Source organism: Xyrauchen texanus, chromosome 14 (genome assembly GCF_025860055.1).
Source record: "Xyrauchen texanus isolate HMW12.3.18 chromosome 14, RBS_HiC_50CHRs, whole genome shotgun sequence".
NCBI lineage: Eukaryota > Metazoa > Chordata > Actinopteri > Cypriniformes > Catostomidae > Xyrauchen > Xyrauchen texanus.
This window is the reverse complement of record NC_068289.1, coordinates 21,253,211-21,829,926: the sequence shown is the minus strand read 5'-3', so window position 1 is coordinate 21,829,926 and position 576,716 is coordinate 21,253,211. Positions and strand designations below refer to the sequence as shown.

Sequence of the window (576,716 nt, the reverse complement as noted above, 5' to 3'; positions counted from 1 at the left end):
ACGCCCCCGCTGCCACAAACAGATGTCATTTTCCACTATTTTTATAAATGGACCTTTTTTACTCGTCTAACAAAACAATTCCAAAGATCTGAAAAACTGAAGTGTCCAATACGCTCAACTTACGTTAGATGTCCAAATATCAGTTGTAAAACTGAGCACTGCTTCGGGAACGGCTTGCATACCTGTCAACACTCCCGTTTTTCCCGGGAGTCTCCCGTTTTGTTATTTCTCTCCCAAAAACTCCCGTAATTTGTATGGCCCAAACAACGTTTTATGAATAATCACATTAATATATTATTCCAAGTTGTCCAGTTGCCAGATCTTGAATGAAACGCATCCTACTCACACAATCGACACATCATACACGTTACAAATCATGTATGACCTAAATCTGGCAACCAAAACCCATTTGCGCTGTTGATATCTGCGCAGGTAGTAGACGAGGGATGTTAAATCAAGCATCACTGGTAGATGGGAGGAGAAGAATCAGCTGGTGCTCCGGCGAAAAAAACTAAATATACAGGTACATGTACATTTAACAACAGCTGGATGGAAGAATTGAATTTCATATCCCGAAGCTATATCGACAATGCCCACGCCTTTTCCAATGTGTGTCGCACTGATTTTAATATCGGACACGTTGGGAAAAATTACGTTAAATCACAACAGCACAATTTGTATGTATTTAGCCTGCCTCAGGCATCCAGCATCCCCCTTCCCCTCTCCCGGAATTGTGTACCCAAATGTTGACAGATAACAGGCTGCGTGTGTTACATGACACAAGATTAAACAACTCGGGCAACGCGATGTCGGAAAGTACCTCCTACTCGAGGAAATTTATCAGATTTCTGAAGCCTCTGTCTTCAACTATGGAGAACAGCTGGTCATCCATGGCCATGAATTCCATACTTTTCCTCGTAATTGCTTTGGTATTTTTCCGTTGCTCATACCAAGGAATGATAGGAGAGGCTGCTGACTTGTGGCTGGCTCTGAGCTCTGGCTAGCTTTAGCCGCTTTCCCTTTTTAGCTTCTTTTTTAAAATGGGCATTTTCAGCTGGGTGATGGTGTTATAAATGTCTAATTAGGTTTGTTGATCCGAAAGTTATTGTGGTGGTTCCCCCGCGGTTTACTTTGGCCTTACAATTAGTGTTGTCTAAAGTACCGACTTCGGTACCAAGTCGGTAAAAAATGTGACGCTTTGAGCGCTGTTGAGCGGAATCGTAAACACCTCTGATTGGCCATTGTGTTCACAATCGGATATGTCTGTGATTGGCTACAATGATCAGCGCTTCAAAAACATGTTTTTAAATATACATCAATGACGCTCTTCACCGAGCGCTTGCACAGATACACACGGGAGCGTTTGAAAGCAGGACCGGTCTGCTGACAAACACTTCCGTGTTCTCTCAAACGCTCCCGTGCGTTGATCATTGTAGCCAATCACAGACATATCCGATGAGCGCGTGAACACAATGGCCAATCAGAGGTGTTTACGATTCCGCTCAAAGCGTCACATTTTTTAAATTTCAGTACCGACTTGGTACCGAAGTCGGTACTTTTCACAACACTACTTACAATTATTACACATTTCGAACTTTATGTATTCTTCACTTACACAGTGAAGATCTTCCACGCCAATGACATGTTTACATGCGGCTGTGACGTTATTGCCTGCGCTGCTGGCAACAAAACGGACCGGCTTGGAATCGGTAAGACGTGAGACTGACCGGTCGATCACTGGTCCGGGCCGAGCATGTGGAAAATCGGCTAATTCCTGTCCCTGGCCGGTCGATCGGTGCATCTCTACTAAAACATCCTAGACGCAGCGCAACAAATGAAACAGAACGGAGGTGTCTCAACATGCGTTCTTGAAACCTGAAGTTCTTTTTAACTTAACACAGTGTCTAAAAATGTGCCGGTTCTGTGAGACACTGATGAAACAACGAGATGTGGTGCAGAAGTCAAGGATGTTCGTCCAGCACGTGTTTACATAGAAAAACAATGAAAAAACAAAGCACATGCACGAAAACACGTTTGGTGTGAACAGCCCCTAACTCATCCGTTCGCTCGTATCTTTTAGTGAGAGCACATGGGCAAAACACATTCGAAAGGCATGTATATTTTTTCATAAATTTAGAACCAGAACCCAAGGTTCTACATGAAAAACTGACCCGAACCCAGCGGACCAATAACGCAGTGTTTCCCAACCTTTCTTCTGCCACTGCACACTTTTTACTAATAAAAAACACCACGGCACAGCACTATCCCACATACTGTAAACATTGTTGATAGTTTACCTTTTCAAGAACATATCCATGTTTTCTGTCTGTCTTATTAGCGTGTTTACTTGTAATGTTTGAAATTCGGCAATGCAAAAAAACACTAGTCACTGTATAATGTAATGTATAATGACAACAAACAATCACAAAAAACAACAAATGCCACAGCAAATTTCAGGGTGAAAAAGTCGAGACAATCACTGGTCCATGAAAAATCTTTCTGGGGATATTGTGTTTAAAGAATAAGATAAAAGCATCAATTCCAGCTATTTTAGAGATACAAGTTTACAATTGTGCAAATTAGCTGCAAAATAAAGAGTATTTTGGTGTTACTTGCTTCTGTTTCACAAATTTGTCCAGTTTCATTAATTGATTAGTCTAGTGACCACTTCTGGAGGTGTCACTAGATGGCGACAAACGAGCGTCTTATGTGCTATGAGTGAGTCAGTGAATCACCGAAATCTACCAAGAGACGTTATAGCATTTTATAGTATTTATAGCATTTTTTATAAGAACAAAGCAGATCTATAGTTTTCCTTCAGATTGAGCGTGATTTTTCCAACACACTCTCATGGCGAAATTGTCAGGATTCATAAAGACTTTTCTAAATTTGGCTAATTCGTATGATATCGTGCAACTGCACTACGAATTCCTACGAATTTCACTAGAGCCAATGAAGTCACTGGATATCGTTTCCATCTAATACGCTACAATTACTTGCTTATGTCACACACAACAGCTTCCTGTCATGTTTACACAATCTACTGTTTGGTAAAGTTTAGATAAGGGGTTTGGGTAAGGGTATAATATTAATAAGTATGTTCTTAACGTCAGAACTTGAGCTTACTTCCACATAAGACATCAAGGAATATGCATGTGTTGAGTTTATGTGAACAACATTGTGCAAGACAATACGAAATAGCCAACTCCTAAATTATGTAAAATTTTACATGAGATCGGGTTGGATTTTTCTTCCAAAAAGACAACAATAATAGTCTAATAACAGTGAGTTTCAATAACATGCATGACTACAAATCTACAGACTTCAGTATATATAACACAAAGTAGATCTACGGCATCGTTTTTCTACAGATTTAAAATGCAGAGCATCACTCTTTTCAGAAAAGACCACAATAATAATCTACTAATAATAATTTTGAGTTTAAATAATGTTCTTTAGTCATTGTAAAGCGCATTTTAGTTGAGACATCATTGCTCAAGTGCACACTTTGGTTAAAATGAATTTGGTTAAACAAAATTTTCAGGTAAGGCCCACATATAAATTCTTATTCTCTGATTCTATGACGTCACTGGAATTCCTGTTGCTGACGGCACGCTGCATAAGTGTTTGTTTGTAGCCTGCTTAGGCTGTTTAGTATTGCTTATTCTTATTCTCAAACATTCATCGTTATATTCATCGTTCATCGTTATATCCTTTGTCATTTTACAGCGTTTCAGGTTTTTCCTCTTTTCTACTGTTTCATCTGCGTGTATTTTACCTGTTGCTGCTGGCACCTAGCTAGAGTCTGTGTTTGTAGCCTGCTAGTTTTTTTAGCATCGCTTATATCTGTTTTCAGCCTTTAATCCTTTACATCTGCCATTTTTAAGCGTGCATCGGGTTTTCCCTCGTATTATTATCTTATCGTGATTCAACTGCGAGCATATTCCACATGCATCTGCGTTCTATTTTTATCGCGATTAAACTGCATGCATTTTTCAGCACGCACTGATTTTTTTCTCCTCTGCAGTACACAGATTATTGCATCAATCTCAAAGCACCACTTATCAAGAACAACCAACAACAACAAACAATTGCATGAGGGATTCACATAAATCTCAAACCCTCACCGCTCAGGAACAACCAACAACAAACAATTTGCGGTAAGTCATGCCATCCGCTCATGTTATTTCTTCCTGTCACATGTTTACAATAGCCTCCTCCATTAGCAGTGAGGGATTCACATGTGATAAATGTAAGGAATTAGTCAGGCTGACGGAGAAGGTTAATGAGTTAGATACTCGCATCCGAATGCTAGTGGAAGTCAGTGAGAAAGAGAAGCCGGTAGATACTGTTTCAGATGCGAGTAGTACAGAGAGCAAAATACACACTTTGGTTCCGGCTATAGAGCCCCTGCAGCAGGGAATTTGGGTGACGTCTCGGCGGCATACTCGCTCAGCAAAGAGACACCACTCTCCCATTCCTGTTAGGGTTTCCAATCGATTCTCCCCATTCAGTGATACACCCACTGAGAATAATGTTGAAAGAGCCCTTGTTATTGGTGATTCTATAGTAAGGAACGTGGAAATAGAGACTCCAGCCACTATTGTTAATTGTATTTCGGGGGGCCAGAGCATCTGACATCAAATAAAATTTACAAGTGCTCGCTAATGCTAAACGTAGATTTTCTAAAAATGTTATCATGTCGGCACTAACGATGTCCGGCTTCGCCAGTCGGAGATCACTAAAGATAATGTTAAAGAGGTGTGCGAATTTGCAAAAACAATGTCAGACACTGTAATATGCTCTGGTCCCCTACTTGCTCGTCGATGTGACGAGAGTAGTATGTATTATGTACGTTGTGACAAAAAAATGATTTATGGCCCTGATTTATGGTTTAATTGCTGTACATTTGACCTTTCCCTCCGCCCCCCTCCCCTCCCTCCGGTAGTTGTAGGCTACATGCTGTGATATGGCGTGTCTGTTCTGATACCCCCATCGGTGTATTTAAAAGAGTAGAAAGATTATTAATCTTTAATGGAAAACTGAGATGACAAAAAAAGTAGTATTACGTTTAAAATGTGTTTAAATGATGTCTTTATTGGGGTTTAATGCTTGGTGAAAAACTGTTTTGTTTTTTAAACTTTTGACAAAGAGAAGAAAATGTGTTTTTAAACATTACGTTGTCTAACACATCTCTAGCAATGTCACTTTAAAGATGCTGAACAAAAACATAAAATGTATTTAAAAATTGTATTTCAACAAAGAGCATTTTAAATAGCATAAATTGTAAAATGCAGCACAAAATCTACCGTTTAAAATCCTTTCATGAACTCATTCAGCGATAAGTGATGTAAGACGATGTTTAACATTAACCTAGCAAACAGGATACATTTTCTAAAAACATAATATATAATTTTAACTATATAAGACAGAAATCTTACACGACTCCGTTTAAAGTCCTTTCACGATCTCGTCCAAAATGACAATGGCGTAAGATCAGTTGACAAGCCCCTCCGCGGGGGTGGGGCTTAAGTCCTCCTAATCTTAGGAAGTGTTTTTTAGTATTATTTAAAGGTTTAAATGTATTTAACGAAAACTTTGACATTTTGTTTTAAAAAAACGGATCAAGTTGGCAAATACAACAAAGGCACTCTAAAATTCTAAAAACTTTAACAACATTCACTAGAAAATACAGTATTTTGGTAAACAGGTTTATTTTATATATAATTCTGACGAAATATCTTTAATACAAAAGTTTGTTACATTTTTTTATTTTTTAACCATGAGATTCTAAAACAGTGGATATTGAATGATATTAGTTTATTTTACGCAAACAGACGATACTGGCAGAGCAAACTCATTTAGACGGACACTTTAAAATAACGAATAAATGATTAACAAGTGTTATTTACTTTTACCAGAGACTAAAACGTATTTTAAACCAAATAGTATGAGTTTTCATTGAAATAGCATGCATTATAAATTGTAACTTTAACACGTGTTGTATTGCATTTTTTCCAATCAAAATTATTTCAGGAATGCATCCAAATTGATAACGCATTTTTTGATCCAGCCTTTAAGGCGCTGAGCAGCGGGTGTCTCGCTTTCATGCGGCGGGGTAATTCATTTTATGATTCAGACATAAAGGCGACGAAATGACTGGGGGTTAATTAAATTTGTATTTTGACCAGACCTTAGGGTTGTTAATTGGATCTGTGTTCATGGGGATGAATACGCGCCAAGATTTCGAAGTGTCAATTTAAAGCTTTGATCTCTGGATATTTCACAACTGGGGGTTTTGGTATAGTCTATCCGCAGTCCTTTTAAATGATTCAGCCACAGATTAAACTATCAACCGTCCCAATGTTGCATTATTCAATTGTAAAATAACTTTTAACTAAACATATTAATATTGTAAATTAATGCGTCCTTTCTTCACGCGCAACTGCCTACTAAAAACGAATTCTGACGAAATATCTTTAATACAAACGTTTGTTACATTTTTTATTTTTATTTTTAACCATGAGATTCTAAAACAGTGGATACTGAATGATATTAGTTAACAAATAGGTTTATTTTCACGTAAACAGGCGATACTGGTTGAGCAGTCTCATTCAGGCGTTCACTTTAAAAAGCGAATAAGCGATTAACAAGTGTTATTTACTTTTACCAGCGACTAAAACGTATTTTAAACATTAGGTTCAGATTGGCAAACACAATATTGTCATTGAAATAGTATGCATTATAAATTGTAGCTTTAACACGTGTTGTATTGCATTTTTCCAATCAAAATTATTTGAGATCATCGAAATTGATAAGGCGTTTTTTGATCCAGGTTTTTAGGCGCTGAGCAGCGGGGGATTCGTTTTCATGCGGCGGGGTAATTCATTTTATGATTCAGACATAAAGGCGACGATCGACAGATGTTTTGTGGTGGGGATGTGTAGTGAAGACGCGCCAAGAGTTCGAAGTGTCAATTTAAATCTTTGATTTCTTAATTTCTCTCAACGGGTGTTTTGGTATAGTCTATCGACAGTCCTTTTAAATGATTCAGGCACAGATTAAACTATCAAACATCCCAATGTTGCATTATTCAGTTCTAAAAGAGATTTTAACTAAACATATTAATATTGTAAATTAATGGGTCCTTTCTTCACGCGCAACACGCCTACTAAAAACAAGCTAATAGGCCTACATTCAATAATATTATAATAAAAACAGCAGCTGAGTTAAATCACTAGACAGAAAGATGTGCGGTCGTTTAAATGTATGAAAACAAAATGAGATCAATTGTTGTCTAAGAAAAGTGTATTTTTCTGTTGAGAATTATATAAAAGAGACATTAATAAAACTTTTTTTTTATATACGTCATTTTGAACTTTTGAAAGTTTTAAACTTTTATATACGTCATTTTGAGTTTGTCGTGATGCTTCATGAACCCAGATTTAAACAGAAGATGGCCAGATAGCTGTGGTGTGATTGTGAAACTTTGTGACAAAAAATTATATATGACCTATGCTTTATGACTTAATTGCAGTACCTTTGAACTTTTAATTCCTGTCCCCCCTTACCCTCCACTCCCCTCCCCTCCCCAACCCCTCCCTCCGGCAGTGAGTGAGTGAAGGTCTTATTATGGGGGAGAACTCAGCCTATTTAAACAGACTTTAAGTGTGTGTGGTCATCATTTACAGCTGAACCAGACGGACGCATCTGTAGAACACTAGTGATTGCACTTTAAAATGGCGTTTATTTTCAGAAGTATGTAATTTTTTAAATATTGATGTTTTACATTTTGGTACCTTGATTTTTAACAGGCGTTTAAATCATTTTTATTTGTACGTAATTCAGCCCCTATCAACGATTATGAAAACCTGGATCGCATCGATCAACTGCGTAAGTTTACATAAAGATCATTTTTATGTATTTATATATTAGAATTGCTTAGTACTGATGTGAATATTTTCTATTTATTTTTCAGTGACTGAATCGTTAATTAATGAAACAACGGGTCAGAGCAAATCTGTCAACAGATGTGTACTGCAAGGTATGTATACATTATTTGTGTTCTATTTTGATTATGCAATATTGATAAAACAAAAATGTATTTTCTGTGTTTGTAGATATTTCAAACGTCGACTTGTCAACGCTTGTCTCACAACCGGGGTTTGCTACACCCAAACCGAAGACATCACCGTCACTCAGTTCACGGAGACGCAACAAACCCGTTAGTCCAATTCCAAGGATTTCACGAAGCCCTCGATTACATGTTGTACCCCCAGCTGGAAACGGTGCAAGACACTATTTTGGAGAAAAAAAACATGGGTCTTCATCAGGAGAAAGGAGAAGCGATCAAACAACGTCACGTCAAATACCTTCTGTGTTAAACGAATCAGTTGGTGAGTACGATTCACACTAACATCATTAAAAATGGTAACCCCTTGCTAATACACATATTCTCATTCTTTATATAGATTTGTACGCTACCAGTTTGCAAATTGACGAAGACCCCACAGCAATCTTCAATAATGATGCGTTCGTGAGGGAGTGGGACGCTCTTAACCCTCTGGGGTCGGCAAACGCGCCGGCGCGTTTTGCTGTTTTTTTTCACATAGCAGTAACATAGACTTAAAATACTCCGTCATTTATGGTCATATAAATACAATCAATACATGATTATAAACTATAGAGGGTCTTCTTTTTTTGTGTACACTCATATTAACATCAAAACCTTGTGTTTTTTTTTAAATAAATAAAATAAAAAGGGTAAGCTTTCAGCAGTCTCTGTGTTCACGATCATATTTCAGAAACAAGTCACTAAAATTAACTTAAACTCCGCGAATTCTTCTCACACAAACATGAAACATATGTCTAAAGTAAGCTTAAAATGTCTACTTTTAAATAAAACAATTCAAATTTAAAACAAATATTCTCCTGCAATGCAATCTGTTTGAAACAAAGCGATGTACAGTTTTTACCGGTCCATCTCATTATCTGTAATCTGATCCCACCCACCAGCAGAGCGCGCCATTCATACGCTAATGTGCTGAGGCGATCAAGGGAAAAGTACGCCCCCGACTGCGAGATTTGATGTAAACAAACACAACTAAACTTTTCTGCGTGCTTGTAACGATACACAGGCGATCAAGCTCTTGGCTATTAAGGAAGCGTTAACATTTTTCTCAGACGAAGAGGTGGACATTTGTATTTTGAAGAGAGATTTGTTCCAGCAGAGGATACAATTTCAAACGAGTAAGTCATTTAGTTTTCATTAGCTGACATGCTATTTTATATAAACATGTACATATTTTACTAGTGGGACTGTTTCCAGACAGGATTCAAAGTTTGACATTTGACATTCAAAGTATTGACATGTCCTAATAGGCAAGTTTTAGTTACATGTAAATGTTGTTATTTACATTGTATGCTGTATGATATAAATATGATATGTAATATGATATAAAAATAATATGAATGTTAGATTATATTTTAATGTGTTTATGCTGACTCGTTATCATCAACAAAGCTTGTGCTTGCAAATATCTGTTCAGGTTAAAATGCACTTTAAATATGCCCATATTAGAAAATCAGCATATTATCATATGTATTTTGGATCAAATAAATGCAGTTTTGGTGAGCAGAAGAGACTTCTTTTAATGGTAGTGTAGGTCTAAAATTAAGTAAAGTCTTTATGTAAAGAAAATATATAGTCAGATTACTTCTTTTAACTTAAAACTTGATTTTGATCATTAAGTCTCCTCACATTAATTCTCTCTCTGTCACATTCCTCATTGATAGGCCCAGAGGAGTGGTCTTTGTGTCCTCAGGTGTGAATCTCATCAATATTCATGATCGTTCACACCTCCTCGCATATTACCATTCAGCTCTAAAATTGTCACACAAAAGTTAAATGACTATATTGTTTTGTATGAATGAGTGATCAGGATGATTTTCACATCATTTTGTAGCAAAACTCTAGGCTACAAGATCCAGTTCTCAAAAGTCAATTGTTTAGTATGTTTAGTATGTGTTATATGGCCTTATTTCAGTGACTTAAAATTTTCGTTTTTTCAAAAACCATGCATAAACATTATTTTCTCAAAAATACAAACCTGTACATACATGTTGCTCACATATTATTGTAGCCCAGTTTGTGCTGAATACAGTGTTATCAGACTTTAGCCATTAATATGTTTTTAAGCAACTGAAAAAAGCACAAATGTCAAGGCATGTCAAAACTTTTCCAGGGCCCAAAACACCCTCAGACCCCAGAGGGTTAACCAACCCATACTTCCAGACAACACCGATATTGCTGTCTCATCACACGGCGGGGCTGTGGTGTCAGAGGAGGAGGTGCTGCTAAACGACGCGGAGGATGTGATTTCGTTTATCGATGCTGTATCGGATTATGCGGAGGGCGATCGCGAATAATCAGGAGTGTGTGGAAGAGACAGTTATCGAGCGGATGAAAATCTACCATCAAATCAACAGAACTTTTCCCACGATTTGTTGATGGAATTGCGTGAACAGAATCGATTGGCGGACGAGAAGCTGGACATTATTTCAGAGAATGTCAAGCGTCTTTGTGACTGCTTCCACATGGTGATGACAAACTCAGAAGAACAAGGAAGTCTACGGCTTATTCTCGATCGAGTTGGTGCCAATCGTGAGATGTTGAATAAAATTGAAAAGATTCTCCAGGACGAATTCGAGAAAGCCAGCTCATGGTAAATATATTGACTAACATCAATAACGCTGTCATAGAACATATAAAATAACTAATTGTGTTTATGATTGATTTGTGTTAAAAGGGTGTTGTTGTTTTGTAGCTGGTATGTGTATAATTGTGTTTATGATTGATTTGTGTTAAAAGGGTGTTGTTGTTTTGTATTATTTAGGCTACCTGTGCTTTTTTGTAGTTGGTGTATGTGTATAATCAGTGGAAAATAAAACTGAATTGAAACAAGTTTTCAATATGGCCAGTAAAAGAACACATTCAGGCGATGAATTGCTTAATTGTCAACCAGACTTTGAACAAAATCCTTCTGCAAGAACTAGATACGATCATTTGTCAAATATTGAACAGCTACAAAGCATAATCGATCAACAGATAGATGTTTTAGGTCCTGCCTATTTGGATTTAAATGCTAGATTAGAGGGTATTCTTCAAACACAGAGAAGATGTCTAAATTATTCTAATGGTAATAAAGAATGTGAGATGTTAAATCAGTCACTAGAACCATCATCACACAGTTCATCCTCATTAATATCAGGCCCCTCAGCTCTAAAGTGCATAAGCGATCAGAAGACATGATCCAAAAATATAATGACAAACTTGGGGTCTCACGACCTAACCTTTGTGAAAGATTAGAAGCAATGATAAAAAAGCATGAGGATGCTAATAATGAGGATGAGCTGATTGTTGATGCAGTACAGACTGGTGGTGTAAGCAATATTTCATCAGACACGAATGACCCCCATGTAGGTTTAAGTCAGAATAATATTGAAACATTGGTTAGAAACGGAGGTGTTGTAAATGATTTCACAATTGTACCAAGACCGCGTTTCAATGGCATAGAGATACACAGGGCTCTAAATTTAAGGGATTTAATATCTACAGACCTTGCTGAATACAGTACCTCTGTGCACAATGCATTGTCAGAGATGGTGTCATTTTCCAGACAGATGGGCGGTGAATCCAGTTTTATTAATATTTCACTGAGAGGCCCCAGTCTGAAATCTGATGTAAACTGTGTATTATCACCTAGAAATGGCTATAACGAACGCATTTTTGTTGAACAATTTGAAAAAATTATGCAGAGCAATCGCGAAGCGATGGCCGACGACAGTTTGCAGTTACACGCATCCATAGCCAGAAGTAGGAGCGGTGGTGCTTCGTAGGAAGCTAGTTGATATAGCACATGATGGCGTGATTAGAAGAAAAAGAATGCATTTATTCTGTCCTGTCAATACGTCAAACAACCTGTGTTTTTCATTATGTCTAGCATATTTTCTCGACCCTCAGATTTCCCATGACAACTTAGAAAGGCGGGGTGAATCCATTCAGAGTGCTGGCGGTTTCATACCTCGAGATAAAATAGGTCTAGGAGACATTGCAAAATTTGAGCGTGCATTAGACATAAAAATTGTTGTCTTTTACAGGTCAACCGATGGAAAGTTGGAAAAATATAAAACTTCAGATGAGCCACACACCAAAACAGCATATCTTTACATTCATGATTCTCATTATTACATGATAAAGAATCTGAAAGCCTTTATAGGGTCTGCATATGTGTGTGATTTCTGTTACACAGGTTATCTGAGCAGACAGAATCATGATTGTAAATATGTGTGCTCTGTTTGCAACGATAGGGAGTGCTACAAACAGCCTAAAAGCATAATACACTGTCAAGACTGTTTAGCGTTATTGCAGATCTAGATACTGTTTTAATGCTCATAAAATAGTACCCCCTACGGACGATGATTGTGGTAGATCTCCTTGCGATACTACAAAATATTGTCGTAAATGCAATAAGCGTTACCATACAGCCAAAACCCCAAACCTCATAACTGTCCAAATGATAAATGTCTACATTCGTGGGGATGATGTAAGCCACGAAGGCCTACACCAGTGCTTCATACAGCCTACCATACCCAAGGAATATACAGATCGTTACATTTTCTATGATTTTGAAACACGATGTGATAATGGTAAACATATAGCAAATTATGTGTGTGCCATGACTTTTGATGGTGAGACATTTGAATTTGGAGGTGAGGGATGTGTGAGACAACTCGTTTGGAGGTTTAGACAGCCGAGGTACAAAAATTACACTTGGATTGCACACAATGCAAGCGGGTTTGACAACTTTTTAATTCTGGAGTATTTTTGCAATGCAGGACTCCAACTTAACATAGTAATGCAGGGCTGTAGAACCATTTTCATGTATGATGAGACTTTTAGGCAACGTTTTATCGATTCTTACTCATTCCTCCACATGGCTCTGTCTAAGATGCCATCTGCGTTAAATTTGGAAAATGAAGAAAAGGCTTCTTTCCTCACTATTTCAACAGACAGGAAAATCAGACATATATAGGTCCATACCCTGCTAAAAACTACTACGGGTACAACTCCATGACAGATAGTGCCAGGACAAAATTTGATCAGTGAGTGCGAAACAGTCGATGGTGAAGTCTTTGATTTCAAAAAGAGATTGGCATCTACTGCATGAATGGCGTCGTTTTATTACGTGAAGCATGCATTAAATTTAGAGATGAATTCCTACGATGCACGTAGGTAGATCCTTTCAGCTACGTGACTCTTGCTAGTTGCTGTATGGGTGCTTTCAAGGCGCAATTTCTCTCTAGAAATACACTGGCTCTGACACATAATAATGCATACGTCAATCAGTATAAGACATTCTCTAACATCTCTATTGAATGGCTTGAGTATGTGAAAAAAACACGTGGCGTAGACATTCACCACGCGCTAAATCACGGTGAAGTGAAATTTGGAGGGTACTTTGTTGATGGATATTACGAAAAAGACGGTGTACTGAAAAGCTCTAGAATTTGCCGGATGTTTTCACCACGGTCACGAGTGTCGTTACAGATCTGACTATGTAAACCCCCTGTCAAAAGTGCCTTTTGGAGTGCTCAGGATGCAGTTTAATGACGAGATTGATGTTTTGCAGATCGCATACTGTTTAGACGTTGAGGTGATGCATGAGTGTGTATGGAACAATCTTAAGCAAACTGACCCTCACGTAATTGCGTTTATGACCACTTATTCGGCACCTGAGAGACTGAAACCACGTGATGCACTCTTTGGGGGGCGTACAAATGCTTACAAGTTGTACCACAAAACTTCAGAAAATGAAAAGATCAGATATGTTGATTTCACGAGTCTTTATCCTTACTGTCAGGCTCGAAAAAGCTACCCTGTTGGACATCCTGAAATAATTTTCAAGGATTTTGAACCCCTTGAAAATTATTACGGACTTATTAAGGCCACAATGATACCCCCCTCCCGAAAATTGCTTCATCCTGTGCTTCCTTACAGGTGTGCAGGGAAACTTATGTTTCCTCTATGCAGAACATGCGTTGAGAAACAAATCAATGTTACATCTTATGCGCATACAGATGAGGAGAGGTCTATCTCAGGCTGCTGGGTGAGCATTGAATTGTTGAAGGCGATTGAGAAGGGGTATCTTGTAATGGAGGTCTCAGAGGTGTGGCACTTTGCAGAGAAATCGGAAACACTGTTTTCCGATTATGTAAAGACCTTTCTGAAATTTAAACAGGAGGCCTCAGACTATCCCTCTCACGTAGTCACCGATTCAGACAAAAAAGCCTATATCGATGATTACTTTAAAAAGAAGGGATTAACCTCGATCCTGCAAAGATCTGTCACAACCCTGCTCAGAGATCTATCAACAAATTGTTGCTGAATAGTCTGTGGGGGCGTTTTTCAATGAGAGAAAATCTACACACTTCTAAACTTTTGAAAGACCCAGAAGAATTTGCTCACATCATATTTGGCTGTCAGTATGGCGTTAAATATTTCACATTAGGTGTCTGATGAAATTGCACTGGTGCAGTACAAACATGGCGATGGAGCCATGTACAACACACGGGATGTGAATATATTTCTGGGGGCCTTTACAACAGCACATGCACGGTTAGAATTGTATAGCCTTATGGATAAATTGGGTGACAGATTGTTGTATAGCGACACAGACAGCGTTATCTTTATCTCTAGAGGCGGTGATTGGGAACCTCCTCTGGGTCCTTATTTAGGAGATCTGACTGGCCGAAATCGGCAATGATGATCACATCACAGAATTTTTGTTCAGGAGGGCCTAAAACATCACGGATATCGCACTGCAAAAGGTAAAGTGTGTATGAAAGCAAAGGGTATAACTCTGAATGCTGAAAATTCTATGGCGATTAGATTAGACACTTTGATCGGTCTTGTTGACAGTTATGTAAAATCGCATGACACCAAACACGTCCTAGCCTACACAGACAACATCAGTGAGGAATAAAAAGAACTTCACTTTGCAAAACAAGTCAGTTGTTAAAAAGTTTCAAGTGGTGTATAATAAGAGGCTGCTTTTCCCTGATTATACAACTCTACCATATGGCTACTAATAATTTTTTAAACCACACGCAGTGTGCGGGAGGTTGATGGTTTTGATTTTAGACTTCAACATCCTTTTTCATGTGTAATAAGTGGACCTTCAAATTCTGGAAAGTCTTATTTTGTAAAAATGTTGTTGGAAAATGCTGTAAATATGATTTCTAAAAAGATTGAAAACATTGTGTACATTTATGATTGCTGGCAACCTATGTATGATGAACTGTATAAATTGTATAACATTAAATTTGTGGAAGGAATACGCAATCCCTGAATGATGATGTTTTATTACCTGTCAATAAAACAAATCTGTTAATAATTGGCGACATGATGAAGGAGGCAAGTGGAAACTCTGAAGTGGAAAAGTTATTCACTCAATACGTTCACCATAGAAACCTCAAGCTATTTATATTGTGCAGAATTTATGTTTCCAAGGTAAATCCAGCAGAACCATCAGTTTGAATACAAATTATTTAATATTCTTTAAGAATCCTCGTGATAACAATCAGATAAATATGTTGGGAAAACAAATGTACCCGGAAATACAAAATATATTATGGAATGCTATCAAGATGCTACCAACCAGCCTTTTGGATACCTCATGATAGACTATAAAGCAAAAACCCTGAATGTTTTAGATCTCAGAGCGGGGTTGCTTTCAAACCAGCCAGTAGTTTACATTCAAAAAAGAAAACCGTGATTTTGGTAAAATGTCTGCTAGACTATCTAGAAACCTCCCCTGTTAAAAATGCTATTTAAAGCGACCCCCATGCAAAGGCGTCTTATTATGCAATCAGCATCTGGCGAGCTCATTTTAACATTGTGTGAGATTGCATTTAATGTACTCTATGGCACAATCCCACTAACGAACCAGCAACACAAGCGGTTGAAGAGGAGAAAGACTGAAATTAAATACATAGCCAATAAAAAGATTGGTGTGTCCACAAAAAACGCATGCTCAACCAGAAAGGAGGATTTCTTCTTCTGCTTTTGAGCATAGCAGTCCCCTTTATTACAAGTCTGATAACTGGCTAAACAAGGTTGAAGATGGAGTATGCTGAGAAGCTGTTTTTAGTGTCTCAAAACCAAATAGATAAACTGAAGATGTCCAATACCGAGAGTCTATTCAACAAACCGTGGAAGGCGATCTGGATGTTGCTATAAGAAATATTTTGAATAAAGACAATTTGGATACTCATGAGAAGGCTAAGCTTTACACCTCGGCTTTACAAAGATTTTTAGCGGTAGTTAAACAGGGTGATCGAGATAGTAACACATTAGCGCTTGCATTAACATCCCCAATGAGTCTCACAAAGAACAATCTGTTAACCCTGTTGAAGATATTATAGCAGATGTATTGAAAAATGTCCCATTGAGATGTGTGAAAAATGCAAGATACATCATGGATAAAATGTCTAAAGCCAAAGAAATGGCATCTTGGAGCGATTAGGGAGTTTGTATTTAAAGGCATTACTATACAGGGATCACACGTGATGGATCTTGTAAAGAGTATTACGGCTCCGCATAATATTAGGGATGACCGTGAGACCTCATGGATGGACTGAGTTTTTGCAGGCAATTGCTACTTTAAACATCCCTATTCAACAGTGCCAAACCATAAGGTTAGGCGTGTAATAAGTTCATTTAAAACCAAACCGTCTACATAAGCCCTCTACCTCTACGGGTCAAAGAATGTATTTAAGCATGCCTTCTTCTAAGGATTCAGATGTATCACCATTTAAATCACCGTCTCTTGATCAAAAGCGTATGGCTGTCATTTTGATATTGTATAATTGTATATTCATTTTTGTACAAATTAATCATATGGTATTCAATAAAGCTATGACATTGGTACATTTGACATTGTGCTCTTTTTATTTATTTGAAGCAAACATTTACAAATCATGTGTTTAACATAAGCGTTTCACCCATTTGCACACATTGCATACACTTAAATGTAGTACTATTACAATGAGTTATCCTTAGTTTTTTCACAAAATGCGATACATATTCATCATTTTTAATTAAATCATCGCTATAAAGCATCATAACATCATCATAAGCACGACCTCGAATCATATGATATAGAAAGAAAATACAATGATGACCGCATGTGTCAGACATAAAATGCTGAACTTGTTTAGCTGAATATTGAATGCGTGTTGAATTTGTTTTTAGAAAGGCAGTGATTGATACAGGAAAACGAATAAAATCAGGACTATTACTGAAACTGTCAAAGAAAAATGCTGAACCATCCTTATTTATGTAAATTGCTAACCAGTGTTCACGGGGAGATGTGCAGGGTCTGTGTTGATTATGGCTGGCGTAGGTAATCTTCTTAAGGGGTCCTTCGGTAAATGATCCACGGTAGTACTCCAAGAAAATGCGTGTTTTGTGTGATTCTGTCTATAGCAGCTGTAAGTTGTATGGTATTCATGTTTTCAATTAATAGTAGTCAACAAGTACCTGTTTTCGGTTAGAAACTTCAATGATGTTGTCAAAAACAGCATAAACAATCAGATTAATGGTTCTTGGAAGCGGTTGTCTGAAGCGTACTTCTAGTCTGATATTCCCAGACTTAACAAGCGAGATGTGTTGACCACATTCTTCGGTCTGGAGTGAGGTTGAAACCATAAAGTGTATAACCCTGCAGAAAATCTTCTCTGTCGATTACCAACGCTTGGTTTTTAGATGTCTTCCAGGCGAAAGTGCAAGCTGGTAAAATTCTCACACTGCGGTGCCTGATCCAAAGTCAGGTTGTAATGGTTTGGCGGGGTGTTGCTGACCATCCACATAAACAGCTAGAAACTCCAGATCGTAATGCTTAAATGCAAAAGGGTTTTTATCGTATGCCCCTGTAAAAGCATCATTATCGACCATACCCAATATGATGGATTTGGGTAATGTACCTAAAAACAGGTTTTCCTGGTTTGATACACGACCTCCAGCTGGTATGGAGAAATTTTTCAGGCAGACCCTGTCAATGGGGTATTTGGCAGTTGTTGAGAGTAGTGCTTGGCGTGCCCCAGTCTCACACCTGGTGATACAGATACTTTTTTAACAAACAGAGAAGCTGTCAAAATACGCAGTTTGTATGCTATAGCATCACTCCTCATTAGACAAAATTCATCTTTGCCTCTTGTCAGGCAGATTTTAATGTCCACCCCATTAAGCATTAGTTTTTCTTCAAAGAAAATATCACTGTGTATTGGTGATAAAAGCTCAACTACTGCACTTTTGTTGCTAAAGGCAGCCCTCTTTGTCAGACCAATGTTAGCCCCTGCGGATCAGCCTGCATCCATATGTCCGGCAGAATCTTTGTAAAATAAACCTGCTGAGAAAACACTTTCCACTGTATCTTTACCATAGTTTAAAAGGCATTCTATAATACATCGATAGGGGTAAGTGTTTGTACTCTGCTGAAATTAACCTATCACCAAGCGTACGTCAACCTGTGAAAAAATAGTGTTTCCTGGATAATTGACCAGTCCAACAGGAGTCCCATCTCTGATATTTGAACCGTCGGATTTGTGATTTTACCACGCATGTAAAGCAGTGTATTATTTAAATCTATATAATCTTCACCATTCCCGCTATGAAAAATTCCAATGGAGCTGTCCGATATCGCAGATAGAGGAGGGATTTCAATGTATGTGTTTTTTTCAATAGCCGTCTGCGTCATCGGTACTGTAAACAGATCCAGTTCGGATTTAATACACTCTTCGGACATGGTGTGTAGTAGTGCCATGGTTTAGAATATAGTTTTAACAGATGAAAACGCTTCACAGCTCTCTTTCGTTTTAGTTGCCTAACTGCGGTTTTCTTAGGGGTTTCCTGGTTTTCTTTACCGCCTGACCACTCCTCCCCTCCTCATTCCAGGTGGTTTAGACCTCCGTTTACGTAACATAACCATTAACCCGAACCGTCTTGAGATTTATCATTATTATTAAAGGAATGTGTCATAGCTCTGGTAACAACGTCGCTGGCTATGTTTTTAGCAGCGTTTTTAAGGTGTGGTTTGGCTATGCTGAAACCTCTTTTAACAACGGAAGAGCCATTGAAACAAACCCCTGAAAAGGCCTCCGAGCCTCGCCCCATACATGACCCCTCCCCAGAAAACCCCGGCATTCCACCGCCTGCTTGAGTTTTATAATAGTTTACATAATGAGTGGGGTCCATTTGGTACGGATTATAATACGCCATTTTTAAAGGATCGGTTGTTTCACAGGCCTGAAGTGTAGTTTAGCGACGACTTTGCCGTAAGAAAATGGCACTTCCCTGTTTCTGTCGTCTTTGAGCTCAATACAAATCTCTCCAATAGAATGTTTATTCACTGACACGTAGTGTACTCTGTCATATGCAACACTGACTATTTCACGATCCGATCCGGTTATATGTACACATCTCAAAAGCGGGGCATGTGCATCACCCACAGATTGATATTCGATAATATCTGTGTACATGTACATGGTGTAAAACCCTCCATTTATGTCTGCTTGGTGTGGCGCGTACACTGGCGTAAAACCGGGTTCGATGCTTTCATTTCCAGTATAATCATTTACAGCTACCAATGGTTTCTTCGGTATTACACCCAAAATAATGGCTAGTTTACCGTGGAATGTTAAGGAACTTCCTGGTGCGCCATCATGAACACTTTGTTTTTCACATGATCGTAGCCAAGGCGTGCATGCGAGGTAGCATAGCATTTAGCTCCTTAATTACAAACAAAACTTCGTCATAATAACCACTTTTCAGCTTTATCTTCACATGATGACTGGTTCCGTCGATAACCTCTCTGAATTGGACTTTCGCATCATCATCAGTAATAGTGTACCATGATCTAGGGTATTCAATTTCAGCCACACCCACCTCCCAACGACCTTTTAAGTTTATAGGTTTGGCTAATCTTGTTCTGTAATTTGAAATTCGGTTTTAGGGTAAAGATCTAATGAAGCATTGCATGGCAATGTAACATAAAACCCTGCTTCATCCATGACCGTTTACTGCAGAAATGAAGTCAGGTAACAAATGTTTTATTTTTATATGCTTTAAGAGGTTTGTAGATCTACAACAGCTTTTTCATTAACCCAGCTGTCAAACTTCGGAGGCCACCCCACCCATCGTACTGAGCACCATGGATCTTTTACCATGCTTCTTCTTGTCTAATATCTTTTCTACTTTAAAAGCTTTGTCCTTATCCACAATAATTTTTTGTAACTCCTCTTCATAAAATGATCCATCGATAGCGTCGCCATCGTAATCAGATAGTTTGTAGACTGGTGGTTGTCAGTGGTATACATTCGGTTATAGTGAAGAACTCATCTGTGTAGTTTTGTTCATAACCCTTGGTAAAAGGACCCCTCATCTTTGATATTCTAACCACGTCGCCGATTTAGAATTTAAATACAGGCATCTTCTTACACACATTACCATACAAATTGTCATAGACGACCGGTTCATTTTCTTTGTTGACATCTACAGGCCTCATTTTAATACTTCTGTGATAACTACTGTTGTATCCTTGAATAATGTCTTGTAAAACATTGATGTAGCGTTTAGAGTTTATAGCTGTTAAATAGCATCACATCCGTCCTTTTAACGTTCTATTAAAGCGTTCAATAGCGCTTGCTTTCAATTCACTCCCCTTGCTGAAATGGTAAATGTTGTGTTTTTTAGTTAGTTGTTGGAAATGCTTGTTAAAAAATTCCTTCCCCTTGTCAGTCTGAATTTTCTGAGGGATTCTACCCTCTTGTAGTATTGAATTAAAGGCAATGGTCACCGCCAATCCAGTCTTGTTCTTTATACAACGTACCCATGCATATTTGCTAAACACGTCTATACATGTGAGAAGAAATTTAGTATTGCCATTTTCCGTAGAATATATTGACATATCTACCAGGTCCATTTGAAACTGTATCAATACCATAAACAACGACCCTATTCCTTTTAAAATGATGTCGCAGTGGTCTGTGGAGTGTACAAGCATCTTGACTGGCTAACCAGTCTGAAACTTCTTTATCACTTAGCAAATCACCACTTTCCTCTAATACACCACGTTTTAATCTACTCACACCCCCTAAAGAGCCGGGGTTTGATGGTGTGTAGTACACCTTATGCAATTGCTCAGTCATGTTAACAGATCAGACACCACCTAAATAATGAAACAGTGATTCTATAAAAGTATCCTTTCATTTTAAAATCAGGGGTAATCATACAATACATGCTTAAATAGTCAAATAGAAACACCAACATCAACCAATGTCTAGATATTGTAGGAAATTAACGCATGTATCAGTATTTTTGTCAATCAGGTAATTAACCAGAGTATCAACATTTTCAAAGACATGACTATCACTCCTTTCGTTTCTTGACAATAACATCACACATGTATCCGTCACAAATGTACATAAGCATATTATATCAGATATTTTACAGACATTATCGCATTCAAACAATGAATTTAGAATGTTTTTAAGCAACAAACAGGGAGAATCATTCTGGTAGGCATAGACTTGTATCATTTCAGTCCAATTGTTTGATAGACCTCTGACTATATCCATGTGTTTTTTAGACAAATCAGCCGTTTGTTAATATAGGGTTCATTTACAAGCTTGTTTTGTCCAGAACGTTCGTCATTAATGATCTTATACAGCATATTGGTTATTTCACATTGAATTCGATGTCTCCGAATAAATGTAATCAGGCCAGTAGCTCCGCAGCAGTTCCCCATTGTTAGCATCAAACTTTGGACCCAGCCGAACAGCCTTTCCAACCGTCCACAGCGTCGTAGACAGCCTGTTCACAGGTATCATTCACCAGCTTCTCACGGATTTCACGCACTCTCTGTAGAATGTTCGGCTCCTCTCTTAGTTCACACAACACGCCTTCGACAACTCCATGGATTCTCTGAGGATGCGGTGTCAATCCAAATGGTTTTAAAACCTGGCCGATGACTTGGTTTAACACAGGTTTAAACAGTTTACTGGAAATTTCTTCAAAATGAGTGTAAAAGAAATACTTGTCAGGATCAAACAAGCACGTGTGCTGGATCTGACTGGGGTGATCCACTTCACAACCGTAGCACAACTCTTTTAACTTTAAATCGAGGAGATGATCCAGAATGACCACTATGACTGCTTTTATGAAATTGAACCCCTTCACACCAATAATGTCATCCGTGTCGTCCTCTCCCTTAAGAGCCGCTGCATCCGGAAGTGGGCATCCTGATCCGTGGGATGAAATGAACGTTAGATTGCTGTAGCCAAGCTCCATGCAAAACTTGTCAAGCCAATGGCCGATGTCAGAAGACCCTACAACAGGGTCATCTCTTGCTGAAGTATCTGGGCCATTGGGTGATGCGACGGGCCCAGGAAGATATGTAGTAAAGTCTTGAGACATGTTGGTTTGAATGTTGGTTTGAAATGCGGTCAGTCACCGCCAGCCTTTAAGGTCTGTAGAAGGTGGGCGGTGTTACACGGTCACTCCCACGCTTTTTCGGGGTCAAACAGGCTGACCTTAATTACATTGTATTGGTCATTTGCATCACACCATTTAAACAGTTTGTCTATCTTTGAAAAAACATCATTCAGTATAGGAATATCTTTCCACTGAAACAAAAACTTCATTTGGAAACATTCATTGTGCTTTGTCTCTGGGAAAGGACACCCTCTGTCACTGAGACCCTGTTTGTCCTCGCTGGTAAGTATGTAGACATGGTCAGCCATCTCTTGATAGTGTGGTTACCAAACACACGGTCTCTTGGAAATGATTCTGGAGATGCTCCATTATTCAGATCCCTCCAAACACGATTGTAAAATACATCCCAGTCCTTTTCCGTGAAATACAAACAATGGTCTTCATCCATTGCATCACCCTTGTTGAATAACTTAACAGTACAAGATGTTCTGTCAAAGTCGTACACACACAACTGTGTGTTGTTTAGATGAAATTCATATTTCAGATCTTCTAACGGCTCATGGAGAGACCTGGTCATGCCTGGACCATGACATCTCCTCTGAGCCCAATATATCTTAGTAAGTCTTTTTACATCATTTAACATTGTTTTTTAGGAGTGCTGGGAGCAGCCATTGCACAAGTGGAAATCACAAAATACTTGCTGAATAGTTGCAATGAACAAACCTAACCCTTTTTAAATACACCGATGGGGGTATCAGAACAGACACGCCATATCACAGCATGTAGCCTACAACTGCCGGAGGGAGGGGAGGGGAGGGGGGCGGAGGGAAAGGTCAAATGTACAGCAATTAAACCATAAATCAGGGCCATAAATCATTTTTTGTCACAACGTACATAATACATACTACTGACAAGGTTTATAGTAGATTAGTGTCACTGAATGGCTGGATGTCTGAGTGATCTCTTAAGAATAAAATAGGATTTATAGACAATTGGAAGAGTTTTTGGGGTAGACCTGACCTGCTAAAGAGAGACGGACTCCATCCCTCCAGGGAAGGTGCCACTCTCCTCTCTAGTAATTTGGCTTATAGTCTTAATAATGATAGTATTTGACTAACTGGTCAGCCCTGTTACTCAATCTACACCATGCTATCGTTCAGGTAGAACCATTCTTCGACCAATAAAGATAGCTTCACTAATAATCTTCCAGATCAATCTCATACACTCAATAAACCCCAAAGCACAGAAGAATTTGATGAAATAACAAAAAATATAAATGCAGTCTTATCTAGCACTCTTGATATTGTCAAATCACTTCTATTATAGAAAATTAAAGAAATAAGCCCTGCACCATGGTACAATGATCACACTCATGCTCTCAAGAGAGCAGCTCGGAAAATGAAGCGCATGTGGAAAAAACGAAATTAGAAGTATTTTGTGGTGCATGGAAGGATAGTGTCTGTAGCTACCTGTGCCAGGTCAGCATATTGTACAACAATCCTAGATGTTTATTCAGTACTGTGGCTAAATTGTTTAGGAATAAAACCTCAACAAAACCAGATATTATGTCGCAGCACAAGAGTAATGACTTCATTAATTTCTTTACAGATAAAATTGAAATAATCAGAAATAAATTTGGAATTATGCAATCATCTGTCATAGCACCTCAGAAAACATGTATCGAAAAATCAAATGTATCGAAACATCAAAAGCCACAACATGTTTGTTAGATCCTATACCAACTAAGCTCTTAAAAGAGGTATCTCCTGTAATTTCAGAACCTCTTCTTAATATTATTAACTCCTCGCTATGCTTAGGACATGTCCCAAGAAACTTCAAAATGGCAGTTATCAAACAGCTTATTAAGAAGCTACAACTTGATCCTGGAGAACTGGCTAATTGTAGACCAATTTCAAATCTCCCATTTATGATTTGAAAATCAAATTACCAATGTTTGTAGAACAGCATTCTTCCTCCTAAGAAATATTGCTAAATTAAGGCACATGCTCTCTGTTGCTGATGCCGAAAAACAAATTCATGTCCTCAAGACTGATTATTGTAATGCATTACTGGGAGGATGTCCAGCAAGATCAATAAAAAACTTAAATTGGTTCAAAATGCAGCAGCCAGAGTGCTAACGAGAACCAAGAAATATAAACATATTAGCCCCATTTTGTCTTTGTTACATTGGCTACCTATTAAATTCCGTATTAATTTTGAAATTCTGTTAACTGCGTACAAAGCTTTGAATGGTCTAGCTCTGCAGTACTTAAGTGACCTTCTACCATGCTAGATTCCATCACGTTCATTACGATCGCAAAATTCTGGCCTGTTAATAGTTCCTAGAATATCAAAATCCACAAAAGGAGGTAGATCCTTTTCATATTTGGCTCCTAAACTATGGAATAGTCTCCCTAACACTGTTCGCGATGCAGACACACTCCCTCAATTTAAGTCTAGACTAAAGACTCATCTATTTAGCCAGGCATACACCTAATTTATCCTCCAACCCACAATTAGGCTGCTTTAGTTTAGTCTGCTGGAACCAGAAATATTGATCATGATTTATATCTCTGCAATAAATTTAATGGCATCTATGTTTATATTATTTCATTTGTTTCCCTGTTTCAACCTCAGGACTCCTATCCTGAGATCACCAGAACCGGCTGTATCAGCACCATTCCTGCTTCGTGTTGGACTCCACTGCTATGTGTCGCTGAATGATGATGACTAAATGCAGCCGGTGCCAGCCAAACATCACTTCAGTCTATTATGATAGACTTCAGAGGGTGAACTGATGCCAACTCCAACCATAAGACATGGGATACTTCATATGCCATTGTGTGAAACTTGGATTTAGGATGGACCACATCGAACCTCACCGAAATTACCGGCCACGTTGAACTGCGTTTCACATCCCTGATCTCTGCCTGCATCACCTTGGTCTATTGATGGACTACGATCTTGAAATGGAATGCATAGACTAACAACTGCCAACAAAAGCCTTCATCAGCCAATTAACAAGGACAATTGCATCTATGTGAACTTCTGCAGTTAATCCAGGATGGACTTCAAAGACATTGGTCATTAATCTTACAGTTCAAACAAAATCAATGTTTAAACACTGACCCTTAACACTTACTTAGTTTAATCATTTTAAACCATGAATTTAACTATGCATAAGTAATATTGGCATTATATTCATTATGTTAGCGAGAGGGGAACTGGCTTCCACAGTGAGTCTGGTTCTCCCAAGGTTATTTTTCTCCATTAAACAACATCTTATGGAGTTTTGTGTTCCTTGCCACAGTCGCCTTCAGATTGCTCACTGGGGTTATTAATACAATTATTATTTAATTACTTATTTTTAAACATGATTACAATCGTATTTGATCTAATTACACAATGATGATTCATCAACATTATAGATATTACAGTTGTATCGTCTGTTAATGCCTGATCTTCTGTAAAGCTGCTTTGAAACGATGCGTGTTGTGAAAGGAGCTATACAAATAAAATTTACTTGAATTGACTTGATTATTTAAAGAACTTCTGGTCTGATTTTCTGGAAGTTAGTTTTTAGTCTGGAAACTCATTTTCTGACCTTGATGACCCTATTAAAAAACATCAAGAATGTATGAATCTCCAAACCCTACACAAAAGAAAAACGGTTCTTGATAAAGAGGGTTCTTTGATGAACCTCAGATGCCACAAAGAACCATAGAACCTTTAAGGATGTATATCTCAAAGAAGTTCTCACTTAATCTTTTTAAAGGCATGTAGGTGAAACAACTGACATTTGCAGTTGATCATTTCAGGCATTCTCTGCCATTGTGCATTAAGAATAAACAGAATTAGCAGTTCAAATGGTGAGTGGTGGAGCATATTTATTAGTGTAGCACAGATCCAGGCTTGCGGGTCTCCAGGGATTAGTTCCCCTCAATCCATCTAAAAGTCTCATTCAAAGCAGAAGATCAGCTAATGAGATCTGACTACATTAGCTGCAGTGCTAAGTGTCTGCACATGCTAACACTGCATACAAATGGAAATGGGGGATCCCTCTCTCTTTCTCTCTCTCTCTCTATCTCTCTCTCTCTCTGTCTCTTTGGCTGTGTCTTGTTTGGAAGGATGTGTCCTGCGGAGGTCGCATTTGTTGGCCGCATACGTCACTGAGGCTGTCTCGTTTCAGAAAACCGAGTAGAACAGTTCCAATGCAGCCTTCGAATGCGGCCTTCTTTCACGGGACTTCGGATGATGCATGAGGTGTATCCTTCGTGGGCACTCACAACCCACAATTCTTTGCTTCAATGGGAATGTCTAAAAAAAATTATGCCAAAAATGACGTAAACATGATGTTCAAACACAAGGAATGTCAAGTTGAAGTACCTCAGTAGATGGGTGCAGAGTATATAATATGTATAATTATATTAATATATATTTAAAATAATAACACCTTTTTCTCTCTACATCATTATAACTCTCCTAAAATTTACCTCATACATTCCCTTCCAGAAGGAAACCCTTCTCATTCAAAGCGCTCACGCTTGTTAAAGAGTGGCGTGCTGTTATAGTAAACATGTTACGTTCAGTTTCTGTTTGTCTTCATTTAAATTATGTTTTGCTTGTTTAAAGGAGGACGCTCAGCTTACTGCAGCCTTCAAAGGACGCATCCTACCTAGCACGTAGCCTTCGAAACGAGACACAGCCTTCGTCTCTCTCTGTTTCAGCTCTAACCATCAAACGTCATATCATGACTCTATAATCCACTTAAAACTCCTCTCAATGGCTTTATAACCCTAGTGACTCTAACCAGCCAATTAGCCAGCTGCCACACCCTAAGTATGTGTGTAACTGTGTGTTCTCAAACCACCTATAAATCTGACAAAACCACCCATTGGGGACAACAGAGGGCTATACTGTATATATATTAAATAAAAAATGAAAAATAAAAGATAAATAAATAAATAAAATGTATATGTGTTAAACTGTCAAATAAATAATTAAAATAAAAATTATATATATATATATATATATATATATATATATATATATATATATATAAAATTATATATATACAGGTGCTGGTCATATAATTAGAATATCATCAAAAAGTTGTTTTATTTCAGTAATTCCATTAAAAAAGTGAAACTTGGATATTATATTAATTCATTACACACAGACAGATATATTTCAAATGTTTATTTCATATAATTGTGATGATTAAAACTGACAACTAATGAAAATCCCAAATTCAGTATCTCCGAAAATTAGAATATTACTTAAGACCAATACAAAAAAAGGATTTTTAGAAATGTTGGCCAATTAAAAGTATGAGCATGTACAGCACTCAATACTTAGTTGGGGCACCTTTTGCCTGAATTACTGCAGCAATGCGGCGTGGCATGGAGTCAATCTATATGTGGCACTGCTCGGGTGTTATGAGAGCCCAGGTTGCTCTGATAGTGGCCTTCAGCTCTTCTGCATTGTTGGGTCTGGTGTATCGCATCTTCCTCTTCACAATACCTGTAAGGATCTCCCTTTTGGGATGCTATTCTCCTCCAGACCAGCAGAGGGCACTCATCCTGTACCTTCCATGCCTTGTTCCTCTCCCCTCCTGCAGATGGCACTAACACCCCTAACCCAGTTCAACAATCCACTCATTAACCTTCATTCCCTTCACCTGTGCTTAGCCCTATATAAGCCTGTTTGTTTTTCACCAAGGTGTTCAGTCTTGAGCCTTTGTTACCCAGTTTCTCCTGTGACCAGCTCTCAGTTAAGGCCCTCTCAAGTTGTGTCTTTGATCCATGTGTCTCTTTGTATCTCAGTTTTGTGGAAGCTCGGCTTACCCAGTTTATTTGTATTTTTTTGACCCTCGTGTCTCTTTTTGTTTCTCTGTTTTTGTGGAAGCTCAGCTTACCATGTTTATTTGCAATTTGAAAAACAATTGGGGAGTTAACTCAGTGGTAGAACACCAAACACTTGAGCACCACAGACCCGGGTTCGATTTCCTCCTACGGCAGCCCCGCCACAGCATACCATACATTTTCTATAGGGTTAAGGTCAGGTGAGTTTGCCAATTAAGAACCTGGTCTTAAACCAGGTACTGGTAGCTTTGGCACTGTGTGCCGGTGCCAAGTCCTGTTGGAAAATGAAATCTGCATCTCCATGAAGTTGGTCAAGCATGAAGTGCTCTAAAACTTCCGTTGACCTTGGACCTCAGAAAACACAGTGGACCAACACCAGGGTTGTGAGGGGTAGGTTTAGGGGATAGAATCTATAGTTTGTACAGTATAAAAATCATTATGTCTATGGAAAGTCCTCATAATGGTAGGTAGATCAACATTTTGTGTGTGTGTGTGTGTGTGTGTGTGTGTGTGTGTGTGTGTGTGTGTGTGTGGAGATAATGTGACACATGCATACACACTGTCTGGCCATAACTGGGTGTGCATGTGGAGTGTTTCGTGTGTGTGCTGATGCTGTAGCATCATTCGCTGTTGTTTAGCTCAATACAGGAACCCACGGGCAGCACACAGACAGCGTGGAGTGGGGGAGGAGGGGGCACACACACATACATTGGCAGAAGGCCAAGGCATTTTGCATCACCGGCTATGTGTGAGTTTAATCAGTCTGATTCAGTCTGTTGCTTTTGTATCTGCTGTATTCAGCCCTGTCTAATATACACATGAATACAGAAGCATAGAATAAAAGCCATAGTCCATAAAATCACTTATAATTCTTTTCAGAATTAAATCATATGGTTCACTTATAAAAAGGTATTACCATGTTCTTTTTTGTTAAATCTTTGATAAATACTATGGTACTCAATGATTAACATACACCATGGTACTTCAAAGAATACCATAGTATAACCATCACTGTAGTGTCTAAAAGCACATCTTTTACAATCAGTTTGGTTCCACCATAATACTTTTCTTCACCACCACTGTTCCCTTAAATCAGGGCTCTATGCTAACATTTTTGTTTAGGAGCGCTCATGTCGCTAACTGACACATTTTTAGGAGCAAAGTTGGAGAGCAGTTTTTGTGTTTTACACGTAACGGCTAAATTGTCACAATACAACATACATTTGCGCAAGCAGGCATTAGGAATCACATAAAAAAATCACAAAGACAGAATAAAAGTAATCCATATGACTCCAGTGGTTTAATATCTGTCTTCTGAAGCGATGCAATCACATTGTGTGAGAAACATAACAATAACAATTATTTTTGTTAATTATGAATTGTTACCTTTTGGGAAGGCTAGAACTCTTCTGTGTAAATTGAATAGATTTAAAGATTAATTTGTGCCTTTTTCTGTTAAATTGTTAAATGATGCCAAATGATTTAGATTGTATGCTTCTATCGTGTTTGAATTTTTATGTATTAGATGTATTTATTGATGGATATATTTTTATGATTGATGGATTTATATGCTGTGTTGAATTGTTGTGTATTTGATGTATCCATTGTAGTGTTATTTTCTATCTTTCATTTGGGTGATGCTGAAATGTAGAAATGCTGCCTATTGAGTTCACCCCAAGTTTCCCCCAACGGGGGCAATAAAGCACATTCCATTCCATATTTCAGCCCTTTTTTTTTCTATAAATTTTCTACTTTCATTTAAGAATTATAGTGCTATAATTATATCACACACTGCATCAATCAAAAATCACTTACAGATTTTCTGAGGATGATAAGCACAGGAAAAATCAGTGTATGATGAAGAATCTATGTTGTTCATGACTGCCAGACTGACTAGCCATCACTCACACTAGAGAGAAACTCAGTCCTCAGGGCAGCAGGATCAACCAGCTGCTAACAACAGACTGTGTTTGACACACACACACATGGCCAGGTGTCTTGAATTGTGAATGAAAATGAAATGTGTTTTTCATGTCCAATTTAATTTTCTACACTATTGGATAGGTTTAGGTGTTCGTTTAGGGTAAATATGTTTTGTTTACATCTCATTTGCGTTTCGGACAATATCGGTTAGATTTAGGTGACACCATTTCACTTGCTTTTGCCGCCCCTCACTAGACATTCCACTAGTAAACTGCACGAAATGTGTAATGAAGAACTTAATTTTGCTTTGCAAAAATTATGCCACAGTCACGAAATGTACATGAGATCAGGCTGAAAAATGTCATTGATATTTAGAAATCAAAATTGTCAACATTCCTTTTCAGCTTATGTCAAGTTAATAACTTAGCATGAAATCCCATGTAAAATCTGGCTCTAGTTGAGAACCGCTGAAATCATTTAGTGTATATTCGTGGCATCAGCCTCATCAGCCCTAGGTTTTCGACGGCCCTGTTATCTGCTCTAAATAATTAGCCACTCTGGGTGCACAGACATTGAAACCTGAACATGGCATATCAAGCCGTGCGAGTGTGTGTTATTATAGATGTTCCTATAGCTATGTGAGGACACAGGCAGTGAGTGAGCCATGTGGCTGAGAGAATAAAAAAACTCTTCAGATCACTGAGCGTGACACTTGTGAATGGATTACTCTGCCACGTAACATCTTTTCTCTAGCAAGGCAAACACCCACTACAACTGGATGTGCCGTAGAAGAGAGGGGATTTATGGTCCCATTGACTGTGTTTGTACCGATCTCTCTCTCTCTTCCTCATTATATCCTCTTGTCTTTTTGTTGTTCCCAGGGGCATGAGCTGCCAGGATGGATCTGTATATCCATTGATGAAGACTGACTGTGTTTTTCAGGCAGATATCCTTACTTCCACTGAGTAAAACCACAGTAAAAACCTCCTCTCTGAAACCTCACCCAGACCTCCACAACATCTGCAAACCATCTCAGAACTGGAGAACCTAAAAGCAATGCTTTGAACAACTCAATCTCTTTATGATCATATGCCTAAAACAGACTTCTTTGATTTTTTTTGAGGTGAGAACAAAGCTATTAGTATTGCTGATATTTAGAGTTTGCGATTTGAACGAACCCCCTACTCTAAGAATGTTACCGTATGAATTTGCCACATAATTGAAATGTTTTTGTGCTACAGACATCAAATGATGTAACTTCTTCATGAGAGGTGTGCTATTATGCTATGACTTACAATTTTCACCTGGTAGATGATAAAACAAGAAAACATTTAAAATCACGCTGATGTCACAAGAATGGTTTTATATTGTCCTAGACCTAAAGTCCTCTGCAAAAACACTGTTCAGGTGTTGTAGAGGTCAAAGTATAATTCATAGTAATGTGAATAAGAATTAATGTTAAACAGGTAAATAATTTCATTTAGAAGTTCATGTAATGGTTAAAAATGTTAAATAATACTTAAAAGGTTAAAAGCATACTATAATTCACGTGCTTGTAGATTTGGTAAAAACAGTGTAATGCCTCTTTAAGGACAGGCCAATTCCGACTACATTACCTTGTTTATTATTATGTGACTCAGATATTGAGAGCTGTGGAAGCGAACGGTTTTCTTACTTGCTAACTGCTAACTGTTAACTTATAGCTATTTCTATTAAGACTCTTTTATTTTATTAGCAATCAAAGTAATTGTATTATTCAGCTTACATTTTCTTTTGTAAATCGGAAACCAAGGAATAAAAACCGGAGATTTTCAGCTTTTATTACAACAACGTTTCTGAAGTGGATTTATTGAACTGTGTAGCTGAGCTTACAATGGACACTGCAAATGGAACTAATTGCTTGGAATAATGTTAGATAGTTATTAGTGTAAGCCATTGCACTTCTCAATATTTCAAACCTCTACATTAGTAAGAAAACCAGCTTGACAGTGGACTACTAGCCTTTGGAGAGGTTTGTAAAAAGTGGAACATGAATGAAAGTATAACGAGGGACTGACGTTCTCAACTAGACTGATCACGCGCTGTGCTCCAGGCTGGTGGGTGCTAAATGGATCACTAACGGCCTCAATGAGTTCGTCGTTGTTGTTGCGTGACTGTTGCAAGTGAAATCTGTAAAAAACGGACTGATTATAAAAGCATTCACGATGGAGACAGGAACAGAAGCCATGGTAAGCTTAACTGAAGAAAAGCGAGTGGTTAAATCGACACTTAAAGCATTGGAATATAGTCTGCAGACAAAAATAAGTTCCAGAAGAGCTATACTAGGACAACTTACTGTGAAAAAGAATGAATTGTATGCTTTAATGGACGATGATGCAAATGTGGAAATTATAGCAAAGGAATTGTTGGTCAAGTATGAAACACTGATAAAGGAATTCAGTAAAATAAATGCTGACGTCAAGGACATATTCTGCCAGCTTGAATGCGTAGAGAATTTGAACACAGATCAAACGGATTGGTTTGAGCCAAGAAATAATGAGCACAGAGAATATGTGCAAGAAGTGAATGCATGGATACAGAATGCAATACTACGCAGAGAAGAGGCTAACAAGGTTAGTGATCAGATACATCCTGAAGATAGTGTGTCAGTCACATCCAGTAAGTCTAGAAAATCTAAGTCTGTTTCTGTTAATTCTGTAACATCGTCTGCTCGTGCTGAGCGCTTAAAGGTTGAATTGGAGAGAGCTGCTCTGTTAGCCAAGTCAGCTACATTGAGAAAAAGACAGACTTTAGAGGAGCAAGAACTACAGCTCAAGGTTGAAAAAGAAGAGTTGGAGCTGCAAGCAGGGCTCGCTGCAACCGATGCACGATTAGCCGTGTTAAGAAAATATGAAAGTTCAGATGTGTCAAGTAGAACCAAAAGCAGTAAGGTGGAAATATTGTCGTCTGCGTCAAGGAAATGTGATGTCGGCCACAGTAAGAGAAGCGTATCTAGCTGTGGAACTTTGCATAACCAGACTAGTGAAAGAGGCGCAGATGCGATGCGAGCTCCTGTCACTTCAGATAATTTGGTTACCGTCATGCAACGGCAAAACGATATCACTGAAAGCTTAATAAAGCAGCAAAGGCTATCTACATTGCCATCACCGAACATTCCAGTTTTTAAGGGAGACCCATTAGAATATCGTCTCTTCATGAGAGCTTTTGAGCACTGCATAGAAAGCAAGACTGAAAATAGCAAAGATCGGCTTTACTATCTAGAGCAGCACACAAATGGGCAGCCTAATGACTTAGTGCGTAGCTGTTTTCATATGGATCCAGATCAGGGTTACCCTGAAGCCAAGAAACTGCTAAAGGAACGCTTTGGTGATAAATATAAGATATCTATGGCATACCTTGATAAAGCTTTACACTGGCCTGCCATTAAATCAGATGACAACAAGGCACTTGAAGCATACACTCTCTTTATGACAAACTGCAATAATGCAATGTCGGATCTGGAGTACTTAGAAGAGATGGAAAATGCCGCTAATATGCGCACGATTATCTCAAAGCTCCCATACAGGCTGAGAGAGAAATTCAGGAGTGTCGCCATAGACATTCAGAAGAAACAAGATCGGCGAATAAAGTTCAAAGATGTAGTGTCATTTGTCACCACTCATGCTGAAATGGCAACACACCCTGTGTTTGGGGAAATCTCAGGAAAAACAAAGCGCCAGACTGAAAGGTCAAGTGGAAAGAAAAACATCACAACGTTAGCAACTGAAGTAAAAGAACAGAAACTTGAGAAAGATGCTGCTGGTGCTGGAAACAAGAAAGCTCATGAGAAGGGAACAAGTATGGACAAAGCCTTCAAGAAACCTTGTATCTTCTGTCAGGGAGATCATACCATGGAACAGTGCAAGAAACTCCAAAGAAAGTTGCACAAAGAAAAGCTTGAATTTCTTAAGAGCAAAGGACTTTGTTTCGGTTGTTTTATGGGAGGTCACATGAGTAATGCCTGTGAAGAAAAGAAGAGCTGTCAGATATGTTCAGCTACACACCCTACGCTCTTACACATAAAGCAGAAATGTAAAGATTTATCAAAGGAAGAGGCTTCAAAAGAGGAGCAAAAAGAGGAGTGTCCAAAGGAAGAGCAAATCGTTGTCAGTGGATTCGTGGATGCAGACGAAGCATGCTCTCAGACAGGGGTCGGGGGTACAGGTAGTGTTCTCGCCATTGTTCCTGTGAAAGTAAAGGCAAAGAAAGGCAATAAGGTACTGACTTGTTATGCATTCATGGATCCAGGGAGTAACGCTTCCTTCTGTACTAACAAGCTGGCGAACGACCTTCATCTGCAAGGAAAAAATGTTAACATCCTACTCACTACTATGGGAGATCAAAAAACAGTCTTATGCAAAGCCGTATCAGACCTAGAAGTGAGTAGCCTAGAAGGTGACGACTTTATCGAGCTTACAGGTGTTTTCGCACAAAAGGTTATCCCTGCAAGTAAAGAGAACATTCCAACCCAAGAAGATGTGGATAGGTGGCCACATCTACAAGGTGTACGAATTCCATCGATCAACGCGGACATCGGTCTTCTGATTGGGACTGATGTGGCAAAGGCTTTGGAGCCAGAAGAGGTAATCCGCAGCATCAAGGATGGACCGTATGCAGTACGCACAGCTTTGGGATGGACAGTAAACGGACCGCTGCGTGAGAACATCAGAAGCTGGACAAAGAATGGATACCCGCAAATCCAGATGAATCGGATCTCAGTGGCTCGACTCGAAGACTTATGGACTCAGCAATTCAAGTATGATTTTCCTGAGAATGCTCAAGGAGAGCAGTTAGAAATGTCTAAAGAAGACCAACTGTTTATGGACAGAGTCTCTAAATCGGCAAAGCTGGTCAACGGCCACTACTCAGTTGGTCTGCCGTTGAAGAACAAAGATGTGAAAATGCCCAATAACAGGGCAATGACAGAGCAACGAAGCTCAACATGAAAAAGAAGCTTCAGAGAAATCAGGCGTTCAAAGAGGACTATGTCAGCTTCATGAATGAGGTGATAAAGAAGGGCTACGCTGTAAAGGTCCCAGATGAAGAACTAAAAGGAGTGATGGAAAGGTGTGGTTTATTCCGCATCACGGTGTCTACCACCCTAAGAAGCATAAAATGCGAGTGGTATTCGACTGTGGCGCTTCATATCAAGGAACCACACTCAATGAACAATTACTGCAAGGGCCTGACATGACAAGCAGTTTGGTTGGTGTCTTGACTAGATTCCGTCAAGAGCGAATCGCAGTCATGGCGGATGTGGAATCGATGTTCCACCAGGTCAAAGTCCCACCAGAAGATGCTGATCTCCTCAGGTTTTTGTGGTGGCGGACGGCGACACCTCAAAAGAGTTGCAAGAGTACAGAATGGAGGTACACTTGTTTGGAGCCACCTCCTCACCAAGTTGCTGTGAGTTATGCGTTGAGAAGGTGTGCTGAGGACAACAAAAACATGTTTGATGCAGTAGTAGTGGATACAGTCTTAAATAACTTCTACGTGAGACGATTGTTTGAGATCAGTTGCTACTGAACAAGAAGCAGTCAGACTATTTCAAGACTTGAAGGCCATCTGTCAAACAGGAGGTTTTAGATTGACAAAATGGACTGACGAACAATCGAAATGTGTTGTTAAGCATTCCACTTGAGGACCGGGCAACAGAAGTCAAAGATTTCGATCTTGACCAGGATTCACTCGCCATCAAGAGAGCTTTAGGAGTACAGTGGTGTATCCGGTCAGATCAGTTCAAGTTCCATGTGCACATAGAGCAGAAGCCTCTCACCAGGAGAGGTATCCTGTCTACGATGAGTTCAGTTTACGACCCACTGGGAATGTTGTCACCAGTTATACTGCCTGCTAGAAACATCTTGCAAGAACTGTGTAGACTAAGATCAGGCTGGGATGACACTGTGCCAGAACACTTCGCACAACAATGGACAGTGTGGACTGAAGAACTTCAACAGCTCACTGACTTTGGAGTGGATCGGTGCTTTAAGTCACCTGAGTTTGGGAAAACAGTGCAAGCTCAGCTGCATCACTTTTGTGACGCGTGCGAAACAGGCTACGGTACTGTTACTTACTTAGTCCAGAAGAACAGTAGCAATCAAATACTCTGCTCATTTGTTTTGGGAAAGGCAAGGGTTGCCCCCCTCAAACCACCAACTATACCGCGGATGGAGCTGACGGCGGCTGCCTTAGCTGTGAAAGTGGATGTCATGCTGAAGAAAGAACTGCAGTTGCCACTGTCAGATTCCAAGTTTTGGACGGACAGTACTGCCGTACTTAAGTACTTAGCAAATGAGCACATCAGATTTAAGACATTTGTGGCGAACAAGATTGCCATAATCCTGCAAGCATCAAAAGTGCAGCAATGGAGCTACGTCAACACTCAGTTGAATCCTGCTGATTACGCCTCTAGGGGACAAAAGGTGAGTGTCTTCATGAAGAACGAAGTTTGGATTGCAGGGCCTGTCTTCCTCAGTAAACCTGAAAAGGAATGGCCAGACAAGCACGATCACCTAGAAGAGCTTACGGCTGAAGATCCTGAGGTTAAGAAAGGCATACTCGTCAATGCTATAACAGCAGAAGAAAGCACTGATGCAATGCAACAACTAATTCAATACTATTCTTCATGGATACACCTCAAGAAGGCTGTGGCGTGGCTCACACGACTCAAGGGAACCCTGGTAAATCTGTCAAGGAAGAGAAAGGAAATTAATGGATTGTACAGTGATCAACAACGTGTGAACAGGGAGATGTTGAGCTACAAAAAGAATCTCAAACAGACTTACCTGACCGTAGACAATCTGCGACAAGCTGAGACGGACATCATCAGCCATTGTCAGCAAAGAATGTTCCATGAAGAGATAACTGCTCTTCAGAGAAAGGACTCCATCAAGAAGAGTAGTCGAATCTTCAGACTGAATCCACAACTTGAAGAAGGAATCCTTCGTGTTGGAGGGAGGCTCAGTCGAGCATCCATGCCAGCTGAAGCCAAGCACCCGATTATCCTGCCTAAGAACCATCGTGTAGCTGATCTGATTCTCCAGGATTCACATGAGCTGACTGGGACACAGTGGACGTAATCATATCTTGTCTCATGTACGTCAAAGGTACTGGATTATTGATTCTTCCTCGTCAATCAGAAGAATGCTGTCACGGTGTACTATCTGTCGAAGGCTACATGGGACATCAGGCACACAAATGATGGCGAACTTACCAAGAAACAGAGTTATACCAGATGAACCACCCTTCACCAGAACTGGAGTGGATCTATTTGGACCATTCCACATTAAGCGTGGAAGATCATCTGTAAAAGATACGGGGTTATATTTACCTGCCTTGCATGTCGTGCGGTCCACATAGAAATGGCAACATCATTGGAAACAGACTCCTTTATTCAAGCTCTGCTTCGCTTCATTGCAAGAAGAGGTCAGGTGAAGGAGATGAGATCTGATAATGGGACCAACTTTGTTGGAGCTGATCATGAGCTCAAAAAGGCAATAAAGGAGTGGAATACTTCACAAATCGAGAACAGCTTGCTCCAACATGATATTAGATGGTTATTCAATCCACCATCCGGATCCCATCATGGAGGGGTGTGGGAGAGAATTATTCGCTCCATCAGGGAAATCATGGGTGCTACGCTGAGAGAACAAAGCTTGGATGAGGAAGGTCTTCAGACGTTCTTCTGTGAATGTGAAGCCATTCTGAACAGTAGGCCTATTACCATGCCTTCCAATGATATTAATGACTTGGAAGCTCTTACCCCACAGCACTTACTCCTGCTCAAGACTAACCCCAACTTACCACCAGGACTCTTCCATAAAGATGATACTTATGCACGTAAAAGATGGAGGCAAGTCCAGTATATGAGCGATCTATTCTGGAAACGTTGGACCAAGGAGTATCTGCCTCAACTCCAGAAGAGGCAGAAATGGAACCATCCATCACGGAACTTCATCCTGGGAGATGTAGTCTTGGTTGTCGACGAATCAGCCCCCAGGGGATCATGGCTAATGGGAAGAATCGTTAAGGCTATGGAGGACGAGCATGGAGTGGTCCGTAAGGTTCGAGTCAAGACAAAGACGAATGAACTTGAGAGGCCAATAACTAAACTCTGCTTACTTCAGGGAGCAGTATGAGAAGGACTGTTATTGAGTTTTACTCAAAATAAAGACATTTAAAGTTGTAATTGCTTCTAAGATAGCCAGCAATTAGGGGCCGGGTATGTAGAGGTCAAAGTATAATTCACAGTAATGTGAATAAGAATTAATGTTAAACAGGTAAATAATTTCATTTAGAAGTTCATGTAATGGTTAAAAATGTTAAATAATACTTAAAAGGTTAAAAGCATACTATAATTCACATGCTTGTAGATTTGGTAAAAACAGTGTACTGCCTCTTTAAGGACAGGCCAATTCCGACTACATTACCTTGTTTATTATTATGTGACTCAGATATTGAGAGCTGTGGAAGCGAACGGTTTTCTTACCTGCTAACTGCTAACTGCTAACTGTTAACTTATAGCTATTTCTATTAAGACTCTTTTATTTTATTAGCAATCAAAGTAATTGTATTATTCAGCTCACATTTTCTTTTGTAAATCGGAAACCAAGGAATAAAAACCGGAGATTTTCAACTTTTATTACAACAACGTTTCTGAAGTGGATTTATTGAACTGTGTAGCTGAGCTTACAATGGACACTGCAAATGGAACTAATTGCTTGGAATAATGTTAGATAGTTATTAGTGTAAGCCATTGCACTTCTCAATATTTCAAACCTCTACAGGTGTTCATGCTCATTCACAGCATCATAAGACAAAGCCTGATGTCAATTAAATCATCATAAAATGTATGTACACGCATATGATTCTAATGCTGGCAAGTCCTCAATGCTTCATACAGGTGAAACTCGAAAAATTAGAATATCATGCAAAAGTTCATTAATTTCAGTAATTCAACTTAAAAGGTGAAAGTAATATATTATATAGACTCATTACAAGCAAAGTAAGATATTTCAAGCCTTTATTTGATATAATTTTTATGATTATGGCTTACAGCTTATGAAAACCCCAAATTCAGAATCTCAGAAAATTAGAATATTGTGAAAAGGTTCAGTATTGTAGGCTCAAAGTGTCACATTCATGGTCTCTCAGTCTGGTTCAGTTGAATTCACAATCATGGGGAAGATTGCTGACCTGACAGTTGTGCAGAAAACCATCATTGACACCCTCCACAAGGAGGGAAATCCTCAAAAGGTAATTGCAAAAGAAGTTGGATGTTCTCAAAGTGCTGTATCAAAGCACATTAATAGAAAGTTAAGTGGAAGGGAAAAGTGTGGAAGAAAAAGGTGCAGCAGGGATGACCGTAGCCTGGAGAGGATTGTCAGGAAAAGGCCATTCAAATGTGTGGGGGAGCTTCACAAGGAGTGGACTGAGGCTTCAAATGTCGTATTCCTCTTGTCAAGCCGCTCCTGAACAACAAACAACGTCAGAAGCGTCTTACCTGGGCTAAAGAAAAAAAGAACTGGTCTGTTGCTCAGTGGTCCAAAGTCCTCTTTTATGATGAGAGCAAATTTTGCATCTCATTTGGAAACCAAGGTCCCAGAGTCTGGAGGAAGAATGGAGAGGCACACAATCCAAGATGCTTGAAGTCCAGTGTGACGTTTCCACAGTCTGTGTTGGTTTGGGGAGCCATGTCATCGGCTGGTGTTGGTCCAGAGTCAACGTAGCCATCTACCGGGACATTTTAGAGCACTTCATGCTTCCTTCAGCAGACAAGCTTTATGGAGATGCTGACTTCATTTTCCAGCAGGGCTTGGCACCTGCCCACACTGCCAAAAGTACCAAAACCTGGTTCAATGACCATGGTATTACTGTGCTTGATTGGCCAGCAAACTTGCCTGACCTGAACCCCATAGAGAATCTATGGGGCATTGCCAAGAGAAAGATGAGAGACATGAGACCAAACAATGCAGAAGAGCTGAAGGCCGCTATTGAAGCATCTTGGTCTTCCATAACACCTCAGCAGTGCCACAGGCTGATAGCATCCATGCCACGCCGCATTGAGGCAGTAATTAATGCAAAAGGGGCCCAAAACAAGTACTGAGTACATATGCATGATTATACTTTTCAGAGGGCCGACATTTCTGTATTTAAAATCCTTTTTTTATTGATTTCATGTAATATTCTAATTTTCTGAGATTCTGAATTTGGGGTTTTCATAAGCTGTAAGCCATAATCATAAAAATTATATCAAATAAAGGCTTGAAATATCTTACTTTGCTTGTAATGAGTCTATATAATATATTAGTTTCACCTTTTAAGTTGAATTACTGAAATTAATGAACTTTTGCACGATATTCTAATTTTTCGAGTTTCACCTGTATTTGTCCAATTTACATTAAGGTACATTTTCATAGGTTACTTATGTTGAATAAGTGTTATTAAGCATTTATAACATGTGAGGTAAAATGACTGACTATTTGGCAGGTTTTGAATGAAAGTCACCTTTTATATGCATGTTGTTATAACCGCAGATCAATGATTTATAATCAAATTATTCTACAAATGCATTTGTAAATGAATAATTATTCATTAATAAACCACTTTACTAAACAAAGGAAATATGAATGTAATGTGTGAACCTTGTTTATTGTGTGGAAAAAAGATGCAATGAAAGTGAATGGTGAGTTAGGCTCATATTCCTAACATCTCCTTTTGTGTTCCAAGGAAAAAAGTAAGCCATATGAGTTTTTGTTTTTTTAAATGATGACAAACTTTTAGTTTTTGTGCGAACCATCCATTCAAAGTGTGAGACTTTCTTTCAGTTGTTTGCAGGTTTATTCTGAAAGATAAGATTATTATTTTATCAGCCTGTCCTTGTAGACAATGACCTTCAGAAACACGTTCATACTGCAGCAACAGTCAACACAGAGATGTTATACAGCCTGCTGTATGACAGCGGCCTCCTCTACAGAACCTCAGCTTGAACTTCACTCACATGGATACAAATAAAGCAACACACTTGGTGTTTTGTGGCATTCTATGAATACACATATGTTTGTTGTTTGCATATATAAGAGCAGTGTACCAGCATCTTGACCCATAACCCATCATGTAAAGCAGCAGGGTGCATGCATCACTTCTCAGCTGGGGGTCAAGCAGCCAAAGCAACTGCTAGATCTGGACTACTGAACACTAGCATTTCAACCAGCCATTTCCTCTCGACAATATTCCAAATTCAGCAAATGAAAAATGCTTGCTTCTAAAGTGACCCAGTGTCCACTTGTAGAGCTCAAGGACTCCAGCATCACCAAACAGAATGGCAAAAATAATGACAGTTTTCAAAAAGGGCTGGATATTGATACAGATTTAATTTCAGATGTCCATTTTGCTTACACATGATGGAAATGTTCTCTCAGTTAATGTTGTTAATTATGCAGGGGACCTTCTAACTAGCTACATTACACAAATATTATTTTACAACAAAAAAAAAAATATATATATATATATATATAATTTGGTCTATATTCACAAGACATTAGTAGTTTGTTAACATGCTTTTAGTGCATGTAGTGCTCCTGGAGGGCCACTGTCCTGCAGAGTTTAGCTCCAACCCTAATCAAACTCACCTGCCCTTAAATGTTTCAAGTAATCAAGACCATGATAAGTGTCCTCAGGTTTGTGTGATTAGGGTTGGAGCTAAACTCTGCAGGACAGTGGCCCTCCAGGAGCAAGGTTCCCACCCCTGTTTTAGTGTAATAAAATTACTGAAAGGGTTTACAGTGTTGCATCGTCATGACAACAAAGTAGTAATATAACTTTAGACTAATAAGGTTAGTAAGTTTATGACACTAAAATCATGTTAACACACAAAGTGTTTATGTCTTGTTGCTATACTTTTGAAACAGAGTATTTTAATGTTTTTGACATTTTAAGTGTCTCACGATAACCCTTGTGCTTTTTTTTTTTTCTTTTTTTTAATTTTTTATAAATGATGGACAAGTTCAAATTATTTTCTGTGGTTAGCAACATTATGCCACATATGCTGTCGATTGAGCTTAATCTGCCCAAAAAATTTAAAAAAATAAATGTCTGTTTGGAAGCAGAGAGATGCTGAATGGGAGATTTTAAAGCTATTGTTTGGTGCTGTCCAGGCATGATGATTGGGTTGGGTTTTCAGACCAGGACAGAAGCTCAATGTAGCTGTCAATCAAGGGGGCTAATAGTACTAATGCTCAGCATTCCCCAAACATAAACCTGCACTTTAAGTATTGAACCACTTACCACACTGTTTAACCTCATTAGTTTCAGCTCATTCAAATATATCAAGCAGACAGCATCAAGACACCAACTCACAAGCTCTCATGATATTCATAATCTTGACTTCCTACAAAAATTGTGTCTCTATTTTCAATTCAATTGTAATTTAGGGTGGTTTATTGGCATCCAAAGTCGTGCAGAATAAGTAAGATAACTATAATGCAAATGGAGAAGACATGCAGTAGCTACAAAACAATAGTGTAAAATAAAATAAAATAACAATGAAGAAAAGATGAGAAAATAACCGTCAGGAAATTTAACAAAGAAATCTAAGTCACAAAGGTGACATAAGCTTGAGTTGAGATGAGTTATTGTTGAGGGAAAACGTGAGCAAATGTGACTTAGAAAGAACGAGAATAGGTGTAGCATGAACAGTCTCTCCATCTTTCCTGTCATCGTACCTGTTTTGAAGAACGCATCCGTATATGAATCATTGGGTCCGTCCTCCGCCGCCTCAGCAGAATTCATCTTTCCTCTTAGATCTCACAGCTGAAATATAACGGGAAATAAATCCAGATTCTCCATATTCCCTGTGTTTTCACGGCACAGCCCTCGATCAGCGCAGAATTCGCTTCTATTCCAGATGCGCTTCTCCTCCTTTGGCTCTTCCAGTAGAGCTGTGTGATTCTTCTCAGTGAACCAGTTTGCAAATCGAACTGAACTGAACAGAACCGAACTGGACTGATCAGGTCGGAGCGGTTCGCAATGTAGCGATACAATGAATCGTTTTTTGTTTGTTTGTTTGGGATTTATTGTCTCTCGGCGATGTCTGATATGAGCCAAGAGCCTGTGAATATAGCCCTATATATTTTTAAACCGGTTCATCGATACAAATTGATCGAAAGAAACGATTCGCGGGAAGGAGACGGACCAGCGCAAGGAGTCGGACACAAAGCGACACAAAGTGTGTGTGTGTGTGTGTGTGTGTGTGTGTGTGTGTGTGTGTGTGTGTGTGTGTGTGTGTGTGTGTGTGTGTGTGTGTGTGTGTGTGTGTGTTATGTGTTGGACCACGAGCTTGATAGTGAAATCTGATGATGTCATGAATTCTGTAGCCTATAATTTCAGAAGGTAGTTGCTTCCCTCTTTTCTAAAAAAAAACACACATTTAGAGTGTTTTTGTGTGTGTGTGTGTGTGTGTGTGTGTGTGTGTGTGTTTTTTTTTTTTTTTTACAATAAAGCAGAAGTAAAGGCACGTGCATGTGGGTCTTTGGGCTATTTGAGAGTCCTAATGATGAAGCACTTTTTTTTTTCTTTTTCTTTTTTTTTTTTTTAAATAAATAGAAAACACGTGTGTATTTACCACTACTTCTATCTGTCTGTATTGTGTGTTGAATTGTATTTGTCGTATTGTTTTACGCTGTGTCTTTATATAGAGTGTACATATAGAGAGTGGTGTTGGCGTAGTGGGCTAAAGCACATTTAACTGGTAATCTGAAGTTTGCTGGTTTTATCCCCACAGCGACCACCATTGTGTCCTTGAGCAAGGCACTTAACTCCAGGTTGCTCCAGGGGGATTGTAAGTGCACAGTAAGTCGCTTTGGATAAAAGCGTCTGACAAATGTATATTTATATTATTTATACTATTTAGGCTATACTTTGTGGAATGTTTACTGCGTTATTGTGGAGTAAGCCTCCAACATCTTCATTTGTCATTTTTAAACGATAATGTGACAAAGTGTTGTGATTTTTTATTTGGAGGATGTGCAACGTTTTATGTTAAATTAATTATTCCGTAATAAGTTGAGAGTTGACTTGGTTGCGATTTTCTCTTGATAATGTATTATATATATATATATATATATATATATATATATATATATATATATATATATATATATATATATATATATATATATATATATATAGCAATTAAAATGATTTCCTTTTAAGATATAGCATATTAAAGCCTAATGCAAAACTCGCAGAGATTGATATGGGTTCTGCTGCTTGAAAATCAAATAAAAAATAAAAAGAGAATTTTCTGCCCTCTGGCGACAGTTACTGAATTTCACAGTTTAAATTATGTTCCGCGTTCTGACCGAAATACGCATCTTTTCAAAGACACTGTTTGTAAGAATAAATAATTCAAACGATTTAATTATTATTTTAAAACTATCTACTTTATTATTTCCATAAGCTTCTTTTTTAAAGCATCCAGCTTTTGGTAACATTTGACATTAATGTTCCCTCTGTCAGGGATTTATAAAGAGGTTCATTAATGACTAATGCATAATTAACAAATACATTACAAATCATTAATGTGCAGTTATATCAACATGAATTTAAAAGGGTGCCGCTCATGCAGTACCTGCCAAATAGAGAGCCTTTTAAGTAACATGTTATAAATGCATAATAAATAGAATTATACTTATATAAATAATAAAAAAACTAAACATAAAATTACCTAATTCATGATTCATGTCACAATGCAGCAAAGAGATTAAAAAGAGGGATTATGTCATTTTGCTATAGTCCACTTTGTGTTTATATTAATTACTGTAATGTCTTGACTTGTGTTGTCACGCTCCTTGTCCCGTTGATGTCAAAAGGATGATTTTAACTAGTCCTAGTTACCTAAAGTCCTCTGCAAAATACTTTAAATGCTTTTCGTGCTTATTTACATATAATAAAGCTTGATTACCATTAAACCATACTGAACTTTATGTACATATGTTTCTAATGTTAACAAATGCTTCATATGTGTCCACTTTACATTAAGGTACATTTTCATAGGTTACTGAATATGTTGAATAAGTGTTATTAACCATTTATAACATATGAGGTCAAATGGATTACTATTTGGCATGAATAAAAGACCATCAGGTTTAAATTTTAGGCCCCTTTTTAGTATTTACATTTCTCCTATTGGTCAGCTCTTGTGATCACTTGGTCTTAACAATAATTTTTATGCAAACAATACACAGATCTACATCCACACTAAACCTAGCCATAGTGTGGCTAATATCTTTCAAATAGTATTTCTGAGATAAAAACATGGATGACTCACAATTTTACCAGTAATAAGACTGACGTTACGCTTCTTGGCTGTCATCACCAGCTTCGTAAACCTGACTCTTCAACTGTATTTGTTGATGGCTCTGTTTTGGATGTCAGAGAAAACTGAAAAATCTTGGAGTTGTATTTGATGCAACTTTGACATTTGACCCACATGTGCAGAATACAGTTAATACATAATTTTTTATCTCAGAAATATTGCAAGATTACGCTTTATACTATCTTTCTCTGTAACTGAAAAACCGATCAACACTTTAGTTTTTTCACGCATTGACAATTGCAATGCACTCCTTGCTGGGATCTCTAAATTTATACTAAGCAATATGTGCAAAGTTTGGCAGCTAGAATTCTGACTAGGGACAGTACATGTGATCACATCACTCCTATCTAGGAATCCTTGCACTGGCTCCCTGTCAGGTTTCATGTTGATTTTAAAATCCTCATGCTCACTCATCTTTTAGTTGTCCCTCAGCCTTGTCTACGTTCTATGGGTGACAGGGCTTTCTCTTCTTATGCTCCTAAAATGTGGAACTCACTTCCAGCTGATATAAGAGAAGAACAGACTTTAGGCATTTTTTAAATCTTTTATTAAAACATATTTCTTCAGGATAGCTTTTACTTGACTCTTTTATTTTTGTATTCTGATTTATTTTTATCAGTGTTTTGATATGCATATTTATATACTATATTTGTTTTTATGCATTCTATTATTAAATGCTTATGTTTTTATTATGTAAAACACCTCAAGGAGCTATTTTTAAAGGTGTTATATAAAAATAAAGTGTATTATTATTTTAAGTATTATTTAAGTAATTAATAACAGAAAATATACATAGAACCAATACCATGTGTCAATACATTTTCTTAATCTCTGTAGTTACTGGATTCATTACAATTCCTGTTGTTTTGTAAGGATGTAATTACTCACTGCCAGATGGCCAAGTTGAACAAGTAAAATTAGTTTCAAGATTTCTCATGCAAATCACGATTGCTTGTTTTTCCATAACACTTTTAAAATCATATCCTAAATTCCTAGAATATTAATATATGGTTCTTATATATTACAATTTAAATATACTTCAACTTAAGAACCCAATGTGATTACTCAGCAAACATCTCAGCTTGACATTTTGGTTCCAATTCACCATGTTATTCTTCCTGTTACCATGGACACTTTTGGCAATGTATTGCTGATGGTGTGTGTGTATGCACAAGTAGCTATATGCCTGGAGGTCTGTTGTTAGCTGCCTCTCAATTGGCACAATTCCAGCTTCCTTCTGCTACACTACAGGCCCCTGTAACTCAAACATTCAGCATATGGTTTAGCTATATAACTGCCAAAATTGCACAACCATTTGAAGGACTAAACTATAACTTAACTGTGGGTTTTTATTTGCAATGGAACAGAAGTTGAGCCGGTAAGTGCAAATTAAGAAGACCAAGGTGACATCTCTGATTAAAAGCTTCAAAGTTCATAATGCAATGTTCATAGAAATAAGTGAAATCATCTGGTCACTCTAAAAAAATATGGTTCTTCAAAGGTTCTTTGCTGACCTTAATAGGTCCATTTAGAACCATATCTTCCTGAAGAACCCTTTTGTGCTGAAATGGTTATTTACATTGCACATTAGGGGTTCTTTATTCCCTCCCGTCCATCTGGTTTTGGAATATAACTATCAATATTTTTTTTTCAAAGCCACCACGTCATTGGTTCACTTTGTTAAATCTGAATAATGAGGCTGACGAAGAGATGCGGATCCAAACGCAGTTAGAGTTTATTTGATAACAAAACACTAAATGAACAAAAGAACAACCCACGATGGGGAAAAGAAAACATAAACTAGATAAGGTAATCACGGTAGAGACAAACAGGGAACAAGGGAGAGACGCAAACATCAGGCAAACATCAAACGACGATCGATAAAGACTTGAACAAAGACACGGGGTATAAATACACAAACATGGGAAAAGGGGCCAATGAAAGAACAGAACTCAAACAAGATAACAAGGTGATTAACAGAAACCAAAGGCAAATTAACAGGGGCAGGTGTAAACAATGAACAGTGAACACTGAACGCTAACAAGGACTATGGAGTTACATAAGGGACTAAAGTGAAAACTAAGAAATGCAAAAGTGACAACAAATGGTAAACAAAAGGGCAACAGAGAAACAAGACAGGGTAATCGTTACATAGCCCCCCCTTTAAAGATCGGATTCCAGACGATCCTAAAAAACACACAACAAAAGACAAAAGTCCATAAGAACAACATGAGGGCACCAGGGGCAAACAGACAATACAAGTGGGCACATAGGTAGACAGGCAGACCAGGGGGGAACACTGGGCAGGCAGGAAATCCGGGGGTAGACAAGCAGACCAGGGGGGGCACAAGAACAAGGAGGCAGTCCAAGGGGCACAGAGGGCAGGCAGGAAGTCCGGGGGGCCACGAGGGGAAATGAGACAGTCCACGGGGCGAAAGGGAGATGCAACAGTCCACGGGGGCACAAAGGGAGATGAGACAGTCCACGGGGGCACAAGGGACAACCAGGCAGTCCATGGGGGCACAAAGGGACAGGTTTGGGAGGCCGGGGTGGTATCGACCGGGTGGGGACAGGTTTCAGTGGTCTGGGAGCTGGCCACAGGGCAAGGACAGGTTTGGGGGACCAGGGAGGAGGCCAATGGACAGGGACTGGGTCAGGAGGCCTGGGGGAAGGCCTCAGGACGGGAACAGGGTCAGGAGGCCTGGGTGGAGGCCACCGGATAGGGACTGGGTCAGGGGGCCTGGGAAGAGGCCACGGGACTGAGGCTGGCAGAGCCGTGTGAACCGGAGCCAAGGAGGACTTCGGAGGCGGAGCCAAAGGAGGCTTAGGCAGGGCCATGGCAGACTCAGGTGGTAAGGCCTTGGGCAGGTCAGGAGGCGGAACAGTGTTGGGCAGAGCCAAGGGAGGCGATGGTGTAGAAGGCTCAAAAGGCGGAGCCACTGGAGGTGGAGCCGAAGGTGGCGAGGGCGAAGAAAGCTCTGAAGAAGGAGCCAATGGAGGCTTCGGAGGCGGAGCCGGGAGAGGCTCGGGAGGCTCAGGAGGTGGAGCTGAAAGAGGCTCAGGAGGCAGAGCCGAGGCAGGCGGCAACGTGGGAGGCTCTAGGAGCGGAGACCAGGAAGACTCTGGAGTCTCTGGGGGTAGAGATGTAGGAGGCTCTGAGGGTGGAGTCGCCAAAGGCTTGAGTGGCTTGAGAGGCGGTGCCGGAGGAGGCTCGGGAGGCGGAGCCATAGGAGGCTCTGAGGGCGGAGCCATCGAAGGCTTGAGTGGCTCGAGCGGCGGTGCCGTAGGAGGCTCGGGAGGCGGTGCCATCGAAGGCTTGAGTGGCTCGAGAGGCGAAGCCGGAGGAGTCTCGGGAGGCGGAGCCATAGGAGGTTCGGGAGACTCTGAGGGCGGAGCCGTCGAAGGCTTGAGTGGCTCGAGAGGCGGAGCCGTAGGAGGCTCAAGAGGCTCTGGGGGCGCAGCCGTCAAAGGCTTGAGTGGCTCGAGAGGCGGAGCCGTAGGAGGCTCAAGAGGCTCTGGGGGCGGAGCCGTCAAAGGCTTGAGTGGATCGAGAGGCGGAGCAATCGGAGGCTCTGGAGGCGGAGCCGTAGGAGGCCCCGTAGGCGGAGTTGCAGGAGGCTCTGGAGGCGGAGCCGCAGAAGGCTCGGGAGGCGGAGCCGCAGGAGGCTCCGGAGGCAGAGCCATAGGAGGCTCTGGAGGAGGCTTGGAAGGCAGAGCCGTGGATGGCTCGAGAGGCTTGAAGGGTGGGGCCCTGGGAAGCTCGAGGGGCTTGAGAGGCGGAGCCCTGGAAGCCTTGAGAGGCGGAGCCCTGGAAGGCTCGAGTGGCTTGAGGGGCGGAGCCCTGGAAGGCTCGAGAGGCTTGAGGGGCGGAGCCCTGGAAGGCTCGAGAGGCTTGAGGGGCGGAGCCATGGTAGGCTCGAGAGGCGGAGCCCTGGAAGGCTCGAGAGGCTTGAGGGGCGGAGCCCTGGAAGGCTCGAGAGGCTTGAGGGGCGGAGCCATGGTAGGCTCGAGAGGCGGAGCCCCGGAAGGCTCGAGAGGCTTGAGGGGCGGAGTCCTGGGAGGCTCGAGAGGCTTGAGAGGCGGAGCCCTGGAAGGCTCGAGAGGCTTGAGAGGCGGAGCCCTGGGAGGCTCGAGAGGCTTGAGAGGCGGAGCCCTGGAAGGCTCGAGAGGCTTGAGGGGCGGAGCCCTGGGAGGCTCGAGAGGCTTGATAGGCGGAGCCCTGGGAGGCTCGAGAGGCGAAGCCCTGGAAGGCTCGAGAGGCTTGAGGGGCGGAGCCCTGGAGGGCTCGAGAGGCTTGAGGGGCGGAGCCCTGGGAGGCTCGAGAGGCTTGAGAGGCGGAGCCCTGGGAGGCTCGAGAGGCGGAGCCCTGGAAGGCTCGAGAGGCTTAAGAGGTGGAGCTCTGGGAAGCTCGGAGGGCGGAGCTCTGGAAAGCTCGGGAGGCTTGAGAGACGGAGCCCTGGAAGACTCGAGAGACTTGAGAGGCGGAGCTCTGGAAAGCTCGGGAGGCGGAGCTCTGGAAAGCTCGGGAGGTGGAGCTCTGGAAAGCTCGAGAGACTTGAGAGGCGGAGCCCTGGAAGGCTCGAGAGGCTTGAGAGGCGGAGCTCTGGAAAGCTCGGGAAACTCGGAAGGCGGAGCTCTGGAAAGCTCGGGAGGCTTGAGAGACGGAGCCCTGGAAGACTCGAGAGACTTGAGAGGCGGAGCCCTGGAAGGCTCGAGAGGCTTGAGAGGCGGAGCTCTGGAAAGCTCGGGAAACTCGGAAGGCGGAGCTCTGGAAAGCTCAGGAAACTCGGAAGGCGGAGCTCTGGAAAGCTCGGGAAACTCGGAAGGCGGAGCTCTGGAAAGCTCGGGAAACTCGGATGGCTGAGCTCTGGAATGCTCGGGAAACTCGGATGGCTGAGCTCTGGAAAGCTCAGGAAACTCGGATGGCTGAGCTCTGGAAAGCTCGGGAAACTCGGATGGCTGAGCTCTGGAAAGCTCGGGAGGGGGAGCCCTAGAAGGCTCGAGAGGTGCTGGCTCTAGGATGGGCACGACCACTGGCGTTGGCTCTTGGACGGTCATGGCTACTGGCACTGGCTCTTGGACGGTCATGGCTTCTGGCACTGGCTCTTGGACGGTCATGGCTTCTGGCACTGGCTCTTGGACGGTCATGGCTACTGGCACAGGCTCAGGGACGGTCATGGCTACTGGCACTGGCTCAGGGACGGTCGAGGCTACAGGCGCTGGCTCAGGGACGGTCGAGGCTACAGGCGCTGGCTCAGGGACGGTCGAGGCTACAGGCGCTGGCTCAGGGACGGTCGAGGCTACAGGCGCTGGCTCATTGACGTTTGAGGCTAACGGCACTGGCTCATTGACGTTTGAGGCTAACGGCACTGGCTCATTGACGCTTGAGGCTACAGGCACTGGCTCGGGACGGTCGAGGGCTCAGGCTCGCTCACGGTGACATGCGTGGGCTTTAGCTCGCTCACCGTGACATGCGTGGGCTCTGGCTCGCAGACCGGGCTGGCGCTGGCCGGGAGGCGGAAGCCCGTCTTCTCTCCTCCTCCGGCAGACGCAGTGGGCCGCGCTGGCTCATGGAAGGCGACTGGCGTGGGGACGGGCTCGCTGACAGGTGGGGCTGGTGCGACAGGAAGCGCCAAGGACGATTGGGGAGTCACCACAGTGGGAGGAGAGGTGGAATCCTCCTCGGCGAAGACCACGGTGTAGGGTGAGCCGCAGACCAGTAAGGTCGCCTCCAGGAAGTCGTGGAGAGTCCAACCAAGCGCTGCCGGCGCAAACGCTCCCTGAGCTGAACCGTGTAAGGTGTCCCTGAAGAAGACCACCAGGGCTGAGTCCGAGAAGTCTGTGAACTTCGCCAGCCGAGGAAGTCTCTGATGTGGTCTTCAACAGGGCGGCCCTCTTGTTTGAGGTTGAGCAACCGGCAGTTGGCCCGTATAACTGCTGGATCCATAGTGATCGATCGTTCTGTTAAGTCTGAATAATGAGGCTGACGAAGAGATGCGGATCCAAATGCAGTTAGAGTTTATTTGATAACAAAACACTAAATGAACAAAAGAACAACCCACGATGGGGAAAAGAAAACATAAACTAGATAAGGTAATCACGGTAGAGACAAACAGGGAACAAGGGAGAGACGCAAACATCAGGCAAACATCAAACGACGATCGATAAAGACTTGAACAAAGACACGGGGTATAAATACACAAACATGGGAAAAGGGGCCAATGAAAGAACAGAACTCAAACAAGATAACAAGGTGATTAACAGAAACCAAAGGCAAATTAACAGGGGCAGGTGTAAACAATGAACAGTGAACACGAACGCTAACAAGGACTATGGAGTTACATAAGGGACTAAAGTGAAAACTAAGAAATGCAAAAGTGACAACAAATGGTAAACAAAAGGGCAACAGAGAAACAAGACAGGGTAATCGTTACACACTTGCAGCACTGGAGTCCTGGCAGCTCAACTGACAGTTACACAGACTATCACCACATATAAATCTTGATATGTATTTTTTAAATATGTCACTGAAACATTTTAACCATTAGTTGTTTTAGCAGGAAAGTTTTCAGGGGAAAAAAACCCATAAGCTCAGTTAAATGATGGTGAGCATTTGCAAATTTTTCATTCACTTCACTCTTAGTGAAACCATGGCGAATTTAAAGTTTACAGTTTATCATTAATGTACTGTTGGGGAGCAAAATTATTTTAAGAGGTTGGCCAAATTTGAAGTCATGATTTATACCACTTTTGTTACCACGATGGGGGTCAGACCGAGGTCATGACAGAACCCACAAACCCAACCCCCCAGATGCCTCCTTGTGTCCTAACCAGACAGACCAGACTGAGGAACAGATGACAGACCAGGGAGGGTGGATGGGGAAGACCAGGAGGATGGTTTGGGCCAGTCTGTAGTTGGACCAGCAGGCCATGGCAGAGCCGGAGAAGGTTCTGGAGGCATATATGGACCGGGAAGCCAGTGCTGAGCAGGAGAATGACCCAGAGGTCTGGATGGACTTGGAGGCCAGGGCCAAAACAGAGGGGAACCCAGAGACTAAGGCAAAGTCTGAGCTGCTTAGCAGCAGATGAGGTCGATAGTGGCTACAGAGGACTGAAGAGACTGGTTAGTAGTTGTTGGGGACAGGACTGGGTCAGACTGGTCAATGACTGGACTGGGTCAGATAGATAGACCACTGAGGACAGGACTGGGTCTGACTGAGTGAGGACCGCAGAGAGCTGGTCAGGCTGTGCAGGGACCTCAAAGGGCTCAAATCAATCAATCAAATCAAATCACTTTATTGTCACACTACTGTGTACACAAGTGCAACAGTAGGTGAAAGTCTTGTGTGCAGTTCCGAATAACATAGCAGTACCAATTACTATAAACAACATATTTAAACAACACAATTTACATAACAAATGTACACATACTTACACAACCCAATATACAATGTACAGTAAACAACACACAATATAGAATACACATACAATAAAAATAAAAAATATGGGTAAGGGTATATAAAAATATATATACAGTCAATCGTTGAATTGGGGAGAATATATTGACAGTCCAGTGTGTGGTACAAGATGATGATTAATAAAGTGCAGTGCTGATTGTTGATCGTGAGAGATCAAGTGTTCAAAAGTCTGATTGCTTGGGGGAAGAAACTGTCATGTAGTCGGCTGGTGCTGGTCCTAATGCTGCGATACCGCCTGCCTGATGGTAGCAGTGAGAGCAGCCCATGACTCGGGTGGCTGGAGTCTCTGATGAGCCTCCGAGCTTTTTTCACACACCGCCTGTTATAGATATCCTGGAGGGAGGGAAGCTCACCTCCGATGATGTTTCTGGCAGTTCGCACCACCCTTTGCAGGTCTTTGCGGTTGTGGGTGGTGCTATTGCCGTACCAGGCGGTAATGCAGCCAGTCAGGATGCTCTCAACAGTGCTGCTGTAGAACAGTGTGAGGATGTGCTGGTTCATTCCAAACTTCCTCAGCTGTCTCAGGAAGAAGAGGCGCTGGTGAGCCTTCTTCACAACAGCCTCAGTGTGGAATGGACCATGTGAGTTCCTCAGTAATGTGGACACCGAGGAACTTGAAACTGCTAGAACAGACTGGTCTGTGATCGTTAAGGACAGGGCTGGGTCAGACTGGTTGACGACTGCCAGGGACAGGACTGAGTAATTGGCACCCTCTGGGACTAAACAGACTGAGTAACAGACTGGTGACTGGTGTCTGATGGGTGCTGGTTACTGGACTGAGCAACAGACTAGTGGCTGGTGTCTGATGGGTGCATTCTACTGGGCTGAGCAACAGACTGGTGGCTGGTGTCTGACAGGTGCTGGCTACTGGGTTGAGCAACAGAATGGTCACTTTTGTCTGACAGCTGCTGGCCACTGGACTGAGTAAAAGGCTGGTCGCTGGTGTCTGATGGGTGCTGGTTACTGAGCTGCGTAACAGACTGGTAGCTGGTGTCTGGTGGGTGCTGGTGACTGGACTGAGTAAAGAGATGGTCGACGCCGCTATGGTCTGGACAGAATGTCGACTGTCACAGGGTACTGAACAGGCTTGTTGAAGGTCACCGGGAGCTGGACATTATCGTCAATTGTCACAGGGAACTGGAAAGACTTGTTGACAGCCACGTGGAACTGGACAGGCTGGTCGACAGCCTCAGGGAACTAGACAGACTTGATGGGCTCAGCGAGGCCTGCCACAAAGTGATCAATGAGGCATTCCTGGTTGAAGCCCAAACCCTAGGCCAATGCTAGAAATTCAAGCACATACTCCCTCAGTGACTGGTTCCTCTGACAGAGATCGAAGATGCTCTGGGGGATGTGATCCAAACGATACACAGGGGAACAAGGTTTAAACAAAAATTCCTGCTGGGTCCAATCTTGTTCAGTACATTCTGTCATGGTATGCTTAGCAGGAAGAAGGACCCAAGTGCAGGAATGAGTGAAAACAATATTATGAACACAAGAGGAAAGAGGGCACAACATATAGAGGAACATACATAAGGGACAGGTGCAGACAATCAACATGACAAAGACTAAACAAGGAGGCGTGGCAGGAGGAAACAAGCAGGCAGGGCAAGTAGAGTGTATGGCAGACAGAAAGCACAACAGAGCACAATACAGACACAAACACATTCACAGATAACAGAATGGAGAGGGCTGTCAGACCAAGGTCTTGACATTTTCTCGTTGCAACATTATCCTCTTAGAATCCAATAATTACAAGTTGCATTCAATAATTGCAAGTTATTTTACACAGAGCTTTTAGATTTAGAAATGTAGCCACATAGTCCAAATACAACCTGCATCCAGTTATTTAATTTAAATTGAATTAAATGTAATATACAGTATTTACTAAACTTGAAGGGAATTCATGATCATTTAACCTAGAGCTCATGACATCTGTTTTTCTCTCTCTGCAGAGACTGATGGACCAACTTTAGGGTCGCGATGTATGTTTATAGTTAATTTCGTGTCTTTTGTTTGTTTATGGGTTTTGTAGTTCTTTTTAATGGTCTTCGTTCATTGGTCCTTGTGTTCATTAGCGTCAGATATCGGTTCTTGTTCTGTTTATTTCAGACTGTAATATGTTCAATATGTAATATGTAATGTGTTCAAGTTTTGCGTTTTATCCTGTGTTTTGCAATATTCTCCAGTGTGTTGTGAGTTTTTGAGTTTTTCCCTTAAAGACTGCATTTGGATCCAGCCTTCTTCAGCCTGTTATTGTTACAGAAAAATGACCAAAGAAATGGATCCAGCAGTAAAACGTTTATATCTAAAGCTGGCTGGTGAAACAATTGAAGAGTTCTCTGAGGTTTTTTGTGCCCTCGCAGGTTGTGTAAACTGGGGAGAGCTTAGGTTAAAGGGCCTATTTCAATTTGGGCTCAATGACCCCATCAAGTCATGGATGCCAGGAGGCAGCTTTAACTGTACTTTGGAACAGTACATAGAATATTCCCTACTGCTATGATCCTCCCCCTACACAGTGGAGTTCTGTTCCAGTCCCCATGCTGGTCTCAAGGCTTCCTTCTCAGAAATTCCCATAACGAAGATCCCAGTGGCCCCCAACTCGGTGGTCCAGCTGACCACGCCTGCCACGGTCAACAAGCCAGCACCCACACCTGCCATGGCCAACGAGCCAGCACCTGAAACCTCATTTGTCCCAGTGCCAGCATCCTTACCGAGGCCATACCAACAGCAGTGCTCCTGGCCACCAGAAGAGGAGGAGGAGAAGGGCTCCTGCTCCTGCCAAGGAGGTAATTCCCCAGTTGCTACCAATGCCCACGGCAACAGAGGCCGTTCCCCTGTCACTGCCTGTGCTCACGGCCATGGAGGCCATTACCCTGCCACTGCCAGTGCTCACAGCTAAGGACGTTGTTCTCTTGCCAGTGCTCATGGCCATGAAGGCCATTGCCCAGTTGCTGCCAGCATTCTTGGCCATGGAGGTCGTTGACAAGCCTGTCCAGTTCCTGGAGGCTGTCGACGAGCCTGTCCAGTTCCCTGAGGCTGTCGAGGAGCCTGTCCAGTTCCTTGAGGCTGTCGATGAGTCTATCTAGTCCCCTGTGACTGTTGACGATTCTGTTCAGTCCCCAGCAGCCATTGACCAGTCTGTTGATCAGCCCAGTGGGTCAGTACTTAAAAAAACACAAGCTACCTGTTCAGTGCACAGTGGCCGCCCACTTCCAGTATGACACCTGTCCAGTGGATGCCGCCCAGTCTGCTTACCCCAGCTCAGCAGCTGCACCCTCCGAGTCTTCCATGGCATTGCCCCTCAAGTCTTCCATAGCTCTGCCCCTCAAATCTTCTATGGCTCTGCACCTTGAATTAACTAGTGCCTTGCTCTCTGAGTCCCCTAGTGTCTTGCTCTCTGATTCCCCAGCTGCTCTGAACGCTGAACCTTTTGAGTCCCATTTTGACTTTACCTCTGAGCCCTCTGAATCCCCAAATGCCATAATCTCTGAGCCCTTGCCTCCTGTAGCTCCATCTCCAGAGCCTCCTGTGGATCCACCTCCTGTGGCTCTGCCCCCTGACCCTCAGCTTCCTACGGCTCCTCCTCCTGGGCCTCTGCCTCCTGCCCTCTGTGGCTCTGCCCCCCTGAGCATCCACCTCCTGCGGCTCTAGCCCCTGGGCTTCTGCCTCCTGTTCCTCCCATGAACTTTTTTTTCTCCCCAATTTGGAATGCCCAGTTACCAATGCACTCTAAGTCCTCGTGGCGGTGTAGTGACTCACCTCAATCTGGGTGGTAGAGGACGAATCTCAGTTGCCTCCACATCTGAGAACGTAAATCCATGCATCTTATCACGTGGCTTGTTGAGCACATTAACGCAGAGACATAGCGCGTGTGGAGGCTTCACACTATTCTCTGCGGCATCCATGCACAACTCACCAGAGGCCCCACCGAGAGCAAACCACATTATAGCAACCACAAGGAGGTTACCCCATGTAACTCTACCCTCCCTAGCAATCGGGCCAATTTGTTTGCCTAGGAGACCTGGCTGGAGTCACTCAGCATGCCCTGGATTTGAACTCGCGACTCCAGGGGTGGTAGTCAGCGTCTTTATTTGCTGAGCTACCCAGGCCCCCATCCCATGAACATTTTTTTTTATTTTATGTGATAAGGAGCTTCTGGAGCCACTCCTTAGATAGGGGCTCTGTAGGGATTACCCGAGCGACCACCAGGGGTCACTATGTATTTTTATTGTGCATTTTGTGTCTTTCGTTTGTTTATGGGTTTTGTATGAGTTCTTTTCATGGTCTTTGTTCATTGGTCCTTGTATTGCGTTCATTCGTGTCAGGTGTCCCTTGTTTCATCGTTAGTCTCTGTGTATTTAATCCCTGTGTTTTTCTCTGTTCATTGTCGGTTTTTGTTCTGTTTATTTCAGACTGTAATATAGCTATGTGTTCAAGTTTTGTGTTTTATCCAGTGTTTTGTGATATTATTTAGTGTGTTGTGAATCATTGAGTTTATTAATTGAAGCACTGCATATGGATCCAGCATTCTTCAGCCTGCTATTGTTACAGAATGAAACTACACCTGCTATCAGACAACAGACACTTTTGTCACTGCTTGATAAAGGCAACACAGTGCATGAGTTTTTGCAAAGTCCATATTTTGCACTTAAAATTTTAACATTTAAAAGTTATACTTTCTGTAACTGTTTTTGTTCCTAGCATTAATATTTTATTTTTATTTTATAGATATCTACAAGAACATGCATGTGACCAACTCAAGAGATGAGCTGTCATTTTGTCATTTTCTTTAAAATACTGACATAATGTTCTGAAAAAGGTGGTCATTTTTTTTTTGTGATTTCAGGTATCCATCCCACAGTATGCTTCATTGTCTTCTAAAATATATCAGATTTATGTGAGTTTTGAGTACTTTTATCTCTCTTTTTCATATAGTTTTTTGCCATTCATTTATACACTATGATTATTTAATACAATGTAATTTCTTTGTATCATAGGTTTACAGTTAAAACAGCTACACTATGTCTTCCAGCTATTTGGTGAGGATACTTCTCTCCTCTTCTCCACTAAGCATGTGAGTGATAAAGACTGAATTTGTGATCCATGTAGAATTTTGGAATGTTTCAATAATTTACTTGGGTTTATGCATAAAAAAAGTTCCAAATCACAAAATAAATAAAGAAATAAAATAAAAAACTATCACACTATATTTCACCTTTTCTTTTTCACATTGTGAAGAGCTCACATATATTGTCCACATATAAACTAAAACAATGACTTTGAACCTAACTGTGTATTTCTATTCAGACAAACGCTGTTGGACCCCATAACCTCATTACCTGCAGTGAGGGGCTGCCACTCAAATACACCAAAATACACAGTGATGGATGCTGAAGACATCATAGAGGATGTGCAGATATTTTAGTAAATCCTTCAGTTTAGCCTTTATGACATCTATTTTGTGTTTTCATGGGGTGTTTTTTTCCTTGAAGGATTGGTTGTCAGTATGTAAGAAAAATACTCTCTATATAAAAGAATTTACAAATTTCTATCCCAGCCTTAATATGTGGAGCAATGTAGGGGTCTTCTATATCATTTGCATATGCATTTATAGACTCTTTCACATTATGTATTTGTTGATGTATTTATTAATGTGAGTGATTTATGCATTTTTAATTATTTAAAAACAATAATGTATAAATGTATTCTACTAATGATTGCTGTAAATCATTGTTATTCTTTCACAAATATTTCATTTAAATAGAAATTAAAACTTCTTAATTGACACAAATTCTTTGCTTTTATTTATTTAGTTGTTTGTTTGGTTACGTTAATATAAAATAATAATTTAGGCTATAATATTTTATATGAGCTGATATATAGACGGGAAGAAAAAACCTTCCTTGCATCAAAAAGGCTCTTTACAGCAACCTTTTATGCTCTTTATGGAACCTTTAAAAGGGGGTTCTGTTTAGCATCAAAAAGGTTTCTGCTGTTGTTATAAGCCGAAGAACCCTTATTTGGTACAATTTAGAAAAAAAAAATGTCTTAAGTGTGTAGTTTTACTGTAAATAAAAGGACATTTTTGAGAAAGATGGACTTCTGAGAAGTCCATCTTGGTTTGAAACAAGCCTTGGTTTGAAACAATTTCTTTTATGGTTTTACCAATTCTGAATATAATTCTTGTGATAACAAATTTGCAAATGATGAGAACGAAACAGTTCTTATTTGTCATAAAATTAAAAACTTTATTTAAGAATTGGCAGGATCACTGGCAGGGACAGAGGAACAGTCTCAGTGGCTGTCAGCACTGGCAGTGACAGGGGACAGACCTCCGTGGCCAGAAGCAATGGCAGTGACTAGGGAATGGCGTCCGTGGCTGGGAGTGCTGGCAGGGACAAGGGAATGGCCTCTGTGGCTGGGGGCACTAGCAGCGACTGGGGAACGGCCTTCTTGGCTGGGACCACTGGCAGTGACTGAGGTATGGCCTCCTTAGCCGGGCACACTGGCAGCAACTGGAGAACGGCCTCTGTAGCCAGGAACACTGGCAACAACAAGGGAATGGCCCCCATGACCGAGAGTGCTGGCAGCAACTGGGCAACAGCCTCCTTGGCCAGGAATGCTGGCAGCGACTGGGGAATGGCCTTCTTGGCCGTAAACACTGGCAGTGACTGGGAAATGGCCTCCTTGGCCGGACAAGCTAGCAGTGACTGGAAAATGGCCTCCGTGGCCAGGAATGCTTGCAGCGACAAGGAAACGGCCACCGTGGCCGGGAACGCTGGCAGTGACAAGGGAACGGCTTCGGTGGCCTTCTGCTACTTGTCCTCTGGGCGGACGGGAGTACCGCTGTTGGAGCCGTCATGTCCAAGACACTGGCACTAGGATGCTTAAGACTTCAGGCATTGTTTCAGGGATGGACAAAGCTTCAAGCGGTGGTATTAGGACGGACAAAAAAAAAAAAAAAGCCAGACTTTTGCAGCACATGGACATCGGAGCAACCGGTGTTCGTGTCTACCATCGGCAGAAACTACTAAAATATAAGACTCATGCTAAAACCAAGCTGCATGATGACCTGCAGGAGGCGCTACGCGTACTCGGCTTGCTGCGGAGACCAGGCCTCCAGTCCTCGGTGTCGCCTGATGCCGGTGGCCGGGGGAGAGGACGTCGTAAGCGGTGTGCGAGAAAGCGGAAGCGTGGCAAGAGGGCCGGGGTTCATGCTAGGCTAAAAACAAACCCTAGCCGGCCGGCTCTCCCATCTATCCTGCTCTCAAATGTTTGCTCTCTGGACAATAAACTGGACTATATCCGACTCCAGCAGGCTACGTAGCGTGAGTTTAGAGATTGCTGCGTCTTTGTTTTCATGGAGACGTGGCTCAGCGACAGAGTTCCGGATGCCGCCATTCAGCTAGACGGGCTCACCTCGTTTCGTGCCGACAGAAATACAGCTCTCTGCGGTAAGACTCGCGGTGGTGGCTTGTGTGTTTACATCAACACGGAATGGTGCAAGAACTCTATGCTAGTCTCTAGTTACTGTTCATCTCTGTTGGAGCTTGTGACTGTTAGATGCAGACCTTTTTATCTACCACGGGAATTCACCACTGTTTACATAACCGGAGTTTACATTCCCCCCAGCGCTAACGCTAAGGAAGCGCTCTGTGAACTGTATGGGGCTATGAGCGAACTGCAGAACGCTCACCCCGATGGACTGTTTATTGTCGCCGGAGATTTCAACCATGCGAATGTCAAGACAGTGCTCCCTAAATTCCATCAGTATGTGGACTTTGCAACGAGAGGGGCGAACGCTCTTGATCTTGTTTACACAAACATCCCAGGCGCGTACCAGGCGGAGCCCCGCCCCCACCTCGGCTACTCAGACCACATCTCTGTTACGTTAATTCCAGCATACAGACCGCTCGTCAGACGCACAAAAGCACTTCAGAAGCAGGTGAAAACCTGGCCAGCAGGAGCCATCTCTGCTCTTCAGGACTGTTTTGAGTGTACTGACTGGCACATGTTCAGGGATGCTGCAACATATGGCGATTCTACCAACTTGGAGGAATACACAGCATCAGTGACCAGCTACATCAGCAAGTGCATTGATGATGTCACTTTCTCCAAGACCATCACCACACGCTCCAACCAGAAGCCGTGGATGACTGTGGAGGTGCACACGCTGCTGAGGTCCCGAGACTCCGCCTTCAGAGCAGGCGATAAGGCAGCCCTAAGAACAGCTAGGGCCAAACTGTCACGGGCAATCAGAGAGGCAAAGCGCGCACACGCCCAGAGAATCCAGTCACTTCCAGGACAGCGGTGACATGCGGCGCATGTGGCAGGGCATCCAGGCCATCACCAACTACAGGACAACATCAGTTGCCTGTGACAAAGATGCCTCCCTTCCAGATGCGCTGAACGACTTCTACGCTCGGTTTGAAGTGCAGAACGACGTGTTGGTGAGGAAGACCACCCCTCCTCCCAACGACCAGGTGCTCTGTCTTACCACGGCAGATGTGAGGAAAACTCTACGTAGAGTCAACCCATGGAAGGCTGCTGGACCAGACAACATTCCTGGCAGAGTGCTCAGAGGATGTGCAGACCAGCTAGCAGATGTTCTTACCGACATCTTCAACATCTCTCTGAGCAGCGCCGTCGTTCCAACGTGCTTCAAGGCCACCACCATCATCCCCATGCCAAAGAAGTCTTCAGTGTCCTGCCTCAACGACTACCGTCCCATCGCAATTACACCCATCATCATGAAGTGCTTCGAGAGGCTCGTCATGAGGCACATTAAGACCCAGCTGCCCCCCTCACTAGACCCACTACAGTTTGTATATCGTCCAAACCATACAACCCTCCATCTGGCCCTCACCCACTTAGACAATAAGGACTCATACGTTCGAATGCTGTTCATAGATTTCAGCTCAGCATTCAACACAATCATTCCCCAGCACCTGATTGGAAAGCTGAACCTGCTGAGCCGGGACACCTCCCTCTGCAACTGGATCCTGGACTTCCTGACTGGGAGACCTCAGTCAGTCCGGATTGGGAACAGAATCTCCACCACCACCACACTGAGTACTGGGGCCCGCCTCAAGTGGGTCTCATCAGCAAGAACGACGAGTCAGCATACAGAGAGGAGGTGCAGCGGTGTAGACAAACTGGTGTAGAGCCAACAACCTGTCCCTGAATGTCGACAAAACAAAAGAGATGGTTGACTTTAGAAGAGCACAAGGTGAACACACTCCGCTGAACATCGACGGCTCCTCTGTGGAGATCGTCAAGAGCACCAAATTCCTTGGTGTTCACCTGGCGGAGAACCTCACCTGGTCCCTCAACACCAGCTCTATCACCAAGAAAGCCCAGCAGCGTCTCTACTTTCTTCGAAGGCTGAGGAAAGCACATCTCCCAACCCCCATCCTCACTACATTCTATAGAGGGACTATTGAGAGCATCCTGAGCAGCTGCATCACTGCCTGGTTTGGGACTTGCACCGTTTCGGACCGCAAAGCCCTGCAGAGGATAGTGAGGACAGCTGAGAAGATCATTGGGGTCTCTCTTCCCTCCATCAAAGACATTTACAAAAAACACTGTATCCGCAAAGCAACCAGCATTGTGGACGACCCCACACACCCCTCACACAAACTCTTTACCCTCCTGCCGTCTGGCAAGAGGTACCGAAGCATTCGAGCCCTCACGGCCAGACTGTGTAACAGCTTCTTCCCCCAAGCCATCAGACTCCTCAATACTCAGAGACTGGTTTGACACACACACGCGTCCTGAGTTGCACTTTAATTACTGTCACTTTATAACTGTCTGCTACCTCAATAACTGCTATGTGCATAGAACATTATCTCATAGTATGTTATGTGTACGTTTTTAGAAACTGTCATCTTTTTGCACTACTGAGTACTGGTCGGCGCTGCACTGTGTCTATTGTCCTGTTCATTGTCAGTAATTTGTTGTACTGTCCCGTACTTTGCACATGTTTGCACGTGCACTTTATATATATATATATATATATATATATATATATATATATAGGTATTTTATTTTGTTGTGTTGTCTCATGTGGTCCTGTGTTGGTCCTTTGTTGTTTTTATGTAGCACCTTGGTCCTGGAGGAACGTTGTCTCGTTTTGCTGTGTACTGTACTAACTGTATATGGTTGAAACGACAATAAAAACCACTTGACTTGACTTGACTTGACAAGGCTTCAAGCACTGGCACTGGGATGGGCAGGGCATCAAGAATTGGCCCGTTGGCCGTGGCAGGCATGAACACTGGCTTATTAGCCGTGGCAGGTGTGGGCTCTGGTGCAGACAGCATCAAGGGAATGGCCCTCATGGCCATGGACATAGGCAGTGTCAGGGAAACTGCCTCACTGACTGTGGATGCAGACAGCAGCAGGGGAACGGCCCTCATGGCCGTGGACATAGACAGTGTCAGGGAAACGGCCTCACTGACCGTGGATGCAGACAGCAGAAGGGGATATTCACTTTACATCACCAACTGCTCATATTACACACAAAATTATATTTTGCCATCACTTGCTGGCTAACATATTTTAAATAAAATAAAAAATACACATAAGAGACATTCATACAGTAACTCTTAACACATATGCACTACTCATACACTTAAGTTTAGAACAACACGAACACAAGCGGAGTGATAAACAGTGAAGTGTCCAAGTGCTGATTGTGTCACACCATCAGTGCTCATGGAACTTCTCTCATCCAATCAGATTCGAGGTCCAGAACTAACTTGTAGCGTGGCCACATAAGGGGATGTTTTATATATGGTTCAATGACATCAAACTAATTATGTTTAGTCATGTTTTGCCTATTAGTTGTATTACTTTCTCCTGTAACCTGTTATATCCCTCAGTTGTTGTGTGTTTATCCCCGATCTCTGTTCACGCGAGATCTTCGCGTGAATTCATCTTACATGTTTTCCTGCCACATAAACAGGAAGTAATTTTCAGTTTCTATTTAAAGAACCGCTATGCCGGTTGTCGGCGCTCATTTGCGAGTACGCGCACACCATATACATACACATTGGATTACGCTGGTGACTGACCTGGGAGCGCTGAGACGCCGTTCCTCTTTGGAAGTATTTTCGTTTGGCTCGCTGCCAGGATTACTTTTTATCAGAGGACATTTGGTCATTCATCACTTCATCACTTGATCGTGCTCACGGACTATACAAACACCCGGTGAGGCTGATCTGAACACTGTAAATAACTCTGTGCACTCTGGACTTCACTTTTACTTGTATATACACCTTGTTTGTTATTATTGTAAATATTATTGGTTTTGTTAATACACTTGGGTTTATTGATTTTTCATCAGTGTTGCTATTTATTTTCTCCACACCATTTCCTATCTTTAGAAACGGTACGGAAGATCCCATAATTGTGTAAACTCCACTTTAATATTGGAGAGTGTTACATAGTGGTGGCCCGTACGGGGACAAGCACACCCTATGACATCCCTTCTAGTAGTGCCAATAACTATAGAAGGACGAGAGGTGAAGGCGGTACTGGATACAGGGAGCACATACACCCTTATGCAGGAAAGCCTGTGGAGACAATTAGGAGGGGAAACAAAACCTGACACTCCAGGCCTTCTTCAACAGTTCATTATGGCTGATGGAAAAATGCACCAGGCGATCAACAGGAAGACAGTCTGTTATGAGTGGCATGAAAAGATATGCAGGTTGGACACCTATGTTATGAAGGATGCTCACCTGGCCTTTCCCCTTATAGCTGGTCTGGACTTCCTGAGAGCCGCTGAAGCCATAGTGGACGTGGGACACTGGAGATATGGTCTGAAAATGGGCAAAGGATATGTTTATCATCCATTCCTAAATGCACTTATAAATCCGATGCTGTCTTCACATCTGATGGGTGAAAACATGGGTACGAGGTGAGTCTATATTATGCCTTACCTCCAACCTGGAATCCACCTACATATGACTTACCCACACAAGTTGTTCCCAGCTGGGACTCCGACAATCAGGAGGAATTAAAAAAGCTCATGGAAAATTGGCCTCATACCACCTCTCAAGTCCTGGGAAAAACATCTGTGGAACAACACAAAATTATACTTTCTGACGAAATGCCCTTGAGATCCAGAGCTTATAGGGTCTCACCCTTCAAGAAGAAGATTATCGATGAGCAGGTAGAACAAATGCTACGAGACCATATCATCGAGCCTTCTTTCTCTCCGTGGTCATCACCTGTAGTCCTGGTCCCCAAACTCGATGGTTCCTACAGGTTCTGTGTGGACTATAGGAGGCTTAATAGTAAGACCGTACCTGACGCTTATCCAATGCCAATAATCCACGACATCTTGGAATCCATGGAAGGCGCCTCCTGGTTCAGCACATTGGATTTGCAGTCAGGGTACTGGCAGGTTGAAATGGAGGAAGCCAGTAAAGCCAAAACAGCCTTCATCACCTCCCAAGGTCTATTCCAGTTCCGCTCCATGCCTTATGGATTACGGAATGCCGCTGCCACCTTCCAGAGGCTGATGGAGAAGGTCCTAGCAGAGTTGAGAGGGAAGTTTTGTTTTGTGTACATTGATGACATCATAATCTACTCAAGGTCTTTATCAGAACATGTACAACATCTGAACACCATCCTGCAACGACTAAACCAAGCATCACTTACTCTGAACATGAAGAAGTGTCACTTCTTTAAGAAGCAGCTGAAGTTTCTTGGACATATAGTCTCAGAGAAAGGAGTGGAGGTCGATCCTGAAAAGACCAGAGCGGTTGCTGACTATCCTCCTCCCAAAGACATTAAAGCCCTCCAACGCTTCTTGGGATTAGCCGGGTGGTACCACAAGTTCATTCCCCATTTTGCCGACATCACAGCTCCATTAAACAATCTAAAAAAAGAAAGGAGTTAAATGGGATTGGACGCCTGAGTGCCAAACCAGCCTGGAGAATATAAAACAAATATTACAGAACCCCCCCAGTATTGATGCAACCTGACCTCAATCAACCTTTCCAGGTTCATACAGATGCCAGTGATGTGGGCTTAGGAGCCATTATTACCCAGCAAACTTCTGAGGGGGAACGGGTAATAGCATACGCATCACGAACATTGCGTGGACCTGAACTGAATTATTCAACGGCTGAAAAAGTGTGTCTAGCTGTAGTCTGGGCGGTGGAAAAGTGGAAACATTACCTGGAAGGAAGACAGTTCGACGTTTACAGCGACCATGCTGCCTGAACTTGGGCCTTCAACAGCCCTAAAACCTCCTCTCGGCTGACCCGGTGGACTCTTAGGTTACAGCAATTCATCTTCCAAGTACATCACAGAAGAGGATGTCTGAACCTAGGACCAGATGCCTTGTCACAAATCTGTGAAGCTCCTGAAAGTGAAGGTGTGCCCTGTCTAGCCATAATAAAATCAAAATGTGCCTCTGACATACCCCACACGTTACAGGAAATCTCACAAGCACAAAGACATGACAATACGGTGTCTCTCCTCCAACTGGCCCAAAAAAACAGAAAGGTTCAAGAAAACCAAATAACCTTTGAGGTCCACCAGGGGGTGCTATATCGCCGGGTTCCTGTCAAGAACAATGGAAATAAATTCCAACTGGTTGTTCCTCAGGCATTAATTCCTGGTTTCTTACATTACTTTCATGATAACCCACTGGGAGGACATCTGGGACAACTAAAAACACTGCTGAGGCTCTTGGAGGTGGCGTGGTGGCCTACTGTCCGTAAGGATGTCTGGCAGTATGTCAAAGGATGCGATACCTGTCAAAAATATAAACACGAAAATACCAAACCAAGCGGTTTCCTACAGCATACACAAGTGACAGAACCAGGTCACACTTGGGGGATGGATTTCATGGGACCTTTCCCGACCAGTAAGAAACAAAACGCTTACTTACTGGTGTTAGTCAATTATTACACCAAGTGGGTAGAGCTGTTTCCACTTCGAGATAGTAAGACCCCTAGGATTGTCAAAATTCTCAGGGAAGAGATCTTTACCCGATGGGGGGTGCCAAAATACCTCATTTCTGACCGGGGAGCCCAATTCACCTCCAATGTGCTCGCAGAGCTATGCAGGTCCTGGGGAAGCATCCAAAAACTTACTACCAGCTATCATCCTCAGACAAACCTGACAGAAAGAGTAAACAGGACGTTAAAAACAATGATTGCATCATATGTGGGACAACATCACGAGAGATGGGACCAGTGGTTGCCTGAATTAAGATTCGCTATCAACACAGCACATCAAGAAACTACAGGTAGAGCACCTGCTGAATTAATGATGGGCAGACAGCTACATGGTCCACTGGAGAGGTTAATCTTCAAAAACCCCACTCCTGACCAAACCTCATATAATATAGTTGAAAGACAGACCATCATGGCAGAGGAGGTAAAGCACAGAGTAGGTGTACAACAATCTAGACAAGCTAGATACTATAATGCCCGACGGAAAGATGCGCAGTTCCAGCCGGGTGATCTAGTCTGGGTTAAAACTCACCCTCTCTCGTCTTCCTCGAATAAATACTCTGCTAAGCTAGCGCCCAAGTGGGAGGGTCCAGCTGAAGTAATAAAAAAAATGGGGCCAATAAATTACACCGTTCGCTGGGGAGACCCATGTAAAACAGACATTTTTAAATGTGGTTAACCTGAAACGCTGGTACGGACGATCTCCTCCTATGCCGAAGGCTGGGGGGGCGGGGGGGATTTATGTAGCGTGGCCACATAAGGGGATGTTTTATATATGGTTCAATGACATCAAACTAATTATGTTTAGTCATGTTTTGCCTATTAGTTGTATTACTTTCCCTGTAACCTGTTATATCCCTCAGCTGTTGTGTGTTTATCCCCGATCTCTGTTCACGCGAGATCTTCGCGTGAATTCATCTTACGTGTTTTCCTGCCACGTAAACAGGAAGTAACTTTCAGTTTCTATTTAAAGAACCGCTATGCCGGTTGTCGGCGCTCATTTGCGAGTACGCTCACACCATATATACATACACATTGGATTACGCTGGTGACTGACCTGGGAGCGCTGAGACGCCGTTCCTCTTTGGAAGTATTTTCGTTTGGCCCGCTGCCAGGATTACTTTTTATCAGAGGACATTTGGTCATTCATCACTTCATCACTTCATCACTTGATCGTGCTCACGGACTATACAAACACCCGGTGAGGCTGATCTGAACACTGTAAATAACTCTGTGCACTCTGGACTTCACTTTTACTTGTATATACACCTTGTTTGTTATTATTGTAAATATTATTGGTTTTGTTAATACACTTGGGTTTATTGATTTTTCATCAGTGTTGCTATTTATTTTCTCCACACCATTTCCTATCTTTAGAAACGGTACGGAAGATCCCATAATTGTGTAAACTCCACTTTAATATTGGAGAGTGTTACAAACTGTTGTATATATATATATATATATATATATATATATATACACTCACCTAAAGGATTATTAAAAACACAATACTAATACTGTGTTTGACCCCCTTTCGCCTTCAGAACTGCCTTAATTATACGTGGCATTGATTCAACAAGGTGCTGAAAGCATTCTTTAGAAATGTTGGCCCATATTGATAGGATACCATCTTGCAGTTGATGGAGATTTGTGGGATGCACATCCAGGGCTCGAAGCTCCCGTTCCACCACATCCCAAAGATGCTCTATTGGGTTGAGATCTGGTGACTGTGGGGGCCATTTTAGTACAGTGAACTCATTGTCACGTTCAAAAAAACAATTTGAAATGATTCAAGCTTTGTGACTTTGCTAGAAGTAGCCATCAGAAGATGGGTACATGGTGGCCATAAAGGGATGGACATGGTCAGAAACAATGCTCAGGTAGGCCGTGGCATTTAAACGATGCCCAATTGGCACTAAGGGGCCTAAAGTGTGCCAAGAAAACATCCCCCACACCATTACACCACCACCACCAGCCTGCACAGTGGTAACAAGGCATGATGGATCCATGTTCTCATTCTGTTTATGCCAAATTCTGACTCTACCATCTGAATGTCTCAACAGAAATCGAGACTCATCAGACCAGGCAACATTTTTCCAGTCTTCAACTCATCAATTTTGGTGAGCTCTTGCAAATTGTAGCCTCTTTTTCCTATTTGTAGTGCAGATGAGTGGTACCCGTTGGGGTCTTCTGCTGTTGTAGCCCATCCGCCTCAAGTTTGTGCATGTTGTGGCTTCACAAATGCTTTGCTGCATACCTCGGTTGTAACGAGTGGTTATTTCAGGCAAAGTTGCTCTTCTATCAGCTTGAATCAGTCAGCCCATTCTCCTCTGACCTCTAGCATCAACAAGGCATTTTCGCCCACAGGACTGCCGCATACTGGATGTTTTTCCCTTTTCACACCATTCTTTGTAAACCCTAGAAATGGTTGTGCGTGAAAATCCCAGTAACTGAGCAGATTGTGAAATACTCAGACCGGCCCGTCTGGCACCAACAACCATGCCACGCTCAAAATTGCTTAAATCACCTTTCTTTCCCATTCTGACATTCAGTTTGGAGTTCACCCCTAAATGCATTGAAGCAACTGCAATGTGATTGGTTGATTAGATAATTGCATTAATGAGAAATTGAACAGGCGTTCCTAATAATCCTTTAGGTGAGTTTATATATCTATATATCTATCTATATATATCTATATATAGAGACACACACACACAAATCCTATAATCAGGTGAATTTTTAGGCTATAAAAAGCTTAATTTGGTAAATACTTACATATAGAGTAATGTGGCACAGGCAAGTCTCTTTCATTTCAAAATAAGAGTCCCCATGTATTTCATGCTTGTTTATATTTAAAAGTCCCATGTTATGCACCAAATATAATTTTTTATTCTGGTCATTATTGGGATGTGTCTGGGATTTTATTCATTTTGGACTCTAATAGCCTTTATGTCTGTGCCCGTCATAGTAAGGAAAGACTTAAAACATTTTTTACATTCTATAAATCGATTCCAAAAAGAAACTATCGACCGATTTATCAGTCATCTGCCTTTTCCAGCACCTTGGTTATCGGTATCAGAATATCCAAGATTGGTCAACCTCTAAAGGCACAGTCACATTTACCTTTGCACAGCAACATATTGCAAGCACAGGCGGATGTTAAGTGTGTGTGAAACCAGCAAAAACTAATTGTAAAGCAGCCTCTTTTAATGCAGCACTTTATACTCTGTGAGAATGAAGTTAAAAAGAAACTAGCTGCTAAAATGATATTCTTGTCCATTGTGAATATTTAGTGTAGCTGTGTACAAAGCACCGCCCACACAGAGGTTCCCGCCAAACCAAGCAACTTCCTATTGGTCAACGAGGCGAAGTCAGAATTCACCAAATTTGAACTCCACACAAAATCTGCGAGGGGAAATTCTTCACCACCAAAAGTCCATCATGCAATTTTCAAGCTTGCACAGATTCCCATTGAGATCACAGTATTTCAACCATGGAATTTCATGTGAAGGTAAATGTGACTGCACCTTTAGAGGTTGACCAATTTTGGATACTCTGATACCGATAACCAAATATTTGAAAATTCATGTAAATTCCTAAACATCATACACAAATTATTATGTGGATAATATAATTTGTAATGAAATGTATTAGTAATATACTGTATGAATAAAATTATAAAAGAGAGCCTTTTTCACTACTGGAAACTAGTGTTGGTTTGAGTCCACCTTAGTCAAGTCTGAGTCAATTCCAAGTCTTTAAAACAATTGAGTCTGAGTTAAGTCCGAGTCCATAACAGGCAGAGTCTGAGTTGAGTCCGAATTAATCTGTTCATGAATCTGACTTAACATTTTAACCGTAAAGTCAACAACCATATTTTAAGCTTATTTTAAACTTCACAACTTAGAAAAACAGTTTGTCAATATAAATACAAAAACACCTCTGTTTCCTTTCATATACATATTTTAGGATTAGTATCCTGCTGAACAAACTTCAAAGTGGTTTCAGAATGATGTCCTTCAACACAATTCTTATTGTGTTCTGTTGACATTTCAATTATTTGTTGCTTTTCCCCTCCACTCAAACATAAACTAATGAAAGTGAAAGCTGCATTAGTCATTACAGGTTATATTTAAAATTTTTATTTAGCTTTTATTTCAACTTCATTTTCAATTTGTTAGTTCAATTTAATTTAGTTTTATTTAAAATGTATCCCTACCTAAATAAACAATTTCTTTCTGATTCTTTTTTCTATATCAGCAGACTGATTTGGGAAAATACAGTACTTACAAATGAGTCAACAAATTTAATTACCAACTAAATCCATCTCTTAACATGAAGTTTAGCTTCATACACAAACTCTGTCATCGAATAATACATTTATTTTAAAGTCTATAATTAAATTATAAACAAAACATTTTACAGCCCAAAATATACTAATATTTAATTGTGCATGTTTGAATGTGAATGGTGGACAAATGCTGTTAAAGAATGTATTTTAAGCAGCTCGTCAATGCTTTGAAAATAGTCAATCAATAATAAATAGGTGCTGTTTATCTGTTTAGAGTTGCTGTCTGCAACTAATGACCCCACAGACTATTTAAAAAGTTACAGTTAATTCATCAAGCTATTATGGACGAGTTCAAGCTGACAACACTATGTGGACCACAAGAGACTACAGAGGCCTACATGTTACGCCTAAAAAGACTTAATATCCAATATTAATACTAATTTTTATGTATTTTTAGTTCGATGTGCTGTTATTAGTAAACTGTGAGAGACCTGATGTGGGTGACTTCACTCAATAAAGTTTTTAACTTATTTTGTTTATTTTAAGTTATTAACCACGATGAAACCACAATCCGAGCACCGTATTGGCTGCACAAACAACACACACTATTTTACCAGTTGTCAGGTCCCGTGTCGTGAGAAACTTCCTTGTTTAGTTCTATTACATTGGATACATACCTGTCTTTATGTTTTTGTCGTGCCAGCCACCTCGGTAGTCAATGTTATACAGTAGTCTCTGTAGTAAGATTCAAGTGTATTTGGTTGACTGATGAGTGTGCCTGTGCATGTGCGTATGTGTGTGTACGTGTGTGTGTTTGCTTAAACACAGTGAAACAACTCTGGCTACATCTACAAATCCAGGGGCTAATACAACTGATAGAGATGTGTTCATTCATTTCTGTTTTGTTATTTATTTTTTCATTTCATCACAAATGTCAAGGACACGGCTGGACTCTGAAAAAAAATCCAGAGCATCAAAGGCTTGAGTCTGAGTCAAATCAGAGTAGAAATGCATCCGAGTCATCCATGACAAGTCCAAGTCTATTAAAATTGAACTTGTGACTTGGACTCAACTCTACTGGAAAAATTTCTTGTTTTGCAAGTTGCAGCATTTCTAAAAGATTAAAAAGTTTAACCAGTATTTTCTAAAAACAGAACATGTGGATTCTGAAGTCCAGAATTCTGTTAATTTGCAAAACAAGAACAGTTATCGGCCAATAGCAATCATACTGAAACTGCGAAATATCAAATCAGGCTTGCCAATAAAACAGTCTATCAGAGTATCATACTTGTTACCTTTGACCTCCTTGCCCTTGCGTTTGGACTCTCTCGTCTTCCTTATGATGGAGAAGAAGGAGTCTTTGGCTGGTGAGAGGGCGGGGCGTTGTGTATCCCTCTACACAGATTGGATGGCATTTGATTAGTTAATAGTAAAATTATATTCATGTTAGGTAATTTTTTCATGTAAGATAATTGTTTATGTAACATTTCTAAAAATTCACACAACAAAAAAACATGGGATTTTTCCCGTACTAAAAAAAGTAATGGAACACCTAAGTGTATTGTATTCCTGGAAAGTGCCGTGTGTGTGTGTTTGTGCTAAATGGGGTCACTCCAAATTGTTAAAGCATACAATCTAAACAAACCCTAAAAGAACTCTAGTGAACTCTGACGAATACTGAGTTTACAATGATCTAAAAAAGTAAAAGCGCAAACCTTTTACTAATTTTTACATTTTAGGTCAGATCACTATATCACAGGGTGCTAGGGTGAAACTATCTGCCTCACTGAGACTTATACGAGGAATCCATGTGGATGAGGAAACAAAACACTACACTGAGAGCAAACAAAAGTTTTGGATGTGTAACCTATGTGATCATATAGAAAAAGTATGCATTGGACTTTCTGCTAAACATCTAATTACCTTGAGATGAAAAAATACATAAGGGTTTGGAATGACAAAAGGGTAAGCAACTGACAGGGACTAAAAATAAAATGTTTTCCATTTCGGTTCGTTCTGAATAGAGACTTTTTTTCTTCTTTCTGGTTCTAGGGTTACGGTGCCTCATTTCCAATTGGTAACTAGTTAGAACTAATGAAAAGAATGGGTAATAATGTTATTCTTTTAAAATAAAAGTACTCTGTGCAAAGGGTTGTAAGGATGTACCAGTTGCAATGTTGCCAGATCTCACAAGAGAAACAAGCGACCTGGTCTGGAAAAACAAGCTCAATAAAAGTCACCGGCCTCAACCAAAATAAGCAAAAATATAAGCATTTTGTTTTCCTCGTGGGGTAATTATTAGCATTAAAAATCATCGCAAGCACAGTATAGTAGTCTATATAAAACAATGTCTTGTCAATAAATGTATGCTTAATATTAAAAATATTCACAAAAATATTTAGGATATTTCTAAAATAATACATCTCGATCTGCAACTAATTTTAAATTTAATTAGCTAAATCTCTCTCTCCTGCATAAACGCACAAACTGCATGGGCATGTTTGGACTTAACCATATGGTCATCTAATGCTAAATAATGTATTTTAAATATTTTAGAATTGTTTATTTATTTAATTTGAATTACTTGTTTTAATTACAGATATGCTTCTCGATAAGAACCCAGCAGCATCAGATCTGTATCAATGCATCATATCTAACAATAATTCAGTGAAGACCGCTTCCGCCCTGCAAGCCACAGCTCCTCCTGCAACCAACACCAGGCCAAGGCACTTCAAACTTGCACTTGAGTAGTCCTGTTCTTGATGTGCTGCAGGAACTGCGTTTCAATGACCGATTGCGCCCCCCTGGCCACGAAGGTCAGAAGCGCCGGCACTCGAACGGGCGATGTCCACCCCTGTGGTCCAGAAACGCAATCTATGGACTGGACCTGGTCGAAATAAGGGAGGTAGACAAAGCAGGTTTTCTCGTACGCCCCCGTCTCCCAGCTCCGTCCATTCGGCGGCACCGTTGACGACTCCGCCCAGAAGTCCTCAGCGGTGAAGACGCAGATAGAGGCCATTTCACACATCCTGCCCTGCCATAAACCTGCTGCCATGGGCCATGCCCTGTCTGCTCACTGAGGGCGTCCTCCTGCGGCTTAAAAAATAAAAAATAAGAAAACGAGCTGCTCCGCCTCAACCAAGAGTGGGCCCAGCTCTCAGCCCCAGCGTCGAGCACCCCGCAGGAAGTGCACGCCCCGTCTCACGGACCTCTTTGAGGACATGGAAGGCTCCCAAGCGCTCCAGAGACGGATGACCCAGAGATCGAGACGTTTGCTCCGGAATTGGTAAACAGACCACTCCGTCCCCCAGTGGAGGGCCGGGACGAGAACCTTCAGTTAATGGTATTTTTTGCATGTTTTTCACTAATAGAGCAATTTCCTCTTTCTGGGTCACCTGGGTCACTCTGCCGCCACACCTCAACAGTCCCGGCACGCTGGACGCGGACCCTCTGCCCCGCGACTGTTCCCCGGCCAACCGGTTCTGACGAGTTCAGAGGACGCCGCTACAGGACCTCATCCTCAGTCACTAATCCGCACCCTGCCGGGTGTGCCGAGCAAGGTAAGTGTTTAGAGCCTTTTCTCAGCACTAGAGCCTCGTGACTTGCGCTTTCCTCCTCTTGCCGCCGTACTACCTGCTCTGCCCCGCTGCGAAGCCCCGCCGGGTACGTCAAAAGTAATCATCCCCTTAGTGACCCTAGCACAGAGCTTGGATGCGTGTCTTTCACTTCCCAATCCGTCACGCTGGCTGGCCAGGACCATCTGACTCAGTTACGCAATTCAGTTTGCCAGGACTCCGCTTTCCTTCGTGGGCGTCCGCTTTCCGCAGTGCACGGCAAATAAGCCAAATCCCTGCGTGTTGAAATCGTCTCTTACTCAAAGACGCGATAGAGCCTGTCCCTCCAACCGAGATGAAGAAGGGTCCCTACAGCCCTTACTTCATCGTACCCAAGGAAGCGCAGCGGCTTATGACCGATCTTGGACTCGTGAGTTTTTCAACCGGGCTTTGCACAAACTCCCGTTCAAAATGCTCACACAAGAACACATTTAAACTTGCGTCCGACATCTATATTGGTTCGCAGTGGTAGACCTGAAGGACGTGTGCTTCCATGTCTCAATTCTGCCTCGACACCGACCCATCTTATGGTTCGCGTTCCACAGCCAGGCGTATCAGTACGAAGTCCCCCCCTTCGGCATGTCTCTGTCCCCTCACGTCTTCACGAAAGTAGCAAAGGCAGCCCTTGCCCCGCTCCGAGAATCTGCCAGTCGCATACTCAATTGGCTCATTCTGGCGCACTCCTTAGAGTTACTATGCGCTCATCGCGCCGCTGGGGTTACTGCATAAGAGACCGCTTCAGCACTGGCCCCAGACTCGAGTCACGAGAGGAGCATGGCGCAAGGCACGCACCATGTGATCATCACCCCAGCCTGCTGCCAGACTTCAAAACCCTGGACAGACCTCTGCTTTCTGCGGACAGTAGTCCCCTTCCAGCGTGTTTCCAAATTGGGTCCGGGTGCGGTGTGCAACAGGCATGCAGCCGCGGGCTGTTGGAAAGGGGCCCCACAGTTATGTCAGTGCTCTTATTTCTGCAAGAGGGGAGGCTTTCCCCTTCCACCTTAAAGGTGTATCTCGCTGCCATCGCAGCCCACCACGACGCAGTAGACGGCAAGTCTTTTGGGTAAGCACGACTTAATCATCAGGTTCCTAAGAGGCGCCCGGAGTTTGAATCCCTCCCAGCCAAGCCTGTTCCCATCCTGGGGTCTCTCGGTAGTCCTCGCGGGCCTCCAGAGAACTCCCTTCAAGCCGCTAGAATCAGTTGGACTCAGGGCCCTCTCTCTTAAGACTGCCCTGCTGATCGCGCTCGCCTACATCAAGAGGGTCGGGGACCTGCAAGTGTTCTCTGTTAGCGACACTTGCCTGGAGTTTGGTCCGGCAGACACATATGTGATCCTAAGACCGTGACCGGGCTACATGCCCAAGGTTCCTACCACGCCTTTAGAGACCAGGTAGTGAACCTGCAAGCGCTGCCCCGGGAGGAGGCAGACCCAGCCCTATCGTTGCTGTGTCCGGTACATGCTTTGCGTACCTATTTGGACTGCACGCAGAGCTCTAGGTGTTCTGAGCAGCTCTTTGTCTGCTTTGGCGGACAGCAGAAAGGGAACGCTGTCTCCAGAAGGCTTTCCCACTGGGTCGTGGATGCCATTTCACTGATCTATCACACCCAGGCCATGCCCCCCCTTTTGCGGGTCCGAGCACTCTCAACAAGGAGTGTTGTGTCCTCTTGGGCACCGGCCAGGGGCACCTCCCTAGCAGACATATGTAGAGCAGTGGGTTTGGCAACACCTAATACCCTTACGAGATTTTTACAATCTTTGGGTTGAGTCAGTATCGTCCCGTGTTTTCTTGGGTCCGAGCCGGTAGAACTCGGTAACACGCTGACGGACTGGCCGGGTGGATTCCTTGCACCTAGCGCCCTTTCCCTCAGCCGAGGTAAAACTGTGCGCTTTCTCCCCCAGGAGATTCTGCATATTCGTATCACTGGATGATTCCTCCCTAGCCCTTGTGGGTCCACATTTCCGGACGTTTCTTGCTCTATGCAGAGAAACATAGAGAGAAAAGAGGCCCAGCCAGGCTCGGCCCGTTCCCAGGTGGGCAAGCGTCGCCTTGTTCCCCTGTTTAGGGTAACCAGAAGGATGCCGATGACTCTTTTGGGGCATTGGGGAAGGGTACGTGCAGTCTGACACAGCTGGTCGCCTTTGCACGTAAAATACCTGCCCGCTCCTGTGTCAGCAGAACACGTACACAGCTCAGCGCATGGCATGATTTAAATTGGACCCCTAGTGTCGCTTCTTCGATACAACGTCGAAGTGAGCAACAGATGGGGAACGTCTAGGTTACGGATGTAACCTCCATTCCCTGATGGAGGGAACGAGACGTTGTGTCCTCCTGACCACATCGCTGAACCAAGCCACTGTAGTGACCGGACCATTTCCGGCTCCTCAGAAAAATCCTGAATGAACTTGACGTATTTCCTCGCCTTTATACCCCTATGGCCGGGGTCGGGGTATGCAAATACTGTCTGCCAACTTCTCACTGGCCTTTTTTCATAGATCAGAAGCATATTCGGCACTCAAGAGAGACCCCTAGTATCGCTTCTTCGACACAACGTCTCGTTCCCTCCATCAGGGAACGGAGGTTACATCTGTAACCTAGATGTTTCCTATGCACTCAAAGCACATGCTCATCATATTCTACTAAAAAGTGTAAAGCCCAATTTTGTAGGCAACCGGAAGTGGTGTTATTCTGAAAATGTACTCTGATAAACCCTTTGATCTTTGGTTTCATGAAAAAACAAAAAACATTGGAACAAAATTAGACGGATTTTAAAGGGTTACCAACATTTAAATATGTTTTCAACCCAGAATAATTGAAAGAGTATTTTTCCCATATTCAGCTATGTTCTTCCAAAATGTTTGTTCATTTTCGGTTTTCGTTCCTTGAACCGTTTTATTCTTTTAAATGTCCTGTACTGCAGTGTAAGCCTCTATCAGTCAGTCTCTCAGGCAGATGTTTTGTCTAGAATTTGGCTCGGGGCAGAGCTCCCAGAGAGTGTTTACTTTGTTTTCTCCTGTGGGTGCTTTGTGTCCCTCGAGAATCAGCCGGTGCATCAGGAACCTCCTTTTACTGGAACACATTCACAGATAAGACCCTCCACATGCCTTATGTTTCTAACACACACCCACATAATGTACACTACAAGCTTTAAAGACAGAATATATCTGGTGATATCACAGTTTTGGAGGATAATTGCTCAGGCTCTATGGAGTCACATAGTTTTATAACTATATGTGCCATCTTTTTAAATATCAAGACAATTTCTTCACATCCTCTAGGTGGCGCATCAGTCTTCTCAGTTGAGACTCATAATGCAGACAGAGATGAACTCATGAACTATTGAGCTTCTCGAAAGTGACTTCATGGAGTACTCAGTTATTACTTAAGTATTAACTTAATATAAGATATTCCTCCCAAACATCCTTAGTTGACATGCAAATCAGAGTACAGAGATATAATGTGAATAGGGCGAATCTCACAAAACCTGTCTAGAAAATGTCCTGGTCATTTTTAATCCCAAATCAATAAGAAAAATCTAAAAAATTATATTTTGCATAAATAAAATTAAGTTTACATTTAGGATCACATTTTACCCCCCAAGTTCTCATGACCGTACAATGTCCAGATGTTTTACTTTTATTATTCTCATTGTTTTCTATGGTAATTCTCAAAACTAACACATCCGGATGTTTTACTTTTACTCTTCATATAGTTTTTTAATGGTGATATTATTACAGTAAAAATATGCTGTTTTACAATATTTCTTTTTTAAAACAGTGAACATCATAAGCAGTACAAACGGAGTAATACTATGACGTATACATACTACACATATATTTGTATACATATGTACTTTTTTCACATTATTGTAATGAGAAAATAACATAATAACCATCTTTTTTTTGCATTGCTGTAATGGGAATTGGGGGTAAAATATGCATTACCATCATGACAATAATCATACAATGTTTGCTAATTATAATTTATTCTTTTTTTCTATTGATTTTGAAGTAAAATAGGACCAGGACATTTTCTTGATATGTTTCATGAGAATCACCCAATTTAGCATAGGTCTTGGAAAAATTTCATGAGATATGTTTGAATTCATGTTGAGATGTCAAACTTTGGTATCTTGGTAAAGAAATCTAAAACTCTGAAACTTTAGAGGAGACACGTGAGATTACTAGGGTCTTTTTCTCAGGAGAAAAATCTGAGAAAGTTCCAATTTGCTCTCCATAGCTGTCTAGAAGAAACAATTGACATAAGTTTTCTTTCCTATGAGATACATTGGCTGTAAGTGAAATGTTCTTAGTTAATGAGTTTTTGAGTATCTGTTTCAGATATGGCTTTAAACTAAACACTCGTGATGGCAGTTGATTCATAATATTGAATAATATTTATTTTATAATTTATGTTTAAAGGTTGACTTTTACTGTCCTGTTTTGTCAATCTGTACATTGAGATGCTGGAGCTGCTGTTCAGAGTCTCTTTGCTTTCTGTTTTTTATGCACTGGTCTGTCCTGGCTGTCATTAGTCAAATGTTGACAGGGAGGAATGTGTCATTGGTTATGTTGAAAGGCCAATCATGCAACAACAGGTGTTTTCTCTATTCAGAGCATAACTCAAAATCCATACACAAATACAAACTCACACAGATGATACAGATGGACTACAGTCGGGTTCCCTCTCTCACTTCACAGCAGATCCAAGAACATATACAGTATTTCTCACAGCCATATTTCTTTCAAAGTCTCTCATTATTGAGCCAAAGGCAGCAGGACTTGGTTTATGCTTTGTTGAAAGTCTGGTAGACAATTAGTATCACTGGGGCAGATGTTGAGCCAAATGTTGGGAATGTGTGAAGGCAGTTGTATATATGGGGCTGTAAAATATCTACCTATCAGTCTTTATGAGCTGTTTCTGCCTCACCACCACAACTTGTAGTATAATGCAAATAAAAAAATAAATAAATAAAAACTAGAATAATTATGTAAAAATACAATAAAATGTAAACAACTTCACAGAATAACATGTACATTTTACAGTTTAAAACTGTTGTAATTTACATGACCTTGATGGCACTGGAAATCAAATCTGTTAAATTTACAGTAAAAGAAACTTGATATTAAATTTCTGAAACTGTAAAAATCAGCTTTTTACTTTATAAGGTTTAATTTAATTTTAATTTAAATAGTACAGTAAACAGTTACTAAACTACATAAAATATAACACAGAACACCCCAATGTACATAACTGAAATTAAAAATAAGAAGAAACGCAACTATTCCCATAAAATATAGAGAAATATGATGGGTCATGAAAGGAATTGTGGGAACAATCTATTATAGTTTTTAACTGTAATTTTAACAATAATTTACTGTAGAAAGTACATGTACTCTCTTGTTAAACATAATGTAAATTTGTACTATTAATTATACAGGATAAACATACTTTTTACATATTTTAAAATGTAATTTTTACAACATTCTATTATAAAAACAACTTTATTGTATTTTAAAATATAAAAAAAAAATGACTGCATATTTTAATTAATATTCGTTAATCAATTAACGTTTTATTTTTGTAGCATTTTTACAGTCTTTTAAAATTACAGATATTTTTTTACAGTGTACCCTAATACATTTGGTCCACTACCAAGCAGCATTACTTTTACATGTATGTAACAGTCTAAGGACAGGCAAGGAGGAGGTGGGAACCGGCTGAAGACATAAACTTTAGTTATATTAATGAACTTAAAACAACATAAAACATAAGGACACAGACACACATGCAAAGCGGCCAAGTGTGTCTCACTCTCGTACTGGTGTCTCCGGCCACCCCTTATCTCGCTCTCCCACTGATCGGCTGATTCAGCGCCGGCCATGCTCCATTACAGCCTGGCCATGCCCTCCTCCTCGTCACAGTGTAGTAGCCCTGTTTGTCTAGATATGCGGACAACCCATGTCTCTGTGTGTTGTCTGTACGTGCGCCCAGAGTTAACTAAGTTTAGTTTCAGAAAACAGTCATAGTGTTCATGCATTGAAGTTGTGCTTTCAGGCTCACGGTCCAAAACATTTCAATAGTATGACTGTGAGCATGATGTAATAGCACAAATAGCGGAGTATACCCTTGTCTTCAGACTAGTATGATGCCCCTTATAGGACAGTGAGACAGTGAGAGCATTCCACAACTGCAATCGATTCTTGAATAATGTATAATGTGCAAATAAATGCTAAGGCTGAGCGGTGTATGTGTATTGAACTAACTGCTGCCTGCACATCTGGAGCTTTTAGGCCTGAATGTCAATTGGGGCGAAAGGGGTGTTCGTGACAGTTGGCAAGTTTTTTTCTCGGAATGAAACTCAATTCAGTGGCAATGTCGGTGTGTCGGAAAAGCATATGAGGTCTCACTAGTTTTAGGTGAACTTATTGAGTCCTTTGTCACATGTGGCGAAATAGTCTTCCAGTGACTCGCTATAGTTTGCCATGCTAGCTATGTGGAAAATGTCCAAAGGTCTGTTCCAAAACTTAAGTTTTAAATGCTGCCTCCGAAGGAAGCTTATTAGGTTTTGGAACAGACACTATGTGTTTCATGAATCGCCTAGAACTGCTTGCTGTCCTCATGGCTCTGAGATCTTTTCAGACAGACATGCAGGTGCAGGGTCTGATCTGAACAGACAGCACTGCAGTTTTGATCCCGGAGACCACTTACTGTCACCTCACCTCACTTTCATTGTACTCCATGTCTCAGGCTACACTGGGTTTGGACATCCTACCTGTGCAAGTATTCATTCCCTCCCATTCGTTTTCTACACCAATTGTTGAGCAAAAAAAGACAGGGAAACCATGCTGTTGGTTTCACCAGAATGGCCCAACCGTCCTTGGTTCCAGGTGCTGGTAGAGTTGTTGGATGCCTCCTGTGGAAAATTCCACTGAGGAGAGATCTGCTCTTGCAAGCACAAGGTACGATCTAGCATCCTTGGCTGGAGCTGTGGAAGCTTCATATTTGGCCCCTGAATGGTGCTAGTCTGAAACAGATGGATTGTCACAGCCTGTGCTCAACACCATGTTACAGTCCAGAGCCCCTCAACGGTGTGGCTTTATGCCCATACCTCCTGGGGTAAGAAACTTTTTGCAAGAGAGTTTGGATGCAGAACTCATTCCATCCACCCTTAAAGTATATGTCACTGCTGTATCGAAGAAACGTGCAGGTTACACTGCTATGTAGTTGTCTTTGCCACTGAAGGAAGTGTGGCGTTCCCTCACCATCATCCATCAGGCTCAATACCAGGCCCTCATGCATCTGTGAGCAGAGCAGCAACAACGCTTTGAGGCGCTCCTTCGAGGTGCTCCTTCGAGGCCAAGAGGAGGACCGACTTGGTACCCCAGGGGCGCCACACACCGCAAACACGGTAGCAGCGAACCCCCATGTGACACTAGTGTATATGGGCATGCAAGATGACCCGGAGGCCTTTCAGGAGCTCTTCAAGTGCACGACCCATGATCTGTAATCGCCATGGGAACAATGGGCAGTCCACCTCCTACTGCTGCTGACTGGGGAGGCCCAACTCGTGGCCCAACAACTCCTGGTCGACCACCTCCTGAGATGAAGAAAGCCATCCTGCAGCAGGTCGGCTGCAGTCCCGAAGAGCATCTCCAGTGGTTCCAATCCCTGATGCTGAACGAAGTCAGCCACCTGTTTGCCTTTGCTCAACAGCTCCACAATGCCTGCCTGAAGTAGGTGCTGGCTGAGGAGCCCAGTGATGTCAGGTGTGTCATCGATCTCATGCTACTGGAACAATTCGTCTCCCAACTATCGAAAGAACTGTGGAGTGGGTCCAGTTCCACCGACAGGCATCGCTGGATGAAGCAGTGCAGTTGGCAGAGGACCATTTGGCCAGCTTTTCACAAATTGTTTAAAGGGTTGTGTGTGGATGGGTCCTGTAATACAGTGGGATGGTGTAGGGTGTGCAATCTGCTGATGGGAAGGCAGAGCCACGGCCATCTATGTCAGCTCCGTGTCAGGATGACATAAGGGAGGGGGAAGCCTCATCTTCTCCAGCTCTCAGAGCCATGAGGACAGCAAGCAGTTCTAGGCGATTCATGTAACACATAGTGTCTGTTCTAAAACCTATTGAGCTTCCTTCGGAGGCGGCATTTTAAAACATCAAAGGCATGTTCCTTAAGTTCTCTGGAGCAGACTGAGATGAGACTCTTAAGCACGCGTTTGACCAAGTGAAAGTCAATGATGGTCAGTGTCTTCAGCTGTGCATTGCACTCATATATCTGTATTTTTCAATTATAAACGATTGGTTGTATCGGGTGACGCAGGACGCTCAGACAAAATAAGATACAATTCAGTTGTTAGTATCAAAGAGCTGTCAGGAAAGGTTGTTCCAGGCAGCTCATCATACTTCGATGGCAGGTCACTTGGGGCAGGGGAACACACTAAGCCATCTCATGGCCAGTGTGTGACATGCCGTTAATGTCAGCTGGTCATCTGCCGGCAACTTCAAAAGCCCAACTGCGCCCTCTTCTGTTGATTGAGGTTCCCTTTTATAGAGGTGGAATAGACCTTGTTGGGCCATTAGAACGGTCAGTACGCGGGCATCGCTTTGTGTTGGTTCTGGTGGACTATGCAATGTGAAACCCAGAAGCAGTGCCTCTTTACAACATCTCAACCCTTACTGTTGGGGAGGCACGCTTCAGAATAATGTCCCATGTAGGGATTCCAAAACAAAACCTCACTGATCAGGGCAATACTTTCATGTCACATATTCCATGCAAGCTGTATGAATTATTGTGTAATAAATCTATTTGGACAAATGTGTACCAGCCACAAATGGACAGCTTGGTTGAACGATTTAATAAGACCTTAAAAAATGTGTAAGTTCATGCACGAAGATGCTCGGAATTGGGATAAGTGGCTCAAACCTCTGTTATTTGCTGTGCAAGGGGTCTCAAAAGCCTCCAAAGTGTTTTCCCCATTTGAATTGTTATATGGGCGTAAGCCCTGTTTCTTCTTAGACGTCATGAAGGAAAATTGAGAGGAGGGACCTTCACAGAGCAAAAATGAATTTCAATACATTCTTGACCTGAGAGCAAAACTCCAGACACTGGGGCGACTATCATAGGAGAATTTGCTACAGGCGCAAAATGCCAGTCCCGGCTGTATAACAGGGGAACTCGGCTATGGGAGTTTGCACAGGGAGATAAAGTACTTGTATTACTATCCAGATCGAGCTCTAAATTACTCGCAAAGTGGTAAGGGTCCTTTGAGGTCACACATCACATTGGGGAAGTTGTACGTATGGATAGAGGGGAGCTTATCAAATTTTGCACCTCAACCTACTATAACCATGGAGAGAGATGGTCCCTGAATCCTGACGGTAGTTCTGGAGAGGAAGGAGCTCGGTCTTGAGGTGAGTCTAAAAGCCAATCAGTTTACCCCGGTCCCTTGAGAAGAACACCTCTCACCATCACAACGTATGAAGGTTGCCAGGATGAAAAACAATTTCTCTGACATGTTCTCGCCTCTCCCCAGCTGCACTAATCTCTAAAACACTACATTGAGACAACCCCAGTGGTAGGGGCAAGTAGTTGTCCCTACAGCTTACCCAAATACAAGCAACAAGTAGTATGGGAAGAATTAAAGTCCTGCTCGATATGGCTGTAATAGAACAATATCACAGCAATTGGACCAGCCCGGTGTGTCTGGTGCCTAAGAGCAATGGCTCATCCGGTTCTGTGTGTATTATAGAAAGGTCAATGCAGTGTCGAAATGTTATACTTATCCAATGCCCCATACTGATGAACTGCTCAATTGGTTCTGCTCAGCTTGCTTTTATTGCACACTGGATTTGACAAAGGGATATTGGCAGTTCCCCTTGACTTCGATGTTGCATCAAAAAATAGCCATCTCCACACCATTTGGCTTACACTAATTTGTGACCCTTCAGTTATGTTTGTGGATGAGTCCTCAGACCAAACGCTACATATGCCACTACTTGATATCATTATTTACAGTAATGATTGGCAATGACATATGAAGTTTCTGAGGGCAGTTCTGAGGTTCCTGCGACAATCGGGTTCCACTTGGGTCACAGGCAGGTGCAACCCCAAATTGATAAAACTGCAGCAATCATGACCTGCCCGAGACCCAATACCAAAAAAGTAGGTGAGACAGTTTCTGGGGCTGGCCGGCTCCTATTTAAGGTTTGTGCCTAATTTTTCTGATGTCACTAGCCCACTGATTCATCTCACTAAAAGGAGAGCCCCAGACCTGGTCCAGTGGATGGAGTCATGCCAACAGGCTTTCATGCAGATAAAAGCTGCACTTTGTGGTGTGCCTCTTCTGTATTTCCCCTGATTTCTCTCTCTTTCTTTTTTTTTTTACAGACTGATGCATTGGACAGGGGGCTGTGTGCTGTTCTGTCCCAAATAGTGGAGGGGGAGGAATGACCAGTGCAGTACATTAGTAAAATACTCTCTATGAGAGAGAAGATGTACATCACCATAGAGAAGGACTGTTTGGCCATCAAGTGGGCAGTCCTCACTCTCCACTACCATTTGTTGGGATGAGCATTCACAATCTGTTTGGACCACGCCCCACTCAAATGGCTCCACCACATGAATGATGCCAACACCCAAATCACCCATTGGTATCTGGCACTCCAGCCATTTAAGTTTGAGGTGGTCCACAGACCGGGTGCACAGATGACTGTCGGGGACTTCCTCTCCAGAAAAGGGGGAGGGGGGGTGGACAGACCAGACGGTTCCCCCAGCCTGAGTCGGGTGGTGGTGGTATGTGGAGGTGAGGGCGTGGTCAAGCGCCCGTCTGGGGAGAGAAAGCGGTAAGGATATCCATCTGAGATTAATTGTGACAAATAACCATTTCCATGTTAACAGTGATGGCCCAGTCCACCGAAAGAGAGCCCAGCTGTGAAGCTGCATATGTGTTTTGCTCTGCCGTTGAGTTTGTGTGCATGTGAAGATGTACGATTGCGCTGTACAGCAAACAAGTTTTTGAGTTTAATAAAAGACATTCCAGTGTGGGAATCGCAGATTTTGACCGAGATATGGGCTCTCTTTACTTCAGTTGCAGAATCCTGATGAAATGCCTCTGCTCTCCAGTTTGTATGCCCGCAATGAGGCACACATCAGGGGCAGATCATCAAGTACCATCTGCTAATCAATTGCCTTCCGAGATTGTCAATCAATGGAGAAGTTCCCATTGCGTAAGCTACTGACACGGCATCTCGTTAACTCCTTTCAGGGAACCAAGATTACAGTCATTAAGACATTTTAATATAGTAAGATTGTACAGTAACCGTGATGGTATTAACCATGTTTTTTTGGGACAGAAACTATGGTTTTACTATATTAATATCTTAGAATGTAGTAACCATAGTTTTTGTCGGAAATCATGGTTTTACTATAATAACATTGTAGTATGAATGTGGTAGGCTAACCATGTCATAACCATTGTTCAGTCATAACTGAGCTGTTTTACTATAATAATATTGTAGGCTGTAATAACCATAGTTTTTTTGGTGGAAACTATGGTTTTATTATAGTACTATAATATATAGTACTTTATTATACTACTACTTTTTCCAAACTTTACAAGGCTCCAACGGGGACAGTGGCGCTGTTCGAGGCTTGCAATTTGTCACCACGAGGCATTATCCCCACTTGTTCCAATTCCACAGCATCAAGATTGGAGCTCCATGTTCGGGGGCTGTTTGGGATATTCGGCTTTGTGTCTGAGAAGATTGGAGTGCAAACGGACATCGGATTATTCCTCGTGTTTGTCGCCCTCCGTTTTAGTGAATGTGCAAGTCTCATCGGACGTGCTGTGTGGCCTAGCTCAGTGACCATTTTCTGACAAACAAGGGTGTAAAAGAGTTACCATGCTCGTCTTCAGCCGTTGCTGTATAAGACTAGGCTGTATGAGAGAATTTGTATGTAGGTAAGGAAACTAATTTTCCCCTTTGTCCCTATTGTCTTTTTCTGTGTCGTTCTGGGAGAATGCACATGAATAAGGCAATGGCTGAGTGGTCTCTGCCTTTATCTCTCTCCCTTCCCTGTTCGAAGCGTATTGCTCATGGTGGAGGGTATCATGCATGGAACGGTGAGCCCTACTGAACGAGGGGGTTGGAATAAGAGAATATTCCCAATGGAGTGATGGCAAAACAACATGCAAGCTCTTTGTCTGTGCCATTATTCTTTTGGGATGCAATCAGGTGATATGAGGTATTTCAACTCGTTTGTTTGTCTTTCGCTAGTGAGACAAGAACGCCCGTGTGGTCCACGAACTAGCGAAAGACAAAAAAACTAGTTAAAATACCTCATATCTCCTGAAGGTAATTTATACAAAAGATACTTTTCAGTCAGCTATTGGATCTACACATGGTGGTTTTGCTGTCCAACCAATCACATGACGTTATGGAAAACTTTGCGCTAATATTGTCTCCATTTGAATTTCCCTAGTTTTCCTGCTTTTATTTGTGAGGGTGTTTCACACTATCTGGGTTCTACGTGTTATTCCCCCATTATAAGTTTGGGACAGGTTTAGTTCTAACATGTTTTTTCAGTACACCAATTTAGCTCCGTCTCTCCCATAATTTACGCTGGCAAACGAGCATTGAACATTGTCAGCTTGAGTTTTGACTGATAAAAATAGGTCTACACATGAGCCTAACGGGCTTGCTGTGTAACAAAGTATAAGCCCCTATTCAGTGAACAAAATTGGGCCATATAAACGGATCAATTTCTCTCTTGTTTGCCCTTCAGTCAGCAATGAGATGAGTTCACCTTTGTATGCGTCTCGAACGTCCGACAACCAGAATATGGTTCCGTTTTCCACCGCAGCTTGCTGTGGAGCGAACATAAAAAATTTTTTCCTGGATTCAGCCTCTGTATCCATGACCAAGTGTGTCAAGACATGCATAACATAATTTCATGTTCATCAAGGACAAGTGTACCCAAAACACACAATGAACATAGGCACTACATGGTGTCCCCCCATAAAGAATGCAGGGACCTTTGTGGCAAACCTGCTTGCTCTAAATTCCCCTCTATGTTCACAAATCCTTCCCTGTTCTATGCTAGGGAAGATGGTTTATCTGGTGTCCTCTTGTATAAATACATTTAGAGTGACTGTTTTTTAGAGCTGCCTGATCGGATTCAGCCTCTATCGGACCAAGGGTTACGAGACATGCATAACATAATTTGATGTTCACTGAGCACAAAAACATAAACACAAAACATACAGTGAACATAAGCACCACACGTTGACCCCCCCATAAAGAACTCTGGGGCCATTGTGTCGAAACAGTTTTCTAAAATAAACATTTCCCCCAATGTTCATAAAATTTTCCCTGTTCAAATACCAGGGAAAATGTTTATTCTGTCAGCATCCCTGCTGTAGATACATTTATGGCGCACATAATTTATGCCTAAATACAATAAAGGCAAAAACATTATCAAATTCCCTTCAACCAACCACAGTATTGGAGGAGCGAAGGATTCCTTCTGCTGTGCCGCAGTTTCTGCCCATTTGTCGTCTTGGCAGCAGCTGTAGGGTATTTCAAACTGTATACTTTGAACAATAAATCATGGTTATGTATCTAAAGGGTTGTTCCGAAAGATGTTTCTGTTCAGGAAGCCCCATTTTTGTTTTGGGAAATTAATTCTCTTTCAAATAATGTCACAAGTGCAGCCGGGTGACTGGTTTGTGAAAAAAGATTTGAAGGACGTTTATTTCCATATTCAGATTGAGCTGATGCACAGGCGCTTCTTCAGATTTGCTTTTGGGGGCAAGCGTATAAATTTTGTGTCCTTCTGTTAAGACTTGCACTGGCACCACGCACTTCACAAAATGCATGGGTGCAGCTTTGACATCCTTGAGGCTTCAAGGCATATGTTTTTTAATTATCTCGCTGAATGTTTGGTGTTTGCCCACTCTGAGTCTTTGGCTGCCCAACATCGAGATGTTATTCCCAGCCATTTGATCTATGGCTGTGTGTAATTTACACAACAGTGTCCTGTCGCCAGGGAAACAGACTCTGTTTCTAGGGGTCTAGCTGGATTCATGAGCAATGCAGGCACGTCTGTCTCGAATTCGCGTTCTGTCATTTCGCCAGTGTCTAGCTATGTTCAGAGTGGGACATGTGCTCCCTGTGAGAATATTTCTCAGTCTTCTGGGGCTCATGATCGCAGCTTCCGCTGTCATTCCATTGCATGTTGCATAGGAGACATTTTCAGTGCTGAATGAACTCCACAAAGGGATTTCAACCACTGACGCATGTGTTTCATCTCTTCAAACTGAAGAGTGGGTGCTACCAAACTCTATTACCATGAAAACGTACCTGCCTTTTGATGTCGGGCATTAGGTTGGGACAGGTGTTTCGCCGCAAAGTTATAACGACAGACGCCTCCTCCACAGTTTGGGGCTCTGTATACAAGGGTCATCCAGCCTACTGGGTTGGGACGGGCCAGCGGCAATATTTGCACAGTCTGGAAATGTTCACGGTGCTGCTGGCGTTAAGATTCAGGGCAGAAAGGGTTTGACTCCTGCTTCCCAGGTTCTCTCTGTTGGAACAGGAGTAAACTCTTCATTTTATCATAGTTTTATTTAGAAGCTTTAGCTCATTTGAGTTCCACTATATGCTTGCCACACTTATGTAGACAGTTGGCAGCTACTGTTCGCATAGTGTGAATGTATATTGTTCCCAATGCGATTATACAGCTCAAGTTCCTACGAAAGGGAATGTTTCAGTTACGTGAAACAAAACTCTGTTTCCCTGAGTAGGAACGAGACGCTGTGTAAGCTGGCCATACTCTTTAGCAGCTACATAGGCTCGTGCCTTCCTGCAGAAAAACTGACTCGATGGCACCAAAGCAAGTACTTTTATGGAGCCCATAACGTAGCTCCTTAGAGGAGTCACTTAATCGCCACCAGCCAATAAATTGCAGTGATTGTACAAGGTCTTCAGACCACTTGACACCCAGGGTGTGGCCCCGATGCGATTACACAGCGTCTCGTTCCCACTCATGGAACCAGGGTTACATATCACGTAAACAAGACATTTTTAAACTTCCAGAAAAGTTTTTGTGATGCCAATATCAAAGCTTATCTTGACAAATTTTTCTCATATTGAACCTATGTTCTTTTGGTATTTCCTTCATGATTTAAATAAACTTTTGCTTTCTATCCTCCAGAGACATAGGGAACTGCTTTATTAAGGTAAAAAATATTGCATAACTATTGAAAAACATATATGCTTTCCACAGACTGTAAAGGGAAAACAGAAAGCAGTGAATCACATATCACATTTTTTGCTCTGTTCAGTGTTCAGTCCTCCCCCTTCAACTGCTATAACCTTGCGACCAATGAGGAAGCTCTAAGCCTGTGATGTTAGGATCCATGCCAACAAGTTCAGTGCCGACAGGGAAAACATGTTAAGAGTGGCTCAGACTCAGGACAGAGAGTCTGGAGGTACACTCAGCACTGTATCTGGCTGAACTCTTGTGAATGACAGACGTGCAGCAGACACACACTGATCTCTCCACAGTCCAGCACAGCTGTTTGGGTGAGTTTGCTCAGACTCTATGTCTTCAGGTTAATGTGTAAATACTTTCTTTTACCAATTTTAACTCATAATATCCTTAACACAGACATTCAGCCAGTCTAGACCAAGCTGATATAGACACACTGACTTTGAGTTTATCAGTATAAAATTTAATTTGCTATCACTTTACATTAATATTCCCTTTGTTAAAGGTTGATAAAGAGGGGCTAATAATTAATTTACAAACACATTCTAAATCATTGATATGCAGTTATAGCAACATGCATAAAAAATAGTGTCTCCTGCAATACCTGCCAAATAGTGAGCCATTAAATCTCACTAAAATAATCTACTTTGCTGTATTTTTATGTTTTGACTAATCTATAAGTATGAAGAAGTGTATTTATTAGGCATGTATAAGTTATTCAAAGCCTTTGACTTCTATATATATTTGGCATTTAAAAAAAAAAAATTGTTGGGTTTTAAATGCAAAATGAAGAAGTATTTGGACACTTTGTAGGTGTCATATGTTAGTGCAACTTGTCCATATAGTGAATGTGTTGAACTCCACCTGTGGTTACTCTGCTAAGAAACCTTAAAGGCAACTGACTACCTACATCCACTAAAAATCACTGCCAAACCAGCTTATTAAAAGTCATTGTGTAAAAATGGCTCAGAAAAGTGAAGCTAATTCTGAGAAAAGCTCATTTGTTTGCAGATAACGCTTGATTTGATACTTGAATACAATTATATTTTATTCATTTTTAAGAGTGACTTCAGTGTCCAAATATTTTTGGAACCACTGAAAATCAGGTTTATGATGAAAACTTGAAATATAAGGATCTTCAGACATATAAAATGTGTTTCATGTGGCCACATTTGTCATAATGCCACACTCAAAGTGCATAATTAAGCTTAATCGACATAAACGTAACGTTTATTCCGGTCTGATATCTTTGATCCAAATGCTGTGGTAAAATTCCCAGAACAGGAAAGGAATCCTACTGATTGCATGATATAAACAATTCCCATGAGGATGACTACAGCCTGGAATATACATTTACAATTTATTAACAATTATTATTAACATAACATTAGGGTAAGTTATGTTAGAGGATTGTTGTTAGAGTTATGTTAGAGGACGCTTCATTTTATTCAGATTTGTCCTTTTTTCTGCAAGGATGACTGCATGATCATTCTTTTTATGAGAGAGGTTACCCTCCCTCTCTCTGTCCGCACCTTCCAGATGTGCTAGATCCCGTGCTTAAATGCTCATATGCACGTTAGATTCTGAGGTTTTTGTGTTGTATTGTGTTTTTAGAGCTGGTGTGAACAGACAAAGTGGCAGACCCTTTTATGTCTTATCTGTGTTTGTTCAGAATACTGTGAGAGCATGAATAAGCACAATTGGTTCCTCTTGTTATGTGCACACAAATTTATACAAAGTGTTTTTGCTGCTGGCTGAAATTATGTTTAATGAGATGTCTCATGACCAGTGTATGAGTTGTTGTTGTTGTTTATGTTGACAGAATAGAGCACTTTTTTGGCTTGATTACGTCAATTTACCTGCAGCAGAACCACACACCAGATTTAAGTCCTCCACCACTCTCATCTTTAAAGGAATAGTTCAGAGAGAATTCTTGCTTATGTTGTTACAAACCCATATGACTTTCTTTCTTGTTAATGGCATTTGATAGGGACTCACTTGAAAAGTATCATAAAAGTAGTCCATGTAGTTTGTGCCAAGTCATATTCCAAGTCTTCTGAAGCCATACGTTTTGACAAGAAACAAGTTTAATTGAAACTCTTTATTTTATTATATATGCATAAAGTAAATTAAGCCTATTTGGAGGGTCATTAATGTTGTTTTGCATTGGGACATGGGAATAAGCTGCATGTGAGTGGCTTGTATAAAGGTCATCACACATCTTTATGTCATACCTATGACCTCAAAACAAGCCACTCTACAGCTTATTTTGGCCAAGACATGTCTGGTAGACATGTAAAGTGACCAACCACCATTTGTTTTCCTTTTCTATGTAATTTATTGGTGGGTTCATCTGAGATTTACAACAAGAATAGTAATGCGTGGAAAAAACTAATTCGATAATGGCGCAGTAGAGTCGATCCGTGAACATAAAGACATAAACTGATTTTATGTCTGTCCAAAATGCTGATATTTAAATGTAGAAAACAAAGCAGAATGTAAAGCTCAGAGTTTAGTTGCTAAAGCCACGGTCACATTAACCTTCGCACTGCTAAATTCTGTGGGCGAAATACATAAATTTCAACGTGACTCTACGTGATCGTGAATTTCACGCAATGATTTCCGTTGTCATTCAGTTTCAAATTTGGTGAACTTTGACAAATTAATTGACCATGTTGAATAGTAGGAAGTTGCTTGGTTAGGCAGTGACCTCTGTGTGGGCGGTGCTTTGAATACAGCTACACTAAATATTCACAATTTACAAGGATAACGTTTTAGTTGCAAGTTTCTTTTAATTACAGTATTCCAGAGTTTAAAGTGTAGTATTAAAAAAACTGCTTGGCAGTTAGTTTTTTGCTGGTTTCACACTCGCACCAGCAAACAGCACCAACCAATCAGTAGTGTGTTTCCCAAAAGCATCATTAGCCAGCTATAGTAGCAAGTTCCATCATTACCAACACAGTTCAACGACATGATGTTTCTCGAAACCATAGTTCCAATGAACATTCACAAACTGCATCGCAAAGTCATGTGGTTGGAACTACAGCTCTTCACCTGAGTTTAGAAGCATAGATCATTGTTAGGTTGCAGTATGGACATAATTTCACTTACCTGAAGCTTCTATATATTTCATTCCATACATATCTTTAATTCTGTCAAGTCCTTCCCGAACTTTCTAGGTTGCCTGTTAAAGCCTGTAGATTGATTTTCATGCGAAGGCAGCGGATTGCTTTTGCAGAGAATATCCAAAGGATGTGAAGTTTATGCACGCTCCCAAGAGCCTTGCCTCAGTGCGTCTCTTCTGCTATTCAACAGCGACAATAAACTGCAACACTAGGTAACATTATCTTAGAGATGGAATCCACCAAATGTCCGGCTCCCAGCACAACATATATATATGAACATCAGCAGAGCATTTGATTCCTGGAGGGACCTTTGTTCGGTTTTTGGGATCAAAACCGACCCTGAATTCAGGTATACAGTATAAATGTAAGCAACATATGATATACAAAATATACAATATTGCATTAGTAAACTGTCTGGAATAGTTTGGTAGTATGTAGCTGTATGTGTGTATCAGTATGCTATGTTAGCTGATAAGTAGTTTTAGTTTAGTCTCAAAGTTCACAGTAAAACAATCACAACTGTAATTTTAATTATGCTACCTCATCTGTCAGCATGAAGACGGTGGATCACATTCAGTCTCTTTGTAAGGTAAGTCATTGTTTTGGCCAATGCTCGCTCGCTCATGTCCCTTTGGAGTGTGTGCACGAGTACGAGCAACAGGTAGCTGACTGCAGTACACTTAACAGCCACAGGTGTCATTACTAACAAGGGTTTCTGTATCTTACATACGGCACCTTTAACACCGAAGTCTAATGTAGAGGGAAACCCCACTACTGGAGCACAATGTTTGTCACATTACAAAGTGCATGCCAGTTTTTGTGTCTTCAGCAACTTTCTCAAATTAAATGGCTTTCTGTTGTGCGTGTAAATGAGCTATTATACTTACACGCAGGGTTTACATGTAACGGGAATATTTATATTTAATATACAAAATATAAGTAACTGTATTCCACTGCAGTTACAATTTAAATAATTGGTAATTAGAATAGTTACATTCAAAAATTATTTTGATTACTGAAGAGATTACTTTTCATTTTATTGTAATTTTTTTTCATTTAATATTTAGTCCTTTCAGATGGAAAACATTTATTTAATGCGATCCAAAGTGCATTTGAACAGTGGTGAAACACTTTCTTATGATGTGTTACATTTATACGAGCAGACAGAGATGTATCTTTGAAGTAGGTTTGGAGCAGAAGAAATAGAAATAAACCTTGTGTAAATTGTCATCTTTACGCTAAGCTAAAATGCTATTTCTAGCCATTTTACATGCACATGTTACAGACACAATCATATTTTTTATCACGAAAATTCACGTTGGATCGTAATTTCTTTTATTCTAGTAAAACATTTCACCTTTGGCAAAAATTGTATTCTTGATAATAATTTTTGTATTGTTTTCCTGTAAAAATATAAAAAAATCCTTAAAACAAGATCAATTTGATTTATCTTGTTTTAGAGACAACACTGTATAAGATATTTAGTTTTTTCAGAAAAAAACATGTGTCTTACTGTACTGGCAGAGTTTTTATAGTCAAAACAAGTGAAAAAATCTACCAGTGCTGAAGAAGTAATCCAAAGTATTTACGTAGAATACATTACTTACCTTGAATAATCTAATGAAATACATTACAAATGACATTTTACAGCATGTATTCTGTAATCTATAGTGGAATACATTTCAAAAGTAACCCTCCCCACCCTGCTTATATGTACTATGGTGGTTGCGCAGTAAGTTACTTTGTTGTACGGGAAACGCACCCCAGATTGGAACTGATCATTTCAGCCAGCTCCTGCCATTTTTGTGTGCAGTATGAATCAATGTTAACCCTTTACAATAAAGTTTAATTTGTTAACATTAGTTAACAACATTAGTTAACATGAATTAACAATAAAAAGTTTTTACTGCATTTATCCATCTTTATGAATTTAACATACAGTAAAAGATTTTTAAAATCTAAAGTTTTATATGCTAAAATTAGTTAATGCACTATGAACTAACATGAAATAACAATTGTATTTTTACTAACTTACATTCACAAAGATAAATAAATAAATGCTGTAAAAGATATATTTTTCTTTGTTAGTTCATGACAAGTAATGCATTTACTAATGTTAACAAATGAAACCCTATTGTAAATTGTTACCAACCATATAATGCTCAGGAATCAAAACCCAAAAACTCTGAATTAAAGGAACCCAATAGATACATATACAGACATGTCTGTATTTGCTCTGAAACATATGTATGCATTGCTAAGGACTAGGGTTTAGGTTAGAGTTAATAAAATATGCAATTATTTTCTGGTTCCCACAGAACCCAAAGCTGTGTCTTTGAGGCTGCCCACACAACACATTATCAGTAGTGCCACAGGAAAAGGTAAACGCATTTCAATCCAAAGATGTCTGATGGGAGATGCCGTTTGTAAGTAGCTCGGCAGAATAGGGTCGATGTCAGTGTACTGGGACTTGCAGTAAAATACATGTAACATGTAGGATTGAGTTGGATTTTTGTCAGGCTCTTGGGGGTTTTAATCATATGAACAATCAAGAATAAAAAAATATTTACAATTTAGCCTTACCATGTGAACACAAGGCTCTGCATTCTTCAAACACTGATTCCAATCATGTGTGTAATAACTTTTTGCGTGCGCGCGTGCGTGCGTGTGTGTGTGGGTGTGTACTCTCATTCTTTCATGGTGACCTCACTCAGATGAGGTCTTGAGCCTGCAATGTTGATGAGTAAACACCTGTCTATGAATACTTTACTGTGAAAAGGTTCTTGTACTCTCTAAAGGAGGAATCGGGGGCCAGGTGAACAGTACTCGCAATACTTAATTTTTACAATGCTTTTTCCTTAGATGAATGCAGCTTTTGGAGGTAAATGGTTGGACCAGATGGTTGTGTAAACTTGCACGGTGAAAATTGCTTGGGGAAAAATGACCGGCCCTCAGAGACCATTGTGTATCAGATCTTACATTATTAATTATTATGGGCTCAGTTAAGGGTCACTGTGTAACATAAATAGATGTATCTTCCATGCTTGATCCATGGAATAAATACTTTTTCGACCAAGGTAACCTAGAACCTTTTTTATTAATTTAGCAAAAGAGGAAGCAAACAATTCCATGGGTTAGCCAGGCCAAATTTCCAAAGAAACAATCTAATCTAACAAGCAAAAAAAAAAAAAAAAATGACATAAAAAGAAAATAACTGCAAAAGCAAAAAAAATGTATGTCAACAAACTATTGTACTTATAGTTACAAATTACATACAATATAGTGACCAACACCAACCACATAAACACAACAGCAATAACTGTACAAGCTCCCTTTACAGTCTGTAGTGTTACTCTTTATGCAAATCTGTTTTTTGGCCACACCAAACACCAGTGTGGACAAATTAGCAGTACTGTAATAGAGACCAGCTCCAGGCTGAAACCAGAGAGGGCTGAGTCCAAGTCGAGACCAAGACCAGAAGAGGCTAACCTTATATATTATTTGATTATGTTTATGTTGGCTTAAACAAAATTATCAGTCAAGAATACAAATTAAATATATGCCACATTCTAGATTGTGAACACAATTTTAATACAATTATGACATGTCAGTGTTCACAAAATGTTAGTAAAAAACTCAAATTAAAGGTGAACATTTCTTTGCCTTAGCATGGCAATACAAATGTCTAGGTTACGTATGTAACATCCATTCCGTGATGGAGGAATCGAGACGTTGTGTCGAAGAAGCGACACTAGGGGTCTCTCTTGAGTGCCGAATATACCTCTGATCTATGAAAGAACGCCAATGAGAAGTTAGCAGACAGTATTTGCATACCCCACCCCCGGAAATACGGGTATAAAAGCGGGGAAATACGTAGAGTTCATTCAGGATTTTTTTGAGGAGCCGGAAATGGTCTGGCCACAACAGTGGCTCGGCTCAGCGACATTGCCGGGAGGACACAATGTGTCATTCCCTCCATCAGGGAACGGAGGTTACATACGTAACCTAGACGTTCCCCGTCTGTCGTTCACTTCGACGTTGTGTCGAAGAAGCGACTCTAGGGGTCCAATTTAAATCACGCCATGCGCTGAGCCATGTACGTGTATTGCTGACACAGGAGCGGGCAGGTGCTTTACGTGCAAAGGCGACCAGCTGTGTCAGACTGCACATACCCTTCCCTAATGCCCCATAAAAGTCATTGGAATCCTTCTGGTTACCCTAAACAGGGGAACAAGTCAAAGCTTGCCAACCTTTGAACGGGCCGAGCCTAGCCGGCCCTCTTTTCTCTCTATGTTTCTTGTATAGAGCCAAGTGGCTGGGGCCCTTACGCGCATCGTGGAAAGGGGGTCTTACCCAGTTTCCTATTCTTTCAGGGGGGAAAAGACCCTGCGGAGACCACACCTGCCCAGGTAGGGGGAGGTAAAAGTGGCAAAATACATCACATGGTCCTCTTAGGTCACATGTGGGAAAATGGCGTGGTGGTAGATCCAGCCCCAAGGAGGGGGGAGTTGCTACAACACGGCGTCTGGAGGGCAGCTGGAACTGCCTAAGGGAGACGCAGGTCCACTCGTAAGGGAACCGTACCGCGGAAAATACACACAGGAGGAGTCCACGTAGGAGTCCCGGCCTGTGGAGCACCTATTCCAGTACAGGGTAGATTTGAGTATCCGCAGTGGATTGGGTCGGCAAATTCCTCTTCTGAATTGTGGACCCACAGGGCTAGGGAGGAGTCATCCTGGGATCCAAATGAACGGGATCACCTGGGAGAGAAAGCACATAGTTTTACCTCAGCCTAGGGAAAGGGCGCTAGGTGCAAGCGATCCACCTGGTCAGTCCGTCAGCGTGTACCGAGTTCTAACGGCTTGGACCTGAGAAAACCTGGGATGATACTGACTCAACCCTGAGATTGTAAAACCTTGCAAAGGTATCAGGTGTTGTCCAACCCGCTGCTCTACATATGTCTGCCAGGGAGGTGTACCTGGCCAGTGCCCATGAGGATGCACCACTCCTTGTTGAGTGTGCTCGGACCTTCAAGGGGGGGACACGGCCTGGGTGTGATAGGCCAATGTAATGGCGTCCAATACCCAGTGGGAAAGCCTCTGTTTGGAGACAGCGTTCCCTTTCCGCTGTCCACCAAAGCAGACAAAGAGCTGCTCAGAACGTCTGAAGCTCTGTGTGCGGTCCAAGTAGAGGGGGCTCTGGCTTGGTTGATCGTGTCTACGATGGCAGGTGGTAGACCGGCTAGATCTTCCGCGTCCCATACAGGGTCCAGACATGGTGGTTCCAGAGGTCTGGGTGCGGATGCCAGAGCGTGCCCAGTCCCTGAGAAAGAAGTTCTTTCCTCAGGGGAATTCGCCAGGGAGGGGTTGTCGCGAGGAGTACAAGGTCTGAGAACCAGGCCCGGGTGGGCCAGTAGGGAGCCAATAGGGTGACTTGTTCTTCGTCCTCCCTGACCTTGCACAGCACCTGTGCAAAAAGTCTCACTGGGGAAATGTGTACTTGCGCAGCCCCGAGGGCCAGCTGTGTGCCAGTGCGTCTGCCCTGAGGGGAGCCTCTGTTTGGGCATAACAGAGTGGGCAGTGGAAGGACTCTCGGGAGGCAAACAGGTCTACCTGGGCCTTGCCGAATCGTTCCCAAATCAGCTGGACCAACTGGGGGTGAAGCCTCCACTCTCCACTGGGCAAGCGTTGTCGTGACAGCACGTCCGCTACCACATTGAGGTTGCTGGGGACTTGAGTCGCTGCTGGCTCCAAAGGAGGAGACGACAGGCAAGTCGTGACATGTGGCGGGAGCGTACTCCGCCTTGGCAATTTATGTACACTACTGCGGTGGTGCTGTCTGACCTGATTAATACATGTTTGTCTCGAACTGATGGGAAACTTCCGCAGGGCAAAGAAAACAGTCAACAACTCTAGGCAATTGATGTTCCAGCGCATCGGGGGCCCTTTCCAACTGCCCGCGGCTGCGTGTCCTTTTTACATGGTGCCCCAACCCAATCTGGAGGCACCGGTCGTGACCAGGATGCTTCGGGACACCTGCTGCAAGGGTACTCCTGCCCAGAAAGCAGAGGTCTGTCCAGAGTTTGAATGTATGGCGGCAGGCGGGGGTGATCATCACACGGTGCGTGCTGCGGCGCCATGCTCGTCTTGGGGCTCAAGTCTGAAGCCAGTTGCCCCAGGAGCCTCTGGAAAAGATTTAAAAGGACCGCTGTGCCCGACCTGAAGGTGGCGAGGGATTTCAGCACCGACTGCGCACGCTCGTTGGTGAGACGTGCTGACATTGAGACTGAGTCTAACTCCATGCTGAGAAAAGAGATGCTCTGAACCGGAGCGAGCTTGCTCTTGTCCCAGGTGACATGAAGCCCCAAATGGCTGAGGTGCCTGAGCACCTGGTCTCTGTGAGCGCATAGTAACTCTCGGTAGTGGGCCTGAATGAGCCAGTCATCGAGGTAATTGAGTAAGCAAATGCCGGCTTCTCGGAGCGGGGCAATGGCTGCCTCTGCGACTTTCGTGAAAACGCGAGGGGACAGAGACATGTTGGAAGGGTTGGTGTCGAGGCAGAATTGAGACATGGAAGTACACGTCCTTCAGGTCTACCGCTGCGAACCAATCTAGATGCCGGACTCAAGTTTAGATGTGTTTTTGCGTGAGCATTTTGAATGGGAGTTTGTGCAAAGCCCGGTTGAAAACGTGCATGTCCAAGATCAGTTGTAAGCCACCGTCTTTCTTGGGTACGATGAAGTAAGGGCTGTAGAAACCCTTCTTCATCTCGGTTGGAGGGACAGGCTCTATCGCATCTTTGAGAAAGAGAGTAGCGATTTCCGCACGCAGGGATTTGGCATGCTCGCCGTGTACTGCAGTAAAGCGGATGCCCGCGAAGGGGGGCGGGGGCCTGGCAAAATGAATTGCGTAACCGAGGGCCAGCCAGCGTGACGGGTTGGGAAGTGAAAGCCACGCATCCAAGCTCCGTGCTAGGGGCACCAAGGGGAGGATTATTTTTTATGTACCCGGCGGGGCGTAGCAGCGGGGCAGAGCAAGTAGCACGGTGTCGGGAGGCGAGGACACGTCCCGAGGCTCTGGTGCTGAGAAAAGACTTAAAGCACTTACCTTGCTCCGCACACCCGGCAGGGGGCGGGTTAGTGACTGAGGAGGAGGTCCAGTAGAGGTGTCCTCTGGACTCGTCAGAACTGGCCGGCCGGGGAACAGTCGTGGGGCTGAGGGCGGGGGGTCCGCATCCAGCGTGCCGGGACTGTTGATGTGTGGCAGCAGAGTGCTGTGAGAACGGCATTTGCGGGCCAGGTGACCCAGAAAGAGGTAATTGCTCTATTATTGAAAAACGTAAAAAAAAAAAAGTGGTCTGTTTACCAACTCCGGAGCAAACGTCTCGATCACTGGGTCATCCGTCTCAGGAGTGCTTGGGAGCCTTCTGGGTCCTCAAAGGGTTCCGTGAGACGGGGGTGTGCGCTTCCTGTGGGGTGCTCGATGCTGGGGCTGAGAGCTGGGCCCACTCTTGGCCCTCGGCAAGCAGAAGTGGCATGGCCCATGGTGGCAGGTTTGCCCAGGGTAGGATGTGTGAAATGGCCTCCATCTACTTATTCACCGCTGAGGACTGCTAGGCGGAGTCATCAATGGTGCTGCCGAATGGACGGAGCTGGTCAATTGGGGCGTTTGAGAAAGTGTGCTTTGTCTACTTTACGTATTTCCACCAGGTCCAGTCCATAGATTACATTTCAGGACCACAAGGGTGGCCATCGCCCGTTCGAGTGCCGGCACTTCTGACCTTTGTGGCCATTGGTCATTGAGTGCAGTTCCTGCAGCACATCAAGGACAAGACTCCCAAGTGCAAGTTTTGAAGTGCCTTGGCCTGGTTTTGGTTGCAGGAGGGGCCATGGCATGCAGGGCAGAAGCGGTCTGGGACCGCTCCACCGTCGAGGGTAGTGAGAGCGTAGGAGCGAGGACACCAGATTCGCAGTAAACGGGGGGTTTCCGGTCCAGCCTCTCGCTCGCGGTACCCGGGAAAGCATAGCGGACCTCTGTGTGTCAGGCTGGGCGAGCAGACCCGAAGGTGGCGGCCCAGGCGAGTCATCAGCATCAGACGCCGCTGTAACGCTCTCCGATGCAGCGGCAATGTCGTCATCCAATTCCGGGAGCTCAAGGGACTGGCCGGCCGGCAGCTCGGATGGAAGCAAGCAAGCGAGCCGGGGAGGTGGGTGGTTCGAGGGGATTTACCCAGCGAAATGGAACCCGTCATTATCCCCAAATCGCCTTCATCGCCCGCGGCGCCTGCCTCAATCACGTAGGAAGGAGGCGAGGCATGGGGGGCGGCTGAAGTGGCTTTTTCTCATGACAAAAGAAAGCCGCGACCGCAGTGCTGCCACGGCTATGTTCTCGCACTGAGAACATGAACCATTCATAAAACGCTGCCTGCGTTTGATCGCAGCCCAGGCACGCGAGGCAGCTTTTATGACCGTCAGAGTTGGGGAGTGTGACAAACAAACAATTATGTACTTAAAGCAAGTTGTTAACGCAGTAAGTGAAGTGAAACCTGTGTTTACAATTTCTTCAATTGCAGTATTATATTCCATTCAAGTTAGCATTGCTGATATACAAAATACAGTCCTATGATACAGTCCTACTGTACTATAACCTTAGGTCTTGACAGATACAGCAGGGAATAATTACTTTTTAAAAATATGAAAGAGTCCAACATGTTACCCAAATGTACACCAGGCTCCAGATAATATCTTTTATTATAGCCATTTATAATAAAAGTTTAAATGTTACACCTATCATGTGATTGTTATAAAGTAAATCTTTAAATATTACTGGAACTAAAATAAATACAAAAATCCCACTAACTTTTGTCTTAGCCTCATATATGCTCAAAAGCAGATTTATTTATTTACTTAATTTTTGCTTTTAACATAATGCACTTTAAAACATTATTTAAAAAAACACTCCTTTAGTTCCTTTCGGCTTTCCGGAGTTAAATCACATTGCGTACAATTGACAACATTATATAATTGTTTTGTCATGTGTATTTTTAACAAGGTTTAATAAAGTTTTGGAGGTTCATGACATCACATCTTAATAAAAGAGTTTTGCAAAAACTGCTAATGTCCTGGATCGTGTCTTAAAGGAATAGTAAACCCAAAAAGGTAAATTCTCTCATCATTTACTCACCATCTTGCCATCGCAGGTGTGTATCACTTTCTTTCTTCAGCAAAACACATTTAAAGAAAAAAATTTAAAATATCTTAGCTCAGTAGGTCCTTACAATGCAATTGGATAGTGATCCGACCTTTGAAGGTCCAAAAAGAACAGACAGTGAGCATAAACTTCCATATGACTCCACTGGTTAAATTAATGTCTTCTAAAGCCAAACGATAGCTTCTGGTGTGAAAAAAATCAATATTTAAGTACTTTTAACTATTAATTATTGTATCCGGTCAGCAGCAGTATGTGCATGTGACATACATTTGTTGGCCTGTCTCAGGGCTGGACTGGTAATCTGGCATACTGGGTATTTTCCCGGTGGGATGACGCACTTTGGGGGCGATCAGGGGTGGACTGGCCATAGGGAGAACTGAGCATGCCACGATAGGCTCGCGACAGAAAAGGACAGTGAACAACACCTCCAACTTTCAGATCACCATCACCCCCCCACACACACAACCCCCCAGCCCAAACACACACACACACACACACACACACACACACACACTGTTCACAGGAGAAGAGTGGCGCTGTATACAACTTGGAAGAAGGAGGAACACTTTACAGAAGCTTTGTTGGTTTTCATCTGTATTTGTATCACTTTTTATTGACGTAACCTTGGTTCTATGAATAGTGGAAGTCCGCCAGAGATGGTTTAACATAGCTCGCACAAATCTTGCATTGTTTTGTCACACATGACCCTGACAGATGACGTGATGTCATATTTTTTACAGGAAAACTTAATAATCAAGAACACAATTTTTGCCAAAGGTCTTACTATCCATGTGAATTTTCGTGATAAAAAATAAGTCCGGTAACGTGCATGTGAAATGGCTAGAAATAGCATTTTAGCTTAGCGTAAAGCTGACAATTTACACAATTTATTTTATTTCTGTTTCTTCTGCTCCAAACTTACTTCTCTGTCTGCTCGAATGTAACACAACATAAGAAAGTGTTTCACCGATGTTCAAATGCACTTTGGATCACGTCATTTATACTGTATGTATAAATGTTTTTCTTCTGAAAGGACTAAATATTAAATTAAACAAATTACAATAAAATGTAATCTCTAAAGTAATCAAAACATGTTTTGAATGTAACTGTATTCTAATTACCAAAGATTTGTAATTTTGGTGGAATACAGTTACTTATATTTTGTATTTTAAATATGAAATCCCATCACATGTGTTCCGTTACTTGCCAACCCTGTCTGTATGTTACTGTCGTTTCTGTGGATACAGCAAGTCAAACAGTTTTCAATATCTCACCAAGACAGGTATTTTTTAGTGTTCTCACACACAGCCACAGTAGAAAGTCACGAGCACTCTGTAAAAAGTCAGATTTCACACTTGTTAAAGTCCGAGTTGAGACCAAGACTGGAGAGGTTTGAGTCCATGGCAAGACCAAGACCATAGAAATATTGTCTTAAGACCGAGTCCAAGACTGAGTCCGGTCTCAAGTACTACATCACTGCCAATAAGGCCATGACCACTTAGATAAAAGTTGATTGAATCAATGCAAAAACCAGATGACAACAACAATATATGAATTTAAACAAATTATGTTACTGGATAGTTCAGTTTAAAGGGATAGGCCTACAGTTCACCCAAAAATGTACATTTTGTCATAATTTACTCATCCTCATGTTGTACCAAACTTGCATTACTTTCTCTTTTCTGTGGCACACAATAGAAAATATTAAGTCTCAGTCACCATTGACTTTCATAATTTCATCTTTTTTCCATACAATGAAAATACTGTAAATGGTAACTGAGGCTGTCTTTCTGCCTCTTTTTGTGTCTCATGGAAGAAAGTGAAAAACCCCTTTAAACGGTTTAACCAGGTGAAATGTGTATTCAGTTAGTATCACCAGAAGATATAAAATTATATTTTTTCAGAACCTTCTGCCCTTTAAGTTCTGCTCTCATAGACTGCAGATCATATCATTAATGTGTGTTTGTTGAATCAGGCCATTATTGACTCTGAGCCATTCACACAGAGTCAGTGGAATATGTACTGTGTAGTGTTAAACTGATAAAGCTTTGGCTCTTTTCATGTTATCAGTGCTCTAACAGACACACAGAAACAAAAACATGCCTGACTGCAGCCACACTGATAATACACCATTATTTCCAAAGGAAGGCATGTTTATAGTCTTCACATGCAAATAAACGTCACCTTATATGGTGTTTTATTTTACCACGTTTTGTTGGATAAGCAGGAACTCGTACTTTGAAATGCTTTTCACAGCAATTGTAGCTTCTTGCCTTTTGTGGCGTCAGATTAACATATTGTGAGGGTGTGATTTTGCCCTATTATTCCAGACTGATTTGCACCAGGTTGTTCAGTTTGAATTTAATTTATGCAGTGTATTTTTCAAATCAAGTCATCTAGATTTCATTTGGCTGAAAATCTTGTAGGGCACATTCATTTTTGTTTTTGCCATTTTGTTTTTGCCATTTTGTCATGTTGGCCTTTGTTTTGCTGAAAGAGGAATTTTCTCTCAAACTGCAATTGTTTTATTTGACTGAAAGAGGGTCTCTTGTAGTGTTTCCCTTTCAGCACCCTATTTAGCACATCCATTCTTTCATCTATTTCTATAATATGTCCAGACCCTGCTGATGAAAGGCAGCCCTATGCAACACAAGTAGGGCTAGTCTATATAAAAATGATCAAACAGGAAATCTCTGTGTTAGTTCTGTTAGATTTTTAGTTCAAATTCAAGCCCAAATACCACATCCCGGCAAGCACCACCATGCGGCAAATGTTCATGCCCCAAAAATCACCCATGCTGTGCCTTTGAAATAAAATCCCTTTTGATCTGCGGCCAGTGAGACTGTTTTGGGCTCAGTACCGTTAGGGTTAGGAGTATATTACTGTAATAACTAGAGCTGTCAATTTAACATGTTAATTAATTATATAAAAAAAATTAAAAATAAATGAACACAATAAATAATGCCCCTGATGTGCATACAGTAAATGATTTTGCGCTTCCTAGTCAGCAAGGATGCAATCAGCACAGTTCCATCTGTACAGGAATATTTACAGAGAGCAGGCAGCACAAAATGAGCCTCACACAAAAGGAGGCCCTCTTTTGTTCAAATACAGCTTGATGTCACACAAATAGAATGCAGAGATCTCTAAACGTATTTTTCAAAGTTTCAAACTATGTTCAATTTCATACTGAAAAATTTAAACATTGAAAACCAATAAGATACGACACTGAAAAGCATCTGTCTGAGGTATGATGTCTACATGTGAAATACATCAAATAATATATTGACTTCCAAAGCCACTTTTTGTATTGTCTAATCAATGCTTTACTCACAGTTTGGAAATTTGGAAAAACATAGTGTAGACAGACTTTAGCCACCAAAACGATCTACCTCTGATCACGAGGTAGATGACATCTGTTTAACTAGGCCAGCAGGGTCAATGCCCTGGGACCTCTGACTGCTAGGATGAGACTGACGTTTCATATTGTGTTTTCCGAAAACTATTAAAAGTTTCTAAATATGTATTATTTAATATATATTTAAATGCTTAAGAATTATTTGTATAGCTAATCTTAGGCCATGTCAACACTGATAAGTTTTCATTTGAAAACGCATCTTTTTCACAACGTTTTGGCCTTCATACCATACTGAGATGGCATTTTTGACAGTGAAAACTAAGCTGAGTCGATCAATTTGAAAACGCCATCATCACGTTGTAGTGTGGACAGGGAAAAAGGAGAAATTTGAAAATGACAATGTATTTTTTGTCCTGTGAAGCAGTCATGTGGTCTATTCAACCCAAAAAAATCAAGCTTGCGTCCCATGTTGTGGTGGTATTGTTGTGCCCATTATTCACTTTGAAAGCATTGTTAAAGATAAATGTTACTTTGTACAACCTTCACATTGCATTCTTTCAAAGGTGATGGGAAGTTTAATCGGAATTGCTGTCTTGTGACAGAACACGAGGACATATTTGGTCCCACTTTAAATTAGGGGCTCTATTTTCGTCGACCGTGCGCCATCGTCTTATATATATTTTTTTTTAATCTTGAATGGGTAGTTTTGAGTAGAATATTAACCTAATTTAGTTGCTTTGGAGACCTGGCTGGAATCAATCAGCACGCCCTGGATTCGAACTCGCAACTCCAGATGTGATAGTCAGCATCTTTACTCGCTGAGCTACTCAATCCTCCCCAACAACTTATTCTTGAGTAATCATGCTAAATTGCTAATTTGTTACTAGAAAATCACTTGTCATTATATCAAACACAGTTGAAAGCTATTTGGTTTGTTAAATTAATCTTAACATTGTATTTGTGTTTGTCTTTTTTGCCACAGTATGCAATAGACTGGCATGTCTTAAGGTCAATATCAGGTAAAAATGGTAAAAAAGAAAAAGCTTTCTTTTGGCTGTCAACCCACGGTCCCATCCAACCAGACAGAGCTTGAGAGGATCAGCAGAGAAGAATGACAGAAATTAAAAAAATCCAGATGTGTAAAGCTTGTCGCATTATACCCAAAATGACTTGAGGTTAAATTTACAAAGTTATCAAAAATCAGTTTTATGCTTTGTCATTATGGGGTAGGGAGTGTAGATTGATGTGAAACAAATTGTAATTAAAAGCATTTTTGCACAAGTCTGCAACCTAACAAAATGAGAAAAAAATGAAGGGGTTTAAATACTTTCTGAATGCACTATGTTATAACATGTAATTATAGGTTGGCATATTTTTGTGTTTTCACTGACGAATATGCCTCTCTATTTATTAAATATGTAACTGGCGCTGGAGGGGACATTACAACAACTTTAGTGAAGCAAACAGAGCATTTTTTCATGCTGGAAACCACATGTTAAATTTGTGGTCTGAAGGGAATCCATTCTCAGCTAATTTTTTTAAAATGTTTGGTTGCTATTAATGCTGCTGTAAAATGTGGAACGATGCAGTTTGTTTAGTATTTTATTAGTTGTGTGTTAATGTTGTGTTGTCAATTTTTGTTCACTTGCTAATGCTGTTGTGTTGTTTCTCCTAGAGCTATTGCATGATACAGTCAGAGCACATTTTAATGCTTAGGTCACTGTCAGATTTGACTGTAGACATCAAACTTCTGAACTGAATGTTCAATATTTGTAAAACACTGACTGTCAATATTATGTATTATATTGGCCAGAAATACATACTGTACAGCAGGGCTCTTTAACTACATTTTTGCGGGGGCCAGATTATCCATACGAAAACTTGGCGGGGACAAAATCTATATTCATTTTAGCTAACACTTTCATTGCAAGTAACATTTTACAGTAAAAAAAAACACCCTTAATACTGTGTTTTTATTTATATTAAAATAGTCACAGGGTATACTGTATACAGTCTGGCCATAAATTCCTCCATAAGATCTGGCTAAAGAACAAACATGACACTCTTAACTAACAAATACTTTTTGATCAACTTTATTTGGAAGAAAAAAGTGAAACAATATTGTTGTAATCTGGCCCTTTAAGTCCCATAACTGCCTACTGTGTTCTTGTAGCTCATTGGTTGTTCAGATACGCACTCCTTAGTATAGAGCATGAAGTTACGTTGGTAACGTTAGTTGTTGTTCTTGGAAGTCGCTCGCATGCTCATCGCACGTCGGAAAAACTGCCGTCCAGTGCCGGAGCAAGAGCGCACTATCAGCTGCAGCAACCTGATATAAGTCTGTGTACATGAATGTAACACTGTTGGTGAGTGCGCTGTAAACTGTAACTTACATCTGTGTCCGAAGAACTTCAGTAAAACTTGTGAAAGCATCTCCTTGTCGTGGCTCATTCCACCCGCGTTTCCATGTGCATTAATACATATCAACAACACGACAACTGGTGTCAGAAGTGGGATTGTGTTTGAAACAACGTGAAATAACCCAGAAGAATATCGGATATCGATTAAAAAAAAGAAAGTGGATGGTGCAGTGGCTAGTGGCATGCTAATTTGTTAGCACTTCACTTGAGGCCGGAGGCGTGAGTTGGCTGACGTCATCGCGCCCGATGAGAACTGTGTTGACTCAACTACACTGTGAATTGCCAGAGACATTAAGAAAATCAAATGCTCCTGGAAGATTTCTGAGAATAATTGACTGTGTAAAAAATAAATAAATAAATAAATAAATAAATAAAAAAATACAAAATAAAAAATAAAACAAATTATAAAAAAAGCAAGATAACAAGTAGAAAGCAAAAAAAAAAAAAAAATATTAAAGCATGTCCCAGGAAGATTTATACCAAGGAGCAATGGCAGCAGCAGCCCCTGATCCCGACCAACCTCCAGACTGGTTGAAGGCAATGCTTGAAAATCAGAGCAAGAATAGGCAAGGCAAGGCAAGGCAAGTTTATTTATAAAGCACATTTCATACACAATGGTAATTCAAAGTGCTTTACATAGAAGAGATTAAAATAAGAATAAAAAATAAAAAATAAGAATAATTGAAACAGTTTAGAATATAAAATAAAATAAAATAAAATACAGTACAAACAGTCGGACACACAGTGGCACAGTGCTCATTCAGTAAATGCACAGGTAAACAGATGAGTCTGGATTTGAATGTGACTACTGTAGGAGCACATCTGATCTCTTCTGGAAGCTGGTTCCAGCTGCAGCTGGCATAATAGCTAAAAGCAGACTCTCCTTGCTTAGAGTGAACCCTTGGTATTTCTAGCTGATGTGATCCTAATGATCTGAGTGATCTGTTGGGTTTATATTCAGTGAGCATATCTGCAATATATTGAGGTCCTAGCCCATTGAGTGATTTATATACCAGTAATAATACTTTAAAATCAATCCTAAATGTAACTGGGAGCCAGTGTAAAGACCTGAGGACTGGTGTGATATGTTCATATTTTCTGGTTCTGCTCAGAATCCTTGCAGCAGCGTTCTGTATGAGCTGCAACTGTCTTATGGTCTTTTTGGGAAGTACAGTGAGGAGTCCATTAAAATAATCCACCCTGCTGGTGATGAAAGCATGCACAAGTTTCTCTAGGTCTTGACTGGAAACAAAGCATCTGATTCTTGCAATATTTTTCAGATGATAGTATGCTGATTTAGTTATTGCTTTGACATGACTACTGAAACTGAGGTCTGACTCTAGAGACACACCTGTCACGAACGCCGATGAAGGCGCCTCCTCAACCGGCCACCGGAGATCTAATTCACCTGAGTTCTAACAACACTTCCCATAACCCCACATACCTGGCTCGATTGCACGCAGCTGTTTCCCATTATCGCCACGCTATTTAAATCATGCCTGTTTGTGCTTTCACTGCAAAGTCTTGTTTGTTCCAGCTGCATTACTGAGCGTTTAATTATCAACCTGCTACTTGATCTCCGGTGTTCTTACCCTGCCTGTCTACGACCACGATTACCTGCCGCCAGCCCTTGTCACTTACGCCAGTCTACCCGTCTTCGATATCTGCTGCCTGCCCCGATCCTCCGCCTGCCTGACTACGAGCTCTATTGCCTCCACACTCCAGTCTGCCCCAGATCTGAACCTTGCCTGTTTATTGACCTAAACCCAGCCCTTAAATAAAAGACTGCTCATGGATCCCAATCAACCTGAATCTGTGTTACAACACCAAGATTCCTGACTTGATTTTTAGTTGTTTGACCCCTAGCGTCAAGGTATGCATTCACCTTGAGAACTTCATCTTTGTTTCCAAACACAATGACTTCAGTTTTGTCTTTGTTTAACTGAAGAAAGTTTTGACACATCCAACTGTTTAATTCATCAATGCATTGGCACAGGGAGTCAATGGGGCTGTAATCATTAGGTGATAGGGCTAAGTAGATCTGTGTGTCGTCTGCATAGCTGTGGTAAGCAATTTGGTTCTTTTTCATTATTTGGCTCATTGGGAGCATATAAAGGTTGAACAGGAGTGGCGCAAGAATTTAGCCTTGAGGGACTCCGCATGTCATGGACGTCCACTCAGACTTATGGTCTCCTATACTCACATAATAACCTCTCCCTTCTAAGTATGACTTGAACCATTTTAGGACCATCCCAGAAAGCCCCACCCAGTTTTCCAGCCTGTCAAGAAGTATGTTGTGATCGACAGTGTCAAATGCAGCACTGAGGTCGAGTAGTACCAGTACTGATAATTTGCCTGTATCAGTATTTAAGCGAATATTGTTTATTATCTTTATGAGAGCTGTTTCTGTGCTGTGATGCGATCGGAAACCAGATTGAAAATTGTCAAAGTATCCATTTGAGTTCAAGAATTTGTTCAGCTGATTGAAGACAACTTTTTCAATGATCTTGCCTATGAAAGGAAGATTTGAGATCGGTCTATAGTTGCTTAATATGGTCTTATCCAGATTGCTCTTTATCAAGAGGAGCTTGACAACTGCAGTTTTCAGGGAGTTTGGAAAACTCCCAGAGAGAAGTGAGGAGTTTATCACTTCTAGGAGATCTGCTTCTAAACAGTTGAACTCAATTTTGAAAAAAGATGTGGGAAGTGCATCAAGGGCGCAGGTTGATGTTTTAAGGTGCTGTACGGTTTCTTCCAAAATTTTGCCATCAATTTCTTTGAAATCAGACATAGTAACTACTTTCTCAGGTTGTGGTTTGATTTGTCTGACCCCAGCACAACTCAAGGATGTGCTGATCACCTTTCTGATGTTATTGATTTTTTCAGAGAAGAAAGAAGCAAACTCACTGCACTTGCTGTCTGAGAGCATTTCACTGGGAATCTGGCTTGGGGGGTTTGTCAGTCTCTCTACAGTCGCAAAAAGAGTGCATGTGTTGTTTAAGTTGCTAATATTTATGTTTATAATATTCGAGAAGAAAGTCTGTCTAGCTTCGCCTAGTTCCATATTAAAAGCATGGATGCTGTCTTTGTAGATGTTATAATGGATTACAAGTTTTGTCTTCCACCACATGCGCTCTGCTTTTCTGCATTGTCTTTTCATATTTTGCACTGCTGTTGAGTTTCTCCAAGGTGCTTTTTGTCTGCCACTCTTCTTCCTGACTTTCACAGGAGCAATATCATCAATTACACTTTTAACTTTTGAGTTAAAAGAATCAAGGAGAAAATCAACAGAGTCAGCAGATATACTTGGTGTTAAAGATATAGCCTTCAAAAATGCGTGGAGCACCTTTTAACACACTACCCAGATATTCGAAAGACTGGTAATTCCAAATGATATTTGCTTACATTGATAGACATCTTTAAAAAGAGCAGCTAAACCCCCACCTCTTCTACCTTCTCTGCAGACACTCAAAAAAGTAAAGTTAGGAGGGGATGTTTCATTAAGGACTGTTGCACTACAGCTGTCTTCTAGCCAAGTTTCATTTAGAAACATAAAATCCAGGTTGTATGTGCTTATTAAGTCGTTGACTAGAAGTGATTTATTTTTAAGTGAGCGGATGTTTAAAAGTGCTAACTTAACAGTTTTTGTCCCCACAGCAATCTTAGTTTGGCGTGTAATAGGCACCAGATTAGATGGGTTTGCTGAATGGCTTTTGAAGGCCTTAGACTTTCTATCATGTAATCGAACAGCAATAGAGAAAGATACAGGCACACTGGGTTCCCGCTTGTTTTGTAAACATTTGAGAAAGTTACTGTTATCATAGCGGGGACCCGACACATATCACTGAGAGCTGGTATCAGTTGTTTTTGGTTCACCTCGAGCAGATGGAGGAGGGTGTGAGCCCTGGCTTTGTGGCAGAGGTCGAAGAGCTCTCACAGGAGGAGGGGGAGGGCGAGCTGGGCCCGCAGGTGGTTGAGGTGGTTGAGGGGTCGAAACAGCTGCCTCTGACTCTAGAAAAGATTGAAGTTGTCAATGAAGTTAACTCCTTTTATATTGCAGGTTTTTTGCAGCTATGTATTAAGCCCAAGCAACCGTGAAAACCTGTTTGTTCCTCTTGCTGGAAGTGGTCCACTGATGAATGTTTGAACTTTCAGTCTTTTAAGTGTTTCAAAAAGTTCATTAAAATCCTTCTTAAGGAGTTCTGACTGCGCTTTATGAATATCATTCTTCCCCACATGAATGATGAGTCGATTTGCAGTCTTATGTTTCACCAGAATGTTCTGAAGTTCCCTGTTTACATCTGAAGTTGTTGCTTGTGGAAGGCAGCATGTAGTTGTATCCCTGCTGATAATGTTTCTGATTATGGAGTCACCCACTATCAGAGTCCTGGGCCCAGCTGCGCTCTGAGCTGAATGCCGCTGTCTGCTCGACCTTGAGCGCCAGTTGGCCATCAGTGTTAGCTACTGGCTGATTCAGTCTGCGTTCGATCACATTCATCACGTTTGGGGATTCCTCATTCATTAAAACTTCAAATCTGTTCTCAAGATGTATAGGCGGTGGTAGGAAACCAGTGTTTGCAATCCTTGTCAGAGCCATATCTGGGGTAGAGGATGCTACTGCGGCAATATGAGATGCTCGTGACAATCTGATGTCTCGAGTGCCTTTTGGTCTCGCTCCCTGTTTTTGCCATCGATTTTTAAGTCGATCGGCTTGTTTCTCTACACTCAGTATGGCCTGTCGAGGAGCACTAGATTCATGTGACTCACCGGCTATATGCTGAGGGCGTCCATGACGAAGCTCTGTTGTGTGTTCCGTCTGGTTTGGTGGTCCTGTAAATAACTTTGTTTCAAGAATTGCAATCCTTTGTAAAAGTCTGTGGCAGTTAGTGCAGCAAGTAGATTCCAGAAGAGGCATTTTCTCTTATCCTTTTGAATGTAGGCAGTTGTGTTTTCCCTTCCCTGGAATGAAAACTTTCAGTTGGAGGCTGGTCGGATAAAAGAATTCTGCTTTTTTTGTAGTAGTAGTAGTCCTGAGCACTGTGCTGATTTGTTTAAGTTAAAATTAGTTAAAATTAGTTGATAAAAGGAGATAAAATATGAAAATATAAAAGCGATAGAGCAAAGCGCGGAGCAGTAAGCAAGAGCGTCCGAACAGAAGCTGAGCAGGAAGTAATAATGAGCAACTGCGAACGATGATGACTCCAATATTGCACCATATTGCAAGTAGTACCCAAGCCCCGCAAACATCCATGTCCACTGCACCTAGGTGGGACACCCATGAGAGCTTGCAGCCCACTGTCAGAGATAGGCGGATGCCTTACTGTGAGTCACAGTTTCCCTTAGAGAATCCAGAGAGGTCACGCAACATTACCAGCGGACCGTTTGCTGCTGAGCTGGAAGTCATACAACAGAGAGCATGCACTTCAGGCCCCACCAGAGCTACCCCCTCCATAGAGACAGGTGTTAGGCAGCGAAATAGTGAACGTGGCTCTCAGCTACTGCCACCTACCTACGCTTTTGAACAAAGACAAAGCATTTCTCATCATCAAGGCCAACCTGTTTCTCAAGAGTGTCCCAGAGCAAAGCTCGCTATTTTTGATGGTAGTGGGGACTGGGAATCATTTCTAGTACCATTTGAACGGCAGGCCAGGAAGTATGGATGGAGTGGAGCCCACAGGGTCGACTATTTACATGAATGCCTGAGGGGGGCAGCAATTAAGTATGTCTGTTCACTTCCTGAGCATATTCGAATGGACTACACTCTTCTGAAAGAGCAGCTAACTCAACGTTTTGGTCAACGAGACCCACCAACCACGATTAGAAGGAAGCTTGGAGAACTCCGCCAGTTCAAAGAGTCGGCAGCAGAGTTTGCAGAAGAGGTACAACGCTTAGTCACCTTAGCCTACCCTGGTGTGGACCTCGATCTGCAAGACCAACTGCAGACCAGCTAGCTCTTCTCTCGCAGAAAACTGCATCCCTAACAGAGACAGTGGAGAGGGTTAGTAAGAACTATGTGACTGTTGACCAGTTTCATGTCCTGATGAAAAAGATGGAGCAGCTGCAATCGAAACTAGACAACCCTGTGGCTAAGTAGCCAAGAAAGCTGGAGGAAGCAAATCAGGAAAGTAAGCGAGGGCGGTCTCCAACACAACATGGTGTAGCACAAACCAGATCCTACTCCCCAAGTCCCAGCCGTGTTGGAACAGGTTTGTGTTATCACTATGGTGAAGAAGGACATTTTCGCAGAGAGTGCATGAGGCTGTCAACCCTGCCGCCCAACTCCGGTCAAAGTAGTAAGGATCAAAACCGCAGTACTGCTCCAAAAGACTCGGTAAGCTGGAGAAGTCAGTCCCCCACACCCCAGGTGGGACGCGCTACACTTAGAGGCCCAAGATTGCTCATTGATTCAACTGTGAACAGCATTCCAGTGAAAGCAGTTGTAGACACAGGAGCTGAAGCAACAGTTATCTCAGAAACCTTGTATCAGCAGTTTCCCTCAAGTAAGCAGACGGCTTTAACACAGACATGCCTCCATAATGCAGAAGCAGGGAAAGACATGAGCGCCAAAGGTGGACTAAAAGTTAAATTCCAAATTGGTACCTGGAGTGCAGAATGGGACGTTTTTGTGGCTCCGATACGTGACTCTGTTCTGCTGGGCCTTGATCTTCTGCAAGCTGCAAACGTAACAATCCACACTAATGACTGAGTATTAATTGAGGAGGAGCTGGTTCCTGCTAGGATCATTGGCGGTGATGGAACGGACTATCATGTTGCACGAGTGGTCCTGGAGACAGACACAATGTTACCTCCAGAAAGTGAATGTTTTGTCTGGGGAGAAGTTAACAATCCAAAACCTGGTGTCTGTGCTGTTTTGGAACCCTACCCAATCACGGAAACTGTGGCTTCTGGAAGTGTTGTGACAACCATGGAGCAACGGGTAATTGTCAGGCTCTGCAATCTTTCCAGCCACAAGACTACCTTACTGAAAGGAGCCTGCCTTGGTCTCTTAGTTGAAACTTATTCAGATGAGAGCTTATCAAATTGCAAGCAGCAAGAAGAGGACTGTAGTCCTCAAGAGCAGAGTGATGACACAGTTCATTCAGAACTGAGAAGACTGACAACTGCCATTGACTTACCTGAGCACCTCCAAGCCCTTTATGCTGCTTCAAGTGGGGCATTAAGTGAGGAACAGCAACAACGACTTGTTAAGCTCCTGCATTCATACAGGTTTCTCTTTGCCATTTCAGATGATGACCTTGGATTCTTAACAGCTGTCACGCATAAGATAAACACTGGAGCGGCTAGGCCAGTACGCCAGCCTGTAAGACGGACTCCCCTTGGGTTTCAAGGGGAAGAGGAGATGCATCTCAAAGCTATGCTGGAAGCAGGAGTCGTTACACCTTCCTCCTCAGAGTGGGCATCACCTGTGGTGCTAGTCCGTAAAAAGGATGGTGGTGTCCGCTGGTGTGTCGATTATCGGCGCCTAAACAGCCTGACAATTAAAGATGCTTATTCTCTCTCCAAGATTGAGGAATGTCTTGATGTTCTTGGTGATGCTTGTGTTTTCTCTACCCTAGACCTCCAAGCTGGGTACTGGCAAATTGTAGTTTCGACGGCTTTCATCACTCACTGTGGCCTTTATGAATACAATCGTATGCCCTTCGGATTGTGTAATGCTCCAAGCACTTTCCAAAGGGCAATGGAACTTGTTCTTCGAGGACTTCAGTGGGAAACCCTCCTAATTTACTTGGATGACATCATAATCCTGGGTAAAGGGGTAGACGAGAGCCTTGATCATCTCGAAGTCGTATTCCAATGCCTCGACAGTAACGGGTTGAAGCTGAAGCCATCAAAGTGTCATCTACTCAAAGATGAAGTCCTTTTTCTGGGCCATGTGGTCAGTGGTGAGGGTATACGCCCCAATCAAGCTTTGATTAAGGATGTGGAAGCTTGGAAAACCCCCACAAGTGTGCATGATCTAAAGGCCTTCCTTGGACTGTGTAACTACTACAGGAAGTTTGTTCCGGCATTCTCTGAGTTGGCAAGCCCTCTAAATGAACTCCTTCGAAAAGAAGTAACATTCCTGTGGACTGAGGAGCACCAAAATGCCTTCACACAGCTCAAGGAAAAGTTAACTTCAGTACCGATACTTGGGTATCCTTCTGCGGAAGGGAAATATATCCTGGACACAGATGCATCAAATCACAGCATTGGAGCAGTGTTATCACAACTCTAGTGGGGACAGGAGAGAGATATCACCTACGCCAGTAACCACCTTACCCCAGCTCAGAGGAGATACTGTGTAACCAGACAAGAGTTGCTAGCTATTGTTTGCTACACCCGCCAATTTCGACACTACCTGCTTGGCAAGAAGTTCCTTCTGCGCACCGATCACAGACAACAGCCTGACCTGGTTGTTCCGTTTTAAACACCCTGAAGGACAGCTTGCATGATGGCTGGAAGAGCTGAGCCAGTATGATTTTGACATTGAGCATAGGGCTGGAAAACACTATTCAAATGCTGATGCGATGTCAAGACGTGAGGGCGAGATCCACAATATGTGTAAATGTTATCAGGCGGGGAAGGATGTTTCAGATTTGCCATGTGGAGGTTGCCAATACTGCCAAAGACTCCAAGACCGTTGGGAGAGGTTCAAAGAAGACGTTGATGACATTGTGCCACTAGCAGTAAGGCACATTGAGTGTGAAACGGAGGAACACAATGACATTTGCACAGGTGAAGAGAACAGGCCAGCTTCTGAGTTGCTTGGAGCCCCACGTATTAACTGGTTAGAAACCATTACCAAACAACAGCTGGCTCAAGAACAAAAAGCTGATCCTGATCTTTCAATTTTGCATGAGTGGAAAGAGAGTGAAACCCTTCCCACAAAAGAGCAGGTAGCATTGAAAAGTCCAGCAGTAAGGAAATACTGGCTGTGTTGGCCGCAAGTCCAATCACATCAAGGTGTTCTCTTCTATCGTTGGGAAAGGCCTGGAGGACTCAGCCCTTCCTTGCTGCTACTAGTACTAGCTTCAATGCAAACAGAAGTGTTGCAAGCCTGCCATAACCCGCCCCAGTCTGGCCATTTGGGGGAAGGCAAGACGTTAGAGGGACTCCGTCAGAGTTTTCACTGGCACGGCATGGGTGGAGATGTACATTCGTACATACAACGGTGCCAACACTGCAATGCTTGCAAAGTTGCAGGACCTACTAAGAGAGCCAAACTTCAAAATTACCAAGCAGGGGCCCCAATGGATCGGATCCATCTCGATATACTGGGTCCATTTCCTGTATCCAGTTCTGGAAACAAGTATGTCCTCATCATCATTGATCAATTCACTCAATGGGTGGAAGCATTTCCGGTTCCAGACCAAGGGGCAGAAACTACATCTAGGACACTAGTTTACGAGTTCATTTCCGGGTTTGGAGCACCACTTGAACTGCACACAGACCAGGGTCGCAACTTTGAAAGTTCACTATTCAAGAATGTTTGTAGTCTCTTGCAGATCACAAAAACAAGGACGACCCCTTACCACCCTGCCTCAAATGGGCAAGTTGAGCGGTTCAACCGTACACTCCTGCAGATGATACGCTGCTATGTGAACCAGGATCAGAAAAACTGGAATGTGCATCTTCCCCTCCTTACATCAGCGTATCGTAGCTCCCAGCATGCAGTTACCGGATTCACACCAAATAGGCTGATGCTCGGAAGGGAAGTCTACCAACCTCAAGATCTGTGGTCTGGCATAGCAGAGCAGAGGTCAGATAGTTTGGGAGTTCCAGACTTCCTGTACAACTTGGAGAAAGTCTTAAGAGAAGCACATGACACTGCCAGAGAGCACCTTCGAACAGCTCAACAACGTCAAAAGAAGACGTATGATCTCAGGGCTCAGGAGAGGATGTATAGTGTGGGAGATCTGGTGTATATTAGGGACAGCACCAAAAAGATGGGACAAAGTCCAAAACTCCAAGCACCTTGGAAAGGGCCCGTTGTGATATCTGCCTGTCGTGGCCCTGTACTTTATGAGGTTCAGGGGTTACGACACAAGAGAATCATGCATCATGATCGTCTCAAACCTTACGACTGTGAGGTGATTCCAGCATGGGTTAAGCGCCAAAGGAGCCAGATTCTGCAAAAGGGCAATGGTACCCCGGAAAATCTTATCATTCAAGAACCTCAGCTTGAACCTGAACAACTCGCAACCCACGACAGTAGTGAAACAGATTCAGTATCTTCTGACCTGGAGCCCAAGGAAAACCTGGTCAAAGGAAGAAAACGTCAACCAACAGCTCACCGACAAAGAAAAAAAGAAAGAGAACTTGGGTTTATGTTAGACCTAGGACAAGAAGAAACAATCAAGAGGACAAACAAAGGAAGAGAAATTCGTAAGCCTGCAAGATACAATGATTAAGAGAGAAGAGAATGACTGTTCCAGACTTCAGTTAAGTGCAAGTACTTATGGACTGTTATTTCAGAGTTAACGCCTTTGAGGACTTTTCCAGGCTAAAGGTACTTACTGTTCATTATTACATGTAAAAAATTTAGTTACTGTTTTGGTTCCTGTTTTTGGGTTATTGTACTGAAGGGGCTCAGTACTGTTAAAAGAGGGGGGATAGTGTTGTAATCTGGCCCTTTAAGTCTCTTAACTGCCTACTGTGTTCTTGTAGATCATTGGTTGTTCAGATATGCACTCCTTAGTATAGAGCATGAAGTTACGTTGGTAACGTTAGTTGTTGTTCTCGGAAGTCGCTCGCATGTTCATCGCACGTCGGAAAAACTGCCGTCCAGTGCCGGATCAAGAGGGCACTATCAGCTGCAGCAACCTGATATAAGTCTTTGTTCATGAATGTAATACTGTTGGTGAGTGTGCTGTGAACTGTAACTTACATCTGTGTCAGAAGAACTTCAGTAAAACTTGTGAAAGCATCTCCTTGTCGTGGCTCATTCCACCCGCGTTTCCATGTGCATTAATACATATCAACAACACGACAATATATAATGATCATTTGAACATTTTTGGGCTATTGTTTACATATTATGAAAACTGAGGAGGAACATTTAGATCTGCTAAAGCCCACATATGTAAACAATGGTCATATAAAAATTTAATTTTTACTTAATCAATTTAATTTTCTTTTTGCGTGAAAAAATCAAAGGAGATAAAATGTCTATTCTTCCATTTTCTCTATAAAGTATCATCCTACACAGTGAGGGAAATATTAGTCCTTCAAATGTTGCAAATTTGCACACAATAGACAAAAACAAACTGTGTTGATTCTGTTTGTGATTGAGATGGCTGACTCACAGCTGTATATACAACCAAATATTATCAGGATATTTGCAGGATAAGTTTCACGTTATATGAGCATTTTATTTGGTTTTCATCATCGATTTCTCTTTTGTTTCCAAGATTTGCATATGTGCTGACAATTTATTTATTTCTGTAACACTGCAATTGTTTTTTTTACATCTGTAGCACTTTACACAACTAAGAAATGTATATAAATACATTGAAAAAGACGCTATCAAATGCTCACCAAAATTGTGCTATCCATGTTTTGCTAAGCAATGTGACTTAACTATTGCCAGAAAAGCTGAAATACGTGCTCTGGTATGGTCAACTGACGGCGGAGGAATGCTGTTGCACGCACCATTGAGCGTTGTTAAACTCACCGCTGATTGCTGCGGCTCACGCCTTTGAACGCTGAGTTGTTTGCCTAAAGCGCTCTGGTATTTCTAAAATCAAAAATTTGAAGAGCCAGATAAAGATAATTGGCAGGCTGGATTTGGCCACCAGTTGACTAGCCCTGCTGTACAGTGTTGTCCAAAGGTCTGAATCCACTAATGAAAACACTTCATTTGTGGATTCAATATACACAATCTGAGAGAAAGGTTTAATTGAAAAACATGAATCTCAGATTTTCTCTATATTTGGTATGTCCCCCTTTTGCTATCATGACAGCGTGCACTCGAGCTGATGTTGACTCCGCAAGTTTGTGCCAAACCTGTTGATTCACATTACAATATCTCAGCATGATTTAAGAAAGTTCAAAAGAGCATCTGTTATTTTTCAATGGAAGCAAAGAAACCTGACATTTTGTACCAAAGAGCTAATGTCCCAAATTTAATTAGTGACCAAGAATATAGTTTAATATTTCTTATTAATTTTAGGTCATAATATGTCTTTGTTTTAAATTTGTCAAAATGAAGAAAAATAAATCTATTTAAAAAAAAGATATTTGGACCTCACTGTATATGCTGTTTTCACTCTTAAATGCATGGGTGTTTGTAGAATTTAATTGTTATATTTTGATGTATTTTTTCATATATCAAAGAAATGATGCAACAAATGATAGAGCAGGATTTATTAGTTCCATGGTGAAATTTTATAAGACGCAACTGGCAGTCGAACACATTTTGAGCTACACATAACACATAAGCTACATAAAATCTACACATGTATTTATTCAGACATTTATTGAGTCTACATAGATATAAACATATTTTTGTATGAATTTCAGGAGTATACAAAAATGTCAATAATGTTCATGTGTTGTACTTTTGTCAACATTGCTTCTTCATCAAATAGCAATGTCAAATGGAAATCAAGTCAGTCACTGAAACAACAGTGCCACCTTGAGGAACAAATAGCATGTATGATATGTATGTGTACACACATATGGTATACTGATAATTCACCATTGTTGGAAAAAAATAAATAATAATATTTAAGATATAGTAATTTGTATTAATATAGTATGCCACTTATTTTTATTGTAATACACAAGTAAATAGTTATCCTGTGATAATAAACTTATATAGATATGAAATAATTGTAAAAATATCTAAATATATTTTGCGATACTATACTCATTATACCCTATACTCCTTTGTTAATCGAACAATTACAAACAATATATTTTTTGCAATATTTACTTTTTTATGTATTTTTTTTTTTTATTTTCGTTTTTTTTATTTTTTATTGTTACACTACTCGTAAGGGAAAGGTTGAGGAATACTACATAGATGGAGGCATAACTAAAAAAAAATAGATGGGGTAAAGTGAGTCACTAAAGAACCGATGTATGCATTTAAGAGTTGAAAAGAAAACTGTGTTAGGAGTATTACATTGAAAATAACTGCATTAGAATTACTTGCAGCACTGCTTAACTGTTGTACAGTCTTCCCACATGAATGTAATAGTATAGTATAGTGCTTACAGCTCTTGTGGAGTCAGTATCTAAAACATGGACATATATGGTGCTAAACTGTATGTGTGAATGTAAAGAATTTGGTGAATTTATTGTAAGTCATTGAAAATCTAGACTTGAAACTCATCCGAGGGATACTTATCCATGCTTGTGGAGTAGATAATACTTGCTTATATGTTTGTTGAACCTTCCCTGAATGCAGGGTTGGGAGGGTTACTTTTGAAATGTATTCCACTACAGATTACAGACATGGTGTAAAATTTAATTTGTAATGTAGTCTGATAGATTCAACAAGGTCAGTAATGTATTCTAAATACTTTGGATTACTTCTTCAACACTGCATTCTCTACATTCTCTGAAAAACCAAAATATCATATGCAGTGTTGTTTCTAAAACAAGATCAATCTAATTGATCCTGTTTTAAGGAATATTTGATATATTTACAGGAAAACATTACAAAAATTATTATCAAGAATAAGATTTTTGCCCTAATATGAAAGGTCTTACTAAAAAAAAGAAATTATGATCCAATGTGAATTTTCTTGATTAAAAATATGATCGTGTCTGGCAACATGAGCATGTAAAATGGCTAGAAATAGCATTTTAGCTTAGCTTAAAGATGACAATTTTTTCTATTTTTTCTGCTCCAAACTTATTTCAAACTTACTTCTCTGTCTGCTCATATGAACGTAACACATCATAAGAAAGTGTTTCACCACTGTTTAAATGCACTTCGGATTGCATCCTTTTATATGTATAAATGTTTACTATCTGAAAGGACTAAATATTAAATGAAACAAATGGCAATAAAATGCAACGTAATCTCTTCAGTAATCAAAATACTTTTTGAATGTTACCGTATTCTAATTACACACTTTACATGTGAGACTTTGAACGTAAAAATGTGTGTATGTGTGTGTCTTTCAGTTAAAACCTAGAAATGTTTATTCTTAAGGAAATATGTGTAATCCCTGTACGTTGTGTATTTCTGATGATAGATCAAAACTAGTTGAAATTTGTTTAGTTGTGTAGTAAAACTCTGAGGCCGTATATTTAATAGCCTAAGAGTGTATATCCACTTTTAAGTGTACTAAATACATTGTTCTTGGTATCAAATTAAACCTTACGATTTGTCCTAGCTGAATATGAATATAAGATCACCTTAGAATTGTGTTCTGCTATGTTTTACCATCTTTTGAGTTATTCAAGCCAAAGCCGGACCCGGTCATGCAAATGAGCCTTGACGGGACAAAGGGACATCTCATGCCCAAAATAAGGGAGACTTTTACGACCTCCAAAGAAATGTGCAGAGATTGCTGATTCTCACTTAATTCTTACTGAGAAGGAGAAATGAACCCTTTTAATCCTATATATTCTATATATATATCCATGTGATTAATGTATTGACATGTATCTAATGTTCCATCTCATGATTTCCCTTTATGTGGTTTGGTCTATGTTTTCTTGCAAACTCTAATGGGTTAATGTTTCAGACTTTGCATACTATGGTTAACCGAAATCATATGTGTGGCACATTTGGTCTCTATAACTTGGTATTTTGAAGATCGAAATGACTGTGTACATGATATGTCGATAACAACAACATATTAGTATTACAAGAATATGTCCTAGTTTCTTCATTGGCTACCACCCATCCAGGGTGCACACCAAGGAGCACCCTTAGAACAAAGAGCAATAAACCAAATTCCCGCCTGGAACTTCCACCCTTCTTATTGGTCGAGCCAATGAGAGGTGGGACACGTTTTCTAAGGTTATAAATTGCATCCACACTGGCCCTTCGCTCTCTTATCTCTTCCTTCTTCTTGGCTGCTCCCAACTCCCAACTTACTTCATCTCTCCTCCCTTCCCCTTGGACTCCCCCCGGCACCCCTCTCTCTTCTCTTCTGCTAAACATTGCAACTTCTCGGAACAACCCTTCAACTCTCTCTTCAAGTGAGTTTCAAATCCACGCTCTGGAAACACCGACAGAAAAGCCCATCTCAAGGACGCCACGGAGACGCGACATCCACGCAGCCTTGCTCAGCCACACATAGATCCATTGTGCAAGTATTATTCCATTGAAATTCAAATGCATCACAGTGTGTAATTTCCTTGCTGGCTCTAAAGGGTTAATTGTTGAAATAAGTTTCCCATACCTCTAATCATTCTTTACTTTCCCTTACTGTGTTTATTTTGCTTATTTTATGTTTATTCTATGTTAAATGTTTGTTTGTTGAGTTTGTGATATATCCTAGTTCTTTGTATTAATTATACGCTTAGTTGTCTGTGTGTGTTGGTCATAAAACAAAGCCTCTTTAATGTGCGATCTAAAGCTACGAGCTGATATTATCAAAGTAAGTTAACGTGCTTTGATGAGTTAGCTTATAACTAAGAATAAACCTTCAAGAGAATTGATCAGCAGTATTTAGCAAAGCAGTTCGCTGGACGAACTGACTGATTGCGGTAGCCTACGGGTCAATTCCATTAAGGTGTTATTAAAATTAATATAGCCTGTCTGCATATAATGTATATTCCTAATTAATTATAATTCGTTGTGTTTAATTATCTATATATATTTGAAGCAGACTCTTGGACTATATAAGCCCTTTTTGGGGCGTTTTTGTATGTATTGTTATCTGGTTCAACCCGTATGATTAATCATTGATTACGATCATTTAAAATTAATTGTACATTCCCCAAACCTGACCTGGATACTCTACAGTATTTAATAAATTATATTTCCAGATAAATAAGCAAATAAGAAACTTTGAGAAATGGTCCGTGTTAACTCCTTTGGAAGGTCAGGATTCCATGATTTCATTTAAGTGTTCAAGATGCTTTTTGGAATATGGATCATCAGGGTTTTGCATAACATAGTGTTCCTCTACATGTTCAATGTTTCCCTCAAATTGTTCTGCTGATAATGCAATTTGTAATTAATAAAAATAACATGACACTGAACTTAATTTTTGTGTGTGTTTGCAGAATGATGGGTGATGTTTTTCATGAGTTTCATGATGAGTTTGCTAGGAGCTCTCACATCTCAAAGACCACTGTGAATCTGGGACGAGGTTCCCCCAGTAATGAAGCCCCTGTTTTTACTCTACCACCACGTAATACCCGTGTCTGCCAGGGGAGCAGCGCACGCCTCGAAGGCAAGGTGAGAGATGCTTCAAATCCACAGTCTGCCATCCAGTCTACAGCAGGATACAGACTGATCCCAAACTGGGGTCAAAAGAACACAGTGTCTGTCAAATATCATAGTCAAATATCAATAGTGACTCAAATATCATTCAAGCTTCCCAACAACAAGCTATGTTCTAAAACTTATTATAAAACTTAGACCTTATTGTCTTCAGCCTACATTGGCAGACTCCTAAGCCAGCATCTAAACCTAAAAGGAACCTCATAAGTGACTGATTTTAAGTTCACAACTACCCATACCACACTTGTATAGTGGTCCTCACATGAAGCATGCATGAAATTGAACTGATTTCATAATAATTTGATGTTTGGCACCTTCGCTTTATCTTGGCCAGGTCGCCGTTTCAATTGAGAACGTGTTCTCTACGTGCTCACCTGGTTAAATAAAGGTAAAATAAATAAATATAAATAAATGTTGCTAAGCTAACAAAGTGATGCTCTGATAAGCAGAAAAATACATATCAAGCAACTATGGGGTAAAATAGCTCCTTTCAGGCAGCTCACTTTTGAATAGAGAAATTAATGCATTTTCTGTACAGTATTCTATATCAGACATGATACATGCCAATTATTTGAGATATGTTTTGGAGCCGAAGGGCTTAACGTCTTCCCCTGCTGGTCTAGTTGGATGGATTCATTTTGTCCTCTACATAGACTGAAATACTGTATGTAACCCTTCATTTGAAATGTCATCCCTTACTCACTTTTTCCTCAGCTGATAACAGAAAAATACAAAATAAATCAAATGCTTTTTTCTTTTTAGAAGTTTATTTTTAGACAAATGTCTGTCTTTTTATTACGTTCTGAGATAATGTTTAGAACAGGAAATGGTTTTAGAATTTAGACACATCCTTGCAGCCTCAGAGTGACACACAGAGGGCAAACACAATGGAAACTTAAATAATAAATTATTCTTAAGCTGTGTATGTTTGTGTGCTGTCTGTGGCCTGAGGAAGAGATTTTGAGAGACTTTTCTTGCTGCTTTGTCTCTGAAGAGAGTTAATCAGAATCTAAAATTCCAAGTGTTTCTTCTGCAACACTCAAGTTTATATAATCCTAGTCTTGCTTAGACAGTTTTTTGGCATAATGTCCCTTGCTTGTTCTAGCCAAGAACCGGTCACTTAAGTGGGAATAGACTGTCTAAATGACATTTGAAGTGACCAGTCACAGTTTAATTTGTTTTAATGTGTTTAGGGGTAAGTATATCTGTTGATACCACAATAATAGACTGACAAGAAAAACTCAAAATAATTGTGCAGTAGTGATGGTCCCCAACTAGCAAAAAAAGAAAAAAAAATGTGTGTAGATTTTAAGATTAGAATTTCTGTCCAGCCTAAAGTAATAATTACTTATTTCACATAACTCTGATAACAAAGTGAAAGTTGTGTGGATCTCTAGTTCACCTGCTATTACTGTATGTGCACCAAACAAAACTCTAAAATGGATCATTCCATGTTAAAGAGCCCTGGATACCTTTTTCTTAATTTTATTTTAGGTGAAACAAATGCATAAATAATGATGGAAGCCAAATTAAATACCATGAATCCATGTTTTATAAGAAATTCATTATTTTTCTATGTTATGTTGCTTGAATTCAATAAATACCCATTTTAAAATATCAATAACAATATAAATGTTATTGTTAATTTTACTTGATCAAAATCAGCAAAGATTTCACATAAAGATGAGTGCATCAAAATATAGTTTTGTGTAGTGCTGTAAAATATAGTGGGGCAGTGGTGGCTCAGTGGTTGAGGCTCAGGGTTACTGACCAGAAGGTTGGGGGTTCAAGCCCCAGCACCACCAAGATGTCACTGTTGGGCCCTTGAGCAAGGCACTTAACTCCAGGTTGCTCCAGGGGGATTGTCCCTGTAATAAGTGCACTGTAAGTCGCTTTGGATAAAAGCGTCTGCCAAATGCATAAATGTAAATGTAAATATGAAGCTAGCTATTTCTGAAATTATTTTACAAGGTCTTCTACTGTGAACATGCCAACGCCAATATGTCATACAAGAGACCGCATGACCTCAGCCCTCTCGTGTACGCACATAACGCTGCCTAATGGAAGTGATTGATTATAGCTAAAAAGTACTTAAATATTTTTCACACCAAAAGTGATCATATCGCTTTTAAGACATTCATTTAACAACTGGAGTTCAAAGCTGAATCAAAGCTGATTGTCCATGCTTTTTGTAGCATCAAAATGCTTTCTGTTGTTATTATAAGAACCTACTGAGCTGTATTTTTCTTCAAATGTGTGCTGCTGAAGGAAAGAAGTCATACACATCTGGGATGGTATGAGGGTTAGTAAATAAGAGAATTTTCATTTTTGGCTGAACTATCCCTTTAAATATTCATGAAAGAAACTGTTTACTCACGTTTTTTGCGATTGCGTCCAAGTGTTTTAACTACCCCATCCTTCAATATCAGTTATTTTGCAAAGCTTGAATCGTAGTATGACTGGTATGATATGAGCTGAACATACAATTTAATCTACGCAGAAGACACGTCCACATCCAGTTTCCAGTATCATTCCATCATGTTTTCATACACCAACAACAAAAAATAGCACATGTGGGCAAAATAACACATCCATGATGCATTTGTGCTTAAAAACAGCAGGAGGCAGCAGCTGAATGACAAAGCAGCTTCTCTTCAGAGTTGTAATTTGAGACTGTATCTTTTAAAAGTGGCCCGAGATATGGATAAAGCAGTCAAATGAAGGGAACAAGACCTTGCATTCAGCTAACACATACATTCTAATATTGTCAATGGTGTTTTAGCCCCGCCCTTTTAGGCGCGAAGTTGTCCGCTATAAAAGCTGGCATGCAAACACCATTCTTCCTAATTTTCTGACTGAGGGACAAAAAGGGTGCATCATTCGCACCTCAAAAAACTCTGTCTTGTAGTGCAGCCAGCATTTGCAATGTCTCGTTCACTTTGTCTCAGGTTACCGAGGTTATGTATGTAATGGAGATTGTAAAACAGTTCAAGGCTGGGCAAGGAGGAGGCCAGAACCGGCTTGTCAATATAAATAATAATTTAATGAAAACTCAAAAACACATAAGCAAACACACATGACGGACATGCCCGTAATTCTCTCTCTCTCGAACAATCGTCACCGGCCGCCTTTATCCCTCGCCTCATCAGGCCGATTGGGGACCGGTCGCGCGATATTCCGACCCGGCCCCGCCCCCCTCCGCTCCACATTCCTCCCGGCGTTATCTCAGGCCAGGGTGCCACCGGCATGACGTACACCCCCCCTATCCCTGGGGCGGGGTGTATCTCGTGTCCCGCGTGGTCATCCCCGCCTTCCTTGCCCTGGGAGGAGACAGGAGGGGAAAAACAACAACAAAATAGGCGAGGGAAAAGGACAACATGGTGTGAAAGGGAGAGAGAGAGGAGAGAGAGAAAAAGCTCACTCACCGGTTCTCTGATGTACCGTCGCGTGGTCCTCGAACACTCCTCCACACTCAGGCGGACGACAGCCGCTCCGCCCCCGGGCGAACCGGAGTGAAACCGTCGACCCCCAGCGGGCAGAACGCGCCTCCACTTTTCTGGCGGCAAATGGGGACACTCCTCCGTTCCTGGCAGCGGCTCTACCGCTCTGGGCGGTCGGAGAGTTTCTTCCCTCCTCCCCTCGCGGACGGCGGTCTTCCCTCGATCCCTCCGCGTCTCTGGGGACGGCAGGGCACTCCTCTGCCCCTGGCAGCGGCTCCCTCGCTCCAGGCGGTCGGGGTATCCAGTCCCCACTTGCCCCGCGGACGACGGCCGTTCCCCGCATCCGGGCGGTCGGGCTACTCCGTCAGATGGCAGCGGCGCTCCCCTGGGTGGACAGCAGTGTCGAGGACTCTGCGACGGCCATCCCTCCTCCTTCCCGGGTTTCGGCACCAATGTAAAACAGTTCAAGGATGGGCACGGAGGAGGCGAGAACCGGCTTGTCAATATAAATAATAATTTAATTAAACTCAAAACTCAAAGCACAAACATAAACACACATGACGGACATGCCCGTAATTCTCTCTCTCTCTCTAACAATCGTCACCGGCCGCCTTTATCCCTCGCGCGCCTCATCAGGCCGATTGGGGACCGGGCGCGATATTCCGACCCGGCCCCGCCCCCCCTCCGCTCCACAGAGACGTTCCCTTATTACTCAGTAAATATGACATTGCATTCTGCTAAGACGCATGAGGTAGAGAATCCCATCATGCCGCACTACACGACATAACCTTCCCAGAGAGAAAACATGATGCCGCAGTCTCTAGGGACGGCGACCGACATGAGTTTGCCACAAGAGAATGACACTCATTGTCAGCCAGGATGGGAACACTACCGGTCAAAAGTTTTGATACATTCTTTATTATAATTGTTTCTTCACATTTTAGAATCATAGTAAAGGCATCAAAACTATGGAATAACATAAATGGAACAATGGGAATTATGTTCCATAATAATCCCAAATAAATCAAAACATTTTAGCATCTTCAAAGTAGTCCCCCTTTGCCTAGAATTTGCAGACGTGCACGTGATACTTCTTGAGGTATCACCCTGGGATGCTTTTTAAACGGTATTGAAGGAGTTCCCATCTATGTTGGCTGCTTTATGTTATTATTTGGTCCAAGTCCTCAATTTAAAAAAATATATATATTATATTTTATTTTTGTAATGAAATAAATAAATATGGTGGCACAATTATATTTTTGTCTAAAAAACTAATTTCAAACATTTAAGCATACGCCTTCAGATCAATAGATTTTTAAGATCATGAGAAACATTTCAGTCAAGTGTTTCAAAACTTTTGACTGGTAGTGTGTGTGTGTGTGTGTGTGTATATATATATATATATATATATATATATATATATATATATATGAACTATGGTCATATAGTATGGATTAACCCCTTCATGAACCCAGTAGGAAAGGAAGTTTTATTATAATGAAGAGCACAACGGTCCAAATGCAGGCGGTTCTGTAAAGTGAGAGGGAGCCCGTACTTAAAAAGAGAAGAAAAAGTATATCTTTGGCCAATAAAACAGCAAGCACTCTAGACAGAGAGGACTTGTTTTGAGAGAGACATGACGTGTTTTAAGGAGACCATCCTACACACTTGTTCGTCCATGCCCATGAAGTGGCTTACTCTAGTTGAGTGTACTTTTACACCAATAGGGTGACCGTATCAACGATCCAGTGAGAAAGTCTTTGCTTGGAGACGGACATTCTTTTCATGCGTCCTCCATTGCACACAGAGTTGGTCAGACAGTCTGAACTAACATGTGCACTCAATGTATGTGTGTAGCTCAAATCACCAACCTGAATTATTGAGGCCAAGGCCAGGAGTGATGCGGACTTAAGATAAATCACATGCAATTCAACATAGTTCAGAGGGGTTCGTTCTCGAAGGGAGGCCCTGTGAGCACTTTTTGGACCAAGTTAGGTCCAAAGTCGAGGCTGTAGCTGAGCGAGGAGGATTTAGCTGCCTTGCTCCCTAGGAATTATGATTAAATTTTTTCCTATAGAGGTGCTGGTTTCAGGTGCATGATACACAGATATAGTCGCTACAAATTTTGAGCATATATGGAGTTGTTGACATGTCACAGCCGTTTTGCCCCTGTCCAGGTGTCGAAAGTCGGGCGTCTATTACAATATGTGCCCCAGCGTGTTTTGGGTGCATTTGTGGTCAGCACTGTCCTTATGAAAACTTGACCCTGCATAACACCCTGTTGGTAGAAGGCTGACACTCTCCATGGTGCTAGATCAGCCAGATAGTGGCGAGTCACCGCAATGCACATGAAAATGAAATTATTGTAATGAAATGTGGTACTGTTTTTTTTTTTTTTTTTAACTGACACCAACACCAAAGAATGGTCTGTACGTGCTTGTTCATGAGGTGTGCATGCATGAACTCATAAAAATGAGATTTACTGGCTGGGGAAATGTGTGCTTTTGCCCAGTTGACATTAGTCCAGATTTTCCATTTGGCAAAGCAGCAAGTCTCTTTTTTCGCTCAGTAGTCCCTCTGATTGGCTAGTAATAACCAATCACTGAGGTAATTCAAAACTATTCGCAAACTATTCATTTTCAATGGGGCGTGCACCACATCAATACATTTCGTGAATGTGCGGGGAGCCAGAGACAGACTGAAATTAAGGACTTCAAATGGATACACAGTTCTCTCGAATGCGAATATAAAAAGCTCTCTGTAACGTGGTGCAATTGGTACATGAAATACATGTCCTTCAGATCACTGACACAAATCAGTCCTGAGGATAGATTTGCGATAAGGCTGTTTCTGAGTTAAAATTTGAATGGGCAAGTGCGTGCAAATTGGATCGTATAATTGATAATTTTTAGCACCCAATCGGAATGCCAGTAAGAGCTCGCCACACATCCATGTAATGGGACAGAAGGCAATTTGGTGTAAGGTATGGCGGAGGATCAGTGGCCTTAACAGATTCCCGAACAAACAAGAACTTACTGTTAAAAACCCCCCAATTACTGAAATAGCGCCAACCAGCCTCCACAAGCACAATAAATGTATTGACAAAGAGACAATGAACTATTGACAGAGAACCGCATGTGACATCCGCATGCTCACCACGTGCTTATCATGTGGACAGGAAGGGGGAAACTTTGAACGTAAAAATGTGTGTGTGTGTGTGTGTTTTTCAGTTAAACACAGAACTGCATATTGCTAATGAAATACGTGTAATCCCTGTATGTTGTGTATTTCTGAGGTATATCAAACTCGTTAGAACTGTTTCGTTGTGTGTTTTAAACTCTGAGGCCTCATATTTAATAGCCTCAGTGTATATTCCCTTATTAAGTGTACTAAATATACCTTTCTTGGTATCAAATTAAACCTTACGATTTGTCCGAGCTGAATTCGAATATAAGATCTCTGTAGAATGATATTACACGATGTTTTACTATCTTTTGAGTCATTCAGCCCAAAATCTCTTACTGTCATAAACATGCAAATGAGCTTTGACAAAGGAACTCTCTCATGCTGTAATGGAGAGTAATGGAGGCCTTTACGACCTCCAAAGGAATGTTCAGAGAAGTGCTGACCCTCCCTTCATTCTCTTACTGAGAAAGAGAAATGAACCCTGTTAATCCTATATATATATTCTATATATCCATGTGATAAATATTGACATGTATCTAATGTGCCATCTCACATTTTCCCTTAAATGTGCTTGATCTATGTTTTCTTGCAAACTAATGGGTTAATGTTTCAGACTTTGCATACTATGGTTAACCAAAATCATATGTGTGGCATATTTGGTCTCTATAACTTGGTATTTTGAAGATTGGAATGACTGTGTACATGATATGTCGATAACAACAACATATTAGTATTAAAAGTATATTTCCTATTTTCTTTCTTGCACATGCAATGGGCAATTTTACAACAAAGAGCAATAAACCAAATTCCGCCTAGAACTCAAACCCTTCTTATTGGTCGAGCCAGTGAGAGGTGGGACCTGTTTCCGAGGGTATAAAATTGCTGCGCCCATTTTCTCTAATCTCTTCCTCGCTCACTCTTATCTCTTCGCTCTGTTATGCTCCTCTGGCTTCCTGCCTTTCTGGTTCTCTGAGCCTTGTGCTCTCTCACTCTCTCGCTGAATGATGCCAAACTAAAGGCCCCAAGGACTCCCAAGCGTGTGCCAGGCTACGTACGGCCTTGTCTTACCATTCACCAAAGATATCAAGACAACATCATCAAAGATCAACTGGAGCCTCAACAAATTGCATCAGGACAGTTTAATTCAAATGGGACATGCAAGTATCAAACTTAGTCTCATTATTTGATACATTAAGTATCCTCACCCCTTTCTAAAAGGGCGTGTCAGAACTAATATGATGGTTTGCTCAGGCTGTTGATCTGCTGAACTTCAAACAATGCTATAACTTCTTGCCTTCCGGTATTCTGCTTCAGCCCTCTTTCCCTTGGTAAACTGTATGAATGTATGTATATGTATGTTAGAGTAGTTTAAATGTTTAGTCTAGTTAATAAAGTCTTGTTCATGTCACATGTAAAGTTGTCTGTGTCTCAAGCTCATATCTAAAGTCACTAATCATAGATTTTGACTACTTGCTCTTAATACTTAGTAAGAAAGACATTTCCCATGCCCGGAAATGTACATTTCTATTAATTAATTAATTAATAACCAATATTGAGTGTTCACGGGATGAACCGAGTATTTGGTTGTAATGTTAATGTAGCTACATCAAGTTAACCCGATTAACTGATCCAAATATTCATAATTGATTATAACAAGTTATGATTGATTATTAATATTTCATAGAACTGATTCAGCTACCTAATGGTGGAAGAATATAGAGCTGATTAAGCTACATAATGGTGGAGAATGATGCGGGCATGATTAAACAAAGGTTATGAGCTTTAACCACTGTCAACTTAAAAGTGTGCATTGAATAATTCGGTCAGAATAGGACATGACATGCTGAAATGGCATTTGCTTCACTAGTTGCTGGCTTGTTTGGATCGCGGATAAGGTGATGGCTTGAATTGACATCTCTACTGTAATTGAAAGAGTCTTAACACATTTAAGCATATTTTCAAAAGGTATCAGTGTCACGAGTAATATGATTTTAGCGAAGAAACCCTAATTTCAGTATTAAAGTGTAAGTCTGTTTTGATGAAGGAATCTCAGCTCAGCGGCATGTAAACTGTACCAGAATTGATTGCTTAACCTGTTTCTGAGGAAGAAATCTCAGTACAGTGTTATATAAATGTAGATTTGGGCGATGCTCCCTTTTCACAGTATAAAGGCCTTACAAATTATAGTTAGATTGATGTCCTTCATCTAAACCTTATGTGTGCGTCTAAAAGCTTAGCTTCCTGGTGATCAAAACTGTGTTTCACTCACTGAAACTCTGAAGTGCATTGGTTCCCATGACAACACTTGTCACAGGAAGTGCTCACTCCAGATAGCGCATGTGTTTCCTTCCGACGCCATTTTGTAAACAGACCAGCCTAGGTGGCTAAGCTAACCCAACTTAGCAGCCCCTTAGCTTAGGCTAAGCTAACTAATAGCTTCAACAGTTAGCTGCTAGCATAATTTACATGAAGCCTCTATCTACAGCTTGTGTGCATGCAGAGTGAAGTGATCTAAACCATTTTCTTTTAACCCCATTTCTGGTTTCTGAATTTTCACTTTCTCTTTCCTTAACTTTAATTCTTCTCATCTAACTTCACCTGCACCTTTCAGGTGCATCCCTTACTGAACGCTGTTTAGCTAAATTTGAAGTTACTTTGTTAATTAAATCTAAAAATTTATTACATGTAAACTGTTTAGATAGAGAATAATTTTTATAGTTATTGGGAACTTTCAATGGCACGTTGACTAAACTTTATAGAGGGACAAACAAATTGTGTGGTCTGGAACACGCAACAGCTGTGACCAACTATAGAATGATGTCCAAAGCAAATCTAATTGTTGATCATAAGTGCTATTGATTATTCCCAATACAAGGTTATTCTGCTATTTTAATCACTTCTTCAAGTCTTTTTATTATTTTTACTAATAATAGAAGTCAGCTATTCATTTTCCCATTTAACCCTCTTGGTCTAATGTAGTTTTATTTCCCCATAAAACTGCAAAAGTAACTAGACATACTTTTCTTCTCGATTTTGTGTTTATTTGCAACAAGTTGCTTAAATTTTATGAGCCAGCTACACTAGTAATCTAGACGATTTCTATGGCATAATTTTGAGCACCACTAATAGACACAATCTAATAGGAAAGCTCTTTTCTTCCTCTTTCTTTCTCTTGTTCATGTGTTCAAAGATCAAGCCTGTTGTATGCTATCAGTAAGTGCTGATAAATAATTTGACCCAAAGAAACATCTTAAGTCATTTATTAAATCTAGGCTTACGCTCTTTTAGCAAAGCCACTCAGATCCACATAAATCTGAGCATCCTGCTATTTGCAGCTAAGATAGTAATAATCAGGAACACATTTCAATTGTTAACCACACCTAGCAAAACCTAGCTGTACATTATACACCTTGCTGTCTCACTTTGCCTTTAGCTCCAAATTCTGTTTGATCTTGCATTAGTCTCTTGCCCTTACTCTCACCAGAAGTGTGCCAAAATGTTGCAGATGCTCAGCCTAACTGCCCAGATGGAAGGCCAAAAGGACTGGCTAGGTGTTTTGAGGAACACCCTTTTATCCATGGCTGCTGGCGACCTTCAGCAACAGAACAAAAAGCAACTGGAAAACGAGGGAAAAGAACTAATGACAGACGACTCAAACCAGAGGTATGAGCACAAATATCTGACTGAGGTTATCGTCCTGGCCCACAACCTCACAGGTTTGAAACAGGAGGTAAACAACCTCAAGCGCCAGATCACTGAGTCCCAAGCGGAGCTGACACATGCTAAAAGCCGCATAGACCAGCTAGAGATGGAGGCTCAGGACAGACACAAGGACCCTGGCAGAAGGGAGTCACAGGAGGTAATCCACAGACTTCAAACGGCTCTGACAGCTGCTAAACAACAAGAGCAGTTGGAAAAGACAGCCAGAGAGCACCTGGAAAAGGTACTCTTTCACAAAGATTCAATGTTAAAAACAGCAAATTCTGAACTCTTGGACAAAGATGCCAGAATCATGGCCTGTGAAGGTCAACTGAATGTGTCCAGAGCTAAAGTTAAAGTGCTGACTCAGCAGCTGGAAAACACCAAAGATGAACTTGACATGGTCCAACGAGAACTGAGACACTCTTACCTGCTGCAAAAGGAACCACAGCAGGAGAGACATCTCACTCCCCACTTGCAATCAGTAGAGAAACCTCCCCCAGCCAAGCACAGATTTACAAAGGGGAGACAAACCCCTATGCTTAACACGTCATCGGACAGTTTCCTTAAAGCTTCTGCAGCCGCGGAAGGAAAAGGATTGATTCAGACGAATCTTGAAACGACACGTGTAGCGACACTCAAAGACCTCAACCGAATGGCCAGACATATCCCTGCATTTACACCAGAGCTTGCAGGAGACCACGACGTCCACGCTTACCTGCGAGACATTGACTTTCACCTGCAGTCTTTGATGAGTGTGAACCATCAAGATAGACTTCATCTGATCTGGATCACATCCAGCCCAGAGTTGCGACGCTTTCTGGCTCGACAGCCAGAAAACATCCAGTCTAACTACCAGCAGCTGAAACAAGCCATCATAAGGGAATTCTCAGAGTCTAACAATGGACTGATTGTTGGACTAGACACCAAACAGGGTCGGCATGAAACTCCCTATGTTTACTACCACAGACTCAGACGAGCTTACTTCGGAGCTCGCAACAAACCTGGGATGGAGGAGGACACCAGCTTCAAGAGCCTTTTCCTCCGAAACCTCCATCCTATGGTAAGTCACCATTTAGGCATTATGGCCTGCCCCCACACAATGCCTATCCAACAACTGCGTGACCTGACACAGAAGGCCTTTAACAAACACAAGGCCTCACCCAGCAAACACCACAGGACGTCCCACAGCAGTCTACAACAACATCCTCCTGTACACCTTTCAAACAGGTGCCAAACAGAGGCTGCACAAAGACAGCTAGAAACGCCTGTTACTGAGTTACAAGAGCTGCTAGCACTAGCAAAAGAGCTCCTGGAACAGAACTCCCCTGAGGAGTACTGGGAAGAACAAACCTCTGACTCTTGCCCAACACCACTCAGGCAAGCTCAAGTCAGCACTGCTGCCAGAGCAGAGTAACACTGCAGACTTCAGACACCTGGTGACTAGGTGCCGAACCAAGGGCTGAACGGCCACCTGCTGCCCTTTTGCTACCAGTACTAGGTCAGTCTGAAACTCTCTCCACACTACACAATGCCCATAACCACTCCCTGCAGCCACAAACAAGCACCTGCCTCAAACGAACTGACTTCATAATGACAGGTGACACACTGTCAAGGCACCTGCTGCCTCTGCACCTGCTGCAGAGACCTGGATGTGGCTACTGTCTACATCACCCACCGTGGAACAACCACCTGCTACAAAACCCTCATGATTCACCTGCCATCCGCCATTGTGATGATTGTCGTCCAATGATGTCTCCAACAGGGACACCACCTGGCGAAAAAGGGGACTGTAAGGTATGGCGGAGGATCAGTGGCCTTAACAGATTCCCGAACAAACAAGAACTTACTGTTAAAAACCCCTAATTACTGAAATAAGCCAACCAGCCTCCACAAGCACAATAAATGTATTGACAAAGAGACAATGAACTATTGACAGAGAACCGCATGTGACATCCGCATGCTCACCACGTGCTTATCATGTGGACAGGAAGGGGAAACTTTGAACGTAAAAATGTGTGTGTGTGTGTGTGTTTTCAGTTAAACACAGAACTGCATATTGCTAATGAAATACGTGTAATCCCTGTATGTTGTGTATTTCTGAGGTATATCAAACTCGTTAGAACTGTTTCGTTGTGTGTTTTAAACTCTGAGGCCTCATATTTAATAGCCTCAGTGTATATTCCCTTATTAAGTGTACTAAATACACCTTTCTTGGTATCAAATTAAACCTTACGATTTGTCCGAGCTGAATTCGAATATAAGATCTCTGTAGAATGATATTACGCGATGTTTTACTATCTTTTGAGTCATTCAGCCCAAAATCTCTTACTGTCATAAACATGCAAATGAGCTTTGACAAAGGAACTCTCTCATGCTGTAATGGAGAGTAATGGAGGCCTTTACGACCTCCAAAGGAATGTTCAGAGAAGTGCTGACCCTCCCTTCATTCTCTTACTGAGAAAGAGAAATGAACCCTGTTAATCCTATATATATATTCTATATATCCATGTGATAAATATTGACATGTATCTAATGTGCCATCTCACATTTTCCCTTAAATGTGCTTGATCTATGTTTTCTTGCAAACTAATGGGTTAATGTTTCAGACTTTGCATACTATGGTTAACCAAAATCATATGTGTGGCATATTTGGTCTCTATAACTTGGTATTTTGAAGATTGGAATGACTGTGTACATGATATGTCGATAACAACAACATATTAGTATTAAAAGTATATTTCCTATTTTCTTTCTTGCACATGCAATGGGCAATTTTACAACAAAGAGCAATAAACCAAATTCCCGCCTAGAACTCAAACCCTTCTTATTGGTCGAGCCAATGAGAGGTGGGACCTGTTTCCCGAGGGTATAAAATTGCTGCGCCCATTTTCTCTAATCTCTTCCTCGCTCACTCTTATCTCTTCGCTCTGTTATGCTCCTCTGGCTTCCTGCCTTTCTGGTTCTCTGAGCCTTGTGCTCTCTCACTCTCTCGCTGAATGATGCCAAACTAAAGGCCCCAAGGACTCCCAAGCGTGTGCCAGGCTACGTACGGCCTTGTCTTACCATTCACCAAAGATATCAAGACAACATCATCAAAGATCAACTGGAGCCTCAACAAATTGCATCAGGACAGTTTAATTCAAATGGGACATGCAAGTATCAAACTTAGTCTCATTATTTGATACATTAAGTATCCTCACCCCTTTCTAAAAAGGGCGTGTCAGAACTAATATGATGGTTTGCTCAGGCTGTTGATCTGCTGAACTTCAAACAATGCTATAACTTCTTGCCTTCCGGTATTCTGCTTCAGCCCTCTTTCCCTTGGTAAACTGTATGAATGTATGTATATGTATGTTAGAGTAGTTTAAATGTTTAGTCTAGTTAATAAAGTCTTGTTCATGTCACATGTAAAGTTGTCTGTGTCTCAAGCTCATATCTAAAGTCACTAATCATAGATTTTGACTACTTGCTCTTAATACTTAGTAAGAAAGACATTTCCCTTGCCCCGGAAATGTACATTTCTATTAATTAATTAATTAATTAATTAATAACCAATATTGAGTGTTCACGGGATGAACCGAGTATTTGGTTGTAATGTTAATGTAGCTACATCAAGTTAACCCGATTAACTGATCCAAATATTCATAATTGATTATAACAAGTTATGATTGATTATTAATATTTCATAGAGCTGATTCGCTACCTAATGGTGGAAGAATATAGAGCTGATTCGCTACATTGGTATGTTCATAACATGGTATAATGCTCACCATTGGGAAGTGGTTGCACACAATGTGTGGGCTTCGAAGTGGGAAAGCTCTTTATTGAAAAAGTATGAGCATCTCTTTTGTGCACTGTAATATTTTTGCAATCTTTGTATGTTCATACATGATATAATGCACTTATCACCATTGGGAAGTGGTTGTGCAACTTTATTGCAAGTGATTAATGTGAGACACAGAAAACAACATATTAAACAACATTTTGAACAACAATATTCCTTTCCCAACAAACAGCAGTGGGGAAGAGGGGACCGTATTGAATTAGGAGCTCTTTGCTGCACGGGGCTTGCGCTGAGGTGGCTGCCTTTATTTGGGCCACAGCTTGCATGGCTTTACCAGCGGCTCGGCGACTGGTGTGGGGTTTTTAGAAAGCCAGTTGTGATGAAGTACTGCTATGTTTTGGCATAAAATGTCATAGCCTGTGATTGTTGCTGAGTCTTGACGTAGTACTTAGCAAATCTATCCACAGAGCCTCTAAAAAGGCCGACTGGAGACACCGGAGCATTAAACAGAGCAGTTTCACGCATTTCCGTGATGGTCAGCCAGATGTGACTATCCAAAAACACAAGGTGGCTCATTGAATTGCCAATGGCCTGTGCAGTGACTTATGTGGCTCGCTGTGCTAAGTCCGTAGCGGTGCGGAGCTCTTTGAACATCTCCAGATCGTAGCCTTGCTCTTCCATTTATTTGAGGATCACCGTCAACTTTGAGCACCGTCATTGGAGACGAGTGCTGAAAAAGTTAAGCCTGCCACTGAGTATTCTTTTCCAGCCAGTGCGGACGTTAGTCGACATGGCTTAGATGAACAGGCATGAGTTCCATGTCCTGCTACTCACTGGGCAGAGTTGTGCCGTTACCGCATCTTTCAGGGGTAGTTGGGCATAACTCTTGTCTTACTCGTTGTCCAATTTATTGAGAAGAGTAGAATCGCTGTGTGAGGTGAATAGGGCACACGCAAGGATTTTGTCGGTTCTTTATGATCTTCGGGAAGAGTGGGGCAGATCTGCAGATCTGATAGTCTTCTCATTGCCGTGAAGATCACGGCCTCTGACTTTTGTATGTCAACGGCGAAGTAGTAGAGGGCTTTTAGACGAGAGATGAATGTCGTGAAAGAAAATTCTGAGGAATGGTGTTTGCGTGCCTGCTTTTATATTGGATGGATTCATGCTTAAAAGGGCAGGGCTCAAACACCATAGCCAATGTTAGAATATTTGCATTATTGTAGAGAGGATTCAACCAGGTCATCTAGAAGCACACACCCCATATACTTTAGCAGAACACAATGTCGAGTGTACGGAGTCGTAAAGGAACATTTAAATCTAGACAGGCACACAAAGTTGTCCTATGAAAGTCCACTTTGGATGAATCTCCCATGACATGTCCTATCTCTCTCCTCTTCACCTGTGTGACTGATTGAGCACCAGTGTGTGGGGCAAAGGCAATGACGGAAAAATAGGCATCGCATATGCAGATGCATTAGGTCCTTGTGTCATTACAAGTTCCACAAATTCCAAAAGAGATGTTTTTGCCGACACAGAAACACTCTTACTGCAGGTACAGCTGCAGGGGGTTGGAGTGTATCTGTAATGGCTGTCAGTGGAAAGTCTAACAGCATCACCTCTTTCTTCATGTATTTTCACTTTGGCTGAATTCACATCCATTTTTAAATTCTGAACACAAACAATGTCTGTTTTTGCTCTTAGCTGACATTCCTAGGCTGAAGTCACCTGAACACAACATGATCCAGCTTTATTTTTAACATTTATATGCACTTTCTTGATTTGCTTCCAGCTGTTGACTAAATTGTGTGGCAGCCAACATTAGACTTCATAATAAACTAGCATCTTGGCTATATATATATATATATATGTGTGTGTGTGCATATATATATATATATATATATATATATATATATATATATATATATATATATATATATTTAGAACCTTTAGAATGTGACAGCAGAATGTTTATGATGTTGTAATTTTAAGACTTCTATATATCAGACTGTAATGATCAGGGATCTTGTTCAAAATTAACTTAAGCTGTTTGTTTCTAACATTGGGATTCTTCAGAAGGATTTACAGAGCTTCCAGTGCAACATACAGCCAGAAACCGCACACATTTTGATTGACTTCACCATAGTTTACTAGGGTCATTATTTCTTCTGTGTTTAAGTATACTATATATCCCTCGTGTATTACTCACCATGACTGGGGGGACCAAGTTTCTGATCACCCAATAGGTGTAATTCATGTGTAAATGTGGAAAGTCATGTTTTGATGCATTCATTTGTCTGACCTCAAAGTTGAAGTGCAGTTTAGTTTTTTTTTTTTAAATGCTAGAAATGAATCTTGGAGTTCTAAAGTGAATGTTTTCATAGTATATCTCATAGCTGATGCTCTGCTTGTGGTAGTGTTGCATGTGTTGTAGTGGTTCTAAGAGACGGCACAGCAAAGAGAGCACAAACCGAGATTACAATTCCTTTTTCTTGTGACTCTTGGTTTCCTGTTGGACCGTTGTTTTCTTTCACTGAGGTGAAGTCAAGCATCAGAAGATACACTGAGGCAATCCACAATGTTATCCACAGTATGTTAGGGAAAGAAGTTTTTGTAAAAAAAGTTTTAGATAAAATTTACTGTATATGCCAAAGATTATTTTGAAATTATTCAAAGCACATTTGGGTTGTCTGCCAGACTGATTGCACAAGTGTATTTCGGCGACAGTAGGTTGAAAGTTCTGCTACTGAAATCTGACTGTGCTTACCAAAATTCAAACCAGTGCCCCCAGTTGCCAAAGCTGTAACACATGTGTACTCCAGTTTCCAGGTCAAATGTCAAATAGTGTGGTGCCAAAAGCAAGATGTATATTTTGTTGTAAATGATGCAATACAGTGAAGAGGAATGGATATTTTATTTACTCTACACCCTAAACCTTACCATCAGTGGAGTTAAAATGTGATTTTAGAATGAAAGTGTTCACCATTACTTTTGTGAATGTGATTAACTCCTAGTTTCCATGAGACCAGAATAGGGATGCCGCTGTGTGAGTTTTTGACGGTGAGATTACCGTTAACCGATTTTTTGCAATTTTTCATTATACAACAGCACTGATGCAAAAAATGCTTATTATATCACAATTTGAATGTCTAAGTAGATTTATTTCTGAGGGATATGTGGACGCTAAGGGCAGTCCTAAAATAAGAAAACTGATAAATGCACAAAAATAAATAGGAGGTATATAATAAGAGATTCTCCAATCTAGGGCACAATACCGCATTCCGAGCTTAGTAGTGTGCTCCAATGTAATTGGAGTGCTTCAAAACTGCGTAAAAGTAAGATTATTGTGGGTGCGCAACGTAGCCTAGTTCAAGACATCCAACTATTTTTTTTTATTCTGCAGCAGTTTATTAAACCATTCTGTTGACTATTAGACACCCCAACATAAATAATCGGCAACAAACTCTATACAATTACTGTCCACAACACCACACAAATAAACCTGTGGACTATGCATAATAATGGGAACGTTGCTCACAGCAGGCAATTTAAAGTATGATAATGACAAAAATGTACGTTTATTGTTGAACACGATGAATTTCAGTCTTTCTATCTAGTCAGTCCACTGTTGGCCATCTTTGGAATGCTCTCAGGAGGCTATTTCAGTCATCCCAGTGTAGCTCCTATCTACTTGAATGGAGAAAGACCAAAATCTCAAAAGCGGTTGGTCAAGATTACAATCAAAGAACATTTCAAATCAGCAATAAAATCTGACAATACTGGAATCATATATTGTGATTTTTTTTTATTTAATAAAGTTTTTTTTTTTTACTCCTATTACGCAAAAATAAATAAATAAATATCTGCTGATGTAGTTAATGCTCATGCAAGTTCTCTAGTTGAACTGGCTATTTTAACAGTAAGGTGGGACTTCCTTTCTACATCCCTTGACTGTGGGACGCTAGAGCTTCTTGGTTGAGCGTTCCAATTTCTCCCATTTATTTTAATATAAGTGGCCCATCTCTGCTAAACAATCTCTGCTGATAGTAACTACACGCAATGCACCATGCGCTGTCAGCATGCTTTAAACATTACAAAAAGTATATTTTAAGTATATTTGCATATTTTAAGTCATCACTTTGAAATCACCACAGCAAAAAATATTAAACATACTAGTTTGTTGTTGGATGACTAGTGGCGCATCCTGTCCCATTTGTAGGATGTGTTTCATCTGTCTTCATAATGTACATCCATTATTTCAGGTAGTGACAACTGCATTTTCAGAAATTCCATGCAGTGGGTACAGAAATGAACTGAACAACTAGTTGTTAATGATGTGATTATTGGCTCGTGTGAGATGTGTTCATCTTCTCCTGCTGTAAATCACACTATCAGAGGTACAGTATGTGTCTTCACTCACTCATATTTTCAGTCTGGCTCTCTCATCTGTAGTTTCTCTCATCAGCCCTGCAGTCTTGGATTAATAGGTACATTGCAGTCCAGAGTGTACGCTGTTTAACAACAGCCGTTTAGACATGGATAAATGAAACACAACGATTCTGTCGACGGCAGCTAATTAAATATTGTCAGATGATAATATATAGTATCTGTGGTGGATAATCTCTTTGCTCAAAAACAGCAAACACAAAACACATTAAGATGGTGGCATTCATGTTTCAAATGCTTGAGACGCTACAGCATGCTATGTTATCAACTGTAAATCATCTCAATTGCGTGAGTCAGTTCTGTACTGTACACACATGGAATGAAAATTTAGGGGATTCACTTATTTGACTTCCACTTATAAATGTGGTTGTCACTCCTAAAACTTTGTAGTATGCATGTGGTCTGAATGTCTCTACCAGGTTTTAGTCTCGGTTTAGTGACAAAAATACAAACAAAAAGTCAAGCCAACATAATAAATGTCCTATCATTCTGTCAATGCGATAACGCCTCTCATGCTCGTAGCTGGTCTGCCATGAATGGAACAAACTGTTGGAAGTGGACATACTAATTACAGAGTAAACAATTGAATGACTTGGACATCATTGCTTCTGGTCATGTCTGAAATCTAAATTAACTTGATGTGTTGAACTCTAAATTGTCTGAGTGAGATGGTTTTTAGGAGGCCTTGTTCTTAAAGGTAAAGCTCCGTGCCATTATGACACCTATGGTGTTTAGTTTAGGATTAGATGACTAATGATCAAAAAATAAGAGGATTATTAAAAATAATAGCCAAACAGATTGTAGATACATGAACTATGCTTACATGAACTATGCATATTATTTTTGAGGCAGTCTAGTCTTAAACACATTATCTTGATGAGTCAAGTCTGTTGACTCATCAAAAAAAAAAGTCTGTTAAAATAAACATACCAAAAAGTTTGAAAGATTTTTAACAGTGAAAGTTAAAAGGTATTTGATATGCCTTCCCAAACAGAAATATTGTATGCACTATGGCCATGAACATATATAAAACATTAGTTCATTTATTTAGCATATTTGTACACATTCAAATTTCACTATGATTTGGGTAAATGTTACAAATGAAAATTACCATTTTGTAGTATTTTGACATACTCTGTGTTGTTGCAATAATGTGCAAGTATGTGACTTTTATATCTGTGAAAACACACATGAACATAGGCTACATATTATGTTTTACATGTATTGTGGTATATCAGATTTCTGTATGGGTTTATCCTGAAAACTATGTAAACATCAAATAGAGCTCAAATATGAATTTACATCAGAAAAAAACAATAATAATAAAAATCCAAAACCTGAGGTGGCACAGTGCCTCATTTCCTTTACTGGTCTTCTCAAGTTTCAAAACAGAAGATACCAAATGTGATTAAAATAGAGCTCATTATAAACAAGCATTTCCCCAGAAATTCCTCTCAAATCAAACTATTTGTGATAAAGCTGTTACTGGATGTCAACAATTGACTCATTTGTGTCTCTTTCTCGTTAGGAATCTTAGTATAAACATCTTAGACAAAGTTGATACGTTGATACTGAAACAGTTGAGAACTCCACAACTAACTCTTCTGAGCTATGAGAGAGCAACCTCACACACATTCTCTGTCTGATTTATGGAGGAGTGTGAAGCTGAGTTCATGGGCACTGTGTGCAGAGTTTTTTTTTTCTAATTCCCACCAGATGAATATGTGAGAGAACATATTTGAGAACATTGTGATGTAGCACTTTATAGGAGATAGCAGTGAATTAGTCTCAGAAAGCCTATCGGCATAAAGTCTGGTCCATCTCGGAGCTGCCAGCTTAGACAGAAAAAGACTGTTGAACCGACAGGTATATTGAACAATCGTTCAAAGATTTGATGCTGTGAATGTGGGAAAGTTTGGCAAGTCCAGTACAATCGTTCAAAGATTTGATGCTGTGAATGTGGGAAAGTTTGGCAAGTCCAGTAACTAATTCTACAAAGAAGTACCTCAGCCTGAAAACTTGAAAACACAACTTCAACTTTCTTTCCTGTGGGACTGATATTAACCAAGTAGGACTAATATATGTTGAGAGCTATTCCCAAAGTGGGGGACTGATTAAGTGGAAGGTAGATTTCTTGAAAACCCTTAAACTCCTCATGGGAGCCACCAAGACCCAATTTGAGCAGGAGTCCAATCGGGAGAAAGAATTGTCCATAAAAATAGCAGACACCTCTCTCACAGGGACAGAGTAGATCATAGCTCATTTCTTATGATTGGAAGGAGCTACAGTATCATCAATATATCATGATTAAGGCCTCTTAAAAGTTTGTTTTGGAAGATGAGTGTGTTATTTACCTGGATGAAAGTTCAGATCACCCAATAGTGACCCAATAGCAAGTAACATATGAAAGCAGACATCCAACAGTGCATAAAGAAAATATGTGCAAACAGCATATTGTTATGAAGTCATTTGGAATGGCGTCTAGCAAGACATGTTCAAAACATGGGATTTGTTTTGAGATTGTTACTGATTCAGTGGGTATAGATGCTTTCTAATGACATTCCACAATAAAAGTGTGTTGTGGGAGGTTGTCAGGGCATTGATAGGTGATTACTATAGTTTAGTGAGTGTTTTTAGCATGTTGCTATGCATTTAATAAGGTGTTCTGTGTGGTTGCTACAGGCCCAAGTCAATAGAGTCCACCCAAGTTTATGATCTCATTGCTCAGGTCCCTCCAATGTAAGTCTGGGATTATTTGGCCCATTTTATTTTCTGCAGGGTGAAAATTATAAGATTGCCTAGACAAGGTATAGCACACCTCTACTCAATAAGCTGTAATTTGTTATCATTCATAGGTATCATTCATGCTCATACCACAAATGATGTAGGACGATTTAAATGCTGAAGTTTAATACTTTGGAGTTTGGGGTTTGTTCAAATCCTTAACCCTAAGTATGAGCAATAGCAATAGTGATGCTTGCCTTAGGAAACACTACTGAATAATCTCTGTCATTGTGAGGGTCTGAAAAATCCTACAGGAGTGTATTGGAAACAGATGTGGTAGATTGTTACTCCCACATACGTCTGCTTTTCCTCATTCTTCTCTTTCTCTCTATCTGTTAATCTCCCTCTAAATTTTTCCTTTATCAGCCCACTTTAACTATTACAGTACTAATATTTAGTCTCAGCCATTTTTATTTCTCAGTTGTTCATTTGTGAACTACTTTATCTATCATTGGTAATTTTGCTGTAAAGTATTTGTTAATTCATTGTTAACTGTGTAATTGATGTTAGTATAAGAATGAACTACATAGGCAGCTGCCTTCTAAGCACTCTGTCATGGAAAGTACCTGGTCTCAACGTTACTATACTTACATCTTTGCGAAATGATTTATGTGGCTAGTTGTACGTTTGTGGCAGAATGAACACTAGAGGCGCTACAACAACAAAAACTTTTATTCCATTTGACTCAAATCATGAGTAAAATGGCATTATCATTGCCTTAAAAAGTGTGACTTTTTAAGGCAATGCATTTTAAAGTTTGCATTACATAACCAACTACATTAAAAGCTTGCTCAAGTTCAATAAAGTTTTGTGGTAGCTAAACTGATATTGTTGCACTTCTGATGTAAAGGACTGGTGTATAAGTCCTAAAGAGCATGTGAGCTGCAGGGGCGTGTCTAGGGGGAGGCAGTTCCTCCCCTAGGATAAGCTCTGCCTCCCCTGAGAATTTGAGAAATAATCTGTCCATCTGTTGTTTTGAGTGTAGCCCCAAATGTATTTTGAATAGTTGACTGACAAATATGAAACCGGACAAAAGCCTTTGTAAACCCTCGAAATCATAAGTTGCCTTATTTCATTGTGCTTTGGCTTTGCACATACTGCATACAGCCTGTAAAAATAGACATAGGCATAATCTAGCCTATAGAATAAGTTCCTTTGCTGTCGGTAGCCTATGGGCGACTCCGTTTCTTTCTCTCTGTTGAATATGCAGCAGGTAGAGGAGGAGCTTGCACAGTCCTTGACATCAACTAACCTTACTTAGTGGCGAGTTAACAGCAGTTAGCAGGAAAGACAGCAAAAATGAAGCAAATGTGGCTTTGGGGATTTTTCTGAAAGAAGTCAGTGGATAAGAATTCACATTTGTTTTTGTCCTTAAAGTCTTAACATCATTATCTAGCTGGCTTTCACCTAGTTTGGTAGCTCCGAGTTAACGCAGTCACCTCTAACGCCGGAGATTGCGGTTTGAACCCCGTTTGGAGCATACTTTTCTTGTTTATCAGGTGTTGTTTTCGCTAAGGATAACCAATAAGCATTAACATAAAATGTATGTGTGACTTGTTTTGTGATATTAGTTTGTAGGAAATATACACTTTGATGTGATTAAATGGTTTTGTAGAGTGTAGCAAAGATGAGCAACAGACTGAGGAGCAGCAGCAGCAGCAGCTGTGCCAGAATCAGGCATGGAAACTGGTAACAATTAATAAGTCACTTTACTTTAGAGAAAGTTAAAAGTGAAACATTGTTTATCTCAATGATCCTAATGAAAGGATTTTGACAGATGAATTACAGTTCAATGCCATAGTGTGTCAATTAACTTAGACTAAAGTCATTCATGTATTGCTTTAACTTAGCATCATTTTGACTATTTATGTCAAAAAATATAAATTATTTATATTCAATATTTTTTTTACTTCACTTTACTCACTATAATATAACTCTTTTGTGATGACTTTATGTTAATGTACATGAAAATTCAAGAAACATGATAGATATTAGGGCAATCCCACTGATCTGCTCTTCCCAATACATTTTCTTCAATGGTATTGGTCCACAATTTGATATATGTAGCGCTTGATGAATTAGTTGTTTGAAGCTGATTTGCAATAAGTTATGTGCTGCATCTGTTCTTTTGCATCACAGATGATTCAGGGAGGAGAGAGGATGTTGAGGATAGTACTAGAGTGGAAGATTTAGGAACTGTAGAAACAGGCCCAGCCAGAGCAAAACTCAAAGAATACCCTCTCACCAACTTTGGACTACAGGGAAGTGGTTGCTAGTGTGAAAATAGAATTGTCTGGGCTAAGCCCCGGATGTCCTTCAATGCTGGAAACGCCTCTGCATCTGATGATAAATTACAATTTAAAAGTGGATTGTTTTGTGCATATTTTTCCATCGCTAGCAGATCAGTGAGGTCTGACACAACAAAAATCCAGTTTAAGCCCTATAGTCTAATAGGGGCCCTGTGCCTATCTCTGGGTTCCTGGCTTAGAAAAAGATATGCACTAAAACAGATTGTGTGTAGTATAGCTTAATTTTGCGCTCGATTTTTTCAGTTGTTTATGTTGCCCCCCCAAACAAGCCAAATGCCCCCCCAAACATGATATCCTGGTAACCCCTCTGGTGAGCTGGAAGTTTTATTGAAGCACCACAAAATGACGTGGTTGCTTTTGTAATTGTGTTTTTCTCACATTTGCTTTTATGACAGTATCGGTTAGGTTTAGATTTAAAGTTTAAGGTAGGGAGGTTGTTATTGTTGATATTAAACTCCATAGAGCATTACCGTATTTTATGGAAGCTGTTTTTTCATCATCTGTAAGGTCATGTGACTTATAGTCCAAAGAGTCTTCTATACATAATTTATACCTTATATCGGCGTTCAAATGCACGCACACTAAAACACATACTTGCACAGAAACAGATGAAAACACAAGTCAAAGAGATGGTAGTAGTATTTTGTACTTTATGCAACCATTTGAAATATTCTGTTCCATCAACATTATTGTTCTAATAAACTCTAGACTGCTATCAAGTGCAACTCCTCACATGCCCATGAAATTACGTTTCATCACACTTGTGGTAAAACATTCAGTTAGTGAACTGAATAGTTAGTTCAGAGCAAAGTTTAATTTTCGAAATATCCACCATTAAACAGTCTAATGAATAGAATACAACAGGCATACTGTTTTACTCAAAGATTAAAAGCTGTTTATTTGAATACAGCATAGTTACAATGCATAGAAATTTGTATTTGCTTAGGTAATTTTCATGAAGGAGCACCTCTGATTTGTTGAACAGTTGAAGGTAAGTTGGGACTCGGGCGGCTGCTCTCGGGTCCTAGTGCTTGCCCAATTTAACCTCTGTCATTGCGACTTATACAGTATGAAGTTGCGACTTAACTGTTTTATTCTCTGAACAACATGATTTTGACCAAGTGCGACTTGTATTCAGGTGCCACTTTATTTCCTGAAAATACGGTAACCTTAAAGCCCCATCTGTTTGGGAGTTTAACATCTGTTTAACTTTTCCCTTCACTGTTTGTAGGTCCGGTGGTAGCCGTGTGCGGCCAACAGCTGAGACACTTCTTGAGAGACTTTATCGTTTCTCTCATCGCTAACGAGTGGACCGCCTGCACTTCATTTACTGAACATGGTGTGGTTTTGCGCACAACCATTTTTTTTTTTTCACAGTTCGAAAGTCGCGTGAACAAATGATACTCTTATTGTTGTTGCTAACTTTAAAACTAGCGGGTTGATGTCGCGTTTCGGAAATCCAATGACGCTGGACGCTGATTTTTACGTCACATTTAGTATCGTCTCGGGTCGCTTGGAACCTTGACCGAGGTGGTACTAAAAAAAAGTATCAGGTACCAGGTACTAACCACAGTGGAAAACCTAAAAAAAGTGTGCAGAGTCGAATTGTACCGTGCAGTGGAAAAGCCCCATATGGTCCTGATAATGTACCAGACCTGGTATTCTGCTGTTGTAGCCCATCCGCCTTAAGGTTCGACATGTTGTGCATTCTGAGATGTTATTCTGCTCACTACTATTGTTCAGAGTGATTATCTGAGATACAGGAGACTTTCTGTCAGCTTGAAACAGTCTGGCCATTCTCCATTGACCTCTCTCATCAACAAGGTATTTCTATCTGCAGAACTGCAGCTAACTGGATTTTTTTTGTTTTGCTTTTGAGTAAATTCTACAGACTGTTGTGCGTGAAAATCTCAGGAGATCAGCAGTTACTGGCACCAACAATCATGTCACAGTACAAATCACTGAGATCACATTTTTTCCCATTCTGATGGTTGTGAACATTAACTGAAGCTCCTGACCCATATCTGCATGATTTTATGCATTGATTAGATAATTGCATGAATAAGTAGGTGTACAGGTGTTCCTAATAAAGTGCTCAGTGCGTGTACATGGCTATGACTATTAATGAGACAATGCTGCATCAGAATGAATTCTGTGTGCAGTTTAGTGAGCATGTGTTTATTTGATCAGTGTGTTTGAGTGTGCACTGGGAGTATTTGGACTGATTGTGCAGCAGTATTCAGGTGTGTAACTTAGCCACGTTTGAACAGTGAAGGTGAAGCCAGGAAAAACTGATAACAGAAAAAAAAAGCAAGAAAGCGACCTCAGTTTAAGTTCACTGTCTAAAAATGCACTGGTTTTTCGGCCCACTGCTCAATGGAATGTGAGTGGTGAGTATCAGTTTACTGTATAAACCTTCACGCCCTACAGGGGCTTTAAGAGTGACCATGTGCCGCCTGCTAGATCTATGAGAGTTATTTAGTGATTGCAAGGAAACACTGTATTGAAATTCCTAGTGGTGATTGCTAAGCCAAGCATCACTATCACTATTGGTCATACTCTGGGTTAGTGATTTAGAACAAACATCTAACCATATTAAAACCTTTCTGTGTGACTCACCCCACACCACAGAGCCATATCTAGAGAACAGAATATACTACAAACTTCAGGGTGGACTCTTTGACTTGTGCTAGTAAGCAATCAGCTAGCAACCACCCGAAACACCACCTCATCTACTAAGCAATAATCTTAAACCCCCTCAGAATACCCTCGCAACAACATTGCAACACCCTGACTATCACCCATATCCCACTAGCATCAAGGTGACGACTTTGAACTGTTCAATGCACAGTCTCCATTTAAACTTTGTTTTGCAGATAATTGCTTAAGTGAGTTGTCTATTTTTGGTTTTAATAAGCTATTGTATACTTTTTAAGAAATCTAAGATTTAAGTTTGAAAATCTTTCATTGGCTGACTTTTATAGAACGTTCACCATAAAATAACAGACAGATATTATTTGTATACTGAATAGTGATTGGTCTTGCATGTATTTACATTCTGAATTGTTATTTGCTTACATCTATGCTACTGCATATAAATTGGCAAGAAATAGTATGTGTACCTTTTGGAATAAGCTGGTTTTTTGTATTAATTGATCATAAAATGTGATCTTCATTAAAGTCACAAGTATAGACAAAGAACAATGTGCTTTCACAACACACAAACAATTATAATCTTTCATGTCTTTATTGAACACATCCCAATAAACATTAACAGTTAAGTCAACAAAAAAAGCTAATTAGAGTCAGGAGTATGAAAACCTGTCATCCAATTAATGAAACTAGATTGAAGGTGTGGGATAGAGCTACTTTGACTTATACAAAGCACTAAAACATTTAAACGGCAAACTGCTCTGATGCATTTCATTTACACAATCTCATGCAAGTCCAGTTGATTATTATAGTGATGTCAGCTGGTTTAATTTAACTCACAATGGAATAAAAAAAATAAAAAATAATTCTGATCAGAATGCGTTTCGTAAAGTCTGTAGATGATTGCTCATCAGAGTTTTTGTGTGTGGCATATGCACGGTACTCAATGGGTAGCTCGAAATACATCAAATTGAGCATAAACTTTTTATATATTGTGATAAGTAGCTATGTAAGTATAAGCTATGTACAGTTTTGGCTGTATTTCAGTAACTCTACAGTAAAGCAGGTCATTAGTGAATATTTGTTGAGGCCTCATAATGAGAGCCAGGTGGAAGGACCCCAATACTGACTTCAGATCAGCTCAGACAACCACTGAACTCTGCACATCATTTTCCACTCTTATTTATGGAAAGCACTGTCTCAGACTCGAGAATCCATCAACATTGATTCGACGGAGTGCTTTCAATCATGTTTAGATTACAAAGAGGAAATTACAGACATTAATAAACAAATTAAATCGCATTTAAAAAATAACCAATGCTAAATCCAATGGAAAACTATCTCGGTTTGGTCTCTGCATGAATTTGTGCGAGACGCCTCTGAGCATGTTGCACCAGTTTGATGTTCAATGGAATAAGTTCTGGGCAGTGTTTAAAGGGTTCATTAAAAGATGAATGGATTTTGATTACTGCTGATCGTGTATTGTGAAAGAATAATGATTAATACAAGCTGGGTATGTGGTTTTGTTTGCTTGTATTCATTTTTGTCATATCGCTGGGGTTTCCCTGCAGTGTTTTATGGTGTGCTTTAGGAGTACAAATAAATGCTGCGTCACCTCCTGGTTATCTTGTTAACCAAGGATGCATTAAATTGATCATTTAAAAATTACAATAACTTTATATATTTCTTTTAAAATAAATGAGGTTTTCTTCAAAATGTGTTAGTCCAAGAATCCTCTACTTGCAGCTATGCAACTGTTTGGCATATTCTGTTCATTAAAGGTGCTAGTTTAGGACCTGTGAGGAGTCTGTTTCTCAAATTAGAGGCTGGGGTATTGTATTCCTTTTTTTGTGCATCTGGGTTGTCCACTTCTCTCTCTGTCCCGGTTTGATCAAGTTTGCTTTATTCTTACAAAACAGAAGTGCATGGATGGAATAGCCTTCATCTCTCAAAATAACAATATATTGATTAATTTGAAGAGAAAAGTTTCTTTTTGGTCATTTTTGAATCTGAAATTTGACTTGCAAGTGTAAACTTTACTGTACATTAACAAAAAAAATGTAATACATCAGCTGCAAAAATACACTATATTACGATTTCCACACTTCATTAAGTAGCACAACCATTTTAACCATTCTAACAAAAATAAATGTTCCTTTAGTACTTTAACAAATTATTTCTTAAGGATTATGTGGCATTATTTACGTGGTAGACTGGATAAAAATGTATTTGATTATAAATAAAAACAAACAAAACACTTTGCCTATTTCAGATTACAGAGATTATATCTCTGATATAATAGCCAAATCTACTGGATAATTTCCTTCATTTTAATGAATAGGCTTTTGCTGACAGCCATGCGTGTGTGTGTGTGCGTGCGTGCGTGTGTGTGTCAAGACTGCAGAACACATTCTTGAAGAATACCATTACAAACGGCTCTGCATTTAATTGTGTATTAAATTACATTAAATTACATATATGTAGTTGGGGATGGTATTCTCAGCAAAGACAACCGTATATTTGTACAGTCTTTTGTGCGTAGATTTGTAAATTGAGCGCGTGTGGATCCGTTGTGTGCATGTTTGGATCGGTTGCCAGTGGATTCCCTTGCGCATCTGTCGATCTGTTGCTTGAATGTGTTCTGGCCACTCAAAATTGTCAACATTGCGCTACCACGGATGCAGAAGATCCCACGCATTTATGTGCGGAACATATTTTATATGCCCATATTTTCACAATCCAATCTATAACCAATGGATAAATTAAATTCCTTACACTACATTTTATTTTCTTGTTCAATAACCCATTTCACTTGGAAATGCATCACAAAACGGAAGTCAGTCACAGCTTCGTTTCATGCTGACTTAATTATTTTATTTGTTTTTCTTCATTTTAGGTTTTTAAAAATGAATGGGCATTCAAAGGCGCTGAGAGAAAATTAGTAACAGGGGGGCGTTACTAAATAAAAAAATTGAAAATGTATTCAAGTTCCTATTTGCATTATACAGGTTGGTATGCAATTGTACCAGGGGTTCATCTGATTCTGAAGTCTAGCGACGCATCTGAAGTATCTGGTTTAGCAGCGTCAAATAGACAGGTGAAGGAGCAATCTCCACTAATGCACCTGTATGGCTCTGTAAGTTGATACATCTCAATGGACAGCAGCACGAGTGCAAAGAAGGTGCGTTTTTACTCGGACCAGTCTCGAGCTCTTAAACATGTGCACCTGACCATGGCAGCGCTGCAAGAACCAGTGAGAAGCATGGCACGAGACGCGGAAACCATTTGATTTCGGCACAGAATTCTACATGACCACCCTTGAATTTACTATAGTAACTTAAACTCTTCTTTAGGCAGAAATAGATTCATAATACATATTATGATATCACTAATTCAGCTCTATTCAATTTGTTATAGGCTACATTAGTTTAGTTTTTTAGTTTAGATTTTGTATTTATTGTTTTTACATGTTTAGAGTAGGCCTATTGTTTGTAATTACAAAAATTCCATAATTTGTACATCTAACCACTGTAGTGAAGAAAATCATCTCTGTTACTGTCATAACCTCCGTTTCCTGATAGAGGGAATGAGACGTTGTGTCGATGTAGTGATGCTAGGAGTCACTCGTGGGAGCCCCAAACACCTCCAATCTTAGAGAAAAGGCCAATGAGAATTGGCGAGTGGAGTGGAATGCCACTCCCCTGGACATACGGGTATAAAAGGAGATGGAATGCCCACTCTCATTCAGGTTTTGTGCTGAGGAGTCAAAAGTCCCACTTAAGTCTTCCGAATCCTTTCAAGGGACCAGTCGTGGAGGTTCCAGAGGTCTGGGCATGGGTGCCAGATGGTGCCCTGTCCCTGAGAAAGAAGGTCCTTCCCTTTGCCAGGGAGGTGTGGCCTGCTAGGAGCATGTGGTCCATGAACCAAGTCTGGGTGGGCCAATACGGCGCCACAAGGGTGACTTGTTCCTCGTCCTCCCTGACCTTGAACAGGGTCTGTGCAAGTAGGCTCACTGGGTATAACACGTAGTTCCTCAGCCCCTGGGGCAAGCTGTGTGCCAGCGCATCTGTGCCGAGGGGGGCTACCGTCATTGCATATCAGAGGAGGGCAGTGAGAGGATTCACGGGAAGTGAACAGGTCTACATGTGCCTTGCCAAATCGACTCCAAATAAGATGGACCACCTGGGGGGGGGGTCTCCACTCTCTGCTCTCCGCTGAGCGTCGCCTGCCACGACGGCGCATCCGCTGTCACGTTTAGGCTGCCCGGGATGTGAGTGACCTGCAGCGATATGATGTATAGCCTCGGCCTGCTGCTTCACCGCTGAGAACTGCTGGGCAAAGTCCTCAACGGTGTCGCCAAATAGGCCGAATCTGGGTGATGGACTCGTTGAGAAAGCGAACTTTGTCGGCGTCCCTCATCTTGCCCAGATTCAGCCACAGGTGGCGCTCCTGAACCACCAAGGTGGACACGCCTGCCCGAGTGCTCACGCCATGACCTTCGTCACCCGGAGGGCGGGGTCGATTGCTAAACGCAGCTCCTGCAGCACATTGGGATCAGGACTACCCACTTGCAGCTCTTTCAGTGCCTTAGCCTGGCATATTTGTAGGAGGGCCATGGAATGCAGGGTGGAGGCGGCCTGTCCAGCAGCACTGTAGGCTTTGGTCATTAGAGAAGACGTTGTCCTACAGGCTCTGGAGAGAGTGCCGGACGATCCCTCCAGGTGGTGACGTTTTGTGGGCATAGGTGACCGCTGGAATGCGCCATATATCCAACAGCATATGCTGCTTCAAGGTGAATGAAATCAAATCAAATCACTTTATTGTCACACTACCATGTACACAAGTGCAACAGTAGGTGAAATTCTTGTGTGCAGTTCCGAGCAACATAGCAGTCATGACAGTGACGAGACATATACCAATTACAATAAACAACATACTTACACAAAACAATTTACAAATCAAATGTACACATACTTACACAACACAATAATTATATACAATGTACAGTAAACAATACACACAATATAAAATACACAATATACAATACAATAAGGACTATATGAAATATATATATATATATATATATATATATATATATATATATATATATATATATATATATATATATATATATAATGTATGAAGTAGTGTATTGAGGAGAATATGTTGACAGTCCAGTGTGAGATTATAGATGAATAAAGTGCAGTGCTAGTTATTGATCGTGATAGATCAAGTGTTCAACAGTCTGACTGCTTGGGGAAAGAAGCTGTCATGTAGTCGGCTGGTGCGGGTCCTGATGCTGCGATACCGCCTGCCTGATGGTAGCAGTGAGAGCAGCCCATGACTCGGGTGGCTGGAGTCTCTGATGATCCTCCGAGCTTTTTTCACACACCGCCATTAGTATGAAGCTCACTGGTACAAAATGGCTCGGCTCTGAAGAAAGAATCTGAATTAGTGTGGGCATTCCACCTCCTCTTATACCCGTATGTCTGGGGGAGTGCCATGCAAATTTCACTTTTCACAAAGATTGGAGGTGTCTTGGGCTCCCAAGAGTGACCCTTAGTGTCACTACATCATCACAACTTTAAGTGAGTGACAGAAGGGGAAACATGCTTCCATGTGCTTACTATGGTCTTGTTACAAATACCACTGTCTAAACTATAAAATACATTTTCATAAGGACATATGCAAAATACACAATTGTTTTTTTAGATGAAATAGAAATGCGTAATCCTAAATTATATTTGTGTATATATAAATAGAAAATATAACTGATATTGTTTGCCTTCATAAATTCCAAGAGATGACTCATTTGAATCAATAAGAATCAGATGAAAGGAGTTACAACTCAGTCACCATGTTAGAATAATTTTGTCACATAAATTAGGTAAAATTGTAACTTTTTAAATCTAAATCCAGTGCTGTAATGTAGAATGAGCATTTCAGTGGGACAAAATATGATCATTGGTCTTTTCACTTAATTTTTAAATATAATATCACTTTTATAATTAGTTTATTTCTTCGAATTTTCATTTTATAGGCCCCAGATATAGCCCTCCATCTGCTTGAATTCAAGAAACGCAAGGATTTATTAACAAAACTGTAAAATTATGCAATGCATCGAAGTTGCATTAAGCAAATAATACAAATATTGACATGTGGGGTTTTTTAATAGTGTTTTTGGCAACACAAAGTCTCCGCTTTCAAATTATGTCACATAATTTGTGGGGCGGTGAAGGCGGGGGTTCGGCTGTAGTAGGGGAATGAAGTGGGTGGGTGTTCATCAAAAAAAGGTTGAGATCCACTGGTTTAATTGCATAATTTCTACTATTTTCAAGTATTTACATTCAGAAATTACATTTTACATTGCAACCATTCAGTGAATTGGCCCATTGTGTATAATGCAGGATTTTTAGCTAGGGCTGGGCAATATGGCCAAAAATATATATATAAAAAATATAAAAATAAACAACAAATATCAGAGTGTTTTACACTCTATAAATACTTAATCGCAATCTTTGCTTTGCTTGCAGAATAAATTTTTCTACTTTAAGTTTTTACATTACTATCCTGTCAAAGTTTAAGAAGTGGGTGGATGATGTGAAGCTTTGAACCGAGGTGAGTTACGTAGATATAATTAATTACTTCGAGTTATGACAGCCAACAACTGCACACATTGAGCCTGAACTCATTTTTACTCCAACTAACACTTAAATGATGTTTGTTCTCTGCCCTATCAACCACCCAGAACACCCTAGCAACCACATAGCAACACTCTAGAAACCACTCAGAACACCTTAGCAACCACGTAGCAACACTCTATAAACCACCCAGAGCACCTTAGTAACCATATAGCAGCGTCTTGTCAACCACTCACAATGCACTAATGTCATGGTGGTGGGTTTTGCACATTTTTCTTCGAAAACTTAAAAAAATTTTTTTTTTTTTTAAATAAGTGTGTGTGCGTGCGGACTTGCTTCTATAAGGGGTTGCAGTTTAGTTGACTATAACTAAAGTAATCGACCCTGGGTGCGTCTCAGTCAGCTCCCTATTTCAGTAGTCAGGTCACTGGTCATAACGTCGGACATTTACAGAGTTGTCCCAATCTTAAAATCATTCCAGTGTACTAAAATGTTCACTCCCTAAAAATTGCCAGAATGCTCTGTGAACACCTGGGATCATCGTTGCTCACTTTGTTCCCTTACAGAAAATGATGTCAGGTCTTCTGAGGTGTCAAGACAAGTGCATGTGTAAATAATTGATGACTTATTTTCTCTTTAAAAGAGAATTATCTTTCATTATGTTAATCAAAGGAAAACTTTAAAGGAAAATTTTAAATATTAAAGTTGTTATAAAAAGATTAAAAGTCCAATCAGTTATCATTATGAATATAAATGACTCTGCCCTCCTAAGTTTCATGAACTTGACAGCAATTGCCGATGACTCTGCACTGAAAAAGTGAATTGGCTCAAATGTTCTTTGATAAAGATGACACACATGCTACAGTAACCTTCGATATATGCAAGTGGCCTTCAAATATAACACATATTGTTGCTTTGCATAATTATTTAAAAAGGCACCCACTGGTGCTAGTTAGTTATTTTGACATGATCAGCACAACTTTGTGTGTTTGGACATCTGACCTGGTTGTTGTTCGTTCCTTCAAGTACACAATTCGGCGACTGTTAAAGCTCTTCATGTTTTTTGATGAATGGGTTGACTATTAAAAATCAATAGTCGTGCAACCCCTAGTTTCTATGCAAGTTTAGATGTGTTCGTGTTAATGTATGTTCTGGTGCCAGACACTGTTTTCTAATCTTTTGTGTAAGTCTTTTCTTCACGTGTTAAAGCACAGGTCTCTTCCTGATCATAGTAACAATAGAATCTTCAATGTCTGGCCTTGTCAGAGATACTTTGTGCCTTCAGTATGAATTGAGTGAGTGAAAATGGGGAAAAGGCAGAGGTTTTGTTTAAAAAACCCTGTTTTTTCCTCCCCTCAGCATCTGATTTGTCCTGCTGACTTTTTGAGGTAGAGCTCTTGACCACAATCCGTGAGTGAAGACTTCAAACTGAGAGTGAGTACACGCGAAAAACAGTAGCCAACATGGAGGAAATATCAGGGCTGCTCTGATTTAATAGAGAATTCAGAGCTAATATGCCTATTTTGGGGGAAATCTGCACTGAAGTTGGCTTGTCCCTGTGAGGTAACGCTTGACTGAAACTAAAAGAAAGCAATCTGACAGGCTTGTAGAAACCCTTGCTTTTTGGTAATGTTTTCTTTTTATTTATTTTTTTTGCATTCTTAGAACTTCATAGGAATTTTGAAATCATCTAGAATCAGATAGTTGTCTATTAACTGTCAAGCCATATTAATTTGTGTATTAGATACGAAATCGGTTGCAGCTTGCACTGGTTTTTATTTAATTTAATTTAAAATGGATCTGTGGTACATGATCATGTGCTGCTGGTTTTCAGACTTTTGTGTTTCAAAAGAAAGATTGTGTTTCATGATTTTACTATGGTCCTCTTCCAATGTGCGATGTTAATTTAGATTTTTAAATTTTCTGAAGAAAATGTAAGGTTTGTTTGCCACAATGATGTGAGGTTGCTAGGATGGTTGAAGCCCACCCCTAAGTTTCTATGATATATTGGTCTCTTGATATGTTTCCTTTAATGTAAATCTGTGGAATTTTTTCACATGTTTTATTGTCTGCCAGAGTCGGCCAGAGAAAACCATACGTTTGTTTATCTGAAAAAGTAATAGCACACCGAATAAGCCACATGATTTAAGATCTACATGTTTGTTGAAAAACGGTGGAACTACTGATATACTAAAAATATTTTCTTAATCTGTTTTTTTTGGTCTTGTTTTCAAGTGAAAACTAGAGGTTGACCAAAATGGTGGAAATGGCTGAAAACTAATTAATTGGCAATTAATTTCATCTTGCTTTTATATTGTGATTGTGAATTTTTGTGAATTAATTACAATCTACAATATAATAAGCCTAATTTACATAGAAAGGAGCTGTGGTTCTGTGGAATGGAAAGTGATTTAGCAAAATTTAACTCGAGATGCAGCACAATTTCAGTGCTGATTGCGCCTGCTTACACTGGATTGTGGTTGGTTAGTGAATAAGAATCAGATTTTTGTGCTGAAATAAAGGCCCTTTGGTGTATAATGCAGGATTTATAGCTAGGACTGGGTGATTTTTTTTCCACAAATATATATTTAAAATAAATACTATTTTTCATATCTTTCAATATCTATATTTTTCACGATATGCGCTCACATTTGCACATTGCAACTCTTTTTTTTCACAAATTTTTTTTTTTTTATACAAAACTGCATTTGAGGCCTGAGACTTCTTGGTAGAAGGGATCTTCTACCAAAATATTAAAATATTTTAGTTTATCCACCGAGTGCAGTTGGATATAAATGTTAAAAGATCATCTGTTAATTTTTAAGCATAATGATAGCATATACATTTTTATACAAATTATTTTGAGATTTTGTTACATTCAGATACCCAAGAATGGGGCATAGAAGCCCTTGTGACTGAGAACTAAAACTGTATGGTTGTTCAGGAGAAACAATTCCTAGAAAAAATTTAGAAAATGTAAAAGTCAGAAATAACCATTTTTATATTTTAATTAAAGTGATAAAGACTAGGCAACAGACTAATAATTTTATTATCTTCCCTTTTCATTCATGCCAGAGACAGGGATGGATTTCGGACGGGGCCAATGGGGCCAGTGCCCAGGGGCCCTTGACTGCCCTAGGCTTTAATGGCGAGTTTACACTACATGATTTTAAGCTCGATTTTCACTCATTCAAAAACATTAAAAGTACAATGCTATTACCATCTGATGCTGTCATAAATCACATTATTGCCCCTTTTTCACACACACACACACACACACAGACACACACACACACACACACACACACACACACACACACACACACACACACACACACACACACACACACACAGACACACAAGGAATTTGGCCTCTTATTAAAAGCTTCCAGTACATACAGCCAACAGCTAGACACAACTACAGATGTACAGTATACTGTCTGTACTGAGTTTTTATAAAAGAAAGTGCAAATTATTTTTTTTAAATGGGTATTGGTTTGTATGGAGAGTAGTATAAATCTGAAGGTATAAATATGAAAAATATATATTTTTTATTTTACTGGTTGAACACATGGTTTTGTATAGGTAGCATGTCTAAATATGAATTCAAATGTGCTTTACGTGCACATACTGTACATTTTGAACCACACTGTATTTTTTTTTTCTCCCCTTTTCTCCCCAATTTGGAATGCCCAATTCTCAATGCGCTTTTATATCCTCGTGGTGGCGTAGTGACGAATCTCGGTTGTCTCCGCGTCTGAGACCGTCAATCCGCACATCTTCATGTGGCTTGAGTGCATTACCGCGGAGACGTAGCACATGTGGAGGCCCAAGCTGTTCTCCACGGCATCCACGCACAACGCTCCACATGCCCCACCGAGAGCGAGAACCACATTATAGCAACCACGAGGAGGTTACCCCATATGACTCTACCCTCCCTAGCAACCGGGCTAATTTGGTTGCTTAGGAGACCTGAGCCACTTGGCACGCCCTGGATTCAAACTCGTGACTCCAGGGGTGGTATAGGTAGCATCAATTACGGCATCAATATCCCCACCATACTGTATTCTTTTATATTGAATTGTACTAAATTGTAATATACTGTACCATGGCTTTGATAAACATCCTGTGAGTATATCAGATGCTCTGTGCATCTATGGTTGAAAAAAAAAAAATTAAGTAGCTCAATTGTAGAAAGTTACTTTTGGCGTGTAACTTGCTACTTTCTCTGATTTGGAGCTCTTAGCTTATCTTATCTAATTTCTTTTGAGAAGTTGGTAGCTTAGCTAGCTACATTTTTGGAGTAGCTTGCCAATCACTGGGTTTATGATAAAAACATACAAACGAACAAATAAACATTTAATGATTGGATTAAGAAAATATATTCTCAAAACAAGTCTTAATACAGTATCTTATGCAAGTTTGCTCAAGAAAATTTATGTTATTTTAAGGATGTTTAAATATGTTTTTCTTAACCCAATCATTAAATAGTTTATTTTGTAATCATTTTTTTTTTTTTTTTTGAATAACGCATGATTAGTGGTGCTTGCTAAGGACTGGTCTCAAAGAATCATGTCACCATATCTACATTTTTGAGAAATTATTTTAACAAGGTTTGTTGCTTGTTAATTTACTGGTGAAATTAACACTAGAGGTGCTGAAACATTAATGACTTTCACTTTCACACAAATTACAAGTAAAAAGGCAGATTATCAGTTCACTCTGTTCCTCACACAATATTATCTTATGACATCTAAACACTTTTAATATAGCTCATGACTTAAACGCGATACCTTTTAACTTTGCATTACATAACTAACTACATCAACATGCCTGTTCATGCGATCAAATTGGCAGTAGCTAAACTGATAGAGCGTTGCACTTGATGCACAGAAAATGTCATAAAAGCACTATAAAATGACACGGTTGCTTCAGTTACATTTCCTGACACTATCGGTTAGGTTTAAGGTTTATGGTAGGGAAGTAGGTTTGGTTTATTTAAACTCAATAGAGCATTAACCTGAAAAAATGTAATCTGTTTTGGAAAAAATTGCTTTTAGCGCCACAAAGTGGACATTTCACCTCATAACTGCCACGATAAATGTTAAGAACCATATGATTTTTGCAAAAGTCTTGTCAGTCTCTTAATTTTAATGAGTTCTTCAACCTAGTCTCATAGAATGAACGTTACTATTACAAAATTTTTGCAAACTGACTTTTACATGCCAAAGTCTTTGTTGCGGTTTCTTTGGCGATACAACAACTGTGCGTTTTATTCACTTTAACACAAATCACAACTACAATGACTAATTATATCTTTATAAACACTTATTTTTCGCTCTGTTACTCACTGCTATGTTATAATATCGAAACAATAACGTATCATTTGGAAGATGATATGTTTTAATGCTTGTGTTACAGACTTGCATACGTTAATTTCTAATGTGATTAACTTCTGCAGTACCTCACCTCATGGACTTTGGACTTGGAACACTGATGTTCGAGACTAGTCAGGTACACAAGTTGACATGTGAGACAAGAGTGTCAAAGAAGTGACATGAAATGCTGTGGCTGCTTCAGAAAATGTGGTTTACCTTTTTTCATTTTGTTTTTTGACACTATCGGTCAGGTTTAGGTGGTCTCATTTGGTTTTAAAAGTAAGGTTTAGTTTAAAGTTATAGGTTGGGGAGGTAAGTTTCACTCATTAAAACCTCCATCTAATATTCACCTTAAACTCGTCTGATTACGACACCAGTTCATTCGCTTTTAGTGCCCTCCGCTGGACATTTCACTGGGAAATTGCAGCTAAACGTGTAATAAGGCACAATTTTGTTTGGCAAAAATGTTGCCACGGTCACGTATTGTTCATGAGACCAGCTGGATTTATCTAGATATCAGACTATTAGAGACGTTGGGGTGGATGCTATTGACTTGAAGCAAAGTAAAGCAGGGTAATGCAACCATCTAGCCACTACCTAGAAACACCCTGTCAACCACTTGTCGACACGCTTAAAACCACTCCGAACAGAACAACTGAATAGCATCCACCCACAACACCCTTACATCATGGTGGTGTTTAACATGGTATTCCAAGGTACTTTAAAGCAGGGGTGTGGAGGTGAGGACATGGTCGGTCGTTTGTCTTGAAAGAAAGTGGTAAGGGTTATCACCTGAAATAAATAACTGGTAATTGCTTTTTTCTGTGTTTGCCATGAGTGACGGTGGAAATAAAAAAGTGCCAGTATTCAGAGTGTGAGATCAGAGAGAGCGGGACCTGACGCTGCATGTGTGCTGATCGCCCAATCCTCGATAGATTGAAGCTTCTCCGTTACACCTTATGCGAACATGTTTTATTGTTTTGTGCATTAATAAAGAGACATTCTTGAGTTGGAATTGCCATCTCCTGCTTCACAGCATAGGTCTAAAAAATTATGTGAACCCCTAGGTTAATGACATCAACAAAAGCTAATTAGAGTCAGGAATTGGCAATCCTGTTTTTACTGAAACGAGATTGGATGTTCGGGTTACTTTGACTTATAAAAAGCACTAAAATATTTTTATTTTGCTATTCACAAGAAGCATCTGCTGATGTGGAACATGCCTCACAACAAAGAGATCTCCGAAGACCTACGATCAAGAATTGTTGCTTTGCATAAAGCTGGAAAGGTTTACAAATTTATCTCGGAGAGCATAGATATTCATCTGTCCACAGTTAGACAAATTGTCTATAAATGGAGATGATTTAGTACTTTGGCTTCTCTCCCTCGAAATGGCCGTCTAGTCAAGATGACTGAAAGGGCACACTGCAGAATGCTCAATGAGGTAAAAAAGAACCCTAGAGTGACAGCTAAAGAATTGAAGGAATCATTGGAACTGGTTAACGTCTCCGTTCATGAGTCTACTACAGAAAACATTAAACAGACATGGTGTCTATGGTAGTATACCACAAAAGGAAGCTACTGGGAAAATGTTTTGTGGACTGAGGAATCTAAGGTTGAATTGTGAACACACACTACGTATGGCATAAAAAAAGAGCACCACATATCAACATGAAAACATCCTTACAAAGTTGAAGTACGGTGGATGGAGCATCATGATTTAGGGCTGCTTTGTGGTCTGGACCGCTTGCCATCATTGAGGGGAAAAATTAATTCCCAAATGTATCAAGATATTCTACAGGATAATGTCAGGGTGGTTGTGCACCAGCTGAAGATCAGTAGAAGTTGGGTGATGCAGCAGGACAATGACCCTAAACATCAAAGTAAATGCACTACAGAAAGAAATTCCACCTTTTGGAGTGTCCCAGTCAGAACCCAGACTTTAACCCAATAGAGATGCCGTGGAATAACCTCAAGAGAGCCGTTCACTCCATACATCCTAAGAACATGAGCTGAAGCAGTTCTGTAAGGAAGAAAGGTCCAAAATTCTTTCTGAATGTTGTACCGGAAAAAATTGTTGAGGTTATTGCTGCCAAAAGACCATCAACCAGTTATTAAATCCTAAAGCTCACTTACTTTTTCTACAGCACTATGAATGTTAAATGGGATATGTTCACTAAAGACATGAAAGATTATAATTTTTAGTTTGTGTTGTTAAACAAATTTAAACACTATACTTGTGACTTTGAAGATGAGATCACATTTTATGACCAATTAATGCAGAAAACCAGCTAATTCCAAAGGGTTCACAATCACATAATTTTCTTGAAAATGTATAAAGCATTTTCATGTATAAAGACATGTATACTGTGTTAGAAAACACTATGCATGAAATTATAATATAAAGGCAACATGTTGTTTGCTAAATTAAATGTAAAAATAAACTAAACTAAAATTAACTTGTGTTGTCATTGTACTAAGATGAAATTAAAAAAAAAATAATATCTGGAAAAAATTTGTATTAAATTGACAGCATACCTTTTTTCTACCCACTATAAGTCATTTTATTTGTATTAACCTGAGAAGGAACATATTCAATTCAAATTTATTGATGGCGCTTTTCACAATAAATATTGTCCCACAGAATATTGAGTACCTACGTAGGAGGGTGCAAACTTTTCTTGAAATTACAGCATGTACGTTGCAAAGATGGAGAGATGAACATTAACTGTATTATTTTTTTATTTATTTTTTTAACAATAAAAACTATGGGTTTCAATAGTATAAAATAGTAAATAATCTCAATTTCTTTGATCAATCTTTAGAAAGAATAATGAAAATTCAAACTTTTAAAACTTTTTTTTCATCTTTTTTCCCCTTCCACCATAAATTTCCCTAGTTCATCACACACCACTAATCACATTTTCAACATTCTCAAAAATCAGGAAATACACCGTCTCTCTGTATTCAGGTCATGTTAATTATTGACTGAGTAGCTAATAATGAAAGCCGTTCCTGATGCTGTTCACTTGTTTAGTCATGTCCAGAATGTTGTTTGTGTTTGTCGTAGCTCAGTCTAAACCTCACATTTTATTTACAGAATACAAACTTGGCCTGTATCACACAGCCAACAGTTTCATGTGGTCACGCACTAAAATGCCTGTGACAGCAGCCCATTATCTCTCACATACTTCTTTGCATGCGTGCTAATTACTACTGATCTTTTGTTTGTTTGTGTTCAGTGAGTGAATTAATTGGGCCCAAGTCTGTGTTAAAAAAAAAAAAAAAAAAACTTCTGCTGAACAAAAAGATTTTTAGAATAATATATCAGCTCTGTAGGTCCATACAATGCAATGTGTGAATGATATCCAGAAATTTGGTCCAAAAAGAAGATAAAGTCAGCATAAAAGTAATCGATAAGACTCCAGTGGTTTAATCCATATCTTTTGAAGCGTTCAAGTTTTGTGAGAGAACAGACCGAAATACAACTCTTTTTTTTTTTTCTCTTTGCATCCAATCATTGCAGTCTCTTGGCGCGATCATGATTTCAAGCTCGATTACACATCAGTGCTTGATGCATGCACAGACTGAGCGCTAGATGGTGATATATAGGAAGTATAATCGAACTTCAAGTCATGAGCACCAAGCACACTGCTGTCAAAATGTAAAGTGAAAAAGATTATCTTAAAAAGAATACTTACCGACTGTAGCGAGCACCGATTTGGCTGCGATCCAGGAGTTTTGACGCAGATGTCAGAAATCTGACCAAAAATTTAGTATAAAAAGGGCACAGCTTAACATTAAAAGAATTACTTTTTTTGAGTGGGGTGTCCCCTTTTTCACCCAATTTAGAATGCCCAATTCCCAATGCACTTTTTAACTAGTGGTTGCGTAATGATTCAATCCGGGTGGCGGAGGATAAATCCCAGCTGCCTCCGAGACAGTCTTTGGCATCGTGAAAGACAGAAAGGCATCTTGGCACGTGGCTTGTTGAGTGCGTTGCCACGGAGACATAGCGCGTGTGAAGGCTTCACACCATCCACCGCGGTATCCACGCTCAACTCGCCACACGCCCCACTGAGAAGGAACCACATTATAGCGACCACGAGGAGGTTACCCCATGTGACTCTACCCTCCCTAGCAACTGGCCAATTTGGTTGCTTAGGAGACCTGGCTGGAGTCACTTCTGATTATTTCTAGTGTGTTTCTTTCAGTCTGCATTCATTTCCACTACTTAATCTTCACGTCGGTGCAGAATCGCTATAGTGGAAACCAAAAATGTTCTCAGAAAAGCATCAATGTTCTAAAAGCTGATTGGTGGTATTCACTGGTTGAGGCGGGAGTTTCCAGTTTTTTGGGTCTCTCAGTTGTTTTTATGCTGAGGCCATTTATATTAAGCATGAGCAAATCATTGAGATGAAACCATTTTTTAGGACTTATTTCTCCAATATTGCATGTTTTTGTGATTTTGATTTAACTTACGGCATAAGATATATGGTGTATCTATATGATCATTTAGTCATAGTGTAGGGAACAACTGTAGTTTTTGTTAGGCTCTAGAATTGTCACCACCTTTCACCCCACTAGCAACAGCCCTGACTGGCAATTACGGCCAATAAAAAAGTGATATTTACCTTGATTTTTCTTTGTTGTCTTCAAACATCTCTTGTCTAATATTGTATCTCAAGCATGCTCTTTACTGACACTTTTGTCCACTTGGATAACAAGTACACTAACTTTTAGGAGGGAAATAGTTTGGTGTGGTGAATGTGATGTCACAACTGTGGGAGTGTTTTTGAAAAATGTATAGAATAAATTTTAAACGGGGCTAAAACAGTAAAATCTGTACATAAAATATATTTGAAAAGTACCAAAAATAAAAGAAGGCCTGGTAAAAAGTTTTCAGCTCTGTTTTAAAGAGACCTTCATATACAAAAATAGAAGAAATTTCACATTTGTTTCTCTTTGGTTACACTTTATTTTAAGGGTCCACAATAATGCACAAGTTAAGAATTAATAAGACAATAATTAATAATTAACTGAATATGGAGAAAGGCATAAATGATCATGCATTAAGTTTACTAAACAATATTAAGCCAAAAAGTAAGGCTAATTTTTACTGGATTTATAAAGCTGTTACTAATAAAAGTCTAAAATATTCTGTTAAAGACAACTTAACCCCTAGATTTTACCTACCGAATTCATAATATTGGTTTGTTTTGCACATGTTTAAGTTACAGTAAAACTCTCTGAACATGGTTTACTGCAAGCACTGTAATACAACATGATCAAGTTGTGAGTTCTGGTACCTAGGATCGGCTATATTATGATGACTCGCTGACAATTGGCATCTCCTAACGGAGTCAAATTGCCTAATTTAAGATTTTAGCCATTTATTAGTAAAAATTTAGTAAAGCCAATAATAATTTGAAGAGATGTCAAAGTTAACGCGTTAGCACGTGCGATTCATTTAAAAAGTTTAACACGTAAATTTTTCTTAGTTGCGATGAACGCGTTTACAATAAAAGAAAAAAGCATAAACCACCGTATACACTGGTCGAAGTATGTTGGAACCTTGCGGATGTATCCGCATGGAGTCATTACACTGACGCACATGTCAGACACCTCTGAACTTGAGAAAAGGCCAATGAGAAAATGGCAGACAGAATTTGCATGTCCCGCCCCCGGACATACGGGTATAAAGGGAGGAAAATGTGTCTGTCCATTCAGGTTTTTGCCCTGAGGAGCCGAGAATGAGGTTCGGCCATAACAGTGGCTCGGTTTAGTGTCATGGATGGGAGGACACAACATCACTTAACGTGACGCTGACGCTCATACATGGTTGCTTACTCTCTAGTAAGGGTACCGTACCCTGGAAAATACACATGGGGTGAAACCGACTCAACCCTGAGATTGTAAAATCTCGTAAAGGTATTGGGTGTTGCCCAGCCTACTGCTCTGCATATGTCTGCTAGGGAGGTGCTGTTGGCCAGTGCCCACGAGGATGCCACACTTCTCATCGAGTGTGCTCGAACCCGCAAGGGGGCGGGCACGGCCTGGGAGTGATAGGCCTATGCTATGGCATCAACAACCCAGTGGGAAATCCTCTGTTTGGAGACAGTGTTCCCTTTCCACTGTCCACCAAAGCAGACAAAGAGCTGCTCAGAACGTCTAAAGCTCTGTGTGTGGTCCACATAAGTACGCAGGGCATGTACTGGACACAGCAACGAAAGGGCTTCCCGAAGCAGCGCTTGTAGGTTAACTACTTGGTCCCTGAAGGGGGTCGTAGGAACCTTGGGCACATAGCCTGGTCGTGGTCTTTCGAGTGCAATCAGGAGGCCCATCTTCAGGGAGAGGGCCTTGAGCTCGACAGGACCACTGAGAGGTCCCAGGAAGGGAACAGGCTTGGCCGGGGAGGGTTCAACCTTTGGGCGCCTCCTAAGGAACCTGATAATCAAGTCATGCTTACCCAAGGACTTGCCGTCCACTGCGTCGTGGTGGGCCGTGGTAGCGGCTACATACACCTTCAAGGTGGAGGGTGACAGCCTCCCCTCAATTCTCCTGCAGAAATGAGAGCACTGGGAATTCGCCAGGGAGGGGCTGTCGTGAGGAGCACGAGATCCGAGAACCAAGTCCGAGTTGGCCAGTAGGGGTACTTGTTCCTCGTCCTCCCTGACCTTGCACAGCACCCGTGCAAGTAGGCTCACTGGGGGAAATGCATACTTGCGCAGCCCCTGGGGCCAGCTGTGTGCCAGTGCGTCTGTCCTGAGGGGGGCCTCCGTTAGGGAGTAACTAAGCAGGAAATGGGAGGTCTCTTAGGGTAAGAAATACAGCCAGCAACTCTACGCAGTTGATGTGCCAATGCAGCAGGGGCAGCAGGGGCCCTTTCCAGGAGCCAGCGGCTGTGTGCCCATTGCACACGGCGCCCCAACCCTGTTTGGAGGTGTCTGTGGTGACCAGAACGCGTTGGGACACCTGTTGTAAGGGCACTCCTGTCGGCAGAAAACAGAGGTCTGTCCAGGGTTTGAAAGTCTGGCGGCAGGTGGGGGTGTTGAACACAGGGTGCGTGACGCAGCGCCATGCCCATCTCTGGACTCGAGTCTGGAGCCAGTGCTGAAGCGGTCTCATATGCATCAACCCCAGTGGCGCGACCACCGCGGAGGATGCCATATGCCCCAGTAGCTTCTGGAAATTTTTTAGAGGAACCGCCGTGCATGGCTTGAATAAGGTGAGGCATTTCAGGACAGACTGCGCATGCTCATTGGTGAGGTGCGCTATCATTGAGACTGAGTCTAACTCCATGCCGAGAAAAGATGCTCTGAACCAGGGTGAGATTGCTCTTTTCCCAGCAATGAAGCCCTAGGCGGCTGAGGTGCCTGAGCACCTTGTCCCTGTGGGGGCATAGTAACACACGGGAGTGGGCCAGGATGAGCCAGTCTTCAAGGTAGTTGAGTATGCGGATGCCCACTTCCCTTAGCTGGGCAAGGGCTGCCTCTGCGACCTTTGTGAAGACGCGAGGGGACAGGGACATGCCGAAGGGGAGGACCTTGTTCTGATACTCCTAGCCATTGAATGTGAACCATAGAAAAGGTCAGTGTCAGCGAGCAGACGGAGCACGGCCCGTGCTAGTGGCGCGGCAGGGCATGCTGTGAGAGATGGTCACTGTCTGTGTCTTCACTGCTGAGAACTGCTGGGTGAAGTCCTCAATGGTGTCACAGAAAATGCCGAACTGGGAGATGGGGGTGCTGAGGAAGCGTGCCTTGTCCACGTCCCTCATCTCGATCAGGTTCAGCCACAGGTGTTGTTCCTGAACCACGAGGTGACCTTCGAGGTGACGGTGACCTTCGTGGCCCTGAGGGTGAGGTCGGTCGCTGAGCACAGTTCCTGCAACACGTCAGGGTCAGGACTACCCAAGTGCAGATCTTTGAGTGCTTTGGCCTGATGAACTTGCAGGAGGGCCATGGCATGCAAGACAGAAGCGGCCTGTCCTCATCATCCAGTTTGGGGGACTCAAGGGGATAAGCAGACTGGCTGTGCGCTCACCTGGAGTGGCGTTCCTTTTTAGCAAGGGAAGCCTCACGTCGAAAAATTTGTTCTTGCAGTGAGAACATGAACCATCCATAAACGCCTTGGTGTGATTGCTGCCCAGACACATGAGGCAGCGTCTGTGACTATCAGGAGCAGAGAGAACTCGACCGAATCCAGGAGCTACACCGGTGCGGAAGGGAATCTTTATAAAGACGCGTCCTGAAAAGATTGTTCAACGCGCTGTGTATTGCTTTTTTAGAGAAATAAACTCTTAGTGAAAATATTATCTTTTCAGAATCACCGTCAAAGCTCCCAGGGGCAAAGCTGCACTGTTGTGCAGAGGAGGAGAAAGCCGCTGATATGCGCCGTAGATCCAACAGCGTACCCTCTTGTAGAGATGAAGTGAATGCGGTTCAGTGATCACACAACTGCTCGGCTCCAAAGGAAAAATCTGAACTGACAGACTCATTTCTCTCCCTTTATGCCCATATGTCCGGGGGCGGGACATGCAAATTCTGTCTGCCAAATTCTCATTGGCCTATTCTTGAGTTCAGAGCTTGTGAGGCTCTTAAGTGAGATCCCTAGTGTCGCTTCTTCGACACATCATCGAAGTGAGCAACAGACCGGGAACTGTAATACCTTACAGCATTTCAGTCAAAGACCTCCTTCAGACATTCTATCAATTTCTTTGGAGAATATTCCAGTTGCAAGTTCACTGGTGGCCAAAATGTTTTAATAATGTACAGATTTTGCGCGTATGGAAAGAAATTGGTACTTTTATTCACAAAAGTGGGATTCAACTAATCACAATGTATAGTCAGGACATTAGTAACGTGAAAAATTTGCATTACAACTTGAAAACAATTCTTTAATTCTAACTTCTTAAACTACAAAGTGTTCTTATAAAAAATCCTCCATGTGCAACAATGACAGCTTTGCAGATCCTTGACATACTAGCTGTCAGTTTGTCCAGAAACTCAGGTGACATTTCACCCCACACTTCCTGTAGCACTTGCCATAGATGTGTATGTCTTGTTGGGCACTTCACACGCACCTGACAGTCTGGCTGATCCCACATGCTCAATGGGGTTAAGATCCATAACACTCTTTTCCAATTATCTGTTGTCCAATGTCTGTGTTTCTTTGCCCACTCTAACTTTTTCTTTTTGTTTTCCTGTTTCAAAAGTGGCTTTTTCTTTGCAATTCTTCCCAGAAGGCCTGCACCCCTGAGTCTTCTATTTACTGTTGTACATGAAACTGGTGTTGAGCAGGTAGAATTCAATGAAGCTGTCAGCTGAGGACATGTGAGGCATCTATTTCTCAAACTAGAGACTCTGATGTACTTATCCTCTTGATTAGTTGTACATCTGACCTTCCACATCTCTTTCCGTCCTTGTTAGAGCCAGTTGTCCTTTGTCTTTGAAGACTGTAGTGTACACCTTTGTCTGAAATCTTAATTTTTTTTTGCAATTTCACACATCATATAGCCTTCATTCCTCAAAAAAAAAATTATTGACTGAGTTATAGAGAAAGCTGTTTCTTTTTTGTAATTTTTGACCTAATGTTGGCCTGAAGACATGCCAGTCTATTGCATACTGAGCAAATCAAAAACAAACACAAAGACAATGTTAAGCTTCATTTAATGAACCAAATAGCTTTCAACTGTGTTTGAAATAGTGGCAAGTGATTTTCTAGTACCAAATTATCAATTTAGCATGATTACTCAAGGATAAGTTTTTGGAGTGATGGCTGCAGGAAATGGGGCCTCTCTAGATTTGACCAAAAACTACTTTTTTTCAATTAGTGATAGTGCTGTTTTTACATCAATAATTTCCTGACTGTACTTTGTGATCAGTTGAATGCCACTTTCCAAAGTGGCATTCAACTGATCACAAAGTACAGTGAAATCTGTACATTATTTCAGATTTTTGGCCGCCAGTGTACTTATTCCAATGTGATTAGTTTGCGTGGTAGCTCACCTCCTAGAGCGTTGGACTTTGGACTAGGAGGACCCCAGTTCAAAACTATACAAGAACTCAAGCTGACACATGACAGGACAGAGACATAATTTTCTTTTTTTTTTTTTTAAGTAATCTGATTGCCTTTTGATTACTTCTGACGACATTTTTTATTTAATGCAATATGCATTTGAGTAGGGTAAGCTTGTATCACTTTGAAATAATGTTGCTTGTAAAGTAAATAGTAAAATAATTAATTGTTTAAATGACAATTTATATGATTTTTTTGTGTGTGTTTTTCCTATTTGTTTGTTTCTGAGTGAAATAAAGGCACTTGAAATGTTCTTTCTCTGGCAATTTTGGCATTATGTGGCAATGTATGGTAACAGATCAGACCAGTTATATTTAAAGTCGACTGACGCACTAGAGCGTCAAAGTGCGCACCCCTGACATATCTATTAATAACTTCGGAATGGATCAAGGTATTAACAAAGAATGATGTTGTCAGATGTCATTGGAGTAAAAGGGGGGAGGGGTGTGAAATTCCTACAGCCAGAGCCTGTGGCACCTAATGACTGATGAAAAGCACATCAATCATTCAAATGCAGTAAACAGTTCCATCTAGTGGTGTTTTTGGATATTACTCCATTTATACAGAATATTCCATTCAAATGAACAGTTTTGCTCCTTTTATAATTTCTCCTGTTTTTCAACCAAAAAAAAAAAAAGGTATGGTGACTATAGTCACAGAAATATAAATAGTTGTTTTGTTTCTTTATATTTTTTCACCCAATTTCTTTTGAAGTTGTTCTAAAGCCTTTGAGGAATAAATATTTGTTGTAAAATTCATTATTCATTTATGTTTAATATTTTTTATATAATAAAAACAACAAAATTGAATTTCCGTTTTTGTATTTTTTGGTGATATATCACATCAGAACATGTACAAATGTCTCAAGAAGTGTATTTACAATGCATCCACATTGTAGATGAGAATCTATATAATCCAGAAATATGACTCTCTTCACTCTGCTATGAAAATTGACCATTCCAGAAGCCAAAATATAAAAATACTGCCAGGCGGACTTAAGACCCCTTAGACCAAGAAGGGTTAAGAATCAAAATCACAAAAAAAAGCAAAAGTGCATTCATGTACATTTTTGAAGCAGAGTAAAAAATAAATTCACAAAGCTAAACTTTACTGCACTGAATGCAATCTGCATTTGTGTTTGCATTTATGTGTGGATTACCGCTGCATCTTCAGTGTAATTGTGGCTGGTGTCTGTATACAGGTCTGTATTCAATTTCGACTTGACAATCGTAATTTTAAAAAATGTCATAATATATTTATAGTATGTTTTGAGAACTTGAGATTTAAAATCTGGTCTGAAACGAGGGTTAAACAACAAAATCTACAGGCATAAAACACTCAGTGATAACATTAAATGGAGGCTTGATAAAAAAGTTTCCAAGAGGGTGTAATGTTAAAAAAATTAAAAAGGTGAATAAAAATCAACCCCTAGGTGAAAAAGCTTTTTTTTTTTTTTTTTTAGCTATTTTCCTGTGGATATCTGTTTGTGAATGTATAACACAGTCTTTGTGTACATATGATGTCTGTCAGGTGCGTGGTCTTCCAGAGCCACAGGTGTGCTGGTTTAGGAATGGGAAGCTCTTAATGGCAGGAGATCACTACTCCATGGAACAAAGTGCTCGAGGAACCTTCAGTTTGCTGGTCCGTGAGGTCCAGGATGAAGATGGAGGGCGTTACTCCTGTGAGGCAGTCAATGATGCTGGCAAATGCCAGGTTACCGTGGAGATCATTGTTGAAGGTACAGCACCTTGATAGACCTGAGACTCGGAGCTTGAGGGGGTGTCAGATGTTAGGGTGATATGATACTGATTACAGGACCCACGTTTATAACTCATAAGCCTGTTGCCTTGAAAGGTGACCTAAAACCACATAAGAGCATGATTTGCTAAAGCATTTTAAACATGTGTGTGTAACATTGTATAGACAGCAAAGACATGCAATAATAAAGATTTTGATAATCTCATTATTTTAATAATATCAGTAGAATTGAATGAATCTTATAAATATGTTGAAATAAATTAAAAGCTGCAGGCAATTAGAACAATATAACACAATGCTAGATGATACCATGAATGCTAATGCTTCCTTCCAGTAAATACCAGCTGTCATCTTCATCTTTTTTGCCAGGTTTGCCAGTTTATTTGCCCCCTCAGCCTTTGAATTTCACAGTTATGTACATGAGACACTGACAGATAAGTAATAATAAAAAAAACTATCTAGTTTAAAACATGTTTTTAGAAATTTTATCTTTGTGCCCATGTTGCTTTCAAACATTAATATTAATATTATAGCATTTTTTAGTAAAAAAGTATTTATTGATTTTAACAATGTCAACCAAAAAGGAAAAGATATTAAAAATCTTTACTTGCACCTTAAATACATGCGAAGATACACAATCGTTAATTATAAAAATATTTTCAAACTTCTTTTTTAATATTTGTTTTTACAAATATCATGAATTTGAGTCACAAAAATACAATACAATATTAAATACAATATTTTTCCAAACTGCTTAAGTCAAAATTTCTTGTTTCAATAATTTTTAATTTTTTATTTATTTTTACTGCTTCGGTTACATCACATAGTGTAGACATTTTTTACTTTAAGCCTGGGAGAAAAAACAACAACATGACTTTACAATGTTGAACATGTTTTCAGTGTTCAGAGTTTGGAGGTGTTTTAAGAGAATTGTTTTGTCCGAATCTATTAAGTTATTAACCAATCATGTCGTTGAGCTGCATACAGTTTGTAAAAACACACACACAAAAAAAACGGAATTCTTGTACTGACATATTGTTACCACACTACATATTTCAGCTTTAATGTTTTACAATAATGTTTACTAGTGCAGTTAACATTAAGTTTAATTTAGTGTATATTTTAAACCATTACCTTACAGTTTAGACTGCAGTGCACAGGTTAATCATGTATATAGTCAAAAGTTTACTGTATGGTTTAAACTGCATTTGTCATTTTTCACTCTTTACAAACATATTGCTTTAGTACAGTGAAGGTGTTCAGAGATGCTGTGCAGCATGTGTACTCATTTAAAGCCTTATACATGCTTAATAAACTCCCTCCTGCATACTTCATAAAAACACAAACATGTGGAGCCACAAAGAATTTGACAACTAACAGCAGATAATAACATGTTTATAATTGAAGGAAAGACCGAGAGAAACAGAGAATGAGGAAATATGTGCTTTTATGTTTCTAATGAGTTATTTATGTTGATTTATGGGTGTGTATACTTTAATATCCATTTGTTTGGAGCTTCATGAATAATCATTTCCATCCCTCACAGAAAATACTGGAAAAAAATACAGTCTACCCTCCTCCAGTAGGACAAGGTAAGAAACAGTCCTACATGCAATCACAATCAGAAAGTCTCATTTAATGCATGAATGGGGAATATACAGCATGCCGGATCTTTCGGTTAACTTGCTTTACCGCTCTTAAATAATACAGTTTCTTTTATTGAGATATATAGAGAGTGCTGTTTTTATGTATGCTTGCATAGTGAAAATCCCATTGCAAGTGAAGTAAAAGTACTACCCACAATTCTGAAGCGATATCTGCCAATCAGAAAAGTTGCTGTTACCATGAAATCAGAGATTGCGGCCAAAGAGCTCAACAGTGACCATTGCGAGTTACATAATTAAAGGGATACTCCTGCTGTGGGAAGATGAATGTGTATTTAATAGTGGTCATTTATGTAGTAGAAATGTGAAATTATTTTTGAATTTGAAGCATTCTAGACTGAGAAAAGGCAAAAAATTTATTTTTTACTCATGTGGCTGAAAGACAACAACTCCCAGAATGCACTTGCTTTGCCGCACTTACGAGGCCACTCCCAAACCACGATTATGCCGGGTGTCCAAACTCTGTACATTACGTCTTAGTAACAAAAAGAAATACAAAACAAATACTCACTTTACACTAAGCCGTCCATTTGTCCCTGCAGGCTTTGGCTGGCGTTTCCAATTTATCTTTGGGATCCTGAAATAAGTTTCCAGGACCCCCCTGTCCATGTGTGGTACAAAACGTGGGTGCTCAGTTACACATGCTAGCGGTGCAGTTTCATCAGCGGATTCAGCGATCTCATGCAGAAGAAAATGGCATCGCTGAAATTCGCGACAGCAATAGACTCTCTATCTGTTTGCACAGACGCACAGCGAGAGCACTGACACCACCAGTTCGCCCCAGCTCGAGTCTGGCCGGGCTCTTCCTCCTGACCGCCAAGCAGGTCTTGCTCCCCTGCTGCAGCAGCTGCTCCGGCCGCCTCTTGTTCCTCCATCTCCCGCAACTGTTCGTCGCTGTATTGCGGCTCGTATAGGTAGCCGCAAGCATCCGATTCACACAAAAGATCTTCGAAATCCCCATCTGTCATTACTTCAAAACTTTCTTCCGCCATCGTGATTACACTATTATACAAAGTTTTACAGAGCAAGAGCCTGTTAGCTTAGCTTAAAGATGGCTGACACTATCTTTACATTCTATGAGTAAGATCCCGCCTCATATGGGCGTGGTGAAAACATGCGGAACTAGGTACTAATACTGGCTGTAGTTTAAAGCCTCTGTCCCAAAAATCCTCCGATGACGCAAAATGACGATTTTTGCGTCATCGGAGGATTTTTTTCCAGACTAAAAATGAAATTTTCTGTCATATCATGGGGATATGAAGGGGGGGAAGAAGGGTAATTCGAAAATACTACTGGTTTTCTACTGATACAAAGCTTAATGCTACATCCTGGAGTATCCCTTTAATCATAATTAACTACATTTAACTTTACATAATACACCTTTTTTATATAAAAATTTCTGTTAGTCACCTGTGGACCTATATGGACTAATTTTGCAATTTTCATATGTAAATCTGATACATTTATAAGTCTATAGATGTGTGAAATAGTAATGTTACAATTGTTTTCTTTCTTGTCCTCAGTGGTTGTATTGTGGTTCCTGCAATAGAGAACAGAACCAGTATCTGGGGCGAAAGCCCTCCAAAGTTTGTGACTAAACCTTCCCGCCTGTATCTCAAAGTGGGGCAGAGCGGCAAATTCTCAGCCAAGATCACGGGACGACCCCAGCCACTGGTGCAGTGGTACAAGGTAATATATGAGTAATGAATATTAGAAATCACAGGAAAGGTTTGTTCAAGCATAAATTAAGTGAACCAATTCATTCTCTGTGTTTCATGTGTCAGGGAGAAGAGAATCTCCAGTCATCATATCACTATAATGTGTTTGAGCGCTCAGGAGTGCACTTCCTGGAGGTCTGTCACGTGTGCTCTGAGGATGCTGGCATGTACACCTGTCTGGTGACCAACAGTTCTGGCAAAGCCTCTGCCAACACTGAACTCCTCGTTCAAGGTAACAGAATGAACTGCAGCTGTCAGGACAATTACTAGAGCAATATGTATGCGAGCAAACAACGAAAATTATCCATTTCGCTTAAGTCAAACTCAAACTTGTTTCCATGTATGCTTTATTCTGTTGTAGATGCAGACAATGAGAAAGCCATGTAAGTAAAGACCTCATTGTGTATATGCTGCACACTAAAGTTCAAAGACTTTTGGTCAACAAAGTAATTTTTTGTAATAGCATCTGTCATCAAACTTTAACATGATTCTGCATCCACATCGATAGGTGTCAATATAACCCTCCACCCCCATTTGTAATGAAAAAAAGATGAATAAATATCATACTCATTACTGTGTGAAATATCACATTCTCATTACTTCAATGCAAAAAAGCTTTCATTCTCATTTCTGTAATGCAAATAAATTAAAATCACTCAACGTTTTGTCAAATGAAGTGACACTAGGGGTCTTTCTTGAAGGCCTCGTTTACCTCTGAACTTGAGAAAACGCCAATGAGAAATTGGCAGACAGAATTTGCATGTCCCTCCCATGCAAAAAAAAGGGAATCGTGCGTCTGTCCATTCAGATTTTTTTCTTCGGAGCCGAACGGTTGTGCTATCAGTGAGCTGAGATCACTTCTGTTCCACTCACCTCTGCAGAGCGTTTTGCTGTTGGATCTGAAATATCAGCAGCTTTCTCCTTCTATGCACAACAGTGCAGCCTTTGCCCCTGGGTGCTTCGACAGCACTTCTGAAATAGTTAATTTCCCTCACAAAAGAGTCAAAAAGAGCACACACAGCAGGAGTTGAACGTCCTTTTCAGGACACGTATTTTTAAAGATGCCCTTCCGCCTCTGTGTCGTTCCTGGATGCGGTCGATATCTCTCCACTCCTGGTGGTCATATGCTGAGGCGGCATATGTGGATGGTTCTTGTTCTCACTGCGAGAACTTAACCATGGTAACGTTGCGTCGTGGCTTTCCTTCCTAAAAAGGAGCGCCACTCCAAATAAATTGCTAAAAATTAACAGGTCAGTGGGCACAGTAAGAGACAGTGCAGCACCGACCAGTACACAGTAGTGCAAAAAGATGACAGTTTCTAAAAATGCCAAATGTAAACATAACATACTATGAGATGCACATAGCAGTTATTGAGGTAGCAGCCAGGTATAAAGTGACAATAATTAAAGTGCAACTCAGGACACGTGTGTGTGTGTGTGTGTGTGTGTGTGTGTGTCAGTCCAGTCTCTGAGTATTAAGGAGTCTGATGGCTTGGGGGAAGAAGCTGTTACAGTCTGGCCGTGAGGGCCTGAATGCTTCGGTACCTTTTGCCAGACGGCAGGTATGTGTGAGGGGTGTGTGGGGTCATCCACAATGCTGGTTGCTTTGCAGATGCAGTGTTTTTAGTAAATGTATTTGACGGAGGGAAGAGAGATCCCGATGATCTTCTCAGCTGTCCTCACTATCCTCTGCAGGGCTTTGCGGTCCGAAACTGTGCAAGTCCCAAACCAGGCAGTGATGCAGCTACTCAGGATGCTCTCAATAGTCCCTCTATAGAATGTAGTGAGGATGGGGGGTGGGAGATTTGCTTTCCTCACCCTTCGAAGAAAGTAGAGACACTGCTGGGCTTTCTTGGTAATAGAGCTGGTGTTGAGGGACCAGGTGAGGTTCTCCGCCAGGTGAACACCAAGGAATTTGGTGCTCTTGACGATCTCCACAGAGGAGCCGTCGATGTTCAGCGGAGAGCGGTCACTCTGTGCTCTTCTAAAGTCAACAACCATCTCTATGTCCACATTCAGAGACAGGTTGTTGGCTCTACACCAGTCCGTTAGCCACTGCGCCTCCTCTCTGTATGCTGACTCGTCGTTCTTGCTGATGAGACCCACCACGGTTGTGTCATCGGCGAACTTAATGATGTGGTTCGAGCTGTGCATTGCTGCACAGTCGTGAGTCAGCAGAGAGAACAGCAGTAGACTGAGCACACAGCCCTGGGGGGCCCCAGTGCTCAGTGTGGTGGTGGTGGTGGAGATGCTGTTCCTGATCCGGACTGACTGAGGTCTCCCAGTCAGGAAGTGCAGGATCCAGTTGCAGAGGGAGGTGTCCAGGCCCAGCAGGTTCAGCTTTCAAATCAGGTGCTGAGGAATTATTGTTGAATGCTGAGTTGAAGTCTATGAACAGCATTTGAACGTATGAGTGGGTGAGGCCCAGATGGAGGGTGGTGGCGATGGCATCGTCTGTTGAACGTTTGGACGATACACGAACTGCAGTGGGTCAGGTGAGGGGGGCAGCTGGGTCTTAATGTGCCTCATGACGAGCCTCTCGAAGAACTGGCATAGGGACAATGGTGGTGGCCTTGAAGCACGTTGGAACGACGGCGCTGCTCAGAGAGATGCTGAAGATGTCGGTAAGAACATCTGCCAGCTGGTCTGCACATCCTCTGATCACTCTGCCAGGAATGTTTTCTGGTCCAGCAGCCTTCCATGGGTTGACTCTACGTAGAGTTTTCCTCACAACAGCCGTGGTAAGACAGAGCACCTGGTTGTTGGGAGGAGGGGTGGTCTTCCTCACCACCACGTCGTTCTGTGCTTCAAACCTAGCGTAGAAGTCATTCAGCGCATCTGGAAGGGAGGCATCTTTGTCACAGGTAACTGATGTTGTCCTGTAGTTGGTGATGGCCTGGATGCCCTGCCAAATGCGTTGCGTGTCTCCGCTGTCCTGGAAGTGACTGTGGATTCTCTGGGCGTGTGCGCGCTTTGCCTCTCTGATGGCCCGGGACCGTTTGGCCCTCGCTGTTCTTAGTGTAGCCTTGTCGCCTGCTCTGAAGGCGGAGTCTCGGGTCCTCAGCAGTGCATGCACCTCCTCAGTCATCCACGGCTTCTGGTTGGAACATGTGGTGATGGTCTTGGAGAAGGTGACATCATCAATGCACTTGTTGATGTAGTTGGTCAATGATGCTGTCTATTCCAGATGCACGATAGCCTCTTTTACACCCGTATGTCCGTGGGAGGGCATGCAAATTCTGTCTGCCAATTTCTCATTGGCCTATTCTCAAGTTCAGAGGTAACCGAGGCCTTCAAGAAAGACCCCTAGTGTCGCTTCATTCAACACAATGCCTCGTTCCCTCCATCAGGGAACAGGGGTTACAATAGTAACCTACTGTGATGCAAAAAATCTAATTTTAATGTCATGCAAAAATCATTAATTTCTGTAATGCAAAAAATATCTCAATTAAAAAATCTGTTATACAAAAAAATAACTGCAACTGCTAAATAAAATCTCACTCAATACTGATGCAAAAAAACCCTCTCATTCACATTACTGTTATGTGTAAAATCTCCTTCATATTAATGTATTATGAATTAAATCTAATTTGCATTTCTCTAATTTGCAATCCCATTCTCACAACTGTATTGTGAATACAGTGTAATTCTTATAACTGTTATGCAAAAAAAAAATCTGTCATTCAAGTTATATCTTACTGTAAAACATAATGCAAATATTTTCATTCTCATGTCCATAATGTGAAACATCTCATTCATATTACTGTAATGCAAAAAAATATTAATTGGGTTACTGTAATGCAAAAGAAAACTCATTTTCATTACTGTATTGCAAATAAATCTCATTACTCTAATGCATAAAATCTCTTAATACTGTAACAAATACAATCTCATTTGTATTACTGTAATGCACAAAAATATATTCTCATTACTGTAATGTGAATAAAAGGCAATCATTTCTATAATTCAATAAAATCTCATTACTGAAAAAAGCTTGTCTGTTACGTTTGTAAAGAACCCATGTGAAAATCTCAAAAATTGAAGTACACATCATGGTAGTGTTTAATTTAGCCACAAAAAAAAAAAAAAAAAACTGTCCAGCAGAGGATGAGTTTCATTACTGAGATTATTTTCAGTAAATTGTAATGATAATTTGAGGGGTTAATGTGCTTAACTGTCCTGAAAATAATGTCACATTGCAAAAGAAATTAAATAATAATAATAAATAAACTAATAGTCCCAAAATATACATTATTTGCACAAATATGTACAAAAAACTATCCAGGAGAGGATGATTTTTATTACTGTATTACAATGAGAGAGAGAGATTATTTTAAGATTTACAATAATGTACATTTAGGGGGTGAATGTGCTTAACTGTCCTGAAAATAATGTCAGTTAAAAAATAAAAAAATATAATTTTAATGGTCCTAAAAATATGCCTATTGTAATAAAAAAATCGAATCCTTTTTCATTTCGACCTAGACACTGACCTTTCTGATCTGTCAACAGTGTGACCAAACTATCTGCTGATCGCGTGGAATCCTCTGTGGTCAAGCACAGCAGCAACGACCTGGACACTGAATACAGAGCTTCTAGCACATCTGTCCGAACAGTAAACACAGAAACCCTCACAGAAATGTCCAGTGCCAATACAGACAGTGTTTCCCCAGAGACCAGAACAGAGGGACCAAAAACAACACCATCCTCACAACCACAAGCCACAGATGACATATCAACAGCTGGTCAACTAAAGACATCTAACTTAGTAAATGTAAGGGGTCAGAACATCATAAAGAGAGAGTCAGATGTGTTCAGAGCTCCAGGACCAACATCTGAACCGTCCCGGGTGGAGTCCAGCAGAGACACCCGCCAACATGCTCGAGAGAGCAAGACAGATGTCCTTGACATGTCACCCAGTTTCGATTTACAGCCCCAAAGTCAGGAGGTCGTGCCGGGTGCAAAGGTTACGTTCCAGTGCCAAGGTGAGACCAATGAACTGATTTCATTATTATTAGTTAAATAATTGTAGGAATGTATTTTTTTTGCACCATAGACATTTTAGAATTAAAGGTGCACTCAGTTATTTTTTTCCTCATTAAAATGTTGTACACTTAATTAAATTATTATTCTTTTTAAAAATAAGTTTAAAATCATATACACTCATGAGTTGAAGATTCCATTCATATAACAAATTCCAATAAAAGCAGTTTTATTTTACATTGAGCAGGTCGCCTCATGGGGCCCACCATGTTGAGATCACATGACTAGCTGAGAGAATAAGTGAATCATGGCTGACTGTGTATAAAGTGTTTCTACAAAGAAAATAGAAAAAAAATAATGAAAAATAGAGACTTGAAAGCACCCTGTTTAAATAAAATTGCTTAAACCAGTTTGGACCAGTTTAAATTTCAAGATAGTCTTTCCTGGTTTTAGATGAGCAGTACTTGTTTGTTACTGGCCCAAGCTGGTTAAAGGTGCTATAAGCAATTTTTTCATGGAAAGGTATGCAAAAAATGTTCCTACTCCCTAAAAATATTGCTCCCTATAATATGAAAGATAATGAACTAAGTGTCATGAGATATCTCACCGGTCTCTGTGACAGCTCTAGACTCTGTAAACCACAAACAAAAATGTGTCCACGGGCCATGGTCTCTGACAATTTCTACCTGTCAATCCTTTTGTTTGTTCACATACTGTTGAAGTTGCAGAGAATTATTGCCATTTTAAAGCTTAATGCCATTTTGATGCCATGTTTTCATAACAGTTGTCAGTTGTGGGCGCTATTTTGATACTATTGTGTTTGATAACTGTGGGATGATTTTTGCTCTGTGTCAGTGACAAAGTTGTCTTTGATGTGAGGGGTTTTGGAAAGATGCGGCATGGCTTATAGAGGTTGATCAATAGTTGATTTTACCGATACCATAACTAAGGTGGTGGAAAAGGCAGATAACCGATTAATCGGCCAATGGTTGATAATTTATAGAATTATAAAAATAAAAAATAATCTTGGTCTTTCCTTACTATATAGGCAAATACATTGAGGCTACAAGAGTCCAAAATAAATCAAAATAACAAAAGCAGTTAATTGTGCAACCGAAATCCCAAAAAATTCATATTTGGTGCATTATGGAGGTTTTTCAAATTTAAAAACGTCCAAAACACACCGGGACTGTTATTTTGAAATGAGAGACTTGCGTATCTTACAATGCTCTAAATGCAAGTATTTTCCAAATGACGCTTTTTACAGCCTATATATTCAAAAGATGAAGCGTTTATATGTATATGTTTCATCAGAAAAGAAATGAGGAAAAAAGAAACTATCGGCACAGATTATTCTGTAAAACCAATGTATTGGTCTACCTCTAGTAGCTAATTCAACGGCTCAGTTTGTGATAATTCCAGAACAGAAAAAATAGCTTACAGCTCCTTTTAGCCGAATAATCTCACAGGTAGACCAGCTTGATCAGTGTAGCCATGATGAAATTTAAATAGTCAATTAAGCAAGTCACCATCTGAAACAGTTTAGCTGGTCTAGGCAGTATTTTTCAGTATGCTAATTTTACCTTGTGTTGTTAAATCAGTGATGTATCTGTGCTCTGTCAGTGACTGGGTCTCCAGTGCCAACAGTGATGTGGATGAAGGATGGAGCTCCTGTCAGACAGAGAGCAGGTGTCAGTACACGACAAGAGGACAGTGTTCACTTCCTGTGTCTGGAGAACGCTCACATAACAGACACAGGACCGTATAGCTGCACTGCCACCAACAAGAGAGGAAAGACCACTGTCCACTGGAGCCTTTCAGTGAAGAGTAAGAAATCAGCCATTTTTAAAGGGAAATTATTTTTAAAGAGAACGGAGCATGAAAGTCTCTTTCTTTTTTTTTTTCATTTGGGAATAGATTATTAACAATTTATTAATGATTTATCAACTTTAAAGACAGACCTACCATGAGCTCTGAGGTTGTTTATCGATGGTATTTGCTTCTGCTGAAGCATCAGTCCACGTTATTTTCACTTAATTTTTTTGAAACTGTGTTTCATAGCTGGTGAAGGATTACACTACCCATAATCCTGAAGAGAAACAATCCACCAATCAGAGAATCGCAGACAACAAAGTGCGCCAAAAGAGCTCTGCAGTGACTGCCCACTCCTATGACGCACTGTGAACAATGCAATTGAACCTCCCTACAATCTCAAACTACTTATATATTTGTATATCTCAATATTTTGCAATAAACTTAAAATTTATAATGAGCCATTTTATATCAATAGTTTTGATTCAGTTTCATAATTTGCAATGCTTCATGGGATTGTAGTTCCTTCCCTCGTTATTGATGTTTAGTACACAAACTTTTTTTTGTTGTTGCTACAAATCAAAGTTATGTTGTGATTCACCTCAGAGCTGGTTAGTTTGGTTCATGGCTTAGAACTCTTTTATGAAGGATTCTGTGAACTCCCTACGGAAAGAAAATTGGAAAAATACTTCTGTAACCAAGACAGCTGAAAAAGTTTAATGGCACCTTTGTGCTCTAAAAAAAGAAAAAAGCATGTTTGATGAATGGTAGCATGTCATTTTCTACATTTAGGTCTGATGGTCTTATGGGTTGCCATATCATCATCACAGTTATTGTGAAATTATTATACTTGCAATTGTTATGGCCTCATATTAACTAAGACACTATATGGAATATTTGTACTTTTAAAAATTATTTTGTACTTTTAAACATATACTCTTTTCCTTAGTATTACCTTTTATTAGTAATAATTATAAGTCTGACTGTGCCACCAATTGGTGAAAGTAAATAGCACATGCATTCAGAAGCAGTCGGGATCCTGATGATCAGAGATATTTGTGATTGTGTGTACATTGTAGGTGTTCAGGTGGAGGGAAAACCTCCAGTGTTCAGCTCTGCTCTGAGAGATCATTCAGTGTGTGAGGGGGAGGACTTCAGACTTCAGTGTTCGGTAGAGGGCAGACCTCTGCCTGAGCTCTCCTGGCTTCTTAATGGTAAGATTACACACTCTGGGGTGAATTCACTTTAACACTTGAGTATGGTATTGCGGCACAAAAACCTGCATCTTATTCATTAACCATCCACAATCTAGTTTAAGCTGCTGGAATCAGTGCTGAAATAGTGCTGTCTTGAGTATTTAAAGTAAGCCATTGTCCTTCCTTTCCGCACAAACACGGCTACTTTCTATGTAAATTAGGCTCAAAATAGACTGTGCTTCAATCACAAAGCTCTGTGTGATTTGCCGTTTGACCAAATGTTACTACAAGGATATGAAATCTTGAAGTCACCAACTGTACTTTGTGAGGAGCAGCAAATTGTCCCCACCAAATGCGTAGCTGGACTCTATTTGGTCGGGTGCTAAAAATCTGCGATTAACTCTTGTCTTCTATTTGTTAATTTTTAGGCTTGGGATTGATGCCTTTTTCACGTATCGATAATCAGAAGATGTTCCTGATGATTATCGATATATATACGTATATAGAGAATATATATAAATAAACGTCAGATATAAATAGGGCTGCTCATTGCATCTGTCTCTTCAGACATTCAGTATTTCTTAACACACTCCAGTAAACTGTGAGCGGCAGGGTAAATTTAAGGGGGTCGGACACTGGATGCATCTGGCAGATGACAGCATGTTCTAAAATTAAAAACAATAATTTATTTTCTACGAAGGTACACATACACTGCCAACGCTCAGTGTCAACATTCTGCAGCGACATGGAGCTCAACTCGCATAGTTTTCCATGAAATTCGACCCAAATCATTATCAAAGAACAAAGATTATTTACTTTAGTATAACTGGATGATGTATTGTGTTTAAGTATCTTTCATAGAGACTACACAATGTATTTTCAATAACAAGTATGTCTTTTTGTGGTTTGACAGCTTGAATGAAAGACCTATTCATGGCTGCATACAGAGAAATTGCATAATAAACATTGCACAGTTACACCAGATTCACTAACCTGCAAACTCATCAAACTCAAAAAAAAAAATAAAAAAATCAACTTTGTAAATTTGGACTGCCATCTGCTCCACTTCAGCTCGTCATGTGTAATTGTGACTGAGACCGGCTCCAGTAAATGTTATATCGCCCTCTTCATCGTGGTCTCCCAACACTATATTTTTTAATTGTTTCTTTAAAAATCATCTACTTCATCTGAACGGCTCGAGACTTGGTGACTTGCTATGCATTTACCAACTGAACAAACACAAAAAAAGAGTTTAGGCTGTGACAAAATAAAAAAATACACTTGTGGTGTCAAATTTTGCTGACCGTAGTAAATGAATGGGTGAGACTATAACACCGAGCATTTTTGAGGGGAATCTGTCAAATAAAATCAACAGTTCATTCAAAATGCAGAACACATACTGACAGAAATGAAGGGGTGACAATAACACATCCAAAATGCAGAACACATGCATTCTCTCTCTCTCTCTGTTACTGTCTCTCACTCTCTCACTCACTCACTCTCACGCGTGCACGCAAATTAATGAGTGAGACATAACACATCCACAATACAGAAAAAAACACACACATATTCATCTTAAGAAATTAGTGGATCTCTGCATCCATCTACTGGTTATTTTTGTCTTGACATGATTTTTTTTTCTCTCATGCAATTGTTCAGGTGTTAGCTTCATTAACATAATCACCGGCCAGGCAGAGGGAGACAGAGCGCAAATTAGCACCTGTCAGCGGAAGGTGTTAATCACTTGACAGTCGGGACTCCCCACTGAGTTAATGGTTTCAAGCACTGAAGAAACATAGCTTTTTTTGTTTTAAATAATCATTCTGTCACTGAGAAGAACTGACAAGATGACAAGCTGATCAGAACTTTTTTTTTATCACACAGCTGCATATAACAAATGCTGATTAAAATCCATAGCATTCTGCAGAAATAATGCAAAGGCAACTAATGACAGATAAAAAAATAAACATGATGGATTTTACAGTTCTGGTGCATCTTACAATATAACCTTGTTAAAGCCAATCGAACCATACAGTGCAACATTGTAACTATTTTAGCAACTGTTTCGGAACAATCAAGCAAGCTAAAGTTCTGAAAATGCCCAAAACAAGCTATTTTGAGTCTGCTAATGTAGAACCAGCTTAATACTGAAATAACAGAATCGCCCCAGGTCCCCCACAAGGCAAACAGCTTAATTATTTGCTTAAACAGTAAATAATAAATTAGTTAAAATTCTGAAAGGTTTGTGTTAGTGGTAAGGGTAGGGTTAGTGGATAGAATCCACATTGTGATAGAAAAATATTAGGTTTGAGTGATAGGTCCTGCGATCATCAGTCCAGTGATTTTTCATGTTTGCTCATTGCACCGTCTGCAACAATGTTCAGTAACATTAGTGTTAGTACTGTAGTTACCAGTCTCAAGTGAACTCAGCCTTGTTATGTTTCTAAAATATGTGGATAAGAGGGGTAAAAACATTCTAGATGTACTGTGTCATGGTGAAATATTTAAATATAATAGTTATTATAATATAAATGTGTGTGTGTGTGTGTGTGTGTGTGTGTGTGTGTGTGTGCACGCTTCCCTCTGTTCTATATCCAATTAAAATAGGCTGCATTTATTTTTTGCCTGTAATTGCCGTCCATGGGAACTTTTCAATGCAACCACATCTTAAGTCTCATAGATGGATTCCATAGCAACAGTTAAGTGTAACAGAAGTTTTGAGTTCTTCAATTTACTGTAAAGAGCCTCAACAATGCTGCCAAACCTACCAAATTCAATACTGCACTATTACATTAAGAAACATGTAACAACATTAATCCAAAAACTAAATTTCACCTCAGCATTCAAAAACAATAAAACAAGCATAAACGGTGAAACATATTTCTGTCTGAGATCTCAATCACAAGAACACAATGTGCACGCTTGATCAGATCTGGATGTCTCATTACAGATCTGTGTGCCTACATCGTGCAGAAGAACAATGTTGCATATAAATAATAGCATACTATATGTGCAGGTGCATGTGCATGCTAATGATATAATTTGATTATTTTATTTTGTAATACACAAAAAATCCACTGTGTTTGTTTTGCATTTCTTAGTTGAACATTGTTAGGTTACAAATGGGGGGCGTTTATTAGTCATAATGAAATCTCTCCTCAAGTTCCTCTTTGCATTAAACGTTTATCTAGACTTGGAGTATATCAGTTGGTTCTAAGTTATACAGGTTGGTACGCATTTGTATCATGGTTCATCTGATGACAAGACTTTTGTAGTCTATCGTTGCATCTGAAGTATCTGGTTTAGCAGCGTCAAATACCAAGTGATCCATGATTACCATGATGTGTTTTTGTCTCATTCTGTTCTTGTATTATTTGAGTTGCTAAAATGAACGGACCGGCCACATTCGGAGCAGAGCAGCGCTCATGTAATTTTATTTGCACAATAACAAATGTTCTTGGCTCATACACACCATGTAAATGACATGCAGGAGGAGACGCTTGCTTGCTCCATTAATCTCGAGATGATAAATAAAAACATATTTTCAAATGCACGTAGAATTTCAAATGTTTTCCCTCATGCAATATAAGTGCTTTTAGGTTTTATCGGAGAGCCTTAACATAACATGAGATGGTGAACATTTTGGACAGAAATACAGCATAGGTTATAACTATTGCTTAATGTAATATAATTGGCGGTGTTATTTGGGTTTCATAAATTATATAACATATAAAACATTACTTTTTATGTAATTCTATTCCTGTGCAATAATTTTTATGAAAAAAAATCTATATTTTTTAAAGCCTTAAGTAATCATAAAGCCCATTTTATTATATGATTTAATGTTAACTATAAATAAATTACTAAAGGTACAGACCTTAAGAAGTATGACAATTTTTATGACAATTGGTTATCATAATAATCAGAATTATTTATGAAACATTATTGTCAGCCAAATTTCATAATCGTGACAGCCCTAGCTGCAATGGGGTTTGAATTTTAAGGACTTGTGCTGTGAACAACAGAGGGTCTGAGACTTGAATAATGTGAAGGGGACCAAAAAAAGAAACTGAGTCCTCTTTTAGTCCACTTACATGGAACACCAAAAGCACTGAGGTCATTTGCAGCTGGTTCCCTTTCTGTTTCACTTTAACTGAACTGGGTTTTGTTAATTTAAAACAGAGTATACCGGTATGTGAAACCACCCTAACTGTGCTTTAGGCAGAAACAGATTGATAATAAATATTATCATATCACTACTTTAGCTTTTCATAGGCTACAATATGGGATATACATTTTTGTTACAACTTATATTTTGTATTTATTGTTTTTACATGTGTGTAGAGTAGGTCTACTGTTTATATTTACAAAGATGCCAAAATTTGTTTTAGAGAATTCATGTTACATGGTAGTGAAAATCCATGCTACCATGTGTTTACTATAGTTTCTGTCTCTGCATTTTCATTTTATAGGCCCCAGATATAGCCCTCCATCTGCTTGAATTCAATTCTGTTTGGTCTCACATTAATGATGCGTAAGCCTGCTGAATTTATTAACAAAATTTCAAAAGTTGAATCGAGCAAATTTAAGTCAGAAAAGTCAGAAAAAAGAGGAAGAAACTTTTCCTTGTGGTTTTAAGAGGAAACACTCTTTGAATCATGGTGGTCTCTGGGAAATTTAACTGTAAAATCTTGTAACACTGAATTATACAGCGAGGCCTGAGGAGTCTTTCTGATACAGTTCTAAGATGTTATTATTTGTTCCTGAAACCAAGATGTTAATATTAGAATACTAACATACTGCATAGTACACACTTTACACTGTATACTACCTGTTTTTTTTCAAAAACCGTAAGTCATTTTTATTTCTGTAGCGCTTTTCACAGCACACATCATTTCGAAGCAGCTTTACAGAATATGATGCATTAACTGAAAAAGAAACGCTAATATAGTAATGTCTTCGAGTCATAATAGTGTGGTTTATAATAATAAAATAAGTAAATAATATTTGTATTAGGACCCCCTGTGTGCAAGCTAAAGGTGACTGTTGTGAGGAACACAAAACTCCATAAGATGATTAATGGAGAAAAATAAACTTTGGGAGAAACCAGACTCACTGTGGAGGCCAGTTCCCCTCTGACTAACAGCATGAATATAATGTAAATATTACTTATGTATAGAGCAAGTCATGGTTTAAAATGATTAAACTAAGTGTTAGGTAAAGTTAGGGGCCTGTGTTTAAACAAAGATTTTGTATGAACTGTAAGATTAATGATGAAGTCCATCTTAAGTCCAAGTTTCAGGTAGTGTCCAGTGAAGTATCCCATATCTGACGGTTGGTGCTGGCATCAGTTCATCCTCTGAAGTCCATCGTAGTAGACTGTAGTGAAATCTGGTAGGCACTGGCTTCAGTTAGTCATACTCACTCATGTATAGGGCCACATAGTGGTGGGAGTGCATTTTGAACCAAATTAAGTTTATTTATTGAACCTGCAGGACATCCTCCCATTAATACATTGCAATAATCTAGTCTTAATATCAGGAACGCATTAATTAGTTTATTGGCATCAGAAAAGGAGCATATCTTAACAATATTTCTTAGGTGGATTAATGCTGTTCTCAAAACACTGGAAATCTGATTTTCAAAGGACAGATTGGTATCAAATATAACACCCAAGTTCTTTGCTGTAGAAGATGACGTAACTACATCCATTGAGAGACAACTTATATTCTATCGGTTTATTTTTAGAGGTTTTTGGTCCAATAGTTAGTACCTCTGTTGTGTCGGAATTGAGTAGGACATTTCTAGCCATCAAATCTATGATATTATTGATGCACTGTGCTAACTTAGAGAATTGTGAAATTTAGCTGGTTTTTGAGGAAATATAAAGTTGGGTATCGTCGGCATAACTGTGAAAACTAATTTCATAATTCCTGATAACGTGTTCCAGGGGAAGCATATATAAGGAGAAATGCAGAGGCCCTAAAACTATATCCGTTGAATTCAATAAGTGAGCCGTATGCATTATACAATGATAAACAATATGAAACAGAATGTTACGTGTGTATGTGTATATATATATATATATATATATATATATATATATATATATATATATATATATATATATACACATAGGGCTGTCAATTGATAAAAAAATTTAATCAAATTAATTACATGGTGTCCCGATTAATTAATCCCAATTAATTGCATATACAAATATTTGCTGAGAAAGTCCCCATATATATAAAATAGAAAATGTTCAGATAATTAAAATGCATTACATTCTTGTGGCAGAAGAGTTAATCAATGATAAGACAATACAAAAAAAACGGTTTTAGAATACAATGTATTGTTTACTATCATATTATTAAACATAAGACAATCATTGGCATACAGTTCACAGCAATCCATTTCGCAAGTGAATTTGTCAATCAGTTTGAGATTTATTATGAGGGCTTGTTTAAGGACCATCACACCTGCATCAGACATACTTATGTAGCGTCTTGAATGCGTGCGTCATAAACATAACATTTATAGGTCACTGTGTCAAGTTAAATATCTTATATATACTTAGAACACATCTTGAGATCTCTTAGTTCGAATTTGTTCTCCATCAAGTGTTTTGAACGTAACGCATGTTTGTGTTGTGCTGCTGCTGGATGGTTGTTTTGTTCACTGTATAAACTGAAGTTTCACTTACTGCACTCTGGAGTAAACAGGTGGTACTACAAGCTTGCATTTCTCAGGAATCTTATATATATATATATATATATATATATATATATATATATATATATATATATATATATATATATATATATATATATAAAAGGTGTTAATCTTTGGCAGTACAATCAAATAATTTGTCAAGAAAGTTTACTTCTGGTTCATTCATCACACTGGAAATGAAAGGTTGAGTATATTACATTGCACAGTATTCCACACATGCAGTGTGCTTTGTTGTATACTGCACATTTTGGCAAATCTAGTAGTAGGTCATCCCAGTATTCCATACTGTAATGGAGTTTAAGGAATGCATGGGAAGGAGGAAGCTTGGACCGGCTTTACAATTCACGTCATATTTATTGACAACACTTTTCAGTGTGACACACACAATAACGATCACAAACACTGCTATTCAGCATCACCAACACAGCTTTGTTGCATCTCTCCACAGTCTGCCACTGTTTCCGCCTTAATACTCCCACCGCCCCTCACTGGAGCGCAAGTCCAGTGTGGTGCAGAGGTCGAACTCATTCACCACTTATCTTCCCGGCATTGCTCTGCACAGGCACCGCTCAGCCCCTCCCTGCTCGCCACACATGCATAAGTACAATTTGCATACTGGGAACAGTAAACTGCAGAAAAAGGACAAGAAGGATGGTAGTATGCCAAAGAATCTATTTTGCCAGATCATTTGGCTATGTTTAGAACAGAAGGGAACAACAAGGCCAAAGGTACACTTTATGGAAAATGTGATTTGGTCACATGGTGTATCAAGATTGAACATTTTTATTTTATTTTTATTGAATATTTATGGAGCAACATAATTTGTGTGAAAAGGAATAATAATGGAAGGTTGTTTGATTAATATTAATGTTTTATTTTTTTTAAGTGGTAGTGAGGAGGGATCCTTTTACCCCACACATTGGGTCATTTGTGGAAATTTAGTGATATCGTGTATAGCAGTGGTTCCCTATCAAAAAGCTACACTTTGATGCTGTGCTGATTTAGCGCTTTGGGAACGTCTTTAGGAGTGACCAGCTGTGAATATGTGTGCAACACATCAATGAAATGTACAAAAATGTATAGCCTCCGCCAGGGACATCATCAGGATGCGCCAGTAAAGAGGCTACAAATAGATGCGCCACAGGTGCATCATCAGATCTTTTGTCTTCAGATCACTCTGTGTTTGTTGTGCTTCTTAACTGTCAGAACTTTCTACTTTCCTCTGTTAGGAGTTAGAAATTGTTAGTGTGCAGAAACCTTTCTCTTTTAATAAAAAAAAAAAGAAGAATGACTGATAAACAAGGCAAGCGGTGTGTGTTCCCATGTTTACGTTCTATGGCTGAGAGAGACACACACCAGTTTTTTGTGTTTGGGGGAAGAGCATGCTGCTCTTGCGTTGGGGTGGGTGCAAGCATTGCAATCTGTTCTCAGTCAAAATACTTTGCACTCGTCTTGCATAATTCCGAGAGTCAGCGCCCATTCTTCCATCGTGGCGCTCTCGCATGGATCTGGCTGAGGAGCTAGAGACGGTCCGTCCCTATCGCTCGCTCTCTCCCCAGATCTAGCTGGTCCTTCCCATGATCCTGAAGCGCTCTCCGGCACCTCTTCGGTTCATGTACTGTTCTCTCTATATGTTTGCCTTCAAAACGTGAATATAGATAAACAGCAAGCCAAACTCTGTTCAAGAGCCAGGATATGAGCGTCTTGCTCCTTTAATGGTATAACTTGTACTGCAGTTTACATGGGCAAAAACACCGGCCACTGAACCGAGTAAAACTGTAAATAAATGAAAGAAATATGGAAAACTTATTAGAAATCAAAATTACATACTTATTAACAGTGTAACAAGTAGAATGTATATAGATACATTAGGTCAGATGCATTATCAATATAGCGCACTAGCGCCGATCTGCAATAACATAAACATCTTTAATTATATCACGTTCAAACGCCTGCAATATACACTAGACAGATAAATGATTCAAATTAACTTACAGCCAATGCTTACGACAGGAATTAGAAGAAAGATTGACGATGCAACACAAACATCTCTGAAGCGTTCACTGCACCATGAGCTCGTTATTTCCTGTTACCTGATGCACATTGCTCATGGAAAAACGTCAAAATAAAAGTCCTCACATAGGAACTTACATAATAGCAGCAGGGAAAAATTATCATATACAAAATATTAAACAATCACGAAATTATAATATTTATAAATGTAAATGTCTATCGTAAATTATACACAGTCTCTAACAGAGGCAGAACAGTTCATGAGGGGGACCTTGAATCTCTTGAGTCTGTGGTCATCGAGCTACCCACCTCTGAGCATTCTGCACATGATAATAAAGCGGCGGAGGAATTACTCAAGGTGGTTACTTGTGCGGTGGCCAGACTTCAATTAGACTGGACACGCGAACAAGAGACCCCCAAATGCTCCAAACTGGAGGACAGATTTCTGTCAGGTGGCCAAGGGAAGGGAACGCCTCATCAGTCCCTTCCCTTCTTTGATGACCTCCATGACAAGCTCTCTCGTTCATGGAGGAAACCTTATACTTCCCGTGTCTTCGTGCCCTAGACGTTGACATATTCGACTCTCGTGGGTGCTGAGGCATGGGGGTATTCAGTGATGCCACCGGTAGAAGAGACACTTGTTGGTTATCTCTCGCCTGGCTCGGCATCATCGCTGAAAAGACCTACTCTCCCCACAAAGCCGTGCAGGACCACCTCTACGCTTGTGGGGAAGGCTTATCAGGCAGCAGGTCAGGCTGGTGCTGCCCTGCACACTATGGCAGTGTTACAGGCGTGCCAGGCTGACCTGTTGAAGGACCTGAGTGCGAGCACTACGGTCGACGAAGAGGCTTTCTCAGAGCTTCGTCGAGCCACAGATCTGTCTCTCCATGCGACCAAACAGACAGCTTGCGCCATTGGCCGGTCTACGGCTGCTTTGGTAAGCACTGAGAGACACTTATGGCTCAACCTGTCGGGCATCAGAGATGAGGATAAAGTTTTCCTCCTCGATGACCCGGTTTCACCTTCTGGCTTATTTGGTGATACTATGAATACAGTTATCACCAGGTTCCAGGCGGCAAAGAGTCATGAGGAGGCTTTCGGACAATTCCTTCCTCGCCACACTCAGGGGGAGGGGCCGTTGGCCACCCAGCCCCTCCAGGTCCTTCTAGAAGGGAGGCTCAAAAACAAAGCGTGGCAAATCGTGCTCCCCCTCGTAGAGACTGGGGCCGGTTCATCACCCTCAGCAGCCCCCAAAGCAAGACCTCAAGGCAGTCATCTCGAAGAAGAGAAAACCCTGACGGTTTTAAACCCAGCTTTGTGGGGTAGCCCCCCTCGGGTTGGGGTGCGTGAAACATCCACCTGTACCTTCCCGATACCCCCACAAAACCTCTCCATTCCTGCCGTCTCTGGTGTTTTTTGGGAGTTAGGGGTTTCTAGCAAAATGTTGGGTGTTTTCCGTTGCTTCCTGCCGTAGTCCAGGACATGGAATACTTGAAATCCCCTCAACAGGAAGTGTTAAAATGTATTCCCATCTCGGAGAACCTGGCAGCGTTTAAGCTATTGCCAGGTTTTCTATGTGGGTTCTAAGAACAGTAGAAAAAGGCTACAGAATTCAATTTGATCGCCGTCCTCCACTTTCAATGGCGTTGTCTACACTACTGTGAAACCAGATCAAGCATGTCTACTGTGGAAAGAACTGCAAAATCTCTTGGTCAAAGGGGCCATAGAACATGTTCCCCTTCCAGAGAAAGAGCCAGATTATTACAGCAGATACTTCATGGTTCCCAAGAAGGGTGGGGGATTGCATCCGATTTTAGACCTTCGAGGCTGGAATCGCTCAGTCAAGGCGTTCAAGTTCAAGATGCTAACCGTCAAGACGGTCATGTCTCAAATCCAACATCACGATTGGTTAGTCATGATCGATCTCATGGAGGCATACTTTCATATAGAAATTCTGCCACAACACAGGAAGTTCCTGAGGTTCGCTTTCAGGGGGTTAAGATTTCCAATATTGGGTTCTTCCATTCGGCCTAGCCCTATCACCATGCACATTCACGAAGTGTATGGATGCAGCACTGACTCCTTTGTGTCATTCGGGGCATCCGCATTCTGAATTATATAGACGACTGGCTGATACTAGCACAGTCACAAGAACTGGCATTTCAGCACAGGGATATCGTCTTAGCTCATCTACTTTTTCTGGGTCCGAGACTCAACGTCAAAAAGAGCATTCTCTCTCCCACTCAGGAAACTACCAATCTGGGGGTTGTATGGAATTAGATCATGATGCGGGCACAATTATCTCCCACTTGAATCGTGTCCATTCAGAACACCCTGAGCAAAGTCAGGCTAGGCCAATGTTGCACTGTTCGTCAGTATCATCGAATACTAGGTCTCATGGCATCTGCGTCCTCTGTGATCCCTTTGGGCCTTCTGCACATGAGAATGTTTCAGTTGTGGCTGAAAGCCAGGGTATTTCATCCAAGGGGGAGTGGAAACTCCACCCCAAGGTAGTGGAACAAATCTGGTTGAGTTTTTTCAGAGCAGAAGTGGACCTCTTCGCCTCCCAACACACAGCGCAATGTCCCCTCTACTTCTCTCTGAGTCACCCAGCCCCCCTAGGTCTGGACACGATGGCACATACATGGCCCAGAATGCACCTGTATGCATTTCCTCCAGTTTCTCTGCTCCCTGGAGTCTTAGCCAGAGTTCCCAGCAAGGGTCCTGCCTCTTTTCTCTGAGATAATGTCTCTCCTTGATGGCTTGACTTGGGCAATTCCAGACAGGAGGTACCGTCTGTCTCAGGCGCACACACATTCACAGCTGGTCACTCCTAAAGACATTCCCAAAGCGCTAAATCAGCGCAGCGTCTCGTTCCGCTTTTATCATGGAACAGGGGTTACAGTTAAGTAACCCAAGACATTCACAACACTGCTCCTGGAGGCCCCTCAACACAACACATTTTGGATTTCTCCCTAATCAAACACACCTGATTCATCTAATCAGCTTGTTAGTGGAGAATCCAAGGTCTGAATTCAGTCAGAAAAGGAAGATATACAAAATGTACAACTCAAATAAGTATTTCAGAAAAGGGTTACCTGTTTTCTGTTCATTTCAATCACATTTTGAATTTTATAGTATCTTAAGTACTCTAAACTCATCTTTTTTTAGGACACTGTATTTTAAAGATAATTTTGTAAAATCCAAATATCTTTTCAGATCTTTATTGTAAAGGGTTTAACAATGTTTTCCATGCTTGTTCAATGAACAGCTGTTACTGAACTGTCTATTACTTTTGACCCCCACCCCCTTTGTTCAGGGACACATTATTCCATTTCTGTTTGTCACATGTCTGTGAAACTTGTTCAGTTTATGTCTTAGTTGTTGAATAGTTTATATTCATACAAATATTTACACATGTTAAGTTTGCTGAAAATAAAAGCAGTTGAAAGTGAGAGGACATTTATTTTTCTGCTGAGTTTATAAACAAATGAATCTCCATTGTAATTGGATCAGTCAATGTGAGCCCACTTTGAAAAATTGTCATAAATCTATTCACCCTAATCTTCGAGGGGCCTTTAGCCCCTGCAACACGGTGCTTTTCTATCCCAAATACCATCCTTTTGTTTATTAGAAAGTTATTAAAAACGTTTGATTTGAAATATTTTTTTCACAAAATAAATGACAATTTTAAGGATTTTCAGTAGCTACATAAATTTTGAATATTTAAAAAATTATTTAATATTAGATCAAATGACCTCAGTTTAACTTTAGATATTGCATAATATTATCTCGTAGATCAGGAATATATTATTATTATTGATATATATATATATATAATATGGATTTCAAAGTCCACTTTGCGCATAAATAGAACAGATTGATGCATGCGCTTATACACTGACTGATGTTTTGGACACATTGTACTTGACAACACAACCTCATTTACTCTCGGGTGCTTATGTACTGTATATGCAGCTGGATGTAATAGCCAAATTGCAATAACAAAAATAATAATGTGACCTTCTCTCACATGCCAGGCAATGGCAGAGTAAGGAATTTCTGAACTTGAAGACAAGCCCAATGACATTGTATGTTTTTGCATCCATACACGCTGTTTTTAAATTATTTTCTTATGTAAACATGCGTTGACAGACTTTGACCTTTGTGCTCCTCGCTGTTGTTCAGCTAGTGCAGGTGTGCCTTGTATTCAGTGTTGGGTGTAATCCAGTTACAAAGTAAATACCGTAATCTAATACATTTTTAATTGAAAAAAGTAGTGTAAAGCATTACATTTAAAATTCTTGTAATCAGATTAGTTATTGACTTATTCCTTTAATATACATTAATTATGGCCCTGTAAAGAGTCATTTTCAAGGAGAAATGTGAGGAGATTTATTAGTTTAATTGGCTTATAAATCCCGACTTTCCTGATGACCAACCTGACCCAGTTATTGACTTATTATTTCTTTAGACTGCTGAACGTTGACATTTTTAAATAAAATGTAATTAAAAGATGAAAACTAGATGGCACTCACATGCAAATGTGATCATATGACAACCATGTAGCATACTATTGTTTATCATGGAACATGTATTATGGAATAATGACTACTGTTTCACTCAGTATCATAGTCTTTCTAGCTAGTCAGTCGGGAATCAGCCATCTTTGGAATGCTCTCGGGAGGCTATTTCCAGTCATGCCAGTGCAGCTTCCATCTACTTGAATGGGAAAAGACTAAAATCTCAAAAACGGTTTGTCAAGATTGCGATCAAAGGACATATTTTAAATCAGCAGTAAAATCTGACAACATAAAATTGTGCTTTCTTTAAAAAATTCAATTTTCCTGGCTTGTATATCTAATACGCATGCACGTTGTCGAGTTGATTGACAGGTGATGTCTGTATCTAAAAGGTGATTGGCTCTTTTACCTATAAGGCGGGACTTCCTACATCAGTTGACTGTTGGCTGGTGTTGGGTGTTCCAATTTCTCTCATTCATTTTAATAGAAGTGGCAAATCTCTGCTAAATCATCTCTGGCATTATTAAATAAGTAGCAAGCTAATATCTAATACATTCCAAACATAACCATTCACACCAGCAAACCCTCGAGTTAGACACCTGAAGGGATCATTTTGAGAGCTTTGTGTTTAATTGCATTTTTGAGCGGTCGCATCTCCTGTACCTGTATGTTTGGTTCATCTTTAACTGGTCCATCTCAACTTATTTTTTTTAATTATTTGCATTACGCTCCGTATATGTTACCTCATTCTGCATCTTGGTGTAACACATTTGTTCACTCTCTCTCTCTCTCTCGCGCTCTCTCTCTCTCTCTCTCCAGATAAGCTTATTCCATATTCACACACAGTTTATGAGAACGGTCAGGCTCAGCTGAGATTTCAGGCAGCTGTTATGGAGGATGCAGGCATGTATTCTTGTGTAGCAATGAATGATCATGGCCGAGCTGTGTGTTCAGCCCGTGTGTTGGTTAAAGGTAAGACACACAATCTTTTAAACACAGTTTAATCCCAATTTTATTTAAATTTCATTGTCTTAAGTCAACAGTAATACTCAAAGTGTATAATATACACACCATCTGAGTCTTAAACAGAATTGAATTTGACAGCCAGACCCAGTGTAAGCAAAATCTTTCCCAACAAAATAAAAAAAAAAACTAATCCTTAATTTTCTTTTATGAAGAACTATTTTAGGGCCCTCAGAGCAGAGAAAATATTTGCTGTGTGTGTATGGCTACAGTCTGCGAGTTGACAAATGGCAGATGTTCAACTGGGTTAAAAATGTAATATACCAGTCTTTTCCCACACACACACAGGCTGGATCTGAGTCTCAGAGGACAAAATGAAGAGCAATCCCTGATTGTTTTAAAACTGTAAGACATTGTATGCACTTAAAGTAGTCATGTAAAAATAGTCAGAAAAGTAAACCTATGGGCCTGGGTGACTACCACCCCTGTAGTTCGCAAGTTTGAATCCCAGTGCGGGGTGAGTGACTCCAGTCAGGTCTGCTAAGCAACCAAAGCATTGAGCGTGGATGCCACGGTGGATGGCGTAAAGCCTCCACACGTGCTATGTCTCCGTGGCAACGCGCTCAACAAGCCAGAAGCGGAGGTGGCTGGAATTAGTCCTCCGCCACCCGGATTGAGGCGAGTCACTACACGACCACAAGAATTAAAAGCACATTGGGAATTGGGCATGCCAAAGTGGGAGAAAAAGTGGAGAGAAAAGTAAACCTATTTAATGTTTTCAATCACGAATAAGTATAACTTGCAGTGATTGGATGAAATTGTATGTACTGAGGGTTAAAGTACATCCAATTTGGCGGAATAAATCTACAAAATGGTCTATATTTTAAAATATTTATTTATGATTTTATTTATCATATACTGAAATAGGAGAAAGCATGTTAACAAAACAACTTACACTTCAATTTTTGCCGTGTTAGCACACTGAAACAGCAATGTGATAGATTGTGAACAGACTTGTAAGCAATGGCTTACATGTTATTGGTTAGGAGTTACCTAGCTAATGGTGCGATGATGTACAGCTGCTAGTCTTCCCACTAGAACTACGCTGTGCTTACATTTACTGATATAACAGTGCCACCTTGGGGAACAAATAGCATGTATAATTTGTATGTATACATTCAAATGGGATACTGATAATTCATCATCATTGTGCAGAAAATCAAGAGATAGTAGTTATTTGTATGAATATAGCACTCATTTATCTTGTAATAAACAATTAAATACATATTTAATAGCATAACTCAAAAAAGGATGAGGTAAAGGGGGGGAATGAGGTCCCAATCACTAAAACTCGAGATATGCATTTATTAATTAATGTTCCTTAATGTGGTTTACAAAATTATTGATACATTTTTGACTATGCTGAGGTTTCACACAAGGTCAAGTTTCATGTGAAAACAATTCTATGTTAAACAGAGAGCTTCACTATCAGATGAGAAAACACCAGTGTCATTACAAAAATATAAATGTCATGTGCTATACCTACCTAATGTATTAATCAATCATCTTTCTTTTCTGACATTGTTGGTTTCAAATATGCTTTTGTCAATTTGTGAATAATTTGAGAATTTTCACTGTATTGTTCTGCGTGTCATGTATGAGCTTTAGTTTGGCTGCATTCATGTGATCTGTGTGTTCTCCAGCTAAGCTTAGTGTAAAGAGGTCTTCTGCTGCTCCTGTGTCTGTTGTGAGAAGACCATCAGCGCCAGTGTTCCTCAAGGGTCTGCAGAATCTCAGGGTGATGGATGGCAGTCAGGTCATCATGAATGTGGAGGTGACAGGTATGGTTATCACACTGGGATTTTTTTTTTAAATTGTCAAATTATTAGCTTTTTTTTTTCATACATTGAATAAATTAATAAATACTGCACACTATCATAACAAAATAAAGACACCGCTACAATACATTTTCAAACATTTGCCAGTCTCTGTGTTAGACTATACAGCTCTCTACTGTCTACCATCACAGTAGATTTTGGCGTAATCATTACGTAATGTAATTTCAGGTTCTGGAGTTGTTTTCTTAATTTACACTGTTTTCAGAGCTAATATTATATATTTTTTTTTCTCTTCAAAACAATCAAAAACCCTGGTCTCTGAATCTAGGTCTACAGGTCATTACACTATTACAGGGCTGGGTATCGCCTGGTACCTTACGATACAATTGCAATACATGTGTCATGATACAATATATTGCAATACATCACGCTCTAATAACGATTCTAATTTGACTCTATTATGAATACATTTCAATTCAAATTCATTTGGGTATATTTCAGTTCCCCTTCTGTCGCTCTCTCCACGTTGTGTCGGAGAAGCAACACTAGGGGTCTCTCTTGAGCGCCGATATTCACCTCTGATCTATTGAAAAGGGCCAATGGGAGTTGGCAGTCAGTATTTGCATACCCCGCCCCCGGACATACCGGTATTTAAGCGGGGCAAATATGGGAGTTCATTCAGAAAATTTCTTCGGAGCCGATGGTCTGTCTGCAGTTGCTGCAAGTTTACACACCACTATAAAACGTTCCTGTTTCCTCTGACAATCTGCATGCTGTTGGATCTTGACGGCGCACAACAGCGGCTTTCTCCTTCACTTTGCACGGCGTGCGTTGTTGCCCCTGAGCGCTTCGACAGCGCAGAAACACATACACAATGTGTATATTAAAAGATTTATTTTCCTTAAAAGAGTAAATTTCTCTAAAAGAGCAAACACAGCGGCGTTGAACGTCCTTTTCAGGACGCGTCTTTCTGAAGATGACTTTCCGCCCCTGTGTAGTTTTTGGAGGCGGTGATTTCTCCCCACCTCTGACGGTCATAAAAACCGCCTGGCGTACCTGGGTTGCGAAACACGCAGGCAGCGTTTTTTATGAATGGTCTATGTTTTCAGTACGAAAACATAGCCATCACAGCATTGCGGTCGTAGGCTTTCTCTTGTAGTGAGAGAGAGCCGCTTCAGCCACCCCCCGCACCTCGCCTCCTTCCCACGGGATTGAGGCAGGCGCCGCGGGCGATGAAAACGATCTGGGGTCAATGACGGGCTGCGTTTTGCCGGGTGAACCCCCTTGAAACCCCCCGCCTCCCCAGCATGCTTGCTGTTTTCCGTCCGGGCTCGGGATGAGCATGCTCTCCAATGGGTTATGTTTTTTATTTATTTATTTGTTTATTTAACAGGGACATTGCACAACAAATGTGTTGCACAAACCAGAAATAGCTAGAAGCTAATTTTCATCTGTAGTCCCTGGACAGAGGCAAGTTTAATTAACAGGTTAATACAGTGGACAATAAGCATTCCCAATGATGAATCCTTTCACAATACAAAATACAAATAAAACACCTGCAAAAGGATCATCTCACAAAACATGCAATTGCACTACCAGTAGTATTTACAACTATTTACAGTTCCCTTTTGAATTTACCTTCTTATATTTTTAGCCAAACCCCAATTAACCAGTTTTGTGCTAATGATCACAAATCTGACCGTCTTTCAACAATTTCTTCAGGTTAAGTTTAAACTGTTGCAAGGTGCTACTCTCTCGCATAGTTAAAGGCAACGAGTTCCACATCCCTGCAGCTTTCACAGAAAAGCAATTCTGTCCAAAAGCAGAGGACCTAAAGTTTTCAGCCTGAGAACATAGCTGTAGCAGCGTTGCGATCTCTGCTTTCTTGTGAGGAAGAAAGCCACTTCAGCCGCCCTCCGCTCCTCGCCTCCTTCCTACGGGATTGACGCAGGCGCCGCGAGCGATGAAGATGATCCCGGGATAATGCTCCCCTCACGAGCTCGGGATAAGCGCGGTCCGCCTAACGGCCGGCCGCCCGGTCCTTGGAGCTCCCGGACATTGGATGACCACATCACCGCTGCATCGGAGAGTGTCACAGCGGCATCGGATGCGGATAACTCCCCTGGGCCGCCACCTACGGGTCTGCTTGCCCAGTTTGAGCCTGACGCACGGAGATCCGCTATGCTTCCCCGGGCTTGATGATTCACGGGCTGGTGCGCCGCCCACAGCCGCGCTCCCCCCGTTCCTTCCCGGACGTGCACGACGAGCTGAGCGAGCCAAGCTTCCTCGCTCCTCCGCTCTCACTACCCTCGGCGGTAGAACTGTCCCAGACCGCTCCCCTCCTGCATGCCATGGCCCCTCCCTGCAAGTCCACCGGGCCAAGGCACTTCAAGATTTGCACTTGGGTAGTCCTGTTCTTGACGTGCTGCAGGAACTGCACTCGGACAGGCGATGTCCACCCTCGTGGTCCAGAAACATAACAAATGGACTGGATCTGGTCGTAGTTCAGGAGGTAGACAAAGCATGCTTTCTCAAAACTCTCCAGTCTCCCAGCTCCATTCGGCGACACCACCTGACGACTCCACCCAGCAGTCCTCAGTGGTGTAGAAACAGACGGCACCGCAAACCTGCCGCCAGGGGCCATGCCCTGTCTGCTCGCCGAGGGCCTCCTCCTGCGGCTTTCAAGGAAGAAAGGAAGTGGTGCTCCGCCTCAATGAACGAGAGCGGGCCTAGCTCTCACCCCCGCGTTGAGCTCCCCGCAGAAAGAGGACGCCCCCTCATCTCACGGACCCCCTCGAGGACCCGGAAGGCTCCCAGGCGCTCCTTAGACGACCGACCCAGAGACCGAGACGTTAGCTCCGGAGGTGGTAAGACCTCTCCGTTCCCCGGTGGGGGGCCGGGAGGAGAATCCTTTGTTTTTACATTTTCCACATTCTCAATAAAGAGAATAGAGCTATTTCCTTTGCCTCTGGGTCACCTGGCCCGCCTTCCGCCTGCCCACGACTGTCCCCTGTCCGGCCGGTTCAGACGAGTCCAGAGGATGCCAGCATCAGACCTCCTCCTCAGTCACGAACCCGGCCCCTGCCAGGTGCGTGGAGCAAGGTAAGTGCTTTGAGTCTATTCTCAGCACCTCAGCCTCAGGCCGCAACGAAGCCGCCTGACGCTGCATTACCTGTTCCGCCCCGCTGCGAAGCCCCGCCAGGTACGTCCAAAATACTTGTCCCTTTGGTGCCCCTAGCGTAGAGCTGGGAAGCGTGGCTTTTGCTTCCCAACACATCATGCTGGCTGCACCGGACCATTCGACTCGGTTACGCAATTCAGTTTGCCCGGCTCCCGCCCCCCTTCAGGGGCATCCGCGGAAATCACGACCCTCTTAGGGTGCGAGTTTTCAATCGGGCCTTGTTAAAAACCCCCGTTCAAAATGCTCACGCAGAGAAATATTCTGGCTGGCGTTCAGCATCTAGATTGGTTCGCAGCGGTAGACCTGAAGGACACGTACTTCCACGTCTCAATTCTGCCACGACACCGACCCTTCTTACGGTTCGCGTTCGACGGCCAGGCATTCCAGTACAAAGTCCTCCCCTTCGGCCTGTCTCTGTCCCCTCGCGTCTTTACGAAAGTCGCAGAGGCGGCCCTTGCCCCGCTATGAGTAGCCGGCATCCGCATTTCTCAACTACCTCGACGACTGGCTCATCCTAGCACACTCTCGAGAGTTACTATGCACACACAGAGACCAGGTGCTCCGGCACCTCAGCCGCTTGGGGCTTCAGGTCATCTGGGAAAAGAGCAAGCTCACTCCGGTTCAGAGCATCTCTTTTCTCGGGTTGGAGTTAGACTCAGTCTCAATGACAGCACGTCTCACGAGCGAGCGTGCTCAGTTGGTGCTGGACTGCCTCGCTTCCTTCAAGCCAGGCACAGTGGTCCCTCTAAAACATTTCCAGAGGCTCCTGGGGCATATGGCATCCTCCGCGGCGGTGGCGCCGCTGGGGTTGATGCATGTGAGACCACTCCAGCACTGGCTCCAGACTCGAGTCCCGAGACAAGCATGGCACGCGGCACGCATCGGGTAAGGATCACCCCCGCCTGCCTCAAAACACTCTGACCCTGGACAGACCTCTGCTTTCTACGGGCAGGAGTGCCCCTGCAGCAGGTGTCCCGACGCGTCCTGGTCACAACCGACGCCTCCCGGTCCAGGTGGGGTGCCGTGTGCAGCGGGCACGCAGCAGCGGGCCATTGGAAAGGGGCCCCGCTGCGTTGGCACATCAATTGCCTGGAGTTGTTGACCGTCCTTCTTTCTCTCAGGAAGTTCCTCCTGTTAGTTCGGGACAAACATGTCCTCGTGAGATTGGACAGCACCACAGTGGGGGCGTACATAAATCGCCAAGGCGGCATACGCTCCCACTACAAACTCGCCCGCCGTCTCCTCCTATGGAGCCAGCAGCGACTCAAGTCGCTGCGCGCCACTCACATCCCCGGCAAGCTCAACGTCGTAGCGGACGCGCTATCACGACAACGCCTGCCCGGCGGGGTTGGAGTCTTCACCCCCAGTCGGTCCAGCTGATTTGGGAACGGTTCGGCAAGGCTCAGGTAGACCTGTTTGCCTCCCAGGAAACCTCCCACTGCCCACTCTGGTACGCCCTAACAGAGGCTCCCCTCGGGACAGACGCGCTGGCACACAGCTGGCCCTCGGGGCTGCGCAAGTACGCATTTCCCCCAGTGAGTCTTCTTGCACCAGTGCTGTGCAAGGTCAGGGAGGACGAGGAGCAAGTCACGTTAGTGGCCCCCTACTGGCCCACTCGGACTTGGTTCTCGGAACTCAGGCTTCTCGCGACAGCTCCTCCCTGGCGAATTCCCCTGAGAAAGGACCTCCTCTCTAAGGGACGTGGCACGCTCTGGCACCCACGCCCAGACCTCTGGAACCTCCACGTCTGGTCCCTGGACGGGACACGGAAGAGCTAGCCGGCTTACCGGTGACCGTTGTGAATACAATCAACCAAGCCAGAGCCCCTTCTACCAGGCACCTTCACGCCCTAAAGTGGCGCTTGTTCGCAGATTGGTGTTCTTCCCGAACTGAAGACCCGCAGAGATGCGCTATCAAGTCAGTGCTCCTGTTCCTACAGGAGAGGCTGGACAGGAGGCTGTCCCTGTTCACCCTCAAGGTGTATGTTGCCGCCATTGCCGCCCACCACGATCCTGTAGACGGCAAGTCTTTGGGCAAGCACGACCTGATCCTCAGGTTCCTGAGAGTCGCCCGGAGGTTGAATCCCTCCCGGCCAGGCCTAGTTCCCTCCTGGGATCTCTTGGTAGTCTTGGCAGGACTCCAGAGACCTCCCTTCGAGCCGCTTGAATCAATTGGACTCACGGCCCTCTCTCTTAAGACGGCCCTGCTGATCGTGCTCGCCTCCATCAAGAGGGTCGGGGACCTGCAAGCGTTCTCTGTCAGCGACACTTGCCTGGAGTTCGGTCCGGCAGATACGTCTGTGATCCTAAGACCGCGACCGGGCTATGTGCCCAAGGTTCCTACCACACCATTCCGAGATCAGGTAGTGAACCTGCAAGCGCTGCCCCGGGAGGAGGCAGACCCAGCCCTTTCGTTGCTGTGTCCAGTGCGCGCCCTGCGCATTTACCTGGACCGCACACAGAGCACCAGACGCTCTGAGCAGCTCTTTGTCTGCTTTGGGGGACGGCAGAAAGGGAATGCCGTCTCCAAACAGAGGCTCGCCACTGGGTTGTCGACGCATCACACTGGCTTATCACACCCAGGCCGTGCCCCTACCGTTGCGGGTCCGAGCTCACTCCAAAAGGTGTGTTGCGTCCTCGTGGGCACTGGCAAGGGCACCTCCCTAGCAGACATCTGTAGAGCCGCGGGTTGGGCAACACCCAACACCTTCGCGAGGTTTTACAACGTAAAGTCGGTTGCGTCTCGTGTTTTCTCAGGTCCGAGCCCGTAGAACTCGGTAACACGTAGACCGACTGGCCGGGTGGATCGCTTGCGCCCAGCGCCCTTTTCCTGACGTCAAGGTAAAGTAGTGCGCCTTCTTCCCAGGGCGCCCCACTCCGAGTCGGGCCCCTGGTCGATTCCTCCCTAGCCCTCCGGGTCCGCGGTTCAGCGGAGGAACTCGCCGACCCAAGCCACTGTGGGTACCCTGATGGCGGTAGCCCTGTACTGGTATAGGTGCTCCACAGGTAAGGCCTCCTACTCGGACTCCCCCTGTGTGTAATTCCACGGTTCTGTCCCCTAAAGATCGGACCCCCGTGTCTCCCTTAGGCAGTTACAGCTGCCCCGGTCGAAGTGCTGTAGCAACTCCCCCCTTTCCAGGCTGGATCTACCACCGCACCATACTTTCCACACGAGCCCTAAGACCACTTTTCCTCCCCAAGAAAAAGGGCAGGTGTGGTCTCCGCAGGGTCTGGGTAAGACCCCCTTCCCTATATGCGTGTAAGGGCCCTGGCCGTGATTGCTCTATGCGAGAAACATAGAGAGAAAAGAGGCCCAGCCAGGCTGGCCCGTTCCCATGTTGGCAAACATCGCCTTGTTCCCCTCCCAGGGTAACTAGAAGGATTCCGATGTTCTTATGGGGCATTGGGGAAGGGTACGTGCAGCCAGGTACAGACGATGCGTGGCACTGGATGAAATCCCTGCCCGCCTCTGTATCGGCGGTTCACGTACACGGTTCAGTGCATGGCAAGATTGGAATGGGTCCCCTAGTGTCGCTTCTCCGACACAACGTGGAGAGAGCGACAGAAGGGGAACGTTTGGTTACGTATGTAACCTCCGTTCCCCGAGGGAGTGAACGACACGTTGTGTCTTTCCTCCGCCATGTCGCTGAACCGAGCCACTGTTGTGGCCGGACCATTTCCGGCTCCTCAGAAAAATCCTGAATGAACTCCCGTATTTGCCCCGCTTAAATACCCATATGTCCGGGGGCGGGGTATGCAAATACTGACTGCCAACTCCCATTGGCCCTTTTCAATAGATCAGAGGTGAATATCGGCGCTCAAGAGAGACCCCTAGTGTCACTTCTCCGACACAACGTGTCGTTCCCTCCCTCGGGGAACGGAGGTTACATACGTAACCAAACGTTATGTACTTATGTCTGATGAAGAGCATGTAGCTCGAAACATCATGATTTCTGTCTCTTGGCAAGTTCATTAAATTGATTTGGATGCCACAGTGTTCCAACTTTGTTGTGTATTTAAATTATATGATTACACAAATAGCTGAATATAAATAGCGATACATGGATCTAAAGTATCGCTAAAATTTCATAAGAAAAAGTATATAAATATATCGATATTTGATTGCATCGACACTGTCTGCAGATACATGAAACTCATAACTAAGTGTTTCTTAAACTTTGGGCATTTTCATAGTGTTTATTATTATTTAAACTAAAAGATTTCAACTTTTTTTCTATTTGTTATATGGTCACATTAAAACTGATTTTGAAACTGATTACCAGCCCTTCATCATTATTTTTGGTACTATAAATGTATTTTATGTACAGATTTGACTGTTTTAGCCTTGCCCCAAACTTTCAATATTAAACTATAAAAATGAACTACAAAAATACAAATGATTACACATTTAAAACTATGATCATCTAAACAAAGAGTGAAATTGACAAACGATTTAAATATCTATTGAGTGAAAATGATTTCTATAAATGTTTAAAACAATAGGACTGTTCCACAGTTGTGTCGTCATTTCCACAACACCAAACAATTTAGCTCCTAATAAAGTTTTTTCAAAAGATATTGTACTTGTTATCCAAGTCAACAAAAGTGTCAGTGAAGAGCATGCTTGACATGAAATATGAAATAAGTGATGTTTGAAGAAAACAAAGAAAATTCAAGGTAAATATCAATTGTGAGTTGAATATTTTGATTGGTCAATTCCAATCAAGCTGTAATTTTGACAAATTATGCAAAATGTGTGAAATATGATTTAATTGTGTGTATTTAGGATCCTTAAAATGCTGTCTATGAAATTAGTCTTAGTGAGATAATGAGTCAACCATGACATTAGACATGTCATTTCCATCAGCATCATTTCCAGCACAGATTCGATTAAACACAATACAGAATTTGAGATGTGCTGAAAATGGCATTGGTGGGAATTTTCATGACTTTAAGAAAAAAAAACACCTTACTGAATATTGATAGAAGGCAAAAAAATAAAGTGAGTGTGAACATTTTTAATGGCAACTTTTCTTTCTAGAAGTGCACAGTGCTAAAAGTGGCCAAGGGGAGCCTGGATGACGTGCGTGCACCAGAGATAGGGCAGATCATCCGTGCTAGTGATTCTGTGATTGCTCGTGCGACACTCACGCCAAATAACCCTGCGTAGATGCCCATTTCAGATGAGAAGCATATTTAGCGCTGAACAAGAGATTTGCTTTACAGTGCAGGAAAAACCCTGAAATATTTCATGTTAGATAATAGACAGATCTTTGCCCCCACAAGCTCTGATTGATTTCTGACCCTGGTTTCTATAATCTAGTAATATTAGTTATATGGTTAGTTCTGTTCATATTTTTAGAGGCTTGTTATATCTGAATTGTCCCTAAATTTCATGATCTCTTCTGTAACTCTTCTGATTCAGTGTTTTGAGCAGCTTTTGTTGTGCTGTAATGAATGGAATTTCCTTTGTACTCCCTCAAGAGGCATTATTTTAACTTTGCATGTGTGTCTCCGGAAGTGTCTATGTGCTCTTGTGTGTGGAGATGATTTTACACCAGCGATTCTATAAATTGCGAGCACTTCCAGTTTAGCGGGCTGCCTCTAACTTCTTGAGCACATATACGCATATACAAATATTTGATGAGAGAGCCCCTCATCTAACAATAATTAAAAATATAATGCTGAAATAATTATACATAGTTATCTTTAAATATAAAAATAAAATAAAAATTATATATATATATATATATATATATATATATATATATATATATATATATATATATATATACAGGTGCTTGTCATATAATTAGAATATCATCAAAAGGTTGATTTATTTCAGTAATTCCATTCAAAAAGTGAAACTTGGATAATGTATACATTAATTCCACACAGACTGATATATTTCAAGTGTTCATTCCTTTTAATTTTGATGATTATAACTTACAACTAATGAAAAACCCCAAAATCAGTATCTCAGAAATTAGAATATTGTGAAAAGGTTCAATATTGAAGACACCGGGTGCCACACTCTAATCAGCTAATTAACTCAAAACACCTGCAAAGGCCTTTAAATGGTCTCTCAGTCTAGTTCTGTAGGCTACACAATCATGGGGAAGACTGCTGACTTGACAGCTGTCCAAAAGACGACCATTGACACCTTGCACAAGGAGGGCAAGACACAAAAGGTCATTGCTAAAGAGGCTGGCTGTTCACAGAGCTCTGTGTCCAAGCACATTAATAGAGAGGCGAAGGGAAGGAAAAGATGTGGTAGAAAAAAGTGTACAAGCAATAGGGATAACCGTACCCTGGAGAGGATTGTGAAACAAAACCCATTCAAAAATGTGGGGGAGATTCACAAAGAGTGGACTGCAGCTGGAGTCAATGCTTCAAGAACCACCACGCAAAGACATGGGTTTCAGCTGTTGCATTCCTTGTGTCAAGCCACTCTTGAACAAGACACAGCGTCAGAAGCGTCTCGCCTGGGCTAAAGACAAAAAGGACTGGACTGCTGCTGAGTGGTCCAAAATTATGTCTCTGATGAAAGTAAATTTTGCATTTCCTTTGGAAATCAAGGTCCCAGAGTCTGGAGGAAGAGAGGAGAGGCACAGAATCCACGTTGCTTGAAGTCCAGTGTAACGTTTCCACAGTCGGTGATGGTTTGGGGTGCCATGTCATCTGCTGGTGTTGGTCCACTGTGTTTTCTGAGGTCCAAGGTCAACACAGCCATCTACCAGGAAGTTTTAGAGCACTTCATGCTCCCTGCTGCTGACCAACTTTATGGAGATGCAGATTTCATTTTCCAACAGAATTGGCACCTGCACACAGTGCCAAAGCTACCAGTACCTGGTTTAAGGGCCATGGTATCCCTGTTCTTAATTGGCCAGCAAACTCGCCTGACCTTAACCCTATAGAAAATCTATGGGGTATTGTGAAGAGGAAGATGCGATACGCCAGACCCAACAATGCAGAAGAGCTGAAGGCCACTATCAGAGCAACCTGGGCTCTCATAACACCCGAGCAGTGCCACAGACTGATCGACTCCATGCCACGCCGCATTGCTGCAGTAATTCAGGCAAAAGGAGCCCCAACTAAGTATTGAGTGCTGTACATGCTCATACTTTTCATGTTCATAATTTTCAGTTGGCCAACATTTCTAAAAATCCTTTTTTTGTATTGGTCTTCAGTAATATTCTAATTTTCTGAGATACTGAATTTGGGATTTTCATTAGTTATCAGTTTTAATCGTCACAATTTAATGAAATAAACATTTGAAATATATCAGTCTGTGTGTAATGAATGAATATAATATCCAAGTTTCACTTTTTGAATGGAATTATTGAAATAAATAAACTTTTTGATGATATTCTAATTATATGACCAGCACCTGTATGTATATGTGTGTGTGTGTGTATATATATATATATATATATATATATATTCAGATAATTAAAATGCATTACATTCTTGTGGCAGGAGAGTTAATCATTGATAAGACAATACAAAAAGCAGAATACAGTGTATTGTTTACTACCATATTATTGAACATAAGCCAGTCATTGGCATACAGTTCACAGCAATCCATTTCAAAAGTGAATTTGTCAATCAGTTTGAGATTTATAATGAGGAGTTGTTTATGGACCCGTCAATGAACACCTGCGTCAGACATGCTTGCGTAGCGTCTCTGGTGCATTGCGTCATAAACATAAAATGTTTTGGTCACTGTGTCAAGTTAAATATAGTTTAATACTTAGAACACATCTTGAGATCACTTACTTCAAATTTGCGCTCCAAGTGGTTTTGAACGCAAGAACGTAACACATGTCTATGTTGTTCTGTCTGCTGGATGGTTGTTTTGTTCACTGTATAAAATGTGCGTTGCCCATACAACAGAAATTTAAATTACTGCCCTCAGGTGACACTACAAGCTTGCATTTCAAATATGCTTCAGCGCCGACACAGAGAGACTGGCTATAAACTTGTCATTGCACAGTTCACACATACCTTTGAGGCAGCTGTCTTCGGTTTCAGATATTACTAAACTGTATTGGTTCAACTGCTGGTTCTTGTGTATGGGTCCATCGTTATGTGTCTATTACAGGGGCGTAGCAGTCATTTTAAATGTGTGTGTGTGGGGGGGGGGCGCCGCACAGCTGTCAGTAGGTGGCTCGCACAGACCCAACACTTACAGTGCATTATTAATATATTACATTATATATTAATATGCAAGTATGAAATAAGTATTATATAAATATATGTATTTACTTTTAATATTTGTAGTATTTTAAAGATTCAAGTATTGCGAAATAATTGCAACATTTTGCTAAATTATGTGGAGCACTTGCATCTGTTTCAAACATGACAATAAAAGATGAACATAAGATGGTCCTGAATAAATTATTTTATCAAGTACAAAAATGTCAATCGTGCATTTGCACAATTTTATTTTTTATTCTGTGCTTGTGCATTGTTGGATTTAAATGTATCCAAGTGGTTCAAATGTTTTGACCATGTTCACCAAAATGTTTTCAGATTCACTTTATGATTCAGTGATCAGGGGGCTGGGTAGCTCAACGAGTATTGATGCTGACTTCCACACTGACTCGAATAGAGGACATGCTGAGTGACTCCAGCCAGGTCTCCTAAGCAACCAAATTGGCCCGGTTGCTAGGGAGCATAGAGTCACATGGGGTAACCTCCTTGTGGTCGCTATAATGTGGGTCTCGCTCTCGGTGGGGCGTGTGGTGAGTTAGCGTGGGCCTTCATACAGTAACGTGCACAACAAGCCACTTGATAAGATGCGCGGATTGACTGTCTCATACGTGGAGGCAACTGAGATTTGTCCACCGTAACCCGGATTGAGGCGAATTACAATGCCACCATGAGGACTTACTATTGGGAATAGGGCATGCCAAATTAGGGAGAAAAAGGGAGAGAGACCACTATTCACTGACCATTTCTGGTGATGCCAGAAGGTGGTGACAAATGACGGTCTTGTGTGAAATGAGTTGGTCACTGAATCAAAGATCAAAAGAAAATTGTAATCCTTAAAAATGTGTGTATCTACAGACCTACAAAGAGACTTTAGTAAATGTTTTAAGCATTATAAAAACAAAGCAAATCTACATTTCCTTACAGTTTGTGAACTGTTGAGCATGACTTTTATCAAAAGACAACAATAATACTCTTAAAATAATTATAAGTTTCAATAACATCTGTACCCTTTCATGTTTAAAAAAGTGTGTCTACAAATCTATTCACTTAAGTAAAATGCTTGTGTTCTAAGAACACAGCAGATCTATATTTTTCCTAAAGTTTGTAAACTGCACACTAATATTGAGGTAAAAAACAGGAGCTGATATTAAAAATAGCATTACACATTTAAAACAGATCTAGTAATCTGCTTAAATTGGAAAAAACAACCGATCAAACTATTACCTCACAAACATTATGAAAAAAGCATAACTTAATGAAGAATCATGTGCTGATATAAACTCCACTTACAATGTGCTTAAAAGATGTATTGTCCTTTGTTTGTTTTTCTGCAGTGCATTTCACGTAATGCTGCCAATCGAGAACAAAATGCCGATAAATACAATCTCTCATTTGTGTGTTTCTCATCTCTAGATTATTAATCTAGGCCAACATCAGTGCTGATAAAAAAACATGTTTAAATGAGCATTGTTGAAAACAACTTTGTAGAAATGAATGGAGCAGTGTTGATTAGACTCTCTGACTGACGGACTATTACATAAGGGTTGTTTCAGCTCATGAAACTCACCTGTGATTGGCTGGATGGTCGCTCAATCAGCTCAAAGAGAAAAATGCAAAGAATACTGTATACAAATCCACCATTTGGACTATGGGTTTATCTTGGAAAATTGCCAGGGACGACACGTTTTTTTTTAAAAATTGCGCAGGGGTCATGTCCCCCGCATCCTACGCGGCTGCTACACCCTTGGTCTATTATTGTTTGTGTCTGAATTTAATGTTATACAAGCACAATATGTCCAGTGTTTTAAAGCTTTTGCATTCTACATTGTGTGACTTGAAGTGGTAAGGGTTGAAGGTTTTTCCTTATCCCCAATAATGGAATATTATTTATAGAATATTTTATATATATATATATATATATATATATATATATATATATACTTTGTCTAATGTTGCTGAGTTTGACTGATCTTCAATATCAATCTTGTCTTACTGTGAATTGAGTCAAATTTCTCTCTTGAAAGAATAACATGAAACCTACATAGGTTTTAAAAGTTATTTTTCTTGGTAAGCTTGATAACATTGTGCAAACAGTATATGGTCATTCTACGACTATCATATAAGTCATGTCATATGCAAGTTGTAACTACTTTTATCCAAAGTGACTTACAAAAGAGGAAAACATAAGCAAATCATCTTAAGGAGACAGTGGTTTGAAAAAATGCCATATTACTAAGTTTGACTAGCATCAGAATAGTAGTATTCAGTAGTAACAGATTAAAGTGCCACAAGAATTTTTATTTATTTATTTATTTATTTATTTTTAGTGACTGGTTAAGTGCTCATGGAAGATGTGTTTTAAGTCATTTTTTGAAGACAGAGAGTGAGTCAGCTTCAAGGATGGAGTTGGGAAGGTCATTCCACCTTTGTGGTGAAGCTGAAAGGCCGGGAAAGTGTTTTGGTGCCTCTTTGTGTTGGTACGACAAGGCGACGTTCCTTAGCTGACCGCAGACTTCTGGTAGGTGTGTAGACCCAGTGACTGTTTTGTATGCCAGCATCAGAGCCTTCAATACGTGCATCAACAGGCAGCCAGTGGAGAGAGACAAAGAGTGGTGTAACATGTGCTTACTTTGGTTCATTAAAGACCAGACGTGCTGCTGCATTCTGGATCATTTGCAGAGGTCTAATTGCACATGCAGGGAGGCCTGCAATGAGAGCGTTACAGTAGTCAAGTCTAGGTATGACAAGTGACTGAACAAGCAGTTGTGTGGCTTGTTCAGAGAGGAAGGGTCTTATCTTCCTAATATTGTAGAGTGTAAATCTACATGATCTTGCAGTCTTTGAGATGTGGTCTGTGAAATTTAGCTTGTTATCGATGGTTATGACCATTTTGGAAGGCGATGCTGTAGTTGTACCCAGCTGCACAGTGATGTTGTGTTCAACAGCAGGGTTGTCTGGAAAGACAAGGAGTTCGGTCTTGGCTGGGTTTAGTTGCAGGTGGTGTTCCTTCATCCAGGCCGAGTTGTCTGCCAGGCAGGTAGCGATTCGAGCAGTCACTGTGTCTCGTTAACTACTTGCATACACATTTGCACTTGTGTTTACCGGCATCTGCAAACCACATAGAATGGCATTACGCACTCATCCACTTTCATAGGTTCTAGGGCTTTTGTAGATTTGTGGATAGATTTATTGAACAGACATCTTCATTGTTTAACCTTTTTTGGTGCAAAGGACAAAATGGCACTTTTACCTATTTGAATTAATATCAGATGCTAAAACTACATTGAATAATAGTCCTTACCAGGAATATACTTTAACATCTATTGTTATTTATGCTTGAGGACTTGCTATTGGCTTTTGTCATGAGGTATGTCAGTGCAGGTTCTGGGGACTGTTTGGGTTATTATTAATGAACATTTAAAAGTTATTGGGGGTTATAGTTATGTTTTAGGTTCCGTTTAATGTTAATTATATTATTTTATGTTATGACGTGGGTTTTTTTTTTTGTTCCTTTGAGTAATCTATGATACTGTTTGACAAGATGGCTATTCAGAGCTTTGAATGAAATGAATCAATTGAATTGGTAAATTTATCAGTAAATTATTCTGTTTTTCAAAGTGCCCTTATCTCTACACACTGGTGACGCCTGCTGATTAAATCATTTGACTCAACCAGTGTGATACATTCCTAGAAGCATTAGATCGAAACATTGCTTAAGATTTCAAAGCTTTATGAAGCGTGATTCTTAAGTGCCCATAACTTGGTATAGTTTGCTGAAGCCTTACCTTTTGATTGCTTGAGGGAAACATCAGTTTGATCATTATTTTCTATCAAGAATAGGAAAGCAATAATTCAAAGCAGCTAAAGCAGCTCCGTTTTAGTCAATTACCATGCTGTACTGCTATTAATGCGTGTGCCAGAAGTGCACATATATTTTGTCAGCAATAAAAATTGTGGTGGCATCACCACAGGTTAGGTCCCGATGCAAGATAACTAAAATATCCAATGAAAAAACACTTTTAGGATAAATGAGCCGCGGTTCAGATTAAACCATGTGGGGGGCCGTATCCAGCCCGCTGTCTGCTCTAGTGGTTCAATCCTTATCTTCAGAAGCGATTTGATGGGGGTGGGTGAGAAACAGATCAATTAAGTCCTTTTTACTATAAATCTATACTTTCACTTTCATATTCTTTTGTATTTGACTATCACATTCTTTGTGCATATTGCCACCTAGTGGACAATGAGGAGAATTTATAGTAAAAAATAACATAAAAATGGAGCTGTTTCTCACCCACACCTATCACCTATCAAAATCTCACTAACATAGATTTTACCACTGCAGTTGTGTGGATTACTTTTATGCTGCCTTTACATGATTTTTGGACCTTCTGTTCTGTGGCCTCATGTTTAAAACTCTAAAAGTCCTCCTAAATGTGTGCGTATGCACAAAAGTCAGATTTTGCATATACACAAAAGTTTTCAGATTTATTAAACCGTACGTACACCAAAACCTGCGCAAAGTTATCTTTCCAATCTTCCGAGCTAGCGGATTTATGCACGATTTCATGCACATGATTTATTCCCCACCCTGTCTCCTTCCCGAAATAACCAGATATGGAATGTACAATGGCTTTTTCACCTAATTCAATTACCTTTTTGCCTTCTCTACTTAATTTAAATTGTCCTGTAGTAAAATATTCCATGTAGAATCTCATTTAATATGAGATGCTTAATAAATACTTGCATGCATAATAATTAAATAATAAGCAAAAGCAATGCTTCATGGGATGAGTAGTTAATTCCCTTATAAAAGACGTTAAATCTTGTACCTTTTGTCTTTTTTTGATTTTCATATATTATTGCTGCAAATCAACATTTTTAATTCATCTCAGAGCTGCTTGGTTGTGGCTCATGGCTTAGAACTCTTTATTGAAACTTAATCTGGAGAAAATAAATGGTAAAAATACTTAGAAACCAAAGCAGCTGAAAAATCACTAGTCATTGTTGTGCTCTATTTTGGCTAAACTCAGCATTTACCTTTCAGCACTGTGGGTTTAAAGTGAATCATAGTTCAAACCTGGATTCAGTAAGTGCTGTAAATTCTTTATTTCTGCTCCACTGACCTCCATTCATTGTTTCTTATTCTAATTTGCTTCATTTGAAAGTGTGATGTGTGTTTAATGTAGGAGATCATCCTGATGTGGTCTGGCTGCATAACGGAAAAGAGATCCAGGAGTCAGAGGACTTCCACTTTGAGCGGAAGGGGAGTCAGTGTACTCTCTTCATACAGGAAGTGTTTCCTGAGGACACAGGCACATACACCTGTGAAGTTTGGAATGAGGCTGGAAGAGCTCGAACTGAGGCCTCACTCACTGTACAAGGTAAAATTATATATTTTTAGTTTAGATTCAACTTTATTGTCATTGTGCAAAATACAAGTACAGAGCCAATGAAATGCAGTTAGCATCTAACCAGAAGTGCAAACAGCAATATTTATAATATAAATGTGAGTGTGTGTGTGTGTGTGTGTGTGTGTGTGAGTGTGAGTATATACAATGTTTTTTGGTTTTTTTGTGCAAAGTTATGAGGTAGAAAAGCAGAGACCAGCTCAATGTAAATGTCTATGAATACAGTACAAGGTGCAAATGAAGAAGTATAAAACTGAAGGTGCATTGTACAGAATAAAGTATAAATATGTCAATATATTTATATGGCCGGTGACCAAAACAGTGCAAGCAGCATCAGGAGGTAGAAGTTATGTGCAAAGAAATGTGCAAGGGAATGTGAAAAAAACATTTTTTTGTTAGTGTGGGATGTAGTGTTCAGTAGGCTGACAGCTGAGGGGAAGAAACTGTTCTGGTCTGCTGGTGTGACAGCGAAGACTCCTATAGCGTCTCCCAGATGGGAGAAGAGTAAACAGACCGTGTTTGGGGTGAGAGGTGTCTTTGATAATGCTTCTCACCCTCCTTAGCAGTGTTTGTTGTGAATGTCTTTGACTGAGGGTAGCTGAACTCCAGTGATGTATCGGGCAGTTTTTACCACCCGCTGGAGTGCATTCTGGTCTGAGACAGTGCAGTTGCCATACCACATTTGATGCAGTTATATATCTTCCTCCTTTTATAAAAATGTCATCGGATGAGATAGAGAAATATCAAAGTTTGTGGCATCTGGAAACAAATTATGCTAAATCTTTTCTCAGAACCAAATTGTCTTTTAAAGGTGCACTCAATAACTTTTGTCTTTGTGTCATCTTGGACTTACACTGACACCTAGTGGCTTGGATGCAGCATCATTTAAAATCAATAGTTTTCAGTGTCAGATGTCAGTGTAAAGATTTTGTATTCACAGTCAGTCATGATTACTTAAATCAATGAGTGAAAGTGTCAAATAACAGGACGGTTACTGAGATTGAGTAGTATTTAGCTGATCATGTGAGCTTTTATATGGTTACTGATATGACTGGAGTCTTAATGAGGAAAATATTACTGATTGCACCTTTAAGCAGCTGGTGTCAAGGTGATTTAAGTGGGTGTATGATGATGTGTTGTGCTATCTTTTAATATAATAAATTACACTTGGTTTTATATTTTGTATCTAACGCAATGACATGCATGTCCAAATACTTTTTGTGGCCACTTTAAAAACCAGACTGATTTCATAACCGTAATGTTGAGAGAAAAGTTCAAATTCATATTATGAATGATCTACGAATTTGTTATTTGACTCCGATAATTATGCTTTCTTGTTGACAGAGCCTCAGGATGGAGTTCAGCCCTGGTTTATCACTAAACCAAAGTCCTGTTCTGCCTGTCTGGGTCAACCCGCTCTACTCTCCTGTGCCATTGCTGGTGATCCATTCCCAGAGTTCCTCTGGATGAAAGATGGTCAGGTGATATGTGGAGGTAGAGATTTTGAGATGCTGCAGAAGGAAGATGTGGTGTCACTGCTCATCAGGAAAGTGAAGACGTATCATGCTGGAAACTACGAGATTCATCTCAAGTAAGAAGTTTGCATTTGAATTATTGTTTGAAATGTACATTTTTCTTTTATTCTTGTAATGTTGTAATATATGTTACAAAATACATTTGTAACTGTTTATTTTTTACAGTTTAGAATCTCTGTAAATTGACAAGGTTTGGTTATATTGTTTTTTGAGACTGTTTCAGTCATGAACATATAAAACATAAGTACAAATAAAATTATATGTTTAGCATACCCATGCAATTTTCTGCAAACAAATGAAACCTATTTTAGCATTGTGACTGTACATCACATGTACAGTCACAATTGTCATCACATCACGTTCATTTGTAAAGTATTCATATATGATGGCAGTATCTGTTGTACTTCCTTTATGGTGATTAAAAAACTGAAGTTTAGAAAAACAAAAAACTGTTAGAAAAATTAGACGAAGACTTTGACTCTTCATGACTAATTTTTTGACTCTTGTGTTAAAAGAAAATTATATTGTTCAGATTTTTCTGTCAATTTACACTGTTTAAAATATTTTTTACTGTAGTAATCAAATTCAAAAGAAAAAAATATTGTATATTAATGGTAAGAAAAAGCCTATTTGAATATCATGATTAAATTTTCATGACAATTAAGCACATTAATTACCCCCAAAATCATATAACTGTAATTCAAAAAATCTCATTCTCATACTGTACTGTGAAAATAATGATATACAGTACTAAAAAAATTATTTATATTGCATGTTAGTATCTGTTGTACTTTAATTTATTCTTATTTAAAAATAGTATTACAGTAAAACTATTTTTACTGTATGTTTACTGTATTTCAGTAAAAATAATTATATTGTGTTAGTTTAGATTCTCTGTAAATTGATAAAACAATTTGTTCAAAACTTAAGTCTTCATAACAAATTTTTGACTCGAACATTTAAAAAAAAAAAAATAAATATATATATATATATATATATATATATATATATATATATATATATATATATATATATATATATAATTTCAGCTCTTGGTCAAATTGTTCCAACATTTTTTCATTCTAAAATCTTAAACAAGATATTATATGTGCATATAGTTTTAATGAAAATGAAGCCTATTTTAGAATCTTGACTATGTTTTCATGACAATTAAGCAGATTTTACCCTGAAATCACTAATAAAAAAATATAATTATCATTAATGTTATTTATGTGAATATAATGATATACTGTCAATAAATATTGTAAAATATTTATATATCATGGCAGTATTTCATGAACTTTTAATTTGTTGATTTAACTGTTGTATAGTTAAAAAAAAAACTAGTGTAGTAAAAAGAGTCTAATGAGAATCATCATTGAGAATAACATGAGAATTACAAACAAATTCAAAGTAAAACTTTGAAATGGAAAGGTTGTGCATTTTAGTTCATTTTAGTAAATTTAGTAATTTACTTTTTCAATCCATGAACTTTACAGTTTAAAAGTCTGTTCTTATGTTCTCAGGAATAAAGTAGGAGAGTGCAGATCAGTGGCCCCGCTGCACATCAGCGAGGACCCCATCCCATCTGCTGATGAATCTCATAAATGGTACAACCTATTCTTGCTCTCGTCTGCCGCAAGGCTGTTTGCAGCCCCTGCCTTCTTAACCCCGGCACTAAATCTATATAATCTCTCTATAAAACCAAACACTCTGTTTATGTTTCCGCATTCATATGTGCTGTTGTCTAGAGAGGAGCATAGGTTAGTCTAGGGGCCCATTCTTTGTTCATTTCCCTATATGGAATCTGAAGTCATCTGTGATGCAACTTTGTCATGTTGAGCTAACTCTCCCTTTCATTAAATTTCTCTCCAGTGTGGGCTGAGCTAGCAGAGGCTTTAAACATCTCTTGATTTTTTTTCTCCACTCTTCCTGTAGCAGCCTAGGGGTGGAGAGCACTGCGCCAGGCAGGGGAGGACAGCGCAGAACTCCCAGCCTTGCTGAATCACACTCTGTGCCACCGTGGAAACACGACAGTCAGGATTGGGAAGAAGAGGAGGCGCATGCCACCCTAGGTCTTCTCAAAAGGCGCATCAAGACCAAAGAGCATCAGGAAGAGCAGATCCGACAACAGGAGGCCGAACAGATAGACTTCAGAACTGTGCTCGGCCGCAAGGTTACCACGAAGAGCATCTCTGAGGAAGACCTGAAGGAGATCACGGCTGAACAGATGGACTTCAGGGGGAACCTCCAACGGCAGATCAAGCCCAAGACCCAGACTGAGGAGGAACGCAAGGTCAACTCTCCTCAACAGGTAGACTTTCGAGCAGTGCTGGGAAAGAAGGGAACCCCTGGTCCTGGATCCTTTGTGAAAACACAACCCAACAAGAATGAAGCTGATAACTTCAGATCTGTGTTGGGCAACAAGAAAAAACAACCAAGCCAGAACACGAATGGAGAAAGTTCAGCTCTTAAAGACAGCGACGGAAAGGAGAATGATATGAATTGTGTATATGGAGGGATGAAAGAGAAATCGAGAGCAGGTGGAAGGAAAGAGCCGGTGTTCACTCAGAAACTGAGGGATGTGACTGTGCTGGATGGGGAACTTTTGCATCTACTGTGCCAACTTTCATCTGAATCTCCAGCCAAAGTGACATGGACCCTTGATGGGAAATTAATCAAACCATCCAAATTCATAATTATTGCCAATGAGGGTCAGTGTTCCATCTTAATATGTTATATTTGCACTTACACTTATCTCATAGAGAGAATTAATTTCTGTTTAGGTATTTATTAGGGGGTGTTAGACATTCCCTAAATCTGTCCACATAGTGTATATGCACACAAGGAGAACAGATATTTCTAACATCTAAACATCATACTTCACATAGTGGCTTTATTTATCAAGGTTCATTTCCATTCATTTCATTTGTTGCTAAATTATTCTATTTTGGTCGCATAACACTCAAATGGGATAGAATGGCAGGCGTGCGATTGGATGAAGGTTTATTCATGATGTTTTTTGATGTGTTGGGGCAGTCAGTGGTCATGATTAGGGATGTGCAGAGAAAAGCAGCAAAGGTGTGTAGGGAGAGATGTCTCTCTATGGCTTGGGCAACTGTTCTGTCTGAACAGGGTATAAGGTTTATGATTAACGATTATGGTATAAGCTGCCCTGTCTTACTATCAGAGTAGCAAATAAAAGAATGGATGTGAAAACAGAACAATCGTACATTGAATCTCTGATTGTATGTATGCATTTCAGAAATATTCTGGGATAAATGCCATGGAAGCTCAACAGCATCTGTTGTTTGACCCATAGACTTCATTATAATTGCACAACAGTCAACGTGTGTGTGTGTGTGTGTGTGTGTGTGTGTGTGTGTGTGTGTGTGTGTGTGTGTGTGTGTGTGTGCGTGTGTGTGTGTGTGTGTGCGCGCGCGCGTGTGTGTGCGCGTGTGTGTGTGGGGCAAGTTATAATAATTTTTTGTCAATTTACAGCATGCATGTGAGTGGTGAGACAAGCGTCTACACTTTTTTTTTTTTTCTTTAAGATTTACACATTTCATGTGTATAAAAATATAGTAAATTTTTTAAATATATACATGTTACAATAAATGTAATTTGTTAAATATATAAAGTACAATGCATTAAATACCCTCATACCCAAAGTAAAACAGTGTCCTCTTTTTGGACAACCACAAACCTGGTCACCCTAGTGGACAGGGAAAATGGAGATACCTGAAAACAATTAAGTATTAGTTGTCGTTGCACAGTCATTTGATCAATTCAACCAAAAACAATCAAGGTTGTGTCCCATGTGTGGTGGCATTATTCTGCCTGTTATTCACTTTGATAGCATTGTTAAAGATAAATGTTACTTTGTACAACCATTATATTGCATTCCTTCAAAGGTGAAGGAAGATTACTCGGAATTGCTGTCTGGCGACTGAACAAGAGGACAATTGCTTTTCAGACCATACACTGGTCAAACAAACCGGTTGTGCTGACCCAAACTCATGCCATTGGTTTTTCCATTTTTGATGTGTCAGGTTTGTTGGGATGCTCAACAAACCGTGTTGATGGTGCCACAGATGCACAGTGTTTACACTTAAAGAGAATCAACCTACCAATGGCTTATAGTTCTTGATTTGCCATGTACACACTACAAAGTTTTGGTAGTGAAAACTACAATTAAATCAGAGAGTGAATCCCCTAAATTTTCATTCCATGTGTGTACGGAACACAGATTATCTCGCAACTGCAATGATATATAAGTGGATTATTCTCGGACTCTACTGTATGAGTTACCCTGAGAATGCAGGGCTGATAAGAGAAGTTAATAAACGTAAGTTCGGGAGAAGCACGCCCATCTAATCTTCCAATTAATTACCAGTATATAAAAGCAACCTCTTACCTCGTCATAACGTCAGCTCTCACAACACCCCACATCTTACCCTACTCCTCCTTTTATATCAGTCCAGACTACTATCTCCATCCTTACTAGTCTGGGGGGGATGATAAATTCGGTCAAGTTTCAAGTCACCTCCTCGAGCTCCATTGCGGATAGCAAGCCAAACCAGTTTTACCATTCACACAAAGATTATAGGGGCAAGCAAACTTGTGTTTATACGAATGAAGACGTGTACTTCTGTTTGTGTGATTTACATCTCATTCATGCCTTCAAACACATTAACAACTAGTTGTTCAGTTCGGCTCCATACACACAAGGTGGAATTTATGAAATGCCATTATCACTACCTGAATTTTTCAGGAGTTCATTTTGTTGTAGAATGTGGTTGTCACTCTCGTGAATTACCAAACTCTTTGCGTGCAGAAAAGGATTAAGAAATCAAAGCTGAACTGAAAACCGTATTTAGCTGCAGTGTGTTCGTAGCCATTGTTGTCTCTGCATATCAAGCCGGGGAAAAGCCAATTTGAGAAAGTATTTAAACATAAAAATATTATACACTTTAGCTTTAATGTATTTAACCCTGAATATTAAAGAGCATAACCATTAAATGTTTCATTGTGTCAGCAGGTGGTCAGTGCTCTTTAAGTATTAATAAAGCTCTTCCTGAGGATGAAGGACAGTATGTATGCAGAGCAGAGACCAGCGATGGCAGAGCAGAATGTTCTTGTATGGTCCTGGTGGATGGTAAGTAGACCTTATCATACCCACATCATTATACTCTGCTGTCTGAGAGATGTGTAACTTTACCCTGTGACAAATATGTTTTTATTTTTTCAATGTTTATTAGGTAAAGTGCAAAAAAATGTATATACCATAAACCTTAAAGTTTTGTATTATACAATTTTTAAATACTTATTTTCCTAAATTCTCGAAAATAGATCTGTGTTAAAAGAACATTGGGTTCTCAGAAAATATAATAGTTTTAGCTGTCTGTTTAGAGTTGGGCAGTGTGCCTGACTATCTCCCCAGAGACTCCCTGAGTTCTGCAGCTTCCGGTAATTACTGACCAGCTCAGGCTGCATTGCTTCCCCAACATGTCCAAAGAGCTCTCTGTTCTGCTTTACAGAGGACATGTAGATGTTTCTAGATATCTCTGTCCTGGCAGCCATCTCTAGATCTCGCTGTCCGGCTTTGCAGGACATGTCTCTGTCTTGACAGTCGTCTCTAGATCATTTTGACCCGATTTACAGTTTATATATGTCTACAGTCTGTTAGCACTTTGCAGGACATGCCACTACATTTATCTCTATATCTCACTGTTTCTCTTTACAGATACTTATACAGGCAGTTCAATATGCCCTACTGCAAACTAATGTTGAAAACCATTATACAGTCATTTAAGGCAGTGCATAAAGATATTAACCACTGTAAATGTATTCCATCCAATGTATGTGGCAGAAACCCTATGCAGATTAAAGCAAACCAATACATAGTTCAGCAAACCAATGTATATACTTTAAAACCAATGTCCAGAGACATAAGCCAGCACATATTATGTTAAATCTCAGAAAACAGAAACCAATATATGCAGGGTTATAACAATATATTTTAAACCAATGTTTTGACCATTAAACCTTATATGTGACCAATGGACCAATACATCTTCACACAATATACACTCACTGAGAACTTTATTAAGAATGCTATGGTCCTAATAAAGTGCCCAATGTGGTCTTCTGCTGTTGTAGTCTGCCTCAAGTTTTTACATGTTTTGCATTCAGAGATGCTTTTCTGCTCACTGCAATGGTTCAGAATGGTTATCTGAGTTACTGTATCCTTTGTCAGCTCAAACGATTCTGGCCATTCTCCATTGACCTCTCTCATCAACATTTCTGTCCACAGTACTGCCGCTCACTGAATGTTTTTTGGTTTTTGCACCATTCTGGGTAAACTCTAGAGACTGTTGTTTGTGAAAATCACAGAAGATCAGCAGTTACAGAAATACTCACACTCAAGCCACAGTTGAAATCACTGAGATCACATTTTACCCCATTCTAATTGTTGATGTGACCATTAACTGAAGCTCCTGACTCGTACATGCATGATATTATGCATTTCATTGCTGTCACATGCTTGGCTGATTAGATAATCACATGAATATGTAGGTGTACAGGTGTTCCTAATAAAGTGCTCAGTGGGTGTATATGTAATATATATCCCAACAGTCTTCTCTAGATACATCTGTCTCACCTTGCAGGAAATTTCCCCACACCTATCTCTTGATCTCTCTGTCCTGCTTTGCAGGAAATGTTTGTAAATCCAAATCTAGATATTTGTCTCACTTTACAGAACACATCCATACAGTCCTCTCTCTATAACATTGAAGGACATCTCCCCATTGCCATTTGTAGACCTCTGCCTCACCTTGCAGGACATGTTCCCATGGCCAACACTAGATCTCTCTGTCTCACTTTGCAGGACATGTCCCCCCAGCCATCTTTAGATCTCTCAAAGCAGGACATCTCTGTAAATTCACCTATAGATGTTGTCTCACTCTACAGGACAAATTCATGAAGTACTCTCTAGATGTATCTCACCTTGTAGGACATGTCCCCACAACCATCTCTGTACATTTGCCTCTAGATCCTACTCTACAGGACACATCCATGCATATTTTCAATGGTGGCACATTAGCCTTAGTCAAGTGTTTTAAATTGGTATCAGTAACTTTGGTGAATATTTAATACAGTTTCCCTTAAAGTGGCTTCCACATTTTTAACTCAGTTCCTTTTTTTAACCTTGGGTTGACTTTGATATGTTTGGGTCTTTTAATGGCAACAGGCTCCCAAAGGCATTACTTACTGATGCAGTCAGTTTTAGACCATTTGGGATTTGTTTTAATTTATTTTTTTTGTTGATCCACAAATTGAGAAACTAAAGGGGAGGCAGTATAAGCTGTATTCATGAAGGTCACATGACCTACTAATTTTTGCTCTGTTCCTCTCTGTATCCATCTGTCTGTCTGTGTTCAGATCCCAGTGTATCCACAGCAGCTGATAACCGGAGCAGGAAGCCCTCTACCCCGACCACAGAGAGTAAGTTTCCAAAATATGTACTTCCTTTTTTTAGCCCAATATGGAGTGGCGTGGGAGCTGTGAACCTTTCCCACTACTGTGAGCACACACATACACACAGTCATACACATATGGCTTTCAGAAGCTTTTTTAGATGAAATAACCATGACCTCAGAATAATCCCTTTTTTTAATCTGTTCAATCATACATGCGTAGAAAGAAAGAAAGAAAGAAAGAAAGAAAGCAGCTGATAACTAACTCTAACAGGAAGCAGTCCATTTGATCTCTGATAAGGTGAAATTGAGTGAATTCATATTAATGAGCTGAAAGACGTTTCAGCTGTAAATATGCTGTAAACTTAGTAAAATATATATTTTTTTTATTATTTGTTGTTGTAGAAATATACTACCCTGCTTTAATTAACCAAATTAGATACTCAAACAAACAGAGAAACCTCTCTATGTGTAGACTTTTTCATAATGATCTTTTATGTAATCTGTCATAATGTAGTGTTTAAACAATTTTGCACGCTGACTGGATGTTCACTCACACAACCAAACACAGAAAAATAATTTTTTATTTTTTTAAATAACATGTTTAGAAGAAACAATATACAGTAGAAGTTGTTGTCTTTTATAGAGTAGTATTGAAGTGGTATAGAAGCATAATACAGGACAACACAGGAGCAGGTCCTTTAGTTGTTCTCACGTCTCATTTCTGAGAAGCTTCTTTGTATGAGGTGCTGGATAGTAGATTAAAAAGTAGAGAGAGAGATCAAGACATGTACTGCATGAATGCTTTGCAAAACTAGCCAAAACTTCCATGTATGGACTCAGTTTCTCCTCTCTCTCTCGGGATCATGTTTTTTTATTTCTTTTTTAATTTACATCAATGTTTTCTAAAATTCCTAACATTCTTCAGTGTTTATATTAAACCTTTATATACTGTTGGGTCTACTTCTCTTTCCCTTAACTATTAGAAGATGTTTAGTTTTTGCACTGTATCTTAAGAAATTACTGCTTACTCTTAAAATATGCTGTATGTGCCTCACAGAGTGTGTAAACACTGTTGCAATTTCAAAACATTGCCTTTTTTTGAGCATCCCGACATAGCAACGTTGGCTTAACCTATGGCATGAGTTTGGGGCAGGACTATCTGTTCACGAATCTGTCATGTATGCATCTGAGTTATAATGCTCATGCATCTGTCATGTGCTGAAATGTTCAAGCATCTGCCATGCATGCACCTGTGTTATACTGTATCTATACATGTGTCATGCATACACTTGTGCTGAAATGTTCATTCATCTGCCATGCATGCACCTGTGTTATGCTGTATCTATGCATGTGTCATCCATGCACCTGTGTCATAATGCTCACACATCTGCCATGCATGCACCTGTGTTGTACTGTATCTATGCATGTGTCATGCATGCACCTGTGCTGAAATGTTCATGCATCTGCCTTGCATGCACCTGTTATACTGTATCTATGCATTTGTCATGCATGCACGCACATGTGCTATATTGTTCATGCATCTGTCATGCATGCATCAGTGTAATAATGTTCATGCATCTGTCATGCATGTTCCTGTGCTGTTATGTTAACACATCTGTCATGCATTCACCTTTGTTATAATATCTATGCATTTGTCATGCATTCACATGTGCTATATTGTTCATGCATCTGTAATGCATGTACCCATGCTGTAATGCTCATGCATCTGCCATACATGCACCTGTGTTATATCTATTAATGTGTCATCATGCATCTGTAATGCATGCAACTGTGCTATAATGCTCACATATCTGTCTTGCATTAACCTGTTTTAGAATGCTCACACATATGTCATGCATGTACCTGTGTTATGTTCATGCATGTGCCTGTGTTGTAATGCTCACACATCTGTCATGCTTGCAATTGTGTTAATGTTCATGCATCTGTGTTGTAAAGGCCATCTCGGATTACACACACACACACACACACACTCTTGCAACAGACACAGGGCACTTGACTGAGGAAACAAACGTGAACTTTTAAGAAAGTGTACTTTGGATTTCTGCTTCATTGTACTTAATTGCGCTCCTCTATATGAGAAAAATAAGTTAATTTCCAGTTACAATATATTATGCATATTGTGGAATATTTGTAGAATACACTTGGAAAGGTAGGCAATACTGTACTGTGCCTTTACTTGTGATTATTATTGGCCCTTAACATGTTTCATGCCATAAAGTTTTTAAAGATGGCTTAAAGATCAGACTTATCTGCCTGTATAGATGATAGATTTAATTTATATTTCATTTATTGGTTCAGTAAATGTTCCAGTGATGATATGCAAATCTATAATGCATAATCAGCACTCTAATTACCGTCTGTGTAAGTTTGCATTAGGTCATGACATTGTTCATTTTGGCTCAATAATTAACGTATTTTACTTTTTTTATGAACAGAACCTCCCTGTCCTCCATTAATATCCTACAAAGACTGTTTAGAAAAGATTTTGAAACCTACAGTTGAGCATTGTTCTATTCAAAACAATGCAATGCTTTTCACAATTAAGTGTTTAAACCAAATTTTTATTTTTTGGTCAATTTTCCTGTATAGTCCAAATCATGCCACCATTTATATTTTATTCATTAGCATATTTTGGAAAATAATTATGAATAAAAAAAGATTTTTTAAAATTTTATGGCACAGTAACAGACCTACTCCATTGATAATAATTGGCTGTCTATGGACAGTTTGTAAACAATTGCCCCTCAAAATGTCTGTGCCGTCCCTGTTGGTTCCTCAATCATAGAGTTTACATTCTGTCATTGAGTGTGTTTTCAGTCATGAAAAATCTGGGATTAAAAATCATAATGCTGTGAAAACAAGCAGAGCTCTCTTGGACAATGGAAAATGGAAACCTCCAAAGCATCTCTGATTCACTGTTGGATATTGAACCCAATTAGTGTCTTAATGGAGAAAACACCCACTAAACACTGCTTTGCACAATTAAACACTGCTTTTCACAATTAAGTGTTTAAACCAAATTTTTATTTTTTGGTCAATTTTCCTGTATAGTCCAAATCATGCCACCATTTATATTTTATTCATTAGCATATTTTGGAAAATAATTATGAATAAAAAAAGATTTTTTAAAATTTTATGGCACAGTAACAGACCTACTCCATTGATAATAATTGGCTGTCTATGGACAGTTTGTAAACAATTGCCCCTCAAAATGTCTGTGCCGTCCCTGTTGGCTCCTCAATCATAGAGTTTACATTCTGTCATTGAGTGTGTTTTCAGTCATGAAAAATCTGGGATTAAAAATCATAATGCTGTGAAAACAAGCAGAGCTCTCTTGGACAATGGAAAATGGAAACCTCCAAAGCATCTCTGATTCACTGTTGGATATTGAACCCAATTAGTGTCTTAATGGAGAAAACACCCACTAAACACTGCTTTGCACTGTGATGTCTGTTTGCTCCTTTCCCTCTCTACTAATGACTTGTATATCTTCTCAGTGTTATTAGAAAGCATCACCGTTATTATTGCTGAAATCTCAAATTATGTAACATGTTAAATGTAAAATTTTACATTGAAGGAGTGACCCGAGCCATATCTAGAGACCAGAATATCATAGAGACGTGGAGGTGGCCTCTTATGACAATAATCAAACACACTAGCAACCACCTAGAAACACGTTAACAAACACTTAGAATAGCTCAACATAAACATGGCAATGCACAAGCAAGAATCAGTCACATTTTCATACAGAAAATTGTGTGATTGTGTTCATACAGAAAATGTGCACATCTAGTTCCTAATGTTCCTACATTGTGTTTCTTAGCAATTGGCTATGAAATCTGTCTGAACCATACAACGTTGTGTCTTCTAAGGTCAATTTGTTTATGCAATGGATTAAAGTTCTTCTCAATTTTCTGTCTTTCTATATTTCACTTCACTCGCTATGCCACCATGTAGATGTTTCAATAATCCAAATTAAATTAATTTGCTTATTTAGGTCAATTGTGAAAGTCTGAGTTTTTCATAGCATGGTTATAGTATTATAGAAAGAATCTGAAGAGCGTGTTATCTTTCCTGCTTTCCGGGTCTTTCTTTTTTGACTATCTGGTTTTATTTAAGCAGAGGGTGACTGTTTAGTATTGTGTATTTGATTGGGGGATTTAAGCACTGGAGGGCACATATTGTCTGTTCTTCTATGACTTAAAGTTGTCAGGATTTTAAATAGACATGTTTGATCTAATGCCCTCACACATTGTAGACTAAACATTGTGAAATATAAGAGTGGGGATTCTATTGGCCTGTGGGTGTTGTTGTGAGGCTTTGTGGTGTCATCTAATAAACCCGTGTGATTTACATTTTTTTTCAGAGCAGACACTTTCTCACCAAGGCCAGTGCACATGTGTTACTCAGGTCTTTACCCCTGCCCATTTCTCCTACATTCAACACATTGACTATGAGAACTGATTGTTTGCTTGCCATCTAATCTACCCAGACCTTGACATGTGGTATTGTTAGGGGATGATCAACTTTATTCACTTTATCTGTGAGTGGTCATAATGTTTTGGCCAGTATGTGTGACTTCACACAATATAGTATGAGGAATACGTTTAAGATAATTAATGCCCATTGCAATGAATATGCAACCTATATGGGGACTAGTTCATTCAATTATTCAAACTCCCACTTAGACTTCAGGAAACATTTGTATAGTGTCAAATTTTAAACGAAATTTCTCAAAATATGCATTTAATCACGATTAACTACAAAAAATATGTGATTAATCGTGATTAAATAAAATTATTGACTGACAGTACTAATTATTAGTCATACTGTGTGATTGTGCCTCTCTTTTGCTGTTGAGCATATGCCAATGCTGCAACTTGTGCCCTATGTTGCTGTCCCTTGCTTTGTGGAATCATAAAGTTTTTAACTTTGTTTTAATGTCTGTTTGTAAGTACAGTTGAGAGCAGAGATGTGTTTGGTCCTTATACCATTTTTGGGAATTCAGGTGAAAGCTATCTGAGAGTCCAGCCTGAAACAGAAATAGAGTTTTGTTAGAAAAAGGATGTTGTCATTTCCATGGTTAGAGAGAGAGGAATGAGAGAATAAGCTCTTTAGCAGAAAGAGGACTGGAATGTCTTACAACTGACAGAATAACTCCTCAGAAGTTTGCCATTGCTTCAGATTAGAATAGCTTCATTGCCACCACTGCTGCACTGGGCTTGTGTTTGTTGGCTCTGCCTTCACATTGTTTCATGACAGCGATCAGATGTAAAATAAATAGGGGCCAAGAGCTATTTCCTGGATTCCTGGAGGGGATATTTTTAGTATGACCAAAAAAGGCAAAGAGCAAAGTACCTTAGCAGCTGATCTCTCTCAGGACATCCAGAAAAACAAATCTCTTCTCACTGTATCCTCTCCTTTTGTAACTTACTGCATGTTCTCTCAAATATTTTGGATTCTTTGAGTAAATCTGGTGATCCATATAAACATTAGTATATGTATGCATGTTACATCAACGTTATTTTAAATGTGCAGTATAAACTAAACCCCCCATAAGAGGACTGTTTTTGTAAAGCAGAATGTACAGAAGATGGGGTGGTTTCTTATTCATTGCTGTGGGAAACACTTAAATCTTACATTCTGGGACAGGTTATTTCTTAAACCGCACATTCAAGTGAATCACAAGGATACGTGATCGCATCACAAGGATACGTGAACTCACTTCTAATATTTTTCAGCTTGATCAGCAGCTTGCCAATTCCCCATTCACAAGATCAATTTAAACGTCTAGATTTACAAGCTGAACTTGATCTCATTCTGGCTGAGCGGCTTCTATTGCATTCTCTTAGTACTTACTATGAACATGGTGATAAAGCTGGTCGTCTCTAAGCTCATCAGTTAAGACGTCAAGCAGCTAGCCGTCTGATTCAACAAATTCAGGACCTATCTGGTAATTTGATATCTGATCCTGAAGGTATTAATGCCATCTTTAAATCTTTTTATTCGTCCCTATACACATCTGAATATCCATCTGCCCACGATACGAATTCCTTTTTACAGAATTTAGATTTTACTGCAATTGAGGGCTTCCTACCGTTGACGCTTGCACAAGAATCCATAATGCTGCTACTAAAAAGAGACTGGCTAAAGTGTTGGCATCTTGTATTGTATTATTATATCTGAGGAACAAACAGGTTTCATCAGACGGAGAAAGTTATTCTTCAATGTGCATTCTCTTTTAAATAAAATTCATCTTAAACATTCTTCCAAGGCACCTGAAGTTGTTATTTCACTCGTTTGACCGTGTGGAGTGGGAGTATCTTTTCACTGTGCTTCAGAAATTTGGATTTGGGGATACATTTATTAAGTGGATAAGTCTTTTATATGCTTCTCCTCAGTCGAGTGTGTACACCAATAACAATAGATCCAGCTATTTTAAGCTTGGATGGGGAACGCGACAAGGGTGCCCACTTTCCCCTTTGCTGTTCGCCCTGGCCATTGAACCATTGTCGATTGCTTTGAGGTATCCCCGTTGCTGTAAGGATTGGTGATGTTAGGCATTGAAATTATGCTGTCACTTTATGCTTTATGCCACCCCACAAGATCAAATTTTGGCTCAGTGTGTCCACTGCGCCATGTATATATACCTCTCTGCTGGCCTTGCTTTCTTCACCCCTATCATTTAATGTCTCTTTAGCGTACTTGACACATAATCAAGTAGTTGTATCTACCCTTCGGATTTTGTGCCAGTTTAGGCGACATTTTAAATCTACTTCTGGTTCAACATTGATGCTGCTATTGAGGAATCATATATTTACCCCATCTCTTATTGATCCTGTACTTAAGCAGTGACATGCAAAGAGCATTAGATGTTTTCAAGACTTATACAGAGATGGCACATTTTGTAGCTACGTACAATTATCTTCTGATTTGGGGTTATCAGGGTCACACTTGTATTGGGTTTTTGCAGATTAGACACTGCTCTGCTACATTATTCTCTAATTTCCCATCTCTGCCCCCTATGCTAGTATGGGAAGCATTTCTGCAATTCAATCCACATCACAAGTCACAAGTTTTAAGAATTTATGGTTATGTTTTAGGTTTAGATAACTGCTCTTGACAAAATTAAAGAGCATGGGAGTTGGGAGAAAGTCTTGAAGAGGACTGGTGGGCGGGTGCACTGGACAGAATACGGTCGAGGACTATTGCACGTCTTTGCTTCATACAATTTAAAATACTATACAGAAATAATTTTTCCAAGGCCTGTTTATCTGAAATATTTCCTGATATTTAAGATAGATGTGACAGATGTCATGCTGCTTGGTGCAATTTGAGTCATGTTTTTTTACTCGTCCTATGTTGCAAGATTTTTGGGTCAATTATTTTACAATTATGTCTGAAGAGTTATAAAAAGTTTTGAGATACAAAAGATTTGGTCTCAGTTTAATTCCAAACAATTGGATATTTTATTTTTTACCTCTTTGTTAGCCAGGCACCATATTCTACTCCACTGGAAATTTTGTAAACCTCCAACAACCTCCCAATGGCTAGTGGATACCATGTATTTTCTGAAACTGGAAAAAGTAAGATGTTCTGGGAAAAGTAATTTCTTTAATAAATGGCATCCCTTTATTGCTTACTTCAAGTCTCTTAGTGTCCTACCTCCTGTTTAATTCATGAGTATTTATATATATTTTATTTTAAGTTTATATACATTTTATAATGTCTATTGGTATTACTATTAATATTATTTTCTTTATTTTTTATGTATTTAATTTTTTTAGGGGATATGTGCTTTCTTTGGTTTTGGTCTAAAAATATATAAAAAAAAAACAAAAAAAAAAAACAAGGTGTAATAATCTATTGTTGTAATAACGTTTGTTTAATAAAAAGTTTGAACATAGAATGTACAGTCAAATGATCATTGCAAAATAAACCCAACGTGTTTATCGGTTTCCATAGCTCAGACACAAAACTGTACACAGAGCAACTGATAGGTCAGTTGAACAGTAAATCTACTAGCCATTCAGCTTGCATACTCTATGATCCAAGCTGATAAATCCTTCGACATGTAATCTGTTTGCCCATGGGTCAGCAACTTTTTTGACATGAAGTACCATTTTTAACTTTCCTTGTTAATTACTGTGACAACCCCATGTTGCTTTGTTTAAACTGTTTATTTCCAGATGTAATTTCAGATTTTGGCTCAGACTTTTGAACCCCAAAGTGTGTGCGTGTGCGTGCGCGTGTCCGTGCTTTTTCACTTTAATTATGTAGCCTAATGTCACCGTCTTTGTGGTTTAGGGAGAGTGTGTATGCTGGGTTGAAAATCTCAAACATTGACAGAGGTATTTACTTATTTACATCAAATGTTGTTGTTAAGCAAAATGCAACAAATTAAAGAACTAAATGTTGCTAAGCCATGCAGCACGAATGACACAAAGCGGACGCATTTAGCCTACTTGGCATGATTCACCGAAAATGAAGGTGCCTGAAGTGATCTGTGCTCGTCTTTTGGCGCAGTTTTGTCAAACTTTGATAGTGTTTAGCTCCTCATTGAGTTAAATTCCATTCATTAAAATGTGCTGCATGATTATGAAGTAGGATTACATCAAGAGGTAGATTGGCACAAAGGTGCGACGGACTTCAAAATAAAATCTTGCTTTTGCTCATGTGGCAGTGATTACCCCTCCACTTCCCAATGGTGGCAGGCATACCATAGGTTGGCTACCCCTGTGTTAGCAATCAACTTGCATTCTCTCTCTTTGTATAGTATTTAAATTGCCTCAGTTGTTTGCAGCATGCTATGAGAGTTTTATTCTTCTCTGAAACCCTCCTCCTTCCTAGCACCACTTGCCTAAATCTGCTTGAAGGGATTGTATGTATGTCTAATTGTAAAGCAGCAGCATGTCTTGTGGGGCTGTCACTATTATTTTTGTAATCGAGTAATCTGACAATTATTCTGAGGATTAATCAACTAATCTGAAAACAATATTTAATTACTCAGATTGCATGATGTTGACTTAGTCATGTTTGGCTAAAATGTGTTAATTACCATAATTGTGCTCTACATTTTAATCATATCGACAACAAAATGATTGCACCAACAATATTTTAAGTCAACAGACACCCAAAGAGGAACTATAATTTAAAAATGTAATCAATTCCAGCTGACAGAGATTGGCTACTCTAGGTGTGCCCAACTTTAAATTCAAGATCTTGTTCATTTAATACTTGCAATCTGCCATTTCAATGTCTAACCATAAATCACATTTATTGAGAATAAGTTCTATTCATGGTTAAAATATTTTATGGTGAAATAAAAGCAATAATTTATTTTTTCTTACTATGTATCACATACATGCAACACACAGTAATTGCATCATTCAGAGATGCATGTTTTCATTCTCTTGCATTGAGCTGCAGCAGTTGCGGGCATTGATTTGCTTGTGCTACTGTACATACTGTTCAGATCGCAAACTAATATTGTTGCTTGCCATGTACAGTGTAAAAATACCCTAAGCCTCTGGATGTTCAGCTCTTTGAGTAAACACTGTTGAGCATTTCTCATCCGACGACTTGCCACTTCTCCCTCAGGTAAACCTGTTTTATTTTGTGTCTGCGGGGCGTGAGACGCGCTGCTGGTGTGGCTAGACTCGCATTGAGCTTTGACTGCATACAGAGCTCTGGCTCTATTCAGTAAATAAAGTTCTCTGGATTCCCACATTTAATTTTACCTGTGATAATGGCCATAAACCATTGTGGGGCATGGTAAACTATTACAATCTCAATTGTCATGAAATCTACTTAACATGAGCAGAAAGATGGCATTTACATTCAAATGGGAATCAATTTACACTAAACAGAATCCAAATCATAATTTGTTGAATATAACCTTTTTATATTATCTGGATTGAGTCAAATTTACTGAACAGAGCTCGTTTTACATGATTTTTTTACACAAGCATTATTTCATTATTTTGTTTAGTGATGCACCGATCAGGAAATTTGAGGCCAATACTGATCTCTGAATTTGTTTATTTATTTTAACACTAAGATCATCTGATACGGATATCAATTTAAGTGCCATTTGCCACATTTTTGCAAGTTATATGCTGCAGTTATGCTTATATACTTCTCAGTAAAATTACTAACATTTATTTGTATGGAAAACGGTTATGAATAGTTCTGTTGTCACTATCAAAGTTCATTGTGATATACTGGCAACCAGTAAAAACAATGAGAGCATCACAGAAGAGATAAGTTCAAAAAATACAAAAATATACAGTAAAAATCCATTACAGGATCCAATTTTTGCCATTTTGTTGTAACACATCACAAATTTTTAAGCCACTGCGTAAAAACGTGGTGCCGGTAAGGTTACATTTTAATTGCTCTTATTAGTGGTTTTGTGACCAAAAATGTATCTGATTTAAATTGGGATTTTCACAGAGTAGCTCTGGGATGATTGACAGATATTGAGACTACCTGGAGAGCACTCTTGTTTGATTGAAACTGAGAGCACACATGAAGAGAGTGAAGCTGAAAGCGCTCATAATCAAACAGTCTGTATTGCTCAATACACTGTATGATTGTCACGATGTTACATCACGATTTGTATTTGCATTTGTATTTGTTGTTTTATTCTTTTTTTTATACCCTTTTCACTGTTCTCTGGTCACTGTGCAGTGACTTGAGTCAAAATAGAGTGCAAAAGTCTGGATGCAAAAATCCCATTCATTTTTTCCATAGACTAAAAGTTTATAAGTTATCACTGAAAATCAATTAAAGACAGACCTACCATGAGCTACTGTATTCATCTATTGTATATGATTCCGTTGAAGCCATCTGTTTGCATTTTCAACTTAATTTTTTAAAAATCATTCATGGTAAACAACATGGTCCAACAAAGAAAGCTTCAATCAGAGAACCGTGGCCAATAAAACCCTCAAACATGCCTCGGAGCTACTGCCTGCTTCCATAACGAAGTGTGAATGATGTAATCGAGTTGGTATCCCTTCACCTTTAAGCTACTTATATATTGTACACATCGGAATATTTTGCAATAAACATAAACTATATTGTTTCTATACTTATAATCAACAACTTAAAATCAATAGTTTTATATATTTCCATAATTTTTTATTCAATGACCTAATTTGCAATGCTTTATGGGATTGTAGTTTGTGCCCACATGAAAGACGGTAAGTACACATCCTTATATCGTTGTCTTTTTTTGCCTCAAAACAAAGTTTTTGATGTTGTGATTGACCTCAGAGCTGGTTTGTTTGGTTCATGGCTCACAACTCTTTTATGAAGGATTTTATAAAAAGTCTATGGAAGAAATTAATAGGGAAAATACTTCCAGAACTCAGACGGCAGAAAAAGTGTGAGGGCACTGTTGTGCTCTATTACAAATGTAATAACTCTTGAAAATGGGCAACTTAATATTATTGCACGTGTAATTCTTACACATTTTTTAAAACATCCCAGCATGTTCCTCTGAATTACTGCATTTCTGAAAGTTTAAATTCGTGACTGCTTAGAATTGCCAACAACTTGCCCTCCAGAGACCACACTGTATGCTTCAAGGGCTGAGCAAGCACTCATTCATTAGTGTGGCAGTGTATGTGTGATTTCCTGCATGCTGCAAAAAAGATCAGCCCTGAATCTAGGCATGATCAGCCAATCACAGATTTAAGACGAAGGTCAAATATAAGTTGAATTGAGATCATTGGCTGATCAACTGGTGCACCCCTAATTTTGTTGCTTCATAAAAGCCTATATTGCTAACAAATGTATAGATATAAATGGGTTCGGAGTGCATTTCAACATGTTTTTTGCAGATTTAAGCATGCCCCGCGTGCCAACTAAGTGTGCAACTTATCTCCCCCATCTAGATGCAGAGCCCCAAATCACATGCAGTCTATCTAGTGAACTGACCATGCTGTGCTGTTGCATTGCAGAAGTGATGTTATGGTATTTCAGGTCAACAGACAACAACATTGTTTTCGATTTTCGCCTTATTTTCGATTTGTCCATTAGGCAATTTTGTAATCGAGGAATTGTGACCGCCCTACTTAATTGCCCTTCAGCTGCAGCGTAAACCGATCTAATCTGCCAACACCGAACCTATCAACTTGTCATATTCATTATAACACCTTAAAATTATTCAGAGAGTTGTCATACTGAGCTTAGGTTTTCTGTTTCCAATGTCTGCAAGTTTTTTGTAAAAAGGACCGGTTGTCTAGACATTATGCTTATTTCATGGCTACTTACTGGAAAGATAATGGATATGAAACTTTGTGTAACTGAATAATGTCTTGTTTGATAATTATCTTTGATCTATGTTTGTTTCTTGTGTTGTTCATTCCAGATGAGGCCAAAATAAAGAAACCTCTTCCCAAAACACTGCCTAAACAAGGTAGGTCAAAGTAATTCACTCATCAATTGACTCAAGTCTAGCAGGCAACTGTAGCACTTAAAATTTGCAATTGTCACAGAAGTGTAACCATGACACTTAAACATTACAAGTGTTATCATGAGACTGGTTTAGTAGAATCACTTTCATTACTAACCCCATCTGTGAAAAGATACATCCAAATCTTTCAATTCATATCAAGACCAGCTAATAAAGTAAACCCAGTCAGAGATTGGGCAGACATGTATGTGTGGGTGACCAGTGTTCAAATGTGTCTTGGGTCATTTCTCTATCCCATTCCCCATCCTCCCCCTAATGTTTTAATGTGAAATAAATATCTGTAACATGGAGTAAGCACCCCACCCCCCCAGTGTGTCTGTGATGGAAATGCTCCCATAAACCTGGAACAAGTGAGATCGTGTGGTTTATTTGGACATCTTAACTTTTCCCATAAACCTGTCTTTTTAAAAACATACACAATAAAGTCAATAACAAATGCAGAACGGTTTGTGTGAGGGTTAGGGGACAATAGTAGTCAATGGAAAGTACTTGTAGTGATGATAATGTCTGTGTGTGTGTGCGTGCGGGCGTCAGGTGCACCTCAGATCCATCAGTTTCCAGATGATATGAAGATCATGGCAGGTGAGAAGGTCAGTCTGCTTTGCAAGTTCACTGGAGCGTCGCCCATAAGCTGCACCTGGCTCAAGTTCCGCAAACCAGTAAGAGTCACTTTACTTTCTCATGAGCAGAAACCCAGAAGATTATCTCAGATGAGATTCACATTCACTATGCCAATGAACATGTTTTTTTTTTTTTGGTTTTATTTATTTAAACTTGCTACTTTAACACTAGTAATTCATGTAAGAAATATCAGCTGTGTATCACAACCTAGTGAGCAGACTCAATGCTTACACAGTAGACACCATGTCGACATAAATAGTAAATATATAGCATTGTCTCAATTTCTGTCCAAAATGTGTAATCTTAGAAGGTACAGTAGCATAATTGAATTGTGAGTGACTAAAATGCCCAAAAATGCTTTTTGATATTGGCAAGTCTCTAGGTTTTTATAAACAATCAGCATATTGTGAAGGACTATTCCAGGTTCAATACAAGTTAGGTTCAGTCGACAGCATCTGTGGCATAATGTTGGTTACCATAAAAATTAATTTCGATTCATCCCTCCTTTTCTTAAAAAAAAAAAAAAAAAAGGATGCAGTGTGACACTCACAATGGAAGTGAATGGAGCACATTTTTGGAGGATTTAAAGGCAGAAATGTGAAAGCTTATAATTTTATTAAAGCACATTAATTCAGTCATGGCAACTAAGTTGTAAAATTGGATATAACCTTATACAGAAAAGGTTAAGAAGCGATTATCGCACTAAAAATCATGTTTACACGCATATTGTTTGTCTTGTTGCTATTGTTTTGAAACGGTGATTATTTTCATGTTTACAGAGTGACCCCCCATTCACTTTCATCGTAAGTGTCTCACTGGAACCCTGATTTGTGCTTTTTTTTTTTATTTTAACCCTTGTGCGCTATTTGTTTGTCAAGTAATTTGTTGTTTGTACAACACACACAGTTTTTAAAGCAGCTTTACAGAAAATCATGCATTAACAGAAACTGTAATATCTATTAATTCTTAGTCATCATTGAGTAGTTTGATTAAATTTGATTATGAAGTGTGTATAAAATAAGTAATTAAATAATAATTGTATTTAGAAACCCTGTTTCAAGGCGACTATTGCGAGGAACACAAAACTGCATAAGATGTTGGTTAATGGAGAAAAATAAACTTTGGGAGAAACCAGACTCACTGTGTGGGCCAGTTCCCCTCTGACTAACAGCATGAATATAATGTAAATATTACTTATGTATAGTGACTTAGTTCACTAATTTTAAACCATGACTTGCGGTGTTAAGGGTCAGTGTTTAAACAAAGATTTTGTATGAACTATAAGATTAATGACTAATGTCTTTGATATTTGATACTGTATTAACTGCAGAAGTCACTTTAATGCAATAGTCCTTTATTAGTTGGCTGATGAAGGTTTTGTTGACAATTAATTGATAGTCTATGTATTCCATTTTAAGAACACCATTCAATCATATAAATAACATTCATATAAAACAACACATTTTATGTTACCTTAAAGGTGCAGTATGTAAGATTCAGAAACCCTTGTTATTAATGACACCTGTGGCTGTTAAGTGAACTGCAGCCAGCTACTTGTTGCTCGTGCACACACTCCACAGGGACGTATGCGAGCAAAACAATGACGTAACGTTCAAAGAGACAGAATGTGATTCACCGGCATCATGACAGATGAGGTAGCATAATTTAAATGACAGTTATGATTGTTTTACTACAAACTTTGAGACTAAACTAAAACTACTTATCAGCTAACAGCATACTGATACACGCATACAGTTACATACCTCTGAACTATACCAGACAGGTTACTGTTGCACTATTGTATGTTTTGTATATCATGTTGTACAACAATCAAGAAACCAGAGTATTTGCATACATTTATCCTGTATACCTGACTTTTAATATAAAGAGAAGATCGCTGAAATTATTTGAAAGTTACGAAGCAAGGTAGCTTGCAATTCGTCAGCTTTAGCAGGCAAGATCAAGTTAGCCAAAATGACACAGATCAATCCTTATGACATTATATATGTAAGCTTACCTGTGCAAATAAGAAGAACGCCAACTCAGGGTCAGTTTTGATCCCCAAAACCGAATAAAGATGTGATCGATCATGATCACGTTCCTGCTTAGCCAGACAGGATTCAGTGGAAGGCTCTTGGGAGCACGTATAAATGTCACATCCTTTGGATTTTCCTGGCAAAAGTGACCACGCTCCCTTCACATGGAAATCAGTCTACAGACTTTAATAGGCAACCAAGGAAGTCTGGGAAGGACTTGTTTTTTTAAGTTGTGTTACAAGATGTTCAGATATCTTGTAACACAATTTTATAAAAAGGTGAATATTACATGAAAAATTTTACATACTGCACCTTTAACTCAATACTTACATTATTCAAGTTCACACATGAAGGATATATCAAATGCATTGGGGACAGATTTCTGCCCTCTTATGGGGGGGGGGGTAATATCGAGTTTAACCACTAAATGACTGCAGAGATCCACTCTTTGCTGCCTGCTTGTCACAAGTAATGCATTTACATTATCACAAGTAATGCATTTGGATATGTTTAGACATTATCAAAGACTGTTTTTGTTAAATTTGAGCATTTATTTGTTTGAAATATTGTTCTGAAGCCTCAGTTTTTGCAATGATGCCACATTATTTCACATGATTATTGTCAAACCTGAATATGGTGTTGGCAAGGAAAGACATAGAGTAAGCTTTTTTCTTACCTATCATTTATTTCAACCATCAAACATCAGGCTTAATCCAATTATTTAAGTAATCCAATAAAAATATCAAGAAAACGAACATCAATAAACATTAATGAATAACTTTGTTCACAAACAGAAGACTTAGAATAAACATTTTGCAATAGCAAAATTGGCATTTCTTTTGCAAACATCAACATTTCTAAGTGAAGTGAAGTAACAGTAAGAGAGAGTGTGCATGAGTGTGTGATTGCTGCCATCTCAACATGAAATGACCAGTAAATGGCTGCATAGATCCACTAATTCATGCCTGGTTTTAATATATGAATTTGTGTATGTGTGAGCACAAATGTTCCACATTGTGAATGTGCTATAGTCTCACCCCTTAATTTTTAACCACACGAGTTAATTTGTTTTGAACCTGGAATAGTCCTTTAAAACTTTATTTCCCAACATATGAGTAGATTTAGTTAGGGTTGGTAGGGACTTTACTGCCATTCGATCAAAAGGGCTTCATTTATGCTGACGTATTCAAACTGAATACACCTTTATTAGTTATCTAATTAGGAGTTCATTAAAATGTAAGATTTTCTAATGAACTAGTAACTTTGCTCAAATAGTTTTTATTGCACATGTGATGTAGCCCTTTTCTGCAACAAGCCCCTACACACATGCTGACATGATGTTTTTATCCAGATTCAGGAAGGTCAGTGTGACATCTCTATAGTGAGCACAGACAGCAGTAGTGAGCTGACCATCACAGAAGGGCAACAGGAGCACTGTGGCTGCTACACTGTCGAGATCAAGAACTTCTACGGCATGAGACAGGCTGCTCTCAACCTTACTATAGTCGGTAAGAGAGAACACTTGGCCATTTGACATCTATATACAAGTTTATTGCTATATCACATTTAAAAACAACATAAGTGCTTTACGGGTCAAATAGCTAAGAATAAGAAAAAAGTTACTCTTATATGAAATGATCAGATGGTCAAACTGCACCTTACCTCTGATCTTTACTTAATAGGGATATCAAGTCTTTACCATAGAAGACATTTGCACATTTCTTTAAAGTAGCATATTTTTTAGCATATGCTTAGAAATGAATGTCAATTGTACAAACACTTTAAGGGCTGTGATGTGTACAATGTGCAACCAGGTTCTCACGGTCTTGGAAAACTTGGAAATATCAGAGAATTTTAAACTTGTGATTTCAAGACTTGAAAAACTCAAGGGAATTTCTATAGTGAATATGTATTTCCCCTTCTGTCGCTCTCTCCACGTTGTGTCGGAGAAGCGACACTAGGGGTCTCTCTTGAGCGCCGATTGAGCTCTGATCTTATTGAAAAGGGCCAATGGGAGTTGGCAGTCGGTATTTGCATACCCCGCCCCCAGACATACGGGTATTTAAGCGGGGCAAATACGGGAGTTCATTCAGAAAATTTCTTTGGAGCCGATGGTCTGTCTGCAGTTTGCTGCGAGTTACACGCCACTTAAACGTTCCTGTTTTCCTCTGACGATCTGCATGCTGTTGGATCTTGACGGCGCACAACAGCGGCTTTCTCCTTCTCAGTGCACGGCGTGCATTGTTGCCCTTGAGCGCTCGACAGCGCGAGACACGCATACACACACACTGTGTATTAAAAGAGTTTTTACTAAAAGAGTAATTTTCTCTAAAAGAGCAAACACAGCGGCGTTGTACGTCCTTTTAAGGACGCCGTCTTTTTCAAGATGCCTTTCCGCCCCTGTGTCGTTCCTGGATGCGGTAGAGTGCTCTCTGCTTCAGACGGCCACAGGCACTGTCTCGTGTGTTTGGGCCGCGATCACACCGAAGCGGCGTTTTGGATGGTTCATGTTCTCACTGCGAGAACATGACCATGACCACGTTGCAGTCGCTGCTCGCTTTCAACAGAAAGCAAGCCACCCCAGCTGCACCCGCATTGCTTCTTCTTCCCACGGGATTAAGGACGGTCGCGGTTGGCGCTGAGGGCGATTTGAGGCGGCAGCGGGTGCAGTTTCGCCGGGTAGCCCCGCGAACCTCCCGTTCCCGACACGCTCGCTGGTCTCCGTCCACGCCATGGGCGATAGCGGCTCGCCTCACGGCTCAGCTGTCTATCCTCCCGAGTCCAAAGCAGATGAGCTCGCCGCTGCATCGGAGAGTGCGGTGTCTGATGCCGAGGACTCCCCTGGACTGCTGCCTTCGGGCCAGCAGGCCCAGGCTGAGGCCGATGCTCAGATGTCCGACATGCTTGCCCGGGCCGCCTTGAGCGTGGGGTTGGACTGGAACCCTCCATCCTCCCCACAGCCTTCTCGGTTGGATGATTGGTTCCTGGGGGCAGTGCGCCATTCGCGGCCTCGCATCCCCCCGGTCCCTTTCTTCCCGGAGGTGCATGATGAGCTGACGTCTACGTGGAGAGCCCCGCTCTCCGCTCGTCTAGGTGCCACCCGCTCCACTCTCTCCACCCTCGACGGCGGAGAGCGCCACGAGTACGACGCTATTCCCCAGGTTGATAGGGCAGTTGCGCACCATCTATGCCCGGTAGCCCTACCTCCTGGCGGGGTCAGCCCGTACTCCCATCCAAGCCCAGTAGGACAACATCCTCGCTTAACGCGAAGGCCTACACTACGGCTGGACGCGCTGCCTCCGCCCTGCATGCGATGGCCCTCCTGCAAGTCCACCAGGCCAAAGCTCTCAGAAACATGCACGGGGGTGGACCTGATCCTGATGTGCTGTAGGAACTGCGCTCAGCGACCGACCTCGCCCTGAGAGCGACGAAGGCCACAGCGCAGGCACTCGGACAGACGATGGCCACCCTAGTGGTCCAGGAACACCATCTTTGGCTCAACCTGGTCGAGATGCGTGATGCTGACAAAAACCACTTCCTGGACGCACCTGTCTCCCAGATTGGCCTTTTCGGTGACACCGTCGAGGACTTCGCCCAACAGTTCTCCGCGGTGAAGAAGCAGACGGAGGCCATTTCGCAGACCTGCCGCTACGGGCCCTGCCCCGTCTGCCCGCCGAGGGCGTCCCCCTGTGAGTAAACCAGCTCCTGCTCCGCCTCAACCCGGGCCCAGCTCTCAGCCCCAGCGTCGAGCACTCCGCAGGCGGCGCACGCCCCCTGTCTCACAAACCCCCTCCAGAACCCGGAAGGCTCCCAAGCGTTCCTGAGACAGCCGACCCAGAGCCGAAGACGTTAGCTCCGGAGGTGGTAAGACCGCTCCGTCCCCCGGTGGAGGGCCGGTAGGAGAATCCTTTGTTTTTTCATTTGCCACACCCCCTGACGGGGGCTGTGGTACCCACATTCTCAATAAAAGAGCTATTTCCCTTGCCTCTGGGTCACCTGGCCCGCAAATGTCCTTTTCACGGCAATGTGCTTTCAGATCACAACAGTCCCGGTACACCGGATGCGGCGATCCCGCCTTCCGCCTGCCCACGACTGTCCCCCGGCCGGCCGGTTCAGACGAGTCCAGAGGACGCCAGCATCAGACCTCCTCCTCAGTCAAGAACCCGCCCCCTGCCGGGCGCGCGGAGCAAGGTAATTGCTTTGAGTCTATTCTCAGCACCTCAGCCTCAGGCCGCATGAAGCCGCCCGACGCTGCAATTCAGTTTGCCCGGCTCCCGCCCCCCTTCAGGGGCGTCCGCTTTTCCGCAGTACACGGCGAGCACGCCAGTTCCCTGTGCACGGAAATCGCGACCCTCTTAGCCAAGGGCGCGGTAGAGCCCGTCCCTCCAACCGAAATGAGGAAGGGTTTCTACAGCCCTTACTTCATTGTACCCAAGAAAGGCGGCGGCTTACGACCAATCCTGGACGTGCGAGTTTTCAATCGGGCCTTGTTAAAACTCCCGTTCAAAATGCTTACGCAGAGAAATATTCTGGCTGGTGTTCAGCATCTAGATTGGTTCGCAGCGGTGGACCTGAAGGACGCGTACTTCCACGTCTCAATTCTGCCACGACACCGACCCTTCCTACGGTTCGCGTTCGACGGCCAGGCGTTTTAGTACAAAGTCCTCCCCTTCGGCCTGTCTCTGTCCCCTCGCGTCTTCACGAAAGTCACAGAGGCGGCCCTTGCCCCGCTACGAGTAGCCGGCATCCGCATTCTCAACTACCTCGACAACTGGCTCATCCTAGCACACTCTCGAGAGTTACTATGCACACACAGAGACCAGGCGCTTGGGGCTTCAGGTCAACTGGGAAAAGAGCAAGCTCACTCCGGTTCAAAGCATCTCTTTTCTCGGGTTGGAGTTAGACTCAGTTTCAATGACAGCATGTCTCACGAGCGAGCGTGCTCAGTCGGTGCTGGACTGCCTCGCTTCCTTCAAGCCAGGCACAGTGGTCCCTCTAAAACTTTTCCAGAGGCTCCTGGGGCATATGGCGTCCTCCGCAGTGGTTGCGCCGCTGGGGTTGATGCATATGAGACCACTCCAGCACTGGCTCCAGACTCGAGTCCCGAGACAAGCATGGCACCGCGGCACGCATCGGGTAAGGATCACCCCCGCCTGCCTCAAAACACTCCGACCCAGGACAGACCTCAGCACCACAGTGGTGGCGTACATAAATCGCCAAAGCAGCGTACGCTCCCGCCACATGTCACAACTCGCCCGCCGTCTCCTCCTATGGAGCCGACTCAAGTCGCTGCGTGCCACTCACATACCCGGCAAGCTCAACGTCGTAGCGGACACGCTATCACGACAACGCCTGCCCGGCGGGGAGAGGAGGCTTCACCTCCATTCGGTCCAGCTGATTTGGGAACGGTTTGGCAAGGCCCAGGTAGACCTGTTCGCCGCCCAGGAAACCTCCCACTGCCCGCTCTGGTACGCCCTAACAGAGGCTCCCCTCTCGGGACAGACACGCTGGCACACAGCTGGCCCTCGGGGCTGCGCAAGTACGCCTTTCCCCCAGTGAGCCTTCTTGCACCGGTGCTGTGCAAGGTCAGGGAGGACGAGGAGCAAGTCACGTTGGTGGCCCCCTACTGGCCCACTCGGACCTGGTTCTCGGAACTCAGGCTCCTCGCGACAGCTCCTCCCTGGTGAATTCCCCTGAGAAAGGACCTCCTCTCTCAGGGACGGGGCACGCTCTGGCACCCGCGCCCAGACCTCTGGAACCTCCACGTCTGGTCCCTGGACGGGACGCGGAAGAGCTAGCCGGCATACCGGCGACCGTTGTGAATACCATCAACCAAGCCAGAGCCCCCTCTACCAGGCACCTTTACGCCCTAAAGTGGCGCTTGTTCGCAGATTGGTGTTCTTCCCGAGCCGAAGACCTGCAGAGATGCATGATTAGGTCAGTGCTTCTGTTCCTAAAGGAGAGGCTGGACAGGAGGCTGTCTCCGTCCACCCTCAAGGTGTATGTTGCCGCTATCGCCGCCCACCACGATCCTGTAGACGGCAAGTCTTTGGGTAAGCACGACCTGATCCACAGGTTCCTGAGAGGCGCCCGGAGGTTGAATCCCTCCCGGCCAGGCCTAGTTCCCTCCTGGGATCTCTCGGTAGTCTTGGCAGGACTCCAGAGACCTCCATTCAAGCCGCTCGAATCAGTTGGACTCAGGGCCCTCTCTCTTAAGACGGCCCTGCTGATCGCGCTCGCCTCCATTAAGAGAGTCGGGGACCTGCAAGCATTCTCTGTCAGCGACACTTGCCTGGAGTTCGGTCCGGCAGATACGTCTGTGATCCTAAGACCGCGACCGGGCTATGTGCCCAAGGTTCCTACCACACCATTCCGAGATCAGGTAGTGAACCTGCAAGCTGCCCCGGAGGAGGCAGACCCAGCCCTTTCGTTGCTGTGTCCAGTGCGCACCCTGCGCATTTACCTGGACCGCACACAGAGCACCAGACGGTCTGAGCAGATCTTTGTCTGCTTTGGGGGATGGCAGAAAGGGAATGCCGTCTCCAAACAGAGGCTCGCCCACTGGGTTGTCGATGCCATCACACTGGCTTATCACACCCAGGTCGTGCCCCTACCCTACGGGTCCGAGCTCACTCAACAAGGGGTGTTGCGTCCTCGTGGGCACTGGCCAAGGGCACCTCCCTAGCAGACATCTGTAGAGCCGCGGGTTGGGCAACACCCAACACCTTCGCGAGGTTTTACAACCTCCGCGTTGAGTCAGTTGCGTCTCGTGTTTTCTCAGGTCCGAGCCCGTAGAACTTCGGTAACACGTGGACCGACCGGCCGGGTGGATCGCTATGCTCAGCCCCTTTCCTGACATCAAGGTAAAGTAGTGCGCCTTCTTCCCAGGGCTCCCACTCCGAAGTTGGGACCCTGGTCGATTCCTCCCCAGCCCTCCGGGTCCGCGGTTCAGCGGAGGAACTCGCCGACCCAAGCCACTGCGGGTACCCTGATGGCCACCCCGTACTGGTATAGGGGCTCCACAGGTAAAATAAGAAGGCCTCCGGTTCAGACTCCCCTGTGTGTAATTCCACGGTTCTGTCCCCTACGAGCGGACCCCGTGTCTCCCTTAGGCAGTTACAGCTGCCCTGGTCGCCGTGCTGTAGCAACTCCCCTTTCGAGGCTGGATCTACCACCGCACCATACTTTCCACACGAGCCCTAAGACGGCCGTGTGGCGTGTCTACCACTTTTCCTCCCCAAGAAAAAGGGCAGGTGTGGTCTCCGCGAGGGTCTGGGTAAGACCCCTTCCCTATATGCGTGTAAGGGCCCGGCAGTGATTGCTCTATGCGAGAAACATAGAGAGAAAAGAGGCCCAGCCAGGCTGGCCCGTTCCCATGTTGGCAAACATCGCCTTGTTCCCTCCCAGGGTAACTAGAAGGATTCGATGTTCTTATGGGGCATTGGGGAAGGGTATGTGCAGCCAGGTACAGACGATGCGCGGCACTGGATGAAATCCCTGCCCGCCTCTGTATCGGGCGGTTCACGTACACGGTTCAGTGCATGGCAAGATTGGAATGGGTCCCCTAGTGTCGCTTCTCCGACACAACGTGGAGAGAGCGACAGAAGGGGAACGCTTGGTTACGTATGTAACCTCCGTTCCCGAGGGAGGGAATGACACGTTGTGTCTTTCCTCCGCCATGTCGCTGAACCGAGCCACTGTTGTGGCCGGACCATTTCGGCGCCTCAGAAAAATCCTGAATGAACTCCCGTGATTTGCCCCGCTTAAATACCCGTGATGTCCGGGCGGGGTATGCAAATACCGACTGCCAACTCCCATTGGCCCTTTTCAATAAGATCAGAGGTGAATATCGGCGCTCAAGAGAGACCCCTAGTGTCGCTTCTCCGACACAACGTGTCGTTCCCTCCCTCGGGGAACGGAGGTTACATACGTAACCAAACGTTTTCTAAGTATGCTTGGCTCTAAAATAAATTGCTTGTGGTGAGTACAATCTCTTAAAAATAAAATCAAAAAATCATTAACCAGTTAATTTGGAAAAATTCATGGAAATATCATGGAAATTTTCTTGTCAAAAGGCATAAAAATTTTATAAAAAGGCAGCAATTTTCTGCCTGTTAACTGTGATGGTATGATGTTAAACAAATGCATTAGAAAAGAGTCAAAGATCTCAGCAAATCACAAACCGGACCAATTCCACACCTGTTTAACAGTGATGTATCAAATATATGTTTTGTCTTTGTTTGTATAATGGCACACTAGTATGCTAGTGTCAGCATTGGTGTCTGTTGCTGATATCGTGCATGGCATTAACAGTTTAGAAAGGGTCTTAACCTTTGACCTGAGACTTTGACATCTGCTTTTGAGGTTTCAAGATGGCAACATCAGCATTTGCATAGAATACAGTAAACTGTGCCGTTTCCTCTTTGCAATCAACCAATGCTAGGACCCATGTTGCCATTTTAACATCCAAATAGAGCATAAGTTACTTTAAAGGGGGTTTGGCCTCTCTGGTAAAATATGGCAGAATTTAAGGTTTTCAGGACTGTACTTTTAAAACTGTGCTCACACACAAAAAAATTCCAATACACTTGTTTATTCTTAATTCAGTCCAGCTTTCTCCTTTACCTATTTCTTTCACAGATAAGCCTGACCCTCCTGCCCGAGTCCCAGCAGCCTCAGACATCCGTAAGTCCAGCCTCACGCTGTCCTGGTACGGGCCGACTTACGACGGTGGCAGCGCGGTCCAGTCCTACAATCTGGAGATGTGGAGCTCTGTGGATCAGCAGTGGACTGATCTGGCGTCATGTAACAGCACTTCATTTAATGTGCAGAACCTTTTGCCAGACAGACAGTACAAGTTCCGTGTGAGAGCTGTAAATATTTACGGTGTAGGAGAGCCCAGTGCTGAGTCTGAGCCCGTACAGGTGGGGCTGAAGAATGAAGAGGGTGAGTGCATTTTAGTGGTCATAAAGTGTGCTATTCAGTAGTCATAAAGACACCATGACATCAAAATTAGTTTTTTGGCTCACCCATGCCTGTTAACCAACTATATGCTTGTGTACTCTTAAAAGTTAACTAAAAAAAAAAAAGTTAACTAAAAAAAAAACGTATAGCTATACTGTATGTGCAAATAATACTATTAAGAAATTTACATGATACTAATTTACAATACTGTGAGAAATAAGACATTTACAGAAATGTAAACGTATCTGAAAACAGAAAAAAATATTGATCACTCATCTTATTCGCATGGGTGTATAAAAACTTAGATCCAATAAAATGCTCTTTAGAATGAGAAAGCCCCTCCATTGTCATGATCCTGCCATTTTGGTCTGGTTTTATTAGTTATGTGGCAGGATTGTGACAGTTTCCTCTACCTCTCTCGTAGGTTGTCTATGTGCTTTTGTTTTCCTCCTACCCACTTGTTTCCCACAGGTGCTGCTTAGCAGCACAATCAGTGTGGTCATGGCAGGGCTGATTGTGATTATTGGCAGCACCTGTGTTCAATCTTTGCTTCCTCTTTATATTCTTTCTTTTGTCTTGTGTTCCCTGTCAGATTGTTGTGTTATGTTCAGTCTCCAGTTCTGGTCATGTTGTTTGGATCCTGTCATGTTATCCAGTCGCTTCGTTCTCGGTTCCTTTTGTCTTGCTTTGTTTTTTATACCTAGGTAGTTTTTGTTTCCTGTTTGGTTTAGTTTTCCTAGTCGGTTTGTCTTTAGTTCTATTTTTGTCTTATTTCTCCCTAGTGAGATTTGTTTGTATTTTGTTGGTTTTTGTTTCAATAAAACACCTTTCATCGTCGTCCTGTATCTTGGGCCTTTCCTCAAATTTATTGTGACATCCATCTAATACCACCTGCCACTGACTGGCAAGTTCCAAATCATGGTTCATGGCTGTGACTAACCAAAGTCTATTGTCTGTTGTTATTGCTGTGACATATTATTTGGCCTTTTGAAATGTCCAGCCCCATCTTCCTGTTTTCAACATATGAAAAAATACTTGTCAAGGGAAATGTGGTCTTTAAAGCAAGGACTTTTTAACAAACACAAAACAAATTGACATGGCAGTCATATCAAAAAGCAACAAACACAACAAAAATTGGAGGTCTTCCATATGTAAAATATTTTCACAATCCCTGTGTATTTAATATTTGTATATTTGTTTAAAAATATATTGTGTTTACTTTCTTTTTACAGAAAACAAGGAAGAAGAGCCCTCAGATGACGGTATGTGTCATATGTTTTTTTTTTCTTCAACTTTTGGCACTTTAGCACTGTGGACTTCTAGAAATTAAAATCGCATTAAATTACTTTTCACACCCTTGCTTTTTAAAATAATTTTTTTTTTTTTTTTTTTAGATTGTCTTGTAACAATGTCCAACAGAGTTCATGATTATTTTCACATGTAAATGAAAGATGTCTATTGTTGGCATTTTTATTTTTAAAATCTGCCTGAAGATCCCTACAATGCAAACATCCTACACGTTTAACTATTTATTTAAAATCGGGAATTTTTCCTGTTTCATGAAAGCCCGAGCAAGTTATGTACAATATATCTATATTAAACAGACGAACAGATCAGCTGAATGAAAACAAGTTAACTGAATCTGAGATAAGATGCAAGCAAAAAAAAGTATACTGATACGGCAGGTTAAATGGCAAACGCACACAGAATGAATGAAATGTACAGTATCTATGTAGTACTACAGAGAGCACTTCAAAAGGAATACGGGCAAATCCCAGGCATGTTAGGCAATTTAGAAATAATGTTCTGACTTTTTTTTAAGAAACTTCTGAGGGAAAGGACATGTTGTCACCCTAAAACAAGCAGAAATTACAGATTTTCTAACTTAAATTAGAACTTGTGGAAAGTTCTCACATCTCTTGATGATCGTTGTGCTGCACACTGTTACATTACAACTTCTGGAAAGTTTTGCCACCTCTCTTGATGATCATTGTGCTGCACACCGGGACCAGTGCATGCTCTGACATCAGGCTTATTTCCTCTCCCTCGTAACTAATATCATTCATAACAAGCAAATAAAACATTAATCATGATCGTCACTAGAGGGCAAAATGTATGACAACGAAACAGCGAGAAGGATAATAGCTGCAGGCATTGACCTTTCCCTAACCTTAAGTGGAATGATGCCCCCTTTTGGAGTAACCACGCCCCCTTCTGGAGATTTTGCCCCCATTTGGAGGTCTCCGGCCTGCTGCTATACCTACTTGGAAGTGGCATTATCAGCTGTCATTGAAACTCTGTGGCACACCTAGATGGCCGCTCTAAGACTTCTGGTGGTTTCACCTTCTGCCTGCAGTTTACCAATGCGTCAGTGATCCAGTTCTATATTCAGTTGAAGTCAGAGTTTTACATACACTGAGGTTGAAGTCATTATAACACATTTTTTAACCAGTCGTTTAGGGTATCTACTTTGTGCATGACATAATTTTTCCAACAATTGTTTACAGACAGATTTTTTCACTTTTAATTGACCAAATCACTCTACCAGTAGGTCAGAAGTTTACATATACTAAGTTAACTGTGCCTTTAAACAGCTTGGAAAATTTCAGAAAATAATTTCAAGCCTAATTTTACTTCTGAAGGGCTAATTGGAGTCAATTGAAGGGGTGTACCTGTGGAAGTATTTAAAGGTCTACTTTCAGATTCAGTGCCTCTTTGCTTGACATCATGGGAAAATCAAAAGAAATCAGCCAAGATATCAGGAAATAAAAAAATTGTGGACCTCCACAAGTCAGCTTCAACCTTGGGAGCAATTTTGAACGTTCATCTGTATAAACAATAGTATGCAAGTATAAACACCAAAGGACCATGCAGCCATTATATTGCTCAAGAAGGAGACTCATTCTGTCTCCCTAGAGATTTGCAAATAAATCTCAGAACAACAGCAAAGGACCTTGTGAAGATGGTGGAGGAAAGTATCTGTATCCACAGTAAAAACAAGTCCTATATCGACATAACCTGAAAGGCTACTCAGCAAGGAAGAAGCCACTGCTCCTAAACTGGCATAAAAAGCCAGACTACAGTTTGCAAGTGCACATGGGGACTAAGATATTACTTTTGGAGAAATGTCCTCTGGTCTGATTAAACAAAAGCTTAACCGGTTGGAGATAATGACCATTGTTATTTTTGAAGGAAAAAGGGTGAGGCTTGCAAGCCAAAGAACACCAACCCAACTGTGAAGCATGAGGGTCGCAGCATCATGTTGTGGGATGCTTTGCTGCAGGAGGGACTGGTGCACTTCATAAAATAGATGACATCATGAGGAAGGAAAATCGTGGCTATATTGAAGCAACATCTCAAGACATCAGCCATGAAGTTAAAGCTTGGTCGCAAATGGGTCTTCCAAATGGACAATGACCCCAAGTATACCTCCACAGTTGTAGCAAAATGGCTTGAGGACAACAAAGCCAAGGTACAAAGCCCTGACTTCAATCCGTCAGAAAATGTGTGTGCGGAACTGAAAAAGCATGGTTGAGCAAGGAGGCCTACAAACCTGACACATTTTACCAGTTCTGTCTGGTCGAATGAGCCAAAATTCCAGCAACTCATTGTGAGAAGCTTGTGGAAGGCTATCCAAAAACATTTTTTTTTTTTTACCCAAGATAAACAATTTAAAGGCAATGCTACCAAATACTAACAAAGTGTATGTAAACTTCTGACCCACTGGGAATGTGATGAATGAAATAAAAGCTTAAATAAATATCTCTACTGTCTACTATTATTTCATTTCACATTCATTTCACAAGTATTTATCCTTACTGACCTAAGACAGGGAATGTTTTCTATGATTAAATGTCAGGAATTTGAGTTTAAATGTATTTGGCTAAGGTGTATATAAACTTCTGACTTCAACTGTATATTTCAGTGGGCGGAACGATACAGAAATCTGATGTAATATAATAGGGTTAGGCTATAACCAGTACACACGATAAACTGGTAGAAATTTGACAACTGGTATACATTTTGGATTATAGCCTCTATTGCGGTTACAAAAATTGCCACTGTGTGGCAAGAAATGTGCACAGCGATCTAGTCATGTTAAGCCCAATGTATACTTGGGTCAAATGTGAATGCTGAGCGTGACGCAAATCTCATCGTCAGCAGAGTGCTCGAGCACTGAGCGGGCACAGCCCGATTTTTCTAACATCGATTATTTAAACGCGCAGAATGCACATGCGCCTGGAGTTATTTACATTAATTAGTGGGTCCACAAAGTGGCAACACTCACATTTCAGTTGTTGTCATGAAGAATTGCTAGAAGATGTAATCGGCACCTAACATCAGGAGATGCCCTATGAAGTCAAACAGTTAGACAGGCTGACATTCTAACCACCATTGTGTAGGGTGCGACAGCTTGGTTCCCAATAAGAGTGATGCATAAACCATGCAGAGTTAGGATTTCAATCTATTAATGTAATATTTCAGTACACTAGAGTCACATGTTAAAAGTTGACTATAAATATGTCTACAACAAGATAATTTAGACAGATTAGCTTGTGAATTGTCTTCGCCGCAGCCTTTCTGTGGTCTTGGTTGGAATGCAGATCTCACCATCTGTGAAAACACTAGGGACAGGAACAAAAGTCCAATACAAAAACTACTATAAGGAATATTTAAACTCACAAGAGTTGTAAAATACATGACATAAATCAATAAAGACGTAGTATCAATGGTTGCTTTTATGAATCATAAAAGAAAATAACAACATCAAAGGAGACAAAACATTTTGATTAAAGGTGTGTGTGTGTGGTGTGTGAGAAAGAACATTGATTAAAATAAAGATATATAGTCATAAAATATATGGTTGATTATAAATGAGGATGATAAAAGAAAATGGGTAAAACAAAGGGGATTAAAAATCCACCCTCACATAGAAACAGCTACAACAATGTGTCATGCGCCAACAATTATGTGTCATGCTGTTTTTTTTTAATTACACATCACTCTTTATAAAATTCTGTTTGAATGATGTTAGATATTAGGAAACAATCCAACCATGCCTGCCTTCAGATATTCATATATTCTCTATAGAGATTACTTAATTTATTGAGAACCTAATGAAGTGTTAATTTTTATTGGATATTTTGTTACTCGTGTATCATTTCCTTTGCTGCATTGAGATGATGAGTTTCTTGATGAAAGTTAATAAGTCTAATAAATTCCAAATAAAGAACCAATTATAAAAGAGCAAGTAGTTTTCATTTATCAAGTATTTAATTCACTGGCTGGATTATTCAAAATACATTAAAATATGGTTATACAGTATAAAAATGTTTTATGTAACTTCGTGATATCGTTATTGTGATATAAAATTACTCATAACACCTAAGGTTTTGGTGATATTGCCCACCCCATATCACAATATATTTTAAATGAATTAATCACACAGCTCTCTGGAATATCGATTCTGATTGGTCATCTGCACCATCCATCAGTCTGATATTTGTCTAACATCTGCACATCCATGGATTATCTGATGTCAGACAGGTCATCCAAGGGTTAAATATTTTATGTATCACTCCGCTGTCTCTTTTCTCCCACCAACACACACACAAATAGCTAATTTGAGCCATCTTGTACTTAAAACATTTAACCATGACTAACAATGGAGGACTTCAATAGTAATCCCAACATTCATTGTGAAAACTAATTTTCAGCGGTGGATATCGACTCAGCTGGACTCTCGCGCAGGTACACGACCACAGTTTAAGAAGCACAGCTGTACAACACCTCTCCCCTGCAGGATTGCAAAATGGAGAGTGTGCCCACTCTCCATTTTGAATCTGCAGGGGAGAGGTGATGTGTTATCTGAATCTGGATAAAAACATCATGTCAGCATGTACGTAGGAGCTTGTTGTAGAAAAGGGCTACATCACATGTGCAATAAAAACTATTTCTGAGGAAAAGCTACTATAGTTTTAAAATAAAATTTTAATTAACTCCACATTGCAGATTCGAATCAAAGTGGAGACGTCGCCTCCTAAAAAGATTTTGAAAACGATCACCATTAAAACTTAGTTAAATCAACTTAAAAAATGAAGAAACCTCAAAGTGAACACTAATCACCCTGATGGTGACTTCAAACAAATACAAATCTTTTTACAGAAAAACATTGTTTAAAACACTAAATAGAGCACACAAAAAAAAAAAAAACACCTATTTATTCCAAGCATGTGTAACCATGCTTTGACCAAACAAGCATAAATTAATTCAAGCATAAGGGATTCGTCTCTAGACAAATTTCTTATCCAGTGGGCATGCTCAGTAGCCGATACAACAATATGAAATAGTGCTTAACCTAACAGGGTTCCCAGATCTTTTGAGCCATGAATTTATTAGGACCTGTTCATGACTGGAGAAGATCATTAAGAGTCCTGGCTTTTGTATATTTATATTGGATTTTCATAGTTTAATATTGAAAGTCTTGGTCTGAGGCAAGGCTAAATCAGTCAAAACTAAACATAAAATTCATTTGAAAAGTACCAAAAATGAATGAAGTGTTTAAAAATGTTTCCAAATCAGTTTTAGTCATATAACAGAAAGAAAATAAAAAAGTTGAAATCTTTGTTTTAATAAGACTCAAACCCTTGCCCGAAGTTGAAGAAACACCTGCAAATGAAATTAATTTCAAGATTGCAACTAGCACCATTTCTTAAATATTGCATTATTAGTAATGATAGTGATAACCCAAATACATTTTGTCCCCTATGACAAAATCAGAGAAGGAACCAGAATACAGAAATGTGATGATCAGGTCAGATGTGAAGGTCAAGGACCTGTATGACGTGGAAGACCGATTGGGCACGTAAGTATAGATATAACGTCATATCAATTAAATGGTGGGGTAACACTTTAGTTCCATTATTTTGTTACATTTGTTAACAACATTAGTTAACTTGAAATGATCACTTTTACATAATTTACTAATCTTGTTTAATATGTAACATAGAGTAATATATATATATATATATATATATATATATATATATATATATATATATATATATATATATATACACTCACCTAAAGGATTTTTAGGAACACCTGTTTAATTTCTCATTAATGCAATTATCTAATAAACCAATCACATGGCAGTTGCCTCAATGCATTTAGGGGTGTGGTCCTGGTCAAGACAATCTCCTGAACTCCAAACTGAATGTCAGAATGGGAAAGAAAGGTGATTTAAGCAATTTTGAGCGTGGCATGGTTGTTGGTGCCAGACGGGCCGGTCTGAGTATTTCACAATCTGCTCAGTTACTGGGATTTTCACGCACAACCATTTCTAGGGTTTACAAAGAATGGTGTGAAAAGGAAAAACATCCAGTATCGCGGCAGTCCTGTGGGCGAAAATGCCTTGTTGATGCTAGAGGTCAGAGGAGAATGGGCTGACTGATTCAAGCTGATAGAAGAGCAACTTTGCCTGAAATAACCACTCGTTACAACCGAGGTATGCAGCAAAGCATTTGTGAAGCCACAACACGCACAACCTTGAGGCGGATGGGCTACAACAGCAGAAGACCCCACCGGGTACCACTCATCTCCACTATAAATAGGAAAAAGAGGCTACAATTTGCAAGAGCTCACCAAAATTGGACAGTTGAAGACTGGAAAAATGTTGCCTGGTCTGATGAGTCTCGATTTCTGTTGAGACATTCAGATGGTAGAGTCAGAATTTGGCATAAACAGAATGAGAACATGGATCCATCATGCCTTGTTACCACTGTGCAGGCTGCTGGTGGTGGTGTAATGGTGTGGGGGATGTTTTCTTGGCACACTTTAGGCCCCTTAGTGCCAATTGGGCATCGTTTAAATGCCACGGCCTACCTGAATATTGTTTCTGACCATGTCCATCCCTTTATGGCCACCATGTACCCATCCTCTGATGGCTACTTCCAGCAGGATAATGCACCATGTCACAAAGCTCGAATCATTTCAAATTGGTTTCTTGAACATGACAATGAGTTCACTGTACTAAAATGGCCCCCACAGTCACCAGATCTCAACCCAACAGAGCATCTTTGGGATGTGGTGAAACGGGAGCTTCGTGCCCTGGATGTGCATCCCACAAATCTCCATCAACTGCAAGATGCTATCCTATCAATATGGGCCAACATTTCTAAAGAATGCTTTCAGCACCTTGTTGAATCAATGCCACGTAGAATTAAGGCAGTTCTGAAGGCGAAAGGGGGTCAAACACAGTATTAGTATGGTGTTCCTAATAATCACCTATACTAAAGATTAGTATATATATATACAGTAGGTGAATATATATATATATATATATATATATATATTCACCTACTGTTGCACTTGTGTACATGGTAGTGAGACAATAAAGTGATTTGATATATATATATATTAGTTTGTTTTTACATTAGTTAATGCACTATGAACTAACAATGAGCAATTGTGTTTTTATTAAGAAACATTAACAAAGATTAATAAATGTTATAAAAATATATTGTTCGTTCATGATTCCGAACATATTAACTAATGTTAAAGAATGGAAGCTTATTGTAAAGTGTTTCCAATGTTGGAAATAATCTGAAATCAGCTTACTGTGAAGAAGCTTGATTCAGGATGTCTGTTGTTCTGTGTCTATTTAGTTCATTTATGTCTTGCTTGGGTTATTATTAGTGAACCTCTGTTAAAATCAGTGTTGTTAAAGAACAGTAAAGATATGTATTTTAGATGTATAGACTTGTGTCATGTTTGTGTGTCCCATGAACTCATTATGAATATACCTAAATGATTCCTTATCATTCAATTCTGCACCCAACATTACCAGCTCAAGGTTTGTGTGGTGTTCTGGAATTCTCAATTCTCAATCTATTTTTCTTTTTCTTTCTCTGTTTCAGAGGGAAATTCGGGACTGTTTTTAAACTCATCGAGAAGTCCACGAAAAAAGTCTGGGCTGGGAAATTCATAAAAGCGTATTCTGCCAAAGAGAAAGAAAATGTCAGACAAGAAATCGCAATCATGAATGATCTTCATCACCAAAAGCTTGCGCAGTGCGTTGATGCTTTTGAGGGAAAGACTGATGTTGTTATGGTGCTGGAAATGTAAGTTTACATGAGTTTTAGGCAATCTATTCTAATAGAATCACATTACTATACATACATTTTTTTTAAATGATTTTAACGTGTTTGTTGTACATGTTTGTTGTACATGCTGTGGACCTCCAAATGGGGGTGGAATCTCAAAGACGGTTGGGTTACTAAGGGGGTGGGGTTACTCCAAAAGGGGGTTGTGCAAACTCCAAAAGGGGGTGTCATTCACGGTTATGGTTAGAGAAAGGTTAGGTTAGGGGCTCCCTATAGCTTCAAAGGTGATTTGGAGCTCACGCCCCATTTTGGAGTAATGCCTGCAGAACACTAGAGGCACTACAACACCAATGACTTTAATTCATTTTCACACAAATCACGAGTAAAACGCAGATTAACTTGCTGCCAGTGACTTGATTATCTAACGCTCTTAAAACACCATCCAGTAGATCAGTCAAAGAGATGCGTGAACTGCAAGAAGAAATGTCCAGAACGTGTCTTTTGTGTTGGCTGAATGTTGGTGTGATGTGTTCTTCAGGATCTCAGGAGGAGAACTCTTTGAGCGGATCATCGATGAAGATTTTGAGCTGACAGAGAGAGAGGTGATCAAGTACATGCTGCAGATCGTGGATGGAGTTAATTTCATTCATAAAAAAGGCATCGTCCATCTGGACCTCAAACCTGAGAACATCATGTGTGTCAATAAAACCGGCAGCAAAATCAAGCTCATCGACTTTGGTTTGGCACGCAGACTGGGTCAGTTTAAAGCTGTCTTTTTATATAGCTTTATTGCTAAGGCAAGCATCACTTTTAACTGCTCATACAGAATACTTTCATAGTAAATGATGAATTGTTTTGTCTCTCATATGACTAGAGAGTGCAGGATCTTTGAAAGTGTTGTTCGGCACACCAGAGTTTGTGGCTCCAGAGGTGATTAATTATGAAGCCATCAGTTACGCTACAGACATGTGGAGTATAGGAGTTATCTGCTACATACTGTAAGCACACAGTGATTATGAAAGAGCTTTGAAATCACCTTTTGTTTCATGAGTGTAAGTTATTCTGCTTATTTTTTTATTTCATCGCCTCTTTTTCTTTAGTGTCAGTGGTTTGTCTCCATTTATGGGTGATAATGACAATGAGACACTGTCTAATGTCACATCAGCGACATGGGACTTTGAAGATGAAGCCTTTGATGAGATCTCAGAGGAGGCCAAAGACTTTATTAGTAACCTGCTGAAGAAAGACATGAAGTGAGTGCATATCTCAATAGTTCTGCACTTCTGTGTTGGAGGTACATTTTATGTGTCTCCATGTGTCTAAAAGCCTCTCCAAACAAATTAAACATAATTGTACATAAGAACTAATTACACATGCAAACACAACAATGACTTAAGGTTTGCATAGCATGCAGACATGATTTTAGTAATGAGATTTCCCTGAATGAGTGCCTTTTGACTCATTGAGTCTGTATCATTGAGTCTGTGTCATTTACTTGGCGCCATCTCCCGGTGGCCATATGTAGCATTGTGCTTCGTGTTGATTATCTAATGATCTATTCATCTGATAACCTTGTGTGTGGGCTCGTCAGAAAGATAATCACCTTCTCTAAATAAAGTTATGGGAGATTTTATGTTCTTTGTATGTTTTGTGAAGTTATAAGTGAAAACGCAGCATGTAAGCAACACAAACATAATTGTCAAAGACACACTTCAATGTTACTTGCTATATTTTTGTCTGTGAGTAAAACAAATAGGTTGGATGTCTTCTACTCTAGAGCTTTCCAACTACATATGACACATGTTTATTTGAGTTTGATGTTTTTACTGATTGCCGTAATATGTACAGTAAATTTCTTTTTTTATAAATGATCAAAACTGAACACTTTGTCTGCAAATTTCTAAACACTTGTTCAGTTTTTGCTTCTAAGCTTTCAAGCAATAACTATTTTGTGTTGGTCAAGACTGTAGTTATTTTGACGATTCTATTTTATTGTATTTTTTTTTTCGTGGGCCCGCTGGCCCCATCCGAGCTTAAAGGGTTAAAAGGTACTTTTTAACAATTTGTAAAGTGTATGTTTGAAGACTGTGCTTCACTTATCAGTTGATTGATATATTTTAGAAGAAATTAATTTAAAAAAAGTAATTTGATTGAAAAGCTCCTGGGACGCTATTTCCAGTCATGAACTTGAGGTACCGTGTGTTTATCACCCCCGCCTGCAGCCAGACTTGCAAACCCTGGACAGACCTCTGTATTCTACGGACAGGAGTCCCCTTACAGCAGGTGTACCGATGCGTTCTGGTCACCACAGATGCCTCCAAACAGGGTTGGGGTGCCGTGTGCAACGGGCATGCAGCCGCTGGCCTCTGGAAAGGGCCCTGCTGCATTGGCACATAAACTGCCTAGAGTTGCTGGCTGTACTTCTTGCCCTTCAGAGATTCCTCCCATTAATTCGGGACAAGCACCTCTTGATCCGTTCAGACAGCACCATGACGGTAGCGTATATAAATCGCCAAGGCGGCGTGCGCTCCCGTCACATGTCACAACTCGCCCACCATCTCCTCCTTTGGAACCAGCAGTGACTCCCCTCGGGACAGACACGCTGGCACACAGCTGGCTCCGGGGGCTGTGCAAGTATGCATTTCCCCCAGTGAGCCTTCTTGCACTGGTGCTGTGCAAGGTCAGGGAGGACGAGGAACAAGTCATTTTGGTGGCCCCCTACTGGCCCAATCAGACTTGGTTCTCAGATCTCGTGCTCCTCGCGACAGCCCCTACCTGGCGAATTCCCCTGAGGAAGCACCTTCTTTCTCAGGGACAGGGCACCCTCTGGCATCCACGCCCAGACATCTGGAACCTCCACGTCTGGCCCCTGGATGGGATGCGGAAGATCTAAGTGGCCTACCACCTGCTGTCATAGACACGATCAACCAAGCCAGAGCTCCCTCTACCAGGCAATTCCGCCCGGCCACATCGCTGAGCCGAGCCACTGTTGTGGCTGGACCATTTCTGGCTCCTCAGAAAAATCCTGAATGAAACGGACGCATTTCCCCACCTTTATACACGTATGTCCGGGGGCGGGAGATGCAAATTCTGTCTGCCAACTTCTCATTGGCCTTTTTTCATAGATCAGAGGTATATTCGGCACTCGAGAGACCCCTAGTGTTGCGTCTTCGACACAACGTCTCGTTCCCTCCATCAGGGAAAGGAGGTTACATCTGTAACCTAGACGTTACAATAGTAACCTAGACGTTGATGAGAGAGGTCAACAAAGAATGGGCAGATTGGTTTGAACTGACAAAGTCTACAGTAACTCATAACTGCTCTGTACAATTGTGGTGAGAAGAATATCATATCAGAATGCTATTCTGTGATGCGGGTTGGTGCTGTTTTGGCAGCACGAGGGGGACCTACTCAATATTAGGCAGGTGGTTTTAATGTTGTGGCTGATCGGTTTATATATATTTGTAGTAGTTATGAAAGTAAATAGATAAACTTTTACAACTGCCCCCAGGTCTTCTTTAATATTATGAACTGGATAACTATTTTTTAAATGTGTAGCTGATTGTTTATGTGCAGGGCTCGACTGACCTGTGATCAGTGTTATCAACACCCCTGGCTCAAACAGGATACTACAAACATGGAGGCCAAGAAGCTTTCTAAAGAGAGAATGAAGAAGTATATACTAAGAAGAAAATGGCAGGTTAGGATCTCGGCACTCTAGAATGACCATTATGTAAAGAAAATGTTTTTTTATTGCTTTTTCTAAAACTGATCAAATTAAGCAAAGGCACTACTGAACAATTTATGAACAATTATTTTGCAGAGCATAATATAAAATAGAAACAAAATACCTTTTAAATGTTCCACGAGAAAATGTTTTTATGAAATACTGGTAACTGGTTAATAAGGTTATTACTTTGTTCTAATATATTTTTCATGAAACGAAAGATGAAAGTTTCTTTTTGCAGTAAGTTAACTCTAGATTCACTTTCAGGGATGGTACTCTCACATTAAAAAGAACATTATTAATCGTACTTTTATTTTGTTAATCCATCCTGGGTTGTCTTGATTCATGTTTCACAATGTTTTGGCCCTGCAATGTGGGTATGACTGCTCTGGACCAGGGTTTCATAACCCAGGGTTAAAAGTGGTGCTAACTCCTTTCAAAACTACATGTGTTAAAGGTGTATTTACCCAGAGTTAAAAGCTATGTTTAAAAAGACAATATCCCAGTGTTAAGCATAGTGTGAAAAGCCATATTTAGTTTTGAATCCCTGGTTAGTTTATAATGATGTGTTACACTGATAAACTTAAAGTTTTGTGATGTCTTCTCCAGAAAACAGGCCATGCTGTAAGAGCTATTGGGCGACTATCTAACATGGCATTGATGGCGGGCGTTCATGCCAAAAAGGGCTCACCCACTGAAGGTACCATGGCGCAATACATTTTCTGCCCTCTTAAATAAAAGTCTAGTGGTGTCTCGGCTAGGGATGTGCTAGGTTGGTGGACTAATAGATTAGTGGGGTCAACTACTAACATTAATATTTTTTGTGATGCTTGTTTTAATGGAAGACACATTTCTCAAATTAATTGAGATGCAACTTCTTGGAGACATTTTTGCATGAATATAACTTACTGTGCTTAACAGTAAATTATAGTGAGCACAGTCATATCTGCTGCAAGAAGTTTAGTCTGTTTATGCCCCGCTGCTGTTAAAGCAATCAAATCACTGCATCAAATTATATTTAAAGATGATCACTGTCGGATGTTAAATCCTCTGCTGCGAGTAATGTTCCCATATTTCTGAGGTGCTTTTGAGATTAAAGTCTTTAGTTCATTCTGGCTGACACTGCTATCTCAGGCAAATGAGATATCATTTGAAAGTTTAGAATCTGAAATTTGCAGAGATAACATCACTTCTGCATTTGCTACATAAAATAACAAAAGGCTTAAAAATATTTGCATTTAAAATGAGCTCCCCATAGAGGAAATTGGGTAGAAATATTTATATGAAGATAAACGTCCTTTACGTATCACCTTATTGGACAAGGCATACATCAAAAGAAAGCTCTCATTCTCACAAATGTGACTGCACAGTTAATTTTGTTGCCCTAATACCAAAGTTTGAAAGATTTTCACAAAGTGAAATATGATTTCTGTAATCAAATACAAACATATGTTTTCTTGTCTGTGAGCTTGCTTGGCTGAATAATCCAATGTTATATCATAGATGTCCAGAACAAATACGCCATCCAGAAGGAAAAGCATGCAAATCATACAAGCATAAAAATATGTTTTTGACTAATGATTATAAGATTATTTAATTGTATATCATCGCAAAGGAGCAAGTATAGATTTTTATGCACTTTAGTGAACAATATTTTTAGTTACGTTTTAAAGAAAAGGAACTGTTTTGTATGTTTTAAAAGTAATAAAAACATTCAGTCTTGAGTTAGGCTTTGTTTAAAATATTGTGAGCCTAACCGAATTGTGAATTCAGTATCGGAAACGGAAACTATTTAAAAAAAATTTGTGAATCGTTTCACACCTTCATTGCATACAACAGGTTTTTCAGCAAAGGATTGATCATGTTAAAGATGTAGAATCTTTGGAAAGTCATGTATCAAATATGATACGTACATTATAATAGTATTTAGCTTTTATGCAGTCATTAAACAGTCACACTGATCAAGACAGCTCAATCTAGAATGTAAATAATTAATTTACACACCTCTAAATGTGAGGTTGAATGCTAAGGTGTTAATAAATTAATTCCATGTAAATACAAATTATTTAATGCTATTAACCCTATAACTTCGTATCAAATTTGATACTCTATTTTCTAAAGCCTGTGCATCACTAACGTAATAATACAATTGCCAAACATTCTGTTGTCTTCAATGTATTAGATGTCTGCTGCCACCTGTTGGAAATTTCTGGGCATTTCTTGATAGAAAAATATTTTTACACATTTTCCAAAGCTTTTGTCTTGCATGAACTTGTTGATGTGAAAGTAAAAGTGACAGTAATGATTATATTGTTACTGATTTGTTAAAATAAGTATTTGCTGAATATAAGCAACTTGTGCTTGGTTAAACTTTTGTATATTATTTGATTGAAAACCCCCTTTGAAATCCTTGTATGAAATATGATACAACAGGCTTTTGAGGTATACCTCTCAATCACCATTAAGTTCCATCCATGCCCACCACACAAAAAACAAAATCACGGAATATTTATATTCTGTCATTATAAAGATCTCAGTATTATACATTACAAGCTATTATGATGTCATCTTCATTCCTGAGACCCAGCGAAATAAGTTTTAAAATTTCCCTTTTTTTTTAATGACAGTAGCCTATAGTGTTTGGTGCATAAAATGCATATGCTAAAAATTGTTTATTGAAAAATGAATCTTTTATTCATATTTTATTTGATGTGCTGAATTTAACTGTGATACATTTCAGTCCATATTTATAGACCAAGGAGAGGAAGTTGTCATGGTCAAACTCTCAAACATTTGGTATCTCTGAAAAGCCCAGTGAGTCCTCGGATAATACCCCAAGATTTACCACTGTAGCTTGTATGGGCTAAGAAAAACTTCAAAAACAAATGTCCAACACAAAAATGTATTGCTGGGCTGAGGAGGATAATGACCTTTAAAGTGTAATGTAGGCTTTTTTTTTTTTTTTTTTTTTACTATTGTCAAATGGTACTAAAAACTGACAGTTCTTTCATATTATTAGGGTTTACAGGGTAAAGTTAGGCACTTCACTAGACCTAAAGGAACAGTTCAACCCAACAATTAAAATTCTCTCATCATTTACTCTGTCCGAAACCTGAATGACTTCTGTTGAACTCAAAAGGAGAAATTTTTAAGAATGTTCTTGATGCTCTTTTCCATTCAATGAAATATACAGTAACCAGAGCTCCAAAAAGGGCAAAAATCAACATAAAAGTAGTCCATATTACTTGTGCACTACAGTCCAAGTTTTCTGAAGCTATACAATAACTTTGTGTGAGGAACAGATTGTTGCTGTCTTTTAACATCCCTTAAGACTTTCTGCTTTACATCACGTTTTGTTTTTCATGGATGAAAATCATGCAGGTTTTGAATGACATTATGGTAAATAAAAAATGTACTTCAAGGTGACCACAGGCACTGATCCATATTTTTCTGTTTGTTGTCTGTTTTAAAGAGGATATACCGTGTTCTGCTGAAGTGAAGATTTTAATGAAACCCACGTTCACCTCTGTTATTAAAGATGTTGAGGTGGTGGAGGGCAGCGCTGCTCGATTCGACTGCAAAATTGAAGGTGAAATGACACAGCTAGAGCGCTGGTTTTCTCAACACGTGATAAAATTACTTTTGTGCACTGGTAGTGCAGAAATTGGCAGAAAATTTGCCTTGAAGTTTTTAGTTTTTTTTTATATACACATTTCATGTCAAGTTATTCATACATTTTAATTAGCACACATATTTGTGGAATTGTTTACCTTCAGGTTATCCTGACCCAGAGGTTGTGTGGTACAGGGACGAACAGCCGATTAAAGAGACGCGTCATTTTCAGATCGATTATGATGAGGATGGAAATTGCAGTCTGGTGATTTCTGAGGTCAGTGGTGACGATGATGCAAAGTACACCTGCAAAGCCATGAACAGTGTCGGGGAGACTACCTGCACTGCCGAACTCATCGTCGAGGTGATGGGAGGAGAAGAGGAGGAGGAGGAGGAATAAGACGATCTCTTCATATATCTCTCTCTATCACCTGGTGCTTTTATTCTCACTGTCTTTTTGGACTTGTGAATGATGACAATGATGATGAGGATGATGGAGACCTCCCATCACCTTTTGCTACATTTATTTTAATGCACTTCCAATGTGTTCTTTTTGTATTAATGCAACAGCCAGAAGGCATACAAATCCGATATCATATCCGTTTATCATCTTACTGTTACTCACATTCTATTGGTTCATAAAAGAGTCACATTTTTACTCTACAACAATGTAGACTGAAATAAGCAGCACCTCCTGTCTTTATTTAAGCACTGTAAACTCATGTGTGGTGTGTTTTCGTTTGGAGCTATTTCCTCTTGTTCACCATCTTTCATTACAGCACTTCACAGATATTTGGAGACGTATGTAAAACATTTTTTTTTTTTTTTTTTTCAGGAATGTCTGTAGATGAACGTCTTTAACTCGTTTTTGATTTAGTATGTACCAGGGTGATTCTCACAAAACAGTTAAGGACATGTCCTGGTCACATTTAACCCCAAATCAATACAAAAACATAAAAAAAATTATTTTGTTTAAACAAAATGAAGCCTATATTTAGGGCCATAAAGGTATTTGTGACATAATTTTCATTACCCTTAAGCAACCCACCCCCAGTTCTCATTACCATAACGCATCCAGATGTTTTACTTTTACTATTCACATTTTTGTATTGATGATTCTCATTACCGTAACAAATGTTTTATATTAAAGTAAAAAAGATTGTGTTGTACAGTGACTTTTTAATTAAAATAGGCAAAAATGAAATGCAGTAATAATTTGCATGCAGCAATTTTAATAATGTAGAATTTTACATTGTGTAATGATGATAAAATTACCTTTATTCTTTACTGTTGCAGTAATGACCATTGGGAGAGGAATGTGTCATAAAAATAATGTCGAAATATAAAACAGCCTTAAAGAGACTTTTCTATAGGGCAAATTTAATTGATTAGATTTTTTCGACATTGGAGCAAAATTGCACCAGGTAATTTTTTCGTGAGAATCACCCACCAGTTTGATAAAGTGCAGATTGCATGGTAATGCGAATACTACAAATGTAGTTTTTCACTTTTAAAGAATAAATTTTTAACACAAAAGACTTGTGAACTGTTTGGGATGAGATGACTTAACGGTGCTCTTCTTTATCCAAGTGAGTTTTTTTAAGTTTATATATATATATATATATATATATATATATATATATATATATATATATATATATATATAAAGGGGAAAAACCTTCTTGAATACTAGTCTCTCTTTGAATTTTAGTTACTCACAGAACAAAAACGTAATCTTTACCGTAAACTGTATCAGACAAATGTGTCCTGTTCTTTGAAATGACATCTGCAAGATGTGCTGCATTCTCTGTCTCACTGTGATCAATTAGGCCACTTTATATTCATTTATACAGTATATAAATGTGAAGGTTGAAAAATGGAATGATCACAGCACCTTTTGTCTCATACAAGATAAAACCCTGGTCTATACTGCACTCTCCAGCACATCTGGGGCAATTAAACGTTTACTCTTCACACTCTTCTCTAGATGGTGCTGTTGTATCATGACCACTATACATTCTCTCGGGTCCACAACAGTTAAGGGAGGCTGGAGTTGATTAGCACAGGGCAATTTATTTTATTTAGTTCTTCAACTATTCATAATTGGATGCTGTCACAAAAATTTTACATCTGAATGATTGCCCCCTTGACCCACATTCTTTGATATTTTAAAAGATTAAAACTTCAACATAAAAATTTTAAAAAGCTCAACATAAATATATAGATCAAATATATACATTATAAATTCAATCATGTCAATCATTTTGACCCAGAATTTTGTGTTTTGTTTTATGCACTAATAAATTCACTGCTTTAACTGTTGAGATATAATCGTTAAACTAAAGGTCAAAGTGACTCAAAATAATGGAGCAGGTCACATAATAATTCATGTTACATTATTACTAGAATGTAAGATTTCGATTGCACCTATAGTTGGGATATCCTAATGTTTGTTTAACGAGGATATTCGGTGAAGAATGAAAATGGTGCCATTTGGTCTACTTGTAGTAGAGACTTTTTCATTTGGATTGTTCAGAAGAGCTTTTTGTTCCAAAATACAATAATTTAGCAATAGTAGTAGGCTACTGTAAACACTTGCATTAGCACATTATACAGCTGTGGCCAAAAGTATTGGAAGTGACATAAATTTTGTGATTCGCAAAGTTTTCTGCTTCAGTTGTTGTGGATTCACATTGTTTCTAGATTATTGTGCTGAGTAATCAGATGCATTTTAAATAATTGCGAAAAGCTTCATTGGCCAAAAAAAATTTACTTTATCACAAAAACCCAAATTTCACAGTTTTTTTGGCCCTGACACAAAATGACCAGCTAACATAATTTCACTAATCATATCAGCAGCACCTGGGAAAGTGTGAACGAGTACTAGTCAGGTGAAATCACTCTATTTTTCTAAACTGCTGCAAAGAATATTGCACCTGAAAGAACCATTTACCTTCAAGGAGAGAGGTTCAACTGCAGTGAAGAAGGCTCCAGGACGTCCCAGAGTGTCCAGCAAGCCCTAGGACCAAGCTACGGAATCATGTCACCGCCAGTGCAGAGCTTGCTCAATATTGGCAGCACGTTGGTGTGAGTGCATCTGCATGCACAGTGAGGCAAAGACTTTTTGACAATGGCCTGGTGTCAAGAAGGGCAGCAAAGAAGCCACTTCTCTCCAAGAAAAACATCAAGGACAGACTGAAATTCTGCAGGAAGTACAAGGGTTGGACAGCAGAAGACTGGTGCAAAGTTATTTTCTCTGATGAATCCCCCTTCCGACTGTTTGGGACATCTGGAAAATTGATAGTCTGGAGAAGAAAAGGTGAACGCTACCATGAGTCCTGTGTCATGCCAACAGTGAAGCATCCTGAGACCATCCATGTGTGGGGTTGCTTTTCATCCAAGGGAGTGGGCTCTCTCACAATTCTGCCCAAAAACACTGCCATGAATAAAGAAGTATCAAAATGTCCTGCAAGAGCAACTTCTGCCAACGACCCAGGAGCAATTTGGTGATGATCCGTGCATTTTCAAGCATGATGGAGCACCATGTCACAAAGCAAGAGTGATAATGAAGTGGCTCAGAGATCATTACATTGAAATTTTGGATATGTGACCAGGCAACTCCCCGGATCTTAATGGTCAATCCTCAAAAGGCGAGTGGACAAGCAGAAGCCCACAAATTGTGATCAACTCCGAGCACTAATAAGGCAAGAATGGATCGTCAGCAGTCAGGATTCGCCATCATTCAAAATCAGAAGTAAATGTCAGTATCTGGTGTGGCCACCAGCTGCATTAAGTACTGCAGTGCATCTCCTCCTCAAGGACTACACCAGATTTGCCACCACTTTCTGTGAGATGTTATGTTACCCCAATCTTCCACCAAGCCACTTGCAAGTTCCCGGACATTTCTGGGGGGAATGGCCCTAGCCCTTTGATCCAACAGGTCCAAGATGTGCTCAATGGGATTGCTGGTTTTTCACTGGCCATGGCAGAACACTGTCATTCCTGTCTTGCAGGAAATCACTCACAGAATGAGCAGTATGGCTGTTGCATTGTCATGTTGCAGGAAGGGTACCACATGAGGGAGGAGGATGACTTCCCTGTAACGCACAGTGTTGAGATTGTCTGCAATGACAACAAGCTCAGTCCGATGATGCTGTGACACACTGTCCCCCAGCGTCTTTACTCGCTGAGCTACCCAGGCCCCCCTGTAGTGCAATCTTTGATTTTAAATGGAAATGACAACGAGGCTGCGAGGGATATATTTATCATCTCTTCAATAGCACGAACAGTATACAGGTGTAAAATGCCCATAGATCACATCAGATTTTCCAGAACTCTTGTTGTCTGGAATTTGTCTACTGAATGTTCTTAAAAGATAATTTTTTCAATGTTTTGTCCACTGAACGATCCAAAAACACTGTAAACTACACTATAACCCAATGAAGAGACTAAGTCTATTCCTCACAGCCTCGTTGTCATTCCTGTAAAAAAATCAAAGATGGCACTGCTGTGAATAAGGACTATAAATACTGAGGATTTGAAAATAGTACTCCATTGGCATAAGGTGCATCCCAAACCGCACACTTCTGCACCATTCGATGCATTTTGTAGTGTAAGTAGTGCATGTTTACTCTGAAAATGCAATAAAAATGTGTACTACAAGAACCCGGATGATGAACTACTTTAACCATCAAAACGGAATGTGGAATGTTGGAAACTTCATACTCGCTGCTTGTCTTATGTTGCCGAAGGGGCAGAGTTTCCTGGCTGCAATGGTGGTCTTACAAAACAAAAGAAAATAATGGTAAAATGCATAGCATATCCTGCAAGTGCATAGTGTATTCTGTAGTGCATAGTGTATTGTACGTCATTTGGGACTATAAATTAGGGAAGAATGAATATTGTCATGTTTATCTCCATTTCATGTCTCATGTCACTGTGCATTTAACATTACTTGAGAGCCTTCCATAAAATAAGGAATCTTAAAAAAAAAAAAAACTTTAATTACTTTATCGTGTATGTAAAGGTTTTATGGCCATTGTTTTTTTTTTTAAAGTACAAAAACTATGCAAAAACCTTTATATGTGTTATTTTTTTCTAGAAATAGTTGGGATGGTATTGCACAAGTGATGAGCAGTGCCTGGTTTCCTCCAGACATGACACTTGGAATTGAGGCCAAACAGTTCAATCTTCATTTCATTCAACCAGAGAATCTTGTTTCTCACATTCTGAGAGTCCTTTAGGTGATTTTTTTTATGTGTCTTGCACTGAGAGGCTTCCGTCAGACCACTATGCCATAAAGTCCAGATCGGTGGAGTGTTGCAATGATAGTTGTCCTTCTACAAGTTTCTCCCATCTCCACACGTGATCTCTGGAGCTCAACCAGAGTGACCATCGGGTTCTTGGTCACCTCTCTTACTAAGGCCCTGGTTGTTCCAAATTTCTTCCATTTAAGAATTATAGAGGCCACTGTGCTCTTTTAAACCTTCAATGATTTATTTATTTTGTAGCCTTTTTCAGAAATTGGGTCTTGACACAATCCTGTGTCTGAGTTCTGCAGGCAGTTCATGACCTCATGGCTTGGTTTTTGCTCTGATATTCATTTTCAGCTGTGAGACCTTAAATATCAGGTGTGTGCCTTTCCAGATAATGTCCAATCAATTGAATTTGCCACAGGTGGACTCCAATCAAAGTAACATCTCAAAGATGATTCAGATAAATGCATGCACCTGAGCTAAATTTCACCTGTCATATCAAAGTGTATACTGTACATTAAGCGTATGTGTCTGTATATCGCCATGTCATTGTGAAATGAATCTTAGAGTTTTCCTTGGGTCATGTCACTGTGCATTTAACAGTACTTGAGAGCCTTCCATAAAATAAGGAATCTTGATTTTTTTTTTTTTTACGTTAATTAATCATATTATGTACATTTCCATGCACTTTTTTATGTAAAGTACCAAAAACTACGAAAAAACCTTCGTGTGTTAACCTATTTGTTTTACAGAAATAGAAAACTTGCTACAAAATTGGATAACTTGGATTTGTTTTATCCCACTCTTAGCCAAACCCCTAGCAAATTACTATTTAAATTAAAAATGGCACTCGTTTGGTCAATGTAAACAAAAGATAGTGAAGATAACAATACATTATTTAATTTATTATGTATGCCTGAATTTTGTGGCTGTTGTTTGTTTTGTATTCTTGTATGTGATATAACGACAGAATACACATTTTAACTTACTAATGATTCGCATATATTTAGGAACGTCTGCCTTTCAGCCACTCAAACTACGCCGACCAAGTCAACGTCAAATTACTTTATTAATATTCATGAGTGATTGGTAAATCCGTTTGAAGGGCGGAGTGTAGCCCCAGCGCCTGCAGTTTTCCGCTGAAGTGTGTTTCAGATCTCTTGAATCATTGAGGCTGAATTATGAAGAACAGAAGGTCTCACTGGGAGTGGTGCGGACATCGTGCAATATGCGGATAGGACACGTTATCTGCTCTCTTGTTGCCTGTGTGAAGTTATAATGCCGCTGCGTTCGGATCCTGCTACTTATCTCCATGAAGTGTTCAAGATGAAGTCGGGCAGACAGTGATACTGGATATACTGGACATTAACAGGACAAACCCGCTGAATAGGAGTGTGATTGTGTGCTGGAGGAGAGATGGGGAACGCAGGCAGCATGGACCAACACATTGACCCCAGAGGACCGCACATCCCTCTGAAACTGCCAATGCCCGACCCGGGGGAGCTCGAGGAGAGATTTGCGCTCGTTCTGGTTAGTATTCATCTGGTTATCATAAGCCAAACTTACCATAAAGAAACTTGAAAGAGATGCGCACATTCAACTTTTACTTGTTGCAATTCGATTCCATTCTGTTCTTATGTAGGCTATTCCAGTCACTTGTTCTTTTGTGTAATTACGCTGCTTTTATCGGAAGTTTATGAATCAGTTTTGTTTACTTTTGTCTCTATTCTATTCATTCAGTTTGTAGCTGATATTCTTTTACATTAGTATTTGTAGAAAGTTTAGGAATCAGTTTTGTAGAATAGAAAGTTATGTTTACTTTGATATTTCACTTTTGTAGTTTGTTACAGCTATTCTATTCTATTTACTTGTTCTTTTATGCAATCGTTACGTAATATAGTTTTGTTGATTGTTTGTGAATAAATAGAGATTTTTACTTTGACATTATACTTTTAGTATTGTTGAATTTGAATAGTTTACAACTTTTTAGAAATATATTTCATTTGTGTTATAACTGGGCACGTTTTAAGATTCAGGTCTGTGTCTGGGTTACTTGACATCTTTTTCTTGAGATGACTGAACAACAATAGTTTCAGCTGGAATGGTAATTTGATGTCATTTTGTCAGCTAGCATAAGGAAATGACGTGGTCAGTTGTAATAGATGTTTAATGTGCTGTTGAGAATGTTAACTCATACAGGTGTGTATCAGGACTCTGCTGGGCACAGTTTGGTATGCACTATTAAAGATGCACTCAGTAAATTTTTTCTCATTAAGCTTAACTCCTAAAGATATGAATTATCATTTTGAAACATATGTAGGAAATCATGAGCACTCACATTAAAATAAACTCCAGTCATATCAGTAACCTTATAAAAGCTGATTTATTCTACATGGAGAGGCTGCCATGTTAGAATCATTCGACCAGCTGAATACTTTTCGCTTAATCTCAGTAACTGTCCTGTTATTTGACACTTTCACTCATTGATTAAATTAATCATGAATGACTGTGAATTCTACATTTCTACAATGACATCTGACACTGAAAACTGTTGATTTTAAATTATATTGTATCCAAGCTGCTAGGTGTCTGTGTAAGTCCAAGACGACACAAATACAAAAGTAACTGAGTGCTGCTTTAAAGCAGTCTCTGTCTTTCTTCCAAAGTTCAAGGATACAAAGTGCAGCTGAATAGACTTTTTAGGATATTTTACCCCTCTATATTTTGTCTTGGGAATGTTTGCTTACCATACAATGCCTCTTCCACCAATGCATTCATCAACTCATCTGTTTAGATGCAAACAAGTTATTATATTTAATATAATTTTTTAATTTAATATGGCCCATTGTTAGGATCTTCATTTTACTTCAAGAAAAATGCAATCTAAATGTCATCACTTGTTTAAACTCTGGGATCACGTGCCATTGTCTATAACAGCTGTTCCTAAACATTATCTCTACTCACCCAGTTCTTTCCAGCGTAACATTGACTTGAATACGGCACAGGAAATAATGTCATGAAATTGGAATGAGCAATCCTTTGCCTCCGTGTCTGAAGAATGTAAGGAATGTATGAGATAAGTGTGCAGCTACCAGAAGTGTGCTGTGTGTGATTTCTGAACGTCTGTTAGTGCCGGTTTCATGGGGACACTTACATGGAGGTCAGATCTAATGCTTCACTAACACTAGACAAACCCTTTCAATTAACACACACTCTCAAACACACTATTTAGTGGCAGTTTTGTCAAGCAGTGCAGTTTGTGGCAGAATGGGGGAGTTCAGTCTCTAAGGAAGTAGAGTTGGATTGGTTTCTCTTGTCCACAGAGCCTTTAAACAATTGTGGAGGCTGGACGAGTAGTTTCCATTCAGTATCCTCAGGGAGAAAATTCTCTCTTAGTCTCTGTACATTGGCCTCCACTTTCTCACTGAGTACTAGACAAGAGTAGCTAATCAGGAGACTAATTCCCAGTGGGCCACGCATGAATTCGGCTGGTCGATGGCTGAACAATAATGAAATGATCAGCTATTACAATAGTGATGGATAAAACTATATATATATATATATATATATATATATATATATATATATATATATATATATATATATATATATATTAGTTTTTCCTATGCATGCAGTCTTTATTTGAAAGATACTGATGAATAAATCCCAAGATCAATATAATAAGTATTAATTATATTACTTGGTTCATTACACGACTCGTGGGAGTTCCGAGGTGAAACGTCCACTGTGTGGCACTAAAAGCGAGTTAAATAGTGTTAAAAAACACCAAAAAAAAAACTTAACCTAAAACTTCAACCTAAACCTAACCGATAGTGTCATGAAATCAAATATGAGATGAAAAATGCAATTGTCGAAGCTACCACATCATTTTATGGTGCTTCTATGACACTTTCATCTCACATGTCGACTCGGGTGCTTTTCTTGACTTTAAGTGTTTATGAACTGATCATCTGCCATTTTACTTGTGATTTGAGTCATTGTTTTAGTGCCTCTAGTGTTTATTTTACCAGAAAACTGCCATGATACATGTGCAAAATAATTTTCAACACTTGAAAATCAACACTTTAGGCTGAAATCGTTTCTGTTTGATTTTTACAAATTAATGATGTGTGGTGTGTAAACTATTTAACAGTTCCTCAGCTGATGTCCTTCAAATACTCGATTACGTATTGTGTCAAATATTTTTGGACAGACAGATGAGGATTCGACTCTACAAACACCTCCTGTAGCTGTAAACTGTTGATGCAATTCACTTTTCAATGTTAACAGTGCCTTCTCTGATTGGTGGATCTCACTTCAGGATTGTGGGTAGTGTAGTCATCATGGGGAATTCTTTACAGTTTTGTGTGAAGTTAAAATCACTGGCTTGACTTGAAGCATTTAACACCATTTAATAACACTTTATCAGTAAAAAACAATTTCTCTAAGGAGATTTATTTATCTGTACATAGTACATTTTATCTTTTAATTACATATACAATTATGTCTTATAACATTTAAGTGGCTCATGAATAAATAAAAAAAGCAATTGAAATCACTCTTTGTTTGGGCTAATGTTGCAAACTGAGATTTATAGGAGCTTAGAGTTTCAAATGTTTGAAAAAAGTTTAAGTCAACATACTGATTATTGTGGACTGGTTATGAAAACTCCCTTAGCAAAATGGAGTACTACTCCATCAGTGTGTGAGTCTGTGGCTCACTGTTTTTATTAGTGGACATCTAATAGTAGTCACAGTGTTCTTATTGTGGTAATTGCTGCGAGTCACAGGCGGATGAATCCTGGTTTGTCATGGCTGACATCACTGTTTGTTAGAGCAGATTGGAAGTCTTATTTCTAATCTTTTCCCATATAATTATCTGTTTTAATATGTTAACTCTTTCCCCGCCAGCGTTTTTAAAAAAAGTTGCCAGCCACCGCCAGGGTTTTTGACGATTTTAAAAACCTAAACTTTAATGGCCCGCAGAATATTTTCTTCCATGAATATATGAAGATGCTATATATCAAAATAAAGATCTGAGCCTCTGCTTTTAGGCAAAAAAAAAAAAAAACGATTTTATTTTATCTTCATTTGTTCTTTTCTTATTGCCACTTGAACAGAGGTAGGTTTTGTCAAAAACAACATTTCGGACAAAAAGCTGAGAAAAAGGCATTTTTATCAAACAAGTGCATTTTCAAGCTGAATACATTCAGATGTTCTTTCCTTCATATATAAAACCTTCCAAAATAAATTAAAATTATAAATAAATGTAAAATATATCAAATTTAGGCACTCTGCCTCTGCCTCTCTGTGTTCTACCTGTGAATAATGATATGAATAATTGGAATTACTTTCAATAAACAGACCTTGATACACACACATATATGAATACATATTATAATGTGGTAAATGTGCACAAAGAGAGAAACAATTTGGCAATTACACGCTCATATTTACAGACACAGCCACACATAAATGCCTGCACATCACACACAAATATTATAGTGTTATATATAACACTATAATATTTGTGTGTGAGTGTGCAGGCATTTATGTGTGTATATATATATATATATATATATATATATATATATATATATATATATATATATTATCCCATAAAGATAGAGCACTTTCTCAGATATTTTCTTACCTCTATGCGTTCTGGCACCTTGGAACGACGAATTAGATCTTGACCTTGAATGTGTCCACTCACTGTCCGAAGTAACACAGTCTGTAATGTCACAGTCTGAATTGTCACTGTCCAATCTTCGACACACAGGTGAACTTTGTCTTCGTCCAGATTGACGGGTGAACGATCTATCTGTGGCACGTCCATGGCTAGAACTTTCTGTGACAACATGTGCATCTCTCTCACTGACTACTTCATCCCGATCAGATTCAGAATTATCAAATAAAGAGTGATCGGACTCCGAGTCCATCAACACCTCCAGTACTTGATCAGCCGTATGTATACCTCTGCATTTGTCTGTCTGATATTTTGAGCTACATTCTCACTACTCCACTTCTTCACGTTTGAGACGATCGCAGTCTGTTTCTTTGATCAAAGAGTTGCGTACTCTTTCAAAACATGCGCGCGGGTCTTCCTTACCGTATACCACCTAAAACACGGATACCCGGAAAATTCTGTGTTTGGCGGGGAAAGAGTTAAGTAATTTTACGTGTTGAATTCCGTTTAGAACAGGCTTGGTTGCTCCATTGATCCTGCACTATTCATTTAATTGTTTTCAATAAATATGTTCAATATTCGCTAACGTTATGCGTTACATGTTATGCATGTATATACTGTTTACCTGGGGAAGGTAAACCAAGATGTACTGTGGAAAGGCGAGAAGCCTGTGGAGGGAGTGTGACGCTCTGGGCAATGTGTTGCTGGGAAACCCTGGGCCATTTCTGTGGACTTAATTTTGACTCCATTTACCTAAACATCATTGCAGACCAGGTACACCCCTTCATGGCAAGGGTATTCCCTGATGGCAGTGGCCTCTTTCAGCAGGATAATTCGCCTTACCACACTACACACAATGGTTTGTGGAAGAAAATGAAGAGTTCAAGGTGTTGCCCTGGCCTCAAAATTCCCCAGATCTCAATTCGAATGAGCATCTGTGAGATATGCTGGACCAACAAGTCCGATCCACGATAGCTCCACCTCGCAATTTATAGGACTTGAAGGATCAGTTGCTTATGTTTTGGTGCCAGATACCACATTACACCTTCAGGGGACCAACAGCATATTAGGCATATTGGTCAATGTTTTGGCTCATCAGTGAAAAACAGTGAAATCCCTGACAGACATTTTAACTTCTCCATCTTGCCTGCAGTCGACTCCAGTATCTCACAGGAGATGACATGAGGTTCACATTGACACCGTCTTTACTCCTATTGGTTGCTGCTGCCGAGAGTCATTTCTCATTTGCCCACATCTAGTCGCCAGAGGTTACTGTCGCTCGTGTCATCGGATGTCACTAGCTCTCATTGAAAATGAGTGAGACCAATTCGCTTTGTTGCTAGAAGTCGCTGTATGTGTGAACGTTGCTTTACTTGTATTTAATCTCATCTTATTCATTTAACAAGAGCCCATCATTCATATTCACACAAATATTGAATCATACACTCTTTTCAAGCACATGATAAGTTTATTTTATACTCATACATCCAAATGGTCACCAAAGTACCACAATAAAAAGTTTACATGCACATCAAACGTGATCATCTGATGCGTGCGGCCAGATTTTTATTTCTCACACAAACAGCAACTCAAACAGTGTTTTCACGCAGATGATACTTGTTTTCTGAAACAGATTATCACAGAAGCATCGCAATAAGAGTTTATAAACTCGTATACAACTCATAATCACGATCATCCTGTGCACACAGCTGTCTGTTTACATTAGGTGATGATGCGTTTGACACACCCACCCACACACACACACACACACACACACACACACCATAACCCCCCCCCCTACACACACACACACACACACACACACACATGCACTAACATGTTGGTGTGACTATCCTTATGAGGACTCTCAATAGACATGATTTTTATACTGTACGAACTATAGATTCTATCCCCTAAACCTAACCCTCACAAAAAACGTTCTGCATTTTTACATTTTCAATAAAACATTGTTTAGTATGTTTATTTTTTTAAGCAGTTTAAATTATGGGGACACTAGAAATGTCCTCATAAACCACATTTATAGCATAATACCTTTGTAATTACCAGTTTATATCCTAAAAAAAAAATTTCCTCGAAACCACTTTAACCTGCCCACACACACACACTCACACAAATTTAAAGCACATGCACAGGCAAACTGTACTCTTATATTATTTATCTATTTATATCTATATAAATTAAATAAAGCAAATACAGTACAGTAGACATACGTTTTTTATGTTTACCATGCTATATATACAGTATTACATTTTTTAAATGACAAGAAACAAGAATTCAGCAAATGATTTGTGTACACTCCACCCTCCTCTACAGGCTGTGCAGTGTCACGTGTAGAAACAACTCACTATGGGGGGGGGGGGGGTTACTGCAGGGGAAGTTAGACCCTACTCATGAAAAGGATAATTATCAGACCTTCTGTGTGAGTCCTTCCCTCATCCACTGGTCATTCTGAGAGGAAAATTGGACTGCAATATGTGTGGAATATGCCACTATCCAGATGGACACATTGCTTTGTGGTTCTGGGTCTTCTGGGTTGTTGTTAGGTAGTTGCCTACTGGTCAAAGTCAAAAGAGCCCTCCCCCAAAACACAATAATATGCTGGTCAAGACACGAAAATCTGAAGTTACAGTGTCAGATTTGAGAGTTGCTATGAAACTGAATTAAAGGGCACCTATTATGGAATTTTGAAAATTACCTTTCATGTAGTGTGTAACATAGATTTAAGTGAACAAAAACATCCTGCAAAGTTTTATATATGAAAGTTCACCGTAAAAAAAGTTATTGTCTCTCAAAAGTAGGAGTCGACTCTGAGTCAATTTAATGAATCGTTTTTCCAATGAGTCATTTTCCTATTCGTTGTGACGTCAAGACGAAAAAATTATCAAATTGGCCGCGCCCACTCATTGCGCGCGCAGACACCAGGGAAAACTTGAAAACATCATGTCGACAACAAGACGCTGTGTTCTGAAGTGCATTTCAAAAGCGACCTTTTTTTCACTGCCCAGGGACGAGCATGTGAAGAATCAGTGGCTAGAGTTTATATTTACAACTATACCACACAAGTATAGCCCGAACCTTGTGCTGTGTTCGTGTCATTTTAATGACGATTGCTTTACGAACATGAATGCATTCAAGTGTGGATTCGCGAGCCGGTTGATACTGAAGGAAGATTCAGTACCAAGTTTATTTGGATCAGCTTTCCTCCTCCGAATCACAACCTGTAAGTATTATTAATAATTGTTGCTTTTATGTGTTTTTTAGCATGCTTAATAAGTATTTGTGTGTGTTGTGTAAGTTACGCTCAGCGCAGCTTCTAGGTCTCCAATGTCAATTTTTTTTTCGATGTTATTGGAGTTGTCATAAAGAATAGAGCAATAACTTGTAGTAATGCAGTACTTTACCAATATGTTTATGCGTTGGGCTAACGCAAACAATAACTGATTGGGTGTTTACCACCGAACTTTGGGCTATGATCGCTAACATAAATCAACTCAAATTCCTTCTCTGATTTAGATTTTTTTACTACAAAGCGGTGATGGGCGTTCCGTTTCCGACAATCTCTGCACAGAGTATACCAATCACAACTGACTGGGTCATCTGACCAATCACTGCAGATTAGCGTCACGCAAAGGAGGGGTTTGGAAAAATGAGTCGTTGAACGAATCATTTGGGAGTCGGTGAGCAAATCAGGTAAACATAAATGCATATTATAAGACAACAAAAGTGTTTTTTGTCATTGCATGCATGTAAAACTGTTGTTGGGGACTCCCAAAACAATATTAGGAACATATTAAATGACATAATAGGTGCCCTTTAAAGTGCCAAAGGAAATATGCAATACAAGATTGAATATGTCTATGTATTTATTTGAATGTGATTTTTTTTGCATCTTTGATATCATAACACAGGTTTTTGATTATTGTCTGTGAGTGCAGATTGCAATAGTCAACTTAAGATTTTTATTTTACTTGTTTTCACATCAAGCTGTGTGTAAATTTCGACTTATAAGTTGTACAAACTTCAAATAAATGAGTTTTGTTTAATTTTGTTCTTAATATGCACATAGGAACTTCAGGGTGTATAGCTAAAACTAAAAATAAATGTGATAAAAATGCTTATTTCTGGCTGAGATAAGTTATGCTATTTTTAATCTGTGATCTTGGCCATGAAAATGACATAGGCCTATGCTTCAATGTTTAGGCTAAAAGTAAGATGTTTATTTAACAGAAATAATTCAGAAAACATGATGATTTCCTTGAATAGTGTAAACACTGACACTGAAAATGTTAATATAAAAATTAGCTTAATGTGATAACATCTAAAAAAAAAAAACATTTTCCCCCAATTCAAAAATATAATTTATAGTAATATTTCAGGTTCAAAACAAGTTAAGCTCAATCGACAGCAATTGTGGCATAATGTTGATTACCACAAAAAAATTAAATACATTTTGACCAAAAATCGAGGTTACAGTGAAGCACTTACAATGGAAGTCAATAGGGCCAAATTTTGGAGGGTTTAAAGGCAGAAATGTGAAGTTAATAATTTTATTGAAGCACTTACATTAATTCTTCTTTTAAAACATATGTATTATTTGAGCTGTAACGTTGTTTAGATAGTAATTTTTATTTCGTTATGGTAGTTGTAAAATTGTACATAACTTTACATAGAAAAGTTTAGTAAATGAGTTTATCTCACTAAAATCTTGTTAACACAAATATTGTCAACATCTTTTGGCTATACTTTTGAACCAGTGAGTAATTTTAACGTTTATGATTGACCCCATTTAGTTCAATTGGAAGAACTTCAATAGCTGCATTTCCACTCTCGGGCCAAATTTGGGCGTGTTAGTGTTAGCCAGGGCCCGACAGTTCCCACTGTCACTTTCGGGGCTTCATCGTGACACCTCTGGGCTTTCTTAATTTAAAATCACAACAATTACGCTGACTTTTGGCTGGGCTATAGATTCAGCTGGAGGGTGGACGTCTCTATTTAAATGTAAAACCTGGACGCAACCATGTTTGCGATTGAGTAATGTCCCTCAGGCTCCAATGCATCTCCAAGCATTAGTAGGGTTACCATAGCAGCCACACACAGCTGTTTACAATTTCTGCATGGTAAAGAATGACAGAAATGGGTTTCACTATGGTAGAGGAATGTAGCTCGCAATACAAATGTATTGGTCGTAAAAAGACCACGATTTTGTCATGAGTTATTAATGCTAGACACAACATGATAAAGCTTTCTCCAAAACATAAGACTGACTGCCCATCTAAAAGTGCTTTATAGTTTGCTTTTTAAAGAAGCATAGTTGAACAGTTGGACAATGTAAACCACAGAGTCCCCTATATGAGTCACGCGTTGGTTTAATGTCTTAGACTCCTCACTGCTACATGAAAGTGACTTATATCAGTGAAATTACAGTAGTTTTTCCATGAATGGCTCAATGGAAATGCTGTGATCACCATTCCTACAACACTTCCTCATAACACACAGCCGTATGGTGGAATTAATGGCTTATTTATTGGTTGAGCTGGTTCTGTGACAGTTTATTCTTAATATAACACACAGATTACAATAAGGGGCTTTATTTTAACTTAGTCAGGAGTAGGGTACCGGTTTCACAGTATACCGGACGGAGAATCTCACATGCGCTTGCTCATCTCCATTCCTCCTTGTCTGCCTGTCAGACTCATCAACTTGCGTCTCTCTCACACACACACACAAATGCAGTGGAGAAAATATCTGAGAGAAGCAAGGCGAGGGGGTCTGACATAAGAGTGTGTGTGAGTTAAAGCAGTGTTTCTCAACTGGTTTATTCAGACTGGGTCATGGACAGCAGGGAAAGAGCAATGCCATGGTTCTCCCAATGAAGATATTTCGGCGGCCGAGGCAGATTTAATGATAATCTCGCAAACAGCTAAAGCAGACATGGGCAATATACAGCCCACGGGCTGGATCAGGCCCTCCACATGGTTTAATGTGGCCCGCGGCTCATTTATCATAAAAGCGTTTTTATTTTTTTGATGAGAACCACTGAGTTAAAGGGACAGACAAGAGCAAGTCTGGTCTCACTGTCGCGCACCTACAGTATATGTTAACTATTAATAATCATAGGACATTACATCAAAAGCTCACACAGCTGATGTTATTTTTAATTTAGTAGTTAATTTAACATATAAACTAACATGCTATACAATTGTTATATTTACATGCTATTTTTTTTTATCATGTTTATAATTCGATTTATTATTATAATTATGTTTGCTTTCTTATTTTTTCTATTTATTTTATTTTCACACAGATTTCTTTTTACACATACTTCAATAAAATAAATGGTTTCAAGTTTCAATTAATAATAGTGTTTGCTCAAAAATAAATAAATAAATAAAATAACCCTTCTGTTTTCACTGATAATAGTAATTGTGTAATACCGTATACCGTGATACAGTGAAACTGTGATATTTTCTGAGACTGTTATTATACCGTGAAAATCTCATACCGTTGCAACCCTAGTCAGGGGGTAGGGATAATCTGATCGATCTTGTCTTGGATATAGTACCCAAAAATGAATATTCTGTCATTATTAAAGTTGCACTTCATAAGATTTCTTTGGTTACAATAAACAAATGTCCATTATTTAGTGAGTAGTAATTAAAAAAATCTTGTTCAAAACCCTGTCCATGTTTTACCCCGATACACTTTGGTAAGCCTACAATAATGATTTTTATTTTGACCTGTCGGTTCAAATTTGGTGCAAAATCGCAGGTTTATGTAATTTGTCCTTGCATGTTTACATCATGTACATAAACTCAGAAATGAAAGTCTGGCTGTGTTGTATATGTTTTGGCCTGGGAAGCTGTGGTGGTTCAGTCAGTCACATTTCAGGACAACAGTCTCCAAATAGAAGTTTTATGTTTACTTGCTGTAATGCTTGGATATGTTTTCTGGTTGGGTTGTTGAAGCTTATCTTGTTTGTCATGTATAAATGAATCAAACATTGTGTTTTTCCGATTGCAGTGTTCAATAGGTCAGTAATTCCCAAACTTTTTAAACTATGGCATCCCTTTATAGTATTTTTTACCCCCACAGCACCACAACCACTGAGAATTAAATAAAAATATACTATTAAAAATACTGCTTTATTTAAAAAGTTTAATGTTAATATTAAAATTTCATCAAAATGTTGGGGGGGGGACAATAAACAACAATTCTCAAGAGCAATTTTTGAAGGGTTTTTTTGTTGTTGCCCCGTTTGCATTTGTATTATTTTATTTCTTAAACAATTATTTTAAGAATATATCATTATATTATTTACAATACACATATTTTAATGATATTTTAGGGGGGGACAACCCCCCCGCGATTTCCGCCTATGATACATACATACATACATATATATACATACATACACTGGTGGCCATACGTTTTGAATAATTTGCTCTTATGGAAAGAAATTGGTACTTTTATTCACTAAAGTGGCATTCAACTGATCACAATCAAGATATTAATAATGTGAAAAACTACTATTACAATTTGAAAAACATTTTCAGAACTTTTTAAACTACTTCAAAGAGTTCTCATTAAAAAATCCTCCTCGTGCAGCAATGACAGCTTTACTGATCCTTGACATACTAGCTGTCAGTTTGTCCAGATACTCAGGTGACATCACCCCACATTCCTGAAGTACTTGCCATAGATGTGGATGTCGTGTCGAGCACTTCTCACGCACCTTACAGTCTAGCTGATCCCACAAAAGATCAATGGGGTTAAGATCCATAACTCTCTTTACCAAATATCTGTTGTCCAATGTCTGTGTTTCTTTTCCCACTCTAATCTTTTCTTTTTGTTTTTCTGTTTCAAAAGTGGACTTTTCTTTGCAATTCTTCCCAGAAGACCTGCACCCCTGAGTCTTCTCTTTACTGTTGTACATGAAACTGGTGTTGAGCAGGTAGAATTCAACGAAGCTGTCAGCTGAGGACATGTGAGGCATCTATTTCTCAAACTAGAGACTCTGATGTACTTATCCTCTTGTTTATTTGTACATCTGGCTTCCACATCTCTTTTGGCCCTTGTTAGATCCAGTTGTGCTTTTGTCTTGTTGCTTTTCGTTCAGTTTTTTGGCAATTTCAGGCATTGTATAGCCTTCATTCCTCAAAACAATGATTGACTGATGGGTTTCTAGAGTAAGCTGTTTCTTTTTTATCATTTTTGACCTAATATTGACCTTAAGACATGCCAGTCTATTGCATACTGTGGCAACTCAAAAACAAACGCAAAGACACTGTTAAGCTTCATGTAATGAACCAAATAGCTTTCAACTGTGTTTGATATAATGGCAAGTGATTTTATAGCACCACATTAGCAATTTAGCATGATTACTCAATGATAAGTTGTTTGAGTGATGGCTGCGGGAAATGGGGCCTGTCTAGATTTTTTCAAATAGTGATGGTGCTGTTTTTTACATCAGTAATTTCCTGACTATACTTTGTGATCAGTTGAATGCCCCTTTGGTGAATTAAAGTACTAATTTCCTTCTGAAGCAGCAAAATCTGTACATTATTAAAAGAAATATAGCCGCCAGTGTTAGCCTGTCATTGAAATGTATTGGATTTAAAGCTACTAAAGATATCCAGCCAAGGACAGTGAGTGCTTTTCACTTTTTCTTGTCAGTATTGTTGTTTTATTTATATTAAATGGGTCATGAAATGCAATTTTTTTATCATTTTATTATCTTCTCTGTGGTCCACTGATAATGTTATAAACAACTAAATATTTGCACAAAACTGTCATAATTTAGTAATATATGATAATTTTTCACCCTGTTTTTGGCCCTCTGTCTGAAACGCTCGGTTTTGTTCTAAGCACCTCCTTAAGACTTCAGTGTAAATACCATCATCATGAACCCCTCAAATACAGCCACATATGAAACTCAATTGGAAGAGAATGAACAAGCCCTTATTATAAAACTACATTTCAGGGTTTACACAAAACTTAACAGTTAACAAACTATCAATGCTGACATTGGCTAAAAAAAAAAAAAAAACACCTAGTCCAAAGTACGGTGAAATGATGCAAACATAGACTGTAGGTGCACTGAGGTGCACATCACAAAGACACACACTGAAACGGTCAAAGAAGCCCATCTAGTTCATGTTTACATACATCAACAATGAAAAACTGCACAGATGTGCCAAAAAACGCATCCATGACACGTTTGTGCTCAAAACATCAAGAAGCAGAGCAGCTGAATGACACATTTTCAGAGTTGCAACTTGACACCATGTCTTTTTAAAGTGGCGAGATACATGGCAGCGGGCAAAGAGTCTGTGTTGTTTATGTACAAAATAATAAAAAATGGCCCAGATGGGTGCCCTTCAGTGTTCAGGAATAGTTAGACACAAGGCCTGTTTCCTCAAACTGAGCACCAGTGGGTGGGGCAGAGGGTGCGATGACACGTTGTGGGATGTGTAAATGCAAATGAGCGACGTTTCATGATGTCATGAACAGACAGATGTAAAAAAGAAGACAGGGCGGGCAGATAGAGTATAAATGCTCTTTTAAGATTGGTGAGGAAGTTTTGAGTTCTAAAATTTACAGTATGTTATTAAAGTACAGTTACCTCTTATATGTCTAAATATCAAGGGAAATTTCGTTCTCTATATCTTGACCCCTTTAAGGACTATTAGGCTGCATTTACACATTGCACAGATTTAATATTTTAAAATATAAGATTTTTGTACTGTCTGCTTACACTCTAACAATACATTAACGGCTTGTAAGGGGGTTAAAGGGAAAGGAGGAGGGGAGAACCGGCTTAACAATATAAATATTATTTAATGAAATATAAAGACACACATACAGGGCAGCTGCCCGTAATTCTCTCTCTCTCTAACTGTCATCACCGGGTGCCTTTATCCTCGCGCGCACCATCAGGCTGATTGGGGACCGGGTGTGTTACGTTCCAGCCCGGCCCCGCCCTCCTCCGATCCACACGGCTGTGTTTACATTTATATTGTTTACATATATATTGTATACATATATATTGACCAAGAATCACATTTGGCTCTTCACGTGTGCTGCTGCATTGTGCATTCACATCAATCGCTTTATAGAGCATGCCCACACATGTTCATGCAAGCTTTTAAAAGTAGCCCTCTGTTCTCAAAACAGTGCACGGGTACCGAATTGAGTCTGAATTTGTACAGCCATTACTTTTAACATCGGTGGGTTTTAAAATATTAAACTGATCAGAGGTTCCACGGCACCCCTAGCCAGTCGTGGTGGCACTCAGTTAACTCTACTCAGTTAATTTTTGTAATACCCACCGATGTTCCCAGTTTGGCAACCACTAGCTGTGTTTTCTGGTGAAGTTACTGTAACATAACATTCATACAACAAGTGTGTGTCCTTAAGTGTGTGTGTGCTGCTCTAATTTCTTTTACCCCAGTCACAACAATGCACAAGCAGTGACGTGCGGTGATGTCTTAAAGAGGCTAGGCACTGAGTTATGAAAGCCAGATTACCTGATTTATTGTTTAAGCTAATAATACGTAATAACAGTGAACGTTACGCACAAGCGCGGCATATCAAGAAATGTACAAATCAGGATGTATATCGTGTACTCTCTCTCTCTCTCTCTCTCTCTCTCTCTCTCTCTCTCTCTCTCTCTCACGCATGCACACACATTTTGTTAATATATCTTCATTAGATATTATTATACAAAATTCAGTAGTCAAAACACAGAACATATAACAGAACATAAGTTGTTTATTTTTTACAACATTATGTGCTTATTTTTGTATGTGCATTTTCATCTTTATAACAGAAGATACAATACAACAATCTTCAATATACAGTAAATCTTCAAATGTGTAACAGATTGTCACCTTAAAAACAGTCATTGCGTGGTGGTGGTGGTGGTGCAGGTTATATTCAGCTTCCTTTGCTTGTCAAGTGCAAGGTCAATCCGAGATTTTCCAAAGGTTTTCTGTGTAATTTGACACTGGATGTGAGCTGACGACTTTTCATGCTTGGTTAAAGCTGCGGGCAGGTTGTTCAAATCACAATATCCCGCTGAAGTCCAAACAGTCTGACTGGTTGAAAAAAGCAGGCAGGTATAGCAGTACAGCCGCTGATTGTTAGCACAGCCACATAGCCAATCTTTTCTTACATACCAATCAGTTTGAAATGATCGGATAATTTTTGGGCCCTTTTGCTGTACTAGTCCATCTAAGGCTGGCGTAGACCTCCCTCTTGCAATTAACTCATATTTGGAATTAAAATCGAGTTTGGAAAAATTTCTTAATTCCGTGATTACGGCCGGTGCTGTCATTTTGATTTTGAATTTGTCAGGGATTAGGCATGTACGCTAGCTGTGGTGTAATGACGTTAGCTACGCAAATGTCCAGGAATATCTCGATTTTAATTGGTCCATAACATATTTTGATATTACATATTTGCGTCAAAAGGCACAGCAGATTTGTGCTTTTTGCCTTACATGTTAAAGAATACAGGATCGAAGTGCGCATGCGCAACATGGGTTTTCTGCTTGTCGTCTGCAATGAATGGACCGTAAAAGCACTGCTTATTCTACCTTGTTTTTAGTTGATTATGCGTAACTGCTACATTTGTCATCATAACGTCTAAACAATTGGAATAATACACATATTGCATATATAAATCACAAGAATAAAAAGTAAAAATACAAATACAAGTTTATTATTTAATAAACATTTACATTTACATTTATTCATTTGGCAGACGCTTTTATCCAAAGCGACTTACAAAAGAGGAAGAATATCAGCGAATCATCTTAGGGAGACAGTGGTACAAAAAGTGCCATATTACAAAGTTTCACTATCATCAGAATAGTACACCAAACAGATTTGAGTGCAACAAGAAATGTAAATAATTTTTTTTTTTTTTTTTTAGTGACCGGTTAAGTGCTTTTGGAAAAGATGTGTTTTTAGCCGTTTTTTGAAGATAGAGAGTGAGTTAGCTTCCCGGATTGAGTTGGGAAGGTCATTCCACCACCGTGGTATGATGAAACTGAAAGTCCGGGAAAGTGTTTTGGTGCCATTTTATTTTTGAATTTTGGCAGGGTAGGCAGTGCCTAGTTTGCCTACCCAGACCGCACGTCAGTGTGCACAAGATGTCTCTTTCCATTGCCCAGATTGTGTGTTTAAACAGTGTGGGCAATTAAAAATTGCATCTGAAAGCCACTACGTGTTTAAGTAATTCCCAATAAATGCATGCTCATCTAAACTTGTTTATAATTTACTGATTTCATAGCACTTTTTAGTGTTAGTGTTTTTATATAAAATGCAGCAGTACATGTTGCATCACATCATTAACAATCTAAATGATATATCAATGTATGAATCAAACTCATTCAGTATTCAGACAATTTCTTACATGCATTTTCTTTATTCTAAACATGTATATGGTTACAGACAAATTATATAAAACAATGAAATCGCTCACAGTAACTTATCATCTCCATCTTGTCTGCACTCGAAACCAGATGATGTGAGCTCCACTGACTTCACTCATTGGTAGTTGCTCCTGAATGTTTCTCGTCATTTGCATGAAGTTAAACTTTTCTCAACTTTGTGGTTTCGCTCACCATGCCCACATCTTATCGCTGTTGCTGTTGCTCATGTCGCTGGAAGTTGCTCTGCTCTCATTTAAAATGAATGACATCGTGTCGCTGGTGGAGTGAACGGGATTCTTTTGTTCCCAAAAAAAGTGACTTTATTTAAGGGAAATACAGACTATCAGTTATTTTGTAGAGGGGTCCAAATTAAGTATTTCCCCTTTGATTTAAGAGCAAAGGTAAAAAAATTACCTTTTTGAAATGTGAAATTTTTAAATTTTTACACAAAAATCAGTTAACGTCAACATGCAAATGGGGTGAGTCCAAATAAGGGAAAAACACTTTTTTTGTGTTGTTTTTCCAAAGTAAGTGTGGCTTTAACTAAGTTTGATAGATTTCTTAATATCCTTTTAGATCTTTCTTCAGTATCTTCATTTTTAAGGCCCTGTATGGTTAAATCCCAGAGATACGGGGCTCTCAATGTCACTCCATGCATAAATTGTTTTATTTTACCAATTTTCAATGCTCAAAACCAAATGTGGGTCTCATAGTATGAAGTTTCTTTTTCTTGTCCAACAAACCAAAGGTCTGAAGAACAAATTATGTTGAAACTAGAAATGTACCTTTATTTATTCATACAAAAAAAAAATATGTCTAAAAATGCACTATTATTAAAGCTTACTTTTATCCATGGCATTTCATATTTAGTTTTTTATCCTCATTTATGTATTTTTTTGTTAACGGTAATAAATAAATAAATATAAAAAACGCGATTTTGAGCCGGTGACCTCTGGTTGAGTTGACACCCTTGTGACCTCAGTAATGTTTGTAGGTATTAATATGTAAATTGTTGTTCTACTGTAGCAAAAGTAAAAATGTTTACCTTTTGGATAGACACTGACATGATCACACGGAGAGCTTCATAAACTGCTCCCGTTTTTACTTTAAGGACCTATCAGTAACTACGTTTCCATCCAAGGATTTTTTGCGGAAAAAGTTTTAGTGCATCAAAATAAAGCTGATGGAAACGCACATTATCGCTAAAATGTCACAAATGTCTACATAATATTTTTCCGTTTAACTCAAGCACATAAACTCTATGCCGATACATCAAATGTTGCGAAAAATTGGTTTGGAAACACTTTTTGCCGATAAAATTGGCATTAGCGCAAAAATGTAGTGTCACATGACAGAGTTTGCCCCAATCTTTAGCCTATGTTAATCATGACGACTGTATTGAAAGCCAATTTATTGTACGTGATTATGGATTGATCTTTATGGCATATAGAGCCGATCTGCAAACATGACACTTCCAGAAGTGCCAACGCAAATATCTCATGCACATTGAACAAATGAATGGCCACTGTTTGCGATTAATTTAATCACAGTATCCATCCATTTATTTATTAAAGTTGCCTTTTCCCACACCATTCAAAATATTAGACAGCAGTCACAGAATTAGCCCACAGTACAAAAACATATCATTTCTGTGCATAAAGATGTTTTAAATTAAGAATAAATAGACAATACTAGATGAAAAGCTTCAGTGTGCTTTGTTTAGTCTACTTTTGAAAAAATGCCGGCAAAATCCCCTGTATTAAATAAAAGAAATTACCAAACGAAAAAAGCATTAAATTAAAAAAATGAATTACCAAACGAAAAATCATTAAATAAAAAAAAAGAAATTACCAAACAAAATATATATATTTTTAGACCTATATTTTCTTTTCTCACACTTAAAATAGCTTTACCCTGTTCTGTAGATTAATAAAGTCTCAGAATGTTCTGCAAGACTATAAACTATCAGAACTATTTTTCCAATGCTGAGTTCACTTTCAGAAAACAAGCTTTTGAACATTTTAAAACGTTAAAATATTTTAAATCTAACCCTCTTTCCTCGGATCGCATTTACTGCTGCTTCAGAAAATATACATTTGCATTTTGAAGCTAAAATACATTTTAGATGATAATCAAGTTCACTTGGTTGCTAAAAGTTGCTGGAGAAATATCCGAGACATAATGCAGTTGTGATGGCGATGCTTTTGATTAGATGATTATTCAAAATATTGAATATTAGGAATGTATTATATGTAAACCCTGATATTACGCCGCATCATTTGTTTTTCTTTAATAGCTGTGCACACAGCATATACACATCGATTGATGGTCCTTATACTGAGACAGAAAGTTTCCGCCACTACTTGGTGCAGGTTGGCAGCTTGAACAGGACCATGACAATCCGCTTTCGGATCGGAACCGATGCCAACCTGCGATAGGTGCAACATCAGGACCAATATTACAGTCCTATCAGTAAGGCAACTATTCCCTTTTGATTGCAATTCCTTCTCTTCTGATTGCTTTTATTTGTGAAATTAAAATGACAGTAAACTGGCTAATTTTAATGAATTGTCTCAATACTCTCCCCATTTTACCAAAACTTCAGAGGAATAAACACTAAGGACTAGGGACATCTGGGAGGCGAATTAGCGATAAACACAAATTTCTGAATGGAAACGGCTTCAGGGCAGATTTATTTTGTGATAAACCAAAACTTATGCAACAAAGTGTTTTTTAGGCATGACGTCATCATGCACACCCTTTTTATCGATAAAAGGCCATTTGAATGGAAACGGGTAGAAGGTGGCAAATGTCGCAATTTTATTTTTAGCATTTTCACTTTGTCGATAGCAAAATAGTGCAAAAGGTGGATTGAAACTAGGATAGTATCTATCGAAACAAAAATGTGTTCAAGTATATATGAATACCAAATACTAATGAGATGGTGTTTGGAATATAACAAACTCTATTTACTTTATTTATACTTTACATGCTACTGGTCTTACTGTGAATGCTATCTTCTCTATGTTTGTATCTTCGCTATCTTTCATCAAACTTTTTATTTTTTTGTATCTAACCCAAACCCTCCTCTCCAACAACCTGTCGTAAAGAGACCACTTTTTTTACCATCCCATCAATCCCAGATAGACAAAAATCAAGTACTTTTTTCTTGTTGAATATCTTGTTTTAATCTGACAAATATTAAAGTAAATTTGGTTGTGAATGGCATTTCATGTTGACTTTAAACTATTGTATAAAAAAATATATATCTGTACTATGAGTCAGATTGACAATTCAGACTAAAGTGAGAATATTTCCCCTTGTTTTGTTTTATGGTAAGCACAGTGAGGACACTCTTCTCTCTTATGTTGAGGAAACATAAACCCTTTATTCTTCACTCTGCTGTCATCTCTTCGATAACATAAACTACTGTAAGGACACGCATCTTACAGTTATTACACGCACAGCATGTACTACATTAGTGTGTGTCTTATGGAGAATAATGTGGCTGCTGTCTAAAGTGGTTTGCTGTTTGGGAACATTCAACTATTTTTGTGGTAACTGCAAAAAGAGTCTCATTTGATCATTGGGTTTGCTTGTCTTCATGTGTAATCATCTGAGGAGAAGAGGAGCTTGTCCTTTCGAGCGGTGTGCAGGCCACACAGAGTGAGTCTTAAAGCCTGTATTAAAGGATCAGTCAGCAGGCTTTTGTTAGCCAGATGCTGTGAATTAACCACTGAGGCTGTTTTTCCTGTAAAGAGGGGGCAATTTTTTCCATGTACAGGCTTTACAGAATCCCTTGGGGAATTCAGCTTGGTTTAAAACTAAAGAAAACAATCCTAATGGACAAAATAACTTCACAAAAGAACTGAAGTTGTGTTCGCTGAGTTGTTGAATGTGTGAAGTTTTTATGACAATATCTCTTATGTTTGTTTGGGTACCGCAAATTAACATCAGACTGAGTTGGAGTCGATTTCTGTACACATACAGTACATTAAAATCTTGACTACGAAAAAGCTATTGAACATTTCAACTATTACTAGAAAATATGATTCATTCAATACACATTAAGCCATATAGTGGGCAGTTTTGGGCGTAATTGAATTACTAAATAATGAATTACTGTAAGCGAATTACTTTTTAAGTATAAAAAGTAATGTAACACAGTATATCATAACATTGTTGTATTGCAGTTTCTGTAATCATTTTGGTTATTTATACATTTTTCACATTTACTAGGATTGGGATCGATGCCGTGTTTATGCATAGATAATTTGAAGATTTATTTGATGATTATTGAGATATATATATATGTATCTCGATTTTCTTTCCAGATATAAACAGAGCTGCTGGTTCCACAATAGACTTTGTCTTTCAAACATATTTCTCAACACAACTTTGGTAAATTGTGAGTGGCAGGGTTAATTAAAGTGGGTTGGGGGATGAGATGGCGAGTTCTAAAATAAAAGATTTTCTGCTTTTTCTGCTTCAGTCAATATTATGTCGCCCCCTTGTGGTCTCCCAAAGCTATTATGTCAGACTACATTTAATGGAATGCAACTGGCATTGAATTGAAAGCATACAAATTAGGCTTATATTTTAAATAACTGCTGATGTTAATATATTGATGCCTCGTCGATCAGTAATCAATATATTAATATTTTATGACATCCCTAATATTTGAATACATATTTGTAAAATAATATTAAAAATAATATTATATATGTAGAATTAAATCATACATTGTTAATAAATTCATCTGATTGCATTTTGTGACAGCTGAAGGGTGGTTGACCCCTAACGAGTCAGTGAACAAGGAGTAAAAAATAGAGATTATTTAAAATTTGTTTAGTGGAAGACAAAATCTTTTCAGTAAAAAGTGTTTTAGAAAGTAACTTGATAGTAAATAGCGATGTAATTACTTTTCCCATATAGTAATAAGTAAACTCAGTAATCAGGGACTGGGTTGCTCAGTGAGTACTGACGATGACTACCACCCCTGGAGTCACAAGTTCAAATCCAGGTTGTGCTGAGTTACTCCAGCCAAGTCTCCTGGACCTAAGCAACCAAAATTGGCCCGGTTGCTAGGGAGGGTACAGTCACATGGGGTAACCTCCTCGTGGTTGCGATTAGTGGCTCTTGCTCTCAATGGGGCATGTGGTAAGTTGTGCATGGATCGTGGAGAGTAGCGTGAGTTTCCGCGGTGTCATGCACGATGAGCCACGTGATAAGATGCATGGATTGATGGTGTCAGAAGCGGAGGCAACTGAGACTTGTCCTCCGACACCCGGATTGAGGCAAGTAAGGACCTACTAAGTAGTGGGAATTGAGCATTCCAAAATGGGGAGAAAAGCTGATAAAAAAAAAATAAAATAAAAAAAAATTAATTAATTGTATAAAACAGCAACATGTAAAACATGTGACAACTTGCCCCAAACCTCACCAATCTATGAAAAATACAGATGTTCTGAGAACAAGGTTTAAATCTACCATCATTATAAAGTTGACCCTTTAATTTATGCTGTTGTTTTATTGTTCATTTGTGTACCCGACAGGTACTATAAAAATATGTTGATATTGACATTTTTGTTTAAAGATATGATTCACAAATAATATATTTATTTGAGTTTTGAACTAGTTGTTGAAAACCAACATACAACAGAGAAAAAAATCCAATACTTACTCAAAACCATACTTAAATATAGCCCTTGTGACATCTTGCCACAGTCTCTCATTTATAAATATGCCCTGCTACAATTGAATTAGTTAATTTACTTATTTGGCACAGTGATGTAATTTGCAGCCTGATGTCTTTTGTTTGAGACTGACGGATGGAGGAGCCATTGTCTATTAAAGTGTATTTGTGTAAAATGTCATTTGTTCACTGATAATGTCTGCATTCATACAATATGCTTGTGAGTAACAATGGAGACAGGGATCGTATGTGCACATAGCATCAAGTGTGACTACTGGTGCCAGACAATATGCAGAAAACAAGAGATGTGCTTTCAGAGACGTCATCATATATTGAGAACTTCACTGTGTCATAACAGTGTAATATTGTTCATTTAAAGAAACTGTTGTGCTTTTTTACAGTGTTTACAAGGGCACACTGTATTGATATTGCTCAAACATTCTGAGGTTTGTTCTAGAGATGCACTGATCGACCAGCCAGGGACCGGAATTAGCCGATTTTCCGCATGCTCGGCCGCAGGCAATAACGTCACAGCTGCATGTAAACATGTCATTGGCGTGAAAGATCTTCACAGGGAGTGAAGAATACATAAAGTTCGAAATGTGTAATAATTGTAAGGCCAAAGTAGACCGTGGGGGAACCACCACAATAACTTTCGGAACAACAAACCTAATTAGACATTTAAAACACCATCACCCAGCTGAAAATGCCCATTTTAAAAAAAGAAGCTAAAAAGTGAAAGCGGCTAAAGCTAGCCAGAGCGCAGAGCCAGTCACAAGTCAGCAGCCTCTCCTATCATTCCTTAGAATGAGCAGCGAAAAGACCAAAGCAATTACGAGGAAAATTATGGAATTTATGGCCCTGGATGACCAGGTGTTCTCCATAGTTGAGGACAGAGGGTTCAGAAATCGGATAAATTTCCTTGATACATAGTAGGAGGTACTTTCCGACGTCGCGTTGCCCGAGTTGTTTAATCTCGTGTCATGTCACACATGCAGCCTGTTATCTGTCAACATTTGGGTACACAAATCCGGGAGTGGGGAAGTGGGGTGCTGGATGGCAGAGGCAGGCTAAATACTGTAGAAATTGTGCCTTTGTGATTTAATGTGCTGAGTAACGTAATTTTCCCCACCGTGTCTGATATTAAAATCAGTGCGACACACATTGTAAAAGGCGTGGGCATTGTTGATATGGCTTCGGGATATAAAATAAATTTCTTCCATCCAGCTGTTGTTAAATGTACATGTATATTTTGTTTTTTTCACCGGAGCACCAGCTGAGTCTTCTCCTCCCCTCTACCAGTGATGCTTGATTTATCATCCTGCGTCTACTGCCTGCGCAGATATCAACAGCGCAAATGGGTTTTGGTTGCCAGGTTGAGGTCACAATTGATTTGTAATTTGTATGATGTGTCGATTATGTGAGTAGGATGCGTTTCATTCAAGATCTGGCAACTGGACCACCTTGGAATAATATATTGATGTGATTATTCATATAACGTGGTTTGGGCCATACAAATTACGGGAGTTTTTTTGGGAGAAATAACAAAATGGGAGACTCCCGGGAAAAACGGTATTTACAACTGATATTTGGACATCTAACGTAAGTTGAGCGTATTGGACACTTCAGTTTTTCAGATCTTTGGAATTGTTTTGTTAGACGAGTAATAAAGAGAAAAAGGTCCATTTATAAAAATAGTGGAAAATGACATCTGTTATATAAAGCAACTCATTTGCAGTTAATTGTTATTTCTACCTCTTTCCAGTCACAGAGCACTTTATTTTGAGAGTTGTTTAAGTGAGAGAAGATCCTGTAACTTAGTGCAGTTTGGGGGAAATTGTAATGTTTAATAATTAATTTTATTATGTAAATAAAATGTTGCATTGAAGAAAGGTAGATTTTGTTTGTATATGCGGTCAATAATAGTTCTTAAAAAGAAAATCCGGAAATCGGAATCGGCCAAGAAAATTGCAATCGGTGCATCTCTAGTTTGTTCTAAACATTTTACCCTATGAATTACATTTTTGCAATTAATTCAGCTCAAACTATTAGTTTTGTAGATAATTTCAGTTTTCGGTACGCTGTCTTTTTTAAATAATTTTTTTATTGTAAATTTGACTAAGAAATCTTTTTGATTTACAATGAGCATCTTTACATGCACACCAATATACTGAATACTCCCAAAATTCAGCTTATTTAAAAAATCTATCAAAGCTAGAAAACGTCTTGGCTACTGTTGTAACCTCCATCCCCCGATGGAAGGAACAAGATGTTGTGTCGATTGTAGTGACACAAGGGGTCTCTTCTGAGAGCCTCGCATACCTCTGAACTTGAACTTGAGAAAAGGCCAATGTCACGTTGGCAGACAGAATTTTTATGCGCCGAATAAAGGGAGCGGGGAGAGAATGCCAGACAGGTTTTCACTGAGGAGCCGAGAATACGGTTACGGCGCATTACAGTGGTAGGGATAGTGACATGGCAAGGGGAACACAACTTCTCGTTCCTTCCATCGGGGAACGGAGGTCACAACAGTAACCATGACGTTCCCCTTCTGTCACTCACTTGACGTTGTTGATTGTAGTGACACAAGGGGTCCCACTTAAAAAACGTCATGCACTAACCCGTGTAACGTGGCTGCCGAGCCAGGTGCAAGCAGGCTGTTGCGTGCTAGAAGCAGCTGGGTCGGCTGCACGTAACCCTCCCCAACGCCCCCAATAAAGGGTGTCATATACCGTTCTTAGGTTCCCCGTACCCGTATGGAAACAGGCGACATGACTTGCATGGGAGCCAGCCGTGGCATTTTCTCTCACTGTTTCTTGTCATAGAGTTAAAATCTTAACGCTATAGATGCTTCGGGGAAGGCGTCCTTTTCCGTTCCTATTCTTTCAGGGGATAAAGGCCCTGCAGAGACCACGACCTGCCCAGACTGGGGGAGGTAACTTGTGGCGAATTCACATGGGGTTGTCAAGCCACCCGTGGACATGGTGCAGTGGTAGATCCTGCCTGACAAGGGAGGAGTTGCTACAGACATGGCAACCAGGGGGCAGCGAGGACTGCCCAAGGGAGATTCAGGTCTTGCCAGCGGGGGGACCGTACCACAGAAAATACGTCACAGGGAGTTGCCTGAATTGCCTGAAAAAGTTGCCAGGTCTGACGGCGAATTCCTCCGCTGAATCTGCGTTCAGAGGGCTAGGGAGGAAGAACATCCAGGAAGTGAGAGCTTACTGGCTAACCTGGGAGAGAATGCGCACTGGATGAGCTTGGAGAAGGGCACAAGTTGCAAGCGGAACACCCAGTTGGCTGTTCCGTATTACCGAGTTCTACTGGCTCGGACCTGACAAAACACGAGACAAGACCGACTCAACCATGAGGTGGTAGAACCTAGCAAAGGTTGTTGCCCAGCCCGCCGCTCTTTTGATGTCTGCTATGGAGGTGCCATGGGCCAGTGCGTGGGGGAAATGCCTTGGAAATGCCTTGGGGACTGCAAGGTTGTGAGAAATTGCTGTGAGGAAATTGCTCTTTTAGTGAAAATGTGGGTACCGCAGCCCAAAGAGGGTGCAGCGAAAGAAAAAGGTAGAACTGAGGATTCTCCTCCCGGCCCTCCACTGGGGGATGGAGTGGTCTTTCTACCATCTCCGGAGCAAACGTCTGGCTTCCTGGGTGCGCCGTCTCAGGAGCGTTTAGGGGCTTTACAGGCCCTAGACGAAGCGTTCGCCGCTTGCGGGGCACTTGATGCTGGGGCTGAGAGCTGGGCCCAGGTTGAGGCGGAGCTGGCAGTGGTTTCTTCGCAGGGGGACACCCGTGCGAGTAGACTAGTTGCGAGTAGACTGCGCTGCGATGGCGCGGCATGATATGTGAGATTGCCTCTGTCTGTTTTTCGCCCACCGCCGAAAACTGCTGGGCGAAGTCGTCGACGGTGTCGCCGAAGAGTCCAAACTTGGAGACGGGGGCGTTGAGAAAGCGGGCATTGTCAACGTTGCGCATCTCGACCAAGTTCAGCCACAGGTGGCATTCCTGGACCACGAGGGTGGCCATCGCCCGCCCGAGTGCTTGCGCTGTGACCTTCGTAGCCCTGAGAGCGAGGTCGGTGGCAGAGCACAGTTCCTGCAGCGCGTCGGGATTGGGACTACCTTGGCACAGTTCTTTGAGTGCCCTGGCTTGGTGTACCTGCAGGAGAGCCATGGCATGCAAGGCAGAGGCAGCTGTACAGTGGCGCTGTAGGCTTTAACAGTCAGAGATGACGTTGTCCTACAGGCCTTGGAGGGGAGTACCGGGATGGTCCCGCCAGGTGACAGCGTTCTCGGGACACAGGTGGATCGCAACCACCCTGTCAACCTGAGGGACCTCCGTGTACCCGTGGACCACCCTGCCGTCCAGGGTAACGAAAGTGGATGAGCGAGGAGGTCTGTTCCGGGCATTAAAAGGTGCCCTCCATGAACTCGTCAGCTTGTCATGCACACAGCTCAATCACACAACCGCTCGGCTCCGAAGAAAAAATCTGTCTGGCATTCGCTCGCCTGCTCCCTTTATAACTGTATGTCCGGAGGTGGAAGAAGAAGAGACCCCTTGTGTCAGTGACAGAAGGGGAACTGTGTTTACATGAGATTTGAAATAATCGCGTTTAGTGATGTCACGGTACCCACATTTCAATAGTCATACCGATACCAGTGAAATTTCTCTGTTCTTGATACCAATTTCGATTCCACAGAAAAATGTGCTGAAATGATAATGTGCTGTTGAACACACTCCTTTTAACCTAAAGTTACATTTCAATATAATGCATGATATGCATGTTTCCTTTCTGTTTATAACACTTGTTTGTTTTTAAACTATGCATCTGTTTATTCTGTTTTATTTTTATCCCAAATCCTTTTTCTCTTTTTATCATTTTTTCCAGAATTCCATGTTTTAAAGTTTCATTTCATTTCATTATCAAAACGGTGTCTAATGAAAATGTTTTTCCTATTTTAACAAGTAAAATATCAAACAATCACTTCAACACACCATTGCATTTTTTAACAAACATTTATTCAGTCCAAAAGCACTCTTGCTTGTGATATATTGCTTAATTTGTATTATTATTACAATCATTATTCATTAATCATTACTTATTATTATTATTATTATTACTATTATAATTTTTTCTACAGTGAGGATTACATTTTAATATACAGTTATAATATATTTCTGTTTCCATTTCTTCAATTTCTGGGGTTTAGCTTTTATTATGAATCGTGCCTTTATTTTAATGTGTATTTTTGACAGTTTAACTTCTCTGGATAAACAGTTTACTACATGGCTCAGTGTGATCATTAAAGTGCCAATGCTGTGATTTAATTATATAAATTATATAAAATACGCTTCAGAGCGGATTAGTGCTCTTCTCTGTCATCTCTCATACAACACGAATTATTCTCATAGTCTGTGGAGTTTCCAGTGTATCAGCTGTCTGCTTCACACATTCATTTAAAGCTCATGCAGCTCATTCAGACTAAGATTGCAGCATTTCGCCATTTAATAAACACACTAGGACATATCACGATTTAATTTGATTAATTGTGCATTTCAGTGTAAAATGAGTAACAGAACACTCAATCAAATAAGCATGTGAGCATTTGAAAGCAGTCGTGTGTCAGTAAGACGGGTGTGTGGGTACCAGATTAAGCCTAAGTACTACCGGTACTGTAGAATCACTGGCATCGTTACAACTTTTTTATTTTAGTACCGACTTGGTACCGAATTACCTGTGCTTCTGACAACACTAATCGCGTTATTCTCTGCTTCTGACGTCAAACCGTGAAGAGGCATACGCTCAATAGCTGTGCACATTGGATAAGCCTGTAAGAACGCAGGTAAAGGTGTTAACATGGCACGCGAATAATGGGCAAAAATCTACCCGTATCGACTGTTTTATTCTTACGCCGTTTATTAAACCATTTAAGGATTATTTAGCATAATCGATGTAAAAACTTGCATGCAAAGACACTCATTGATGGAATGTTAGACTTAAAGAAATATTCCGTGTTCAATACAAGTTAAGCTCAATCAACAGCATTTGAGGCATAATGACATGACTTTGTTTCAAAAGTATAGCCACAAGATGAATTAACATTATACATGTTAACATGATTTCAGTGTGATAAGCTAACCTTTACTAACATAAACTAAAATTTACTTACTAGTTATATCCAGTACATTGTTTTGTTGTCATGTTAACCAAGTTGTACTATTATATATAACTTTACACATATAAGGTTAGTAAATCATTTTGTCACACTAAAAATCATGTTAACTTGTAAATTTTGCATGTCTTGTAGCTATAATTTTTAATTAGTGTATTTTAGCATTTATTGACTGGCCTCATTCAATTTCATTGTAAGTGCCTTACTGTAACATGATTATTGCTTCTTTTTAATAAACTAGGTATGCATTCAAATATTTTTTTTGTTGTAGTAATAATAATAATAAAAAAAACATTGTATAGCGCCTTTAAAAGTGGGTTCTCAAAGTGCTATACATAAGTAAGAACAACCCAAAAACAACAAAATACATATAACCATAGAATACACACAATAAAAGTTAATCAAACACTACATAAACATAAAACATCAACTGAAAGCCAACTTGAAAAAATAAATTTCAGGCAAGATATGAAAATACCAAGAGACTTTGACTCAATGCCCTATCACATACCTAATCTACAACATTATGCAAAAAATACTGTCAATTGAGCTTAACGTGTATTGAACCTGGAGTATTCCTTTAATCTTACTATTTGATACTCAATACTAAGAATAATAAAATAATATTTGGTCCCACTTTATATTAGGTGTCTTAACTACTAACATTAATATACATACAATACAATGTACTTATTGTTTAAATTCTCAAGATTCACATTTTCTGCTACTGAGGTTGAGTTGGTTAGGGTTAGATTGGATTGGGTTTAGTCTGAGGGTTTGGTTTGAGTTTTGGGTTGGGGCAAAGTTAACGATGTAACTATTAGTGTTGTCATAAAATATCGATTATTGGTCGGCACGTTATTTTATAGATATATTTTTGAGGCATCAATATATTACAATTAGCTGACATTTAAATGAGATGCCCAATTTCAGTTGGCCTCTGTTTAACAGTCTGGTGTAATAGCATTGGGAGACCACAAGAGGGCAATATACCATTACCTGAAGCACACACACATAGGCCTACACACTCCCGCACACAGGGCGAGCTGAAGTGGCACAGGAGTTTGCAGTTCAAAGTTACGAAAGTTTTAGGACTTCAAGAATTAACAAAGTGACGAACGTAGAATGAGCAAACTGAACGGCTACATGCAGTTTCCCTGTATGTAGCCTTGAATAGGTCTTTCATTTAAGCTGTCAAACCACAAAAAGACATACTTGTTACTGAAAATACATTGTGTAGGCTCTATGAAATATACATGTTCACAATATACCATCCAGTGATGGCTAGAGTAAATAATCTTTGTCCTTTGATAATGATTTTGTCGAATTTAATGGAAAACGTATCGGTTACCTAACGTAACCTCGGTTCTCTCTAGATGAGGGAACGAGTATTGCATAAGCTAGCTTACGCTATGGGAAAGATTCATCTTTTCTGAGATATTGAAGCCAAAAAATTATCCTTAATTTTTGTATCCATTGTCAACGCAGTGCGGCAGCTGCAGACCTTGAGCGGGCTAGCTAGTGAGCTCATAGGTTGCTCTGCGGCAACTGCTGCAGCCTATAGACGAGCTTGGGCGAACTCGCATCCAATGAGAGGCGTCCGCGCGCTCACTGCATCAAAGCCCGCCAAAATGGGCGTGACTAGAGTGCATATAAGCGTAGTTCGTAGGCTGGAACCCTGGTTTTCATTGACTGAAGCGAAAAGTCGCTGGTGGCGCGAGCACGGCCGGCTACGCAATACTCGTTCCCTCATCTAGAGAGAACCGAGGTTACGTTAGGTAACCGATACGTTCTCTTACGAGAGGTTCTCTCGTATTGCGTAAGCTAGCTTACGCTACGGGAACCCATTGTCAATGCCGTGCGCGCCAAGCATCCACTGTATGAGCCCCAGGGAATTAAGGGGGGACCCGGGGGAGCCCTTATGAGTGGGGAAATAATATTTGGCCGGCAAGAATGCGGGTCATTGATTGTGTAATACATAAGCACATAGTAGGACGGGAACGACGGGCGGTGCCGGTCTGTGTGGAATGTGTCCCATCAGTGCAGCTCACCAGGGGAGCTGTAGCGTATTAAACCGCTAGTAGTTTTGCCTGCAGAGCGGGCACTTCCATATTGTAAAATCTGACAAAGGTGGAGGGGGAAGTCCATCCCGCTGCCACACATATGTCGTGAATGGAAATTCCGCTGGACCATGCCCACGAGGATGCCATGCCTCTAGTGGAGTGAGCCCTAATGCCCAACGGGCATGGCAGGTCTTTTGACGTGTATGCAGCAGCAATAGCGTCCACTATCCATCTAGATAGTGTCTGTTTCGAGGCGGCGAGACCTTTGGTGCACCCTCCGAACGAAACGAAAAGCTGCTCGGAGCGTCTGAAAGCAGCGGAGCGCGCAGTATACAATCTCAGTGCTCTGACCGGGCAAAGGAGATTGGCGTCGCGTTCACTATCCGGTGCTGGCAGCGCCGATAGGGAAATGACCTGTGCTCTGAAAGGAGTACCGATCACCTTGGGAACATAGCCGTGTCTAGGCTTTAAAATGACCTTGGAGTCACTTGGTCCAAACTCAAGACACGCAGCGCTGACAGACAGCGCGTGAAGGTCTCCCACACGTTTGACTGATGACAGGGCAGTCAGAAAAACGGTTTTGAGTGAAAGGTATTTCAAATCCACGGATTGAAGTGGTTCGAAAGGGGGGGCTTTCATAGTTTCGAGAACTATAGAAAGATCCCAGATAGGAACCGATGGGAGCGCGGGGGTTCATCCTTCTAGCTCCCCTGAGGAAGCGGATGACCAGCTCGTTTTACCCCATGACTGGCCGTGCAGGGGTTCAGCGAACGCCGCAACGGCCGCCACATACACTTTGAGCGTGGATGGGGATCTGCCCTTATCCAGCAGCTCTTGTAGAAATACGAGCAGCGACGACACCCCACATGTCCGCGGGTCCAGGTCTCTGTCGGTGCACCATTTTGAGAACACAGACCATTTTGACGCATAGAGTCTTCTCGTGGAAGGGGCTCTAGCGTGTATGATGGTGTTTATTACTCCTTCTGGCAGAGCGACGGGTAGTCGTTGATCACCCACGCATGCAGCGCCCAGCGCTCTGGGTGGGGATGCCAGATTGTGCCGCGAGCTTGAGAGAGGAGATCTGCTCTCACTGGGATGGGCCACGGCGCTGTCAGTGACAGCTGCGTAAGCTCCGGGAACCATGTCTGATTCTCCCAACGCGGGGCTATGAGGAGCACCGAGTGATGCGTTTCCCTGATCCTCTGCATTACCTGTGGCAATAGCGAGACGGGAGGGAAGGCGTAAGCGGGCGTCTGGGCCAGTCCTGGGCCAGCGCGTCCTCGCTTCGAGAAAAATATTGGGCAGTGAGAGTTCTCTTTGGACGCAAAGAGGTCTATCTCTGCTCTGCCGAATAGGTGCCATAACGTCTGGACTGTTTGAGCGTGCAGGGACCATTCCCCTGGGGAATATTGTCTCTGGACAGTCTGTCCGGGCCGTCGTTCAGGTGGCCTGGCACGTCGCGTCGCCCTCAGCGAGCGCAGGTGGCACTGGGACCAACTCAGTATGCGTTTTGTCAGATGGAAGAGGTTCCTGGATCTGACACCGCCCTGACGGTTTAGGTAGGATACCACAGATCTGTTGTCCGAACGGACCAGGACGTGGTGACCCTGAATGACCGGGAGAAAGCGCACGAGCGCGTACTCGACCGCTATCATTTCCAGACAATTTATGTGAAGGAGCTTTTCCTGAACTGACCATAGGCCGAAAACCGGAGAGCCCTCGCAGACCGCCCCAACCCGTGTTGGACGCGTCTGTCGAGATGACTTTTCGGCGAGATACAGTTCCCATTGTCACTCCCCGCTGATACCATTCGGCCACTGTCCAGGGCTGCAGAGCTGATATGCAGGTCTGAGTCACCTTGATGGGCTGGCGGCCTGTGGCCCAAGCCCGGCGAGACGCGCGGTGTTTAGCCAATGCTGAAGCGGGCGATGTGCAGTAAACCCAGCTGAAGTACTGCTGCGGCTGAGGCCATGTAACCTAGCACTCTCTGGAATTTCTTCAGGGGCGTGAGGCTGTTCATCTGAAAAGATGCGGCTAGTCGCTGAACACGGCGTGCGCGCTGTGTAGATAAGCGAGCCGTCATTGCCACGGAGTCTAGTTCTATTCCCAGGAAGGAAATGGTCTGACTGGGCTGTAGTGAGCTCTTGGTCCAATTGACTGCAAGACCCAAACTGTTCAGATGGCTGAGGAGAACTGCTCTGTGAGACAGAAGCTCCATATGTGACTGAGCCATAATCAGCCAGTCGTCCAAATAGTTCAGAATTCGCAAACCCTGACTCCGCAGGGGTGCGAGCGCCGCATCCATGCACTTCGTGAAAGTACGGGTGCTAAGGACAGGCCGAACGGAAGGACGGTGTATTGATAAACCTGGCCGTCGGCTGAATCTCAAGAATGGCCTGTGACGGGATTTATCTGAATCTGAAAGTATGCATCTTTCAGATCGAGAGAAATAAACCAGTCCCCTGGCGCATACGCGCGAGGAGTTTCCTGATTGTAAGCATTTTGAACGGTCTTTTGCAAGCACCTTGTTCAAAACCCTGAGATCTAATATGGGTCTGAGGCCGCCGTCTTTCTTGGGAACAAGAAAATAACGGCTGGAAAGCCCCGACTCGCTCAGAGAGGGTGACACTTTTTCTATGGCCCTTTTGCACAGAAGGCTTGCTATTTCTGAACGAAGCAAGCACGCTGCTTCCGTGTTCACAGTGGTTTCGAGTCACGCTCTGAAGCGAGGGGGCGGCGATCGAACTGTAGCAAATAGCCCTGTTGTATTGTGCTTAACACCCACTTGGATATCCCTGGAATAGCTTCCCACGCTTTGAAGCGTAACGCTAGAGGGTGAATGGCCAATTCGGCTCTGATTGCCGCACACAGAGCGCTGAACAAAATGTGTGAGCTGCGTTTAGTGTGTTCATGCATGATTGCTCGCAGACAGCATGAACAGGCTGTTTTGTGAGTGACTTCCGATTGGAATGAATGGGGAAAGAGTCACATCTGTTACGTGATGCGCAAGCACGGGACTTACACACAGAGGAATGGTTGCTGGCCGTGTAACAGAGTGGGCAGAGAATGGGCGCTACGACGCATTTGTGGGCGCATTTATTGACTCTAGCGCTCGAGCTGTTCAGTAATCGCTTTATGTGAGCGTGCTCTGGTGGGGACACGAGACATGCAGTGCTTGTGTGCAGAAGTGAACACTGGATTGTGGGCACATTTTCTACACATAGGGCTGGTCGTGTGACAGAGCGGGCAGAGAATGGGCACGCGCACGCATTTGTGGGCGCCTTCATTGACTGACGCTCGAGCGGTTCTTAACCGCTTTATGAGAGCGCGCTCTGATAGGGGCACGGGATGTGTTATGCTTGTGTGTAGGGGCGAACACTGGGTTGTGGGCACTTTTTCTACACATAAGACATGTTTGCTCTTTACAAGATTTATTTGGGTCGCCGTGAAAACGGCGTTTGAGTGCAGGCAAGCGGGCAGTGTCACCGGCTTGTTGGCTGCTAAATTCACCACTGTAGTAGCCTGAGAGAAGGGGACTGACAGGGGCAAAGCTTTGACGGTGGTCCGCCGCGGCGGGACTGAGCCGTCGCTTGTTCAACACAGTTAGGAAGACTTCGGCTGCTCGGGTTTCAGCGCTACCTTAGATCGAGGCCCGCTGGGGCGGCGGTCTGCGGCGGCTGTCTGAGCGCGATCGAGGGCGGCCGCCCTGTCGACGCTGAGAAGTCTGAGATTGTTGAACTGGGCGCTGTGAAGAGGCTCGTGCAGGAGGCTGATCACGTGAGCGGCCTGCAGAGGAGCTTACGCGACGCCGCAGGAAGAGGTTCATGGCTTGGGTGGCTTTCTGGACTTCTGAGAAGCGGTCAACAATGCCACTCACTGCGGAGCCGAAGAGACCGGTTGGAGAGAGCGGTGCGTTGAGGAACGTGGAGCGCTCTGCTTCTCCCATGTCGGCTAGTGTTAGCCATAAGTGTCTCTTGGTCACAGTCAGCGAGGCCATGCACTTCCCTAGAGCTTGGGCTGCAGCTTTGGTAGCGCTGAAGGGTGAGGTCTGTCGCGCCAGTAGATCAGTAACAGCCTCTGGGTGCCTGCCTTTCTCATCCCACTCGAAGAAGGTCTGCTTGTAGGATCTGTAAAACGGCCATTGAGTGCAGAGCAGATGCGGCTTGGCCGGCGGCGGAATAGGCGCGGCCAATATAGGCGGAAGTCGCTCTGCAGGCCTTAGACGGGAGCACAGGCTTGGAACACCATCTTGCGGAGGGCGGACAAAGGTGTGAGTCCTCGACCGGGGGGGTGGAGGAGTAGCCTCTCTCAGTGGCGCCGTCCACCGACGCGAGAGAGGTGGAGACGTGTGAACGGGTCCTGGCTGAAAAGGAGCGCTCCACGACTTTGCAAGCTCCGTGATGTAATTCCGGCAGGAAGGGAGCGCCCGGCCGCGGGTGTAGAGCGGCGATGGCTTTGAAGAAAGCAGCCGCCGAGTCTGTTGGGTGCCTGCTCAGGGGCGGTGACCACTGAGACCGAGGTGGTCGAGGGCCTGTGTGAGGAGGCGTGTTAACTCCCCTTCGACCCGGCGCGGGTCCTGCTGGATTCCTGGGCTGATGAGGAGGCTTGGGAGCCTGTCCACTCCTCGCTGTCCGAAGCCATGATGGAACAGCGGCCCTTATCCTCCGCCGTCATCCGAGATGGCAGCAGTGCGGCCGCCGGGCGGCAACTGCGCGGCCCCGGGGGCGGGAGGGTGAAAGCGATGCTCGAGGGAGAGGCTCCGGCGAGGCAGTCGCTTCAACCAGTTTCCGGCAGCCTTTGTGAGCGGCGCTTCTTCCTGCGCGGCTGAGGGTAAGGCGGCGCTGGCGGTTTCTGCTTTGATCGCTCGAAGTCGAGCCCGCAGGGTCGACATCGGTAGCTCCTCGCAGAAATCGCATCCGCCCTCAGTGAGGGCGAGCTCTGCGTGCCCCAGTCCCAGGCAGAGAGCGCAGATGATGTGGCGGTCTCCTGTGCTGAGAAGGGCGCGACATGAGGCACAAGTGGAGCGAGGCATCTTGAAAAAGACGCTCGTACTCTTTTGTGAATAGTTCGTGAGAACTAGCTTGCTGAATAAAAGGATACGTCGTCGGATGGCGTAGCTCGCAGGATGGCTGAAGGTGGCTGAGACGGCCGGCTTCTTCTAGCGCTGTCCACGCTTGCTAGATGCCCCTCGAACGGCGACGCGGCTTCCAGGTCAGCGATGCGGAGTTCGCCCAAGCTCGTCTATAGGCTGCAGCAGTTGCCGCAGAGCAACCTATGAGCTCGCTAGCTAGCCCGCTCAAGGTCTGCAGCTGCCGCACTGCGTTGACAATTGATACAAAAATTAAGGATAATTTTTTGGCTTCAATATCTCAGAAAAGATGAATCTTTCCCGTAGCGTAAGCTAGCTTACGCAATACGAGAGAACCTCTCGTAAGAGAACTATGCAAGTTGAGCTCTGTGGTGCTGCAGAACGCTGACACTGAGCGTTGGTAGTGTGTGCATACTTTTTGTAGAAAATAAATAATTGTTTATTATTTCAGAACATGCCATGTTGTCCAGCAGATGTGTCCGGTGTGCAACCCCCTTTAATTTACCATACCACTCACAGTTTACCAAAGTTGTGTTGAGAAATACGTCTGAAGAGACTAAGACTATTATGCAATGAGCAGTCCTATTTATATCTGAAAACAATCCCGATATATTGACAATCATCTGGAAAATCTTCTGATTGTCAATGCTTGAAAAAGGCATCGATCCCATGCCTAGTAACTACACATGTAATTAAATACAGGTACTTTAAATGCAACACCTATGTACATAAAAAGTACATTATATCAAATGCTTCAGTACATAGTAGTTTAAGGCACCTACTATAAAGTGGGCCTGAATATTTTAATCTGGTTATGCCAATATTTATTTTTTCATCAATCTCAGCTGAAACATTATGTAAAATGTAGTAGGTAAACTACTAATAAGTATTCCTTGTATACAGAACATTTGGATACTGCAAACTCTATATACTGCAGCAATATTAAGAGTAGGATTATGCTATGCAATTCCGAACATAGCCAGTGTGTTGATTCTTGTGCACAGCTGATTGAAAGGAGTCACAACAGCAACAAATCTGATGCAGTGGCTCTGATAAAGCATTTCAGAACTTGCCTAAACTAACCTAAAACTTTATCATTACCTTGCTAACACTGGTATTTGCTGCAGGAAAGGCAAATCTAGTTTCTTTACTGTTGCAAATATCTCTCTTCAGATCAATAAGGTATACAAATCCATATTTTTTTTTTTGGTGATTGTTACTGTAGAAGCCAACTCAAATTTGTCTGTGCTGTGTGTGTGATCAGTATTGTGGTCACAGACTGTGTTCAACAATAGCTGCTCACCCTTCAGCAGATGCTTAAAGAAGCACCCTGCAAACAGCCAGAGAAACACAGACACTCTTTATACACTATTGTAGCACAGCCTGGCACCAACTTTACCATACACTCCGCACATCCATCCATCCAGGTTCTGGTCCCAGGGAAACCATGAAGTAATCGCATTCACGTAAATAATGGTGAGCATGTTTTGGAGGTTGCATTTTCACTCTAAAATTAAAATTGTACTCCACTGATGTTTAGGTTTAGGGTCTGGGTTAGGGAGTGGAGTAAATATGCATTCCTGTTGACTGTTTTACATGTGGCGGAACAACCTGCCCCTCCCTCTCATTATTGTTGTCCAGCCTCTGAGGGACATCCTTCAGCCAAGCTTGTGATGGGAGTTAGAGAAGAGGCGCATAATTAATAAGACTCTTTGGGGCAGCATTTCATCTCACCTGAATTGGATGGAGCCTCATCAGCACTGCCATAAAAATGCAGATTGCTCCTTTTTTTGGGGAGCCAGCTTCTATTCTCCATTTGTGCACACACTGGTATCCACGCAGGCCCAGGATCAGAGTGGATAGGGATCGGCCGAATTAGATGCATTGCCGAACCGTTCCTCAGACCCACAGCGCAAGTTAGATGGGTCGCCGGTGAGGAGAGCACATGTTGCAGTCGACGGGCTAGAGGCCAGGCCGCTTTCCCCTCTCACCTAACGTGGGCCTGGGAAGACAGGCCGCCAAATATGCCTTGGACACAGGAGGGGAATGCGTACGGCCACCGGACCCTGTTTATGCTTGGACCATTTCATGGACATTCCCCCAACCTTCACTGAGCTCCCGTTTCACTGCAAGGGTGCCAGATCCCCTTTTGTTTTTGGCCTTTTATTTCCCAATTTATTTCCCCTTTTAGACATTTTACATTTAATATTATTTCCAGTAAATGCCTCTCCGAAGCCTGACGCCACACCCACTGTGTCTGTCGCTTGTTCACCCCACCACAATCATTAACTACTAAAAATACTAACTTCTGGCTAACACATGCCCATACGTTCAACTCCAGTGAGCAGTGATTCGAATTAAAGAAAGCACAGACCTCCTCCTGTTGCTGAAATTCACATTTTGATCAGTTTGAGAAAATATAGAAATTAGGCAGATGCCAACATGGACAGGTTTTGTGACATGCCCTCATCCTCGTAATCTATGAGCAAAACTGCACAAATCAAAAGAAAATACAACCCAGACTACTTTAAATATGAGTCATAGGTTTTGGTCTCCACTTAATGTCCAATGTAAAATCTGTCTGCTCCATTTTACCACTTTGAAAACTTTTGAAGAAAATTTTGTTGAAATTCTAAAAACGTATAAAATCAAGTAACAGAAGTTAGCAGAATATGCTACATGGTTTAGAAGGAACATAAGTAAATTTAGAGCAGGTGTGTTGATTTCACAGACCCTTCTTGATAAAATCTCTGACAGCAAGCAACAAACCGAGATGCTCTTAAAATCTAAGGGCACAATTCACTCTGGTTTATAGTTGTTTTATAGCCCAAAATGACCTACATGACAAAGCGTTTGTTTACTCATTAACTCATAGTAGCGCACACTGTACATAGGCTCTGTTGTCTTGAATCATACACAGTATGAGTGTGATCAGTTCTGCTGTGTGGCTGTACTGAGCGATGTGATGATGTCACAGGCTGCTCTGGCATCTTCATCAGTGAACAGATACAGCTCAGACTCTCTGCTGGCGCTCTGCCCACAGCATTGTCATGCAGGGCATTTTGAGTGCCAAGGGGACAGCTGCGAGACACCTCAGCATGGCCTGAGCTCCACACACAGATGGTGTAGATGTGTGTGTGGGAGTTAACTTTGGCAGGTGACATGTTTGTGAATCCAGATGTTATTCTGACCGTATAAAAGCACCAGAGTACTTAATTACTCAAAGAAAGAGGGATATAAAAAAGAGAGAATGTGAGAATATGATGAATAGCTGGTTTGTATCGAGACAAATTTGAGTTCTCCTGTTCCTTTGTTTTGATCTTAGGGAGGGTTTCGTTTTGTGCTTTCAGTAGACATTGTGTCCATTAAACTTTTGTTTGCATTTATGCTAAAAAAAAGCTATTAATAGAAAGCTGTAAAGTCACAGTTTTATAAGTGGAAGCAAGGTTCATTTGAGTTAGCTGGTGCCTCGTTTCAAATAGCCAATCACATGATTGAGGCAAATCTGGTGCAGTTTGCAGCTTGTTCTAGCAAAGTCCTTTCGGTTATAATCAAGAACCACCCACTTAGACAGGAACAGACCACTTTTTTTAAAGCTTTTTAGGGGTAAATCAGACATTAGGCTGAGAGCAAAGCAGAATATACAATCGTGTTTGTAGAAAATGTTGTTTATTTCCTACTCACTGTCCAACGTGATCTTATATTAGTATGTACAGTATTCTTACATAAAGTGTGGTCCTAGCACACATATATTAGCTTATGTTTGCATAGAGCTTTTACGTATGAACATCTTTAGAGATGTACCAATCTTTACGTATACTTCTAAATAAATATTCTGGAATAATTTAATCATTACTTAATAATGATTCAATTATTCCAGAGTTTTCAAAATGTGCTGCCTGTAAAAGATAAAAAATAAAACCACATAAGCACCATAAAACAATTGTAAAAGTAATCCATTCTAGTTGTGTGCTCTAATCCAAGTTAAATATTTTTCCTTGGCGAATTTCATATGGGTTTCAAGTTTGGTGAACTTTTCCATGCAAATTTGCATGAGGACATTTTTGCATCCAGAGAGATTCCCAATCACGCATATTCCCATTGAGATGACTGTATTTGACCTGCAGAATTTCACTGTGGAAAGATAAATGTCACACTGTCTATAAAACAGTAAAATCGAATTATACAAATATATCTATAATATGAAGGATTCGTAAAAATCTTTTTATTTCTAAAGCTGTAAATGTGTAAAATGTTTGTTTTAGATGATATCGCTGAAATGTACAAAAACCTGATGTGAACCTGCTGTCAATCCATCACTGTCACTTCCTATGTCGCAGATGGAAGTGGTGGGAAAAAGACTGGCTCGAATAGTAAATCAAACTTGTAGTTGGCTGTTACATTGAAATTGCCTGGTTAAAATAAATTAAATGTTGTTACAGGTATATTCGTAACTCATATAAACTTAATCATTTTAAAGCTAATTTCTGTATTTATGATAGCTTTGTGTATCACTTTCATTTAATCAATGATTTTAACTAGCTGTTTACTAGCAATAGTTTACCCAAACCCAACTAGCTTTGATCCTGAAGGCTAATTTTATTCTGTATTATATTTTAGCGATATTACGTGTGACACTCAGGTTGCTTTCACACGAGCACATTTGGTGCGTGCCTGATGTTAATACGTGTGTTTTAGAGGTACACTATATGGACAAAAGTATTGGGACACCTACACATTACACCTACAGGAGCTTTTATGACATCCCATTTTAAGTCCATAGGCATTAATATCGAGTTGGTCCCTCCTTTGCACCAATAACAGCTTCCACTCTTGTGGGAAGGCTTTGTACAAGATTTTGGAGTGTGTCTGTTGGATTTTTTTCCAGAAGAGCATTTGTGAGGTCAGACACTGATGCTGGACGAGAGGGACTGGCTCGCAATCTCCGTTCTAGTTCATCCCAAAGGTGTTCGATAGGGTTGAGGTCACCAAACTCATCCAACCATGCCTTTATGGACCTTGCTTTGTGCACTGGGGCACAGTCATGCTGGAACTAAAAAGAGCATTCCCCAAACTGTTTCCACAAAATTGGAAGCATAGAATTTTCCAAAATGTCATGTAAGCTGAGGCATTAATATTTCCCTTCAGTGGAACTAAGGGGCCTAGGCCAATCCCAGAAAAACAACCCCATAACATTATCCCTCCTCCACCAATCTTTACAGTTGGCACAATGCAGTCAGGCAGGAAACATTATCCTGGCCTTTGCCAAACCCAGACTCCTCCATCAGACTGCCAGATAGTGAAGCGTGCGTGATTCATCACTCCACCAAACACGTTTCCACTGCTCCAGAGTCCAGTGGTGGCTTGCTTTACACCACTCCATCCGACGCTTGGCATTGTGCTTGGTGATGTAAGGTTTGCATACAGCTGCTTGACCATGGGAATCCATGCCATAAAGCTCCTGGCACACAGTTTTTGTGCTGATGTTAATGCCAGAGGAGCTTTTGATCTCTGCAGTTGAGTCAGCAGAGCGTTGGCGACTTTTACGCACTATGCGCCTCAGCACTCTGCGACCCCGCTCTGAAACTTTACATGGTCTGCCACTTCGTGACTGAGTTGCTGTGGTTCCTAAATGCTTCCAATTTGCAATAATACCACTTACAGTTGATCGTGGAATATCTAGGAGAGAAGAAATTTCAAGAACTGACTTGTTGCAATGGTTGCATCCTATTACAGTCCCACGCTCAAATTCAGTGAGCTCTTTAGAACGACCCGTTCTTTCACAAATGTTTGTAAAGGCAGACTGTATGGCTAGGTGCTTGATTTTATACACCTGTGGCAATGGGACTGATTGAGACACCTGAGTTCAATGATTAAGAGATGTGGCCCAATACTTTTGTCATATAGTGTATGTCAGAGAGAGGGCAAAACAGGGAGAGAATCCTGAAGATCATAAACGGAATCACTCATTCTCCCACTAATAGGATACACACTTGTGACACTGCTGAGTAATGACCATGGAAGTTGTTCACTGCTGCCAATGTGGTGGTTCCTTCAGATCTGTGTATGGCTGCATTCAGTCCTTGATCTGCATCCAGTATTTTATCTGTAGGTAGATCTGATGAAGACTTTAAAGCATTCTCAACTCATCAGCTGAGCCATCAGATGCTGTAACTTAGAGTCACAGGCTGTTCACTGTAAATGTCATTACTCATTGTAGACTGGAACACAAACTGCTTGAAAAAAGGTGTTCACAACACATTTTAAATGCTAGTTGCTACATATACACCAGTGACAATTGCTTTTAGACTACACGGGAAGCATGGCTTCCCCAAAATTTCACAAGAAATGTGGCAATGACAATATTTGTACAAATAATTTACAGGTGCTGGTCATATAATTAGAATATCATCAAAAAGTTGATTTATTTCAGTATTCCATTCAAAAAGTGAAACTTGGATAATGTATACATTCATTCCACACAGACTGATATATTTCAAGTGTTCATTCCTTTTAATTTTGATGATTATAACTGTCAACTAATGAAAAACCCCAAAATCAGTATCTCAGAAAATTAGAATATTGTGAAAAGGTTCAATATTAAAGACACCAGGTGCCACACTCTAATCAGCTAATTAACTCAAAACACCTGCAAAGGCCTTTAAATGGTCTCTCAGTCTAGTTCTGTAGGCTACACAATCATGGGGAAGACTGCTGACTTGACAGCTGTCCAAAAGACGACCATTGACACCTTGCACAAGGAGGGCAAGACACAAAAGGTCATTGCTAAAGAGGCTGGCTGTTCACAGAGCTCTGTGTCCAAGCACATTAATAGAGAGGCGAAGGGAAGGAAAAGATGTGTTAGAAAAAAGTGTACAAGCAATTGGGATAACCGCACCCTGGAGAGGATTGTGAAACAAAACCCATTCAAAAATGTGGGGGAGATTCACAAAGAGTGGACTGCAGCTGGAGTCAGTGCTTCAAGAACCACCACGCACAGACGTATACAAGACATGGGTTTCAGCTGTCGCATTCCTTGTGTCAAGCCACTCTTGAACAAGACACAGCGTCAGAAGCGTCTCGCCTGGGCTAAAGACCTAAAGGACTGGAGAGGTCCAAAGTTATGTTCTCTGATAAAAGTAAATTTTGCATTTCCTTTGGAAATCAAGGTCCCAGAGTCTGGAGGAAGAGACAAGAGGAACAGAATCCACGTTGCTTGAAGTCCAGTGTAAAGTTTCCACAGTCAGTGATGGTTTGGGGTGCCATGTCATCTGCTGGTGTTGGTCCACTGTGTTTTCTGAGGTCCAAGGTCAACGCAGCCGTCTACCAGGAAGTTTTAGAGCACTTCATGCTTCCTGTTGCTGACCAACTTTATGGAGATGCAGATTTCATTTTCCAACAGGACTTGGCACCTGCACACAGTGCCAAAGCTACCAGTACCTGGTTTAATAAAATAATAAATAAATTGATCAATTGTCACACATTATACATACATTTCTGCATATACATGGTGAAATTATTTATTTTTCACATATCCCAGCTAAGCTGGGGTCAGAGTGCAGGGTCAGCCATGATACGGCGCCCCTGGAGCAGATAGGTTCAAGGGCCTTGCTCAAGGGCCCAACAGTGGTGTCTTGGTGGTGTTGGAGCTTGAACCCCTGACCTTCTGGTCAGTAACCCAGAGCCTTTACCGCTGAGCCACCACTGCCCTATCGGAGGGCCATGGTATCCCTGTTCTTAATTGGCCAGCAAACTCACCTGACCTTAACCCTATAGAAAATCTATGGGGTATTGTGAAGAGGAAGATGCTATACGCCAGACCTAACAATGCAGAAGAGCTGAAGGCCACTATCAGAGCAACCTGGGCTCTCATAACACCCGAGCAGTGCCACAGACTGATCGACTCCATGCCACTCCGCATTGCTGCAGTAATTCAGGCAAAAGGAGCCCCAACTAAGTATTGAGTGCTGTACATGCTCATACTTTAATCATCACAATTAAATTAAATAAACATTTGAAATATATCAGTCTGTGTGTAATGAATGAATATAATATCCAAGTTTCACTTTTTGAATGGAATTACTGAAATAAATCAACTTTTTGATGATATTCTAATTATATGACCAGCACCTGTATAGTCTATACATTACATTTCACTCATTGCACATTGTGAATTTTAATATTTTTGCCAATAAAAGTGTAAAATTTCATACATTGCTATCGCAATGTTCATTCAAGTAACTCAATCAACGTTTTTCCACTTGAAAATCTTTGTAGAAGCCCGGCCCAAAGAGCGCTGCTGAAGTCATGCTTTAATGGGAGTCTATGAAAGATACCTGCAATATTCAAAGTAATATTTATTTAATTAAATCGCAGCCCTTCCAGTTTAATAATTGCACAAGGTCATATCGCAGTTTCGATTTTATTTCGATTAATTGTGCAGCCCTAGTTCTGAGACCAGTGAAGAAAGCTAGTGTACTGGAGGTTGTCATTCACTAAATAGGGAGCAAGGGAGCGTTCAATCCAAACTTCCTATCAAAAGTTCAGTTTTGGGCTGTAGATGATGTTTGGACCACTCAACATGTTTGGCAGACATGGGACAATTATAATCAGTACATAGATTCAGAATTTATCATGAATAATTTGATTTTAACATGGTTGGCAGTAAGGCTGCATGATTAATCTGAAAAATAATTTAGATTATAATTTTGTTTGCCACAATTAAGTCATCGTGAAAAGTGTCAATTACAGCATTCCATTCGGGTCTACTCCCATTGCGTTGAACTGTTCTATTTAATACTTGTTTTTGGTCAATCGTGTGCATGAATGCAATGGAAAAGAAATCTTTCATGCAATTAAAATAATAAAACATTTATTATAAGAACATAGTCATAAGGATGTCTAGCATACATAAATAATATGGCAGTTGTTCCACACAAAATAAGTATTATAATGTAAGTTATATTAATCAAAATGAATAATCACAATTCAAATATCAAGGGAAATGATCAACAATTATTGTTTTTGGCCTTATCATGCAGCCCTAGATGGCAGTGATTGGATGATGCTGGCCATTACTTTGAATCAGAATCAATTATGCTAATTTCTAATGTAATGTTTGCAATGCAGGCATGTTCACAAGTCCCTGAGGTAGAGTCCAAGTCAAGTTTCAAGTCTTTCGGGGCCTGGGTAGCTCAGTTAGTATTGATGCTGACTACCACTCCTGGAGTCACGAGTTCGAATCCAGGACATGCTGAGAGACTCTTGCCAGGTCTCCCAAGCAACCAAATTGGCTCGGTTGCGAGGGAGGGTAGAGTCACATGGGGTAACCATCTTGTGGTCTTGATTAGTGGTTCTCTCTCTCAATGGGGCGTGTTATAAGTTGTGCATGGATCGCAGAGAGTAGTATTAGCCTCCACATGCTGTGAGTCTCCACGGTGTCATGCACTGTGAGACACTTGATAAGATGCGCGGATTGACGGTATCAGAAGCAGAGGCAACTATGCCATCCAGATTGAGGTGAGTAACTATGCCACCATGAGGATCTACTAAGTAGTTGGAATTGGGCATTCCAAATCTGGGAGAAAAGTGGATAAAAATTAATTAAAAAAAATTTAGTTTTTCAAGTCTGAAGTCTTCGGTCATGCATCTTTATTCTTTTTTTTCCGTTAATTTAAATTTCATTTACATTTATGCATTTGGCAGACGCTTTTATCCAAAGCGACTTACAGTGCATTTATTAGAGGGACAATCCCCCCGGAGCAACCTGCAGTTAAGGGCCTTGCTCAAGGACACAATGGTGGTGGCTGTGGGGATCAAACCTGCGACCTTCTGATTACCAGTTTAGTGCTTTAGCCCACTACACCACCACCAGGTTACTTTAATAAAACCTGCATAACTCTAATACAATTTTGAAATATTAAAACGGACTATTCTTGGCTCCAGACTGCGACTAAAAGGTTTGCGAAAGCGACCAAAAATAATTGATTGCAACAATCATTTAAAATCTAGTCGCCATTGGCGACAGTCGGGTTGTGTGCGTTCATATGTGATTTAGTCAGATATCATCTTGTGAGTTACTTAATACATCTTTAGAGTGCGCACAACCAGTGTGTCTTGTGCCGCTGTTCGCCCGTTCTGTTTCTGACGAGGTCGCTGCACCGCACAAACCAAGCGCGAGTGCCCAAATTACTCTTTTGAACCAGGTTTTTTTCATGAATCACCTGAAAAGAACTGAAGTTGTGAACTCAGAAGCTCAGGCTAGTAGTTTCAGTCAGAGTCACTTTCTCAGCGAATCATCCGTCAGTGTGTTCACATTGATGAATGTATCTTCTCAACTATCAGCTGTCTTCCTTCTGCCTTCTATCTTGATTCTGAACAGCAATCTAAATCGAGCAATTACATGATTTGGCAACTAAAAACAACCATTTGGCTCCTTAATGATTCAGTTAAGGAGCCAATGGCTTCTAAGTCATTTCATTTAATTGTAACAAGACCATGGTAACCTCAGGTAAAATCAAGTATGGATCATCACTTCCATGGTAAAATGAAACATGATTTCTATAAAAGAAATGTTAGCATTTAAAATAAATAAATAAATAAAACAGTATCCTTAACACATTTAAAACTAAAAATACAAAATATAAACATTTATAAACTTCCATAGTTGTAACAAAAAATTATGATATCCTCCCACTCCCCTTATGTAGCCTATTATACAATAGAGCTATTATAGTAATATCATATTTATTATGAATATATTTCTGCCTAAAATACTACACTCAGTACTGTTATTGTTGCTATAGCAAATTCATGATAAAGGTGGTAATGTGTAAAAAGTCTGCTAATTTATGTCTGTGCATGTCACAGTGTTTTCTCAGCATCAATATTGTTTTGTTGGGCCAATTAATGTGGTTTAAATCTAGTTTGCTATTAGAGAGGTTTGCACCAGAAAATTCTGTAGTGAATTCAAATGTTTCTGTGATTCGTGCTTTGTTTCTCATGGGTCCTCGCAGCGCTGTAATGATTACGCTGTGAGGTTTAGAGCTTGAGACTGGTCCACAAGATGAGCAAATGCACCTTCTCTGCACTCACGCTGCTTTGTCCATTGATCTGGGTTGCGAATAGCATGGTTTGATTCCACTTTTGATGTGTTTGCTGTTTGATATCACTTAGCAGACAACTTGTTGGCTGCACCAACTGGAAAAATAGTTGTAAAATGACTAGTGTTTTTCAGTCAAGTGGCAAGTAATTTGTGACTTATGTGACTTAATGTGACTTAAGTCGAGGCGTAGACTCGAGTTTCCATCTCTGCTCTCTCAAAAACATGAATAACCAACACTTCTGGAAACATAATATACCATTTGACTTATTAAAGCTTGGTATTATGTACAGTTTTACAACTTATTCCTGCTGTCTACCAATATTTTGCCATACATTTTTAGGAAGACTATTTGGTCTAGAATTTGTATTTATTTTTTGCATGTTTATTAGATCCTACTAGTTCCAAATCAAAAAGGAAAATGGAAATTGCATACAGCAGTCACGCTTTGGTCTCAGGAAGATAAGGAATTCAAATAAGTCTCAAAATCCCTGTAAACATCAACAACATGACCAAATTTTACAAAATTACCCGCCGCTACATAAAATGTGGTGTGTGCTAACTCCATAACCTACTTTACATACATAATTAATAAAGAAACAAAATGCATATGTAGCATGAATAAATAAAATTGACTGTTTACACTGATCCATATTGATTTTCTAAAGCAAAGTCTGCAGTGTATGGATGTGTCACATCATGCAGAATGCACCAATCAAAACCCTCATGGCGAATGACTGAAATGCCATAATTGCCATAATTTATCTGCTTTCAAATATCAGGCTTATTTTATAATTGGACTGATAGCGATACATTTTAAAAATATTGGCTGATACCCATCAGAGCCATATAGAGAGAGAGTTGCGACAACTCCATTGACTCCAATGGAACATTTTTTTTTACAGCAATGGCGGCTCGTGGAGCCTCTCAATAGTTCCCGGAAGTAGCAGCAATGCAACGACAACATGAAAGAAAGGACACATACAAAATGCTTGGCATGCTATTTAATTTATTAGAAATGTATTCATGAATTGCTGTAAATAGTTATTGCATTTATTTGAATAAAAATACAAAAAAAAGTAATATCGTAATATATTATTACAATTTAAAATAACTGTTTTCTATTTTAATGTATTTTAAAATGTAATTTACTCCTGTGATGCCAAGCTGAATTTTCAGCCTCATTACTTTTGAACGGCAGTTTATATACGAGTATGCTTAAGTTGTTTTAAAGCTGAATATATTGTGTATATGAATAAGTATTGTAAGAATTATACATTAGATATATAATATTTATAATACATAAATAATTATATTGCTATATATAGAATTGTAAGAATTGTAAACAATAAGCTTCATTTCACTAAATTTTACTTTTACGTAACTGCTGCTAACAGTTAATAGTTCATTGACCCATTGTGCGGTGCGAGCTGGAAATCACCTGTCACCAGCCTGTCTCTGTACTATCTGAAAAGTCATAAATATGACATTAGTTACCATGAGATTAGTGAAAACAATGAACATGAGGTAACATAAAAAGGCAACAGAAACCCTAGCCTGAAATAAGTTGAGGCAAATAACGGTAAGCGAACACTAATCCTCAAATATTAGCTGATTTGATCATTAAAAAAACAACATCGCTGTAACAACATACTCATGCTACATACATATGTCGGTGTGTTACATAAATATATAAAATAAATGCATTTAGTGACTACTAATTACCAGAAATCGCAGTTCAGTCACTCTACTCTAACAGTTTGAAATGCCCGCCAAAGCACTTCCTGGAACTATCTGAAGTCTACGTGAATCACGTGATGATCAAGCATTTAGAACTTCCGTTGTCGCAACTCTCTCTCTATATGGCTCTGATACCCATATGGCCACAGATATAAGGCCGGGACACCGAGCTTCTCTGGGAGTCTAAAGGAGCTTCATGAGAACTATTTGCATTGAATCTGCATCTGATTTGCCTTTTGGACATTAGGCTTTCAATCAATGTACTGTATTTTTGTCCCGCCTGGAAGCCTGGTTTCTCTATATGATGACTGGTTGAGCGCTTAAATGTGTTGGACTTTGCAACAAACGGCTAATAATTGAAACACTGGTTTATGTTATTGACAGCGTATGAAATAAAGAAGCACCGCTGTCGAACACAGTGTTCTTGGCTCAGAGATACACACGCAGTTAGGCTATATGCAATCTAACATAAAACATTTATTTCAGCTTTATGATAAGATATTTTCCCACTTTTCAAACTGTTAAAAACAGAAAGCTTGTTAATCTTGAAATGTTAGTCAGACACATGCATTTCTGTCAAAGACAACTTTTTTGTTCCCTCATTATTCAAACACATTTTATCACAGAAAGCTTCGATTGACGAATCAGAATCAAGTATTCCGTAGAGCTGTGCAATAATAGTATCATATCAAATGAAAGAGAAATAGATCATTGGGTTTCCCATTCATTTTTCAGTGGAAAAATATACAGAAAACAATAGGATTAGACCCTGATAAACCATCACAGATCTGCCACTGTTTAAGAATGAATCTGCTCATGCTAGTAGCGTAGACACTGAGACCAATCTCTCATAATAAGTAGTTTATTCATCAATACCAACAGGATGAGGTTTTGCTCATTTATGTTCATTATAAAGCAATTGTTTAACATTGTTTTGCAGTAACCTTTAAGTTTTACCAGTAGTACCATGAAGAACAAAAATAAATGTAGTGCTGCAGTCCACATACTCTTCAGGAAATCTTCTCCCTTACATTCGTCTTTTTTGGGGGGATGCATTAGGGGTCTGAGATTACACAACTAATCCGCTGGCAGATGGGGGACACCTGCGCAGCCCCACACAATTGACTGGATTACGGAAACATGTTGCGCTAATTAGGGAATGACATCACGTGCCACCTGGCCAAATCTGCAGGAACCCTTTGGAGTTAAGGGAAATAAAAGAGGGAGAGAAAAAAGAACTTCCTGTCTGAGGTCTCGTCTGTTTGCAATCACGGAGTTGCGTGATGACAGATCTTCTGTTCTCCTGTCCTACAGATGTTATTCAAACTAAACTAATGCTGCCTAGATTTTCTCTTGCTACAGATTGCAATATTCAGAAACATTGATTAGAAACAAGAAAACACAATGAGGTATTTATGAAGGAATCAGCTGAGCTCTGCTTTTTGGCATTAATGTGTAAGTAGAAATATGTTTTTAAAGCCTGAATCTCTTTGGTACCACAGGCTGATTTTCTGTGTAAAGCTTCTTAGTGCACTAACCGGTTATAAAGATTCCCACAAACTGCTATTGAAACTGTTAAAAAAAAGTGCTGTTTTGTAATATGTTGTCCAGACTGAAACAACAGGAGAAGGGAACTTTTTTTTTAAATTTATTTTAGTTTTTGTGTTGTTTTTATTATTATTATAGTTATTATTCTGGAATTTTACTTGGCATTTCAATGTGGGAACCAGAACTAGACTTTGAGAGACTCAGAGAGACAGATGGCTAATGGGGTTTTTGGTCCAGAGACACCAGACACAGGAAAATATGAGATAGAGCGATCACGTGCCTTACAGAGAGGAAAGAAATTTGAGGGTGTCTGAGAGACCAGCTCTCTGACATACTTATACACACTCTTCACCTCATAGACAGAGACTAGATGGACACTTATGTGTTTTGAATAAATTCACTGTGGATCTGATGAAAGAGAGAACATTTAAACAGTACAGGGATGCTGCCAGCCTCAGACATTTACTCATTATAACTTTGAACCTACTTTTAATGTTAACTTGATCAAACCCAGTTCTGTTATACTCGTTGCATACTGTACATTCAGTTCACATTCATTAATAACAACTGCTTTCCCAATGTAAATACTGTGTGTCTGCTTGACTTTTTACCAGACCAGATTGTTATTATTATTACTCCTACATTTCGGCTTAAACCTTTATATTTACAGCTACATTTATGTTAAGACAAAAATAAATAAATAATAATTGAACTTATGTTCCCCTTCTGTCGCTCTCTTACGTTGTGTCAGAGAACGACACTAGGGGTCTCTCTTGAGCGCCGATATTCACCTCTGTACTATGAAAAAAGGCCAATGAGAGTTGGCAGCCAGTATTTGCATGTCCCGCCCCCGGACATACGGGTATTTAAGCGGCGCAAATACGGGAGTTCATTCAGAAAATTTCTTCGAGCCGATGGTCGTGTTTGCAGACTGCTGCGTATTACACACCGAAGTTCCTGCTATCCTCTGCTGCATGCTGTTGGATTCTACGGCGCACAACAGCGGCTTTCTCCTGTTTGCACGGCTGTGCACTTCCTGCCCCTGAGCGCATCGACAGTTGCAGATAAGAAAGATCTCTCACGAGTCTTTCATTCATAAAAGAGTGATTTTATTTAAAAGAGTAATTTCCTCTAAAAGAGCAAAACACAGCGGCGTTAAACGTCCTTCTCAGGACGCGTCTTTTTAAAGACGGTTTTCCGCCTCTGTGTAGTTTCTGGATGCGGTGATTCTCCCCACCTCTGACTGTCATAAAAACTGCCTTGCATTCCTGGGTTGCGATTACACGCAGGCAGCGTTTTTATGAATGGTCTATGTTCTCAGTGCGAGTGCATAACCATGACAGCATTGCGGTCGTAGGCTTTTTCTTGTAGTGAGAAAAAAACGCTTCAGCCGCCCCCTGCGCCTCGCCTCCTTCCTACGGGATTGAGGCAGGCGCCGCGGGCGATGAAAACGATCTGGGGGCAATGACGGGCTCCGTTTCGCCGGGTGAACCCCTCGAAACCCCCGCCTCCCGGCACGCTTGCTTGTTTCCGTCCGAGCTCGGGATGAGCATTCTCTCCAATGGGTTATGTTTTCAGTGCGAGAACATAACCGCGGCAGCGTGCGATCCCTGCTTTCTCTTGTAATGAGAGAGAGCCACTTCAGCCGCCCTCCGCCTCGCCTCCTTCCTACGGGATTGAGGCAGGCGCCGTGGCGATGAAGAACGATCTGGGGAGAATAACGGGACGCTTGCCGGGTAAATCCCTCGAAACCTCCCGCCTCCCGCACGCTTGCCGGCTTCCCGCGAGCTCTGGATTAGTGCGGCCAGCTTAACGGCCTGCCGTCCGTCCCTCGAGCTCCCTGGCATTGGATGATGACATCACCGCTGCATCGGAGAGCGTAACAGCGGCGCCGGAGGCGGATAACTCGCCTGGGCCGCCACCTTCGGGTCCCCACCCAGTCTGAGCCTGACGCACGAAGGTCCGCTATGCTTCCCCGGGTAATTGGTTCCGCGGGCATGTGCGCCGCTCACAGCCGCGCCCCCTGGGACCCTTCCCGGACGTGCATGACGAGCTGAGCAAGCCCAGCTTCCTCACTCCTCCGCTCTCGCTACCCTCGGTGGTAGAACGGTCCCTGACCGCTCCCCCCTGCACGCCATGGCCCCCTCCTGCAAGTCCACCGGGCCAGGGCACTTCAAAATTTGCACTTGGGTAGTCCTGTTTTTGACGTGCGGCAGGAACTACACTCAAACAGGCGATGCACACTCCGTGGTCCAGAAACACAACGATGGACAGGCAGTACAGGAGGCAGACGAAGCACGCTTTCTCAAACGCCCCGTCTCCCAGTTCCGTCCATTCGGCGACGCCGCGTGATCGACTTCGCCCAAAAAGGCAGTCCTCAGTGGTGAAGAAACAGACGAGGGCTATTTTTCACACATCCTGCCCTGACGCAAACCTGCCGCCAGGGGCCATGCCCTGTCTGCTCGCCGAGGGCCCTCCTCGCGGCTTTCAAGGAAGAAAGAAAGTGGTGCTCCGCCTCAACTAACAAGTGAGTGGGCCCAGCTCTCAGCCCCAGCGTCGAGCTCCCCGCAGAAGTTGGACGCCCATCGCCTCACGGGCCCCCTTGTGGACCCAGAAGGCTCCCAGGCACCCCTGAGATGACCGACCCAGAGACCGAGACAACAGCTCCGGAGCTGGTAAGACCACTCCGCCCCCGGTGGAGGGCCGGAAGGAGAATTTATTTTTTGTTAAATTCTTTACACACTATAGAGCTATTTCCTTGTTGTCTCTGGGTCACCTGGCCGCAAAAATGCCGTTCTCACGGCACTCTGCTTTCAGGCCTCGACAGTCCTGGCTTCCTGGACGCGGTGTCCCCGCCCTCAGCCCACGACTGTTCCCCGGACGGCCGGTTCAGACGAGTCCAGAGGACGCCAGCAGACCTCCTCCTCAGTCACGAACCCGCCCCTGCCGGGTCGCGCTGAACAAGGTAAGTGCTTTGAGTTTATTCTCAGCACCAGAGCCTCGGACGCCACAGCGCCTCACGACGCCGCGTTACCTGTTCCGCGACCGCTGCGAAGCCCGCCGGTACGTCTAAAATACTCGTCCCTTTGGTGCCCCTAGCACGGAGCTTAGAGGCATGGCTTTCACTGCCCAGCTCGTCACGCTGGCTGCACCGACCATTCGACTCGGTTACGCAATTCAGTTTGCCAGGTCTCCGCCTCCTTCCTGGGCGCTCGTTCCTCCGCAGTGCACGGCGAACATGCCCTCTCCTGCGCTGAGGAAATCGCCTCCCTTCTAATCAAGGACGCGATAGAGCCTGTCCCTCCAACCGAAACGTAGAAGGGTTTCTACAGCCCTTACCGTTGTACCCAAGAAAGGCGGCGGCATACAACCGATCTTGGACCTGCGAAGTTTTCAATCGGACCCTGTCCAAACTCCCGCTCAAAATGCTCACCCAGAAACAAATCCTATCTGGCATTCGGCATCTAGATTGGTTCGCAGCGGTAGACCTGAAGGACGCCGTACTTTCACGCCTCAATTCGCCCTCGACACCGACCCTTTCTACGGTTCGCGTTCGACGGCCAGGCGTATCAGTACAAGGTCCTCCCCTTCGCCTGTCTCTGTCCCTCGCGTCTTCACGAAGGTCGCTGAGGCGGCTCTTGCCCCGCTACGAGGAGCGGGCTTACGCATACTCAATTACCTCGACGATTGGCTCATTCTGGCCCCTCGCGAGGAATTACTATGCGACACAGAGACCAGGTGCTCGAGCACCACGGCCGCTTGGGGCTTCAGGTCAACTGGGAGAAGAGCAAGCTCACCCCAGTCCAGAGCATCTCTTTTCTCGGTTTGGAGTTAGACTCAGTCTCAATGACAGCACGTCTCTCCAACGAGCGTGCTCAGTCAGTGCTGAAATGCCTCACTTCCTTCAAGCCAGGCACCGTGGTCCCGCTTGAAACGTTTCCAACAGCTCCTGGGGCATATGGCATCCTCCCGGCGGTCGCGCCACTGGGGTTGATGCATATGAGACCACTTCAGCATTGGCTCCAGACTCGAGTCCCGAGACGAGCATGGCGCCACGGCACACATGGCGTGGAAATTACCACTGCCTGCCTCCAAACCTTCAAACCCTGGACAGACCTCTGCTTTCTACGGGCAGGGGTACCCTTGCAGCAGGTGTCCCGTCGCGTTCTGGTTACAACCGACGCCTCCAAGTTGGGTTGGGGCACCGTGTGCAACGGGCGCCAGAGCCGCAGGCCGGTGGAACCGAGGCCGCTGCGCTGGCACATCAACTGCCTAGAGCTGCTGGCCGTTCGTCTTGCCCTGAAGAAATTTCTTCCGATGATTCGTGGCAAACATGTCCTGGTCAGGACAGACAGCACCACGGTGGTGACTTACATAAACCGCCAAGGCGGAGTACGCTCCCACCACATGTCACAGCTCGCCTGTCGTCTCCTCCTTTGTAGTCAGCAGCGACTGGAGTCGCTAGCGCCACTCACATCCCCGCAACCTCAATGTGATAGCGGACGCTGTCAAGACAAACCTTGCCTGGCGGAGAGTGGAGGCTCCACCCCAATCGGTCCAGCTGATTTGGGACAGGTTCGGCAAGGCCCAGGTAGACCTGTTCAGCCTCCCAGGAAACCTCCCACTGTCCACTCTGGTATGCCCTCATAGAGGCTCCCCTGGGGACAGATGCTCTGGCACACAGCTGGCCCGTGGGGCTGCGCTAAGCACGCTTTTCCCCAGTGAGCCTTCTTGCACAGGTGCTATGCAAGGTCATGGAGGACAAGGAGCAAGTCACTCTGGTGGCCCCCTACTGGCCCAACCGACGTGGTTTTCGGATCTCACGCTCCTTATGACAGCCCCTCCCTGGCGAATTCCCTGAGGAAGGACCTTCTTTCTCAGGGACGGGCACTCTCTGGCACCCGCCCAGACCTCTGGAAACTCCACGCCTGGTCCCTGGACGGACGCTGAGGGTCTAGCCGGCCTACCTTTAGCCGTCATAGACACTATTAACCAAGCCAGAGCCCCTTCGACCAGGCATCTTTACGCCCTGAAGTGGCGTCTGTTCACGAACTGGTGTTCTTCCCGAGCCGAAGACCCGCAGAAGTGCGCAGTTAGGTCAGTGCTCGTGTTTCTTCAGGAGAGGCTGGAGAGGAGGCTGTCCCCTCCACCCTCAAGGTGTATGTCGCTGCTATCGCGCCCACCATGACACGGTAGACGGCAAGTCTCTTGGCAAGCACGACTTAATCGTCAGGTTCCTAAAAGGTGCCCGGAGGATGATTCCTCCCGGCCTAACCTATTTCCCTCCTGGGATCTCTCGGTCGCCCTGATGGGACTCGGAGACCCCCTTCGAGCCGCTTGACTCAGTTGGACTCAGGGCCCTCTCTCTCAAGACCGCCCTGCTGATCGCTGCCGCTTCCATCAAGAGGGTCGGGGACCTGCATGCGTTCTCTGTTAGCGACGCCTGCCTGGAGTTCGGTCCGGCAGACACTTCGTGATCCTAAGACCGCTGACCGGCTACGTGCCCAAGGTTCCTACCACACCCTTCAGGGTTCAGGTGGTGAACCTGCAAGCTGCCCCGGAGGAGGCAGACCCAGCCCTTTCACTGCTGTGTCCAGTACGTGCCTTACGTATTTACCTGGACCGCACACAGAGCAAGCCAGACGCTCTGAGCAGCTCTTCGTCTGCTTTGGGGACAGCAGAAAGGGAATGCTGTCTCCAAGCAGAGACTCGCCCAATGGGTTGTCGACGCCATTTCCCTGGCTTATCACACCCAGGCCGTGCCCCCCTTTGCGGGTCCGAGCCCACTCCACAAGGAGTGTCGCGTCCTCATGGGTACTGGCTAGGGCACTGCCCTAGCAGGCATTTGTAGAGCTGCGGGCTGGGCAACACCTAACACTTTTGCGAGATTCTACAATCTCCGAGTTGAGTCAGTTTCGTCCCGTGTTCTCTCAGGTACCGAGCCCGTAGAACTTCGGTGGCACGCCGACGATCTGACCGGGTGGATCGCTTGCACCCAGCTCTTCCCCTAACCAGGGAAACAGTCGCCTTCTTCCCAGGAGATCCCAGGCTTGGGACACTGGTTGGCTCCTCCCTAGCCCTCATGGGTCGCAGTTCTCGTGGAGGAACTCGCCGACCCAAACCACTGCGGTACCGCTAGCTACCCTGTACTGGTATAGGGGCCCCACAGGTAAGGCCTTCTGTTCGGACTCCCCTGTATGTAAAACCACGGTTCTGTCCCCTCACGAGAGTTGACTCCGTGTTTCCCTTAGGCAGTTACAGCTGCCTCGGTGCCGCGGCTGTATGCTTCCCCTCTGCGAGGCTGGATCTACCACCACGACTACTGTTCCAAGATAAGACCTAAGTATAGGCCATGCGATGTATTTGCCACTCAAAATTTGCCTCCCCTCCGGGTAGGTGTGGCCTCCAGAGGGTCTTCTCCGCCCTAATAAGGGCTAAGACCCCTTCCCTCAACGCGCGTAAGGGCCCCGGCCGTAGTTGCTCTATGCGAGAAACATAGAGAGAAAAGAGGCCCAGCCAGGCTGGCCCGCTCCCATGTTGGCGTCGTCACCTTGTTCCCCCTCCAGGGTAACGATAAGGAATCCTGATGGCTTAAATGGGGCATTGGGGAAGGGTACGTGCGGCCTGATACAGTTGGTCGCTCTGCACGTAGGAATACCTGCTCGCTCCTGTATCAGCGGATCACGCATACGGCTCAGCGCATGGCGCTTTTAAGCGGACCCCTAGTGTCGTTCTCTGACACAACGTAAGAGAGCGACAGAAGGGGAACGCCTAGGTTACGTATGTAACCTCAGTTCCCCGATGGAGGAACGAGACGCTGTGTCCCCCTTGCCACGCCGCTGAGCCGAGCCCCTGTTGTGGCCGGACCATTTCCGGCTCCTCAGAAAAATCCTGAATGAACTCCCGTATTTGCGCCGCTTAAATACCCGTATGTCCGGGGCGGACATGCAAATACTGGCTGCCAACTCTCATTGGCCTTTTTCATAGTACAGAGGTGAATATCGGCTCAAGAGAGACCCCTAGTGTCGTTCTCTGACACAACGTCTCGTTCCCTCCATCGGGGAACTGAGGTTACATACGTAACCTAGACGTTTTGTATTAAGAAAATTAAGCATTTTTAGGACCATATTTTTATTATTATTTTGGTGCTAATTAAGCAAATGGTAAAAGGTGCAGTAAGATTCAGAAACCCTTTTTATTAATGACACCTGTGGCCGTTAAGTGAACCGCAGCCATCTACCTGTTGCTCGTGCACACTCTCCATAGGGACGCCAGCAAGCGAGCATCGGCCAAAACAATGACGTAATGTACAAAGAGACTGAACGTGATTCACCGGCTTCATGCTGACAGATGAGGTAGCATAATTCAAATTACACCGTTATGATGGTTTTACTCTGAACTTTGAGGCTAAACTAAAACTGCTTATCAGCTAACATAGAATACTGATACACACATACAGCTACATACAACTGAACTATACCAGACAGTTTACTGTTGCACTATTGTATGTTTTGTATCCCATGTTGTACTATGATCAAGAAACCAACGTATTTGCTTACATTTATCCTGTATACCTGACTTTTAGTATAAAGAGAAGATCGTTGAAATTATTTGAACGTTATGAAGCAAGGTAGCTTGCAATTCATCAGCATTAGCAGGCAAGATCAAGTTAGCTAAAATGACACAGATCCAGATGTTTGCTGGATTCCATCTCTATGATAATGTTACCTAGTGTTGCAGTTTATTGACTCTGTTGAATAGCAGAAGAGAAGCAATGAGGCAAGGCTCTCGGGAGTGCACATTAATGTCACATCCTTTGGATTTTCCCGGCAAAACCGACCCACTCCCTTCACATGAAAATCAGCCTACAGGCTTTAATAGGCAACCTAGGAAGTCCAGGGAGGGCTAATTTTTGTGTTACAAGCCGTTCACACATTGGCAAAAAAAGGTGAATATTACTACCAAATATTACCATGATGTATTTTACAGTTTAAATAGTATATCATTTTTTATTTATTTTTTTTATGTTTATTAAAGCAATGATTATGTTATTTTTCATTATGGTTTTTTTGTGGGAAATGTGCTTAATTGTCATGATGATGCTTTTAATGGCCTTTTTTCTTCTTTAATCAAAATATAATTTCTTATTTACAGCTATATTTATGTGGGCGAATATGACCAGGTGACATTTCACCCCAAAATCTAAAATAAAAATGAAAGAAATTATCTTCTGCATTAAGAAAATAAAGCCTATTTTTAGGACCTATTTTTATATATATGATGTTAACTTGTGTTTCACGTTCACAATAGGATGGTCTTGTTAGATTATGACATTGTATGAAATCTGAACATCTCTTTCTCATCAAAATGCTGCTCCCAAATATTATGCGACATTATAAAATTGAATTTTATGTAATTCAATGAACACAAACCAGAATTAATAATTCTGCCAGAATGAATAAAGCCATACTGAGTTTGTTTGTTATTATTTTTTCAGTGTATTTTGATGTAATCGATCATGTTCTTGGCTGGCATTATGTGAGTCCCCACTGGACCTTTTTCAGTTCAAACAAAAGATTGAAACACCACCTCCCCCATTGAGTTAAGGTGTGAATCGCTGAAGCTAAATATTTCAAAAAAAGTGTCTTAATAAAAAGTGTTAAAATTGTTCTAAAGTCCTAAATAATGCACTAAACAGATCAGAACAAGGATATGTCCTGACATCTTATACAAATAACGTAACCATAGTATTTTGCAGTAAAAAAATGGTAACTATTTTAGCACCATTTTACTTGAGTAACACCATTGTTAATATCATCAAATCTTTTTTCTGCCAAAAATCATAGTTACTACAATATTACTATAGTACAACTACCTTTATATATTTTTTGATTTATTATAATTTGTAATAAAGAAAATATTAAGAGTGGAGTCAAAAACAGAATGGGAAAAATAACATGCCAAATGCACAACCGAACCCTGGTTGTACAGATACCGGCACACCGATGTCACTCTGAAAAGTAATCTTGTTATCAAGCTTTGGGGCAACATTGGTTAATAGCTAATATTAGCTAATAATAAAATACTATGACAGATACTGTATTAGGGCTGGTTTATACATCGAGTACCCACGATATAATCACAAAGATTTTGCAGACGATGTTAAATTCAACAATATCGTGAATATTGCGATGATTTTAATGAGCCTTTTATTTGGCCATTAAGTTTTATAGAGTGGATCAGTAAATTAATTTCACAATCCTTCAGGGCTGTATAATTAATCAAAATAACATCAAAATGGAGATATCATATGTATTAATTTAACTGTCAAAGTCTGCGACAGATAAACTTGGTTTGTGTATGCTTCAGAATGAACCAGCTAATCTGTGTACACGAAGGGGCTGCGGGGCTATTGGGCTCATGTTTTTATTGCAGTTAACCTGCATTGTGAAGTTCTGCTAATCCAGTATTATATTATAATAATAAACTTGACTGGGTTCCACAGTAATCATTTTGTATGATGCAGTATTCAGCCGTTTTCCAAAAAATAAGTGAAGTAGTTTTTGCACACCTTGTTCATTCACAAAGAATAATGTTTTAGTGAATATATATGAAGGTTTAATAAGATTTTTATTAAGCTTTTATTATTGTATGTTATATATAAGAGCATATTTGCATATGAATGTGCAAATAAATGAAAATTATTACATCTTGTTTTAATTTAGTAAAAAACTGTGGGAAACATGACCATCATTTTTAAATAGATTTTGATTTAATGACTTTGAAATATGAATTCTACTTGGCTACAATGGCTGTTTAGATGAAATGATGGTTCCTCTGATTGGAAAAAAAAAAAACACATACTATTTCAGAGCAAAAATATAATTATCGAGATAAATATAGAATATCGTACATTTGCTGAAAAATATCAAGATATAATTTTGAAGCCATATCACCCAGTCCTATAATGAATAACAGATTGTAACCTACAGGTTTGAACTGCATAGCATTTCTGGTTATCACATGTGTAGCATAAAATCCAAATATATATATATATATATATAGAGAGAGAGAGAGAGAGAGAGAGAGACAGAGAGAGAGAGAGAGAGAGATATTATACAAATAATGTGGTCATAGTTCTAACTTCCACCCTAATTCATGTAATGGAAAATTGTGATTCTTTTTCAAATATTGTATAATATTTTATTTGATAGGAATTCTACTCTCATAAATAATGATTCTGTTCTCTTTTTCTTTTGTTTTTATTGCCAGGAGAATATAACATAATATGACACAATGGTATACATATAAATTAATTAATTCACATTAGATAATTCTGTTTAAAAATAGAAAATATGGGCTAGCCTATTGGCACATTTAAAGAAAGCACAGGTTTAGATTATTGTTACGTCTCCAGATGGTTAAAGGTATGAGGAAGACGTACATAATAAAATGTAAACACTTTCCTACAGTTTTGATCTCTGGGGAGTATTGTGGGCGACTGAATCAATGACAGCAAGTTACTGCAAACAGGTGGTTCGCTTTATTTTCAATACACACAATGAATAAATGAAAACAAACAAAATCAACTTATTTACAGCTATATACAACTTAAGAAAAAAAAAACAGTTTAAAGAAAATAAATGATAATAAGAATAAGCCACAGAGAGAAAGAAAATGAGCGGTGCTAAACAAACAAAACAACAAAACCAAAAACACTCAATTACTAATTTCCCCCCCCTAAACTCACTGAAAAGAAAACAGTTTAAAGAAAATAAAAAGTTCTTCAGCGTCGAAACGCCATAACTAAAACTTTACTAACTAACCAAACAAAAGTTACACATGCTCCTTCCCTAGTGAGTTAAACAATGGTACTTCTACATGTATGTTCAATGTAGGTCACGTGACGTACTTCCCTTTTCTCTTCTCTCCGGGCTGGTGCCAGTTTGAGATCAGAACAATCCTCAGTGAGCAAACACACTTATACTAGGAAGACAAGCAAGCGAACCACCACAAAGTCAGTACTTCTCAACAACAACAATAGTACGAACCAACAAACAGTCCAAGCCCCCTCCCTTCCGTTCTCCCGAGTGTCTTATATCAGAACCACAGCCGATGATTGGTTGTCTCCGACCAATAGCAGCACCTAAAACTCAAGGATAGCAGAGAGCAGGAAACAGGAAGAAACCAACAGCAGAGGGAAGAAAACAGAGCATCCAATAAACAGAAAGGGGAGGGAAGGACATGCTAGCACGTAACACCCCCACCCTTAAAATTAAACATAATACATATAATGTTTATATAATATACACAAAACCCGACACACAAGTTAAGCTCTAGAAAGAGCATCGGCGACCACATTTTCCGCTCCCCTTTTGTGCTGAATCTCAATATTATAATTTTGAACTACAAGAGTCCATCGCATCAACCTTTGGTTTTGATTATACATTCGACACAAGAATGTAAGAGGGTTGTGATCGGTGTACACAAATACAGGGTACGAAGTCGACCCAACATATACTTCGAAATGCTGTAATGACAACAACAAAGCCAAAGCCTCTTTCTCAATTGTGGAATAGTTACATTGATGTTTGTTAAATTTCTTAGAGAAAAAACAAATTGGGTGATCGATACCTTCCTTGTCCTCCTGCAACAACACAGCACCTGCTCCAGCTGTGCTTGCGTCCACCTCCAACTTGAAGGGTACAGAAAAATTAGGGGCAGACAATACAGGAGAGCTGCATAGTAAATGCTTAATGGTTTCAAAAGCACACTGGCTCTCGACTGACCAAACGAATTCTTTTGCGGGACTGAGCAAGTCTGTCAGGGGTTTTGCAACAGAGGAAAAATTCCTACAAAAACTTCTGTAATACCCTGCCATTCCTAGGAATCTTCTCAACTCCCGACGAGTAGTAGGTGCCGGGAACTCTTTAATGGCATCAACTTTGGCCTCTACTGGACGAACTTGACCTCTCCCCACTTGTTTACCCAAATATGTGACCGTAGCTTTGCAGAACTCACACTTAGCCAAATTCAAAGTTAATGAAGCCTCAGCAAGTCGTTGAAATACCATAGACAACACTGACAGGTGTTCAGGCCAAGTAGACGTATAGACAACCAAATCGTCTAAATAAGAGCTACAATTGGGCACATTTGTCAATACTGTATTCACTAACCTCTGAAAAGTCGCAGGTGCATTTCTGAGTCCGAACGCCATAACATTATATTGCAGGAACGAGTCTGGAGGTACAAAAGCAGAGATGTCTGATGCCCTTGATGTCAAAGGCACCTGCCAATAACCCTTAAGCATATCTAATTTTGTAACAAATTTAGCAGAACCCACATTGTCAATGCAGTCCTCCATCCTTGGCAATGGAAAACAATCTGGGACTGTTACAGAATTGACTCTGCGGTAATCCGTACAAAATCGACTTGTTCCGTCAGCTTTAGGAACTAGGATACATGGAGAGCTCCACGGACTCACACTGGGCTTTGCTAAATCCTCCTGTTACAAATACTCAACCTCTTTCCTCATCGCAGCCCTCTTTGCAGCATTCATCCGATAAGGATGCTGCTTAATAGGAACAGCATCGCGGACATTAATGTCATGATAAAGCACATCAGTTTGCCTCGGTACGTCCCCAAAAATCTGAGGAAAACTTCGAATCAATGTCACAATGTCTACATACTGATCCTCTGTCAAATGACACAGCAACTTAGAAGGATCAGATAAAATCTCAGAATTAGACAATGGTGTGAAGGGTAACGGGTCAGTCTGTAATCTCACCTCATCAACATCAAACTCAGCATCAACAGGAAATGATGGTTCTGTCTTACAGCTCACGGCAACAGACGAAATCACGGGCCCTGTGTTCTCCTCTGAACAGTGAGATGCTTCCTTCCTGTAATGATAAGCTTTGAGCATATTAATGTGACACACACGTTTCTGCCTCTTTCGATCAGGTGTTTTAATGATGTAATTCGTGTCATTTTGTTTACCCACTACCTCGTAAGGACCACCAAAACGTGCAGACAACACAGACCCCATAATTGGTAACAACACAAGCACCTTATCACCATCTGAAAATGATTGTGACACTGCTGCCTTATCAAAATGCTGTTTCATGCTAGACTGAGCTTCAGAAAGTGCTTCCTTGGCACGAGCACAGGCTTCATGAACTCGTTCACGAAAACGAGCCACATAATCAAGAATGTTCTTTGTGGGACTCAAACTGTCATCCAGACCAAGCATTTGCTCCTTAAGAACTTTCAGTGGTCCTCGGACACTATGTCCAAAAACCAGTTCAGTTGGACTAAACCGCAAGGACTCCTGAGTGGTTTCACGAACAGCAAAAAGAACAAGTGGCACACCCTCATCCCACTCATTCCCTGTCTCCCAACAATATTTCTTCAACATAGACTTAAGAGTCTGGTGGAATCTCTCGAGCACACCTTGACTCTCTGGATGGTAAGGACTGGAAGTACGGTGACGGACACCCAGTGAACTAAGAGTTTGTGTGAACAACTTCGACATAAAATTTGTGCCTTGATCTGTTTGTACCAACTTAGGCAGACCAAAAGTAGAAAAGAATTTTACTAATGCCTTAACGACCGCTTTGGCCATAATTTTCCGCAAAGGCACTGCTTCTGGGTAGCGAGTCGCCACGCACATCATCGTGAGCAAAAACTGATGTCCAGTCTTTGTTTTCGGCAATGGGCCGACACAATCCACGATCACGTGCTCAAAAGGTTCACCGAGCACTGGAATTGGAACTAATGGCGCGGGAGGAATTACTTGGTTTGGCTTTCCCATAACCTGACAAGTAGAGCATGTTCGACAATAATCAGCAACATCCCCTTTCAACCCAGGCCAAAAAAAATGACGCAACACACGAGTGTATGTCTTGGTCACCACTAGATGTCCTGACATAACATGGTCATGGGCGAGTGAAAGCACATGTGCACGATACTCTACAGGCACAACTACCTGACAAACAGTAGAACACTCCACGTCATCAACTACTCCAGGCCGCCATTTCCGCAATAACAAACCATCTTCGATGAAGTATGTTGTATCCCCTTTAACATCAGACACTGCATCAAAGCACTTCATTAAAGTTGTATCATCCCATTGAGCTTTGATTAACTTTTCGTGACTAACAGGTAAAGATGATAACAGATCACCTACCTTTTCTCTCCCTGTTTCCTGAGGCACATGATCGCCGACCACATCACTGTCTATACACATAAACGTGTCGTCCAATGTAAACTCTGTCCCCATCTTCTTAATCTGAGCACGAGTAAACACACAGGCCGGAAAAGCCTCAGGATACTTCAAAGTTAAATCTTCTGTAACAGAAGTAACCACAGGTTTATCCAACACTTCCAACACTGGCAACACTCTACCCCCAGCCAAGTCATTGCCCAAAATAAACTTAACACCAGGCACTGGCAACGCAGGTCGCACACCGACGTCCACAAAACCTGCAACCAACTCAGTCTGTAAATACACACGATGCAGTGGCACTTTCAATATGTTCATGCTAATACCTTGCACTAGGATACTGGAATCCAAACAGGACTTCTCTGAAAATGGCAGCACATCCCCACGTATAAATGAACGTGCAGCTCCAGTGTCTCGCAAAACCCGAATCACAACTTGATCATCTGGTTGGCCACTGAAAGATACAAAACCTTCCAACAAAAATGGTTGGTAAACAGAGTCAACAGATACTGGAATTGTTTTAACCAAACTAACAGGCTGTGCACTGGAAGAATTCTGCTGTTTCCTTTTGAGTACTATACAATCAGCAATTATATGACCCATTTTGTGACAATAAAAACACTCACGCTTTTCTTTAGCTGGTTCTACCCTTGTTTTAGTTGTTGCCGTATACGGCGGAAATGTAGAACCATTTCTATCACAACGCATGGTACTACTAAACACATTTTTATGAGTCAACGTAAACTCGTCCGCTAGTACAGCAGCCGCAGACAGTTTCATCACCTTCTGTTCATTCAAGTACAAAACAATGCGTTCAGGCAAACACTTTTTAAAATCTTCAAGGAGCGCTAATTCACGCAAGGAAGGAAAATCATTAACATGACTCGAAGCGCACCACTTATCAAACAGAACCCCCTTCTCACGTGGGAATTCAACAAAGGTCTGATTACTACTCTTCCTATGATTACGAAACTTCTGTCGGTAAGCTTCCGGCACCAATTCGTATGCGTTCAGAATAGCTGCTTTCACAATGTCATATTTCAGACTATCTTCTATAGACAAAGTAGAAAAAACTTCCATGGCTTTTCCCACAAGCCTACACTGCAACAGCAATGTCCATACATCCTTTGGCCAATTTAACGAAACAGCAATTCTCTCAAATGCACCAAAATAACTGTCCACTTCCATCTCCCTGAATAACGGCACCAATGAAATGTTTTTACTTACATCAAAAGCAGTTGTAGAGAAACCACGCTCTGTTGAATCTTGGCCAACTGGATCAAAAGCAAGCAGGCCAGTGGACCTAGATGAGAGCTTCCCCTCCTCTAACTCCAAACGGCGCAGTTTCACTTCTTTATCAGCTTGGATCTCAAGCCGCCGGATTTCAAGCCGCAGACCAATTTCAGCTCGCCGAGCTTGAGCTCGGTCTTCCGCCTCCATGCGTATTCGAGCAAGACAAACCTTTATGTGCGCGCTCCCACCAGAACCCGATGTAGACGGGGAGAATGGCTCAAATGGGGATAAGCCGGTTTTACCCTCAGCCTCCGCCTGAACAAGCATAACCTCCTCATTGTCAGCCTCCGCGAGCTCACGTGTCGTCATTCCCTCACTGATTTGATCTGCTTCTCTAACCGACTCAGGCACACTCAAAACATTTAATGCCGAAAGACCATCTAAAACGACAGTTCGAATCTCTTTTTTCAATGACTGCCGACGAACCAAGATTTGGAAGTGTTCAGCTATTGCCAAAAGATCAACTTTACGACATTTATTAAACAAGTCTAACGACGGATTCTCAATAAATCTCTGTGCATACGCAGACATCACGAAGCTTACGAACAAAACACTACACAAAGCTTTATGCTACCATACTGACAACCCTACTAGTCACTTGAGTCCATCCACCACAAATACTCCCAGAGTAAAACAAGGAATTTATGCCAACTACCGGATCTTCCTCATTACTGAGAAATAGTATCCCAGACGAGTAGGATGAGCCCCCAAATTATGTTACGTCTCCAGATGGTTAAAGGTATGAGGAAGACGTACATAATAAAATTTAAACACTTTCCTACAGTTTTGATCTCTGGGGAGTATTGTGGGCGACTGAATCATTGACAGCAAGTTACTGCAAACAGGTGGTTCGCTTTATTTTCAATACACACAATGAATAAATGAAAACAAACAAAATCAACTTATTTACAGCTATTAACAGTTTAAAGAAAATAAATGATAATAAGAATAAGCCACAGAGAGAAAGAAAATGAGCGGTGCTAAACAAACAAAACAACAAAACCAAAAACACTCAATTACTAATTTCCCCCCCTAAACTCACTGAAAAGAAAACAGTGTAAAGAAAATAAAAAGTTCTTCAGCGTCGAAACGCCATAACTAAAACTTCACTAACTAACCAAACAAAAGTTACACATGCTCCTTCCCTAGTGAGTTAAACAATGGTACTTCTACATTTATGTTCAATGTAGGTCACGTGACGTACTTCCCTTTTCTCTTCTCTCCGGGCTGGTGCCAGTTTGAGATCAGAACAATCCTCAGTGAGCAAACACACTTATACTAGGAAGACAAGCAAGCGAACCACCACAAAGTCAGTACTTCTCAACAACAACAATAGTACGAACCAACAAACAGTCCAAGCCCCCTCCCTTCCGTTCTCCCGAGTGTCTTATATCAGAACCACAGCCGATGATTGGTTGTCTCCGACCAATAGCAGCACCTAAAACTCAAGGATAGCAGAGAGCAGGAAACAGGAAGAAACCAACAGCAGAGGGAAGAAAACAGAGCATCCAATAAACAGAAAGGGGAGGGAAGAACATGCTAGCACGTAACAATTATTTAACAGTTATTTAACAGAAGTCATTATTGTTTGAATATGCAGTTTAATGATGCTCGCTTGTAATGTCTGTGCATATGTATAAAAATACTTACAAATGATAATTCTCTCTAATAAATTGTGAATGAATAAATGCTAACAAATAACTCTCCAATGTGTGGACGTTCTCGTAAATGTTGAATGCTGCAGTAAAGTCTTCATCAATTGCCTCCAATGCAGCATTTGACCAGAAAATAAATGTTGTGGTGTTTTTTTTTTAAATAAAAATATAAAATAAACTTTATTTATATAGCAATGTCAGGCATAAAATGCAGTTCAAAGTGCTTTACATTCAAATTATATTGTCAAATATCAACAGCAACATCACATTCAATAAAAAAAAACGTGCATCAAACATAAGAGATAAAATACAATATTAAATACTATAACATATGAAGGACAACCATAATAATAAAAGTAATCAGCTACAACACATATATTAAAAAAAATGCAAAAAAATATAGAAGGCAATTTATGAAAAACACAATTCAGAGTAACTAATTATTTGCCAGAGTAAAAATATTTTTGACTTTCTTTTAAAAATATTAAATATGTAGCTTCCCTAATATCTGATGGTTGTGTGTTCCACCATTTTGGTGCATAATTTGCAAAGGCCGCATCACCGATTTTCATTTGTCTGTAACTGGGAACCTCCAATAAAGGTTTATTGCATTTGATGATCTTAAGTTTCTTGATGGGAAATAATTAACTGGCAATATAATTAGGTCCTTGTCCATTACGACCTTTGTACGAAGGAATTTAAAATGTATTCTAAATTTTATAGGGACATTTAAGTTTGTTGTTCTTCTTCTTTCTCCACTTTTTTTCTTTTTTATTGCAGTTGGCAAAACAATTTTAGTTTGCCCTTACTGCCTCCAACTTAATGATTGCTACATTGGGAGAAAGAGCTCATTCAGTTCTGACCTGTTGAAATTCGATTAGCGCCCCTTTGTTGGATAGAGCTGCTAATGACCCATTCACGTGCTGATCGTGGTGGTAGAAAGCAAATTTTGAATGGATACCCACTGTAATGAGGGCTCAAATGGCTATTCCCATTCGCCAACAGCCTCCATATACTTGGAAGCGCCCGTGCTCAAAACAGTTCTGGAGAATTGTGAGGACCCACTTTAACAACGATCTGTGGGTAAAGCCTTTCGACTAACCAGGGCTACGTTTGAAGAATTGTGTGCCATGGTCAGGCCTTTCGTTGAGCCAGTAACATCAAGCTCTCACACACCTATACCATCCGACGAATGCATTGCCATCGTGCTTTACAAGCTTGCAACTTGTGCCGAGTACCGAGTTGTAGGTGAGACCTTCATTGTAAGCAAGACCACCTTGCAAATGGCCATGACACATCATCGTTCATACGAATAAGCCGTTACCATCATTTTAATTAGCATTTTAACTAATACGAAACTCTAGAACATCCAACTCCTTCTAGCGCATTGCGTTTTATGCAAATTTTAAGAGTTCATTCGCACATTAAGTGTATCCATTCAGTATTTCTTATGCACATTTTCAAAATACGCATAAAAATAGTTGAATGGATACGCAGCTTGTGTTGAAATGTAACAAGTTGTTTTTGGCAGTTTGTATTACAAAATAAGATATTAGAGACTGTAAGACTGTTAATGGTCTCTTTGGTCATCAGCCTTTGGTTATATATTTCATAATGTCAAATAATGTGCATCATAATTTTAAAGACAAAAGCTGATCTGGAAACAGCCCTCTAACATGTGACTGGTGATTATGGCCCTTGTGTTTATTGGGCCAGTAACAATGTGTTGTAATTCATTAGAATTCTACAAATAAAACACAGCACAGGTCTCATCTGAGACTAAACACAGCAGTGATGTTTAGTTTGAAACACTTAATGGTGTGTGGGATAAGACATTATAAGACAAAAAAATATTTTTGAAAATCTGCCAGAGTACTCTAATTACACTCCTATCAAAATGTGTAGAGTTCATGGCAACTGTAGCATGTGTCCAAGTATTCTCTTTCTGTGAGGTTATAGAACTGCCGGAGAGATAAATGGATGGACTGAAGTTATGCCCTCTCTGATGACTCATTATGACAAACTAGATAAGTCATATCTGTCTCTTTTTCTTTCTTTCTCTTTCTTTCTTTCTTTCTTTCTCGAGTATATCTCGCTCTTATTCATGTTCTCTGCTGTTAATGCAGGGTAAATTGTCAGAGCTGTGTTTAGTGGTGTATGGGCCAGGGTGGGGTAGATATGTAGGTGGTTATTTGGATTTTTCAGCGGTCAGGACTAACCCAAAGGACACACTTAAACACAGGTGATCATCAGCTGCCAAGGTCAAAATGACCAAAACTACACAGAGTTAGAAGTGACATCAGTTGCCTAACTAAGAATTTGTTCCTGGAAACATCATTCTTATATAAGAAGGTTCTGCATTGTAGTGAATAAATGATTCCACATTTGAATATAACTTCATAAGTTCCCTTACTTAATGACTACAGACCTGTCGCTCTCGTGTATGTGGTCATATGTGGTCAAGTCAATTGACTGGTTTTGGCCTACCTGAAGGACATCACTGGATCCCTGCTAGACCCTCTTTAGTTTGCTTACCAAGCAAAAAGGTCTGTGAATGATGCTCTCAACACAGGACATTTTCAGACTTATTTATTGTGATCATCGAAGTGTTTGTTCAGAGTTACTTGTTTTATGTTTTTATCAAAAAGTGCCTTTTTCCTAACACTCTTGAATAAGGTGGGCATGTGCTGGGCATGTGCAGTGGGCACTGAGATTGAGGGAGACACGCAAAGCAAAGCTGGTTAAAATTAAACTGATATGGGTTCAACTGGAGGACAATGAATTAAACAGACTTCAGAGAGTACTTCAATGTGAAAACAAGCAAATCCCGGGCATTTAAGGCTATTTAGACTTTTTTTAAGTCCCGTTTGGGGGTACGACATATTGTCACCTTAAACAAGCAGATATTACAGCTTTTCCTACTTAATATTACAACTTGTGGACAGTTCTGCTGCTTCATTTGGTGATTGTTGTGCTGCACTGATAGACTGAACACCGGGTCGGATGAATGCTCTGACATCGCGTTCTGCATGTATCTTCTCCCTCGTAACAAATATTATCCATAACAAGCAAATCAAACATTAAACATGATTGTCGCTAGAGGACAAAATCCAACTCGTATCCGGAGTATCCATAGGTCAGAGATGTTGAAACGGGGGTGCTTTCGCCTGTCAGTCATTGATGCTCTATGAGAGTTTGGGCATACCAAGATGGCCGCTCAAACACTTCCTGTGGCTTCACCTCCTGCTGGCAGTTTAATGTTGCATCAGTGATTCAGGTCTATTTATATATCAGTGGTCCTTCCCTAATGGCAACTGTGGTCTCCAAATATGACCGATAAACTAAACTGGATGTGCTATTTAAGTGTTTATGTATTGGCTAGTAGTGTTGTAGTGCTACACTGTTATTAACAGGACAATAGGCACAGTGAGAGATGGTGCAGCGCCGACCAGTACACAGTAGTGCAAAAAGATGACAGTTTCTAAAATTGCCAAATGTAAACATAACATACTATGAGATAGTGTTCTATGCACATAGCAGTTATTGAGGTACCAGCCAGGTATAAAGTGACAGTAATTAAAGTGCAACTCAGGACGTGTGTGTGTGTGTGTCAGTCCAGTTTCTGAGTATTGAGGAGTTTGATGGCTTGGGGGAAGAAGCTGTTACACAGTCTGGCCGTGAGGGCCAAATGCTTCAGTACCTTTTGCCAGACGGCAGGAGGGTGAAGAGTTTGTGTGAGGGGTGTGTGGGGTCATCCACAATGCTGGTTACTTTGCGGATGCAGTGCTTTTTGTAAATGTCTTTGATGGAGGGAAGAAAGACCCTGATGATTTCTCAGCTGTCCTCACTATCCTCTGCAAATCCCAAACTAGGCAGTGATGCAGCTGCTCAGGATGCTCTCAATAGTCCCTCTATAGAATCTAGTGAGGATGGGGGGTGTGAGATGTGCTTTCCTCAGCCTTCGAAGAAAGTAGAGACACTGCTGGGCTTTCTTGGTAATAGAGCTGGTGTTCAGGGAACAGGTGAGGTTCTCCGCCAGGTGAACACCAAGGAATTTGGTGCTCTTGACAATCTCCACAGAGGAGCCGTCGATGTTCAGCTGAGAGTGGTCACTCTGTGCTCTCCTAAAGTCAACAACCATCTCTTTTGTTTTTTTCCACATTCAGAGACAGGTTGTTGGCTCTACACCAGTCCGTTAGCCGCTGCACCTCCTCTCTGTATGCTGACTCATCGTTCTTGCTGATGAGACCCACCACGGTCGTGTCATCGGCGAGCTGTGCATTGCTGCTCAGTTGTGAGTCAGCAGAGTGAACAGCAGTGGACTGAGCACACAGCCCTGGGGGGCCCCCAGTGCTCAGTGTGGTGGTGGTGGAGATGCTGTTCCCTATCCAGACTGACTGAGGTCTCCCAGTCAGGAAATCCAGGATCCAGTTGAATGCTGAGCTGAAGTCTATGAACAGCATTCAAACATATGAGTCCTTTTTATCTAGGTGGGTGAGGGTCAGATGGATGGTGGTGTCAATGTCGTCATCTGTTGAACGGTTTGGACGATATGCCAAACCGTTCAACGGTTGAACGGTTTGGACTGCAGTGGGTCTAATGAGGGGGGTAGCTGGGTCTTAATGTGCCTCATGACGAGCCTCTCGAAGCACTTCATGATGATGGGTGTGAGTGCGACGGGGCGGTAGTCGTTGAGGCAGGACACTGAAGACTTCTTTGGCATGGGGACGATGGTCGTGGCCTTGAAGCACGTTGGAACTATGGCGCTGCTCAGAGAGATGTTGATGATGTCGGTAAGAACATCTGCCAGCTGGTCTGCACATCCTCTGAGCACTCTGCCAGAAATGTTGTCTGGTCCAGCAGCCTTCCGTGGGTTGACTCTACGTAGAGTTTTCCTCACATCAGCCATGGTAAGACAGAGCACCTGGTTGTTGGGAGGAGGGGTGGTCTTCCTCGCCACCACGTGGTTCTGTGTTTCAAACCTAGCGTAGAGGTCATTCAGCGCATCTGGAAGGGAGGCATCTTTGTCACAGGGAACTGATGTTTTCCTGTAGTTGGTGATGGCCTGGATACCCTGCCACATGCGCCGTGTGTCGCAGCTGTCCTGGAAGTGACTGTGGATTCTCTGGGCGTGTGCGTGCTTTGACTCTCTGATGGCCCGGGACAGTTTGGCCCTTGCTGTTCTTAGGGCAGCCTGAAGGCCGGGTCTCGGGTCCTCAGCAACGCATGCACCTCCCCAGTCATCCATGGCTTCTGGTTGGAGCGTGTGGTGATGGTCTTGGAGAAGGTGACATCATCAATGCACTTGCTTATGTAGCTGGTCACTGATGCTGTGTATTCCTCCAAGTTGGTAGAGTTGCCATATGTTGCAGCCTCCCTGAACATGTGCCAGTCAGTACACTCAAAACAGTCCTGAAGAGCAGAGATGGCTCCTGCTGGCCAGGTTTTCACCTGCTTCTGGAGCGGTTTTGTGCATCTGACGAGCTGTCTGTTTGTTGGAATTAGCATGTAAAACCTTCCAGCAAGAATGACAGGAGAAGACAGTTCTTCAAACTCAAGGTGCAACTTTAATGTATGCCCGCCCGACTCAGGCTGGGGCGCCATGCGGCCTGCCCACCACTCTTCCCCCATTTCTGGACAGGAAGTCAGTGACAGCCATCTGCACCCCCGGTCGGTGGACCACCTTGAATTTAAAAGGCTGGAGGGCTAGATACCAATGGGTGATCCGGGCGTTAGTATCCTTCATGCGGTGAAGCCATTGGAGTGGGGCGTGATCCGAGCAGAGGGTGAAGGCCCGCCCCAGCAGGTAGTATCGGAGTGTGAGGACCGCCCACTTGATGGCCAGACACTCCTCTATGGTGCTCCTCCCCCTTCACCACCTGCGAGAGTACGGCCCCCAGCCCTCTGTCTGAAGCATCCGTCTGTAATAGAAAAGGGAGAGAGAAGTCAGGTGCATCTAAAAGCGGCCCCCCACAAAGTGCGGCTTTAACCCGCGTAAACGCCTGTTGGCACTGCTCCGACCATTGGACCGGATCTGGAGCCCTCTTTTTAGTGAGGTCAGTCAGCGGGCTGGTGACATCCGAATAATTAGGCACAAACCTTCTATAATAGCCAGCCAGCCCCAGGAACTGCCTCACCCCCTTTTTGGTCTTGGGTCTAGGGCAAGTCGCAATCGCCGCGGTCTTATCAATTTGGGGACGCACCTGGCCATGACCCAAGTGGAACCCCAGATACCGTACCTCCACATGCCCAATCGCGCACTTCTTAGGGTTTGCCGTGATCCCCGCCCGCCGCAGCGATCTCAGGATGCTCAGATGTTGCATGTGCCGCTGCCAATCATTGCTATAAATGATAATATCATCTAAATAGGCAGCAGCGTAAGCAGTGTGCGGTCTGAGGACCCTATCCATGAGTCGTTGAAACGTGGCTGGTGCCCCAAACAAACCGAAAGGAAGCGTCACGAATTGGTGTAATCCGAATGGCGTAGTGAAGGCTGTTTTCTCACGGGACATTGGTGTCAAGAAGATCTGCCAATAACCCTTCGTTAAATCCAAGGTCGAATAAAAACGAGCAGTACCTAACCGATCGAGCAGTTCATCAACACGGGGCATTGGGTATGCGTCAAATTTAGACACCGCATTGACTTTTCTATAATCCACACAGAATCGTACAGACCCATCGCTCTTGGGAACAAGAACAACCGGGCTGGACCAATCACTGTGGGATTCTTCTATTACCCCCATCTCAAGCATCGCATCCAATTCCTCCCGAACTATTTTCTTTTTATGTTTGGGTAAGCGATAGGGGCGGCAACGTACGACCACTCCCGGCTCGGTCTCGATGTGGTGCCGTATGAGATTTGTACGGCCCGGTAGAGGGGAAAACACATCTGCAAATTCCTTTTGTAATTCGGAAACCTCTGTGAGTTGACGCGGTGAGAGGTGGTCTCCACAAGTAACCGGGGGGTTAAGATTGCGGCTTTTGTTTACCTCTGGTCTCTCCGGAACTACCGTAGCCAACGTCACAGAGACCGCCTCTTCCCTCTACAATTTCAGGAGGTTGAGGTGATATATTTGACGTGCGCCCCCTCTATCGGTACGTTTAACCTCATAATCGAGTTCACCTACTCGTCGTGTGACCTCAAAGGGTCCTTGCCACTTGGCGAGTAATTTAGAGCTCGAGGTTGGGAGTAATAGGAGTACCTTATCTCCCGGTGCAAATTCCCTCAGCCGAGTACCTCTGTCATACAGCCGGCGTTGGCGTTCTTGAGCCTGGAGCAAATTCTCCTGTGTTAACTGCCCCAGTGTGCGGGGTTTTGCTCGAAGATCAAGAACGTACTGAATTTCATTCTTACTATTCGAAGGTCCCTGCTCCCAAGCTTCACAGATGACGTCAAGCACTCCACGCGGGCGCTGCTTCTCGAATGGTGAGAAGCCAGTGGAGGCTTGTGGGACCTCCCGTACTGCGAATAACAGGGGGTCGAGCCACCTATCCCAATTCCTAGCGTCTTCGTGTACGAACTTACGAATCATATTTTTTAGTGTTTTATTAAATCGCTCCACTAGGCCATCCGTCTGCGGATGGTAGACGCTAGTGCGAATCGACTTAATGCCCAACAGTTCATAAAGCTTGCGTAGTGTACGTGACATAAACGTTGTGCCCTGATTTCTTTCGGAATCCCCACCCGGGAGATTATTTTGAAGAGTGCCCCTGCAACACTACGTGCGGAGATGTTGCTCAGGGGCACTGCTTCCGGATATCGCGTTGCGTAATCCACTAGGACTAACACAAAGCGATGTCCGCGTGCTGTCCGTTCTAATGGCCCGATGAGGTCCATTCCAATTCTTTCGAAGGGGACCTCGATTAACGGTAGTGGGCGCAATGGTGCTTTTGGGGTGGCCGGTGGGTTTACCAGCTGACATTCACGGCACGCCGCACACCACCTGCGGACGTCACCGCCAATGCCCGGCCAATAGAAACGGGCTATTAGACGGAGAAGTGTTTTTCGTTCCCCTAGGTGACCGGCCATAGGATTATATAAACCATTTCCCGGCGGCTCCGTGGAATCAACAATTGAGTCACCTCTTCCCTGGTTTGAGCGTCCTGCGTCACTCTATATAACCGATCTTTAATCATAGCAAAATAGGGATATGAAGTGGCGACACCCGGCCGGAGCTGTTGACCATCAATTACTCTCACTTGGTCAAGAGCATGTTTCAGTGTTTCGTCCCGCGACTGCTCTAGAGGGAAGTCCCCCTCAGGGAATTCCCTGAGAGGAGGGGCGGCAACCTCGCCTCTTCCCTCGTCATTCAGAGCAGCCTAGGACGACCCCGGCTCCACCTCCCCTGCCAGAGCTTCGCACACCGCACACCTCTTTATGCAGGACTCATCCGCGTAGATACCCTCTAAAATATCTCTAAAACTCGGCCAATCAGTACCCAAGATTAGCGGATGAGTGTGGCGGGAACTAAACGCTGCCTCCACACTATGGTTTCTTCCCCTGAATTTAATCGCCAAAGTCACCATGGGATACTTGTGAACATCCCCATGCACACACCTCACCCTCGCCAATTTTGCTAAATCCAAAGCCCTGGGTTGAACCAATGACACAGGGGAAGTGGAGAGAGAGAGAGAGCTCATCCGCCCTCGGAATCGCCTCCAGCGACGCCGGCCGGTGGCACTGGACCCACTCCGCCGTTCTCTTGGGCAAGCGTTGGATGAACTGCTCCAGCACCACCTGGTCGACCAGTCCCTCGACATCGCGACCCCCCACCAGCAGCCACCTCCGACAGGCGTCCCGGAGCCGTTGAGCAAATGCGAACGGGCGGACAGGCTTTCCCAGCTTCATACCCCGGAAGAGTTGGCGAATTTCTTCCGGGCTCCGACCAACCCGCTGCAAAATGGCCTTCTTGAGGTCAGCGTAGGCCAGGAGACTTGTTGCCAGTAGCTGCTGTGCAGCGAGCTGAGCTTCCCCGGACAAGAGTGGCACGAGACGAGCCGCCCACTGGCCGTGCGGCCATCCCCAAATTCCAGCGGTGCGCTCGAAAAGGTCGAGGAACGCTTCTGGATCGTCTGCCGCCCCCATCTTCTGTAACGTGGGCAGGGGCAGCGTGGCGCGAGTGTCCGGGGTCGCGGTTGTGGCTGAAGCGGACTCCTGGCTGAGGAGACTCCGGATAGCATGCTGGTCCTCTGCTTGACCCCACATAATCTCAAAAAACCGACGATCCTGGTCCTGCCGGAGCTCAAGCAGGGATTGTTGGTGGCCCTGTTGTAATGCAGCGAGGGATTGGAGGACCTCCGCCAGCTGGGAGGACTCTACGGGGCAATTCTTTTCCATTGCTTGGAATAAACTTTTCCAATTTTCCTTTCCCGGGTTTCGGCACCAGTGTAAAACCTTCCAGCAAGGATGACAGGAGAAGACAGTTCTTCAAACTCAAGGTGCAACTTTAATGTACACACTTCCCACATACACAGTACTTTACACACACTCCGTTAAACATATTAAGGAACACAGTAGGCTTCCTTGTGTCAGACTCTTCCTCCCTAAAGGTTCTGTGGCTGCCACTTTTATCCCGCTCTCCCCGTGCTCACTGAAATTAGACACAGGTGTTAGGTATAATTTAGCTCAGGTGTAAGCGCCCTTACCGCTTTTCTCTCCCGGACGGGCGCTTGACCACGCCCCCGCTGCCACATAGCATAACAGAGATGTGGTCTGAGTAGCCGAGGTGGGGGTGGGGCTCCGGCCGGTACGCGCCTGGTATGTTTGTGTAAACAAGATCAAGCGTGTTCGCCCCTCTCAATGTGAAGTCCACATACTGATGGAATTTAGGGAGCACTGTCTTGAGATTCGCATGATTGAAATCTCCGGCGACAATAAACAGTCCGTCAGGGTGAGCATTCTGCAGTTCGCTCATATCCCCATACAGTTCACAGAGCGCTTCCTTAACATTAGCGCTGGGGGGAATGTAAACTCCGGTTATAATAACAGTGGTGAATTCCCGTGGTAAATAAAAAGGTCTGCATCTAACAGTCACAAGCTCCACCAGCGATGAGCAGTAACTAGAAACTAGCATAGAGTTATTGCATCATTCCGTGTTGATGTAAGCACACAAGCCACCATCGCGAGTCTTACCGCACAGAGCTGCATTTCTGTCGGCACGAAACGAGGCGAGCCTGTCTAGCTGAATGTTGGCATCCGGAACTCTGTCGCTGAGCCACGTCTCCGTGAAAAAGACACAGCAGTCTTTAAGCTCACGCTGCGTAGTCTGCTGGAGTCCATTTGAAAGCAGGATAGCCATCTTGGATTGAAACCTCTCTCTGTTTACATTTACATTTATGCATTTGGCAGACGCTTTTATCCAAAGCGACTTACAGTGCACTTATTACAGGGACAATCCCCTGGAGCAACCTGGAGTTAAGTGCCTTGCTCAAGGACACAATGGTGGTGGCTGTGGGGATCGAACCAGCGACCTTATGATTACCAGTTTACCAGTTATGTGCTTTAGACCACTACACCACCACCACTCCTTTCTGAGGAAATGATAGCTTGGCTTAAACTGGCATGACTGATCAGCTCAGAACACACATTTATCTGTGCAATTTCAAAATTGCCCACTAAATGTGTGTCTGTGACTCTGCAGAGCTTTATTTCATTTGTCAGACATATGCCCTCGTAGATTAGATTTGGGTTTGTCTGTTGTTATGATAATTTCTCATTATACAACCTTTATCAACATGTTTTTCCACAAGTACATAGCCAGAAACTTTGTGTTTCACTCTTCTGAAAAGACGCTAGATCAAGATCTCATTTGCTCACATGGTCACAGCAGTTGTGACTCAGAATGGAGTAAAAACATCTTGCTTTTTCTGGTATCATTATGAGTAAAGTTCCATGGACAGCATTTGTAGCATGCTGTCAAATGTGTTTACAGCAATGCACTTAAAATGAAAGTCTATGGGGCAAGACATTTCAGAGGGTTTTCGAGAGGAAATGTCAAGCTCATATTTTTGGTGCTTTAAAAATTGTTCTGTAAAATACATGTGTTTTTTGAGCTGTAAATTTAGAGAGTCTATAGAGTCTAAAATAGAATTTTTAGTGGTGGTACTACTTTCTAGGCTGATGAACATCTGGTTATCCGTTACATTATTCCTGTAAGTGTAGTTTGCTCCATGCTGCTAAAAATGTTTATATTGGGGATAATGCACAGTCATTCAGTCATTTTCACAAAATAAACCCCAACTTGGTGATCAGAAACCCTGAACAGTTTCTAATCAACCTAGAGGGGTTTATTTTGGCAATTATGACTGTCTGACTGTTCATTATTCCATGTATTACATGGTTACCTACAAAATAAATACTTGGACATTAAATATTGATTTAAATTTAAATTGTTTTATTATGAGCAGAAAGAAAGTGTGATACACAGCTATATAGGACATAGGTTGCCTCAGGGGAAATGTCAATAAAACAGTTTTGCTGTGATTATAAAACATTTTTAATGCATATATTTAAGGTCACCACTGACCAATCACAATCTAGTATTGCAGAAAACTGTGCCTTATGTAAAGGATTTTTACTCCCTTTTTGGTATTCTTGCGCATATTGTGTAAAGGTTACCAAGTTTATCGGCTTTGCAAAGTCATGACAGGAGTTGAAAGTTCGGATTGGAATTTTACACAGTTTAGAAGTAAATTATTTTTATCACACAAGTCTTATCAAATCAATCAATCAAATCAAATCACTTTATTGTCACACTACTGTGTACACAAGTGCAACAGTAGGTGAAAGTCTTGTGTGCAGTTCCGAATAACATAGCAGTACCAATTACAATAAACAACATATTTACACAACACAATTTACATAACAAATGTACACATACTTACACAACCCAATATACATTGTACAGTAAACAACACACAATATAGAATACACATACAATAAAAATAAAAAATATGGGTAAGGGTATATTTAAATATATATACAGTCAATCGTTGAATTGGGGAGAATATATTTGACAGTCCAGTGTGTGATACAAGATGATGATTAATAAAGTGCAGTGCTGATTGTTGATCGTGAGAGATCAAGTGTTCAAAAGTCTGATTGCTTGGGGGAAGAAGCTAACATGTAGTCAGCTGGTGCGGGTCCTGATGCTGCGATACCGCCTGCCTGATGGTAGCAGTGAGAGCAGCCCATGACTCGGGTGGCTGGAGTCTCTGATGATCCTCTGAGCTTTTTTCACACACCTCCTGTTATAGATGTCCTGGAGGGAGGGAAGCTCACCTCCGATGATGTTTCTGGCAGTTCACACCACCCTTTGCAGGTCTTTGCGGTTGTGGGCGGTGCTATTGCCGTACCAGGCGGTGATGCAGCCAGTCAGGATGCTCTCTACAGTACTGCTGTAGGACCGTGTGAGGATGTGGTGGTTCATTCCAAACTTCCTCAGCCGTCTCAGGAAGAAGAGGCGCTGGTGAGCCTTCTTCACAACGGCCTCAGTGTGGACAGACCATGTGAGTTCCTCAGTAATGTGGACCTCGAGGAACTGCTGACTCTCTCCACCGGTGCTCCATTAATGATGATGGGGCTGTGTTCTTTGTCTTTCCTCCTGAAGTCCACCACAAGCTCCTTGGTTTTACTGACGTTGAGGGAGAGGTTGTGCTCCTGACACCAGTGTGTCAGAGTGTGCACCGTCTCTCTATAGGCTGTTTCGTCATTGTCAGTGATCAGACCTACCATTGTCGTATCGTCAGGAAACTTAATGATGGCATTGGAGCTATGTGTTGCCACACAGTCATGTGTGTATAGGGAATACAGGAGTGGGCTGAGAACACAGCCCTGCGGGGCTCCAGTGTTGAGGGTCAGTGATGACGAGGTGTTGCTGCCCATTCTAACCACCTGACGTCTGCCTGACAGGAAGTCCAGGATCCAGCTGCACAGTGAGCTGTTTAAGCCCAGAGCCCGGAGTTTCTCATCAAGCTTGGAGGGCACTATGGTGTTGAATGCTGAGCTGTAGTCTACAAACAGCATTCTCACATATGTGTTCCTTTTTTCCAGGTGGGAGAGAGCAATGTGTATTGTAGATGCAATGGCATCATCAGTGGAGCAGTTGTTGCGGTAGGCAAACTGCAATGGGTCCAAAGAGGTGGGCAGAACAGAGCAGATGTAATCTCTGATTAACCTTCCAAAGCATTTGCTAATGATGGGGGTCAGAGCAACAGGACGCCAGTCATTTAAGCAAGTGATTTTGGCTTGCTTCGGTACAGTTGCTTCGGTATGTTAACATGCATAATGTTTAAGTCTGATGGCTATACTGTCAGAATACAGTTTAGTATTTAACAGTGTATATTTAACTCAGTGCTGTGCCTTGCCCCATATACTTCCATTTTAAATGCATTACTGTAAATACAGATTTTGAATGAATTTATGAATTTGTGTTGTTTTTTCTGGTCAACAGCTGCTGTGTTGAGGCTGGAAAAGACAATGAACACATCTCCCTGTGTGTGTATTGCTTCTCTAGAAATTTATGGAGAAAAAACTACATGAGCAGCCCACAACAACACAAACAGAATAATAATACAGCTGCTGAACAATAAGCTTTTCCAATTGAAATTGTAACGTAACAGCCCTGGCCGTGTTTTGCCATCAGCTCACAGTTGGAGAGGGGCTCATGTGTTTGTGTTTGGTTGGGTGGTGTGAGTTTCGCTTAGATGGGTGGGGTACCGATGGGGCTCTGGTGACTGCAGTATTTTGGGGGAGTTCCATGCAGCTGATGTGTGTAAGTAGGGCAGATGGAGGGGACTGCGCTTGTGTAAGAGCTAAGAGAGGGAGGTGGAGGTGTGACCTCAGCACATGTTTAGAGTTTGAGTGCACATATGTGCAGATGTGCTGTATGTTACAATATAAACATTTCCAGGTACATTGTGGAGATAATTTCCAACAAAAAAAAAAAAAGCTAAAGGATTTTCACCTATTTTACAGTAAAAATCCCTTGGAAGCTGTTCAAATAAGACACACTGTTGTTAGTTTTTTCAGATTTATGAGATTAGATTGAGGTTTTTAAATAATTGGATAATAAAATGTATGAAAAATCTATTGGAGGCAGCTCAAACAGGATGCGTTCCTGTTACTTTTCTTGGACTCTTGGACCTACGATTTTCACCTGTTGAACAATAAAATGGGCAAAAACATCCTTTGAATGCTGTTCACACAGGATACGCTCCTGTAATTTTAATCAGATTTATGAGATTGGATTTACAATTTTCAGTCCTCAGACAATGAAATGGGTGAAAAGCATCTTTAAAGAAACACCCCAACGTTACATCTTAAATTCAGTTATATTTAATATGTTATAGCTTTATTAAAGTTCAAATAATATGGAAGCAGATCATGTAAATAACTACAAACTCCGAAACTGGCATTTTTCTGTATGGTCAACGCCTCTTTTATGAGTTGTGTGAATGCCCTGATCTAAGGGGGAGAGACTGAAACTGCATCCAGCTGATGCACATCCTGTCGCGGAGATGCTCGTCCCTCGAGCGCGCATGCTTGCTGCAGCTAGATTATAACGTGATGGCTCGTGATTTATTGAATCATAATAAATGTCACTGTGCATTTCATTTCATGAAGAAAATTGGCAATAAGCAGCATTATTAAGAGATAGTTTGTTTTTTTGTGAGTTAAAGATGGATTAAAGTGAACAGAAAGGTGAGAGAGGAAGTCATCGCCCCATTATACTTAAATTTTGATTTGTTTTTGTTTTGGCTTGTTTTTCAATATAAATATGTAAAACTTTTAAAACAACATAAAACATTTTAGCAGCTACTGCAAAATAAAAATTGTTATTTGAGAATGTTGAATATAATATTAAAAATAAAAATATTTAAAAATATCTAGAAATCCTTTAAAAAGATGCATTCACCTGAGAAGCAGCATATAAGATATTTAGACTTGCTTTTAGAGAATTGATCTTGAATATAATTTGTCTTTACTGCACTCGCAGAAGTATAACCAAGTGAAAAATACACTTACTGTATATTTAAGATACATTCTCTTAAAGCAAGTCTAAATATCTTATATGTTGCTTCTGAAGTAAATGTATCTTGTTTTAAGGATTTTTAGACTATTTTAAATATAAAACAAGACAAAAACACTTGATAACAATAGGTTTTTTACAGTGAATTTATTTACAGAATTACATTTATAAAAATACATTTCCCCCCCCTTTAATTCAATGAATGTCATTTAAAAGAGGATTAAAGAGGATGATTTTGTCCTCTTTATTGTTAGTAAGCACGTTTAATATAACTTTTTAAGTCAGAGCACAAGCTGAATAATTGGTTAAGAGCTAATGATTAATTGTTGCAATAAGCGCTGAATAGTTGAATAATCGTTCTAATAAATGTTAGATTAATAGATTATCAAAACAATGATTAGTTGCAGCACAAATATATGTATGTATATATACATATATATATATATATATATATATATATATATATATATATATTACGATTTGCATCCATCAGGTGTTAAAATGGATGAAAAAGGCTTTACATACAGGATACGGTAGTTAATTTTCTCAGATTTACAAAATGGGATTTACGATTTTCACCTGTCAGATGATAAAATGGATGAAAAAATCCTTTGGATACTGTACAAACAATATGTGCTTATTTCTTTTCCTGGACTTACGAGATTTGAAAAATGTTTACGTTTTACACCCGTCTAGCGATAAAATAGTTGGGAAAATCCTCTGCCGTTTTTTCTTACAGGATATGCTCCTGTTATTTTAATCAGTCTTGCAAGATTGGATTTACAATTTTCACCTGTCGGATGATAAAATGGATGAAAAAATCCTTTGGAGGCTGTACACAAAATATGCTCTTGTTACTTTTCTCTGACTTATGAGATTTGTATTTTTACAATTTACACCATTCAGATGATATAATGGATGGAAAAATTTGTACAATATGCTATTCTTTGTTTTCTCTGACTTAAGAGATTTTTATTTTATTTTTATGATTTACACCCTTTGGATGATAAAATGGACGAAAAAACCTTTGAAAGCTGTTCACACAATATGCTCTTCTTTCTTTTCTCTGACTTATGAGATTTTTATTTTTACAATTTACACCTGCCGGGCGATAAAATGGATGGAAAAATCAGTACAATATGCTTTTCTTTGTTTTCTCTGACTTAAGAGATTTTTATTTTATTTTTATGATTTACACCCTTTGGATGATAAAATGCTTTGGAGGCTGTTCACATAATATGCTCTTTTTACCTTTCTCGGACGTAAAAAAAACCTCAAAAACCTTTTTTAGGATTTACACCTGTCGGGCATAAAAAACATTGTTCACAGAGGATAAGCTCCTGTTACTTTTCTCTGACTTATGTTTTTCACCTGTTGGACGATAAAATTGGAGGCTGTTCATACAGTCAGATGCAGAACAGCAGAAGGAAACAGTAAACAGGGGTCTTACATTATACTTTTTACATTATACTGTCTTATTACGGTGCTCATTGCACAATATGATGAAAACACAGAAAAATGCAGCACACTGGCCAAAAACGTCTGTCAAGTGCATGTTTACATTTAAAAATTACAGTTAAAAACAAAATGCATTCTGTGTAAATGCCACTAAAGACTGACATTGAAGAAAGGACCTGGGGGAGTTTTACAGAAAGATCCTAACTTTAGAATCTTATCTTGTCTGTTTGGTAAACATGGCAAGTTCAGTTAGGATCTCATTTGAGTCAAAAGCTATTACAGAATCAAATTTCATAAGTGCGTTATCTTATTTTAACTACAGATAGTAAAAGAGTATTACAGAATCATCCTAACTTGCAAAAAACATTAAAAGAAAAGTGGCCTAACTTTTGGACAACCCCACTGGCATCCTAACTGAAAACTTATTTGAAAACCAACAGTAAAAGTCATATTACAATACTGTGGATCATAACTATAGCCCTGTCTGAGAATGGCATTACATTTATTAGTGATACAACATGAAGAGCAGCAATGTTTGATGTTGGAAACACTTTCACAACATGATATGTTCGCTTTGACAACACAACACTAATAAATAATTACTGACGAAATATGATAATGCAGATATCAAACTTTTATTCCTGCAGCCTTGAAATTTAAATTGCGTAGATTTTGTTTCTCCATTTTCCTCTATCTAATATTTACTTCACTGTAGCTATTTATGCATTGTTGGTTGCTTGGTAACAGCCATTAGAGTTGATTACTGATGGGTGGTTTAGGATTTCCAAACTAGAGATAAAATATGATTTTGTAAGATAAAATAAGAATCCTAAATCAAGTTAGGATTAGCTTCTGTAATATGAATTTGTGAAAAATCCTAACTTGACTGATCAGATCTTAACTTAAGACTTAAAATAGAATGTTTTCTGTAATGCGCCTCCTGAGCTATATCTATAAACTGGAATATTGGCTCTTTTGATTAAGAAACCACTTTGAAACCACCCAAAACATCCATAGCAAATAACTAGCAGCACTCTAGAAACAACCCTGAGCATGTAACCCTCTGGGGTCTGAGGGTATTCTGGGCCCTGGAGCAGTTGACATTTGTGCTTTTTTCAGTTGCTTAAAAACATATTAATGGCTAAAGTCTGATAACACTGTATTCAACACAAACTGGGCTATAATAATGTGAGCAACATGTATGTACAGGTTTGTATTTTTGAGAAAATAACGTTTATGCGTGGTTTTTGAAAAAACTAACATTTTAAGTCACTGACTAACACATACTAAACATTTTTCCACATTTGAACTGGATCTTGTAGCCTAGAGTTTTTGCTACAAAATGATGTGAAAACCGTCCTGATCACACATTCATACAAAACAATATAGTAATTTAACTTTTGTAAGACACTTTTAGTGTTGATAGGTAATATGCGAGGAGGTGTGAACTACCATGAATATGTAGGTCATTTACACCTGAGAGACAAAGACCCTCCCCTGGGCCTATCAATGAGGGATAGAGAATTAATGTGAGGAGACTTAATGATCAAAATCAAGTTTTAAGGTAATCTGACTATGTATTTTCTTTACATAAAGACTTCACTTAATTTTAGACCTACACTACCATTTAAAAGAAGTCTCTTTTGCTCACCAAGACTGGATTTATTTGATCCAGAATACAGAAACAACATTGATATTCTGAACTCTTTTTACAATTTAAAAGAACAGTTTTCTATTTAAATATATTGTAAAATGCAATTTGTGATCAAAGCTGAATTTTCAGCATCATTACGGCAGTCTTCAGTGTCACATGATCCTTCAGAAATTATAATAAGATGGTGATTTTCTAATATGGGCATATTTAAAGTGTATTTTACTCATTTAACCTGAACACATATTTGCAAGCACAAGTTTTGTTGATGATAATGAGGCATTTTAAACACTATATAAAATATAATCTAAACATTCATATAATTTGTATATCATATTACATATCATATTTATATCATACAATTTTAATGTACATGTATATATAAAATGGCATGTCAACTAATGAAAACTCAATGACTTGCTCGTCTGAAATTGTATCTTTAGCTGGATCAAATCTCTCTTCAAAATACAAACGTTCATCGGAGTCCCGCTCTACTTCTGACGAAAATGTTAAATCTTCCATAATATCCTGGAACTTTCTCGCCTGTGTGTCGTAGCAAACGCGCAGAAAAAAGAATGAAATGTGTTTACAACCTCACAGTCGGGGGCGTATACATTTGCGTTGATCATCTCAGCACATTAGCATATGAATGGCACGCTCTGCTGGTGGGTGGGATCACATTACAGATAATGAGATGGACCGGTAAAAACTGTACATCGCTTTGTTTCAAACAGATTGCATTGCAGGAGAATATTTGTTTTAAATTGGAATAATTTTATTTAAAAGTAGACATTTTAAGCTTTCTTTAGACATGTTTCATGTGTGTGTGATAAGAATTTGCAGAGTTTCAGTTCATTTTAGTGACGTGTTTCTGAAATATGCTCGTGGAGACAGAGACTGCTGAAAGCTCACCCTTATTATTGTCTTTATTTTACAAAAGCACAAGGTTTTGTTGTTATTGTGAGTGTACACAAATAAAAGTAGACCCTTTATAGTCTCTAATGATGTCTTACACTTATCTGTATACTCAAAAATGACAGGGTATTTTAAGTTGTTTCTGCTGTAATAATGAAAATATCCAGCAGGACGTTCCGGCGCGTCCGTCGACCCCAGAGGGTTAAGCAGCTGCAAACCAATGCCTTGGTTTGTAATACTAAAGGAAGTACAGCTTTCTGCCTTGATGGAAATGTTTAGAGTATATGCATCTAATGGTGCCATTAAGCAGAACTTGCAGCTGTCTGTGTGCAAAGGAAGATGATGCTGGCTTACACATACAGCCCCATGTCTCTCTCTCTCTCTCTCTCTCTCTCTCTCTCTCTCTCTCTCTCTCTCTCTCTCTCTCTCTCTCTCTCTCTCTCTCTCTCTCTCTCTCTCTCTCTCTCTCTCTGCTGTTCTGCTGAAACTGCACATTATATACACAGACACACAGTGGAAGACTGACAAGCACATGCACATATTTCTCCACTTCAGTCCACTCCATGACACTATTAAAGCCTCTTGTAAACTGCTTCACTTTACTTGAATTTTGTTTGTGAGCTGTGAAATGCAAAAATAAATAAATAAAAATCAGCTTTTTTATCAGTGTCTGTGTAAAGGTGTCTATGTCTAAACCTATGATTACCATGGACATTAGAATGAGAGGTTTTGGTCCATATGGGTTAGCTTTGAGCTGATGTCAGCTATGAGATCTGGACTGATTTATTTTCAGTCTTGTTTTGTCTGTTTTTCTGATAGCCTTGTAACATCTTTTGGTACTTACTCCAGTCTTTGTGTGTGTCTTTATACAGAACTCAATGAACCTTCCTCCAGACAAAGCAAGATTACTACGGCAGTACGACAACGAGAAGAAGTGGGAACTCATATGTGACCAGGTAAAAAAATGTCCATCACTTTCTCACAGTATGCCATTCTTTACTTAAGTTCATGCGAGGGATGTGTGCTATGACCATAATCTTGTTTCACGGTATGACTAATTTTATATAATGTAACATTGTTATTTTAGCTGGAAATTCAATTAAAAAATGTGTTAGCTATATAAACTACAGTATACATGGCTTAAGTAACTTTTACAAATGTACTTTATCTATTTTTTTACTTGGAACTTGATGGATGCAAATTGGCCCAGTTGCTAGGGAGGGTAGAGTCACATGGGGTAACCTCCTCGTGATCACTATAATGTGGTTCGCTCTCGGTGGTGCGGGTGGTGAGTTGTGCGTGGATGCCGCGGTGGATGGCTGAAGCCTCCATGTCTCAGTGGTAACGTGCTCAACAAGCCACGTGATAAGATGCGCGGATTGACATATCAGACGCGGAGGCAAGGACTGAGATTCGTTCTCCACCACCTGGATTGAGACGAGTCACTACGCCACCACGAGGACTTAGAGCGCATTGGGAATTGGGCATTCCAAATTGGGGAGAAAAAGGGGAGGAAAAAAAAAATATATATATATTTATGTACTGTATAGATATAAATCATTGTGTCTGGTAAGCAGCAGTATGTGTGTTCACGAGAGATCTGAGGTCAGAGTTCTCAGGTTCAAATTAGTGATGAGAAGATCGGATAATTTTACTGACTTGGAACTTTGAGTCTCGTTTAGCAAAATGAATGAATCTTTATTCAAGTTATTTAGTTCATTTCGTTCATTTGAGCAGAATTAAATAAAAATGTACAAATTTCAATAGCCAAATCCCCCCCAACACGTCTACTTACACAAACTGATTATAGTCCCAATAAGGAAAAAAATATAATGCAGCCTAGGACAAATTATGAGAATCTATGTGAAAGATAAGTTCACCTCTGGATTGAATCTTGTTGTCTGAATCATTCGTTCTTTTGTCACGTGACAGACATATATGGCGTATTTAGACTGGTTTGCATGTTTGGCCAGTTCACTGCAAAGAATTGACTCTAAATAATGATTCATTCATAAATCTGGCACATATAGTTGATTATGATTCTACACAGCCTACATAAATATGGAACACACAGCATGATTGAGGAAAATATTCTCATGGAATATGATTTTCAGATCAGTCGGAGCTTAGTGAGTACTCATGGTATGCACAGAGCATACAGCCGACAGCTGCAGGTGCCACTGCTTGATTTTAACAGTAACACTTTAGTTTTGGGGATCAGACATTAGACAGTAATTAATAACTAATAATTAGACTTGTAAGGGACTGGTTATGGACTTGTTTGGAATTAAAAGGTATTTATTAGTCCTTTGTTCACTGATTTCTTACCATTGCCTAATAGCCTCTTAAATCCTTTTTTTGAACTTATTAGACACCCTACACTAATCCCTACCCTAACCTTCCCTGCTTTGATGTGCATTCTATATGTATTTTATACTTTTAAGCCGCACATTCACAGAGTACTGAGAACCTATAAAGGATGTCATTTGCTTCATACTTATTAGCTAATAAATTAATTGTTATGACAAAAGCAAATGTAAAGGTGCTATAAAGCAAGAATAAGAAATCAGCCAATAAAGGCTAGTAAATACTTTATAATGCCAAACTAGTCCATAACTAGAAACTTACAAGTGTACTGTAGTCATTAGTCAAATATATGATCCCAAAAAATAAAGTTTTACCATTTTAACTAATTTAAAACCAAAAGTCTCAAAATGGTAAAACTAACATTTAGAATCTTACTGGATGAGCCACATTCAGAGGCAATATACACACATATTTGTGACTGCATATCAACTGAATTCAAAATAATGCAACAATCATAAACAACTAATCTCCGCAGTTGTTGTGCCTAAAAACACCATAACTTCTTAATTATTTTGTACATGTTTGAACATCTTTACATTACTCCAACAAATTCCAGCATCCTCAGTCAGGTATTTAAGATAAAGTTTTACCAAGTGTTTCAGTGAGAGCAAGAGAGGGTGATCTTTGCTCTTAAGTGGGTCATTGTCTATAAGTCAGATGACTGTGTGTCCCTGCAGACATAACATATTGCCTCAGTCTGATCCTCCTGAAGAAAACAGAAGTTGTTTGGCTGTTTTTATTTTTTTTTGCTAAATAATGTCTTCCACTGTGTTTATCTTGTCCAACCAGTGTCATTAACAGTTATAATAAGTATAGAAGATAACAATGTCTCCTGCAATGCTGTTCAGTGGTTGTGCTGGACTGCTACTGAATCTACAGTGCCACAACGACAGATCAAAATTTTCCCCCGAATTTGAAGTATGAATTGAATGTGATTGGAGAGAAAAAGTGGATCCCATTAGATAATACTAAGACAACAGAGCACAGTAGTCTTTTTCTGTAAGTAAAAATTAAGTGAAAGGAAATCTGTAAATAAAAGGGTTTCTTCCCACACATTTCTTCCCACTGTCTGAACTGCTCGAAGTGGGCAGACTCACATTCTGTGATTTTATGAAATCCCTATGGAGGAAATGAATGGGAAAAATACCTCTAAAACCAAGATGACTGAAAAACTGGGCAGGCTCTGTATAAAAAGACAAAACATCTTTCTGTTGTATTGTCTTCACTGGCTGCTAGGGGTGCACCGATCTAAATCAGACGATCTTTGTCTTATATCTGTGATCGCTGATCATGCCTAGATTTAGGGTTGATCTTTTTTTGCAGCACACAGGGAATTACACATACACTGCTCCTCTAATGAATGAGTGCTTGCTCAGCCCATGAAGTATGACAGAGTGGCCTGTGAGTTGTTGGCAATTCTAAGCATTCACAAATTTAAACTTTCAGACATGATGTAATTCACATGAATATGTCAAGTTGCCTATTTTCTAGAGTCAATACGGTAGTTAACCTGAAAATGTCCAAACATACACTTTAATTTTATTTAAAAATCCAGGTTTTTGTACTGGTTTATTTCATATAATATTAAAATATTTTTCATAATGCTTATTTAAAATTTTGGTTTTGAATTTGATTTCATAGAAGAATTTTTATGTAAAAATTGTGTAAAAAGAATGAAAAACAAATATGCAAACTTAGGCCTACTGTAAAAATATTGAGAATGAATAGAGAAGTGTTAGACTCTTAGAGAGTGCAGTCCATTCATCATTTAAACTTTAACCTACCGATTTATTGATGTGAACTGGGAAGCTAAGTCACAGTTACTTGATCCTCCTCTGCAATCTCCTGGTTACAGACAGGTGTTGTAACATCGGAGAAGTTTTACTATACAACAATTTTCCATCACATATTTGGATTATTAGTTTGATCCAAAGTAAAATACTGGCAGACCACAGTATAGGTCTGGAAAGCATGTCCGATATGTTGAAGGGCTTGTGCGATGGCATCACACAGATTTAAACAAACGGAGCACATTTTATGGCTGACGAACTGCCAAAGATTCAGAATCAGGTTGATGATTGTTTAACTTAAGTAATTTTATAATCGTTTTGTGAATTGAATTAGTGCTGTTAAGGCTTCTGGAATGTGTAGAAGTTCAGTCGTCATGAAAAATAACATATCAGTTAATTTCCATCTTTGGAATCGATACCAAGCTTTAGAGTCGATTCTTGATTCCCAGTGCCTCGGAATCACTTTTGGAATCGATTCGCAGCCCTAATAAAAAACTACATTCAACAACAAATAAACATGCAAATACAATTTTTTGATACAATTTGAGTATTCGTGATGTTACACGAGTCGTCACAATCAGACGTTGTGTGGAGCGATAGAGACTGTTCGAGCAATCGTGAGCGCTATTAGCTTCTCCCCTTCAACATGAGCACTCTAGGTGTCAATCAAACATGCAGACTCTCCAGGTGCTCTTATTATCTCATCTGTCACTCATCTCAGCGCTATTCTGTGAGGATCCCTATTTAAATCAGATTAATGTTGGTCACAATACCACTTATAACTTTTATAAACAGTTGTAACTGTTTAACCTTCAAAACACTGTGTCTTCGTGCATTTGCATAATAATTATTGATTTGTGTTACAATAAGACGCCAAAGACAGTAAACAAATCATTGATACTAATGAGTCCTAACAGGAGCAGTTTTGGAGCTAGTAACAGACAACCTTCACATTTTGAACATATCTCTGCTGTGTGTGATGCCCTTATGGTTTTTGGTTACCAGGACATCACAATGACCTTTGATATTGACAACAGAACTATACATAACTGTTTTCAATACAAGTAAAGGTTAGTCATTCACAATTAATTAGATTTTACTGTGTGGGGCATAAACAATTGCAGATTATAATTAGCAAAAGTGTGGCTAAGGGCACTTATCGGCCGATCATAGTGTTATAAAATCGGTGATCGGTGTCTGCCTCAAATTTCCTGATTGGTGCACCACTATCTGAAATAAAGTTTTAGACCAAAATTCACTTTTTTCAATAATGGCCCGTTGTGACTTATGACTTATTTTGTTGGAGTGTGTCACATATGTTTGTTTACGCCCCCCAGTTTGAGAACCACTGATTTAGAATATAATTTAAATGTCATTAATAAATTGTCAACACTGAAACTGAGAACAATTGTTTCAAAGTTAACATTTTTGTGAGGGAATGCAAAACGTAATCCGAGAGATCACAAACATGCATGAGGGAACTTAAAACATTTGCGAGGAAACACTAAACATTTTGTGAAGGAATGCAAAACTCTTTTGTGAGGGAACGCAAAACTTTTTGTTGTAACCTGACCGTTCTTTTTCAGGTCTGTCACTTTGATGCTGTGTCAGTTGCTGATGCAATGGGAATTTGTATACCATCGTGCAATGCTACTGATTATGTGCCCAAGCTGCGTTCATTAGCCTTATGGGTAAAGCAACAACACAGATATAATACCCTTCTTCAAATGACAAGAGGAAGAAAGAGGCCAAAACGAAACCACACTGTTTAAAAAACAGTAATGCTACTAATCAGTGATTAGCTAAGCATTGTATACATACACATCATGAAACCAGCCACACAAAATGATGGAACAAACAGAACAGTCTGCGACTGGCACAGAAACAATGCTACTAGCCAGCAGGGTAGTAAACATAAAACAGTGCTTCATCACTGGAAAGGGAATGCACAGTTATAGACCACAGACACAATGTAACAATGGGCATTGAGAATTCAACCCTCCTTCACAGCAAGAACCTGGGAAGAGAAGTATCCAAGTTAAGGAACATGGCAAAGGTGTGAGGGGTGGCCCAGCCTTCTGCCAGACAAATGTTCTCTGTAAGGACACACCATTCCCCTATGCCCAGAAAGAAAGCCAATATCGGGAAATGGCAAAACCATGGATCTGGGAAGTTGGTAAATATATTAAACCGTGGCCAGGGTGTGAGCACCCGCCCACCCGCAAAATGTGACTAGGTTGAAACCAGTTTGCATGCTCCTCATCCAAATGAATTTCATGTGCGGGTAATTTTGTTCATCTTCTCGCAACAGGCGGGTGACCTGTAAGACGTTTTAGAGTGACACATGAAAAGAAATGCTGTTAGTCACAAAGAAATGCTCTTGAAGAAACACACTTTATTATATTTTTAAGATCAGACAAAAGAAAAGCCGTCAGTGCTTGTATCTGATTCGCTGTTTGTTCAGAGGCGTGCAGCATGAGCCTATCATGTGGAACATGTGCATGTAAAGAGTTTTCACACTTTCATAGTTTCATTAATCTGTGTGGTGATGGGGGCGTGGTTGAGTGCGGCTTGTGAATGGAGAGCGAGAATGCGAGAAGTGATTTTGCATTATAAATTAATTTTGCATTATAAAATAAATACAGTTTGAGTTGGATTCGCCGTATTGCGCTCCATCATTACAACCCCCATTACGAACTTTGTTACAGTCTGAAAACTGCAAGGATAATGTTGTCTGTGAGAATGCTGCAAATGATCTCTGATCATCTCGGGATGTGCTGTGAGTTTAGTTAGCTTTATTTCTACGTGGTTTGCATGTACTGTGAACACAACTCTGCAGGTTTGATAATATATATATTTGTATTAGAGAAACAAAGACAAAAGTGATTAAATCATAAAGTAATACAAGACATTTTCACCTTGAACCTAGAATTGAGTATCCTTTTCTTTTCTTTAGGCAGCAATATACATTTGGCAACATTAATTTGGGAACACAAGGGAATTTATGAGGCTTTTTTATTTTGATTATTATTGTCTTTTATAATTTTATAATTAAATTTATAATTGTCTTTAGTTGTTCTGTAAGCTAATTGTAATTTTCCATCTGTTGTCGTTGACGGATGCTTGTGTGATGGCTAATGGGTCCATTGGAGACGGTAAATGTGTGGGGAGGTGGTTAAATAAGATTTTTTGAGCAATTTGATATTTTATTGCTTTTTTTTTGTTTAAAATGCACTTTGAATTTAGAAATGTCTTCTCTTTATGCTTTTCGTGTTTCAATAAATTAATACAATTTGTAATGCAAAATCAATAAAGCAAAAATATTCATCGACGCTCGGTAGGAGGGTTGACGATGTAATTGTATATCATGATATTTTTTAAGGCAATTATTGGTAAAATATTTTTTACATATCCCCCCCCTAGGTGGAGTAAGGCCTGCATACAAACGCTCCTGTAAGAAGTAAAGCAACATATATTTACGGGACAATGCATTAGGTCTTTGTTCTGTGTGGAACACCAGTCTGCAAAACAAACGTGCAATTTCAGAGCAAAGATGCACCTCATAGATGAGGCCCTAGCATGTAAAATGGTGTCAAGCACTGGTTGCAACAATCCATCTGTTTTAGATGATCCCCCTTCAGGGGCCAGACAAGGAGTCTCCAAAGCTTTGGTTTATGATGCCATATTGTGCCTCGCACTTTCAAAGCAGATACCTCCTCAGCGGAATCACTGTATAGCCTCTTCAACCAGGGGAATCACTATATAGCCATTTTGCTTGGTGTGGTCAAACATTGTGAAGGCCACGGTACCAGAAATTTGAGTTTGTGCCAAGTTAGCGAGCTGGTGAGTCTTGGTAAGCTGATCATGCACCTCGGGGAAAAATGGCAACGGCCATTTGTTCAGTTGTGCCAGTTCTATAGGAACCATTCATCAAGTCAAGATCACTCCGGCTCACTTGGGGGAGACCAATTTAACATGAGCCCCTTGACTGCCCGAGAAAGGACCCATATCAACTCGGTGTCAGAGTCTTTAGCATGGTTTTCCGCCCTGCTGTGGGAATTACCGCCAACTTGTCAGACAGGAAGTACCAGGCCTTGCCTTCAGATGCTGCGAGCAGTATAGCATCACTGTCCTTGTGTTTGTGCTTTGCTCCCTGACCGTCACAAGCATATTCCATGGGCGAAGACGAATGAAATGGAGACAGGGAGGCATGCAAGGCTTGTGTCAGTGATAATTCCTCCTCAAAATTTCCACACTTTTTATCCCAGCTTTGCACATCTCCCTTGTGTGGTTTGGAGCCACAGAAGGTGTCTGGTGGGAAGAAAAGGACCGGTATGTCCTTTAAAAAGAATGCAAGTTTCATGGGTTCACAATGAACGCAATAAGTCTTACTGAGCTTGTGCCAGTCAGACAGTGCAAACAAATGCTTGCATGGTGTAAAAGATTTGTCAACAATTTGCTCTTGTGGTGCTTATGTACAACACAATAAAACACAGCAATCGCAACTGACTAAGGATACTACAATTCTTTGGAGCAAGACTAGGAAGTAGAAAATAATCCACTCGCTGTGATGTGCAATGTCAACGGCGAAGCAAAGTTCTGTCCGTCCGTTGAGGCACAACAGGAAGTAGAAAATGATCCATTTGCTGTGAAGGTGTGCAATTTGTAACGATAAAACGAAGATTCAGGCGTTCAGAGGACGAGAGACAGAATTGTGACCCTGAAGAAGGAAATTCTGATGACATGGTGTTGCACTACTGGTCATATGCGGAGCATCAAATGCCATCTGACAATAGATTGCCGTGATTTTAAAAAGCTTCAGAGATCTCCACTCCTGGGAGTATTTATCCCACACCATCAGCAATTGACGCAGCATTGAATTGACCGATTTTAAAGGGAACTATTGTAAAGGAACGCAAAACTAGTGTGAAGGAACTCAAAACTAGTGTGAAGAGAACGCAAACTAGCTAGAGGGAATGCAACATTTTTGTGAGGGAATGCTATATCGAGGTAAGGCAAAACTATTGTGAGGGAATGTAAAACGTTTTCTGAGGGAAAGCAAAACTGTTACGAGGGAACGCAAACAATTTTGATAGGGAACACAATACAAGAGGGAATGTGTGCCTTTGAGCGTGTGCGTATGTGTATGTGTGCGTGTATGTGTGTGTGTGTGTGTGTGTGTATGCGCATGCTCAGATTACACAATCCACTTCCTTCACATCCACTCACACATTTACATACACAAAGTGCCATCAATTAATAACATTTATACACTGAACATCACTGAAAACATCTCTCTTTATTTTTCCAGGAAAGGTTCCAGGTGAAGAATCCTCCTCACACATACATACTCAAGCTGAAGAGTTATCTTGACCCAGCTGTGACCAGGAAGGTGAGTTCTGGTTGTGGTGTGTGTGTGTGTGTGTGTGTGTGTGTGTGTGTGTGTGTGTGTGTGTGTGTGTCTGTCTGTGTGTGTGCATGTTTATACTACATTGTGGGGACAAAATAAAAAATCTGAGGTTTCACCATCCTTGTGGGGACATTTGGTCCAGATTGCGGTCCCCACGAGGGAAATGGCTTAGTTAACATACTAAATTATGTTTTTCTTTTTTTTTATGTAAAAATGCTAAAACATTTCTGTGAAGGTTAGGTTTATGGTTAGGTTTAGGGGATACAAATGATCGTTAGATCTGTATAAAATCCATAACATGCATGGAAGTCTATGGAGATTCCGCACAATTATATAAAAACAAGTTTGTGTGTGTGTGTGTGTGTGTGTGTGTGTGTGTGTGTGTGTGTGTGTGTGTGTGTGTGTGTGTGTGTGTGTGTGAGCGTGTATTTATCACTTTGTGGGGACCAAATGTCCCCATAAGGATAGTAAAACCTGAAATTTTTGACCTTGTGGGGACATTTTGTCGGTCCCCATGAGGAAAACAGCTTATAAATCATACTAAATTATGTTTTTTGAAAATGTAAAAATGCAGAAAGTTTTCTGTGAGGGTTAGGTTTAGGGGTAGGGTTAGGTTTAGGGGATAGAATATAAAGTTTGTACAGTATAAAAACCATTATGTCTATGGAAAGTCCCCATAAAACATGGAAACACAATGTGTGTGTGTGTGTGTGTGTGTGTGTGTGTGTGTGTGTGTGTGTGTGTGTGTGTGTGTGTGTATGAATGACCTCAGAAGAAAAAATATTGTCCAGAGTCCCGCCCTCAGAGCTACAGTACAACAGCTGGCCTTGGAGAGGAGCATTTTACTTCCTGCTGGCATTAAACCATACTTCCTTTTTGGACAAACATGCCCCATGTCTGATTATGCATACTTTATTTATATAATAATTCCTTAATTTTATATAATGCTTTTCTAGACACTCAAACCGCTTTACATAGCATCAAGGGGAATCTACCCAAATACCTACAGTGTGCAGAATCCATCTGGATGATGGGACAGCAGGCATAACGGCCACCACACACCAGCTATTTTTGGAGAGGAGAGAACAGTGATGTAGCCAATTAAGTGTAAACATGTCTTCAATGAGATATAAACTGTTCTGAGATTTAAATGTGGATCAATAAAGGATTCGGTTTTATGAGCCGCCAAGCACACCTGGTAGGAAGAAGCACTCTCATAGACACAGTTAGTGGCTGACAACATATAAGGCAACAAGGGGTGCTGAAGTCAACTTGTTTTATAAATAGACCTCCCTATTTCTGTGTAAAAATAAAATAACGGACTGCAACCTTTCTAATGTTACTTTTTGACCTGTAGTTTTGCTCAAAAAACATGAGAAATTGTCATATTAAACCCCCTCTAATGACACATGGTGTCATTCGTATCTGTAGCACAATCAGTGCAAGTAAAACAAAAAAGTTTAATACTTAGAGTATCCCAGTTTTTAATACTTTTGAGTACCCCAAACATGCCAGCAGCTGATAACATGTCCCTGAGCTCAGAGAGAGTGAGAGACAGAGAAAGAAAGAGGGCAAGGAGCGAGTGTTTATTAGGAGATCTGGCTAGGAGCGAGTGAAAGGATGGACAGAATGAGTGAACAGAGAGAAGTAGATTAAAATTCCCAGAGAAGGTAGAGACCAAACATAATGACAGAGAGAGGGACACAGAGAGAGTTACTGCTGTTCATTCTTGCCACGGCTTTGCAGACGTGAACAATCGTTACTTTGTGTGAGCTGAGAGCTTTACATATGGTGCATTCCACACACGGCTCTTAGCCAATCAGATGGCAGCAGGAAGAGGGTCATTCCAGAGGGTCCTGAAGAATGTCTGCAACATTGAGTCCATTCCAGGATGACCTATCTGGAGAACAGCTCTCTCTCTTTTTCTGCATCTGTGAATGCTTAAAGTAGAGATGGGAGCATAAGCTCTCTCATACACATACACACACACACACACACACACACACACACACACACTGCATCCCAACTTCACATGTGCCAAACACACCCACGCTGGGAACAACACAGCACACACTCCCCTCTTTCTCTCTACACTCACTCTTTTTGTTGTTTTTATGCATCTGTCTCTTTCACTCTTTGCCAATTTTCATGCTATCCATCCTAAATCGTATGCAAGATTTGAATTAGTGCACCACAAATCACATTGTGTCCCAAATAAAGCTGTTGATTTAAAGGCTTAATTCAGTGCAATTCATTGTATAAAAATTATATGTAAAAAAAAAAAAAAACCTCATAGAATTATGCTGATATTAACAAACTAGACCACTGAAAAGAGTGCAGACAGAAAGCAAAAATGTGTCCATGGGCCTATGAAATTCCCTTAAATTAATAGTTTGCTCCAAAAATTTAATTCTTTCATAATTTACTCATCCCAGAGGTGTATGACATTCTTTCTTCTGCTGAACACAAACAAAGAATATTTCAGCGCTGTAGGTCCATACAATACAAGTGAATGGTGGCTAGTACTTTGAATCTCCATAAAGCAAATTAAGGCAGCATAAACATAACCCATAAGACTCAAGTGGTCTTCAGAAGGATTACAATCAGTATTGGGTTAGAACAGACCAAAATATCACTTTGTCACAGTACTGTACATCTTGCAGTCTCCAGGCACAATCATCATTTCAAGCTCAATTACACTTCCTAGTGATTGACAAGTCCGTTTCACTTATATGAATGACTTTGTGTGGGTATAGTTCCTATTTTACCACCAAACATGGAAATTGCTCATATCGATTCATGTCACTCAAAAGTCCTATTCTATATTCAATGTGTCTGAAATGCTTTAGAATTCAATAAAATATACCATTTAAAAATTGTAATAACTAATAAAGTTATCATTAGAGTTCATTTTACTTGAAAAAATAAGTAGTTTTTACCTCTGTCTTTTTGACCCCCTTATGCTTTTAAGGAGGTTGAAGTTACATGTTCATTCTTGGGTTAATGACACAGTCTTGTTTCTCTGATTTTCAACTATGTCAATATGTATTGCTTCAAATCAAAGTTTGTAAAGATGTGATTTTGGTTCATGGTTTATATCTCTTTTATGAAGGAAATAAGAAATATAGAAATACATTTATGGGAAAAATACTTATAGAACCAAATGAAAACGTGGGTGGGCACTTTTGTGCTCTATTAAGAAAGTAAATAGGCTCCATTTCGATTTTTAATTTTAAAGTAGCACTCAGTAACTTTTATATTTGTGTCATCTTGGACTTACACTGACACCTAGTGTCTTGGATGCAGCATCATTTAAAAGCAATAGTTTTCGGTGTCAGATGTCATTGTAGAAATGACACACAGATTCACAGTCATTCATGATTATTTAAATCAATTAGTGAAAGTGTCAAACAACAGGACGGTTACTGAGATTAAGCGAGTATTATTCAGTCTATTCGGTCATGTGATTCTAACATGGCAGCACTAAAGTGTGGACCCTCTTCATGTAGATTAAAACAGCTTTTATAAGGTTAATGATATGACTACAGTTTTCATTTTAATGTGAGTGCTCATGATTTCCTACATATGTTTCAAAATTACAATTTATGTCTTTAGGAATTCAACGTATTTAATGAGGACAAAACAGAAGTGTGTATACTTTAAGTGTGCAGTATAAGTATGCAAATTGGGATGCAGCCAGAATCTCTATCTTTCTCTTTTTCTATCTTTTGCTGTCTCCACCCCTCCCTCTTTTTGCCTTTGTTCGCTGTCTAACATACTCTGATGCAATCATTTCATGAGTGTGACATCAGTGAGTCGTTTATTGAGGATTGTCACTCATCATCATGGCTAAAGTCTAATTAGACGCAGAACTGCGGTCAGCAAGTCTCATTCAGCTGATGACTCTCTTATTGGAAAGTGTGTTTGTATGCACTTCACCTGACACATAATCAGCCACAAAGCCACTGCAACCATGGTAATAGCATGGGGGGACAAGAGCAGGCTCACAGTTTGGCTCAATAAAGAGAAACTGAACTATTTACCCACTAAAATAATGAGTCAATTTGGAAAAATTAACCAATACTAGCAAAAGTTTCCATTTGCTCTCAGTATAATCTCTGCACTCTTGGAGAAGCAACTGAAATATAAAAGAGATATCCTTGGTGATTGTTAAACCAAAGATTTTTCTCTGTCCTGTGCAGAAGTTCAGGAGGAGGGTTCAGGAGTCGACGCAGGTCCTGCGAGAGCTAGAAATCTCATTACGAACCAATCACATAGGGTGAGTTCATATGTGTGTATGTGTGTGTGTATTTATTATATACTGCTCACACTGGATGTATGATTACTTTTCCGAGTAACACAGAAACACTCCTGCAAGAAAACTCCCTCATGTAAGATGAATTGAAATTGCAATAATGATCTTTTGTGTGAGGAGGCACATGTACCAGCCAAATGATCCTGACTGGAATTGTCACATGTACAGCTGTGTTTTCCAAGAATGCCTGTCGATAAGTTTTGTGGAAATCTCTGTAAAACTTTGAACAGGAACACTCTTACACAAACTCATGTATACTCTGTGTTCAGAATGGAATACTAGCATATATATAGTAGTAGGCCTATATAGTTTGTACAGAAATCAGTGCACTTAACTTGACCTTCCATTTCCAGTGTGACTGATGTCCTGGAAGTAAATACAGGTGCAGTTTGTCACATTTAAGCAGACTACCTAAATGTATTTAAAAATGTGATCAAATATGCAAATAATATTTTTTTATTTACAAAATGTTAACAATGTAAATGTCATGGAGTCATCTGACAAATATACAGTCAGGTCCATAAATATTGGGACATCGACACAATTCTAATCTTTTTGGCTCTATACACCAATGGATCATGAGCAGTCTGTCCCATTACTTTTGGTCCCTTAAAAAGTGGGAGGCACATATACAAACTGTTGTAATTCCTACACCCTTCACCTGATTTGGATGTAAATACCCTCAAATTAAAGCTGAAAGTCTGCAGTTAAAGCACATCTTGTTAGTTTCATTTCTAATCCATTGTGGTGGTGAATAGAGCCAAAAAGATTAGAATTGTGTCGATGTCCCAATATTTATGGACCTGACTGTAGTTAGATCAGTGTAACACACTACTGTTTTAAATCTGTTTCCTCAAGTAGCCACAAACTCTCAAATATTATAAATCAACACAAAGCTTTCCAACTATACCTATACTAAGCTTCTAGTCCACTCAGACGCCAAGATATTTGACACAACATTGGGAAAGATGTGTGGGATGGGGTGCTTTAAATACAGTATCAGTGTGTGAAAAATTGCAGGTGGCAGCCAAAATGTTCATTAGAGTGTAAGGGGTTATGTTTTTCCTGTTTCAAAAAATACATTTTAGTTTTATAACAAAATCGACTGCCGGAAGTGAAGTGCGTGCAAATATCGCCGACAGTTATCATCTCTGGAATAACAATATGCATTTTAAATTGATTTATTGTGTAAACATATTGTGTAAAACTTTGTATAAAACTCAAGAAGATCATCTTTGACAGGGCGGAGGGCAGGGCCAGGTCGTGATTCCGCACACCGGGCCTCTAGTCAGGCTAATCAAGCCTCAGAGAGGGATAAAGGCTGACTGGAGGGAGTGAGATTTACGGACAGCTGTCCGACACCTGTGTGTTTGTTTGTCTTTTTGTTTAGTTCTTCGATAACTATTATTTATATCGTCAAGCCGGTTCTCGCCTCCTCCTTTCCATTAATCCCTTTACATCATCGTACACTAAAAAAAATATTTTAGCCTATTTTCAAGATCCATTTCAATTAAATAACAAATTTCCGTCTAATTGAATTGCCTAATCTTTAACAAAATAAAATTTACAAATCTTAAAGTTTTATTTATTACATTTTCTTCAAGAAATTTGTTATTAAATTGAAATGGATACATCTTGAAAATAGGCTAAAATATTTTTTGGAGTGTATATTACTTCTGGGTCTTTCATCACACTGGAAATTAAAGTTCAAGTTGAGTGCATTGTATTGTATTGTAATATATAGTTTAATTGTTTAATGCACATTTTGGCAAATGTAATAGGTCATCCAGGTATTCCATGCATACAGAAAAATGTGCATACTAAGCAATTTATGAATTCAATGCATACTGCAGTTATTAACAGTATGGTAGTATGCTATTCCGGACATAGCCAAAGTAATTTTAGCAAATAATCTCCTCACAAGGAGAAAAACAGTATAAAGGGAGATAAATGTGGGCTACCTTCAAGTCAAGTTCATTGACAGGAAGTGAAACTCAGCGAGGTCACAGACACAACAGGAAAATGGGAGTTGATGTTCCAGTACCACCAAACACACACTCTTTCCATGTCATTCCTGCAAATAAATACTATTATATTTTAATTAGTTCAAGGTCAGTCCAGACCAGATAAACACACCTCAGACATTATGAAAATCAGAGCAGCGAGATCTACTACAAATGGAGATTTCAGCAACCATATGGTACTAAACTAGATTACATAAATGATCTGTCTAATCTAGATGAGATAATGCAGTCTTATCCTGTTTACAGAGAGTGAATGGACACAAAACAACACAACAGCACTTTGCATCCTGCTTTTACAGTTACAGATGCAAGACAAATGCTGCTCTGCCTAGTTTTCTACAACATTGTTTGATTTGGGCTAGTAAACAACCAGCTAGCAACCATCCTTAGAGTGCCTTAGCAACCACAAACAATATCCTGGAAACCTTCTGCAAGACCTTAGCATTGTGGCGGCAAGTTTTGTGCAGGCAAGCAAATGTAAAGATCTAGTTTTATATTATATACAATACCTGATATGTGGTGCCGTTTCCCTAATTTGTAAATTATCTTAAATGTCGACGTAATACATAATGTACAGTTGCTCATTATCATAAACCCCTTGAGGGTGATACAAGTTCCTGACATGGAATAGTTGACGCAATTGACCGATCCGAATGTATTCCAGGGATGTTTGTAATTCTAGAGACTGTTTTGTGTGAAAATCCCAGGACATCAGTACTTACAGAAATACTCAAACCAGCCCATCTGGCACCAACAATCATCCATGCGATTATCTAATCAGCCAATCGTGTGGCTGCAGTGCTATGTATATAATCATGCAGATACAGATCAGGAGCTTCAGTTAACGTTCACATCAACCATCAGAATGGGGAAAAAATTTTATCTCAGTGATTTGGACCATGGCATGATAGTTGGTGCCATCACATCACCACATATCAAGATGCAGGTTGGCGCTGTTTTGGTGGCATGAGGAGGACCTACACAATATTAGGCAGGTGGTTTTAATGTTTTGGGTGATCGGTGTAATTTTAAATCTCTAACTTCTCTAAGATAAATAAATGTATTCACTTTGAGTGAGAATGAAAAAGAAATAGAGACAGAAGTCATTTCTATTTTTGATTTCTAATCTCAGTTATGCTGTGTTCAGGTGGTGACCTACTTTTCACTGCTAAGAAAAGGTGAAAAGAAGCTTTTGATCATTTCTGGGATCCTTGCGTTCTCTGTCAGTATGTGTGTCTTTGAAGTCTGTCTCATCGCTATTGCTCCCAGTGAGAAATCCTTCTACATGAAACTTTTGCTTTTGAGTTGCAACTGTTTTAAGCTACTGAGATGTCTGAGTTTCATGATACATATTTCACGATGTCTTTCTCAGTATGTAAGTGCAGAACACTGGGACACACTTTGTGCTCAATTTGACCTTTCTTGGACTGTATAGTTGCATATACTTTTGTCAGTGTTGGGTGTAATCTGATTACAAAGTAATTATTTACTGTAATATATTTACCTTTTAATCAAAAAAGTAGTGTAACATTTTAAATTCTAGGAATCAGTTTACAGTTACTGACTTTCAATTAAGTGAAATACTTCAACATAACATGGGTTAAACATTTGTAAATCAGTATTATTTGTGTAGAATTTAAAACATGAATTATGTTCATATGTACATCTCTTTGCGTGTCTGTGACAACTGAAGGGCGTAATCCTCCTAACTATTCATTGTAAAGCAGAAACAAATGTATGACTTACGACAATGTACAAGGTGGATATATATACATTATTTTGACATTTTGAAAAAAAAAGTAAATGAAAAGTGTTTTAGAAAGTAATTTGCAGTAATAAGTATGTGATTACTTTTTATAAAGTAATCAGTAATCTAATTTGTCATATGTTGACAAACACCGGTCGTTGTGTATTTAAAGCTTTTTATCATGTGATGTTGCATATTATCTGCCTACACTATAAGAATCAGTGAGTCATACAGTATTTCACTAACAAAGAAAATGACCAAAAAGTGCCTGGGTAATACTTTGAAGTACCTTGGAATACCATGTAATTACCATGGCACTAATACCGCCACATTTGAAACGTTTGAAATGCATGTTTCTCGTGATATTAAAACGCTTTTGCTCTAAAAGCTTATGCTTAAATGCTTGAAATTATTATAGTAATAATTTTTCTTTTGATTACTATATAATTCTCATATGTTCATTTTTTATATTTCATAGTTTTGATAAGTTCACCATTGGTCTTAAATGCATAATGCATATTGTGGAAATTATGTAAAATAGAAAAATTAGCAGATTTGAACAAACATTTGACTGCTAGTTTTAAGATATAATCACTTTACACTGAAACTGCCACAGTTGTTTTTTAAGTAACACTTTACATTAATGATCTCTATGTTAAGAGTTTATGAAGGGGTTCATTAATGAGTAATAATTCATTTAAAAATGCATTATAAATCATTGATATGCAGTTATAACAACATGAATAAAAATGTTGACCCTCATGCAATACTTACCTAGTAGTGATCATTTAAACGTACAAGTTACTTTATAAATGTTGAATAAATACCCATATTAATTTTTATATTAATCAAAAACATAAAATGCTGTAATTCACAATTTATTTCACAATGCCACAAAAATCAACTATTATAGTGAAATTAAGAGCAGGGATTATTTCATTCAGCTATAGTGTGCTTGTGTTTATATTCATTACTATAAAGTCTTGAGTCACTTGTGTTGTCGTTTTCCTTGTCACATGGATTTCAAAAGAATGGTTTAACTAGTCCTAGTTATCTAAAGTCCTCTGCAAAAACACTTTTCAGCTACATCATAAAATAAACCCTAATGGCATTAAACCATACTGAACTTTATTTACAAAGAATTATAATGTTGACAACTCCTTAATAAATGTTTCATATGTGTCCACATTAAAGTACATTTTCATAGGTAATTACTGTTGAATAAGTGTCATTAAGCATTTATAACATGTGAGAAAAATGGGTCATTATTTATCTAGTATTGTGTGACAGTTGTCCCTTTTCCATGTTGTTATGACTGCATATCAATGATTTATAATGCATTGTTAAATGAGTTATTGATAATTAATGAACCCCCTTTATAAACCCGTAACCATTGGAAAATGTATAGTGTTACCATTTTTTCTTAAGGGTCTCTTTTTCTGTTTCTTATTTTTTTTCTCTCTGTGTCATTTAGGTGGGTGCGTGAGTTTCTGAATGAGGAAAACAAAGGTTTGGACGTGTTGGTGGAGTATCTTTCGCTTGCACAGTGTGCTGTCACGTAAGTCACCCGTGATTGTACAGAACACCAGCACAATGAACACAAAGCCTCCTTTTACCCAGAAAGACCGCTGCACTCACTGCATGTCATCCTGTTGGCGCGCGCGCGTGCGTGCGTGCGTGTGTGTGAAAGATCAGATAAAGTCACAAGGTTCTATTTACAGTGGCAATAAAAAGTATGTGAACCTTTTGGAATTAGCTGTTTTTCTGCGTTAATTGTTCATATAATGTGATCTTATTTTCATCAAAGTCACAAGTATAGACAAACACAATGTGCTTAAACCAACAACACATAAACAATTATAATCTTTCATGTCTTTATTGAACACATCCAATTTAACATTCACAGTGCTGTGGAAAAAGTAAGTGAACCCTAGGATTTAATAACTGGTCGATCCTCCTTGGCAATAACCTCAATCAAGTGTTTCCGGTAGCTGCGGATTAGACCTGCTCAACTTTCAGTAGGAATTTTGGACCATTCTTCTTTACAGAACTGCTTCAGCTCAGCCATGTTCTTAGGATGTCTGGTGTGAACAGCTCTCTTGAGGTCATTCCACAGCATCTCTGTTAGGTTAAAGTCTGGGCTCTGACTGGGACACTCCAAAAGATGGATTTTCTTTTTTTTTAAGTCATCCTCTAGTGGATTTACTTCGATGTTTAGGGTCATTGTCCTGCTGCATCACCCAACTTCTACTGATCTTCAGCTAGCGCACAACCACCCTGACATTATCATGTACAATATCTTGACCAAGATTAAACCCAACATTGCAGATGTCCTGAATATTTTCACAATTTCTCACATTTAAATAAAATATTAAATGTAAAAATGTTTTGTGTGATCACTGTATTTATCAAAGCAACATATTGAAGATACAGTACATGCTCTGAAAATAAGTCTTAATACCTGATATACATTTTGTTTCCCAAGTGAACTTATCTTGTTTTAAGGATGTTTAGAGAAATACAGTACACTTTATGTTTGCTGGTTGTACAAGACTAAAGTAAGTGCTTTTTTATAACCTGTGTGTTTGTACAGGTATGATGGTGACTGCTCTGAGAACAGCACAGATAACTCTGTGGATAAATCTAAATCCTGGAGTCGATCAATTGAAGATCTTCATGGAGGAAACCATCTTTCTTCAGCTGTTATAGGACACAACAACTCTAGAACCAGCAGACATTCAACTTTAAGGTGTGCATGTGCATAAGTACATATATTTTTTGTTGTTGGTGTGTAGTCATAAAAATGAACAAATAATACAGGTCAGTAATATGATCCTGATTGTGTCTGAGAGATCTCAGCTGAACTTGATCTGGTTTAGGAGTGTGTCCAACTTCAGGGAGTGTGTAGCGACTCCATGTGATTTCTGAAAGGCTCTTTTGTATAGTCATGAGGCCTGTAAGTCTTTAAATAAGCTTAGGAAACAGCACACAATGTCAGTACGACCAAGAGTGGAACACAGTTGACACACGTCTGTCTGTCTGTCTGTTGACTCACAGCGATGGTTAAAATACTTCTGATGATCACTAGGAGAGCTGACACATCACTATCATATGAGTATTAATACAGGAAGTTCCCTGTCTGTTGTTTACCAGCTTGGTCATAAGACTGAAGTATTTATACTGAGCTTAATCTGTTTGAATGAGTTCAATATGCTAAACCCCCCTGTCATTTCAATTGGAATGTGGTAGCTTGAAAATTCACAATTCTGTTTCGGGATTACTTCTGCATTATATATTTTTAATTTTGTTTTAGAAACTTGGAGATCAACATCTGCTAACACATGTTTAGGGTTCAAATGTGTTGTAGTACTGGATAAGACAAAGTAAAGCCATTGCAGTGTGACCCTGTATGGCAAGCCCTTTTGACATTTAATCACATGCAGGAATCGTGGCAAGCCGAATTAACTTTTAATCATGTGCAGGATATTAATTATAGATGTCAACAATTACATTTTCACTAGTTAAAATAATAAATCTTGTGGTCAGAAATGGAATTACTGCTAGTAGTCTAGGTCCTGGGTAAGATTTGTATGCACTTCATTTAGCGGAGAATATCTCGCCTGTTATAGACTAATATGTTCCCATTGAACAACATGGGATGTGTGCCAAAATCTCTAACCAGGACGAAAGTCCTGAAAATGACCACAATAGGTGACACTAATACCATACTACAAGTGAATGGAACTTTTTTTTTTATCTTTATAGATATTCTCATACATTTCTACCAGTTTAATCTTCATATTAAGAGAAATACTTTTTGTATTACACTTTGTCTTAAAAATAAAATAAAATATGCAAATTAGGCAATATCTCATTAAATATGCGTACATATAACCTCTTGAAGCTACAGATTTTCTGAGGTGATCACAATGTTTACAATGACCATGTAGTGTAAGTGTAAGAATGGAGGGGGTGGGGGGGTTGTGCTTTATTGAATGGAAAATTATAAATACAAATGTATACAAACACTGGACTTTTTAAAAGAAAGAAAACAAGCATTTGATTAATATACATACATTTTATATCCAACATTGCTATTATCATTGGAACGTTAACTTAAAGTGAAAAATACAAAACAACAGGTTTATTCCCTGTTTTGCAAGGTAAAACTTTCACAACAGAGTCCAGGGGGTCCTTTTGGCAAAGGACTTTAGACCTAAGCTTTACTGTGGTCCGGCTCTGAGTGTCAACGGACCTTGCAGAGATCTCACTTTCAGCTGATGGTTTCTCTACATTGATTGGAACATTTTGGAAGATTACAAGGATGGTATCATGTGTGGAGCCTATTCCTGCCAGGGTGCTTTCATTGTGGTCAAAGTTATCCAATGCCCCATTTAATGGGCTTGTTGCTTCTAGGACAGAAGGGAGAGGTACTCTGTTGTTACCTGCTGTAGTAATATACGTTCAGCAATGTCCACATCAATCCTCTTGACTGTGTTGTAGCTGACACATATTCCGTGATGGTTAAGAGCAGTCACCAGCTCTTTTGATCGTGTCAGACTGTGCACTCCTTGAGCCACCATTACATGGAAAGGTGTTGGTTCTTTGCCATCGGTAAGGATGTTATGCAGAATTTGAAAGACTACATCTGTCTTCAGCTGAGAAGATGTTTTCCCCTTAAACATATAGGAGAAAAACTGCCATCTTTGTGGTCGGTTCTTAATGAATATGTCATTGGACAGTTGGAGGTCTTGCGGTTCACAGAAGCTCTTCTGTAGTCCAAAGCTGTATTCCTTCAACTCCTGCGCAAGCTCAGTTGCCACCTGTCTGATAGGGGAAACTCTCAGGGACTCTACCAAGACCTCTGGAGAACTGTTGGTGGAAAGTACCATCTGAGATGTTCGTTTGTTACTTGGGTATGTAAAGCAGACAGTGTCTCCATACAGCTCGATGATTAGCTGCTTTGCAGCTCGGTTTGACACTACTTGAGTTGAACCTTCATTGAGCCTGTCTCTGATGGAAGTCAGACTGTATGCTGTTTTGCTCAAATCAAGCCCAAGAGCTAAAAATCTAGCCTTCAAGGAGTTGTCTTCAGCTGTTATTGAATCCTCCTTTTCAAGGTTTTTCAGTATGTCCTCAATTTTGGCATTATACTTATTGAAATAGTCTTTACGACAAGGGTCATGATATTGGATATCAGCTGCAAAAACATCATCTACCTCACACATTACCACTGTTTGAGTATACACATGGTCCTTTAACAACATGGCCACATTTAGTAGTTTCTGGGCCATCGGTTTTTCACAGATTCTGAACAATTTGTGTATTTTCTTCTGTTTAACTGTTTTGCAATCTGAACCACAAAAGATACATACATTTTTAGTTGCACTGGGCTTAAATCTCCCGCTTCGCCGCTCAGTTGGATCATTAATAGGTCTCTGCTGAGATGGCTCAGATTGTTCTAATGGTTGAGTTGTGTGATCAGCCTTAGCCATATCCCTTTGAAATGTTTTGTAGCAAGATTTGGTGTGGTATTTTATGATATCTTGCTCTTGCACTGTCAGTTGAAGAACCCTAGCAGTTTGAGTGTCATTGATCTTTGTTTGTTTGGCAAGCGAAACAATAATACCCCTGCCAATTTCACCACTAGAGAGGTACTCGGATTGCTTCTTCTTCTGGCATAGGATGCAATCGTCGAGATTGATCAGTTTAGCACTAGGTCTAGGTGTAGCACAAGGAGCAGTGAGAGGTACCTCATCCTGAAAATAAACAATTATACTACTGTTAGGTTGCTCAAAAAAGCTAGATTACATTTTTTCTACCATAAAATATTTCCCACTTCAAACAAAAGTTGCCTTAAGCATGGCATGTCACTTTTCTATTTTTTAACCCCCATAATCCACAGATAAATTTAAATAAATTAATTAATTAAAACCTATCTTACCATGTTTCCCGCTGTAGCCCAGTCCAATGAAGTATTATCTATGTGACACTGGATGGATAAGTTGTTCTCTCACTCTCTCCAGATCTTTTGGAATTTTGTAAAATAAGGTAATTGGTATGTACCAACTTATCTGTTCTTTGTGAGGAATAACTTCAGGACATGAAGACACTGTAACTTCATCAACTTGTCTGAGACTATGTGATCACAAGTTGTCATTTTGCAAAAAAACTTAACAAAAACACTAGCAGCTAGCTAGTTAACAAACTGTAGTTAGCTAGATACAATACACACCAAATTAAATATAAAACTGATACAAATTCATTATAATTATTTAAATAAACAAAATTACAACTGAAATGATAATGACACGTACTGTAAGTGTACACGCCAACACAAAGAATAAAGAGTAGATTTCCTTACTTTTCTTGATCTCAAGTCATCTTGCTTGACAGCCATGTGCTCTGCTATGACCTCATGTCACTATGGCTACCATGTAAACTTTTGTCCAAAAAAAAGTTGGAGTTGATGACGTGATGACAGCAATATTTAGAATAGGTAGGAAATTTAAGCTTTTAAAGTTTAGGTTAATAAATAACTGGGAATTCCTGTATGTTGGTAGTTGTATGTAATAGGTTGACTGTTTTTTAGCCATTTTCTTTATATCAAATCAGAATGCTTACACTCTTCTATGACCTTATAATCATGGTCTTTGTGAACATTGTGATCATCTCAGAAAATATGTAACTTCAAGGGTTTATATGAATGCATATTTAATGAGATATTGCCACATTTGCATATTTTATTTTATTTTTTAGACAAAGTGTAATACAAAAAGTATTTCTCTTAATATGAAGATTAATCTGGTAGAAATGTATGAGAATATCTATAAAGGGAAGAAAAAGTCCCATTCACCTGTAGTGTCATTATAGTGTCACCTATTGTGGTCATTTTCAGGACTTTCGTCCCGGTTAGAGATTTTGGCACACATCCCACGTTGTTCAATGGAGTCATATTAGTCTATAACAGTTGAGATATTCTCCGCTAAATGAAGTGCATACAAATCTTACCCAGGACCTCTACTATAGGGAAAGTGCTATTTTTTTATATCGGTCATTTCATTTGCAGTAAAACATTAGTAAAAAAAACATGTTTCTTAAACAATATTCTTTATATTAATAATTGCATAATTACCCAATTTTATATGTAAACATTATTAGTATTGGAAACTAGTAAAATCAATTCTGAAAACCGATAAAAGATATCTGAAACTGCATTTGCACTAGTAGAATTTCACAATGATCTTTCATTCACAGCTGTTGTATGCAATTGCAATTACAGTTATCTATAATTTCTTTATCTTCTAAATAAACATATCAGCAATGTAATTCCTAGTAAAAAAAAAATTGAATTTTTTTTATTTCAGTAATATAGTGCTGTCAGTTTATTAAAATATTTAATCACAATTCATTGCATGAGTTTTCATAATTTATGCAATGCACATTAAATGTATTAACCCTCTGGGGTCTGAGGGTATTTTGGGCCCTGGAGACGTTTTGACATGCCTTGACATTTGTGCTTTTTTCAGATGCTTAAAAACATATTAATGGCTAAAGTCTGATTACACTGTATTCAGCACAACTGGGCTACAATAATATGTGAGCAACATGCATATACAGGTTTGTATTTTTGAGAAAATAATGTTTATGCATGGTTTTTGAAAAAACTAAAATTTTAAGTCACTGAAATAAGGTCATATAACACATACTAAACATTTGTCCACAATACTTTTGAGAACTGGATCTTGTAACCTAGAGTTTTTGCTACAAAATTATGTGAAAACCATCCTGATCACTCATTCATGCAAAACAATATAGTAATTTAACTTTTGTAAGACACTTTTAGTGTTGATAGGTAATATGTGAGGAGGCGTGAACTATCTTGAATATGGATGTATTTCACACCTGAGGATACAAACACCCCTCCCCTGGGCCTATCAATGAGGGATAGAGAATGAATGTGAGGAGACTTAATGATCAAAATCAAGTTTTAAGTTAAAAGAAGTAATCTGACTATATATTTTCTTTACATAAAGACTTTACTAAATTTTAGACCTAGACTACCATTTAAAAAAAGTCTCTTCTGCTCACCAAGACTGGATTTATTTGATCAAAATACAGAAACAACATTGATATTCTGAACTCTTTTTACAATTTAAAAGAACAGTTTTCTATTTAAATATACAGGTCCTTCTCAAAAAATTAGCATATTGTGATAAAGTTCATTATTTTCCATAATGTAATGATAAAAATTAAACTTTCATATATTTTATATTCATTGCACACCAACTGAAATATTTCAGGTCTTTTATTGTTTTAATACTGATGATTTTGGCATACAGCTCATGAAAACCCAAAATTCCTATCTCAAAAAATTAGCATATTTCATCCGACCAATAAAAGAAGTGTTTTTAATACAAAAAAGTCAACCTTCAAATAATTATGTTCAGTTATGCACTCAATACTTGGTCGGGAATCCTTTTGCAGAAATGACTGTTTCAATGCGGCGTGGCATGGAGGCAATCAGCCTGTGGCACTGCTGAGGTGTTATGGAGGCCCAGGATGCTTCGATAGCGGCCTTAAGCTCATCCAGAGTGTTGGGTCTTGCGTCTCTCAACTTTCTCTTCACAATATCCCACAGATTCTCTATGGGGTTCAGGTCAGGAGAGTTGGCAGGCCAATTGAGCACAGTAATACCATGGTCAGTAAACCATTTACCAGTGGTTTTGGCACTGTGAGCAGGTGCCAGGTCGTGCTGAAAAATGAAATCTTCATCTCCATAAAGCTTTTCAGCAGATGGAAGGATGAAGTGCTCCAAAATCTCCTGATAGCTAGCTGCATTGACCCTGCCCTTGATAAAACACAGTGGACCACAGTGGACCAACACCAGCAGCTGACATGGCACCCCAATTTTTTATTGCTTTCATCCGAAAAAAGTACTTTGGACTACTGAGCAACAGTCCAGTGCTGCTTCTCTGTAGCCCAGGTCAGGCGCTTCTGCCGCTGTTTCTGGTGCCTGTACACAGTGGCTCTGGATGTTTCTACTCCAGACTCAGTCCACTGCTTCCGCAGGTCCCCCAAGGTCTGGAATCGGTCCTTCTCCACAATCTTCCTCAGGGTCCGGTCACCTCTTCTCGTTGTGCAGCGTTTTTTGCCACACTTTTTCCTTCCCACAGACTTCCCACTGAGGTGCCTTGATACAGCACTCTGGGAACAGCCTATTTGTTCAGAAATTTCTTTCTGTGTCTTACCCTCTTGCTTGAGGGTGTCAATGATGGCCTTCTGGACAGCAGTCAGGTCGGCAGTCTTACCCATGATTGCGGTTTTGAGTAATGAAACAGGCTGGGAGTTTTTAAAAGCCTCAGGAATCTTTTGCAGGTGTTTAGAGTTAATTAGTTGATTCAGATGATTAGGTTAATAGCTCGTTTAGAGACCCTTTTCATGATATGCTAATTTTTTGAGATAGGAATTTTGGGTTTTCATGAGCTGTATGCCAAAATCATCAGTATTAAAACAATAAAAGACCTGAAATATTTCAGTTGGTGTGCAATGAATCTAAAATATATGAAAGTTTAATTTTTATCATTACATTATGGAAAATAATGAAAATTATCACAATATGCTAATTTTTTGAGAAGGACCTGTATTGTGAAATGTAATTTGTGATCAAAGCTGAATTTTCAGCATCATTACTGCAGTCTTCAGTGTCACATGATCCTTCAGAAATCATTATAATATGCTGATTTTCTAATATGGGCATATTTAAAGTGTATTTTACTCGTTTAACCTGAACACATATTTGCAAGCACAAGCTTTGTTGATGATAATGAGGCATTTTAAACACTAGATAAAATATAATCTAAACATTCATATTATTTTTATATCATATTACATATCATATTTATATCATATAGCATATAATTTTAATGCCTGCTTTTGCCGAAACAACATTTACATGTAACTAAAACTTGTTTATTAGGACATGGGGCCCCAAACTTCCCTATCCCGAGCCACATTAACCAGCTCTGACTGGGGGACACTGAGGCATTCCCAGGCCAGATTTGAGATGAAATAAAATAAAATATGAAAATGTTTATATAAAATAGCATGTCAGCTAATGAAAACTAATTGACTTACTCGTCTGAAATTGTATCCTTGGGTGGATCAAATCTCTCTTCAAAATACAAACGTTCTTCGGAGTCCCGCTCTTCTTCTGAGGAAAATGTTAAATCTTCCATACTATCCTGGAGCTTTCTCGTCTGTGTATTGTTGCAAACGTGCAGAAAAATGTATGAAATGTGTTTAAATCAAACCTCACAGTCGCCTGTGTATCGTTGCAAACTCGCAGAAAATGAATGAAATGTGTTTACAACCTCACAGTCGGAGGGCGTGTACATTTGCATTGATCGTCTCAGCACATTAGCGTATGAATGGCGCGCTCTGTTGGTGGGTGGGATCACATTACAGATAATGAGATGGACCGGTAAAAACTGTACATCGCTTTGTTTCAAACAGATTGCATTGCAGGAGAATATTTGTTTTAAATTTGAATTGTTTTATTTACAATTAGACATGTTAAGCTTTCTTTAGACATATGTTTCATGTTTGTGTAATAAGTATTTGCGGAGTTTCAGTTCATTTTTGTGACACGTTTCTGAAATATGCTCGTGAACACAGAGACTGCTGAAAACTCACCCTTTTTATTTTCTTTATTTTACAAAAGCACAAGATTTTGTTGTTATTGTGAGTTTACAAAAATAAAAGTAGACACTTTATAGTGTCTAATGATGTCTTACACTTATCTGTGTACCCAAAAATGGAGTATTTTAAGTTGTTTCTGCTGTAATGCCGAAAATATCCAGCAGGATGCACCAGTGCGTCCGTCGACCCCAGAGGGTTAAACCCTCATCCTCCACAATATTAATGGTTTGGCAGACTGTGGCTACCACTTTGCCATCACCAGTTTCAATGGTGGAAGTGTTTGCGCTACTGTGAGTGTAGGCGCGCAAACTGTGGGTGTATTGCATGTAAATGAAGTGCAGCAAAATGCTATTTGTTATTTTCCCAACAGGTGGTAATAAAGCGAATGTCCAAACTCTGAAAATATATTGGAACATTAAATTAAGTCCCTGACAATCACTTTCATAGCAGTTTTAAGAAAATAATAATGTTAAACTATCTATAGGTTATGGCTTATTTTTCAATTATTATCATTATGTTTATATTTAAATTTGTATTTATGATCTCATTTATTTTGGTATTTTTACTCATTGTCGTAGTGATTTAGAGTGCAAAAGTGGCCGGTGGAAGAAGTTGGATGGAATACATTTTTTTTGTTTGGTGTGATTTTTTTTTTTACCACTTCATTATTTGAATTAGATTTTTGTTTTGTTTGAATTGTGATTTGAATTTAGAAATATGTTTGGTTTAATTTAATTAATGTTTTAATAAATTAAAGTATTTTTTCAAAATCGACCGGTAGAAGTGAAGTGCATTCTGATACAGTTATTGATAATACTAGCCATGATGTGTGTCAGTAGATGAAAATGATGAATAATACTCAAATTCTCTATAGTTTAATGGAACATATATCCAAATTCTGATGAGAATCACATTTTCTACACTTTTAAAATAGTGTCACTGTCATAGAAATATGCCTGACTTTCATCAAGTATGCAGTTAATGCATCTATTCTTCTTCGTCTTAGTTTATATCGCTTGTGCTTGAGGGAATGGACTACATAATAAGACACAGATCTTGGAATAACCAGAGAAGAATCTCAGAATAAAACTGCACTTGATCTAGCCCATTTGAGCATTGCACAGGCGATTTTGCCAAACCCACTTGCGCCTAGACTTAGCGCATGCTGGCATGAAAATACCAAAACTTCATGGCCATGCCAATTGACTTTGCACCTATGATTTAAGGCATCACACTATGCGTAACGCTTGCTCTCTTAAAATTGGGCCCTTTAGCAAGTGAAAATTGCTGTTATCTCTAATTTATATCCTGCACATGATAAAAAGTCAATTCAGCTTGTCATAGACCCTGAAATGAAAATGTCACCCTAGATTTACAGAAAATTAAATGTGAGGAAACAAAAGCCCTTTTTAGTTTCTGTGTTTCTGGCTGAACTTTGTCTTGTAATAGGGGAAATGTCAGTGATTGAGTAGTGCTGCCTTCAAGTCAAGACAAGACTAGTGGGAAACTCTGGATTTTCTTAATGCCCAGACCTTTTTTCTATAACACTGGAATGAGTGGTGCTACCTTATTATTTTGGTAATTGTTTACAGTGGAAAAACTTCCTTAAAACTACTACAACTTGTGATCTTCTTTCCAGATTTATAGGACTACTTTGTCATATCTTTGTCTCACATTGCTATATTTATCTGTTAAATTTGTCTATCTTCTGAAGCCAGTTTTGTAATATGGTAATGTTTGAAATGCATCTGTTGGCAGTAGAATAGGCTACTGTTATCTGTGATATTAATGCAGTTGTCGCTCTGTCTCCAGTTTCCTGTTGTGCATTCCCATCGGCAACATAAGACATGTTGAGTTCATCCTTTACAAAGAGCCACCACACCAATGTCCTGACTGCTCTTTTCCTCTTGTCTGTAAAGTTGTTGTTTCATATAGCAAATGATGTGTATTTTAGTTCAGTTGTTCTGCCCACACGCACTAGTTTTTCTCCTGTGTGTTCCTTCTGCTCTTAGTAACTCTCAGGCTTAAAGAAATGTTTTGGGTTCAATACAAGTTAAGCCCAATCAAAAGCATGTAGCATAATGCTGATTTTAACAGAAATATTTCGGTTATAGAAAGGGACTTACAATGGAAATGAATGGGGCCAGTTTAAAAGTGTTAAAATTATGGCTTAAAATTTTTAATCGAATTAATTACATGGTGTCCTGATTAATTAATCGCGATTAATCACATATACAAATATTTGCTGAGAAAGCCCCTCATGTAACAATAATTCAATATATAATGATGAAATAATTATACATAGTTATCTTTAAATATGTCGCCTCACAGCAAGAAGGTCGTGGGTTCAAACCCTGGATGCCCCGGCCTTTCTGTGTGGAGTTTGCATGTTCTCCCTGTGTCTGCGTGGGTTCTCTCCGGGTACTCCGGCTTCCTCCCACCATCCAAAAGACATGCAGGCTAGGTTAATTGGTGTCTCCAAAAAAAAAAATTGCCCTAGGTGTGGATGTGGATGTGGAGGTGAGTGTGAGTGTGGGTGTATGTCTGTCTATGTGTGGCCCTGCGATGGACTGGCGACCTGTCCAGGGTGTCCCCCGCCTTTCGCCCAATGTTAGCTGGGATAGGCTCCAGCCCCCAGCGACCCTGTACACAGGATAAGCGGTTGACGATGGATGGATGGATCTTTAAATATTAAAAATTATATATATATATATATATATATATATATATATATATATATATATATATATATATATATATATATATATATATATAATAAACACATATTCTGATAATAAAAATGCATTACATTCTTGTGGCAGAAGAGTTAATCATTGATAAGACCATTAAAAAAACGGTTTTAGAATACAATGTATTGTTTACTACCATATTATTGATCATAAGACAATCATTGGCATACAGTTCACAGCAATCCATTTCACAAGTGAATTTGTCAATCAGTTTGAGATTTATTATAAGGGCTTGTTTAAGGACCCGTCAATGTACTTCTGTGTCAGTCATTTTTTTTTTTTTTTAGAAACAAGCCAGGGGTATACATAGTACACAATACTACAGATATATTTTACAATAATGCCAAGACATTATATTCATTACATAGTGCAATGGTTTTCAATGCTTTGGATTTGTAGTCTTTACAGAAAAGTGCAAATATGGGCTTTATAGACATAAATTTACACTTATGTATAAAAAAAACTTGGCAAGAAAAATAAACAGATTAATCAGAAAATATTAATAAAATGAATTTATAAAGCAAAGAAAAACTAGTTGAAATAAAGGTACGTACAAAAACAAAATTCTCCAAAATAATACAGCGTGGACACATTCCCAAAAAAGGTGAGGGGCAGATTCATCTACAGCATTACAGAAGAAGCAAAGAGGATCTATTTCAGGGAGCATGTTTCTTAGATAAAGATTGACTGGGTAAAAACGGTGTAACAGTTTAAAGGACACCTCCTTAACCTGGTTGGTAATTAAATATTTGTGAAGTAAAGACCATACGACCTGCGTCAGACATGCTTGTGTCGCGTCTCGGGTGTGTTGCGTCATAAAAATAAAATGTTTAGATCACTGTGTCAAGTTAAATATAGTTTAATACTCAATATTTAAACACATCTTGAGATCCATTAGTTCGCATTTGCATCCTTCAAGTGTTTTGAACGCAAGAACTTAATGCTTGTCTGTGTTGTATGTCCGCTGAAGGGTTGTTAATGTTTTGTTCACTGTAATAAATTGTGTGTTGCTCACACAGCTGAAATTTCAATTACTGCCCTCTGGAGTAAACAGAACATTTTTAACGCGTTATTTTTTGTCAAATTAATCGCACGTTATTAACACGTTAAATCGACAGCCGTAGTTAAAGTACATACTGTTTTTAAAGTATAGCCACAAGATGTAAACATTATACATGTTAAAGGAATATTCTTAGTTCAATAAAAGTTACGCTAATGTTGGTTACCACAAAAAAGAATTTCGACTTATAAAGAATAATAATCGATGTTACAGTGATGCACTTACAATAAAAGTGAATGGAGCACATTTTTGAATGGTTTAAAGGCAGACATATTAAGTTTATAATTTTATAAAAGCACTTACATTAATTCTTCTGTTAAAACTCCTGTATTATTTGATAAGTATAATTGTTGAAATTGTCATTTTTACATTACAAAGTTGTAAAACAGGCCTAAACTTTACACAGAAAATGTTAGTAAGTGATTTTATCACAGTAAAATCATGTTTACACACATATTGTTTATGTCTTGTGGCTATACTTTGAAAATGTGAGTATTTTAATTTTTAAAAATTGAGTGCTTCACTGTAACGCAGATTTGTGCTTTTTATTTTATTTTCCCCCAAATATTATTTTGTGATAATCAACTTTATGCCACATTTGTTGTCAGTTGAGCTTAACTTGTATTGAAACCTGTACATTCATATAAATCTTTTGCTATTTGAGCAGTTTTTTTTTTAATTGTTACATTTCTCAACGCTCTCCTAAAGGACACCTCCACAGTGCCCAAAGTGCTCACAGAAACCAGGGTACGTCTGATGTGTGTTCTGTTCATGTTTAGCTTAGAGTTCTGTAGAGTTTTATAGAATTCTGTTGAAATAAATAAATATTGTATCACTAGAATATTCAGTTGACGGGTCATTCTCAGGAAATGTCTCCGTGACTTCGTATTGATTTAATTAACTGATATATTGACATTATTTTCTAAATTTAACTCTATTTAGTGTGGAATGCAAATTAAAAAATAAATAAATAAATACTGTAAAAACTAATTTTATTTTTAAATATTTGTTTTTCAAACAAATTAACAAGGTCAAGCTCAATAGTTCAACTCTGTTAGGATTATTACGCTGTAAAAAAATCCAAACATTTAGATAATTATTTTACAGAGAGAAAATATTGTTTTTGCTTTTGAATTTTGAATAAAAAAAATTTCCACTGGTTTTTATTCAATTTGCCATTCCAGTTTAGTTTTACTTAGTTTTCTTACTTTGTCTGTTCGTTTTAGTTTAGTTGTCTTTTTTCACTAAGGTGAAAGTATGAATCAGTGACCATGTTTACATGCACTAAAGAAAACGGTTTATTCCAGGGTTTTTGCAGCAATCGGCATTCTGAAATGTCATGTAAACTAGAACGCTGATTTCCTTACGCCGTTTAAGGTATTAAGAGAAAGCAGCTTAACACACCTAGGTTTCTCCCAGAGAATATAGCTTAATTTAGTCATGTAAATACATAAGAGGAGCGTGCATGTGCGTGAACAGACCAGAGAGAACAAACGTCATAGGATGGACCTCAACAACAAGTCAACAAAACATGTCTGGGAGTACAGTGGGAAAAGAACATACAATATAAACTATACCCATTTATACACACCACTGTAAAATACCAACGGTTCCTCGCATTCGCATATGTGCACTCACCCACTGGGGGAATCCCAGAGTTTTAAGTAAGAGGGAAATAAAGCTAAGCAACAGAGAATAAAATACTGAAATCTTCCTTGGATACCATGTTTGTTATTGAGACAAGCATCGCGGGGAAATTAGGTTGCTTGGAGAATGCTGCATTCTGAGAGTAGCTATGCTGTTTATGCAGTGTATGTAAATGGGAATGCTACTTTCTCGCAAAGAGCTGCTTTCCAGTGTCCATGTAAACATAGTCATTGAATATTTAGTATAAACCTTTTCAAATTAAATACATTTTCAATTAAATAATAAGTATTTAATTTTTAGATTTTCAGGCACAAAGGCACCTTTTCCTGAAAACTATCTACAGTATTCCTAGAGTTTATAACAACAAACATAATTTTAAACTGGAAGCGACCTCCCCTATAACTCAAGAGATGAGTGCTGTAGAGTTTGGCGCATTTAAGAAATTATTCTTGATTCTCTTATAATGAAACATGTAGCTTGGAGCAACAACTTTTGCAATTTCACCCAAAACATGTTTGAGCATGTGTGGGTGTGCTGTGAGCTTATGAAATTACCTCACAGATAAAAGTCAGGAATATTCTGTCCAACAAGAGCAGTTATACATCTGAATATACATCATGATGAAGACATTACTATCTCTCTTTCTTTCTCTCTCTCTCTTCCACACTGTAACAGTTCAAGGATGGGCAAGGAGGAGTCAGGAACTGGCTGAACAGCAAACAAAGTTTAATGATATAAATTAACTTAAAACATCATAAAACATAAACAGACACAGAACAGGGCTGCTTGTATCTCTCTCGCTCTCTCGAACTGGTGCCTCCGGTTCCCCTTTATCTCGCTATTGCTGATTCGGCACTGGCCGTGCACCATGGAGCATGCCATAGCCCCATCACACTCCTCCCTGCCCGATTCAGGCCGGAGCACCGCCATTCCCTTGGGTGCTGCTATGGACATATAATGCATTAATGCTTTTTGTGTTTGGGTGTGTTTAATTTTTCTTTGCTCTTTTTTAAATAAAGTCCAGCTTGTTTGTGTGTGTATGTGCTTACCCATCTGTGTTGGGGAAGCTACTCTTAACTTAAAATCATTAAATTACATTCAAGCTATACTTTTAAAAAAAGTACTTAGTTACACTACAAGCTACTAACAAAAAGAAGCTCACCACATTGAATCTATTGAAAGAAGAGAATATTTGTAGATATAAACTCTGAAAAAAAGAAACGTCCCTTTTTCAAGACACTGTATTTACAGATAATTTTGTAAAAATCCAAATAACTTTACATTCACCTGAGGAACGGTCGTTAAGACACTAACAGCTTACAGACGGTAGGCAATTAAGGTCACAGTTATAAAAACTTAGGACACTAAAGAGACCTTTCTACTGAAAGACCAAAAACACCAAAGGAAAGATGCCCAGGGTCCCTGCTCACCTTAGGCATGCTGCATGGAGGCATGTTGAGTGCAGATGTGGCCAGTGCAATAAATTGCAATGTCCATACTGTGAGACAGTGCTACAGGGAGACAGGAAGGACAGCTTATCGTCCTCAAAGTGGCAGACCACGTGTAACAACACCTGCACATGATCAGTACATCTGAATATCACACCTGCCGGACAGATACAGGATGGCAACAACAACAGCCCGAGTTACACCAGGAATGCACAATCCCTCCATCAGTGTCTCAGATTGTCCGCTATAGGCTGAGAGAGGCTGGACTGAGGGCTTGTAGACCTGTTATAAGGCAGGTCCTTACCAGACATCACTGGCAATAACGTCGCCTATGGGCACAAACCCACCTTCGCTGGGCCAGAAAGGACTGGCAAAAAGTGATCTTCACTGACGAGTTGCAGTTTTGTGTCACCAGGGGTGATGATCGGACTAATGTTTATCATCGAATAAATGAACGTTACACCGAGGCCTGTACTCTGGAGTGGGATCGAGGGTCCGTCATGGTGTGGGCCGGTGTGTCACAGCATCATCAGACTGAGCTTGTTCTCAACACTGTACGTTACAGAGAAGACATCCTCCTCCCTCATGTGGTACCCTTCCTGCAGGCTCATTCTGACATGACCCTCCAGCAAGACAATGCAACAGCTATACTGCTTGTTCTGTGTGTGATATCCTGCAAAGATGTCATGGCCAGCGAAGAGCCTTGATCTCAATCCCCTTGAGCACGTCTAGGACCTGTTGGATCAGAGGGTGAGGGCTAGGGCCATTCCCCCCAGAAATGTCTCGGAACTTGCAAGTGGCTTGGTGGAAGGGTGGGGTAACATCTCACAGCAAGAAGTTGCAAATCTGTTGTAGTCCATGAGGAGGAGATGCACTGCAGTACTTAATGCAGCTGGTGGCCACACCAGATACTGTCTTTTACTTTTGATTTTGACCCCCAAAGGTTACAAAATAAATGACAAATTTCATGTATTCCATTAATAAATATGATGTCTTGAAATTGCACATATTTTATTGCATATATATATATATATATATATATATATATATAAACCTTTGCTTAGATTTCTCTTTTCTCCTTAGAAAAAGACATTCTGACATCAATTATTCTGAGCTAAGCTACCACCTTACTTTTATAGCACTGTATTCTTACTGTATATCAGCAATTGTCTTATTTGTGTTTACTTTTATTTACTCATATTTATTTACTTGAGGAATATTAGGAGAAAGATCTGAGACAAAGTTGATGTATAACAGAGTTATATAGCATTAAAATTTATAAAAGAGCAACAGCTGATGTGTAATTATCCTCTTGGTTTCCTTGATTCTCTTTAGCGAAGTCATTACTGATGTAATATGTGGGTTTGGAGTTGGTTTGTAAAGTTCTGTATTTGTTTTTGTTCTCAGGTGTAATACATTACCAAGCAGGAGAACATTGAAGAACTCCAGATTAGTCTGTAAGAAAGATGATGTCCATGTGTGCATCATGTGCCTACGAGCCATTATGAATTACCAGGTAGATTACACTTGATCTCTCATTCCTCATTATTGAAAGGATATTCAGTGTCAAGTTCAAGTGACAGCTCCTGTTTTATGTTCAGTTAAATCTTCAACATCCTTCTATGTTTATTAATTAGCTCTCTCTCTCTCTCTGTCAGTATGGCTTCAACATGGTCATGTCTCACCCACATGCTGTGAATGAAATTGCACTAAGCCTGAACAATAAAAATCCCAGGTAACCCATTGAGATTGTGTGTGTGTGTGTGTGTGTGTGTGTGTGTGTGTGTGTGTGTGTGTGTGTGTGTGTGTGTGTGTGTGTGTCTTTCTTTGAAAGAGAGAGAGGGAGTACTCTAATGGAGATTTCCCTGAATTCGCCTCTTTAATTAATGCAGGTTGTGATTCCTCTGGCAGGGTCATAAATACTGAACCCCTAATCTTTCCCTCTGGTTGTGTGTGAGAGAGGCGTGTATTTTATCATCCAGTTTAAATGACTGAAATTCCTCTGAAAGTACTGATAATTTTGGATTATATATATTCTGTTTTGTTTTTTGAGACCATCTTTTGTAGAAATTTTGATTAACATTAATCTTATTACACTGATGGTACAAAATGTTTATCTTCAGTGGTTTATAGGGCTGGGTGATGTGGCTACAAAAAAAAAAAAAATCTTTCTATTTTTTAGTCTTGGCTATATTTGATGTCTACCTTGAAAATTATGTATTTGCTCTGAATTGACTTTTTTAATTATTTTTTTTATTTTTTTTAGCTAAACTGTCATTGTAGCCAGGTATATTCATTTGAATGCATGAAGTTAGAATCTATTTTGTTTTAAAAATAATGCCATGTTTGAATTTTTTCACTAAATGAACACAAGGAAAATTATATTTTTATTTATTTTTTATTTATATGCACAATACATAGTAAAAAAAAAATAAAAAGTATTATTTACCTACGTATACTTTGGCTTAAATTTTAATAAGCAGGGGTGTGCAAAAACTACTAATTACTCACTTATATATTTTTTCAACTTAGTTGAACACTATGATAATAGCCTTCTGAATGATTATTCTTGGACCCATGATTTTATTTATATAAAATAATACTGAATTTGTGTTGTTATTATTTTGAGGATTGGTTTGTTGTATGCGTTAGTAATATATTTCTGTTGAATTTACTTCACCTTCACCTAAAACTTTACAACACTGTCATCTCATCCTTTTCTGTGATACTGTGTCACGTTTTAAGATGTGTGTCATTACTTGTAGCACTTTGAAATGTTTGCAATATGTTGTTCTACAATTACAGTTGCATTTTCAAGCCATGTGTTCCCTCAGGAATTTGCTATGAGTTTAAAAATGGCAGTTTTAGTTATATGAGATAAAATAACGCCTGTGGTTAAATTATTTGACTTTAACATTTTGTTCTAGAACATAAATTGCACATAGGCATACATCAAACATTAATTTTGAAGCTACTGTGTTTCTTTAAAATGCATGTCACTATGCTAATTATGGACTACAACTACCATGAGCATGTGAGCTACATGCTTTATGAAATGTATGACTGTTGTAGTCCTTATTAACGGACTTGTTAGCAACGTGCGTTTTTAAAAGACAAAACGCATTCTTAATCCTCAATTGAGGTATGACTGTCTGTAATTTATGTCCTAGCACAAAACAGGAAAGTCTTTTTAAGTAATTTTCACCACAGATCTTATTTGACTTGAAGTTCGCAAATCCCTATTGTAAAATATGTGAACCTACAGCACTTTACTTTCACAATGTACTGTACACAATCTGCTCTTAGAGCACTGAAAACAGCACAAGCCCTGCAAGTGCACACAAAACAGTCACCCGTTCACTCTGAAGCGCAAACAGATCATGTATTAATTAATTTTATTTTGATTACCATAATTGTGCTGCCTTGAATGGTAGTGAAATCAGTCTAAAGGCACACTCTTTAGGAAACATAGTGGCTAAATAAAAAACACTTTAGAATTATTGGAATATTCACGATATTTCTTTATTTTATATTGCCAGTGAAATCATTGTAATTATCGTGAATATTCAGTAAGTCATCCAACCCTAGTTTATTCTTTTTTTATTCTTAAACACAGATATTTCCTCAAAAAAAACAACTCCAACTCAAAACTAAGCTCAGCAGACCGATATTAGTAGAGAGAGAGTAACTCAGCCCACACAGAATCTTTGCACATTTTATTTGTATTTTTTTTTTTATTGACTATGGGGTAAATAAGAATTCTGTGAAATGGATTTAAATATGGTATAATGTGTTAAACAGAGCTGAGAGTACTACACTCCTATTGGTGTGTAGTTTATAAGCATAGAACTTTGTGAATGACGAGTGTTTGAATTCTTCGAAGCTCTGTTGAGATTTCTGTAGAATTTTGTGGTCGCAGATTTTGTGCTGGCCTACCGATAACTGATAATTGAATGAAGGTGTTTTAATAGTGTTTTTGCTCTCTGCTGCTACAGGACTAAAGCTCTGGTCCTGGAGCTGCTGGCTGCTGTGTGTTTGGTTCGAGGAGGTCATGAGATCATTCTGTCTGCCTTTGATAATTTTAAAGAGGTACAAACGTGCAGATGCACATATGTTGATAACCACAAAAAACATTTTGACTCGTCCCTCCTTTTCTCCTCTGGGGTCTGAGGGTATTTTTTTGGCCCTGGAGAAGTTTTGACATGCCTTGACATTTGTGCTTTTTTCAGTTGCTTAAAAACATATTAATGGCTAAAGTCTGATAACACTGTATTCATCACAATCTGGGCTACAATAATATGTGAGCAACATGTATGTACAGGTTTGTATTTTTGAGTTTATGCATGGTTTTTGAAAAAACTATAATTTTAAGTCACTGAAATAAGGTCATATAATACATACTAAACATTTGGCCACAAGACTTTTGAGAACTGGATCTTGTAGCCTAGAGTAGCCTAGAGTTCTTGCTACAAAATGATGTGAAAACCATCCTGATCACTCATTCATACAAAACAATATAGTAATTTAACTTTTGTAAGACACTTTTAGTGTTGATAGTTAATATGTGAGGAGGCGTGAACTATCTTGAATATGATTTACACCTGAGGAGACTAAAGACGCCTCCCCTGGGCCTATCAATGAGGGATAGAGAATGAATGTGAGGAGACTTAATGATCAAAATCAAGTTTTAAATCTGACTATACATTTATTTACATAAAGACTTTACTTAATTTTAGACCTATACTACCATTTAAAAGAAGTCTCTTCTGCTCACCAAGACTGGATTTATTTGATCCAAAATACAGAAACAACATTGATATTCTGAACTCTTTTTACAAATTAAAGGAACAGTTTTCTATTTAAATATATTGTAAAATGTAATTTGTGATCAAAGCTGAATTTTCAGCATCATTACTGCAGTCTTCAGTGTCACATAATCCTTCAGAAATCATTACAATATGCTGATTTTCTAATATGGGAATATTTAAAGTGTATTTTACTAATTTAACCTGAACACATATTTGCAAGCACAAGCTTTGTTGATGATAATGAGGCATTATAAACACTAGATAAAATATAATCTAAACATTCATATTCTTTTTATATCAAATTTATATTGTACAGCATACAATTTAAATGCCTGCTTTAGCCTAAACAGCATTTAAATGTAACTAAAACTTGCTTATTAGGACATATTTAAAATGTCAATACTCTGAATCCTGGCTGGCAAGTCTGGAAACAGTACCACTAGTAAAATATGAACATGTTTATATAAAATAGGATGTCAACTAATGAAAACTAATTGACTTACTCGTCTGAAATTGGATCCTTGGCTGGATCAAATCTCTCTTCAAAATACAAATGTTCATCGGAGTCCCGCTCTTCTTCTGAGGAAAATGTTAAATCTTCCATAATATCCTGGAGCTTTCTCGTCTGTGTATTGTTGCAAACGTGCAGAAAAATTTATGAAATGTGTTTAAATCAAACCTCACAGTCGCCTGTGTATCGTTGTGTTGTGTTTACATTAAACCTCACAGTCGGGGGCGTGTACATTTGCGTTGATGTCTCAGCACATTAGCGTATGTATGGCGTGCTCTGTTGGTGGGTGGGATCACATTACAGATAATGAGATGGACCGGTAAAAACTGTACATCGCATTTTTTCAAACAGATTGCATTGCAGGAGAATATTTGTTTTAAATTTGAATTGTTTTATTTAAAATTAGACATGTTAAGCTTTCTTTAGACATATGTTTCATGTTTGTATAATAAGTATTCGCGGAGTTTCAGTTCATTTTTGTGACGTGTTTCTGAAATATGCTCGTGAACACAGAGACTGCTGAAAGCTCACCCTTTATATTTTCTTTATTTTACAAAAGCACAAGATTTTGTTGTTATTGTGAGTGTACACAAATAAAAGTAGACACTTTATTGTCTCTAATGATGTCTTACACTTATCGGTATACCCAAAAATGATGCAGTATTTTAAGTTGTTTCTGCTGTAATGACGAAAATATCCAGCAGGATGCGCCAGTGCGTCCGTCGGCCCCAGAGGGTTATCCAAAATCCAAAATCGGGGTTACAATGAGGCACTTACAGTGGAAGTGAATGGGGCCTAATGTTTGAGGGTTTTAAGGCAGAAATGTGTTATAATTTTATAAAAGCACTTACATGAATTCTGTTAAAAAGCTGTCAAAAAGTTGTTTGTTAAAATCGTAGATTTTACGGTCGTTTTAGGGTTTATGTCGTTACATCATAGCAATGAAGTTGTAAAATTGGATATAACTTTACACTGAAAAAGATGGTAAGCGATTTAATCACACTAAAATCATGTTAACATGCAAATTGTTTACGTCTTGTGTCTATAATTTAGAAAAATTAAGTATTTTAACATTTACAGACTGGCCCCATTCACTTCCACTGTAAAATTGATTTTTACTTAAAAAAAAAAAAGATTTTTTTTTTTTTTAAGGAGGGGACAAGTGGAAATACATTTTTGTGGCAATCAACATTATGCCACAAATACTGTTGATTTTCAGTGTGTACATCAATGACATATGAGCATAAATAAAGAGGGAGAAAATATATGTATTTTTCATGCTCACATTTCATTGTCTTTTTTATGTACTGACTGCAACATTTCATGATTTATTTTGTTACATCCCTAATTCTTGTCAAAATTATAAGACACATGTTTAGTGAAGTCAGAAGTTTACATACACTTAGGTTGAAGTCATTAAAACATATATAAATATATAAAAATATATTTGGCTAAGGTGTATGTAAACTTCTGACTTCAACTTCTGACTTCAACTGGTCCAGAAACTCAGGTGGGCAGGGATCATGCTAACATTATATTTATTCAATAGATGATTTATCAAATAAAAAGGACTGCTGCGTCAAGGTGTTTTGAAATATTGAATATATCATTAGAGGCTGAAAACTGATTCTACTGGTATTTAAATCTTATTCTCTCTGGATATTATTTTAATGGGTGTCTAATGATCTGTTTCATAATTGCTTCACAGGTTTGTTCAGAAGATCAGCGCTTTGAGAAACTCATGGAGCATTTCAAGAATGAAGATAATAACATTGACTTCATGGTATGTTTTGGATAAAAACGCTTAATGACTATTACTATATCCCAATATATAGCCACACTTATCTGCATCAAAAAGATACAACATCATCTCTTAACATTACAGACTTTAAACAGTATCAGCAGCTCATGGAGAGGAAAATACACTTTAAACTTGGTTAATATCTGAGCATTTAATGAATTATCTTTGTGTGGTTTTTACTACAAATAATGAAATATATACAGTTTATGTTATATGGTATTTTGTATATGTGAAATGGCATTACATTATATGCTTGTACATAACATTCAATATTTTGAAACTGAACTTATATGTAGTATATTGTGTTGCAGGTTGCCTGTATGCAGTTCATAAACATTGTGGTTCATTCTGTGGAAGATATGAATTTTAGAGTGCATTTACAGTACGATTTCACAAAACTGGGTCTGGATGAGTATCTGGATGTGAGTAAAAGTGTCTGAAACACTGAGCTTTCTGTCACTAATGTTCAGTATAGCGCTGGCTGTTGAGTGAGTGCCAGTAACTGCTGTCTGTCTCTGTAGAAACTGAAGCACACAGAGAGTGATAAACTGCACGTGCAGATTCAAGCGTATTTGGATAACGTGTTTGATGTTGGAGCGCTGCTAGAAGATGCAGAAACAAAGAACGCAGCACTGGAGAGAGTGGAGGAACTAGAAGAGAACATGTCTCATGTTAGTACAGTCTTAGAACAACACACTCACTTTCTTGCCACAAAGCCTTAAAACACAATAATAAGTGACCTGAGAATAACTGTCATAAGATATATAAGAATCAATTAGCAGAAATCCTGAAAAAGATCAATTAAACAGACATTTAGGAGTGATTTAAAGCTTCCATTGCAACACCTTAAAATACTAATGCCATTTATTGACCAATATTTGTTAGTTAAGTGTAGCAGAACATAGTCATTATGAATAATGGCAACATAAAAAATAATAAGATGTGACCTATGACCTACACTACAAAAATAATTTTCTTACAGTTTTTTTTTTGTCTCGTTTTCCAGTAAAAATATCTAAACATTCTTAAAACAGGATATATTTACTTGAGAAGCAAAATTATAGAAAATATTTTGTCTGGTTTCCAAAGAATATTTCTCTTAAAACAAGACTTAAAGAGTTAGTTCACCCAGAAAATGAAAATTCTCTCATAGAGATGTCACGATTATTACATTTGGCTGACGATTATTTGTCAAACAAATAATTGAGGTCATGCCGATTAATTGTAAAACAAATAATTTCGATTATAGCGATTAATTGTCTTGTTGAAGGCTTTCACGATTAATTGTCATATAAATTGTCATATTTCTTGAGGTGTGCTTTTCTCTGCATGTGTGCTTCATACACCTTAAGAAATTATTTTTACACATTTAACTTGAAATATATAAATAAAATAATAAAATAAAGATATGTGATTTCCTTTTAAGGCTTTAAAAACTTATAAATGACATGAACAATAATATTTTAAATATCAAATAATTTCTAAATAATTAAAATATGTCTCTTTTTGGTCAACTTTATTTTTGGTCAATTTTACATATACATTAATTCATTTTATATTCAATTTAAAAAAAAACTTATATATATATTTTATTATATTTATATAATATTTTATTATATTATGCAATAGTAACATATTTCTGTCCTAATTTCTTCACTTTCACATTGATTTTAGTGCTCTGATTAAACCCACAGCCCTTATTTGTCATGAAATAAAAGCTTTGACATTTAATCAGTCCACAGAAATAGATTAAGCGTGCGTCTCCTCTGAGGAACATTTGAGAAGCTTTTTGCGTGCTCTTCTGTACAGGTGCCAGTTGACCTCCACGGTGCAGCTCAGTGATGCTCGGACTCCGAGTTCATCTGAATGACACACAATGCCACAATGCCATGGTTCATGGCATTTATACAGTATATTCACTTAAAATTTGTATTTAGGTATTAAAATGTGCTTGGAATTTGAATGACCAATAATCGGTTTGATCAAATAACTGCGATCAGATGATAAATCATCTCATGATTTACTCACCTTTAAGCCATCTGAGATGTGTGTGACTTTCCTTCTTCAGCAGAACCAAAGTGAAGATTTTTATAAGCACATTTCAGCTCTATATGTCTATACAATGCAAGTAAACGGGTGTCATCAGTCTGCTGGCTGTTTGATGGTCCAAAAATCATATTTAGACAGCATAAAACAATCCACATGACTCCAGTCCATCAATTAATGTCTTCTGAAGCAAATCAATTGGTTGGTTTAAAAACAGTTCGATAATTAAATGTTTTTAACTTTAAATCATTGCTTCTGGCCAGCGCTGGATTAGTGTTTGAAATGACCTAGCGTCGTTCCTCTGTTGTACATACAAAGCGCGCTTCAGACTTCTCGCGTGAAATAAATCATGAGAGGATTTAAATTTTCGGGTGAACTATTTTTTTAATATTACTTTAAGGATGTTTAGATATTTCCTGGAAAATATGACAGAAATATTCAGTATGAAATTATTATTTTCCAGTATACACTCCCAAATCCATCCACTTACTTGCAGTACATGACATCAGGCATTTTTGATGAGAGAGATCTGTACAATAAAATTCAAATGTATTTTGATAAATACAAAAGGCTCACAAGCAGCGATAGAGACACGCCAAAACACCTTTTGAAAATGCAACATGATCAGCTAATGGTCTCACATGAGGGCCCCATTTAGTTTGACCTTTGACGTTTTGTGACAATAGGGCCATCTGGCTGCCATGAGGTAATTTCCTCCTCAGTGTGACATTGATTTTTATAGTGTACTGCACACCTCAGCCTACAGTTTGTGTATTAACATACTGCCAATGTTGGGTGTAATCACATTACTATGTAACTAATTACTGTAATCAGATTTTAGTACAAAATAATTTGTTACTAATTTTTTAGTAACAAAAATTTCACTGTTCATATTACTGCAATCAGTAAAAACATCTGATCAAATAGCCATGTGTCACATGTTGTTGTATAGCTCTCAAAGAGTAGAAAACAACCAACCATTTGTTTTTTACTAACAGACAAAAATATAGTGAGTAATAGCTACGAATATTTTATGTTGGTGTTGCTTATATGCCGCATTTTCGCTTATAACTTATATCCCATACCAATACTTGGGGGCAGGGGTTGCATTAACCGAAGATTCTCCGTCATTTACCGAATTTTTTTAAACGTTGACGGATAATTCCAAATGTTGTCCATCATTTCCGTCTAGGCACGTTGTAGCCTAGAGCATAAGTTTTGACTTCACTATCTCTTTCACGTACACTCCCACTGTGTGTCCGCTCCGTTTATTGCCTGGTATTAAGATGTACATTTAGAGGCGTCATCACCATTAACACCTCTTTTGACCAACTGTGTTCGGATTTCGAGAACAGCGACTCTGAATTAATGACTGCATACATCAATCATTACGTTAGTGTGTTACTGCATAATTAGTGTTTTATTTTATTATAATAAAGAGCAAAGTATGATATCAAAATGAAAGCGCAAAAAAAGCGGCACATTGTTTCTGCTTACTTGAATTTTAATCTAAGCACAATCATGACATTTAGAGCAAATTTGTCATTTATTTTTGTCAAGTACCTGCATCAGAGCCTCAGAGATGTGTGTGGTTCTCATCTGTTACATTTTATGTATGTATTTATGTATGTGCACTTTTTGTTCCTTTTAATGCCGCACATAAATGGAATAGTATAAAAATCTTGTTTTAGCGCGGTGGCTGATTGACAGGTAGAACAAATAAATATCATTTAAGCCTATCCACTCTCATGTATATGCCATTATAATGGATTCTATGCCTCTGAATGTTGTAGACTCTGACGGGTAAAAATAGAACATGACGGAAATTTTACAACTCAGCCCGATTATTTTCTAGCGCAACCTCCACTTGGGGTATTAGTTCTTATGTACAATTATTATGTTTTATTTGTTTGGAGATGTTTTTGGACACTATGATAAATTACTTTTGTAATGCTATAACTTTTAATTGCTTTGTATTATCAACACAACATTTTTCTCAGATATAGTTGACATGACTGGGAACAAAACAAAAGCAGTTTTTCGGAGCCACCTTACATCCAGAGATATGTCAAGTCAATTAAGACAAACATTTTATCAGTTTCTTAGGCTGAGAGTCTTAAAATGTATCATAATCTATATCATTAAATTGTTTTTTAAGTTTTCTTTACAATGATACCAAACAGTTTTAAGTAGTTATAAGTCTTTAACTTTGGGTAAACCACTGAAACAGGAAATCTTTAAAAATGCCTTCGGAACTAAAAAGGGTTAAAGCGCAAAGTGAATTTCTCAACATTTTCTAAAGCTAATATTTTTGATAGCTAGAGTATATCTTATATCTTGTTGATGTTGTGGATTTGTAGCTGACAGAGAAGTTGCAGGACACAGAGAATGAGGCGATGGCGAAGATCGTTGAGCTGGAGAAACAACTCATGCACAGAAATAAAGAGCTGGAGTCTATTCAGGTAAAAAAAAACCTGTGTACATCACTTACATCATGAGGAAATCTTCTCTCCTGTTGCTCTCATCTCACTAGCCAAACTCCATACATTCTTTAACATAAAGTTTTTCAATGATTCTTTACAGCACCTGATGTAAAGACTAGTCCTAGGTATTTTATTATAGGTTCTTATTTTCTAATTTTAAACTTTATTTATAAGAAATAACTATTTTGATTAGTCTCTATGTTGACTTGAGTCTTTTCTTCTGTTAAATGTCTCAGTGTTAAAAAAAATAATAAAAAGTCTTTGGTAAAGCAGATGCAAACCTTCCCATGACAGTCGACATTAAATCAAAATCCCTATTTACTTTCTTAATACACATCCTTGGTCTTTTTGTGAATGATTCATTGGTGCTTCGCCCCTGAAACAACCTTACTTTTCTGCTGACATCATCGAGGCTATGCAGGCAGTTGGTTAATGATAACCGATATTCAAAAAGCTATTAAGTAATTGTCTTAGGCTACTGTTGTAGGTAACGCAGCCTTTTTTTTCCTGTATGGAATGCCCATTTTTTACTATCTAATCAATTCCCACCCTATATTTTTTTCTAATTTAATTGGTAATATGACTCATTGTGGAAGTAAAATACTGTTGAATGTTGATTTAAAAAATCTTTAAAGAGATATTTTACCCAAAAATGTAATTAACTCACCATTATGTTGTCCCAAATCCATATGACTATCATTCTTCCATGGAACACACAATTAAATGTTAAGCAGAATGTCAACATTTACTTTAATTGTGTCTGTTTTCCATAAAATGAAAGTGAATGGTGTTTAAATTCAGCCTGGCGCCTGATTTTGTGTTACACAGAATAAAGTCATACAGGTTTGGAACACCATGAGGGTGAATACATGAGGAAAGAATTGTATTTTGTATGGTGGACCATACGTGGTGATTCCCTATTAACATGGTCTGATCAAGAAAATGTCAATAAAAAAATCATTAAAGTGTTTTTAATGCTGTGCAGAAAATCGTTGTTGGTTTTCACTTCCTGTTGATACCCCGTTGTACTGTGGACACAGGTGGTGTATAAAGACGCTAGTTCTCAGGTGCACACGCTGCGGCGGATGGTGAAGGAGAAAGATGAGGCCATTCAGAGGCAGAGTAACCTGGAGAAGAAGATACACGAGCTGGAGAAACAGGGAACCATCAAGATCCAGAAGAAAGGAGATGGGAACATTGCAATCCTCACTTCCCCTTTGCAGGGGAATGGACATCTGCGGGGTGCAGAGGGGGTGGCTGGGGTGTCCAGTGAGGGTGTGGTCAGTTCTGAGGGTGTGGCTAATGGGGCGGCACACAGCATGCCCATGCCTGAACCACCCCTCCCCCCTCCTCCTCTGATGCCTGCGACAGGTGCGGGACAAGTCTTGATTCTCAGTATTGGACATGTGTGCTTTAGTAAATAATCTAATTTAGAATTGTAACAGTACAGATCTATCTACACTATCGGCCTAATGTCTGGTCCACATTGCAGCCTATTCTCACCAAGAATCGCCTACTTATATAGGAAGTGACCATCAAAACGACATGTGAAGCGATTAACTACAATTTGTATTCTTATCGTTTGAAATTTTGGGGTGGATAATATGAAATCAGATTTAAGTATGATAGCAAAATGAATTATACAGGTGTGTTCAAGGATGTCTTGTTTAGTTGCTGGATGAATCTCTCTAAGCCTTTTAAATGGATAGTTCACCCAAAAATTACATTTCTCATAATTTACTCACCCTCATGCCATCACAGGTGTGTTCGACTTTCTTTCTTCTGCTGAACACAAATAAAGATTTTTAAAAGAATATTTCAGCTCTGTAGGTCCATACAATGCAAGTGAATGGTGACCAGAACTATGAAGGTCCAAAAATCACATAAAGACAGTATAAAAGTAATCCATGTGACTCCAGTTGTTAAATCCTTGTCTTCAGAAGCGATATAACAAGTGTGGGTCAGAAACAGATCAATATTTAATTTCTTTTTTACTATAAATCTCTACTTTCACATTCTTCTTTTTTTTTGGCAATTTCCATTGTTTGTGCATATCACCACCTACTGAGCAGGGAAAATTTGTAAATTTGAAATATTGTAAAAATTGACTTAATTAACGATCTGTTTCTCACCCATATATATATATATCATATCACTTCAGAAGACCACTGGAGTCATATGGATTACTTTACAGTTCTGGCCACGATTCTTTTGAATCACTCACTTACCCATGAACTTACAGAGCTGAGATATTCTTCTAAAAATCTTTGCATTCTGCGGAAGAAGAAAGCCATACACATCTGGGATGCCATGAGGGTCTTTCCGAAATTCCAACAATTTCTCTACGGTAGAGTCACATGTTAGAAATTAACTATAAACAAGCCTACAACTAGATAATTTAGACAGGGATGCTTGTGAATTATCTTCACCACAGCCTTTTCCGTGGCCTTGGTTGGAATGCGGGGCTCACCATCTACAAAACACTAGGGACAAACTAAGTCGAGAAAGAGCAAAAGTCTTGGATGACGAAGGAATATTTAATTAGTAATACTTAAAATATGTAAAATATACAGTACTGTGCAAAAGTCTTAGGCACATAAGATGCTTCAGAAAAACATTTGTCTTAAGATGGTTATTTATAATTTCAGCTTTAGTGTGTCAATATGAAATATAAATTTTAGACTCAAAAACATTACTTTTGCAAATAGAGTAGAATAGAAGAACAGGGAGCCCTACAACGGATGGTATGGTACAACACTGAATATTGAGTTTGGGATTACATGAAGAGACAGAAGCAATTGAGACAGCCGAAATAGATAGAAGAACTGTGGCAAATTCTCCAAGAAGCTTGGAACATCCTATCTGCCAACAACCAAGAAAAACTGTGTCCAGGTGTTCCTATTGGTGCTGTTTAAAAAGGAAAAGGTTGTCACACCGAATAATGGTTTAGCTTTTTTATGTTGACTGGACTTTGTATAACATTAAGTAATAAATGAAAACTATTTATGGCATTATTTTTGAAGACATCCTCACTATGCAACATGTTTGCACAGTACTTGGCGTCTAAATAATTCATGATTAGAACTATAAAATATATCAACGGTTGCTTTTACGAACCATGAAAGAAAACAACAGTAATATTAAAGTACAAATAATAATCATGCAATGAAATCTGTTCGTTGATGTAATAAGGAGTGAATCAAATGGTTAATAGATGATTAAGTATATGATGATTAAGTGTATGATAATTATTGGAACTCTATCCATCCGTCCATCCATCTGTCAGTGCAGTACAATATAAATGCATATTCTCTGGGAGCCAGGCTAAATGAATCATTACTGGTACTGTATTCCTTGCATGGGCCAGACCCTCAGTCAACCTTCAGAAAACATACATATGGCAAATCCTCAAAAGTGCTTATTGTGGGAGACTGGAAACTTGTTAACACAACTTGATTTGCCAACAATGATTTCCATTTGACTAATAAAAACCTGATTCACGCCAATCAGATTGGAGCTTGCTGTTTTGAGGTACTGTAGCTCATACCATTTTTGGACGATACACCCAAAATAATCAGATAGTCAGTGAACGGTCCATGGGTGTGTCATCTGAGGCTGAGAGATTAGTGTAGATTAAAGTAGATTAGTGACAGGAATTATGAATTTATACTCAGTTCTAACTAAGACTTTGTGTAAATGAGACTTTCATTGAAAATCACATATCTTTCCATTTATTATCTCACTTAATATATCTCTTTCTCTAATGTTTTCCAGTACCAAACAGTATGTTGGCTGCTCCAGCACCTCCTCCACCACCTCCTCCCCTCCCAGGCCCTGCTGTGGATATATCTGCTCCACTGCCCCCTCCTCCACCCCCCATGGCACCACCTCTTCCTGGTTGTGGATCGCCCACTGTCATCATGAACTCAGGGCTGGCAGGTAACTTCACCTACTATACACTATAACCTATATACATCTCTTAAATATTTTTTGTAAAACTATAAATATATCCTCATCATATGATTCAGTAAATCAAAACACCAGTGATTTTGACTCAGATACACTTCTAAAACTCTTGAAAAGAACGAAGTAAGTAGTGGTTTGATCTTTGAGGTTCATGCATGCGTTCAGAACCTCTGCAGGTCTTATGAGCCACTATCACACTGTCTCCTGAGACAACAGATAACATCATTCCAGTTCAGACTGATTGTTTAGTTTCCTGTAACAGGTCTAATGTCTGAACAGGCTCAACTTAATCATTGATATGTTGAAGCAGTCTTGCATCATAACCTTATCTCTGGAATTTCTCATAGTTGGATATATATACTAAAACCTGAACCCCATAGAGTTTGTGGCTACTGCCCCAATTAGCCTCAAACTCTTCAGCTCTTACCTTGGACTGTTTTATTCAAAATTAGACATTTCAAACTTGCCTGTGAACTTGCTTGGGTAAATTATTCAGTGTCACAGATGTCCAAAACAAAATATGCAGTTCATAAGAAAAAGCATGTTAAAAAAAAAAAACATGGGCAAAATATTTTCTACCCTATCAATGATTTAAGCTGAGGATCTCAGCTTTCCAACGACACCTAGATAAAGATTCTAGTCCACTCAGAGGCCGAGTTATTCAATGAAACAGTAGGGAAGGTGCGTGTGGTCACAAAATAGGCTGGATGTCTATGTACAAGCACATGTCGAGTGCTCAGATGCATTAGAACACCACATGCATTTCAGATCTGTTTATTGTGAAAAAAGGTGATAGAGGAAAATTAATTTTTCCTAGTTATTACTGCCATCTAGGGGAATGAACTAGGGCTGTCACTATCAATTATTCTGATTCTAAAAAACAATTAATAACTTAGATTGCATAATGTTCTCCAGGTTAAAAGAAAAACAATTCATAACTCCGAATGCATAATGTTCTTGAGGTAAAGTTACGGTTGGCAAAAATGTGTTCATTAGCCTAAGTTTTGATGTACTTGATGATTGAATAACAACAACAAAACAATTGTGCAAACAATATCTAAAGCCAACAGACTCCCTCATGTAAACCTTTTTTATATTGCATCTGATGGGCGCATGATGCACAGCTGTGTGGCTTTAACGATACACTCATGTTGAGCTTTAACTGAAGTAAAAGTAAATTAAGTTCTCTAGATACTCACATTGAGTTTTTTCTTTGATAATGTCTACTTAGTGAACTTACCGTGCTGTATCCAGCAGGTCTGTGAAAACTAGATGTCTTCTTTTTAAGTGCTGTTGCAATGCTGAAGTGATGTTATATTTGTTTCAGGCTGACAGACAACTAATTATTTAATTTTTTCCAAATCTTATGTGAAGTGCTGTTACACAGCACTCACCTCTTGTTGTTATGTGTTCAGACCCTCGTCCGTGGACTTAGTCATTTCTGACTTGTCGATTTTGCCATTTTTAAATCAAATAATTAAATTAAATTGAGTAGTTGTGAAATCCCTAAAGTTAACTGATAGGGATATAGAGCAAACAGAGCCTGAACCACAGGCTTTCAAAGACAGGATAATAAAAAATATAAATGTTTGTTCATCTTAATATTGTAAAAATTTACAATTTAATATATTATTATCCTTTTTTCCTTTTTTTAGTTAAATTAGTCCAGTATTTTACATTATTTAATTGTATGTGTGTAAGTTCATCTTTTATATTTGGGTGTAAAAAATTACAGGCAGCAGCCAAAATATGCAGCAGAGTTTAAGGGTTTAAAATGCTTAGGAGTCATATTAATGTTAGTTTACATAATTGTAATCTAGTGGAAAAGCTTCCTTGAAAATCTTTGAAAACTGGTTTTGTTTAATCTTCTCCTAACCAACTCTTTCTCTCTTGTGCTGCCATAGAGGGACCCATCAAACTGTACTGTAGGTTTGCAGTGTGATGTGTTGTGTTTGCTTTCTGTCTTTTTGTGTAGTCATGGTATTTTTAGTCTGCAAGATAATTCACTCAGTTCCTTTGTAATCACAATCTGACAACGACTCTGGTGCCCCATTTCAAATTATGAATGTTGTTCCTCTTGAAGCCAAGCATGAAATGGGACGCTGTGTTGCTGGACTTTTCCTTACCATTTGAAAACCAGAGAGGAACATTCTTTAGACCTCACTTAGCAGAGTTCAGCAAATAACAGGAAACTAATGCCAACCTTTGAGACCACATGTTCCATGAGATGCAAGCTTGTATTCCTACACTACACAGCAGACAAATCCCTTTTTCCAAAGCTCAAGCCATGAAAAAAAAAAAAAAAACAACTAAAGTTCACATCAACTGCCATTCTATGATGCTATTTGACATCAAGTTGATAAGAAGATAACCTCTGTGTCAACAAAACTGTTTTTAATTTCAGACAATGAGGAATTCAGAATTTGGAAGTGTGCATTTGAATTTGGAGTGCAATTTAGTTATACAGTGGTCAGAAAAATATTTGGAAATTAGACCCAACACATATAAATGTCATTGCATTAGGTAGAAAATGTAAACAGACGATGCTAGAGACTTTTATGAGCCATATTTTGTGCAATTATTTTAAAGCTGAAATGAAGGTGATTTTTAGTGGATGAGTTCAGCAATCACTATGGACATGTTCCACTAATGTTTCACAACCAGAAAGTGTTCAAACTTGCTTTGTCCTCATTTGACATAGAGCATAGCATCCGAATATACACTGATGAGCCAAAACATTATGACCACCTGCCTAATATGCTGTTGGTCTTTAGCTTGGTGCTAAAACAGCGCTGACCCACCGAGGCATGTACTATTAAAGACCCCTGAAGGTGTCCTGTGGTATCTGGCACCAAGACATTAGCAGCAGATCCTTCAAGTCCTGTAAGTTGTGAGGTGGAGCCATCGTGGATTGGACTTGTTGGTCTAGCACATCCCACAGATGCTCAATCGGATTGAGATTTGAGGAATTTGGAGGCCAGGGCAACACCTTCCACTCTTTATCATGTTCCTCAAACCATTCCCGTACAATTTTTGCTGTGTGGCAGGGTGAATTATCCTGCTGAAAGAGGAATAGAAGGGGTGTACCTGGTCTGCAACAATGTTTAGGTAGGTGGCACATGACAAATTGATGTCCACATGAATGGCCGGACCCAGGGTTTCCCAGCAGAACATTGCCCAGAGCATAATACTCCCTCCACCGTCTTGTCGTCTTCCCACAGTGCATCTTGGTGCCATCACTTCCCCAGGTAAACGGTGCACACGGACACAGCCATGCATGTTATGTAAAAGAAAACGGGACTCAGGCCACCTTCTTCAACTGATCCAAGGTGCTTGCATGCCCATTGTAGGTGTTTTCGACAGTGTACAAGGGTCATCATGGGCACTCTGACTGGTCTGCAGCTATGCAGACCCATACGCAGCAGGGTGCAATGGACTGTGTGCATTCCTCCTATAACCAGCAATACAATTTTCTGTAACCATCAGTAACATTTTCTGTGACTTGTTCTTCTGTCGGTTCGGACCAGACGGGATAGCCTTTGTTGCCCTCGCGTATTGATGAGCCTTGGGCGCCCAACACCCTGTCGCCGGTTTGTGACCTTCCAGACCACTGTCAGTAGGTACTCACCACTGCTGACCGGGAGCACCCCACAAGCCTTGCCACCTGCCCATAATAATTTGGCCCTTGTCAAAGTCGCTCAGGTCTTTATTCCTGCCCATTTCTCCTGCATTCAACACATTGACTATGAGAACTGATTGCTAGCTTTCAATCTACTCTACCCAGACCATGACATGTGGCCTTGTTAGGAGATTATCAATATTATTCGCTTCACCTGTGAGTGGTCATAATGTTTTTGCTCATCAGTGTAACAGCAATGTACTGCTTACTAGTAAAAATTATAATTTCATTGTTACAAGTTCAATTACCCATTCCTGATATCAGTAATTGTTACAACTAGTAAATTAAAAGTCAATTTGGCTTGCCATATATATATATATATATATATATATATATATATATATATATATATATATATATATATAATTTATTTTTTCTTCCCTATTTTGTTATCTAATGCATGGACATTCAGATATGTAGCAGCTAAGTATCCACATTTGTTTTGGACCACTGTATGTTCGTTCAAGTTTGTGTTCCTGTTTATTATAATTCACTCATGAATGTGCATTATAAGCAGGGAATATATGCGTATCTACCTGCCACTGTGGAAATGCTGTGCAGAACTGTGCCAGAACTGTGAAGCTCCAAAAAGCCCATAAAGTCAGCATTAAAATTATAATATAAAATAATCCATGTCTTTTAAAGTGATATGATAAGTTTGGGTGAGAAACAGATCAATATTTAAGTCCTTTTTTTTACTATAAATCTCCCCTTTGAGCTGTCCTCCTATAGGCGTTCATTAGAGGACTGAGTTCTTTGAGGGTTTTATTTTCCCGATTCACATTTTTTCGTGCATAGCGCCATCTGCTTTGCAGGGAGGAGAAAGAAAGAAGGGATAATGGAAAGGAAAATAATAAATCATTATTTGTACAACAGCTCAGTAGGTGGCGATATGTACAAAGAATGCAAATTGCCAAAAAACAAAAGAAGACCTCTCATGATGGCGCATAGGAGGCCTGGTCAAACTGCATTTTGAACACATCTCTGTAGATTCACTATATGAAAAATCAAAGTGACTGGTCAAATTAGACATTCAGCAGCCACTGTAGCTGTCGGTTATAAAAGTTAGTTTGTACCCAGATTATAAGGCAGTAAGACTTAAAATACCATGTCCATGCTGTGTGATAGTAAGTATTTGATTGTGTTGTTTTTGCATGCTGAAACATTGTGGCGTGCTATTACAGGTGATTGATCATCAGATATGGAGAAAGTTGTGTAAACTAAGGAATGCAGTTTTGGCTGCTGCACACACTCTGCATGGCCCAATATCACATCCTCACAAACATCACTTATAATCCTCTTTGCACATCCAGCTGGACTGGACACTACACACTTATTCCTTTAGTGACTTTATTTTGGAAGTGTTTTGTAAGGTTTATACTGGCATAGACTGTGGTTTTAATAAAGAAAACACAAGACCTGACTCATTCTCACTCTAGGACATCATTTGAGTCACATCCTATGTAAATCCAAGAACAGAAATGAGTGTCTGTCTGGCTCACTTCCTAAACACAGAGAACAATTTTATTTCTTAGAGGTTTCTCAGGTGTTTGTGGGCATGAAGACTTTTGCTATGCCTTTCAACATTTAATCATGTGAATTATTGGTATCTATACTTTTTTTCACTAGTTAAAAGGCTAATTCCTGATATCAACACTGCAATTAATACTAGTGAAAATGCCCATTATTGATATCAATAATTAGGTTCGCATTAATAAAAATTGTTAATTATTGAAATAAAAATGACTCATTGAATTTATACATTCAATACATTTTATGTGGGATTTATGATCAAAATATCCTGCCATGATCATATCCATGAGGATATGACAGACTTGATCACTTTTAATCTGAGAGTGTTGATACAGTGTTATGTTCACAGGTTTTTTATTATTTAAGACAAAATATTTTTCTTTTGAAAAAACATTCCTTAAATGTAGTCAGTGTTTCATCTAGAAATATCATTTATTTTACTCAATTTTACAGTGAATAAAATGTTAAAATATTAGTCAGCAAAAATGTTATCTTAGTTGGCGATAATGTGCCAAAACTGTAACAAACCAAACTTTAACCAAATATTCAAATATTTTGAAAAATGTGTAAATTACTTAAAATGATTTAAATATATATTAAATATAATATTATAAAGATTCATATGTTTCATATGTAAGAGAAAACATGAGAAAACGTCTCGGGTTACTTAACTGTTCCCTGATAAAAGCAGAACGAGATGCTGTGCTGATTTGTGCTGGTGTGATCAGCTGTGAATATGAGTGCAATACGTCAATGAAACTGACCAGAATTTATAGCCTCTGATGATGACATAATTGGGAGCAGGGCTATAAATATATGCGTCACAGGTGCATCGTCAGGTATTTTATCTGAAGAGCAGTCCTGGGGCATCCCAGTGCGGCAATGAAGCGCAGCATCTCGTTCTGCTTTTATCAGGGAACAGGGGTTAACAAGAATACCCACGCCGCCACACTGTGGATGTCCGGACCCCTTACGGTTGTGTAGTTGTGCTCACAAGAGCGCAAGAGCTCTCAGACATGAGCTTGTGCTGTTGATTCATGGACATAAGAGCCTGGAGTGGCATGAACATCCAAACTCTAAAATCTTATGAATGTGTGCGGAGAGGACCAGCCTGCCGCATCACAAACATGCTGCAGAGGGACACCTTTAGCCAAGACTTTAGAGGAGGCAACCTCTCTGGTAGAGTGAGCCCTGATACCTACTGGTGAAGCTTGACTGCGCACCTAGTAGGCCAGGGCAATAGTGTCCCTCACCCAATGCGACATAGTCTGCTTGGTGGCGGCCCCACAAGCGTGGAGGTGGTCCTGCACGGCTTTGTGGGGAGAGTGGGTCTTTTTAACGATGATGCCGAGACAGGCGAGAGATAACCCGCAAGTGTCTCTTCAACTGGAGGCATCACCGAATACCCCCGTGCCTCAGCACCCACGAGAGTTGAATATATCGACGTTGAGGACATGGGAAGTATAAGGTTTCCTCCATGAACGAGAGAGCTCGTCATGGAGGTCATTAAAGAAAGGAAGGGACTGATGAGGCATTCCCTTCCCTTGGCCACCAGACAGAAATCTGTCCTCCAACTTGGAGCGTTTGGGGGTCTCTTGTTCACGTGGCCAGCCTAATTGAAGCCTGGCCACTGCACGAGTAATCACCTCAAGTAATTCCTCAGATGATTTATTATCATGCCCGGAATGCTCAGAGGTGGGTAACTCGAAGTCTGCAGACTCAAGAGATTCACTGTCCCCCTCATAAACCGAAGAGGCTCCAGAGCGCGCTTCAGGATCACGGGAAGGACCAGCTGGATCTGGGGAGAGAGCAAGCGATAGGGACAGACCTGTCTCTCGCTCCTGAGCCAGATCCATACGAGAGCCCCACGATGGAAGTGTGGACGCTGACTCTCGGAAGTAAGCAAGAAGAGTGCGAAACAACAAGGGAACTCACACCGCTTGCTCTGTCTTTCAGTCATTTTTTTTTTTTTTTTAAAAGAGAAAGGTTTCTGTGCACTGACTAGGCCATGCACCTGTGGCATCCAATGATGTCACCAGCAGAGGCTATAAATTCTGGTCAATTTAATTCACAGCTGGTCACACCTAGAGTTGTTCCCATAGCGCTAAATCAGTATCAAAGTGTAGCTTTTTGACAGGGAACTGTCTTGAAAATCTGAGCTCTTGAGATAATAGCATATAATGAATATACTGAAGTATGAGCTACTTTTTAGAAGTTAATCAAATGTGAATTCATCACGTTTAGACAGTTTAGGATATTGTTACATGTAATGGATTTTTTAAGGAAACAGCATATTCACAACACAATTTACACATTCTGACTAGTGTGTAACTTAGTTTGAGTTCACCTGTTCATTCGCTTCTCTTTCTATGCAGATGCAAGTTATAATTAGCATCTATTGCCACGTACACAATTCTCGGCGGTGCGCTCGAACAGGTCCAGGAAAGCTGCTGGATCGTCCACCGCCCCGATCTTCTGTAACGAGGGCAGGGGCAAAGAGGCGTGGGGGTCCGGGGTCGCGGCTGTGGCTGGAGCGGCCTCCTGGCTGAGGAGACTCTGTATCGCATGTGACAACCACATTTAAATGTGGGAGTGAATCCTCAAAATTTTCATATCATGGGTGAACGGAATATAGGAGTTACTCCAACAATTCCGATAATTGACAAGTGATAACCATAGCAATGTTGCAGCATCTCGCGCTTGTGAACAAGAAACATGAATGCCAGTTTGGCCCTTTTTTGTGCTCACTATTTTTAAGAAAGACTGTAAATATAAATGAGTGAAGACATACCTCTGTGTGATTTACACAACAATGTGTGTACTGAACAGGATTAAGCACTCAAAGCTGAACTGAGAACAATATTTAGCTGCAGTGGCTATTGTTTTCATTAGAGTTCTCTTCTTATTGTTATTCTTATTCTGGCTTGAAGTCTACGGCAATCAATAGAATCAAATATAGGACAAATTATTACATTTAGTACACTGATAGGGGTGGGTATAAAAGACCCCCGACAAAATTTGGTGTCTCTAGGAAAAACTCTATAGTGCCACCACCAGTTAAAAAAAATTTTTTTTTAACAGCTAATAACTTTTAAAATGTATGGATTACAGACATAAATCCTCTGATTCATCTGCTTGTGAACTCTTTAACGTTTCCAACCAGTCCAGTCTCCTCCCACAACTTTGGCAGCCATCTTGAGACACTGTTGGCCAAAAGTTATAAAAAAAAGTTTGATAAAACAAACAGCTTCTTTATAACGCATCAACGAATTCAGCGGCAAGATGCCAAATAGGAAGTGAGGCTAAATCTCGGCAATGCTTTGTCTTATCGAAACATGGTATGCTTCATTAGGACCATGATCTGAGAGTACATGGCAAGTTTAAGATAATTGAGTTATGAGAGCCGAGAGGCACATTATATAAAACAGTGAGCTACACTACAAGAGTCCCACTGAGACTGGGGTGAAAAATGCTTTTGGTGATTCTTGAGTCCTTACAAAGTGTCGACTGCAACATATCACTTCCTTTATAAACTCAGCAAAAAAAGAAACGTCCTCTCACTTTCAACTGCTTTTATTTTCAGCAAACTTAACATGTGTAAATATTTGTATGAACATAAAATATTCAACAACTAAGACATAAACTGAACAAGTTTCACAGACATGTGACTAACAGAAATTGAATAATGTGTCCTTGAACAAAGGGGGGAGGGTCAAAATCAAAAGTAACAGTCAGTATCTGGTGTGGCCACCAGCTACATTATGTACTGCAGTGGACTGCACCAGATTTGCCTTCTTCTTGCTGAGATGTTACCCCACCCTTCCATCAAGACACTTGCAAGATCCCGTACATTTCTTGGGAGAATGGCTGTACCCCTCACCCTCTGATCTAACAGGTCCCAGATGTGCTCATTGGGATTGAGATCCGGGCTCTTCACTGGCCATGACAGAACATTGACATTCCTGTCTTGCAGGAAATCATGCACAGAACGAGCAGTATGGCTGGTGGCATGAGGGAGGAGGACGTCTTCCCTGTAATGCACAGCGTTGAGATTGCCTGCAATGACAAAAAGCTCTGTCTGATGATGCTGTGACACACCGGCCCTCTGTCCAGCCTCTCTCAGCCTATTGCGGACAGTCTGAGCACTGATGGAGGGATTGTGTGTTGTTGTTGCCATCATGTACCTGTCCAGCAGGTGTGATATTCGGATGTACCGATCCTGCGCAGGTGTTGCTACACGTAGTCTGCCACTGCGAGGATGATCAGCTGCCCTTCCTGTCTCCCTGTAGCGCTGTCTTAGGCGTCTCACTGTACGGACATTGCAATTTATTGCCCTGGCCACATCTGCAGTCCTCTTGCCTCCATGCAGCATGCCATGTCAGCAGAAAGGTCTCTTTAGTGTCCTAAGTTTTTATAACTGTGATCTTAATTGCCTACCGTCTGTAAGCTGTTAGTATCTTAATGACCGTTCCACAGGTGCATGTTCATTAATTGTTTATGGTTCATTGAACAAGCATGGAAAACTTTGTTTAAACCCTTTACAATAAAGATCTGTGAAGTTATTTGGATTTTTACAAAATTATCTTTAAAATACAGTGTCCTGAAAAAGAGTTTATTAGCTTGGCCTGATAATTGCTGCTTGCAGCTATATTATTATGTTTATGTTGTGGATTTAGCTGATTAATTTCACATAACTTGGATGCATTTATTAGCAAGATAATTAACCCATTAGTAAAGTTACTTGCACAGGTGTTCAGCTCTTTCAGATCACGCAGGGAAATACCCATGATTGGATTATTTAGATCAACTCTTTCTAGATTTGTCTAATAAATAATCTAATGAATAAATAAAAAAGTGTTAATGCATTTGTGGCAGCGGGGGCATGGTCAATCGCTCGTCCGAGGTAGCACTTGCACCTGAGCTAAATTATGTCTAACACCTGTCTCTAATTTCAGTGAGCACGGGGAGAGCGGCATAAAGACAGCCACAGAGCCTCCAGTCGAGAGAGAGAGTCTGACAGATAGAGACTAGTTAAAAAGCTGTTGTTATTTTGGAAGCTGTAAAGCGTGAGAGTTGGTGAATTAAAACTTACCTGTGATTCAAAGCCCCTGTTTCCCGTGTCCTCCTTCCCTCCTTGTAAGAAATTAGTTACACTGGTGCCGAAACCCGGGATATTATCCAAGTGATGGAAGGAAGTCGCCCCGTAGAGTCCTCCCAGTTGACGGAGGTCCTCCAGTCCCTCGCCGTACTGCATGAGAGCCACCAACAGACCCTGCTTGAGCTCCGGCAAGACCAAGATCGTCAGTTCTTCAAGATCATGCGGGGCTCAAGCAGAGGACCGGCATGCGATACAGAGTCTCCTCAGCTAGGAGGCCGCTCCAGCCACAGCCGCGACCCCAGACCCCCGCGCCTCTTTGCCCCTGCCCGCGTTACAGAAGATGGGGGCGGTGGACGATCTAGCAGCTTTCCTGGACCTGGTCGAGCGCACCGCAGAGATTTGGTGCTGGCCGCACGACCATTGGGCAGCTCGCCTTGTCCCTCTTTTGTCCGGGGAAGCCCAGCTCGCGGCTCAGCAACAGCTTTTTAACTAGTCTCTATGTGTCAGACTCTCTCTCTCGACTGGAGGCTCTGTGGCTGTCTTTAGGTCGCTCTCCCTGTGCTCACTGAAATTAGAGACAGGTGTTAGACATAATTTAGCTCAGGTGCAAGCGCCCTTACCGCTTTCTCCCTCGGACGAGTGCTTGACCACACCCCCGCTGCCACAGCATTGTTAATATCTTGAGGTATATTTATTTTCCTCATCATAATTTCATCAACATTGTTTAAATTTACGTTTGTTTATCGTCTTAATGTGTCTTTTTCGTCTCATCTTTGTTATTGTTGACAAAATCAAAAAAACTTTCTGCAACCAAAATATTCGTCAGTAATTTTTCTTGTTAACAAGATTAACACAGCACCAGAGGTCTTGTCACTGCACATTTCCCCCTCACAGACCCTCATATACTGTATGTGCAATGGACCCACTCACATAAACCCTTCCCATGTGTGTGTTGTGTTCATTACTCTCGTGATTCACACTGCATTGTGTGATACTGATACAGTGTTCTTTTTGTCATGTTGTGTAGCTGTGAAGATCAAGAAACCCATCAAGACAAAATTTCGTTTGCCGGTGTTTAATTGGGTGGCTCTGAAACCCAATCAAATCAACGGTACTGTGTTTAACGAGATTGATGATGAGAGAATACTGGAGGTAAGATTCAACCAAACACACACACACACACACACACATTTGTATATATGGTTTATGACAACTCTCCATAGACGTAAGACTTTTTATACTCTACAAACTATATATTCTATCCCCTAATTCTACCCCTTAACCTAACCATCACAGAAACCTAGTGGCATTTTTACATTGTTTAGTATGTTTTTTAAGACTTTTGAATTATGATGACACTTGAGGAAACCATATATACCTGAACACACACTTTGGGTCTGTTCCAAAACAAAGTGAGCTGCCTCCGGAGGATCATTGCGTGCATAGGCTGTTCCAAAAGATAAGCAGAATTTCAAATCAAAGAGTGAATGGTCACATAAAAGTATTTGAGTAGATTTGGTTCCTTTTGTAGACTAATTAAACCAAACAAAAAAACAAAATCTTAAAAATGTCTGCTATAAGGCTGCAGCTAACAATTATTTAATCTAGCGATTATTTGATCGATTATTTGACTATTAATCATTATTCGATTATTTGACTATTAATCATTAGCTCTTACCTAATTATACAGCTTGTGCGCTGACCTAAAAGGTTGTATTACATATGCTTACTAACAATAAAGATCTTTTCAAAATGCCTCTAATTGACATTCACTGAATTAACAGTGGGAAAATACCTTTTATTAAGTTTAATTCAGTAAAGAAATTCACTGTAAAAACCTATTGTTATCAAGTGTTTTTGTCTTGTTTTCCTTTTAAAATTGTCTAAATATAATTGTCTTAAAACAAGATACATTTACTTGAGAAGCAACTAGACTAGCTTTAAGAGAATGTATCTTAAATATAAGTGTATTTTGTATATAAGTGAATTTTCACTTGGTTATACTTCTGCGAGTGCAGTTGTATTGATTGAGGCAGCGAAGGCAGACGAAGGTTGAGGATCCAAACGCAGTTATCTTTATTGACTAGTAGACAGGCAAAACACAAAGGAAAGCCCACAATGGGGAAACAAAACATAAACTAGAAAACTCGGGCAGGAGGATACATACCAGGCTAACAACAAACAACGATAGACAAGGACTGAACAAAGAACCGGGGTATAAATACATGAGCAAGGGAAAAAGGGGCCAATGAACAAAACAGAACTCAAACAAGATAACAAGGTGATAAACAGAAGCAAAATGGCAAATTAACGAGGGCAGGTGCAAACAATGAACGGTGAACACGAAAGCTAACAAAGAGACTATGGAGCTACACAAGGGACAAAAGTGAAAACTAAGGAATGCAAAAGTGACAAAAATGGCAAACAAAAGGGCAACAGTGAAACAAGACAAAGTATACATAACAGAGCCCCCCCTCAAAGGATCGGATTCCAGACGATCCTAAAGAACAAAAAACCAAGGACAGAAAACCCACAAAAAACAAAATGAGGGCACCAGGGGCAGACAGGCAAACCACGGGGGCACAAGGGGCAAATAGGCAGTCCACGGGGGCACAAGGGGCAATTAGGCAGTCCGTGGGGGCACAAAGGGAAATGAGACAGTCCACGGGGCCAATTAGGCAGTCCCTGGGGGCACACAGGGACAGGTTTAGGAGGCCAGGGAGGTGGCCACAGGGCAAGGGTAGGTTCAGGAGGTCTTGGAGATGGCCACAGGGCAAGGATAGGTTCAGGAGGCCTGGGAGCTGGCCACAGGACAAGGATAGGTTCAGGAGGCCTGGGAGCTGGCCACAGGGCAAGGACAGGTTTGGGGGACCTGGGAGGAGGCCACTGGACAGGGACTGGGTCAGGGGGCCTGGGAAGAGGCCGCAGGACCGGGACCGGGTCAGGAGGCCTGGGAGGAGGCCACAGGACTGGAACAGGGTCAGGAGGCCTGGGGGGAGGCCACAGGACGGGAACAGGGTCAGGAGGCCTGGGAGGATGCCACAGGATGGGAACAGGGTCAGGGGGCCTGGGAAGAGGCCACAGGACGGGAACAGGGTCCAGAGGCCTGGGAGGAGGCCACCGGACAGGGGCAGGTTCGGGAGGCTTGGGAGGAGGCCACAGGATGGGGACAGGGTCAGGAGGCCTGTGAGGAGGCCACAGGACAGGGACTGGGTCAGAAGGCCTGGGAGGAGGCCACAGGACGGGAACAGGGTCAGGAGGCCTGGAAGGCTCTGGAGGCGGAGCCGTAGGAGGCTCGGGAAGCAGAGCCCAGGAAGGCTCAAGAGACTTGAGGGGCGGAGCCCTGGGAGGCTCGAGAGACTTGAGGAGCAGAGTCCTAGAGATCCCGGGAGGCGGAGCCGTAGGAGGCTCGGGAGGCGGAGCCGTGGGATGCTCGAGAGGTGGAGCCCTAGAAAGCTCTGGAGTCTCTGGGAGCAGAGCCGTAGGAGGCTCGGGAGGTGGAGCCGTAGGAGGCTCTGGCGGTGGAGCCGTAGGAGGCTCGGGAGGCGGAGCCGAGGGAGGCTCGGGGAGAAGAGCCGCAGGAGGCTGAGCCGAAGGAGGCTCGGGAGGCGGAGCCGTAGGAGGTTCTGGAGGCGGAGCCGTCGGAGGCTCGGGTGGCTCGAGAGGCGGAGCCATAGGAGGTGAGGGAGGTGGCGCCGTAGGAGGTTTCAGAGGCGGAGACCTGGAAGGCTCTGGAGGCGGAGCCGAGGGAGGTGACGCCGTAGGAGGTTTCAGAGGCGGAGCCCTAGAAGGCTCTGGGGTCTCTGAGAGCAGAGCCGTAGGAGACTCGGGAGACGGAGCCGTAGGAGGCTCGGGGGGCGGAGCCCTGGAAGGCTTGAGGGGCGGAGCCCTGAAGGCTTGAGAGAATTGAGGGGCGGAGCCCTAGGAGGTTCGGGAGGCGGAGCCGAGGGAGGTGGCGCCGTAGGAGGTTTCAGAGGCGGAGCCCTAGAAGGCTCTGGGGTCTCTGAGAGCAGAGCCATAGGAGACTCGGGAGGCTCGTGAGACTTGAGGGGTGGAGCCCTGGGAGGCTCGAGAGGCTTGAGGGGTGGAGCCGTGGGAGGCTCGAGAGGCTTGAGAGGCGGAGCCCTGGAAGGCTCTGGGGTCTCTGAGAGCAGAGCCGTAGGAGACTCGGGAGACGGAGCCGTAGGAGGCTCGGGGGCGGAGCCCTGGAAGGCTCGAGGGGCTTGAGGGGCGCAGCCCTGGAAGGCTCGAGAGACTTGAGAGGCGGAGCCCTAGAAGGCTTGAGAGGTGGAGCTCTGGGAAGCTCGGAGGGTGGAGCTCTGGAAAGCTCGGGAGGCGGAGCTTTGGAAAGCTCAGGAAGCTCGGAAGGCGGGGCTCTGGAAAGCCCGGAAGGCGGGGCTCTGGAAAGCTCGGAAGGTGGAGCTCTGGAAAGCTCGGGAAACTCGGAAGGCGGAGCTCTGGAAAGCTCGGGAAACTCGGGAGGCGGAGCTCTGGAAAGCTCGGGAAACTCGGGAGGCGGAGCTCTGGAAAGCTCGGGAGGCGGAGCACTGGAAGACTCGAGAGACTTGAGACTTGGGAGGCGGAGCCCTGGAAGGCTCGAGAGGCTTGAGAGGCGGAGCCCTAGGAGGCTCGAGAGACTTGAGAGGCGGAGCCCTGGAAGACTCGGGAGGAGGAGCCCTGGAAGACTCGAGAGACTTGAGAGCCCTGGAAGGCTCGAGAGGAGGAGCCCTGGAAGGCTCGAGAGGCGCTGGCTCTAGGACGGTCACGGCTACAGGCGCTGGCTCTTGGACGGTCCTGGCTACTGGTGCTGGCTCTTGGACGGTCACGGCTACTGGCGGCGGCTCTTGGATGATCGAGGCTACAGGTGCCGGTTCAGGGACGGTCGAAGCTACAGGCGCTGGCTCACTAACGTCGGAGGCTACAGTCGCTGGCTCACTGACGTCGGAGGCTACAGGTTCGCTGACGAGGGCTCAGGCTCGCTGACCATGGCTGACGAGGACTCAGGCTCGCTCGCCGTGATTGACGTGGGCGCAGGCTCGCTCACCGTGGTGGGCTCAGGCTCACTCACCGTGGCTGACGAGGACTCAGGCTCGCTCACAGTGACATGCGTGGGCTCTGGCTCGCTCACAGTGACATGCGTGGGCTCTGGGTTCAAGCTGTTCTTGAAAAAGACCATCAATGCAGAGTTCGAGATGTCAGTAGCGTTCGCCAGGACGAGAAAGTAGAGAGCGTGGTCTACAAATGGGTGGTCTTCTTGCTGCAGGTTGAGCAGCCGACATTTGGCCCGAATAGCTGCTGGATCCATGTGTGTGGTCTATCGTTCTGTATTGATTGAGGCAGCGAAGGCAGACGAAGGTTGAGGATCCAAACGCAGTTATCTTTATTGACTAGTAGACAGGCAAAACACAAAGGAAAGCCCACAATGGGGAAACAAAACATAAACTAGAAAACTCGGGCAGGAGGATACATACCAGGCTAACAACAAACAACGATAGACAAGGACTGAACAAAGAACCGGGGTATAAATACATGAGCAAGGGAAAAAGGGGCCAATGAACAAAACAGAACTCAAACAAGATAACAAGGTGATAAACAGAAGCAAAATGGCAAATTAACGAGGGCAGGTGCAAACAATGAACGGTGAACACGAAAGCTAACAAAGAGACTATGGAGCTACACAAGGGACAAAAGTGAAAACTAAGGAATGCAAAAGTGACAAAAATGGCAAACAAAAGGGCAACAGTGAAACAAGACAAAGTATATATAACAGCAGTTAAGACAAAATACACTTATATTCAATGTCTTTTCTCTAAAAGCAAGTCTAAATATCTTATATGCTGCTACTCTGGTTAATTTGTTTTTAAATGATTTTAGATATTTTAAAATATTTGTATTTTTTATTATATTCAACATTGTCTAGCTACTAAAGTAAATTTACCTTGTTTTAGTCCTACTATGCCAACGATCGTACAGATGTAGGTACGTTTGCACCAGCTTGCTAATAACTCTGCACACCAGGGTTTTCATGTTGACTGATCTTGACTGAATGAACAACGCAAAGGCGGCACCACTCTAGGTGTGTTACACTTGCTGACTGTTTTGCTGAGATCTCGCTCTCTTTAGTCGGAGCTATGTCACACATGCCATGTCTTTCTGATTCCCTGTTACGTGGAAATAACAACAGCAATACCATGAAAATAAACATCTGTAATAAAATTATTTAGGGTGTAATTCATGGAATAACTTTAACATGTGTATTTATCCCCTTGAGGCTAGCCGCAGAAGGTGAATATCAATACGCAGCTTTTAGTGAATAATTAAATTACTTTTTGTAAAAACAGACTGTAGTGCCTACCCTTTTTGATTTCATTAGTCATTTTGGTGTAGGAGAACATATTAAGTTTGTATCCCTGGTTCCCTGAAAGGATCACAATTGGCAGATGGAGCTTGACACACCGCCAACTAGTCATGCCGGGTAGTGAAACACAGTGGGGAAAAGATTTAAAAATGGTCATAGATTGACAAAATAAGTAATGCCACTAGCCAACATTGTAGTAGAACATTAAACATTTCTCTTCACTTGAGAAGAAACGAATAATTGCACGGACATAGGACCAACAGCCAAAACATAATGCAACTGTCAATATTAAAAAGTCAAACCCTCCTTAGCAGAAAAGGTCTTGAAAGAGAAAGATGAAACATCCTATTTATAAAACCTGGAATAGTTGTTGGGGAAGCCCAGCCTGCAGCCAGACAGATGTCCTGCAATGACACCCTTCACCAAGCCCAGGAGGAGTCCATAATGATCGTAGAGTGGGCTTTAACACCCATGGGACACTGTACGCCTTGCAAATTATGAGCGTGCACAATGGTGTCAACCCAGTAAAAAGTCTTCGCTTGGAGACAGCATAACCTTTTGAACTGCCTCCAAAGCAGACGAAGAGCTGGTCCATCAGCCTAAATTTATTTGTTTGGTCAATATAAATACATAGTCCCTCACAGGGCAGATCATGCACAATTCATGTGCTTTGTCTGTTTAAAATAGAGGAGAAGAGAAAGCATGCAAAGCTACAAACTTTCTTGACTTGAACCACTTGACTTGAAACTGAGCCATGATGGGAGTGGCCAAAACCTTGGATAACCTTCCCTTGGCTTGAGAATGGCGACATGAGGCCATTACAGTCTCTGTTCTGAAATATGATGTTGAGCACTGGCTGCGACAATCCATCTGTGTTAGACGAGATTCGTTCATAGGCCAGACATGAAATCTAACAGCTATAACCATTCCAGAAACCAAGGGCCACTCCGGTACAACCAACAGTTGCCCGAAAATTTCTAAGGGCTAGGAAGACTGCTAGCAGTTCCAGGCGACACATGCATGTACAGGTGCTGAAGGCTGGATGATGATCGCACAGGGCTTGTCAGCCTGTGTTGGATGAGTCTGTTGTGACAACCTTGCATCTGGCCACCTGGCCGAGCACAACACCTTTCTGGTAAATCACAGGTATTTTAGTAATAGCTTGCGCGGCAAGGCAGTGACATGTCACTACAAAATGTAAGTGACCGTGTGGCCAGGAGTAAAGGTCGACCGATATTGTTTTTTTTTCAGGCCGATGCCGATCTTTTGAAATCCTGTTCGGCCGATGGAAGATTATTGCTGCCGATTTATTTTGGCCGATATGTGCTTGTTTTTAACCTCTTATTTGAACCTTTTATTTGAAAGATAAAATGGAACACAAATAATTACTTAAGATAGACAAAATTTCTCAACCAATACATTTATTGAACACTTGACCAATCTGCACTTGTAGACTTAAATTAAAAATGTATAATGTAAAAACATATTTTATAAATAATGTATAACAAATATATTAAATAAACAAAGCAGGTGTTACAAACTGCTCTGAGACACGAAGGTTTAGATCCAAATGCAGCTTTAATTAAGGGGCAATCCAGACACGTAATCCAATATTCAGAGCATTCAAGAGAAGCACAGGCATAACTAGGGATGGGTATCGTTAAGGTTTTAATGGTATTACTACTCTTACCGATACTGCTTATCGATCCGGTACTTTAACGGTATTCTTAACAGTTCTTTTTGTTATATATATATATATATATATATATATATATATATATATATTACACAAAGATAAACGTTATATAGGCACAGTGATTTAATTTCAGTAAGGTCTACTAACATTACTGTTCAGGTGTGGTCTAAAAAGAAATCTAATAAAGTAAACAATTGTAAAATAACACTGCATAGTTTATCATAGATAGATTAATGCAGATTAATGCTCATTAATGCAGAAGTTATTCATGCAAGAGCTGTAAGTGATTTTCCCCTTGCCTTTTGTTGTTTGATTCGCAGTAATGGCTCAATCGTCAGCATGTTTATTATTAGACAGCTTCCCCTTTAAGACCGAGTCTAATAGGCTCCTGATGCAGCATATTTTCTCCCAACTATTTCCATAACTACGTCCATTTAAGACATAAACTGTGTTTAAGTGAATCTCCAAGCCGGTCGTTTTGACATATTTTTGTGTATATTTGATTGTTTAGACGCGCACATGAAACCCAAAGTAGCCTATAGTTTGCTTGTCTCTCTGTGGTGTGTTTTGGAGCGCGCGCCGCCTTGGGAACGGTATCTCTTGCGCTCTTTTTATTATTAAACGCGTCCCGCAATTTAGCAACAGTAGCATTTTACAACAATCACCGATCGTGCTGATTCTGACGTTAAGTTTGAGTTTTAGGGAGAAATGTCAGTGCACCGCTGTGAAGGGAAGGAAGTTGTGCTAGACAGAATGTATAAATATTCTTTTTATAATCTTTGGAAGGCGAAATCTAAAATAAAATCAGACTAATATCACAGATCTAAACCAGGCTACGTTTGAATGTTTAGTTCTGTCCTCCGTCGTCACTCATTATGCAGGGCTCATGTTGTGCTCGCTGTGTCACCGCGTGAGCGAGATCTCTCTCTCTCTCTCTGACTGCGAATAGTTAAATTGCATCACAGACAAATGGTTTCATATTATTATACATAGAAATGGCTGGCGAGATAAAATAACTTTCTCTTTATAGCAGTAATAAATGTCTTTTCGTAATTTCTCCAGTACCGTCAGCAGAACCGATAACGTCCGAGCTTACCAAAGCCAGTCCTTCAATAGCCTATAGTGCGTTGGTATCTTTTTTATTACTTATTTCTCTGCATTGAGTGACAACACTCTCAAATATAAGACACACAAACAGAACAAATAAAAGTCTCAGATTCACTGTCTGTAATTGCAAAATTCTTGCTTGCTTATTGTGACATGATAGCAACCCTTCTGCTGTGATAATGCAACTTCAACTACGCTATCAATATCCAAAGTAGCTGAACGTTATGTCGCCTATCGCGTTTGTCACGTTTTTTCTTGAAGTTGGCAGTAATATATCAAAAGTTCTTAATTAAATATAAAGAAGTTATACAAATTTAATCCTTACTGTTTTCTCCAAGGAACTTAGCTCCTTCCTTGAGGTCTGCTCACTCTACTGGAAAATGACTCTAGGGGCAGTGTGCGTCGAACACGTGTTCCACAACAACACTAGGCTGCCCACAGATGCGCCTGCCTAATAATCGGCTTGATATACTTGGATATTGGCCGATGCCGATTATGTTAAAAAATGCAAAAAATCGGCCGATTAATCGGTCAGCCGATTAATCGGTCAACCTCTAGCCAGGAGTGACGAGACACTCTAGAGTTGACCCAACACTGGAGATGCCTCATACATAGTAAACCCAATGTGGTGACAGCAGCTGCTGTGGCCATCAACTTAAAGACCTGCTGAAAGTGTTTCAAACGACAAAGCTCTCTCTAGCTTGAAGCTTGTCAAGCATCAGAAAATATACTGAGTGCGTTCGTCAGTCAAAAGTACAAACATGGTCACCGATTCAAGTTTAATTACCAGGAAGGAAACTTGACAATTGGACACCATCACACTTTTCACCCAACTTACAAATTCTCCAAATGTGAAAGCAATGGGTCTCTGTGCACAAATGCTTGTGCTTCCGACTGCGCTAAATGTAACCAGTCATTGAGGTAATTGAGAACATGGATGCCGCTCAGCCTCAGCGAAGTGAGCGCTGCAATCAACGCATTTCCTGAATGTGCGAAGAGCTAAGGACAAGCTGAATGGCAGGACTTTGAACTGATATGAAGGTGCCCTCAAAGGCAAATCTTAAAAATGGCCTGTGACAAGGGGCTATCCTATCATGTTTCTTTAGGGTTGATCAACACAAATTGACATTTGACATAATTCAACTGGGTTTACTTGTCCAGCATCTATGAAGGGCATTAAAATCTAGTGCAGGTGAAGTCAATATTTTCCCATTTAATTGCATAAGTTGTGTTTAAATGTATAAATATGGTAAATATATTTGAATTTAGCATCAAAGTATATTTTACAGTGCAGATTACTGTATGACTCTCACTATTCACATATTTTTTGTTTGAGAAAGGAGGCGGGACTTTTCTAGTGTTACAATAAAATGCTGATCTGTGAAAAAAGGGTCAAAATCTGCACTGTAAAATATACAGCCCTGCTTTGTTGGAAAATATCCCACCCTGGCTGAAACAAATGTACTGATAGGTTGTTTAGCTGATTCAGACTGTCTATCTTGCCTGTGCCTTCAGGTCAGCGTTCCTATGTCCTGAATCCCACTGCTCTGTGCGCTTGAAGGGAGAATCTATGTATACTTTTTGATGTAAAAATCACAATTTTCTCAATGGTTCTGCGGCATTAGCTCAGCAAAACGTTACAGGACAAAAGCCAGCTCGTTGTTGTGGCAGCCTTTGATAGGTATCATCACTTAATTTAGGGCATACGCTAAATCACAGAACTCTAGATCTGACCACCCATAGATACATTTTTTGTAATTCTTCTAGAAAATGCATTGCAAAAAACAAAGACTGCTGGCAAATTACCATGGTATAAATTGGATAATCCATGGCTAGGTTTGCTTTAAACAATCAACCATGCGATTATGATCAGCCAATCGTGTGGCAGCAGTGCATAAAATCATGCAGTTATGGGTTAGGAGCTTCAGGTAATGTTCACATCAACCATCAGAATGGATAAAAAGGTGATCTCAGTGATTTGGACCATGGCATGATTGTTGGTGCCAGATGGGCTGGTTTGAGTATTTTCACACACAACAGTCTCTAGAATTTACTCCGAATGGTGCCAAAATCAAAAAACATCCAGTGAGAGTCTGTTCTGTGAATGGAAATGCCTTGTTGATGAGAGGTCAGCAGAGAATGGCCAGACTGGTACAAACTGACAAAGTCTACAGTAAATCAGATAACTCCGATAACCCCCTGTACAATTGTGGTGAGAAGAATAGCATCTCAGAATATATATGATAAACATACATATACATATATATATATATATATATATATATATATATATATATATATATATATATATATATATATATATATATATATATATATATATATATATATATATATATATATATATATATATATATATATATATATATGTATGTATGTATGTGTTTAGTATACATTATTTGCATGTTACTACAGAAGTACAGATATTTCCTACCTGGACAGATGACACACATTATTAAACTGTCTACACTTCATCAGGAATATTATTCATATTCTTTAGTCATGTGCTGATTTAAATTAGGGTGCTTATTATTGTTTGACTCTGTCAGATATACAGGTGAACGTGCATAATGGTGTGTATTGTTTGTGTTCAGGATCTGAATGTGGATGAGTTTGAGGAGATGTTTAAGACTAAAGCACAGGGACCAGCCATAGACATAACCTCCAGCAAACAGAAGACTGCTCAAAAAGGACCAAGCAAAGTTTCGCTGTTGGACTCCAACAGAGCAAAAAATCTGGCCATCACACTGAGGAAAGTGGGCAAAACATCAGAGGAGATCTGCAGAGCCATTCAGATGTAAGTCGCATGAGACACACACTACATCAGTTATGATAGCACCAACACTTCTGATTATCAGGAGTGCACATACAGAAAGCAGTTATGCTTTCATGTTCTTGAAAGGTTTCTGAAAGGATGTTTATTCTAACTTATATCAACATAGACGTCTGCGTAGATGTTCTGTGTAATTGTCACATTCAGATAACACAAACAAATGCAGTGGTCCTACAATTCAGTGTATGAAAGTTATTGTATTAGACACTGTGGAGCGGAGGGGGGTGGGGCCGGGTCGGAATATCGCTCGCCCGGTCCCCAGTCGGCCTGATGAGGCGCGTGATATTCCGACCCGGCCCCGCCTCCCTCCGCTCCACAGACACAAAATATCACAAGCTCTCATTTAAAGCATAACATTTTACAAATATATATATATATATTTTGTTTGGTATGATGAAACTTTTCAGTTTCATCATACCACGGTGGTGGAATGACCTTCCCAACTCAATCCGGGAAGCTAACTCACTCTCTATCTTCAAAAAACGGCTAAAAACACATCTTTTCCAAAAAGCACTTAACCGGTCACTAAAAAAAATAAAATAATATATTTACATTTTGTATACTATTCTGATGATAGTGATGGTACTTTGTAATATGGCACTTTTCGTACCACTGTCTCCTTAAGATGATTCGCTTATGTTTTGCTCTTTTGTAAGTCAGCTTTGGATAAAAGCGTCTGCCAAATGAATAAATGTAAATGTAAATATATATATATATATATATATATATATATATATATATATATATATATATATATATATATATATATATATATATGTATTAACATATACTGTAAATTAAACAATAGATATACACTGACTTAGCACATTATTAGGAACATTTGTTCCAAATAAATTGCCCGATGTGGTCTGATGTTTTAGCCCATCCACCTCAAGGTTCGACATGTTGTGCATTCTGAGATATTATTCTTCTCAGTACAATTGTACATAGCTGTTATCTGAGTTACTGTAGACTTTCTGTCAGCTCAAACCAGTCTGGCAATTCTCCATTGACCTCTCATCAACAAGGCATTCTCAAGGCTTAGAAAGTTTAGATCTAAGAAATGTTCATCCATAATTTTTTTTAGGGATGTCCCGATGCCGATACTGGTATCAGAATCGAGTCTGATACTGCACTCATGTACTCGAGCTCATAAAAATGCTTGAATACCAAAAACTGATACTATCTGACATACGAATTTCATAACATAAACAATCAGCGCACAAATTCTAAATTACATCATGTCCTAGTGAGATTATTTAACCACAAAAGCTGCAATTTAATGAGATAAATCGTCATGGTTATCCTTCTTTTCTCAAGAAGGAGTGACACGGGGGGCAGCTGAATTGGCTTTCTCTCGTGAGAAAAGAAAGCCGCGACTGCAACGTTGCCATGGCTATGTTCTCGCACTGAGTGAATGGTGAAACTCCAAAAAGGAGATAAAGTCACCATAACCATAATCCATAAGACTCAAGTGGTCTGATCAATGTCTTCTGAAGCAGTTGAGTTGGTTTTGGGTGAGAACAGACCAACATATAACTCCTTTTTCACTGTACATCTTGACAGCAGTCTACTTGGCAATCATGATTTTAAGCTCGATTACACTTCCTAGTATTTGACACATGTGCAGAGCTCTAGATAGCTGTAAAGGAAGTGTAATCGAGCTTGAAATCATGATTGCCAAGTAGACTGCTGTCAAGACGTACTGTGAAAAAGGAGTTATATTTTGGTGTGTTCTCACCCAAAACCAACTGGATCACTTCAGAAAACACTGATTAAACCACTGGAGTCTTATGGATTATGTTTATGGTGACATTATCTCCTTTTCGGCACTTCAAAGGCATAATCACCATTCACTTACAGTGTGGACAGAGCTGAAATATTCTTCTAAAAATCTTCATTTGTGTTCTGCTGAAGAGAGAAAGTCATACACATCTGGGATGGCATGAGGGTGAGTAAATGATGAGAGAATTTTCATTTTGGGGGGAACTATCCCTTTAAGACTGGACGCTGGTGCCTTTTTTTATTTTTAATAAAATTATTTAGGATAAAGCAGCAATTGACACTTTCTTTGTTGATCTGTGTGGGTATCAGGTTTGACCTGCGGACGTTGTCGGTGGATTTCGTGGAGTGTTTGATGAGGTTCATTCCGACAGAAGTGGAGACAAAAGTTCTACGACAGTACGATAAAGAACGCAAACCGCTGGAGAACCTGACGGATGAAGACCGCTTCATGATCCAGTTCTGTAAAGTAGAGCGCCTAATGCAGAAGATGACCATCATGGCGTTTTTGGGGAATTTCACTGAAAGCGTTCAGATGCTCACACCGGTAAATAAATGTTTCTCTAATTCTTTCATACTCTTTTTCATCATTTGGTTACAGTGTTTTACGCAAAGTGTTGTCCAAGTGTCTTTTGTTTCATTTTTAAGTTTTCTTCCTGTATATGTGTACGTGTGGGAGAGTGTATCTGTGTTTAAAGATTTTATATCTTTTTGTCTCAACAGCAACTTCACGCTGTTATTGCAGCATCTGTGTCCATCAAATCCTCACAGAAACTCAAGAAGATTCTGGAAGTAAGTGTTTCACATCTGTTCTGATGCACTCTTCTTCAGACTGAGAGTGTGTTTACTAAGAGAGGTTTATTTTCTCTGTCTCAGATCATCTTGGCTCTGGGAAACTACATGAACAGCAGTAAAAGAGGAGCCGTGTATGGCTTCAAACTGCAGAGCTTAGACCTGGTAAAATTCATGTTTTATTTTCTCTTTTAATTTATTGTCTTTTTCATCCATTTACATTGACTCATGTTAAGCTTATAGTTGTGATGTTAATTAGTTTTTTCTAATGCACAAAACTACCTGTCAGTTTTTAAAGACCATGTTCAATCCAAATTGATGTTTTTTGTCTTTTAGTTCATGTCTATAAACTTTGAGGCTGTCTATATGTTTGTAAAGGGATTAATGAAAAGGAGGAGTCAAGAACCGGCTTGATAATATAAAATAAGATTTAATGAAGAACTGAACCAAAAAGACACAAACACACAGGTGTCGGGCAGCTGCCCGTAACACTCTCTCTCTGTTGCACCACCATCTCTGGTCGCTCTTATCCCTCTCAATGGCTCAATTAGCCTGATTAGGGGCTGGGTGTGTAGCATCTGTGTTAGTCTGTGTACTCCTAATAAACTCCAAAATAAACATTTAGCCGATATACAGTACATTATTTACTTAATAACAGTCTTCTGTGAAAATGAACCAAAATTATTATTTAATTATTTATTTATTTTATACACAATTTACAATCATATTTGTTCAAACTACATAATGATGGCTTTTTAGATATTACAGTTTCATATTCTGTTAATGCATGATTTTCTTTAAAGCTGCTTTGAAATAATATGTGTTGTGAAAAGCGCTATACAAATACAAATGACTTGACGTGATGACATAATTTCCTGCTCAGTGGTGGATCACAAATGTTTGTCCAATAAAATAACGAGAAATGTCCCTCCCCCTTATACCACCTGCTACCTTCTAATAGTAGCAAGTAGAAAATCATGGTTCATGGCTATATTGTAAAATAAAGCCTATTGGCTGTTTTAAAAAAATAAAAGAACAAGCCCTACTTCCTGTTTTAATAGGAAATACATTAACACAGGAAAGGAATGTATGCTCCTCAGGCCATTTCATGGGGTCTTTGAAGTCCTGACAGGATGTAATCTGTTGTTTATGTGTGCTTGTAATTTGCAGTTATTAGACACCAAATCAACAGACCGCAAGATCACTCTTCTGCACTATATCGCAAATGTAGTGAAGGAAAAATACCAGCAGGTGTCGCTCTTCTATAATGAACTGCACTATGTGGAGAAAGCAGCAGCAGGTATGAAATATATTTCAATTTGAAAGTATGTATAATAAACAGGGCAGATCATATTTGCTCACTAGTTGAGGCTTGATTTTTCTGATTGAAAAGGTTTTCACTCTGTTTTTGTATCTCTAAATCAATGATTCTCAACTAGTGGTTCACAACCCATTTTGATATGGTTATGGACAGCAGGGAAGAATATTTGAATTGCAACTACCCATCAAATTGTGCAGTTAGTAACAGGGTTATATAATTCTGGATTTTTATTTTAAATTGAGTTGGTCAATTCAGTTTTGTTTTCGTCAGTTTTCACACTTTGTTAGTTTTGTTGTTTTCTAGTTTCAGTTGTAGTATTTTTTCAAAACTATAGCGTTTACTGGCCCTTACATTTCTCAGGGAAGTCCTGTGTTACTTCTATCTATTGGCATTTTCCTGTTTAATTAAAGTGGATTGTAAATGTTTAAATTCGTATAATATACTGTAAATAGAAAAAACAAAAAGTAAAATTCATTCATGGTCATTTTTTATTGTAATGTAGTTAGTTTTGTATGGAAGATGAAACCTGCAAAAATAAAGAAAGTAATCTACATATGCATGCATAAATATGTACATAATTGAATGTGTGAGGAGATATACTGTACAAATAAATAAATACACCAATCAATGCAAAAAATAATACAATATGAAATCTTAATAATGGTTGGGGAAATGGAAATTGTTAAAGGAAATGCAAAAGTAAAGTTTATTTTTAATTCCATATTTCTATATTTCTTTAATCATTTATGTATTTCTGCATGCTGCTCCATATAAATTTTTCATTTGCGTAACATGCTAATGAGAGGATTCCAACAGCTGTGCATCACAGTCAAACTATCAATACCAAGTGCAACAGTTTTTGGCAGGAGTTTGCAGTTTCATCATGGTGAAGAGAAGGTCGATAGCACAGTTGATCCGTGAGTCAATATAGTTTGAAGAATCGTAAAAGCAAGATCCTTTGCGAAACTATTATTTATTGGTTGATTGTGAAAATGTGGTAATGTCCTTATTAATGTCATAGTCAAATGAATCACTTTGACATTGATCAGCCAATGGTGTCATAAATTCTGCCTACTGATGTTTTGACATCCTCTCATTAGCATAGTGCACAGAGGAAAAATAAATACGGAACTACACACAGAAATAAATGAATGATTGAAGAAATATAGAAATATATACAAATTTCCATAAACATTTTTGCATTTCACCAACCATTTTATGTTGTATTATTTTGCATTAATGGGTGTATTTATTATTTATTCATGTATTTATATAATTATTTGTAAATCTCCTCATACATTTAATTGTTTAAATATTTATGCAGAAATATATGGACTTATTTACTTATGTATTTGTGTATTTATTTATTTATTATTTTTGCAAGTTTCGTCCTCCATAGTCGTTTAGTTTCAGTCTTTTCCAAGCCGTTTTTTTTTTCTTTTTTTTCGTTAATGATAAGTGTTTGTTGTTGACATCAAAGAATAACACTATACAATACAAAAAAGTACAAGCCGTACAACAATAAATGCAGGTTAACTGCAGCGAGGATAAACATTGTGCTGACCATTTGTTTTTGGTGGTAAATTACTGCATGAAGCATAAAGCTATTGGGTTCAAGACACATTTCCTATTCAGTCCTGTCTGTAATATTATCTGTAGTTTATGGTAATATGAATACATTTCAATGTTTGATTTTACACTTTATTGAATTTTAGAACTTGAAAAAGCAACTTGATGTCCAAAGTAAATTGTGGGTACAGTTGAGATCCACTGTATTAAAACACAAATAATTGATAGACAGAACAGTGAATTCCTTCTCTGTCCATCAGTGTCTCTGGAGAATGTGTTATTAGATGTGAAGGAGCTTCAGCGAGGGATGGATTTGACCAGGAGAGAGTACAGTATGCACGGACACAACACAATGCTCAAAGATTTCATACAGCAGAACGAGAACAAACTCAAAAAACTCCAGGACGATGCCAAGATCGCTCAGGTACCTGAAACACAGCACACGCATGACCCAAAACATGCAGTAGTTATCTGATCTACTTAAAGAAAAGCTTTGTCTGCAGCAACATTGTTATTTTAAAGACTCTTGCCATTTTTGCCATTGCATGAAATTAAATGTAAACAAAATATTTTATTGTATAATGTATCATCAAACTGTGTATTTCTCTTATTTAGGATGCCTTTGATGAGGTGGTGAAGTTCTTTGGAGAAAATTCCAAAACAACGCCGCCATCTGTGTTTTTCCCAGTAATTGTGCGCTTTGTGAAGGCATACAGGGTAAACTGACCAATCACACATCATCTGCTTCACTTCTTCCAATCATAGGCTTGTTTCTCACCATATTTGAGTATTTATTTCCACATCCATATTATCAGGTTACAGAATTCACACAGCCCACGTAAGCAGAAGTGTAGCTGCAAGAAAAGTTAGATTTCATGAGGATTAAGTCTGTAAAAGCAGCACATACTCTGTCAGCATGAAAGTACAATGCAAGTCTACTCTAACAGACTTGAAGAGCCAACGACTGTTCATACAACTTCCCAAATAACTAAAGCTACATGACTGATGACCGTGTTCTCTCTCTGTCTCTCAGCAAGCAGAGGAGGATAATGAGCAGAGAAAAAGACACGAGCAGATGATGATGGAGAAACGAATAGAGCAAGAGGCCTTGATGGAGCTAGATGATCAGAAGGTTAAGAGAGTGTGTGTGTGTGTGGGGATGTATACAGACAAAACAGCCATTTATTGCAAGCCCTTTCGACATTTAATCACGTGGAGGATATGAATTATAGATATCAACAATTACATTTTTACTAGATACAGTGCTCATTCTTGATATCAGGATTGGAACAACTACTATTAAAATGTTTATTATTGATATCAAATACTTCAGAAATACCCATTCTTGATATCAAAAAGGAAATTTAACTAGTAAAAAACTATTATTGTCAGTCATTCACTCCTGGTTAAAATGCAGTTACAGGTATCTATAATTATACTTTCGAATTAGTTGAAATTACAATTTCACATATCAGCTATCTTACTAGTGAAAATAAATTTTGATATCAATAATTACATTTTTACTAGTGCAAATGCCCATTCCTGATATCAATAATTGAATTGCAACTACTGAAAATGCTCACTTGTGATATCTTTAATTTGGTTTTCACTACTGGCAGTGTTAATTTTGGATATCTGTAATGTGACTGTAGCTAGTATAAAATCCTTTTATTATTCAGTATCTGTTACCCTATAACACCTCCTGTATCAAATTTGATTCATTTAAGTAGATGTCTGCTCCCACCTGGTGGACGTTTCCAGAAATGTTTTGATGGACAAAATATTTTTAACAATTTTCCCAAAAAAATCTTTTTATTTTGTATGTGAGATCTTTGCTGATTTTATAAAGTAAAAATGACAGTAATTATTATATTGTTACTGATAATTTTAATATAAATTATATGCTGAATATCAGCATCTTGTGCATATTGAATATTATTTTATAAAAAAAAAAATGCCCCTTGAAATCCATGTATACAATGGTATTAAAATATCAAATGGTATTTCATGTCAGAAATGTAATTTTTTTTTCATATGTAACTTTCATATGTCAGCTTTACAGGGTTAATTTCTGAAAAACATGTAACATGTTGAAATACGTTTACAGATATCAAAAATAAGCATTTTCACTTGTTGTAATTTAATTGTTGACAACAGTAATGGCTATTTGTACTAGTAAAAATTGTATTATTAATATAAAAATCTATATCCAAAAATAATTTGTGTGTGTGTGTGTTCAGTCTCCCTCTCATAAAAATAAACGGCAGCAGCAGGAGCTAATCACAGAGCTGAGGAAGAAGCAGGTGAAGGACAGCAGACATGTGTATGAGGGGAAAGACGGAGCCATAGAGGACATAATCACGGGTAACAAACACACACACATATAAAACTTAGTGTTTTGGTGTTAATCTTTTGTGTGTCCTACAGTCGTTCTGCATGCAGCGACCTTTAAAGTTTAAAACATTTTATAACATGTTAGTTTCAGCCACTAACCAGCTCTTTGTGATTGGTGGGAAGTTTTCTGTCTGAAACTTTACTGCTCAATAACAGTTTACTGACCCAGTGTTATTACAGACTGACAATATGTGTGTGCTTTTACTGCTTATTGCTCTGAGCTAGAGCACGTTTACTGTGATAACTATAGTCTTAAAGGGGTCATATCATATACATTTTATCGTTTTTGTGCCCTCGTTATTTTTTTTTTAAACCTTTTGAATATAACAGTCCTCTTATTACTGCTGTGGCTTGTAAATGCCCTCTTCACGTGTTAAATGAGTGACAGCTCATACTCTTAGGCTGTCAGGTCCAATATAGTTTGCACTGCTTTCTCAATAATGGCCTCTTTGCAAAGCTGCTTTACATTGTTTCAGATTTACTGCTGAAATGTGCTGCTCAAACTGTTAAGATCAGCCTGAAATGATCAGCGATCTTGTTAAAAATGTACTTAAGCCATCGTTTCTAACACTGATTCGACAGAAGGTTACGAATTAGGGCTGGGCATTGATACAGATTTCTCGATTTCAATTCACAAGCTCTCGATCCGTGCATCAGCAACTGTGTATTCCTCAAGTTGGTAGAATCGCCATATGTTACAGCTTCCCTGAATATGTGCCAGTCAGTACACTCAAAACAGTCCTGAAGAGCAGAGATGGCTCCTACTGGCCTGGATTTCACCTGCTTCTGGAGCAGTTTTGTGCGTCTGACGAGCGGTCTGTGTGCTGCCTGGAATTAGCATAACAGAGATGTGGTCTGAGTAACCGAGGCGGGGCGGGGCTCCGCCCGGTACGCGCCTGGGATGTTTGTGTAAACAAGATCAAGCATGTTCGACCCTCTCGTTGCAAAGTCCACATAATGATGGAATTTACTTTGTAATCCTACATTAGAAATAAAACATGTAAAACATTGGAATGAATATCCTGGGCCGTGTACCACCTGAGGGCACTCCATACCACTGGTATATGGCATTAATAGTAATATGGTAGTATGCGATTCAAACTCAGTGACAGTAGCCTATGTAGAACAGATGCTTTAACAGTACGGTCTCTTTAAGACAAGAGATATCAGCCAGTAAGCGCAAATAACGAGAAAAGACTTGCGCAATTTAAAAACAGATAGGGAAGAGACATTATTCAATGACATATGGATCTGTGATCTCATCTTTGGACACACAGAATGAGTTAAATCAAACTTTTACTCTCAACACGCAGTGAAAGGAACTCTGTGTTAATAACTTGTTCTCCACTAGAATACTCAATCACTGGTGAGTGAAATCTGAACATTTACTAGTGTCGAATCAGATATTTTTAGTTGCATTGTGAGATTTGGCTGCACATGCGAGTGATTTAATTGCATTATAGAGGGTTGCAACTCAGAGGGGGGAAAAAAAGGATCTTGGGATTTTAGAATCGATATCGAGATTGTTCAAACTAAGATTGCGATGCATCGGAAAATCAGTATTTTTACCCAGCCATTAGTTTTTCTGGTGTTTAGGGAAAGGCTTTCAGTATATTAAATCATGTACATTTCAGAAAACTCCACAGCTGAAATGTCAGATTTTCACATCATTTACTCACTTTCTTCTGCTAAAAACAAAGATTTTTAGAAGAATATTTCAGCTCTGTTGGTTCTTACAATTCAAGTAAATGGGTGGCAAAATGTTGATGCTCCAAAAATCACAGAAGGAATACACACGACTCCCATTGTTTAATCCATATCTTCAGAAGCGACATGATAGGTGTGGGTAAGAAACAGATCAAGTGGAGATTTATAGTAAAAAAAGATTGAAATATTGATCTGTTTCTCACCCAATGAGATTGCATCACTTCAGAAGACCTATTAAACCACTGGAGTCATATGGATTACTTTTATGCTGCCGTTATGTGATTTTTGGAGCTTGAAAGTTCTGGCCACCTTTCACTAGCATTGTATGGACCTACAGAGCTGAAATATTCTTCTAAAAATCTTTCATTCATTTGTGTTCTGCAGAAGAAATAAAGTCATATCTGGGATGACATGAGGGTGAGTAAATGATGAGAGAATTTTCATTTTTGGGTGAACTATCCCTTTAAATAGCATCAATATTTTTACACAGAAATAAGTAGATCTATTGCTAAAATCAGTTGACTTCAGCACCCCTTGATATTACAGTAATGTGATTCTGAATATAGGAAAATAAAAAAAACACTTTGTTGTTGTTGTTGTGCTTCCACTATTATTCAAAAAACAATTTTTAAGCGGGTACCTCTAGTTGAGTTGAACAATAGTAAATCATTTGTTTTCATGATATGACCCCTTAAAGAATATTTCATTTCAATATATAACCATAAAAACCTGAATCTTTATAATTAGCTAATTCTTTAAGGGGAGAATTATTCTGTAATATAATAGCATTTTTTATGTACCTTATGTGTAATACTCTTGATCAATATTTTATATAGTTTTAGCTTCATATAACAGCTATTAGTATAATGTTATTATAATAGATTGTGCTGCTGTGCTGTAGAGAGTGCTAACCTTATGCTTGTTGCTCTGTCAGTTCAACCCTCTGTTGTTTGTGTTGTGTTTGTGTTTCATCTGGACGCAGTGCTGAAGATTGCCCCCTTTACCGCACGCACGGCCAAACGCAGCTCACATTACTTCAGCGAGGAGTTCCACTTCTAAAGCTTAGATTCTCTTTCTGTCTTAAAGGTCACTGGACAGAGCTGCTCTCTCACTCTGTGTGTGTGTATGTTTGTGTGCAACCCTTCACATTCTGCCTTTTATTTTCCTTCTGTTGTTCACATTACTTAATTATCCAACCAAACTTTTTTCTGCATGTCGGGGGGTTTGGGCAGGAAAGGGTATGATGTCATCACAGTTTTCTTTGCATGGAATGTGTCATAAAAAATTCATATTCGTCAGTGTAATAAAACCAGTGTAACAATGAAACATGATGTCACAAATGGCCAGACACATCAGGGTCGACTGTAAGGTCACTGTGTACATGTCATTTGCATACTATTCGTAGTATACATACTTCATACTCCAGAGTAGTTTGGTAGTATGCTAGTGTGAGGTTTCAGTTTCTCTCAGGTAAAATCAAACACTGGTGGTTGCATCAGACAGTTGAGAGTGCCCTCTGCTGTCGATGTGTAGAAACACATAAACTCACATTCAAGTTGCATATTTGTGTGCAACTTATTTGTTTAGTACCATTTCCCCTTCTGTCACTCACTCGACATTGTGTCGATTGTAGTGACACAAGGGGTCTCTTCTGAGAGCCTCACGTACATCTGAACTTGAGAAAAGGCCAATGTCAATTTGATTCAAATTCAGACAGAATTTGCATGCTCCGCCCCGGAATATAAATGTATAAAGGGAGCAGGCGAGCGAATGCCAGACAGATTTTTTCTTCGGAGCCGAACGATTGTGTGATCAGCGAGCTGTGTGACACTGCTGTGTGCTTCACCCACCTCTGCAAGAGAGCTTGCTGTTGGATCTTGCTGTTGGATTCCAGCGCATTTCTCCTCTCTGCACTCCGTGCAGACACTGCCCCTGGGCATTTCAACAGGACTTCTCTTATTAAAGAGTTGACTTCTCTGAAATAGTTTATTTTCCTCTAAAAGAGTTTCATTCTGGTAAAAGAGCATACATACACAAGCGAGCGTTGAATGTCCTTTTCAGGATGTGTCTTTTTAAAGATGACCTTCCGCCACTGTGTAGTTCCTGGTTGCGGTCGATTTTGCTCCACTTCTGATGGTCATAAAAGCTGTTTCGTGTGCCTGGGCTGCGAACACACAGACAGTGTTTTATGAATGGTTTAGGTTTAAGGCAATTTGGGGATGACGACGGGCTCGGTTTCACCTGGTAAAACCCCATGAACCACCCGGCACACTTGCTTGCTTCCTTACGAGCTCGGGAGGAGTGCAGCTCGCTTCGTGGCCAGCCGGCATTGTCCTTCGCGCCCCCAGAATTGGATGACGATTTCGCCGCTGCATCGGAGAGCGTCTAATGCTGATGACTCGCCTGGGCTGCCACCTTCGGGTCCGCTCGCCCAGTCTGAGCCTGACGCATGGATGTCCGCTATGCCATGAGCGCGAGGATGACTGGAAACCTCCGTCCCCCCCAAAGGCCAGGAAGCCAGACATTTGCTCTGGAGCTGGTAGCAAGACCACTCCGTCCCCCGGTGGAGGGCCGGGTGGAGAATCCTCAGTTCTCCCTTTTTTTTGCTGCACCCCCCTTCAGGCTGCGGTACCCAAATTGTCAAAGAGCAATTCCCTCATCAGACCGGTGCACGCCGTTCTCACGGCACCCCAGCACCAAAATCTTGCAGTCCCGGCACCCCGGACGCGGCCATCTCGCCTCCGGACCCATGACTGCCCAGCCCCGGCAGGCCAGCGATGACGAGTCTCGAGGACGTCCCTGCAGGACCTCCTCCTCTGTCTATAACCCGCTCCCTGCCGGGTGCGCGGAGTAAGGTAAGTGCTTTTGAGTTTTTTCTCAGCACTCAAGCATCGGGACGCACTATTACCTGCTCCCTCCCGCCGTGAGGCCCCACCCGGTACATCCAAACAATTGTCCCGTTAGTGCCCCTTGCACAGAGCTTAGACACATGGCTTGCGCTTTCCAGCCCGTTGCGATGGCTGGCCAGGACAATCCGACTCAGCTACGCGATTCAATTCGCCAGGCTCCCGCCTCATTGCAGCAGTATTCGCTCCACAGCAATGCGTGGCAAAACACCAGCACCTTACAAGCAGAGATTTCCACTCTGCTACTCAGGGACGCGATAGAGCCTGTCCCTCCAGCCAAGATGAAGAAGGGTTTCCACAGCCCTTACTTCATCGTACCCAAAAAAGGCAGTGGGTTGCGGCCAATCTTGGACTTGCGAGTTCTCAACCGGACTTTACACAGACTCCCATTCAGAATGCTCACACAGAGGCAAATTCTAACCTGAGTTCGGCATCAAGATTGGTTTACGGCTGTAGACCTGAAGGAAGGGTACTTCCACGTCTCCTTTCTGCCTCGACACCGACCCTTCTTATGGTTCGCGTTCGACGGCCAGGCGTATCAGTACAAGGTCCTCCCCTTCGGCCTGTCTCTGTCCTCTTGCGTCGCAGAGGCAGCCCTTGCCCCGCTACGGGATGTGGGCATCCGCATACTCCACTACCTCGACGACTGGCTCATCTTAGCGCATTCTCGAGTGGTACTATGCGCCCACAGGGACCAGGTGCTCATGCACCTCAGCCGTTTAGGGCTTCAGGTCAACTGAGAGAGAAGCAAGCTCTCTCCGGTTCGAAGCATCTCTTTTCTCGGTTTGGAGTTAGACTCAGTCTCAATATCAGCACGCCTCACAACAGAGCACGCGCAGTCATTGCTTATGTGCCTGGCTCACTTGAAGCCAGGCACAGCGGTTCCTCTCAAACAGTTCCAGAGGCTCCTGGGGCATATGGCATCTTTGGCCACAGTCGTGCTGCTCAGGTTGATGCATATGAGACCGCTCCAGCACTGGCTTCAGACTCGCGTCCCGAGATGGGCATGGCGTATATACCGTGTGTTTATTGCCCCTTCCTACCGTCAGACTTTCAACCCTTGGACAGACCTCTGTTTTCTGCAGACAGGAGTCCCCCTACAGCAGGTGTCCAGATGTTTCGTGGTCACCACAGATGCCTCTCAGCTGGGTTGGGGCGCCGTGTGCCATGGACACGCAGCCGCTGGCTCCTGGATGGGGCCCGCCAGTGTTGGTACATCAACTGCCTTGAGTTGTTGGCTGTACTCCTTGCCCTGCGGAGGTTTCTCCCGCTGATTCAGGGCAAGCACGTCTTGATCCGTTCAGACTGCACCACCACGGTAGCGTACATAAATTGCCGAGGCGACGTACGCTCCCGTCACGTCACAACTCGCCCGCCATTTCCTCCTTTGGAGTCAGCCGCGACTCAGGTCGATGCTCGCCACTCATATCCCTGGCGACCGCGATTTGGGGCCGCTTCGGCAGGGCACAGATAGACCTCTTTGCCTCCCAAGACAACTCCCACTGCCCGCTCTGGTACTCCCTAACGGAGGCCCCTCTCGGCACAGACGCGCTGGCACACAGCTGGCCACGGGAGCTGCGCAAGTACACATTTACCCCAGTAAGCCTTCTTGCACTGGTGCTGTGCAAGGTCAGGGAGAAAGAGGAACAGGTCACCTTGGTGGCTCCTTATTGGCCCACCCGGACTTAGTTTTCGGATCTCACACACCTTGCGACAGCACCTCCCTGGCAAATTCCCCTGAGGAAAGACCTCCCTTCTCAGGGACAGGCCACCCTCTGGCAACCGCTTCCAGACCTCTGGAATCTCCACAAATTTTAGAACCTCTGGAACCTCCACGAATCTCCCCTGGATGGGACGCGGAAGACTTATGTGGTCTACCACCTGCAGTCTTAGACACAATCAACCAAGCCAGAGCTACCTCTACTAGGTAACTTTACGCCCTCAAGTGGCATCGGTTCGCAAATTGGTGTACTTCCAGATCATTCCTGCAGGAGAGGTTGTCCCTCTCCACCTTGAAGGTGTGTGTCTGAGCAGCTCTTTGTCTGCTTTGGCGTATGGCGGAAAGGGAATGCCGTCTCCAAACAGAGGTTAGCTCATTGGGTTGTTGATGCTATTTCCCTAGCCTATCACACCCTTGCCATGCCAACCCCCCCCTGCGGGTTCGAGCACACTATATTCTTATAGTGTGGCACCTCCTTAGCAGACATCTGCAGAGCAGCGGGCTGGGCAACACCCAACCCCTTTGCTAGGGTCTACAACCTCAGGGTTGAGTCGGTCTCATCCTGTGTTTTGACAGGTCCGAGCCGGTAGAACTCGGTAATACGGAACAACTGACCGGGTGTTCCACTTGCACCTTGCGCCCTTCACCAAGCTGATCCAGTGCGCCTTCTTTCCCAGATGAGCCAGCAAGCTCTCGCTTTCTGGATGCTCTTCCTCTCTAGCCCTCTGGCCGCAGATTCAGCAAAGGAATTCGCCACCAGATCGAGTGCCCCTTGTTGGGCTTGGGCTCCACAGGCATAGTTCCTGCTTCAGGCAACTCCCTGTGACGTATTTTCCGTGGTACGGTCCCCCCACTGACAGGACCCACGTTTCCCTGGGGCAGTCCTCGCTGCCCCCCGTTCGCCATATCTGTAGCAACTCCTCCCTTGTCAGGCAGGATCTACCACCACACCATGTCCACGGGTGGCTTGACAACCTCCGTGTGTATTAACCACAATTTACCTCCCCCCAGTTTGGGCAGGTCGTGTTCTCCGCAGGGCCTTTTCTCCCTGAAAGAATACGAACGGGAAAGGACGCCTTACCCGACTCATCTATAGTGTTAAGTGGCCCCAGCCACTTTTTAACTCTATGACGAGAAACATAGAGCGAGAAAAGGCGCTGCTGGCCGGCTGGCTCCCATGCAAGTCATGTCGCCTGTTTCCGTACGGGTACGGGGAACTTAAGAGCGGTGTGTGACACCCTTTATTGGGGGCGTTGGGGAGGGTTACGTGCAGCCTACCTAGGTACTTCTAGCATGCAACAGCCTGCTTGCACCTGGCTCGGCAGCCACGTAACACGGGGTAGTTCGTGCCGTATTTAAGTGGGACCCCTTGTGTCACTACAATAGACACAACGTTGAGTGAGTGACAGAAGGGGAACATCATGGTTACTGTTTTAACCTCCGTTCCCTGATGGAAGGAACGAGACGTTATGTTCCCCTTGCCATATCACTATCCCTAACACTGTAATGTGCCGTAACCATATTCTCAGTGAAAACCTGACTGGCATTCTCTCGCCCCTCTCCCTTTATACCCGTATGTCTGGGCAGGGCGTGCAAATTCTGCCTGCCAACTTGACATTGGCCTTTTCTCAAGTTTAAGTTCAGAGGTATGTGAGGCTCTCAGAAGAGACCCCTTGTGCCACTACAATCGACACGTCTCATTCCTTCCATCAAGGAACGGAGGTTACAACAGTAACCATGAGGATCTGTGTGTTTTGTGTTAAAGTCATTTGTAATATTTCTAACCCTAAAGTGTTTGGCATGGATTGTGACATCACGATTAGCTTATTAGTCATTTGCATTTGTTGTCACTGTGAGATAATATGATGTCATTGATTTTTGCCGGTCATTTGCATTATGCTGGTGTTCTGCATTTGCTCATTCTCCCACCATCTTACCCTGCTTTCACAGGAAGTTCCTATATCACATGACTTCCTGTGCTCCACATGTGTTTAACCTGTTGTATGAAGTATGCTGGGTTGTGACTGTTTGCACTTCTATGCGTGCTTGGCACATTTGCTTCACTAACTGTGTGTAATTGCATGGCATGGTTGACTTTTCAGTCATGTGCTGTAGTCCAGCTTAATAGGTGAATCTCACAAAAACTGTAAAGAAATCAAAAGAAAAGAAAACCAGACTGAAAAGAAAGAAACATGAAATTGTCTTTTACTTAAAGAAAATAGTTTAGCCTGTTTTAGGAGTGTCTAGATCGGTTATTTTCTTGACAATTCAGCACATTTCCCCCAAAGTCTCATACATTTATTTTGCAAAAATTAAGCAAAAAATAGTCATAAGTGGAAATTATCAGGGTTCAGACAGTTTGGAAAAGTGGAGAAAATTACCAAAATTTTCAAAATTGACTTTTTTACTTTATAGGTATGGCATCCATCATTTAAATTTTTCTGTAAAAATTCTTGCAAATTTCAAATCATTTAGAAGATATAAGCCTATACATTTTTGCTAGGCCTGTCGCGATTATCTGATTGCAGTTATTTGTTGATAATAACCACAATAATTTGAGATAACCGCGATTGTTGTGCACTGCAAATTCCAATCACATTTTGCTGTCCAAAAAAGGATTTGCTTTTGTGTTTAATTGTTCAGTGTTATTGCGTGTGAGCACTACAAACTCCTACCGACATGTACCATGAACCGCACTCAGAGCAGCTCCTAAAGAGCGTGATGTACTGTATAAAGATGAACCACTTCTGAAGCACTGTGATGCATGTGCCATCTGCAGAGCTTTGCGCCAAACTCCCACAAAAAATAAATAAGGATTTTAAAAATTAACACCAAGTGTTTCTGTTTCATTTTAAATTAACAATCATGTAATGGCAAATGTACTTACGGTTTTGCTGTCCAGACACTTTTAGGTTGGAAAGAGAAGGATGTAATTATTTTTTATGAAAAGATTGTTTCAGTGCTAAAATTGATTCAGTTTTTTGATGTTGTGGTGCATTATGACACGGGACATGTTTTTGTGAGATTCAGCCACATAGCATTGCCATTAGATGCACCATGCCTGCTTGAGCTTGTTGCACATAAAATGCACTTCTGGGAAGCTTAACTAATTTTACAGTGACCTGTTGTTGGGTATATTGTTTAAATATGAAGTGATCAGTATTTGCTGGGGGCTGGGAATCATTGTGCAGAGCAGCTTGAGTTAGTAGTGTTCATTACTGCAGTATTAGCAGTGCTTCAGCTATCAGTAACACCCTACAGCGCCTACTTGTGACCTTTCAACTTTCCTCTCTTACCCCTGGGCAGCTTTGCTTGCCTTGCCATGACCTGTGTCCGGTCCAATCTGGTCTGATCTAACCTTCATTTTTGTTTCCTTTCCACTTAGCCTTAAAGAAGAATAATATTACTAAATTTCCCAATGTGCACTCGAGGGTAAGGAACTCTTCCATTAGTACCCCAGTGGATGCTACTCAGACCTGGCAAGCATCTCTCTCTTTATTTTTATCATTTATCTCCCTCCATCATGTATCACTTTCTTTCTTTTGACATTGAATACAAAAGCCACTCTTTTGTGTTCTTTCTATCTGTCTTTTCTCTCTCTAACATACATCAGGGCTATTGAAGTCTGACGTTCAATGGTTGAGTCTCCAGGTACTTCACCTTATTGAACTGACCTGATGCATACATTAGTTTGATTAGGTGATGCTGTGACCTGACATATAGGTTCATGTTTAGTCTCATTAGCCTAATGAGCCCCCCCCCCCCATCATCATTACCATAATATGAAAAATAATAAAAACTCATTCTGATTACTGTAATATGAAAGAAATCTCACTCCGATTACTGCTATGTGAAAAAGTATCATTCTGATTACTGTAATGTGAAATATATATATATATATATTTAATGTCCAATTACAGAAATGCAAAAGTCTCCTTTCGATTACAGTCGGGCGTTTACCATTTGCATTGATCGTCTCAGCACATTAGCGTATGAATGGCAAGCTCTACTGGTGGGTGTGATCACATTAGAGATAATTAGATGAACCAGTAAAAAATGTACATCTCTTTGTTTCATACAGATTGCATTGCAGGAGAATATTTGTTTTAAATTTGAATTGTTTTATTTAAAAGTAGACATTTTAAGCTTTCTTTAGACATATGTTTCATGTTTGTGTGATAAGTATTTGCGGAGTTTCAGTTAATTTTTGTGACGTGTTTCAGATATATACTCGTGGATACGAGCATATATTTTTATTTTCTTTATTTTTATTTTCTTTATTTTTCAAAAGGTTTTGTTGTTATTGTGAGTGTACACAAATAAAAGTAGACCCTTTATAGTCTCTAATGATGTCTTACACTTATCTGTATGCCCAAAAATGATGGAGTATTTTATGTTGTTTCCACTGTAATGACGAAAATATCCAGCAGGGTGCGCCGGCGCGTCCGTCGACCCCAGAGGGTTAAATGCAAAAAAAATTATTCCAATTACTATAATGCTAAATAATTTGCATTCTGATTAATGTAATGTGAAAAATCTTATTCGTATTGGTGCTGTAAAATGAAAAAAATCGTCTAGGTTACGAACGTAACCTCCGTTCCCCGATGGAGGGAACGAGATGTTGTGTTGGAGAAGCGACACTAGGGGTCTCTCTTGAGCACCGAATATACCTCTGATCTATGAAAAAAAGCCAATGAGAAGTTGGCAGCTAGTATTTGTATACCCCGCCCCCGGACATACGGGTATAAAGGCGAGGCAAATACTAGAGTTCATTCAGGATTTTTCTGAGGAGCTGGAAATGGTCCGGCCACTACAGCGGCTCGGCTCAGCGACGTGGCCGGGAAGGACACAACGTCTCGTTCCCTCCATCGGGGAACGGAGGTTACATTCGTAACCTAGACGTTCCCCTTCTGTCGCTCTCTCCACGTTGTGTCGGAGAAGCGACACTAGGGGTCCAATTTAAATTACGCCATGCGCTGAGCCGTGTACGTGGTCTGACACAGGAGCGGGCAGGTATTTTTTACGTGCCAGGCGACCAGCTGTATACAGACGGGGCCCTTACACGCACTGAGGGAAGGGTGTCTTACCCAATTTCCTATTCTTTCAGGGGGAAAAGACCCTGCGGAGACCACCCCTACCCAGCTGGGGAGGTAAGGTGGTGAATACATCACATGTGTTTTTAGGCGACACGTGGAAGTGGCGCGGTGGTAGATCCAGCCTCAGCGAGGGGGAGTTGCTACAACACGGTGACCGGAGGACAGCCGGTACTGCCTAAGGAAAACGCGGGTCTGCTCATAAGGGGACCGTATCGCGGAAAATACACACGGGGGGAGTCCGCGTAGGAGTCCTCACCCTGTGGAGCACCTATTCCAGTACAGGGTAGATTTGAGTACCCGCAGTGGATTGGGTCGGCAAGTTCCAACGCCGAACTGCGGACCCATGAGGGCTAGAGAGGAATCAACCAGGGATTCGAGATGAGTGGAATCTCCTGGGAAAAAAGACACACAGTTTTACCTCAAGCGAGGGAAAGGGCGCTATATGCAAGCGATTCACCCGGCCAGCCCGTCAGCGTGTTGCCGAGTTCTACTGGCTCGGACCTGAGAAAACACGGGATGAAACTGACTCAACCCTGTAATTGTAGTATCTCGTAAAGGTGTTGGGTCTCGCCCAATCCGCTTCTCTACAAATGTCTGCCATGGAGGTACCCCTGGCCAGTGCCCACGAGGAAGCAACACTCCTTGTTGAGTGAGCTCGGACCAGCAAAGGGGGGGGCACAGCCTGAGTGTGATAAGCCAATGAAATGGCATCTACTACCCAATGGGAAAGCCTCTGTTTGGAGACAGCGTTTCCTTTCCGCTGTCCCCCAAAGCATATAAAGAGCTGCTCAGAGTGTCTAAAGCTCTGCGTGCGGTCCAGATAGGTACGCAAAGCACGTACTGGACACAGCAACAATGGGCCTGGGTCTGCCTCCTCCCGGGGCAGCGCTTGCAGGTTCACTACCTGGTCTCTAAAGGATGTGGTAGGAACCTTGGGCACGTAGCCCGGTCGCAGTCTTAGGATCACATGAGTGTCTGCCGGACCGAAATCCAGGCAAGTGTCGCTGACAGAGAACGCTTGCAGGTCCCCGACCCTCTTGATGGAGGCGAGCGCAATCAGCAGGGCAGTCTTAAGGGAGAGGGCCCTGAGTCCAACTGATTCTAGCGGCTCGAAGGGAGGTCTCTGGAGGCCCGTGAGGACTACCGAGAGGTCCCAGGAGGGGAACAGGCTTGGCCGGGAGGGATTTAACCTCTGGGCGCCTCTTAGGAACCTGATGATTAAGTCGTACTTACCAAGGGACTTGCCGTCTACTGCGTCGTGGTGGGCCGTGATAGCAGCAACATACACCTTCATGGTGGACGGGGACAGCCTCCCCTCCAACCTCTCCTGCAGGAATAGGAGCACTGACCTAACTGCGCACCTCTGTGGGTCTTCAGCCCGGGAAGAACACCAATTTGCGAACAAGCACCACTTCAGGGCATAGAGCTGCCTGGTGGAAGGGGATCTGGCTTGGTTGATTGGGTCTACGACGGTAGGTGGTAGGCCAGCTAGTTCTTCTGCGTCCCATCCATTGACCAGACGTGTAGTTTCCAGAGGTCTGGATGCGGATGCCAGAGCATGCCCTGCCCCTGAGAAAGAAGGTCCTTCCTCAGGGGAATTCACCAGGGAGGGGCTGTCGCGAGGAGTACGAGGTCCGAGAACCAGGCCCGGGTGGGCCAGTATGGAGCCACTAGTGTGACTTGCTCCTCGTCCTGTGCAACCAGCACCTGTGCAAGAAGGCTCACTGGGGGAAATGCATACTTGCGCAGCCCCGCGGGCCAGCTTTGTGCCAGCACGTCTGCCCCGAGGGGAGCCTCTGTTCAGCCATACCAGAGCGGGCAGTGGGAGGTCTCTCGGGAGGCAAGCAGGTCTACCTGGGCCTTGCCGAATCGTTCCCAAATCAGCTGGACCAACTGGGGGTGAAGCCTCCACTCTCCACTGGGCAAGCGTTGTCGTGACAGCGTGTCCGCTACCACATTGAGTTTGCCGGGGATGTGAGTGGCACGCAGCGACCTGAGCCGCCTGGGCGATTTATGTATGCTTCCGCAGTGGTGCTGTCTGACCTGATTAGGACATGTTTGTCTCGAATTAACGGGAGGAACTGTCGCAGGGCAAAGAAAACAGTCAACAACTCTAGGCAATTGATATCCTAGCACAGCGGGGCCCCTCTCCAAAGGTCCGCAGCTGCGTGCCCTTTGCAAACTGCACTCCTACCCAATTTGGAGGCGTCGGTAGTGACCAGGACGCGTCGGGACACCTGCTGCAGGGGCACTCCTGCCCGTATAAAGCAGAGGTCTGTCCAGGGTTTGAGTGTTTGGCGGCATGCAGGGGGAATTATCATACGGTGTGTGCCGTGGCGCCATGCTCGTCTCGGGACTCGAGTCTGAAGCCAGTGGTGAAGCGGTCTCATATGCATCAACCCCAGCAGCGTGACTGCGGTGGAGGATGCTATATGCCCCAGGAGCCTCTGGAACAGTTTTAGAGGGACCGTTGTGCCTGGCTTGAACTTTGCGAGGCATTTCAGCACTGACTGCACGCTCGTTGGTGAGACATGCAGACATTGAGACTGAGTCTAACTCCATGCCGAGAAAGCAGACGCTCTGAACCGGAGTGAGCTTGCTCTTTTCTCGGTTGACCTGAAGCCCCAAGTGGCTGAGGTGTTTGAGCACCTGGTCTCTGTGAGCGCATAGCAACTCTCGGGAGTGGGCCAGTATGAGCCAGTCGTCGAGGTAGTTGAGTATGCGGATGCTGGCTTCTCGGAGCGGGGCAAGAGCTGCCTCTACGACTTTCGTGAAGACGTGAGGGGACAGAGACATGCTGAAGGGGAGGACTTTGCACTGAAATGCCTGGCCGCCGAACGCGAACTGTAGGAAGGGTCGGTGTCGTGGCAGAATTGAGACGTGGAAGTACGCGTCCTTCAGGTCTACTGCTGCGAACCAATCTAGGTGCCGGACGCATGTTAAGAGTTTGAGCAGTGCTCGGTTGAAAACTCGCAGGTCCAAGATTGGTCGTAAGCCGCCGCCTTTCTTGGGTACAACGAAGTAAGGGCTGTAGAAACCCTTCTTCGTTTCGGTTGGAGGGACAGGCTCTATCGCGTCTTTGAGTAGAAGAGTAGCGATCTCCGCTCGCAGGGATTGGGATTGTTCGCCGTGCACTGCTGTAAAGTGGACGCCTGTGAAGGGGGGTGGGGGCCTGGCAAACTGAATTGCGTAACTGTGTCGGATGGTCCGGGCTAGCCAGCGTGACTGGTTGGGAAGTGAAAGCCACACATCCAATCTCCGTGCTAGGGGCACCAAGGGGACAAGTATTTTCGACGTACCTGGCGGGGCTTCGCAGCGGGGCGGAGCAGGTAGTGTGCCATCGGGAGGCGATGGTGCATCCCGAGGCTTTGGTGCTGAGAAAAGACTCGAATCACTTACCTTGCTCCGCGTACCCGGCAGGGGGCGGGTTAGTGACTGAGGAGGAGGTCCTATGGTGGCGTCCTCTGGACTCGTTAGAACCGGCCGGCCGGGGGTCAGTCATGGGGCTGAAGGCAGACCTGTGGCCACGTCCAGCATGCCGGGACTGTTGAGATATGGGGGCAGAGTGCCGTGAGAACGGCATTTGCGGTCCAGATGAACCAGAGGCAAAGGAAATAGCTCTTTTATTGAGAATTTGGCATATTAAATATATTCAAAACAAAATTCTCCTCCCGGCCCTCCACCGGGGGAAGGAGCGGTCTTACCATCTCCGGAGCTAACGTCTTGGGCTCTGGGTCGTCCGTTTCAGGAGCGCCTGGGAGCCTTCCGGGTCCTCGAGGGGGTCCGTGAGATGGGGGCCGTCTGTTGTTTCTTCGCAAGGGGACGCCCTCGGCGAGCAGACGGGGCATGGCCCGAGGCGGCAGGTTTGCGGCGGGGCAGGATTTCAGAGATTGCCTCCGTCTGTTTTTTCACCGCGGAGAACTGCTGGGTAACGTCCTCGATGGTGTCACCGAAGAGGCCAAACTGGGAGACTGGGGTGTTGAGAAAGTGAGCCTTGTCGGTCTCACGCATCTCGACCAAGTTCAGCCACAGGTGTCGTTCCTGGACCACGAGGGTGGCCATTGCCTGCCCGAGTGACTGCGCTGTGACCTTCGAGGCTCTGAGGGTGAGGTCGGTCGCTGAGCGCAGTTCCTGCAGCACGTCGGGATCAGGGCTACCCACGTGCAATTCTTCTCGGTTGAAAAAGAGCTGCGACCGCAACGTTGTCATGGTCATGTTCTCGCAGTGAGAACATGAACCATCCACAAACGCAGCCTCGGTGTGATCGCTACCCAGACACACAAGACAACGCCTGTGGCCGTCTGAAGCGGAGAGCACTCTACCGCATCCAGGAACTACACAGCGGCGGAATGGCATCTTTATAAAGACGCGTCCTGAAAAGGACGTCCAACGCTCGCTGTGTTTGCTCTTTTAGAGGAAATTGCTCTTTTAAATAAAAGCAACAATGCACAGCTGTGCACAGGAAAGGAGAAAGCCGCTGTTATGCGCCTGCATGCGGATGCGTCAGATCCAACAGCATGCAGATTGTCAGAGGAATACACAGGAACTCTGTGTGTGTGTAACTCGCAACAGACTGCATACACGACCATCGGCTCCGAAGAAATTTTCTGAATGAACTCTAGTATTTTCCTCGCCTTTGTACCCGTATGTCGGGGGCGGGGTAGGCAAATACTAGCTGCCAACTTCTCATTGGCTTTTTTTCATAGATCAGAGGTATATTCGGTGCTCAAGAGAGACCCCTAGTGTCGCTTCTCCGACACAACGTGGAGAGACAGACAGAAGGGGAACTTATTCTTAATACTGTATTGTGATTACATAATTGTGAGAAAAAATATAATTCCGATTACTCTAATGTGAAAAAAATCTGATTCTTAATACTGTAATGTAAAAAAATAATTTTGATTAATGTAATGCGAAACAAAATTCATATTTTTATTTCTGTAAAGCAAATAAAAAATCTAATTCTTATTGTAATGCAAAACAGTTATTCTGATTAATGCAATGTGATAAAAGTCTCATTCCAATTACTGTAATGCGAAAAAGAAAATATAATTCTGAATAATGTTATGTGTTCAAATAAAATCTTATTCTGATTTCTGTAATGCGAAAAAATCGGATTCTTAATAAAAAATCTAATTTCAATATCACACAACAGTAATCACGGAGACTGATGACTGCTTGCATTAGTCTTGTTTAACTTACCCACACTTAGAGATAGATACGTGTTCACTAGTGCCATTTAAACTTGAGTTACTAGAGTTAGGCTTCTGTTGTAGGTACAGTGGCCTCAGCAAGTGTTTGGACATTAAGCCACACTTAAAAGCACAAGAAAGCTTTTCAAGCAATGCATTTCACTAAAAGTCTGTTTGGTTTAAATAATTATACAATTGATTAGATGGCTCAACAATGGCTCAGAAAATTAAAGTTAGTTCAGAGACAAGCTCTGTCAGCATTTGTTTGCAAATGTCATTTAGTTTAATATTTTGTATTTAATGCAATTACAAACTTTTGTAGGTGTTACTTAAGTGCCCAAATACTTTGAGGCCACTGCAAGTTGTAGATGGGTACATTTTCATTTGAATTTGGATTTAAATAAATTTCATTGAACAGGTTTAAAATCATGGACAGTTTTTACCAACAACATTGTCCAAAACAAGCTTCTAGAATGCACAGTATTTCCTATTCCAATTGTTTAATTCTGAAATAAAATGTAAAACACAATAGAATCCAGTGAAACTCAAGCTGCTTTGCCCAGTTGGCCACCAACATGTCCAGAACACCTTGATGCAGAGACTGACAATTTTTTATCCTGTTGTTCTGCTTCAGATCTGAGAAACCAGCCTTACAGGCGCGCTGATGCCGTCCGGAGGAGCATTCGAAGGCGATTTGATGATCAGAATTTGCGGCCAATTAACAGTGCAGAGATAGTCATGTGACGTGTGCAGAATGGATGTGAATGGATGAGCAAGAGGAATGGAGGAGGAGCTTACTGCTCACAAGTGTGAGGATGAAGGACTGATGAAGGGCGTAAGACGATGACAGTGGGGTCGGAAACGTCAGAGCAACTCTTTACAACAAAACAAATGCCTACATTTAACATCTGTCCCGTCAGAATCATTAGTCATTGTTTTGTGATTTTTTTATTTAATTTTTTTGTACTACAAACAGTGTCTTCATCTGCCTTTTCTGGTTTTTGATCTGGAAATGGCAGTTTCTTTATAGAGTAGTTCACACTAAACTGAAAATTCTGTCAGCAGTTCCTCATTTTGTTCCAAATTCATATGACTTTCTTCCATAGATCAATAAGAGAATTTTCATTTTTGGGTGAACTATCCCTTTAAGAAAGAGTGCAAATGTAAAATTATTCAAACACTTTATGTATCATGAATCTGTACAATGGCCTTTTATATTCCAGTGCTTTTGCCACATATCTTGGCTTGATCAGAAGATGTTTAAAGCACTTTTTTGCATCTGAACACAAGGGCTAATGACCTTCCTGAACATGACAGTCATGTTGGGGATGCTGCAGGGGGCCGTGAGCCTGATGCCACTTGCTTGGTCACAGATTTTAATAGCAGAAAACTGCATCGGACACAAGTGGCACATTGCATCAAAAACAAATCTAGGACAACCTTAATTTTTTTCTTTCTTTTTGACGTGAATGATAAGAGGCTGGTAGGGATAGATTTAGTCTTTTCAATGACATGCTCTGTATAAAGCTCCTAGATCACATCTCATTTTCCCCAACTCATGTTAACTGGAGGGTTTTGTGAACTGAATTTTCTTAGAACTATGTTTTTTTTTATGTTTCATCAGCCGAACTATACAAAAAATGTAAACAAAAGTACAACCCATTGAAGAGACTGTACATCTATCCATCACTGCCTCATTGTCATTCCTGTCAAAAATCAAAGATGGAGCTTCTGTTAATAAGAGCTAATATAATTAGTCTATTAGCCACTTTTCCAATATCGGACCTGTGTGAGCCAAGGCTATCGACTGGCTAGTCAGGGCAAATAGCCACAGACCTCGAACCAAACTCGATCTGCATTCCCACCATTGGGCCAATAACTCTGCAGCGTTGCCCAAAAACCTGCCCTTAATTTACTGCTGCGGTGCTGACATCACACACCCCGCCCATTTCACAAGCAAATGGAAGCTCAAGCTAAGATATCATGTTATCTAGTTATAGAATATCGAGTTTATATCGAATGAAAACAGCAAGATAAATTAGCTTTGACAACTCACCGACTGTAACTGCCATGATGCTCCGAGTGGTCTCTCCACTAACAGTGGGACGATGTCGCAGCACACCATCTATGAATGTTCATTGAACCATGGAAAGTAATTTCTTTGGGCACCACCTTTGAGTTGTGCTGTGCCTGCCTTTTTCCCCCCTGAACCTGTACTGTTGTGCGCTGGAAACATAAACTTGGAAGTTCAGAGAAACTCCACTTTTGAAATTGACCCCACCGCAATCCCCAGTTGACTTTGTTTGACCCAAGGGTAATCGGCGGGCCAAAGGCCATAGGCCATATAAAGCCTGAGGAGTCACGATGAAGCTCCGCAAGTGACAGTGGGAACGCAACTGGTCCTGGAATGCATTAGCACGCCCTCATTTGGCCCGATAGTGGAAACGCGGCTAATGAGACTGTCTACACTGGATGTGTCTGTTTCGCCGACAGTAAACAGATGACCCTAGTTCTATTTCAAATATCTTCTGACTGTTACATCAAAGCCAGCAAATAATTTTTCTGGTTTCTAATCTACTTATTTAAATCAGCTTATGTTTCTAACCACATGTATACACAGTTTTAGCAACAATAACATTATAATAACAAGTAACTGTTTAATACAAGTTGAAGTTTCATTGGAAATAAAGTAGGAAACAGGATATTCACTCATTTAACCATTGCTAAAGTTTACTCAAGCTCACAGATGATTGGACCAAGGACATCTTTAGAACATTTACTTCAATGTGCAGACAGCCTCAAGCCTTAGCGTTGCGTTGCTGTCTGTGTAGACATGGTGTCAAACAACATTACACAAAGTGTGCACTTAAAACTTAAGAATACAGCAGTCTTTGGAGATAAATCTGAACCCTGAATGTAGTATTTTCAATAGTTTCATCCATTAATTTTAGGCACGTGCTAATACTTGTTAATACTGCATTAACTGTACGTTTAATGTACAGCTTCTGACCACTAAAGCAATCTTTTCCCCTGTGGCACCTTTGATCCACTACACAATATCAAGTTCTTTATAGAATTCAGTTTCTATAACTCCACTTTTTTCTTCCCCAATATTTTGAGAGTTTAAAGGCAGAAATGTGAAGCCTATGAAAACACTTAAATTAATCCTTCTGTTAAAACGTTTTTACGATTGTTTAAGGGTTTACAGCGTAATGTTGTCATGGCAATGAAGTTGTAAAACTGGATATAACTTTACACAGAAAAGGTTTTAAAGTGATTTCATCACACTAAAATTTTGTTTACGTCTTCTGGCTGTACTTTTAAAACAGTGAGTATTTTAACGTTTACCGATTGGCCTTATTCACTTCTAAGTTCCTCGCTGTAACCTAGATTTTTACATTTTAAAGATATAATGCTGTGGTAATCAGCATTATGCCACAAATACTGTCGAATCAGCTTTACTTGTATTGAACCCAAAATATTCCTTTAAAACACGAAATATGAAAACAGTTTGTGTTTCTTCTAGTTTAATTTAAAACAATGGCAAAAAGATTCACAGAAAAAAAAATGTAAAGCTTTTGTAAATGTACAGATATTTTGCTACAAAATTGTGCTTCATTTTTAACTTTTAATCTTTTAATATTGTAAATATTGTTTAAAAAAAGACATTTCAGCATCCTGTACTACACCATTTGAATATTTTAACTTATGTTTTGTCCTTTACTTTGAATTTTGTATATTTAATTAAACTGAAAACCTGAATCGGGCCTTTTAGACATGCCTTATAGAAACAGCACACTGCCATGATAGAATTGTACATTTCACTTTTACAGTTAAACATCTCATCATATAGCTGCTTAATTATAGCAATTATTCATGTTTTTCTAATCATTGTGCATTCCATTCATAAAAACGGGATTTAACTGGCAAGATTATTATTATTGTTATTATTCTGTCTCAAATAAATAATTTCTTAAAATATCTCATGCATTGTTTGGCACTGCAAATCTGTTCTCAGTTTTTTTGTTTGATACTTGATTTCTCAATGTCTGATTAAATAAACTATTTACACAATTCCAGTTCTCTGTGCTGTTGGGATTTCATTTGGGATTCTGTATAAAGGGTATGAATATAAATGTATGTACAACACTGGTCTTGTGAGAGATCAGCCAAGCTTGGTTCCACTCTCCACTCAACGATCACTCTCCCCGGATGACTAATCACACACACCTGTTCACTATTAGCAACCTCATCAACACGCACTATAAATCACTCACCATAACCCCAGTTCAGCGTCAAGCCTCCAACAGGAACAGACCTCTCTTCTTCGTCTTCTGAGCCCCTGAAGCATCCTGATTGCTGAAAAACGTAACGTTTACTCACCTGAAAACCTCTAACCCCTGTGTCCTCATTCAGTTGTTCTCCAGGACTCCTGTTCGTACCCCCTACCGTCTGCTCTCCAGTATCCCTCCGATTCGCCAGTTAGTCTTCCGAACCTGGTTGCTAAGACTGCTTCTGAAAGAGAGGATAGATATCACTAAGCTGTTACTACCCGATGTCCATATTTCCGAAGTGTTTGTGCTTAACCTGTTGCCTGCCCTGCACCGAGTGATCCTCACAGTATCTGCACCTGAACTTACTATATACTCACCTAACACTCTTGCCACTGAAAATAAAGCTGTGTTTGGATTCACTTACCTCTGCCTCCGTGCTTATATCCTGACAGAAGGCTTGACCATACACCGCTATGAATCCTGCACAGCCCGAAGACGGCGCTTCCGCAAACCCCACTTCTTCTCTGGTGTACGTCGCCAACTCCGCCTCCCGACCAGCGCCCTTCTCAGGCCGGGCGGAGGATTGCAACTGGTTCATCTCCACTCCGTCTGCGTCTCTGCCTGTTTTGTGTCTAGAGCGTTGCGGAGTACCTGACCCAACCATTATGGACCCAGCGGCCCAACTTTTGGATCTTCGTCAGGGGAATCAAACCCTGGAGGCTTATGTGGTGGACTTTCGTGCCCTGACAAACTAGGTTGACTTTTGTGAGGTATCCCTTAAAGACATTTTTCATTATGGGCTAAATGAGCCAACCTCCTCTTGTATGCCTGGTGGTCGCTGTTCCCTCAGCCTGGCTCAATATATTGACCTCGCCCTACTGTTCACTGGTTCTGCGTTCACTGTGGGAGAGGTCGAGCCAGTGTTGCAAAACATAGCCGCAAGACCAGAGGTCCCAGTCTCAGCCTGTCACGGTAAGCGAGCCAGCATTGCCAGCCTCGTCCGTCCGGAGGAGGAGGAGGAGGAGGAGGAGAAGAGGAAAGGCTTCTGCTCCCCAGTCTCCGCCTGCCACGGGCAGCGAGCCAGAGCCCACGCCTGCCACGGCCAGCGAGCCAGAGCCCACGCCTGCCACGGCCAGCGAGCCAGAGCCCACGCCTGCCACGGCCAGCGAGCCAGAGCCCACGCCTGCCACGGCCAGCGAGCCGTTAGCCTCCGACGTCAAAGAGCCAGTGCCAGTAGCCATGACCGTCAAAGAGCCAGTGCCAGTAGCCGCGACCGTCCAAGAGCCAGTGCCAGTAGCCGCGACCGTCCAAGAGCCAGTGCCAGTAGCCTCGACCGTCCAAGAGCCAGCGCCTGTAGCCTCGACCGTCCAAGAGCCAGCGCCTGTAGCCTCGACCGTCCAAGAGCCAGCGCCTGTAGCCTCGACCGTCCCTGAGCCAGCGTCTGTAGCCTCGACCGTCCAAGCACCACCACCTCCCGAGTCTTCCAGGGCTCCGCCACTCAAGTCTCTCGAGCCTCCCAAGGCTCCGCCTCCCGAGCTTTCCAGACCTCCGCCTCCCGAGCTTTCCAGACCTCCGCCTCCCGAGCTTTCCAGACCTCCGCCTCCCGAGCTTTCCAGACCTCCGCCTCCCGAGCTTTCCAGACCTCCGCCTCCCGAGTCTTCCAGGGCTCCGCCTCCCGAGTCTCCCAGGGCTCCGCCTCCCGAGTCTCCCAGGGCTCCGCCTCCCGAGTCTCCCAGGGCTCCGCCTCCCGAGTCTCCCAGGGCTCCGCCTCCCGAGTCTCCCAGGGCTCCGCCTCTCGAGCCTCACGAGCCACACAGGGCTCCGCCTCCCGAGCACCCAGAGCCTCTCGAGTCTTCTACGGCCCTTCTCCCCGAACCTCCTACGGCTCCGCCTCCAGCGCCTCCTACGGCTCCGCCTCCAGCGCCTCCTACGGCTCCGCCTCCAGCGCCTCCTATGGCTCCGCCTCCAGCGCCTCCTACGGCTCTGCTCCCAGAGACTCCAGAGCTTTCTAGAGCTCCACCTCTCGAGCCTCCTACGGCTCCGCCTCTCGAGCCTCCTATGGCTCCACCTCCCGAGCCTCCTACGGCTCTGCCCCCAGAGACTCCAGAGCTTTCTAGGGCTCCGCCTCTCGAACATCCTACGGCTCCACCTCTCGAGCCTCCTACAGCTCCGCCTCCCGAGCCTAATACAGCTCCGCCTCCCGAGCCTCCTACGGCTCTGCTCCCACAGCCTCCCGAGCCTTCCAGGGCTCCGCCCCTCAAGCCTCTCGAGCCTCCCAGGGCTCCGCCTCTCGAGCCTCCCAGGGCTCCGCCCCTCAAGCCTCTCGAGCCTCCCAGGGCTCCGCCCCTCAAGTCTCTCGAGCTTTCCTGGGCTCCGCCTCCCGAGCCTCCTACAGCTCTTCTCCCCGAACCTCTTACGGCTTTGATCCCAGAGACTCTAAAGCCTCATATGGCGCCACCTTCCTCGGCTCCGCCTCCTGAGCCTTCCTCGGCTCCGCCTCCAGAGCCTTACCGGCCTCCGCCTCCAGAGCCTCCTACGGCGCCACCTTCCTCGGCTCTGCCTCCTGAGCCTCCCACGGCTCTGCCTCCTGAGCCTCCCACGGCTCTGCCTCCTGAGCCCCCCGAACCTTCCTCGGTTCTGCCTCCTGAGCCTTCCTCGGCTCCGCCTCCTGAGCCTCCCACGGCTCTGCCTCCAGAGCCCCACGAACCTTCCTCGGCTCTGCCTCCTGGGCCTTCCTCGGCTCCACCTCCAGAGCCTTCCAGGGCTTCGCCTCTAGAGCCTCCTACGGCGCCACCTTCCTCGGCTCTGCCTCCTGAGCCTCCCACGGCTCTGCCTCCTGAGCCTCCCACGGCTCTGCCTCCTGAGCCTCCCACGGCTCTGCCTCCTGAGCCCCCCAAACCTTCCTCGGTTCTGCCTCCTGAGCCTTCCTCGGCTCCGCCTCCTGAGCCTCCCATGGCTCTGCCTCCTGAGCCTCCCAAGCCTTCCTCGGCGCCGCCTCCTCAGTCTCTCAGTGCTCCGCCTGCCGAGTCTTCCACAGCTCCACCTTCCAGGGCTCCGCCTGCCAAGTCTTCCACGGCTCCACCCCCGGAGTCCGCCTTGGCTCCGCCTCCCACGGCTCCGCCCCCAGAAACCCTTCCTCACATGGTTCTGCAAGCTCCCCCAGTAACCATTACTCCTCCCAGACCTCCTGACCCAGTTCCTGTCCTGTGGCCTCCTCCCAGGCCTCCTGACCCTGTTCCCGACCTGTGGTGGCCTCCCAGACCTCCTGACCCAGTCCCCATCCTGTGGTCACCTTCCAGGCCCCATGACCCAGTCCCTGTCCTACAGTCACCTTCCAGGCCCCCTGACCCAGTCTCTGCCCCATGGCTGCCTCCCAGACCTCCTGACCCAGTCCCCGTCCTGTGGTCACCTTCCAGGCCCCCTGACCCAGTCCCTGTCCTACAGTCGCCTTCCAGGCCCCCTGACCCAGTCTCTGCCCTATGGCTGCCTCCCAGACCTCAACCCAGTCACCTACCAACTTCGCCTGCCTCCTCAGTACCGCATCCACCCCACGACGTGGGGGTCCAAGGTCCGCTGGCGCGGACTCTGGAGGGGGGGGCTACTGTGAGAGATCAGCCAAGCTTGGTTCCACTCTCCACTCAACGATCACTCTCCCCGGATGACTAATCACACACACCTGTTCACTATTAGCAACCTCATCAACACACACTATAAATCACTCACCATAACCCCAGTTCAGCGTCAAGCCTCCAACAGGAACAGACCTCTCTTCTTCGTCTTCTGAGCCCCTGAAGCATCCCGATTGCTGAAAAACGTAACGTTTACTCACCTGAAAACCTCTAACCCCTGTGTCCTCATTCAGTTGTTCTCCAGGACTCCTGTTCGTACCCCCTACCGTCTGCTCTCCAGTATCCCTCCGATTTGCCAGTTAGTCTTCCGAACCTGGTTGCTAAGACTGCTTCTGAAAGAGAGGATTGATATCACTAAGCTGTTACTACCCGATGCCCATATTCCCGAAGTGTTTGTGCTTACCTGTTGCCTGCCCTGCACCGAGTGATCTTCACAGTATCTGCACCTGAACTTACTATATACTCACCTAACACTCTTGCCACTGAAAATAAAGCTGTGTTTGAATTCACTTACCTCTGCCTCCGTGCTTATATCCTGACAGGTCTACAAAAAGCCAGGTGCTGGCACTTTTAAGTGTAGCCTAATGGTGAACCAAGTGGTGCCTCTTAATTTTTTACAGTGTATTTGTGTCTTTAAATGTTTAGGTCTAGAATTATCATTAAAAATAACTTCTCTATGGAAAAAATGTATGTGATTTTAACTTACAGAACCAGACTTACAGATGCACTGAACTGCAGATGTCCTCTAAAGCTTTGCATGTCTGCACCTGCACATCAGTCATTTCCTTACTCTTCTGCTTATCTAAGTGCATTCTATATCAAGACCTAGCTGATGCAGCAGACGCCCACATCTCCTTAGAGATAGGGACATTGTGTAGCCCCCCACAGATGTTCACATAATCACAAATCAGTCAATGTTTGTGTTCTCCTGCATATTGCAGGTCTATTCTTCTTTGTTTATGGAGAACCCTCTCACCACTGTTGCCTGCACATTGTAGCGTTGGCCCAGAGCACCATGTAAGAATACATCCAGCCTGGTGTCTGTGGGTCAGTATGGAGAGAATGTTCTCATTTTTAGCTTCAAAAGATAAGGATTATCACCTGCAGAAAATAAAATTAATTATATTATTTTAGATACATGTTGATATTAACACATGCCAAATATATTTGACATTTAGAAGCACATTTCATAAAAACTTGAATGAATAAACATTGACTGAACTGCACTATTCTCGCCTACCAGCAGAGACCACCTTATCCACCTAACTCACTGAGATCATGTGTTTTATCATGCATGATTTTATGCACGGCACTGCGGCCACACGATTGGCTGATTAGATAATCATATGGATGATTGTTGGTGCCAGATAGGCTGGTTTGAGTATTTCTGAAACCGTTTTACAGAAGCAATCCAATAACTGATCCTAATTGTATATTAAATAATATTTTTTGATTCATTTATTATTAACCTTTATTTAACCAGAAAAATAATCTCTTTTACAGGAGTGTCCTGGCCAATATGGACCACAAATAAGTCAAAAAAAGAAATACACAGCCTAATTTAAATAAATTAAAACAGACATTTACTATAGTAAAAACAATTACAAGTCATTGATTCATCTTCAAGTTGATGAATGATCAACTTAAAATGTTCCATAGGCACATAGACAGTTTGAAGAGAATTGCAGTCAAACGGAGCTGCATACCTAAAAGCCTTTTTTCCAAAATTCAGTTTGAACACAGGGAATGGAAAGAATATAACAATTCTGAGAACGAAGGGATTATTTCCCAACACTGTTCCGTTGGATCAAACAACAGAGATACGAGGGCAAGAACCCCAAGATAGCCTTGTAAATAGTTGTATACCAATGCATTTCTCTTCTAATTGACAAAGAAGGCCAAGCTACTCTATTATACAGTGTACAACAAAAATAAATAATTTTTATTATACAGTGTACAATGATGTGTTGAGGGTTTACAATTCATTATAATTATAAACATTATAATCTTAAAGCACCATGATATTGATAAGGCACTGCCTTATTGAGGTCTCAAGTACAATGTTAAATATGCAGTTCCAGAGACACTTTAGACTGTGTTCTGTAGCCTAATGTTGAACAAAAAGTTCATATTTAATTTTGAGTTGGACATCTTGTGCTTCAGAGTCTCAGACTGATGTATAAAGGTGTGGTCATATTTACCTTTGCTTATGCGTAATTCTGGGAGCAAAATTCAGTTATTTCAATGGAAAAATGCACGACCGTGCATTTTATGTGACAGACTTCCAGTTGTGAAGAATTTTCCCTCATGGATTACAAATTGAGTTTAAGATTGGTGAACTCCCCGTGTTGACCAATAGGAAGTTGCTTAATTTTTCAGTGACATCTGTGTGGGTGGTACTTTATACAAAGCTACACAAAATATTCACAATGGACAAGGATGTCATTTAGCAGCAAGTTTTTTTTATTTTATTTTTCATCACTCACATGGAGTATAAAGTGCAGCATTATTAAGAGGCTGCTTAGCAGTTAGTTTTTGCTGGTTTCACACTTGCACAGGTTCCCTCCAAAATGTCGTATTTAAGAGTATTTAAGAACAGTGTGCAATCCACACTGGCAGAAAATTGCACATACAGGATTGTGTTAATGGAACAGCAGTGATGGTGTCATCCTCACGGACCGCCCACAGTCCATACTATACATCTGATGCACATAGCACTCAAAATTGGAAATGGAACCGGTTCTGAACAAGAACCAGTTCTTGGTTCCCAAGCCTATAATCAGGAGTCCATGCTCCAAGTCTGATATACAAGATCATGTGAGAAGTCTTGGAGTGATTTTAGACTCCTCGTTACTTTTCAATAAGCAGATTAGTGCTGTTGTCAAGGGTAGCTTTTTCCACCTGAGATCTATTGCTAAAATAAATGTCTTTCTTTCTGAGACTTGAAAATTGGGATCTACTCACTTATTACAACAAGGTTATACTATTGTAATTCATTGTACATTGGTCTCCCCCCAAACTGCATTATCCTGCCTACAGCTAGTTCAATACGCGAGGGTCAAGAAAGAAGGAAAACATTTTCCTGGTTTTAGCATTTCTACACTGGCTTCCTGTGAAATTCAGGGTCGATTTCAAAATTCAGATTTTTGTCTATAAGGCGCTATCTGGTCTCGTGCCCCAAGATATCAGTTACCTTCTACACCCTTACTCCCCCACCAGAGCACTCAACTTCTATTGAGGGTTCCTCATTGCCACTATAATTCTTAGGGTGACCGTGCCTTTTCTGTGATGTTTCTAATCTATGGAATAGTCTCCCTTTCTATGTAAGTTCAGCTTCGTCATTAGCCATTTTTAAATCTTCTTTGACAAACATATTTTTATTCTTTAGTTTGAAAGTTTGAAATGGATAAATACATGTTGTATTTAAATGTTTTTGTTTATTTTATTATGTTTTATATTTAACTTTAAATTAATCTATTTTTATATCACTCTGTCATTTTGTATGTTTGATCTGTAAAGCACTTTGTGTCAGCTTCTGTTATTTTTAAATGTGCTCTGTAAATAAAGGTTTGACTTGATGCACATATCACTCAAATTTGAAAATGAAACTGGTTCTGAACACTAATGGGGAGTCCCACAGTCCATGCTCTACATCTGATGCACATAGCACTCTAAATTGGAAATGGATCTGGTTCTGAACAAGAACCAGTTCTTGGTTCCCAACCCTAATCAGGAGTTCCACAGTCCATGCTTTACATCTGATGCACATAGCACTCAAAATTGGGAATGGATCTGGTTCTGAACAAGAACCAGTCCTTGGTTCTGAACAAGAACCAGTCCTTGGTTCTGAACAAGAACATGTTCTTGGTTCCCAACCCTTATCAGGAGTTCCACAGTCCATGCTTTACATCTGATGCACATAGCACTCAAAATTGGAAAACACTGTCTCAATCAACTCAGTGCAAATCTGATAGGCTGGATTGATTGAATTTCCGTGAGTAGAAGCACACAGGAATTTTCATCAGTCTGCCTGCGTTTACAAGGTTCCACACTGACACCGAGTGCTTTTGAGTGCAAAATAATCACAGAATTTGCCTAAGTTTTCCAGGCTAGTGTCATCAAGTCTTTAAAAGAAATTCAGAGTTTTGTTTGAGTCACGTAGCAGAAAGTAAAGCAGATATTCACAAGCAGAGCTTCATATTCTGCTTTGTTTAGTCAAAGGTCTGGCAACACGAGACTAGGAGTATGACTGTTTTTTCTTTTGTGTTTGTTCTGCAGTTACAGGACCTGATAAACCCATTATTGTGATTTATGTGCCCTCTCATCTGTACCACATGGTGTTTGAGCTCTTTAAGGTGGGGTACATAATTTTTTCACCTCTGAATTCTTAAAGTATTTATCAGTAGTTTCCCTGTTTGTTTGTCATGATAGTGCAATAAAACTTGCACTTATATATATATATATACTCTTCTGTAAAGCATGTTTCCCCCGCAAAAAACAGAGTAAAGTCTAAATGTTTAGATGCTTTTAGGCAATGATGAAATAATACAACTCTTTTGTAAAGCATATTTTCATATTTAATGCTGTCCATGATAGTAAAATGGCTATGCTCTTTAGAGGTGTAGAAAAGAAACTTCATTTGCAACAGCATTGCTGAGCTTTAAATAAAATGTGTGACCCCTGCAGAATGCCATGCACGCTACAATGGAACTGCATGAAGAAGCCATGGACTATCCATCTGTACATGTGCAGATCACCCTCGGCCATGAAGACCTGACAGTTAAGGTCAAGTTCAAGTCATGTCATACATTTGACACCTGAGATGTTTATTGCTATTTTTCCACCCTCTCCCTAATCCTTAGAAATAAACACCTTTTTTTTTTGCTGTTGCACCCTTTTAAAACATCCTCTTCACACATCAAATGAGAAATAGTGCTGATCACTCTGCTCCAGTGCTCACACATGAGATGCAGGTTTGCTGTGATGTGAAATATGTTTTTTAACTGCCACATTCGTCAAACACATCCTATTTGCAAACCCTGCATTACACTGTGACAGCTTTACAAAAAATGGTTCACAAAGTGTTAAGACCAGACTGAAATGAGGAATTTCGTTAAAAATAAATTGCAGCTGTTTGTTACATACAGAGCATTCAGATAGTATTCAGACCCCTTACATTTTTTTTTTCCACATTTTGTTATGTTGCAGCCTTATCCTAAAATGCTTTAAATTATTATTGTTTTCACATACATCTACACTCCATACCCCATAATGACAAAGCAAAAAACTGATTTCTGATTGTGACAGGGCAGAGGGCCCTTATCAGGCTAATTAAGCCACAGAGAGGGATAAAGGCCGATTGCGGACGGTGGTGCGACGAGAGAGAGATCGTTTACGGACATGTTCGTCGTGTGTGTGTTTGTCTTTTGTTTAAGTTACTCATTAAAATATTGTTTATAGCGCCAGGCCGGTTCTCGCCTCCTCCTTTCCATTGAACTGCTTTACACTGATCATTTTGAAGATTTATTTAAAAGAAAAAACTGAAATATTTGTTCCGACCCTTTGACAGCGATTTTGTCTTTTTGCGTATGATGCGACAAGCTTTACACACCTGGATTTAGGGATTTTCTGCCAAGCTGTGTCAGGTTGGATGGGGACCGTCGGTGGACAGCCATTTTCAGGTCTTTCCAGAGATGTTCAATTGGCTGGGCTTTCCAGAGATGTTCGATTGGCTGAGCCACTCAAGGACATTCACAGAGTTGTCCTTAAGACACTCTTGCGTTGTCTTGTCTGTGAGCTTAGGGTCATCGTCCTGTTGGAAAGTGAACCCAGTCTGAGGTCCTGAGTGCTCTGGACAGTTCAATCTTCATATCAACAGATGTCTTGCACTGAGGAGAATTTTTCATCTGACCACTCAGCCATAAACCCCAGATCGGTGGAGTGTTGCAGTGATGGTTGTCCTTCTGCAAGTTTCTTCCATGTCCACACATGATCTCTGGCCATAGTGTCCATCAGTTTCTTGGTCACCTCTCTTACCAAGGCCCTTCTCCCCCAGTTGCTCAGTTTGGCTGGGTGGCCAGTTCTAGGAAGAGACCTGGTGGTTCCAAAACTTCTTCCATTTAAGAATTATGTAGGCCACTGTGCTTGGGAATGCTGTGCTTCAATGCAGCCAAATTTTTTTTGTAGCCTTCCCCAGATCTGTGCCTCGGTACAATCCTGTCTCTGAGCTCTGCAGGCCATTGCTTTGACCTCATGGCTTGGTTTTTGCTCTGATATGCATTTTCAGCTGTGAGACCTCATATAGACAGGTGTGTGCCTTTCCAAATAATTTTAATCCAATCAATTGAATTTGCCACAGATGGACTACAATCAAAGCGTAGAAAGATCTAGATGATCCAGAGGAATGGGATGCACCGGAGCTACATTTCAAGTGTCATAGCAAAAGGTCTTAATACTTATGACAATGTGATATTTCAGTTTTCTCTTTTTAATAAATTTGCAAATTTATCAAAAATCAGTTTCATGCTTTGTCATTATGGGGTATGGAATGTAGAATGAATTTAAAGCATTTTAGCATAAGGATGCACTATATTATGTTAGATGTTAGATCTTGTGGTGTTTAGGAATAATAATGTTTGTCTGGCTTTCTCATTATTATCGTCCAATTTTCTGATCACTCCATAGTAGTCATTTATGTGTAAGTGTGGCCTTTCATGTGTATATTTTAATAGTATACTTTTATCTAAAAAAATAAAGGACATTTTGATGCCTCAAAATAATGAAATCGCCAAACAGCCAGTTGGATTCATATTAATTATGTTGTATAGTTGATATTACCGTGACACCTCACACAGCATGCAACCTCGTTTCTGGCTTCATATGAGCAGCAGATTATAATGGTGGAAATGAGCAGAGCTGCAGTTTTACTACTCTTTTAAGCATTTTTTTTATGTAATAATGTTTGTTAATGCTCATACAAATTATTATTCATGGTTTACAGTGAAGAAGTACAGTATACTGTATGTAGGTCCTCTCTGAACTATAGACAAAACCAGTTTTAACTTGGTTCACTTGTCCTGATTAATTAGTGCAGATGTGTAACGCTGTGATGAAAACACATCCTCACACGTTTAACACACTTCTAAAGCCTTTTATATGAAAACCTTTAATGAAACAATTATTTAATGAATTTCACCCTGGCTTCATACCCACAAACAGCACTTTTTGGCACTTTCAGCTCAAATTGAATTTAGAAGGGAACCATTAAGGTGCCCGTTTTCTAACACCAATATATGTGGGAAATTTAGGGTCTTGAAATATGTGAGCTGTGAACTAAATTAAACTGTCCTTATTGTACATTATTAGGTAATTAAATGTATAATGGAATTAGTCACGTTCGACAAACATTATAAATTAGATAAATGACAAATAACTTGCTTATTGTCTGAATAAATTCTCCACCATTAAATTAATAATACAACATCTCATTGTATCCACTCACAATTTCTACTGTAAGGAATTAGCTTTAATAAGTGTATTATTATTAATTCACTTATTGGAGTGACATTGTTCTCATGGCTTATGGAAAATAATATCACATGTATTTAGGTACAGATTTGAAGCTAAATCTTTTAGAAACTGGGATGAGATTATTTATCAAAATATACCGTCAAATCATCTTTCAATACAGGCAAACTTTATTGCTATTCTAAATACTTCCGTATTGACCTGCATAAGAATCCTTACAGAGTTCAGATAACAACATCCGTATGGCCTAATGATTATGTCATCGCTCCACAAATTATGCTTAGTCCCTCATGAAACTGTGATCTCAGTCTGACGTGAATCTCCATCACAGACTCAAATCTGCATTTCTTGGTCACTCATAGGTTAATGATCGTGGGAGTTCCATTGAGGAAGATTGACAGGCTGTTTACATATCCATGCTCTACCGCCCCTCGACTGATGGACACATCTCGAGTCATTCCTCTGGTCAGTATGTCACATCAGGGCACTACACTGTTAATATCTGAAAATACCCGTAACACAATGTGTCTGATGAGGTGTCATGGCACGTTTGACCCAAACGGCATTGGTTCTCACGTGTATGGTGCTTATTGCGTATTGCCAATTTTTAATGAAGGAGTGGAAATTGATCAGTGAATAATGGCTTTTTATGACTTGTTGTAACGTTTAGCAGGAGGAGGCAGAAGAGGAGTGAGGATCTACACGCGGGTTTTATTGAACAAAGTGAAAACAAGACAGACTGGAACAAAGGAAACATCCACGGTGGGAAAACTGAAACCAAAACATGAAAACATCAGGGGTACATGAACAGGATGAATACGGCAAGACAGGCACGACATCTACTTCCGAACATGAGCAAACAACGATCGACACAGGAATGGAGGAACAGTGGGGTTTATATACACAGACATGATGATGATAAAACGACAATCAGGTGAGAACAATGACACCGTGATGAGGGTCGGGAATCATGGTAATTGGAGTGCGTGACGGCGACACGAGAAACACGGGGCAGACAACCAGGGATCGTAACACTTGTATATAGTGGTCGACTAATATGCTGTATCGCCATTTGAATTATGTTCCCTTTTGACACACTAAGGCAAAAGAAATAAAATAACCATCTAAAATTATATCATTGTTGGGATGTTCATTTATTGTTTTAAACAAAATTTTCATTGTTTCATCAAGACATTTATTCCTTTAGTTATTTTTTTATTATTACATTTATTTATTTATTTATTATTTTTTCAGGTTTGGGCCTCCATATTGGAAATCATGTCACCATGCAAACATCTTATTGGTCCTAAAAATAGACTTCTTTCATTATTTAAAATAATGTTGTCACAATACCAAAATTTCAGCAGTCGTTACTGATACCAGTAAAATTTCACTGTTTTTATACCAATTTCATTACCACAGTAAAAATGGTTTCTAATATGCTATTGAACACACTGTTTTAGTCTATGTAAAAAAAAGTTATATATCAAGGTAAATAATAATACATTAAAACAAATGCATGTTTCCTTTAAGTGTTTCTCAATAAAGTAAACATTGCTTCAAATAAAACATTTAAGAAGGGCCCAATGAAACAATAATGCAATCTTTTCCAAATCCTGTGTTTTCCATAATTCTTTTCTGAATTCCATGTTTTGAAGTTTAATTCAATTTAATCATGGTAAATTTTCAAATGGTCTACTTTTCATCTAATCAAATTAATTCATAAAACATTTATCAAATAAAAATAGAACAATTAACATTGCAAATTTTATCAAATGAAGTGCTTTATTAAAGATCCTCATAGCATAATCTAAAACACAAACAACTTTGGTCTTATTTTTGTCACAATATGTGCTGCACAACAGAGCATCACACTAAAACTTAAAACATTGATTAAAAAAACTTTTATTCAGGACAATAGAACTCTTTTTCATGAGATATTGCTTAAATATTATTATTAGGGCCTAAGCACTGAAAGTGTGGAGGACCTATTGTTCTTCTAAGGATTATTATGTTTATTATTAGGGCCCAAGCACTGAAAGTGCAGAGGCCCGCTTGTTCTTCTAAGGATTATTATTTTTATTTTTTTCAAGGTTTTGGGGGCTTCAGAGACTTTAAAATAGTACTCTTGTATTTACCCAAATCACTTTAAAATTGTTTAGAATAATGTTAAATGCCAAATGCATGGGTCCATTTCCACCTGGTTGCTTTTGGAAAATAATGCAAGGTGGACACATGCATTTTGCATTTAACATTAGCATATCTTATGTGTGCATTGTGAGATAACACATGGACGTGGCTGGGGAGCTCTGTAGCACCACCTTTTGAAAAAAGTGGTGGAGTCAGTTTATTCAACTGTAACCAAACTTGCTACATATATTGTTCTCATCAAGCCGGACATCTTTCAAAATTACAGTAATTAGCTCCACACAACAGGAAGTCAGCCATTTTGGAATGAATGAGCCTTTTTTTATGAAAATCATAGGCTGAACTTTTGAATACTCCTCCTAGGGGATTCATGTGACTGGCACCAAACTTTGGCAATATTATGCCAAGATATTGAAGATGCTAAGTTGCAAACATATTTTTTATATATTGAACTGTGCAAATTCGCAATAAATTAAGAGCACAAATGTGAAACAGGACGTTCCTTATATCTTCTGTTTGCATTGTGTGATTTTGATAAATTCAGCTGTATGTTTGCTAGGGGAGGCTGATTACATTTATGCGGCTATTATGGGCCAAAGTCATAGTGTCACAAACTGGCAGCAGGAAATATTGCACTTTTAACAGACATTGAAATAGCCCTCTTGTGTTTGCAATAAGTGCTTGAAAATTAATATGTCAAGACGCTGCTGATGTAAATTGTAAAGGAAAATTTGATATCTTAAAAACTGTTGCTATGGCAATACATTCATTGTTATTGGGTGTTTTGCAGGGGGGTCTCTGTAGTGCCCCTTTTAAATGGGTGTGTAAGACGGCCTCATCTGTAGCACCCCCATTTTCACCTACAGTCACCAATATTGGTACATATATTGTTCTCATAAAGCTGAACAACTTTCATAAATATAGTCATTTGCTTTCCAAACAGGAAGTCGGCCATTCCTGTTTGGATATTTTGAAAATCAAATTTTAAGGATTTTAAATAATCCTAGGAGATTCATGTGACTGGCACCAAATCTGTGTAATGTCATGCCAAGATATTGTAGATAACAGATTTTTTTATATTTTGAACAGTGTCGCCATGGAGAATCAATCAATTTATGGTGTAAAATGTGAAACAGGATGTGTTCTGTGTGCATTGTGTGATTTAGACCAAAATTCAGCTGTATGTTTGGTAATGAGGGCTGATCACATGGATGAGGCTGTTATGGGCCACGGTCATAGCAACACCAACTGGCAGCAGGAAGTATGCCACTTTTAACAGACTTTGTAATAGCCCTATTATTTGCATGAATTGCTTCAAAATTCTTTAGAATAATGTCAAGACACTGCTGATGTAAATTTGTGAAGGAATATTTGATATCTTAAATACTGTTGCCATAGCAACGCATTCATTGTTATTATTCCTTCCTATATTTGGGTGTTTTTGAGGCACTTGGCATACTTAAAATGTCATGTAATTTTGCACACACATCAGAGTCATCGACCATTAGGACTGGGCAAAATTTGTGTTGGGGGGCTCTGCAGGTGCTTCGCAAAGCACGCCTGATGCTCATAATGTGGTGTTTTTCACCGAGTGAGCGACTTCACACATTCACTGTAAAGTGCGCAGCACATGCAGACAGTATATTAATCAAATCGCACACTTTTGCAGTTAAATAATCACACTAGGACATATCACAATTTTACTTTGGTTAATTATGCTTTCTATTTTTTGACAAATGTGTAAAAATTGTGTGTGAGCATTTGAAAGCAGTCGTAAATCAGTCAAACAGGTCAGGGGTATCGAATCGAGTCAAATTGGTGTACCAGTACTGCAGAAACTCTGGAAGTGGCTCCTCGAACCTCTCCAACACTGTCTCCCTAATTTAACAAACCTAGTTTAAGCCATGAAGCTTTTACCGCAGTGCTGGAGGAACACTTTGAAAACCCCTGTAGTAGATGAATGTTTTTTTTGCTTTTTAACTGCTGAATGTTTTTTTTTTCTCTTTAACCCTGAAGGCTTTTTTCTAATCTTTTTCAAAGCTTTTTTTTACAAAGAGTTTGTTCAACTAGCTTCATGAAACAAGGCTCTGGAGGGATTACGTTTAAAATAATCAATTTACCAAGTAAAACAATATAATATTGATTAGACGATATTTCATGTATTCTTCAGAATAGTGTACAAAAAAATAACTAATTTATTCTATGAATGTTACACAAAATAGGGGCTTTTGACTGATGACTGATATTAAACTAAAATATATATACAGCGAATTTTATTTTTTTTCTAAAGTCAAAATGTCAAAAACATGTCAAAATAGTATAATTATAATGAATCTATTTATGAATTATGGAAATAAAGAGTCCAAAAACAAATATTAAACATAACATTTATCAATCAAATATTTATTTATTTATTATTAAGGAAAACATTATATTGAGATTGAGATGCTGCAAACCAAAGAAACCAAACTTAAGCACAACACACTCTTTCTCTTAACTCTTCACTTTCATCTTGCTTTCTCGGAATGTTACTCGTTATGCACACTGTAATTATGTTTTTCTTGTGGCTGTGTGAAAAAAATATTAACAATACGCTAATAATAATAATAAATATTGTGACGATCGTGTGGTGTTAAAAACTTCATGGTTGTAATCACGGGAGCAGTGGAGTGTGGAAGGTCGTGTTTAGAAGGTAACTCCTCAGTTACCTAAAGTCTCGCAAGAGCCATATTTAATCAGAATCAGATTTATCAGAATCAGCTTTATTGCCAGGTATGTGTACACTTACGAGGAATTTGACTCAGGATTGTACATTGCTCACGATGTGCTTACTCATACAAAAATACAATAATAAAATAAAATCAGACACAGGCTACAGTGTAGACAACACAAATTTACACACTATGAACAAAAACAATGTTGAGACACACTGTTTTGTGTTTATTAAGAGTCCTTCAGAAACCCCACATCTTCCGCTACTCCTAACCCTACTTTACCCTACCATTAAATCGAACCCGGCCTAAACATAACTTTAGTAATGGTGAAGGAGACTCTCACATAGGCTATCGGGGGTCACCTTCTATTTGGAAACAGTCAGAGTGGTCCTGGAAAGGTGCGTACACACTAGGGTTGCCACCTATGTCTGATAAAAAACCTGGACAAATCAATGACCCGGCCACAGCTTTGCTCACAAGTGAAAATGTCCATTAGACATTAGACTCAGAAGACACAATTGGTCGTTGTGCAGTAAGATTGTGCATAGTCGTGAATATTTTAAACATCTCAAGTATTCTCACTTATCTTACTTAACTTATAGCTTACCTGCTTGCTTTTGCTTTGCTAAAGAAATAAGTAGAGGGATGACATTAGATTTGCATTTACCATACCTTAGCCACATCTATAGCCACTTTTATTTAGTATGTCTCAATCAGACATTGGAATAACAAAATCATACATAAATGGGCCTTAGCTTACCTAGTCTAAGACTATGTAAGACTATGTACTAGTAGTCTTCCATCTATACTTGGCGTTTCCCTTTGCTGCAGCTATCAGTGGTTTCTGTTCTTCAATGAATGTCTTGAATTCAGTGCATGACAATTTGAAATTCAATCTGACCTGAAGCTCAGACTTCACCATTGCAAATGACAGTCTGTTTCTTTTATCAGACCAAACATCCTCCATATGACTGAACACTCTTTCTGCATAGGCATTACTGACTGGTATGGAAAAAACAAAAGCAACTACTTTCAACAGCTCAGTGGATTCAGTTGCCTTGCTAAAAAAATAGGCCCACTTTCTGTCTGGGGTAAGGTCTGTTGGAATGGTGTGTAATGCCTCATTCAGAATGATTACATCACCATACAGCTTGTCTTCTTCAACATCCAAGGCCAGTTTTTCCACTAAAACTTCCAACTCTGACCACTGGAGTGATTGTCCTCCGTGAAGGCTGAGACAGCCAATGTGTGCAAGAACCTGGTCATTGAAGTCAAATTTATCCTCAAGATACAGCACTGCCTTCTCAAAAATCTGTCTACCAGGCTCCTGAACTGTTCCTGTTGCTGGGGTAAAAGGCTCCTCAGTATTTGTTTTGCTTTGCTGCCATAGAATTTGTCTGTGCGCCTTGCGATAAGCTGACTGTGCAATCGGTTCATCACAGAGTAAACGTCAATCACAGTAGCACTGTCACTCTCAAGCACCCTAATAGATGAATCAAATTCTTGCATCACATTGTGCATGAATGCCAGGATGCATTCAGCTACAGTACAGTCCACATTTTCTGCATCACTTGCACCACACACAAATGTCCAGATGATACTTGGGCAGTCCTCCTTTCCCAGGGATACAAAATAAGACTTTAAAGCTGGCCAACACTCTAAAATCCTCTGTATCGCTGGCAGCAAAGACAGCCAGTGTGTGGGGACATGCCTCAGAATCTCCCTGTATTTTGTATTAGTAAATTCACAGAAGTCCTTAAGCAATTCCACTTTTTAGCAGAACAACTGAATTCACTATACACCTTCAGCACAAAGGCCTCCACGTTACACCCTCCAGCACTAAAGACACGATTAGCTACTTTGACAGTGTTGTTTATGATGTGACACTTGCAATTGCCCTTCACAATTTGTGGGTTAGCTTCATTGAGTTTCTGAAAAACTGAGTTGTGCCAACCATAATTAACGGATGCGTTATCTGCACCATAGGCACTGATCTGGCTGACTGAAAGTCCATTGTTCTCAGTAATAGACACTATTTGTTTGAATATGGCTTCACTGGATTCGTTGGAGTCGTCGTAAAAGTCTAACAATCCATACTTCACTCCCTCGGATGCACAGAAATACTGGACCGTGTAGGGAAACAATTTTGTGTGCCCAGAATTGGACGCATCAGAACATACCGCAAAATAGTGCGCTTTCTGCAACTCTGCAGCTAATCTTTGCTGACTAAATGGTGCCAACACATTTTCCACTAAGGCCTCACTTTTAGTTCTGCCACAAGACATCTTAGTTGCAATATCAGAGTCACTGAATATTTTTGCACTGACCTTGTTCCCACAGTCAGTTGACAGGTAGCTATGGCCATGTCGCACACCGTGATAGGTAGCTGTTAATTCGGCGACAGTAATCTTGTCCTCTGAGTTTTTGTAATCATGAATGATGAAATTGCCTTGGCTTGTCTGGTTACTTGAACGCGACTCTGATGTTTCTTTGTTTTAGCATGGTCATCCAAAGCAGTTTTGCCTTCATGTTTAACCAGAATTTTAACTGAGCATACGGAGCAGGTAGCATAAAGTGGGTCGCCTGGTGTTGTGGAGTAATTGTCATTTTTCAACCAGTCATTATTAAAGTATGTCGAACGTTTAATTTTCTTTTTTACTGGCCTGTCCGTCTTTGTGAACACACTGTCATCTTCGTCTTCCGTCTCGCCACCCATGTTAACGCTAACGAACGACGTTGACGTACAATCTTCTTCACACTGCTTCTCAAATTGCCGCCTGTAGTAACTGGCTAGCTTCCAAGAAGACAACACGTCCCGTCACGTCACACGTCCCAGAGCCAATGATAGCGGATTCTACACACAAGAGACACGGACCACTCTGTGCACAACGCATAGGCTATTTCAAGTGGAGAGAAAATAGATAGTTGAATATACATATTCACGTAGCCTTTCGAAAACCGGGACATTTAGTGTCCCGGGAGAGTGGATAAATTTCCCGGGACAGGTTATTAAAAAGAAGGACAATCCCGGTAAAACCGGGACAGGTGGCAACACTAGTACACACTGCCAGCGACATCGCGCGCGACAGCGACTCCATACCATTTATTTTCAATGAGAGCACAGCGACTTCCGGCAACACCAGCTGCGACCGCGACACGAGCTGCGACGCGACAAAGTTGAGACAAGTTCAACTTTATTCAAATGAAGAGCGACTAACGGAAGCGACAGCCAATAGGAGAGAAGACGGGAGAGCTCACGTGATCCTTCTCTCACTCTCTATCTCAGCTCCTGCAGTAACGGAAAGATGTATGAAAGGCTAATTCTTGCTGTTAGAAATTTTCCAGTGCTCTATGATATGTCTCTTCCCACGTACAAGGACATTTTTAAGAAAAATACTGCGTGGAAAGGTGTATCTGAGATTGCGGGGATTTTATGGACCCAGACAGACCGGTGTTCTGTGGCAGTGTGTACCACCTGAACAGAGCCATATAGAGAGAGAGTAGCGACAACTCCATTGACTCCAATGGAACGTTTTTTTTTTCAGCAATGGCGGCTCGTGGAGCCTCTCAATAGTTCCCGGAAGTAGCAGCAAACACATGCCGCGCCGTAGAGATGAAGCAGAACAAACCGTTTGTGACGCACTTTTAAAAGGTGAGACGTTTAAAGAATAATATTATCTTATTCTGTATATTATCAGTACATCTAAATAAAAATAACTCGTAAATTAAAACCTTATAGTTGAGTATTACTCATTAAATTAGGAGATAAGGGATGTTATCGGATAACTAACAGATTAGGCAAGGATTGGAGCTGGATAAAGTTAGTAACGAACACCCTATTAATTGTAAAATCTTTGCAAATACCTCACACATTTTTTTGTTGTTGTAATTTTTATTTATATTTAGATTGTTCCTGCTGACTTGAGCCAACCATTTTTTTCTCCTCTCCATGTCAGTGGGGAAGCCACACATTCGCACACCTTTCTCTGAGCGATTGGAGCATCCCCATGCAGCACACCAAACCATGGTGAAGACTATGCAATGACAACATGAAAGAAAGGACACATACAAAATGCTTGGCATGCTATTTAATTTATTAGAAATGTATTCATGAATTGCTGTAAATAGTTATTGCATTTATTTTAATAAAAATACTAAAAAAAGTAATATCGTAATATGTTATTACAATTTAAAATAACTGTTTTCTATTTTAATGTATTTTAAAATGTAATTTACTCCTGTGATGCCAAGCTGAATTTTCAGCCTCATTACTTTTGAACGGCAGTTTATATACGAGTATGCTTAAGTTGTTTTAAAGCTGAATATATTGTGTATATGAATAAGTATTGTAAGAATTATACATTAGATATATAATATTTATAATACATAAATAATTATATTACTATATATAGATTTGTAAGAATTGTAAACAATAAGCTTCATTTCAGTAAATTTTACATTTACGTTAATAGTTCATTGACCCATTGTGCGGTGCGAGCAGGAAATCCCCTGTCACCAGCCTGTCTCTGTACTATCTGAAAAGTCATAAATATGACATTAGTTACCATGAGATTAGTGAAAACAATGAACTTGAGGTAACATAAAAAGGCAGCAGAAACCCTAGCCTGAAGTTAAGTTGAGGCAAATAACGGTAAGCGAACACTAATCCTCAAATATTAGCTGATGTGATCTTTAAAAAACAACATCGCTGTAACAACATACTCATGCTACATACATATGTCGGTGTGTTACATAAATATATAAAATAAATGCATTTATTGACTACTAATTACCAGAAATTGCAGTTCTGTCACTCTAACAGTTTGGAATGACCGCAAAAGCACTTCCTGGAACTATCTGAAGTCTACGGCCCTGTCCCAAATGGCGCACTTCATGCGGACTTTCGGTCTCGTGGACTTAAATTGCGCGTGCTCGCTGAGTCTACGAGTCCGTAGGCTTCTTAAAGAAAAGACATATTTCAAATAATATAAGATTAGTCTTAGACTTGTTGGACTACTCACATTTATGTACTGATAATGGATTTATACTTTTCTTAGATTTCTATAAAGCCTTCGATACGGTAGAGCATGCTTTTATTTTTAGGTCATTACAAAAATTTGGGTTTGGAGACTTTTTCTGTGACGCTATACTAACAATGTATAGGAACGCAAACAGTTCTATTAAACTAAAAGGTGGATCATCCTCTAGATTTGATCTAAAATGCGGTATTAGACAAGGTTGTCCAATCTCCCCTTATCTTTTTTTGCTTTGTACTCAGCTTATGAATATTTATGTTAAATCAAGCCATTTAAAAGGTATATCTATAGCTGGCAGGGATGTTATCATATCCCAGTTAGCAGACGATACTGCACTGTTCCTAAAAGATCAGCATCAGGTCTCAGCCGCTCTTATAGTAGATGCCTTTTCTAAAGCTTCTGGCCTTAGTTTAAACATCAGTAAATGTGAACTATTATCTATTAAAGACTGCCAGTTACAACAGATTGCTAATATCCCAGTGAAGGAATCAATTACATATTTGGGGATTGTTATCTCAAAAGATCAAAAATCTAGATGTAAGATAAATTTTGATCCCATTCTTCAGAAAACTAAAGCAAAGTTGAATCACTGGCTTTTGAGGGATTTATCTCTAAAAGGGCGAGTTTTGTTGTGTAAAGCTGAGGGACTGTCTAGATTAGTGTATGCTGCCACTTCACTCGATGTTTCTAAAGAGATGTGTAAAGTTATTGATACTGCTTTATTTAATTTTCTTTGGAGAAACAAAACACATTATATTAGGAAATCTATAATAATGAATACTTATGAATCAGGTGGATTAAACTTCCTTGATTTTTGTACTCTAAATAATATTTTTAAAATTAATTGGATTAGACATTTCATTCTAAATCCAAATTCTCTCTGGAATTTTATACCCAATTTTGTTTTCTCCAAAATAGGTGGTCTTGAGTTTCTCTTGATTTGCAATTACAAAATTGAAAAAATCCCTCTGATTTTATCTTCCTTTCATAAACAAATGTTGCTGGCTTGGTCCCTGTTATATAAACATAACTTTTCACCCCATAGATATTTAATTTGGAACAATTACAATATATTATTTAAAAATAAATCTTTATTTTTTGAAAGATGGCTTTTAGCAGGCATAACACACGTCTATCAGTTATTAAATCAAGAAGGCATGTTGCTCACTTATTCTGAGTTTCTAGTTGTCCATAAAATCCCAGTGACTCCAAGGGAGTTTGCTATTGTCATGGATGCAATTCCCACAGGGGTCCTGGCACTATTTAGAGCTAATACTCAAAACAGTATTAGCCCCCTCCTGCTTATGATTTATTTGATACTGCAATTGGGAAACTTTGTTTTGCCCCTGGAGTTTTAAATATTAATAAAACTATTCGTTCCTTACTTCAAAAAGACAATGTCACTATACCAAACTGCACTGTTTATTGGAATAGACTGGTGGAAGGTTTAATATGGAAGGCCATATGGGCTTTACCAAACAAATATTTATTAGTAAATAAAGTTAAGGAAGTAACTTTCAAAATCTTACACCGATACTACCCAGTTAATGTTTTTCTTGTTAAATTTAAAAAGGATATTGATTCGAACTGTTCTTTGTGCAATACATTGCCTGAGACCTTGTTTCATTTATTTTGGCATTGTGCTCATGTAAGGAAATTTTGGAAAGATTTGACCAGATTTATTATTGATAACATTGATCCCACTTTTTCTTTATGTTTAGATAATGTTATATTTGGTTTTACTAATATCCCCTCAAATAAAAGGAAAGAATACTATATTATAAATTTAATTGTAATTTTTGCTAAATTTCATATACATAAATGTAAGTATAGTAAATCCCAACCTTTGTTTTTGGTTCTTGAAAAAGAAATTCAAATATATATCAAGACTATTTTTAATTCAAATAATAAGAAAGCAATTAAAACTATTTCTATATGTGAGTCCTTCTTTGTATTTACATGATATTTAGCCTTCCCACCTGGCTGTATTGTTTTTCTCTTTATGTATGTTTTATTGTAGTTTTGACTGTACAGTGACTTTGTTTGAATCTTAGTTAATAAAAAAAAAAAAAAAAAACCTGAAGGGCTGAAGCGACTGCAACCATGACCACGTGACCTGAATATCTTCATTGTCATTGGCCACTGAAATTCTGCAAAGCCCCTAGACCTTTTTCCACACACGTCATCACAGTCTGTGAAAAAGGTCTAGAGCTTTGCAGAATTTCAGAATGTCATCGACTTGCATTGGTGTGTAGAAAAATGCAAAAATACCAAATAAAACACACATAGATTTTAATCATGATTGAATATGGAAAATATAAAAATTAAACAAATTGTATGTCGTTCACGCGATTTTTTCTGTGCACTATTTATGGGGACTTATCTCCGCTATTTTAGAAATATCTAAAACTGTTTAAACAGTTTTCCAACGTGGAAATATGATGATATGTCATTGTTAAATATTGTTATATCAACTTGTTGGACTTTAAATTTCTCCGACAAACTCTTTCGCGTTTTTATATATGTTGATCCTCCCCGGCACCCGTCAGGCGCGCCCCCGTGTCCGCAATCCGCGCTCCCGGAAACTGAGAAGTGACAACAAAAGCAACGCTTTCTTCAGGTAATAAAACACCCTCACGTCTGTAACAAATCTAATTTCTGATATGAGAAGGAGTTTCAGTGTCACATTAATGACTCAAGTCGTCTGTTTATTTTACAGTGTGGCACTTGTAATGTTTTGGGTGTAGTCCAGCAAAGGATTGTGTCAGTCAGGGAATATTCACACAGTTCATTCTCCAGTGTGATGAGGGATAGTAGATACTGGTGAAACATCAGGACTAAAGCTCTAGACCAGCTGAGAAAGGGGACTGCTTACTTTGCTCAACTCTTGATATTGAAGGGCTTTATAATGGTATAAGTGGGGGACACATAGTTTTAAATGAATTTGATTGCCCGTTTTTGTATTTTTATAATTAATGGATATTTTTATTATTCTGCCCTGTATGCATTATTTGTTGTGTGTCTGTTGCGTTCCCTGCGATCTGTTTATTTTCTGGAAGGTCATGATTTTCGTTTTATTGAGGTTTACTGTCAGGGCCCATATCTGATAGACTTTCTCTAGCAGGTCCAGGTTCTGCTGTAGACCCTGTTCAGTGGGAGACAATAGAACCTGCCTATAGCAGGCATTTGATTTCTGAGTCTTGTAGAGTTAGACTAGGGGATGATGCAGATCACTCCAGACTGGTTTCCAGAACACTGATGTTGAACAATGTTGGGCTTAAACAGCAACCCTGTCTCACTCCACGCTCCTGGGAAAGATATCTTGTACTTTTCACCACTTTCAATAACTTGCAAGAATGTTTCCTTTTATTTTGGACATGATTTTCAATGAAAGTTTGTGATGTGTAAATATGGTCAGATGTACGGTAATTTGGTAAAAATCCAATTTGACTTCGGCTCAAGACATTGTGTGTTGTGATCAAGTCCAAAAGTCACAAATTAATTATACTACAAAATATTTTTCCCAGGTTGCTACTTACACAAATGTCTCTGTAATTATTCAGGTCAAATATATCTCAATTTGTAAAGATGGGTGTAACCAGTTCATGATTCCAGATGTCAGAGAAGTAGCCTACACTCCGAACTGTACTATTCCTGAGAGGTCAGCAAAATGTAAATCTCCCTGAAGTGTCTCATTGTATACTGCTGTTGACAGTGTATATAGTCATGGCTATTTCTTTGGAGATGAGAAAAGTTGTAATTTCTATAGGACAATATTATATGGGACTTGCTCTCTCTCTCTCTGGGAATCTGTGCTGTCAGGCACATGACTCTGGGCTGCGTTTCCCAAAAGCATTGCAAGCTTAAGTTGATCGTAGAGACCATTGGTGCCAGTGGTTTCTATGTAAAAATGTAAACAACTTTACAAAACAACCTGTACATTTTGCAGTTGAAAACTGTTGTAATTTACATGACCACGCTGGCACTGTAAAAAAATAAAAAATAATATTCTGTTAAATTTAAAATAAAAAAGTCATAATTTTATTAACCTCTAAGTCGATATTAACCTTCTTAAACTGTAAAAATCTGCTTTTTATTTTATAAGGTATTGTTAATCACCGTAAAAATGACAGAAGAGCACATGATGATATGAAGTTCATCAATAGTTGCTCTTCCATGAGCAATGACCAATAAACATATAGAGACAGTGCTCAATGCCACTCTCTCAAACACTAAACACCATCAGGGTAACGCATGTGAAATTTAAATAATACAATAAACATATAAAGACATTGCTCAGTGTCACTCACATAAACACTAAACACCATCATGGTAACTAGGGCTGCACGATTTGGACAAAAATAATCTTGCGATTATTTAGAAAAATATTGCGATTGCGATTTGAACTGCGATTATGATGGTAATGTTTTCCACATGTTCAACTGTAAAAAGGCTGCTGGGGATTTCACATTTGAGCCCTCTTAAAAAGAACCTAACTGAGACCTTTTTTCATTTCAACCACAAATAAAAATTTGTGAAACAAAGTCTTCTTCATATTCAAATGTTACCGTCCACCGTGTACCTGTTTTTGTCCATTTTGTGATAGGGTCTCAGCCCACTAATCATCATCATTAGTTTTTGAAACAGTCAACTTGAATATTAGGGATGCTCCAATCAGGATTTTAACATCTTATACGATCTCCAATTTTCTTTTCATCTCATCAATCAATGCTGATCATTTAACTTTTTATCAGCAGCTCTGTCAAAACTGGTTATATGTAAGCTTTCTGCTCAATGTCACTGTTAGCTGAATTTCCCTGTTGGTAAAACCATAGTTGTTGCATAGTTTTTGCTGTCAAAATTAATGTTGGTTGATTGAATAATGCAATAAACACAAAATAAATTTTTTAAATTTAAGATAGGCCTAAAGAATGAGGCTTAATATCAAACTGGAGTTGAACTGATAACCCATTGGTGTAATTAAATTTAAAGTGAAAATTTTGGTTGGTTTGTCACCATTTAATTTAATAATTTTTATTCATTATTTTATTACATTTAATTTTGTAATGCATTATAGTATAGTAACTGAACATATATAATATAGATTTATTATATGTGCGTTCCTTCCTTTTCATTTAGTTGGATGTTGGTAATATTACTTCCGCTTTCACTTGTTCCGCGGGGAGTGTTATAAGGGCGACACGCTCTCTCGGAGGTAAACAAATGACAAGAGACTGGAGGAAGAGAAGTTTCTTGACTCTGCAGGTGTAACTGTTAATGCTGTTTGCTCAGCAAACATGTAATAAAGATGTTTGAATTATTTCCCATCTTGTATTGAGTTTTATTATTATGATACCTGCACCTTGCGGAGACTGAGATGCTGCTACCGCAGATACTAAAAAAACGCTTCACGCAGGATGCGCCAGTTTAGTGTAAATAAAGCGTTTAGAGCACATAAGCAAACTGAACCGAATTCAGAGCACTTCTGTTACTCTAAGCATGAGAGGGAGTTGTGGAGTGCAGAACCGCTCTGAAAACACCAACAATGCTCTAACTTAATATAGCTAGACAGCAGCGCAAATAAACTTTGAAGAGAGCAGAATATTTATTTATTTAATTAAATCGCAGCCCTTCCAGTTTAATAATCGCACATGGGCATATCACGGTTTCGATTTTATTTTGATTAATTGTGCAGCCCTAATGGTAACACATGTGCAATTTAAATAATACAATAAACATAGAGACAGTGCTCAGTGTCACTCACTCAAACGTCTAGGTTACGTATGTAACCTCCGTTCCCCGATGGAGGGAACCAGACGTTGTGTCAGAGAAGCGACACTAGGGGTCTCTCTTGAGCGCCGATATATACCTCTGTTCTATGAAAAAAGGCCAATGAGAAGTGATGATCCCGCCACCGGACATATGGGCATTTAAGCGGGGCGAATACAGGAGTTCATTCAGGATTTTTCTGAGGAGCCGGAAATGGTCCGGCCACAATAGTGGCTCGGCTCAGCGACGTGGCGGGGTAGACACAACATCTCGTTCCCTCCATCGGGGAACGGAGGTTACATACGTAACCTAGACGTTCCTCTTCTGTCGCTTTCTCCACGTTGTGTCAGAGAAGTGACACTAGGCGTCCACCTTTAAACGTGCCATGCGCTGAGCCGTGTACGTGATCTGCTGATACAGGAGTGGGCAGGTATTTCTTACGTGCAAAGGCGACCAGCTGTATCAGGCTGCACGTACCCTTCCCCAACACCCCATTAAAGCCATCAGAATCCTTCTGGTTACCCTGGAGAGGGGAACAAGGTGATGCTTGCCAACCTGGGAACGGGCCAAGCCTGGCTGGGCCTCTTTTCTCTATGTTTCTCGCATAGAGCAACTACGGCCGGGGCCCTTACATGCATTAAGGGAAGGGGGTCTTACCCCGTTTTCTATTCTTTCAGGGGGAGAAGACCCTGCGGAGACCACACCTACCATGCAGGGGAGGCAAAGAGTGGCGAATACATCACATGCCCGCTTAGGACCTATGTGGGAAAGTTGGCGCGGTGGTAGATCCAGCCTCGTAGAGGGGGGAAGCTTACAGCACGGCGACCGAGGCAGCTGTAACTGCCTAAGGGAGACACGGCATTCCGCTCGTGAGGGGACAGTACCGTGGAATTACACACACGGGGGGAGTCTGAACAGGAGGCCTTAACCTGTGGAGCACCTATTCCAGTACAGGGTAGATTGAGTACCCGTAGTGGCTTGGGTCGGCGAGTTCCTCTGCTGAACTGCGGACCCAATAGGGCTAGGGAGGAATCAACCAGGGATCCGAAGATGGGGTCTCCTGGGAACAAAGGTGCACTATTTTACCTCGGCTGAGGGAAAGGGCGCTAGGCGCAAGCGATTCACCTGGCCTCCGGGAGGGAGTTAGCCTCCGGGCACCTTTTAGGAACCTGATAATTAAGTCGTGCTTACCTAGAGACTTGCCGTCTATCGTGTCGTGGTGAGCCGCCTTGGCGACATACACCTGTAGAAACACGAGCACTGACTTAATCGCGCACCTCTGTGGGTCTTCAGCCCGGGAAGAACACCAATTTGCGAACAAGCGCCACTTTAGGGCGTAAAGATGCCTGGTAGAGGGGGCTCTGGCTTGGTTGATAGTATCTATGACGGTTGGTGGTAGACCGGACCATCCAAGGGCCAGACATGGAGGTTCCAGAGGTTTCTGACAAGAGAGCGTGCCCCCTCCCTGGGAAAGGAGGTCCTTCCTCAGGGGAATTCGCCAGGGAGGGGCTGTCGCGAGGAGCGTGAGGTCTGAGAACCAAGTCCGGGTGGGCCAGTAGGGGGCCACCAGAATGACTTTCTTCGTCCTCCCTGACCTTGCACAGCACCTGTGCAAGAAGGCTCACTGGGGGAAATGCGTACTTGCGTAGCCCCGCGGGCCAGCTGTGTGCCAACGCGTCTGCCCCGAGGGGAGCCTCTGTGTACCAGAGTGGGCAGTGGGAGGTTTCTTGGGAGGAAAACAGGTCTACCTGGGCCTTGCCGAACCGGTCCCAGATCAGCTGGACAGACTGGGGGTGGAGCCTCCACTCCCTGCTGGGCAAGCGTTGTTGTGACAGCGCGTCCGCTATCACATTGAGGTTGCCGGGGATGTGAGTGGTGCGCATTGACTTGAGTCGCTGCTGGCTCCAAAGGAGGAGACGACTGGCGAGCTGTGACATGTGGTGGGAGTGTACTCCTCCTTGGCGATTTATGTAGGCTACCACTGTGGTGCTGTCTGACCTGACTAGGACATGTTTGTCTCGAATTAACGGGAGAAACTTCCTCGGGGCAAAGAAAACAGCCAGCAGCTCTAGGCAGTTGATGTGCCAACACAGCGGGGCCCGGTTCCAACTGCCTGCGGCTGCGTGCCCATTGCACACGGTGCCCTAACCCGGTTTGGAGGCGTCGGTTGTGACCAGGACGCGTCGGGACACCTGCTGCAAGGGTACTCCTGCCCGTAGAAAGCAGAGGTCTGTCCAGGTTTGAAAGTTTGGCGGCAGGCGGTGGTGATTCTCACACAGTGTGTGCCATGGCGCCATGCTTCTCTCGGGACTCGAGTCTGAATGCATCTACCCCATCGGCGCGGCCGCCACGGAGGATGACATATGCCCCAGGAGCCTTTGTGAAACATAAAATGGACCACAGTGCCTGGCTTGAGGGAAGCGAGGCATTTCAGCACTGACTGTGCACGCTCGTTGGAGAGACGTGCTGACATTGAGACATTGAGTCTAACTCCTATGCTGAGAAAAGAGATGCTCTGGACCGGGGCGAGCTCACTCTTTTCCCAGTTGATCTGAAGCCCCAAACGGCTAATGTGCCTAAGCACCCTGTCTCTGTGCGTGCATAGTAACTCTCGGGTCAGGACGAGGGGACAGAGACAGGCTGAAGGGGAGGACTTTCGTACTGATACGCCCGACCGTCGAACGCGAACCGTAGAACGGGTCGGCGTCGTGGCAGGATCGAGATGTGAAAGTACGCGTCCTTCAGGTCTACCGCTGTGAACCAATCTAGATGCCAGCCAGAATTTTGTTTCTGGGTGAGCATTTTGAACGGGAGTTTGAACAGAGCCCGGTTGAAAACTTGCAGGTCCAAGATCGGTCGTAAGCCGCCGCCTTTCTTGGGTACAACGAAGTAAGGGCTGTAGAAACCCTTCTTCGTTTTGGTTGGAGGGACAGGCTCTATCGCGTCTTTGATTAGCATTTAGGCGATTTCTTCGCGCAGGGACTTGGCATGTTCGCCGTATACTGTGGAATAATGGACGTCCACGAAGGGGGCGGAGGCCTGGCAAACTGAATTACGTAACCTAGTCGAATGGTCTGGTGCAGCCAGCGTGACGTGTTGGATAGTGAAAGCCATGCCTCTAAACTCCGTGCTAGGGGCACCAAGGTGACGAGTATTTTGGACGTACCCGGCAGGGCTTCGCCCTGGCGGAACAGGTAATACGGTGTCGGGAGGCAGTGAAGCGTCCCGAGGCTCTGGTGCTGAGAACAGACTCGAAGCACTTACCTTGCTCCGCGCACCCGGCAAGGGGCGGGTTCGTGACTGAGGAGGAGGTCTGATGTTGGCGTCCTCTGGACTTGTCTGAACCGGCCGGCCGGGGAACAGTCGTGGGGCTGAAGGCGGACTGTGGCCACGTCCAGCATGCCGGGACTGTTGAGACCTGGAAGCATGTGAGAACCTGGAAGCGTGAGAACGGCATTTGCGGGCCAGGTGACGCAGAGACAAAAGGAAATAGCTCTATTATTGAGAATGTAATGAGTTTAACAAAAGATTCTCCTCCCAGCCCTCCACCGGGGAACGGAGCGGTCTTACCAGCTCCGGAGCTACCGTCTCGGTCTCTGGGTCGGTCATCTCAGGAGCGCCTGGGAGCCTTCCGGGTCCTCGAAGGGGTCCATGAGACGTGGGTGTCTAACTTCTGCGGGGAGCTCGATGCTGGGGCTGAGAGCTGGGCCCACTCTCTTTTGTTAGTTGAGGCGGAGCACCACTTTCTTTCTTTCTTGAAAGCCGCAGGAGGACGCCCTCGGTGAGCAGACAGGGCATGGCCCCTGGCGGCAGGTTTGCGGCAGGGCAGGATGTGTGAAATAGCCTCCGTCTGTTTCTTCACCACTGAGGACTGCTGGGCGGAGTCGTCAAGTGGTGTCGCCGAATGGACTGAGCTGGGAAACGGGGGCTTTTTGAGAAAGCGTGCTTTGTCTGCCTCCTGTACTGCGACCAGGTCCTGTCCATGTGTTTTGCGTTTCTGGACCACGGGGGGTGGCCATCGCCTGTTTGAGTGCAGTTTCTGTGGCATGTCAATAACAGGACTACCCAAGTGCAGATTTTGAAGTGCCTTGGCCCGGTGGACTTGCAGGAGGGGGCCATGGCGTGCAGGGGGGAGCTGTCTGGGAGCGTTCTACCACCGAGTGTAGCGAGATCGGAGGAGCGAGGAAGCTGGGCTTGCTGAGCTCGTCATGCACGTCCGGGAAGGAACCGGGGGGGAGGGGGGGGCGCGGCTGTGAGCGGCACACATGCCTGCGGAACCAATTAAGCCCGGGGAAGCATAGCGGACCTCCGTGCGTCAGGCTCAGACTGGGCGGCAGACCGGAAGGAAGAGTTATCCGCATCCGACGCCGCTGTTACGCTCTCCGATGCAGCGGTGATGTCATCATCCAATGCCGGGGAGCTCGAGGGACCGGACGGTAGGCCGTTAAGCGAACCGCACTAATCCCGATCTCGGGGGAATCAGGCAAGCGTGCCGGGGAGGCGGGAGGTTTCGAGGGGATTTACCCGGCGAAAGCGCCCCGTTATTCTCCCTGGATCGTCTTTCATCGACCGTGGCGCCTGCCTCAATCCCGTAGGAAGGAGGCAAGGTGCGGGGAGCGGCAGAAATGGCTTTCTCTCACTACAAGAGAAAGCAGAGATCGCAACGCTGCCGCGGTTATGTTCTCACACTGAAAACATAACCCATTGGAGAGAATGCTCGGACGGAAACAAGCAAGCGTGCTGGGGAGGCTGGGGGTTTCGAGGGGGTTCACCCGGCGAAACGGAGCCCGTCATTGTCCCCAGATCGTCTTCATCGCCCGCGGCGCCTTCCTCAATCCCGTAGGAAGGAGGCGAGGCGCGGGGGGCGGCTGAAGTGGCTTTCTTTCACTACAAGAAAAAGCCTACGACCGCAGTGCTGTCATGGGTATGTTCTCGTACTGAAAACATAGACCATTCATAAAAACGCTGCCTGCGTGTGATCGCAACCCAGGTATGCAAGGCAGTTTTTATGACCGTCAGAGGTGGGGAGAAATCAACCGCATCCAGAAACTACACAGGCGGAAAAATCGTCTTTAAAAAGATGCGTCCTGAGAAGGACGTTCAACGGCGCTGTGTTTTGCTCTTAAAAAAAAAAAAAGTGCGAAATTACTCTTTTTGAATAACTCTTTTGAGTTGTCTGTGCTGTCGAAGCGCCCAGGGGCAAGAATGCACAGCCGTGCGTGAAGGAGAAAGCCGCTGTTGTGCGCCGTAAAGTCCAACAGCATGCAGAGCGTCAGAGGATTTAAACAGGAACTTGGTGTGTAACTCGCAGCAACTGCATACATCCGAAGAAATTTTCTGAATGAACTCCTGTATTCGCCCCGCTTAAATGCCCGTATGTCCGGGGGCGGGATATGCAAATACCGTCTACCAACTTCTCATTGGCCTTTTTTTATAGAACAGAGGTATATATCGGCGCTCAAGAGAGACCCCTAGTGTCGCTTCTCTGACACAACGTGGAGAGAGCGACAGAAGGGGAACACTAAACACCATCAGGGTAACGCATGTGAAATTTAGATAATACAATAAATGTATAGAGACAGTGCTCAATGTCTCTCTCTCAAACACTAAACACCATCAGGGTAACGCATGTGAAATTTAAATAATACTATAAGCATATAGAGACAGTGCTCAGTGTCACTCACTCAAACACTAAACACCATCAGGGTAACGCATGTGAAATTTAATAATACAATAAACATTAACTAAACTACATAAAATATAACACAGAACACCCCAATGTACATAACTGATATTAAAAATAAGAAGAAACATAACTATTCCCATAAAATATAGTGAAATGTGATGGGTAATGCAGATTTTGTTGGAACGTCCAATTATTTAAAAAAAAAAAATGTAACTGGAATTTTAACAATAATTTACCATACTCTCTACATGTTAAACATAATATAAATTGTAACCGTTAATTAGATGGGAAAAATCATACTTTTTACATTACATTTACCACATTTTATTGTAAAAACTACTGTATTGTCTTTAAAAAAAAATAAAAAATATATATATATATATATATATATATTAGGGCTGTCGATTTAACACATTAATAACGTGCGATTTAATTTTACAAAAAATAACGCGCTAAAAAAATTAACACATTTAATTGCAATGCTTTCCTGAGAGATTCAAGCTTGTAGTACCACCTGTTCACTCCAGAGGGCAGTAAGTGAAATTTCAGCTGCGTGAGCAACGCGCAGTTTATTACAGTGAACAAAACATTAACAACTCGTCAGCGGACACACAACATAAACCTGCGAACCGAAGGGATCTCAAGATATGTTTAAAGATTGAGTATTAAACTATATTTAACTTGACACAGTGACCTAAACATTTTACTTTTATGACGCAACACACCCGAGACGCGACACAAGCATGTCTGACGCAGGTCGTATGGTCTTTACCTCACAAATATTTAATTACCAACAAGGTTAAGGAGGTTTCCTTTGAACCGTTTTTACCCAGTCAATCTTTATTTAAGAAACATGCTCCCTGAAATAGATCCACTTTGCTCCTTCAATAATGCTGTAGATTAATCTGCCCCTCACATTTTTTGGTAATGTGTACACTGTAGTATTTTGGAGAAAATGTGTTTGTTTGTATGTACCTCTATTTTAACTAGTTTTTCTTTGCTTTATAAAGACGTTTTATTTGGATTTCACAGTTTTGATAACTTAAGTTAATATTTTCTGATTAATCTTTTTTTTTTTCTTGCCAAGTTTTTTTTATACATAAGTGTAAATTTATGTCTATAAAGCCCCTATTTGCACTTTTTTTGTAAAGACTTAAAATATTCACTATGTAATGAATATAATGTCTTGGCATTATTGTAAAATATATCTGTAGTATTGTGTACTATGTGTACCCCTGGCTTGTTTAAAAAAAAAAAAACGCAGGTGTAAATTGACGGGTCCTTAAACAAGCCCTCATAATAAATCTCCAACTGATTGACAAATTCACTTGTGAAATGGATTGCTGTGAACTGTATGCCAATGATTGACTTATGATCAATAATATGGTAGTAAACAATACATTGTATTCTAAAGCCCATTTTGAATGGTCTTATCAATGATTAACTCTTCTGCTACAAGAATGTAATGCATTTTAATTATCTGAATATTTTTTTATTTTATATATATATATATATATAAAATAAAAAAATATTCAGATAATATTTCTCTCTCTCTCTCTCTCTCTTTCTCTCTTTCTCATTAACTTGTTTTTTTTTGTAATTATTTTATGATTTATTCACTTTCATCTTTGTTTTTTAATCAGCTTCCTCAAAGCAAATCTTAAGGTTGTTTAATGGGGCCTACGACACCCAGCCCTAAGTGTTAGGGTAAGTCTAAAAAAAGCCTGTAGTAATAATAAAAAAAAAAAAAAGAAAAAATTATTATTGCATGAAACGCTGAGAAAACAGAGACAACGTAATGGTCAGAGATGTCCTTCTAGTGCATGTTTGTAAATATAAAAATACTGATGCGTTTGGAGTGATCTGCCCCAGTGATGGAGGACTTTGTCAGTTTTGGCTTGACTGTGCCTTACGCATAACATTATGTACCCACATACAACTGTATGTAATGAAAAACACTGTGGTACCACCAATATTATGCAGCTTGAGTCTATGCTATGGTACCCGTATAGGCTAATGTGCAACTCCAAGTTAACAAAAGAAACACTTCAAAAGACGATTCTATCTTGTTTTCTTTTTTACTCGAGACTTAATAATATGAACTGGAAAGCCTAAATTGTTTGACTGTTTAAAAAAAAACATACTGCATTTTCAACAAAAAAATAAATAAAATTTAATGAATTTAAAAGTGTCATGTACTGTAACCAAGTATAAGGTATTAAAGTACATTCCTTGTTCCTTGACTATATAAGCATATGTATCTTAATTATTAATTAATGTTTTCAAAAATGTATCAAGGTGAAAAATATTTTTACAAATATTATGAATTTTTGAGTCAAGAATATTAATGTTTTCTCAGAACAACAAAATGCCTAAAATTATTGATATTTGTATGATCAAATATTTTTTTTTAACCTTCACATTCAGTCATGAGGGGCACTGTATCATGTTTTCACCACATGACTGATTTTGTGGACAAAAGTTACTTTTCTTTTTTAAAGAAATTGTTTCTCTGCTTATTTTTCTTGAAATAAAAATAATAATAAAAAATATTTAAATAAATTTTTTCAATATTTTCAGCTTTTAATCAGAATTTTATTTATTTGTTTGTTTTTATTGTCTCACAAATGCTCTCTAACGTTATACCACATTACATTTTTTTACTTTAAGCCCCAGAAAAAAGTATAAAAAATATCAAGTTGACTGAACTGTAATTGAAAACGTGTTCATCATAGAAGAGGTATATTCAAATAAATGGTGTATTAACTTAATAGATCTGGACCAAAAAATTATATCATTAAAGAAAGATAGCCCAAGCATGCTCTTCACAAAAAGAAGTTTGTTGAATTTTAAATGATAAAACAATTGATTTACTGTTCAGAAATTAGACAAAATAATGCTACTTTAGATCAGATAGGATGTAGGAAGTAAGTGCTTCATTTACGTTGAACACTGCCTTTCAAATGTTCTATCAAAGTCGAGACAAAAAGACATTGATTTGCTGCATTTTCAATATTGCCTTGCCATATTTTGAATGGTGACCCTATTATAATCTCTATCTAAACAGTTAGCTATGTGCCTCTGTAAGCGAACATTCCCTCTGAATACAGTGATTATATTGTGCTGTGAACTCCTCTTAAGATCACGCGCTGTTCTGTTGTTTGATGTATCAGGACTCATCCAGATGGCAAGAAATGCTGGAGTGAATGGTTCTGTTTTTTAATCTTCAGTCTGAGTGCTGACCAGGTTAGGGGGACTAAGTTGCATTCTATTTTTGTGTGTGTTTTAAGTGCATGGTTTAACCGATTGTTTTCAGCTGTTCATTTAAGAGCTGTAGAGGGCTGTCTTTCTGCTCAGCTCGGTGGAGAGAGTCAGGTGCTGTCTGCTCACAAAAGACAGATTAATGTAGTGTGCAGAGGGACAAACGTGACTCTTGAAGTGATCCAGTTAATATGTCTGAAGTGGCAGAGACGGAGTGACATACAGGCGGCATTCAATGGGGTCCTGAGACCAGATGAAGGGGTTCTCTCTCTCTTCCCCTCAGCTGTTTGTGTCTCTCTAGATATGTTTTACTGTTTGCTGAGGACGTAACTACAGTGATTTTACCAATTGGAATGGGTCTTTTTAGGCACAACGTAAATCAGAGTGCCCAAAATCCCCCTAATCGTGGTAAAATCACTTCAGTAAAACAGTGGCAGCATTCTTCGTCTTAGTGACAGATACTTTAGATACTGGTGTCCTGACACTAACATGTGTTTTTTTCTGTGATGCGTGTAGCATCATGTCGGATAAAAGTGAGCTGAAAGCTGAACTGGAGAGAAAGAAACAGCGTCTGGCTCAGATCAGAGAGGAGAAGAAGAGAAAAGAGGAGGAACGCAAGAAAAAAGAGGTAAAAACACAACACATTCTACTGTTTACTTTCATTTAAAAGAGCAATTCACCCAAAAGTTAAAAAATAAATGGTCATAGTTTACTCACCTTCATGCCACTCTAAACACATTTGACTTTATTTCTTCCGTGGAAGCTTTGTGTGGGAAAAACTCTGCATGGAGCGGAACACTTCAGATGCACATTTAACAATTCACATCAACAATGAAAAGATATGTATACAGTATACTACAGTACACGTTGTCATATTATAAAGTAATTAATTTGATGACTAGATGCTGCTGCATTAGTAGAGAACAGCAGTATATTTGCTGACAGTATTTAAAGCTTGTGATGTGAGAAAGCAAATTAATATCTTCATGCAGCTGAGAGAAGCATATAAACAAATCAGAAACGCATCTGATTTCAATGAAATTTTTTTTATCCTCTATCATTTATGATCACATTCTTGCACTAAAATAGGCTAGACAGCGCAACAACAGTTTAACAGAAAGCAGGTGTCTCGATATGTTTTTAAAGTGAATTTTAATTAGATGCATCAAAACAGTTCTCCTGTACAAAATGCTGAATAAACAAAAAGAAAGGGAAACAAAGATGTTCGTCTAGCGCGCGTTTACATAGAAAAACAAATGGATGGTTGCAAAAGTGTTTGGTGTGAACAGCCCCTTACAGTTGGTTGAGGTCTTTGGCCATTATGTCTTGCTCTCTTATAAGCATTTCTCAGATTAAACGATGAGTTGTTTAAATGCTTTGTCAGGAAAGATGTTCAACTTGGAAATATGTGTCTCAAGATCCTCGCGTTCGGTTCCAGTCTGTTGTGTTCCGTTTGAACAGCCCCTTGCCTGGGCTCATAGTCTGAGCCGCTTCACCACCGAGTTCAGCCGAATACCACTGCTACCTGTCAATATTGCTACTCTACATACAACTGTACTGAATAAAAAACAATGTGGTGTTTCGCTGTTATTATGAAGTTTGAGTCTGGAGTCGTAGGAATCAGTGCAAGTGAAACACCATGTGAACTGTCTATTGAAGCGTTTTCCCTCATCATTTTACTTTTGACTTAACATTTATAAATATGGACCGACTAAAACTTTTTATTTGTTTATTTTATGCACACTAGTTGAAAATGAAATGTTCTTTTTTAACAGCCAGGATATGAATGTTCTTTGCAACAAAATAATGGTGCTGATTGGTTTATGTATTCAGTGCGCCCTCTTGTGGACTAAGGAAACAACATCAGTTTAAAAATCAGCTGACTTTAAAATTTGAATATTAGTTAATATATATATATATATATATATATATATATATATATATATATATATATATATATATATATTAATTTAATTTAAAAAAGTACAATACATTTTCATGGTTCTTTCATTAATGTTTATTATTTTAATAAAGTTCAGCACTATTTTATTTTGTGCTATTATTTTATTCTTAGCAATTTTAAAAATGTATTTATGAATTAATTTGGTTGATTAATCAGTTATTGGCATGTACTTACCAACTTGGTTATCGTTATCAGTAAAATCCAATATCCATCGACCTCTAGCGTGCAAAGCTCTAATTCACTTTGTAGTGTGAAGCACATACCGACTACATATTTATTTAATGAAATAGCAGCCTTTTGCTCTTTAATAATTAATCACATTGGGTCAAGTAGCGACCTGCTTTTCCTGAGGTGAGAAGCTACCATCAAAAACACGGAAACAGAAAGGACTTCATTCCAACTTTAAAGCTCAATTTAAATGAAAAATGTAAAAAGAAAAAGGAAGAAAGTATGACAGAAAAATGTCACTATTGTATAGCTATGTAATATTCATTGGACTACTACTACTACTAATAATAATAATTATAAATCAATAGTAATTGTATTATTTTTAAGCAATACAGTTGAAGTCAGAAGTTTACATACACTAAAACTCATTAAAACAATTTTTTTTAACTACACAGATATAATATTAGCAAACTATAGTTTTTGACATCTACTTTGTGCTTGACACAAGTAATTTTACAAACATTTGTTTACTGACAGATTGTTTAACTTTTAATTGACTATCACAGTTCCAGTGGGTCAGAAGATAACTGTGCCTTTAAGCAGCTTGGAAAATTCCAGAAAATTATGTCAAGCCTTTAGTCAATAAGCCAATTAGCTTCTGATAGTCTAATTGGAGGTGTACCTGTGGATGTATTTTAAGGCCTACCTTCAAACGCAGTGCCTCTTTGCTTGACATCATGGGAAAATCAAAAGAAATCAGCCAGGAACTCAGGAAACAATTGTGGACCTCCACAAGTCTGGTTCATCCTTGGGAGCAATTTCCAAATGCCTGAAGGTTCACATTCATCACCACATTCATCTGCACAAACAATAGTACGCAATTATAAACACCATGGGACCACACAGCCATCATACAGTTCAGGAAGGCGATGCATTCTGTCTCCTGGAGATGAATGTAGTTTTTGTGTGAAAACAGCAAAGGACCTTGTGAAGATGCTGGAGGAAACAGGTAGACAAGTATATGTATCCACAGTAAAACAAGTCCTATATCGACATAACCTGAAAGGCTGTTCAGCAAGGAAGTAGCCACTGCTCCAAAACCGCCATAAAAAAAGCCAGGCTACAGTTTGTAAGTGCACATTGGGACAAAGATCTTACTTTTTGGAGAAATGTCCTCTAGTCTAATTAAATAAAAATTGAGCTGTTTGGCCATAATGACCATTGTTATGTTTGGAGAAAAAAAGCGTGAGGCTTGCAAGCCGAAGCACCCCATCCCAACTATCAAGGATAAATTAAAGCAACATCTGAAGACATCAGCCAGGAAGTTAAAGCTCTGTCGCAAATGGGTCTTCCAAATTGACAATGACCCCAAGCATACCTCCAAAGTTGTGGCAAAATGGCTTAAGGACAACAAAAGTCAAGGTATTGGAGTGGCCATCACAAAGCCCTGACCTCAATCTGGGCAGAACTTAATAAGCATGTGTGAGCAAGGATGCCTACAAACCTGACTCAGTTACACCAGTTCTGTCTGGAGGAATTGGCCAAAATTCCAGAAATGTATTGTGAGAAGCTTGTGGAAGGCTTCCCAAAATATCTGACCGAAGTTAAACAATTTAAAGGCAATGTTACCAAATACTAACAAAGTGTATGTAAACTTCTGACCCACTGAGGATGTGATGAAAGAAATAAAAGCTGAAATAAATCATTCTCTCTACTATTATTCTGACATTTCACATTCTTAAAATAAAGTAGTGATCCTAACTGACCTAAAACAGAGAAAGTTTTCTACCATTAAATGTCAGGAATTGTGAAAAGCAATTGTGATTTTAAATGTATTTGGCTAAGGTATTTGTAAACTTCTTGCTTCAACTGAATATCTGTGATGCTCTTTTATGCAGCACTTTATTTGACAACAATAACTCCCAATGCAGTATTTTGGATTGTGCTGTGAGGTTCTGTAGAAAACGACTTCACTGGATAAAAATAATACAATATTATGTCGAAAATTAATTGTTCTATTTTCATTTAATTAGAGTTTTAATTAACTAATTTATTTAGACACTATTTTGATGAAAAAATGTAAGTGAACTGTTGGAATGAAATTCAGAGATAAACCAAAATAATTGCTACTCATACTTTGTTCTCATTCTCAAAAAAATGGTATCGGGACATCCAGTTCAAATATGTCACTTCATGATTAAGCATGAGATATGCAAAAGCAATTATGTTGTCATATAGTTTTGAAAACCATACTGGTGAGGAGTGATATAAAGGTGAGTAAACAATGAACAAGTTAGCTTTTTTGGTGAATTTGGTGAAAAAAATGTTTGACCCATTTAATTTTTTTTTTACAATAATGATAATATAAACACCATCCCAAACAATAAAATAATTATAATAATAAACAAAAAACTGTTACAGGAGTACAGGTGAAAAAGTATAACAATAACATGGTAAAAAAATAAAAATACAAAAAATATTTAGAAACTAAAATCTCACAAAAAAAAAAGAAAATACATTTTCAGTCAATTGCAAAAGAGCCGTCTTTTTACAGCCATACTAAAACTTCTCTCAGCCAGTATATATTTTAGAGACACTGCTGTAAAGTCTTAAATCTACAAAGATAAAAAAAATGGATTGTGGAATATGATCTTTTCCTGATCATTTACCAGGTGAAGTAGTTTTTTATTCATAATTTTATGGGTAAGACCCAATTTTATTAAAATAACACTTGAAAAATGTTTAATATCAAGATGAGTATGAGGATAAGTTTTTAATATAACTTTTTCTGTTTGTTTTGAGCTATCTGTAATTTGCCTTTAGTACGCTGAAAAATGCTGTTATACCAGAAGCATAATCAAAATGAGGCTGTACCTATCTCCAACTGTAACTTAAAATAAAGGATATTTTCTTTATTTTCTTAGGTTTTTTTCCAGGGTGACTATATAGTAATGCATATTTTTCAGTACATGCAGCTCATCAGACAAGTTTGTTTTCTTTCATGCTGTGTTATGAAGCTGTGTAATGCAATGTGTTTATTCCTTTGAGTAACTGTGGGGGTTTTGCATGTATTAGGCGGAGCTGAAAGAGGCCGCTCCACAGCGGGATGATTCAGATCTGGAGAAGAAGCGCAGAGAGGCAGATGCTCTGTTACAGAGTATGGGCATCACATCTGACGTACCTGTGGGTAAGTCACCTGCACACCTGAGTCATTGTCGTTCAGCCTCATGCCCACAGGGCCAGTCACAAACCATCTGATCCATATTGCACATGAACTAATATATCACAAGATCTAATCTGAATGGCTGGCTTTAAGCAATTTCCAGGAGTCAGGGTGTACACTACAGGTTGTTATCAGTTAATTTGACAAGGTACCTGGATGATGTTTTGAGGCATGTTGTAAAAAGCTTATCTTAATATCCTATATTTGGTTTTTGATATCTGTATATGATACTATATTATTTTTATTACTTTTGGGCAGACAGAAATTCAGATCTGAATTTTTATATGCATTTAATATTTTTATTGTTGCCTGTTCCACCTTGCATTGAGACTGCTGTCCCTTCTTTTGAGTGTAGTATTGTGTCAGGCATTTCAGATTTATTCACCCCTAAATGTTACTCAAAAAAATTAAACTAAGGTTAGTTACAACCACAGTAAAGTGCACTAAGCGATGTTCCAATGGAGTGCCACAGCTCATATAGAAAGCCAATGTAATGTACTTCAATGTTTGAACACAAGGGGGCAGAAGTGCTCCACATTAAATATGATAAGGCGTGAGCTACTTGTATTGGACAATGTCATCAAGCCATCTTTTTAGATGAAATGTTCCACATCTTAACTTTCAAATAAAATTTTCAATATAGAATTGAAATGGGCTAAACCATTAACAAGACAATTTTATATTTGATAAAGTTAAATTTAAATGTGAAAAGCAGCTATGTAAGTAAGAGCATCGGGCCGACAAGACTGATAGTAAACAGATTATATCATACACATCTGTTTTGTTTGTGAGTAGTTATTTTTTTTTGTTTATTTATTTCATTATTAAAAATTATATTGCGTACCCGGCATTTCACATACACAGCTGAGCAAACAGGGAGTGCTGTTCTCTTTTAGTGAGTGTAACTGTGAATACCTACAATGGTCCCAAATTGTATTTGGACACTTATGCCGAACAAAATATCAATCAATTGTCATTTATTTTAAAGAAATATATTGTACAAAAACACTTAATGTCAAACATTTTCACAAAAAAGATGGCTGAGTTTGAAATAATACACTCTAATATAAAAGGTATGTTTATTTCTCCCTCTCTTTAGTTCCTGAAACAATGTCTCCCACAGCCAAATCTGTGGACACTCCAAGTGAGGCAGGTAGTCAAGATTCAGGAGATGGTGCTACAGGACCAAGGTATTGTCTCTCTCTCTCTCTCTCTCTCTCTCTCTCTCTCTCTCTCTCTCTCTCTCTCTCTCTCATGTACTGTATGCAGCAGGGCTGATATGATTTGCACTGTAAAGGTTTGTGAGTTTAGCATTGCATGAAGGACAAACTGTCAGTTTGTGTGTGTCTGTGTTCATCTGTGTGCAGGTTTGAGCATGTATGAGAAGACTGTTGTGTAAATCGCTGTAATTAGGTGCTTTTCAGTTCTAACTATGAGAATTCACTACTGGAAAAACTCCTGAGAAGTGAGAAGTTAAAACATAAAGATATAAGCCACTTTTAAACATGAAAACTTTTAAATTGCCAGTGCCTTTTTTTTTGTTAAATGTCTGCTATCCACATATGCTTTCTGTCCTTTATCCATTTTGCTACCATTCATGTCGTTTGCCTGAAAGGCTTTTGTTCTTGTGTAGCGAGAGAACGATTGAGCGTGTGAGATTACCTGCGTCTGTCACGACTCACAAGCAGAAATGAACAGTAAAGCTAAAGATGTTTAACTCTATTCCTCAGCTGTAGTGTATTGTTAGTCAGCTTGCTAAACATAATGGAATTTTACTGTGTAAAAATAGACGTCAGAGCAGAGTATTTCGCAGTAGCCGGTTCACTATAGAAACCACAGTGTAGTAGTAATCCAAGCAATCATGGAGTGTGAGACAATGCCAATGTCTTCAAAGAAACCTGCTTGCTGATGAATGCCAACTCAACTGGCTCATAACACATAAAAATTGTCTTTTGTCACCATCTAACTGGCTAAAATCTTGAATGTCACAGGGATAAATGAATAGACACACTTCTAGCTACTTTTACTGCTCTGATGTTGTGAGCTATCTGCACTTTTGGACGCCTCTCATCGAATCAGATTCTAGGACCGGAACTAACTGTTTTATTAGAAGAAACTGAATCTCTTAATGTTCCTGTAAGATGATGACAAATTTCTTCATCTGCTGAGTAATTGCTTAATTTCCGTCAGTTTTCATACATTTTTGTTCACACATAGGCCGCGTCCACACTAATACGTTTTTCTTTGAAAAGGCATTTTTCTAGAACAGCATTTTCCTTCACCGAAAAAAAATTACTTTTGAAAATGATGATGGTTCATGTAGGAAAAATAAAAACAGATGTTTCAAACTTCACATTAGCATCAAAACTGATTTTTTCTGGTATTGTTACAATGTGACATTCTGGAAAAAAAATTGCCAGAGCTGGTTTCCCAGTGTTTAACATGCAAGAACTATGCCAACACTAAAACTTAGAAAAATGGCTTCAAAACATTTAGATTGTTCTTCTAAATGTGGATTATAAAATAGTCCCACCCCATTTGATCTAAATCTTAGGATAGTCTGAGACTATTTAGCAGAGACGACCACTTCTAATAAAATGTATGGGAGAAATTGGAATGCTCAACGGTTGTAGAAAAGTCTTGCATTACAGGTAAAAGAGCAAATCTGCTTTTAGATACACACATCACCTGTCAATCAACTCGAGAAAGCGCATTAGCTGAACCAGTGTTTTTCTAACCGCAATCTGTACTATTGCAGAACAATAAATTATAACATTGTTGTCAGATTTCACTACTGATTTGAAATATGGAATTTGATCTTAATCTTGACTAAACATTTTGGAGATTTTGGTCTTTCCCCATTCAAGCAGATAGGAGCTGTACTTTTTATTGCAGTCATATGGCATTTTGCTTTTGCAGGGTAGAAAACTTTGAATGCACTTGACTCAGTTTTTGTAGAGTTGAGGTCAAAATCTATCTGGAAGAGCATCAAGGGCTCAACATGTCTGGAGCATGTGAGTAAACCCCCGGTCCATGCCTCCCTACTAGTAATGCAACATGAATATTGAAACGTTTCAGAGGGATTGCTATTTTACATCAGATGTGTGCGTGCAGTGTGGAGCTACTCTGGAGAATGTTGAACTAACGATTTCACATGCTCACAGTTGCCCCTGGGCACTCCGTGTCCACTCATATCCCGCACTGCTTTATCACTTCCTACACATATGCAGGTCATGTTACCAACCTAAAACATACAAACACACACACATCACAGTCATACTCGCACGTAACACACTCATGACCACACACACAGCCTTAAATTGTTCTTCTGCTGATGTGGGTCAAGTCGGGTTCACACTGTATGATTTTTGCCGTCTGAGACAAATTATGGGGATTGTAAAAGATATATCTTTTTGTAGAGCAAAACCGGCCGTCTTTGATCGCTTAGTGTGATATGTTTATCAACAGCCGATGCAAAGAAACGTATTCTCCAACAAAGTTCTGGCAGTGTCAGAAAAAGTCTTGGCTACAATGTGTATCATACATTCTGGCATAATATGCCACAACAAAGATCACACTGGGATAATATGGTACAGTCTGACAAGCAACAATCGAAAGGATCATAAAATCGTGCAACGTGCACCAGACTTTAATTTAGTTGATATGATAAATAGTTTTTCAAATTTTAAAATATATTATTACATGGTTTATAAAATATTTTTCCCCCTCCGTTTTGTTCACTCCTTCCATTGTTGTACAACATTTTTCACCCCAAAATTGAAAAGTTCACCTTACACATACAGTGGACTAATGGCAAAATATTGCTGTCATTTTACAGACCTGTACAGACCTTGTTTCTGCTAAAGGTATTATTCCATTCCAACCTATGACAGCAAGTACTTCCTCTTTCACCTTTCATCACCATCTGAAATGCAGGTGATGTTCTATCGCAGCTGAAGACTTGCCTTGTGCTCCTCCTTAGACATTTAGTCTTTTTTGTAATACCACACATCTTCCCCCTGTTTAGTCAAATATATCTGACTTTAATATTGTAAGATATTTAATATATCTAACTGTCTAATACATATAGCACACAAAACTGGAAAACTCTTTCTCGATCAACTTGTCGTAACTTTGATTGACTGGTTCAGTGGAACTTCCACAAGTATTTTCAGCTTTGTTTACTCCGTTATGTCTGTGAAATTCTCTATAATGAGGTTATGTGTGCTGTACTTAGACTGTCACATTTTCTGCTATTCTCCTGTGTGTTTTCTTTGCAATCGCTTGCGGAGACCATCATATAAATGATTTTTTTCCCTCATGTCGGTCTTTTATTATGGTGTGATCGACATATTTTTTAACGTTTCGTTTTAAAATACTTCTCATTCCAAATGAGGAGATATGCTGTCATCTTCTCAGTTGTTGCAGTACATTAGCTTTGTATGGTTGTAACCTGTAATGTCAAGTCAATTTTATTTGTATAGCGCCTTTCACAACACACATCGTTTCAAAGCAGCTTTACAAAAAATCAGGCATTAACAGAAGATAAAACTTGAATGACTATAATGTCGATGAGTCATCATTGTGTAATTAGATAAAATATGATTTTGAATTGTGTTTAAATATAAATAATTAAATAATAATTGTATTGATAACCCCAGTGAGCAAGCCGAAGGCGACTGTGGCAAGGAACACACAACTCCTTAAGATGTTGATTAATGGAATAAAATAACCTTGGGAGAAACCAGACTCACTGTGGGGGCCAGTTCCCCTCTGGCTAACATCATGAATATAATGCCAATATTACTTATGTATAGTGCAAGTCATGGTTTAAAATTGTAAACAGTGTTTAAACTTAAATTTTGTATGAACTGTAAGATTAATGACCAATGTCTTTGAAGTCCATCCTATATTAACTGCAGAAGTTCACATAGATGCAATTGTCATTGCTAATTGACTGATGAAGGGTTTTGTTGGCAATTGATAGTCTATACATTCCATTTCAAGAGTGTAGTCCATCAAAGGTGATGTAGGCAGATATCAGTGAGGTGCATCGCATTTCAACCTGGCCGGTAATTTCGGTGAGGCCCGGTGTAGCCCGTCCAAGGTTCAGACAATGGCATATGAAGTATCCCATGTCTTATGGTTGGAGTTGGCATCAGTTCATCCTCTGAAATCCATCATAACTGACTGAAGTGATGTATGGCTAGCACCGGCTGCATGTAGTCATCATCACTCAGAGACACATAGCAGTGGAGTCCAACACAAAGAAGGAATGGTTCTGTTGACCTCAGGATAGGAGTCCCGAGGTTGAGACAGGGAAACAAATAAAATAATATTAGCGTAGATGCCAAGTTCAGGAATTAGACTACATTGAGCATGCTGTGTTTCGCGTTATTGATTCAAAGGAACCAGCTCATAAGAGTAATTTGTTCGGGAATCGGACTACACTGAGCATGCTGTGTTTTGCGTTATAGATCAAAAGTACCAGCTCATAAAAGTCATTTGTTCGGGAATTAGTCTACACTGGAAGTGCTGTTTTTCAGCATCATGTCATCATGACAAAGAAGTTGTAATATTTTATATAACTTTACACAGATAATGTTAGTTAGCGATTTTATCACACTAAAATCATGTTAAAACATTTAATGTTTATGTTGAGTTGCTATTCTTTTGACATGTATATTTTAATGTTTATGGACTTGCATAATTTACTAATGTTGAAATTGCTTTTCTTTAACCATGATTTTAAATTCATTTTAATTAAACAAGAGACTAGTGTAAATTTTGTTATTTTTTGGTAATCAACATTATGCCACAAATGCTGTCGATTAAGCTTAAAGGAATATTTCACCCAAAAATGAAAATGTACTCACCCTCATGCCATTCCAGATGTTTATGACTTTCTTTCTTCTGCTGGACACAAACAAAGATTTTTAGAAGAATATTTCAGCTCTTCGATGCAAGAGAATTGTGGCCAGAATTTTGAATCTACAAAAAGCACATAATGTTAGCATAAAAGTAATTAATGTGACTCCAGTGGTTAAATCCATATCTTCAGAAGTGATATGATGTGGGTGAGAAACAGATAAATTTTTAAGTCCTTAAATATGTTCTGCAGAAGAAAAAAGTAACAACTGGGATGGCATGAGGGTGAGTAAATTATAAGAGAATTTTCATTTTTTGGTGAACTATGCTTGTAAGCTTAATTACTACATTTTAACCCTTTAACTTGTATTGAATCTGGAAAAAATGTAACTGAAGAAAATACTATGTAAACATGAAATATAAAACAAATGTAATTTATTAAATTAAAATTCCCTTATTAGATTGGCAATATATTTAGGTGGAACTTAAAGAAATGGTTCAACCAAAAATCATTCATTCACCCTCATGTTGTTCCAAACCTGTTTAATATTTTTTCTAACTGTGTAACACAAAACTGGATTGACTTCAACTCTACCACACTTAAAACAGCAGAACATCATGCCAAATAGGTGTTTATAAACATCAGTACAGATGGTTTCCATTCCACATAGAAAACCTGTCTATATTTTCATGTGTTTGTGCATTTGCTGCTTTTGTGTCTAACTGAAGAATTATTACATTGTGTCTTAACCCCCTTTATATCACACCCTCTCTCCCCTTCTCATGGCTGTGACACTAACAGGACTCTGCACTGGGACTCTGACCCTTCTACTCTTCTGCTTCACTCTGAGCTGGGGTACTACACTCTTTCTCATGTCTCAATTACTTCTGCTCTTTAAAGTAGGGATGGGAATCGTAAGGAATGTAACAGTTCCAATTCCTTAATGATTCCATTAAAGTTTTTTCTTTTTGAGGGAGAAATATTTGGAAATAAATTAAATTTTTATTCCATTTACTGGCCTTAGTAGTCTGTTGCCAAATCATGAGATCATTTCAGATTTCAACAGAGTAGATGTTACAAATGAGAGAGAAATTTAATACAATTCTTGCAAAAGGTGGGCCTACATACTTTTTAAATGACTGTTCAAAAGGTTTTTTAGAGGCATAAATGGAATCCAATAATTGGTCCTACTGTAAATATATAATATTCAGTACTGTACAAAACTCTTGGGTACAAAAGATTTTTCACAAAAGCATTTGTCTTAAGATGGTTATTTATATCTTCAGCTTTAGTGTCAATAGGAATTATAAATGTTAGACTCCCAAACATTAATTTTGCAAATAGAAAAGATTAGAACAGAAGAACAATGAGCCTGCAACAGATGTCAAGACCCCCACAAAACCCCCCCACTGAACATCGTGTCGTGTCAAATCACATGAAGTAGAAGAAATGTGGCGAATTCTCCAAGAAGCTTGGAATATCCTATTTGCCAACAACCAAGAAAAACTATGTCCAGGTGTACCTTGGATAATTGGTGCAAAGGTGGTCACTTCAAACATTAATTTAGCTTTTTTATGTTTACTGGACTTTGTATGATGTTAATCGATAAATGAAAACTATTTATGTTGTCATTTTTTGAAGAAAACCTCACTATGCAACATTTTTCACAAGTACCTAAAACTTTTGTAGATATGTAATTTGTTCAGGAATCAGACTACACTCATTTATTTAGGGTCATTTATTCGGAAATTGGACTAAACTGAACATGCTGTGTCTCCCACTATAGATTCAAAAGAACCACCTCATAAGATTAATTTGTTCGGGAATTGGATTATACTGAACATGCTGTGTCTCATGTTATAGATTCAAAAGAACCAGCTCATAAGAGTCATTTGTTCGCGAATTGAAGTACACTTGATGTCCTGTGTTTACTATAGATTCAAAGGAACCATTTAATAATAGTAATTTGTTCGAGAATATAACTACACTGGACATGCTGTATTTCATGTTTTGGATTCAAAAGATCCAGTTTATAAGAGTACTTTGTTCAGGAATCTGACTACACTGGATGCACATGTGTTTTATGCTGTAGTTTCAAAAGAACCATCTCATCAGTGATTCATTCAGGAATCAAACTACACTGTGTGTTTTGCATAAGATTTGGTACTGCTGCTTAGTAACACACCAGTAACGCTGTCTTGAATATATGTTCATCCACATCAGCAGAAGAATATATGTTCAAGAACCATCAACGGAACTGAAAGTATTAAAATCATTCAGTACCAGTGTCCCCTCAAAAATGAAACTGCTTCTGACTAAGAACTGGGAATCGGTTCTGGGTTCCCAAATCTACTTTTATGTGTCTGAGGGTGTTTTCACACCTGGCTTATTTGGAACATTTGTTTTGGAATCTGGTGCGTTTTTTCCCTTAATTTGGTTCTTTTAGGCATATATGAACACAGCAATCACTCTCTGACCAGCGCCAAAATGATCAATCCAAGACCACCTGGATGAGGTAGTCTTTGTCCGATTCCAATCAAACTCGCTTGTGGTTAGAATGCAATCCGATCCACGGAATATCAAAATAACCAAAATCTCTATTATAACCATGTACACCTGATGGACCTTTGGAGAAGAAATCTGTAGTTCTGTGTAAATCTCCCCAACCCACAACAATAACAAGTTACAGGACATTTTATTGCACCCTTGGTTTCTATTTCTGGTTTCTGTCACTGGATAGGGCTCATTGTTAAGCCTTGTTTACACCTGGTATGAACATCCATTATGGACAGTGGGAACAGATTCTGTGACTTGTTTAATCAGATGGTTGTTTTTAATCAGAAAAAAAATTTTAATCAGATGGTTGTTTTGTTTTAAAGCTGTATGATGCTAAGACTGAAATAATGACATTCAATGGAAGTAGGCGGTAGTTTGATGTTGTTTAGGACATAACAGGACAGATTAGTCTATACACAGCAAATGCGATGTGGTCACATGTGGTTTTGACTACCTACAGATGTGATTGGATCACAATAATTTTCCAAGATATGTTGGACCTGCATTACATCTGTATTCATCCAAAAGGAATATTAATACAAGGCATAAAGAGAATCTGAGAAAGACTCTGCATGTGTGTGAACTTTTGAATGATGTCAGTCCCTTCTTATTTAGTGTGTGTGTGTGTGTGTGTGTGTGTGTGTGTGTGTGTGTGTGTGTGTGTGTGTGCTCATTCAGGCGTGGTCCACTGAAGTTGGCCATGGCAAAGGTGACCCACGTGGACTTTCCACCCAAAGAGGTGGTGTCTTACACCAAGGAAACACAGACGCCCACCATGACGGAACAGAAAGAGGGTGAGTTCAGCTGTGATCTCACCAACACGCAAACAAACACACTCCAAGGACTATAAATTGTTCTAAAATAATGTAGATGTATCATATTTGTTACATAACCGCTACATAGAAATAATGAAATAGATGTGTGATATATTATGTGTTATAATATATTAATGTTATAATATATACAGTGTATCATACATTCTTATTTGGATCCACTCTTTTTAACCAAAATCCTTCCTGGGTTTGAATCACTGTCAGTCTGTTTTGTGTCATTTTAAAGTTGCTCCAAACAAGTTTAATCGTAGAAAGTATTGATACACAGCATCAGTCCTCAATACCACAGACTGTGATTAGAGGCCAGCATGATTGACACATGTCAGTCATAGTAGTAGGATGGTGTTGAGTGTCATTGCATTTGCACCCACAGTTAGCGTACAAGCCTCTGATCTGAGAACTGTTTAAGGGGTGCGTGCGTGCGTGTGGAGACCAGAATTTGTGTGTGACCCTATTTGAAAATTTTCTGACTGTAGTAAGCATGGAGATGAAAGCTGAGGGAAAATTGCTGAGACTCGAGAAACATAAGACATCACGGCAAGATTAAACACACACGTTTACAGAGAAGGAGGGAGTGTAGAAGAAATGAGCGGTAGGTTAGTAGAGATATGAGAACATGTACCAAAAGCAGGTCAGGCTTTGTGTAATTGCTGTTGTGCCCTTTTATGTGAGTGGCGTCTGTGTGTAAAAGCTTTCTGACCGGCACACTCTCAGACTCACCCTCATGTTAAATACACAAGATCACTGACCTGTCCGTGTGTGGATGATGTGTATCAGATGGCTTTTTTAAGTCATGCATGAAAAATAAGTGACTATATCTTGTATTTGAAAATTGAATTTATTAGCAACGGTCTGATATTTGAAGCAGATAATATCGGGGTCTAATTGTAACAATTAAATTGTCTGTGCCAAGTTACAAAAGTACTAAACAGTTATCCATCTCTTCTACTGTACATTATTTTGTTTTGATGCATGATTTCACATGTACAATTATAACATGAATTAAAGTATTTATGTTATATTATGATTTATTGGCAAGAGAATGTTAAATATACTATTGCCAGTGCAATATTAGACACTGTACATACATATATAAAACGAATTTAATGCTATAGTTTATAATCTCAAAACTATTATTTTCTCTGGCTGCTGTTCAGTCTCTATCACACACGCTGGGTCTCTCTCTCATGCAGTTTCAGATTACAGTGAGGGAGTGTTTTTGGGTGGTGCGAAGAGATACATATAGCAGCTTGCCTGTGTCTCTCCCACACTTGGCTCACCACTTGCGAGTGAATTCTCCATTCTCCCTACAGCAAATCCACTCCTGTGTTTATTATGTGTTGCACATAATGATTAAAATCAGTTTCTGTGCAAGGATGCGCAGTCGAGTCAACCTCCTGGAAATGTACATATTCCAATTTTAGCGACACGAAGCGGGGAAAAACATTAGTGAAGTTGCAGGAAGTGGAGAAAAAAACAAAACGGATGCTGAATTAATTGCTAATTTATTTGTCTTTTTTTGTTCACGTTAAACGGTCTAAACTATTAATCTCAGAAATTAACACGTTCAATTTCCCAGCCCTAGTTATAATGCAGTTTTATGAGACTGATTTGTCAGTGATTCATTCCTTTCTGCCAGTTTTCCTCAATGAACTAGTTAAAATGGTTCACAGATCAGTCTAAATTATTCCTTTGCATTTGCAAATTGTTCAAAATAAATATTTTAAATCTGTATCCATAATCACAAACACATGTAAAGGTCTTAAAGTCATGGAAATCCATTGGTCAAAAAGATTGGGAACCATGGATTCATTTTGGGGAATAGGTCTGTTCAAATGAATTGACTCAAAAGACTGATTCAGAAATTCAAACAGTCAATGTTCATGGAAGTCAAGTGGTATTTTTTCCTCAAAATGTTTTTAGTAAGGTTGGTATATATTGCTGTTTATTACTGTTTAATAAACAGTTATTATTATTGGAGCATGTAAAAAAAAAATATTAAAAAGTAGGGATGGAATAATAAGGAATTTAATGATTCTGATTCCTATTAACGATTCCGGTTCTTCAAATGGTTCCAGTAACGATTCCAGTAGTTTTTTTTAGTACTTTTGAGGAAGAATTATTTGAAAATGAAAACTGTAATTCTTATTGGATTTACTCTCCTCTGCGGTCTGTAGCTAAATGATGAGATCCTTTAAGATGTCTACAGAGCTGATGTAACAAATTGGATATAAATTTAATACAGTTCTTGTAAAATACTTTTCAGAGACATATATCCAATCCAGTAACTGATCCTAGGCTATATCTGGACTGTATCTGAAACAAGAAATGTGATGGCATATTTCATTCATTCGTTTTATATATATATATATATATATATATATATATATATATATATATATATATATATATATATATATATATATATATATATAAATTCCTTGTATTGCAAAACTTGCTTAACTTTAATTAAACATTGTCATATAACCAACCAGTCAGTAACTGCACTGCTTGATTAAAGTCTTTCAGGTCTAAAGTCACATGACTGAACAGTAACAGTTCCAGTGACAGTTTGGACTGTGTTCTGTTGTCTAATGTTGTACTTCAAGCTTTTAAGACTTCAACAGTTCTCATTTAATTTAGAGTTGGCCATTCATAACTTTTACATCAGTGTGCGATTAATACTATTATGGACTAGACCGGTAGCGCTGCATGTTTCGCACTGTAGATTAAAAAGAACCGACTCCTATGAGTCATTCTTTTGGGACTCAGACTGTACCTGAAGCGCTGTGTTTGGCATTGTAGATTCAACAGAGCTGGCTCATAAGAGTCATTCCTTTTGTGTGTTTTATGCTGTAGACCCAGTAGAGGGCTGGAAACACCGTCAGAGTATTTAAGTACAGTGTTCCATTCACATCGGCAGAGAATTCACACATAGACCTTTTCCACGACATGGTTTGGGGGCAGGTTTCTGGGACGAATTCTCTAACATGTTTGCATATTTCCACTGCTGTAAAGGCCGTTCTGGGGTGGAAAATCTGGTTCCGCTTCAGCCCCAAAAGCTTAATGGTCTCTACGGGCCAGTCAGGTATTGGGGAGTCAGAATCTGGCAGGCAGTCAGATTTCAGCACAACACCGGTGTACGATAGGCTCCAGATTGCCCCGGCCGTGAACCAGCTGAGCACAAACTTGGCTTGAGAATCATCACCATTTCAGTGGAAAAGGGCTAGCAGGGGAACTGATAATGGATCCGAAAGTCATGCAAATTATACGATTCTGGTACTTTTTAAAAAGTAATCAAATAAGTTGTTCCACCTCATGAAATTCTTGCAGTGCAAAGCTTACATATTGCAACTCTACTGTCATTGTCACCCATTTCAAAGTAATTCCACAAAAGAGAAATTTTCTTTCACACACACGCACAAGATGAGTTGTAGACTAATTTTCTGTGTTTTTCAGCCTCCTTTTGACAGGAAAAAAAATGTACCCTGATTATCAGCTGTTTTTATATAATCAGCCAATATCCGATAGTGAAAATAATTGATGATAAATCACTAATAAATGCCAACATATACTGTATATCAGATATCGAAAAGGCTGAAAATTATAATATAGAAGTAATTTATGTATATCGCCCAGTCTAACCCACAATGTAATAAAAAGTGTTAAACAACTTTTATATGCAGTGTGGCTGACCGCTCTCCCTGAACATGTTTACACACCTTCCATCTCTCCCTCCATTCCTGCCAGTGTGTAATCATTTCATCAACTTTCATACTCTCCTGTCTGCAGTACATAACAAATCACTCTTGGTGACATTGGAAGGCTTACCCATCTCTCTCTCTCTCTCTCTCTCTCTCTCTCTCTCTCTCTCTCTCTCTCTCTCTCTCTCTCTCTCTCTCTCTGATGAAGTGATTGGTGGTAGAGATGCTTGTGAGCATGTTGAAGGCTCAGCTCTGTGTAGGTCAAGAGGTGTGTGTGTGTGGCAACTGTACCCAGCGAGATCGGCACACACACATCAACTAATTTTTGAACAACTCAACATCATGTGATCTGAGAATCAACCCTCAGTCAATACCGTTGTCAGGAGCATCTGAAGCAAATTCTTCGGAATGTCCTCAGTGTCTCATGCTTTTCTTTTCAGATCGTTATAGATCGCAACAGTTGATTTCTGGAAGTAATTGAATTTCTTCACAGAGAAATGGATTTTTAAACATATCTTACAAACCTCTTGAGACAGACCTAGCACAAGCTCCAAGGTTTTTAAGTGATCGTATTTATTCGCACAAGTTCGTGTGATTTCATGTTGATTAATAGCCAAATTCCTGGTGAAGGACTGCACTACCCATAATCCTGAAAAGAGATCCACCAATCAGAGCAGACTACACTGATGAACCAAAACATTACGACCGCTCACAAGTGAAGCAAATAACATTGATCATCTCCTAACAAGGCCAGATATCAAGGTCTGGGTAGATAAAGTAAAGACCTGAGCGACTTTGGCAAGGGTCAAATTGCTATGGCCAGACGACTGTATCAGAGCATCTCTGAATTGGCAAAGCTTGTGGGGTGCTCCCGTTCAGCAGTGGTGAGTGTCTACTGACAGTGATCCAAGGAAGGACAAACCACAATCTGGCGACAGGGTATTGTGTGCCCAAGGATCATCAATGCAAAAGGACAACAAAGGCTATCCTGTCTGGTTCGAACCGATAGAAGGTCTACTGTGGCACAGTTCAAGAGAAATGGTTCACAATACACAGTACATCCCACGTAGCCGCAGAATGGTCAGAGTGCCCATGATGACCCCTGTCCACCATCGAAAGTGCCTTCAATGGGCACGCTAGCATCGGAACTGGACATTGGAGCAGTGGAAGAAGGTGGCCTGGTCCAATGAGTCCTGTATTCTTTTGCATCACGTGGATAGCCTTGTACATCTGCGCAGTTTCCCTGGGGAAGTGATGGCACCAGGATGCACTGTTGGAAGATGACAAGCCGGTGGAGGGAGTGTGATGCTCTGGGCAATGTTCTGCAGGGAAACCCTGAGTCCGGCCATTCATGTGGATTTTAATTTGTCACGTGCTACCTACCTTAACATTGCTGCAGACCAGGTACACCCCTTCATGGAATTGATATTCCTCTTTCAGCAGGATAATCCGACCTGCAGCACTGCACACATTGTTTGAGAATGGTTTGAGGAACATGATGAAGAGCCTCCAAATTCGATTGATCATCTGTGGTATGTGCTGGACCAACAAGTCCAATAACACAAAATACCCATATACACAAAATCGATTAAGATAAAGCTAACAACAGGATTCTTAAACATACTTAAAAACATCCCAGAATAACATTAGTAAATTAATCAAACAACCATCTTAATTTGGTTGTTTTAATTTTAAAAATAATGTGGTTTAAAATAATTACTGGCATTGGAACAAAGATTTTTTATATACACTTCTTTTGGCTATAGGAATTTTAAGTCTATGCCCTGATGTGAGCATCTCAGAAGTGGAGAAAAGGGGATGAGTGTAATCATTAAATATCTCAAATGCCGTTTTTTCTGTGAAATGAAAAAATGTATCCTGGAGTGCAGATTGCTTATATGCTGGTTAATGACTTGTGAGTGTTTATTCCTTTGTTTATCTGTAAGATTTCCATACCATGAAAGTAAGATTTCTTTAACCGTTGATCTATAAATCATGAAATCATTATTATAATGATCATATAAGCCAATATGTTTTTTTGTTTGTTTATTTTAAAATATATATTGCACCACTCAAAAAAATTACAATGTACAATTAAAATGTACATTTTGAGAAATGTATTAATTGATTGAAATCTTGATTATCATTAACAACTAAATTATGTTGGTATCCCCTGAGTTCTTCAGACAACATAAAGAAGACAATAGAACAAACAATAAGACAAAAAAAATGCATAATACAATTACATGTATGTTTATGTAAATGTAAAAAATATTTTGCCATATAGAAAGATGATGATCTGTTCTGTTGTTGTCACTGTCAAAGATTGTCATGACACACTGGCCACCTAGTGGATGCGCACACACACACCAGAGATACAGTGCTCTCAAAACAAGACATTTACATCCAATTCAAGCTCCAAAAGCACTTCAATGAGACATTATCTATAACACTCTTTTCAGAGTTATTTTTAGGTAAGTAACGCAAATCACAAAAAAATAAGCATTTGGGAGAAGATGTCTCAACTACTATCTCGTTATTGCTGGATTATCCTTTTTTCCTGTTATTACTTTTAGCGACAAACATCTGTCTCTGTTGAGTTTGTCCGTCACACGACAGACATCATAGCGTTGATTCACTCTATGAAAGTATCACAAGCAGGTATGGAAAAGAGACTCCATGCATGCTTGTTTATAGTGATTGAGCGCATGCTCAAACTTTTATCAATGGGCGTGCAGACTGACCCCGCACTCATGTTATATTAAGTGGCTTATAATAAGATTGAATTTACTTCATTATTTTTATCCATTTGTCGTTCCTTTTCCTCTATAACGGTTCATCAAAACTGAGAATTACCGTAAATGCTTTAGAAAATTTAAACAAATCCATACACATTCACAAATTTTATGTAATGACAATATCACGCAGGCCACAAAAAGATGATTTGCAGGCCGCCTGTTGAGGACCATGGCAATAAGTTTTGGTGCGAAACTAACCGAAATCTAACATACTATTAAGTGGAACTCTTGACCGACGGTTGATCTCCTGTGTGCGTTATCATATTCCTTCAGAACAAGACATAAGTCACAAACAACAATTTATTAGACTTCTGAATTATACATTTGAAGCTTGAAGATGTGGTCACCATAAACTGCCATTGTATGACATCACAGAGCACCAAATTTGAATTTCTCCCTTTTTGTTAAGAAAAAGAAAGTCCTATGGGGTGATAACAACACAGGGGTGAGTAAACAATGACTGAGTTTTTTTGGGGGTGAACAAATCCTTTAAGTTTTTTTCTGAATATTATAGACCTTGTTTCCACCTGGTATTGATATGTGTTTCGGGACATCCGATCACATGTGGTCAGCGCTAAATACAGGTCTAAACGACATCTAAAATGTTTTGTGATCAAATCACAAAACCACATACAAATGTGGACAAAAACGCATGTGACCAGATCGCATTTAAGGTGTAAACGCTTATCCGTCCAGAATGCATCCCGGTAGCAGTGTAGCACCACCCCACCTCTGTCAATCAATCACTGCGCTTAAACAAGTGTTTAAACTTTGCCGGTTACGAGCGGCTTTAAAAGGAAAAAAACAGAACATTTTAAAAAGCAGATACATAAACAAATAACGAGAACTTCCCATATCTTGTCTGATATCATCATGCTGAAAAAACAAATGAGCATGGACATCTGAAGCTTCTCTAATACAGGTTGAAGGGGCGGGTTTACCCCTGTCTCTTTGGCCTATTGATGAGTTGAATACATTCACTAGCAATTGATATAATCAACAGGTAATCAACGTGATTTAAACCATGTGCATTTATTCAGGTTATGTAATAATCGTAACATAAATAAGTTGAAGCTCGAAATCAAAACACACATGGTCACAGGAGATATAATTAAGAGACCAGGTGTAAACATCGATGTGTCTCGCCTGACCACATGTGATCGGATCACCCGAGATGCATCTTACCAGGTGTAATGGGGTCATAGAGATTTAAGATTGGGTTCTTTTGACGTGGTCCAGAAACCAACCAACCATCCACCCTGGTATTTTAGTACATGCGAACACCAGTCACAGAAAATCTAGTGTTGATTTCTGCAGACAAGCTCAGCAAACCAGCTGTAGATGGGTGGGTGGAAATCGCTCTCATTATTGTCTGATCTACAACTCGGTCTACAGCAGCACCATGGATTTGTGAAAGTATGAAATTGAACTAAAGGTGATTGTTTTAATCACCCTTGAGAATCAGAGGAGGTTAATATCCTGTGCTAATCACAAGCAGCCTCTTGTATGGAGAGCATTTCTCTTAAAGTGAGGAACCCTCAGCCCGGCTCATCAGACACCAGCATCTCTAAATGAAAACTATTGTCCATCATTTCCCAAACACATTTATTTCATCATTCATCAGCTAACAGGAAGTAGGACATTAATTATAGGGATAATAAAGCCCATTCTGTACTAGTTTCATTTTTATTTTGTTTCACATATTTGTTCCATACTTAAATGTTTGTGCAAGTCTACACTAAAAGATAATAAGAGATTCATGTGGTACAGTTTCTCAAAAATGTATTGCAATGCTTCCCTGGCCAGAGTTTTTTTTTGGGGGTCACTCAAACTTTCGAATCCAGCGTTCAAATCTTCCTATAATGCTGAAAAATATTGATCAATATAAATGCCAAATGTTGCTAAATGGCTTATATGATACCTAAAAATGCTGTCGAACACTGATATTTTTTGATCAACATTTGATTTTGAAGGATTTAATCAAATGTTTGAATGTGCTTGTAAAGCCCAAAAATCTTGTTGAATGTTCATCTTCATTGATTTTGAATGTTGCTTTTCAAACGTTCGTATGCTGCACAAAAATGCTTATTAGTGCTGATCTTTTTTCATCAATGTTTATTTCGAATGCTGTTGTTCAAATGGTTGAACATGCCTATGTTCTTATGATGCCCAAAAATGCTGTTAATCATTGACCTTTGTTTCTCAGCATTTATCTCAAATGTTTAATGATGCTGATTGAACATTCTAACATACTATTGATGGCATCAGAAAAACATTTGAAAAGCAACATTCAAAATCAACAAAGATCAACAATCTACAGCATTATTGGGGCATCAATAGCATGTTCAATAAGCAACATTAAACATTTAAATTAATGCTGAGAAACAAAGATCAATGCTGCTGATTTGAACATTCTGACATGCCTTTTGATGCCCTAAAATGCTGTCAAACACTGATCTTTGTTGATCAGCGTTGATTTTGAAGAGTGTTCATATTATGTTAAAAAATTCCATTGAACGTTGATCTTTGTTTTTCAGAATTTATGTGATTTGTTCAATGGTTCTTATTGAACATTCAAACAAACATGCCCCAAAATGCTATTAAATATCGATCTTTGTTCAACATTGATTGCAAATGTTGTTTTTCAAAACGTGCCTGTTGGCTTTTTTCCACTGCAGGAACTTTTCCTAGTTCCTGGAGCTATTTCAGGTTCATGTTGTTTTTCCACCACATATTCTAGTTCCATGTCGAACTAAAACCTGAACTAAACCAGGAACATTTATAGCACCTGCTCCAGAGAGTAGTTCTTTCCTTATAAAGTGGAACTATTTGGTTGGAGTCAGAACAGCAAATGTTTCTCATTGGTCATGAAAAAAATGTCATCAGACAGCAGATACTGGCCTTTTTAAAATGTTGGTTTGCAAGCTTTGCTAAAACATTTGGTGTTGTTATTGTAGGTTTTGTTGGGTGCTCCCAAATGCAGGCTAGCACCTTGCATGACAGCTCTGCTGTCATTGGTGTGTGAATGTGTGTGTGAATGGGTGAATTCACAGTGTAAAGCTGTCAAATTAAAATAATTGAAATTTAAGATAAAAATGCATATTCAAATACTAAAACTGTGCATTAGAATTTGTAATATTTGCCAAGAACTGATGATGACTTCAAACTGATCACATTCTTGCACTTAAAAAGACTAGATGAAGTGCAGCAAATACAGTTTAGCAGAAAGCAGGTGTCTCACAGACAAATTTTTAAAGGTTTAAGTTCTTTTTAACTTGACACAGCATCTATAAACAGCGCTCCTGGCGTTTTGTTTGAACAGCCACTGAGCTAAGATTTTGAGCCGATTCACCACCGAGTTCGAGAAGGATATAGCTGCAGGTCGAGCTCCAAAACGTCAACAAAGATATCGGGAACACCTAAACTATCCCTAAGGCCCGGTTTTTCAAAAGGTTTAATCCGGATAAAATTGATCCAGATTTAGTAATCCTTTTTTTTGCGATCCGTGATCACGTAATCCAGCTTGCTTTTGAGACAGTTTTTCGAAGCAACATCGGATTGGATCAATCTGATCCGGATAGGAACTTTTCAGGATCACCAAATCTGGATAACCAGTGCTCAAACAGGATAGGAAATCACAATGTAGAACTATAGATATGTAAAGAGCAACAAGTAGAATAGCCAGTGTGGGGTCAATATAAGTTTATTTTTATTTGAAATGAAAACACACACATTTAAAAAAAACTAAAAACAAGAAAAACCCCACCCCATTCTCTTCCAGCAGTCCGCTCATCTGAGACCTACAACACAAACACTGTACATTGAGGATATTTATAACAAGTTTCAAATATAGATGTATTGAATTAAAAAAAAGACTTAATGTCAAATACTCCACAATAATTTCAGACTTCCTCATCTGATGTGGAGAGACCAGCTTGTCTGAGCGTAGCCTTTAGGAGGCGGATCTCAAGTCTTTCCTTGGTTTGCTGCAGTTTGGTCAGAGTCAGTTGTTCCTCTGCCAGACGAAGCTGTGCTTCTGCCCTTTCAGTCTCTTTTTGCAGAAGTGCCTTGTAATCATCATCTTTGTTTGATGAAGGGCGCTTCAAGCCTTTCCTCTGAGATCCTGTGGCAACTACCACTGGCTCAACCAATGAGGATCCAGCTTCTTCCACAGGAACAGAGCTGAGATTCAATATAAATACGCTCTCTGGATCAGCCTCAGGAGGAACTGGCAGATTCTCCTCCTCCTCAATCCAAGGCTCGCCGTCCCCTACAACACCTTGAATACCATGGAGAGCTTGCGACTTCTCACCTCCAATGATGTCGAGGACCACATCTGCGTAATCTCCCCTCTTAAATGGCTTGTTGCCTGTTTGTGGGTTTTTGGCTTCAGCATGGTCCTTTGTTGCCCTGGCCTTAAGATTCTTCCACCGCAATTTGATTTGGTCTGTGGTCCTCCTCTGGCCAGACCCTATGGCATTCACATTTTCTGTGATTAAAATCCAAACATCATTTTTCTTTTTGTTGGTATCCTTAGCAGAATTAAAACTTCCCACTATTGTTCCATAATGGCACCGAACACCCTCTACTAGTGCATTGGTTTCAGCAGCAGTGAAGTTACAGCTTCTTGAGTCCATGGTTCCGTTGCTTTACTATAGTGAACATTGTTCATCAGTTATAGGCCTTGGGTCCAATTGCCTCAATTATCAGTTGTAATAGGTGTGTTTGAAAAGACCAACTACACAGCCATATAAATCAGCCTTTCTCAGAGGATTCACAGAGAGACAGTGAAATGGCAGGTGTTGTCCACCGCCACCACCACTTTGCCAGGAGAGGATACCGTCAAAGGGTGTATGTTGAACGTACCAAGCCACTGGAGCAATACACCTCTGAGGAGCAGTATGTCCGGTTTCGCTTTGGGAAGGCTGATATAGAGTACCTTGTGAACCTTCTCAGGCCAAAACTTCAACACAGAACCCAAAGGAGTCACGGTTTGTCTGTGGAAGACCAGATCCTCATTGCTCTCCGATTTTATGCATGTGGGACTTTCTATCAAGTTGTTGGTGACTATATGGGAGTGGTGAAATCAGCTGTGTGTGATGTGGTGAGAGATGTGTCAATCGCACTAGCCAGCCTGGTCAATTAATTTGTTTCTTTTCCAAAAGACAACCAGATTGCCCAGGCCAAGCACAGCTTTCTTCTTTTGGGGAATATGCCCAATAATATTGGAGCAATCGACTGCACACATGTGCATATACAAGCACCTTGTGAGAATGAATGGGAGTTTATAAACAGAAAGGGGAGGCACAGCATCAATGTCCAACTTGTGTGTGATGCTGACCTCATCATCACCAACTGCGTTGTCAAGTGGCCTGGGTCTGTCCATGATGCACGCATCCTGAGGGAGAGCGCTCTATATAGAGACCTCCAAACCAACCGACCGGATGGCATAATATTAGGAGACAGTGCCTACCCACTCCTACCATGGCTGATGACTCCTTTTCTAACAGCAAATACACCGGCGCAGGCAAATACACCGTAGCGTGCTCATCTCAATAGAAAGGATGAAAAGCAGCATAAGACTCACTTGTAACTGTTTTGATGTTGTTATATGATGAAACTGCATATGAACACACCCAAAATGTTCCCAACTGTCGCCAATGACAACTAGATATTATATTAATGTTGCATCTGCGACAATTTTATTCGCAGTCTGGAGCCCTTTTCGCAGCATTAATTTAATTGCTATTCAGTGTTAAATCAGAGCTAGAAAACTTAATGCACAATAGTTTTAAGTGGCATTGTGTTTATTGGAAACACAGGCATGATCAAAAAAGGTATGGAAAATCAACATTTTCTGTGATCAACATTGATTTTGAATGTTGCAGACCAACATTCAGTAAGTACCAATGATGCCCAAAAATTTCAAACGTTGAACATTTATGTATTGACTCGATATTGAGGCCGTAATATTTGTTAGTGAGTTTAAAATCAGTTTTTGTGAAGATGTCTGTTCACCTGTACTTCCTGTGTAAGCTCTCTTGAGGAAGTGGCTCTGAAGAGCTGTGCACATCTCTGTTTCATTTAGACTGATAAAGCCCATCACAAACAAGCTGTTCATTCAGTGCTGCAGGAGTCCTGGAGTTGTATTCAGAGAGCAGAGGTTTACTCCGTCTGCTTTCACAAGCTCAAATGTGAAAGTCAGCGTTCCGCGGTCTCGCTCTGTCTCCTTTCTGCGGGCGTCTGACGGACTCTGTGCACCTGCAGAGGACATCAAAGAGCATTAGCCTTGTTCTCGAACAACCTCTGACCCCATGGGGCGCTTACATTAATACATTGTCCTTTGACAAAGCCTGCCGATTACCGGCCTCTCTCTTTTTCTCTCTCTCTGCTTGTGCCCTCCCCCTGCAAAAAGCTTTTATGTCTTGAGGGATACAAAAGCTATAATTGCTGCTGCTTTGAGATGAGGTGTCGATGGGAAGGGGATCTGCCATCAGGGTGAATTCTGTTAAATGTTTCTCTCTCTCTCCTCCACTGTGTGGGGTCACCAGGATCACTTTCTTTTCTCCAAATGGGCATTTTTGCTGGCAGGTGCATTACACCCCTTATTTTCAGATTGTCTTTCCACTGCTAATGCCTGGCAGGTTGATTGCTCGGGTCTGGCTGACGGAGAAAGGGCCTTGCCGCGTTCGGGTCCCGGACTGAAAGACACTGATTACTGTTTTCCTCCAAGACTGATTGAGGCCCTTGAAAGGAAAGATTTTAACCTTCTCTCCTCTCTCCTTCCTGAGTACAGGCCCGGAACGGCGAGATGGCCCGTGTCATCAGAACAACTCTATAAACTCATCAGGGCGACCCCCCCCCCCCCACACACACACACACACACAGACACTCTTTCTGAACCACGTCCCTTCCTGAGAGAGCCATGAACAGGTTTCCAATGCAAAATCTGACAGATGACATTATCATTTTGATTATTGCCGGAAAAGGGTTATTTCACTACTGAAATTATTTTTGCGCATCATGCAAAAAAAGCATGCCGTTAACATGAGCATAATGCAAAAAAATATATATATAATAATTTTTGATTATTGTACACAACCATTTCTAGAGAAATTAAATGTATAGTTCACCCAAAAATTTAAAATATGTATTCACCCTCATGTTGCTCCAAACCTGCATCACAAAGGCTAAATTTTGAAAAATATCCTGGTTGCTCTTCTGTTTAATGAAAGTGAATGGGGACTAGGAGTTTCTCCTAAATAAAAATAAAAAAGCAACAACTTATCATAAAAGTGGTCCATATGATCCTTGCACTGTATTCTAAGTCTTCTGACGCCAACTTGAATTGAAGTCACTATTCACTTTTTTCCAGAGCTCTGAAATGAACAACGCAAGTAGCTCAGTCTACAACAGTGATGTGCTGTTGCCATTTGACATCATTGCAGCCATATTTGATTTGTACAGCGCCCTTTTGTACAGAGTTTTGCATTCCCTCACAATAGATATGTATTCTTTACAACATATGTGGGGAGTGAATGAACTGCAATGCAAGGCTTGCCCTCACCCCATACCTGCACAGGGGAAAAATGGTCTCTTCATACCGGTTAAAAATGTCACTGCTACCAGATGATGCCAAGGTGTTAACCTTGTTAAGCAAATTAGAAGATAAAGGACCTAACTGGTTACCAAGGCTAGAGATGAAGAGCCAAAAACAATTGCTTTAGTTTTCTCTTCACAGAGTTTTTTTGACATCCAGTATTTATATCATCAAGGTAGAAAAATAGATTGCATAAGGAGCAGCTATTATTTGACAAAAGAGGGATGAGATGACCAGTGTTAAGCCAGGTGTCTGTCAAAAAGAAAAAGTGTGAATCGCGAGAAGTAAAACAAATAAAATAAAAAAAATAAATCATTCAAAATAAGAAATTTGTTGGACACAGTCCTAGCATTTAGTTAGGTTTGTCCTACCCAGAAAGGAGTCTGTTGTTGAAGCGTCAACTGAGTCTTACACATTGTTCATCGAAGAAGATTCTAGTGAGCGAAGAAGTTGACTAAACCACTCCCACCACTTGGTCTAGTGGTTAGATGTCAAGTATTTGACCAGACTGACAGTATACAGCCACCAGAGGATAAGTTGGTATGCATCTTTTCAAGATGATTGCGACGAGACCCCCAATGAACATATCGAAGGCTGCGTGCGATGCCCAAAGTAATGCAGACATTATACATTCCAGCGGGCAGACAGGAGGATGAATTCAGGCCCAGCAGATCTGAAGTAGTAAAAAAAACAACATATTATTTAAGCTGTAGTAATGAAAGGCTAGTTAAAGTGGCAAAAATATCCAGAAAATGGGCAACAGTGATCGTCTGCCAAATTTCTTCCAGCCAAATACATTCCAGCTTTAAAAACTGGACTTTTTTTCTTTTCAGCATGGGTTTGGCGTAAGATGCTCCGCAACTATTAAAGATGTCCACCTAGAGCTTGTTTACATAGGAGAATAATTAAAAAAAACAATGCGTTTGGATGTGTTCGGTGTGAACGGCTTTTAAAATGCTCAAAATGAAAATCGCTTAAATACAACCACCAGGATCAACCAAAAGAATAGCCTTAAGCCTTTCATGTTTTTAAAGCTTTCCATTTAAAATTCGGCTCATCAGTTTGTTAACAGTACATAATGGAAAATTTGTATATAGGCCTATCACTACAAAAGTATTTGTCCTTCCAGGCATTAAAATAATTTTTATTGGAGAGAAAACTCTTAGCATTAAATAGAAGGCTTTGGCAGATTTTTCCCGATAATTGTCGTCATATATCAGGATTTTTTTACATATATAAATAGGGCTTTACAAATGTCTTTTCAAGCATATTTCTCAACACAACTTTGGTAAAGTGTGAGTGGCTGGATTAAGTAAAGTGGATTATGCACCAGGTGTGTCTGTCTGTTCTAAAATTCAAAACAATTATTTTCTACGAAGGTCAGCACGCACCTCAACTGCCCCTTTGCTGTCTCCAGAGGCTGTTAAAAATTCTCTAGCATCACAGAGCTCAACTCACATAGTTTCTCATTAAATTCGACCCAAATCATTAAGGACAAAGATTATTTACTGTAGTCATTAGTGGATGATACTGTATATTGTGTATAAGTAATCTTTCATATATCCTACTACTCTTTTTGTGGTTTGACAGCTCGAATGAAACACCTATTCAATGATGAAAATTGCATAATAAACTTTCCCCATTTCTAATCATTCATGGCAGACAGTTACACCAGTTTCATACAATAACCTGCAAACTCATCAACGTCACTTTGTAAAGTTTTGAAGTACAAAAACCTTTGTAACTTTGGTCCTCCATCAGCTCTCATTTTGTGTGTGATCTGTCCCTTGTCCATGCCGTGACCATCTTCAGTAAATGCTATGTCACCCCCTTGTGGTCTCCTAAAGCTATTACGTTAGACTACATTAAATTGAGTGTAACTGGCAGGGAATTAAAAGCACACAAAACAGGCTTCTAATTGAAATGTCAGCTGATGTTAATATATTGATGCCTCAAAAATGTTTTAAAAAAATAACGTGCTGATCAATAATTGATATACAACAATATTTTATGACATCTCTATTAAATAGTGTATTATTATGCTGGGCTAGAGCATATTCCTGATTTATTTTGTTGAATCGGCTTCAACTGCAACTTCAATAAGTAAAAGCTCTATCTTTCTAACTGCTGTAAAATGAAATTGAAACGGAACTGCTTGGACCTGAATACACCATAAAGCGACAACTTGAAACATTTTTTAAATTAAGATAAAATCTAGTGGAAAGAAAAATGTGTTCGATGATATTAATCTTTTTCCAAATCATCTTAGTGCTGGCTCTTTTTGAGTTTGATTGGGACATTTATTGATTTAAAAGTGAATTGATGTAGGCTATTTTAAAAAAGAACATTACAAACTTGGATGAATGTGTTCGTTTGCTACCATAATCTAATAGAGTTTTTAAAAATTACACTACTTTAATAATTGTTTTAAAAATGTTTATTTCAGAAATTAAGACATTCTCTTTGTACATGTATGCATACGTTTTGTTCCCACGCAGTAAGTTTTGCTTTCCATCTAATTGTTTTTTGGTTTCCTCACAATACCTTTATCTATCCCTTATTAAAATGTACCAGAGTGACCAAAGAAATTACCATGGTTTTACAACTGCAACTATAGTTCAACTATGGTATATAATAAAACCATAACCACAAAATGTACCATGTTTTGTTACAGTAACCATATTTTAACAATGATATTCAAGGTAAACCAGAAATACAAATAAAATAGTAAATCAAGCAATAATTCAGAAAAAACAAAACTATGCTAATTAAAATCTTAATGATCTGCCAAACATTTTTACAAATGTTATTGTAGTAACACCTTGGTTAATTTGTGGTACATGTACCATGGTTTCCACAAAAAGGGTTATTATAGTAAAACCAAGGTTTGTTTTCCCAAGGGCATGTTTTTGGTGGAAACCATAGTTTCTTGTGCCACACATTGATCATGGTGTTACTGTAGTAAAAATTAAGGAACCATGTTGTTTTGGCAGAATGATTGTTTTTTATGAGCTAAGTGTTGTAACCTGTGTTATAACGTATTTTACTATGAATATCAGTTAAAATATAGTTACTGAAGTTGCTACTATGGTTTTAATACAAATACCATAGTTTAAAACCATATTTAATTTGTATTAGGGTTGGAAAAAAGTATTGCGAGGGAGCGCAAAACAGTTATTGTGAAGCAGCGCAAACTATTGTGAGGGAATGCAAAACTATTTCAGGAAATTTATTTCCTCCTTGTCCTGTAATGTGCTCCATAGATTTGAGAGCTACAGTTGAAGGGAATCTTTTCAGTGAATAACGACTTCAGTCTTAACACACAGCTATAATATGTCTTCAGAAGACTTGGAATATAGCACTCAAGTCATATGAACTAATTTTTGTTATGTTTATGATGCTTTTTTGTCACTGGAGCTTCCTTCCCCATTCACTTTCATTAAATATTTTCATTAAAAAATTGTTCCACAGAAGAGAAAGTCATATGGGTTTGGAATGCATAAGGATGAGTAAATAAAGATAATTTCCATTTTTGGCTGAACTTTAACTTTGACAGTTTTTCTTCAACTTTGCCTTTATTCGAGCATCAGTATTGTGGGAAATTAGCTTTCTCTTTCTGTGTGTGTGTTGGTGTGTGGCTTACAGCTGGTCAGGGCAGCAGCTTCATTTAGCTGCTCATGTTTGGGGAGTGAATAGCAGTCCACTGACCCCCTGCTGACTCTCTAATTGCACAGACTTGAGTATCCGGAAAAAGTCTTGAGTACAAGCAGTGAGGCAGAAAGCCCGGTGCCATCCTTGTGCCACCGCACTTGCAGCCAAACCATCTGCCTAACACACACTCGCACACCCATCAGCTGTCTCAGCCAATGGCACCTGCTGCCCTGCGTGCATGCATGCTTGTGTGTGTGGGATGCGATGTTCAATAGTCCCTGTCTTCGCTGTGGCGGGAGTGTGTTGGGGGGCTGCAGGTTAAGACCTCTGTGATGCTGTGAGCAGAGAGAGGATGGACTTAGGGATGCAGATACAATGTTCCAACAAATGCACTACAGGTTGTTCTTATGCAACTATGCATTATGCAACTTAACAGGTTATTGGTGTAAGCAGAGCTGAGCTTGTTATATTTTTTCTGGGTTTCAGGTATTTTTCACTTAATCACTACTTTTCCCATTCATTTCTTCTTTAGGAATTTCATAAAATAATTAATGAAAGAGTTGTAGGCCACTTACCAAACCAACAAGCTCCAACTGGAATCACATGAAGCACTGTGAATGATAACATAATGAATGTAAAAAAGAAAAGTAAAATATTAAAAAATTTGGAGCTTACTTTAGGTCTGTTTAAGTTATAGTTAAAAATATTTACCCGTGGGAAAAAAATTATGGGATTTTTACCTCCAGAGCCAGACTCTTACTCGCGGTTAAAGAAGAACCCATATTTGCTGACAGAAAATTCTTAAAGGCTATATAATGGTGATTTTCTCATTGGATTATTACAGTGTCATTGTTTCAATAGAGTTTATCTCAAGAACACTTCCCTGGTTTATCTCCATGATTGTTGTAGTTTATTAAGCCACATAAAGAGTTTTTCATGTGAAGTGTTTTAAATACTGTAAAACTGTACTGTACATTTGCTTTAAAATTACCATGGTTTTGCTCAACTTTATTTGGTGAGTCTCTCTTCCAGAACGAGCAATGTCAAATGTAATGTAATAAAGTTTTACTGCGACGTAAATGTACTTACACAGGAATCGCAATAGTGGGAAACAATTTTTATGTGCTCGAATATTTGAAGACAAATTATTGCTTTAGTCTGACTGAAATACATTTTTTAAAGAGAATTTAAAGTTGCTGAAAACTGAATTGGTGTTTTGTAAGTGTGCATGCATGTCACAATAATGAAAATGTCTTGAAGTATTATTTCACCCAAAAATGAAAATTCATTGTCATTGTTTACTCACGCCTGAGCTGTTAAAATCCTATATGGCTTTCTTTATATTTCTTACCTCAAAGGGAGAATTTGCGAAACCATTTTGTGCTCAGTGATGTCATACAATGGCAGTTTATGGTGACCACATCTTCAAGCTTCAAAAGAATGTAAAAGTATAATTCAGAAGTCTAATAAATTATTCCATGAGACTCATGATTGTAATGAAAGCATACAATAAGGTTTGGTGAGAAAAAAACTGAAATCTAATGTATTTAGTGAAAATGTTCACTGACCGTCTTCTGTGCGCGTTCATGATAGGCACAAGAGCAACAGTTCACACAGCGCCCTCGTGACATTGGGGCATTCATGTGAAAACTTGTTTTGTTTATCTAAACAGAACACAACACAGCTGCACAGAAAAATTAGAACAGAACTTACTAAACATGTCGGAAGAGTTTGTAGTTGATAGAATTTATGCATTTCATGCCCAGTCTTTTTTTTTTTCGTTTTAATTTTTGGACCGGTGCCAGTTCATAGCAGACATAGTTACCCGTGAGATGCCGAAAATGGAAAACAAGCAATCTATAGAATGAAATGTTGCTCCTCACTGCTGCTTAGGACAAAAACTCTGATTAACATAGAAAAGATACCTTTTATCGCGTGTAGTTTGCCATCAGGTTGTGACACGGTGTGACTATGGTTGCCTGTAGCCTCCTCTATGTTTGATTTCTGTGTTCTCAGTTCAGAAAAATAAGGCTGTGCATCAATTCTTTGACTACAAATTCTTCAGACATGTTTAGTAAGTTCTGTTCACTGTTTTGTGTGCAACTGTGTTGTGTTCTGTTGTCGCTTTCACTGTGGTGGTCCCCTTTAATCCCTTAACGACGAACATTAGATTCGCGTCATCCATGTCTGTCTGGATAAAGCCGGCCAAATATGAGGGTTGTTTATATCCCTTATGACGATTTGCGAAGGTTCGGTGTGGAAAACCATGGACTGTGTTTGTCTGTGTTTGCGCTTTTACGCACGGTGTGCAGTTATAGCATGTTACTGCTGTACTGTCGACAAAGAACTCTCGATTCACAGCATTTGGACCCACGATCTAATCCACCCTCCTCGGCTTCAGTCACCATCACTGAGCATATGAAGAACACACGCTCCGGATTGCATTTTTTATCAAACCCCCTGTTCAACTGCACATCCAGGGGGCTCTTGCATGTCATTCAAGCCAAAATGAGCCACCCTCCCCGGCTTCGCTCACCGTGAGTTAGTCCCCGGAGAAAACGCACTCCCAATGCAGTGACTTGTCATTTATTTCCACTGCATTTTGTTCAGTTTGCATTAGGAGCTGGGTGAACGGCAGTAAATTTACATTTGAATGGGAAAAACATTTACAGAAGCATCTTTATTTTTAGTAAAAGTTTATTTCCATTGCAACATTTAAAACTGCAATGTTCTTTTCACATTGTTTAAAAAATGCATAAATATATATGAAATGCATTATAATATATTCCCAAATAATAATACAAAATATCTTCATGTATATTTTGTTTTTACATGGAAATATAAACAAATTGTGTGTTTTGAACCACTTTGGTCATTGGTTTACGGAGTTACTACAAGTGGTCTGTTGGCGCCTCCAAGTGGCCTTTGTTTGGAAGTACACGTGCATAAATCATTATGAAACATTTGGTCATATTGACTTCAAAATTATGTCAGACCTTCAACAGACATGTGGCTTTGTATCAGATGTGTTTTTGGGGCACTGCACATAGTCTTGCATTTAATTTTTTTTTTTTATAAATAACATTTGTGTTCACCATTCAAAATATTTGAATAGCTCTAACACATTTTTTATATACTACAATGATAAGTGTCTACTTTCAAGTTTGTGTTTCTAGACCAAAGGGTTCAAGAACTGGAAGAGTTTTGCTTTGGGTATGTTGTTTTCAAATTTCATTTGAGTAAATGATCTGGTCAAACTAGGTTTTAGATTAGAAAATCCTGTTTTCTATGTTGTGCCCTCTTTCATGACACATTACTGTATTTGTGGTGTAAATTGTGTTAATGTTTGTTAATTTCCCTGATGCAGAGGTAGATGAGGAGGAAGAGACCCCTCACCCACAGCCAGCAGTCGAGGCAGAGAAAGAGAAACCAGTAGAGAAACAGGAAGAGGAAGGTACTTAAAGTAATATACACATTACATGTTTTTAACCTTTTATACTAATGCCTGTGTCGCTAGAATAACCAAATGCAGAAATTTATAGAAGAAGGATTCGGTTTAATGGATTTCGAATAATTGAAAACAGACCTTATAAATTATTACAAATTGTATTCACTCCAATTCAGGTTTTTTGACAGTTTGAATGATTGTGGCCCATTTTAACATTCCATTAATTTAAGTCTATGGGTTTTTTGTGATTTTTCATTGTCTGCTACGTGAAAGCCGTAAGTTCGATCAGTTAGATAAGACATTGCACACTAAGTCAGAACAGTCTGAAGGCCTGTAACAAGTTTGGTAAATGTAGCTTGAAAGCTGTTGGAAGTTACAATTGATCATTTTGATCTTGGTATAGGGATTTTGGAAAAACCCAAAATCATGTCTGTAGAATGTTGACTTTATTCACATGCTTGTACCACACATGTGGGCATTTGTTCATCCTATACACAAACTACTTTCTTATAACAGTGAAAAAGTATCTTACATGGCTCTATGAAGTTTATTTATTTGAAACATTTTAACATATAAGAAAGAATGTGGCAAAGTGATATAGAACTGTAATGCGCTCAACAAATTACAGCATTGTTTCTTGTGTATTTGTATGTAGTGCCCCCTCATGAGTTTACAGAGGAGGAGAAGTTACAGATCCTGCACTCAGAAGACTTCATGGAGTTTTTCGATCACAGCACACGCATTGTAGAGCGCGCTCTCTCTGAACATGTGGACGTTTTCTTTGACTACAGCGGCCGTGACATGCAGGAGAAGGAGGGGTAATGCTCCGCTCTGTTCACCACAAACAAACTCAGCAGGACAATTCTTAAACTGGTTCATATGCATTACCTAGCATGAGACATTTGTCTTTCTGTGTATCTGTGTGTGTGTGTGTGTGTGTGTGTGTGTGTTTTCAGTGAGATGCAGGCTGGAGCCAAACTGTCTCTAAACAGGAAGTTTGTTGATGAGCGCTGGTCCAAACAGCGAGTGGTTACCTGTCTGGATTGGTCCCCACAGGTGTGTTACTGTACCTCCTAGACTTCACATTAAAAAAACTACACATGAATCTGTGATTTATAATAATTTATGACTAGATGAAATGCATTGCAGTCCGTATTATACGGCATTATAAATACCTTTGTAAAGCTTTATATACAGTCAGGTCCATAAATATTGGGACATCGACACAATTCTAATATTTTTGTCTCTATACACCACCACAATGGATTTGAAATGAAACGAACAAGATGTGCTTTAACTGCAGACTTTCAGCTTTAATTTGAGGGTATTTACATCCAAATCAAGTAAATGGTGTAGGAATTACAACAGTTTGTATATGTGCCTCCCACTTTTTAAGGGACCAAATGTAATGGGACAATAGGCTGCTCAGCTGTTCCATGGCCAGGTGTGTGTTATTCCCTCATTATCCCATTTACGAGGAGCAGATAAAAGGTCCAGAGTTCATTTCAAGTGTACTATTTGCATTTGGAATCTGTTGCTGTAAACTCTCAATATGAGATCCAAAGAGCTGTCACTATCAGTGAAGCAAGCCATCATTAGGCTGAAAAATCAAAACAAACCCATCAGAGAGATAGCAAAAACATTAGGTGTGGCCAAATCAACTGTTTGGAACATTCTTAAAAAGAAAGAACGCACCGGTGAGCTCAGCAACACCAAAAGACCCGGAAGACCACGGAAAACAACTGTGGTGGATGACCGAAGAATTCTTTCCTTGGTGAAGAAAACACACTTCACAACAGTTGGCCAGATCAAGAACACTCTCCAGGAGGTAGGTGTATGTGTGTCAAAGTCAACAATCAAGAGAAGACTTCACCAGAGTGATTACAGAGGGTTCACCACAAGATGTAAACCATTGGTGAGCCTCAAAAACAGGAAGGCCAGATTAGAGTTTGCCAAACAACATCTAAAAAAGCCTTCACAGTTCTGGAACAACATCCTATGGACAGATGAGACAAAGATCAACTTGTACCAGAGTGATGGGAAGAGAAGAGTATGGATAAGGAAAGGAACTGCTGATGATCCAAAGCATACCCTCTCATCACTGAAGCATGGTGGTGGTAGTGTCATGGCGTGGGCATGTATGGCTGCCAATGGAACTGGTTCTCTTGTATTTATTGATGATGTGACTGCTGACAAAAGCAGCAGGATGAATTCTGAAGTGTTTCGGGCAATATTATCTGCTCGTATTCAGCCAAATGCTTCAGAACTCATTGGATGGCGCTTCACAGTACAGATGGACAATGACCCGAAGCATACTGCGAAAGCAACCAAAGAGTTTTTTAAGGGAAAGAAGTGGAATGTTATGCAATGGCCAAGTCAATCACCTGACCTTAATCCGATTGAGCATGCATTTCACTTGCTGAAGACAAAACTGAAGGGAAAATGCCCCAAGAACAAGCAGAAACTGAAGACAGTTGCAGTAGAGGCCTGGCAGAGCATCACCAGGGATGAAACCCAGCGTCTGGTGATGTCTATGCGTTCCAGACTTCAGGCTGTAATTAACTGCAAAGGATTTGCAACCAAGTATTAAAAAGTGAAAGTTTGATTTATGATTGTTAATCTTTTTTTGCTCCCTTAAAAAGTGGGAGGCACATATACAAACTGTTGTAATTCCTACACAGTTCACCTGATTTGGATGTAAATACCCTCAAATTAAAGCTGAAAGTCTGCAGTTAAAGCACATCTTGTTCGTTTCATTTCAAATCCATTGTGGTGGTGTATAGAGCCAAAAAGATTAGAATTGTGTCGATGTCCCAATATTTATGGACCTGACTGTACATACAGGCTTCAAGTAAAGTAATTTCCAAATTCCATAATAACTTCAGATTGAGTACTTTTGTCTGAGTAGTGCCTGACATGGTGAAATATAATGTGAATTATATTCAAGCCACTTGACTTGACTTGAAATGCTGTCCCTGAATATCACATTTGCATAAAAGCACAATCAAAAGCTGTAGCTCATGTGGTAAACATTTTTGCAGAATGAAACTTAAACACAAATATGGATGGAAAGATGACCCATTTGTTTTGTTTTTAGGTCTCCTTTTTTAATATAATGTCCTTTTGACTTTTAAACAGAAGCCCCCCTGTGTGATATTTTGGAATCATCGTGTCTACAGTATTTCCGTGTAATAGATCTAGAGCATAATCCCGTTCAATCTCAATGCATGTTGTGTGCGTCCTCAACTCAAACAGATGCATGCGATTGTTTCAGCGTGTGGTTGAGATCTCTGAATGTTCAGTTTCTATGTAGTTAAAGTACATTTAAATTACCCTTTTTAAAAAAGTTACTTAACTATATATTGAAGTATATCAATGAAGCAGCATTTATTATCTGGCAAAGAAACTATGAGATCTCAATAGAATGCAATAGTCTGAAATTAAAAATCACATTCTATTTCTCCATAAGAGAATTGATTTTTAATTATTTTTACTTAGAAACCTTTAAAGACAGACCTACCGTTACGTGTTACATGACAGTTATGTGAGACAAAAAGATTTAAACATCAACTGTAACAAGATAAATCTGAAGGCTTCTTATTTAATCAATAAATGTACACATCATATTATGCGACTACACATTGCATTACGGAGAGCTTACGAGCCATTAGTGGAGTCTTGCCTTAAGAAGAGGTGGTGCAACCAAATTTAGCGCTGACTTGGTTAAATTCTAACTTGCAGTACTAACCACTTAGTTTAAACTTTGCACCCAAACTAAAGTGAGACCTTACACACAGCTGGTACAACCCTACCCTGGAACTGCCCACTCCCATGATGCACTGCCCACTCACATGAGAGGTCCCCCTACACTCTCAAACTACTTATAGATTTGTATATATTTTAATATTTTGCAATAAAATTTAAATATATTGTTTCTATATGTATAATCAACTAATTTAAATCAGAAGTTTTATTTTTTGAATTGGCACTCTTGGAATGCTTCTCTTCTAATCGCATCAGAGGATTTTTTGTCCTTATCTATTAAGTTATTCAAAATAACTAGCTCAGGGAGTAAAGACGCTGACTACCACCCCTGGAGTTGCGAGTTCAAATCCAGGGTGTGCTGAGTGACTCCAGTCAGGTCTCCGACCTAAGCAACCAAATTGGCCTGGTTGCTAGGGAGGGTAGAGTCACATGGGGTAAACTCCTCGTGGTCGCTATAATGTGGTTCTCGCTCTTGGTGGGGCATGTGGCGAGTTGTGCGTGGATGCCACGGAGAATAGTGTGAAGCCTCCACACGTCTCCGCGGTAACACACTAAACAAGCCACATGATAAGATGCGTGGATTGACGGTCTCAGACTCTGAGGCAACTGAGATTTAGGTCAAATCCTGTAATAATTTGCTAAGAAAACTTTTTATATTAATGACTCAAATGACAAATGATATTTGTAAAAAAATTGTTTTTCCTTGAATATTTGTAGAACCTTAATATATAATTAATTTTTTATAGAAAATACTGTAAAGTTTTTAAAACCAACTTAACCCAATACAAAGATTGCATTTCTATAAACTTGACTTGTGTTTTATATATATATATATATATATATATATATATATACCTACACAACCTATACAAACCGCCTAATTTGTCAAATAATCAAATTTATGTAACTGAATATAACTGAAGAAAAAAAAAACAGTGATGAACAATGGTTTTTCACTAAATTAATTTCACTGAAAAAATAAAAGAAGACATACTTAAGTATTACTGAGTGATGACACAAAACCAATAAATCAGTGAATGGAAAAGAACCATCCAATCAACTGATTTACTAAAATGGATCGGACTTCCCAGCACTATTTGAGAGACAGTGGACATTTGCTCTTAAATTTCACATTAAGTGACCAACCGCAGTTTGGATAGTTGCATGTCAGTCAGCAGGACATTTTCTTAGTGAGCTTTTCTTGGCTAGCAAAGGCTGCAATGTGGAACAGACTTTTTAGCGATTTCCAAACAGCTTTATATGGTCTATTATACAATGTTTCCTTGCTGTTCTCACCTATAAACATGCATGTGTCCACAGTATCCTGAGCTGCTGGTCGCTTCCTATAACAACAATGAGGAAGTGCCTCATGAGCCTGACGGAGTGGCTTTGGTCTGGAACATGAAGTACAAGAAGACCACACCAGAGTATATCTTCCACTGTCAGGTACATACACACACACACCTGCCTTCAATCAACTTAGCACTTTCACACCTCCACACATACACACCTCCTGAAACTCATCCCACAGTTCTCACAGGTGGCCTGCAGCCAGATTTATTTCCATCCTCCCTTCTTCTCTCAGTCTCTCTCTGTCTTTCTACTTTCAATTTCCCGCACTCTGTGATTTCACCCTGGCGATATTCGCACACAGACACACACTCATGACTCCTTAAGGGGACGTGAAAACCAAAACCATTTTTTTTTTTATGATAATGGTTATGTACATGATGCCATTAATGAAAACAATGACAGCACTCATGTTTAATACTAAGGGGAATGTGGTTATTTGTATTTTTTTTTTGCCATTTTTGCCATTTCTTTCTTTTGAAGCAACATCTTAAAATGTGAGGTATATGCATAAATTCTTGAGAGGTGTTATAGAGTATCTGTCTAAGTTGTAAGTTTCTGACTGTTTCTCCACATTATTTATGAGAAGAAACACTTCTATCCAATCATTGCGCTGTTTCATGCATAAGCTTTGCATAATGCAAAGAATTAAAAAATCACTCTTGGACATGACAGAGGCTCCTGGCGAGTACAGGTTTAATAGCACACTTTTATTGGGCCGCAGTCCATAACCGTGCCGGTGCAAGCACATTTGTTGGTCGCAGATCTGCTACTTACGCTCGAAACATGCAGCAGCTGTTTGTTGACATGCACATATTCCATTGCGTCTTCTCCATATGTCTGACTATGGACAGGATAACACAATGGCTTATTTAAAATCAGAAGACAATGATGAAAACAGAATTCTCAAAGTCATGTCAACGCTCTTTTTGGTTTCCTTTACATCAGTAAAAGTTACTAGGATTCAGGCCTATAGGGTTTTCAGGCTCTCCGTCGTCATTACAGCCAAGTTCAAAATACTGGATAACTTTACACAGACAAGATTTTATTTTATTACACTAGAGTCATGTTAACTCAATATGTTTATGTGTTGTGGCTGTACTTTTGAAACAGTTGTAGTTAAATGTTTTGAGGCTGCAGTGGGCCTTCCATCTGTGTACCTCAGCAGAAATTTAGTTTCATCAGACCAGGCAATGTTTTTCAGTCTTTAACTGTCCAGTTTTGCTAAGCCTGTGCCCACTACAGACTCAGTTTTCTGTTCTTGGCTGATAGAAGGGGATCCTGACCTGGGCTTCTGCTGTTGAAGCCCATCAGTCTCAAGGTTCGACATGTTGTGCATTCTGAGATGTTATTCTGCTCACTGCAATTTTACAGAGCGGTTATCTGAGTTACTGTAGACTGTCTGTCAGCTCAAACCAGTCTGGCCATTCTCCGTTGACCTCTCTCATCAACAAGGCATTTCAATTCGCAGAACCGCCGCTCACTGGATGTTTTTTGTTTTTGGCACCATTCTGTGTAAATTCAGAGACTGTTGTGTGTGAAAATCCCAGGAGATCAGCAGTTACAGAAATACTCAAACCAGCCCATCTGGCTCCAACAATCATGCCACGGTCCAAATCACTGAGATCACATTTTTCCCATTTTGATGATTGATGTGAACATTAACTGAAGCTCCTGACCTGGATCTACTTGATTTTATGAATTGCACTGCCGCCACACGATTGGCAGATTAGACAATCTCATGAATAAATAGGTGTACAGGTGTTCCTAATAAATTGCTCAGTGGTTTTATATATGCAGTATATTGTTTATTTTATTTTGGATGGTAAACAATTAATTCACATATCTGAACTTTGTTCAGCAATTAACAAATAATCTGCATTGGACTTTCATCATTTTGTTTTGTGTGATAAATTGTTTGTGAATGTGTTATAAAAACCATTATAAAATGTTCACTGACATTCAAAGAAAAATTAACTACTAAAATATTGGACTCCAGTCTGAGAAAGAAAATCTTTTTCTTTTTTTCTCCTCCTTTAGTCTGCGGTCATGTCTGCTGCGTTTGCAAAGTTTCATCCTAACTTGGTTGTTGGTGGGACTTACTCGGGACAGATCGTCTTGTGGGACAACAGAAGTAATAGGCGCACACCTGTCCAGAGGACACCTCTGTCGGCTGCCGCCCACACGGTACATGTGACATCACACAACACACAGTAAATAAGCCGATACAGACCCTGTAGCCCAAGAATCTTGAGCTGTCATTTCTGTTTGTTTGTTTTTAAATGTTGATTAATATAGTGTGATACACTGAAACAAAATATTTGTTTTAATGTTTGCTTTTTTATGTATGTTTTTCAGCACCCAGTGTACTGTGTTAATGTGGTTGGCACACAGAATGCTCATAACCTCATTAGCATCTCTACGGATGGGAAGATGTGCTCATGGAGTCTGGACATGCTGTCCCAGCCACAGGTGCCCAAAATCCTCTCTGCTCTGCACATCACATGAACTGTACCAGCTGTTATTCAGTTTTTAAGAGTGTTGCTGTTTTCATATAAAAAAAATCTGACTTTATATTAAAGTTAAGTATGGAATATAACCCAGTTTTCTTTGCATTCACATATAGACTTGCGTCTCATTTACTCAGATTTAGTTGTAAAATGATTTCAGTCCACTTTCCATTCACACTGTTTTTGGAGTCTGGACCACAAGAATAATAATTTTAACTATAATATAAATTAACATTTTTAATATATTATTATTATTATATATTGAAAATTGAGCCAAGCCAAGCCATTGCCAAACCGCAGCGCCACATGTAAATCTGTGAGAGTGGGTATTGGCTCTAGTGTTAACGTGTGCGTGTATTTCTATGTGTGTGAGGACAGGATAGTATGGACCTGGTGTTTAAGCAGTCAAAATCTGTTGCGGTCACCTCAATGTCCTTCCCTCTGGGTGATGTTAATAATTTTGTGGTGGGAAGTGAGGATGGATCAGTCTACACAGCCTGTCGCCATGGCAGGTAACACAAACACACACACACACACACAAACACTGCAGGAGACCACAGCACATTTGTAGTGTAATACCAGGGCTGTTAATTTAACCTGTTAATTCAGTGCAATTCATTCAAAAAAATTAACACAATTAATCATGGCCCCGGACCATAATATGGAACATTCCTGAACAATTCGAGTTGAAGTGTGAACCTGTTTTCTTCAGGGGACAGTAAGCAAAACTCCAGCTGTATAGGCAACACACAGCTTATACAGAGAACAAACCACAATACTGGCATCACAACATGAGTTCAAAACACAGTTTGATTGAGCGCAAATCTGAACTTGGACATGTTTTCTAAGTATTAAACTATGTTAACTTGACACGTCGACCTAAAATTGGTATGTTTATAACACGACACAACCAAAGTGAGATGCTCAAAACATCTGTCTGACACAGGTGTACCATGACCTGCCCGTAGAGAAGCCCATAATAAAACTCGGACTGATTGACAAATTCAGCCAACCCGCATTACAGAATAGCATTCTGAGATATTGTTCTTTTCACCACAATTGTACAGAGAGGTTATCTGAGTTACTGTAGACTTTGCCAGTTCAAACCAGCCTGGCTATTCTCTGTTGACCTCTCTCATCAACAAGACATACCCTCAAGAAATACTCACACCAGCCCATCTGACACCAACAATCATCCATGTGATTATCTAATCAGCCAATCATGTGGCAGCAGTGCCATGCATAAAATAAGCTGATTTTATCCAGGAGCTTTAGTTAATGTTCACATCAACCATCAGAATGGGGAAAAAATGGGATCTCCATGATTGTTGGTGCCAGACCGGCTGGTTTTGAGTATTTCTGTAACTGCTGATCTCCTGGGATTTTCAGGAGAGTCTCTAGTTTTGTTTTATATGCTGCATTAAAAAACTGTAAATTTTTCACACTTCAGTGCCCTGATAAGCATGATGTCCACAGATGTGGAAACTTGTGCCACATTTCCATTTCCATTTATGTATTTTGTTCGTTATTTTAAATAACTTTCAACTCTAAAACATCTGTGGGTCATTTCGCTTCATTTTAAAATACATTTTGTTATATTTTATATTGTTATCACTGTGCAATTTGATTCTATTCAGTGACATTAGTAAATGCATTCCTATATTTTCTGTGCATTACCACACTGAGAATAAATGAGTTCATCCAAAAGTTGAAACATTTTGCTTTCAGAGGATTTATAAGGAGTTGGGATTAAAAGAAGGTGCATTTCAAACTGTTCTAAGACCAGTGAAGACAGACAGCACACTTAAGGTTATGTCATTCACAAAATAAGGAGCGAGGGAGCATTCATTCAATCTTAAAATCCGACCAAAAGTTCAGTTTCAGGCTGTAGATGATGTTTGGATCACTCAACATGTTTGGCACACATGGGACAATGATAATCAGTACATAGATTCAGAATTTTATAATGCTACATTTTATTTTAACATGGTTAGCTGGCATGGTTGGATGATGATGGACACATAATAAACAATTTGATGAAGAAAAATCTGACTTTCTATAGCTTTATAACTTGTTTACTATATAACCATATTTATAATATGTTTCACAATCTATATATGTGGATATACATTTTTAGGAAAACTATGTGCACTTCAATGTTTTATTTTTTGCTTGTTTATTAGGTGCTACTAGTAAAAATCATTCGGGGAAATGGAAAATGCACACAGCAGTCAATTAATTAATTAACATTTCATTAAATGCGGCATCAAGTTTAAGTCTATAGGACTTTACTGGTGCAGAAATCGTGTTGTTTCATCCACTTAACTGTCTTTGTCCTATATGGAATGTCATGTGAAAGATTTTAATTCAGAAATTCATGAATGAGAGAAATTGTGTGTTTGTGTGCGTGCGTGCGTGCGTGCGTGTGCGCGCGTGCTGTAATGAGTTGAGAGAGCGAGTGTATCCTCTTCATTTGTGATGCTGTGATTATCTCATCCTCCACACACACTCTCACATTGGCTGTTTACCTCTCACTGTAATGATCTCTCTCTCTCTCACACACACACACACACACACACTCAGTGGTGTGTGTTAGTTTATGTGAATTGTTAAACAACAGTTTGAAACATGCTGAGATCATTAAACCACTGCCATACTGTGTGTGTGAGCAGTCGTGCAGGTATCAGTGAGATGTTTGAGGGGCATCATGGTCCGATCACAGGGATTCACTGCCACACTGCAGCTGGACTGGTTGATTTCTCTCATCTCTTCCTGACCGCCTCTTTTGATTGGACTGTTAAACTCTGGAGCACCAAAGTACCACACAGCATTCATACACACTCATTACATTAATATATACTTTGTTACATTATACAGTCATCATTTAAACTCACTGTACTCATTCCTCTCTGTGTTGAAGAATAACAAGCCACTGTACTCGTTTGAGGACAACTCCGATTATGTGTATGATGTCATGTGGTCTCCGGTGCACCCCACTCTTTTCGCTTGTGTGGACGGACTCGGGCGGATTGACCTTTGGAACCTCAACAATGACACAGAGGTTAAAACAATTTGCATGCCAGGGAACTTCATTGAATAATCACATTGACATATTTATTTACAACCACAACAATTATACTGGATGACATAGATGAAATCTAAATTTGCATGTATTTGAAAGATATTAAAAAATAATAATTCTATCAGAGGAACCAGCAACAAAACATTTATCATAGTCAAGTGATTCAAAATGTTTAATGCAGTATAGTGTAATACGATAAAAAAAAATGCAATTAAAAGGATAGTTCACCCAAAAATGAAAAAAATCTCATCATTTAATCACCCTTATGCCATCCCAGATGTGTATGACTTTCTTTCTTATGAACATTCTAAAAAATATTTTTCTAATATTTCAGCTCTGTAGTCCATACAATGTAAAATGATTTGAAGCTCCAAAAAGCAGATGAAGGCAGCATTTAAGTAATTCATGAGACACCAGTGGTTTTAAATATGTTTTCAGAAGTGATGTAATCACTTTGGGTGAGAAACAGTTCAGTATTTAAATCCTTTTTTACTGTAATCTATAGTGACACTTTCACTTTTAGAATGTGAGTGATTTATAGTAAAAAATAAAAGGATTGAACTCTCATCCACACCTATCATATCACTTCCGAAAACGTGGATTAAACAACTGGAGTCATATGGATTACTTTTGTTTTCTTTGTGATTTTTATCCGATCACCATTCACTTGCATTCTATGGACCTACAGAGCTGAAATATTCTTCAGAAATCTTCCTTATAGGTTCTGCTGAAGACAGAAAATCATACACATCTGGGAAGGCATGAGGGTAAAATATTTGAGAATTTTAATTTTTATACTATCCCTTTAAGCAATATCACATGGAATATGTGATACTGCTTCTTTAAAAATCTGAGTTACAGTGAGGCACTTTTAATGTAAGTGAATAGGGCCCATCCGTAAACGTTAAAATACTCAAAAGTATAGTCTCAAGACATAAACAATATGTTTTAACATGATTTAAGTGTATTAAAATCACTTACTAACCTTTTCTGTGTAAAGTTGTATCCAATTTTACAATTTCATTTCCATGAAGACATATTGCCATAAAACCTCTAACCCACCATAAAAATGTGTCCAATTTGATGGAAGCAAAGGCAAATGTTACATCTTTCCATTTTGACAGCATGAAATATGTTGATGCAAGACTATATTGTCAGAACAAATGGATGAGATGTCATCACTCGAAAAATAACAATGTAAACAATCAGTCCTAAAGGTTACATTTGAAAAACAGAAAAGAAAATGGAATACTTAATTTGATAAACTGACTGTGTTTGTGTAGGTACCCACTGCCAGCATGGCTGTTGATGGTAGTCCTGCTCTAAACAGACTGCGCTGGTCTCAGACGGGCAGAGAGATTGCTGTGGGAGACTCGGAGGGACAGATCCACATTTATGACGTTGGCGAGGTGAGTCAAGTTTGCTAAAGACACATCCACACATAACTGACCAACACGCACCACTCCTGCACACCATTTTCAGAGACTCTTTCTCTCTCGTGTGTCACTGTTCCGGTCGTGTAAAAAGCCCATGTTGTGCTTCTAAAGATCACGCATGCAATTAGGGGCCCAAACAGCATGGCACTTCAGGGGCCACAGAAGGCCTGTGTCACTCCTGCCAACCACAGATGAGTGGAGAGATACGAGATGGAATGAAAGCAGAGAGAGTTGAAGAATGTGAGAGGATTTATATCAGGGGTTAGTTCATGCCGACAGTCTCTGTTAACTCAGTTAACATGCACGTCTCCATCATTCGATGATTTACTGCTGCCATAATCGGCACCACGTCTCTTAATAAAATTACGATTGCCACCTGCTTTTTGCATCAAGCAAATGCTGTTGATTTTTGTGAATAAGGCACAATCTATAATAGTCAAGTCAAGTGGTTTTTATTGTCGTTCAACCATATACAGTTAGTACAGTATGGATTCCCAAACCAGGCAATGATGCAGCTCCTCAGGATGCTCTTAATAGTCCCTCTATAGAATGTAGTGAGGATGGGGTGTGGGAGATGTGCTTTTCTCAGCCTTCGAAGAAAGTAGAGACGCTGCTGGGCTTTCTTGGTAATAGAGCTGGTGTTGAGGGACCAGGTGAGGTTCTCCGCCAGAAGACATTATTACTGATGAGACCCACCACGGTCGTGTCATCGGCGAACTTGATGATGTGGTTCGAGCTGTGCGTTGCAGCAGCTGACTGAGCACACAGCCCTGGGGGGCCCCAGTGTTCAATGTGGTGGTGGTGGAGATGCTGTTCCCGATCCAGACTGACTGAGGTCTCCTCTAGCTGAATGGCAGCGTCCAGAACTCTGTCACTATAATTAGCAGGGATGTGCGATATATCAGCAGCTGATATTTTATTGGCCTATAACTAGGAAAATAGTGGATAGTGTAATTACCACCTATATTTTGGCTGATAATTTCTTATGTTTTATTTGCTTACGGCAGAGAATATCTGACTGTTTGCTAATTATTTCTACAACTATGCACATTGTCTATGAATCCATGTTATGTTATGTTGTGTTGGGTCTGGTTTTAATCGGGACCCTTTAATGTGAGCAATGATATTCCATTTTCAATATTTTGTTTATAGTAATAAGCTTGAATAAATGAAAACGCAACAAAAGCATATATGTATGCTACTTGGGGACAATCATTGCTGCCTTTTCACTTTGATTACTTCATGTAACACATATAGAATTTGAAAAATGTAATATTGTTACTTACAGCAGATGATCACGATTAAAACTAGCCCAAACAGAACATAACATATTGCATAGATCTTGAAATAATCCTCACAGAGCAACATGAGATGTTATCTTAGCTAAAAACACTAGTTTCTGAGTGAAACTAAATGTGCTTGTTGAACTTTACTAGTTGAACATTTTCCAATGTTGTAACACATGACTACGATATGCATGATGATTTTACCTATTCTCATTAGGGCTGCACTATTTGGACAAAAAGTCATATTGCGATTGTGATTTGAACTGCGATTATAATGGTAATGTTTTCCACATGTTCAACTGCAAAAAGGCTGCTTGGGATTTCACATTTGAGCCCTCTTAAAAAAAAAAAATAACTGAGACCTTTTTTCAGTTCAACCACAAACAAATAAATATAAACAGTGAAACAAAGTTTTGTCCATTTTGTGATAGGGTCTCAGCCCACTAATCATCATCATTAGTTTTTGAAACAGTCAACTTTAATATTAGGGATGCTCCAATCAGGATTTTAACATCCTATACGATCTCCAACTTTTTATCAGCTGCTATGTCAAAACTGGTTATATGTAAGCTTTCTGCTTAATGTCACTGTTAGCTGAATTTCACTGTTGGTAAAACCATAGTTGTTGCATACTTTTTGCTGTCAAAATTAATGGTTGATTGACTAATGCAATAAACACAAAATATTTTTTTTAAATATAAATGTTACTCTTTATTCTAGACTTTAAAAACTAGTAGGCTTATACAAATTATTCTTTACTGTATATACGATAGTCCTAAAGAATGAGGCTTAATGTCAAACTGGAGTTGAACTGATAACCCATTGGTGTATTTAAATTTAAAGTGAAAATTCTGGTTAGTTTGTTACCATTTAATTTAATTATTTTTATTCATTATTTTATTATATTTAATTTAGTAATGCATTATAGTATAGTAACTGAATATTTAATATAGATTTATTATATGTACGTTAGTTCCTTTCATTTAGTTGGATTTTGGTAATATTAGTTCCGCTTTCACTTGTTTCCGCGGGGAGTGTAATAAGGGCGACACGCTCTCTCGTGAGGTAAACAAATGACAGGACACTGGAGGAAGAGAAGTTTCTGGACTCTGCAGGTGTAACTGTTAATACTGTTTGCTCAGCAAACGTTTAATAAAGATGTTTTAATTATTTCCCATCTTGTATTCAGCGTTATTATTATGATACCTGTGCCTTGCGGAGACAGATGCAGCTACCGCAGATAATAATAAATAACGCTTCACGCAGGATGCGCCAGTTTAGAGCACATAAGCAAACTGAACCGAACTCGGAGCACTTCTATTACTCTTAAGCATGAGAGGGAGTTGTGGAGTGCAGAACCGCTCTGAAAACACCAACAATGCTCTAACTTATTATAGACTGCAGCGCAAATAAACTTTGAAGAGAGCAGAATATGTATTTATTTAAATCGCAGCCCTTCCAGTTTAATAATCGCACATGGTCATATCGCGTTTTCGATTTTATTTCGTTTATTCGTTTAATTTTCATTATGTAATACAGATGTGATCGTATTAAATAAATTATTTAAAAAAATACAAGCCACAGATGAGTGCTGTGATGAGCGTCTATGACTGTCTCATTTTGATTTAATTCATTATTACATCGGTTTGAAGTTTGTTATTATTAACCGTAAATACTTATATAAATGGGCACTATACAAGTATTTCCATAAATACTCATATAGACACAATATTATGAATGCAAGTGTAATAACAGTTATTTCTTATTTAAATTAGCATACGTCTGTAGTACAGACTAGAATTAGACCGATATATCTGTTTTATAGATTCATCTGTGCCAATAGTTGCTTTATTGAACTATCGGTTATCTGCAAAAATTTATGCCGATAGTTTTTTAAAAATTATTATTTATTTTAATTGCTCTTCGGCTGTCGCTAGAGGATTCTACAGTTCAACAGTGGCCTCTAGAGGTGAAATAATTAAATACAATTATGTGGTAATTCACTCACTTAAAGGTGCACTCAGTAATTCTAATCTAGTACACTTTTTGTCAAATTCTGGCAATATCTCTTCACAGTCTGCTAGATGTCCATTATGTGGGTGGGCTGAAAAAAAATCTAGTATTTGTACACAGCCCTGGCTCTGTAAATGGGCCAAAAACAATACTACTCCAGCCATCAGCAACAGGGGGTGGTTCTTGCACGTGCACAGTGGGGGGTGGGGGCAGAGCGACGGCAAATCTGGCTGATGCAAACTTTTAGAAACTCCAAGCAGGACAAATGGCTGATAAACAGACCAAGTGAAAAAGGTCAGACTAATATAAACCAAAAAAGAAGGATTATAAGTCAAGGGCTAGGAGCCGCATCAACATCGGCGAAGCTTTTCAGCGGTGGAGAGACCTCAGAGTGCATGAATTTGGGGGCGGAGTTTCCAAAGGAGCACTGAAGGGAGGGGTGTGTTTGTTTTGGCAGTTGAGTTCAAATATCAACAGTGTTTCTCAGGAATCTTTAAATGTATATTTTTTTTATTTTGATTAGATAGTGATCTGAATTGATGCAATTGAGGGCTTGCAAAAAAAGTGTGTCTATATGGAAACGTGCCCCGTCATCACATAAAGCTTGTCTTCAACTCCATATCTTATAAATATTCATAAAAATGATTCTACATTAAACCTCATCTGTTTAAATATGTAGGCTATAAAATGCTTAATTTGGTAAATACTTAAATATAGAGCATTATAACAGAGCCAAGTCTTCGTCATTTCAGTTAATTAATTTTGGACTCTTATAGACTTAGTCTTTCCTTATGATGGATGATGAGCACAGACAAAGAATTATTATCCGATTAATTGGTTATCTGCCTTTTTCACTACCTTAGTTATCAGTATCAGCAATCAGTCGACCTCTAATAAAGACCTGGGACTAGAAACAAAATCGGTTCATGTATATGTAGTAATTATATATAGAAAAAGGTCTTCAGCATGTCACAGATGCTACATCCACAATGTGTATTAATGCAAAGAACTGTGTGATGCTCAGAGTGATCTTTTTGTGTTAGTAAATTCACCCCACAATGTTTGTCTGTTTCTATTCCCCATAGCAAATCGCAGTCCCACGAAGTGATGAATGGACACGCTTTGTGCGGACGCTGGCTGATATTAATGAAAATCGTGATGATGCAGAAGAACTGGCCGCCCAGCGCCTCACCGCTTGATCATCATGGAAACCAACGCCATTCCAAAGATCTCAGAAACTAACAGCCCCAGACAATGACAGCTGTAATCATCTCTTTGGAAAATTTTTTGTGGGCAAACCTTTGATTCTGCCTTTTTGAAATAAAAATATTAAATCCAGACTGTAGATTCGATTCATAGTATGGAGGCAGAAGGTGTCTCACCCCAGAAGCCTTAACATTTACAGGCAAATAAAAAAATATAAATTTTTCTCAGTTTATATCCAGGTGCCTCTGAGCTTGATAATCTCTCAGATTACTATACACAGCCAAACAAAAACATCTACACGAGTGAATCTCACAAAACCTGTCAAGAACATGTCCAGGTCACATTTCACCCCCAAATCTAAATAAATAATTACTAAATGCAAAAAAAAAAAGAACAATTTATTTGATTTGGTTCTTTCAAACCAAATCAAACTAGAAAGAAGTCTAGAGATCGACCTATTTAACCCTAGATCTGCTCCATTGGGCACAAATTCAACATCACATGATGAGTTTGGTGTAGATTTCTGTTGTTTAGCTGTGGACCAAACACTAGAGTGATTTGTAACTTTCAACTCTTTTTTTTTTTTTTAAATCTTGTTCCTCTCCACCTGAGCAGAGTCTCCTATTTATGATGCATATCAATACATACTGCTTGTCTTCAGACTATCTGAACTATTTAAATTGAATCTCATTTTTAGATCAAGGTCTTCCTCCTCCAGTATTAAACATCTGTTTGAAACGGTAACTGTAGCTTTTGCAGAACCTCTTTGAATGTCTTTGTATATCTACAAATTCTTTTTCTAAGCCAAAACTTTGTTAAACCTGTTCTGACTTACCTCAATCAGGTTGAAGTCCTCAGGCTGTTCTGTAGTACTTGAGAGAAGATAGTAGTCAGGATTTTTGCAACTATTTCCTACAGTGTTCTTCATGTTTGAATGTCCAATAAATTCTGCTTTTCATTTCATTTCTATAAGTTGAGTTATGTTTCTTGACAACCTGTTCAATATTTTATTTGAAATAAAACATCTTTTCATCCCGTTAGATCACTGAAATGTGGAGATGCACCACCATGTTTTAAAAGGATGGGCATTAGGCAAATATACAGGTCTTTAGGGATTGTTTTTTGGAACACAAGGTGTGAATCACTAAATTTGTTTGCACATAAAAAAGTAACATTATTACAAAGCCAGTGAATGGTTGAAATACAACTTTGAGCAGAGTATATGTTGAGCATCGATCAGTGGACATAATCAGTGGACATGCTGTAAAGTTGTTATATTAAGACTTATTAGACACTATACAAACAGATATACACCAATCAGCCACAACATTAAAACCACCTGCCTAATATTGTGTTGGTCCCCCTTGTGCCGCCAAAACAGTGCCAACCTGCATTGTACAGAGTGGTTATCTGATTTACTGTAGACTTTGTCAGTTCAAACCAGTCTGGCCATTCCCCTCTGACCTCTCTCATCAACAAGGCATTTCCATCCACTCACTGGATGTTTTTGGTTTTTGGCACCATTCAGAGTAAATTCTAAAGACTGCTGATCTCCTGGGATTTTCACACACAACAGTTACAGATATACTCAAACCAGCCCATCTGGCACCAACAATCATGCCACGGTCCAAATAACTGAGATAATTTTTTTTCCCCCATTATGACGGTTGATATGATGATTAACTGAAGCTCCTGACCTGCATCTGTGTGATTTTATGCACTCCACTGCTGCCACATGATTGGCTGATTAGATTATCACATGGATGATTGTTGGCGTCAGACAGGCAGGTCTGAATTTGGTAACGCATACTGTGCGCTGAGCAATCAGCAATGCGGACTTGTGAAGTATACTTTGGCCATTAGTAAATTTCTATTTGGAGGGTGGAATTTTATAGAAATTATCCACACAAAAAAACATTGTTGCTGGGCAGGGGCGAAGCTAGTGGGTGCATTTTTTTTTTGTCTTGGGCACGATTTAGTTAGTCTTTCTACAAGAAAACAACCACCATCCTACCCCTCCCATTCGACGATACGAACATCCCCCCAACGATGTTCCACCACAGACTGATCACTGGAACCTGCCCTGCCACCCGAGTGAAAAACTTCTGGCTCTGCCCCTGTTGCTGGGCCACTTGTTAAAGTGACACGAGGTAGTATTTTTTCTTTCCTTTTTTAAAATCTTTACATAAATTTTGATAAGAGCACGCTATGGATTAAACTGTGTCAATTTGCGACACACTGTGCAATCCGCAAGAGCGATCCGCAGCGCGCACACCTGAAGTATACTTGGCCTTTAAAGGCCTCCATATGCTCAGAAGTGGCCCTGATAGGATTGATCAGAAACGCTTTTAAGGCAGGGTTTAACGAAGGGTCAATTGATGATTCAAATGAAAGTCAATGCTTCTCTATAAAAGCGCATAGGTCACTAGTGTAACACCAAACTGTGGAGATCTAAAAGCACATGCTGTGTGGAGAAACAAGAGCTGGTTATGTTCATCCATCACACACTTTCAAATGCAATCTCTCCGATATCCTCCGCACAGCAGTAAGAGGAGACCTGGAAGGCCTTTTTTCACAAGCATGAAACCTTTCATTTGTACTATAGTGAGATTGAGTATATGTGTGTGTGTGCACATGTACCTCTTGCCCCCTCACTATTTACCTAAAGCAGTCCATCAGGAAGCTGCATGTTGTCTACCCCCCTTGGTCTGCCACCTGCAGGCGCGTTTTGATGACATCAGCAGGGGTCACCAGAGATGCACAGGGAACACCTGTAAAACAAATGAATTCCAGGGCAAAGCAGGGCATGCTTTCCTGCCTGCTTTGCAAGATACAAAAATTATGTAAACTATCTACATAGCACAGACAGCAATTTTAAATAATTTTCTTTAGCCAGAGGGCATAACAACTCATGCATCCATATTTAGATATTGTCTCAACATTGTCTGGAATGGGATAGATATGAGACATAGTTTTTTATTGTTGTATGTATTCAACATGGGTCATTTTCAATCATTATGTTACCAATTTACTATGTAAGGTAGTACAGCTAGACCAGTATGAACAATGAAGACCAGGACAGACAGATATTTATGGAAACTATCTAGACATGGTGAACTGTAGCTCTACACAAAAGCTGGAGACATAACATTGATTACTCTGAAACACTAGGTGTTTCTCAATTCTAAGAACACAGAGAACGGCCTTAAGTTCTTATTAAGAGCAGTCTTGCCAAGCTACCTTGTAAGAACAAGCTCGGAAAGACAGGAGGACGTAGAACACATCTATTGCATTCTTCCTGTTGCACAAGTGATCATCCCAGCACATTTGTAGTCAGTGAGAGAAGTACTGGCATTATTACACCAGTGACAGCATTAATATCATCACACCAGTGTGATTTTGCAGCACTAGTGACATGTTAAAAGAATCATGTCTGTTAACATTCGTTCCCCATCTGTCGCTCACTTCGACGTTGTGTCGAAGAAGCGACACTAGGGGTCTCTCTTGAGCGCCTTTTGTATCTCTGATCTATGAGAAAAGGCCAGTGAGAAATTGGCAGACAGAATTTGCATGTCCCGCCCCCAGACATACAGGTATAAAGGGAGGAAAATGCGTCTGTTTCATTTAGAATTTTTCTTCGGAGCCGACTGGTTGTGTAAGGCAAGGCAAGGCAAGGCAAGTTTATTTATATAGCACATTTCATACACAATGGTAATTCAAAGTGCTTTATATAGAAGAGATTAAAATAAGAATAAAACAAAATAAGAATAATTGAAACACAGTTTCACACAGTGGCACAGTGCTCATTCAGTAAATGCACAGCTAAACAGATGTGTTTTGAGTCTGGATTTGAATGTGACTACTGTAGGAGCACATCTGATCTCTTCTGGAAGCTGGTTCCAGCTGCGGCTGGCATAATAGCTAAAAGCAGACTCTCCTTGCTTAGAGTGAACCCTTGGTAATTCTAGCTGATGTGATCCTAATGATCTGAGTGATCTGTTGGGTTTATATTCAGTGAGCATATCTGCAATATATTGAGGTCCTAGCCCATTGAGTGATTTATATACCAGTAATAATACTTTAAAATCAATCCTAAATGTAACTGGGAGCCAGTGTAAAGACCTGAGGACTGGTGTGATATGTTCATATTTTCTGGTTCTGCTCAGAATCCTGGAAGCAGCGTTCTCTATGAGCTGCAACTGTCTTATGGTCTTTTTGGGAAGGCCAGTGAGGAGTCCATTACAATATTCCACCCTGCTGGTGATGAAAGCATGCACAAGTTTCTCTAGGTCTTGACTGGAAACAAAGCATCTAATACTTGCAATATTTTTCAGATGATAGTATGCTGATTTAGTTATTGCTTTGACATGACTACTAAAACTAAGGTCTGACTCTAGAGACACACCAAGATTCCTGACTTGATTTTTAGTTGTTTGACCCCTAGCGTCAAGGTATGCATTCACCTTGAGAACTTCATCTTTGTTTCCAAACGCAATGACTTCAGTTTTGTCTTTGTTTAACTGAAGAAAGTTTTGGCACATCCAACTGTTTACTTCATCAATGCATTGGCACAGGGAGTCAATGGGGCTGTAATCGTTAGGTGATAGGGCTAAGTAGATCTGTGTCGTCTACATAGCTGTGGTAAGCAATTTGGTTCTTTCTCATTATTTGGCTCATTGGGAGCATATACAGGTTGAACAGGAGTGGCGCAAGAATTGAGCCTTGAGGGACTCCGCATGTCATGTACGTCCACTCAGACTTATGGTCTCCTATACTCACATAATAACCTCTCCCTTCTAAGTATGACCTGAACCGTTTTAGGACCATCCCAGAAAGCCCCACCCAGTTTTCCAGCCTGTCAAGAAATATGTTGCGATCGACAGTGTCAAATGCAGCACTGAGGTCGAGTAGTACCAGTACTGATAATTTGCCTGTATCAGTATTTAAGCGAATATCGTTTATTATCTTTATGAGCGCTGTCTCTGTGCTGTGATGCGATCGGAAACCAGATTGAAAATTGTCAAAGTATCCATTCAAGTTCAAGAATTTGTTCAGCTGATAGAAGACAACTTTTTCAATGATCTTGCCTATGAAAGGAAGATTTGAGATCGGTCTATAGTTGCTTAATATGGTCTTATCCAGATTGCTCTTTTTCAAGAGGGGCTTGACAACTGCAGTTTTCAGGGAGTTTGGAAAACTCCCAGAGAGAAGTGAGGAGTTTATCACTTCTAGGAGATCTGTTTCTAAACAGTTGAACACACTTTTGAAAAAAGATGTGGGAAGTGCATCAAGGGAGCAGGTTGATGTTTTAAGGTGCTGTACGGTTTCTTCCAAAATTTTGCCATCAATTTCTTTGAAATCAGACATAGTAACTACTTTCTCAGGTTGTGGTTTGATTTGTCTGACTGAGCATTTCACTGGGAATCTGGCTTGGGGGGTTTGTCAGTCTCTCTACAGTCGCAAAAAGAGTGCGTGTGTTGTTGGCAGGAGAAATCAATATATCAAAGAAAATACAGAAATGATCAGACAGTGCTGCATCCTTAATAACAATCGATGAAATGTTTAGACCCTTACTGATAAGTAAATCTAGAGTGTGCCCATGATTGTGTGTGGGTCCATGTACATGCTGAGTCAGATCAAAAGTTTTTAAAACAGTTTTGATTTCTTGTATGCAGTAAGCAGTGAGTCACACACTGTTCCTCCCATCTCTGAGTGCGATTGCTGTTGGATCTATGGCGCATATCAGCGTCTTTCTCCCTTCTCTGCACGGCAGTGCAGCTTTGCCCCTGGGCGCTTCGACAGCGCAGTTAAAAGAGTTTATTTCTCTAAAAGAGTTATTTCCTCTAAAAGAGCAAATACACAGCTGGTGTTGAACGTCCTCTTCAGGACACATCTTTATAAAGATGCCCTTCCGCCCCTGTGTAGTTCCTGGAGGCGGTAGAGTGCTCTCCGCTCCTGACGGCCACAGGCGCTGTCTCGTGTGTCTGAGCAGCGATCACACCGAGGCAGCGTTTGTGGATGGCTCATGTTCTCACTGCGAGAACATGACCATGGCAACGTTGCGGCCGCAGCTTTCCTTCCTCAGAAGGAACGCCACTCCAGCCGCCTCCCACGTTGCTCCTTCCCTCGGGATTGAGGACGACACGGCTGGCGATGGAGGCGATTTGGGGAGGGCAGCGGGCTCTGTTTCGCCGGGTGTATCGGAGAGCGGTCCGGCGTCTGAAGCGGATGACTCGACTGGGCTGCCGCCTTCAGGCCAGCACGCCCAGTCTGAGGCTGATGCCCAGATGTCCAACATGCTTGCCCGGGCCGCCTTTCCCTCAAGGTTGAGTCAGGCCGGGGGCCTGGGTGGCTCAGTAAGTAAAGACGCTGACTACCACACCTTGAGTCACAAGTTCAAATCCAGGGTGTGCTGAGTGACTCCAGTAAGGTCTCCTAAGCAACTAATTAGCCCGGTTGCTAGGGTGGTTAGAGTCACATGGGGTAACCTCCTCGTGGTCACTATAATGTGGTTCTTGCTCTCATTGGGGCATGTGTTGAGTTGAGCGTGGATGCCGCGGAGAATAGCGTTAGGCCTCCACACGCGCTAGGTCTCTGCGGTAACTCACTCAACAAGCCACGTAATAAGATGTGCGGATTGACGTCTCAGACGTGGAGGCAACTGAGATTTGTAAGTCAGGTCTTACTGGAACAAACATGACAATAACAATATTTCCAAATGCAGAGAGCAAAGTTAGGCAGAAATAAGTTATGAATGCTAAGAATGTATTCGGGTCAGGCCCGCCTTGTCCACACTAATACGTTTTTGTTTGAAAAAACATATTTTTCTCTCTCCGTTTTGGCCTTCCATTCACACTGAGACTGTGTTTTTGTCAGTGAAAACTGAGCTTTTTGAAAACGCACTCCAAAGTGGATAAATTTGAAAACGTAGTTTTCGTGTTGTAGTGTGGACTGTGGAAACAGCTATATCTGAAAATGATGATGATGCATTTGTTGTCATGTGATGCAGTCATGTGAACTATCCAACCAAAACAATCAAGATGGCAGCCCATGTTATAGCGGCGCTGTTGTACAAATGTTACTTTGTACAACCATCATATTGCGTTCCTTCAAAGGCGAAGTGAAGTTTACTCGGAATTGGTGTCCGGCGACAGAACACGAAGACAATTTTTTCAGACCGTACATGCAACGGGGATTTTCCGCATGCACAGTAACATAATTTAAGCATTTTCATACGTTTCAGTGTGGACGAGCAACTTTTGGAAAACGCTTGAAAATGTTTTGAAACGAAAACGCCATTTTCAAATGTATCTGGATTAATGTAGACAGCCACCCCTCAGAGGACAAATACACAAATGACCCGTAACATTCATAATTATAACATAACCTGAATATATTCACATGATTAAGAAGACGATGAGCACCTTTTGAATAAAACAATTGCTAGTGAATGTATTTAACTCATCAATAGGCCGAAAACAACAGTCCGTTCAATTCTAAAAACATTATGACTTTATTCTTGTAAAGTTTAACTTTATTCTTGTAAAGTTCTAACTTTAAATTTCATAATACAATGACTTTAATCTTGTAATGCAAAACTTTTATTTTCGTTATTCTGATCATTTTCACTTTATTTTCAAAATATTATTACTTTATTCTCAAAATCTTTGACTTGATTTTGTTTTATTTAATTTATTTTCAGAATTTGCATATCCCCATTAATTACTATTACTATTTATGGGTTATATAGAATAATAAAAAAAAACAAAGCAAAAGGATTTTGCTTTTTTTTTTTAATTAAAATACCATTCTTCATAAAAAATTATTTACTCAGCTTATAACAAAGTATTCTGGCATTGCCTTGTCCACAAAGGACATGTGATGCTGCTTAAGAGTTTGGCAAAAAAGTCATCTTAGAAGGCAACATAATGTTGCTGTCTATCTTTTGGAATAGCCTTCTCATCAGGTCTTGTTCAATAAGCTCAGTAGGTTTTGGAACTGAGCTAGTGAGATTGTAGGTACTGTACTCTATGTACTCTGTATTTTCTAGTACTGTGGGAATATAGTGTAAAACATTTTTAGAATGCTCCATGTTTATTTACAACATTCTTTTATTGGTAATTTGAGTATTTTTTCCATTGCAGTCTAGAATGAGAGATTACTGATAGACACACCTGTTGAAATAAACTCAGCGTCTTCATCCTGATTACTCGCACGGGGAAACTTCAGACTTGGTCTGGAAATCCTTTTAATGATCTTTGTCGAGCAGTTCCCATATGTTTTCGGTTCTTGTGGATTCTTTTTTATAAACACATAAATTCCCTAAACCTCAAGCCTGTTCATCTGAGAATCGTAATGTAAACCAGCATGTTGATTCAGAGAAAGACAACACAGAGCACAGATGACACCGCACCACACCGCATGGCCTGTTCTCATCCAATACACCAGAGTCAAAGTGCTGAATTTACCTATTCTGTTTCAGAAAGCAACACTGATCCAGGAACAGGATTGTCTGTGTTTATGAGTGTGATTGGTGGAGGGTTGTGGAATAATTCAGTTGTTAAACTCAAAATGAAGCCAAACCACGGCAGTATAAGCCAGAAGAGAAAGAAAGACCGTTGCCCACAAACACACGTGCACACGTGCTCTAAAACAGAAAAACTGCTTCCCAAAACTGAAAACGCACACATTCACAAATCTACTGATATGACTGAGCAATACACTGACACATGAACAGCCTGTGTACTATCTGAAGGGGACTTGACATTGAAACATGACATTTTCTTCACAGTACATATTGTAATATTGGCAAATTAATGGTTGCCTTAGAAACCACACTAATTAATCATGTACTAACTATTCAGTAGTTCACCTTTTAGAGTCCTTTCTTTAAGATTTCCACAGTCTTCAAAGGAAAAATGATTATATTTTTTGTCATATTTTTGGTTTAGGTGTTTAATTATTTTTTTTTAATAAATATTGCCTCTGTAAATAGTGCAAATCCAAAATATTTCTATAATAATGTTTTAATGCATAATTGGTTTACACACAGACACACGCATGCACTCACGCACGTGTGTTGTGTTTCCAGGTTTTATGTACCAATGGTTTTTATACTTTAAAAACTTTATATTCTATACCCTAACCCTAAACCTAACCCTCACAGAAAACTTTCTGCATTCTGACATTTTCAAAAAACATAATTTAGTATGATTTATAAGTTGTTTTCCTCATGGGGACCGAAAAATTGTCCCCACAAGGTCAAAAATTTCAGGTTTTACTATCCTTATTGGGACATTTGGTCCCCACAAAGTGATAAATACACACTCACACACACACACACACACACACATGTTGGTGCGGCTATCCTTATGAGGCCTCTCCATAGGCGTAATACTTTTTATTCTGTATGAACTATAGATTCTATCCCCTAACCCTAACTCTCACAAAAAACTTTCTGCATTTTTACATTTTCAATAAAACATCGTTTAATGTTTTTTAAGCTATTTGAATTATGGGGACTCTAGAAATGTCCTCATTAACCACATTTATAGCAAAATTCCCTTGTAATTACCCATTTGTAACCTAAAATATGTTCTTGTAAACCACCCAAACCCGCCCACACACACACACACACACACAAAAGCAATGTCAGTAACAACATAAACATTATGTACATTTTTATTTCTAGCAATTTACATTAAAACCCCTTAAACCAAAGGGGTGCGCTATATTGTGGTTAAAATTTTAAAGTTCTCATATACATAAATCAGGCATATGAGGTATAATTTGAAAGCATAGAATCTGAACCTTTCAGAGATGTCCATCATGTCTGCTTTTATGTTACTTAAAATAGCTAAATAAGGCCACAAAACATTTGCCTGAAGATAGCGTCCCCCTATAGGTAATGGAATAAATATATTTATATGAAAATAAAAGTCACATAGCAGATAAATGGACAAGTCATATATCAAATGAAAGCTCTCAATAAATGAAAGTTAATGTGACTGTACAGTTAATTTTGTAATAAGAGCAGTCTAATACCAGAGTTTGAAAGATTTTCAAAAGAATCACAAAGTGAAATATGATTTCTGTATGTCATCAAATACAAATATCTCTTTTATGCTCTAATAACTCCTGCTGTATGCCCCAAATAGTTAAAAAGGTTATATCTGCTTTTACTTTAGGGAGTTCTCTAAACAATTAGTAATTTTGTACTTGTCTGTGAGCTTGCTTGGCTGAATAATCCAATGTTATATCATAGATTACCAGAAGATAATATGTCATCAAGAAGGAAAAGCATGAAAACAAATCATCAGAAAATATGTTTTCAACTATAAATGATAAAATGTTTTATATAATCGCAAATGTGAGGATCTCAGCTTTCTACTTCCATTAAACTCAACTCAGAGGCTGAGATATTCAATGAAATAATGAGGGTGGTGTATGAACTGTGTACGAAAATTAGACTGAATGTCTATGGATATGCATATCTGTGAGGGCTAAAATGTGTTAGAACGCCACCTACATTTCAGATCTGTATATTGTGATGGAGATATGTGATATGTGGTAAATGTGCTTTGTGCCCCTTAGTGAAATAAATTGAGACATTTAAAAGAGAGAGAGAACAGAACCAGAATAACATGTTTACAAAATTTGAGAAAAAAAAATAAACTGTTATAATCAAGATAATAAACACACAATATTATTTCTGAATAATTGGAGTCATTTTTTATTATTGTTATTATTAGGAAGGTTCTCTGAAAAATTTGACCAATTTTTGTGTGAATGGTGAGCTTTTAAAAATAAGTGTAAAAAATGTTGCCGGCAGACCAAAAATTCTCCAGAGTTTTGATATCTTTGTTAAAGGTTTATAAAGGGGATCAATATTGACTAATATGTTATTGACAAATGCATTATAAATCATTATATGCAGTTTTAGTAACATGCATAAAAAGGGCACATTTTTCCAAATGGTGAGCATTTTAACTTTACGTTAGAAATAATTAATAAACGTATTCATACACATAGATTTATATGAATACGCATTTTCATAGGTTACTAATGTTGATTAAGTGTTATTAAGCATTTATAACATGTAAGGTAAACTTGCTCACTATTTTGGCAGGTAATACATAAAAGTCACCCTTTTATGCATGTTGTTAAAAAATAACATTGATTTATATTCATTTGTAAATGAATTAGTATGATCAAAAAATCTGCACACCAAACCAATATATATATATATAAAAAAAATTATAACAAATAAGGCTTTGTTTTATTTGAGTTTTATTGATGTCAAATGTACATGATGGGGGAAAAAAAAAAAAAAGAGTATGCAAAAGTGCTTAAATGCTTAAGTTTATGTTACGAGCATTGTATATATACACGTGTTCAAAGACAACACTGATTGCAGACAATGAATAAATACACTGGATCATGATCAAGAATATCAAGATAAAAAACATTAAATTAACAATCGAGTAAATAATGCACAGACACATCCAACATAGGCAGACACATCCATAGTACACACTACAGCAACAACAGGTGGACATAAATGACATCTACAAACAACATGAAAGATTCAAGGTTTCTTTAAGGCCAACAGTTTGTTCTGTTTTAACTGAATAATACTAATAATCTGCTCTCACAAGTTAATTCATAATTCTTTAAATTTTTCATAGATGTTTAACAACTAATCAAATTACTTCATTATAAAAAAAATGAGCAAAAACATAAATATTGAGGGTCTTTTAAGACTGAATACACTGCTCAAAATATCCGCAGTGTCATGGGGTTGTTCGAGGTAATCGGATAGGAGGGGGCATTTGAGGTACACAATTTAGCCTCCAATTTTTGTCACATCAGGATTGTGCACCCTAGTAAGTGTTTTTAAATCAGCTACATAAACCCTAAAACAAAGCTCTCTTTAAGGAGTGATGTCACAGAGTCAGAGTTACAGAATGAGCAGAACAAGCGTCTATTCACGGCAGAAACTGAAAGGTCACTGAAGATCAGGGTTGGTGTGAGACGGAGTCTGGCGGGTCCTGACCTCCAGCACTACCCCCTTTTTCTCCCCATCTTACCCTTTAGGGCTTTGCCTCTCTGGGCCCTTGAGCCCACTGTTGGCCCCTCCTCTCCCTGGAGAGAGCATCCCCTCTGAGTCCCGCCTGAGGCGTTACGCCCTCTGACTTGGTAGCATCTATCACTGCTCTGGAGCCCTAATCAGGGACACAGAGGCACGGACGTGACACTCGGGGTCGAACTCTGCTCTGTAAACATCCGAACAGTTTCCTTAAAAAGGCTGTAATTCTGTTCGTCAAGATCTGAGAGGTAAAGGGGAACATCCGCTACTCTAAAAAAAAGTTCCAATCTGTCATTTGATTAATTAATTACTCTTATTAAGTACCCTAGTGATATATCAATAGCTCTAATTAGCCTGTTAGTTTAATTGTGGTGGATGGCTGAAGCCCAGGGCCATGCTAAAAAAACTGCACCAGTCTTGACTCCTGACTTTAAGAAAACAGGTAGTTGATGCCAAGTCTGTGATATTTTTTTATTACCATCAAGATTTTAGATTATTATATGAATTCAGATGAATGTATAAAGTAAAGTGTACAACCCCAATTTAAAAAAAGTTGGGACAGTATGAAAAATGCTAATAAACATAAAGGAGTGATTTAAAATTATATTCACCCTTTTGCTATATTGAAAGCTCTACAACTACACGTTATGTGATATTTTACCTTGCGAATTTCATATATATATATATATATATATATATATATATTTTAAATGTACAGTAATTTCAAACGATTGCAACAAAACGCTCCAAAAAAGTTGGGACAGTCTAGAGTTTACCACTGTGAAACATCACCATTTGTTCTAATAACACTTATTAAGCATTTGGTCACTGAAGACACAAGTTTGTTAAGTTTAGACAGTCAAATTTTCCCCCATTCAACCATTATGTAGGTCTTTAGCTGCACAATTGTATGGGGTCTTTGTTGCCAGATGGTGTGCTTAATAATGCGCCATGCATTCTACATTGGAGACAGGTTAGGACTACACCCATGCACTTGTAATCCAGGCAGTATGTGGTTTGAAGTTGTCCTGCTGAAAAATGCAGGGATGTCCCTGGAAAAGACAGTGCTGGATGGCAGTATATGTTGCTCCAAACTTTTTTCATATCTGTCTGCATTCATGGTGTTCTCAGAGATGTGCAATTTACCCACGCCATGGGCACTGACACACCCCTGGCCCATACAGACACTGGCTTTTGGACCTGATGCTAACAGCTTGGATGGTCATTTTCCTTTTTGGCCCGGAGAACTCGACGGCTGTGTTTTTCAAAAACGTATTGAAATGTGGATTCTTCAGACCAAAAAACACAGTTCCACTGTTCTACTTTCTGTCTAAGATGAGACCGAGCCCAGAGAAGTCACTTCTGGACAGTGTTGATGTTTGGCTTCTGCTTTGCAAAGTAAAATGCTTTGCAAAGTAAATCAACAACGGCGAATGTTGTTGACTAATAGAGGTTTAGTAATGTTATCCCTAGCCCATGTTCATTATATCCATTACAGATGAATGATGATTTTTAAGACAGTGACTTCTGAGGGATCATTCAGAAATGGTTTTCATCTTGCCTTTTATGCACCGAGATTTGACCAGATTCCTTGAATCTTTTTTGTATATTGTGCACTGCAGAGGGTGAAATGCCCAAAATCCTTCCAATTTGTATTTGGGGAACATTGATCTCAAAGTGCTGGATTATTTGCTGAAGCATCTGTTGGCAAATTGACAAGTCTCGAATGATCCTTGCTCTTGAAGAACTAGGCTGTTTTCAACATCTCCTGTTTCATATCGCCTTGTTATTTCAACTCGTCAAATTGTTATTAGTCTTAAATCGTAACTTTTTTGGAGCATATTGGAATCCACTGATTTAAAATGACTGAATATAAAACAAATGTAAAAAAAGTGTGTATATATATATATATATATATATATATATATATATATATATATATATATATATATATATATATATATATATATATATATATATATTATATTATATTATATTATATTATATTTCTAATTTTTTATAAATATATTTTCATTGCGATTGTATTTCTCGTAATGGCAAAATATATATCTTGCAATTGTGACTTTCTTGTAACTGTGAGTTGTTATATATCTCGCATCTCTATATCGCTACTTAATTTCTCACAATTGCAACTTTAGCTATATGTCTTGTATTGCAACTTCATTACATGTAATTGTGACTTTAGCTGTATATTTCGCATTGCAACCTTATTTATCATATTATCACTTTATATCTTGCAATTGCAACTTTATTTCTCATAACTGCAAGTTTAGATATTTATATCTCGCATTGCGACTTTATCTCTCGCAATTGTGACTATATCTTGCAATTACGACTTTATTTCTTGTAATTGTGTCTTTAGTGAAATATCTCACATTGCAACTAGTTTTCTCACAATTGCCGCTTTAGCTCTATATCTTGCATAGTGACTATTTCTTGCAGTTGCGATGTAATATCTCGCATTGTGACTTTATTTCTCGCATTTCTGGCTTTATATATTTCAATTATGACTTTATTTCATGTAATTGTGACTTTAGCTGTATGTATCGCAATGGCGACTTTATTTCTCATATTGCGACTTCAGCTGTATATCTTCTAATGCATATTTATTTCTCACAATTGCAACTTAAGCTGTATATCTTGCATTGTGACTATTTCTAACGCTTGGGTTTTTATATCTCGCACTGTGACTTTATTTCTCTCATTTATGACTTTATGTCTTGCAATTATTTTATTTATTTCTTGTCATTGTGACTTCATCTAAATATATTGCAATTGCGACTTCATTTCTTGTAATTTCAACTTTATATCTTGCAGCTGTGAATTTATTTCTTGCAATTGCGACTTTAGCTATAATTCTCACATTGCAACTTTATTTCTTGCAATTGCCACATTATTTCTCATAAGTGTGACTTTAGTAATATAGCTTACATTGTGACTTCATTTGTTGTGATTGCAACTTTATTTCTCGTAAGTGTGACTTTAGCTATATATCTCACATTGCCACTTTATTTCTTACAATTGCAACTTTAAATCTTACTGTTGCAACGTTATTTCTTGTAATTGCAACTTTAGCTACAGTATATATATATATACATGTGATATATATATATATATATATATATATATATATATATATATATATATATATATTTTACAACTTTATTTCTTGTAATTACCACTTTATTTCTCTTAAGTGTGATTTTAGCAATATCTCACATTGTGATTTTTTTCTCGTCATTGTGACTTTATATTTTGCAATTGCAATTTTATTTCTCGTTATTGTGGCTTTAGCTAAATATCTTGCATTGCAACTTCATATCTCCTGATTATTTTTTTCTTCTGTGGTGGGATCAAGGCATCGTAAGTCTCTCAATTTATATGACATATCAAAAACTTCATGCATAATAATTATAAAAGCAAAATGCAGTCTAAAATAGTTTTAGATGGAGAATGTAGCATGTATTTTATGGCAATATGTCAGTATCATATCAGCATTTAATTTCATGTTAAAATATCTATACGTGTCTCTTGATGAAAGTTGACAAAGTCAAAGGGAGTCATTGGAGAACCTGTGCTAATATATTACTATGATTGTTAAAACCAAGGGTTTCAAACCATAATGCAACAAATTGAGCCGCGACAATTATGAAGATGATACAGGTTCAAATCTTGCTCGCAGCAATTCCCAATACCTTCTCTTCTGCCATAATTTCATGGCATCTCCATTGTAAATAACTAGATTTGTACATTTCTCTTAAGTTTGATCAACAGTAAGAGTGACCTTTGCAAGTACTGCTAAAAATGGCAGAAACCTTATATATATTAGCATGGAAAATATATTCAGCAGAAGCATGTTTAATGAGCTTGGCAGAAGTGCTCTTGTGCATATTGCGCTTCAATGTGTGTTGGCAGTTTCCACATGCCAAAACAGTGGAGGCTGCAGGTATACACACTGCTGTCAAACTCAATACAATCACACTGCAGCCAGTTAGCAACAGTCCTGCAGGGCATCTCACCCCCAATTATGCCCTGACAGAAGGTCACAGACCTGCAGACCTGACCCTCCGAATTCAGCCCTCCTATCTCTCTCTCTCTCTCTCTCTCTCTCTCTCTCTCTCTCTCTCTCTCTCTCTCTCTCTCTATCTATCTTTCTCTTTAATAAAAATAGTTCCTAGTCAAGCCTTATTTTTCGAAACTGTTTTGAATTAGTAGGTACAGGTCAGATGAGAGCTTGTCCACAAAGAAGTCACAAAAAAAAAAAAAAGAAAAAAGGTTTGTCTGATATTTCTCTAAGTAGTTCAAACTGAAATTGATATCTAGAAAGCAGGGCAGATGTAATACAAAAATGATAATGACAGCAAATGAGACACAGTATTGAAGAAATTAACTTATTTAATTTTAAATTAATGAACTTATTTGACATATTTTACACCTTATTTACTCAAAATTCACTAGCAATATTTGAAAACAGAAGGTCACTGTCATTGGCTGATGCCATTAATCAATCATTATTAATCAACAATTATTATTTAACAATATAATTTTAATTGTGCCTAAATCTGCCTGTCCCACATATTGGTATATCAATAAAAAAACAAGAATGCAATTTTTTTTTTCAAGCAAGGAAGATGACATGCTGTACTTCATCTAAAACTATTGTAAACAGCATTTAGCAAGTATTATGCAAATCAGTTGGGAGACTACAGGGAATATTTGTACTTTTAAAAATGTATTTGTCACACCACAGGTCCATTGAATGTAATGGTCCATTAATTTTATCCATAATTTAAAATGAAAGCAAAAGGGTTTTTAAAAATGGAAGGAAAGTAATTAAGTAAGAAAGAAAGAAAGAAATGGAGGCCAGTTACAGCAACTATACATACATTGTCCCTTATACATTCATACATTTTAATCTGAAATCTTACACACACAAAAAAAGGTCCATGAACCTTTCAACAACTCATTTGTGTGCAGATGTGTGTGTATCTGAATGTGGTTCACTCAAATGTACTAATATGCTCATGCTGAAAGTTGCAGAGAACATCATTTAATACATTATCATTTTTGAGTAAATAATGAGTAAGTAATGAAACATCTCTATTCAAATCCTTAACCTTGAAGTGTGAGCAATTGTAATAGTAATGTAATTGTAATAGTGATGCAAACACTACTAATACAAGCTCTTCGGAGTTGCTCAGTAGATGGCAGCCTCGATCTCCTTCACCATTGGTGTGTGTGAAAAGACTCTTGTCTTTTTTTGTGCATGTGTGTTTGTGGATTAGTGGAGTGTAAGGAGGCACTCTCTTTGTGTTTCTCAGAGTTGTTGACATCTTAAGAGAAAAGAATAACACTAACCACTGGCCCATAATCCTCAGGGATGCAGATTGCTTTCTAAAAACACAGGTCTGTCTTTCAGCAGTGTGTGTGCAATACTATGAGAACATCACATTCTGTGGCTGCTGAGTAATCTTCAGATTTGTAAAATAACTTATAATTTGCAAAATAATGTGAATTCTCTGTGGCCCCTCTTATTGTTTGTAAATCAAAGTGCTGTATCAAACCACATAACTGACTTTGGGTTTTTCATTGTGTCTGTACAAAATAAGATCCACAAACAGGTTGTATCTACAGTATTACTCTACCTAAGATATAAACATGTCAGTCATTCAGTGTTCACGTCTATTAATAAAATCCACAAAACCAATTTTACTTTAGCAAGTCATGATGATTTAAAAAAATATATTATTCATGAAACAAAAGCATCATTAATTTCAAAAATCAATTTGGACGTAAGTTGGACTATTGAACTGAATGCAGCCATATAAATTAGAATAGATTTACGTATGATTTACATAGAAATTAAGTCTGTGTTTCATGAATATGGCCCATTGTGTTTGTTTATAGGGCATGAATAGTGGTCTACAATTTAAATGATAGTAACAAGAGCTGACAGTAAAAGAACTGACAGCAACAGATATGATACTAAAAGGGCTGACATTAACAGAGCTGATAGTAACAGAACTGACTAAGAGATATGTTAATAACAGAACCTATGATAACAGAACTGACTAAGAGATATGATGGTAACAGGACTGATAGTAACAAAGATGAAAGTAACCTAACCTAACCTAACCCTAACTGTTAGTAACAGAGATGATTGAAACAGAACTGATAGTAACAGAAACAGAGATGATTGTAGCAGAGGTGATAGTAACAGAACTGATAGTAACATAACTGATATTAACCAAAATTATAGTAACATAACTGAGAGTAGCAGATATGATAGTAAAATAACTGAGAGTAACAGAGATGATAGTAACAGAACTGATAGTATCAGAACTGATATTAACAGAGATGAAAGTAACAGAATGGAGAGTAATAGAGACGATAGTAACATAACTGAGATTAACAGAGATGATGGTAACAGAGCGGAAATTAACAGACCTGGGAGTGACAGAGCTGAATGAAACACATCTAATAGTAATGGAGCTGATAGTAACAGAGATTATAGTAATAGAACTGATAGTAACAGAGATGATATTAACAGAGCGGAAAATAACATATATGATAGTAATAGAACTGTTATTAACAGAGATGATAGCAACAGAACTGAGAGTGACAGAACTGAGAGTGACAGAACTGAGAGTAACAGAGATGATAGCAACAGAACTGAGAGTGACAGAGATGATAGTAACAGAGATGATAGTAACAGAACTGATAGTACTGATAGTAACATAACTGATAGTAACCAAAAAGTATAGTAACAGACCTGAGAGTAACAGATATGATAGTAAAAGAACTGAGAGTAACAGAGATGATAGTAACAGAGATGATAGTAACAGAGATGATAGTAACATAACTGATAGTATCAGAAATGATAGTAACAGAACTGATATTAACAGAGATAATAGTAACAGAGATGAAAGTAACAGAATGGAGAGTAACAGAGATGATGGTAACAGAGCGGAAATTAACAGACCTGGGAGTGACAGAGCTGAATGAAACACATCTGATAGTAATGGAGCTGATAGTAACAGAACTGATAGTAACAGAACTGATAGTAACAGAGATGATAGTAACAGAGCGGAAAATAACATAGATGATAGTAATAGAACTGTTATTAACAGAGATGATAGTAACAGAGATGATAGCAACAGAACTGAGAGTGACAGAACTGAGAGTAACAGAGATGATAGTAACAGAACTGATAGTAACATAACTGATATTAACCAAAATTATAGTAACAGAACTGAGAGTAACAGATATATGATAGTAAAAGAACTGAGAGTAACAGAGACGATAGTAACATAACTGATAGTAACAGAGATGATAGTAACAGAGCGGAAAATAACAGATGATAGTAATAGAACTGTTATTAACAGAGATGATAGTAACAGAGATGATAGCAACAGAACTGAGAGTGACAGAGTTGATAGTAACAGAACTGATAGTAATAAAGCGGAAATTAACAGACCTGAGAGTTACAGAGCTAACTGAAACAGATCTGATAGTAATGGAGCTGATAGTGACAGAACTGATAGTAACAGAGATGATAGTAACAGAGCTGACAGTAACAGAGTAGAAAGTAACTGACCTGAGAGTGACAGAGCTGACTGAAACAGATCTGATAGTAACAGAGATGATAGTAACATAACTGAGAGTAACAGAGCGGAAAATAACATAGATGATAGTAATAGAACTGTTATTAACAGAGATGATAGTAACAGAGATGATAGCAACAGAACTGAGATTGACAGAACTGAGAGTAACAGAACTGAGAGTAACAGAGATGATAGTAACAGAACTGATAGTAACAGAACTGATATTAACCAAAATTATAGTAACAGAACTGAGAGTAACATATATGATAGTAATGGAGCTGATAGTAACAGAGATTATAGTAACAGAACTGACAGTAACAGAGATGATAGTAATAGAACTGTTATTAACAGAGATGATAGTAACAGAGATGATAGCAACAGAACTGAGAGTGACAGAGATGATAGTAACAGAGATGATAGTAACAGAGATGATAGTAACAGAACTGATAGTAACAGAGCGGAAATTAACAGACCTGAGAGTGACAGAGCTAACTGAAACAGATCTGATAGTAATGGAGCTGATAGTAACAGAGATGATAGTAACAGAACTGATAGTAACAGAGTGGAAATTAACAGACCTGAGAGTGACAGAGCTGACTAAATTAGATCTGATAGTAATGGAGCTGATAGTGACAGAACTGATAGTAACAGAGATGATAGTAACAGAGATGATAGTAACAGATCTCACAGTAACAGAGCAGAAAGTAACTGACCTGAGAGTGACAGAGCTGACTGAAACAGATCTGATAGTAACAGAGATGATAGTAACAGAACTGAGAGTAACAGAGACGATATTAACAGAACTGATAGTAACAGAGCTGAAATTAACACACCTGGGAGTGACAGAGCTGAATGAAACACATCTGATAGTAATGGAGCTGATAGAAACAGAGATTATAGTAACATAACTGATAGTAACAGAGATGATAGTAACAGAGATGATAGCAACAGAACTGAGAGTAACAGAGATGATGGTAACATAACTGATAGTAACAGAGATGATATTAACAGAACCGAGAGTAACAGAGATGATGATAACAGAACTGATAGTAACAGAGCTGATAGTAACAGAGCGGAAATTAACAGACCTGGGAGTGACAGAGCTGAATGAAACACATCTGATAGTAATGGAGCTGATAGTAACAGAGATTACAGTAACAGAACTGATAGTAACAGAGCGGAAAATAACATAGATGATAGTAATAGAACTGTTATTAACAGAGATGATAGTAACAGAGATGATAGCAACAGAACTGAGAGTGACAGAGATGATAGTAACAGAGCGGAAATTAACAGACCTGAGCATGACAGAGCTGACTAAATTAGATCTGATAGTAATGGAGCTGATAGTGACAGAACTGATAGTAACAGAGCTGACAGTAACAGAGCTGACAGTAACAGAGCTGACAGTAACAGAGCAGAAAGTAACTGACCTGAGATTGACAGAGCTGACTGAAACAGAACTGAGAGTAACAGAGATGATAGTAACAGAACTGAGAGTAACAGAGATGATATTAACAGAACTGATAGTAACAGAGCTGAAATTAACAGACCTGGGAGTGACAGAGCTGAACGAAACACATCTGATAGTAATGGAGCTGATAGTAACAGAGATGATAGCAACAGAACTGAGAATAACAGAGATGATAGTAACAGAACTGAGAGTGACAGAGATGTTAGTAACAGAACTGATAGTAACAGAGCGGAAATTAACAGACCTGAGAGTGACAAAGCTAACTGAAACAGATCTGATAGTAATGGAGCTGATAGTAACAGAACTGATAGTAACAGAGATGATAGTAACAGAGCTGATCGTAACAGAGCTGACAGTAACAGAGCAGAAAGTAACAGACCTGAGAGTGACAGAGCTGACTGAAGCATATCTGATAGTAACAGAGCTGATAGTAACAGAACTGATAGTTACAGAGCTGATAGTATCAGAGTGGAAAGTAACAGATCTGAGAGTGACAGAACTGACTGAAACAGATCTGATAGTAATGGAGCTGATAGTAACAGAACTGATAGTAACAGACCTGAGAGTGAGAGACCATAGGACACTGTCAACAAAGCTTTCATGTTTATTAAGTGCAACAAAATCAATGTAAACAAGGCAGAACTATGTGAAAACTTAATATAAGTAAAAAGTCGTCAAGTCAAGTCAAGTGGTTTTTATTGTCGTTTCAACCATATACAGTTAGTACAGTACACAGCAAAACGAGACAACGTTCCTCCAGGACCAAGGTGCTACATAAAAACAACAAAGGACCAACACAGGACCACATGAGACAACACAACGAAATAAAATACCTATATAAAATACCTATATATATACCTATATAAAGTGCACGTGCAAACATGTGCAAAGTACGGGACAGTACAACAAATTACTGACAATGAACAGGACAATAGACACAGTGCAGCGCCAACCAGTACTCAGTAGTGCAAAAAGATGACAGTTTCTAAAAACTTAAACATAACATACTATGAGATAGTGTTATATGCACATAGCAGTTATTGAGGTAGCAGACAGTTATAAAGTGACAGTAATTAAAGTGCAACTCAGGACACATGTGTGTGTGTGTGTCAAACCAGTCTCTGAGTATTGAGGAGTCTGATGGCTTGGGGGAAGAAGCTGTTACACAGTCTGGCCGTGAGGGACCGAATGCTTCGGTACCTCTTGCCAGATGGCAGGAGGGTAAAGAGTTTGTGTGAGGGGTGTGTGGGGTCGTCCACAATGCTGGTTGCTTTGCGGATACAGTGTTTTTTGTAAATGTCTTTGATGGAGGGAAGAGATACCCCAATGATCTTCTCAGCTGTCCTCACTATCCTCTGCAGGGCTTTGCGGTCCGAAACGGTGCAAGTCCCAAACCAGGCAGTGATGCAGCTGTTCAGGATGCTCTCAATAGTCCCTCAATAGAATGTAGTGAGGATGGGGGGGTGGGAGATGTGCTTTCCTCAGCCTTCGAAGAAAGTAGAGACGCTGCTGGGCTTTCTTGGTGATAGAGCTGGTGTTGAGGGACCAGGTGAGGTTCTCCTCCAGGTGAACACCAAGGAATTTGGTGCTCTTGACGATCTCCACAGAGGAGCCGTCAATGTTCAGTGGAGTGTGTTCACCTTGTGCTCTCCTAAAGTCAACAACCATCTCTTTTGTTTTGTCGACATTCAGGGACAGGTTGTTGGCTCTACACCAGTTCGTCAGCCGCTGCACCTCCTCTCTGTATGCTGTCTCGTCGTTCTTGCTGATGAGACCCACCACGGTCGTGTCATCGGCGAACTTGACGATGTGGTTTGAGCTGTGCATTGCTGCACAGTCGTGAGTCAGCAGAGTGAACAGCAGTGGACTGAGCACACAGCCCTGGGGGGCCCCAGTGCTCAGTGTGGTGGTGGTGGAGATGCTGTTCCCGATCCGGACTGACTGAGGTCTCCCAGTCAGGAAGTCCAGGATCCAGTTGCAGAGGGAGGTGTCCAGGCCCAGCAGGTTCAGCTTTCCAATCAGGTGCTGGGGAATGATTGTGTTGAATGCTGAGCTGAAATCTATGAACAGCATTCGAACGTATGAGTCCTTATTGTCTAGGTGGGTGAGGGCCAGATGGAGGGTTGTGGCGATGGCATCGTCCGTTGAACGGTTTGGACAATACGCAAACTGTAGTGGGTTTAGTGAGGGGGGCAGCTGGGTCTTAATGTGCCTCATAACGAGCCTCTCGAAGCACTTCATGATGATGGGTGTAAGTGCGACGGGACGGTAGTCGTTGAGGCAGGACACTGAAGACTTCTTTGGCATGGGGATGATGGTGGTGGCCTTGAAGCACGTTGGAACGACGGCGCTGCTCAGAGAGATGTTGAAGATGTCAGTAAGAACATCTGCTAGCTGGTCTGCACATCCTCTGAGCACTCTGCCAGGAATGTTGTCTGGTCCAGCAGCCTTCCGTGGGTTGACTCTACGTAGAGTTTTCCTCACATCTGCCATGGTAAGACAGAGAACCTGGTCGTTGGGAGGAGGGGTGGTCTTCCTCGCCACCACGTCGTTCTGCACTTCAAACCGAGCGTAGAAGTCGTTCAGCGCATCTGGAAGGGAGGCATCTTTGTCACAGGCAACTGATGTTGTCCTGTAGTTGGTGATGGCCTGGATGCCCTGCCACATGCGCCGCGTGTCACCACTGTCCTGGAAGTGACTGTGGATTCTCTGGGCGTGTGCACGCTTTGCCTCTGATTACCCGTGACAGTTTGGCCCTAGCTGTTCTTAGGGCTGCCTTATCACCTGCTCTGAAGGCGAAGTCTCGGGACCTCAGCAGCATGCGCACCTCCGCAGTCATCCACGGCTTCTGGTTGGAGCGTGTGGTGATGGTCTTGGAGAAAGTGACATCATCAATGCATTTGCTGATGTAGCTGGTCACTGATGCTGTGTATTCCTCCAAGTTGGTAGAATCGCCATATGTTGCAGCGTCCCTGAACATGTGCCAGTCAGTACACTCAAAACAGTCCTGAAGAGCAGAGATGGCTCCTGCTGGCCAGGTTTTCACCTGCTTCTGAAGCGGTTTTGTGCGTCTGACGAGCGGTCTGTATGCTGGAATTAACATAACAGAGATGTGGTCTGAGTAGCGAGGTGGGGGCGGGGCTCCGCCCGGTGCAGCGCCTGGGATGTTTGTGTAAACAAGATCAAGCGCGTTCAGCCCTCTCGTTGCAAAGTCCACATACTGATGGAATTTAGGGAGCACTGTCTTGAGATTCGCATGGTTGAAATCTCCGGCGACAATAAACAGTCCGTCGGGGTGAGCGTTCTGCAGTTCAGCTCATAGCCCCATACAGTTCACAGAAGCTTCCTTAGCATTAGCCTAGGGGAATGTAAACTCGGTTATGTAAACAGTG

At 40.2% G+C, this 576,716-nt stretch overlaps 4 protein-coding genes across 10 annotated transcripts in view; 3 read left to right on the top strand and 1 right to left on the bottom strand.

The window, feature by feature from the left end:
- LOC127655022 (uncharacterized) overlaps positions 1-5 on the bottom strand; it is a 92,420-nt gene extending 92,415 nt beyond the window's left edge. Inside the window, exon 1 of the mRNA XM_052142615.1 lies at positions 1-5. This exon is cut by the window's left edge and continues 30 nt beyond it. The gene's annotated coding sequence lies outside the window, so the exon portion shown is untranslated.
- Positions 6-90,340: 90,335 nt separating this feature from the next.
- LOC127654793 (myosin light chain kinase, smooth muscle-like) lies at positions 90,341-270,459 on the top strand. Of its 4 annotated transcripts, XM_052142220.1 has the most exons (33): positions 90,341-90,365; positions 90,471-90,711; positions 124,707-124,881; positions 174,853-175,060; positions 176,627-176,672; positions 178,268-178,433; positions 178,529-178,694; positions 178,824-178,845; positions 182,974-183,446; positions 185,068-185,271; positions 186,336-186,470; positions 200,540-200,692; positions 202,387-202,524; positions 219,105-219,299; positions 220,671-220,917; positions 222,388-222,471; positions 222,800-223,575; positions 225,903-226,019; positions 228,308-228,370; positions 240,746-240,793; positions 241,385-241,509; positions 244,859-245,015; positions 252,148-252,453; positions 253,704-253,733; positions 259,252-259,336; positions 261,390-261,593; positions 262,114-262,331; positions 262,450-262,573; positions 262,676-262,828; positions 265,152-265,275; positions 265,912-266,002; positions 268,775-268,891; positions 269,079-270,459. In XM_052142220.1, the coding sequence occupies exons 3-33, from the start codon at positions 124,708-124,710 to the stop codon at positions 269,312-269,314; spliced, it is 5,385 nt and encodes a 1,794-aa protein (XP_051998180.1). In that variant the 5' UTR covers positions 90,341-90,365; positions 90,471-90,711; position 124,707; the 3' UTR covers positions 269,315-270,459. The 4 variants fall into 4 exon arrangements, with proteins under 4 accessions (XP_051998180.1, XP_051998181.1, XP_051998179.1 ...); XM_052142219.1 differs by lacking the exons at positions 90,341-90,365; positions 90,471-90,711 and adding an exon at positions 93,771-93,871 and having other exon boundaries at positions 222,803-223,575; XM_052142218.1 differs by lacking the exons at positions 90,341-90,365; positions 90,471-90,711 and adding an exon at positions 93,771-93,871.
- A 4,890-nt stretch (positions 270,460-275,349) lies between these two features.
- Positions 275,350-463,705, top strand: LOC127654754 (formin-like protein 2). 3 transcript variants are annotated; one of them, XM_052142091.1, is made up of 27 exons: positions 275,350-275,699; positions 362,830-362,913; positions 371,426-371,506; positions 375,727-375,803; positions 381,085-381,168; positions 382,204-382,359; positions 398,624-398,732; positions 398,875-398,951; positions 401,212-401,305; positions 404,244-404,318; positions 404,648-404,758; positions 404,858-405,007; positions 408,743-408,844; positions 409,906-410,236; positions 412,640-412,804; positions 424,169-424,293; positions 434,915-435,117; positions 437,248-437,482; positions 437,659-437,727; positions 437,812-437,892; positions 438,898-439,027; positions 440,878-441,041; positions 441,233-441,334; positions 441,651-441,749; positions 442,858-442,981; positions 452,730-452,776; positions 460,267-463,705. In XM_052142091.1, the coding sequence occupies exons 1-27, from the start codon at positions 275,586-275,588 to the stop codon at positions 460,270-460,272; spliced, it is 3,195 nt and encodes a 1,064-aa protein (XP_051998051.1). In that variant the 5' UTR covers positions 275,350-275,585; the 3' UTR covers positions 460,273-463,705. The 3 variants fall into 3 exon arrangements, with proteins under 3 accessions (XP_051998051.1, XP_051998050.1, XP_051998049.1); XM_052142090.1 differs by having other exon boundaries at positions 452,730-452,823; XM_052142089.1 differs by lacking the exon at positions 452,730-452,776.
- A 23,804-nt stretch (positions 463,706-487,509) lies between these two features.
- On the top strand, positions 487,510-553,166 carry LOC127654755 (dynein, cytoplasmic 1, intermediate chain 2a-like). Of its 2 annotated transcripts, none has more exons than XM_052142094.1 (16): positions 487,510-487,580; positions 500,193-500,304; positions 504,883-504,994; positions 506,130-506,220; positions 514,134-514,249; positions 535,409-535,495; positions 536,145-536,307; positions 536,446-536,545; positions 540,575-540,700; positions 542,645-542,791; positions 542,963-543,076; positions 543,493-543,626; positions 545,787-545,931; positions 546,035-546,175; positions 547,480-547,605; positions 552,017-553,165. In XM_052142094.1, the coding sequence occupies exons 2-16, from the start codon at positions 500,197-500,199 to the stop codon at positions 552,128-552,130; spliced, it is 1,824 nt and encodes a 607-aa protein (XP_051998054.1). In that variant the 5' UTR covers positions 487,510-487,580; positions 500,193-500,196; the 3' UTR covers positions 552,131-553,165. The 2 variants fall into 2 exon arrangements, with proteins under 2 accessions (XP_051998054.1, XP_051998053.1); XM_052142093.1 differs by lacking the exon at positions 487,510-487,580 and adding an exon at positions 488,541-488,621 and having other exon boundaries at positions 552,017-553,166.
- The last annotated feature ends 23,550 nt before the right edge of the window (positions 553,167-576,716 follow it).

Excerpts from the sequence above, each read along its gene's own strand:
- LOC127654793 (XM_052142218.1), top strand. The coding sequence starts at position 93,795 with ATGAACATCAGCAGAGCATTTGATTCCTGGAGGGACCTTTGTTCGGTT. Across the intron at positions 175,061-176,626 it reads CGTGGAGATCATTGTTGAAG|AAAATACTGGAAAAAAATAC; the intron begins GTACAGCACCTT and ends CATCCCTCACAG. Across the intron at positions 223,576-225,902 it reads CATAATTATTGCCAATGAGG|GTGGTCAGTGCTCTTTAAGT; the intron begins GTCAGTGTTCCA and ends TTGTGTCAGCAG.
- LOC127654754 (XM_052142089.1), top strand. The coding sequence starts at position 275,586 with ATGGGGAACGCAGGCAGCATGGACCAACACATTGACCCCAGAGGACCG. Across the intron at positions 398,733-398,874 it reads GAGCCATTATGAATTACCAG|TATGGCTTCAACATGGTCAT; the intron begins GTAGATTACACT and ends TCTCTCTGTCAG. Across the intron at positions 412,805-424,168 it reads CATGAACTCAGGGCTGGCAG|CTGTGAAGATCAAGAAACCC; the intron begins GTAACTTCACCT and ends CATGTTGTGTAG.
- LOC127654755 (XM_052142093.1), top strand. The coding sequence starts at position 488,566 with ATGATTCCAGATGTCAGAGAAGTAGCCTACACTCCGAACTGTACTATT. Across the intron at positions 535,496-536,144 it reads AGAGAAACAGGAAGAGGAAG|TGCCCCCTCATGAGTTTACA; the intron begins GTACTTAAAGTA and ends ATTTGTATGTAG. Across the intron at positions 545,932-546,034 it reads TTAAACTCTGGAGCACCAAA|AATAACAAGCCACTGTACTC; the intron begins GTACCACACAGC and ends TCTGTGTTGAAG.